This window comes from Calonectris borealis, chromosome 13 (assembly GCF_964195595.1).
Source record: "Calonectris borealis chromosome 13, bCalBor7.hap1.2, whole genome shotgun sequence".
NCBI lineage: Eukaryota > Metazoa > Chordata > Aves > Procellariiformes > Procellariidae > Calonectris > Calonectris borealis.
In genome coordinates, this window is record NC_134324.1 from 14,880,354 (window position 1) to 15,457,069 (window position 576,716).

Below are 576,716 nucleotides of genomic sequence, written 5' to 3' on the forward strand. Positions count from 1 at the left end.
TCTAAGACTCTTAGTCACATTAGAAATGCAATATTTTGCAGGAAAAGTACAATATTTTCTCAATGCATGATGTATTTTTTAAAGGAAAATAATATTGGGTTTAACCTCACAATGTCTTTGGGGGAAAGATTGGTTTAATTCAACCCCTTTTACATATGAGAAAATTGCTTAAGTGATTTTCAGGGCATATGGCCTAGAAATGGAACTGCATGTCTTGAATGAGTTCCAGCAAATTTCATGTGCTCTTCTTTCACTGCAACTTTGTTGATACAGAGGACAAATTAATTCAGTCTTCCAAGTAAGTAACCCTGAGTAGATTGAAAGGCTGCCTATATCTTTTCCATGGTATTCCACTGGGCATTGAAATCTTCAAAAAAACCCCATAAATTCATGAGCACATGAGGGCATTTTCCTGAGAACTGGCCAAATCTTTGGAATACTTGCTAGAGGGGGGAAAACATGATCATGGATTTCAATATATTGAAAACTATAATCCAATTTCTTTTTGATTATTCTTTTCTATGATACATTTTTCTCTATAAACCATCGTTGGCCATGTGTTGCCTCTCCTCATTCCTTCCTTCACCTTTATAGATTAAACAAATGGAACGGAAGAAATAAGTGGAAGAGAGCAGCAAATTGTAGGAAAAAAAAATCATAGAAATACATAGGGAAAGAGAAGATTACAGAAGAAACCTGTAGCAGAACAACAGTTTTCACCATCTGTTTATAAATTCTCAAACTTAAGCAGAACACATAAAGTACATAGCAAAGAGCAGAGTAGTCCATTGTGGGAGGTGCTACTGAACTTACTCAACATCAGCCTTTCAAATACAATCTGCTTGCTTTCCTTCATAAGCTTTGGAAGATAAGCATTTGGGTTTACAGATGCGCAACCAGAGTTTTATGAGTCTCTGATATTGCAGTATTTCTTTCTCTTATCAACTCAGCTAGGGGGAAGAATTTGGTTTTTAAAATGACTGTCTACAATGCATTCAGCTTCTGGACACTGATGTATTTTGCCTTTGTTTCTAAGCACCATCCAGTCTCTTAAATGCTTTTACAAATTAAGCTTGAATGCTAGCTTTCACCGCTCTCTGAAGTGCAACTTATTATTTCTAATGATCCCTCCTCCTCTTTGAAATGCCACTCAACTTCTCTTTACTGTAACCATTAAATATAGCTAAACAAAATAAATAAATTAGAAGACTATTTCTAGCATGCAAAGCTTGACAAATTTATCAGTTATATTTCAACAATTTTTCAGTTGGTAATGAAATACTCATCTCTGTGTTCTTTATGCTCCTATGCTGTATCTCATGATGAAACTTCATGAAGTTTCTTTTAAGACTGTTGGTGGTGATGTTACTGGGAATCTGTGTTAACTAATGACTGTAACATTTATAATTTATTCTAAGCAATCTAAACTGTTGTTGGAAATAGTGCCTGCTGAAGCTTTATGAATATAGTTGCAGGTATATGAATAATTCGTAACTATATATTCACTTATTAGGCAAAAGTAATGGAAGTATTGACACTAGTTCTTACTGGATAAGTAAGACACCTGTTAAAAACATTACTTTCTTTTTGAACCAGTTGTGATATAGACAGTCAGTATTTTTCCATCAGTGTTCAACAGAAATCCTGTTTCATAGTAAAGTGTCTCTTCCTCCAAATCCAAAAGCAGCAAAACGTAACTGTTCTTCCATTCCTTAAATAAAAATATGCTAATCATATGTTAATTAATTGCATTAAAATTTAAGAGGAAACATGCAATTATAGTACACAGGTGCAAAATTATTAGCCAAATTTTCAGTATTATATACAACTTGAAAACGGAACCTCTCATCATTATTTATTATTGGCGACCATGCAGTACTTCGATGCTTACAGTTTGCATAATGTAGTAATGAATAAGGAAAAGCTTTACATTGGTATTTTAATCACTTTTCTTTATTTAATCTTTATTTTATTTTATTATGATCTGGCTATGTCCTCTGTTTTACACAGAGGCTTTGTTCTCAGGTTTTATTCTCAAGAGTTGTGGAGCTGAGATGCATAGCTTCCAGCTATCACTGAGAAGCATAGTTTGGAAAGTGAGTTTCTCAAAGTTCAGTACAGTGTTGTCATGTCAAAAGAAAGTATTTAGCACCATTTAAGTTCAGGCACCCTGAATCAGGAATCTGGTATTTACATATACAGATTTAATGGATGCTGCTCTCAGTTCTACACTAAGGCCAAACGCAATAATCACAAATACTGTACTCAGAACACCAGTCTAATAGTCAGTGAGATGGCATGGAGTAGAAAAGTTTTATGAATGATGTAAAACTAAGAGCCACTGAAGTTTAGGGACGCATGTTGTCACTTTTGCCCTCTCCCCATGTCTGTAGAAGATTCGAGTAGGTAAGAGGACATGAACGGCATAGAAACCTATGCAGTTCCACCACCTGCTTTCAGCATTCTCTGAAATCTATAGATAAGGTTCTTTTGCAAACAGTTGAAACTAATTCAGGTATGGTCATTAAAAATAATGACTGTAAAACAGGTTTGCCTCAAAACCCACATCTACCAGGACTCGCATTGATCTTGCCATAGCATAACTCTGAAGTGACGCTATTTATTCAGGTTCTGAGGGTTTTGTACCCATGCAGCAGAGTGGAGAATCACAGGCAAGCTTATTTTTCTTAGCATGTCTTGCACCTTTCTGTAAAAGAGTGAGAATCTGGAGAATCACTGGCTGTAGGTGTGGGCAAGTTTGCAAATGTGCATATTTGAACTGAAACCTGAAACTTTCATTTCTTCCAATATGTCTTTGGGGAAGATCTACACACTTCTAAGTGGAGTTTATTGTAACCTTTGTTTTGGTGCAGTCAGTAAATGTGATTGTTTTTCCCTCTGTGAACGGATAGGTAGCTGGAAGAGTCAGGTATTACTGCTCGGTTGGTTCTGCTTTCTATTGGCATGCTCTGTGCAGCTTTTGTTTTCTATGGACTCTTGCAACCTTTCCTGCCAGTCTGAATTTACATGAGGGAGTACAGACCTGAGTGGTATCCAGCCAGAGTCCCCCTTCTAAAGAGACTTTCAGAATGAAACGTTTAATTTTCCTGAGAAAGTGAGTAAAATTTTGCATGAGAATAGTCGTTATAATATCAGCCTAAAACTGGGCTTTGGCCTCTTCTCTTTGGCCTCTTTAGTCCTAGAAGAAATTGTGAGAGTGTAGTTTATACTTTCGGAAATAATATTGACCAGTCTGTTTGCTGGTGTTTAACTCATTGCCTTATTCTTCCAGAACCTGAGGTCTGCAATGTGTCTGTGCTTTCTGACCCGCCCTGTTATGTCTGTCATAAAAAAATAAGAGCTGCTTTTTTGCCCCTCTCATAGCTCACTTGTAAGATTTCTTTTATGTTTCTCCTACTATTTCTTCATCACTTAATAGCCTAAGGTGCATTTAATTGCAACCTGAGTAGCTTGCATTCCCCTTGCACACATTAAAGTGTAAATTCTGAATGATTGGACATAACTAGTACTTATCATAGTAAATAGCATATTCATCTCTTCCACAGTCAGACAATTTCATACTGTGCAACTTTTCTGCTTTCTGAATTGTCATCATTTAAACTGTGGCATGATTTTCCCACGAGGACCCATTGAAAAGGCCTTTCCTGAAACACAGCTTGGAAATGTAACCTGCATGTTATATTTAAACCAATTTTATAGCACTCAAAAATTGGATGAACACGTACAATACCCACACAGTAGAGACAGTGTGCTTTTTTTTCTTTTTTTTTTCCCTAGGAACTGGTCCTGGGTTTAATGAGTTTCTTCAGTTTTGAATTTGATTTCTATTTTGAAGTCACTTGCCTGTTTTGTAAAAGCATTTCTCTATTATTAGGCTTCACAACTGCAGAAATAGTTACTTTCAGTTATCTCTCTGAGGTTTTATACATCACAACAAAAACTGAGGTACTGCACATATCATTTCCTAACCTTGAACTGAATGGCACCAAAGCCATCCTGAAGTGCAATAGTTTCTTGGATCACGACTTTGCAGGGGAAAGCTCTTCTTGTACTGGTGAAAGATGATGGGGTGTTCTTTTCAGAAAGAATTTTATGAATATGGAAAAAGGGGAAAATGAATAATCATATTTAGTCTGAAATATGTTCAATACATTTGTTTCAGCTTTTAAATGAACTAAACAGCAATGTGTCTGCAGGTAGACACACGCACTACCGTACACAGCAGAGATGTCCTGAAAAGCCTCCTTTCATTCTTAGTGCAGTATTTTATAAATCTCAGAGAAACTACCGGAAAGAGTTTTGAAAAACTCACCAGGAGGAAAAAAAATTATGAATTAATTAAAAACCACAGATCAAGTTAAAAATACAAATTGGCCAATTTCTGTCAGCTCTGAATGTGGCCATTAGAAGGATCAGCACCAGACCCCCCCACATGGCCACTGCCGTTCCTCGGGGACGCCTGGGGAGAAGCTGGCACAACTTGGACAAAACATGACCTCAGCCACTGCCAAGTAAGGCCAGTGGGGAATTCCTCTTGAAATGCCCAGTGAATGTCAGATCATGCCAATAAAGAATTTCAGTCCAGAAATATCCATCGTATGCAGGGTTCTTTGATGCATTTGAGTATATTTCTCCTGTGTAATAAAATACAGAAAGCACATACTTTTTAATTATTTTTGCCTGTAATTAGTAGAATCAAGCCACCATATTATTTTTCTATAGCACTAAAAAGGAAGAATAAACCTGTTTTCTCTGTGGTATTTATAAACTTTCTACTAGATTAATGATTAGCAACCAACTGTTGCACACAAAAATATGACTTAGTCTGGACTGATCTGTCAGCTTACTGGTTTGGGGTCTGGTTTGGTTTTGGGGGCAGGTGTCAGACAAAGAAAAAGTGTTATTTTGTAAAACCACATATGAAGTTGCTATTGTTCCTTATTTGAAGATGAGTATCGTGTCATGTTACACGTAAGCAAAAAGGGAACAAATTGTGCGTTTGTATTATGCATGTTACAAAGGCATGGTTAAATAAGTGATGGTCTTTTATTAAGGCTAAATTCTTCCTAACATTTGGAGACCTACAGAGGACAAAACTGTTTGTATGTGGTTTAGATTAACAGTATTCCCAAACCGCTGCAAGTCAATATGCTGGCTGCTGGCTTGTACCTCCGAACCCAGCACGGCACAGAAAAACCTGCCGCGGCGGCTGGGTTGCACCGAGGGGCTGCGAGCTGGGGATGCTTGTGGGGCCTGACCCAAACAGTCAATCACTGAAAGATCACTACAGTGTCACCTGTGGGTGTAGTTTGCATAACGCCAGGTGCTGCCAGTGCAGCGCAGGTTCGCTCGTGCCCCTGGGCAGCGGCTGCCCCGGCAGGCTGAGCACCCTGGAGGAGTGCCAGGCTAGGGCACCCTGCGTCATCTGGAGCCGACTCTCGTTTTGCCTGTTTCCTCGGGTAGCTTGGAGTGCTTCATGCTTGACCTCTGATGTTAAGTTTCTATCTCCTCGGTAAAACCCAGGGAGAAGTCAGATTAATGACTTTTGCCTGTTTGTCCATTTTTGACAGGAAGCAATTATAGCTGGCGAATAATATGTGGTGTCCTATGTGTGCTTTTACTCTGTGTTTATGGTTACCGAAGGAGATTTCCTCTCAGCACACTTCCTTTCACTAAAGGAAGAACAGCCTGACGTGCAGTTAGTCCTTGCTGGTTTAGTCATTTAACCGCTGCAATATAGCACTTATTCATTTTATCTGGATTTATTTCTTCTCTCCTTTGTGCCGATAGCTGAATACCTCCAGTTGTGTGGTTATGTTTCATTAACTGGAGTTCAAGCCGTTAGTGTTCATGGCTTTAATGGAGAATCCAGTACTGAAAACAAAGGGGCCCATGATCTCCTCAGGAGCCTGGGGCTGGGAGAATTCAGAGGTAGCAAAGAGCTTCGTGCAGGAATTTGTAGGAGCTGTTGTGTAGCCACAGGGTTGGAAGCCTGTGAAGTAGAAATTAGGGATGGGGTTTCCAGAAACACTAAATCGTACTCAAAGCAAAAGGTATTTATACTTTAAAGACTCTATCTGCCATGAAAACTGCCATGGAACTAGCTATTGCCAGCATGACATTGAACCTGAATTAGTATGCCTTGGGCTGACACTGAACACCCACAGCTATATAACTTCTAAGCACCCATGAGTGGCTTGTCTGCAAAAGATCGTGACAATGCATGGTATGTTGTCTTGCACCCTTGGGACTCTTACATTCTTTTGTAAAGTCCATGGAAACTTTGCAAACCAAAATTTCCAAAGGTTCCTAGGACTGCCAAAGCCTCCATCTCATGCTCCAGAAAACACGCAGTCAGATAAGAAGAGGTTTGCACTGTATTAATTTTTTTTATTAACCACACAACTCACCCAATAATGTCAATAACCATCTTAGAAACATGGTGCTGAATAAAATCAAGGACACTGCTACCTTCTGTACCTTTGTGGTGGTGCATTTCCCCACCACCACCACCTCCTGGGCTGCTCTACGATCTCAGGAATTCCCATTAGGCCTTGGCCTTTGTGTAATGAATTGGGCAGTTAAGCATCCCTTGACCTTACCAGGAACTCCTGTTGCCTGGCCAAGGTGGGGAACAAGAGTGGGGATAAGTCGTCATTCCCTGTCATCCTTACCTGAATCGTAGCTCGAGTGGAACAGTACCATTGTTACTGGAATCTTGAGAATTCTAGTAACTACTGGCTTGGACTGTGGCCAGGATGGAAATTTACTGAAGGCTAAAGCCAATCATCTTGCGACCCATAAAGAGCGGTCCCGAGTGAGGCCCTTTGAGCTCTCCTGGACCGCAGCGGGCTGCGACCAGCATCTCCTTCCACGTGGGACCCCACTCAGAGCTCGCGAACCCTCGAGTTTGCGAAGTTCGGAGGACCGTCACCAAAAGCTGACGACGGGACCTGGGCCGAAACCCGTCACTCCTTGAGGCTCAACCCTCACCCGTTGAGAAATGCCGAGACATTTGACGTGAATATTTCACTGAACTCAAGGGGAATTTTTAACAGGTGTACTTTTGTATATTTATGTATCTTCGTGTCTGTGTGCGTGTGTGTGAATTGATTTAGGTACCCGATAGCAAGTATAGTATAAATATTGCCATCTTGAATCTGTAATTAAGTCACTGTTGTGATTGTAGTAGACTCTATTAACTTACTTTGTAAATGTTAACTTAGTCAATGGTTACATGTTGCTAAAATCTTGTGATCCACCTTAAAACTGTGAATGAACCTTAGACTGCTGCTAGACACATATAATCCCTTAGACATAAACTGTTGACCAAGTCTGGGACTAGGCGTGGATCCAGCCACACCTAAGCTCCATCAGGAGTCTAGAAAGCAAGGGGGTCCACTCTGAATCTCGTGACTCAATGGGAGGATTTCCTTACTCTTTGTATTAGACATAAACCATTGTCCAAGTCTGAGACTAAGACTGGACCTAGCCGCACCTAAACTCCACCAGGAGTTTGGAAAGCAAGGGGGTCCTCTCTGAACCTCATGACTCAACGGGAGGGTCTCCCTTACCCTTTTCCACCTTCAGTCTCTGTATAAATCATTCGAGCTCAATTCTAACTCGATTTTCCTTTGCATGTTTCATCCACGTAGTGAGTGATAGAGTGAACCTCGCCATCGAACTTTGTGAAGTTGCACTTTTGTAAATTCCTATAAAAGCACTTTTTGCTAATACCTTTGACGGTGATTCTTTAAGCGATCTAAATCGCTCATCCGCGACAGCCTTCTCAAGGCCTTTCAGGAAGCATGTTCTCCACTCGTCTGTGATACCTACTGCAACTGAACCTGGTCTGTAGAGTCCAGGACCTGCAAACGTACATGGATGCATAAACACACTTCTGTGCCTATGTAAATGACTACCTATGTGTGCACCTATAGTCACATATAAAAGTGAGCTGAATACGTGTTAAATGCATGAGCTGGTCTTGCAGTGCAGACAGCCGAGCCAGAATTTCAGCGATTGTATCGATGGCTGTAATCTAAGCAACAGGCTCCACTCCTTCAGTCTCCACTGTATTTTTGTTTCCCTGCCTACGCATAGGTCAGCTAACCTGTGATAAAAGTGGTAGTTTCTTAATTCATATGATTTCTTTTTTTTTTTCTTTTTTTTTTCCCTCCTTGTCTTGCCTGAATGCTATAAACAGTGCTGAAAATAGCAGTGGGAGTTCCAGTTTACTCCGGTTACAAATCCACTTCTGCAAATTACTGCGAGTCTTTTAAACAGAAACAATAATGTTATTCCTAACTGCAAATCTGCACTCGGGAGACAAAAAAGAAAGAGGGTGGAAACATGTGGGCCTGATTCTGCTTTCAGTGTCACCCTTAGCAAAATTTCTGTGGCAAAATCCTGAAGGAGCTTGATGCCAACAGCCTGCATAAAGTGTGCTGTATTTGAAGCAATTGAGTTAATGTTTGAGATTCTGACAATCGGAGAAGTAGGTTGGCATAATTATATTAAGATATCTCAGAGTGTCATGTACTTTGCAAGACTGAATTTTAAACTGTTGATTTAAATTAATAAAGATTCAAGAGTTTATAATTTGTTTATTTATTGAAATCAAATGCAGTCCATGTTTCTAACTAATTGAAAAGTATACTTGTGATAGAGAAAGTATTTAATTTGGGCAGGCAAGCTACCAGACTTCCAAATAAAGATGATGAATTGCAAATTCTCAATCTTAATCCCTGTAGGCTGACAGTTACCCCTTTAAAAGCAGCATTTGAGTGATATACTATAGCTGGTAATAGCACACAGCTGCAGAGTAGGAAATCCCATTGCTATTCTGCAAAGCTTTTATTTTGCCTCATTCATTTATTTTTCAAAATGATACTTTCCTTATTTAGAATAAAGAACTTTTTGCCATTGCGAGTGGACTGGACCTTTAACAAACAATTGCCCATTTGTTTGCCATATGTAAAAACGCGTGGAGATCAGTTCAGAATTCACTTCACTTGCATGTAGCATTTTCATGAGCATAAATGTATTTGCAATTTTTGCAACCTCTTTCCCCTCCAAGTGTAAAGAACACATTTCTTATATATCCTAACAGTCAGCATAGAAGATCAAATGCAAAGAGGTTTTTTCTGAATTAATGTATAAAGCATGTGTCCAACAACAGCAACCAAATCAGTGCCAGAAGAAGCAGTCCATAGGGAAGCAGTAATTTGTGTGTCTGCACATTATTCTGTGTCTATGCACATATTAACCCTGGTATACAGTAAATTGTGTTACCATGGCAGCCCTCACATGGAAAGTTATGTACTGGTAGGGTATCTCTAACAACCACCAACGGGGAATACGCATGTTCTGGCAAATGCAGAAGGGTGTAGTTTTTTTCTGGGAGGAAACAATGCACTATAATTAAGGATGGGAAAACCGGGTTGCAGAAAGGAAGAAACAACTCAGTATTTGCCCCAAATGTAAGAGGTGAAAAAAAGCCCTCAGAAGAACTCTCTCTTCCCCTTTCCCATGCATCAGCACCACTATGACTCCTGAGGGCTGGAATGCTGTAGCCTTTATTCAGACAAAGCTGCCATTAAAATCCTGTCTTATGGTTTTCATTCTCTATACTTTTCATTGAGGCTTTTACAGAGCACTTTGCTTACATTAGCTTTTGTGTCCAATTTTGAGATCGAACTTCTTTCTTTATGATGAAGTTAGTTTGTCAAGGGTGAGCTGTTATCAGTGATGCTTACAGTTCCTCAACACTGCATGTTATTATATGCTGTGTTATATTTATAATTGTATATACAACTTTGCCAAACTTCAGCTTTATGGCTGACATTTTGAAACAGATGCTATTTGCCCGAGTTATTTCTTTTTTTTATGTTTAAACAAAAAAGGCTCAACCATTTAGAGGAGTCAGATTAGGGGAAAAATATTTTTAATCCCACTAGAAATTTTTTTGACAGTTCTCCTGGAATGTTTAGCACCTGCTGGTTTGAATCACTTAACATTAGTGATACTTAAATGATAGCATCACTCAAAGAGAAAGTACAATAGAAACGAGAGACCGCGTCAGTGTTTTAAGATGCAAAACCCAACACTGAGTAGAGTGAAAGTAGGGTCAGCACTTTGGGTGAGTCATCAGCGGTTTAAAAAGAAGAAGAAAAGAAAAAAGACATGACAAGATAGACACTCCCAAGAGCTACAGGCTTGTTGTGTTGGCTGAAGTTTAATGGAAAAGCAGCGCTCCTGTCAGCTGGTGTACTACATAATAATGTTAACACCACTACAAACAGGTTGTGGTTTATTGCTTCAATTTCTTATGTACTGGCAAGAGAATTAACAAGATTGATGCATTAGGATCTTAGATCTCAGTCAAATTAGGTGACTAAGAGGGTGATGAAAAAAATGCTCGTTCTTTGAAGGAGCACAACTCCATCAGAAACTTGTTACATCCTAGCATCAGACCATTTGATGAGCTGCTGATTTAACAGCACACTTAGCAGGCAGTAGTTACATTGATAGGGGCAACTACTTAATCAGTGCTTTAAAGATATTATGTTCAGAGTGATTTAAAGGGATATTGTGCTTTAGTAAGTGTGCCGTGAGTATGAATATGTTCTGCATTAAGTGAATGGAAAAATGAAGTTGCAAGTGTCATTTATACTGTCAGCTTCTTTATTTGGGCATAAGTTAAAAAAAGAAAAAGCCAGTAAATACAAAACAAATACTAGCGTTTTGAAAATGTTACTTACTGGAAGGAAATAATGATTAGTGAAGGAGAACAGGGAAAGAAAATAGCAGCTATCACATTCTACGGATTTGCACAGCAGAGAAAGAGAAAATAATGAAGTGCTGCAAAATACAGGAGAGGAGATTTTTGAAGATGCAACAGTGACTAAAGTGCTTGATTTCCACCGTCTGGCTTCTATGACTTGGAGGATTTCACTCATCATCGTGAATATATCCAGGAATGCTGACTGCCTTTCAATACCTGCCTTGTATAACAAGTGGCTCAAAGAATAAATCTTGCATACCTTACCAAACAAGGGCAAACCAGCTTGGTACGGAGGGATCTGTCAGCGCTTGTAGATCTGATACTGCATTTTGTATCTGATAAATATCTGTGGAGAATCAGCATAAGAATTGCTTTCTGAAGTCTCATAGACAACATTTAAAATAACCAACAGGAAAAAAATTGAGGAGGCAGTATCAGTGTATTTGAAATATCTGGCATTGGAGGATGGCTGAGGTAGAGGGTGTTTCATGCCTAGTGACTGATCCAAGCCTGAAACGACTGCAGCTCTTACATAGACTTTGCCTTTAGTTTTGGGCTGGTGACTGTACTCTAGTTTACCTGCCTCAGTTTACAGGGGTCTGCAGGTTACAACCCTCTCTTGCCCTGGAGTCCACATGTCCGATGCTCTACTTAAAATCCCCACAACATGCTGCAATTAAGTAGGGGGGCCAGAAATTAGCCACCCGTATGCTGGCTGGTTCTTCCCAGTAATATCCAGTTACTGACGGGGCAATGCAGTGCAGGCAGCAGAGCCTGGAGCCCAGCGCCCCGGTCCCATGGATAGCTGTGGTATTGCAGCATCCCAGGCTGATGGTGTGAGCTTTTCCTCAGCATTGAATTCATTAACTTTTGAAAATGGCCAGATCTTTAAGGTCCATCACAGCAAGCAAAAAAAATAAAGGAGGGAAAATAAAAACAGGCTTTGCTTAGGGCAGGGGAGCTATTCATTTTGTTGAGGAGAAAATGAGGCAAGGCAGAGTCATTAGGAGGGCTCCTTATGAAAGCAGGAGTTGCTTGGGAAATTATAGTGCCGTTGACTAGAATACATCGAGCACAAAAGGGAGATATAATAAGAGGAAAGCAGTTATGCACCTAAGCCCTGAAATGTAGCATTACATCCATCCTGAGAGGTAATCATTCCTGTCATTACTAAGCTGTAAGATCACTCAGTCCTAGCATGGTAGAAATCCAGGAGCTCAGCACATCAATCAGGTAGCTTTTCATAACCCTCTGCTTCTGTGGCTCAGCTGGAGTTAAAAAAAAAACCATATAGTGGCAGTCACTTTTATGGTCGCTAGCAAACCTTGTACGTAATAACTCATAAACCCCCTTAATTGAAATAAATTAAATTTTCTCTTCATTACTGCTTTGCAGAGTCTCTTGAAAGTGCAGTGGTTCTTGCTCAGGAACTGATCCATTGGTACTTGCAATTGTGGCTCCGGAACAGAAATTCTGGGGACAAATGATATATGTTATAACACAGATTTCTATCTTCTTTTAAATCACCACTGGTGTTCCCCTTAATTGTTACAGTTGTGTTTTGTTTGTTTGTTTGTATATACGATCTGTATCACATAACAGAACGACGCAGTGGTTAATTAGTATAACAGAAGTGGCAGGTATCACACCAGCGGAATGGTGATAAAAGCAGCCAGGGGCATGGCTGTCTGAGCAAAGTACAGAGATGTGAGATACTCTACACTAGAGACTGGCAGTAGAATAGAAATCCTGAGCACAGAATGGCTGTTTGACCATACTGCCTATGCGCAGCCACTGATGACTTTACCAGTCTTACCCATTGAAATTATGTCTTGTTCAGTACCGTAGATACCATTCAAATTGTTCCTAGTACCACCTTACAGATCCAAGACATGATATACTGACTTGGAGAAAAGGTCCTGCACTCTATCTGTGAAGCAGCCAGCGACCTAGGAAAGTAAATGCTTGAGTAATTTACTACAAAGTTTGACAAAATACAGAACCTTCTGACATCCTTAGAGGATGAAAAACTATGACAATCCCTGCCAAAAAGACAGTCTTGGAGAATGAGATGGAAAATCATATGTTTCGTTGAAAAATTCAAAGTAAAACTGTGACAGAAAAAATACTGCATAGTGGTGCAAATAATTGAGGATTTCTCCTAAAAGGTGCATGGGTACTTAAAAATAGCTTGAACCATTCTGGTAACCTTAAGATTACCGGCACCACAGAGCCATAGATTTGCCCCCATTCATTCCTGTGTCCGGTCTTTGCTCTCATATTGTCCGAGAGCACATCCCGGAGAACAGACAATCTATATTTAAAGAATTCAAGTGCTGAGGAATTCATTCCAACTGTGGATATATAGTGGTATCGCTCCATTATTGTCACTATTTATTACCAAAAATATAAAAGCTTCTTTCCTCTCTACACGAAAACCTAATTTCTGTGTTTTCATTAATGCCTCTTTCCTAATAAGGATTATTCTTCCTTACTTATGGACCAGGAGTGAATCACCCGTTGACCTTTGCTGGCATAACCTAAACAGCTGGAGTTTCTGGAGTCTCCAACTGCAGGATGGGTTCTGCGGTCTTGAAATCTTTGCAAAGTGTTTCTGGATCATTTCCAGCTTGCCAATAAGCTCCTATATGTGTGGACTGAATACTTAGGACTTAACACTGTGTCAGAGGGCAATTTACTAATTTCCTATTTTATGTCATATTCTCAGGGGAAGCATTAATGAATATCCTGGCTGTATCTGTCCTTATCTGCTGGGATGCACACAGCATAGTTCAGTTTCCCAGTCACCAGAACATATAGATCAGGCAGGCATCTGCTCAAAACATTTTGGAGTTTCTGTTCAGTCCTTGCACCCCAAAGCGTCTGGACTCAGAAACCAGACGTGCCTGCCCATCTGGTGATAGACACATAGTGCCTGTTGTTTTCGAGTGAGACTCCTGTGCATCTTATGCCATGGCCTAGGGAGAGAATGAGCATTTTACATTTTGCTTTCTGATTTGTAGACTGAAAACACTAAAAAGACTGCTAACCTGGAGAGAAAAACTGTACTGAAGCTTACCTCTATAAATGGTAACCGTCTTGGATGCTTGTCAGCACTGCACCTAGCTTTTAAGGGCTTGACAATCTGTGGAAGCTGTGAATCTGAATTAAAGGCTTTAAACTGCTTTGTATGGGCAAAGATGGGCACCTCGAAAGGGTGTTCACTGAGCAAAAGTTACCTACGCCAGCCCTCAGCCAAGACTGCGTCTTGGCTTCCCAAGGTGATGGGAAGCGCTCTGTGCTTCGATCAAGTCCTATATAATTTTTTCTCTGTCCTCTCCAAAGATAATCTAATGTAAAAAGTCTGAAAATTTTGGGAGTGCAGACTAGAAGTCCTACCCCAGTTTAGGGTATCTGAGTCATGCATGTTGTAGTTGTCTTCCTCTGGAAGAAAAAACTGAAAATGTTCTCCTGCACAGTGCTGCAACTTCAGTTTTAAGAGTGGCGAGTCCCAGAGCCCAGAAGAGCCACTGGTACGCTTACAAGATGGGAGAGAGGGTTTTAAACTCCCTTTCCTGAAAGGCCGTTTAGCCGGGACCTCCTACGTACTGAGCAGAGCCGGTATAGACAAGATGGACATCGCCGCCCAGCTGAATGAAAGCTGCCCTCACTGCGATGCTTTTGTGCGCAACTCGTTCACCTCTCTGCACGCTAAGCTTGGTTTGGGTGTCTGGCTCTGGCTCCTGCAGTGATTTGGACTGTGGTGTGACAAATTGGAGAGCCCCCGAGCACGTGAGGCATTAACTTACTGTGCTGTTCTGGGGGGGCAACACTTCTCGACAGGCAAGTTAAATGCCTACAGACTTTAGAAATACACATTTAGATATCTGGGGACTCCAGCTAGGCTTTACGGAGGACATTTTAAGAATTATGCTCTTCTACATAAGTGCCTAAATTCCACCCATGTTCCACTTCAAGCTTATTAGTCCCTCTGTGGATTTAGGCCTGGGAAAATAAAAGGCAGGATGCAAGAACCACTAGACTGTACTTAATAATGAATCTCTGAGCAGAGAACACACAGGCTTTGGTTTGAGGTCCAGCCAAAATTGGAGTCAAATAAGAAGAGAATACACATGTCTTTGGGGATTGCAAATCAGCAAATTGGTGCTGAATAGAAAGAGAGCAATAGAAGAAGAAGCTGAGGGAGAAGAGAAACCTGGGACTTAAAGAAAATTGTCTATTCTCTCAAAAACATTGCCAACATTTTCTACAAGTGCGGGCTATTAAAATACACACACTCAAAGATGTTCCATTTTGTTTGGTTTGATAGCATTATCGAAATTGCAATTTTTATGCATATGAATACTTAGTTAGAAACTGCCATATAACATTAAAATCTTTCACACCTGGGTTTCATATATATTTCTTTATACAGCTGCTTTCCACCAAAATGGCGAATGAGGTGAAAACTTGGAACCTCCTCTCAGGTTAGTTTTATATTGTGCAAGGAAAAGAGGGACCCATTTCAATGGAAAGAGCGGGCCATAGTCACAGTAAGGTCACAGGCAATGTTCACCCACTCTTTGGGATGAAGCAGATATAGTCCAACCACAAATGCCCAGCTGAAGTTTTCCAGCTGGAAATCACCATCCAGTGCGTACTTCTACCCACTCTATACTGTTCCCGAACATTGTTGCGGCAATTACGGCAGTAGCCTGCTTGTGCTGAATTGGGGCTGGGAACATCTAGCTCAAGAGTGACCTTCCCACCAATTCCGTAGTCTTTTTAATCTAGTGAAATAATAATAATAATAGTAACAGTATCAGTAACAATGTAATCACCAAACTAAGAACTCTGTTCATCACTACATGGAAGTTCGAACTGATGTTCTAGTTCACGCTGAACAACGTTTTCAGCTACAAATGATCTTGAATGAGGGTAATTGTACAGAAAGCAATTACTCAGACTGTAAACCCTGTGGGACAGCCACAATCTCTGCTCTGTGTTTGCATAACACTTAGATGCACCAAGGTCCAAGGCTCCTCTGGGGGATCACCATCTGTGCTGAGATAAACTCTAACTAATCTCGGAGGCTTAATGCCATCAGCGCTATAGAGTCTGTTTTCTCTCTTGATTTCTCCTCTGCCATTTATTCAAAGATCTTAAGCAGAAGCAGTGAGAGCAACAAGCATGTAAGGTTATGCAGAAGAACTCTTTACGTTTTTGGGGGAGGCTGACACAAAGAGGAAATCATCCTTAGCACTGTGCTTTCCATCCTCATCAACTTTCTGCCATTGGCAGAAACGTGAGAGAACCTAGGAGAGCTGGGCAACTCTTTCCCTCCATGACTCTGAAATTTAAGAGATCAGAAAAATATTACAGAAATAATTTCATATCTATGTTCTAAAAAACAAACAGAAATGTCAAAGATGTTTCAGGAAATAAAATGCTAGTTGCCTTTGTCTCTGGAGAATAATTTAAAAACTATTTTGTTTTATGATGGCTGACTGTCATGTGTTTTTCAGTGACTGATAGCATGACTCTTTATGAGAAAGACTGTTTTTTTCCAACAACAATGCCACATTTTATTTCATTTACCAGTGAAGAGGAGTATGAATATTGAAGGCATTGGCTCCTTTCAGTGTTTGGGGTACTTCTACTTTTTGCTTTGTAACACTTCTATTATGGTCATAGATCCATGCCATGATGCCAGGATACTGTGAAATTCAAATTCATAGCAATTTCATAGTTGTCCTCATAAATTCGACTTATGGCAGCATGCACATGTTCTAGGGAGGATTGGAACTAAATTGCTCTGGGTCCTGAACAAACGTAGGAAAGGTGATTCCTCATCCTCAGTATGAGTCTGTCTAAAGAGGGGATAGAAATACTTTCCTCTGATTAAAATGACCAATGGACCAACAGAGTTTAAATCTCAGATATTGTGTTTTGCAACTGATCCTCACAATAAAAGAATGTAAACAAGTTAATATATATACATATTGTCAAGTTATTTCAATTAAATAATTGGAGAAAATCACAACCTGTTTACATATACTCTGTGAACAGAAAGTGAAGCTGTATTAAATCATGTAAATTATTCTCTGTGAGCTGTTTACTCTTTTCCAGTAATGATGTTATTTGTCACCCTAAGCCCCTGGATGTGGATGTAAACCAAAGCACAGGTTAGGAAAAGGAAATAACTATACACAACATGAGCTTTTCCTCTCTAGAGAAGTCTAGTGCTGCCCATTTACATTGTGGCCTTAATTAAGCAGTGATTGATGCATATTTGGAGAGCTAAAGATAATTACTACCTTTTCCAATGTGAACTGGCTACCCATTTGACCTCAGTATTTTAGCCAAAGAACGTTGTGGGGAGTACAGTTCTTTTCTAATGCAAAAGAAAAAGTGCCCTTGTCTGTTCTTGCCTTTGGTAAGTTTTGCTCCTCAGAACAAGACTCCTTCCCCTGCCAGGTGGGTTTCCTGGCTCCTATGGGTCACAACAGGAGGAAAAGGTGCTTCAGGATGATACCTTCTTAAGATGAAGGAAGATCTGCCTACAGCCTGCTCCCCTTTCAAGAGGGGAGAGAAGGAACATCCAGGTTGTTGGCTGTTGCTTCTGCCATGTGTTTGGGTGGCTACAAGAGCAGACAGAGACTGCACACGCAATTTCTTCACAAGTGGCTTTCAAATTTTTTAAAAGCTAGAGCATTATCACCATTTCCTTCAAAGGAACCTTGTTAAGCCTCTTTACCACTGCTGGATTTTTTTTGCACTAATACACAGGTGTGTTAATGTCCCAATTTTATGGCAAAAAGGAATGAGAAAAAGATTAGGAGCATGCTTTCTGCCATCCATCTCTGTCCCTCGGTTTGCTTGCTGTCAGCAAGAAAATAAACTCCTCAAATACAAGCTTTTCCTTTTTCCTCATTCTTTTCCTTTCTGGTTTTCCATATTGACATGATGTGAGGCCCTACAATGGCAGTCTCCCAAACTGTTGATTTCCCTGCCTTATCTTGATTTACATTACATGCAGCTAGGCGGGCTTTATTTTTAAACAGCCTTCCGGAGAGTTTTAACCACCTCCAGCAGGCTTCATGCTTCAAATAAAATTTGGCAGATACCTGGGCCAATGATCTGATGACACATTTTATCATTCCAATGGGCATTTCCCGTCCTGATAACAACAACTTCACAAATGCCATCATGCCACCGAGAGTGAAGAAAAAATTAATTTCCATTCTGTCCAAGACAATGGATTGGTTGTTTGTACGACGAGCTGTAAGCAGGTTAATTGACTTCTGGGTATCTTACAGAGGCATGAGAAACCTTTGTGCTAGGTATTTTACTCCAGCGTGTGGATCACATGCTCCCCTCTACAGCAGCACCTGGTTGCTTTTCTGAAGTGCTGCACTGACAGTCTAAGAAAACACCTCTTTTCAAAACCACTTTGGGAGATTTCAAATGGTGTGATAAAACAACTGTGTGATAGAAATTAGAAATCATACAGTAAGTACTCAACTGGGGGTGTTTAAAAAACCATGAAAGTGTGTGTGTATGTATACGGCATCATTAGGAACTATCTGAGTCCCTTCCTGATTTTCCTAATTTTTTTAAAAAAAGTTCTGCATTCCTCATTGTATTCTTGAAACAAACAAATGGGAGCAAGAGCAGCAGATCCCATCCACAGTTAAGGAAATGCCAGTCATGGCCTCATCTCACGTAAGCAGAGGATGGCAATTGCATTTTACAAGCAATTAAAGGAACTTCTGGAGTTTCCACATGCACTCTGTGATTTGGCAGCATGGCAGAATCGGAGAGATTTTAATGTTAGTGCTGAAAGATTGTAAAATCATGCCTTGCGATGTAGAAAATGGAAGTTCCTTTGAAAGCTGCATTAATGAGCTCATTTTACTAAACTTCATTAAACCAGCCATATAATCTGTGCAAACTTAGTCTGCTTCTCAATTACATGGAAATGGAGTGCGCTCTGACGAGTTAGGAGCCAGTGGCCATTACTGATTGTGTCATGCTAGAGAGGCTAAACTATTGCAGATGACTTCTTTTATGATTTTTTGAAGCTGTAGGTGAAGAAGAATTTGGCCGAGAAATGCGGCATGTGGTTGTGGGTTGATAAAAGACCTGCAGGACACAGGGCTGGTGGGGGGGGGGCTGTGGAGGCAGACCGGCAGATACAGCAGCACCACATTTAGGCTGGTGGTTGCGCTGGCTCACGGAGCACTGCTCCTAGGGGTACAGATGCAAAAGGATATTGCTGGTCCTCATCAGAAAGGAGCTTAGACCTGTGAAGGGACAAGGAAGATCCTCAAAGAGGATGGGATGATCCAGTCTATCACCGAGACAAACAAGATGTGGGCGAAACTTCTGCTTAGCTGAACACATTGCTGTTTATCTCCCTCCTACCCTAAAATCTCTGCTATTGTCTCCTGGTGTGTGGGACAGGGACGAGGTGGTGTCTGCCCTGTGCATCCCTCTGCAGGAGAATCGTGGTCCCGCAGACGCTGTTCTCTGCTTTATGGGGGACTGTATGGTGTAGATGTTGTCCATAAGGCATTTTGTTTCTTTTCACATCCTTGACAGATGCCAATCTATCAAATCCAAAATGTTTTGGAAAGAAATTCAGTTTTATGGAATATCGGAACTCAAAACATTCCTGTCAAAATATGCCTCTAGTACTAATGATCTTATATTGGGAAATTTGGGGGATTAACTTAAACTTAGAAGTCAAATGGAGGAAAGGAAAAGAAAGGACTAAAATCAAAATATTGAATTAACCTGAACCAGCTTCATGGTTTTCTGTTTTCAGTTAGCAAACAATTCTGACAATTTAAATTTTCATGCCGTTTCAGGGATTTATTTGAAACTTGTGACATGGGAAACATCAGAAAGAAAGCATTGGAAAGATCAGGTGCTTTATGATGTGTTGCAGCCCTGTCCCCATTGCGCGTTGCACCTTTTGATGGACTTTTGTTTAATTATCTGTTTATTCAAACTCTATTTCAAACCTATTGTATATATTAATCGCTAATCAAAGAGTCCAGTTGTCAGGAGCAGATGCGGCTCGCTTGCCTGCTTTCCCTTTTATTGTACCAATCTGTCCTTCGAGTGTCCTGGTGTTTTTCTTCTCATTATGTACCACTTGCGCCATATTCTGTCTTGTGGGACACAACGTGCTGTAACAATTAAGACCAGAACATCAAAGCTGACTCAGCTTTTATTGGTGAGGGGAAAGTAATGTAAGTGGTAAAACAGCACTTCTGGGATACCAAGTCCTCCAACCACAGTTGGTGAAACCAGAGGATATAAAAGAGAGCTGGTGACTTGGCCTTTTTCTCAATGTCTTTTAATGTGACTTAAATAAAAATTTTAAATCTGATACAAGTGCTTCAAAACATATACATTTAAAAAATTACTCAATGTGTATAAATCAGCTATTGGTTTAGAGATCCTAACCTGAGACACTCAAAAGGACGGCCGTTTTCAGAAAGTGTTAAGTGTCCATCAAAAAATTTGCCATCACTACAGTGCTGAAACGATGTGTGCCCTGACTGTGGTTAAAAACATTGAAGAGTGGCAGATGATTTACAGTCCTGGTGGCCGCCACTCTACCAAACCGTGGGCAGATTTACCAGAACGCCACCAGCCAAAACATATTTGGACTGGCCATGATACCTGGATAACGTATTTAGAACCTCCCTATTAAGGCTTGTAGTTCCTATGCTGCATATGGTCCCTCATTATATCATAAAAACATGCTGTAAATGTAGTTTGATCTGATGCAAACGTTTGAAAGAGAGCTTGTGATGAGGTTATGTAAATGAACTGGCTATGCCTGTTTTGCCTGCATGTGGGATGATTGGTTCAAGGCAGCGTTATTTCCAGAGGAAAGGTCATATCTTACAGAAAGTTTGCGAACAAGGATGTGTTTAAGACCTACCTGCAAAGTTCTGTGTGTTGTTCTACAAGCCCAGGAGATGCATGACATTATAGTCTACTGTTGTGGCATTAATCATAATATTAACATTAGGACAGTGACAGCAAAACTGACTTTGGAAACCACAGGGTGCTAACAGGAGAAGAGGAGCCATGTAATCTATAGATAGGACCAGTTTCAAATCCTTTTGTAACCGGGTTCCTGCGCATGGCTCTGTGCACGGAGGAGGTTTAGGAAGACAGTTTGGGGGAAAGGGATGGAACAGAAAGACTGAGAGCTGGCTCTCAGGGGTAGGATGGCAGAAGTGAGGCAACAGCGACTCTTCCTTAAATCGTTCCAAGGTTTGTGCTGGGCCTGGCACAGACTGGTGTATGAAATGGGGAAACTATAACTGGTTGCTGTTATTCTCCCAGGCCTCCAGGCTGAGCAGATCTTGTTCAGAAAAGGTTCTCGTTGAAGGCAGTAATTATCTGGTAATTAAATGATGCTGTTGCATGTGGTAGATTTCCAAAGTGGGATTGTGCTGGATTAATATAAACCTGTATATGAAGAAGGTGAGCAAAACCTTGCCCTAAGACTTCCATGCATTTTTGTGTGTGTGTGTGCTTTCTGTAATATAAAGCCAGTGTTAAATGAAACTATAAAGTGAAACTATCAGCTCTTTGGCAGTGGTTCAGGCAAGAAATACTTTTTAAAAACAAATTATATTATAAGCATGAAACATCTTTTCTGACTGGCTGTGTTCAAGGAAAAACAATAGTTGTAAAGCTAACAACAATTGCATAAGAGGCAAAACAGCATGTATAGCTAAGGGTTCAGTGTGAGTAAACTTTGGAAGTGATATGTTAGATCTCGTGGTTGAGGAGTGTTAATAAGATATTAAGAACCACCAGAAAACACCTTCTCCATCTGTAATTTTTCCAGTGCCCTCCTGGAATAATTTTTTTTTGCAGCAGCAATAGCAGAAGCACTTGCATAGGTTAGTCTACAGACCAAGACATGTTAAGATTCAGGCTAGCAATTATTTTTGAACACAGAATGTAAATTTTCTCAAGGCAATGAGATGTTCAAAGGCTGGCCTCAACCTGCCATAAGAGCATTTTTGGGTGGTTTCTAATTTTTACTTATTGCAGAAAGCAAGTAAAATTTACATTAAGGATCCATATTATGTTTCCTTTTATGTCCTTTCTGCATAAATAGTTCATCTAATTGAATCTTCCAAAATTTTCTTTCTTTTTTTAACATTTGTGTCTATAGTTCTTTTGTCACCCTAAAATATTGACAGGATTTCCATCATTGTTGGATCATTTTTTTACCTTTGAGAAAATCTGTGTGTACAGTGGGGGGCAGGGTGTGATCAGGAGATTGAAAGTCCTGTCCTGGTGGGGTATGAATCAGTGTGTGGAAAATTCTGTTCCAATCCGAAGACTTAGATGAAATGTTTTCCCCGAGGCCAGAAGCCTTTCAGTGATGGGTCAGTTCTAAAGATGAGTCATTGGGGTTGAGAAAAGGCTGACCAAAGAACAGCCAAATCGTGCTGCTGATGCAAAAGTGTGTAGGGAGTGATGACAATTTGGGTTAAGAAATGAAGAACATACTTTTCTCTGATCCAATTTTATTCCCAAAAAGCAAAACTAAAAATAAAGCAAAAGCTTTCTCAAGAGGTTTATTCTGCTGTTCCTATCCAAAACAAAGCAGACATGTTGCTACTGAATAAAACCTCTCTTTTTCCTACACTGGCCAGTGCAGATTCCCAATCAATACAGCCCACGTTCAGAAAAGGTATAATTTCTTCAGGTGTTGGCCACAGTTGCTTTGTTCCTTATCATCTGTGGAGCACAATCCTACTTCAAAGAGACAAAAACAGTTCTCTGCAAGCCATGGGGTGCATTCTTGCAGTTTCCTCTCTGTCATCATGCAGAATTTATGAAGGCCTGGTTTTTGTACTCTGAGGTGATAGGATATGGAATATGGCCAGGTTTTCAGAGTATTCTGCAAAGCCTGTGCCCATGGCCCCAAGCCTGCAAGGTGCCTGTTGATAACCCATGTCAGCTGCACTAAAGGGGAAATGGGGTGAGGGCAGGAGAAGGCCTGAGGTCTGCTCCTTAGTGGCCACAAAACTCCATCAAAACTCTAAAATCAGATTAAATACACCTCCCATTTATATTCAGATTGTTGTTCACTTGGATTGCAAGGGCAATCGATTGATTCTCACTGAAAGCCTTCCTTTCACTCAACCATCTTTTTAAAAGTCAAACTACTTGTCTTATGGATCAGAAAAGCTTGAAGTTGGGTATTCATCAAAGCATACTTGCACAGCTCTGGTAGGAGCAGAGGTCAGAAGACTCCAGAAGAGCTTTCCTGACCATCCAGAGGAGTGGATAGAAGAGGGTGGGATACGGATTGTAAAGAGGAGGGGGGTCTGAGATGTGCTCAGCCCTCTGTCAGAGAAACGATGCTTTCCCTGGAGATTCAGGGAGATGAATTAAACTCCAAACTTCATTTTAAGACTACTTCCTGATAGTCTATTTTTGCTTGAAGAGTGAACCTGTACAATTAATTCTGGTGCAATATTTTTTGTTGCTCTATTTTCACTAGTGTAGCTTAAAAAATCTAGCCCTGTAATAAATAACAGCTCAGTAAGCCCTGAACTCCCTGTCAGTGAATCTCTTTTAGTGCCATCTGATTCATTTCTAAGGCTCCAGTTTCTCATTGTGGCTTATTATTACATTTTACTGTTCTGAAAGATGATGTAGGTAATTGCACTGGTCCCTTAGCTAACTATAGATTCTTTTTAGTTTCTTAATAATAATGAAATTGCCATAGATGCCTTATAATATTTTTCTTCAGAAATAAACATTTAAGTAGAGGTTCACACAAAGCAATCCTGGGCTGCCCTGTGGCAACAATTATAATTAAAATTTAGCTGTTTGATTATATAATTGAAATTGCTTCCATTTGATTAGCTTGGATCCCTTCCATGGCCATACCCCTCTTTTTGAATAACTCAGCCTTTGTACTCTGTGCTGCAGGAACATTAAAGTAGATGCAGTCATGGGCTGAAAAATACATGCATGTTTCTATCCACAGGTAAAGAAATCACTTGACTTTAATACTAATTGAAAAAATCTGGTTTGTGTATAATTAGATGGCTGCACAGTCCTGCTAGAAATACAGGGCCAGTGCTTAAAAAAAACCAAAACGGACAGTGAAGAGCAAAGCTCAAGTCTCTCCACTCCACTGATGGTCAATCTAACAACATGCTCATGAAGTCACGCTCACCCTTGCTCACGGGTCTTTTTTACTCTTTTATCATATTTAGCATCAAAATAGGTGTAGAGATGATCCTGAGAGCTCATCTTGTCCATTACTCTGTCCAAATGGCAGAAAATGTGGGCTGCCTGGATTTCTTTTAGATCTGCTCCGAGAAAATTGGTATGATACAGTATGGTATGATATAGTATGGTATGGTATCGCACAGCATGGCATGGCATGGCATGGCCCGGCCCCTGCAAGGAGCCAGAGACAGACATCTGCTTTGTGCACCCCAGGGAGGTTTAAGAAGAGAGAAACACAAATATATTCACTTCTGGGAAGACTGAGGCATTGCTGGCAGTGGAGCACTTTCCCGGTGAAGCCCAAGTGGACATTACGTTCCTCCTCAGCAGCTGTGTCGTGAAACGTGGTGGGGAAAGAATGTAAGGTTTAGATATAGAGGCCTGAAATGGCCATTTGGCATCTATAACTCACGGGAAATCATCCCTGGGAGTAGCACCAAAGGGCAATTGGTATTCTTTTACCACAATACAAGTGAGCTCAGAAGCTGTGAAAGGGCATGGCATGTAGAGAGTAACTGATAGTTTAATTTACACAGTTTGCATTCAGTTTGGGTTTATCTGGTAGCAGAAACATAAAGCAGCTCTAAATATTGCTAGAAATGCACAGAAGAAATAAAACAAATTTGAAAGTATAATTACTGCTCCCTTTTATGATTCCATCAATGTTATTTAAGTGCACATGAACCTGTGCTTTTACAAAAAAGCTTTATGAAAATCCCAAATTGTATTGATATTTGGGAGAATGAGGGAAGAAAAGTCAAATTCCACATGTTTTGATTGTTTTATAGTGAATACACACAGAGTCCTATTGTAATGCACTGCATACAAAGCATGACGTTCAATTAAAGCATTGGTTAATGATTTCTTCATTTAGTGACAATCATGTAAACAGCAATGTTGGAACATAACAAATGAAGAAAAGGACTGTGGAATAAATTTCAATTCAGGTTGAAAGCTAATGAATTGAAACGTCAAGTCAATAATTTAAAAAAATAGAATTCAATAATTTAAAATCATTTAATCATTTTTATAATTATTTTGTGACATGGAAGGAGCAAAGGGTCAAAATACAAAACTGCGAGCATATTTTGGCTAATGTGAATATCGGAATGAAGGGTTTAGTTAGCATTTCACCTGGAGTACATTAGCAACTTTCACAATGATTATTTTTCTTGCTTTCAAGGAAATTAAATAATCAACCAGCCAAGACAGTTCTAAAATAAGCAATTGACCTGTCATGGGATAGAGGGATTGATTATTCTATAGTCTTCATTTCACTTTACTAAATACATATCAGAGCAGACTTTCAGAGTTGTCTAAAGGTTAGCTCAGCCATTTTGAGCCCCAGCCTCAAGGCTGGGAGTACATTCAGTTCCCACTGAACCTTATAAAAGCGAACCACGGTTGATTAAGCATCAACCCTTAATCACCCTCAGACAGTGGATGCTATGTAGCGCAGCTGTCTATGTTGAGGTGGGACAGGAAGAATGTGTCAGGAGCACCAAAGTTCTTTGCTTTAGAAACACAAATATTAACAGTTTACGGCCATGCTATGAAGTACGAATATGCCAAACTGCTACAAGAGTCACCAGGTTGCTTATTTCGTGGTTACTATCTTCTAAGTACGACAGGTGACTAATGGAGGAATGAAAGGGTTGGCTAATCTTCAGTGCGAGAGTAGGGGAGAAACACCATGTCAGCAGGTTGGACAACAACTACGTGATGATGGTTTCCTGATGTTACGCTCAGTAAGAGCTGAAGCTCTATTTTTAGAGAGGACATTGATACCACTGCAAAACTTCCAGAAGCTTATTTGTGCTTTGTCGAAAGCATGGGGAGAATTTATTTTTGGTAGGTGCCTGTACAAGAAGAGAGGGTCAGCCACAGTGGGATTTGCTTGGTCTGTGCTGCGCGTGCTGGACTTCCAGGGAATCCAGAGGGAGCTCTGCAAGGGGCTGATTGTCCAGCTGAGCTTTTTCCCTGTTAGGGCTCTCTGTATCCTCCAGTATTTACAAAATAAACTCCAGAGAACAGCAAAACCATGCTTTGGTTTTGTTCTGATTGTTTTTTTAGGAAAAAGAAAATGAGATTGTTTTCTAAGTAATACGATTTCTGACTAGAGTATTTAGTGCTGGTGGTGATACGGGCTTTTTGTTAATAGTGGACAGTGGGGAAAATAGTCTGCTTGCTTCCTGGGTACTGTATGATACAATTAAGGATATAACCACACAAAATAATTGTCCTCACGGACAATTGGGTAAAGCCAGACTGGTAGCATCAGTACCCAAGCACGGGAAAGCTCAGACAGCAAATAGGATGAACAATCTCAGAAAGTCTATCAGATATTACTCCACGTGCCATCCCCCAGCCCAAGACAGTCTCAAGTGTCCCAGAAAAAAATTGAATTCTATTGTACAAACCCACACTGACCAATAGTCCCAGAACGGCTTGTATTTGTCTTGCTGTGGTCAGCTTTTGGTAATTCATGTATCTTCCGCAAATGCTTGTGACGTGTGACAGCTTACAGGCTGCACCCAGGAATGACAGGAATTACAGATGGAAAAGAACTGTTAACCTTGGCCCCACGGGACTGCTCTCCGCTTCATATTTTAATGCAATGTGCAGTTGGCCCATTCCAGATGATCTGATATAGATGTTACTGTCACTTTCCTTCTTAGTCAGAAGAGCTCATCAGTGACAATGGAATAGATTATGTGGCTGCCAATAGGAGAAATGCCTGCTGAAAATCTGAGCCACAACTCTATAGGTTCTTTTGAAGGAAAACGACTTAATTATAAGGCTAGAAAATTACCATGGAATAATTAATATGCTTGGTATTTACACTTAGGAAAGTGATTGTAATGCATAAAATACAGTATTAAATTGGAATTAGTTACACTTATTTCAGTTACTAATATAGCCGCCCTCCACACCACCTCTTATGGGACCTCTCCAACATCTGTTTGAAAAAATGAAACCAAATCAGCCCACGGTTTCTGCATGATCTAATTGTAAATCTCCAGTAACTTCTTGGGCTCTATCCAAAACAACATGAGTTCCAATTTTTCCAGTTTTTCCTTATGCTGGGAAGTCAACCACCCATGTTATTACTGGGAAACATGACCCTGTGTTATGTTCCCTCACTGAGGTCCTTGAGTCAATAATCCCAGCAGTGCCTCAGCTTTTTTAGAAGTCCTGTTCTCTTCTTTCAACACTCTACTCTCGACACAGTGCCAAATGTTACAACAAGTTTTTAGAGGTGCCAGAGTTATGATAATTAATACTAAGAGAGTTGTAGAAAGGATATAAAAGCTCATACCTCAGGGTTTCAAACACTTTCCCACTCTTAGAGATTAAGATGAACCCATCAAGGGGGGTAGATTATTCCTTTTTTGCCAAAACTGAGATTTCTTGTGTTTTTGTCCAAGGCATCTGGTTCTGGCTGCTATCAGAGACAGGAAACCGGACTAGATGGACTCTAGCTCTGATCTAGTCTGGCAATTCAGATGCTGGAAAAAAAAAGGGGACAGGCTTGTTCTGTCATTAGCTTAGTTTTTTTATGCACACTAGCTCAGAGGCGGCCACGGCAACTGCTTCCACAGAAGGGAAACGGAGCAGAGCAAGGCTGTACCAGGCCATCGAGATTTCCAAAACGAAACTTTCAGTTTCACTTCAAAGTGTGCAGACCAGTACTTCTGAATTCCCGTTTTAGCCACAGGTTTTGCATGTTTAAAAGGTTTCACTCAGAAGACAGCAACCAGAAGTAATTCTGTGAGAAAACAAAACCTGGCTCGATTTTGCACAAGTCAAGATCCTGTACCACTTTTCCTCAGCCGTAGTTGTGATGCTCTTTTTCTGAAACCCCCGGTGCCTGCCCACGTGGGAGTCAGGGCGATATTCCCTCACCAGGAGCTTGCTGCCTTCAGAAACAGGGTTAACATACGTTTCGTGATTGTATGTCCACTTTCTGCCTGTCTTGCCAAGCATCGAGCCCCAGAGCAGGTCCTCGTGAGGATGTCGCCCTTGGCAGGGTTTTGATGAGAAAACACCGCGGCGTGCCGCGCTGGCCTGGCCGCTCACCCCTGGCCCCGGGCAGTGTGGAGGGACCCTCCGTCGTGTGCCGAGGGGGGGTTAATCTCTTTGGAAAACTTTCATTTTATTAGAGGGTGAGTTCCAACAGTTTTTCAGCATTGAGAAAGAGGTTGTGACCCTCTGACAAAATTTTGGCTGCAAAATGAAATTTCCTCTCCATGCAGGAAACCACTGGAGAGAATATTTCTATAATACTTCCATTCAAATAAATCCAGGTATTCCAGTAATTGTATGGTCTCCAGTAAAAATATCAAATAAACCTGTCATAGACTTTTTTCCCAGGTGCTTAGATACTGTCTCCTTTCACTGCTTACCCATGTAACACAGCCTGAAACGCTAACGGACATCCAAGGTTATGCTCCTGCGGTTCAGGCTCCGTGGCTTGTCCTGGAAGGGGACAATGGTTTCACTATGCTCCGGGGTCTGTGGCTCAGCAGCACTCCGGCTTGCCCAGTAAATGAGGTCAGAGCAGTGCTCTCTGCTAATGTCTTGGGTAACACGGGTTCTCGGAGAGAGCAGTTTGAAAGTGATGCAATCAAAACTCTATAACTGTATAATTTATTAACTTGCTTTGTAAGGCAAAAATGGCATGGCATAGAAAAGGTGTACTCCGTGAGGAACATGCAGCAGCCACAACGGTGTAACTGTCCAAGAAAATGTTTGTGCTGTTGGAAAGGTTTGCTGCAGAGGAAGATAAAAGACAAAGATCAATAAAATGTAAAAACCTTTACTTGGAAGCCTTCTGTCTTAAGAGGAGACGGGTCTGCTTAGCCAGTGTGCGGAGGGCGCATATTCTCGTGGCTGCCTTTGTACTAAGCCTCAGATCTGACTGCTTCTGCTCCCTTCAAGTCCGCAAAACCTTGTCTTCACTCATGCCAAGGCCTTCCAGTGTCACCCATTGATAGAGCTGTCTTTTGATACAGAAACATTTAAATGACTGTTGGTCATTTACTTCAATTTGCCTCCACAGCAGACCTCTCCGCTCACCCGCCCGGCAGCAGAAGGGCATTTTCAGCCTTTTACATGCAGCTCACAGCCTCAGCACAGCACCATAGACTCAAGCCCCCCAAACATTTTAAACAAACCAGAGATGAAACACTAACACAAGCAGTAAATCTCAAAGACAGCTCAGTGATAGCATGTGCCGCTTTAGCTATGACATACAGTAGCTTAAAAAATTAGAATTAGTTACGAATAGTAGATTTCTCACACTGCCAGACTGTATCATTTATCTTACATAATTTACTATATCATTTTCTCTTATAAACAGCTCAGAAGCCCAAGACTCGGTTTAAAACAAAACAAAACAAAAACCAGAAATGGATTTAATATTTAACTGTTCCCAGGGGACCAAATTCGTTCCTGGTAGAAGTGAATGAGTTTGACCCACTCTGGGCAATTCCCATCAGCTTTAATAGACTTTCCTAAGGGCTGGGCTCCACCCAATCTGTTTTTTAGCTCTTCTCTGGATGACACTCTATTAAAATTAGAGTACCTTGACCTCCACTGGCAAGAGACAACAGCCCAATGTATTTTTCTTACTAATTGGCACATCCATAATGACTTTCATTTCAATGCAAGCACTTTGGAAATATGAATTGATGGGTAACAAAGTTCATTGATTAGAGCTTGTGTACAGGCACCTTTCCTCCTGGTACAGTTTTTGCACATAATCACTCAGCAATAGCCAGCACTTACTTATCAAAGAGAAATCCAGAAACATATGGCTGAACATTTACATGCAGGAAACATTTATCCAACCACACACTTGAGCATTAATTTTACATACAGGAAGAGGGATTTCCCTTTTGATGGTGATAGTTCCTGTAACAAAGAGATGGAACGGTCTGAATAGTTTATACTATTTATTATTACGAAATGGGCAGGAGAAATTGAGTGACCTTCTGGGTTAATAAGAATTTTGAGCAATGGTTTCATTGAGATATAATTCAGTGTTCAGGAGGCATAAGTCTTATATCTTAATTAATAATATATAGATATTTTAAAATAACATTTTAGGAGTATTAAATCTATTATCACAATAAGACACTTCAGTGTGTGAACTAGTGTGAATTAATTCACACCTAGTTGTATGGATGGCTCTTAGCCCTTTGGCCCCATACTTGACAATATGCTAGGCTTGAATTAATGCACTGTAATTCACAGCTTGTCATGTCTTATTGCTGAAGCTTATCCCTGAAGTGGCTTCACCAATATATAGGCTGGCTTCACACTTTCTCATAGAAGAATGGCTTCAGCTCTTCCCAGTCACTCTCCAACGCTGTGACCTCTGAGAAAGGCGTCACACTTCCCACTGCCATCAGCTGGCGTTCCCCATTCACGGAACTATTATTATTACCTTTACAGCCTCGGTGCCTGATGCGCAACACACAGCTCAGGAGCAGATCTTCCTGCAAAAAAATAAAGTACGTTCAGCTTCCTTGCTTCCAAACACAGATATGCTGTTTGGAAAACCGCAGACTTATTGAGAGACACCTTACTACAGTTTGAGTGCAACTGTGGGGTGAAATGCTGTATTGCATCAGCACCGTACTGGCAAATATGAGGGCTCACATACAGTGGAGAATAAGATTTCTCCTCCATTCTTGCTGAACAGAAATAATTCTGAATAAACCATCCAAGACAGACAGTGACTCATCCACTGCAGGAATTGCTCAAGAGAACTTCATTTCAGTGCGTGGGAAAATACTACCCCTGTAATATTGCTACAGACTGCATCATCTTGATTTATCCTCGTTCTAGAAGTGCAAGCATTAGTTCTTGCATCCACCTGGATGCTGGCCTCACATAACCTGCTTAGTTTTTTGCTTATTCATTTGTTTGGTCAGCTGGCTGGTTGTTTTTCAGATGCATTTGATCCCATTTGACATTCCCGATTTGGAGCTTTATGTGGGAATACCAGAGCTGCTCTAGCACTCCAAAAGAGTAGAAAGAGCCCCAGTTTTGTAGTGAGCCCTCAGAAAAACAGCTGAGGCGATGAAGTTTGGGAAGTCAGAAAAAAAAATGTAAAAGCGAAGAGCTTGATAGGTGTGGTGATAAATCTGAATAAATAAATGAGAGTTGCTGCAAGACACGGAGGTAGCAGTTTTGCTGAGCTATGTTGGAAGAAAGCCTTGATTGTGTGCCAAAGCAAGAGAGCAGCTGTGAAACGCTGGGTGTGGGTACTCAGCAGTAATCCGTTTTAACCCTGTACATAATGATATAATGCAGCGTCCAGCCCGTGCTCGCTAAGTGGTAAGGCACACTAAGTAGTGCCACACAGGCGTAAAATATGCATAACCTGTTTCCTTCACTCTGCAGTAATCCGCATGAAGACAGTACTCATCCTTCTGTCCATCTCAGGAACCATGAGGCTGAAGTCTTGGTGTGATCAAAACCTCTCTCCAGACCAGGCCGTAAGGCTGTATTCTTTCCCGGTGTCATCTTAGTGCTCTTCTCAACATTTCCCTCACATAAATCGCCAAAGCTACGCTTCAGTGTCGGAGGAAGACAGCCAGAAAGTTGTAAAATACAACTACAACAACAACAGAGTTTATTGAGCTGCAAATTCTACAGAAATGTGTGTTTACCCAGAAAAAATCTAGAAGATCTCAGAGGACTTATTCAAATATAAGGACATTCCCAAGGTTGTCAGCTCTGGGGTTTTTTCCGAGTTGTTAAGATCTGTTTTCAAATGTGGGTCCCCAAAATAATTTATCAGCAGCTTAATATAGATGGCATTTTTTTTCCTCACCTGCCATAGGTGTCACCTATTCAGAAACAAAGACCTGTTTTGTTAACAAAATTAACTATGTATTTAGGTAGATGGTATCAAGTATTTCGGTTTGAAAATGTTGTCAACATTGTTTTTGTTTCAAGGCACACCTCCGGTAATACAGCATGCATATACAAAAGCTGATAAGTGACTATATACATCTTGTCTGAATATATACAGAAGTTCAATATTTCTATTTACAGGGTAAAGTAATGGAGTCAGTCTGATCTGAGAGAGGTTCTGCATGCAATTTGAGGGAATCTATGTTTAATTTAATAGGTCATGTATCTGTCTCAAGTGGGGATTACAGTATCTGGTTTAAAGTGATCTACAGTATCAGGCTTATTATGTAGCTTTTATTTTTAGCAAGGAATGGATTTAACAGTTGACGCTCCTACTTAAGTATGAAATACATCAAATTTACAACCCAGGCCAGCCTGCTGGCTCTACTAGACATACCAGTTTACAAACAACCTTGGGACTTCCATGCGTCGGGTACTTAGGGGCAGTGTGAAGTGGCAGGCTGGAGGCATAAAATCATCACGATCCTGCAGCAACCTGGGCTGATCTATGGAGCGGTATTGTTGGTGAGGTTGTAAAGCTGATTGGAGGACGGGTTGATCACTGCACTGGGAAAAGTTATGGAGCAAAACAGGGTAGAGGGAATCCAGAGTGAAAAATAGTTCATGCTCGAATGCCCTGAAAAAGTGTATCGCACGCTCTGCTTTATACTTGATGAGTGTTAATACAGCCAGGCAGTGGGACCAGCACAGCTAGTCTGCAGTGAAGGAGAGGAAAACAAACAAGCAATAAAGAAATAACATGAGCATAAGATTTCTGAGGGTTGAAGGGGAATATATAAATGATTGCAACGCACGCTGAGGCAGACTGAAGGTTTTCACGTGACACTGTTGTTGCCGGTTGCAATGTTTAAATGATTTGGATACAGCAAGAGATCAAAAGATTATCATATTTCCCGTGATGATTGGCTGCTCCCTTGATCTCTCCTTGTCTGTACCTGCCTATTCTTCACTACATCCATCATTGTAGCTGGTTTCCAGCTAGAAACCAGTAGCAGGAAGCTGAGTGCTGGTACAGTTTCTAGCATAATGAGATGACTTTCATTTTGCTTGTGTAATAAGAGTGGCAAAACAGAGGTAAGTCATAAAGAGCTTATCTGTATTCTAATTAACTCGACTTTTGCTTCTGGCCTGGTCTGTAGGTTTTCTTGGCACAGGAATGAATCCTCTCAGGTGCAGAGAAAGAGGAGTGTAATATCTAGTCATCATAATTGCACCAGTGAAAGCTGCTATATAAACAGAATTATTCTGCTAAAATTGCACTTCTCCTAGGACGCCTATTCTACTTCTGCAAGTGGCTTTACTGGAGTGATACAAAACTTTCCTTGTATGGCCTGGCTACCCAAAGACTGCTGTGCCGGGACTGAGCAATACTAGCGTGCCTATATGAGCAAAAGGCTTCTACAGCAGACATCACTTTGGTCACTGAGATAAAGCTTAGGATTTTTTCCCCTTTATTTTAACTCATTTATATCTAGCTGTAAAATCAATATCTCATGACCAGAAGTACAGCTATAAAAATTCCAATAAATCCATTTTCAAGTGCAAGTTTTACTCCTGAAAATGATGCTGTAACAGAGTCATCACACAGTTCCATGTCCATCACTGAACAAATCTGCTTCATTTGCAATTAAAAGTCAGCTTTTCTAATTGCCAGCTCTAGTAGCTCTCTACCTGAGCTCTGGCAGCCCAGCCAGGGTCAGCCTTCCTCACCCATCCTTACCAGCCGCAATGACTTTGCAAGCTGAATTCTGCTCTGCCTGACACTGGATTCTCACACGGATGCATTGAAACAGCAAGAATGGACGGGGGCATAATTTCGCCATGGTGGTGGTGCATTTCCCCCCCTCCCCTGGGCCCCTCCACGATCTCAGGAATCCCCGTTAGGCCTTGGCCTCTGTGTAATGAGTTGGGCAGTTGGGCGGTTAAGTGTCCGTACCAGGAACTCTTGCATGGCCAAGGTGGGGAGCGGCGCTGACCGTACCAGGAACTCCTGTTGCCTGGCCAAGGTGGGGAGTGACAGCGGGGATAATTCATCATCCCTGACAGCCTTGAAACATTCCCTACCTGGATCGTAGCTCGATGGAACGGTGCCATTGTTACTGTTCTGGACTGCGGCCAGGATGGAAATTTACTGATGGCTAAAGCCAATCATCTTGCGACCCATAAAGAGCGGTCCCGAGTGAGGCCCTTTGAGCTCTCCTGGACCGCAGCGGGCTGCGACCAGCATCTCCTTCTGCGTGGGACCCCACTCAGAGCTCGCGAACCCTCGAGTTTGCGAAGTTCGGAGGACCGTCACCAAAAGCTGATGACCTGGGCCGAAACCCGTCATTCCTTGAGGCTCAACCCTCGCCCGTTGAGAAATGCCGAGACATTTGACGTGAATATTTCACTGAACTCAAGGGGAATTTTTAACAGGTGTACTTTTGTATATTTATGTATCTTTGTGTCTGTGTGCATGTGTGTGAATTGATTTAGGTACCCGATAGCAAGTATAGTATAAATATTGCCATCTTGAATCTGTAATTAAGTCACTGCTGTGATTGTAGTAGACTCTATTAACTTACTTTGTAAACGTTAACTTAGTCAATGGTTACATGTTGCTAAAATCTTGTGATCCACCTTAAAACTGTGAATGAACCTTAGACTGCTGCTAGACACATATAATCCCTTAGACATAACCCCTTGTCCAAGTCTGAGACTAAGACTGGACCTAGCCGCACCTAAACTCCACCAGGAGTTTGGAAAGCAAGGGGGTCCTCTCTGAACCTCATGACTCAACAGGAGGGTCTCCCTTACCCTTTTGCACCTTCAGTCTCTGTATAAATCATTCAAGCTCGATTCTAACTCGATTTTCCTTTGCATGTGTCATCCACGTAGTGAGTGATAGAGTGAACCTCGCCATCGAACTTTGTGAAGTCGCACTTTTGTAAATTCCTATAAAAGCACTTTTTGCTAATACCTTTGACGGTGATTCTTTAAGCGATCTAAATCACTCATCCGCGAGAGCCTTTCGCATCAGTTTTGTACAAAAGGGAGGGATCCTGGTTCAGGTGACAGAGTACATGCTGAGTTCTCTTCTCTGGCCTTTAAGATCTATTCACTCACATACTTCCTCGGGCACGTCTCTCCCTGGCCTTTACTCTTTGGGACAGCACAGACAAGGAGGCCAGGCTATTTCCACAGGCTGGTTGTTTTGACAAGGTCAGTAATGGAAACAACTGAAATCTTTGTTTTGTCTTCCTCTTCTGCTCTCCTAAAGGATACAGCCCTGAACTAAACTCCACTTTCCCAGCCACTGCGCAGCAAGTTGGTTATTTCTGTAGGCAAGGTGGCAGGTTAGTGGCAGGAGGACACTACCAAGCAGATGATGTCCAGGAAAGTTTAATTGGCTCCCCACAGGTCCTATATTTCCAATATCGCTTTTGTAATAAATCCAAAATGTCACTTGTTAAATAACCCGAGACCTTTCTTGTAATCACACAGGATTACATTAGAACATTAAATCAGACATAATTGGACTGTCCCATTTAGACATAATTTTAAGGTAAAAATAAAAAAAAAATCAGACAGTAGTGTATTATGTGTAATGAGAAATTTATTGCAGTTCCAAAAATATCTTCACTGAAAGTATAAAAGAATTTATGGGCTAATTTTTTTTCCTGAATATAAAAAGGACTAACTAGAGTGTTTTAATCTGCAGCCACTGAAGTAAGCACTCTTTCTGACACAAAGAGTTTGCTTTTACTAACAGTAATTAGATCTTTAGTCACCTGTGGAAGAAAATATTCAAACTCTCTGTTCTTCACTGGTCTTATCTCTTTACACTTTCTACTTGTTCTTGAAATAGCATCAACATAACTTCATTGGCTTGGATATTTTGACATATAATCAGCCTCACAACTGATTTCTCAAATGAAGGGCTTAGAATTAAACTGGAGTCTGTTGAACCGAGATGTATAAAAATATTCATTTCCTTTCTGTAAAGTTTATTATTATTTATAGTCAAATATATTCACTATCAGAATGCTTCACTGCAAAAGAGGTTGAGAAACGGGAGAACTACTCTCAGTATTGCCACTTTCCTGGAAATTTATGTTCTGCAGGTATGTTCAGAGTTTTTTACAGAGATCTCCCACCCCAGAAAGTGAGGGAAATGATTAGGCAGTAGGAAACTACCCCGGCCGCACAGACACCCTGCCCCCAGGGCAACCCCCGCGGCCCCTGTGAGGGCGCACAGGATGTGGGCGAGTAAAGAAACACACGCAGGATGGACGCAGCCGTGTCGCACCCGTGCCGCGTCCTCGCAAGGCTATTGCGATGCACCGGAGCTCTCCTCTGCCACACAGCCCGGCATCAGAGCAGGGTGGGCAACGGGTTCCTGAGATGGTTCACGCTCCTTCGCAGCGTGTTTCTGCGCCCTGCTGGGGTTATGCCTTTTTACAACTGTAAAACTAATATACCAGTAGGAGGTTTTGCTTAAGATCTGACGAAAATTAAAAATGATCTTGGCATTTTTGTGTACCGGGCAGTCTCTGCCTTCAAACAATTTTGTTCTAATATCGCTCTCAAAGAAAATGTGTGCTTCAGGAAAAGTTCTGAGACTTAAATCTTTATTTCTCATGCTCTCTCTTTTTGGTGTGCTTTGCATGTGTTTTAAATGAGATGGTTTGGAACTTATAGATGGTGTGCTTCCATCTGTGTTTTATAGTCTTAAGATTTCTAAATGCATACACTTCATATTTATATCATAGAGAACTCTAATAACCTTGTGTTATTATCATTTATTTCAGTGTGACATAAATCAGGAGCCAAACGAAAGGGAGGACAGGTTTTTCTGTGTTTAACTAGGTTGCTTCACGTTGCTTGACATTCTCCATGACTTTATTTAAAAGCTTCCCTCCAGCTTCATTAAACTGCCTTTGACAGGCAGCAACTTAATATACACGTGCACACACACATATGTATATATGTATTCATTTGAATTTGGGCTCTTTCCCTCCGGTCTCTGGTAATTATGATTTGTGTCTGGAGGGATGAACTGTCTAAAAAATAATAAATAAGAGGCCATGAGAATTGAAAGCCAGCGTTCAGGTTCATCTAGAAAGAAATTAAGCAAATCAAGTTCAGGTTTATAAAGGGAAGCAAATTACCCTGGGGTCTCCACACACTGGATCAGAACTGACTTGACATATTTAATTATATTGCAGGTTCCTGCCCTTCTAAAGAAAATTGCAGCACTTTTACTACAGCCACCTAGGGAGGTGACAACGAGGTTATCAGGCAGTCTAGAACTGCTGCAACAGCTCCTTAAATACACCCAGCCAGGGAGGGCTCCTAGTGCTAACGACACCTCCTTATACCAATAAATTAATGCCCAGCTGGCCACTAACCATCCCCGTCGGCTGATTGAAAGCTTCAGCCTTTTGCAGGTGTGGGTGGGAGGGAGGGAAGTGCCTCCTGAGGAGATAAAGGAAGAAGAGATGGCTGGGAGCCACCAGTGGGAGAAGCGGTTGATCCTACAAAGTGTGTCTTCAAAGTAGCAGTGGGCTGGCGTGGAGGTCCACCTCTGCCTGCCCCCCTGGCTCTGGGTGGCAGCGGCTGGACCAGCAGTCTGCTTGCGGATGCAGCTCTCGGTATGCCGAGAATGTTGTGTACCGCAGAGGTATGCAAAAGAGATGACTCAACACCACTCCGATCATGATCCTACAAGCAGCTTGGGGATTTGGTCTTGATGGTGAGCTGATTATTATTTTATCTCTTACCAAACTGCATAATTCACAGCAGTCTAATGTTTGCATGTTTTCTTTGTAAGCCGCTCTTGCTATTTCATTAGTAGCTGTGTTAAAAGAGAAAAATGCCTTTCCCCCCACAAAACTACTTGCTCCCTTTCATGCAGACTGCTCCCAGCCATTCTACCTCTCCACAGAACCCTGAGCCCACTTGAAGGGTTATATTTTTGTAATCACTAAACAATCCATTTCAGCTGGATGCAGAAAACTGTCTTTGATTTCAATTTCCCCTTAAGTGATTTAACTAGGCTCCCGGTTGAGAACAGACTTTGAGAGGGGTCTGGAGTGGTTTCTGAATTCAGTCAGCCGGATGAGAAAGCCAAATTTAAAGATGTTTATGAGTGTGCACAGTGCACCCTCGCACACCTGCAGCCACAGGCTGCAATGACGAGTTGATTGCCAACCTGTGGGCATGTGTCTCGCTGCTGGGGGGCTGAGGAGCTCTGCAGTGTCTCCCCCACTGACCGCTGAGGTTCTGACCTTGCTTTGCCAAGAACTTGACTGAAGCAATTATGTAAGCAAATAAATTATTGCTACAGTAGGCCTTTGCACTGGTACCTGGAGTGAAATCTAGATTCTGGTTATTTAAGGGTTTGGTTCTTATATAGATTTTTTGGGGGTGTTTTCAAATTATGACCTAATGTGTTACCTGAACAATGCAAATATGACCCCTCAGGTAATGACTCATTTGCCTTGCTTCAAGAAGAGGAAGGGATCGGACAAGGTATGAACTTGCGTGTTCTCAGGCTATCCAGGCTGTTTTGTCGCATTTCTCTTTCCTTCAGTTAGTGATTCTGGTAATCTGATGACATCCTCTTCAGGCTGTGAATGTCCACATTGGTAAATAGCAACTGGTAGTTATTTTGGCAGTATTTACCAGCAGGCGAGGTCATGTAATACTCAGCGGGGAGGTCCCTGTCCTGCTGGATGCTTTGGTACAAGACAGAGTGGGGTTTTTGCTGCAGTTGTTGCCTGTTGTGCAAGTTCTGTAGCGCAAGCAATAGCAGTTCATAATTTTACATCCAAAAATGCAGGCTCAAAAGCTGCTGGCTGCAGTACAGGTGACAGGGTCTGTACAAAGGGAGGAGTGGTGAAGAAGCACGGCCACCAACTTTTGCTGGTCAACACACTTCTGGTAGAGCCAGACTGTGAGCACAACTTTTGGATCACAGTTGCTTTGATGGGGCTTTCAGACAAACTGCATCATGACACCATACATGCTGTGGGCAGAACTGTACGTTTTGTAGCCTGCCTGGATTCTGGATGTTAAGGTCACTTTTAAAAGGTGTGCAAAAACTCTCAGCCAACCTATCCAAAGATATTCAATCTGCTTATACAAGAATATACATGGAAATACTTTTTCTGAAGCAGAATGGTAGTGTCCAGACAAGCAGTTTCAAAACAACCTTAAATATCTCAAGGAAGTCCTCAAAACTCTGTCTCCATTACTGAATAGAAGCTACCTTCAGCTCAGGGCTTGGACCTCAGCAAGCCACAGGGTTTGCTGTTGAGCCCAACTGAAGGCTGCAGTTTGAAGATACCAACCCAAGTAGGCACAGTGAGGCTGTACAGGTACAACATGCTCAGAAAATTATGAGCAAGATCACCAGGTTAGCTGAGTGCATGCAAGAGGATGAACCAGTAGATTCAACAGGGGTGCTCATTTTAGGCCATGAACACCAGGAAAACCAGCAAAACCAGGAATCTTGGCCTACAGAACATCTCTTATTATTATTAATAATGATAATCCATTATACTGATAGTGCTGGAGTACTTGTACCTTTGCAAGTATGAACAGATGCCTTTAGATTCACCTAGAAACACATGAGTCGATGCTGCCCCCACAACCTGTGCAGTCCATTCCTATGGAACATGCAGCAACAAAAATGGTTCCCACACTGTGCAACGGGGCAAGGAATAAAACAGCGACGTGCCAACCTGTAGGTGATCCTGATGGTGTGTCTGGTAAGAGGTTGGAGGCAAAAGGGGAAGGGGAGAGTGCTGCTTGAGCAACACCTGCTTATACGATGTGGTCCTGAGGACAGGCCAAATCCTGCTCACCCTCATGCTGTGATTAGAAACAATAACGGACAGAGGAGGAAAAGGCGTGGGACTTAGCCTGGTATGTGTTGCTGGTATGTGTAATGTGTAATGGGAACATCATTTGGCTGAATGACACTCAGCTGCTACCGAAGGATTTGGGAAGCAATGCTGTGAATGCACCGAATGCCAGCGGGAGTGGAAGTAGGAAGCTCCTTCTGAAAACTGGGCTGCTCTTTGCTAGCTTCTGCAAATAGTTGACTGCAGTTTAATTTGTTTTCAGAGGAGTATTTCTGCATTTGTTTCTTTAAAAATAAAAACACAAAAGTAGTAAAATCCTTGCATCTCACTGGTAAGAATCATGTTCTGCTCAACTTGCTCTTTCAACTAGTCCCTTAAACTTTATATTTACTGTATCCCCTATAAGATGTGTTTAAACTGTTCCTTTGGTTTTGGAGGGTTTTTTGTTCTGAACATTGCATATTTTTGCAGCCACAGCTTAGTTACTAGGCGTTCCTACTTTACTAACAAATGAGACTTTCACTTTCAAATTCTTTACCAAATTGTGCAATACAGATTCTTTGAGACACTGAGTTAGCATTTTAAAAAAAAATTTTTGGCAGTGGAAAGACTGTTATAGTTGTGTGACAAAATTCAGATTGGAAGGAAATAGCTCACAAAAGCATGAATTAAACATCTAATTAAAAGTGTTAAGTCTCATTTTAATTTTCTTTAAAAAACCAAAGACAGAAAAGCAGCTGCATCCTGAAGAATGCATATGATAGGATCCAGTTGGGTACAAACATAGAACTGATATGGAGCGCTCAAGGAAACATGTATTTTTGGAAAATGTGGATTTTGGGGATCCTTGAAGACATGATTTATCACAGAGTAGATATTTGTAAGGACTGCTTATGAAATGGGATCCAAAATGGGAGTGACAGATTGATGTTTTTTCCTAATTTGTGGTGAGCAAATATATATTTAATTAGTTTCATTTTTTTTTCAATTAGCAGATGATACTCCTAGGCATAATCTTGTGCCATGCCTCTAGTTTTGGACTAAAGGGTTCACAGGGGTCTGACATAAATCATATTTTTAAGTGACTACTTTGAAGATATGCAGTTGTCTCAGCTTAGGGTTGCAGTGTCCTGCAAGCTGTGGTTTGAAAATGTTAAGAAATAATTTGGCTCCTTCTCCAGTTAGAATTACAATTCTAAGCTAGAAAAATTTTATACAAAAAAAAGCCCACTATAATTTTAGAAGAATACTTTTTTTAATCTTCCATATTACATATCTACTTAAAAAGAACATACAGCGTGACCTAGGATTGTTATCTATTGTTCAATAATGTAACTGGACAGTCTAATATTTGCACTATGAATATAAAAATTGGAACGCTAAATTGCTTGGGCCATTTCATGTGATTATGGGGAAAAAAGCTCCTTCCCTAATTACAATTGTAATTCAAAATGTATTTTAAAATATTAAAAAGTTATCTGCACTTGCAAAACTCAATCTAACCAGAACGAAATGTATTGTACTTGTATCCCTCCCTGTGGGCTGTCTTCTGTCAGATACTGTGCTCAGAGAGACGAGCAGTGGAACTGTACGAAATGCAACTCTCTCCATGTTTCAGCCCCAGACGGTGCAAAAAGCCTACCTGCCCAGCCCAGACAGAGTCCAGGTGCTTCTGCAAGTTGAAAGACTAGACTTGGATCTGCCTTCTAAATTAGAGTGGTTTTACACTGGAGCAACTGGAATGGAGCTCCTGATTTACACCAGTTGCTAAGAATTAAGAAATGGGCTTTTGAAATCAAAGCATTTTTCTTTTCAAGTCTGCGCTGATGCTGGGATGGCCCCTGTGCAGGGCTTCCTGCTGACATAGCCGAGGCTTCTAAGCAAGCGACACAGCGAAGGGCTGTGCACGGCTTCGAGAGCCAGAGCAGCCATGCAGGCTTACATGGGTGCTGCCGTAGCGGTGTGTGGTCTCTCTGCGCAGTAGGAAGTTTCCTTTTTGATTTGAAAATGCTCACGTTTTGCTGTTTCTATTTTAGAGAGACTAAAGAAGTTTGTCACTAAAATGCTGGGCAGGTTGTTGGGTGCATCTCGGGGAAGCAGTTTGATCTCAGCTTGGAAGAACGCATAAGCTTATTTTGCTTATGTGTGATGAGAAGTTAGAAGGTCTTATTTTTTTATCTTTAGAAAATATCTGGGGTCTGATTAAATGCACATAAATTGGTACACAATTACCACAGTAGATCTAGGTGTATTTTATTCTGGGTTTGCAGGCAGTGAAACCCAACGGGCCAGGTTCTGGTTTTATGTCTTGAATGTCTGAAAAGCTGCGACCAACAGTGAAACCACACAGTGGAACAGTTCTGCCCCAGTTCTTTCCTCTCCCCGAGACAGTGATGCAGGCGCCTATGGCTGAGTGTTCCCGTGTGTGGCTTGGGGAATCAAGCAGAGCAATACATGAATTTCAATAAGTATGCCCCTCTCTCCACGCACAGTCCCACATGCCTTTCTCAATTTTGTTTCTGGATGGAACAATTAATGTGCACGGGCTGTGTGAAGCCATGGGCAGCTAGAATATGGCTGTAATTTAGCACTGCAGACACCATACTTGTAGACAGGCATGTTGGGCAGAGAGAGTCAAATTCGGTTCTTTTGTTATGAAGTTCCTGGGTGCTAGTCTATACAGGTAGAATATGTGCATTAAAATGGCCCACAGTAACGTTACATGCATTCTTTATAAATACTCTGATCAGGTCTAGATCTATAAAGAATGCCTCATGGTATAGCCAGGAATCATTGTGCGCACCTTGGATTAAGAGAGGAGGGAGGATAGCGTTCTAAGAAAAATCAATTAAATATCTAAGCAGAAAAAAGTAATTTTGCCTCTTTGATTTCATCTAGTAACAACTGAAAATACATTTTAGGAGCCTTTAAAGTACATCTAATTTTTCATTCACTGCCAAAAAAAGAAATTTCTCTGGTTATTCATAAATACAAGAGTAGTATGAAGTGGTTACTCATTTATTCAATATATTATTGCACAACAGTGTTCTAAAGTAAGAGGTTTAAAGGGGCTGGAAATACAAAGCATTGAAGCATAGCAATGGTAATACTAATTTGCAGAGAGCAGCAGCATATGACTAACAACTGAAAACTGGACGGGGAAAATGGATTGGATAACAAGATCAGGAACTCATAAACTGAACATTCCTCCCCTCTCCCTGACCACCCTCCCCCCCCCCCAAAAAAAAAAAAAAGCCAAACAAAAAAACCCCAACCAAAAATCTTCCACAAAACAAAGAAATCAGAGAAGCTGCTGAAATTAAACAAAACATCAAACCATAACCAAGAGAGGGGTGGGAGAGGAGAATTGGCTAAGTCATGGCTGGAGAAAGGGAAATGAGCTATGAGGCAACGGCTGGAAAGTTAACACTACAGTGAAAAGAGCTTTCCAATTAAAAAAAAAGTCACAGTCATTAAAAGACTCCAACCCCCAGCCTAAAACCCAGAAATATTTCTCTGCCTAGAAAAGGATACTTGTACGCACATGCTGAATTCTCTGCCCACACACAACACGCATGAAGCTTTCTAACTCTTGCAGCAAAGGTTGAGCAAACGGCTGGTACTGAGGACCTGGTTCTGTGTTGTCCAGACTTCGGGCATTCGCGTTTCAGATCAACTTCATGTCCTGGCTTGCACTGTGGAGCCAGCCTGGAGTAGGCAAACAGGCTTCCTCCTGGTGGAAACTAAACTGAGATGTGGCCCAGTTTGATCCAGAGTCACTTTACAAGAGCTGCCAACCCCCCAGCCTGGGAGCATGGGGTGCATTGCTGAAGCTCTTGTGTCCCGGCACAGCTCTTTGGGGTTTTGGTGCTTGTAACCTTGCCCGAAGTTGATCAACAAGGCCGTTGCTTGCAGCTGATGAGTATCCTGCATCTCTTGTGTTTTGGGTAATACTTATTTTTGGCAGAATGATCATGTGCTGCTTCTGCCCCTCTCCCCCACCACCCAATTAAAGGACTGATCAAAATGAGATTGCTGCAGCAGTTCGCAAAATGATGATTGCTGGGGACTGCTTGTACTTGATGGGGAGTTTACCTATATATTTTTATGTTGATGAAGTCAGATGACCCTGATAATCCTGCCTTTCCTCCCCATGTTTATACAAAGAGCAATGACCAGTCCCAGTTATTAAATACCACATGGTTGATAACAGAATTGATGTTAGGCCGATCTGCTTCAACTTCTTGTGCACCTGTACCTCTGTGTTTTGTCTTGATCATTACCCAGAGGACACTACTCATAAATTGCATGGCATTTGTGAGCAGGGTATTAGTTTTGTTAAGAGTTGTGTACCCCATCAGAATTTTAATTTGTTTTATTTAAAGTCCCATTTGTGATTAAGAAAACAGGAGCAAATCACAATGTACTGGAAATGGTTAGCATCAGTGCATTCACTATTGTATAGGAAACCAGATCTTTACAGTGCTCTCCAGGCATTTTATTTGTTCAGAAAAGGCGGCACAGGAGGCTGTGTACCATTTGGCACTCTTTTTATGTGAATGAGCACAGCTGAGGATTGTGGCTATTAATATATTTTTAATTGAGGATACATTGACTAGGCAAAAAGAGAGATGTTTACAGGAATGCTACCGGCAGTCTTCTCTCCACAGAGCATCAACCAGGAGAAAAAAAATAAATGGTGGCATAATGGTTTCATAACCATTTTGAAGTAGACCATAAAATCCAGAGCAGGATAACAAAAGTAAAAGTTTCTATTGTATTGTCTTGCTCAGGCTGTCCCAAAGAGAACGGTGTAGGCGCTGGCCTGGCATGGAGAGCAAAGGTGGCCAGAAGAATTTTCCAGCACTATGTCATTTGTCATACTGCTTTAGTTTGTTCCCAGCAGTAGCACCTTGTGCTAGCCCCCTGCCTTCAAGAATACACATAGCCAAATATCCTTAAAATGGTGTATGGGGAGCAACAGTAACTTAAATTAAGCCTGATCCAAAGGAGTGCGGAGTCACTGGGCCAAAACCTGTTCCCAGTTACACCAGTGAAAACACCAGCATCATGTGGCTGTGCTGGCAGAGTGCTTTATCTCAGCCAATAAACCTTAATGAGCACTGCTGAGTCACCTCACGCACGTGGCTGGGCCTGCCGGGGTCTGGCTCCCCTGTCCCAGTCTGGGCTCCTCTGCTTTGCTGTGTGTCGCATGGCGCATGTACACCTGAGGTCAGGCTTTACGCCTGTGGATAAAATTGGGAAGGATTTTTCTCCAGTCATTTTACTTAAGGAATTCATAGAATCCTAGAATCATTAAGGTTGGAAAAGACCTCTAAGATCGAGTCCAACCGTCAACCCACACGTCTTTTAAATACTTCCAGGGATGGTGACTCAACTTCCCTGGGCAGCCTGTTCCAAGGCCTGATCACTCTTTCAGTACAGAAATTTTTCCTAATGTCCAATCTAAACCTCCCTTGGTGCAACTTGAGGCCATTTCCTCTCGTCTGCTTAAAGGGAGCTAAATATCTTATATATTGAATTTTTATATCAGCAAATATGAAAATAAAATCTTGATAACCACTCATTATCTATGTATCCTAGGTCTTATCTAGCACGAAGAAGACATTACTGTTATTACTTTTTTAAAAGTACATTTTTTTTCTTAAAACTGTAGATTACTCTGAGTCATTTTTGGTTTTAAACCATAAGAGTTTTACAAGATCATATTTTCCAGCCTAGAAAAAGGAGGTTGAGTTGTCTCAGTACAAAATTAAGTTACAGATAGGGCCACCCCAAAATATTGGCTCTTAACTTGCTTCATTTGCTTTGAACTATAGGAAAAGCAGAATTCCTGGTGAAGTGGGGGTGGGGAGAGGTATAAACATGATATTTGGGTGTAGGGGGTTTCCCCTGTGTCAGATAGGTAAGGAGCAGATTGCTAATGGAAGGCGTTCGTACCACAAGATCTGAAAACATAAGCAAAGAAGCACTCTCATTCTCCAGTGAAACAAATATTCACCCAGAGTCCTTTAAAAATTAGGCTCCAAGTGTGGAAAGAAGGGATAAGTGCTCATAGCAGATTCTCATGCTTCAAGGACACCATTGTGACAGGTACAGCATAAGAGTAGGGAAAATGATAGAAAGCAGGACAAAAATAAGCTTTTCTTTATAAAATTCTCATGTTTATTTCTGAAACCTCCCACGACACTACTAGGGCCATCCCATCGTGGTTTAGTTCCCTAAATGGGTGGACTTGCTTGCCAGATAAGATGGTGGCAAAATGCATGTTTCAAGCTAGAACTGGTCCTATGATTTTCAGGAGGTGAAACTACCTACAACGCAAACGAGGCCCTGGACTAAATCTCAGCGTAGGTGAATAAATGTCCTCCCTCAGCGTTGGGGTGGTTGCCTCCAAAATGCTGCAAGTTTTGGGAGCAATTTGATCTAGGAAACTAGTGTTAACTCTGTAGGAGGAGACAAGTGTGGTAACTCAGCCCATATAATTCTTATAAGGAAAGTGTTTATCCAAAGGATAACTTCCACCTTCCATTATTGGAGAGACTGGTGATACTGGGGAAGTACTGAGCTAGCTACAAAGGGGGACAGGACAGAGTGCTTGGTACAATGTTCAACACTGAATATCTGATAAAACTGAAAACTAATGCTTTGCTATGAATCACATGGTCCAAAATCAGAATAGCATGAAATGGTGGTACTCAAGGGATACTGAAGTGGGACTTGAAGGAAGTAGAAAACTCCAGCAATGGAATAAAACATAATCAAGTAGAAGAGTTTTGCGTCAATGTAAAGAATAGTTTCTAAATTGCCACAATATTTTGTTTAAGTGAGAACAGGCCCATTAACACAAGGGAAGAAAAATTCCTGGGTTTGTAAATTAATTCCCAAACTGTGGGATTTTTTTTTAATGAGAGAAAAAAAAAGGACTGAACTTGAAGGGGGGAAGGGGATAAAGAAGGAAAGTATTTATACCATTCTGCTCTATATCTACACCAGAAGAGTAGTCTCAATTTTATACCATTTGCCACCTGGAGGGTGGTGGTTTAAAATATACTCATATCTGTACTTCTTTGGCCTTTTATAAAGTGCTGCTATTTCAACTTGCACTTCTGTTTTTAAAAAAGTCTTGTCACTTTTTCTCAGTTCAAACTTTCTGTCCTCCTGGAACTGATTTGTCCCCTCTGATTCTGATACTGTCAGAAACGAATTTCCTGCATATCATTTGTGGCCTTTAATTATCTCTGGGTTAATCTGCCTTCTTACAGGCAGGCCATCTAGCTTGCCCAAACCAGTCTACAGGGAACAGAAAGTCCTGTTCGTATGGCCCATCCCTCGGGGCTCTGCTGGCAGGAGGGGCATTAGCAGCGCTGGGGAGGGGGCTCTCCCGCAGGGGCACCGCTACCCAATTCACCCTCTCTGCTCTCCTAGTCAGATGCATCCCCATGCACTGTCACTTATCATCACCACAGATATTTTACTACTCTGTACCTATATTCTGGTCTAAAATGGCAGAAGGCAAGGTAAATGAGTTGTTAATTTTATCCAGTGCCATGTGGCTGTGCAGCTAAAGAATTTATTCACTGGAGATGCCATGAGCTAAAGGCCCTTTTTGGCTCGTTCTTTCCCATGAGATGAATTTCAACACTATGCTCAATTTTTAAAGTCTGTGTAATAACTGATGTACTATTGGATGGTTCTGGATGAGGCTATATGGGGAGAAGCCACTTGCAATTAAAAAAAGTTCAAGGTGCTGAGTAGGCTGTGATGGAGTAAACTTGCCTTGTAAAGGATTGGTTTTCTTCCCCATAATTCTAATCTGGAAAACATTGCCTGGATTTGTTTTTCATATATTTATCCATTAACTATTTTTAAAGGTAATCATTTCCTGAAGCAATAAAATGGTAATGTTTGTACAATTAAGAATAGGAACATATGAAATGATATAGCAGTGCTTGTCTGAATGATTAAATGCAGTTTGGCATCTCTGATGCTACTGTGTACCCTATGACAGGTAAAGGACGTCATGAAAATGGTAAGGTGACTTGCACTTTGCCGCAAAACTTTATTTGTAGCAGTATAGCATCTTAAAAGTACAGTGGAGTTATGAAAACTACACATTTCATGCAGTGAAAATGGTGACTGTGACTTTACATTACCACCAGTCGTGTCAGTAGGTTCATCGCCCTAAAGGCAAAGAATTAAGTCAAGAAGCAAGATACTTGAAAAGTCAATCAGAATTAATTAAGAAATTACAAATCAATCAATAATACCCCAAAAAGTCTTGTTATGACCTCACTTACTTGTTTAAGCATAAACAAGATAATCGGCTACATTTCCTGTCTAGAAATAAGATCATTGCCAATTAACTTAGGACTTAATTAACTCTCTAAGGTACTGAACTTTAGATGCATCATAGACTGTGTCTTAACATTATTAGTTATTGCAGTGACTCTAGTACATTCTTGATTTATTATTATTATTATTATATAACTATTACATTTACACTTATGATGCTATTAAAAAAACAAAGCCTTCAATATTACATTAAAGTTAATGCCACATAAAGGACAGAGGCATTAAATAAAAGCAGAATTAAACAGACGATATAAGTTTACATTGGAAACCCACTAGTCCAGCTTCTGTTCTTTGCTGGGAGGCATCAGCATAAGAGTTTATACGTTTAGAGGTATCAATTTTCCATTGCCCAGCTATAATTGCTCTTTATTTCTGGTCATGAACTATTGGATTTGCCAGCCCTTTGGCAGCTCAGAGAAGTCTTGGTATAACACTGTAATGTAATCCCTACCTTCTTTTGAAGACCCTTCCTGCTTGTCTCTTCTGTAACAAAACTTGGGACAACCTTGATTTTTTTTCTTTTTCTTTTCTCTCAGCAATTTCTTTTTTCTGACACCTCAGTGACCCGGTTTTCTTCTTTTGCTTCTCTTTCTGTTTTAACAACTACAAGCTGCTCTTTTTCCAAGGCTGGGAGGAATTTGTTCCATGTTTGCCAGGAATAAACAGTCCAGTGGAACAAGTGTTCTGTCTGCTGAACAGAGGAGTGAAGAGAGAAAAAGTTGGATCAGCGCAGACATTTAGAGCTGTTCCTTTGCTCAAAGTGGATGTTAACGTTAGTTGTTTGGCGGCGTATGATAAATGTCTCCAGAACACTGAGTGTCTGGAAATAAACCTACACTATAAGTAATATGCAAGTGTAGCTATCGCCTCGCGAGCTGGCAATAACAACACCAGCACGCATCTTTTGTAAATGGGCATTTTGTCTTTTTTACGACCCTAAAGAAGTCACTACGAAAGTATTCCAATCTTTTATTTCAGAAATACTGTCACCTTGTCTATAAGTCAAATCCTTTTTGGGTGCCTTTATGCGCTCTTTCCACCAGGTAGAACAGCACGATCTAGTCTTCACCTTTGGCTTTACCACAGTTTTAGCTGGCATCTAGGCTTTGGCTTCTTTGCTGTTTTACGACTGAGCTGGACAAATGGGGCTAGGAAAGCCAATGTACCTTTTGGCACTGATTATATTTACAGCAAGAGTGGGCTAATAGCAATATTTTGTTTCATGAAGGAATCATTTCAGCTTTAAGAAAAGCTCACAGCTCCCATGTGTATTATCTTGCGGTTTTGGGTTTGTTTGGGGTTTTTTTGTTTGTTTGCTATGTCCAAACTCAGGAAGTAAAACAATCTGGTATCTGCTTCAGATTTGGCAACCTAGACATAGGTGGATTTAGGATTTGCAGGGCTTGTTTTGAGAAAGAAACAGGCTCACAGAGAACCCTTTGATAAGATTGACCCCGCTCCTTTACAGTGTCTGAAGATCAGGAGCTTCCTTGTCCAAAACGCTCCCAGGTACCAGTTTTGTGACTGACTTGCTGATGATACGTGCACGTACGTGGTGGTGGTGCCACAAGCTAAACGGAAGCTTCTGCATCTCTCCATTCACTGGTCCTAGGCTGGGACTGCAGTTAAGATCTCCAACTCCATAGTATCTCTGGCAGGTGCTATATATATATTCAGTACTGCACGCACACATTTTCCTTTAATTTATGTCTAGGTTGGTCACATAACATTTTACCTGGATCTAAGAATAAGTACCTTACAATAAAGGGGGCGTCTACCCAGGGAAGTGGATTTGGCAGAGTCTGCCAAATGTAACAGGTGAGCTATTGTTTCTCAAAAGGCTAAAGGAATCCAAAATGAGACATTTTTGTTCTAGAATAGAAATATCCATCCTGGGAGTGTCCTTTCTGGAAGTGAGCCAGGAATAACTCCCTGGAATAATGCCCCGTGAGGACTCATCCCTTTCTGTTGTCTCATGGGCTTTTTCTTTCAAAATGTGAAGCAGTCAACACAAAAACCTAGTGCTACATTGCAGAGATGTGCTTGATTATCTTAGCATATAATTTTTTTCCAAGTTGCTCTTGGACTCACTATTAAACACTGTTTCACAAAACCCCTGGTGTTATCCAAATTCATTTTTTGAGCACATATTCTACGGAGGCCATGTTGTTATTTCTTTGTAGGAAAAGAGCAGGCAATGAAGAATGCCTTTTTCTTTTCAGGTGCAGTCCTAGCTGCCAAGGATATATGGCTAATTAGAGTAATGTTATCACAGGACAAATGGATCGCTTCTCGCGTACGTGTCTGCCTTGGTTTGTGTGCATGGGCTTGCTAGCAGAAACGGGGCTGGGAGGAGATTGAGGAGAACGGATGGTGCTTATGCAGAACTCATTTCTTTAGTATTATGACTCGCCTTTCTTCTAGGTCCTTCGCCCCTTCCTTGCCATTCTTCATTTCCCAGGGTAAAACCAAATCTAACTCTGTGGTAACTGTGTCCGTTGTTAATGTCAAGGGTCACATCGGCCTCTCTTCTCACGCTCTGTGGTTCAGCTGCTGCTTTGCCTCTGCTTGGCCCCAAAGCTGGGCTGAGCAGGGAAGCGGCTTCTGCAATGAGCTTCTCTGGCTTGGCTTGACAGTGGCTTCTGATGTGCAGGGAGAAAATGATGATGTTATTGCTATTGCTGGGTAGTGCAGAAGTACTAATATCTTTACAGGCATTAAAGAATTGAGTTATGCCTGGGCATTTGCTAGTTATGTACTGGCTCACAGTCACGCAAAGAGCCTGTTCAGAGATGGAATAGGGCACATCTACTCTGCCTTCCTTTCCTGTGATTTAAAGGACACTCCTAATCACGACTTTATTATGCCTGCCACACACTGCTTATGTTTCTGAAAGGAACTTGACTGAGCGTACTGACATTTCTTAATGATATTTTGATCATTTTCCTGTAAATTATACTGTTAGGAAATGTGCCATGAGGAATAGAGGAAGGAATGGAGAATTTTACTTTCCGCCAGACTTAGATGAGTAAACCTTGCCACAGTCCTCGGTGCTCAAGGTCTTTCTAAGATGCGCTTAAGATATTAGGGGCCACATTTGAAACTTCTACTGAATTTAAATAGGCTTTGGGTTAGACCCTTGAATGCTTAACCATTTTTTTTATACAGACTGTCACCATATTGCTTTTGTAGTCTTCAGCTCACCAAGTTCTCATAGCCTCACGAGCAAAAGTAATGTCACCATTGCAGTTGCTCAGGAGTGATTATTGTACCGGGTACAGCAGCAAAGTTAGGAGATTAACCTCCTCATGCCGCGGGAGGAGGGAGGCAGCCTGTGATGGGAGGTCAGGCTGGTGGCAATTAATGGCCTTTTCATCATATTCAAGTACTTTGCTTTATTCTGGTAGATGGTCTTTTAGGCAGGAGAGATTAAACTTCTGGGAGATAAAGTATAAGGGAGGGAGAAGGAAAGGGGAGGAAAAATATGAAATGTGTGACACATTGCAATGATGCAGTTATCTTGGCAGTTCATGAATGACACAGCAAATCCCAGGCACTACAAACAGTGTTAATTCTGTGGGTTGTGATACCGACTCCTCATGTTCAACCTACCCAGCTTAGAGGATCTATCGTCAGTAATTGTCACAAACAGAAGCCTGTGCTGTTAAATACAATCTGACATCAGTGGCAGGTGGGACTGGAGCTTGCAACAGCTTTGGAAGGTTTGCTTTATTTATATTTTGCTCCATGATGTGTGGCGCTGTGCATGGACCAGAATCTGGGGGTCCATTCACAGATTTACCACCTCCCCTACCCAGCAGTCTTTAATCCTGGTGCAAAAGGACTTCTCATCTGGAAGGGAGAGAAATCCCCACTGACAGAAATGACTTTGCAAATTGGAGGGCAACAGCTAAGAGGATCCTTTATCAATAACACATACTGGATGTTAGCAAAACCACGAGCCTATCTGAAATAAGTCAAGATAATCCTTTTCAAAACCTCCTTCAGCATCACCCTGAGACTGAGGTTTTATTGTTAACTTAATAAAATGATCTTTTGTTTTCATGACATGATTTACAGGACAGACTGCACAAACTCACCAGGCTTTTGGTTGCAGCCTGCATGGCCAAGTCTTCATTGCTTCCAGCCCTTGAGTAACCAGGCAAAATCTGATCAAACACGCTGACCCATACTGCGGCTCCACTTCTGATTACGCTATGGGTCAGCACATAGAGTATGAAATAGTTTGCTTTACCTGGTGAGTTCTTAAAAGCAAAGCAGCAACAACTTAAACCTTGACATTTAAGTTCTACTTCCAGATGCTTTTATAGAACTATCCGGCCCAGGCAATCCTACCAAAGTCATGTCCACTTCATGGCATTTAATTCAGCTGCTTTGTTGTTGTTTTTTCCCCCTCCATAAGCAAACACTAAAGCTCTCCATTTCTTCCATTAGCGTGTTCTTGCAGAGCTCAATTCTGAACTATAAACCACAAAACACCTCAGCCAACTGCAAATCTAAGGAGCAGAAAAATACAAACTGTAACTTCCAAACTTCCTAATGGATAACATAAGCGTATCACATAAGATAGAGCAACTGCTCTATCCCTAGTTAATGTACCTATTGCTGTTTGCAAGTAGTAGTTTAGCCCTTCTGCTTCAAAATTCCTCAGTCAGCCAGACCACACGCTCATAAATTGAGGTTATCTGAAACAAACATTGCCCCTCCATTTTTTTCCCCTCTAAAATCTTTAAAGAGATCTTTAAAGATTTTAGACGCATGTAAAATAGAGCTTAGCAGAATACATACTGTTATCGGTGACTAGAGCCAAGCAATCAATCTTGGAATCATCCCTGGAGTGCACTAGCATTTCCTTGCACATGGGTGCTTTCAGAAAGCAAGTAAATTACCTGTTTAGAGAGATTAAGTGAGTTGGTGTACTAACCTGCAAACTATAATTTAAGGAGTCAAAAGCCTTTCTCTCCCCACCCCCTTCCACAGAAATTAACAACTCCAGTAGCATAATGTTTTTTTGTACTGCTGCTCTCTCTACAGTAAAATATACTTTATTACTATTTGGAGGCTTTATCCCTTTATGACAACCAGTATCAAGAGTAATATTACACCAATAACTTGGTTTGCTAAGTATTAATACAAGGGAAATTATGCTAAGAGCACTGTGTGAGTTTAATTGCAATTCACACTTTAATATTTTGATGCAGCTGTAAAAATGTAGAATGAGAAACATTACAATTCTATTAGATACTAATAAATTGTGTTGTGGAGGAGGATATGAGCTGTACTTGCCATAATGAAGCACATTCTACTTCCCATCTCTCTGTTTTGATCTTGCATGTGTATGATTTCATAGAAAGGTTCAGCAAAGGTGCTACAGAACAAGAAAGAAATGAATGCAGGGTTATATATTTTTATTTCCAATAATCAGAAACAAAGTGAAAATAATGTAAATCATCTTGCTCATGAAGTGTTTATGTCAAACACTTCATTTTCTTTATGTAAAATGTGAGATTGTTTAGAATGAATCCTATCATGTTTAATTTTTTTTTCTTTTCTAGGCTTAAGCTTTCCAGGTTTGGATGCATCTAATAAAATAGCATTCTGAGAAATATTCAGAAATTCATCCTCTTTCATTTTTTCCTAATAGAAATGACATTTTTAAACTGCTATGCTTTTCTCTGCTATTTCTATTCCTAAATGAGGGATGCACTGTGGCAGCAATGCTTCCATGAAGCCAAATCTTACTGGCCCGCTCTATTAGTCCCATTGCATTTCCCTGGGTAACCATTTGCTGAAGGCAAATGTATATTTGGCCCTGGACTGGTAACTTCAGCACATAATATCTGAGGCTGTCCCGTAAGAGCCCTCCGAAGGAGAATGTAATCTGTGGTGCATATAGCACAAAATTACATGCGAGACGTTTGAGTTGTTGACCCCCTTATGGTGTTTCCAAGTACCTCTTTTTTGGTCTTTTTGTGTGTGTGTGACAGTAACTAGTTACGCTTTAGTAACTCACTTGCTTTCAATCAGCTGTCTGTGCCCTGGATCAGTTGCTACAAAAGACACTAGTTCTCATGTTCAATAATTACAGCTCTCCGAGAATACAGCCAGGATCAAGGACTCTTGTGCTGGACATTGTAGATAGCTACAAAAAGATATGGTCCCAAGTTAAAGACCTTTCAATTAAGGCAAATAAATGACTGAAGAAGGTAGACTGCACTCAAAGATCCCCAACTTTCACGTCTTGCGTGTTCTGAAGTAACTTGGGGTGTTCAAAGCATAAATAAATCCTGTAGGGCTTCCTGGTATCAGCAGCAACTGAAAGGAGCCAACGAACAGTTTAGTCTTAAGATCTGACATCCAGATTAAAATACATAGAACTATGTGACTTCAGGCAAATCACTCAAGCTCTTCTTGGCTTCTGTTTCAGTAGCTGGGAACCAGAAACAAAAATGTCTCTCTCCATCCCCAGTATATTCTTCTGATTTAATCAGAATGTTACTTGTGTCTGTTTTTCCCCTAGATTATTCTATTTTCAGAGAAGTGCGCGTACAGGTGGGAATGATCCCACTTCTATGCCACTGATACAGAGGGAGCATAGTCTCCTGTAGCAACATCTTCCTTAATTTGTCAGTAACAAGGACAAGATTAGCCACAAAATATTTTGGTATCAGTGCTTTGGTGTCACGCTACTGACAGCAATAAAAGACTTCATGGAAGAGTGGATAAAGACCCAGCTCCCATCCTCAGGGAGGGCAGCAGAGCACCACTTGAACAGATCTGCTGATCTACATGTAGCTGATATTAAATAGTGGTTTACTGTGATTTTTCCTTTGAATGTATTGAATCATTGTGTGCAGGTAGGGGATGATGCCAGATTGCTGGTTAATTTGTTCCCCTTTATAAGGTAGATACTCAGAGTGAAACCAAGGCTCGTAATAGCAACGCTTACCTTTTCTTATCAGGCTTGATTCTCAAAGGTCAGTGTAGTTTTCCACTGTCCTCAGTGGATTTTTGGGGGGGGGTGAGAACCATTTAAGTGAACATTGCCAGCCCAAGTATTCTCACCACCAAGTTATGTCCTTTCACGTCTCCCAGCTTGTAACACCTTGCCTTTTCCCCTTCGATTCCTTCTGCCTCTCCTGGTCTGGGTATTTTGTTGTTTCTGGTTCCCTGCCTTCTGCCTGCGCTCTCAGGCTGAGCACAGCTGACTGCACATTTCTCTCATTCCCGAAACTAAACCCATCCATGTGTCTTGAATGAGCAACTTACACAGGGATCTTCTCAATTAAAATGTTCACAGAGTCATTAAACTAACTAATGGTGGAAACTTCAGTAGAAATAATGCTGTAATGAGACAAGCTTTCATCATCTCGCTGAGGAAAACATATTTCACTTGATTCAGATAAATTATATGCCCCTACATATTATGATCAATATTTTAGCAAGACTTAACATTTAACTATGTCATTTTTGAGTAATGAATAATCACATGGAGTATATGAAAAATGAGTAATGACAGATATCACTGGACTGGTACGTTTTCTACTTCTCTACTTCTTCTAAATGATGTTTAAATTTTTACAAAAATGTTGTATAAAGGATTCAATGACTCAAACTTGTTCCTTCTAATGGGTATCTATCATTTAATACTATGACTGCTCTCAAAGTACAGGTTAACATAACTAATTCTAAAATACATTCAAATAGTTCTGTATTTTGACCGAGGAAAATGGAACCCAGTTGTCAGGAAATGTATGTGATAAAACTGGATTTCGGAAATTGAAGGCCTGAGCAGACCACTAAAATTACTCATGTTGTATAATGGCAGTAGTACGTAGTAGTTCATGGCTACTTCACGGCTTTGCTATTATAGGAAACGTGAGAAATGTAAAGTACTTTTATCAGAAAAAACATCTAAAACAAATCGTGATTTTTAAATAACGTACAGAAAACTACAGCAGCTGTCCTGACCTCAGCGTGCTTTAATTTTTTTATTTACTTGCCTCTGCTTACTGTATCACATTTCTTTTGTGTACAGCCTTCCCAATGGCTCCTGCCCTGATTTTTAAAATGTTTATGCTTGAAATTATATTCTTAAAAGCACAAACCAGGACCAAAGGAACTGTTTTGATTTTCCTCTAAAAACACCAATGCTATTTCAAGCACCTACTTAAGAAAATCTTTGCCTCTTCTGAGGCCTGTTGAATGAACCATCAGTAAATGTATGCAGCTTTTAGAAAGATCAGGAAGCATTTGCCACTGTAATCCAAAAAGAAATCTCTCTATGCATAGGATACTAATTTTTTCTCAGTCAAGTAATCAGTCACTTGATTACATTGATCTGTGGTTGACTTTTTTCCTTCCAACAACTGATCTGTCATGCAGTTTTAAGGTTGCAATTGGGGTGATAAATATTGTTCTGTATTTTCAGTATCCTTAGGCTGTAGTTGGCTGTTCTGCTCTTGATTGACTTCTTTTTTTATGATGTCTAGCAGGTGCCTAAAACTAATTTGCAAGTATGACCACTGACATGGTGACTTGCTCTTGTTTAGTGGTGCAATATTGTACTTCTACCTTTAAAAAAAAGAAATAAATACGGTATTCATGAGTACGCCATATTTCAGTTGCATTAAAGAGATGCATCATCGGCCTCAATTGTTATTTCTGGACCTTTGAAATTAAAACAGAGTGAACAAGCAACAGAAGGGTCCATGATTGCTTAGGACAACTCTTCTGTCAAGCAGCTCCTTACGGAGGTTTGCACTGTTACCTGTAATAAGCACTGTTTGGTTTTAGTCACCTATAATATTCAAAGAGGTTTCTATCCCTAACAGAGTGGACAAAAGGCTTTGCAGGTGTCCCTTCAGTGTAGCTGGCTGTAAGGCTTCCTTTCAATATTTAGTTCTTTTAGCATAGACCAGATAAATTTCTAATGTTTCTGTCATTTTTTGAAAGAATAACATCAAGGAGATCAGCTGTAATCTTCTCATTATATTTACAGAAATATTATTCTGCTTTTAAACTCCTTGCCAAGTGTGGCTTTCTCACTTCAAGTGAAATTCTCCCTTTGTCAATATCAGTGTTTTCCTTAGGGATGAAACCGCTAATAATCTATACTATACAATAGGAAAATTCACATTAATACTATCACAAGGATAATGATTACTGACTCTTATAAGACTAGTTTTCCACAGTGACAGAAAGGCATTCTAAAATGCATTTTCATAAACTAGGTCATCTAAATCAGTTCAATATGTAAGTCACAGTAGCAAATTTTTCACTTGGCAGCTCTTCATTATGTAGCTTGGATTAATTCTGATTTAAGAATTCTGTTCCGTTATTCACTTTTTTCCCCAAAACTTCATTTTCAGTAAAGGTGGTGACATCACAAAATAGTGTAACATCGTTTGGTGCCACTCGCCTCTTCTAGCTCTGGAGATGACTTCACGAGGCACAGTCACTGTAAACAGGAGAATCACAAGTGAACCAGGTAAGTGACAAGGCCATTGTTTTTCATCGGGGATAAGGGAAAAAAGAAAGTGGGAGCAGAATTGCACCCCAGGCCCAATGAGGGGAGTAACTGGAAGTTATAGTCCTCGCTTTTGGAAATAGATTTTAAGAGCATAAGTAATTCAACCACTTTTAAAGACTTTACTCTGGGGTGCCTCAGTGCTAGAGCTGTACAAACACACGGTGAAAGACAGTCCATGCCCCAGTGAGCTTAACAGCCCTCTCGGTTTCCCCCCGGCAATGCCATTATGCTCCGACTCTCTTCTCTTGTGTGGGATGAAGGCCTCTGCCTCCTCCTCCTCCTGATTATTTTAACAGACCTCCGGTTAGTGCACGGAGCGAACCCTCTAGACTTTGCCGTCAGCACTACAATCCTTTCAAAGCTCACCTGGCAGGTTTCCCAGAAAAGCAAGACACGGTCGTTTAAGCTGGTTGCCAGGAAAAAGGCTGAATAATGCTCATTCTAGCTATTTGTTTGGGATACTGGTTCTCACTTTATGAAATAAATATGCCAGACATTCATCTCTTGAATGAAAAGAAATTGCTGCAATGGTCTTGCACTGTTCTCGGCAGAACCTTTCCAAGACCTCTCCAAGGCCTTTGACGAACCATCTCTGATGCTCTAATCCTAACGCTATTTCTGTATGGACGATCAGTCTCATCAGGTCTTCCAGGGCTCGGGTGGACTTCAACTGGGGAGGCTTCTCTATCATTGTCCTGTAGGTGGGCCTGCATATCTTTTTCTTAAGTCAGAACTGGCTTTTCTTTCTTGTAAAAAGCAAACCACTAACTTTCATGCAGTGCTCTGTGTTTGCCAAAGAATGGATATGTGGGCTGGTACTCTAAAGGTATATTCCATACCATAACATTTGTTACATGATAGCAAACTAGGATGTAATAAGTTTATAGGATCCATCCATTAACGGCCGAAGTGTCTGGATGACTGGCTGTGTCTGCCCACAGAAAGCAGATGCTTCTGTTTTTCTCACAACACAGCCAGGAAGAAGTCTACTGACTCAAGTCTATTGGCCTCCCCACGCACCAGTAAAATGCTCCCGAAATTGATCAAATTGGTGAATAAAAACTCCAGATACCTTCAGCTGGGTATGCATTTGTGAAAACAGTGATCCTGCAATTAAGTTGACGTAATTTATTAATGCTTTTTACTAGAAAAGAAATATTTTGTCAGTATTTATCAACCTCCTTTTGGGGGAAAGTCTCTCCTTAAATGAATTTCAATTTTGTCTGACCTCTTCATTGTATACATGGAATATTTCGTATACGTGGATGCTATTTGCACTTTTTAATGCTTCGTATTTATCATCAAATTCCTTTGTTTGGTATTGGACATCTAGACAAATACTCAAGCTGTTGCTTGGATTATGTTGCTTCCTTATAGTTAATCCTGAATGGCTACAAGATCTGCTCTCAACATATTTGTTAGAGATACCGTGCTCTAATATTAGTAGAAGACAGGAAGGTCTATTTTCCTGTCATAGGCTGACCAGACAATTGAGGTTGAAGGGAATGAACATAACAGGGTGATCCTATCAGAAGAACAGAAGAAACGGGGGAAAGAGAAAGGGAACAAGAGATCAACTTTTCTTGTCTGATATTCCACCTCCGTGCTATCTGCCATACATTATTCTTTTTGTTTCCTTCATAAAAAGGAAGCTTTGCCTAGTCTTATGTTTCTGCAAAGTGCATTAGAGAATATCATCATAAAAATCACTGAAGACAAGACAGTACTTCAGCAGCTTATATATATAGACATCATTGCTGCAAAGTGCTTCTGTCTTTTGAAAGCAACATGGCAGAACGAAGGAAACTTGATGTGAAAAGCCTTTTTACCGTGCTTTTGCACCTCAATTTTCTGGCTGTGTTTGTGTTTCAAAGTTGGTACGGTAGTTTTGTTTTACGCTGTGTGTTAGCTTTGGTTCCACTCATAAGGAACATATGGTCATGCAATTGGTTAAAAAGCTACTGCAGGGATTACTTCTGCGTGCCAGGCTAGGAGAGGGTAAGAGCCACGCTAAGGCTGTAAGCAATTGGTTTGGTTAAAGGAAGGGACTGCAACAGATGGCCTCCTCTTTAGCTGCTCACTTCGGCCCATCGTTTACAATCAGTTTGGTAAGCATGAAATAAAATTTTTTTCCTTAAATCTCAGAAGAGGATATCCAGCTGCTTTAAAACCTGCAACACAAAGTATTGGTCGGTCATAAACTTAAAAACAAGAAAAAAGAAAGGAAAAAGAGGGGGGCAGATGGGAGAGAAGGATCAAATTGTGATGATCCTAATTAATTAATTAAATGTCTACTTGAAAGTCAAATTGGGTTTGATTTTCTTTTTTTTTTTTCTTCCCATAGAACTTTTGTACTTTTGACCATTGGTGCTCTCCAAATGCCTGGTTGTGTGACCTTCCCTCTTGCTTTTTGCAATTGATTTGCATCTGTTTTCCAACAGATCTTTTTGGTTACTTATTTCTGAAAAATGACTTTCTCATGTGACAGCTCCCCATCATGGCCGCACGGTACCGGTTCCACCACAGCTGGGAGCAGAGAGGGGGAGGACAAAACCAACCCAAAAGTGCCCCTGCCCCTCCTCACCACTGGGATAGGATGGGGCAGCACACACGTGTCGGCACCACAGGGCCACCGTTGCAGGACCCATCCCTTCCCCTTGAACACAAAATTCACCTCCCCCAAAAAATCATGCTTGGGATGGGAAATTGTGGGGATGGGAGACTGTTGGGATGGGAAACCATCATCAGGATGGGAAACCATCATTCAGGACAGGAAATCATCAGTAGGATGGGAAATCATTGAGATGGAAAGTTTTTGTGGTATGAAAAATCACACCGTCGCAAGGCTGGCTGAAGCAGGTGCTGGTGGAGTGATTGCCATGGGGACGGAGGCTGTTTGCCCCCAACAAACCCCACACCAACCAACCGCTGTGACACGTACAGAAGCAGGCTCCCACTCCTCCTGGTGCTCCTGCCCTCCAGGTAACCCCCCAGCCGGCTCTGCCCACCAATACCTCACCCCATCACCCCTCTTTGCTTCCCCCAACACAGGTGTTCCCTCTCCAGCTGCCGATGGCATCGGAGGTCTGTCTTGCCTAGTTTTGAAAGTTTAGACTATTCCTGACAGTGTTTTAAGAGTTGCCTGGCTAATGTGCAGAGAGACAGCAATAAATAGGAATCTTGGTGTTATTGCTTTTTTTCCCCTTGATTTTTTTTTTTTCTGACAGTGGCAAACCATCACGGTGAAGCTGTGCCTCGGTCAGGTAGGGTCACACCGCCTTGCAGTCTAAGCACCACAATACTTCTAACGCGATTGCTGGGTTATCTGCGTGCATCTCCTGAAAGCATTCGTTTGCAACATGTGTTAGGGAGGTCTTTCTCACCACCTGAACAGCATTCCTGGGACTTTTGCTGACATGTGGTCAACATATGGGGAGGTACCAAAAGAGGGAGCTGAAATCCCCTATGACCAACCCGACTATTGTGGGACCTTATAACATCCACTGCGCACCTTATATGAGCAAAGCATGATGAAAATCAGTGTGTCCTTGCAGCTAGCTGTGGGCACGTCTTAACATATGGTACGTAAGAGCTTGCCATTGTGAACCCTAATATAATAAAAATACCAAAACACTGTGTTTCCTAAAATACCAAAACACCAGAAAAATTTACTGAAGGAAGGATTATTCATCAGGATGTGAAAAAGTTCCTCCTTCTAACAGTAAGAAAACTTTATCACTATATTTTCAGAAGTGATTATTGTATTAAATTATTCTTGTTTCATAAAATAGGAGTAATAAGGCTAACAAGAGAATAGCTCTGCACAGTTAAATAAATCACTCAGGCAGCATGGAGATGATAATTACAATTAAGATGGCAGGAAAATAAAGATTACCTATACATATGCACTTCAAACTGAGTAACAACATACTTTCAGTAACTAAAATTCTTATGTACTTCCAAACGGGAAATTTAGCCATAGAGGCAGCACATGATGGGTTCCTACTTCATATGTGCACATCTCAATGGTGATTTTTTTCTGATATAGTAGCTTTAGGATACATAAGATTTATGCACGCATGCCGACGGCCTGTTCTCATGGAGTTGGGCTAAATGTTCTTGTGCTACCTTCAAAGAGATGCTAATGTTAACTTAATTTTCAATGTATTAATGTAATCTGTGTGCTTTATCTAAGGTGTTATAAGTTTGTTCTCTATACATGTTTAGTGCAGTATGAATGAGACACAGAAAGAAAAATCAATCATTACTTCACAGAGAAATATGAACTCTGTTAGCTTCATTTTTCATACTGTGAAAATGACTTGACCTTCCTTTCCTCAGAAATCCAAATATCTCCGATCTGTATTCAACAGCATAGCTGGGCACAAATTTTCCATTAACATTTTCTGGATAGAAAACTGTGATTTCATTCTTGTTGTTTTGTGGAAAAATAGGGTTTTCTTTGGATCAAATGGAGTATTCTCAGCAGAAGGAGTTTCTGTGCTGTCTCAGAAGGGTTGCAGTTCAGTTACCTTTTGCCTCTGCAGCTGTGGACCACTGGCCTCAGTCTCTCTTGCCCAACCCACCATGGCCACAGTTCTGCCACTCCTTCAGGAACAGGGACAACAGGGTGGCTCGTGGCGGCTGCAGCCCGGCTGCTGAGCCCTACCTTTGGAACAGAGCATCGAGCGGGCCCTCATTACCGCTTCTCCACACCTTCCTCGTTGCCTTTGTATCTCCCTTTGCGTATACAGCGCATGTGTGCAAAGCCTTTGGGTAATGAGGTTAGCATGGGAGTATGTAGGTTTGAAAGAGAAAGGGTGAGGCTGGGATGCCCCTTGCCCGCTTCAAACTCTGTACCTGGCTGTTCGCTGCTGAACCTGAAGGAGCAGGCGGGAAGTCCGACCATTTTGGTGCAACCTCAGCAGCTCCCTTGGTTGTACACTGCTTTCAGCCTTGTGCTTCCGCCCATGGCCGCTCAGTCTCGACCATAGCAGCAGCAGCCACCCAAGGGGGCTGGGCATTTGTGCCTTCATCAGAGGGGAGCTCCGGCAGGCCTTCTCCTGTAACCCTAAACGGGGACAACTGCCAAAGCCACCCACCAAGAGCATCCTGCCGGAAAGCCGGCTCTGGGCTTGCAGAGCAGGATGGGCAGGGGAAGGGCTGGCTGGCGCAGGGCAGGGGCGGGTGAAATGGCAGCAGGACTCGTAGCCTGCAGCCTCGTCGGCAAAACCAGAGCCCGACCCATGCTGAGCCAGCATTCCCCTTTGTAGCAGACTGCGGGGCCGGGCGGTGGTGAACAGGGCCAGGAGGCCTTGCTGATCTTATTATCCCTGTCCTGAGCTGTTGCAGGTGCTGGAAACTGCAGTTGTATTTTCCACTGTAACTGTAAAAGAGGTCATGCCGAGGGCAGTTGAACTTTCTATTCCTGGCAATTCGGGTAAATGAACCCTTCACTACTTGAAGCCAGAGCTGGGACAGCCTCATGCTTGCGCTTGCCCCTGAGCTGGCAGTTTGCAGAGGCTGCTTGCTCCCTGCTGCCGGCAGCCACGCACTACAGGAGCACGTACCACCCTGACACGCTCCCCGCAGCCCGTCGCTCCTGTAGTCCTCGGCCGCAGAGAGCGGGCAGTGAGCTTGGCCAGCTCTTGCTCCGGCTGGTGTGCGTTGAGGTCGTGTGGGGCCAAGCGTGGCCGCTGGCAGCGGTGTGCTGTGTCCCTGGGGAGAGGGGTGGCACAGGTGCCCTCCCGCCAGCCCCCGTGGCAGCAGACAGCGTGTCCAGCGCTGGGCCCCGGTGGAGCCTTGGCTGGGTCTCTGCAACGGTGACACTCAAGCGCGTCCTTGGGCGGTTTGAAACCTGACTGCAGAAAGCTGGTTCACACACAAACTTTCTCAGGCAGCTGCGGGCATGGGGTGTTTGGGGAGCTCCAGGTGCCAAACAGTAACTTCTGAGGAGAGGGATTATCTCTACTATTGCCCTCTATGGGAGCAGCAGGTTTGCTTGCTTATGCAGGATCTCCCACCCCTTATCTTTGCTAGAATGGGCTCCAAAAGCCTTTTCAGGAACTATTTTGTGCAGCTTTTGCCAGTTTCTGAAGAGTTGAAAAGGGTTTACTTTAAGAAAGTGCAGGCACTGATACCTGGGAAGTGTTTTTTCTTTCTGCTGGGTAAGAGCAACTGCTGTAGCAGACCCTTTCGGCGCGGGGGCGGCCGGCTGGCAGCCACCAGACCCCTCTCTGAAAACAGGGGGAGCAGGACTGCCAACTCTCAGTGCAGAAAGCTTTTAGTAAGTCCTTTAGTTGAGTTTAATAGTTCAAGCTCAAAATACCGAAAATAGGTGAATTATTGAATGTAAGGGATTAGGTGACAGACTAGGCTTTTATTTTTATTAATAGTAATTTTTAAAAAAAAAATCCTCTGTACCTGTTTCTGGAGAAAACTTCTGAAAATGTGACCCCACCTCCCATGTTGGTTCAAAGTATTGGGCACAAATTATGATTTTGAATGTGGCTTTTAAAACCAACGACGATGCTAAAATAAGAAACAGAAGAGAGAGGGGCCCGACTCATGATATTTTAAAGCTCGAGGCCCAGACTGTTTGAGTCTGTTTGTGGAGAAAACAGAGATGCTAGAAAGGAAATGCTGCGTGCACCTGCCTGCAGCGGGGAGAGGAGCAGTGCTTTGGGTTTTGCTGGGTGCGAGCGCAGACTGTCAGCAGCGCAACCTCGCCTGAGCTCCCTCCCTTTCGGGGGCCCACAAGACACATGATGCAAATGCGAATCTTGCAGTGAAGCGCAAGCTAAGATGATGAAGACATTTGACTTCGACTGATAACAGTTCCACAGCTTTTCCTCAGCAATATTTTTAACCCAATAGCACTTATAAAACAATTGTGTACTCCTTAGGAAGGAAAAAAATGTGGATTACATTAGCTGCTCTGCCACTGATCTACTTTGTAATCTTGGATTTGTCTCTTCATTCTCAGGAAGCCCATGAAGATGATTCTGTTAGGGGGTTCACTGGAGCCTGGTCTCTGTGGCAGCAGAGCTGACCGCTGTGACCGGCTGCGTGAGCCTCCCGGGACTGGGGCATGGCTGAAGAGATGGGACCCCACCAAAGCAAGGGTCGTTTCAGACTTTGCCAACACCAAGTCCTCGAGACACGCTGGCACGCAGGGAAGTTCAGGGTGCAACTTTCCTGTCGAAAACCAGAGTAAAAATGAACATAGCTTTGGTCTTGTGTTTGCAATACCATTGTACATACTTGTTTGCTCAGTGTATATATGTATTTGGAATTTTATAAAGTGGATGTGGAAAATCATATTAGTTTTTATTAGGTATTAGTTACTGTTTAGAAGCCAGTTGGATAAAAAAGCACGTGGGCAGGGTGTGTGAACCTCGGTAGAAAATAATTTGATTTAGGGGGTGGAGGGCGCAGTGGGCCCCTTTCCCCTTCTGTCATGCGTGGGGCAGCCTGGGACTCGTGCTTGGCCTCTCCCTGGGGCAGGTGGGGCAGGGGGATGGTCTCTGCAGGAGCGCTTCAGGATGCCCCTGTCCTGCCTGATGCCCGCAGGTGGGCTGTGCCACCTCCCACTGCTCATGAAGCACGCAGGCGGTGGGAAGGGCGGCCATCCCCGCTGGTGAGCAGACGCTGCTCAGCTGGAGCAAAACCCCAGGAGTGCTCGGGAGGACCCTTCTTGTTCAGCCCCCCCAGGGCTGCCCGGGCCCCTGCTTTCCTCTGCCCCCGTCCCCTGCCGTCGTGCATCTCCCAGTAAGGCTGACCCAGAGCGTTGTCCGTGCCATGCCTACGCCACCTCTCGTGTCAGTGGGAGTCGGGTTTGTTCACTCACAGGAGGTGGCTTTGGCAATTAAATTACAGGTGCCTGTTTTATTTTCTTTTTCCTCTCCCCTACCCCCCGGTCTTTCTCCCCCTCCCCGACCCCAGCCAGGACGCTCTCAGATCACCCCGAGCCGCGAAGCCGCGCCGCTCCCCCCATCCCCGCTGTTTCTCCTTTTCCGCAAAACTTCCCCGCGCACCCCGGGCGGGGGGCTGCCAGGCTCCGCCAGATCCCGGCGGTGCTGCCGCGGCGGCTCCATGCCGCGGCTTCGGGCCGCCCCGGCTCCTCCCCTCGCGGTGTGCGAGTGTGTGTGTGCGAGTGTGTGTGTGCGTGCGCCAGGGCCGCCGCCGCCGCCGTGCCTGCCTCTCCCAGCCAGGCAGCCAGCCGCGCCGCGCCGCGCTGCTGGCGGCGGCCGGAGCGGGCGGCGGCGGCGGCGCTCGGCGAGCCCCGGGCGGCTCCGCGCGGCCCCGCGGCGGCCGCCGCTCCCCGCGGCGCCGCTGCCCATGCCGGCCGGGCAGCCCTAGCCGCGCCGGCTCGGCTCGGCTCTCCTCGGCTCGGCGCGGGGCGGGGAGGGGGCACCACTTCTCTGAGTGTCCCCACCAGATCGTTATGGACCTATTCGACTTTTTCAGGGACTGGGACTTAGAGCAGCAGTGGTAGGTTTTTTTGGGTGTTTTTTTTTTGTTGGGTTTTTTTTTTTCCCCCTCCCCTGCCTCTCCACCCCTCTCCTTCTAACAGCTGCCTCCTTCCTCTCCTCCCCGCTCGCTCCCCCGGTGCCTGAGCCTTTGTTGAGGGGCGAAGCGCCCGGTGCCCGCCGGGGAGCGGGTCCGCGCTGCGCCCGCGGGGAGCCGCGCCGGGGCAGCCGGGGCCGGGGCTGGCCGGCTCCGGCCACACTCCGCGGCCGCGCCGCCGGCTCCGCTGGCGGGGAGCACCTCGCGGTCCGCCGGCTGCGGGGGGCGAAGTTGGCCGGAGGGGGAGGAGAGCCGGGGAAGCGCTGAAATGTGCCGGGGTGCCGGCTGAAATGCCAACAGCAACAGCGAACCCCCTCCCCGAGCAGGGAAGCGGTGCGGAGAGGCGATGTTTTCCCCGGGATCGCGGCTTTGCTAATGTTGTGTTTACTGCTGTCAGTGACAATATTCCTTTCACGGGGAGAAACGCAACTGTAGTTTCGCTGTGTGGCACAGTTCAACTGTAGCCCTGTCCAGTGTGGGGGTTTCTCTTGCTGTTTTTGCTGGTTTCCTATTCTGGGTGAAGCGTTATTGAAGTTAGTTTTGGAAGTGGGAAGATCAGTCCCCGTGATATTGTAACAGGTCTTTTTTTTCCCTCTCTGCCTCCTTTTCTTTTTTTTAAGAGTGGAATTTTAGGTTTATATTGCTCTGCAAATAGGTGCACACCTTGAAAAGGTCGGTGCATCCGTTTAAGTGTATTGTAAACTTGTTACCCAAGTGAATGTTAAGGAATTTTTGGTAGGTGACAAGTAGCTGGGAAAGTTAGAATTTGGGTAGGTATTTAGTCACTTCCCCGGCTGGTTAATGAGATTATGCTTATTCTTTGACTGTTTTTATTGGTTCTTTACTTTTCAATTTAGCAAATATAGTTGTAATTCTTCAGCTATGCACGGTGAAATTCAGTGGTTGGTTACTGCTTTGTTAAACGCTTTTAGGCTGGAGTGCAGTTTGCCAAGAAAGAAAGAGACTAAAATACTGTATTTTGTGATCCTAATCTCTAAATGTCACACAGATGATATGTGTGTATGCATGTGCATTTGGACCTCATGTTTTGCAGAGGGTTTACTTTACTTTGTTGATAATATAAAGGTATGTCTAGGAAAAAGATCATATATTTAGTTAATAACTATCATTTTGCCAAACACAGTCTAACAGCTATGGTTGCAAATCCAAGATAATCAGAACCAAATACCTGTCATGTTTTATTTTACAGCAATTTGGAGTAAATCCTTGGAACCGTAAATTACACTGTATCAATATTAATCTGTAAGCAGGCGTTTTGGATGATGTGCGTGTTTTATCAGCTCTGCATAAACCATCATATTACATCTTTTAATAACCATGCTGTTGTTATTTAAAAGTAATAATCACAATAAAATTAGTGCTCAATTAAATATTATGCTTCTACCACGCTATCTTTACGCTGCTACACTAATTTATTTTGCAGACAACTGATAACCACCGTATTACTACTCAAATAATATTTGCATACAATTTGCCTAATTTATAGTGTGGGTAACATCATTAATTTAATAGAAGCTGTTACAACCCAATATGTGGGTGTAGTTCAAATACTAAGCACATTATAGGTATTGAGTTTTAATGTTTGCTTAATAACTTACTTTCATTTGAATATAGTTTTATGTGGATTTAGAGATGTGCATCAGAAAGAAGGGAACTCTTGTGCCTGTGTTTTTCCATAAAATATTAACATATTGCCACTCGTTCTAGAAATTCCATTTCTTGCTTTCATACAGTGAAATTTATTGGTTTTAGTGTTTTTAGGGTCCATGAGGAAAGAACATTTTTACTTTGACTGTTTCAAAGTATTTGATATCTACACAAACTCTCTATATGGCAGAGGCATTCACACACAATTACTTATTGCAGAGATCAAGTTGGATTTAGCTTTTAATAATCCAATTAGTATATGCATGTGCACATGTATATAATATGTAGGTACATAATCTACATGTATACACAAACATTACTTGTATTTTATTGTACAGGTAAAGATTTCTGTCTCTGGGAAGTAGTTGCATTGCTTAAGGAGAGATGAATTTAGCTCATCTATCCATAAATATGTGCATGTATATATATGTAATATATGTTATACATGCATCATTTCTACGCACCCAGAAATATGCATGCTCACCCATCAAGATTTACTAATTTTTGTCTGCATATCCAATATGGTATGGTTACTTCATCATAATATTTACAAATAAGTATATATAACATGATGTGTGAATTGCTGCTTCTTATTTTGAAACTGTCCTCCTTCCTCCTGTCTGTAAGCTGGCCTTTGTAAAACGTGTTTCACAAGCATTTATAAGGCAATTAGAGACCCTCTTCTGCATTCCTTGCAAACCCAAAACTTCTGCTAATCTGTGCTGCAATCGCCAAGAAGGCAAGCTCAGGCCTACAGCATGTGTGTGGGTGTTTGTATGTATTATCTGTATGCAAAGTACAACAGAAACATAGTTAGCCTGAAAAATACATATTAAAAAAATATTTATCGCTCGAGCAGATTTTTTTTTTTTTTTAATCCGATGAAAAGGTGTAAAGATAACAATTCCTATGCATTGCCATTATATCAGGAAATGAGTCCCCCAAAGTTTTGGGCTGATGGGAAAAATACAGTTAATTCCCCCTCCCCCAACAGAGATGCGTCTTTGTGTCACTTCTTGAAACGTGTTTTGTCAAGAACTGTCAAAGTTACAGCGTGCACTGCCACTACGTGTGTTCTTAAATTCTTGCCTGGCATTCCGGATGATTAGTGGGAACTTTGTCTTCAGACAAACTGCAGAATCAGCCCTTTAGCTTCCCATATTAGGAGAGATCACAGTGGTATAAGAATGAGGTGTTTCATTGAACCTTCATCAAGAATGCAGGGAGGGTAGCTGAGGGTTGGGGTTTTTTGTTAACACTTGGGTAAAATGTGTAAAATAAGGCCACAGATATCCCAGTGGCTGTTTTGCCAGACTTGAAAAGCTGAAAAAAACCCAAAACAATTTAAATGAATCTAAACTCCGGCTGAGGTGAAAGGGCCAAAGCTAAAGGCTGCTATGATTCCTGGATGAATAAGACACGTTCACCTGGGCTTGCATTTAATATGAGCCGTTCTATGAGGGAGAAAGGAAGGGAGATGGATATAATGAAAAGCTTGAATGCCTGTGTGCACCAAGGGGACCACTTGCTGTTAAAAATCAAATTTCATCTTTTAAATCACTTTCCACGCTTGTCTGTGGTAACCAAGTAAATGAAATCTTGAAGTGTCCTGGGACCATGTGGCTAGATTTGAACCTGCTTACAGAGTAAGGTGGTGCCATTAATCAGCAGCTGGGAAACAACAAAACCCAACAAAAACCCAACCACCGCAGAATATATAGCTCCTGACTAACGCAAAAAAGGCAGAGAGATTCATAGTCTATGTTATATTTATTGTCATTGGTATTAATATTTTGTAAGTCCTCCAATCTTTAAAAAAAGTGGAAGCGGAGAAAATACTTAGTGGGAAAATGCATATTGAGGTATATAAAATAAAACCTGGCAAAGGGAAATAAGATCAGCAGGTAGGAATCTCGTTGTAGCTGTGTGGTTGTGATAGGGAAGACTTGTCACTGCAGCGAAACAAGCCTCTTGTTTTTTTTTTCTTTTTTTATATTATGTATCACAAGTAGCCTAATTACAGCAAAACCAGCAAACTGCCAGTTATACAGGAAGAGGCTTAAACTCACTAAACTGTTATATAAATAGAAAGTTCAAAGGTCTGTTTGTGGCTGACAAAGCTGAGAACAGGCCATCTGTGGGCCAGGTTCCTCTCCTGTACGAATGCAAAGGCGTACTGCACGCCACAGCAGCCTGTGCTTTCAGCATAGTCCTCAACCTGGAGGGGGTGATCCTGCTCTCCAGACAAAGGTGAACTGTTTCAGTTCCAGGCTTGGGTATTTCCCCGCCGTCACCCACCTTCCCCCTTCCCTCTTTGCCTTGTCCCTCTGCAGAAGACCTTCTCAGTTACTGTTCTTTCACCAGTTCTTTCACCAGTCTGTAATAGCTTGGTAAATGAAAAGTCTTCTGAACGTGGAAACAGTGTTGTGTTTCTGATGGGAATGTGTGAAATAGAGTAAATAGGCTCTTTGGGAATTAGGTTGATTTTTATTTATTTTTTAATTTTTTGGGGGTGGTGGTGAGAGTATTAGTATAGGAGAAAGTCACATTTGAATGGATTTCTGTAAGGTTTTTCTCCCCCTCCCTTTCTTCTCCTTAAGAAATATTACAGTTGAATTGCAGTTACTTTTTGGATTTGTATTACAGACATCCCCGAGTAATTATTTGAAAACGTTTCATTTTCAATTTGCTTTGAAAGCGTAAATGGATAGATTGTGTGGCTGCTGGTGGGTGGGTGAGGGGGATTAGATGCTGTCAAAACAAGCAGCTGAGAAAGACCAAAAATAGTCTTGGGCCAAAACCTGTACTTGAAGTACATCCTGATTTAGTAATTCTTCCCTGGTTGATATTGAACTCTATGGAGTGTAAATCTTAAAAGAATTTGGCCGTTTGCAACATTAAGCTCACATCTATCCTATGAGGCAAAATTACAATCAGTTTAACAGCATTTGAATTGTTTTCCTAATGATTCATTCAAGAATTTAATGACTTTTAAAATATACAAATTGGGATGGAGAGTAGATACTTCAGATACTGTTCAGCTATTCTGAAGCCAGGCAGAACTTCAGAGCGTTTAAGCATTTTGTACGTGAATGACAATTATATTGTTTGGGATTTTCTTTTTGAGTAGAAGGTGGTATTATGATGCAGGTCCTTCAGTCAAGCAGAATTATTCCTTTTGTCTCCCTGACAAGACTGTCACTGCAACCTGGAATTTAACTAAATAATTTAAGGGGAAAATGTGACATTAGGTAAAGTATTAAGTTAAATAAATATACTAAATGATCTCTGAAAAAATGGGTGGACACTGCTGGTCTTTTTGAGCTTCTTCGGACTGAGACAGTACGCTCCAGCGTCATGGAAGGAGTGTTGTGACGCTTTTTGCATTATGAGGCCCAAATTCTGTTTTTATCTGAGTCAAGCAAAATTCCCCTCACGCGAGATGGGACCAGATTGGCTTTAAGACTTAGAAAAAGCACGTGGGCCTTAATATAGCAGGGTCGATAGGCAGGTATGTACTTTTAAGCACACAAGCAGTCCTACTGAAACAACTCTGATTTCAAGTTAGGTTTTACTGAACTGGGTTCTTGATCACTCCCAAAATGCGCAACGTGTTTTACTAATGACTAAACCCCAGTTCTCCATGCATTTGGTAATGGAAACTGATGTTATTTTTGACTGTATAGTACACGCACATTTGCCTGAAATCTATCAGCAGTATTACAAATAACTGGGCAGCCAGAAAGAATGCAAATATTAAATCTCATTTAAAAAAAAAATCTAGAAGAATTGTAGGAAACATTTTATACACTGAACCCATGAAGTATGTGGAATAAGCATCTAAACAGATAGACCCCATCCTGTATTTCCCTGGTGCCTTTAGTTTGAGGTAATGGAATTTCTTCGTGTAGAGGACTTGAAGGATTGGGCTCCTGGATGCTTGTTAAATGTATATAATCAATAAATACCATAAAATACCCATGTCTTCCTCCAGCTTGGGCCTGAGCTGGTAGCCAGTGACGTCAATGGAGATGCTCCCAATGGACTTCAGAGAGTACTGGATTTGACCCTGTTTTGGCCAAAAGGGAGACTTCATGAAATGTGGAGCAACTCTCTAATGACCAGGAGCAACTTGCCCACACCTAATACTATGCATGTGGAAAAACTCCACAGAGCCCAATTCTGAACCTGTCTAATTCAAATTTACTGCCTTTCTTTTGAGAAGAAAGAAAAGAAAAATGGAGAGGAAAGCTTGAGTCTTTTCTCTTGGTTGCAGTTAACAGAATAGATTTTATAAAGCCATCAAACATCTCTTAACACTGAAAACTGAAACTCTGCCACAATTCTGGGTTTTGCAATGTTACAAATTCTTTCTTAAGCATTGAAAAAGAAGATAGTAAATCCAGTAATATGTCAAGTTAGTATAACCTTCCAGACCACTCATAATCTAATATAGTCAGGAAGTCACAACAGTGACTCGAAAAGACAGCTCTGTCATCCTTTTATTGTTACTGAATGTTCTATATTGATGCTTTGTAATCAAAATATTTGTTTAAATTGTTCTAATAGCTTTGGTCAGAGGTCAGAAGGTACGTTACTCCTGACTAATGGACAACTGTAGAGTTAAAAAAAATGGGAGGAAGGATGGCAACGTGCATGTCAGTAGCTTTTAAGCTCCGTTTTGAATAACTTCCAATGATGCAGTTGTTTGACCGAAGATTCTCACAAAGGGCCTGTGATATTCAGTCTGCATTTGTGAGTGAAGATTTTGGGGAATGAGCTGGGGGGGTTGTTTTAGAAAACTCTATACTGGAGCCCAGTCTCGCAGAAACTTGGAAAGAATTGCAAGTTGCTCCTTAATTTCGACAAGACTGCTGTTGAGTGCAGTCAGTACGATGGGTTTACCAGGTTGGGCTCATAGTGCTGAAAAAATAATATGGAACTAGAGAGCTGAGGTAAGGGAATAAACCAAAACTTCCTGCAGTTAACTTCCCAGCTGTTACACAGTGTTTTATCATGAAGAGGCTATTTTTCAACTCGTGTGTAGCAGATCCACACCATAAATCATTACGACTGTTAAACAAAGGTCTAGTCAGTAGTCTCTTCTTCTGTAAAACTTTATATCACATTTTAATGACATTTTATGAATGTGTTCAAATCAAGCCACTGAGAGAAGAAAACTCTTAGTTGTGGAATTTCTTTTCTTTATGTGACCTCAGCAGTTAATCTGTGTCTTTTTACTGGACATTATCAAGGAGTCCTTATTCCAGGTGATTTGAGATGGTGAGGTTTAAGGAGAGTTGGAGATGATACCACAACTGGAAGCTGATTTTCATTGTAGGTGACACAGAGAATGGGGAATGCCCTTTACTATGTACAATGTGTAAGTCTTGTTTAGTGAGGAGCTGTAGTCAGCAGTTCAGATTCCTGACTCAGATGCTGCACGGTGCTACCAGTTATAGTAAGACATGAATAGCCCACTCATAATTATATGTTTTTATAGGGGTGGGGTGTTAACAACCAGCAAAGAAGAAAACGAGATAGAGCACCGAGTTAAAAATCACTCAGTTGTTCCTTTGACAAGTATTATAATAGCTATTTTTTTATCGCTGTGGGTGTACATGGCTGTGGAATAAGTAAATTCTGTAGCTCTACATTGCTTTCAGTGCCTGGAGCTCAAACCTGCAGATGTCTTACTACTGAGACTAGTACTTTTTCCTTATAGCACTTTGGATGGACTATTGTCAGGATTCGACCGTAGTTTAAAAGTTTTCTTCTTGGTCGTTCAAGAGTAGGCCCTTATGATAGGTGATGGTATCTGCATCCTACCAAATGATAGATACCTAAAAGTAAGACTGGGAAAAAACAGAGCAGTACTTGGTGGGTTGTGATCTGTGCTGAGAAGGTGGCTTCACAATGGAATGTTTTTCATTTAAAATATTTTTAGGTCTGAGGGTAACAATCCATTATGTAGGTCTACTTATTCTTTTTTCATCCTTTACTGTATCACTGGTTTAGGTCAAGATTTCACTTGTGAGGAAAAAAATCAAACAGCTGTCAGTAGAGAAAGCAAATGCAAAGCTTTAAATATAAAATCAGAAATATAAAATGTCATTAAGTTCGCCAGTTCCCATTTATTTTAGTCTCATGTCAGGAGGGAAACTAAGATCCTGCAGTAATACAGTGTTTTGGTGAGTCTACTGCTATCAGTAGCCATGCTTATTTTTGAGAATGTAGTATTCAAGACCTGGAAAAATATATGCCTGTTGATTATGGACCTCTTTGTCTGCATAGAGGCCAGTGTGAGAAATGATTTCAGGGGGCTTAATTTCAGAAGGTTGCACACTTTCTAGGTCCCTGTCCTGAACTCTCAGGTGAGACACCCATAGCTTGGGGTAGCCAATTCATGTATAAAACCTTTGAGCTGCTCTTTTGAATGTGGGGGTGATTTTTCTTCCAGTTTCTTTCCTGTAGAACAATGGAATGACATTCTTCCTGGTGTTTCCTATGAAGGATAATGATGACGAATTATCTTCTCTGTCTACAAGTGTTTAAAAACTCATTAGTTAGGGTCCCTGAAAGAATTCCAATACAAGTCAGTGGGTGTGGTGAAGCTGATTGTAATGGGAAGCGGACTGGGCCCTGGGGCTGGTGGTCAGCAGGGAGGCAGAGCTGTAAAGAATACTGTGCATATGCTATAGTAAGCATTTTCATAGATCTCCTCTGTGGGAGAGGACAATGGCTTTGGAGCTCATATTTACTCAAAAAGCAGCCCTTTGATTTTCATGGCTTTATGCTTCGTTGCACATTGGAAGGCCCATTTGTCTTCACCAAGCCTTTGAAGAGGGATAGGTGAAGGGATTGGGGCATTGGCCAATGGCTGAGGGTAGCAGTTGCTCGGAGAAGGAGCTAAGTTGCCTTGCTTTTTTTGGTAATACTTGGTAGAGTTGTCGTCCTTTTTAAGTTTGCTAAATCAAGATGAATGTGTATTTAGGAATAGAACATGGGTTCTTTTACCGGCTCTGCCACTAGCTGCTTTACTGCCTTTGGAAAGTCACTTTGTGTCTGTCAAAGTGGGGTAATGATATTTACATCTTTGGTAATTTGCCTTTTTTTTTTTGTTCAGGTGGAAAGCATGAGAGAGAAGGGCCAGCTGTGTAGTTACCTTTATCTGGTATTTCTGTTCACTTTTTCATCTTCTTGGGGGTCAGCTGGGAACTCTTTTTGACATTTTCTCTACTCTGAACTTCACTCTAGCTATATAGTCCTTAACTAGCTTGCTTGTACTGCGTTACCTACAAGAAGAGCAAACAGTGCTGACGCAGATTGTCTATGGCATAGCTTATGCATTGAGATCCTGTGTTGGGTGCAACTTTTGGGTTGATGATATCAGACACATGTTTAGAAAAATGGGATGATATTTCTGGCCACAGACCTTTCAGGCAATGTTGACTTACGTCTCTCTGCTTTACCTCCTTTTGTAAAGTGAGAAAAATAACATCTCAGAATTTTACTGGTAGACTGAGGCATTCTGCAGAGAAGTCATTGTCGTTACCCCTTCTCATACACAGGGGAATGGAAAGAGAGGAGCGAAGTGACTTGCAGAAGGACTCGGCATTGGTCAGGACTGCTGTCAGCTGAGTTCCAGTTCACTGCTTGCCCACTCTGATGGGTATATTTTCCTATTCTGCAGGGGTGTGATGAGGTTAAGTCCCTTAATGTTTATGAATGTTTATGGTGATAGAGCAAGACAGGAACCTAGGCAGATATATTAGTAGGGGAAAGGCAAGCCTGTAAAGAGAAATGGTAGGATTTGGGCAGAGCATATCTGCAAGAAAAGGTAATCAAAGCAGAGGAACTCTTCTGAAGGGCAGAATTTATTTACAGTGTGCATATTTGATATAATTTACCATGCTCTCAGCTGGACAGTGAAGGCCATGGACCTTTCGGAGACAGAACGGTCTTGTTACTCCAGAAGACTTGTCATTTCCTGGGTCTTATAGAAAAGCTTTGTATACGCAGCTGTAGCTTAAATAAACGTCATGTCTTGGACGCTTCACTGAATAGTACATCCACACTTTTTCAGAAGCATTGTTGCTCTTTGAGCCAGCTGCCTTTGTTTCTAGCAGACAGCCGCTTTGTTGGTTAACCCTGGGCATGAGTTTTCTTCACATATGTTATTAGACTGAACATATTTTCTATTTATACCACTTGGGGATACAAATTACTGTGTTGCGTTTAGCAAGCACTAGGAAGAGTACATCTTTGTGATGTAAAACAACAATAAAAATACAGAGGCAAAATTTTATTCGAAGGTCCTTTCTTTCAAGGTTCAAGGGAAAATAGGCAGCAAAACCAATTCATGGTCTTTATTTTAATGTCCCAGAAAAGCAGGAGGTATTTGCACATGTGTGTTTTAATAGATTATGTTGGTGGAATTTGGTTCTGAAATTAACAATGGGCTTTTGAAGAAGGGAATGAATTGTGATGAAATCTTGTGTATCATTTTAAGGCAATTAGGGAGATTATTAGTAGCGTATATGTACTTAGAAGTATTGTCTTCGTGGCTTTGATAATTGTCTGTGGGCCAGTAAAGTTGCGCTAGAGGGCTGAGCTGAAGGCCACTGCAGCCGGTTGAAGTTTTTGATTGATTTAGTAAACTCTAAAACATACTTAGCCAGAGCTTCCTTTGCTTTCTCACTCCGTTTCTGGAGAAGATGACCTTTACCTACTCTGTGGTAGAGCTCCAGAAACATTATGCAATCTCTTGCAATATTTTTGTTACTGCTCAGTCTTTCCTTCTCTCTTTAAAGAGCCCTTGCCCTGACTGTTCTTTAATGTGCCCATAGAGGGGTCATAGATACGGGAACATAATTAAAGAGGGTTTTGATATTTGTGTAGGAAAACACCTGTGTGCCGTTCAGAATCATACAGCCCCATCAGCAGGGGCTGATGATTGAGCACGTTTGGATCGTGACTAGGTGTTATCCTCATCAGGATAATAAATAATACACTTTCCTGTCACTTCACTCTGCCTGGTTCTTTCCCCATTACCCAAGACAAGCTGTTGTGTGAGAATTTTGCCTGGTTGTAGACTGCTCATGAATCTTGCAATACATGACATGCAGACATCTAACAAACATGACTAGAAACTGCATAAAATACACAGACATAACATAGAAGTCATGTGTTTGAAAACACATTAGAGGTCCACAAATAACCTGATATCTAGAAGGCTTTTTTTTCTCCTGTATATCCATAACCAAGAGTATTCTGCTAGCTGCATTTCAACCCGATCAGGGTTATTTTAGTTTTTGTAATGATTCTCACTTGTGTAAACTCACACAATCTGCCTGCAAATTCAACTTCAATGATAAAAGGTCTCATCAAAAAATTGAGGCAGGCTAGAATGTTTGGTTAAGATTTAATATCTTTCTAACTAATTATAACGCAGTGTCAATATATGCTCTAATATCTGTGGAAAGAAAAGGAACATAAATGATACAGTTCCATTGTACTAGGTCTTTTGTAAACAATTAACGGTTAGGTGGATGTCTGAAGCAAGGGCGAGAGAATTGATAAACCTATTCCAAAGGGCTTGAAAAGTTGAAGTGAATTCTAAATGTAGATTAGGAGCAAATGATGACAGCCAAGCCAGCATTACCTCAGTTGATTAATTTATAAGGATACTGGTCAATGATTTTAACCAACAGCTATGCATAGTAGAATCCTAATGGGATCTGTCTGTTAAGATTACATAAAGTAGAGCATTTGATTTATTTCATAGCTTTCCGACGCTCCACTTTAACTTCATACAAATAATGCATTAGTCACACTGGATAAAATGGCGTATTGAATAAAGTTGTGATTTTGTCTGCTTCTTATAATCTGATTTTTATAAAGGATTAAATCTGTTTTAGTAGCTTATTCATATCATAAAAGAGATTGTCGGTTGAATGAAATCTTTACATCTGCCACTTTCTATCTCATTAGAAAAGAAAGTAACATAAAGTTCCTCATTTCCTCCCAGTCTGTTTTATCCCCTGGTGTGTCTGAGTGCGTATATCTTCTGTACATGTTTGTATATTATAATGTCTGTGTGTTTTCGAAGTTGTGGTTAAGACTGCGTCACAGCTTTGGGGGGTAATACGAGGGGTTATAAAAGTTCTGGCAAAGAAAATACCCAGCCAGGAACAAATGGGGGGTGCCGCAAGGGGTGACTGTCAAAAATCTGAAAATGATGGCTTTTAGCGGCATGGCCACGTCTGTACGCCTTGCCAGATTCAGCAAGGTATTTAAGTACACGCAGTACTTTACTGTGAGTATGCCTACGTCAGTGGACGCAAGTGCATGCTTAATGATAAGCGCATGTTGACTTATGGCTGATTTAAGAGGACATGAAGGTTGGGCATTCCTCTGAACTTGAATGTGAGTTGTCAGTTGTGATCAAACTGTCCAACTGTCATTCATCTGTCACAGTTGCAGTGGTTTTTAAAACATTCTTCTAATTCAAATGCACGGTTGTTGGTTTTAAGCTAAATATTTAATGCAAAATTACAAATTTAGGCATTTTTATCTATTGTTGCTGGAATGTTGGCTTATTGTTTGTGTATTTTATTCCTTTTGTTTAAATGTGTGTCATTGACAGGGTGCTGCTGTTACAACTGGCAGTTGTTTTCACGTAGACCTTTAAAGAGCAGCAGATGATCTTTTCATAGATGTTTTCTTATTTGTACTTAAGGTTCTTGCCATTTCTGTTGAATCACATTAAGTGTTTAGGGCCAAACTTGGTTCTTTTGGTTTCTGATGTTGAGCAGAGAGGTAGTATCCAGCTCTTCTAGTTGCCTTTTTAGTCAGAAAAGCAGATTCTGAGGATCTCGGTTCTCCCTTTTGAGGACTTGCTGAGGGTGAAACTTCTTCATTCACATTTTCATTTGTTGATACATGTTGCAGTTTTACTGGCTCTGGCATTTCAATCTTGGCTCCTTTTCCCACAGACTTCGAATCAGTAGGAGTATTTTGATATAAAATGTGTAGTCAGCCTCTTCTGTAGAGCAGGGAGCCACTTGAAGCTTTGGTTGCAAACGCAGCGGGAGCAGCTGTAGCGCCTGGGAGGGCAGGGAGCTTCTGCTGGGCTCTGCCCTTGCAGAGGCCCTGGGCTTGCCGAAGCGTTCACACAGGATTATACCCGTTTGACTCCCAGCGCAGGATTGGGCCTGTCTCTGACTCCAGCAAGCTTCTTGAACAAGTCCTTAAGAATGACATATCGTTCATCAGCCCACTTTGTTGTAGGAAAAATGACAACGGGACCTAGCGCTTTGCTCCGCGCTGGCCATTTTCTCTGCAGCAGTGGTGCACTCGCTGACTGAGCTGTACAGTCACAGCTGAGTCATTTTTTGCTTAAATTGTGTTCGTTACTGAAATTGAGGAAAAAAACCCTTTACTTGTCACAAAAGTGTTTTTGGTCGTGAGTACGTTCCCATGACGCAGAATGCTCCTCGAAAGGGCAGTAATGTTTGCTGAGGTGGAGATAGGCCCTACGTTGTAGTTTTTGGGGCCAAATCCGGGGAGTATGCATGGGTTTGTTTGCTGAGGGCAAGTAGTTTCCATTTGGTGTTACTGAATGAACAGTGCCCTCTTTCTCAGCTAAATTTAAGTATCCTCTGCAGCAGGTTTACTTACACGCATGAAGCAGCTCTAATATCTCTAACCTTGCTTTAAAAATGGATAGTCATAAGAAGCAGACACAGCTCCAGTGTGCACTGGTGTGTGGCTCCAGCGGCACTGGGGGAGGTGGGAATTGGAGGTGTCTCGGGAGCCAAGGGAGCCTTCCCCAGCCACCCTCCTGCCCAGCAAACCTGGCCTGTTGGAGCTGCACATGGCTGGAGCACACGTCCATCACTGCTATCGGAGAATGTCCAAACCTGGCACCTTCTGTATGCACAACTATTTAAATGGAGGTATTTGTCAGCTTTCTCATATATGTAGTAGTGTAATTTCAGGGGTGGAAGGTGCATGCTGGTTACATACGGTTCTGGTTGCTGTTCAAGAACGTGAGCTGATGTGGACCCACAGTTTCGTAATATGCTGAGGACTAGTGCAGCCTGCCAGCACTTGGTTAACAGATTATCCTGTGAGATGGTTATGGCAATAAGACACAGCGTAAGTATTTAAATATGAAAGAGCAGTGCCACACTGTTTATTTGCTGTGAGGAGTACTGACTGTATCTCTGAATAAACAGACAACAGCCTTTATGGGAGATTTTTGTTGTATTTTATTTGGCAGCTGTTTGTCTTAATAGGAATTCTTCAATAGTATTTATTGTATTTTGTGCTGGTAGGGGGGAGAGCCAAAGCAGAATCTGAGCAGTTTTACTTGCTTTACTCATGAACAATAAGAAAATATTGCTGTATTAATTACTGTTGTGCTTTATTGGCAAAAATAAAGAGATCCTATAATATGAAATTGCTAATATAAGAAAGGCTTTGATTTTCTCATTAGCACAGGATATTTTGCATCTGTTCTGGTTCATGAGTGCATTGTCGGCACTTAAATAATAATAATGACTCAGTAATGAATAAGAATAACAACAAATAGGCATGTGAGTATGCAGGCAGTCAGGCACCCTCCGGTGTTTATCAGTAGGTTGGTTTTGGAGGTCTTGCAAAATGAGCTGTTCCCATATGCCCATTCAGATTTTCTTAGATCATTGCACAGCCCGAAGATTCATTTCGCTGCTGGCATGGCTGAGTTATACACAAGCACTTTTTTTTCCATTGTGTGTCAGGAGTAAAGTGTTGAAGTTCTCACTTGAAATGGAAAATGTATGTTTCTTCCACTTAGAAACATTTAAGTCTCCATTTTTCCTCTGTTCTATTTTTTCTTTCTTTTTTTTTTTGTGAATAGAGTCTTAAGTATCTCATTGTTTTGAATTCATGAAAATATCAGAGCTCTGGATTGTTCTGCCGCTTTTTCAAGTATGCTCTTAAAAATGAAGCCTGGAAACACCTTTGCTACAGTTCAACTCAGTTTGTATCAAATTGTCCCAGCTTCAGTAGTTACTATTACAAAAACAGATAATGGTAAACTAACGTTAGCAGTCTGTCTTGAACATCGAAAAGCCTGGGAATCTAAAATTAAGGTTCAAATTCTGATTTGACTCTTAGTTTACACCACTGTCTCACTTTTTATAAAGTCACCTGCCTGCCTGCATAATATGCCACACAGTACAATTTATGGATTTCATTTTTTTCCAGGTCTTATCTAATGCTGACTAGTTAAGAACAGTGATAAGTGAAGGATAGCACAATACTCCCTTTATTGTTAAAGCAGTGGTTAATTTCATCAAAGAATGTTAACTTTTAGCCTTATTGTCAAAATAATTTGGACTAATGATGTGGCTTAATGGTTCTGAGTTTATTTTAAGAGAAAAGGAAAATGCTTAGTTCGAGTTAGGGGAAAAAATCAGCAATTATGCTTTGAGTTACTATTTTCTTAAAACACTACTCTGCATTGTAAATTATACCCTTATGAACCTGCAGCTCAAGAGGAAGTCACAAAAAAATGTGTGTGTGTATAAACAATGATCTGGAATTTGACAATTCTGGTCAAAATACTTAAAGTTCTGGGCTGACTGGCGAGAGGGCATCTTCTGTGTGAAGGGTCTAAGTTGTACCTGCATTTAATGCCATTAAAAGACTACCTTAAAAAAATTACCAAAAAGTGGCCTTATTGATTGCTGCAAGTGATACGTGCTTTAAGAAGTCTGCATGTGTTAATGTGCACTTTAACAATATCTGTGAAGCAAAGGAAAGCAAAAGTGGATTTTTTTTTTCCCTTATCGATTAAAATTATTTTTTGTCCAACAGCTCTTAACTATAATGGCACAAACCTTACAACACACGCATGGTTAAAATAAAACAGCAAGGGAGGAATAAAAAAAAGAAAACCAAAACAAAAAACAACCTTCCCCTCCAACTAAAACAGTTTAGCCCTGGATAAGCCAAAAGAAATTGGTAAAGCAAGTAGTTTATCAGCACATGACCTGCAAAGTACTTAAAGTGATCTGTGAATGGAAGCTACCCTAAGTCTGTTTCTTGTCACAGTAATTTGTCTGGCTTAAGGGCAAAGTAAGTGGGTCTCCTTGGCAGTACATGAGCAAGTAGATCACCAGGTAAGATCAGATAGGAGTCTCTGGTGGTAACAACAGAACTACAACAAAGCTCTTCTTTTGACACCATTTCTGCTGCTGTTACTAAGTGTGCTAATTATCATGAACCTGATAAGGCTTATATTAATTGACTGAACTAAATGTAAATTCTGGTTAAATAGAGAATAGTTTAGTAGACTTGACAGGTGCTGGTTTGTTTAGCTGCTGTGTTCAGAGTAAAGGCATGCTTCAAAACAAAATAAATACCTGTATTTTAACTCTTAGATTTTGGGGAGGCTTAAAATGTTCAGATTTGACTCTTAAAATAGAAAAGCTTAAGGTTTTCAGAATATCTTCTGCCTTTCTCCCCTATCCTGTGATACTTTATGGAAGGGCAATTAGTTCTTACAGTTTTTGTATTGCAGTAAAATCCCTATGTAGTCGTTTGTCACATATTTGCATGGCACAGAGTAGTGTGGCCTAACTGTTTAGTCTCCAGACACTATTACGGTAGTAAATGTGGGATAATAAATAGCAACAACAGCCAATTTGATGGCTGTAGACTAGATGTGGAGTTCCAGTTAGAGGGCACTCTGCATCGGGCTTTTAGGCAGATCATCTCTCTACTTCACTCTACACGTTTGCAAAATGGATACTGTAGTATACATTTGGCTTTAGAGGTGGTTTAGGGCATGCCTAGTACTTGTGAAGGTACTTTGAGGTCTTTCAAATATCTTTCATATGTCCAAGCAAAACAGTATCAGTATTGAAGCGCTCTTCTTTTGCCTGGGAGGAGGGCATTTCCTGACTTACAGAAGCATTTAAATGCTCAGTATTATAAGTGTAGACATGGAAATGGACATGGAAAAACCAAACATGATACCTGTGGTGGTAAATGTCACACACTTTCTTTGGAAATGCTGGAATATTTATAGTATATTTTATGTATTCCATAATTAGGCATTGCCATTAGTACACAAGACCTCTTCATTTTAATTGGTAGGAGAGCTGTCACACAATAACACATGCTGCAGCACACTGCAAGAGCAATCGGCTTTTGTCATTTCGCAGCTACATTTTATTACTTTTAAAAATGTTTTAATTCTTTTCCCCCTTCTCCCTCCAGTAAACGTAATGTTCATGTGTAAGGCTGACAGCTCTGGAAACTGGAGTCCTCTGCCTATCAAGAGGCCTTGGCAGAACCTCTGTGCTCAGGGAGGTTCTTCCTCTGTGCTCAGGTCTGGCCGCTTCCAGAAGGAAGGCGGCTATTTCAGTCCCCCTTGTTCCTGTACTTGATGCCCACTGTAATCTGAACCATGCTTGCTAGGGACTGGCTTTTGTATAATTCTTGCTATATAATACTCTCCCTCAAAAAACACTCCCGAAGCAATCTCCCACCAACCCAACAAAAAGCAAACCTATCATGAGGCTTCTGCGGCGTTTCAAGACTCTGTAATCTCACTGTGAATGGGGCTGGAGTGGTACCTCAGAGTTAGTTTTGATGCACGTGGGATAAAAATAGCTGTGTGCTTTCTGCCCTGTGCATGCCACCTGTTCCAGTGAAAAGAGGAAGCCTTAGTTGCTTATAATGGTCACGAAACTAGCTGCATTTTACTCAGACATACAGGTGCAAATAACCCCCTATTTTAAAATATATAAGGTAATAAATTGGCTGTTGAAAAATTAGAATGCAGCTGGAGTCATTTGCAGGGAGAGGGTGGCTTATTTCTCTGGATGCTCCCTTTTCTATCGATGCATGGTAATTACCAGACATTGCACTTTATTTTGGATTACAAGATCATCACATGCTTTTACTACATGCAGTGCTTTATTGAAGCAATCCTGCATTATGTCTACAAAGTTTTTTTAAAAAAAAAAAAGAAAAAGGAAAAAATTACAATTACTTCCTGCCTGAGGAACATGCTGCAGGGTTTTTTTTTGTTTTGGTTTTTTTTTTAGTTTTTAGTTTTGTATTCACTAATTTACTGTTTGTTCTAGAGCAGCAGTGAGTGGGAGTTAAACTTTAAGTGCACATTTGGCTCTTTAAAAAGACATTTAGTGTACAATTACTGCTGTTTACCATCTTATAATTGTTGTGTGTTTAGGCTTAGTCAGGCTTAGGAAGATGGGTATCTGTAATCTTTGAGGGCTACAACTCCCTGTCCTGGTTTTTACAAAAGAGAAAGTAATTATAGATATTGAGATAGATACAGAGATAACACAACGCTTTGTGCTGTGATGTTTTAGTGATTAGTGTAAAATAAACACACAGACAAAGAGAGAGGTGGTGGTAAAAGATGCCGTGTGTGGCTGCAGTTTCAGTCAGTGATAGTCAACGTGATGCTCAAATCAGATCTGGGAGTCAAGACTGCACTTCATGGATTCCCCAGATTTGCTGTTCTGTTGCTACACAGGTGCACAGTTTGCAAAATACTGGGTTTAAGTGAGGGGCCGTATTTGTAATAACAGCTATACGTTACACCACATCAGAGTAAAATTAACCAACTGCAGTCATGCCTCGATTGGCAGCCCGATGAACAGGGGTGTTCAGCATGTCCAGTGACACAGAGGAGAAATATCTCCATCAGTGTTTTTTGGTGGACATCTTTGTTAGATAGGAAATAGTAGAAAGGTGCGTGAGTATGTATTTGGGAAGACCCAAATCTGTATCAGGATCTCAAAAGTGCTTAAAGTGCAGTTTATGGGAGCAACTAAGGGTTGGAAGCTGCAGGTTCCCATTTTGAGGCCCATGACAGGAAAAGGACAACTGAATGTTCCAACCTGCCATGTAGCTTGTTGCTCAGTAAAACCGTTTGTCTTTTCAATAATGCATGCACAAAGCACTTGAGAAATATGGCTGAGTCCAGGTGTAAAATACATAGACAGTAGTATTTCCATTTTATAGGCACTGCAATGTGGTCTGTGTGACTTGGCAAATGTTACCCTGCTAACCTATGTTGTCACGAGGAAATACATCTCTGAGGAATGGACTGAGATGGGGATGAGATGTCTACAGTGAAAATGTAAATTAAGTGGTATGGGTTGATTTTTCTTTGAACTTGGGTTGAAAAGACAGTTGTGAAACCAAACTGTAACAAATGTGTAACTGAAAATTCCATAGTACTTGAAAGGCATGAGAGAGAGGTAGTTAAAAAGCATCATTAGCTAAAAAAGTATCTTCTTTCTTTAATTCAGTTTTATGACCCACTGTAATTGGAAGACATAGCTCCACTGTTTTTCTTTAAACAGGAGAATATTATTGGATTTCAGGCCAATCGTCTGAAAGTTTTCACTTATAAATGTAATGCAAAGGACAACTAATCCTTCCCTCCTTGGTAGAAGTCATATGCTGCTTTTTAACTTTCTTCACCATGTTTTATTTTTAATGTAATTTTAATGAAAAGGTGGATCTGGCATTATAAAGTGGTTGTTTGTTGCTTCTCTTTTGATGTCACACTGATAGGAGTTTCAGCAGTTTTACTTTTTTTGGAATAATATTATATATATTCTGCACTTAAACTTTGATCTTGTGTTTAATCCTACGAGTTGAAATCATGACACTTTCTTTGGGCTTTATCTGTTGCCTTTTATTTTTTTTTTAACAGACTGTAATAGTCTGTGGATTGAGACCACAGAGCTTGAGTACTTGGGTGTTACAAAGGTGGAATATGGGGAGGGAGGTGGTGAAGATCAAATCCACCTTCCCATTTAAAGGGTGGAGATAATGCCTGATATAGTACCCTACCTCTCCTTGATAAGGCTGCTCTGTCTGTGTTAATGCTGTTCCTCCTTGCTGTGGTGAACTTCACCCACTGACATTAAATCCTCTCTCATGAGTGATGGGTGTACAATCCTACTCTGTGATTTCCAGGCGTGTCGAGGGATTTAGCTGTACAACCTTTTTCTTGTATTTGAAATGCAACTTTTTGATAGTAATAGGAAGCATGGATCAAAATGTGTGATTCATCCTTTTTTGTACCCATAAAATCCTGTAACAATAGCCAAGCTAATTAATATAGTTAATTAATTTGTTCAGGCTGCTAACTAGTAGGGGAAAAAAAACCACCCACAAACCAGAAATCCTAAAGTTTATCTAAAAGGGGAAAAAATCCTGAAGTTTAAAAAAGGGGGGAAAAAAAGGGCTTTTTTTTTTCATGTGAATCCCAATTTTTCTTTTAAAGACCGAACTTTTATATGGGAAAATATATTTACCTATAAAGTATAAAATATCAGCAATTTTATGTCAGTACTGGTGGAAATTTTTTTAATTTAGAAAAGGATAATTTTTGCCAGTGGAGGAGGAAAATTGTTTTGCTCTAAGAAATAAATCTGAGCATCTCTTAATAAACTCTAACATTACTGTGGTTTTTATCTGTATGTGCTTTCATAAAAGGTTCTTTTTAGTGCAATACACATTTGGTTAAATCCTGCAATACCTTAATGCCTTTCATGCTAGTGCATCCCAAGGCACTTTACAATCTGTAAAGTTAACATTAGAAATGCAGCACATAAAATTCCCTAAGACGATCCTTTTTAAAATGCCGAATAAAACATCTAAACTGTTAAGTTTGGATTAAATGGCTCAGCAGTTGGTGCATTTTTTCTTTCTGTGGAAAATATGTTTGAAACAAATGACTGAAATGAATAAAGGCTCTGTAAATAATATGACTTCAAATGATATTCATGAAGGCCAAAATCTGCCATTCTGCAGGAGGAAGTCTAGACATGTACAAAGTTCAGCTCTGTTAATTAAGAGGGAGCAATACGCTGCAGTGAGTCAGAGCAATTTTATAATCCAAATGCTGCTAAAAGGGACTCTTGTCAACCTCAAAATCTTATTTGTTTTATAATCACTGGGTAAGGAGACTTGCTGGCTGAGGAGATACGTGTCTCTCTTCGGTTTGAATGCCATCCAGCCTGGTAGTGACCAAAAGCTGTTACCATCTGATAACTGTTTGTTAGGCTATGTAAAATAATTGTAGTCTCCAAACAGTTCCCAGTGTCAACGTCACAAATACCACCCCCACGCTTGGCACTAATTATTGCCCTTGCTGGCAGCCCCGGTGAGGAGGCCAAGGTTTGACTGTTATTTCCCCTTTCAGTGCTTGCAGTGGTCCTGCTGAGAGTGTGTGTGTCTGGTTTGTGGTTAAACGGTGTATGCTCTGTTCTCTGCAGGGCTGCCAGCCTGGCATCTTTTATAACTACTGATTTTTATCATTAAGAAAACAAGATCCTTCATCGTCTTTTCACTCCACCTTTAAGTCTGCTGCGAGCTGATTTTTTACGTTGATGCAGTTTTTAAAAAAAACAAGAAACCCAGCAAACCAGCTGAAGAAAACAAAAGCAGTGGCAGGTATGAATTTGTTGTGCAGGATAAGATGAGGCCAGAAAGAATCGGTGCTTTTAAAATTTTTTTTTTTTCAAATTAAAAGAAATAAAATGTACGCTGAAAAATAAAAACAAGAATAACAGCCAGCTGATAGCAGTGGAATACATAAGAGGAAAAAAAACAGGATTATGCAGCCTTGGAAAGAGCCAACAGATGTTCAGGGCGGGTTAGAAAAACATGATCAACGGTATGAAAGCTGCGATAGATCTAAACAAAACCCCAAAATAGATGCAATTCTAGAATAAGCCTGAAAAAGGGAAAACCATTATAGGCTTTCCTCAGCACAGCCGCTGGTCTCTGATAAAACAAGATTGAAACTTCTCAATAAGGAAATTTATACTGCGGTGGGTTTGCAGCTTCATTGCTAGAGACTTCTCCTGCACCTCTGCCAGTGAGTAAATTGGAAACCGGATAAAAACGAGCGGTGTGTTCCTCAGGCAGGAAAGGTGCCTGAACTAAGAGCTAATTGCTGACCGCATAACGGAGTGGCACTTTCTTAGGAATTGGGTACGTAGTTGTTGTATCACTTAAAATAGTTTGTTTCATTTTACTGGACAACTTGAGCTGGAAGGAAGTCCACACAGACCATGTAGTTGTATAAAATCACCTCTCTCGCCCTTGATGTGGTGGTGTGCATTCCCATAAAATGAAGGAAATCTGAAGCGCGTGTGAAACCAGATCGGTGTGCGGTAGTGTCAGGGATGCTGGTGTCCCTCACTGTGGATCACGGCCGCTGCTCCGCGGCTCAGATCAGTGTTACTGCCTGGCTTAACCGTCCTTCTCCCTCAGCACCGGAGAAATCGCTTGCTGGGCCAGACCTGAGGGCAGGCCGTTTCAGGCGGGTTCGGGCTGGTGTGAGCCCGGTCGTGCTCTCGCTGAGGTCCATAACAGCTTTCCCTCAGACACTGGTGAGACGGGAGCGAGCCCTGTGTGATGTATTTAATGGTCTGAGGCCCTTTCACTTCTACTTCAAATTGTTCCTCACCTTAAGTGCCACTTAATGGGCTGGATGCTCCCGCCCCGGCAGGGGTAAAGCCAGAGACATCCGACGCTGCCCCTGAGCAGAGGGGCCTGGCCTGGGCAGGAGCCCATCGGCCGGGGCGGCTGCGTGCAGCCCCGCAGGCGTGACGGGGCCTCGTGGATGAGGGGTTTGGGGCCGGCCTCAGCCCCAGCACCGCAGCGGGGAGCCAAACTGGGGCGAAGGTGGAGACCGAGCAGCTTTTTTTCAGGAAACCTCCTTTATTGGGGTGTTGTCTGCTGCGTACCCGAAAGAGAGACCACAGCCACTGGAACCAGCCGGGCCTCTTAGCTGTGACTAAAAAGTGCCATTTTGAAAAGGGAAGTATGTACGGGTCTGGTTAAGTTACTCTAAATTTTCATATTGCTCTATTTTTATCATAACATTAGAGAAGCACCAGAGTGAAATATCTTGACTTAGTGTTATGGGAAGGGCACGACGCCCAGGCGGGTGCCTGCTGCTCGGCCTGTGAGAGATGGTATGGGCGCCATGTCGGGCAAGGTGCGCTCCTGCTGCTTGGGCTCACACCAGCCTTCTCTGGGCTCCAGGAAACCCTCTCAAAATGCTAATTATTGAATCTACATTAATTTGTATAAATTATACAGATCAAGTAGCAGTTGCGCACTGCTGTGGATTAGGTGGGTCCCATGCTGTACTTGCAACTTCACGTTGGACTGACACAGGTTTTATTCACCACAATAAATGGTTTTGCTCTGGAGTGTTTGGAAAACAGCTGGTGGTCGTAATTGGTTGTAGGTGACACTGGTGCACTCTGTTAAGGTTTATTGAACAATATATTCTTCAGTGAAGAAATCCAGAAAGTCAGTGGGCTTAACTTACTGATGTACATGGCTCAAACTGGCAGTACTTGGGCCATTTTGCTTAGGGAGATGTTTATGGAAACATTAGTGATGATTAGTGCTCTATTAAAAATAGGTAATTTATTTGCCTTTCCTCAGGTTTAGGAAACTGTGAAATTGGCGTTGAATCGTACAAAAGTGGGGCAGTTTTCAACAGTTGCCTTTGTACCTTGGTTTTCAGTGTTGCGTCGCTTTGCAGCCCTGTGCCACTGGCTGCTCTCCCCTCCTGTCGTCTGGTGACATCCAACATCTTCCTACAGCACACAGCAGAGCTGAGCTCTGGGCGTATGTTTCCAGAAGGAATCCAGCTCTAGCTTTTCAGATGAAAAGGTTAAAGACTTTGACACAAGATAATTATAAAAGGAAAATGAATCTTTTCCTGGATCAAAAATTATTGTGTAAAGAGTGTGTAAATTATGGCGTGCAAGTTAAGTAATGGCTTTTATACTGAAATCTGGAATTACTGTGATGAAGGAGATGGTGTCAAACTGTGGTAATTTATTTCGTTTTGGTTTCTCAGATCTGCAATGAATTTAGGAAATTCAAATTTATAGCAAGTGGGTCTTTGTAAGAATTTCTCTGTGAGAAGGAGGATACTTTATGGAACTTCCATTGGGGTCATATTCATACCATTATTCTAGCTAGCACTTCCAGTTAGAAAGTTCCCACGTGTGATTTGTTCCACTGGCTTCTGTAAATGGATTTTTTTCAAACTTTAAATGTTACTTCCATTTTCTCATTTAACTTGCATCACTGCTCTTCAGTGTTTGAACAGGGATATGGTGATGAGCATAATGCAGTATTTTGCTAATAAACCATAAAACCTTCAAAGCACTGTTTACCTTTTTTTTTTTTTTTTTTTTTTTTTGTTGGAAGGTTTCAAATTTGGTGGATTTCTTTCCAAACCCTGCATAATTGTAGTTTTTGTTATAAGAGCCCAATTTGAAGTTTCCCTGGAAAGAAAATTAAAGTTCTTAAAGTTGTATTTTTGGGAGATTAAGTCAGGTTAACTACAAGGGCTCAATTTTATTCCCAATAGAGAATGGTTATGAATTGGTCATAAGCATAATTCACCTTTGAGTTGCAGCACTTCATACAGAAAAGTATTGTTGATGCTGCAGAGTATGTAGTCTGCCTTGCAGTAAATCAAAACCTAGGGTGTAGAGTCTTTCCGTGTGTGTTTAAAGAAAGAAATGAGCAGGCTATATATCTGCTGTATCTAAACTGTGCTCTTTTGTAAACAGAATGGCTATTTTTGAACCTCTAGCAGGATGTTTCTGGTGAAGGGATAATGCAGATGGATCCTTGCATGCACACAGGCGCGCACCCGTGTTTATCACTCAGTGAGGGGGCTATGCGTATCGTTCATTTAACTGGCAATTCTTTTGTGGTGTCAGTATCATTTCCTAGCAAAATTGTCTAAAGGAATTGTTTCAAACACAAAAGATGTTTTGAACTGGCCTAATTACTTGCTCAACAGCCAATAACTTTGGGAATTGTTTTCTATGTGAATTCTAGATACAAATTGGGATATCTTTCCATTTGTTTAAAAAAGATTAGGCCAATAGGAGAAAAAAGGATCTTTACCCATTTTCACTGAGCAGTGAAGTTTGAATATACAGCTTGCAATTGAAACTATTTTTTTTCCAAAGCCTTTGAGGGCTGTTTCTCAGTCTAGTGTAAACAATTTATTGTTAAAGTCCTAGAATATTTGCATTTTAATTAAAGACAATTTTAATTAAATACAAAACTTTAATCAGAAAAGCAGAGTTTAGGCAGATAGTGTACTTGCATGCTAAGCAAGCTTACTCTGAGGGGACCTGTACTTTGTGTAAAACTGGTTTGTGTGGTAGTTTAAACAGGAAAGTTGTAAATGCATCTTTCTTGCCTAACTTCCCTACAAATAGTAATCTCCCTCCTGCATCTTTTACCTTGCAGTAAGATATTCTTCCCACAGGCAATTAAGCGAAAGAGAGGGTGATGCAGAAATCTTAAAGGGGCAGTGAGCAGAAAAAAGTTTACTTTGAACTCATAAGGATGTCTATAAAAGTCAATGTTGAAATTACTGTTGCATTTTTTAAAATGTTTTGTTTCAATGATGTGTTCAAAGTTAAATTTTTTTTTTGAAAAGCATAGGCAATACTGTGACCATTTGATGTCAAATAATAAATGTCATATCTGGATTTGCCTGTGCTTGGTAATGCTATAATGCTGATGCTATAACAGCATCTTGAGTTATGACCTATTGGTTTTGCCCTGTTTATAGATGAAGCTCTCTGCCCAGTCATAGAATTAATTAGGGCCCTATCGGGCACATGTGTAATAGAAAGTCGGGGTCTACCATGACGTCATTAAGTAAATTCTGAGGTCTAGTAGGCAAATGTATTTGTGGAGCTTTCCTCCTTCATTCTGATGGGAATTTCTTAGGCCAAGACTGCATACCTGGACATGGGGAGTAAATCCTTCCACAGTGAGCGATGAACTAGTCTTCTAAAAATACAATGGTAGCCTGACTCTGAGAGTTGTTGTATGAGTTTATTTTTATACATAAGGTTTTAGCATCCTAAGGTAGACAGTAAGTAGGTGATCTTCTGTGCCCCTTCCATCTGTCTGTTGGAATTCACTTAATCCTTTGTAAAGTAACAACCAAGAACTAAAATGATAAACAGTCATAATATGAAAAGAGGATATTTCATGTTTACCCATAGCTACATATTTTGAAAGCAGTACTTCTCATTAAGATCTCATCATTGACAAACTGCTCATAAAAAATTAGAATGCAGGTGTCACTCAAGATCTGTTTAAGACTGAGACTTCAGCTGTGATTTAGTATAATATCGGCATCGTGTTTTAATTCAAAATGGATATATAGCATACATACAAAAATATTTTCTCTTAGGCCTAAAGTTACTTGCGGTAATGGCAAAGCAGTTAATATATTACCTTTGCTAACAGGAAAAGTGCTGCATATAAATATTTTTAGTCAATAATGTATTTTAAAAAAGGTTTCTCAGTGGGATCGGATTTATGTTGTCAGAAAAATTTATTCAGCTGACAAGCGCAGATGCCCGGCACATCGTGTATTCTAAGATTTACGAAGCAGTGTCTTCCTGGACGTCAGTTGGATGTGGTTGTGGCAGGGTTATGTAGAGAACTGGGGAATCAGTCCAGGAATCCTTTTGTGCAAAATCCTGCCTTAGATTGGTATGATCCAATAAACCTCTGCCTCTACACGTCCGTAGCAGCTTCTGGTAGCTTTAGATACTCAGGTCAAGAAGGGGCAGAGCACTGGAGTCAAGATCTGTGGTATGGATCTGAGAACAGAATTTTGCCTGAAGCATTTGAGATTTTCCTTATATATTAAATGGGCCACTTTCCTCCCCCTATTACTTGTGTGTTGCTGCCAGCTGCAGTTCAGCTAGGTAGAAGTTGGAGCTTGCTCCTTTGGTTTCCACAGATAAAAAGTAGAGGATAATAGTACTTGTGCATTAGATTTTGCCAAGTGTGCATGTTTCAACCGCTATTGTTAAAGACTCTGGGTATTGTTTGTTGTACAAAATATGTATATAATGAGAAAAATATGCTTGAACAGAGATTTCATGTTGCATAGAGTAGCCAAACAGTATAACGAGTAAAAAAGAACAATGCTGCTTAAATCCAGTTTAAAACTAATGATCACAAAATAATTGAAATTCAACTACTTTGAAAATTAAAAGCCTTTAAAAAGTCATGATTCCCGTTTGTTTTTAGAGTTCCAAGATCAGTTTGTGAACTTGTTGCATCAGTCTTCATACCTTTTGATGGAGCCGTAGTCAGTTACACTGAATTTGTTCCAAAAATTTTAATTGGTTGAATGGAATCTCTTCTCCCAAGATAGAGGTAGCTAAAGCCAAGGAGCTGCTTAATTAGCCTGCTTTGTGAAATTATTTGGTACAGGGGATGTCAGGAGGAATTTGACATATCTGTGTTGACTTCAAGGTAATCCATCAGTTTTATCAAATAAAGAGCTGGAATTTTTGGTTTTTTGATCAATAGGTGTAAAGTAAGGAGAATTTTTTTTCCTTCATTTTATGTCCTTTCTGAGTAATTCTAGTTATCTAATCAGCATAAAATTTGCACCACAGTTAAATAGCAATGCATGATTATACCTGATGATACACTTCTTTTTTAAAAGAAAAAGAATCTAATAACAGGATTCTGTATTGATTGTGCTGCTAATTCTGCCTCGTAGCACAGACTGGCAGAAGGCAGGTAGCTGAATTGTATTTAACGGTTTTATTGTGATGTGACTAAGATGGATGTGACATGGTCCTCTATTATTCGTTTGAGAGTGTGGACACTAATGAAGCCATTAGCTGAGCTAAGGCAAGTGAAGAAAATAGGGAAATTACCATTATTCTGAAGCCATTAAGTTGTAATCTGCCACTTTCTCTCCTTACTCAAAAAGGCATCTTCTTTTTAAGGCCTCCCTGACTGTCCTTTAAAGATTCATTAATTCATTAACTTTCCAAAGGAGATGGAGGAAACACAATTGAAATTTTAATCAGCTCGGCGTGTCATATTATTAACATTTTGAGTGTATCTGTATTCACTGTTGCACCACATCAGGTTAAGGTTAAATAAACTACATTACAGCAAATAATGTTCTGTTTCATACCGTAAAACATAAAATGTTGAAAGCAGAAATTGGTTTCATGGTTAAATTAAATTACAATACAGAGCTCATATTCTAAATTCTGTTATTCAAATGTATGTTCTTTGGAGGAAATGCAATACTACCTCCATGTTATCAACATTAATATTTCCAAAATATTCACAATTAGTCTATTCTGTGTGAAAGGATATAGAAAGCACTACAAAACTTTTTTTTATAAATGTCTGCTTTTACTATATACTCACTTATGATCAATGCTTTTATTTTATCTTTTGTAAAGTGACTGACTTATTTTAATGTCTCTCTTCTAATGGGTCATTCAGACATTATGTACAATTACAGCTGCAGAATTTTCTCTTTGTTATTACTTTCGTTTAGATACTATAGAGTGCTATTTTTATCTATCTCTACTTTCTTATAAAAATATTCCCTTTCACCTCAGTTGTACTGGAGCGTCCTGGAGTACAGCAAGCAGCTTTTGGCCTGTGCTGTTGGAACTGATTGAGATACAGCTGTGGCAAAATGGATGAGCACTCTATCTTAACAATTAAAATACCCCAAATGTACAGAGAGGTTGACTTCAAATCTGAGTGTATGGGAACACTCTATTTGATTCCAGGTAACCAAGAGGAACTTTTTTTGGGGAAAAAAGACTGTTTCATTTTGGGCTTTCTAAGAATGGTTTTATTAATGCCTCAATTAAAAGAAGCCTGGGGTTCAGACACATTCTGGAAGGTGCATGTTTTAAGGGTTTGCTTGAAATCCTTTGAAACCGTTTCAGGGGGAGGGCTCACACATGCACAAGGGCATGGTGCAAAAAAAAGGTCTAGGAACAATAAATAGAGGGGTGCCGACAGCCTGCAGGTTGGAGGTAAGATGAGGCACAAAGATGAAGGGTGGGTAATCGACACCTGAACGTGCTGTTGCTTCTGTGAACTTAAAGTTCCTTTCCAGGTTCATCAGATTTCTTCCTCTTCTTCCTATAATTTTATGTTTGGAAACACTTTCTATTTGGTTCTGGACTGTTTTGCCCTTGTGCTGTATCACAGAAGTTTTAAGCAGTGATATAACAAAGCCTGCATAGCTTGATGTTAGTATTTATGGTAGGCAGGCAAGCCTGGAATAAATCTGAGGTGTTTTTCTTTTTTTTTTTTTTTCCCTAGCTGTGATAGTGTCAGTTTGATATATCACCTTTCATGTTGTGTTTGTACTTGAGGTCAGGAAACTTCTGAGTTGTGCGTATCATCAGCATTGTAAATACAAAGTAGCCTTTGGCACCTTAGTGTGGTGCCTTGCAGTGGATTTGTCAAAACAAAACAAAATCCCCTCTTTTGTTTTCCCCTAGAGTCAATTACACTCAGGATGAAGCAGTTAGTGACACCAAGGATAGTAGTTGAAGCATTACAGGTTAACCTGCTTATCAGAAGTGCTGGCATAGGTATTTTCTAGTATCGCTGGCTGGCTTTACTGGTCCATTGAGAACTTCTGCTTTCAGCAGGACATGCAAAACTCACCAAAACCTCTTTGTAGATTTTTGAGCTTCCAAAAAGCACCGACCTAAATAAACTGATTCTGCTGTGTCGATGCTGGCAGTCTTTCAGGGCAGGACCTTTCCCCTTTTGCCTATGAACAAACCCTTTGATCAGGGAAGTGGAGCGGTTGTTGTGCCTTCCAGCCCTGTCCTGCATGCCCTGCTGCAGGGACAGGGAAGACGTGTGCCCGCTCTGCTGCCCTGCCCTGCCCGATAGCTTTGGGGACATACCGGCATTGCCACTGTTGAGTGCATTCTGCACATTTATCTAGGATACACCGTCCATAAACAAGTCTTGAGTGTGTGCTAGGGAGAGTTCTCGGCCTTTAGAGAACTCATATATAGCTGTGCACATATGTGTATACACACCTTTGTAGGTGCTGGTATTGTTTATATGCTGTATGATAATACAGGAGATATATATATGCTTTATGTATACATATATGCACAGTGTATGGCATGTATATTATCACGTGTGTACAGTATATGTGTATGTTCTTAAGATGCTTTTTTCACAGCATCACAAGGATGATGTAGTTGCAGCTCCACGCACTTGGAAAATGGGCTGGTGAGCTGTGTTTTTCCTAGGTTCAGTACAGCTGTGGCATAGTAATTTAACAGCAATTGGTTTTCTGCATCTTGGATTTCAAAATGCCCTCTCTTATGCTTAAGTATATATAACTTTATAATATGAAATAGTCTAAATAGACCTATTTCTGAACAAAGCTTTCGCTATTGTGCAGGAAAAGTTTGTTTTGACTCCCTTCTCAGATAGGTCAGCTCATTAATTTTGTTGCAGCTGCAATGGCATAGTAAATGTGGCTCAGGTGTTCCCATATTGCTGTTGCATGTCACATGCAAGCTGGCTTTTCTAAGTAGTTTCCATATGTAGGATTAGATTTTAGCCATGTTCTGAGGCGGAAAAGGAATTCAAAATCCAAGGGAGAAAAATAACTGCGTGGCTCAGAAGCAGCAGAATGTAAATCATGTATTGTTGTTTTGATGATGAGATCAGTAGCTGTTCATTACACATCAGTAGATTAAGAAACTACTATTGATTTGGGATCGGGTTTCCAGATCTAGCTGCTGACAAGTAAGGTTTGGGACCCAGTCACATCTGCTGTGATGTTCTTTGCTTAAACAGAGCTTTCTTCCCATCTCCTTTCGCTAGCTGGAGATTAGCATAATATATTTGAGTACAGTAAAAGGTCCAGACATCCTGGCCCTCAACCAAAATATGCTCTATACTTAATACTGCCTCAAATTTCTCATAAATGGTCTGTGATTATTCCAGTCACAAATAACACAGGGAGGCTTTGAGATAGACTTTATGTCATATGGTTATGAGTTCTTTTGTAAATAAAGCCAATTCTCAGGAGTGAGCATGAGTAATGGTTGATCCTGAAAAATGAGGAATAGGACTGTGTTTTGAAGCTGGGTGAAAAAACCCACATGTTGTAATTTATTTATTTACTTCCATTACTCTGCACTTCTCCAAGCACTGAAACACAACCAGAACATAAGAACTTATTGCAGATCTGCAAAGTCCTGTACAGCAGGGACTGCTCTTAGTTATTGCTATCAGCAGCAATAAATGTAATAAACATAAACCTCTCACGACAGCCTCATACATCCCTCAGTCTGTGACTTCCCCAGCGGCCAAAAAATAGATGAACTTTGCAGCGGGCCTGAAAGGGGTTATCAGCAATCTCTGGGTCTGCAGACTTGAGGAAAAGATCAGGTTTCAGTGTCTCACGTTCTTCATGGAAAACACTCTTGTCATCTGGACCTTCTAAATTTTTGGGGGGCTCTGGTCATTGTTGCCATCTTCCATATGAGGAGTAGGAGACTTTTTAGTAGGCAAAATCCAAACTAGCAGGAGTGTTAGGAGCTAAACCCAGTGTCTAAAAGCCTACGTCAAAATTAGCCAGCTGCCCATAACAGACTTTGGAGCACCAATGGCACGTGTGAAGTGGGACTACAGAAATACGTAGCCCCAAAAGTGTACATCAGTATCTTATTTTGAGGTGAAAAACACAAAGCATGGCTGAATCTGCAAAAGTCTCAGTTACAGCTTTCCTGAGTCTTTCCTAAGATCCTTATGAAAACTTAGACCCTGCTTGTCTTCAAATGGTGTGTCCCTGGTGACCCCACCATTCCTGACTGTGCTTCAACATCCATCGATAAAAGAGAGGTTCTGGGATTTGGTTTTGTTCCCCCCTCCCTTAAGCATGAGTAGGCAGGGATCTCAGTGCTGTGGGATGGGTCACCTGAGTAGACTGAACTTACGAAATGCACTCCTTATGAGCTTGGTTTGGGATGGAAATATATGTGAATAAACAATGTGTATGATTCAATTCTCCCTCTCGTGGTCAAATGAGGTCCTTCTCACAGCCTTCAAGTACAGACAGATTAGATGTTTCTGTTTGATGTAACTTGCATCTTTTGGAAGACTTCCATGTTCATAGTACAACCAGGATTTAGTGGGGGAGTTACTGATAGTTCTTGAAATACATATATTGACTTTTTGCCCACTGCGAGTGGACAGATTGGAGATCTGAACTGAACTGTGACAAGAGGAAATGGTCTCAAGTTGAGCCAGGGGAGGTTTCGATTGGGTATTAGGAAAAATTTCTTCACCGAAAGGGTTGTCAAGCACTGGAACAGGCTGCCCAGGGAAGTGGTTGAGTCACCATCCCAGGAGGTACTTAAAAGACGGGTAGATGTGGTGCTTAGGGACATGGTTTAGTGGTGGACTTGGCAGTGCTAGGTTAACGGTTGGACTTAATGATCTTAAAGGTCTTTTCCAACCTAAACAATTCTATGATTCCGTGGAATTGTATTAACCTTACTTATACACCCCTCCCCTCAGTGTTTCTAATTTGTCTCTGTTTAGGTGTTAAAGTACTTCTGAAACATAGCTCTGTTTATCATCCTCCTGGCACTCCTGTTGACTCCAGTGGGTGATACAGTGTAAGCTCTGTTGCTTTTAAAGGATGCTGCAGTGTTGTTGACTTTGATAGGAGCACTCCTCTAAATAAGGAGAGTAGGATTTGCCTCTCTGTTATAAATCCCACTGTTTGGTAAGAAAAATCCCGAGAGTTTTGTCCAATGATATTTAAGTCTCCCCAGAAGCAAAAAAAAAAAAAAAAAGAAACACCCAACTTAAAAAAAATTGCACAAATGTGCAGGATTAAGCATTCCAAAATCAATTCTTAATTATTGTTTAATTGATTTCAGATTTAAAAAGGAAACAGAAAAGAAGAAAATTTTCAAAGATATTCTTTACGCAGGGCTTAACAGCCATTTTCTGTCAAAGTGAATATTAGAACAATACCAAAATTCTGTCACGGACAAAGCCACTGTACACCAATATGCCTTTTGTTCAGTTTTATCACTGAAGAGCAGAAGTTTTACTTTATTAGTTTTTCTAGTTTATTTCATAAATATTTTCTGTTGCATGCATAATTTTTAAGTGCTGCTAACACTTATTTTCATCCACTAGTGTGAGAAAATAATTGCCACTGTTTTTAAAACTCCTGTTAAATTTGAAGCAATAAGTTTAATTGCTTATTATGTATTTCTAAGTAGTTAGTTTCCTCTAAGAATTGGCTAAAGATTTTCTTCACATGGATCTTGACTCAAAGATTGTCCTTTAGCTAGAAAATATTGATTTGCTTTTGTTTGGCCCCTGTGGAGAGCACCTTATCTCTAAGACTGGGTTTTGTTACGATGAGAGTTGACAGAATTCAGATTTAGCCAGGTGAAGTCTGTCACGGTCAGTAAAAACGTTAAAGAATTACAGTAATAAAATACGATATTAATCTTGTGGGTTTTTTTTTTTTTAAATCAAAGGCAGTTTTTAATGATGCAGAGATTTGGGGGAGTTCGGGCTTATTGAAGTAATTCATGCTAATTGTCTCATCTGCTTAATATGTCATTTGTCTTCTATGAATATCAATGCTTACATTCATTTAGTCCAAAATAATTAATACCCAAACAATTAATAATGAGAGATAAAATCTGAATTGAAAAGATCTTTAAAAGATGTTTAAATATATTCATGATTGTTAAGACAGAAGATAAATATTGCATTACATTTCAAATTATCAGAAAAATTACATGAACAACTAATACAAAATCGTATGCATCTTTTTGTTATGCATGTCAATATTATCATTTTATTAGCAAGTATATTGTGGCAGGTCAGGGGTCAGACTTATGTACCATAGTTTAGACATTGTGCAAGCTTAGTAAAAGCGTACTGGCCATAGATGGACAGCCCAGACTGTTTAAGTGAAGTGCAGTGGCTGCCTAGCTGATGTAAGCAGGGAGATAGGTGCCTTTGAAGAGTGATTCAGCAGCTCTCGATGCTGACTAATCACTAGATTTAGCCACTAGCAAATGCAAGATCCACGGTGATGTCTGAGCTCCTGCCTTTTAGGGCTGGCATAAGGCTCTGACTCAGGGTTGTATCTGCCCACTAATGATCTGGTGCCTACAGCCCTCTTCTGATGCGAAATATCTGAGCCCATCTTGTTTCTTTAAAACTAGCAAAACCCTCAACAAAATGTTTCTGCCTTAATAGTACTTTGTGGCTTTTCTGTAATAGCCTGGTGACAAAGAAAGCATGGCTTTGGGGCTCTCAGCACCCTGAGGGGGCAGAGCCTGCTTCCCTCACCTGAAAGAGAGTATCCCAGAGAAACCGGCCTCTGTGCACCCGCCTGAAGATGAGCTACAACACAACCGAAAATGCAGCAGTCACAGCACCAGAAGTAAGTCTAATTGCTATAGCCTTGTGACCTGGGATTCACCTGAAGGGGGTTGGTTGGGTCCTTGGTCTGAAGTGTTTATATGTTTTGTAGAAGGTAGGAATTGGACAAAATAACCAGGATCACTACTTCTAGTCTTGGCTGGCAGATGTGAGCTGCTGTTGTGACATGGGAGTATACATGTTGCCTGTGAGGTTCAGCAGGACCTGTGTGACCATGACTTCCACACCACGGTGGGGTGCTTTGCGTCCAAAGCACTAGTTGCTTCCCAATGTAATTTGCTGCTTTTGGTTTTAGCAGATCTTTCACGCTGCTGAGGAAAGGATGTTAAAAATGTGAAGGTTGGTTAAGCAGATGTGGAGGCAGTAGCTGAGAACCTGTCTCTGGCTCCCAAAACGTGCTGCGCTCATCTGTGCTTTCAGGCATACTTGTGACATGGTGGTGTGGAGGGTTAGCCAGGTGTGGCTAGCGGTGGAATATGACCTGCCACACAGCTTAACTGCCTTGTCTCTTAGTGCTGACATCTTTCTTCAGTAACAGGGGACAGTGCACCCTTGGTCACCTCTTTTCTAAATATTTTAGGATATTGGCCTCAGATGTTTTTCCTCAGCAGCTTTCTGGCGGTCTCTATACTTCAGGGAATTATCCCACCAAGCAAATTGGTGGACTCCATGAGCGTGTTCCGGGGATGTTATTTAAGTTAATTTTCCTCACTATAGGTATGCCTACAGGCTGGAACAGAGCTGGCATAGTTTGGCCATTCCAGTTCTATAGTAATAGCCTGATGTGCTACTGCTGCCTGGCACAGAGGACATGATAATGTTGTTAGCTGTTACAGTGATACGTTTTATATGTGGTTATCTGAGCCAGAGGTAGTTGGATTTCCAAAGGTGAGAGCTGGAAAGCTTGAAAAGACAAAGGGGATAATGAACCTTGGATATTTTTTTAAGCATCTGTAAAATATCCTCAGCCGGGACACTGTCAATTGTAGGTGTGTTTTTTCATTCACTTTAAATCTGACACATACACAGTCTGCCAGGACAAATGCTGTCCTGCCTTCCAATCTTACACCAGCTATGCATTTGTTCTGTCTGCCTTGTGCTGGTACTGGCTTTTAGGATGTCATGTTGTGAATCAGATCAAGCAAATGATCCTGCTGAAAGCGTTCTCTCTTTTTATTTTTTGTTGAGGGAGGGTGGGGTAGGAATGGAAGGGAGGGAAATTACTTTGCAGCCAGATTAATTTCCTGGTCTGTCTGCCTGTGCAGTTGCATGAATGCCACTGCCAACACAAGGAGGGGAGCAAAATTACTGTTAAATTAAAATGTTTGTGGACTGCCATCTTTAGATATGAAAGAATAAGTATGATTACTTTGTTAATATTACTTTGCTGTAGGTTTTGATACGCTATAGGCTAGGACCATATGTCTGTAATCATTATTCACTCTTGAAATGTTAGAGTAGTCATCAGGCATGTTTTGTGGCTTCTCTGAGTATATGTGTATGTTTGTGTACTGCGGTATTCTTTGTTTACTAGATGAAATACATTTATTGGTGGAAAAACATAACTTGACTTTGTACCACAATAGCCTTAGCATGAATGATTATGCTGCATCTGCTTGATGGGGTTAGTGTCTTTTAAACACATGTTGTTCTGAAGTTTTTTTATCTAATTCTCTTACTGTTGCAACACTGCTGTTTGCAAAGGGTGAAGATGAATAACTCAGTGGTCTGCTGGCCCAGTGGCCATGGCTTCTAATCTTGTCGTTGACTTTTACTGTGTATTTTTTCAGTTTCTGTATATGAATTTACCCAGCACTACACTGAAGAGTCTAACAGTTTTACAAAGTGGTTTACATTAATCTAACATACCAGTTCTGTGTTAAAGTTGCTATTATAGAAATCCTGTTGTAGAATTCTGATTGGTCTTTAATCAATGACCTACATATCAAAAGTAAAAATGAGTAATTCTGGTATATATATTTTAATTCTGTAAACATAATCATAGTAGCTTGGTCATAAAGTTCCTGAAGCAGACAATTGCTTCAAATATAGCTTATATTGAAGCAAAGTGAATATATTCTGGATATATGTCTATCCATTATAAATTACCAGCTTCAGATAGATATAGTGAAATACTTAAATTCATGCTCTTCCCGTATTTTCTTAGTTTATTAAGGCAGTATGACTTCAGTGGATGTGGGAGGCAGTAGGGGAAGAATCTTAAATGCATGTGAATAAACATGTTTCCAGACAGGATACAATTTTTTTCTTCCCTTGTAGTATGTATTTCAAATTATTAACTCACAAAGTGCTGAATAACTTTGTAAATGCAGTTAGTGTTTTATATGCAAGATTCTACTTCTTTCCTTTTTTAAGCCTTTTACAAAGAATTCACTCAGTTTATGTGTATCTCTGCATAAATACCAATAATGCTTTAATTTATGGGTGTTTGCTGTTGGGCTTTGTTTAAATGAGTTCCATCCAAAAGGAATCAGAGCCTTCTATTCTTGCAGAAATGAATAAACCACATGAGGTGAATTTTCATACAACTCATTTCAAACCTGGAGTTTTCAGGGTATAATTTAGATATTGCATTGGTGGTTTATGACCATATAAAGTGTAGGTGTGTAGGTAGGAGGTTAGATAGATGTACTTGTAAATGGCTAGAAGCAAGGAGGCTGAGTATGGTCTCCAGCAGTGCATATTTCAGCTCACAGTTTCACATCTCTATCCTAAGGCATTAGATGTTACTAATTCTCCAAAAGCCAAAGATTTGTTTTACAGAAGAAAATTCTGATTTGATTAAGATATTGCTTCAAGACCTAATGTTCATGCCACAATTGGAAATGTACATGATTGGAAATAAACTGCATGTTATCTGAGAAAGAGAGAAAGCGCCTCGTGATTTGGAATGATCCTGCAGAAGCAGCGTTTAGTGTAATGACAGTACACTTAGATTAATTATAGCGCTGCTTGCAGGCGCCACTATATACTTACTGTTGTGTCAGCACTTTTGCTGTTAACCCTGTGTTGCAAAAGTTTATAATTTGGCTCTAAAAAAAAATCTTCTGGTTTGAATTCAGGCTTTGTGCTGCATGCACAAAATCAACTTTTAATTAGGGCCTGAATTTTATTTTTGTATCCTTAGTCCTTCAAAGTGTATAGCTGTAGAAATAATCAGATGTATTTAATATTGTGTATGTTTTCTGTTTTGCCCACTTCTGATGGAAAATTTAATTTCAGTAAATGCCTAGACTGTGTTGTGATCACTTCAGATGGTCTGAAATAAAGCACTGAGATATTTGACCTTGAAAATTGGAAGGTGTAAGTATGAAGCCACCATTTTTCTACTCAGTACATGAGTTAAAACTTAAATTTGGCTTAATGTGTGTTCATATGATTAGCTGCAATGGCTCTGAAGAATTGTTAAGGTCTGAAATAAACCTTGAACATGGCTTAAAAGGCTGTTTACACAAAAAATTGGAAATACTCTAAAGAAGCTATTATAATTAGTCATGTAAACGCTACAGAGTGGTTTTTAAAATAAACATTCAAAATACACTATAGTCATAGTAGCAACAGTGGAATTAAGTAATTTTTTGACTAAGTCATCAGAATGCTCTTTATCCTCATTTTACTGTTGATGAGACAATAATAAATGCTGAGCAAATAAACTTGCTTGTACCTAGAACATCTCATCCTGCAAATACAGGAATCTCTGCCCATTTTTCTAGCAGTTCTTAGTCTCTGATCCTCTCTTCTTTCTAATTTCCACTCTTAGATTGTATTTTACTTTTTTCTGAGTAGTGCTGGCAAGTGGCTCTTATCAGGAACAAATGATGCCATAAATCAGCACCAAAATCAATGATGCTGTGGGGCTGTAATAGTGAGATGCGGTTATGTGGGCCTGAGTGTTTTACCTGCCTCTGAAGCCAAGAGTGAGGCCCTGGGTACTGTTCCAACCCTTGGCTTCTAATTTACTGGCAAGTATATATATACAGCTGTTCTGTCTGAGTCTTAGAGTGGAGATATCAATATTAAACTCCTGTTTTTTCCTCATAATGCAAACAGTAAAAAGGAAGTGGACATTCATATTCAAGTAGAATTGCACAGAAATACAGAAAACACTTAATCCCTCCACCCTTAATATTACTAGAGTAGGATTTAGGACTGGCAGGACTGGCTGAGATGCCTGGCAGCATATTGGCTCCCTTCTTTTTCTTTTGAGCATGTGTTCTCTGTAGGTGCAAAGGATACTGGGTGTTCAAATAGTAGGACCGGTTCCTTCAGTTGGAGGAAGGTTTATTTGCCCAAAGCAACAGGGTCCTTAACATCATGACTGGCCATTTTCGGCTGTAGTTACTGCTCTTCTCTGTGATAGGTGGTAGTATAAACAAGGAGTGATTTGTGCTGCTGGAATAAGGCCATGTGTGTTATGCCAAATATAAAATGAGAGGGCTGATATGAGTGCCTCTTGGACATGTCTTTCATTACCCTTTACGCTTCTCTTTCCTAATAGAATTTGGAGGAACCAAACACATGCTGTATGGAGGGTTTTATTAGAGTGCTTTGCCTCGGGCCCTTAACTCCTTTAGCTGGTCATTACCTGACCAGTAAAGACCTCTAAACGGGTCATTAATGCTTAAGTAATAAACTGTTTCACAAGACTGTCTAGTACAGAACCTCTTCTATCATTTTTACAGTTACTGTTTTATAGATAAATCAATGACCAACAACTGGATATTCTTGTTTTGCTACATAATCTCGTAATAGCGGCCACAGCAAATAGGCAGTGGGTTCAGTTAACTGTGTTCAGGAGAGCTGGAGATGGCTACACGCAAGTGGGACCTGAAGTTATATGTAGGGTAAACCAGGAGTAAGGTAGAGAATGAAGGCACGTTCTGCTGTTCGCAAAATAAAGAGTATCTGCTTGTAAAGGGTGGTGGTTTTTTTTTTCTTTCCCTTCTAGAAGTTGTATAATTTCAATAAGGTGGCTTTTCTTCCCTCACTGCCGCATTAGGAATGAGTAAGCCTCAATATAGTCTAATGTTGGCAGAGAGAGATTTCCTACTTTCACAAGAGCTTTTCTGAACTAACAATTAGTTAATAATGTAAGTCTTGCACTCTTCTATACCATACATCTGTTGGCTTTGAGTTTGGCACGTATTAAATGCTTTCTAGATACGACAGTAAAAGTTAGCTGTGGCACACTTTTTTCTCCTGGTTCTCGACATGAAATTTTCAGGTCCCCCCTTTGACCAGCGTATCCTTTGAAATAGGTTTCTGTGCATAAAGCTGTACAGAGCTCTCTCTCCCTGGAGAGACAGAAAGAGAAAATGCATAGTAGGTACCATACAATTTTTTGGCAAATCATCAGGCATTCGATATTTCCATCCTTGTTAATATCAGTGTATCATTGATTGACTGCTGAGTGCCAAAAGAAGCAATCCAGTCATATACATCTTTTCTCATGTTAGTCTTTGAGGAGTGCCAGTCTGTGCTGGGACTGTTGGGGTTTTTTTGTTTGTTTGATTTTTGGCTTTGCTTTCTTTTTTTTTTTTTTTGTCATAATGCATGAACGTTCCAAAGCAGAATGAAATTTGATGCTGAAAATGGTTCTTTGTAGACACACAATATTTTTCTGTGGTAAAATGGAACAAAACCTGTGCAAATTGATGACTTCTAGTGTGATTAATGCCCATGGAGCAAACACCTGGTAATTATTTTTCTAAGCAATTGAAAATACGTTAGTTATGGGACAAGTTATCTCTGACAATGTAAAACAATTAATATTGAACAGCTGTTTCTATGATAGGACTAACTGTTTTGCAAAAAGTATAACATTGGAATGTTTCTCCATTCAATTCTTCTGCATTGAATTAGGAGTTTTGCATTTGGAGCTGCCATCTTGAATCTAACAAGAAAAAAGCTTAAAAAATATGAGACAAGTTATTTATTGAAAGAAACAATACAATAAGTGCTTTTTTCTTTTCCTTCTCTTTTTGAGAAAAAGTATCTTTTTGAGTAAAAGCCTTAACCAGACCCACCAAGGGCTTTGAGGTGACTTCAGTCCTGCACATTATTGTGTTAGATCCTCAAAGATGATGCTGGAAGTCATATCATTATATATAGTGGTACAAGAATTGTGTGCTGACTTACAGTTTAAGTAGGGATGCATCTGACACAGCACTTTGTTCAGTTTACAACTCTCATAATATTCTTAGCACTTGCAGAAGGATTTTAATTTGTTTAAAGCAAAAGTGCACCAAAGCTAACGTAGGATTAGAAAACAAATAATAATTCACAGATTGCAACTCCACGATTGTCCCGTTGTCATCTTTGCTGATAAGCAGACAGTGCTGGTGTGGTAGCAGCAGTAGCAAAACCAGTATTTGTACTGAATGCTTCGTTCAGACTCGCTGGACAGAAGCTGTCCTGTGTGTCACTTTGCTGTGTTAGAACGACATCAGGAATCAATTTGGTCCCATCTGCAATCGCCTAATATAATCAACCTCTATTCTGTTTAGTTCAACTCACTACCTACAGTAAGTGATTTGTGTGTGCATGAATATTAAACTTTCCAAGTAAACGTGTGAGTAAATATGAGTTGACTATAAAAGAAAGTTACTTACGTGCACTGAAAATGAGTGCCCGTTATTGTTTTTATAAAAAAGCATTATATTGCATCATCATGGTGTGAATAATGATTATTGCTTCCTTTTTCTCTGATAGGAGAAAACAGTAGATCCCAAATAACATCTTTGTATTACTGCTTTCACTTCTGGCTAGTGTAGTCTCTGTTAGTCTATTTGTTGTAAAGATTTTCTTCTCTAATTTTTTAAAGTCAAACCTCTGTTAGAGAAATTTTTCATGGCTCAACAGCTCTTGGGTTCTTTTATATGACTGAGTGCAAGTATATTTGCCTAGTGATTACAACAAGGCAGATACAATATTTACAAGCCTTAGCAATTCCTGTGCAAATGCAGTCTCCAGAGAAGGGCACAATAACAAAGCAAGCAAACATCACAGTTATCTAAATAATAAGAAGTTGCAGGCGTTGGGGTGGTGACTCACAACGTGGATGGGAACCCTGGAGTTTTAGAGTAATTTATGGGGATGCTGAGGAGATGGATTTCATTTAAATACAGTAACTGTTGAAATATTTCTAAGTTAAAAAGTCAACTAGTGGTTAAGTAAATATCGTCTTGACCCCTTTTAACTCTTGTGATGTACCGTTATTTTAAAGTATTTACTTTGAAATGCTTGAGTCATAAAATGACCCAGGAGAGATGGATTGACCACAGATAGTTAATGCATACGATTGAGCTGCTTAAAATTTAAACCCCATGCCCATTTTTTATCTAATCTATTGTTCTTTAATTGGATGAATGAGGTTATAAATGGAGGGCTGTGGAGTCTAAAAAAAAAAAAAAAATTGTTTCACACAGTACTGCAGAAGGCATTAGGGGAAAAAATTTAGAGAAGAACAGAGATTCCTTCTTGTTTCTATAGAAACCAATGGTGATCAGGAGGGGAGAGGTTTTCTTTCAAGTGTACATTTTAGTGAGGCTAGCTCAGCAGCTCAGCGCACTGGAGGGCCAGTGTAAAAAAAAACCCTCTAGCGGCTTGAGATGCGGTGTTCATGCCCCTGTGATACCAGCCGGAATGAGGATAACACATGGCTGAGAGTTTCTGGTTCATACTGCTGTGGGTGAAGGGAGCTCTTTGCACTGCCACATCCCCCCAGGAGTGCAGCCTGGCAGGAGGGCTCCCAGCAGCTGAGCATCACTGAGACAGGGAAACCAGCTGCAACGGGAACCTGCACGAATTGGATGTTAAAAAGAGGGAGAGGACAAAAGAGGGGGAAAATACTGAAGGAGAAGTGTGCTGTCCTCTGTCAAAATTAACTATGCTAATTGCTTTGAAGCAATAATCTCCTTTGGTTTTATCATGACAGAATCATGGCCACTGAAGTACCGTGTGTCAAAATGATTACAGCCAGGACTCAGTGACTTGGCTTTTGAATCATGATCTTCTTCCTAGTATACTACATATTACATAATCCTCTACACAACAGAATTATATTCTTAATTATGTTCTGTATTACTAATATCACCTAAGTGTTGCCATAAAGACCAGACCAGGGAAACATTTGAAAACCAAATTCTAAAGCAAATCTAAGTCTTAATCAATAGTGTACCTTTAAAATAATTGCAGGATTCTTCTAAATGAACTTCAGGTCAAATGCAGTGTCAAAAATAAGGCAGTTTCAATTTGCTGCAACCTGACAGATCCAAGAAGTGACTGAGGAATATCTAGTAACTGGCAAAGACACCTCTGTTTGACATTTACTTTCGCATGTAAACAATGGAGCACTGTATATTGGCATCTGAATGTATTAGCTGGTGGTGATCCAAACCCTGGTATGAATTTAGATGGTTTTCCTTTCTATTTATAAATACATAGTCTTGATAACAAGGGAACATTTACTGCAATGTTGCTCTGCAGTTGTCAGAGCAGAATGAATCATTTTGAAACATAAACCTCCTCAGATCTCAAAAATATCAAGAAAAACATAAAATGTAAGGGAAAAGGATTATAAAATACAAATAAAAAAGGTTCTTAACATATTTAGAAGCCTATGGGCTGTAAACACTGTAGATTATCATTAATGAAACTCTCTGCCAAGTACACAAACCACAGTTCGGTAGCAGCTGTTAAGCAAGCATTGTTCAAAGCTGGATAATCCCTTGAACATTATACATCGTGGCTCTGCACCTCTTCCTATTAGTAATCAGATAATTGCCTTGCATTTTCTGTTAGTATTTTTCTTTTAAAATTCAGTTTCATTCCTTTTTATGTCAAAAGGCTTTATCTTGCAATAATCACTAAAGCAAAAATCCCGCAAAAGTCAACAGGCAGGGCTGCAGTCTCCTTTATTTTCTGGAAATCTGGTGTAACACAATTCAGTCCTGTGGTGTTACTTTGGCTTTACAATGGTAAACCAGAGAAGAATCCCACTCTACAAACAAGGTGCTTGAATTGTATTGTAACTTAGTTAGGTTTTTTCCTATAAAATGGGCTCTTCTAAATAATTTGGGAATTAATTAAAAATACTTTCTGCCACTGTTTTTTACTTTAAAAATAAGTTTGCTGTTACATGTTGGGAGGAGGAGAAGAAGGTGGGGAACTTTCTGATTCCATTTGTCCAAGAGTTCAGGCCATATAGGAAGGTTTCCCAGGACACGATATGTAAGTATCTTGCAGAAAGAAATTTGGAAATGATGGCAACTATTTTTTTCCAGCATTAAAATATGCTTAAGTTATAACAACACAGAAATAGTGAGCTATAGCCCTGGTAATTGTGAGTTCCTTTGAGCTCCATTGGCTATTAGGGTTGAACCGAGAGAGTAGCTTATCTTGCACTTTTGGAATTTCTCATAACCCTACAACAAAGCACTATTGATTTTTCTCAGCCAGGCAGGAGGGGAGAAGGGATTGAAGAAGGTCATATGTAAATGTGCTAAGTTTGATAAACAGCTGGACCGAATATTATTGAGTCTAGAACCTCACCTATGCTAAGTAAATCCATTTTATAACCCCTGAATTATGCATCTTCTGTTTCCTCTCAATTAGCACATTGTGTTTCTGCATGGGAGTGTTTAGCCTAACAATACTTACTGACACGGCCATTCAGTTTAAAACCACCACATCTTTTTGATGGGCCCTGGCTTCACAAGCTGTTGGCATCAACTTTCTTAGTCCAAGATCCGGTTCCAATCCCAAAAATCAAAGCAGATGGAGACATAATTCACACAGCAGAAAATGTGATTCATCCTTAAACCTGCAGGGTTGCGGGGTCTGTTTCTGTCTAGTACTTAAAATTATTTTACATCACGTGGCATAAGCAGAGGTTTGAGACATGGTGTCACACCCCCCATGGGCAAGGCATAATGGGTATTTTCTAGCTAACATATCTCTGTACACGTGTAAGAAGAAGAAATTGCTTTTTTTTTTTTTCAAATTGCAACATTTTGTTTTCAAGACAATCTAATGCTTTCTGTTCATTGCAGAAGCAATATTATTAAATGCCAGTCAGCAGGAAAAATTAGAAAAAGGATGGTCTGAAAGACAAAAAGAAATGCATTTTCCCCCTATTTTCCAAAAAATAAATTACCAATGAAGCAGGAGCTGTCTTTAGGCAAGGTTTCAGGAGGCAGATTAGATAGCAAAACTATTTTCTTGTTCTAGTGAGAGGCAGTTTTCATTGAAGACAGGAATTTAGGAGTATTTCTAAGGGAAAAGATCTTGCAACAAAACTGCAAATGGGGCAGCACTGGGCATAAAGCAGCTAACTCACTGATCTTCCCAGCAAAGTAATACCAATTAAAAAGGCATCCGTAACCAACAAAGGACAAATATACTCATCTGAGTTGCTGTGAAAAGAAGACATGTATGAAACAATATTTTTATTCTAAAGTGCAACTAAAGGGTTTGCAGAAAGTGTTCCTCAATTGCTTTGTTGTAAGAAGGCCCACTGTGTGCAGAGTATTTGCCGACAAATTTCTTCTAGCATATGCATTAATTTCTAGGATATTCTAGAAAAAGCAGCTCTGCAAAGATTCTAACTTTTGGATTAATTTACTGACATTAGGATGTTAATGTTGTACGTTTCCAAAAAAGCGCTTTGACCTCGGTAAGAAGGTTGTGACAGTAGCAGTTTCTGTAACCTGTTTGGATACAGTCATTTGGGGCTTCCTGGAGTGATCGTGGGCTTCAACGGAAACATTTTCCTGCCCTTAATCATCTTTACAATTGCATAAAACTCTTGCATTTGTCTTGGCAGTTGTGTGTTGGTTTGGATTTGCATTTCTTTAGAATGCTGAATGCATCAGAATCTGCCAAACTGCTACCCAGGAAGGCCAAATAGTCTGTCATTAACTCCGTATTTATAGAGGGTTTAGTGTGCCAGTGGTATGCAATGGCTGGGGAGCTTGCAGGTAACTGTTGGGTACAGAACATCAGCTCCAATGCTAACACCACTGAACATTACTTTCTGTTTTATTGTTAGAGATAACATTGGCCAGCTACAAAGATTGTCCTGTGGTCTGATGCTCTCATTTTAACTTACAAGAGCACATTAGTCATAGATGGTCTCTAAAATTCTGATAGATGGACAATCTTGAGGAATGTTAATCTTTGGGTATTGGGCATGAATGTGAAAATAAACCACTTTGCTTCCATACTCTGTTAATTATTGGCATTTTGCCTTTCATACAAGTGCAAAGGGAAGAAGAGGTATGGAAAATAGGAAAGTGAGAAACTGGGGTAGAGTCAGATCCCATAACTAATCCCGTTGTAGTTTTCAGAGAAGCTGCAAAGCAGTTGAGTAGAGTAAGGGGTTGAACAGTGGTTTCCACCCCCTCACCCGACCTGATTTTTACGTGACCATATTCTGGGATAAAACATTGTTTCTGAGAAGTCTAAAACACAGCTGACCTGAGTGCCAGGCAAACAGAGAGTCTGAGACTTTTCTTTTATTTTGAAAGAAAACAAACCCCAACTGTTCACAGTTCCCCTCAAGTGGAATCCAGGAATGCCTTCAGCGTTTGACTCCAGATGATGGAAGGCTCCCAGCTTCGACTAGAACCCAGTCAGCTGCCATTTGTGATTTGGGCAGTCTGTTTTGGGTGAAATGAAAGGATTGAAAATCTTCATCTTATTTGAGGGGAAAAAACCGCCATTCTTGTTATTGACCAAATGTGGGGACTTTGAGCATAGAATTCTTATTAAAGGATTATTCAAATAAGGTAAACAAAATGCTCTGACTTCCCTACTAGAGAAAATTTGCCAAAGCAAATAGGTGTCATTGAATTGGGTAGAACATACACTTTGGAAGTAAAAGTGGAGAAGATCCACAGTAAAATTAAGATACTGTTGTAGGAAGGTGCAATTATTAAAAAAAAAAAAAATCAAACAAAAAACCTATAGAAAATATAAATCTAAAAGGAAATGGGAGGGGAAAAGCAGTGCTTTCCAACTAATTTGCCCCCTTCATTCTGTGTTTAATTTAGTAAAGCAGTCATAAACCTTGCTAAACAGTCAAAAAATTAAATGTTGCTGTATAATTTATGGTGGTTACAGGATACATGAGAGTGCACTTTAATTAGCAAATTGCATGTTTATTTTATTTGCTTAGCATATAATTTAGATTGGATAAATGCGCTTTGACTGGCTATGGCACCTTGGTATCCTCATTTGGTATAATTTTTAATCACATTGTTTTGGAATTTTATTGCAACATTATACAGTTGATATAACAGTGCACAATTAAGTATGCTCAGTTCACACCTTGCTCTTGAGGAAATTACTTTTTATCTGTATTTGGATGGAGCACTTGGTATGGCAAGTGAGAACTTGGGAGTAATAAAGAATGCACACTGTGGGCGCTAGAGCTGCAATCTGAATAGTAAATAATAATAGTAATGATGGTGCCCTGTTAGTGAAATGTGTTTGGGAGGAAGATAAAAAAAACACAAACAAACCCTAGAAATAGGCAATTGGAAATTATTATTGTATGTAATAGTATATTAGCTGTCTTATAACAATGTCTTGACGTTCCAGCTAAACTGAGGGAGGATGGGTATTGTGCTAGGTGCTGTACATAGCCAGAGGGGGAGAGATTTTCATCCAGCTCTGGGAGAGGAGGCAGATGTTGAGAGAGGATAAGTAGGTGATGCAGGATGTGAGAGATTATCAGACAAAACTGCCATCTCAGTCCCGGGTCCTGCTCCTGTATCGCCGCTACACTGTGACCCGTGTCAAGATGCAGAACAGCTTGTAAAATGTTATGAGTGTGAGGAGTACTGTAAAGAGACAGTACACTGGGAGAGGCATGCACAGGCACGGTGTGTGTTCCCATGATTCTGAGACTTAAAAATATTTCTGCACTTCTTGGTTTGTTTACTATTATGTATTTGATCATGCTCAGGGAGTATCAGTCTGGGATCTGGTATTCTGACTTTGGTAGGCTTTGCATCTGGAGCTCTGTTTTCCCTGTTGTTCATTTTGGCTTTTTTATGTCGTGACAGGACTAAAAGAAGGCTGTATCTGTGCTTTGGGGAAATTCAGATTCACTTTACCGCCAACTGCATTTAAATCCCCACTTTAGGTAAAAGGTCAGCAGCATGTTCAGATATTCTGTAGATGTTACTGGAGAACGTAATAGAGCTGCAACTTGGAAGATCCGGAAAGAAAAAATAAATAGATTTTCTTTTTTCCGCAGAAAAATATTCCCTAAACAAATAGACATTAATAGAGAATATTATTTTTGCAGCTAAAATGTGGAAGGAATATAGAGCATTTAATTGAGATCTAGAATATATCTCAGCAGTGGCATTTTATATAGTGGCTTGACTTAGAAAATTCTGCAGAAAAGCTATCATTTTTTCTTACATTCTGTGGACTTTTTCCATAAGGGCTGCCTGAGTATTACATATATGCCAATCTGAGATCCCAAGCGACTCTGTGTCAGGAAGATTGATGCTGGGCCAGATTATGCTTTCAGTCACACAGGTATAAATCTGGGGTAACTCTGTTGTCTTGCTTCTACTGAGAAGAGGATCTGGCCCACTTTCCTTTCTTCTCTGCCTTTGAGTAATTGGCCCCGTAATGCGCCCATGCTGCTCTCGTGTGATTGGCACTGATCGTTTCGCTGTGACAGGACATCAGCGGTGGTATGTACTGCTTGAACACTGACATTCTTTACTTTGTTACAGTGTGTTTTGATAACGTTATCTGTAAAGAATGTTCCTTGCATTGATTATGGTTATTAAAACATACAGAGATCAACAGATATGGCAAACAGCTGCTTAGTCACAGCTGATGTGAGAAATTTGATTTAATGTAAGTTTCACAATTTGAAACTATATCCTCTAGAAAAACACACGCGATTAATCCCTGCTGCATGCAAGCTAGCTGACTTTGTTTAAAATAGGATTATATCAGGATGATAAACAGAGACTAGAATTAAAGCACCTTTTGGAAGACTGTTGAAATATAGAAGAAAAAAAGCAAAGAGGAGAGTTTTTCTGTTTTGGGGGTTTTGTGGTTTGGTTTTTTTTGTTTGGTTTCTTTTTTGGTTTTTTTTTGGTTTTGTTTTTTTTTTTTTTTTACTGATGTACTGGAGTGTTTAAATAATATTTATGGGACCTGTCATGCAGATGTCATAGTGCTATAAGAAAATATCTGTGGTATTTAGAGCCAGCGATGCAGTCCTTTTAAATATCTGTATTGCTCTATAAAGGCAGACAGTGCTTCCCAGCATTCCTTATGGAACGCAGGGAGAATGGCATGGACCTCTTGAATAATTGATATGGTTTTCAGAGCAGTAGTCATGGAAACCCAGGCAGTGTCACATATATGGATTTTAGGAATTAGGCACGTTTTGAATTGCACATTTAGCCAAAAAAGAGCATGCTGTAAGTCCTAAAGATCAGAAGTATTTTCTCATCGAGTCTCTTGTTTACACTGACAAATACACATATCTTATATATTTTTTGGATTTAAATAATATTTGGATGCCTAAAAATGTACATGGTAGCTATCTAAAGGGCCATTTAAAGGCACTGACTGCCATAAGTCATCTTTTAGATGTCTTACTTTTTTTTTCTTTCTTTCTTTTTTTTTTCCTTCTTCATCCCAGACCCCTGAAGATATTAGGATGTAGCTTTTAAACTGTATAGTCAATTGCTATTCACTTAAAGGACCGCATCTTTACCACTAAGTTGCTGGGCCCTTTCTATTAGTTCAGTTGTGTGGCTTTTTTATCTGTCTCAAAAAATGTCTCTTCAGGATCAATATCATCATTACCTTGGGTGTGTATGTGGAAGAAGTCAACCAGGCAGCAGTGAAAAGCTATCATCCAGTCCTCAGTAATATTGTACGTGTAAAGAATAAAAATACATGGAAGTTATTTATAGACCATAAACCCTCAGGTTTCATAAACCATTTTATACTATTATTTGTCCAAGTCTACAGAGTCTCTCCTGAGTTCACGGCACACTCAAAAGCCTCTGTTCTTTATTTCTGGCTGTTTGAATTGGGAAATTAATTAGAAATACACTTAGCAATTTATGGACATGAAAAAGCCATTTGGCCCAGTCAGCCTGCTTTCTTTTACCTTTTTTCATCCTCATTTTGTTTTGTCGCTCTCTTTCAATCTACTCTCTACTAATAAAAATATCAATCTGTTTCATAAACTCATTGAGACGTTGTGGCAATAATATTACTTGGCAGCATAATATGGCATATTCATTACTCTCTAAGCAAAATGATTTTTCTTTACATTTTGTGATCCAGATTCCTCAATTAGATGCACACTTGCAGCTTTCATTGAAGTCAATGAGAGTTTTATAGCTGTCACTGATAGCAGATACTGGCTCTTTATTTCCAAATGTGAAATGATGCCCACAGTTTGTTGGTTTTTTTTTTTATTTATTTAAACTGGTAATGAACATGTTCTCCCCCTCTCCCACATCTCTGTGCTGTATTTAAATTTTTCCTAATATGAAAACAAACATTTCTGTTCAGTCATTTCAAAGTTATCTCTTTCCTAGCAAGAATAAATCCAGTTACATTGGCCTGTCTTGACAACAAATCTTTAGGTATGAAGGTGGTTCAAGGTTTTTAAAGTTGCACCCCCTCTACAGTAAAACTAACTTACCTGTGTGATGCTTAAAACTGTGGATAGAATTCCAGTTGTGAAGCAGTTATTAGAGAAATCATCTCACTTCCTATGATTTGTATTGCAGCCCTTTGTTGATGCATCTCTGTGTCCTTGTTGCTTTTTCTTTTACCGCAGCCATACACAGAACAAATGGCTTCAGAGATTTTTCTATGCTAAGCTCTAAATACCTTCCCAGTTGTTCTGAGCTCTGTTTGGTTGTTCCTTTTTATGTGTATTCCCTCTTTTCTGGATATTACGCTACAACACTCCCAGGTAAGTTGTCCATCTGTAGACCTTTAAAAAGATGTATGTTAGTGATGGAAATGGTCATAAAATCATAGAATCATAGAATAGTTTGGGTTGGAAGGGACCTTTAAAGGTCATCTGGTCCAACCCCCCTGCCACGGGCAGGGACATCTTCAGCTAAATCAGGTTGCTCAGAGCCCCGTCCCACCTGACCTTGAATGTTCCCAAGGATGGGGCATCTACCACCTCTCTGGGCAACATGCCACCTCTCTGGGCAACCTGAAAATCAAGAGGACTAACTCAGAAAGATGCCTAAATATCTGCTGCCTATTGGAAACATAATTATCTGAGGACTTTCAAGACACAACCCTAGAAATCCCATGCAGTTGATAATCTTCTCAACCGTAGTGTTTTCTGGGAAGAGTCGCAGGGAGCTAATGAAAATGCTGAGCATCCTTCAGACTTTTAGAGCAATTAGAGAAGTTAAAGGGGGACAAGAATATGGTCCAGGACTGTAGCTGCATGCAAGACAATTTACTGATGAGTCAAACTGACATTCCCACAGAAGCAACTTGGGTCACATAGGAATTATAACCAACCGCATGTCTTCTGGGCATGTTTGGCTCTCCTCATTTTCTGCTGCCTTTCAGGTAGGACTCCAATATGTTAGTGCTACCTTCCCTCTTCCATTGTGAACTGATACATTCATGGTACCAGTACTATCCTAAACCCATTCCCACTCAGGGTTGTTATGCTTCCCTCGTCATAGAAGAAGTCATCTTAATGTGACTTTTGAAAAAATCCAGTTGTCTCCTGGTTTTAATGCAGAAGGTTATTTAGCAGTTGTTTAGTTTCCTCCTCACAGAACTGTACGTATATTCTTATATACAGAGATGCACACAAACACTTAGTATTATAGTCTCAAACAATTGATGCTGCTGTCATATCTGCAAGTAATCTGCAGTACCATCATTGCTGCGACCTTTCAGACCGCTGAATGTAAATCAGATTCTTAGCCTCTGGTGGTCTCTGTGGCAAACTAAAATTACTCACAGATTGTGTTCGAACAGTGCCTATCAAGTCAGATGACAATGCAAGAAGCATATCATCGTTCTGGTTGCACTGGCATATTTCCAACGCTGCCCCAACTGCAGTGTTTTACAATGCAATCTGTGGTTTGTTGAGGGAAGTGTGTGTGCACCTCTGTTAGCTGTCACATGCTTGCTCATAACCATTGTGTTCTCCCTGACTTCTACCCCCTATTGATGGAAATTTCTATTCTTGTTCTTAAGCCATCAGATCTCTGAAAACATTATTGGCTTTGTGGATTTGGACTTTTAAGATTGACATGTTACAATAACATCATGCCAGGTAATCAGTGGAAGATACTTCACATACCATATTCTGCCAAATTTGCATCTTTCTTTACAGGGACATTTTGAAGTCCAGGCAGGTGTTTTAGCGCTTGGAAATTTTAAGTAGGGTGCAAGACCAGGCCCCTGGGAAGAAGGCAGTGCGAAAAGAAGCAAGTGCAGAGTAGCGGGATAGTACTGGAAATTCTCCTTGTGGGCTATTAAAATCATCATCTCCTGGCATGATCCTGTGGAAAGACGTGTGTGGGTTAGGTTCTCTCCTGCAGAAAGCAAAGTGACCATGATCACAAGTTTCATTCATTGCTAAAGAAAGGCTATGATTAGACTGAGGGAATAAGAGGATCAATAAATATGATTTCCACAGAAATTGGTAGGTAGATGAATGAAGAGTACTGTTTTTTAGTTCATCCTCTGGTGCTTCGCATGTGACTTTAACAGTAGCAGTCTTATCATATCTCGCCTTTGTTAGACCTTTCAACTTTGTAATTTGTCAATTTTCACCAAAAGACCAAACAAGGGGGAAAATATTTGTGTAAGCCAGTCCAGGTTTTGACCTCTAGAGCCTTGATTCTCAGGGCGCTCATGCGGGCGGGTGAGCTTGAACTGTAATTCTTATAATGGCGTTCACCACGTTGGGCTTTCTTCGGGATCCCTCTCTCCTCTCAGACGTGGAGAAAATCAGGTAGGAGATTGATAGTCCATCCCTTTTCTCCTCTGAAATTCTACATTTAAGTGGCTGCAGGAATATCAAAACTTAACACATTTATTTCTGGCTTAACAGAAGAAAAAATGTGTTTGTTTGGATATCTTGGTGTTCATAGTCTGTTTTCATCATCTGTCCAGGATTGTGTAAAAGGGGCTGTTATGAAGCTAGATTAAAGAGGCTCAAAGCACAGCTGATCTGTCTTTTAATACATTGTCAGTAGAAGAGACTGTCTGAATGCTGCAGTGGGCTTTAGATCTTGGTTCCATCAGCTCACAGTGGAGATCAGGTGAACCACTGTACCTCATAGAGCGAAAGAAACTGAAACCATGGATCTTTGCCAAAAATCTACGTGGCACGTGGCCAGTTAAGAGCTGAAATAGGTTGGTATTAGCGGCAGGGAAGTCTGAAGATGCTCTAATCATACCTATCCCAGCAGGGCTCTTAGTGCAATGACAGGACGATTGTCTTGACAGACTTTAGGAACTTTCTTCTTTAAATACATACAAAATGGGGGGGCTGAAAAGGGGAGGAGGGAGAGGGGAAGACAGAAAAAGCTTTAACTCTGCTGATGTGGCTTCTTTAATTTGCTGTCAGTGATGCCACCGATGTTAATTCTGGCAGGGTTAATTATGAGAAATTAAAAAGCCGCTCAGAACAGACTGTACCCTTCGTACTCCAATAAAGAGGCAGCTCTGGCGTGAGAAAATTTCTTCATTAATATACATCCCCAAAGGGCTACTGCGTACAGCTTTCTGAATATGAATCATAAACTCCCAGGGACCCTGCAGGAAGCAAGGGAGATAGGATTCAGAGGAGATTGACTGTGTTACTTTTACTGCTTCAGGAGAATGACGCTCAGGCTGGCAGGAAATCACCATGCCAGTGACATTTGGAAAGAAGAATTTATTAATTTGCATGTTGGCATGTTACAAGCTTTGAAATATGGTTTTAAATACGTTCTGTACAGACACTGCTGTATCAATGTTCGATATGTCAGTCTGTAATACATGCAGCTGTTAACATGGAGCTTAGCATAAGCATTGTAATTGTTTACCATTTAGTATTTTGCAAAAATGGCTTTAGGGCACACATTTATTTCTCAGGAAATTTTCACTGGCTTCTCACAAACTAGGCACTATATACCCGTAACCTAATGCATTATACTAAATGGCAATGTGGTTATACCAGACACATTGTAGAAAGTAAACTGAGAAGAATACCACATACAAATGGTGCAGCTCTAAAATGTAAGCTGAAAAAAGAATGTGTCCCAAAACAATAATCTATAATTTATATTAGTATAACCTGGCAAAGCCACATTACCAAGCAAATGTAAGTGCAAATGGAGCTAGATAAAAGTGAAATACCTCAGTGATATTAACTTTCAGCAGAAATAAAGCCCTATTGTTAAAAAATTATGCACCTAGACCATTTGCAGTGTAACTCTGATGCTGACAGGGTGTTCCAAAGTGCTGGTGCAATTTTGAAGTCTCTTCCCAGGAAAGGTATTACGGTCTGTAAGTCATTACTACAAAGAAAGCAGTTAAACAAAGTTAACTTACAGCACAGAGGTCTAAAAGGAGGCCAGAGAATTAATTTTCATAAGAAAAGATGTCTTTTTTTTCTCCTCTAATATACAGTGAAGCATCGATATACAGATTCATTCAAGAATCTCAACAGTCTTCAGAAACATTAATTAATTAACCTTAATAGCAGCTATAGTCCATGAGTATTATTTTGAAACTTGTTGTAAATGGTCATTCAGAGGACTGATAAAAATCAATTGAAATGGACCTCTAAGAAAAATGAAACATTACTTATAGCAATTGAGAGTACTTGGGGACAACTTCTTAGGAGAAGTAGTTATTTAAGCAGATTGCTTTTTCAGGCAGGTTACATTGTATATTGCTATTGCAATTAGCAGTGTAACTTCGGAAGACGAAGGAACAGTCTGGAACACGATGTTAGGACTTGTGAGAAAATTCCGCGCATCTGCAGTCCCAGCGTGCTGGGATCTCTGTTTTGACAGCTCTTTGTATACCAAGTTAATCCTGCTTATCAATATAATTTCATTTTTCTAGTTGCTTTGTCAACATGGAGCTAGAGGTACAGGTAGACTAAGTGGCATGCACAAGGCCACAACACAACGTGACACAGTACCTCTGTGACTGAGGAACAAAGTCAGAAAACCTGATGGCCATTTTCTCTGTTTTAACACTGGAGTCCCACTTTCTACCTATGTAACTAAACATCTGCTATCAAAACTAAGGGAAAGATTAGGTACGTGCTATAAAAATGGCATTTCCTTTGCCACTGAAAAATGACTTTAACATTTCCAGGAATAAAGACCTCCTTTGTTTTCTCCAATTCTAATCCCTGTCTCCAATTTCACCTTAGAAGTGTGTGTCCCTCCCAAACCCTGAATCCCTGCTGTCACCAGCTGTGCATTTCTTGGCAGAAACCCACTTATCGATGTTAAGAATGAACTTTGAGGCTCATTGAATCATTCATTGTAATCCTCATGTAACAAACATAACATTTCAGCAAGATTTCTAATTACCTTTTGACTGTTTTTTTCATAATGCTCTGTTGCTGTTGGAATGGCTCTCATGGCATACACAGAAATAACATTAGACTGTAAATCTATCGACTGGAGCAGTGGTAGGAAGAAAAAATGTAGAAGGGGAGAAGGTCATTTTTATAATTAGTGTAATATATCAACATGCTAGGAAGCTGAAATGGAAGAAGTTGTTAGAAATGGAAATTTGACTGAAAGTGAAAGTTCATCTGTGAGTCTCTTCTTCCCCACTTCCCTTCTGTTACCTTACTCTCCAGAGCAACCCTTCTGACAGCTCCTGGGTATACTGTTCTCACAGTCTGCATCTGCAACCCAATACACGGGCAGGGTTAGCTGCTTGTACCCTCCTGGAGGACAACTGCTTTAAAATATTCACGTAGTAGAGACGGGCACTGTTCTCAAATGACTCCAAACCACTGCTTCCAAAGCCCTGAGGGGACTAAAGCAGCAGACCAGTGCAGGACTGGGTTATGCAGCTGTGTTTTCACTACTTCCCATTCCGATCTGTATAGATAAATTAGAAAGTCGTTTGTGCCCAGACCTTGCTAATTGGTGACCACCACTGGACACCCAGTAGTTCCTAGCATTAAAGGGAGGAATAGCAGCATGTGTGAGTCTGAGATCCTTGGTGAGGATAGTCAACGTCTAGTCAGGTGAGATAAGCCTTATGTACTGATACACATGATATCCATTGGGAATCAATCTACAGGCTACTGTGATTGGGAATGGCTGCCCTAAAAACCTTTCAAAATCTTTTGATTTCTAACAGTCTTTCCCAGACATCAGCATATTATTTAGGCAAAGATCATAAAAACTGCTCTGTTTTCAACTGGATTTTTCATCCAAAAAGCAGCTCACTCGCAACTTGTTACTGTCTAAAGAGAATGCTAACACTGCCACATTTCCTCATTAGCTTTGCATAAGACAGACTCCTGTGTCACAGCTGATGGAGCCTTTATGAGCCTTTTAGCCAAATGACTGATGTTTCCCTCGTTATGTCAGATCTGAGGGCACTGCTGGCATCTTTCTTTACTCGCTGTCTAACACCATCAATCGAGCAGCTGCCATGCACCCATGATCAGGCTGATTATTAAAATGTGCTCAGGAGGCTGCCGACACCAATTTTCTTTCATCTGAAGAGGCCAATATACACTGGCTCAAGCCGACAGTTATGTACACGGAATATTTAGTGCAGGAACCAGCAGGTAAGACTGAGGCTGATTCCTCACAATCTGGATCCAGTCCACTGGGGTTATCATTAAGATGTTATAGAAACAATGGCGGTGTTTGTTTTGTTTTTTCCTCTAATTTTTTAAATAGGGAAGTTGTTCTTTTTCTTGGGGAGCACTTTCTGTGAAACATAGCCCTTCCTCTTATACCTAGATGTCCCTGCTGATGAGGGGTCACCGGGGGAGTTGCTTACCCCTAAGGTTTATAATACTAGTTTTGCTCTGCTGTCTCTTCATTCACTGATATGTCAGTCTCTTTCAAAGGCAGACAGCCCTTGCCTTCTTTCTGATGCTAATAGTAAAAAAAGCCTTCTGCAAACAGTGTAGTTCAGAGCCATGGGCTGACACAGCGTGTCAGGGATTGATCAGGAGCTCAAGCTCACGTGGAGTTTCCCTACCAACAGCAAACACAACAGCCTGGCTGCATGTTCAGGTGTGCAGCTAGGAACTCTCCTGTTAACCCGCTTCTGCCTTTGGGATCTCTAATCTTGAATGTCTTCATCTCCAAATAGTAAGTTCAATTCTTTACTTCTAATGCACTTGTCATTTTGATATTTAAGGATGACCTGTGAAGGTTTGATTGATTGGGTTTTTTTAACCCGAGGGTCATATGTTTTTCAAAGGAATATTTTAAGTTTAACAGTTATCAGATGTAGTTTTGACTTAGTATAGCAATGTGGTTGTGTGTGACTAAAAGGTATACCCAAATGCATGTCGTATAGAGGTTTTATACATAGGCTTATGTACATATTATGAGTAGAGTATAGCACAAGAGAGAATGAAGGGAAAAACCTCTGCAGATGTCTGAACAAATCAGGCTGCAAAGCAAAAGGGGCTATCATTGACTTTCACCAAGTTCTTGTTGGAAAAAAGGAGGCAGAAGTTTTATTCTCAAATGTGGTGGATCCACTCCTCTTACCTTTGTCCTGCCCAGTCTGTTATTGTGCTCAGGCCTCCCTTTCTCTGTGTTGTCTTTTAAATGGACCAGTATGCTTCAGAAATGGTTTCTGCCTTTGTGAAAATGAGACTGCTCATTCTCTCCAGTTGCTGCAGTGTTTAGACCCAATCTATAAGTTGGTTGGAGAGGAATTCTAGGAGCTGTACCGCTCCCTCAATTTAAGTAATGTTATACTGTCTGCTTTGGTCCTAAGGAAATGCAAACCCAAGCTTGCATCACACTATGTAAACATACACATTTTTCCACAACTCAGTTTTTATTTTTCTCAAAAAAAAAAGAAAGAAAGAAAGAAAGAAAAAAAACCCACAGTGTTAAGCTGCCTGTATTCCTTGGGGATGGGGATCCCTCATAGACCCCATGATAATCAAAGCCATCCTTAAACTTAGCACTACTAATTAGCTACGTAACATTGCAGAGCAGTTAACACTTTTATTGTCTGTTTCAAGTTCACACCCAAGAGGTTATTTCTCTTGAAGAAAGCCCCCTCCTTAGGGAGAGACTAGAAAGGACCAGATGCGAGTGACTGAATTATCAAGATGCTGAGAGTGAAGCACCAGTTACTTTGAAACCTGTTTTGTTCCTGATGTAACAGTAGGAGGGTTTGCTGCGAGAGCTGGTGTAGGGACTTGTCATAAAGAAGACAATCACAGAAAGAAGAATGTTTGAGTATGGTCTTAAATCTCTGAACAGCTGTGTCTCTACATTGCATTTACGATAATTTTGTGTGGCTGCGTGTGTGTATATGTATGGTGTGTGTGCTGAAAATTCAAAGACCAGGGTCCTGTACAGTTTTTAAACTCTTACTCTGTAAATGCTACAGAACCAACACAAATTCTAATAGCATGATATTCTATGGTATTAAGTGAATACATTTTTTCATGGCCCACCTGCTAGTGTAACTAATTAACAGCCATTCTCATTAATTACATTGATCAGGATCATAAAATAATTTCAAATTGCTGAACATGATCAACAGGAGTAAAATGGTTTCACTTTAGTCCCTTAATGATTTTTTCATGATTAATCAAACAAAATATATGTAGTTATTTGATCCATTTTTTCTTCTCGGAACTGCAACTCAGAGCAATTACAGTAGACATAAAGTTGATGCAAACAGAACTACATTTCATCCGGTAGCTAATTAAGCAATAAGGCACAATAGGATAGGGGGTGTGTGAGTGTTGTGAGAAAATCACCCCCCTGAGGATTTAAAAAAAAAAGAAAAAAGGTACACATGAGGACCTCTGCTCCCCGAGGAATCTGATTATCTTCGTATGACCACATACCCTGCAATTGCCTTCTTGCTAGCAGGAAGTTCTTTAAGATGTTATACAAAACTGAATTAGGGGGGAAAAAAATCTTGCCACAGTCTGATCAGAGAAATGGTGAGCTGCAGTCTCAGTGTCTAACTGGGAGGTTCAACAAATCAGATGTCATTTACAACTCGTAAATACCCAGTCACCAGCTTTTCTCAATAAAACCAGTGTTTACTGCCAGTTCTTTGGATGTTGTATAGATCTGTCTTTGACAGTATGTAGCTCTTTTTTGATGTGCAAACAAATATGGCCTTTGTTCACATTAGTTTCAGACAGTTGATAAACCCTGAACTCAGGCTATTGAACTGGGATGTTAAATACTGGTGGTTAAACTATAAGGAAGCTTCTCTATATGTGTGTCCACAAAATAACATAAGAATCTGAAAAAGGTTTACAATGATGTTTGTCATAATTTATTATACTGTTATTACTCCTCATTATCCCAAATTACTGAGACATTAACAGTGTTTTTCATGGTCACAGAGCTAGAACAGTTTATAGCCATACTGAGATACCAGCATGTTTCTGTACATGGTAATTCATTAAACATATATATATATATAAAAAACAAAAAGTATGGCATAATTTCTGATAGTTATGTGCATATGAGCAGAGTTGCCCAGACTCAGAGACCATAATGCTCAGGTACCTTCTAAAGACTGAAGATTAGCATCTCCTCTCATGGAAAAATGTGCCTGGTATTTACCAGTCCTGACCGTATCTGGAGCAGATGTAGTAGGCTGCTATCATGCTCCCCAAGAAAGAGAGCTTGAAAGACCACGTGGTAGGAGCACTCTGCTCCAGCTGCCCTCTCCAGCTGGGTACGTGGCAATTGGACGTGGGAGCAGCCTGTTGATCCTCTGAGCAGTGCTGCTGGTGAGTGGGGTGGGGTGGGTTGCCCTTGGCTTGCTGTGCCCTCATGTGCGCCAAGGAGAAAAGAGGTGTGTGATGGATGACGTTGTTACTGGACCTGAACGACCAGACAAATTCAGTAATGTGTTCCTGTGCAAACTTTACCAGGCAAACGTATTGTACTTAAGGCTTGGAGATTTTTTCCTGATTTGATAGCTTGCGGTTGGACTTACTGTGGCTTACCCAGCAACAGAAATACAATAGCGTAGTCTGTCATGATAATGCTTTCTGTGTGGTCATAAAGATCCACAGTATTTAACCTAGTTTTGCATGAAATAACTAGATTTAGATCAATCACAGGCATTTTGTAGAAGAGAGAGAGAATATTAACTTGGTCTTGAAATGTGATTAATTCCAATTTGCTGTTTTCAAAGATAAGCAATGCTCACAATCCTGTTAATTAAAAAATTTGGAGTTTTCCATTTTACTTCATGCACTATTTTTTAATGAAATAAGTTTGTCTTTTTGCTTCTTATTACGACTGATGCCTGGCTCAACATGCCACAGGCTTCCCGAAGGAAAAGTAGTGTGTACTTGTGACCCTATGAAATGAAGATAAATGGTCTTATGCAAGATACATTATGGGCTTTATGACATGCATAAATATACAGTAGATTGTATCCTTTCCATAAAAATGTTCTTAGATTTCTAATATTGTGTTTTAATGCAGTTTTGTTAACAAATGGTAAAGATATGTAGGTATTAAAATAGGATCCCAGATTTGTGTGCTGTTCATTCAACTGTCAGCAATTGCTGCTTCTCAAAGTGCAGTCTGACTTTGACCTTGCTAAATATTCATTTAGCATGTTTCCACCATTGCTTGATTAAGTCAGGCAACTTTCTGTGTGTAGCTGTACTTGGCATGAGTCTGACTGCCATGTGGAAACACTTTTTTGATCAAGGTTAGGAATGAGGAAGACCTTGTTAAAAACTAAACAAGCACAGGAGTTAGGAGATTTGCATGATCTAGAAACACTGGTTTCTTATGAGAACTACTGGTTTCGCATCTTATCTTTAGTGCACAGCAGTTGTCAGGCCTGCATTATATATTAAGAAGAGGAAATGTCAGTTATTAACGTACTGTAAGTGGCCTAGCTAGGAATACAAAATTAACTCTAAACTAAAAAACGCAAAAAAGGTGAGGGGAAATAAAATATAGATTTACTTTATAATTGGCTTTAGCATTTTTATTGAGAGTATTTGGCATTTGGATTTTACATCTTGCTTATGCTGCTTAACTCAGCTACTAATAAAAACAATGATGACAAAACCAATAATTGTCCTTAAAAAAAGTTTTACTGTGCTGTGAGTGTGCATGTGTGCATTGTGTTTTCTGTTTGTGCCCACGTTGCTCAGTCATTACCTCTAAAGCCCTGATTGAAAACCACTGTTGCTAACAAGCTGCACTGTGCTGAAGCGTAAGTCACCCATTAATTGACAGGTTGTGGGGCAGATTCGGAATGTGCAGAAAGTTGTGCATCAAGTACTCCGCAGTACTCAGTTGAGTCATGTTATTTGACATGAGCTTACTGTTTGATCCTATATCTTCTTTGGAAAATAAATCTTAGAGCAAAATGTGTGTTTTTAAAATTGGATTGTCTAATTATTGTTGTTATTCAAGAAGGCAATAGGGTGTAGGAATGTTTATACCTGTAAATATCCAGGTGTTTTGCTCTTTTGAAGTAAGCAGCAGTCAGAGTTGATAAATGTCTTGGCTGGAATTTAGCAACACAATGAACCTCTGTATAGATATCCCACATGGTATCAATTGAAGCTCCATTTAAGACCTAATCGTTGGCCCATACAAGCAGAGGAAAGCTTGGCTAGACAGATGGAAAGAGCTGCTTTAAGAAGGGATCAGAAAAGGCATTGCTACTCGGCTGGCCTAAATCCACTAATCTGATGTTATTATTAGCGATAAGGAGCAGCGACCAGGATAAAATCTCATTCTCTGCAAATGTCATTTAAATAGGACTCTGATATTTTCCAGTCAAGTAGACAGGCTTTAGTCAAATAGTGAGCACTTTATTTGTAAATGCAGGAGGAAAAGAAAAGCTTTAGTTCAGCAAGTTCTTAAGATGTCAGCTTACCAGTATTGATTAATCGTTCAGCAGTGGCAGCTGCTTCTTTATTAAAAGCGTAGCTCTCCATACAAAAGATATCAGATGTAGGAAATGTTTGTTGACAATTTACCTTTTCTCACAATGTGCCAAGAGCTCAGTCTGTTACACATTCCCCTGCTTTCTGGCCCTGCAACTCAGATAATATCCATGAAGGAATGTATTAGTCCATCTGCACGAGGTAGATTGTGGCAGCTGGACTCCGCTGGAAGCATCACTCTGTTTGAAACAGACCTGCAGCACCAGTTCGCAGCATGGGAATTAATTCATGGAGAGCCAGTGCTGCTTAGGAAAAACCTTTGGTTTGGCTGTGTATGGATGTTTTTGGAGTATACACAAAAATATGGCCTGATGAAGCCAGAGCGAAGAATGAGACGAATGCCTCAATTTCACACAACGAGGGATATGATCTAAGGTGCATCATTGTCCATTTGCATTTTGAATGTTTTAAAACCTTTGATTCCACCCACTGCTGAATCAAGTGGTTGGTCTAGTAATTTGTCACACCACACAGGCACCTGGATGTGTGTATGGACATGGGGACTTATGCAGCTGTGCACGGAAAGATGTTCCAAGATGAGTATTTTCTTCTATCTCTTTGAATACATTTCTCCTTAAACTTAGGACATGGCTCCTCTTGCTAAATTTTGAATGTCTGATCATGTGGACTCCCTCCATGGAAAATGGTAGGTAATTAGATGCATTTCAGGCAGAAAAGATTCACCTTTGGAGTCCCCCCTTTGCTGTTTAGTACAGGGGAAGCCTATGTGTTTAGTGCAGACTGCTGTCACCTCATTTCTTGAGTGTATTTCTAGAACTAATAAAGTTGAATCTCACTATTAACTGATTGTGGAACAGTGGAAGCAAATCTTGCACAGTGTACTAGGAGCACAAGCCAAGCTTATCCTATTGCTTATATCTTCTTTTCTTGCCAAATGCATAGCTGGAAAGAGTTGCTTTTTCAAGGGATTAGAAGGGATCTTAAGTCACATCAGCATACATAATGTCTTTTCTTATAACGTAAGTACAGTTAATAACCAAATATTATTCTGGAAATTTGAATAGTTTCTTTGTTGTACATAACCCTTGACTGAATCTACTGTCTCCTGTTTCCTCTTTTGGCTTCCTCTTTCGATCTGAGCCATTCTGCCATGTTCTTCAGAAATAAAGCAGTTTGATATCCTCTGAATTTGGCCTCAGCTTTCTCGGAGGCAGGGGAATGAAAATGGATTAAAAACCACAAACTCTTGAGTCGCCTTCAGCAAATACATAGGTATAGAAAAAAAAAAGAAAGATGCTTTTAAATCCTTGTAATTATTGAATGCTGAGCACTCCTATTCTTGGGTTAGTATACAGGGTTTTTTGTATGTCAAATACATCTTATGATAGTGCATGCTTGATGAGAACATGTCCAGCAGAGCTGGTCATATTAAGTGGAGCTGAAACTGTTCAGTATCTGAGCTATGGCTGAATAAATCAATTAAGGACTTATCCAAATCTTCACTATCGTGTCCAAGTCCTTGGGACACAATAAATTATTTGATACCTTTTCCTTGTCCTTTTCCTTTATATGATTTTGCTTTATACAGCAGGCCAGCTTCTAGTAGTTATTAGATGTATAAGCTTACTCTTGAAAATCCCAATTTGTAGTTTCTAAGAGCTTCAGATGAAAACCCAAATTAATTTTTGAGCCCTTTGAGGTATTTACCTGTGACTAATTGTCCTAAACAGTTTTGCAGTAGGTGGTGAAATATTCGTTATTAGTCCCTGGTCCAATAGCTGCAAATTTTCATGAAGATTCTGTGATAGTATTTATACTTTTAAGGTTTCAAAAAATGAAGTGTCTGTGTCAAACACTCAAGCAGACCAGATTTCACTTGTCTTCTCTTGTTACTTAGACTGTGACATTGTGTTTGTCTCAAATGCCTGTAGGTATAGTTTGGGTTTTAGGTGTTCTGAATTAGTAATTTATGGAGTCATCCAGCAGTAAATTCACCCATTGACCTTTGTTTGTGCTGTCCTACTATTTATCCTTAAGCACCCAACTGGGGCGATCTGGTGGATAATGTATGTTACTGTGGTGTGTCAGGCATTTCTTTTCATTTAGAAATCAAGATTCATTTGTAAATGGTATTTGGAAAATGGCATCTTCTACTCTTACTAACTCCGTTTACTTACTAACCTGTTATATAGAGATCAGTAGGTGACTCTACCATGTATTTTTGTCCAAGATTTATATTTTAAAAAGAAAAATAATATTAATCAAAATGTCAATAAAACTGTTCACTATTGATATTATGCTCAATTGAATAAGCAGTGCCCTAGAGTTGACATTTCTTTACTTCTTACAGTAACTCTTTGAAAGCATATATAGACTCATGGAAGCCAGGGTTTGATATAACTTGATATAGATGTGGCTCAACATTGGCCATATAAATTTCATATTTGTCTTGCAAATACTGTTGCTGCTCTGTTGCTAGCTGCTTTGAGCAGAAACTGGTATTAAATCTCTGTTGTGGATATAGAATACTGCCAGTGGTAGTGGGGCAGCCTGATCCCAGAGAGTAGGGTGTATTTTCTCTTGTGATTTGCCATCTCCAGCCAGGGTAAAGCTCCAGACTCTCCAGATAAAAACCATATTTCACTTAGCTCCATTATACTGTTCGTATAATCCTTATTAAAAAAAAAAACCAAAACAAAAAAAACCAAACTGAAACAAACAAAACCAAAAAAACCACACCAAAAAACCCAAAACAAACAAAAAAACCTCCTCAACCCTCCCAAAGCCCCCAGCCAAACTAAAACCAAACGCCATCACCCCCCAAAAAAACCAAACCTACAATGACTTATTTAAAATGCCAAAATTGGAAGAATCAAAGTTGCTGTAAGTTACCATCTGTAAGTCATGATGAGGTAGAAGATCTAATTTTGTCTTTATGGGAAAGTCAGTAGGATTTCAGGGCATTCAGCTGTATTTGAATGGCATAATGTAGAAAATGTCCTGATCAAATGATTAGTTCAATAGTATTTAGGCCAAAGTTTTGTTCTTTGGTACACATGAAAGTCCTGTGTTACTGGCAATACTTGCCCATAGGTGACTGAGGGCAGCACTTCGTCTGTTGTTTTAGCAAGAGTTAGACAGAAGTCAGCTTGATATCCATCCCCCCCTCCAAATTTCACTCCTAATACAAACCGATAGTTTTAAATTGTTAAGAACAGTCATTACTGACACGAGTTATCTGTTTTTAAATATCCAATATTGTAAGTACTAAGATAATGAAATGGAGGAGGAGGGAAATGTGACAACAAAATATTTGTCCATTGTTTTTATGTGGCACCCCCAAATACCATGTGTAAGCTCACCTTTAGTAACTGTCTGTGGAGTCAAGAATTACTGAAGTTTGGGGAACCTTCTTTTCCTTTTAATTAAGAAACAATGTTTAAAATATACTGTGTGAGGGTCATGTTTTGTTGGCTTGGGCACAGTCTGGCAAATACCTTCTGCCAGCAATGCCACTTTCTAATGGGAGGCGCTCCACAGTGTCCAGTAGGAAATGACTGCAGGCTTGGACTGATGTGAGAACACAGAGGGATCCTTTGCAACCCATGCTGATGGATTTTAAAGACGCAATTGTGTACTATTTTCTAAAACACATCTAGAACATAAGATGGTTTTGGTGTTAGCTCATAGGGACCACAGGAATGCAAATTGAGAGCGCTGTATTTATAAAATAAAAATAGGTGCTGGTCTTGAAGCTGTCTGCTAGAGTAGAAATGAATTTTAAATTACATGTGCCTGAGGCTTTACCTTACTTGCCGTGGGCAAGGCAGATCCTCCAGCCATGGCACTGTATGCACAGCTATGCTACTAACAAAACTCTGCTTTGGGAATAACTGAACCTATGCATTTTGTAAAGCTTTTCCTTCTGCTGAAAAAATATTACCAGATGATTTTTTTGCCATCCTTCCTGCATTTTTACTCTGTCATGCTCAAGTTAATGCAGAGTTAAACACACGGCTGAACTTCCACTCTGGCTGAAAGCAGTGCTCTGCTAATGCCATCTATGAATCTGAAGCTATGAGCCAGATTAATGGAAATGAGATGTTCCACTTTTCCACCAGCCCTAAAAGTGATTCCCTGCCTCACGGGGTAAGTGCAGAGGAGACTTGCTTTCTGCTTAGTGTAATTATAAAATCCAACCAGACCAGCAGCACTTGAAAATATCAGCTTCCAGAATCAGCAGGATCAAAATATCAGCCCAGTCTTGCGCATCCTACTTTTTATTGGAGCTCTTTGGTGACGCTTGTATTTTTGAGAGGAGGATTAAAAAGTTTTCATATGCTGATTACATAGGTTTTTAATCAGTAGTTGTATGTGGAAGCATGTAAGCAGGAAAAAAATACAATTCTTTAGGTATTTTTTTTATTTTGCTTACATGCTTTTCAATGCCTGGTAAGAAGTATCTCTGCTTAATTGGAAAGATGATGCAGCTGCTGAGTAGAGCCATTGGCTTGAGTGGGATTGCTCATGTGAGTAAGGGCAAGTTCAGGCGTTTTTTGTGTTACTTGTGCCTCTGCTTCCTAGGAATATAAAATGTCTTTTGGCAATGGTAATATCAAATGATGAAACTAACGCTGGAGAATTTAGTATTTACAAAAACTCAGTAAAATAAAGAGCTCTAGAGATTCGATTCCTAAGTCCTGAAAGCAAGTATAAAAACCTCCACATCCATGAATGTATGTTGAGCAGAAATGAAACATTTAGATTTTGCTTCTCTTTTTCTATTTGTGCCTTTAGGGGGCTGTAGTAGAAATGGAATACATAATGTATTGACAGGAGATATATATTCCACTTGTGAGTAAGGCTCTGAATCCTCTTGGCTTCACTGTTTCTGAATCATCATGTCTTTCCTCAGTGGAGAGATGAATATGGCATTCACTTCAACCCATTTAGCCCATTATTCATTTATATAAAGCAGGACCAATTAAGACATTCTTTTGTGTTTTTGCACATTCTACATATGGAGCAAAAGGGAGTTAAAAATATCTGTTGCAGCAAATGTGACAGGATGCTCTCTGAATACTGAACATGTTACTCCTGCAACTCCTCTGAGCAGTAAACTGACATTCAGGAACTGCTGAAATACACAAGTAGATGCTTGTTTGGTTTTGTGTTTGCTCCGTTTCTGATGTATAAGACTCATAGTCACCCACTCACTTACCTAAAGAAGTGCATTCCTTTCCACTTTCATAGCTGGCTGCTACTGAGTGGAGAGCGTATAGGCACAGCTCTTCAGCCATGGATAGAGGCAGAAGTGACCAAATAGTTTCTGAGGCAGATGTCTGTATTCCAGGAGGGATCTGTATTAGGTAGCACTGGTGTATCAGAATTAATTATTGTATTGCTATTGCTGCTTTCTTTCAGAACATGTGTTTTGACTTTTTGTTCAATCTCTGAGAGTTTGAGAAGAGAATGAAGTTAAAAATAAAATAATAAAAAACCCCTAAGAAATTCCTGCTATTGCAGGCTTAAGGAAATAAGCCAAAATATACATTTTCAATTCCAAAAACATTTCAGAATGGTATAAGTCTCTGTTGGCTTAAGTGTTTCTTGGCACAAAATACTGATTATATATGTCTCAAGGAGACAATCAGCATGTTCATACAAAAGTCTCAATCCCTAAAACACAATAATATGTGGTTGCCACTAAAGATTTGCTGTCGAAATAGATAAGAAAAGTTCTTCTGGATTACGATATGGGGCTTTACATTGAAAAGCTTTGTTTTGCATTAAAAGGTAGTTTGTGGCATTGTGAAGTGATGAAATGGTATGCAGCATAATACAGTTTGAATGGAAAGGAAATACAGTAAGATATAAACTGGTTTGAAGGTATTTTTCCTAGCAACTCAGTAATATTTAACTATTGCACTGCTGCCTGAAACAAGTCAGTCCAGAACTTGCTGAGGAAGATGCGGTGGAGTGCAAAGCTTTTCCACAAGGCCTCAGGTACTGGCACCGTGGCCCAGTTGCAGATGGGCAACTGCTGCTTTTGCAGAAGGGGCTGTCTGGGGGAAAGCAGTGGAATGGCCCAAAATATTTTTGTGGGTCAGAACGTATATGAATAACTCCTGTCTTGTGGACCAGTATAACAGTGATGGATTCAGGTGCATTGTTTTGTATCTTTTGCGTCTGCTAGGCTGAGTTTTATGTTTTTCACCTAAGATCCTTTCCAAATCTCTCTCTGTATTGTGGCTTAGAACTTCAACATCTTTCTGTGCACAAGTTTATGAATGTCAGTGTGAACATACGCTGGAAACTTCTGGTTGCGCAGTTTTGTTATGTTCCTGTGATGAGTGTCGTGGGGTCAGAAGAGGCGATTTATGAACAGGTCCGACTTTCTCAGCAGCTCAGACCCCAGAAGTGCACCCACAGAGCATCGAGCCTACCCGCTGGGCTGCGGAGGACAAAGGCAGAGGAGAGTAGTGCTGCTTGGCTGGAGAAGGCTTCGTTTCATCACTTCTGCCGGGGCCTATGCCAAACCCTCTGTGCTGTAGTGTATCTTTAAGAACGACTCGCAATGCCTGTTTAAAGGCTGCAAATGGCAGTGAATCCCCTGCTTTTCTAGTTAAGTTGTTAAAATAGTTATTATTTTGTTATTGTTGAAAATTGATGCTCCATAAACTGGTTTGAATTTGACTGGCGTCAGCTTCCAAGCACTGGATCTTGTTACGCCTTTTTCTGCTAGATTAAATACCCATCTGCTCTCAGCAATCTCTTTCCTGTGTAAGTATTCATAGTCTGTGATCAGGTTGCCTCTTAACTTTCTCCTTTATGAACTAAATAGACTGAGCTGTAGTCTCTCCTTGTAAGGCAAGTTTTTCCAGGCGCTCTAATTGCTCTTGTAGCTCTTGTCTGAATCCTTTCCAAGTGGTAGAGGAGGTAGGGGATAAACCAGCTAAGAGGGGAGGCCCACTTTTGCTTGATTGAGCAGTTCGGTATCAGGAATTGTTCATTCCTATTGAGAAGACTGAGAGGTACATCACGATGAAGAAGAAGAACAAAGCAGTGTGTTTCATCTGGCAAATGGAGGGAAATTCATGCCTCTATGTCAAGCACTGCTTTTCTAAAAAGCCCTGTCTTTTCAGTCATTAGCAGGAATTCAAACTAAATCTGTAGTCGCTTTTCCTTCTTGGTCCCTCTATCATATATATTTCCCAACATGTCCCAGTGTTGACCTGTGTGGATCAGGTCTCATAACCTCTGATCCTACCCAATGTCTGGGGTAAAATTTCTATATTTGCTTTGTATAATGCCAAAATAAGCATTAAAATGACCATGAGAAGTTCCCAATAAAAGTACTTTGATAATTGCATGATTTTAATTATTTTAAGAATTATTTTAAAATAATATATATATTATTTCTTACTTTAAATATATGTAATGGACACTGATCTACTTCTGCAAAACAAGGCATCTGTATGCACAGCTTAGCTGACCTATTAATATGGCTTTTCTGGCCAACTTTGGGGCACAAGGCAGTCATAGTTTATTATTTGATATAACCATAAAACAATGAGTTAAGAGGGAATGTCTGTCTCCCTCTTTCTCATTTTCTAAATAGCAAAATAACTACCTATAGGCAGACGTGACTATATCCTCATGCTGTACAATTAAATAATTTATCATATTGCGATTCTATTTAGTATAAACAACAAATCTGAATAATTGAAGATGTTGGTGGGGTCTTCAATTTGATTGTATTGCCAGTGGTTTGTTTGTGCTGAGCATTTGGGATTCAATAGAAATATGTTGTAAATATGTTTCGCTTTAATGCTGCTCACATTTAAACATGGTATATTGTTAGGATGAAGCTTGAATTATTGAAGAATCAGAACAACTAATTCTTGATAAAATCAGAATGCTTTAAAAAGTTTAAGCGAATCCTTTGTCCTTCAGGTTATATGACCTGAAAATAAAAGTATGCAAAAGGATTTAATAAAACATAGGCTACCCTGTGTGAGAGCTCTCTCAAGGCTTTTCAAGGAGTAAATGGTTACCATTACCAGAGGTAATGCACTTCATTTGCTTTCCTAAGAAGCTACTTTGATATAAAGAGAAACTCCTGAGTTAGGATTGGAATTTAAACTCCTGTAGGGTATTTCGTCTTGCGCCCTTACAGACCAGCAGCTTGTTTGATTCTGAGGTCAACTGTATTACTGGGCATCAAACTGGCTTTAATAATTTCAGTGTTATTTCTTAATTTTTTAATTTTTTCTTTTTTAGTTTGTGCAGCTTCAGTAATGATTTTGAGTTGTTATGTGCTGTGATTACAGAGTAGCTGATGATGGCTCTGTTCAGAGTTTCCCATGAAAAAAAATCCTACATATATTAATAATATTTTTCTCTCTCACCAGTTCTGCATTTTAAGTGCAAAATTTTTTTTTATTGTAAATATGAAACCGTGTATGGTTTCTTTATTATAAGACATCTGTAGTTGGCTCTCTAGAGTACTTCTCTGAGCAGAGTATCCCAAGGGAATAGTAGTACATGGGTGAAGAGATTCCACCCCCCCTTCCTTAATAATGATTCAGTGGAAATATCTATGTAAAGAAGGTACTATATAAATGTGTGTATGTATGTTTAAAAATAATTTATGCTTGTGTGTTACATTATGTATTTTGATGTGATTTTGATAAATACTGTCTATCTGTTTGCAAAGTAAAGCCATCATTCGAATGCACTAGGGCCTGATTTAGTGTTTGCTGAGGTCAGCAGAGAGCTTCTACTTCATTTTTAAGGGATTTGCTTCTGGTGCACAAAGAGGGAAAGTTGATCCACCAGACTGTTGAGCTGCGCTTGGGATAGAAAGAATAGAAACTGCACACTGGAATGTGGTACTTGCCTTTAGGCACCTGGAGGAGATGATGACCCAATGGAACTAGAAACAAATATATTCTTGCAGTTTTGCAATTTCAATTTCCATGTTGTATGAGAAAATTGTAGCCCATTAAACTCACTGCTTCATCTGTGAGCCACTTTTCCTCTCCTTGCTTTAAAACGCTGCAACAGTTTCAACAAAGATACCTATTTGCCTCCTGGGTTTCTCAAGCACTTACATGTACGATTTTTACATGATATGTTTCTTTTAAATTTCTCTCTCTGGTAGCCCAGGTGGTGGGAAGTGTAAGCTGGGGGCATTTAAGAAACTGGTGCAGTGTAAACGTATCTACACATATATACCTGCTCTGAAATCTGGCTCAATTTAACCAAAAAACCCCTCAGCAAAGACATCCTCTTTGTGGTGTTTAACACCGGAGCCTTGTGTTGACAAGTGAAGATATGAACACTAAACGTAAACATCACCTCTTCTCCCCTTGCTTTTGGCACTAAGAAATGCCATCGTCCTAATGTATAAAATTCTTATGTTTGGCATGGCAGATGAGTTTCATTTTGAGGCAGGAACATGGCTGCTTTTTGTTGTAGGCATACATTGATTTCATTTATTTGTAAGTGTAAAACAGAGTTTGGAATTTCATCAGGTACCATACCCCCTTGGGTTTGTTTAATTGGACTTGCTGTCTGCAAAGGACTGGCAGGTAAATGCATTAAGTATTTGTATTGGACGCTGGTTTCTTAGGTAAAAACAACAACTATTTGACTCCCAGTTTATCATGGTCAAGTAATACATAAGAAAACTTACTTCTAATTGATGAGTGAGGTTATATTCTGACCTGCCTATTGGTTGGTGCTTATTAGTTACTTAGCGGACAATAGGTATGCTCCAATATTTCACATTCTATGCCACTGCACAAATAATAATAGTATTTCCAGTTCTCACAAATTATGATTATTACCCAACTGCTGGTGACTGTTCAGTTTTCCTAGTCTTTTCCCTGGAAAGCTCTTTTTTTCTGCTATAGGTCTCTGCATGTTTCCCTACGATCGTGCTGCTCTCCAGTAGGGTTCTGTCAGTGTTTGCTGGATTAGCAGGATAATTTGCTTTCCTGGCATGTTTTGCTTGTCCATAGGGACAGGCTGCTCAAAAGAACAGAGACCTAACCTGGTGCATCAAGATGCAGAAACTAGTAACTATCATTAGTTCTGAGTTCGAACCTCCCGGCGCTGAACTGCACGGTCTTCAGGAATAGTAAGATTGATGTGTCTGTTGCTAGTTTAACATGCCAGCCTAGCCTGCTTCCAAACTGAGTTGTAGCGTTATTATCCTTCAGTGACAGATATGTGCAGTGATGGTGATCTTTGACCTGCATAAAATAAGTCAAAGGAACAAAGCAAAACTTCAAAGAACATGAGCGTGCCCAACACTTTCAAGCTTATGAGAACAATATACTGTTAGCGTGAGTATTGCGGAGATTTAATCATTTCGTCTGTACCTTAGAACGTTTTTGTAATTAGAAATCAGACAATCTTTTTAATTTTAGAGCTAGAATTTCTTTCACTCCTTTATCTTTGTTATTCTCAGAAATCAATCCTATGCTTTGATTTTCTTTTAACATTTTGCATGTCACATACTCTGATTTATCACAAAAATGTATGTTGCATATGCAACTAGTAAAAAGCACTTATGGTACTGTTTTTGACAGAACAAGTCGTTTGAGCCAGCTGCAGTAAAATTTTCCTGATTCAGACTAATGATCAGGAGAGTGATTGCAAATTCCAGAATTTTCTGATGTAGGGAGCCAGCAAACAGCTATAAAACCCAGAACAAATGCATCCTATAATGTACTTTGTTCATTTATTTCATACCATAAGGATAGTTTTGTTTTAATTATTTATGATAATAAACTTGTGAGTAAAAGCATTCTGCTATATTTTGTAATGATAATGAAACCTGAGTGATGCAGGGCCTCTCCACAGCATCCTGATATTAAACGTGTCTTGCAAACAAAATAAGGAGTTGGTCATACGCTCTTTTAGGATTTTTTTGCTATTTAAGTAGGGGTTGAAAGCTTGTTTTCTCCTTCTCTCCTGCCTTTCCCTTCCCCTCAAGATAAAACAGGGGCCTAATGCTGTTTCATGTATCAGAAATTCACACCGTTAAAAAAAAAAAAAAAGCTCTTAATTAAGGCTCAGTATCCTGCACTTTTTAATGTATGAGAGCTCGTGGAAAGCATCTTAAAGAATGTTTCCAAACATTCTCTGCAAGCTTATAGGGATCATCACAAATTTTGCCCACTAGCTGCCTTTATTATTCTGCTAAGGGGAAAAGAAAGGAAGAGTTGGAAATACAATTAAAAAGGCTTTTGCAAGTCACCTGTAAAGTCTTCATGTGCAAATTATGACAGATGCAACTCAGAGGCTCTACAGTAGTTCACTTCTAGTGGCGTGATTTTTTTTTTCTCTCACTGGTGATCTGTTTAAGCAAAAGCTATTGAAGCAAAAGGCATTTCCTGGGGAATTAATGATTGGATGGGAGGAGTTGATAACCTAAAGTACAAGTGAGGGCCATCTATCCCAGCCCATCATTAGTCTCCAGAAAATGCCCTGTACTGAGGTCAGTGATTTACTGATTTTTTTTTTACTGTTTTTTTTTTCTAAAGTAAAAAGGATAAAGAGCAGTACCAATTCGCTGTCTGCATTTTTAACGATGCTCAGATATTGTGCTTATATTTAATCTGTTTTAACCTCATAGATTGATAGGATGACATACTACAGTGCATAAGAACTTGATAAATAATAATGTATGGAGCATTTATCAAGAATTAATGCCCCTCTGCTAGCCAGATGGAGTACTTTAAAATTTGTTAGTATTTTATTAATTTGATAATTATTAGCCTCCTGAGTGCTAAAATTGAAGTCTTACTTTGCTGGTGGTAGCTGTGGTGATATTACAACTAGAAAGAGACAAACAGTATAAATAGAGTATTAAGGGTAACATTCAGTTTAGTTTTTAGCCTTTATAACATGATACGTGGTGGGTATGTTTTCTGGTAGGTAGTGCAAATAGAGATGCAGGTAACAGGACTCAGACATGGGCAATGGTAAGTGGTTCCACTCCCGCTGCTGCCACTGGTTCATCCTGTGGCCATGAGCAAGTCCTTTAATCTCTCCATGCCTCAGTTTCTCAATTTGGAATGCATGTTGCTAATGGCAATTAACTGCTTAACTAGTGTTTGCATATTGTTCTGAATTAATAGCTGTTAGGAGAGCCTTTGTTCCCTGTTGTTGTTACCAAATTTGTAAATATTAACAATGGAAAAAAGAGTGATTTATCTGATGATTCACAGGTTCTCATTGTTCGGTGTGGCAGGCAGTCCCATCTTCTCCCTTTGCCTGATGATTTCTGCCACCATTATGAGATGGAGGCCTGTAAAATGATAAATCTTCTTCTTCTAGATCAGATCTGGCTACAAAATCCTATTTAGACTAATGCTCTGATGTGATTGTGCTGTAATCCAGTGAATTAACAGGATGATTTTTAAAAAGTGGGCAAACTATATTTTATTCAAGGAAATACTTAGCCAGAATCTGTGCAGAGCTGAGGAATGTAGTTGGTACAGTTTCCCCAGGGGGGGTTCATCCTTGACGAGTTGACCTGGCAGAAACCCATGAGATCAGTAAGTATTGATAGTCCTGCTCTCCATAAGGGCAAGCTGAGGTATGGAGGGACCAAGACTATTTCTGTTCAAGTAGTGAAACACCGACACAGAGGAGAAAAGAATCCAAGGAGTCATATAAGCAGGTGCTTTTATATTTATAGAATATATTCCTCCTGATATTAATTTGGTACAATACCAGTTAAAAGAACTTAAAGCTGTAGTTCTGTCTTCTGACTGCTGCTTAATGTGTTTAATACCTGGCCTGCAATGGTGAACAGATCCACACAGCCATGGCCAGATTACCTCCTTGAAGCTGAAATCATTAATTAAAATGTTTAAATCATCAAAATAAGTAAAGGTAGATATGAAATGTGGCTATACATGTGCAGTCACGGGGCTCATAACTAATGATATGCAAATTGCTATAGAGGCTGCTGCGCTGTCCCGGCTGACATGCTGAAAAGCCGCATTTGGCCGTGGCCGACTGATCCTGGGGCATTGGCTGGCAGCTCACGGTGCGCAGGGAGGCAGCCTCGCCAGGACCTCCTTTTCTGAGGGTTTGGGCTCTGCTGGCCACAGAGATGAGCTACCTTAGAGCAAAGGTTGACCCTTCCTGTGGGAACTTTTTACTTGGTGTTTAACTTAATGTTAGGCTTGGTTCATTTTGCTCCTTCCATCAGCTCTTTAGGGTGTGTTGTCTGATGTGGGCATTTGTGGCTCGGGAGGCCAGGCTAGATCTGTCAAGGCTTGTCTTAACTGTAGGTGGGTGTTATGTGGCTATAAAATCCACTCTGTAGAATTGTTTCCTTGAACAGATGTTACATTGGCTTTAGAGCTGTAATTATTCTTTATTTATCTCTGGTTGCTTGAAACTGGCATTTAAAGAATGACAGGTTCTGGGGTAACACAGAAATGGGGGGGCTGAATTACATAGAGTATGTTAAGTTAATGTGAGGAGAATAATCCACATTATAAAAATCAGAGAATCCTTCGTAGGCCGAGAGTAATACACGCATTTTTTTTTTTAGACTTCCAGTGTAGCAATGCAAGACTTTCAAGTGGAAAATTGTTAATTTACTATAATGAATTGAAATGTGAAAAAACAAATATTTAGTTAATTGCCTCATAAATCTGTCTGTTACTATCAGTGGAATTAAATTGATAAACAGTTCTTTAAAATTAATTTCCACATGGCAATGTGCAGATTTTATTTTATTTTATTCAAACCCCATTAGGTATTTGTATGAAAGAAAATGTAAATTTGTATTTCTGTCACATTAAAGAGTGTGTGTGACAAAGTACGCATTTCCTACCATGGGTACTGAGGTTTTCATACATTTGGCATAATGAGGAGAGCTCAACGTTAGTTATTTTCAAAGGCAATGGCAGCTGAAAAGTGGAAGTACATCATACTTTCATGATTGTATCATGTCACTTTACTGTCAATACAGCTTAACTCAGAGTCCTTTTGCTGTTGGGGTCAGAGGACTGTGGACATCACGCTTGAAGGTCACATGCGGTTTTGGGCTGTTGCCAGTGCTGAAAGTGCTTCAAGAGGCTGAGGGGAAGGCAGGCTCTCACAGGGGGACTATGGAGCTTATTTCTGGTCACTGCCAGGATGGGAGTTCCTGGTGAAAGGAAGAGGTCAGTGTTTTATGTTACTGCGCTCATATTGCCTCCGCAGCCACAACTTTTCCCAGTTTCAAGCCTGCTGCAGTAGCACTTGTGGGTCCTTGGTATGAAAGGAGGTGGGAAGCTGAGTGCTCTTGTACTTTAATCACCTAATGACATTATGCCCTGTACAGTATCAGTTTGTCAAAGTAAGCGGGGCACTACACAAAATTAAATCATTTGATACACTCCATCCTTCCAGCAAATGTAATAAGAACATCCTTACCGACCTCTCCCAGTGACATTCAGCAGGAGAAAACTTGTTTCGTGGTGTATGACCCAATGTTCTGGAAATGCACATAAAGATAATTCCTTCTTGCTTTATGGTGTTGTTAGATAGTCTTAAATTTCAACTTGATGGTTGTCATCTCAGAGTTTAGTGGTGGATGAATGGTTGCAAGTTACAGCTGGTCTTACGGTGAAGTTTAACGTCAGAGAGTTGAGACTCCTCAGTTTTCTTCCCACAGCCATCTCTTACTTCTTGAATGACCGTCATCAACTTGCTTAAACTTTCATTCCCTCAGACAGTAGTTGCTCCTTCTCAGAAGTGTAATTGGGCATGACTTGCTCTGATTTGTAAAGAGCTTTGAGATCCCCCAAAGAAGCCAGCTAGAGGGACAAAATATTAGTGATAACGGTGACCTAGAAGACTTCAGAGGAAGGAGGTTGCAAACACATTTTCATTTAGCTTTAATAATACTTTAATAATCAAAAGAAGAAATGTAATGTTTAATATTTAAACAAAATTGCATTCGCTTTCTTCTCATGTTAAGTGAGTATTAAAGCAGGATGGAAACTAGTTTACATATTTTTACACTAGACTATTTTATTATTAAATACTGAAATGTGCTGGAATTGGCCAGCCTCCAATGAATATGACTCAACTTACATTGCATTTTAATATTTGCATGTTACATAGTATAATATTTCTATTAGACAAATGGTTGATGGTAGGGAATTTAAAAAGGATGCACTTTTATTAAATAACACATTGTGTTCATGTTATGAAAATAAGTGATATTCATTTGCTGATTGACAGCAGAAGGGATAGAAATATAAAAGGTTTGGAGTGTAAATAACTATTATTCAGGATGCAGTAATCCATGTTTCTGGTCTTGAAAATGCATGGTATAGTTAGTGCGAAGGGATGTGCGCCTGAGATTCTCCAGAGACTGAAGAGCACAGGAGCTTCCTGTCTGTTTGCCTGTAATAAGTGTAGGTGCCCCCCCCAAAAATGCGTGTGAGTTCTTTTCTCAGATATTCAATAAAATACAAACAATCTTGTTAAATCAATCAGGTTTTCAGACCTATATGAGTGGTAAACCTAGTTTGAGATAAGGCGATCATTTTCAGATGAGTTGTGAAACTCCTTGCCACAGAGTATTCTGTCTGAGAGCATTCTTTGGAGAAAAGTCTTCTACAGATGTTAAACACAAAGATACCAGGTCCTTTGTACTTAACACATAGCTACATGTGCCAACAATTTCTCAGGGCAATGTCAGTATTTTGGGGAGTGCTTTGCTCTGTTCCTACAGGCTTTACTGGGCATTTGCTGTTGGCCATCGTCAGAGGCAGGATGGGTTAAACGGAGCTTTGGTCTTACTTTCTTCTGGGAATTTGGCCTTAAATGGCCATGTTTTCTGTCATTCATACATGCAAGATTTCAAATACTTTCAAAACATAATTGGGGAAACAGATACAGTTTCTGTTTGGCTCTGGAAACTGCAGTACTGGGATAATCATTTGCATCACACCCATGTTAAAAATTCAAATAATTTCAGACATGAGGTTGTAGTTTTGGCCAGTCTAAATAAGATTGTGTTATGATTTCGCTCTGTCTAAAGAAGTGAAATTATTTTACAATTTTTTTTAAATGCTCATTCTTAGCTTTCGAATCCCAGGACACGTTTCAAACTTGTGTCAGTAACACCTACGTGCTATATCCCTAATAGCACAGCATTCCCATGTCGAGTTAAATTTAAGGGTGGTGTTTTTTCAGGGAGCATGATACATTTGCTTTACTTTTTCTCAGTGACAAGGTCTGTGATCTGCTGCCTGGTGTGTGTGTGTGTGTCAGTACTTACTGTGGGATAGAGGCAAATTTGATTATTCCCCAGTCAGTTGGTTGAGATGTCATGTGTACAATCTATAACATCACAGAAAAAAATGAAAATTGCGCTTTAGCTGAAAGTGATAATGGCCTGTGGGGTAGACTGGGAAGTTTATTTGGTATCTCACTTGATTTTTTATTTTTTAAAGAAATTCCTAAATTTCATTTAATTTGCATTTGTCAAACAGGAAATCTATGAAGTGAATATCTATTCTAAAGAATGACTGTAGAAGCTCTGTAGCTTTGGCATGTGCTGGTTAGTACTTAAGACTTTCTAAACTCTTGGCAGTGCATAAAGAATTTCTATTAGCATGAGGCATATAACAGAAAAGCTAGTTTATACCAATAAGTTGCTGCTGCTTAGAGCTGGCTGTGTTATGAGACCTGGCTTTTTTGTCATTATTAAATGGCTAGGTCCCATCCAACCCTCATTGAATTCACTGGGAAAATTGCCAGTAGCATCAGTTGAAGTTGAACTGTGCCCTTAGAGAGGATGTAAACCTCAGCAATGCTGATGAACTTTGTGCTGCTTTGGTTAAATTATTTTGTCATACTTTGTACTCTGTTTATAAATGAGGAATAAACATTATATGTTTGCTGAAGACATGAGCGGTATTTGTTATAGATTATCTTCCTCACTAGAAACCAATGATGAAGATAATCCATTGACCTGAATCTGTTTAGGAAAAATAAGTACAAAATATTATTATTCTTTCCTAAGCTGTGTGTAACAGGCACCTTCTTGCTGTGAGGCTTTTTAAGGTCTAGTGGAAGAAGACTTAAAATTTGGAGTTTGAAATGTTCTAGGTTCTTTCCAAGCTGATGACTATTAAGTCTCACGAAGCCACAAAATCATTGCATCTCCTGCAATTTGCCAGTGCCCAAGATGGGCGATATATTTCACAGCAGCACTAAAAGGGGACGCGTGTTTACTTGAATTTGAAATGAGAGCGCCTTGCATTTATTTGATCATCTCTTTCCTTTACAGTAGAAATTACTACAACAAATGGAGGCAATTACATAAGGTTTCAACTGAGAGAAGAATAATTTATTAGAAGATAATTTCTCTAGCCAAACAGTGTCCTAAATACAATCAATTAAATTATATTAGGCTTACAGCACTATTTGTCTGTGTATTGGGGTCTCTGAATCGGTCTGTATGTGTGCACAGTACACAGAGGCCTGCGTGCACTTCTCCTTCAATCTAAAATTGATGAATGAAATAGTCGTCCTACTGCATTCTTAATTTTCCTGTAGTGGTATTCTTCAGCACATGTTAAGTTTAAGAACATGTGGTTAAAGAGCTGCACAGCATGTGAAAATGCTCAAGGGAGTAGAGGTGCCTGTTAGTAAATGAGTGCATTTGTTAGAGCTGTAGGAGTAGCACGGAAGCACTTCTGTGATAAAATACTCAAGCAGTTGAGTCTGCTGATTCATCTGTCTCCAGAAGGATGTGTTAATCAATGATTGTTTTGTAACATTTTTTAAAAGGCTACATTTATTTCTGTTAGCTGTCTATTGCATATCATTGCTGATATTTCAAGAAAATATGTGCAAAATGTGGGGATTCCATTTTTAAGGAAGCATCTTACAGGTGCCTAGAAAAGTTTTGAGTAGCAATATTAAAGAACAATTTTAATTGTAAATATGAAAAAAGGTAAAGACAAAAAGTAGACTTCCAAAATGCCTTTTAGCTCAGATGTAAGAATGCAATCTGTACACGTTAAATGATAATAAATTCAAGATTTTGTGTTTACATATATTAAAATACATTTTAATCTTTGAAAGTGGTGCATGTACAAAAAGAAACTTGGAAATTTTCAAGAAATTTTTAATAATTTGAGGTATGCAGATGAAGGAAAAACAGACTGTAACAAGCATTGTCAGAAGATCATTAATTGCATCAAATTAGTGTTATGCCTTGGGAGTAATATATGTACAAATATACACTTTGTAGCAGTACTATGACATGTTTACTGTTGATGTCTATAAAGAATAATGCACAGCATGCAACTGAACACAACTATATTCATCCATAACACATTAATACTTAGAATGCTGGTGCTGATGGGCATGTGAAGTATGATGGCAGCTAGGAAGCCATTAGGAGATATGCTGTGAAATATGTTTAAATTATAATGTATATACTTTGGCAAAGACTTAATGGCTTAATTGCCATCAGTGAATTTTGAAGAAACTTCAAATTCCAGGAGAGATCAACAGAATTAAAAACAAATTAAAAAAAAAAAAAGAAAAGAAGAAACTGTCATATTCTGTTAACTCATAAGGGCAATGAAATTTGGAATTTAGGTTGAACCTCTTTCCCTATTCAACCCGCTGTAGTAATCAGAGTCCCTTACAGTCATAGCACATTACCCATTTAATAGAGCTTCCTAATCCAGCTCCTGTCCTGAATGTAATTCATTTGATGCCAAAAATGCTCATAAATTTCACATTTATGTAAGTTTGTTAGAGTTTATCAGTGGTTTAGTGTAAGTCATAACTAGAATACTGGATTCCAGGTGTTTCTGGGAAGTTGATATCAATGCCTTAATGTGCATTCATTTATTAAAAGAAAAAAAAATGACAACAAAACCAACCCCATAATGTTATCTTAACTAGCTCTTTTATTTACTTATCAGGTGTTTACTCTTAGAAATATCACATGTTGGAAAGCTATTTTATGTGAATGATGTTCTAATGACTATTTGTCTTTTAATGTCATTTTGGAGCTGTGGTTATATTATAATCATTTTTCTCTTTAGTTTTCTTTTTTTCCCCTCTTTTCATTCAGTTTTGCTTTTGTTTCTCATACTACAAATTTGAACTGACAAGAAGACTGTAATAGGACTCCAAAACATACCTTGAACACACATTGTTAACCAAATTACAATCGCTGATGTCATTTACACATGTTTCAAAGGATGAACATGTTCATTTAATTTGCTTTTTAAATATCCATAACAGTGTCCCCAAGCATTTTAATAAAACAGAAACAGTTAATTACTGCTGAATAAGGATATCCAAATATAGTGGTCTTCAGCTTGCATTTAAATATATCTGACAGCACTTCTCTCTCGAAGAGAAAATTGTGTAAATAGCCAGTTATTATCATTTTTAATATATAAGTCTTATCTTGACTCTGTTTCTCTCTTTCGTTCCCACCCTTCTGCAATACTGTTCAACAACCATACTTGCAGTGGGACCATTTCTATTACAGAGTGATTGAGCTCTGATTTACACATCAATTACCCAACTTCATGGAGATTTTCATGCTCCCCTAGCTGACATCAATGAAGCATAACTGCGTAAGCGCTTTATTTCATCCCAGTTTTTGATAACTCAGACTGATAACTAATCATATCGAAAGACAATGTGCTATGATACAGGAAACAATAAATGCTCCCCTTTGAAACCTCATCTATTCTTTATACGCTTACTATTCAGGAGCTTATCTCTGTCATCCATTCCCTCAGAATCGTTCCTTCTAAATTCACGTTAAGAAAAGGTTTGGGTCTCATAATACCAAAAAGAGGAGAAAATTGAGTGAAAATAACATTTTCTAGGTACGGGGGTGGGGGTGGGGAATAACTCAAAAGAATGAAGAATATGACAAATATAAGCCAAAACCTTAGCCTCCTAGCTTAAATTTCCATAAATTGCCCAGGGGTCTCTTGGGTGTTATTTTGTTCAGAGGCTTTAATCTTCTGTATTCTCTATCAAATGTGCTACAGGAATGGCATTGTTTTTAATGCAAATTGTTAAGAGATTTAGCTCATGTGGATAGATAACCAGTGACCATCTCAAGTGTTTCTCTACAGAACTGTTGAACATCAAAGACAGAATATTCTATATTTTAAAATAAATCATTTATCTTGAAGTGCAGTGATAGATATGTTCTGTGCTAGATGCTTTCAGTAACTATTCATGCTATGACGAAGAACACAACATTAAAGTAAGTGTTAAATATGACAGATAGTGAGAGGTTGTAAAGCTATTCTATCGTGGCTTGATTGGTCTCTGTCAAGTAGTAAAATTACCAGGACAAAGATGCAAGTTCAGTGGTGATAAACAGAGTAATTTTGCTATTTTAAGTGTGGTACTGCTTATGATGTTTATCATTAAGTGAAACAAAGACTTCAGATGAGCAGGAAAGGTATGTTAAGTTGGCCATATTTCTGCCTAAAGATCAGGTTTTGAAATTCCTCTCATTTACTGAATACATTTTAAGACCTGCAATGACATTTGAGAGCTGAGGCTGCTTTTTTTTTTTTTTTCCCCCCCCATTTGGAATAAATGTATCAAAATACCAGAGTGTATACTGGGAGAATCTGAATATACCAAGGAAGCCTGTTCTCCTTCCCTTGTACAATATTGTGATACTCTGCTTTTACATGAAATCAATGGAGTTATGGTGAGATAAATCTGGAGTTATGTAGCGTTGAATTCCCATTGTAATGTATTTGCTAGAAGTAGTCTTTTACCTAGTTTAATTATCAGGTGAAATGCTTTTTGCCTTACATTTTCACTCGCATTGAAAAAGAATTGCCCTGATGTGGAAAAGCAAGCATGTATTTTAAGCATGGGAATATTCTCATCGACGTGAATTGGATTTCTAATGTAAGTCAAATATGTTCATGAGTGGTTTTTGATTTGGGATGTTTATACCTTGTGCAGGCATAGGAGTTAGTTTTTGAAGAAGCCCAGTTTCTGAGTTTACTTCACCAACTTCCTGAGTGCTCGTGGCAGAGCAACGATTCTGTCCCAAAGTCAGAACTATGAAGAAATAACCTTGGGAAAGGACTTTCAGTTCTCAAATTTGTATAATTTTATATCCACTGTGTCTTAGTTTAGCAGCTTGTGTTTATTTCTTGTTTCCACAAATGACAAACATTTCAGTTTGACAACTCCTTTCATCATTTAGGCATAGGCATATCCGATATTTTAAAGGGGGGTGGAACTAGTACAAGGGAATATTTCATTTGATTATGGTGTGCATTTTTGTGAATTCAGACACGTTATTGAGAACAGCAACTACTTCTTCCCTAACTTGTGGATAAATGCTGTTTTTCTTGAATGTTCATTTATCCTCATGGATGTAGTCTGTAGCTACTTACTATAAAGCCTCTCTGCTCCAGCTTTTTTATTGATTCTTTCCCTGTTGGGCTTTTGTTGTTTTAACTGAATCAACAGAGTAGTGTTCTGTTCTCATTCATAATTCTTCTGCAACATTAGGTGTTTGATCATTTTTTTTCTCTTCTACATTTTCTTCGTATCACAGTGACTACTCCTTCGAACTTGTCTGGCCTGACTTTCTTCTACTCTTTCTCCTGTCTTTCAGGCTCTTGTCTGCCTTGCCTAGTCTTCTGCGCTTTGGGAGACTACTTCTGTGGCACATCTTTTAAGATAAACCCCGAATGCTAGGTCTCAGCCTTTAGCTGCTGGTCTTATTTCTTCAGCTTTCCTTTAACTCTTCCCTCTAACCTCTTGCTCTGTTGCAGTCTGTTCTAAAAGGTTTTTTCTTTTCCCTCCAGATCTTTTGCACCACCACATCCTTTCAGTTTCACCACAGATGATTGCACTGTTCTTTCCAATGTCCCGAATTTTATTCTTTTTCTAGTTCTCCTTTTTGCAGACAATGCATATGTGACTTCCATCTCTTACCACCAGATACGCATTTTTAGCTTCCAATCCAAAACCCAAGTGCATGCCTGTCATCTTTTGCCTTGATAAAATCTCTTCCTGCCTCAGCCACCTTCTCCATTCTCTGCTTGATCCGGATTGTCCCCGCAGCCATCGTGGGCCACAGCGGGTGGGAAGGGTGCAGCTCCATGGGCCTCGCTGACACTCTGCAGATTCATACAGGCCGAGTACTTGGCCTGTCATGGTGCCTCAGCTCACTGCTGTCCCTCAGGGTGTCCATAGCTGAGAAGAATGACAAATGGGTGTATTCTGGTCTGATTTTAAAGGATTAAGTATCAAATGCTGTTACTTAAAATGCATTTGCAGCCTGCCTCGATGTTAAACATACCAAAACAATAATACAGATATGGTTACTATTCTTTCTGCCATATCCAGCATGCTGGTAATTTGTAGATCAGTGGTCTCATGTGCTCTTGTAGCATTCTTACTGCTCACCATTTCTGATCATCTCAGATTTATGTACAGACTTCCCAATTGAAATTCAATTATTAATCTAGTAAGTGGTAACAAAACAATAAAGCTCATGTATTTCAACTACATTGTCACATAATAGCTGTGTCTAGGGAACTGGCCCTCTCGGATGCAGTGAGTATTGTGGCCTGCAGCTGTTTTCTTCTAAATCTCTTTTTTTTTAAATGTTTGCAAAAGTCTGTATTTGTGATTTCCTACTCTCCTGGCTTTAGAGGAGTCAAGAAGTATTTCTCATACTAATGAGGCAGACTGAACTCTGGTGTTCCTCATGGTATCTGACTATAGTTTTCACTGACACCTTCACCACTAATCACATATGTGTATTTCACAGAACATTAGTTAAGCTAAATATTAAACATAAGTCTCAGAGATTGCATTGTGGCTGCATTAAGAGTTTCTGGAGAGCATCCCATTAGGTTTTCAGTGCACTGCAGCCTTAAGATCTAATCAGCATCCCTCTTTGGATTACAAAGGAACCCAAAAAAGTTGTTATGTTAATCTGTGTATGATCTTATAATATTTGACTTTCTGTAGCCACAATCAGCGCCCTGTCAAGCATTCCTGTAGCAAAAGTACATTTGGAGAGAAATAAGCCAAGTAATTGACCTGACCACTTCCTTTTGAATAGATACTTTGTACACTTAAGGCTGGGATGTGACTGTGTGAGTGGAAAGTTCAAAATGAACCTTTAGGGGTTTTGTTGTTGTTGTTCTCAGAAGAGAATATATAAGAGAGAGATTTGGATTGATGCAAAGGTAGCAATTCACTTAGGGCTTTGCTTGTGTTGTAAAATGGATGCTCACAGTTTGGTAGTCTATAAACATCGTTGGGGTCCAGGGCCTGAGATGTGCCTTTGTGCTCACCTCTTGGGTGCATGGAATAGGTATCTTTCACAAACACATGCACTAAAAGAGAAATACTTCAGTATGTTGTGTTGGAAAATACTGTTTTTTTCAACCTCTTGCTGTTAACATTGTAAATACTGTCTTAGCTTAAGTTAATGTCTTTTAAAGTGATTATGCCATCTTGAATTACTGCTGTTTTCATCATTTTTGAATTTGTGTTTTTGTAATGTGTCACAAGACATATCTAAATAGCCTTAGAGCCTTTGCTGCTTTTTCTCAGGTAGGATATGGCATAATGCCTCACTTAGTTCCCTAAATACTTTGCGTGCTTGGAGACCAGAGTGAGCTTTTAGATGACAAAGTGCTGGAACCTCGCATGAAGGGTGAGATCTGTGCTGTTATCTGTGATTCTGTGATCTGTGTGTTCGGTAGCCAGATTCAGTTTGATTTGAATGGGCCCAGGATTTCACCCTGAAACTTCTGGCCAAGTTTGCCACTGGGAGGCTGTAAAATGCAGCTCTAACTTTCATGAATAATTCTTTCTGAAGTGAATGCTGGCAGTGCCTGGGATAAGACTGCTTCCATAAGCAAAGATTACTTATGCAGGATATAAAACACTGCTTACACACTAGATCCACTCTGCTGGGGTTGAGACTGGGCTCATAACTTCATAATGGTCTTGCTGCAAGACTCATACAATCTATGGGTCAAACTGTCAAAGAAATCCCTGGAAAAATCTCCCATGAGGGGTGAATACAGTGTGTTCCTACTGCTCCCGGGCTGGATTATTCCTGGGCTAAACCAGCCCCCTATTCCAGAAGAGTTGTGGGGAGGAATGGAGTCAACCTTGTCCTCATCTTCATATATCAATTTGGAAAACCCTTTGTACTCACTTATTCCTATACCTGTGGATTTTAATCTTGATTTAGGACATGAAAGGAAGGGAGACTCGTGCCCCCCTTCACCTTTGAGTAAACAGGTCGCTTGTGGTTTGCAATATTATGTCAACAATATGATCACGTATGGTATAGTAAAGTGACTGTTGCTTACAACAATCTCCCTTCCATCTCCCTCAGGAAACCAGCAAATAGTACTATAGCTTCTGCAAAAATACCAGGAATGATTATAACAACGTTCTGGAGCTTGATGTTGGTGCCAGTGACATCACTACATCAGGAGGTGTTATAAATAAATAAATAAAATGTGGCATCTTTTCAGCCTTCTAACTTGTAAAAGAAAAATGTGGATGGAAATCATTCGACTCAGCCTATATAGGTGGCTTTGCATTCTGCTTACGAGCCGTACTCAAGCCTTATTCAATCCAAGCCTGAGTGATCTTGAATTGCTTAAACCAATTATTAATTCATATTTTTTATTTAGGGATCTCATTGTGGCATTAGTCTTTCTTTTTTTCTTTCCTTCCCTGTACAAAAACAAGAATATGAGTGTAAGGATACATGGAGTCATCAGACATATGCTTTCCTGTGCTCTCTGCAGGCCTTGCAGGTTCAAACACAACCTGCCTGAATCATAAGAACTTTAATTGAGTAGATAAAGAGGTCCTCATAATTATAAACTGCAGTAGGTATAACGAGAGGCTAAATACATAGCTGTGGTTTTAATTAGCTGGTGCTTCAAATTAGTAATTGTGGTTTCACTCAGAAATCAGTGACTTTATACACTGTTAAAGCCTCATCACTGTGCAGTTCATTCCTCATTATATCTCTCGGTGTGAAGCTTTCAATACAACATCATGCTGAGCTAAAAAGGCAAAAGTTGTAGATATTTGGTTATCTTCCAAGTGCAGTGGAGCTCTATGGAGATTTAATTCATTCTCGCCAGAGATAGGAGAATTAACTGTTCTTTGTTATGTATGTAATATGTACGTTTGTATGTATGTATTTGTACATAGACGGTGTGCATGCATGTCCAGAATCTATCAAGGAAATACAGCTTACAACAGATAACATCAGTGCATATACGGAATCCGCTATTCAAATTGTCATCTGGAATTTGGTAGCTAATTAACTGACACAAAACAGAGCCAAAAGCCTCATAACAACTCAAATACTGGTTGAAAGCACAGAAGTGTCCCTTAATGCTTCTCACATGAGAGGTTGTCAGTGCAAGTTGAAGCATGCATCTTTTCCTTTCCTCTTTCCTTTCCTATTTTCCCCCTCCTTCAGGAATTTAATTATATCTTTTCCCTCAGAGGAGCAGGAGGTAGTTTGCAAAGCCAAGAGGCCAAAGTACTTCAGTGCTATTCAGGGGAGAAATGAACGTGGTCTCTCAGCTTCTCATCTGGGTCTGGCAGGTGCACAAAGTAAGCTGACATACAGATAAGTGCCACTCGCCATTGCTACACTGAGGCACTAGATCCTTTTCTGTTTGTTTGTGTGCAGAATTATCTGATACTGGAATCAACTATCTTAAAGTCTCTTGCAGGAGCCTGCTACAAAAACACTTTTTAAAACCCCCTTGACACCCACAATGAAGCCGTACATAAATTTTAACAAGTACATGAGACAGAATTAGGTGGTCTAAATCACATGAGGCTGAACTGGAGCATTGGGATGGATGGAGACAAGTGTTACACAGTTAAATGGATTTGAAGATGTTGCTGTGCTTCCTTGACTTCACATTTGCTTTCTCTGCACAGACACATTCTTTGTGGGTGCACGTGCTCGCGTTTGTCTGTGTGTGTGCGTGCACATGTTTTTCAGAGAGTGTTCATACAAATGCATCAAAATATATTTTATTCTTCTGCATAATGCTCTGTTAATTTGAAAAGAACATTTTTGTCTGTTTTCATTTTAGAAGTGTACTGACTGTCCTACTGCCCAATTTCATATAGTATTATGATTCCAAATTTACATTTGGGAAAATTATTCAGTGGCTGCTTCATTCTTTCAGAATTGTCCTCAGGAGTTGCATTGTTTCTGATGTTTTGCTGCTCTTACTGATAATAATGAATGTGTAACTAAATTATGGGGAAAATAATGTGTTGTCTTTTTTTGTCTTTCTCTTCTTCAGTCACTATGAGCAAGACCGGAGTGCACTTAAGCGGAAAGAATGGGAGAGAAGAAACCAAGAAGTCCAGCAAGATGAAGATCTCTTTGCTTCAGGTTTTAACCTCTTTGGGGAACCCTACAAGGTAAATTGCATTGTTATGCTTTACATTTTCAGAATGTCTTTTACCTGAATGCATTTTACAAATACAAATAAAGCTTCTCATCACCTGTAAGAAATGAAAGCATTGTATCTGCCTTGGTACTTACACTCTTGAACACACTGATTATCCAAATCAGCATATGGCAGCAGAGCAAACTGAATGCTCTGCCCAACATTGCATGCTAGCACTGACAGAATCGGGAATTTTGGTTACAGTCAGTTCAAGATTTCTTCCTCTAAACACACAGCAAAGTCCTGAAATAGAAGTATGTGCAGCTACAAGTATGTGCACCTACAAGTGGGTTTGTATCTACAAAGCTAGCACTTAGTCCTTTTATTTTTAAGAAGAAAATATACATGAGTTGTTAAAACCAATGTCCTCTCTATAGATAATGAGTCCATAAGCTTTCGTGTGCAATCATAACCATCCAAAGAAGTCTTTTGGGAGACTATCTGAATCTTTGGGGAGCGTAATAAGGGTATGAAAGGGACTTATGACAAGTCTTATTCTCTCTAAGGAGCTTTGCTGCCTGAGATTTTGATCACCAAGGGATGTCCCCCTTTATGATGTCTGCTGCTTTGATTTTCAGTAAGACATTCCCTGAAGAATTCATCAGAATGTAAATTTCCATATCTCTTTCTCCTCCCAATCAGTGACATCCATTGAAAGGCCACGACTTCATCTTTCCATTTTACATTGTTAGCAGCTGTAGGGAGGATGAGGGCTCTTTGAAAATCACCCGAAAAGGAGGAGGAAAGAGGAAAGACTGTCAGTATTATCAAATGGTGTCTAATAATTATAGACTGGGAGAGTGTGATGGATACACTTGACTCCTAGCTGTACTTTGGTTCAGGCTGACTAAGGAGCAACAGGCCTCACGTCCTTGGGGTGAACTTGCGAGCTGGAAAGCCCCTGGCTCATGTAAAAGGGAGTGAAGGTGTCTTGAAAAATATTTCGAAAGGTGGTTTCGAAACCCAAAAGTGCAAGGTAACCAAAATACAGAACAAGATATCAGAGCTAAAATGAAGACATCTATCTTATCTGTACTATTGACTAGCAGCCAACTACTTAACCCTATAAATATTACCATCAGGATGGGCCCAATTTGAGCTCTCCCTGAATTGTAGCTGGACTGCCCACCAGGTAACTCTTCCCTTGAGCAGGGACACCTCTCAAGGGTAGAGATTCCTTACCTGAGACTAGAGATCCTTCCTTACCCAAGGTGGAGAGATCCCTTACCCACGACAGATCCTCGGTAAGTGACTGATAGCATGCTGAATTAACACTATGAAACATTACTAATCCATGTAGCTACTCAATGTAATTGTAAATATTGTATGGATAATTCCATTAGACATAAACCGTTGACCAAGTCTGAGACTAAGATTGGATCCAGCCTCACCTAAGCTGCCAAAGGAGTTTAGAAAGCAAGGGGGTCCACTCTGAACCTCATGACTCAACGGGAGGGTCCTACTTACTTTGCATCTCTGGTCTCTGCGTGAATCATTCTAACTTGATTCTAACTCAATTTTCCTTTGTATGTTTCTTCCATGCAGTAATTAATAAGGTGAACCTTGTCAAACCAGTGTTAAACTGTGTTAAATTCCATCAAGCTTATTGAACTCTGTCAAATTATTATTTTACCTCAATAAAATATATTGCTGCTTCTCTCCTTAGAGTGAGGTGCATTCCACTCATCCATGACAGAGACTTACTCAGCCAGACAAGGACTATGCACTAGGACAGTTTGTTTGTGGGGTCTTTTTGTTTTGTTTTTATAAAAATCTAATCAATGCACTATTTCAGCATTGGACCACATTTTAGCACCTTTATTTATGGGAATAATATCCTACTATGAACTGATTTTGTTAAGATTTCCTGCAGGTCGTGCAAATGTTTTTTTCATGTAAGTGGTCATTTGGATTTCAGTAGGGAGACCTATATGCAAATCACTGCAAAATTTTGTGTCAGGAACCAAAAACACGCTCCCCCCAATATCTATTATACCATAAGAATGATAATGTCTGATTTTACATCTGTTTAGTGTGCATGTATTTGCACCAAGCATACACAGAGCATATGTTTTGTCAAAAACTAAACAATTAAAAAGCAAAAAATCATCCTGGTGATTTTCCTGAGCAAATTTTTTTTTTTACTTGCTTTTCACGTGCTTGGCAGAGAAGTTTGTCAGATCTGTGGGATTGAGCAAAACATAATGTATTACTATCCTAAAAAGCATTGTAATTATAAATTGCAAAAGATAAAAATTAAGAGGAAATTGCATGCAAAAATAGTTACATCTATCTTAAATTTGCAAAACAAAGAGAACCAAGACGGAATAGGAAAGCTAGGTCTTGCCTACATTTTACACTATGGGGAAAAAAAAGGACAAAGTGATAGACTGGTCTTTCCTTTGTAAGTTCTGCATTGCTAAGAACCAACCACAGTACGGTTTCCTAGGAACTAATGAAAGCTGGATCTAACTCTTAGTGGATCTGTAGTGATTTGTATTCTTAAGCAAGTGCAAAACTAAACTCGGGGTTTTGTTCACGTTTATTCTAAAATAAAATGAAGAGGCCATGAGGTGAGAACAAATGTGCTGCACATTCAGTTTGAATTCCTTTTCCATTTTGAGATGAACAGATGTTTCTGTGTGGGTGAGACTCAAGGCCTGGTGCACACAACAAGCTGCACCCATCAAGTCTCTTCTGGTTGCTCTCAGCGGGAGCAGAATGAGATAAAACACTGCCCCACAAAGTCAACTGTTGTGGCCTGTGATGTACACAAGGTCCACATCCTCAGCTGGGCTAGCTCTACTAATGAGCATCAGCTCAAGGCATGGCTGGTACGTTTCTGAAAGATCTGGGGGTGCGAGGTAAGATGGATATTACAGTGACAAAGGAAAGGTTGGGAATATCAGCTCTCAGGAAATAGAAAATGTCTCTTTTCCTTTCTTTTATTCCCAGACCTAGTGTCCTTAGTTGTTTATCATTCCTTCCTCATTTGCTTCAATAGTAACCCAGAGGAGGGACTGTTGGGGTAGGGAATACCACCACTGCTGTTTTGATGTTTTAAAGACTGAACAACTGGCAGCTGTTTTAAGATGGCTCTAAAGTTGGGGGTATTAAAACTTGGTCAAAGAAAAAAGCCCACATTTTCTCATGGAGCTTACTGCCTTTGTGTATCACGAGATGTGTGGAGTGTCTGCCTCCATCTATCATCTCTTTGCTCTAGCTGCTAGAGCATCTTTCTTTCTATCCCTCTGTCAAATAAAACGTAGGTGATCATTATAGTTTGGGACAAGTGCATGTTTCTACACTGATTCTTTGTAGTGTATGTGTGTGTACACATACATGAAAAGAGAGATTTATTTCTGTGGTGTATAAAATACATTTGTGCATGCTTATTAAAAGATAAAAGTGTTCTTTTGAAGCTCCACTGTCTCACGTGGGGAAACAAAACCGTTGACAATGTGATGACATCCAGCATTATTTTGGGAAGGTCGGGCAGCGAGGGCTGTGTTGCCCTTTAATGCAAGTGGGTTGCAGGTCTTGCCTTCGAACTCTGGTGCAACCTACTAATGCTTGATTTTGCAGAATTGATCAGAGAAGAGCCTGCAGTGTTATGACAACAGACATTTGAAAAAGCAATGTCAGAGTTTTCCTGAGAGAAGCTGCAATTTTATTACTGAATTGGTGGTACCTTTTAATGTTTTGAATTAGTAAAGAGTTTCAGAGATGAGTATTTTAGAGAAAACAGTAGGAGCATTTTTGTTACTTTTCAAAGGAATTGCCTCAGAAGAGTTCAACTTGAGAAAGAGAACCCAATGGGCAGCATTTCCATTGGGGAATGTTAAATCATTTATCTTTTTCAGGTAAAGCCCCTCCACGCTATTCAAGCTTAGCATAAAAAAGATCTCGGCTTCTAATCCATGAAGGTTAGTTTAACTATGAAGCATGAGAAAGTGAATGAATTATGAAACCTCAAGTTTCATACAAATTTTCACAAAACCCTTGTAAATTGGGCCTATAAGTTTGAGTGCATTAGTTCTTTTCTTTGTAAAACTATAATGCAATAGCTAGCTAGCAAATTAGTCTTCCAATAGGATTCTATTACCGATATTTTTTGAAAGCAATAGAAGCAAATGTAGGAAGGTGTACATTTCCTAAATTAACGAGGGCCTAGAATGAGGGGGAAGGCTACTAGCCATGAGTCACAAACCAGATGTATAATTTATGCCTTGGAATACTCAGAAAATGCTACATTTCCTTGATAGCAGCAAAATTGTGATTCAACACGCTGTTCAGAAAATAAGGTGTACAGAGGTTTCCTTTAAGAAATCAGCCAATCATCCAGAATATGAAGGTAGAAATTGTCCCCAATCTGGAAGTAACAAAGAGCAACCGGAAATTATGACTGAATTTTGTGTTTGTCTTGCTGGTATCCAGGCTTGTCAAGAATACTCTGCTTCTCATGAGAGCCCTGAATTTGTTGAGGAAATAAAATAAAAACATTAACGTTATGCTTTATGTTTTAAATGCAGGTAGTACACTGCACTACACACCTGAGCTCGTTCAGGTTGTGATGCACATGTCTGGTCTTAGCTGTGTGTGCTCTAGTTTTATTCAAGCATAAGCCAAATTACCACTCACATTCACTATGTGTTTTTTGCTTTGCAATCTGGTCCAAAGGTCGTTGAAGAGAGTAATAATCCTTCCATTGACTTAATAGCTATTGGATATGAGCTTTAGTGCACTTAAAATATGCTAAGAATGTTTAAATTAATTTAATCTCCATGCTTTTCAGGAAATAAATTTTTTATTAATGCTCCCAGTAAACGACTACAAATAATAATACCTAACATTTTTACAGTGTCTTTTATCCTCAGGATGTGAACATTCTGCATAAAACAGAGTTAATATCAAGCAAAATTATATTTATCATTATGTGACATATAAAAGAAAATAAGTTGAGAGAATCAGATACCTCCAACACAGAAATGATTGAAAAGCTCTACATCCAAATTAAAATATTGATCCCCTCTGTGAGGATCTAGACAAGAGCCATTTAATGTGCTGTGATGTTGAAGTGTTACAGTGATGATATGTTGTGAGTACTTTTTTTTTTTTTTTTTTTTTTTTTTTTTTTGAAACTTTTGCTTTCTGGAAAGTAAGCTAAATGCACCCTGGAAGTGTAGCTGAACCAGAGGTGAAGGTTGGTGGTCAGGCTTTTTTCAATAGTTGGTTGTTTCCCGTGTGCTGTTCCATAAGGAGTTAAAGTGTTTGGGGAAGGAGGAAACAGAACAAGTATGTAAGTGTTTAGACTTCGCATCATAATTCCTGCTGGGCCCTTAAGCACAATGGAATCTCCTTGTTTTAAATTTGGGGGTTGAACAGAGAGAGCCTGGTTTTGGCTGCTGCCCAAACAACTCATTGTGCAACTCAGTTGAAGGAGACTGCTCATATACAAAGAGCTTATTCTTGGCTTAGCTGGAATATAATTTTTGCCACTAAAATGACCAACCTAGGGACTTAGTGAATAAAAGTGATTCGTGGTTCTCCACAACTGGGATTATTAACTGTGTCAGTTAGGAGCACTGGCAAGATGTATATAGATGGGAACAACGTTGAACAGTTAATTTTTAAATCACTGCCTCAGTGCAGTGGTAATATATGTTACAATCCCTGAGAATGAGAAAAAGGAAATTTGCATTTATTATCTTCTTTTTCAACGTTTTTTATGGCATGTGCAGTACTAAGGAAAAAAAAATCTTTCTGCAATATTATTCTCATCTCCTGACTAGTTCAGCAGTGAGTAATATAAGCAGACATTTCAGGAGAAATCCATGCATGGATTTTTTTCATCACACAAAACTTCTGCCTAATATTTGAGGAAAATGGGATCAGTGGTATGGTAGGATCCCTTGTTGAGGAATGCAGTGTGACACTCTAACCAAGCACAAGCTCATAGTGCTGCCTTTCCCCATCTTTATGGCCTGGTGTTAAGGCAGCTTTGGACTGTGGCACTACATGCTCTATTGAGTGAAAAAAAAACCCAAACATAAGTAAAAGTATAGTTGGCTATATCCTGAAGTATCTTACATACACTGTAACTTTGTAATTTAATTCTAGACTGTAGAAGTTAACCATCTGCTTGAACAGGAACTATAGTTTTGCTTTGTTTTTGTCCTTTAAGTCTTGTAAAGTAATAAGCATGGGGAATAAGATGTGTTAGTTCTTTGCTGGTCATTTCAATGGAACATAAAGGTTCAGTAAGAAGGCTGGTACTTTGGGTCTCTGTAGGGTGAGTTAGAACAGGAAGAGAGAGAAAATTAGCTGCGTATTAATTATAGCTTCCAGCTTATTTGTCCAGCTTTTTACAAGTGAAAGGGAAAAGGAAAAAGAACCAAAAAACCCACTTCATGCTTCAAAAGAAAAAGTATAATAGCAGTGAAACACAGATGAGTCAGTATTTATTTAATAATTACTGGAATTCAAAGAAAAGCACGATTCACAAATACAACCAGCCTGCAGACAATGGAAGATACTTAAGAATGTGGCAATCATGTCTATTTATGTTCTATAAGAAAATATTTTTGATCTTTTATTTGAAGCTACTGTAGCATTTGAATGAGTAGAAGCTTTTTCTTTTCTGGATTCAGATGGTAGATACCTTAGGTCAAAGTGAACCGTCTATAGAAAAGTAATCGGAGTTACACTGGAGTGAAGAGTCTGGTGCTATATGTTTATTACAGACTACCCAGCTTCTCTTTATGGCAGGACTATGGGTCAAGGGGCTGATAGAGCAATAACATACTTAAATAAACTGTGTGATTGCAATTCAAATGCTCAGTAGCCAGTAATTGCACGTTCATGTTTTGCACGATATGAAATGTACAAGCTCAACATCTCTAACACAAAACTAGTCTATTTTGCTCCTAACATCCATAACTGATGCAATTTAAACACTTCCCTGAGAGCATATTTAAGAAAATGGGAAGCAGTGTGCAAGTGTTACTCATGCAAGCCTGTTTCAAGACATTCTTTGAACACAGTTATTGATCGGTTTTTCTTACATAACATATGCAAAATGTAATTGAAATTAAATTAAATGTCAGCATGACACCATTAAACAGCTAACATTTGCCATCTTCTAAGACAACTATTCTGAGCAGTAACTTTGTAATCAGGAATTTACTTACTCTTTTCCTTTATTTATTTTTTTTAATATTTTAGACAAATAAAGGTGATGCCCTTGCAAACCGTGTCCAGAACACATTGGGAAATTATGATGAGATGAAGGACCTGTTAACCAATCATTCCAACCAGAGCCACCTTGTAGGAATCCCAAAGAATTCTGTCCCACAGACACCCATTGACAAAAATGAACAGAACTTTTTCCCAGAACCAAGAAACAGGATGATCCCATCTCATCAGATCAGTGGCCACTCATCGACATCAATGCCTCCGCCTTCTTCATTGTCATCTAATTCTACTTTGATACACAGTCACCAGAGCAGCAGGAAGTCGAGGACAGACTGGTCACGTGGTGGTCACAACTCTAGTGGGGCCCAGCCAAGCCAATCCAGTAGTCAGCAGAGTCGGACAAAGCATAGCTCTTCTCATGACCAGCCACAGGGCAGGTATGAAGACCTCTATAATTGTCAGAGTGAGCAGCATAAAAGTGGAGGAACTGAGGAAGCAAATTCTATGGCAGCATCTTCACATTCGAGGAGGCATACTCATTCAAAGTCAGCAGCTGGAGAACATACTTACAAAGAAAACAGTCATTCGAAGTCACCCACAGAGCTTGAGTTTGTAGGTCATGGTCCTGGATCTCCACTTCCTTCCACATCTTTGTTATCTGCGAACAATGGTCTTTCGACCCAGAATTTCCCACCAGGACTTCACTGTAAAACCAGCATGGTCCAGCAAAAGCCTACAGCATATGTCAGGCCTATGGACGGTCAGGACCAGGTACCCAATGACTCACCTGAACTGAAACCTCCGATAGAAATTGAGAGTGGATATGGAAATCAGTCCTTTGGAACACTGCTGGAAGGAAAAGTGAACACACCTAGTTCGAAGAACAAAGTACCAAAGCTCAACATTCCTCCTGTTACTGAAGTAAGTAGTTTAAAATATCTTCTCTCTCATACCGCTTGAGTATTTCATGCACTGAATATTTTCCTCTGGAAATATGCAGTTCCATTTCCTGGAATTATGGTCTAAAACATTCCTTTTTTCTAGAATGTGCATGACTACTTTTGGCAAAGTTTGTTGTGATAGTCCCAGTAGCAATATTTAATGAAGTTTTAAAAGCACAGTTTGGAACACTAACATTGCTTGTTTCCAATTAATATTAAAAGGCTAGATCTCTGTTGGATGTAATACATTTATACCAGCTAGAATTCTGGACAGAGAACTCTAATATCTCAATTCATCTGCAGTTTTCACTCTTCCTGCATTTTCAGTTAGGAGCTAGTTTGATAGAAAGATTGCTGTTTTAAACCCTAAGGAAGAATGGCAGTGTTCAAATTTCAGAACTAAATAGTTCTACCAGCAAGGAGTTTATTTGCAGAGTTTGCTAAATTCCCGTTGCTTTTAATGGAATTAATGTGGCTTAAGTTCTGAGTAATGCTTATGAAAATGTGTCCCATCAAAGCTTTTACGCATTTTGAAGAGCTTTTAATATTGGGATTCAGTCCCAATCTCTGCTACCAACAGTTTAAGCTGTTGAATTTTGTATTGCTGGTCAGTACAGTAGTCCTGTGAGGAACATTTTAGTTGGTTCATATTCGTGTCCATTCCAAGCACAGATGTGTAATAAGGATACCAACTGAACTACTTATACTCTGTATACTTTTTCTTTTATTCTGAGTTTCTCTAAAGCAGTAACCTTTGCAAGGTAGGTTTATAGTGTACGTATGAGCAGAATCGCAATATGGGTTTTTCATAGCTTTCTGTTTTCCCCAAAATATTTCCCTGCTTGGTAATATTTTTATACTAGGAATGAGGAGCGATGCATTCTTAAACCACTTTATTGCAAAAGGTCAGCTTTTTCTATTGGAATAATTGTTTCAAGCCAATAATTTGACTATTTAAAAACTTGATGTTATTTATTAACATTCCAGGCAGCAACAAAGACTGATGTGTTTTGCAGTAGAGCTTGGAATAATTTTCTGGGAACTGCATCTGAAAACAGTAAAAGGCCTATTTATATCAAGTGGAAGCTGAGGGTTGCTTGCAGATGGTGTTTTATTAGAAAATGTATTTGTTAATAAACGTAGCTTTGTACAAGATTACTTTACAGATGTTTCTGTTTATTTTTACCTTAGGTTAAAAATCTGCTGATGTAGATGGCTTCATAGTCTGTTGCGATTTGTCGCTAGCATTGTTTGGCAAGTAAATAATGGCATGCAAAGGAAATAATGATGTTGCAAAAGCAAATACATTTTTTTCACTTTTGCCATCTATTAACGCTATGAGTCAATAGAGGCACTTTAAAGTGCAGCATTAATACGAAGTATTTTTGGAAGCAGAATGGACCTTCTGCAACTTGAATCAACTATTAAGAATGCATTTTTTCTTTCTTTAATTTTTGAGTGAAAACCTGGCACTGTTGAAATCAATTGAGTTGTTAGCAATGTTTCTTGGGCGCAGGATTTCACCCACAGTCTTTTTGAGTAGCTCTAAGAAACTCTGGTGTGAACTGTTGTTTTTGGTAAGATTCCTAGTCACACAGATGAAAAATTACATTGTGAATTTGTTGCTATAGCTGCTTTAGTTTATATCCTGTGTAGTGAAAAGTATAGGTGTATAATTAATTTCATTTATGATCAGATAAATGGTAAACTCTAGGCACTTCAGAAATGAATGCAGATAATAATCTTAAAACAGTCTGCGTTATAAGAGCAAACAATAATTTGAAGAGGGAAAGAAAACCCAAAGCTGTGTTAAGGTGACGAATAACTTTCCTTTCCAATACAGAACGTATGACAATAGCCAGACTGATGGATCTTTTACAGGCAAATCTCCTCCTGAGTTTGGAGGGTTGGATTTTTTTTTGTCTGTGTCAGGGCTGTGAACTTTGGCCTTCTGTGTTTTTCCACAGATGTGTATCCTGAATTTGATTTACCCTGCATTCAGCAATAAAACTCCTTCCAATCCAATGTTATAGATAACTGGTTTAGTTTAAGCTTAATCAGAACTGACAGTGCACACCTGTGAAACCCATAACCTTTTCAGAATGACTGCAGAGAGTGGCTCTGTTGTAATCTTTATACAATTGATGTGGAGGCTTATGATCCTTCGGTGGTGCTTATCAATTTATGAACCTTCCCTAGCCACCTCGAGCCGTAGTGATCTGCTTGAAACAATTTTGCACCTCTCCACAGGTTTCCATCTTAACACTGTTCCAGGTGGTGGTGGTGGTGATCTTCTTCAAACTAGCAGTAGGAGAGTTACTTTTTTGGGGCATTTCTCCATAATTTGTTCTATGGCTCTCTTGTATCTTTGAGTCCATTTTTTTTAAGTTGCTGAGTGTACGCATAGAGATTGCACACAAAATGTTTTTCAGTGATTTCTCTCAAAATTTTGCATGCTCTTGAGATGAAGAATTCTGTGAAGAAGTAAAATTCCTAGGTGGTGGTTCTGCAATAATGGCATTTATTAAGACGTGAGAAGTTGGAAAAGAGAAAGACAGTTTTTGCTATCTTAAGGAAGGGAAGGGGAAAAAGTAAGCAAATATTTGAACAAGCAGATTTAAAAGATGGGTTCAGACTGATGTGGAAATATGGTCTCATTTATCATGGCTTAATGGAATAGGATGTTGAGTGCCCTGGAAGCATTCTGCAATGTGTAAGGAAGGGATCAATTTTATAACATAATTTGTGTCACTTGAGGTGTTGCTCTAAGAATCTTTGCTCATTTGCTGGGCCCAATTCTGCCCTCAGAGATGCCCATCCATCTTTCAGCTCCTCTGGAGTGGACAACATTGTTAATGCCTTGCTGCTGGCATGGCTCCACTGTGCAATGGATTGTGGTTTAGTGATTTCTGAGCTTGTAGAGATTCATGGTAAGTTCACACAGACTTACCAGACTGGGTCAGGATGTAGTGTTAGCAGCAGTTATGCACCCATGGACTAATCCCTGACTCTGAGTGGATGCTGTTTTGTGATTTCCAGACCTTGGCTCACCCACAGAGAGCTAGTTCAGACTTGTCTGCACTATGCGTGGCCATTTCTGATAGAGAAATAGGAACAGCAGAGCTCTGTAGACTTTCAGTTATCTCCTGTAAGGATTTCTTTACAATTTTGTGATCCTTTTGATTTCTTTTACTTTTCTCCTTCATTTTACTTATCAGTATTGTTTTCTAAGGGTGAAGGTAAAAAATGTTATGGTTTGGTGCCTTGAGCAAAACCCAATGTAACAACTAGGGGATCAGGCCCAGCCAGCACGGGTTCATGGAAGGCAGGTCCTGATTGACCAACCTGATCTCCTTCTGTGACCAGGTGACTCGCCTAGTGGACGAAGGGAAGGCTGTGGATGTGGTCTATCTGAACTTCAGTAAAGCCTTTGACACTGTCTCCCACAGCATTCTCCTAGAGAAGCTGGCGGTTCACGGCTTAGACAGGCACACTCTTCGCTGGGTGAAAAACTGGCTGGACGGCCGAGCCCAGAGAGTTGTGGTGAACGGAGTTAAATCCAGTTGGCGGCCGGTCACGAGCAGTGTTCCCCAAGGCTCACTACTGGGGCCAGTCTTGTTCAATATCTTTATCAATGATCTGGATGACGGGATTGAGTGCTCCCTCAGTAAGTTTGCAGATGACACCAAGTTGGGCGGGAGTGTTGATCTGCTGGAGGGTAGGAAGGCTCTGCAGAGGGACCTGGATTGATGGGCCGAGGTCAATTGTATGAGGTTTAACAAGGCCAAGTGCCGGGTCCTGCACTTCAGCCACAACAACCCCATGCAACGCTACAGGCTTGGGGAAGAGTGGCTGGAAAGCTGCCCAGAGGAAAAGGACCTGGGGGTGCTGGTTGACAGCCAGCTGAACATGAGCCGGCAGTGTGCTCAGGTGGCCAAGAAGGCCAACGGCATCCTGGCCTGTATCAGAAATAGTGTGGCCAGCAGGAGCAGGGAGGTGATCATGCCCCTGTACTCGGCACTGGTGAGGCCGCACGTCAAATACTATGTTTGGTTTTGGGCCCCTCACTAAAAGAAGGACATTGAGGTGCTGGAGTATGTCCAGAGAAGGGCAATGAAACTCGTGAAGGGTCTGGAGAACAAGTCTTATGAGGAGCATCTGAGGGAACTGGGACTGTTTAGTCTGGAGAAGAGGCTGAGGGGAGACCTCATCGCGCTCTACAACTACCTGAAAGGAGGTTGTTGGGAGGTGGGTGTTGGTCTCTTCTCCCAAGTAACAAGCGAAAGGATGAGAGGAAATGGCCTCAAGTTGCGCCAAGGGAGGTTTAGACTGGACATTAGGAAAAATTTTGTTACTGAAAGAGTGGTCAAGCATTGGAAGAGGCTGCCCAGGGAAGTGGTTGAGTCACCATCCCTGGAAGTATTTAAAAGACATGTAGATGAGGCGCTTAGGGACATGGTTTAGCTGGCATGGTGGTGTCGGGTTGATGGTTGGACTTGATGATCTTAGAGGTCTTTTCCAACCTTAATGATTCTATGATTCTATAACTAGCACCCAGGCTTGCCAGCCTCTGAGATTCAGAAATCATGAAGCAGACCTTTCAGAACTGGGAGGCCATAAGGCCATCGTGTGACTTCAGGGGGACATGCAGAAATGCACCAGATATCATGACACAGAATTGATAACAATGGCTCTGGAGCTAAAACTGATAGAAAAATTGATAGAAAGCCTCAAATGGTAAACATTATTTCCTGTTCCTTTCTTATTAACTCTCAGCTCTTTAGTCCGTATTTAGACATATACTTACATACATATACATATTAATTCTGAGCTTGCATTTAACATTTGGTAAATCATGGAAAGCCTGGAACATCGTAAAGAGCTTTTGTATTATGTAGAATTCCACCTACTTAAATTGTGTGATGGCAGATGATTGTTACTTACCACTCAAAGAGAACTGCATAGTTAAATCCTATACATTTCTTAAAAAAAAATAGAGGTTAGAGACCACAATAACAGCTGATCCTCCCTCTGCTGCATTAAAATCCAGAATCTTGATACATGTATGTATATTTAAGCCTCTAGGAATCAAATGCTTACAAATTATTTCAAATCGACTAACTCAGCAGGAGATAGCTGAAAGAAAGCCTGTACTTTTCAGATTGGACTCGAACACAAATTACTGAGAGTACTGAGTAAAGCAAAGGGTTTTAAGGTCTGTGGGAACATCAGAAGATGCGTTCCTGGAAAATCTTATGCGCAGTTCTCCAGAACAATGCATGGATTTCCAATAAATGTTTAGGGACGGGAAATCAAAGGCAATTGAGATAATGTTTGATTCTCAAGGCAGAGTTTTTAAATCTCTCTGCAAAATTGGCCTCACGTTCCTACAAAGTAGCAAATGCTCATATACCAAATTTTCCCAAAAATACAAAGCTAGGAACAAATCCAAAAGGCCTACAACATCTATGTCACCACCCACTTAAGTAATAAAAAATGGAGAACTTCTATTTTCGCTTTACTTCTAGGAAAATATTTTGACGGGTTCAGTATACTGCAAAGTGATAAGCTTCTGTTACATGTTTCAAATCATTCTGTTATCGCTGCATGTATTGATTAGCTTAGTACTTTCTGAGCTGGCTATAAAAAAGGCTGCTCTCTTTCTGCATTAAAGAGCAAGAAAAATTGACAGGTAGATAACCATATTGATTGAACCTAAATAGTAAATGCAAGAGGCTTATATATGACTTATAAAACTCTTTATAGGAACCAAAGCCAGTTTAATATCTTTTTTTTTTTAGTTAAATGGAAAGTAGATGTCTTTAATTAACCACCCCCACACCCTTTTGATATACATGCTACTCTCGTTGCCAACTATAGTACATTACCATAGTTGTGGGCAAATCACTTTTTTCAGATGCAAGCTTTAGCAGTCTCTCAGACTTTGAGCTCTGAAGAAGAATGGACTGAATCACACATTAAGCTGAAATCCCTTAGCTTGGTTCATGTTTCAAAAGTCTGAGGCCAAAAACAAACCCAAAGAGCAGTATTTCTTGCAGTATTACAGGTTACAGCCATATGTTTTTCATTTGTAAATACTGTGAGAAGTAATGTTCTTGTGATACTTCTAAATGAAGACCATATGACACCACTCGACTGAAGACCTCTTATTGTGGCCTTTCTAAGGCTACTGTCCGATTGCTTGGACAATTGCTAGCAAAGCTGTTTTGCAGGGATAGCAAGAAGACAGCTTGCTTATTTTAAATCAAACATAAATAAGCATATTTAGGGCCTGATTTTGAACCACTGTGACCAATGGGAACTTTGCATTTCACATCAGACTGCAGAACAGGACATTTCAATTTCAGTCAGTTGAACAGGTGTGGTTAAAAGAACTGACCATGAATATTTGGTTCGGGGAAGGAAGGGTTAGCTAGCTTCTTTCCCATTGTACATTTTTAGTGGTTTTTTGGTTTTGTTTTTTAAGCTACTCTTAATATTTTCTTGCTGGGAGGAAGAAAAAAAATCTCAGTGAAATTAGAGTACCTCTATTTGTGAAGAGTCAGTCTCATGGTGTCTTGAAAAGTGACTTTTTTTAAACTTTTTTGAAATTCCCAGTGCCAAAGTAACTGCTTATAAGTGGCTTATTGGTCCAAGTTAAGTGTAAGAAATACTGTTATTCAAATGGTGTCATATGAAATGTCACAAAATAAAATGCCCTCAAAGGCTTTGGCGAGAGCAGTAGTAGAATTTGTTTTGCTTGAGCAAAGATGTGGAGGCATCATTTAACGGCTGCAGGGGGACTGTAGGGTGTATTCATAACTCTGCCAATAGATTTGGTGTATGACTATGGGACAATCACTTCTGTACTTCTCAAACTCATCATAGCCAGTTTAATTTGTAGAGGTTTTTTAAACAAACAGAAGGCAGAAATCTTTATCAATCTTGTTTCTCATTTTGATGAGTGGTCCTCAGTTCTTCAGTGCATCTGACTAGGAAAGGAGGTTATAATATTTACCCTTCACCGTCAGAGGAATATTGTTCAGATATCTGATGGAAAAGCATTATTATGGCTGCTTTCCCATGACTAAAACTACATCTTTTCTGCTTCTTCCCATTAATTTAAGGAAAACATCACAAGCCATATAAAAAGTGTTAAGTGTTGTGATATCTTGTTGACTGGTAATGTACTTTTTGAATAATGACCAGGAGTTGGTAGAGCTAATTTTTCAGCATCTTGTTTCCACCCATCTGGCATGCAAATGCGTAAGGAAGGATGCTTTTGGATCTTGATAGTCTGCTTAGTTGTCAGTTAACCAGGGCATTCTTCTAGGACCAGTCCAGCAGGTGTAAGCAAGTTGGAGCCTTTGCACTATTTGTTAATACTTTTCTGGAACATGACCTACTTTAATAAATATTTTCTCTGTGAACTATAAAACAAAGAATGCTCATGTAAGAAAATATAAGAAAATGCCATTTTTCAGATATTTGAATTTTTTATGATGTGTGTTTTCACTCTGGGCTGTGATCAGCCCTCGAGTGAACAGCATGCATGCTTCTTACTGAGAAGAGGATTGGCAAGTATTCGGGTATCAGCGTTTGGCCTTCTGTGCTAGAATGAATGGCCATTTGTAAACTTTACCATCAGCTACATTAAATATTATTTTATCTGATGCAAACCTTTCAAGTAACACGCAGCTAGTTTGAAAGAACCTGCCTACATATTCACTGTTCTTTCCTGTCATAACTTTCGGATATTTTTCCCACAAATTCTTCTGTTCTTTTCTTTGTAGAGAGCACAGGAATTGAGGTTTCAAATAGTCTGAGAACACAGAAGTCACGTGTTTTTTAAAGTACAGGCAAGAGAGTATCCACAGTTTTGCATGGGCAAGGACAGCTGTTGTGAATCATCGCTCGGACTGAGCCTGGGGCTTTTCAGGACAGCCTCTGCTTCTCGAATAAGAGCAGAGACTCTTGCTAGTAGCTGTAATTGACTTTCTCCCAGGGCCACTCATTTAGTGAATATGATGAAAACATTACATCCAACACCCACCTGTTAAATGTATAAAAAGAGGCATAGAGAAAATACAAGAAAATCAGTGGGCGTAAATGTAGACTTGGAGAAGAAAGTTCTAATCCTCGTGAAAATGGTAGTCAGGTAGCAAATTGGACTTTGCTTTATCTGGTAGGCGTAGATCAGTATGAAACAACTGGAATGCTCTCTTGCAAATGCCAGGAATCTGGGCAGCTGAATTGTGCAGAAAGTGTGATTAGATATTGTAGAGGTAATAGGAAACCAAACACAAACTACTCTTCAGATGCTATGTTAGCAGTTGAGACTGAAATACAGCTAGCAAAAGGTAAAGGAGGAGGAATAGTACCATATATTGTCAGGCTGAATGAAGATTTACAAAGAATATTGCAACGAGTAAAATAAGGCCTAGGGAAAGAAGAAGAAGAAAAGGTTACTCATGCAACAGAGGTGTTGTAGACATGAAGGAGGTGTGGGTGCAATCTGAACGTACAGTGAACCTTTGCTTCAGCCTTCAGTAGGAACATGCTGACCAGGAAGCAGAGGATAGACAGTGGAAGAGAGGACAGGGAAACTGGACTCACCATAGGGGAAAGAGGAACTACAGTACTCAGGTGTGGTCAGCTTTCTGGTGGGAATCGCAAGAGCAGAAGTGCTTAACTGCTTTTAAGCTCATCAAACTCCATCTTGTGAAAAGCTGTATGCGATACGCAAGCAATTAACCCATGATCCAGAAGGCAGCCTCCTCCTGCTCTCTCTGTTCTTGCATTTTTACATGCATAAGATGCTTACTCACATGCATACCTCTGGGTATTTTGTATGCTTAGTTCCTTGACATGCAGAATTATACTTAGATTGTAAATCATTAGAGCAATACCACGTGAAACATATTTATAACATACCTTCAAAGTGTGAAAATCAGAGGAGGGTCTTATATGAGCATTTCCGGCTTTATGGCCAGAGCCACCCCGCTATAAGCTAGTTGTCTCTGATTCAAGTATGGAAAAGCATTTAGGAGCTGCAGGTGAAAACATCATATGGGAATACTTTAATAAAAAAAACAGAGTGAAAGAAAGTTGAACATATAACTTGGCAACTCTCCATGAACTGCAGATATAGGTTAAAGTTATTTAGTTGGCAGGCGATTGCTGGTGTATTAGCAATGTTGGAAAAAAAAATCTAATTTCTGTATTTTGGCTTGTGCAGTAAAGAAATTCCTCCCACATAAATATGTTCATTTCACCTTCTGGGAAGTAAAGAAAGGAAACTGTAGCTGCAGTCTGTTATTTAATCTTCCTGAAATTAGCATTTGGTGCTCAGGAAGATTGAAAGATTTAATGCCAATGCCTTCCTCAGAAGAAAGAAATGACACACCACATATGTTTTAGCACTGGTTAGACTGTTAAATGGAATTAATCAAAATCCATGTTAAAATATTTCCATGTGTTAATTAGCAACGGTTTGGAACATTAAAATACATATTGGCTTGGGAATAAATTAGTGAAGAAATATCAGATTGAGTTTGTGGGCTTTTAATTGCAACATAATATACTGTGTGTTTTGGAAAGGTAAATGTAAATACACTCCTATGAAATGCTATGGCAATGTGCACTTAAAAATTGTATAATAAAACAATCTAAAACAGGCTTTCGTTATGGCAGAGAGAGCAATACCATTTCCCATTTTAAAAGAAACATTAAATTGTTCCCTCATATAATAAAGCAAGAGAAAAAGAGTTTAAAACTGCCGAGAGTTTCATCTCAGGCCAAAGGAAGTTTTAAAATTTCTCCTTTGAAAATCATGATGATGTAGCAAGTACCAACACCAGGTCTCCTGTTGCGAGTAGAAGAATTCATGCCGGGTCACTGCAAAGTTTGTTTCCCATTCCCTCATGCTGAGTCTTGAGAGCAGTAGAATAGCATAAATTTAGTTAAGTATGTAAATGAGACCAGACAAATGGGTATGTTCATACTCTTAAATTAATACACAGAAGGGAGGTAGAGATATCTATGGTAGCATTATAGATACCTAACTCCTAACTGAGGGTAGAGGCCATGGTTGGCCCACAGAGTAGGGAGGACCTATTTCTCTTCCTAAGGAGGGAATGACCATTCTTTTCCATGAAAAAACAATATGTAGGAACCACCTCCAAGAGATTTCCTGAAGTTGAATCCCGGGGTTGATCTCCCATAATCACATTGATGGGGATGATTTTGTGTACATCCAGTGTGGGGAAGTTAAGAAGAAGGTAGGTGTTGATTTTAATTTTTTCTATGGTTGCTGTTCAAGTAGCCATTTGTAAAATAACATTGAGTGTAAAGGAAAGGTTTGGGGAGCCGAGGGACAAAGAGGCAAGGTAAGCACAGATTCAGTCACTTTCCAGGCTAATGAGCCTATTTTTGCTTGGATTTGCAACGATATCTGAGAGGAGTCAGTGATCATAGGTGTAAGCCTCAATCCCCCTTAATACTGCCAATTAATACTGCCAGTCTAAACATATTTCAGTTAATACATGCTGCTTTGCCTTGCACGCTTCCTCAGAATAATTTCCCATTGTTATATCCCCCAGATGTGTAAACTCATTGGATTATATTTCACTGAGCTGCAAGCTGTGACACTTAAATCCACAAGACAAGCTGGCAATTACTTCTGCTGTTTGTAAATATCCAGGCATCCATTTACATCCGTTTGCCAGTATTTTAAATATAAACATTGAGATAATTATTTCTTAAATATGTTAAACATACCCTTTTTATAGTTAGAAACCTGTAAAGATCCTCAGGTCACTTGCAGGAGTCAGGATTTGGATTTTATTACTTAGAGTTCACCCTGAATGAAGGCTTCAGGTCCTGGTCAGTAACCTACGTCTGGGGGGTTTAATCCTTTTTGATGCCAAGAAACCCTAACTTCCCTGTCATCAGAAACTAAAAACATCTCAAAAAATGTATAATTTCTACTAGTACATCCTAATGACACTTGAATATGCTTAATTTTGAACCTCTCTTTACATCCAGGAGTAGCTTTCTTAAGCGGCTTCCTTGTGAAGTAAAACTTCACAGTATATTTTGCATTGGGAAGAAAGAGAGACTGTAACATCTTCCCTTCCCGCCAACACATGCAGTTACACATTGACATGAAATATGGCACAAATTTAGCTAGGGAAATATTAAAAAGAGTAATTTTTATTCAAAGCAATTATCCTAGCAACCACATCATTTGCTGCACAATACCATGATCACAAAGGTCACCATTTAACATGGTTTCATGGCAAGGACCACGCAGTGTGGTGTCATGGACCACAAATGATTTGCAGATTCAAGTTTGGAAATCAGGGATTTAGGGCTTTGCCAATATTTCTGAAAGCAAAACTTTACCATTAAAGTTTCCTAAGGTCTGTGGAGTCACAAAAAGCCAATGAGGGGATATGCACTGTCTATGCCAACAGTTGACATTTTTTCATTGTCATAAATTATTTCTTCCACCACCGGATAGAAAATGACTGTGCAGAGTGGAACGGAGGCAGGGCTGCATTCAAAAAGTTTCTGCATGCGAATACAAAGAGATACATTTAAATCCCACTAAATTTGTACTTACAACCGTTACTGCTTTTTCCCCTCCATGTAGCGATAAACTAGTTCTTGCCAGTTCCTCAAAACATAAAATACCCGATTCGCTGTACTCCAGATAAACAAAATAAACCAGACTGAGGAGTAGACCCTTCTCTGAGGAGTGTAGAGGTGATTGTAAAATACAGCCAGGTTAGACCTGTCTTACCCTTTGACGTTGGCATTGCTATGCAAGTAATCCCACTAATTCCACATGAGGACTAAGACTTTCTGATTTTGAATAGAAGAAGCAAAATTGGGCCATAAATGATCAGTCTGAATAAGGCTTGTTTAGGACTAGCAGCAAGAGTAGGATGTAGCAGGGATATAGAGAATTATTGCTCTTCAGAGGAGAAGAAAAATTAAAATTTGCAAATGCTGTTTTCATAAACACATTTTATTAAGATGTAACTGCACCTGCATTTCATCAAGAAAATTGTGTGCTACAGTTTTTAATACACTTTGATATATTGAATATATTTGATTTATTTTGATAATGTTTTTTCTGCTTTTATTAGTATTCTACATACTTTAAGTCCCTAGTCCCAAGTATCAGATCTTGTGAGAGATGGCCTGTTTACTTATAATTCTCATCCCACTTTTTCAGAACCGGTGTTTTAGCTATAATGAAGACTTCAGATAAGCAACTGGATTTCAAATGTTTAGCTAAATCAGGAATATCATATTACTATTGACTTTGCTTGGTTAAGAGCCAGGTGCTAGAAAGAAAAAGGGTGCATTTCTATTAGCATTTTAGTTTATCTTAAGAGCACTTTGGAAACAAATCTGATCTTCCCCAGTTGCTGCTCTTTGGTTCATTGGGGAGTGGTCTCAGGATACGTGAACTAAATTTCTTTAGGTTGAAAGGAAAACAAGAGAAGATCTTTAGGGATGTCCATAACGTGCTCCAGATGCTCCCTGGTGCTCAGAAGTCAGACTAGTGCCACGCAGCCCCTTCTCTCACCTCCTCTCCCCCAGACGCACACACTGTGATCACTGGCTTGTCCACAGATCAACTCCTATTGTGCTGCGCTTCTTACTAATGTAGATACAGCTTAATTCTCTGGCACTAGGACAGGTAGTGACCCAGGATAAAATTAACTGTCATAGTGTTATGGAAAGGGTGACTGACTTCTATAGCTTGCCTGTAAGAACTGTAAACACCTATATGAGCAGGTGGCAAGAATGGAGAAGACTCTGCCTTCTCACCACCACGGGCTGCACCTCTACAGGGACAGCCTAAGTCTAGCTCTTTGAGAAGGGAAAACTTCTGTAAGTGATGGAGGCAACTTCCATAACTAAGCATGTTAAAAGGGAGCTGGTTTTTACAGCCTAGCATGGGAGATTTTCCATAATAAATCTTGCATGTGGTTTCAGAAGTGGGAGCCCAGAACAATTCTCCATGTTCTTGGCTGCTCCAGTCATTTTGGTTTCTAGGGTGAGGCACATGTCAGGTCACTGAAGGACAGAAGGGAACAGAGGCATGAACAGAGAGAGGGATTTCCCCTTTCATTGGCCACAATAAATATGTTTGTTCTTGAACAAACAGCTGGAATAAGAAGTCGTGCAGCTCTGATGCTGAAGAAAAGGCTATTTGTGTCAAATACATAGGAAATATTGTACACAGATAAACCGTTGTAAGGATTGTCCTTTAAGGAGGCCAAGTTTACTTGGGATTCTGACTATGTAAAGGCTTTGTATTTCATTCTTTTTCCCATTAGTTAACATGAGGCACTTGCATGGTGAGTAAAGATGTGGTTGCAGTGAGCTGGGCTTTAAACTGTTTCAATAGAGTATATAGTGCTTTACTGCAAGCTGCCTTGGACTTTGGTGCTGTCAGAAATCCTTACCGAGTGGAATTTCCAGGTTTAAAGTCAACAGCCAGAGGCAGAAAGAAGATGCTATCTCTGTGGCATGCCCTTAATAAAAAGTTTGCTTGGACATAACTCCCTTATGGTAGCAAACCTGTGTGTAATAGCGAGAGTATTTACTTGGCACCCTCCAGGATTTCCTGTGGTATTTTGTTGTAGCGGTGGAGAGAGAGAAGTCCAGAGAGAGACCAAGCCTGTGGCAGTGGAGTGTAGCAGGGGCACTTCCATGGCTGCCCCAGGCAGAGAGGTGGCACAGGGGCAGCTGGGCATAGAAAGAGAAATGGGTTTGCTTTCATCACTGGACTTGGAGCCCAGGCTGAAGGCAACTCTGCAAGTAAAAAGTGTGGCAGTTTGTGTTGGCACAACAGGAGACTCGATCACGGGCAGCCAGAACTGAAGGCATGAGCTCCAGCAGGAGGCTGTGGCAGAGGACATGGGGGAACGCCTAAAACATGCTGAGGGTGCGTTACCTGACTTTCCCAACTGGTACAGCCTCTGTCTGGGCTTCTCCAGAAACAGGCTGTTTCTTCTTTGTGGGGTTCTTGCAGATCTCATCTTATTTCCCTTTCTGTGGGTACCTGGTTCTTCAAAGTACTGGAAGTAAAGTTGACTTCTGCACTGTGTTTGTGAACTTGAGCTTTTGCGGACTTATAAATGATTATTTTTCTGTCAGTGATATCATTGGTTTGTTTTCTCTGTGTGTGTGCATATGTACAAATCCAGATGTAATTATAGATACACAGTACGTAGACAGTCATATGACCACTTAGATCTACATCCACATTTGCAATACAGAGGCTGAAAAGGCTTTCCCTGGCACAGTGCTGTGGTTTCACAATAGATCACACATGACGAAAGTGGAAAGGAATTACATAATTTGTTGCCTCCTCTCCTGTGACATAAAGCCACGTGGAGAACTTCACTGCATCTGGTTTCTGATTTTGGCCCTGAACACAGACGAATATCACAGGCCCTAACAATTGTCGTTTCTGGTCCTCCCTCCAAAAGTGAGACCCAAGGGAATTCGTTTTCAGCTGAATGCTTGCTGTTATGTTCAATGCTTAAATTTACTGGCATTGCTTGTTTGTCTCTTGCTGAGTGGGATCATACAATTACTTCTTAAATTCCTCTTTGTTTCCATAGCTACTTTCACACTTAGTCCCTCTCAAAATGAAGCAAGATCAGCTTTGCCCACAGTGCTGGTGTCCCATGGCTCCCAGCACTTACTGTTTCCCCTGTCGTGGAGAAGGGTGCGGGTCTGTGGTGGGGGAGCCGGAGGACCGTAGGAGAAGAAAAGTTTGGCTTGTTGCCCAGGGTGTAGGGAGCAGAGCTGTGTGCCTCAGGAGCTGGAGGAGAGCAGAGGAAGACACTGCAATCCCTAGGTAGAAAAGCAGAAAAGTGAAGACATCAGTGCATGGTTTAGTGGACATGACAAAAAGATAAGGACCTGAGAAGGGGAAAAGAGCAAGGCAGGTATTCACCCAGGTGCAGGATGCTGGCCTCTGGCTGCCTGGAGGAGGCAGCAGCAGGAGTGCTCACCAGGACAAATAGGAAACCTGGAGGATATTCTCTTGGCTGACTTCTCAACTGTCTTAGCCTCTTCCTGTGACTTGTCTGCACCATTTGCAGGGAGTAGCTGTGACAGCAATAATGAGTTTTTAGATCAGATCACTAATGCATCCACTTTAAGGAGAGGTAAGCTGTGCATGAGACTTCTGCCCAACTCCAGTTTCCTCTTATATACCATCAGACGCACATTGCAAATAGCTGTGGCTGTGATGGCAGCACAACCTGTACTCTGTTGTCATAGAAAAGCCTGAACATTTTAAGTGAGTGCTTGGTACCTGAGAAAGAATCCAATATCTTCTGTTAGGAAGCGTTGAGTTAGCAAGCTGCTCTTAAACCTTGAGGTGATTCGAGTACACGTGTGTAAGGTGTAGAACCAAAGCTTCTGTATTTGTGTCTATAAGAGAAGGTATTCAAATGTGTTCTCCCGCCATTTTTCATGTATTTTTATGGTGGTGATGGCTGGACTTTGCATATCGATTATTGTAATCCTACATCTTTGTAGCAAAGTCTCACCTTGGTGAGTGTCACATTAGGCCAAGAACATAGCAGATATTTTGGAACAGAGTTTTTCTTTATGAATGATTGCTTTCTCTCTGCTCTGAGGAAGGGAGAAAAAAAGCCGCAGGACTGCATTTACCACAGCTGTGTGTCTGAGCTAATAAACTCTGCTGAGAGCTTCAGCTCAGGCTTACACTTTTTTTTCCAGCCTGGAACACAGGCTGAGATAACTCAGGTCTGCCCACAATAGACAACACAAATATTCCTTGAAAGGGTTCCAAATGTTTTGAGGCCTGGATAGCTACAGCAAGAGTTTGTATATGTGTATAAAAATATATACCAGATAGGATATGTATAAAGCCATTTGAAAATCAAGCAAAATGTGCACACAGCTTTATTGAGATTGCTCTTGGAAAAAAATATTTGGAAAATTACAGAGTTCTTTTTTTTTTTAAAAAAAAAAAAAAACAACAAAAACACACACAAACAAAAAACAACAACAAGAACCCAGAAACAAAAAGCCAACACTGGCATTTTTGCATGTGGCTGTTATGCAAGTCTCCTTAGGGATTACCTTTGACACTGGGCTCTTAAAGTTGCAGTATCTTGCATAACATGCTTGCACAACAGCACTGTGCTTCATAGGCAGCAGGTTTAGACCCAAGGCAGTAAGCAGCGATCACTGCCACTGACATTGTCTGCACTGACATTTGTGAGAATGTTCTGAACCATTCCAAAACTGAAGGATAGAAAATGGAGTAAAGGAGACTGTTGGGAAAAAGAAAAAAAAAAATCCCCACAGCACATCAGTCTTGCACATTTGGCTTTAAGTAAAAGATATGTAAGTAATTATTTCAAAATCTGGTGTCTAAACTTTTGAGTTTATTTATTAAAAAGGAAAAATCAGTGCATTTTCTCCAGGAGGATCAGTTTGTGCTCCCGCCAAAGTCAGTGTAATTTTTATTTTTTGCTTCAATGGAAACAATTTTTGGCCCTTTATAATTAAGGTTAATAGATGAAAAGTGTTCTTCATTTTTCCCCCCTCTCGTACATCTATACCTACTCCATAGTATGCCAAACAGTGAGACCCAGATATGAACTTACTCTTCTGCAGAGATTTTATTTTTAAGGACTGAGTTCCAAACCCACTGTTGCTTACAGAAAACTTGTCATTGACTTCAGTAGTGTTTGGATCAAGACCTGTAAAAATAAATTCGGAAAGAACCACTCTGAAATTAGCACGTACAGATGACGACCGCATTATAGATTGGACTGGACTGAGTATTTGTGCTATGCTCTTATGTAGCACTTCAAAACACCACAACTTTCACTGCAACAAGCTCTTGGGAAAATAAATGGAGACGTTTCCAAATACTATAGCTGCTTCAGTATTCATACATAATAAACCCAGCTTCTGTAAATAACTCATTTTATCTGTCAAACATTGTAGGCACATATGCCACATTAACTGTCACTGGGGTCGTAAATAAACAATGTATCTGTCTACACATTACTTATGTCTGGGGGGAAATGAACAAGTACACAAGAAAAAGAGTAAGGAACATATTTTAATTGTAAAATAAAATGTTGGTGTTACTTTTGCTAATTTTAAATACATCTGAACTTAAAATACAGTTCATAATTCAATGCAAGATACAAAAGGGTAATATTCAAACAAAATCGAGTTAATAATGCATCTAGTATGTATTTCTTAAATGCATTTCTAATCCCAGTCATTCACGTACAACTCTGGGCACATTTTGACTCTTTATTCTTAACACAACAACAGAAAACACTCCCCCCCCCCCCGCCAAACTGCACAAGCAGAGTTTGGAGCCACAGCAGTGTCTGTAACTGATGCTTCAATGATGCTTGACTTTGTAGCCGGAATCTTTTCGAAATGGTATTTGCAGATTTGGCTCAATTCCATCAGAATCAATGGTGTTTTCTGTATATAACCATATAGAATTTACATTTGGGTTTAGAGTGTAGGTCCTGACTCTGGTTTACTGTATTTCAATGAGCCGAACTTACTTACATCTCTTTAACATTGTCACAATGGACTCTCCTTTCTAATAGTCTGTTTACATGATTTCTGCTCAGCAGTCTGTGCTGTACCACTTGTTTGTAGTCGCATTTAGGCACCAGAGGTAGTAGGAGACTTCTAAGGAGATGCCAAAACATCAGGAGTCTGCCTTTGACCACTGGATTATCTTGGCGGTTGAGATATGTTCTGTACACTTTCAATTTTATTTTCTGTAGGCAGCGTTGTCACTTAAAAGACCAATTTCTGAGCCTTTCTTAGAATAATTTCTTGATGTATGTTTGAAAACAAACAAATCCAAAACCAGCAAACCTGCAGATTCCCTTCAGCCCCTTCTAAATTTGTTGTACTTTTTGGTGGGGAAAAAAAAAAGTTCATCAGCCAGCTGGGTATGGATAGGGAAAGCAGGCTTGATTTATGATAGAGTAAAATTAAGTTAAGCTCTGTCTGAGCCAAAGTGATAGTAGATCTTATATTTATATTGTTAGATGATATTATCATTATTAATTATAGAATTATTATGATTTAGTGTCTGTACTAACCACTGATACTGCAAGAGAGACAATGTTTTAAAACAAAACAAAAGCCTTTATAAATTCTGTTGATTGGCTAAAATACACCTTTTATATTAATAGTCTGTTACCTAAGCTAATGAGCCAGAATATTAAGATTTAAGATATTAGTGCTATTAATGTGATAGCTAATGATGATGAAATTCAGCCTTTAGATATTTCCATGGATCTTTTGGTAACTTATGAATGGGCAGAAGCTGACCCTACATGCTTTGCTAAAACACCAAAATACCACAATAAAGGACTAAGATACATTTAATCCTGGGATGATTAGGTCACAAGGTAGCTATGTCTTTGAAAAGAAACATATTTACTTCTGCTTGACATGCATATAGCAAGACTCCATTGTGTGCATCCATGTTATTTTCCTTTGACATTGTTAAATATCTGGTAAGTTGTTTTCTGCCACGCACAATATTGCAAGTGGCATGCTGGAAAGCATATATGATCTATAAGTAGCTCTTGTTCCTGGATTTAAGCAGCTATGAGAAGAATTCCAGTGCAGACACCTCTTGTTAACAGCCCTTCCATAGGTGCTTAAGTTCAAATTAACTGTTCTGAAACCCAAATTAGAGTCAAATCTGATGTGAGCCAATTTGCTCTGCACAACAATCATGGGCAATGAAAAGTGTTCTGCTAGATTGCTGTTTAAGTCGGATCACTATAGTTCCCTCGGTGGGAAAGTAGTGCAGAATAACAATGGCCAGGGGCTAAATGTAATTTAATTATTGGGTTTACATATTGGTTACTTCTTGCATTGTTTAAAAAGAAACATTTTCCAGCCAGGTGTACAATGTCTGGCCAGTGTTAGAAATCATTATAGAAAACTGGAGGAATAATAGGCTGATGATCTAACACATTTAAATTAAGCAAGGTCTGATTGTTGAATGCTGAAGGGTGGTGAGTTCATTTCCATGGAGGGCTGACATTTTGTACTTTTTGTATATTGTATTGTTAAGCGGTATAATGCACACAGAAATATGATGATGAAAAGCCTGAAGACTCGAAGTTTGAAAATAAAGCTTCCTTAAGGTTGAAATATCTGTTGTTTCACACAGCAGTTTTTCTGGTTGAAATCACATGGTAAATTTGAGACCCTCCATTTAATATTTACAAACCAAAGGAAAAGAGAACTAATAAGATGTCAGTCCATCTTTATTTTTCATCTGCCCGTTAGACTTTCTCATAACTGAAAGATACTCCAGGTTGCTGAATGTAAGGTAGTGTTGGGCATCATTGTTCTCATACTGCACTTTTTTCTCCAAGTTCCTTCTTTTGTATCGTAACAGCAAAATTCCATATCACATCGTTGTTTGATATGAAATTGCTTGATAGGATGTGATGACACATTCATGTTATGTTAGCAGCATAACTTAACTGCTCCATTTTTTTAAACCGTTTGCAAAAGTGCCTGAAATGTGTGCATTATAAAATAGGGTCATTAGAGCTATGGTTGAATTGGCATTTCAGTAATAAACCCTTTGTAGAGGGCTAGATGTTAATGCAGATCTTTTATCATTATAAATACGAATCAGTCAGCAACAATATGGAGTGACTTCAATAAATGGACACTGGAAAATCTGAATGCTGATACTGCGACTCTCAAAATCCTGACATCGTGCCACCAAAATGTTTGCCAGGGGTGGTACAAGTCGAGAACATAGTTCGTTGGTTGTTCGAGGGAGGAATGCTACTCACGGATCAGCTGGCACCGTAGCTCAGGAGTGGCTGGCATCTACTGTGTTTGGAGGGAAGGAGGTTGAAATGGATTGCTGTCTTCTAAATGTAGCCTCAATTCGTGCCTATATTTCATACAGGCGCCAAAGCCCATCTCGTTATGTGCCTCTGTGGCATAGTGGATCCAGCCCTCTGTCTTTACTCAAGTGAAGCCTACTGCAATAAATATGAGTGTCTCCCAGTAAAACTAAAACAGCCTTTTGCATTCTGTTTCAGAAGAATGTTTTTCATACTGTGTTGAGAATAGAAGTGTGTCATGGTTTAACCCCATCTGGCAACTAAGCCCCACACAGCTGCTCACTCACTCCCCCCCGGAGGGATGGGGGAGAGAATCGGAAGGGTAAAAGTGAGAAAACTCGTGGGTTGGGATAAAGACAGTTTAATAGGCAAAGCAAAAGCCGAGCACACAAGCAAAGCAAAACAAGGAATTCATTCACTACTTCCCATCGGCAGGCAGGTGTTCAGCCATCTCCGGGAAAGCAGGGCTCCATCACGCGTATCGGTTACTCGGGAAGACAAACGCCATCACTCCGAATGTCCCCCCTTCCTTCTTCTTCCCCAGCTTTATATGCTGAGCATAATGTCATATGGTATGGAATATCCCTTTGGTCAGTTGGGGTCAGCTGTCATGGCTGTGTCCCCTCCCAACTTCTTGTGCCCCCCCAGCCTGCTCGCTGGTGGGGTGGGGTGAGGAGCAGAAAAGGCCTTGACTCTGTGTAAGCACTGCTCAGCAGTAACGAAAACAACCCTGAATTATCAACACTGTTTTCAGCAGAAATCCAAAACATAGCCCCATCCTAGCTACTATGCAAAAAATTAACTCTATCTCAGCCAAAACCAGCATAAAGTGTCTCTGTATTGCACATAGAGAACTGAACTAAAGGATTTGTATGCCAGAGCTTCTTGTCTCTTTCCTTTCCTGCCCTTTCTTTCCAAGGATTTACTTCAGATGTGCTTCTCTGAGGGATAAAAGACATCCCCATGGGAAAGTGAGAGCATCTCCTGTGGCGAAGAGGAGGCTAAATGCTGATCTCAGGTTTGGATTTCAAGTAGGCTGGTGGACACCTGAAGAATCCTTCCAGGTGTGGCTCTCCGAGAGCAGAACCTCATGTGTAGACCCATATACATTTCCCTCTTCCTCCTAAGGCAAGGGATTGAAGAAGCAGTTACCTCAGCTTCTGCACCAAAGCCTAAGGTCTTTACTTAAGGAACTTAATTGGCTGCATTGACTTAGGTTTTATCAGGATTTAGACTTTTGGAGGTCCATCTTTGTACTGTTACAAGCTGAGGAGGGACACCAGCATGGCTGGAGACCTGAACACAAGCTCACAAAAGATGTGACTGCGCAGGTGGAGTGGAGAAAGGGGGTGGCTGTGGATCCTGCCTACAAAGGGTCGTCAATAACAAAGATCAATAGACATTGGTACTAATGCTCCCTCCAGTAAGAAGTAGTATCACATATATACGCCTGTCAGGAATTATACAGTTTATGTTGTCACTTAGGATATGCGGCTCCTTTTCTGCTGAGTTCCACCAATTCCGTTTTATACTGTCCGTGATACCAGCTAGTAAACTCACAAAAGCATGTTTTTACTGCTGAACTTTTTCTGTGTAGTTCTTTGTCATTTAGTAGTGCCTTCTCTAATCTGTGCCTTCTTCTGTCTTCCGTAGTATGATCCCATAGCACTGGATGTGGTAAGAATCCTAGGACAAACTAGTAATTTCTTCAGTAGAGGCCTTGACTGTTTATAGACTTAATGATTTTCTGCATCTTTGTCAAACAATGGTGTTACCTCCAGTTGAAAAAGCACCAATAATCATGACTTTTTACTGTGTGATAAATTTAATGTCACTTAGTATATTGGGACTAAAAAGGACATTTATGAATGAACCATGAATAAGCAAGGTCCATTCCCTACTCTATGTCCAATATAGAATGAAAAATATAGAATTTGGTCTGTTTGTACACTTTACGATATATAGAAATTTTAGCTTTAACCTGGAAAGGCTCTTGTACTGGAAGCACACACCCTAAGTGGGTACCAGGTAAAAATGCAAATGGCATTTCTCAATTTCAGTTCATTTTGTTTAAACTTAGAATTGGATGGCTTTTTTAATGTTGGTTCACTCAATAGGCACATAAAAGTCATATCTGCCTGCATGGTCTATTTACTTTTTAGGTCAGATTTGACACATGTATGTGTTATTTCAGGAGTGTAATCACTCAACTTGTTGCCGGTTTCAGGGAATTCTTTTCTACTTAGGTCCTTGTGAATTGAATTAAATGGCGAAAAGATTAATTTGTGTTGGAAAATAAATAAATAAATAGATTGATGGATATTATGCCTCTAATTAAACAGTGTGAACCAGAGAGATGGTTCTTTGTTATATTTCTGTCTGGAAGGCCAAATGGTCCAAGCGTTTGAGCCAGCCTTCACGTCTTAAATTCTAAGAAGCTGAAATTAGTAAGGTCCTTCTGCTGGTGGAGATATGCCTGACGTCTGAGGTATTTGCAGTTTGTGAGTCAGTATTATTGAAACCTGTAGTTTAAATGCAGTAATTTCCCATGTTGAAAAGGAACAGAGCATTTCCAAAATTATAATATTGTGGTATGTATATGCAAAATCTATAGGTGTTCTTGATGAATAACAATGCACTCTGACAGCAAAGAATCAACGCCGAAAAATTAGGTCACAGCAGCTTGCTTGCTCTTTACACTGTCATGGTTGATTGGTTATTCTCATCACCCTTTGTTTAAAATCATTTCAGAATTAATTGGCGTTCATTAACGCAAGTCTTTGTAGCAGAATTGCAGAAACAGTCATTAATGTAGCTAATAAACATAAAAAAGAAAAAAGGATCCTATTACCAGGTCCCTACAGGCTGTTAACTAACATTTTGAATAAGAATACATAAACATAAATTAAACATTTTTACAAACTGCTAAGGATGAGGGAATTTAGCAGGGTGGTCTGTAGTAATGCTTTGTACCAATTTGTTATATTATGTCAATTTTTTAAGGTTTCTGCTATAAAGATAGTGGTCCTGATTAGCTTAGATTTTTGCTGCAGTCATGCAGATTTCTTAAGAGGTCTGTCTACCTCTGCCAGCTACTACAGATGAGGCTCTGATCTTTCTCCCCTGAGTTCAGTGAGTGTTTTTCTTGTGGAATGTAGAGGTTCAGGTTCCTTTTGTGATGTTTTCAGAAGAAACGGAGCAAACTTAGAAGCTAGGAGTTTTGGTTGAGGGCCCAACAGCAGATACTGACTGGTGCAAGCATCACCTGCTTCATTTGCATGGGTGAAGGTTGGTCGCTGACTTTATCTGGGTGCTCTGCCACCTGATTTTCCTGTTCGCTTGAGTTAGACCAACTCAGTAAAATGTGCTTGCAAATTTTCTCTGTGTTAATTACAGGATTTCCCTCGTTTGGGCTGTTGCCCTGATTTGATGGAATATGCAATTTAGAAGGCACTGCTGTATCTCTTAAACAACCCCTCACAACCATTTTTTGTAATGGATCTCCCAAGCTTAAGGGTCATTAGTGGTTCAATACAACACACGTAGGAAAAGTCACCTCTGCCGTGTACCCTGGCACGCATGGGAGGAGCGGGGGGATAGAATGGTGCATGCGCAGCTGTGGGCCTTGGAGCATGTTTCTGCCTGACCCCTTGCAGGTCTGCGGGGATGCAGCAGGTCCCAGTGCTCTGGCACAAGATCTGGGGTTGAGCTGCTTGAGGAAGACAGGCTCATTCCTGTGCTCACAGGTACTTGTTACCCAAAATAGAGCGAGACGATGCTTGTACTGCCTGCTTCCACATGGAAGGGAACTGTGGCTTTTCAAAGGGTGATAAAAGCAACCGCGGTGTTGGGCATGCAGCAGAAGCCCCCAGCACAAGCTCTGGCTGGCTCTTCAGGAACTCCTTCCAGCCGCATGATAGCTCCTCACGCTGCCCATCCGTTTGGCTGCAGCGCGGGGAGCGGGCGGTGGAGCTGGGCGAGGTGGCCAGGCCGTCCGCGCTCACCCGGCCTTTCTGCACCTGCACTGGGCTGGCACAGCTGCCTTGTGGGCACCGTTCTGCCCCCCTGAGAGTTTGGAGGACACCTGAGTCCCTGATTTGCAGGCATGATGAGGTACCTAAGCAGCCAAGTGAGCGTGGCCTGGGAACAAGTGAATGGAAATGCCAAATTATTTATCCTGAAATGTTGTAGATGTTGAAATGGAGCCCTAGTGAGGAGCAATTGGAAAATGTGTCCCCTACTATTTAATTTTCGAATGTCCTTGCTACAGCTTACTGAACGTAAAGAGGGTAATTTGCAGACAAACCACCTGATATCGTTAGTTGGTGTATTTTGGGGGCACTGTAATATCTGAAGAGCATTGGCTGATGCATTTTTAACTTTGGTTAAATGCAGAGTCTCCATGCAAATGCAGTCTTGGCATACACAGTAAGTTACAAAAACATTTAAAATACAAAATCAACCAGACAAATATATTGCTTTGTGTGTCTGAGTCTTTATACACGGTGTCTGTATACATTCTGACATACGTAGAGAAACATGGAGGCTTGCCAGTGATCCATATACATTACTTTTTATAGCATACAATTTCAAAGAATTCAAGCCTTAAGTAGGATACAGTTGGTAAAGGGACAAAGAAATATATTTACCCCTACAATTAAAATATAATAACAGAAAGACTAAAGATTGTTTTAGTCTAACTTTTGTTTATTGACTAGAACATATAAATGGCTTTAGGCACTACTAAACAATAAAAAAAATGTGGCTCACTATTGGGTCTTTTATCCATTTTAATTTATTTTGATGCTGCATGCAGTTTCTGAATATCTTTTGTGGGTTGTAATAAAATAGCCGCAGTGCAATTTTGCATGTATGTCAAGCGGTGCGTGACCTGATATGCAAATTTAATACCAAGGTGCCAAAACTGAATTCATAATGTTTCACATCTACAGAGCTGTTTAAGGCAGTTTAGAAATCAATGAATATGTAATATGAAGGTGATAAGACCTAAATAAAACCCCTATTTATCTACTATGAAAAGTATTTATACACAGAATATTTAGCACAAGCAGAAAATGGACAGAGTTTCCAATTATATGGTTTGCATAAACAAATGTTGAACCATGTGCTTAGAATAGATAATAACATAGCTAGTTCCTTTGCGTTATACTTTAGAAATGTTTACAGATGTCTCTCTCTTAGTGTATATATAAAATGAAACACTAAACTGAAGCAGCTTTTGAAGAAAACCTCTTTGAGGTCTCTTATTTATTTTTAATTTACAGTATATGGGGTGCTTCATTATAGGTTTCTGTTACCGGTTTTCAGGTTATTAAAGATCAGTGAAATAAGATACACTTTTGTGAAGTCTTGTAGTTTATGGTGAAATAAGGGACATAAATTTAACTGGTAATAAATATGAATCAAATGTTTTCCATCTGCTTACCTTTAAAAGCAGAGAAGATCTAATTTTGGAAGCATTTCGACTTTTGAGATCTTTTCCTGAATCGATAGACTGATTATTTCTATTGTTTTGTCCAAAAAGTTAATCTAATAAAGTTTCAGGAGTTTACCAAATGATACTCGTGAATTAGATTGGCCTTTCACTCAGCATACTTATATGTGGAGATGGACTGGGAGTCCAAGTCTTGATTGATGGCAATCAGTCCCAGCTATACCACTGAAAGTATATGCTGTCTCCCGATGGAGGAAGAGAAAGTATATGTGTTTGATTGGCTGGCTGCATTGTTTTACAGCACCCTGCCAGTCAGCACAGAGAGACATCTATATCTCTTGGCTTGAAATAAGTTGCTACAGTAATGACTACCAATGTGTTGAGCAATCAAGAAAAATGTAGGGGTGCAGTAGATTTTGAAAAATGTCCATCATGCCATATGCATACTGCTGATATCTGGAAGAGATTTTGCATCTACCTTGCTAGAGGCCAAGGTCCATCATAGCAAAAGTCAGAGCATTAGACTGACAGATGAAACAACAATTTGAAATAGATACTAATTGATCTTTGTTCTTGTCTAAGAAACTACAGAAAACTCAAACCTCAGAAGTGTACGCTTTTTTTCACACCTGACCTTAAACCAGCTCGGGTGTAGTTTTCCACTGTTGGTCAACAGCCTGTTGACTTAATGTCTTGAACCTCAACGAGGGTTTAAAGTTCACAGTAAATTTGAACACCTTCTTTCTCTGATCGGATACAGATGAGCAGAACTGGGAGGTAGATAATAATGAAGAAGATCTTAGGTTTTGTCCCTTGTGTGGCTACTGCCCTGTGAAATTGCTGCCTCCCTCTGAGAAATGAATGATGGGGTTATTTTTTGTTTCTGCATGAGGGATTGTCTACGTTTCTTCAGCAAGTGCTAGAACCATTCATTTTTATGACGTTTTCTTTGGCTCGTGCCACTATTTATTAATAAGAGATTATATACAAAAAAAATAGTAGCCAGCGTACTGAGAGTGTTGTACTTTTCTGGGCCTCAGTTATGTTCAAAAGCCTCAGGTTAATTCTCTGTACCCAATAAGCTGCATTAACCTTCCTCGACTGAGGAGATGACGCCACATTCCTTAGAGGGGAGGACATCGGAGTTTCCCTTGCTCAGAGGTGCCCTGTGAGAGGTTTGTTTTAAAAGGATCCATGTGGATCTTTCCATATGGAAATGGAAAGATCCCTGAGGTTCCCCTCACAAAATTCCCTTTGCATTTTCTTCATGGTCCTGAGGGGTGCTGAGCTCTCATAGGAGACCACGTCCTTTCTGGTCCTAAAAGAAACCTGCAGTAAAGGACCGCATTTGGATGAACCCTGAAACCGTCCTGTGGAGAGTTTTACCTTCCTCCTCCACTGCGACACGGTGTGCTTGTAGGAACTGTGCTGTTGTGTTCCCCTTTGGTTGTTCAGACATAGCCATTGAAGGGACTGAAAGGCTGAAACTTAAGAATTGATATAGTAAATAAATGAACTGGAATATATGTGGTTTAGTAAATAAGTGAAATGGAATATATTGGTTTTTTCCAAATTGAAATAAAACATGTGGCATTCTTAGAAAGGAATATTTCTAGTTCTTAAATCTTTTTCTGGAACATAATATCATAGTATTTATGAATTTATCTTTAAAATTAATGGACGTTATTATGATGTCCCCAGAATTTTTATTTTTACCTTGGCTATGTTTTTCCCTTTCTGACTTAGAGACAATTTTTTTTCCTTTTTTAAATAGAGTTTTCCATGGAATGCAAATTCTGGTTCCTAACCAAGTCATAGAGCACAGGATAATGTTATAGTAAGCAGTTTGGGTTATTTTTCTCCAGAACCATCATTTCCCTCTCCAGCCTCTTTCACAGAGCATGGAGGAGAACGGCAGGAAGAGTTGGTGGTGCAGAAGGAACTGCCTGGGGCAGAAGACCACCACTTTCCTTTATGCAAATTCTGGGTTCCCACCAGAGTCCCTGGGCTGTAATAGAGACTTGAGCTTTAACTGTTTGTTCCTGGGTTCAGCTTTGAGGTTAGATGAAAACTCCATCCATACACCAAAACAGAGTGATTTTGCACTGAGCTGAGCTCTTTAACCTTTCTTTATGCAAATCCTAAAGCAGCTGTATTATGTGTGGCTTTAAACTTTTTGTAAATTTTGGACAAGCAGTCGGACATGGGCCTACAGTGCAATGACTGATTAGTCAATGCCTCTAAAAATAAATGGGAAGTCAGTCTATCAGTGAGAACTGGGACCTTATTATCTGACTCTAGGCTTCCCTTGGGGTTTCTTCTTGTGCAGAAAGGTGTAATGCACCCTTGTACTAATGTTGGCATAAAGACTCGAATCGCCGCTTCAGGGAAGCCTATACTCAGAAAATAAATTTCTGTGAAGTTCATTTTGCCATCCTGGATTGTTGTCTCCTTCATTATTCGGCAGTTGTCTAAACTAAGAATTAGGGAGACTGATCTCCTTTGGAAAATATTCCTAAAATTGGGAGTATTTTTGTGTTACAGATTTGTTTTAATGACGGTTTTGCTGCTTTGGAGAATATCCGTCCAGGAGAACTATATTAATAAAGAAAACATTCAGTACTTAATTTCTGTTCCTGTCTTTTAATCAGTGTCATGCTGTGAAATCTGCCATTTTTGCCATGACCAACCCATGAAATTTGTCATTGCTGTTTCTGTGATTAGCATGGGCCTTGCTTTATGATTAGCGGAGTTCACAAGTGTGTCTTTTATTTGCATGGATCTCTGCTCTCCAAAAAATGCATGGCCTCTCAGTCAGGCCCCCAAACTAGGCTTAATATTTCTAATATTAAGGGATAGTTATTTCAAGTGATGCTCCTTTCTGAAAGTGGTTATTAGGTTAGTGGTGCTGTCAGTGGAGCTTACCTTAAATGCTTGAGTTCATCACCTTTGCTTTGCAGCTTGTTCATATTTACTCAGTTTGGCATACAGGGAAGCCACACAAACTTTCTGCAGAAAAGAATCCAGACACTTTAAGAGTGTGTCATGCAGCAAAGGAGATTACCGTAACAGGCTCAGCGAAGGGTTGAATCCCCAATTTGGAGGACAAAATCCGTAGGAGAAAGTGAGGCTCTTACTATTTGATATATAGTAATTATATAGTGAATTATAGTGAGATATAGCGAATTTTATTTTTAACGCTGAAGCACTGTCTGATGAATATTTTGCCCCAGTAAAAGATAGTAAGTTTAGTTTAACAATGAGATGATATTCTGACATTTATTAAAAAAAAAAATTAGGTTTGGCTTTATTTTAAGTGTGTGGTCAGAATGAATTCATTTGCTCTTACTGGAAGAATACTTATCATAATGGATTCATGTGGTATCCATGTGCTTGTCACATGTTCTTTTTTATACACATCTCTCTAATTCCATTTCAATGCCACTTTAATTTAGCATTAGTTAATGGACTCCACATAAAGGTTGCTCATTTTTTATCTGGATTCTCCAACTAAATTTCTGGTATTTAAAACTGCTAAGCTGGAGAGGAGAGCACTAAATATTAATAGCAGCACTTTGAAAAATTAACAGAATTATCTTCCTTTTTGTCTGTTGATTCCCTTTTACTACTTTACAAATTAATAAGCAAAACAATAAGGGGCCAGTCATGAAAAATGTAATACATTGTTGGAAGAGAATGTGTGGGTTACCTACACATACCAGTCATCAATGTCTCTTGGACAGCATGGGAAGATGTGCAGATCACCACTGGTGGGCATGGTAGAACAAGAGTGAATAGTCACCAGTTGCATAGAGAAAACGTGCTTACATTAGGAGCCCACCTCTATGTGCTTGCTGTAGCTGACAGAAGTAACCACTTGCTGAGCCTGAATTAGCAGCCTAACTGCCCAAATTATATGATCTCATTTCTGGAGACACCTGCTTACCTTGGACACTCACCTAAAGCTAAGGTGGGTGGTGGGAATATCTCCTAATATATAAAATCCACAGAGGTCCATGGGAGTTATGCAGTTTAATTTAGTTGTAATCTAGGTTTCACCCAGAGACTGAAGACCTGAAATTGTTGATAAGTTTTTCCATTGACTTCACTAGGGTTTGGCTTAGGTTGGATGGACCGACAGTGTGGTGTGAGACAGCCTTACACTAGCCAAGGTAGAAAAGATCCATTATGATAGCCAGTCAGGAAAAGAAAATACTTCAATGACTAAATTGGCTCCAGTTGTTTATTATCTATTATTTATTATCCCATAAAAAAGCTTTATCCAATAAGACTGGAGCTGAATTTTCATAGGGCATTTTAAACAAAAGTGGCTTCATGTCAAATTTATGCTGGAAAGGTCAACATTAGTTTACATCAAAGGTTTGGGTTGTTGAGAAACAATAACATAAGGTCATAATTTCAGCTTGTTTGAAGAGCTGCAATGAGCTGTTTGCCAGAGATTCGATCTCTGGTAAACAGGCCCCTCTAGGCTCACTTGGAAAAGCTTGCAAATGCACTGACTCTCTTTGCCCATTAGGTTCAGGATGAAAAGGAAGCTGAAAGCTGCCAGTGTTTATATACAGAATTTGGTTCTTGTTTCTTTTCTTCTCTTTCTTTTTTTTCTTCTTAATCTTAAGAGTGAAATCACTTAGAGAAAAACAAAAAATGATGGAAGGTGGAAAGAAGGGAAGTAGGTAAAAGGAAAGGGTCATGACGTTTAGACCCGAGCTTAATCTCACTTTACAAGTGCATGGTGCAACTGAAAGTTGCAATAAAAGTTGTTGATCCTAAGGGGCCTTTTTAAAAATATGTTATAAACTACAGGCTGGAGCCCCTTTACATCGGGTTGAGAATGGTCAGAATTGAAAGCTTCCCTCCGTAAGGGAGGAGGAAGCCCTTGCTTAGCTGAGGGAGGGCTCTCTGAAGTGCCAGACCAGCAGCTCTTCTCAAAGCTGAAAAGAGCCAGCTTGGTCTTTTCTGAAGGCTGCCTGCGACTGGCTGTTGCGGGCTGGTGTACCCTGGCCTGCGGTAACGCTTTTTTCGAAGGGTGGAGCGCATGTGCTTTGCTGGAGATTTGTCTCTGTACTGTCTGTCATTGCTCACGGACTGGTGGGATGGGTGGCCTGAGTGCGTAGGCAGGAGCAGGTGAAGGCACTGCCCTTTCTTAACATGGTCTAAGTCTCTTTCCATCCCCTGAAGAGTAACATTTCCCTCCTCTGTGATTACCTCTCAAAACGCACCTTTCAATTGCTTGGAGATCATTGAAATGTTAAAGGGACCTTGTCTAACACAAATACTGCAGCTGTTTGTCGGTCTTTAGGAATCCATGCGTCCTTGCACATTGGAGTGATGTAATTTCCATGCTTTCACACACATGGAAACTATAATATCTCATTACAGATGGAGGAGTCCAATGATTAACATACAAAAGAAGGTTGTCTAATTCCATGCAGTTTAAGAACTACCTTTAAAAAAAGACAGCAAGAACAATAGAGTTGTGATGCTGTCTTTAACTCTGAGTGAACTTTGTGAGCCTCATTTATTGGGGTGGAATATTGGGCCTCTGGGGCTTGTTGAAGCCCTAGAGTCCCTTAGGATCAAGTGACAGACCTTATATTGGGAGTATCCAGTAATTACCCAAATCCTTTGAGTACTGTTACTCACAGTTCTGATTTTTACTCTAACATTGCTAGTGGTACTAATTTTTAAGTTTCTTCACAGACTTCTATTCATTACCCCTCAGTGATGTGCTAATTAGAGCAGCCAAATGCTACAAATGAGTCTGTGTTTGCGATTTTTCAAGGACTGGAGTCTAATCATTTTCTCCACCACTATAAAGATGTCATGAGGTAATGTGTAAAGTTATGCTGTGGGAAACCAAACAGAGAGAGGGGGAGATAAAGCGTTCAAGGGTGTCTGATTTAACTCTTCTGAATATAGTTATGCTCATGCACTCTGGGTTGGAATAGCTGGTGTGCACAGGGTGCTCTGCAGCCTTGCACTTTCAGTTGCATGGGTGTTTTTTCCCTTCTAAGAAAAAGACATACTTTAATACTCATAAACATTTATTTAATCATTTGGGTCTGGAAAGGGGCACCTCCTGAAAGGCTCCACGCAAATGTCTGTTCTTCAGAATAGGCAATAAACAAAGTCTGCTGTTAGTCTGCCAAAACCCAAGATCCACTAACTAGACAAAAATCTATGAATAGGGAAATGCCCAAAGAAAATACATGGATTCAGTCTCTCTTCCCCTAAAATACCTTCCACAATAAAGCAAAAATAATCTATTTTCTTTTACAAACAAGCACTCCAAAGCAGAGACACTTTTCTTGCAAGCCTGGCACTAGAGTTTTGAAGCAGCTGAGCACAGTATGGCAACTCTGTGACATGTGGCAATTCCATCAGACTTGGGAAAGCATAGGATAAGAAAATTCTGCTATTTGAAGTTAGATTTAAATCCTCGCAGTGTGCTTCATCCCACCAGATTTTAGTCACTTAAAATGTAAGGCATTTTGTCCAAGATTAGGTTGTCTTCTTAATCAGGTGAGAAGAGTAGGTGAGAGATCGCAGCTGCCTTGTCAGTCTAGCGTGAAGCTACATTTCAATGTATATTGACCTAGTGCTATACCTTTCCAATAAGAGTTTAAAGTTTCAGGTGTGTTTACTCATGGGGAGTGGCCTCTTCTTTCAACATATGCCGTTACCTGTTCTGCATGAAGAAGGGCAGCAGGATCTGGCCCCCAAAAGGCTATCACTAACACTTCGTTAGTGGAATTTATCTGTGGTTAACCTAATGGCACAGAGCAGCTTTGTATACATATTAAGTTTTGAATTTTTTAGCAGAGAAATGATCCAATGCCTCAACACAGCATGCAGACTTGACATTTAATGCATATGGAGGCTTGCCTTAAATGCATTTACCCCATGCTAGAGTATCATACCTAATGCACAACAGAGACAAAAGTAAAACTATTTGCTCATCCACTCAAGGACTGAATAAAACCATTCTGAAAAAAGTCATCCTGCTTTTCTTGAACATAGAGGTAAAATTGCTCTCTCCAGCAGTTTAGGATTGAAAACTCTCCTCTCCACTGCCCTTTTTTGTGTGTTCCTTGATGCTTTATAAAAGGGTTCAAAATCTGTTCTATAACACTATTTGACTAGATCTATGATGATGTATGCCAGAACATGTCAAAATAATTGTGTGGTGACTATTCTGGGTTAAGGAGAATCATATTTAATGTTACTAATTTTCACATTATTTCACCCATAAAAATCTTTCTAGCAGCAAAAGTTTTATTGCACTGTATTTCAGAGTCTCTAATTTATTCATGGGATAAATGTTTCATATAATGAATTTTCTAGTAAATGTATTCTGAAATTCATGCAGAAGCAGGACCACTGTAAAACTGCACACAGTTGTGCTAAAAGAGATGGATTTCCCCCATTGGAAAGTTTGGAGGGCAAATCCTGTAGCTTTCTGCCCTTATAGCCCTAGCTTGTTCTTTTATTAAGGTTTTGCAGAGCTTTAACAGCTTTATTGTAAAAATGCGACTGCCACATAATACACAAGTTAGATTTTGAGTTGGTTTATATGTGCAGTCCTTAACATCCCTAACAGAATATTATTAAGTTTTTCTTGATGATGAGGCTTAACCATATTTTTAGTGTTTACACTGAATTCTCTTTGTTCCTGTTTCACATCTTGGCACTTAAAGGTAGGGAGCAAGAGGTCTTGAAAGCTCATATTATTTTTGCTAGAGTAAGGCACTCTGTTATAGGCATGCATAGTGTTTGAAGAAGAGGCAGACAAGAGCTCTGTAGAGACTGAGTCTACCGTCTTTTCATAGAATCATAGAATAGTTTGGTTTGGAAGGGACCTTTAAAGGTCATCTAGTCCAACCCCCTGCAAGGAGCAGGGACATCTTCAACTAGATCAGGTTGCTCAGAGCCCCATCCAATCTGACCTTGAATGTTTCCAAGGATGGGGCATCTACCACCTTTCTGGGCAACCTGTGCCAGTGTTTCACCACCCTCATTGTAAAAAATTTCTTCCTTAGATCTAGTCTAAATCTACCCTCTTTTAGTTTAAAACCATTCCCCCTTGTTCTGTTGCAACAGGCCCTGCTAAGAAGTTTGTCCCCATCTTTCTTATAAGCCCCCTTTAAGTACTGAAAGGCTGCAATAAGGTCTCCCCGAAGCCTTCTCTTCTCCAGGCTGAATAACCCCAACTCTCTCAGCCTTTCTTCATAGGAGAGGTGTTCCATCCCTCTGATCATTTTCGTGGCCCTCCTCTGGATCCGCTCCAACAGGTCCATGTCTGTCTTGTGCTGAGGGCTCCAGAGCTGGACGCAGTACTGCAGGTGGGGTCTCACCAGAGCAGAGTAGAGGGGCAGAATCACCTCCCTCAACCTGCTGGCCACGCTTCTTTTGATGCAGCCCAGGATACAATTGGCCTTCTGGGCTGTGAGCGTATATTGTTGGCTCGTGTCCAGCTTTTCATCCACCAGTACCCCCAAGTCCTTCTCGGCAGGCCTGCTCTCCATCCCTTCATTCCCCAGCCTGTATTGGCACTGGGGGTTGCCCCAACCCAGGTGCAGGACCTTGCACTTGGTCTTGTTGAACGTCATGATGTTCACACGGGCCCACTTCTCGAGCCTGTCCAGGTCCCTCTGGATGGCATCCCGTCCCTCAGGCGTGTCAACCGCACCACTCAGCTTGGGGTCATCTGCAAACTTGCTGAGGGTGCACTCGATCCCACTGTCTATGTCATTGATGAAGATATTAAACAGTACTGGTCCCAATACAGACCCCTGCGGGACACCACTCGTCACCGATCTCCATCTGGACATTGAGCCGTTCACCACTACCCTCTGGATGCGACTATCCAACCAATTCCTCACCCACTGGACAGTCCACACATCAAATCCATATCTCTCCAGTTTAGAGAGAAGGATGTTGTGGGGGACCGTGTCAAAGGCCTTACAGAGGTCCAGATAGACGACATCTGTAGCTCTTCCTATGTCCGCTGATGTAGTCACTCCATCATAGAAGGCCACTAGGTTGGTCAGGCAGGACTTGCCTTTGGTGAAGCCATGCTGGCTGTCTCGAATTGCCTCCCTTTCCTCCATGTGCCTTTGCATAGCTTCCAGGAGGATCTGTTCCATGATCTTCCCAGGCACAGAGGTGAGACTGACTGGCCTGTAGTTCCCCAGGCCTTGCTTTTTTCCCTTTTTAAAAATGGGGGTTATGTTTCCCCGGGAACTTCACCGGACTGCCACGACTTCTCAAATATGATGGATAGTGGCTTAGCAACTTCATCCGCCAGTTCCTTCAGGACCCACAGATGGATCTCATTGGGTCCCATGGACTTGTGACCTTCAGGTTCCTTAGATGGTCTCAAACCTGATCTTCTCCTACAGTGGGCGGCTCTTCATTCTCCCAGTCCCTGCCTTTGTCTTCTGAGGCTTGGGCGTTGAGGCTCGAGCACTTGCTGGTGAAGAACGAGGCAAAAAAGTCATTGAGTACCTCAGCCTTCTCCATATCCTGGGTAACCAGGTCTCCCATTTTGTTCTGGAGAGGGACCACATTTTCCCTAGTCTTCCTTTTATCCCCGACATACCTATAGAAGCTTTTCTTGTTGCCCTTGACGACCCTGGCCAGATTTAGCTTTCCTAACCTGATCCCTGGCTGCTCAGACAATTTCTCTGTATTCCTCCCAGGCTATCTGTCCTTGCTTCCACTTTCTGTAGGCTTCCTTTTTGTGTTTGAGTGTGTCCAGGAGCTCCTTGTTCATCCATGCAGGCCTCCTGGGGTTTTTGCCTGACTTCCTCTTTGTTGGGATGCATCGCTCCTGACCTTGGAGGAGGTGATTCTTGAACATTAACCAGCTTTCTTGGGCCCCTCTTCCCTCCAGGGCTTTATCCCATGGCACTCTACCAAGCAGATCCCTGAAGAGGCCAAAGTCTGCTCTGCTGAAGTCCAGGGTAGTGAGCTTGCTGTGAGCCTTCCTCGGTGCCCTAAGGATCTTGAACTCCACCATTTCATGGTCACTGCAGCCAAGGCTGCCCTTGAGCTTCACATTCCCCACCAGCCCCTCCTTGTTGCTGAGAACAAGGTCCAGCATAGCACTTCGCCTTATTGCCTCCGCTACCACTTGGAGAAAGAAGTTATCATCGACGCATTCCAGGAACCTCTCGGATTGCTTATGCCCTGCCGTGTTGTCCCCCCAATAGATATCGGGGTGGTTGAAGTCCCCCATGAGGACCAGGGCTTGTGAATGTGATGCTGGTGTCTTGTTTTTCTTATACTAAAAATGGCACCTCTGTGAAGTAACATGCACAGAGCAGCACAGAGATCATAAGGACATAACCACAAACAATATATTAGTGACCTTAGGTTTCTCCCTGAGTCAGTGTAAAGTCATTTGGCTGTAAACTGTCTCTTACTGCATACATCAGGTACCAAACCCAGTATTTTTAGCCATCTAACAACCCCACACAGAAGTGAGAAGTAAGCAACAGATGTTCCTCAAATGCCTCACCCTTTGACACCAGACAAAATTCCTTACCTTAGAGATTAAGCCTCTCAGGTGTTACTAAAAAGGCACCTCTAATCATGTTGTGCTGCATTGGTGAAAAATTTGTGGATAAAACTGGTCTTGAATAATAAAATTATGTCACAGGGGCACTTAAACTGAGTAAGTTTCAGGGACAAATTCACTGCCAATCAAATTGGTTATTAACAACTTGCAGCAAAGCAGATCTACCCTACTGCCATGTCGTATAAAATATACACAGTGATCAACATTGACATAGTCCTTAGCTATAATTACCTCTCTATACAGAAGTAACATCCATGTATTTCTGACTCCAGGTATGATAAAATACTGAAGTGGCACTATTTTTTTTATGCTGTCTATTTAACGGGGATCAAAATAATAAAAAATGAGGGATCAGATCCTAAACTGGAATTAATCAACGTCAGTGATACTAGTTCAGTTTGTCAAAATGTCTACAGTCCACTGTTCCTAATTAGTTACAGTGCTGCACCACAATCTTCAATATGGTCACGGCAAACATTTAGCAGTAATAAGAAAAAAGAAGCATTACCAGTCTCTGTGGTGAATGGAGTGGATATCTGTAATCTGAATGGGTGTAGTCTCCTGATGTCATTTCTTTAAGGCCACTCCTTAAATAAATGAGGCAACCTTAGCCCATTCCAAAGCCCTGTTTTACTATTCTTTTTAGGGGATGGAAATCTTAGGATGTGAATCTCTGAGTGACCAGATGCATAGGAGCAGGTATTAAACTGCTACAATCTAATTGATATATGCTGCCATCAGTTCTGACCCAGGTAATAGCATAGCTAAAACAATTTCAAGTGGGTCGAAACATCCCTGGAGTACTTACTGCAGTGATATAAAAATCTTGAAGCAATGTGTCTTAAGTCCCGTAAATCATGTTAGACTTAATGAAACCTTCTGCAAGAGTATTCCTTATCTATGATGCATTCAGCTGCAGCCTGTTGGCATTTTGTATCTGGTTTCAAGAATTATGTAAACTTTTGATGATGTGCTATAGCTGATAGGATTGAAAAATAAGGATTGCTTTTTAATAGTTCATTTTTGTGGCGATCCTAATAATTGCAAAGGAAATTCCTGAGATCCAATGTATTTCACCCTAATGTTTTGATTTCTTTTGCCCAGAGGAATTTTTCCTTATGAAAACTTTGAAACCAGAGATTCGTCTGTTGTGTACATACACAATATCTGTTTCAGGTGGTTTGATAAAATTGAGTCAGATCAACTTCGCACTCATGTTGCTTCAGTACATAAAATTTATCTGCCTTATATTTACCAGTGAGCTATAAATGTTGTCCTTTGGAAGGGAAGTTGCTAGGTAATGACAAGAGAAAGATAGGTGAGACTGCAAACACGTAGGCATACATTCTTCCCTCCGTATGCACACATAAATCCTTTTGACATTAATGAGGACAACATGCATGTAGTGAAAAGCAGACAAGACTCCATAATAAAAGTTATGCAATGTGAAGCACTTAAAATGTCATATCAGAGTCTCTGTTTTCAAATATTTTCTTATCATTATTACTGTGCTTAACACATACAAAGGTCTTCATCTCTTATAAATTAGGGTTGCGCTATGGATTTTCCTAATTTATCCTTCCATAGTGTTTTTTTATTGGTAGAAGCTTACTGCTGGAAGAGAAGCAAATTCTGCTGTATTATTCCAGGATATACCTGGAATAGATTAATTCAGCAATTCCAGGGAACTTTCTTTTGTTCAGAGTTCCAGAGCTGCGTGGCTGAGAGCTGTACTCCATTCTAATGCACACTTCTAGCTAGTGTATTCAGGTACCCTGGGCAATTTCAAATGCTTATTTTAGGAGGGAGTGGAACAAGCTAAGGGACCCTAAAAAGAGCCTGAGTTTCACAGAAAACAATCAGCAGTTTTGAAATTCAAGTTGGACTTCCTCTAATTAAGCCACACAGACCAATAATCATTTTGGAAAATGTAGTTTGTAATGCCAAAAGTCCTAGCCTGCATTTACAACCAACAATTTATCAAACTGGATGTTGTCACTGACAAGCACGTAAAAAAAAAAAAAAAAAGGACTCAGACAAAGGTTCTTTCTCAAAAAATCATGAGACTGGCATAGTTATCATGACATTTAAAAAAGTAATAAGGTCTTATGTGCTCTTATTTGCTTTCTGGTTTCCAAACGAATAAGGGTAACGTTCTGAAGCTTTTCTCTGGGACTGTGTAAGCTAGAAAGCTCTTCAATAAATTGAAACTAAGTTCTTCATGTGAATAAATGATGTAGTAGCTTAGGCTTTAGGAAAGGCACCAAATGTCTCAGAACTCTATGTAAATCTGTTGGGCTAGCACTGTTTCTTCAAAGTTGGTAGATTTATTGTAATGCTTGCTAATGTAATGCTTTTTAAAAAAATAATGTTGTTGCTGTCTAAAAATGTAAAGGTCCTTACTCCTGTAGTCGATCTGATAGCAAACAGATACCACCTGATTCCACAAATAAGATGTTTTGTTTCATAAAGAGTCTCTTTTCTTCTATAATTACCTTAATCTTAGTGAACGTAGTGTTGTTTTACTGTGTAACCCAAAAGCTGTTGTACACTGGGCTGTTCTGAAAGGAACTGGCATGCATGTACAGAGTGGACTTCGGAGGGCAAAGTATGGAGAGAAGCTGCTATTTAATGAAAACAAACATTTTAAGTATAAAGCTTTCCAGTCCTATAAATATTAAGCTTCATAAAAACAGAGCCCATACTTAGTTCTTCAGTCTCACTGAATTTTGTCTTTGTAAACTCTTTAGAAACATTAAACCAGTAACCCACATAGCTCTGACTTCTTGTCAAGAGAAGTTTTTCTCTTGAGTTCTGCTCATGGGCTTTAAAAACAGGGCCCTGGCTTTGCCTCATTGAATCTGGAAGGGTCAGAAGAGGGAAGCAGAAGCAGCAGAGCCCTCTGTGTTGTAATGCAAAAGGGAACACACCGCAGAGACCCACTGACCTTGTTGATAAGACTGTAAGAAATGCTGACAGCTCCCACCACTCCGTGCTGTCTGGAATTCTTCCTCTGTGTAGGCTTTATTGTCATACTACCTTCATTATTGTTGTTAATCAAGTTGGTAAATTATTAAAAGTCTTCAGCTACCAGTAGTGAACAAGGGATGTCAGAGAGAGAAAAGGTCAGTTTGGTTTTCCTGGGTCAGTGGAGAGCTGAGCTCTGCTGGTTTCTCTCTCTTGCACTGCTCTGTGGCCAGAGAGCCTGGCTTGGGCTCTGCATCTTCTCTCGTCCCCTTGCAGGGCAATGGCCGGCCTTCAGCCAGCGACTCTCCGTAGGTGACATCCTGCAGCGCTCTGGCTCATGCAGAGTAACAGTGCTTGTTTGGCATCGTGGGGGAGTTAGGGCGCCGTCTCTTCTGCCGTGGGTCCGAGCCCAGCTGCGACGCTAGTAACGAGACAGCCTTTATTTGGAAACAAAAGTACAGTTTGTTTTAATAGTATGTGAAAATGCTTAGAAAGAGAGGGGTTTAGAACAATCCACATGCATTTCCATCTCACCACGGGGCTTATTATCCCCTTGGAGCAATCCAGGCTGGCCTAATTCCTTTAGTCCCCTTCTGTATATGTAAAAGTCGATACAGAAATCTGATTCCCCTGAGCAGTTCCCACTCTGAAGAGAAAGCCTCCTTCTAAGCAGCAATGGTTTTATGTTCCTGGCTGTTCTGGGTGAAACCTGTCAAGTATGCTTACTAGAGATAAAACCGTTGGCTCTCAGCACATCAGCACACTGTGCTGCCATGGCTGACCTTGAGCAGTTTCCTTTCTTCTTTGCTTCTTCTGTGTGTTGACATCACCTTACACAATTTGAATCAGCATGATCATAGCGTAAAAATTGCAGTTGAACAATCAACTTATAACATCCTTTACATTTCCCTCAGGTTTCGGTTCTCAATAGATGTTCTTGGGTGACCAAATCTTTTTTGAAAATCTGGCCAGACCTCCCCAGTGAAATGTGCTGATGCTGAATGCTTTTGAAAATCTGACCCTTAAGAGAAACGCACAGGCCCTAGAGTAGAAGTACTCTGTGATATGCTGTTGATGTAGCCAGTAGTTTCTTTTGCTGTTCAGACCACCAGGTCACACTGCGAGCACAGGTGTAACTAAATTCTTTAGCACTGTCCTACGGGACACCTGGCTAGCCACTGAGTTTTACAATTTCTGGTTCAAGCCAAATAAAGGATCCATCCCAAATACAGTTAGATGTGAGAGGTGTCAACAGCCGTGGTAGAATACGTATCTGAAGGCAGTGAGACTTTCTGGATAAATTCTACCTTTTTTAGATCTTTGTCAGTCAACACTGTTGCTCTCCAGGCATTTCTTGCTAAAGGCAGCTGTACTCATTAACTAATAGCAGGGATTTACAAATCCTCCAGTCACTCCCTTCTCAGCGCTGCTCCTTATCCGCAGAACATCCCTTCTGCCTCGTCTGCCCCGAGTCCCTGCCAGGCTTGCAGTGGGGTGACCCAGTGGGCACCATTCAGCACAGGTGGAGGCAACCAAAATCTCACTCCCCATAGATGCAGAAGAATGGTTTGAACACGTTGGTGCTAGGGGTAGTACCTGTCTCAAAACAGAGTGACACTGTGCTCTCTTCCCTCACTCGGGACATCCTGTGGAATATAATTACCAACTGAAAGAGTAAATCCTCCCTAAAGCCCATTCCAAAGGAAGTCTGTCACACTCGGACACTGTAAACACTAACCTCCTTATCCCAACCCTCCCTATGTACTCCCTCCACATCTCCGTCCTCTTCTCCGCTTATGATACTCATTTTTATCTTTCCTGTTACATCACTCCCACCACACTGTATTAATCATCTGGCCACTATCACATTACACTTAATAAATGAACAAGATCTAATACAAAAATACCTCCAAACCAGATGACTTAATACTCTTTTATGCTTAACTCTTTCTTTATTTTATTCCACAGATGTGTTGCAAACACTCATGAGTGTTCTGTAGTGGATGAAATGCTTTTAACAAAGATAGTTTCGAATATATGTAATTTATATAAGCTATTTTAAATACCACTGTTCTTTTCTGTTTGATGGAGTATTGTACATCATGTCTTTGTTGTAAAAAGAGAGAAAATTGCTATTTTTTTGTGCAAAAAAGGACAAACCCCACTAAGTTATAAGCCTAGTTTAACATGTGGCTCTAAGGTTAGGAGATGTTCTCAGGCCAGTCCATGTCAGAGCTGGGTCAGGCACCACTAATCATAGCCACAATATTCCCTTTTAACTGAAATACCCTGTTTTCAGGGGCAAAACGAATCACCTTCAGGAGCACAAGTTCAACTCTGCTGGGAGCCACCAGTCCCTGAGTGAGCCCCCATTTTGTCTGCTTTCATGCTCCTTGGCGCAGCATCACCTTCTCAAGTGCGTTTTGTACCTCACGCAAAGTTGAATTTGTTTTTGGTATTTCTTGGCCCTGCAATGCTCCTGTGCCCAGATGAGGTTGCCATCCCCAAAGCTGAACCCTGGGCTTTGATAGATGGATCTGCTATCCCATTCCCCCCGCAGGACCTCGCGGTCAGGCTCTGCAACCTTTTCTGACCCATTTTCTTTCCACGATGCCCAGTTGTTCATGCACGCTCCCAATGCTTGCTCTCTGTGAGCACTCTGCTTTATAACTTTTCTTTCCACGAGTGCCACCAGGTGAGCAGGACGTCCTCGAGGCACGTCTGCGCAGCCCGGTGCAGCATGTCAGCTAGCTGTGCATGATGCAGTGTGATACCTCCCTACCCCGGGAGGCAGCGGAGGTGCTGGGCGCCATATAGTTGCATGAGCACTGTGCTTTGCCTGGGCTGATGGACCCCACTGCTCCAACAAGACAGTTCATACAGGTGGCATTAGCAGGTATCTCTCCCTAGTCTTTTATTGTGCTCTGTAGATACACCACATCGATACCACAGGTACTTTTCAGTGTTAAATTCCAACTCGTCACCCCTTGCAGTTTCATCTCAAAATGGGTGTAGAAAGAAGCCTGAGATGATAGAGCTTTGGGTCTGAAATAGATAAGCAGAAAAGGCCCCAAATACCTAAAAGTACCAATGAGCCCTGTGCGGACATGTTCTGTGGGCTGTGACACATCACCTGTGCTATGGGAAATAAGCCGCTAATGAGAAGATGCCTAGGAGAGAGAAGTAATAGGGTTTCCTGAGCAGGATTTTGATAGGGTTATAATAGGTGATTAAAAAACCCTCCAATAATCCCTTTTATTTACTCACAGAAGAATCTTAACTTCATTTTCAAGAAAGAGGTTGGTCATTTAAGTGAAACTCACAAATTTTCACTGTCTTAGGTTTGCCTGGGATGTCCTTATATTTGGCTGCCATTTGCTAAAATAGACATGAATTTTTAACTTTCAGATTGCAATTTGTTCACCCAAAAACATTCTACAGAACACATTAGGTTTCTAAATTGAAATAGTAATGACCCTTGTGTGACTGTGAAAGATTAAGCTCTGGGCTTTGAACACATCAGAGGCTTAAAAACACTGGTAAGTAGGTATAGCGTTAGGTGATTAAGAGAAAGACGTTGAACTTTGCCTCTGGTGTAGCTACCATAAAGCTTTCCTGGAAAATGTAAACCAAATTACCCGAGTACTGGAAAATTGCATTTGAAAATAATAATGGTTTCATTTAGTTTTATCATGCAGACTGACAGCTGGAGGAGACTCGGTCCGTTGCCGAACCCCCAAATCAACAAGTTTTGTCTCTTGACACACACGGGGGTGGGAGAAGCTGCTCATTTAAGACCAGTAAACAGCCACTGCTGTGAATTTCTAATCCTTTCATTAAGTCTCGCTCTCTATGATTGCTGGCTACGTTCACTCTCCTTTCTTTTAATTCACTATCTCCTAAATTATAATAATTGAAAACACATTAGGACCAAGAAGGGGAATGGAAAAAGCTAAGTAGACAATCACCTTGTAAACATCTTGTGATGGTGATGGCTATTAAACAGGAACGTTCAGTACCAACTGAGGCACAGGCGAGCTTATCCAAGCAAATCAATGCAAGTTAATCTTTCAGTGTCAGCTGGCTGAGTTTTGGACTAGTGATGAATGCCTTGACTGGAAAGATGAAATGCTGGAATGCCAGGCACTGCTCTGACAGCTACAGATGGTGCCAATTACTGCCAGTAGAGCCTGTCCTGCTGTGAGCCCAAGATGTCTGATTTGTGGTCACAGAAAAATGAAAAAGAGGTTTCCCAGCTGGGCTTGTCACCTGTCCTATATTGCTCCATAGCAAAAACGGTATTCGTGTTCTAAAATCAAATTTCTTTGTATATTTATGCTAATGATCCCACCATGCTAATTACCAGACATATGCCTTGGAAAGATGCAGACACTATTAGAAAATAGAATTTTCCTTTCCCTTGATTAAAATAAACTTCAGAAATTATATAAAAGTTAGAATAAAATGCAGTGCTGAAATAAAGGGGAAGGAGGTGAAAGGAGGAGGAACAAGTAATTCAATAGTGCAGGCAGACATTCTGCGCTTAATTTTTCTCCATGCAGTTGAAAGGGACTTGCAGGCTGTAAATCAGAATAGAATCTAGCCCATGGTCTCCAGTCTTACCATACCGAGCTTGAATGTTAATATAAGCCTTTATTTTTCCTTTATACGTTTGAGCCTTTTTGTGTTTGTTTTTCATGTGCCGTCTTATTCCACCACTACCTAAGCTATACAAATTGTCATTTATTGCACTTTCACGTTATTTCCTGCCTCTGTGATATTTAAAAGGATTAGTCTAGACATCTGTGATCTGTAATTGGCTTTTTCCATGAAAGGGGATCAGCTGTAAGAACTTAAGCAACCCAGACTTACTTTACTTGTGATACTTGAAAGCCTTCTGGACAGAGCACCTTTGCTGCAATGATTTAACACCAGGTTACTCAGTGTGCAAATGCAGCTTCAGCCAGCCCTTTGCCATTGAATCCACTGTGATTTTATCCACCTGAAAATAGCCCATGTGTTTTAATTAAAATACATTTTGAAGTAACTGGTTCCAGGTTTGGCTTGCTTCAGCATTGTGCTGTGAAAGGGGACCCGATAGAATACTCGAACTCTGAAATATATTTCCATCCTGCTTTTATTTATATATTAAATTAACAATAGCATAGTAATTATCCTTATTGGAGCATGAAATACAAATCTGCCTCTTTTTCCCCTGTCCTTGGAACTCATTTACCACAATTTGCCTAATTGTTAAGAGCCAGTAAATGGGGGTTGGGGGGCAAACGACTTATTTCCATTTTATTAGACTCAGCCTTTGCTAATGAAGCTATTTTTCTCTCAACTTCAAACACAAATGTTTAAGCAAATTTTAGAATTCATTTAACAATAGTAGTAAATCAGTAGACAAACTGTACTATAAAAATAACTCTTACAGCAGCTGTGGAGTGGAGTGGGCCAAAGTACCTTTAGGTCCTGGCTTGAATCACAGAGTATTTGGTGCTTTCAGATAACCAGTTGTAATTCCACCATATAACTTGAGAGAACTGGCACTGTGAGTTCCCAATAGCCATGAATGATAAATGATAAGCTTTCAAGTGATCACTTCTTTAAGTATTTGGGAATTAAATGGTGATGATAAAATGAGAGATGGGAAGAAAGCACAACTATTTTTAATTTTTATCTTTTCACCTTTTATCAAGTGATGAGGAAGGTTAAGACACCTGGGAAGGCTGGAAAGACTTTCAGTGTGTCCATAAATTGCTGTAGCTTTCACATGCCTGTTGTCTGAGAGTGCCATTAAGTTGCAATCTTTTGTTTGTTACTGGGTTCGCTTTCCCCTACCTGTAGTTATTTAACAGTTAAAACCAAATATAGGGGGTTTGCTGCCAAAGGTCAGCTTCTTGTAGAGCCTCTTGTTTTAGCACACACCAGTGAAGTCACTTGCTTTTACTGGTTCCCTTATTCTATGTAGGTTGCCTATATTTAAAGACGCTATCATTAATATAAATGCAAAGAGAGTTTGCTGGACTAGTAGTGGGAAGAATCACATAAAAGACCATTACCAGAGTGGGTAAGATCCATAGGCTCGTTCTCAGGTACAGCTGTGGGGATTATAGGTTGGATAATAAAAGTGTCTCCCAAGCTCCTTTTTTATCAGCAAAGCAAAGGTGGTAAAATAGAGAGACGCTGCATTTGAGGGTTAATCCTGCAGCCACTCGACGTGCAAAAGCTGTGCAGTCACTCCCTCGCAGGGCAGCCTGGCCGTCGGAGGGTGCCCGGAGCTGCACAGCGGGGTGAGCCCAGGGCAGCTTTCACGCGGCTGTTGTCAGACAGCGCTGTTAGGCTGCATCCTCCTGTTTGTTACTGGGTTTTCTTTCCCCTACCCCTAATTATGTAACAGTTAAACCCAGATATATAGGTTTTGCTGCCAAGGGTCTCAGCTTCACATAGAGAAATATTTCGGTTGTCTTCTGAACCACTTTTTCATTTCCTGACTGCTGGGAGAAGAAGGATAAAACGAGTGAAAGCCACAGCGGTGGGCCCCCTGAGTACAGCGTTTTTGGGGGCAGATACGCTGTTTTGTGTAACATTAAACCTGGGGAGATACTTAACCACTTTGCCTCAGTTCAGCATGTCTAATACTTGGCACAAATCAGCGTATTCGTGTTTCATTCAGCTTGGCTAACAGCCAGCATAGAGAGTCTATTTTCATTTTTGAATTTCACTTGGCAGATTCTTAAAAGTCACTGGAGAACTTTGCCTGGGTAATAAAAAGCAACTTTTTTATTGAAAACTAATTATTTTTTCAGCTCCATGTGCCAGCTGTTTAAAAATGTTGTGGTCACGTTAGTGCATACTTTAATTACAGAGTTCTAGAAAAATGCAGATCCTATTGTGAAATGTTCCTCACAGCAGTTAATAAGCCACTTATTTTTGGCCACGTCCAAACTGTTAAAATACACAGATAGATTTTTCGGCTATAATTAAGTATCAATTAACACTAAATGCACAAATACCAGGATAAAGCATCTGCCTGTTTTGGGTGGAAAATTGTGAGTTTAAGGCTAGAAGACCAAGCTTGTGTGTATGTGTAAGGATGTGGATATACTGAGTGAGGTTTTCAGAAATGCTCAGGACTTTCCCAGTCACTAGGAACACCAGACTGAAGGTACTTTTGAAATTTCTTCTATTCCTAAGGAAAATCCCTTTAGGCATCCCTATGCATCCTTAGGCACCTAAATGCTTTTGAAAATCAAGCCTGAAAAGACTCCTGGGATCCTCTAATGGGCTCTGCTAGCTCAGGACACAGTGCTTGGCTTTGAGGAGCTGGACTGTTGGGTGCAGCGACACGGGCCACAGCGCCAGAGACCCACTTTCTTGGCAGTTGCGTCCCTGAGTTGGATGGGGTTTAGGTCTCAGGAAAAGAAGAGGGGCGAGAACAAGAGGATCAGCAGGGAGGACAAGCGCTACGCGAACCATAGCAGGGGATCTTTTCTCTTTGAAGTGAGCACCGCAGGGATGGGGGGAGCTGGGTCCCTCCGTGCAGCTGCGACTTCCAGCTTTCCTGCGTTCACCCTTCCTGTGTGACCCGGCTTCCTCCGCGGAGGAAGCGTTTCTTCCAACATGCTGTGTCGCATGAGACTTCATCTTTCACAGTGCCAGCGTTTGCAGAGCATTTGGCCTGCCAGATGCTGCTTCAAATTAAGGATGGGTCTGAGCCAAAGTCTTGGGTTCAAACACCTTCAAACTTTGGGAAAGTTTGCATCCCAATTTTATGGCTTTACTCTATCCCTGCTTCATTTCAGTCTTACCTAGTTATAGTTTTTATATTCTCCTGCAATCAGAAGCTGCAAAGAAATGTAACGGGAACAGAGTGGGTGGATGTTCTATGGGAGAATAGTAAAACTTCGCCTGGCTGGAGGCATGCTCACTTTCCTTGGTCAATTTATTGAACAAATAAAAAGGATTGTTCAATGGACAAGAACAGTCCTGCATCCGTACCTTTTTTACACTCTATTTTTGGTCATATCTTTCATATGAAAATAAAGTACCTTTTGCCTATTATATTTGATTCATTCCCGTAAAAGCTAATGTGTTGCATATATATAAGCAGAATTTTTATATAAGTATATAAACACTAAGGGAAAACAGCAAAACAGATGGCAAGTAATAAAGCCATTTAAAGGTCTTGCTGGACATGCAATACCAGACGGGTATGTTTCATCTCCATAACTTTTTTAACTACTCTTTGAGTTTGTTTAGATTGCATTTGGCATCATTTTTCCTCTCATTGTTTTGAAATAGATTGAAGACCCGTTTCACCTATGTTCCCGCATTTTAAGTGTAAGCATGTAGTAGTAGAGTATGTTAGCACAGCAAACTGTGTAGGTATAATATTTGCTTATATTAAGTTATATCTAATTTGTGTCATTAGAGACAATTGTAGCTGTTATAAGTGTCCTGTCCTAGAAATAAACAAAATAAAATGGAAATGTCAAATCATTCTGAATATGTGAATTTCAGAACCATTTCTTTGACACAGAATAGGTCAGAATAGTGCAGCTAAGGATGTCTTAAAAACCTGAAAAATCCAAACTAGAGTGGCTGTTTTGATACTGTGCAATTTGACATTTTCTCCCAGGAAATGGGGAAAACCAAGGAGACGAACCAGTTTAAGGTGAAGAGGGAAGAAACAAAAAGTACATTTTAATGAGACATTTACAGATTGTTCAGCACTGAGAGAGACACATTACGCTAGCACTTTGTCACTGTAAATATTGCAGATGTCGTTCCTCTGAGTTTGTCCTGGAGCATTATTAGAACAAAATATACAAACATAAGGCCAAATCTTTTTATGTTGATATTAATGCCTTTGACTTAATCAGGCTTGAGCAGGGAATCCAGATCTGCCCCACAATCAAGTAGTCGTTAGGGCCCAAGACTAATTGCTGCGACGATTAATTCTGTGCAGACGCCAGTACTGGTGTGGTAGGTATCGTTTGGCTGTTGGTGGGGTTTGCCTGCAGCACAGGGAACAAAAAGCAAAATCCTGGTGGAGCCATGACCCGTGTTAGGTGCTAACCGTGGACCCCCCACGTGCCTTACCCAGCCCAGCATACTGCAGGTACGCCGAGGCTTCCCCCCGGGAGCCCTTCCAGGGGGACGGGCTGATCCTGACTCGCTGGCTGAGAGGCGGCTTGAGGGCAGCCAGTCAGAAACCCATACCTTCAACAGCCATACCTTCAACAGCCATACCTTCACAGCCATACCTTCACAGCCATACCTTCAACAGCCATACCTTCACAGCCATACCTTCAACAGCCATACCTTCAACAGCCATACCTTCACAGCCATACCTTCAACAGCCATACCTTCAACAGCCATACCTTCACAGCCATACCTTCAACAGCCATACCTTCAACAGCCATACCTTCACAGCCATACCTTCAACAGCCATACCTTCAACAGCCATACCTTCACAGCCATACCTTCAACAGCCACGCGTTCAACAGCCACGCGTTCAACAGCCACACTCCTGCTGGCACAGCACCGGTATCTCTCACACCCCCGAGACTGGCTGCTGTTGCGGTCACACAGCTGGCTCTGTTGATCTTGTCCAAAAGGAAGTTTTCATCCACTGCTTGTCAAATGTCCCTGGCCTGTCACTGCGGGCAGACAGACGCTGCTCAGCATCTGGGCTGACCGGGCAAGGTACGTGGCTGCCGGTGGGCGCCACCTGGCCGGCTGTAGCGAGGGGGCTCCGCAGGCGGGGGGATTAAGTTAAGAAGTAAGAGACTCGCATGGGACCTACCAGAGAAGAGGACAAAAGAGAATTGGCCCAAGGAAGCCCTCACGTAAAGAGGGGAAAGGGTTCTTCTTGCTGGGGAACAGATCTTTACAAACAAACACGTCTCTGCATCTTTAGCAAGCCATCACTCAGCAAAACAGCTCAGTGCCTTACACACTCTATATCTATGACTTTATTCATTTATTTCACTGTCCTTCCACACTTTATTACCAGATATTTTACCAGATATTTTGCTATCAGTCCCTTTGCCTATTTACTTCATGGCTGTGCTGGTTCAATGGGATTCAAGTGATGTTGAAAAATGTGCAGGTGGGGGCATAAGCAGGCAACCAGGAGCGAGGATGGAGGATCTGCTGGTTTTGTCTCTGCTGGCTGCTTGGCTGGCTGCATTTGGCATAACTTAGTACTCTTTAATGTGGCATAGGGAACCACACTTGCTTTGAGGTGAGCTTCCACCTGAACTTTCTCAGGTGGTGCATGTCCATGAGGTCCTGCGGCAGATGTCCCACAGGCAGCGTCACCAGCTTCCCCCGTGGTAAAAAGCACCAGCTGAGTTTTACAGGGGTGAGAAGGGTCCTTAAGAGAAAAATATAATGGTTTTGTTGTGTTCCTTCTTATCAAACACTGATGATTTCGGTGAGAGCTATCAAAACCAGAGCATTCCTGGATGTTTCAAAAGCTCTATTTTGCTCTTCAGATTTTGCCAGGAAGCACAGTTATTTTTCTTCATGCTATATTTAAAAAAATGCAGTTGAGCAAAAAGTTCATATTTTCTTAAAACTCAATCATTCTTTATAAATTACTAATGTTTAATTTTTTTTGGCTGCTAGGTTTTTTTGGAAAGCTGCCATCTTCCTAATGTAACAGTGTGTATGTATGCACTCCCTACCACCAGTGAATGTAATTAACGTTTGAAAATTGTGGCTTTCAGTCTCGCAAACATAAAGAAATGTTTTAATTTGACAGTATGGCTGACAAAATACTAATTTGTTTTGGGACAGACCCTCACCTAGTTGCATGGAGACAAGCGCAAATAGGAAGCAAAGCCTTTCCAGAGTTTCCAGCAGGAGTAAATATCAGATTGGAACCTGTATTTAGAAAACATTCACATCCATTATAATTATGCATTTGTAATATTAGCAATTTCCAGTAGTATAATTTGATAAAACACTAATGGTACAATTAACTATTAGGAAAGGAAACTAAAATTAAGAACAGCCTTTGAGAAGCATTAGCTTCTTTTATTTAAGACAGTTTGGTGTGCCTATGAAAAATAAATGTGTATTCCATTTATAGTACAATGGACTATAGGAAAAAGGCTATGTAAGTGCAAACAGAGAAAAATACGAATTTTATGAATAAGATATGATGGATTACTTTCAGGAGTCAAGGTAATTGTAAAAGGTCTATCTGGGCTAATGTGACTGCTTTATATTTTTGTCATGCCTTTGTAACATTGGAGATCATTAGGAACTGTCTCCAGGGAAAGGGACCTGTGTCTAAAATCAGTTTGGGCCCATTATCTTCGGTAAGAGATGTCTATACCCCAGGCATCCTGAATCCTCTATTTACTGGGGAGGAAGCACATTATGTAATGGATATTAATACAGTGGGACCCCACATTTCTAGAGCTCATTAATCTGGATGACTCGGAGGCTTGAGCGTCAGTCTGTTACTACCTCTGCCGTGCCTGCTGCTCCTGCTGCTCTGTGGGGTTTGTGGGTTTCCTGCCCTCGCTTTACTTATTGTTTCTTCTGTTTTGTCTGGTCCTGAAATACTCATTCGCCATGAGAAATCTTTAGTACGCAACTTAAAGGATGCGTACTGGCACACGCAGGCGCCACGGGATGAACTTTGGCGACAACGTCCCCACGTTTTGCTGTTAATGAGGTTCTCTGCTGTTGTATGCATTACACGGAGGAGAGGCTGAAGCCGATAAAGGCACACACCTTCCTGATACAGCCAGCCAACGAGCTTGTTTAGGTGTTGAATTTGATGTTACCAGCAGCCTAATTTGTTACGTGTTCATGGGGCCAAGTTTCTTCCTTTGCAGTAAGCTATCTTGAAACACATGGGTTTTAAGCTGTTCCTCTAAACACAGTGGTAATGTTGAAATAATGTAGCACACAGATATACTCTAATACAATCTAAAGTAAAATATGACTATGAGATGACTAGCAGAAATGTAAAATTAAATGTAAAATTAACATTTTTAAAGTATTATTTTGAAAATTCATTTAGCATCTGAGGCTTTTTACCTCCCTCAAAATACAATTTAGACGTGCAAACAAACAAAAGCTAGAGGTGACTGTTAAAGATCTGACTTTTCGACTCCGTTAGAAATTTTGTGGTTTTCAAACAGCTGAGAATGTCTTCTGCTTTTCTTTTGAGGCTGAAAACACTATGAATTACCAAGTAAAATACTTATAAGTCCCCTGTTCACTAATCAAAATCCGTAAGAATTGGCACAGTGTCATAGAATCAACATTTAAAAAACATAGACTTTTTTTAACAATCTAAATATATTTCTTCTTTATGTGCCTCTAAACAGTTTTTAATAGCTGTGGAAATAGACCTTTAAATGTCATGATGTCTTTAAAAACTACAGGTTACGTCATCTGGCACATTACGCGAAGGTGTAGATAACATTAAACATACGCGCTTTATAATGACTATACAAATACGTACAAATGATACAACTTGAGATCACACAGAAATTATATGTATAAGCATTAGATAGATGTTATCTCTAGTCCAAAAATTACCCTAAATCCGGTTAAATAGTTATTTGCCAGAAGTACAATAAATAACTCCTGGGTTTATCTGTTAAAAAGATCTCTTCTGAGGTCATCTGTACAGATGTCTGTGCTTTCTCTTGTAATTTGATGACTGCATCTCCATAGGCAGTCCTGGGAAGTCTTCGGTGCCCTTCTGACAGGTGCTGAGGAATTGCAGGATTAGTGAAGCCTCAGTAAATTGAAATGTTGGCGATGTGGCTCAATTCACTCGTCCCCTGAACAAAAAGAAATTATAAAGCTAAAAAGTATGCCCCTAGATCATTTTAATGCTGGAATATGCCTCCGTGTGATCATATTTCTTTCTTTAATTCCTCATCCAAATGATGCTGATAGTAGCAAAATGAAAATAAACAGATATAGGTGTCCATGTGCTAGGCAGACAGGCATATTCTTACCCTTGTGTGATCTTTAACATTTTAATTAAACTGGTAAAAGAGATATGTGAGTGTGTTTGGCTAAGCCACAGGGCACAGTCCAGCAAGTATCTGGGCTGTGGTTTGCCAGCACCCAAGCTACTATATTAAATACCACCCAGTTTTTGGATTATTGAGCTAGTCTGCTCTAACAAACATGTTGTGAAACAACAAGCAGCCAAAAAGGACATTTTGATTTCAGTAACAGCTTAGTGCTGGTAGCTCCTACCCTGTACCTGCCTATCAGAAATGTGAAGAATGTGATCTTTAAAATTCAGTGCTCTGAGCTGATTTCTTTTCCGCTCTAAGAAAGCGGGGCTCAGTAACTTCCATTTCTCTTTCTTAGCTTTCAGTTCAAGTCTAAATAAAACTCAAAACTGATCTCTTTGGACTTATTCCATGCTACTGACCTCATGTCCATCTGCTCACATACCCTCTCCCAGCATGGCCACCTCCCTGTGACAGTTTTCCTTCTTGGTATATGAGCTGGTGCACTGAAGAGAGGTCATTTTTCCTCTTGAGCTACCCTGCAAGTGTGGGACATGGTCTACCCACCCTCTTCAACTACAGAACAAGATCTTTTTTTTAAACACCATCTTCATTTTCTTTTTGTTTGCAGCTATTTCTGCTTTTCCCCTCTTTCTTTCTCTAGTGTGTCTGTGAAACTGTGTCTTCTGAATACTATATAAAATAAAGTGTGTTGTATTGTAATGTTGTAAAGAGAGCTGCTGCTTGAATGAGGTGCTTCCCAAGGAGTAACAATATTTCTTGAGCAGATGTTATTCCATTCTGAATAATGGAAACCATTTGGTGTCCTTCAAAATCATCATGAGGGCAGTAGACGGGAATAAAAAAGATTCAGCAGAGGCGTAACAGCTGGAGAATTTCTTCCCCCCTCCCTCCGAACCATGAATAGTAGCTATTGCAGATGTTTCAAAATGGCCGAGGTGCTGTTCAGGAGAAAAGCTCCACAGCTTTCTGCACCATGTGAAGCCATGCCACTGGCTCCTGCACCCTGCTGGGCTATTCAGTAGAAAGCTCAGCTGGGTCATGAAGTTCCTGCCAAGGGGCCAGAGGGCAATTCCTGTAGAGAGCATCGAAATCAGGGCAGGAAACTCTATTCCCTGCGCTCCTCTGAGTCTAATGCAAAATGTCCCACAATGGGCAGTTTTGTTTTTATTAGACAGAAATTCTTCTCTGTGCCAGGAGATCATCAGTTAGGTAATTTAGCAGGTATGGTTACACTTCGTTTATCAAGCTTATTAAAGGCAAAAAAAAAAAGTTTTGTTCCTTGCCATGGATCAGAGGAAATGCAATTTGCATTATTTTACTTTAAGGCACTCTTAAAATATTTAAAACTGCAGAGCTGATTGGCAGCTTTCCGCCAGCCAGACACTCACATGCTTTCCTGAACAGGTATTTGTGAAATCTGGAACCGTTGGACTGTTTTTCTAAGACATACTCTGTGCCTCTGCGGTTGTGTCTAGCTCTATCTGATGGAGAGGGATCAGAAAGTGCTGTAAAATAAACTGAGGCTGGTAGCTGGAGTGATTTATATCAGGAGTCCCGTAAGAATGGTTGGATCTGGTTACCCTCAGTGTTCATACACCAGCTGAATTTGCCAAGATTAACTTGGTTGCATGTAATAAGCAATATATTTGCAAACCAACTTCATACCTATTGCCTTCTATCCAGGATGACATATGTGTATGTAAAGAAGTCATAATACAAATTCGTAAAACCAGCTGTTGTACGGGGACCTTTTGGTCTCCTGCAACTCAGTTGTCTGAAAAATCTCCAGGCTGTAATGAAGTGCATCAATTTTAGCAAAGTCTTTTATGTTATAGGGCAGTACTGAAATAACACACATTTGCACACCCCCAATTAAGAAGTGGTAGAGCAGCTATAATGTAAGAAATATCAATCTTTAGGAGATAGTGTCAGAAGAAATGGCTGCTTTATTAGCAAAAGTTTGATGATATTACAGCCACTCAAGTAGAATATTCATCTACTTTAGATCTATTCTTAATTAATTCTTGAATACTTGACAGGCTTTTTCATTTAAAATTCTGTTTTCCTCCTTTGAATATCCATCCTTGTTTGTGCATTGGTACTTAATTCTCTTACGGCTCAGCCTAACCTTTCTTTTCAAGCCTTTTTCTTTTTTGAATGAATACTTTATATCATCAGACTCTCACACAAAAGTTCCAATGTGGTTTGAAAGTAAAATAAGAAACTGATGTTGCTTTACAGCAGAGAACAGCACTTCCGACACAGTGTGTTTCATTGCATCAGCCAGACTAGAGTCCAGGTCATTTTCATATTAGGAAAAAAACTTCAAGCCTGGACAAGTGTGATTATTTTACAAAGTCAGTCTTAGGATAGTCTTTGAGAATTCCGTTTCCAAGTGATAGTGGAAGAACCAGTTTAGGTAAGATCAAAAATGGACCTAGCCCAACCTTTTTTGATGGCTGAAGACATTAAAGATATTTTTGCTTAATTTTCCTAAGGGAGAGATGAGAAATTGTCAGACCCTCTGGAAAGGCGGACCGACAGGAGCAGTTGTGTGATGTCTTTGGTAGCACACATTTGGTGTTAACCAGCTGACCAATGTGTATGTAGCTCCAGGGTAGTCCATGCATGGTACTCTATGTGCCCTGTCTAGCCAGGATGAGTGTGGGGATACTGGATTATTCTGCTGTGCAAGGACCGGGGGCCACAAACCCAGCCCTTGGTATTTCCACAGCTTGTGGAACAACTTGTTCTGATTGAAAAAAAAAGTTTTGAACAAAGAAAGAACCTCCTTTCAAAAATAATGGAAAATCTAGGCTGGACGTTTTCCAAAACACCATTTCTTTTCTGTCTTGTGTCTCTGTTCACAGGTATACACATGACTTCCTTGTGTTCCCAGGGCAATCTGTCCTTTGCTGTAAATTCAGAGATCCCAACCTAAAGTGGTGGGCAGCTGAGGGTGGGGGCACTCACACTGGTGAGCCTCACCCCACTAATTTAGTCACTAACTTAGGAAGAGAGTCTCCTTGGCTCGCAGAGATGAGTATCAGCAGAGATGGGCATCTCTGCAGTGTGAATTGGAGTAGCTAATTCAGCTCCTGATCCAAGTTCATCACTAGAGGGGCCTCTCTCTTCCAACAACTCTCTAGGGAAGGTGGGGAGACCAGTGTCAAACTAAGGCACCAAAGTGACACTTTAGGGGGCACTTTAGATGAACACTCCCGCACCATGCTAGCACCCAATGTTACATTGCAGCCAAGCACATGGCTCCCTATGCTTTTAGTAGAGGTACACACGCACGGAGTGGGTGAAGTTGCCCTTTAGAGGGGAAATGATAAGCAGTGCTTATTTGTAGGCGTATATGAGCTGCATCACCAGGGCTTTTGAGAAGTCCCCGTTCTCGGTCACATCCCAACTTCAGCCCTAAACCAGCAAAACTTTGGTAACGTGGCCCCAGGTTAAGCTCCCCGTGTTTGTTCAGAATGAACACGGTTGATTCGGAATCCTAAAAGGTGACTGTTTGGTTTTCTGATTTATTCTTCCAAAGACACAGAAATTTCCCTAATAATTCTTACCGAGTCTCCCAGCTTGTTGTTTATGGCTTTTGCTGTCATTTTCATTAACAGCAAATTGTTCAATATGATGCTAAACTGAGCTATATTAGATCAGCTAGAAATCTTTGTAGGCTCTCAAAGCATGGGCATTACATATTCAAAACAGGACCTAATGTTTCAGAGATTCATATTCTACTATAATTATATGGTTCAATGCAAGTGATTATATCTCTTCTTCAGTATCGGACTGAAAAGTTTTGGTTTGCTGGCTTCCTCATAATTTACTGCCGAGGCATAATAGGCCAGTCTTGCGGAAAAAAAGATGATAAATGACGCTGGCAAGGATTCATAGATTTATTAAATTTCTATCAAACAGTGCAACAAAAAAAATCTGCTTAAGTTAGAAATGGGCTCAAATTTTTTAATCAAAATTCATGAGTCCCGATGCTTGGTTCAGTAGGTCCAAGGAAGGCTTGAATTGAGGACTGATTAAAGAAAATAAAAGGCTTATTTGAAGTAATTTTTCAATGACGGCTTTTAATTGGATGTTAAATCAAATTCTTATCTGCTTTTCTGCAGATAGCACATTATATAAAATACAGTTAGTGGCACTACCACTGTAACTGATACACTGAATAACAATTGACTTCTTACTTTACACCAAGAGGATAGAAGGACTGCGGTTGTCAACCTGTCAGAAATTAAGTATGTAAATTAATGCTTAAGTATATGAATATGAATATGATTTACAAGAGGCTCTGAGTGCTGTTGGTAAAAATACTGATTTCTTCCCCCTCCAAGGTTAACAATTACTTGCTGACCTTTACAAATTTGGGCTATATTTTTTCCTTTTTCTTTTTTTTTTTTTTAACTGGTATGATGTTCGAGAGGTCTCAATAATGCTGAAATAATCTGAAGTAATCCGTCATGTACAAAGAGAAGTATCTTACTAATACCTATTACATTTCATGTGTATAAAGCAATACATTGCTAAAGATAATAGACTTATTATTTAGTTTGATGGTTACAGTATCTATGAAATTTGTTGCTTGCTTTCTTTGTAGGCTGAGTTGTAGGGTAGCACTATTTATGATGGGGATGTATACTTAACAGGCTATCCATTAATTTTGTAATGTTTTACTGCTGAGAATAACATCTGATTTCTTGGGCTTAGGAAAAAAACTTCTATCTCACCTAGACTAATCAGGACCTATAAAGAAAAGTATAATATGTTGTAGAATTTTTGCAGTCCAGAGTGTGGGAGAAGGAGGAAAACCAGCAAGGTTTAAGCTTCAATGTTACACTTACTTTTTCTTCAGCAGAGAAATGCATATGTGTGGGTTTTCTCTGCTGGAGTTTGCATCATGAACAGTATAATCACTGTTCTGAACATTATGATTATTTGTACCACTGGAATTTGCATCTAGTTCTTATGTATTCCCCTGCCTATTCCTCCACAGAAGTGTTCCCACAGGAAATAAAACTCCATATTAGGAGATCCTCCATGAGATTTGATTGTAAATTCAGAGAAACTATCCTCCAAAACCAGATCAGAAGCTTCTCTGAACAATTAAACTTTACAATGTATAACAGCATTTTTCCACAAAGAGGCAGTATCGAACACAAGGTAGTGTCTGAATTGCAGGATTCCCAGGCCCAGGATGGAAAACCAGACTCTCCTCATGGTTTCCTTGTGGTTTCTCATGTTCTCCCCACCTCAGATACCCAGCACATTGGGATCCCTAACTCCTGCGGCTGGGACAAGACCTCACTAAGGAAGAAGGGAAAGCACACTGTAAAATTATTGCATGCTAAAATGAGGTTAAGCAATTGCAACTTCTCCCAGGGCCTTGTAAAATGGACCCCCTGAGCAGAGACAAACCATCTTCAAAAGATTCTGAAATTTGGTTCGGATAAGTGTCAAGAAATTCAGCTTTTTCAGAGCTTTGAAGTCCCTTATTAGTCATGCCCCAGAGCACGTGGAGCTTCAATAGCTTGTGGGCTTCTACGGGTGCTTCACACATTGCGGCAGGTAACCGATCTTCCCACCTGGGCTGGCAATAACCGGAGAGTGCCACCGTGCTCTGGGCAGCTCTGGGGTTGTTCTGCCAGTGTCAGTTGTGAAAGGAGAATGGCTCGTTTCCATCAGAGAGGACCACGCGTGGCTGCCGTCTGCTGTCTGTCAGCGCCAGCCCCTCTCGTGTCAGCCCGCAGGAGACTACTCAGAGGAGCAGGTAGAAAGGTCCTCTCCGAGTGCTGACACTGCTCACACTGCTCGCAGTTTTGGAAGTCCCTGATTTAGTTACTTGCTCAACCAGCTAGTTAACTCTTAAGTGGCATGTGCTGAATTAGGGCTTCACTGCTTCCCAAAGAGAGAGGTTTGTCATGAAAGTAATTTGCATTTGATTTTAAATGTTCTTCTTACATGTCTTCCTATATCATGAAAATCCCCTGTTTAAAGCTTGTATTGACAAATCGGGAAGTGTAAACTTCATTTTTGAGGCAAATTCTTCTCATTTTACTACTTCCATGGTTTCTGCATCATAATGCATGATATGGATGCCCTATTTTGTTTTCTGTAGATGAAATTTGGGCTCCCTATAGCACTTCTGGCAGGTTTCCCAATTTAAATTCTGGGCTGTTTCTCAACTGGTGCAAATTAGACTGTGCTGGCTTAAACTGCACAGAACTCTGACACCTCAACGGGAGCAGGCCTGAGTTTGCATAATCAGAAGGGGGACCTCGGTCATTGTCCCTGTAAAATAACATAAATATATGGATATGTAAGTCAAGTTATTTGTGGGAGGTAGATGAGTATCAGAGAAGAATCTTTCAAGGTACAAAGGCATATGCAATTTTTCACTTAATCTTTATGGTAGCAAAATTCATCTTCTTGCTAAGTCTGTATTATTTGGTAAATATCCCAATAAACGCTGGCAACAGTTCATGGGGAATTTTTCTTCTAACAGCCTGGAAGACAAATAGTATATTGCTCAACTAGATATGGTTCTAATTATAGCGTTTGCATTATACTGTTTTAATTGTCCTCTTAAATGCAGTTTTTGACATCCTGCCAAGAACTTCTCAATGATTTCTTCATTGAATAGAGGACTTTTAGTCATCCAGTGTATTTCTTAAGGTCATAATTTTCAACAGCATTAAAATCCACTTTTTCTTCCTTGCCTTGTGCTCCAGCTAATGTCATTCGTCTCAAGAACAATTGTCCTGTCACCCATTTACCTGGGAAGCTCAGTCTCCTTTTTTTTATTAATCCACAAAAGGTAGAGAGGGAGTAGTTCAGGGAATGAGTAACTCTGCCATCTTGCTTGACTTACATTAGGGAGGTGGTGATGATGTAGCTTTTTGCTCCTGGGATAATAAGGATTTAATAAGTAGGAAATCGATAAAATTCATTCGTTTCCACAGTTTTCATACTATGCATTTTTAATTATATTTTTTGTATGCGGAAGTCATGGAGGATACTCTTTACTTCTTGTTTTATAAAAAAAGCTGCCTTAGGGTGACACTATTTTAAATTCTCCAGAAGAAGCTATGAGTAGAAACTGTTTCACTAGTTGTTTTAGCTCTGTGGCTGCTTGTTCATGTGTTCATGTTTTTTGCACAGAAAATTACACGCTATGGGGTAAATTTTAAGTGTGGTTATAAATTGCCAGAGGAGACTGCTGCTGCAAATAATGAGAATGAATTTAAGAGGCAACTCAGTAGTTCAGAGCAGGGGGCAATGCTGTAGAATTAGGAAGAGGCATTTAAGGTCATTCAGAAGCAATCAACCTTCCTCAGTCCCAGATACTTTTGTTGTGGGGTTTTTTTCCCTCAAAATATATTTAAGAAATAGGGGCAACACGTCAATGTTATTCCCATTACATTTGTATCAATCCGGAGGTACTCTCTTGAACAGAAGTGCCTGCTGTTGAATTACGGGTTTACAGAGGGCTCTACAGAAGACTGGATTTAATCTTGTCATATAAATTGACTAACACATTTGCTAAAGTTTCAATTATTATTTATCTGTTCATGTCCTCAAAAAATAAACATTTGCAAAATGAAAAAATACATGTTAGACTCCTCTCCAATCAAACACTTGACATAAATGCTTAACTTGGAGTATTTAAGCTGTTGAATTGAACTCAAGCGAACTACATTTTTGTTAAAAGTCTACAAGTACTTGCCAAATCAAGGTCCTAACATAGAAACCACGTCTATTTGGAAGAGCACTCAAGCCTTTAAATGCTTTCAAGACCTCGTTTCCGAAGAATGTATTTTCTAACAGATAAACCCCAACGAATTCTAATAGCCATTCTGATTAGGCAGGAGCTCAGGCAATCAGGTCTGCAGGAGAAAGTAGGAAGTATCCTGAAGTTGCTCCCACTGTTCATTTTTTAATGATGTTTATAATGATTCAGAGATATTTCGGTTTAAAAATGTACATTATAGATTTATGGTAGACATTTTTACTAATGTGTTTCTTTTAATCACCAGTTCAATCATTTTATTGCATGCTCTCCAGGAAAGCACATGCAGCCAATATTCAACCCATTTCAATAAAAGTCATTCATTTATTAGGAATATTTGGACTTGTAGGTAAAACCTTACAATACATATCCTTTCTGTTTCCCCAATCTGCAGAATGTTTTTCTGGTAGCAGTAAACATCTTACTGTTTTTAAAAGATTAACTAAAACAAAATTAATAGGTAAATTTACCTATTACTCCCAAACTATTGCTGCAGTTCCTCTTACTGTCTGTTGTTGTTTGATAACTGAAGTACTGCTGCAATGATATTATGAAGTGTTTGTCTACATACACACATCTCCAGCTGGATTATTTCAGCAATGAACAATTAATTGGAGTTTGATCACTGAAATTCATTAATTGTAGCCTAATTTGCCACTAGTGAAAGCTGGCAGAGATCTGCGAGATCAGCATAGTTCTGGCAGTTTATACCACCAGTGAATTTGACCCATTATCTTTTGTTGTTAAAGCTTTATTTCTTTTGAAGTAGTTGCATCCTTTGTCCGTAGTTAATTATGATATTAAATTGCAGAGGAATGTTTCCATTTTCTCCAGCTGCCTAATCTGAGCCTTTGGTCTGACACATCAGATTAGTTGAGATTTAAACCAATGACCTCCTGGCTCTGGATAATGTCATGTTGGTTCCTATACAAAATAACAGGGCTGTCCCTGTTCAGGTTACACTAAATCACAAGCTGATGAGAGGTGACGGGTTCTGCAGCAACTCTGAATCACATGTTGTTTGATTTCTGCCTCTCTGGGCCAAATTCCTCCAGATAAAAGGTACAGAAGGTCACCCCCTGTCCAGAAACACTGTGCTGAGATCACAGCAATATTCCAGCAGTGTATTTTTGTTTTGGCAAGTAAAACAGCAATGTTCTTGTAAATGAAAAAAATCTGTTTATAACAGCACCGATCCAAACAATGCTTTTGTGTGCATCCCATCTCTCATTTATAAATAATGGAATTAAGTTATGAGATGTTGTGTAAAAACACTTTTAGGCTTAGTTTTTCTCAACGCTATTGAATAGTCAGAAGATGCTGTAAATATATTCTGAAGACAGTGGCCAGTCAGAAGTACTTACATGCCAGCTTGCAGCCTTGACATGCTCAGAAGTCAGCATCTGAGACAGCAGTTGGCACAGATCAAACGGGAAGTCTACCTGAGAAGTTGTGGATGCCCCATCCCTGGAAGTGTTCAAGGCCAGGTTGGATGGGGCTTCAAGCAACCTGATCTAGTGGAAAGTGTCCCTGCCCATGGCAAGGGGGTTGGAACTAGATGATCTTTAAGGTCCCTTCCAACCCAAACCATTCTATGATTCTATGATGTCAGTGAGTGGTAAGTGTCTAAATCTTAATCTCTCAAGTCGTTGGATTGCTTATTTGAGTGGTTGCCTCCTAAGGTGCACAGAAACATCAGGAGAAAACTGTTCAGAGAGATGTTGCACCACTGAGGTATTGGATAATAGTTAGCCTTGTTGAGTCTTGACTGTGACCGTAAAGTTGCCATAAGCATTTTTTAAATTTTATTTTTTAGTATTCAAATAAAAATTATTTTTTTAGCTTTCTAATGAATGTTTTACAGCAGATAGGTGTGTATGGTTGTTCCTGTGGAGAGAGGGGGGGGAAATGTGGTCTGGGAGGAGGTAGCAGCTGAGAAGGATGAGCTAGAAACAGACTCTGGATGGAAAGCCAGACTTTTGCAACCGCAGAAAAGGAACTGCCACAACGTCTGCATGCTTCAGTGCAGCCTTCAAAGTTTCAAGTCTTACTAGTCAAACTTCTTTAAAAAAGGAGGGGTTCATGTATGGTTGTGTCCATATGTATCAAGACTTCTGATTTTGTCAGGCAATTTCAACCCAATGTCAGTGAAGCTGTTGAATATTGTTAAAGTCGCTGTAAGTTTTGTGAAAGCAATGGGATAAAAGACTGTTTACCAGCCCTATTAGCAGTAGGGCTGGAATATGAACTCAGTTTATGTTAGACATATGAGAAACCCTTCTGAGCTGTGCCTCGAGACCTGACTCCACAGCTAGCTAGCCCTCACTTGTCATGGTTTTGGTGGAAAAACATGTTGTTCCAGGATGCGAATGCAAGCAAGGTTAGACACAGTGGTCCTGGCAATATTTGAATCATGCCTCTGCCAAAGTGCATTCTCTTGCTACCTCCAGAAGAGCTTTGTCAGAAGACATGGCTGGTGGGTCACGTCCCATTTTGGTCAAAGCCAGGACTAGCCTACGGTCTTGAAGTTTTCCCTGCAGTGCAGGCCCTGCAAAACTCATAATTTAAATAATTTTAGATGCCTGTAAGTGTGAGACTCCACTCAAAGTCTGGACAAATACAGCAGAATTACTCACCCACTATTTCTATCTCACCTTCTTCCCGGGATGTCTACACAGTGTTGATGTGCTCGATGACAGAAATCTCTCTAGACTATCCCCAAAACCTTGGCTTCCAGACAGGAAAATATCAGGGAGATATGTTCCATATTAGTCAGAGATAAAATTATCTTTCCCTCCATGTTAAATCTCCTATTCCGCCTACGGGGTATCATTCAGTATTTTCAGTGTGCTCAGGCTCAAAGCCCATAAAGGTCATGTTTCCTTAGGAGTAAAGGGAGCGATTAGGGCAACAAGTTTTATTTCATTTGATAAAAGTTCACATACTTTAATATTCAAGTAATAATTACAGTAATCCATAAATTAGTCAGCTAAAATATTAATTCATTTGGCACAGTCCTAGCGTACACTGTCATAACAGTGCCTGACAGGACTAGCTGAAATCCTGTAGTTACCTTTTTAAATACCGCAGAATTTCTTCATTGTTGTGATAAAATACAGATGTGGCTTCGAACGAAACTTGCATGGTGAGCAGAAATAGAATATATAATTAGAACAAAGAGGGCTTAAATCAAATTAATCTTTATCTGACAGGAACATTTACATTTACATCACTGAGTGCAAAGTCATGGCCAAAATTGAAATTAGAAACAGATAATTATGATAAGAGAGGACACTTATGCTGACTTTTCTCATGCATAATTGGAAAGCACACAAAATGTACTGCTTGTTATAATTAGAATTAGTGTTAAAAATACGCCACTTTTGATGAATGCTGGTTTGTTGCAATAAAAAGTTGCCTAAATACTTGTCTAGTAGAAGCACAAGTTGGTTCTGATTTGAAGATCATAAAGAGGGCAGATGGTTTAATAGCTTTTCAAAAAAAAAAATAATAGAAATGGGCTCGGTAACATTTTGTCTAGTGTGTTCTAGATCTTTGAAAGTGTAGATTTTTTGATGCAGGGCCTAAGTCCATGCATCTAATTACTGTCATTTAAAAACTGTACGTGTGCATTATGAATGGTTCACCAGTCACTGAGCAAAAGCACTTGCCACACCAGGATTTGATCTTGAGAAGAGCAAGCTTCACTTTTGACAATCTGGAGCAGCAAATTAAAGGTTCCCAGCACCTGGGAGGATTGTGCCCATCTAATACCCATGCAACCTACTTTTAGTTTACTTTTCAGTACATATACCTTGAAAGCATTTTACATATACAAACCTGTCCTCTTTGCAAGGAAGATGCCACTCATTTAGCTTACTGGGAGTTTTGCCCCTGGCTTAACTGTGAACGCAGGGTTCGCTGCTCCTCAAGTCCCAGGGAAGAAAACATGTTTTATGAGGCTGCTGTAAGAAAGAACGAGCTTGAAACTACGGAGGGTGTCAGTATCAGAACAAAAAATTGACATTGAAAATTTTAGTTCATTGGTTCTCAACTATATCCTTGCTCTATGGATTACTGATCCTTTTACATATGGTTGCAAATTGGAGGGCTAGATTCTCAGTTGCTGTAAATCCAGTACGACTTGCTTGACATTGTCAAATTTGACTGATTTACCAGGCAGCTGAGGATCAGAGCCTGTGTGTATATAATGCTACGGATACACACACATTTATGGTGTTTGGAAACAGCACTATAATTGCCACCAGCTGTAAAAAAATCCAGATGTTTAGATTTCAAAAGAGGTATAGCTGGAGCTCTAACAATGTTTGTCTGCTTAACACCTCCTTGGCATAAGGGAAGCCGTTTCCATGACATTAAGGTTGATAGGAAGAGCTGGGATATGAAGTTCAGCCTTTGGGTGGATTCTCGCAGGCTGTGAGCAGTTCCTCCTTTGGCTTTCACTTGTAACTTTTATTAATGAAACAGATCCAGAGGGTCTCTGGGAATTCACCACCACAATAGTTTAGCATGCTGTCAGAAAGTAGCTTGTCAGATGGCTCTATTGTACTGGGATGTGATTTTTAGTAACATGTAGGATTAGGGAAGTGATTCATGTATTGTGCACTGTTGAAAAGAAGGGTAATTTGAGGTAGCAGAAAGGATTTTCAATGCCAAAACAATAATGATAATTCATCCTGTGGTAAGGAATTGTTATGACACGTTTTCTATTATTAATCTGGTTAGAGGGTCTGGGTTAAATGACTGCAGTCGATTAAAAGATATATAGATAGAAAAGCTTTATGTATTTATTACCTGCTTAAAGAAAAGGAAATTTATCTGTGAAAATTACAACATGGAAGAGTGCACAACTGTGATTTAATGAGCTGCCTTTACACGAACATCTGGAATTATTATTATTATCATTATTATTATTATTATTTTACATAAAAACAAAATACTGACAACTATGAATAAGAAGTGAGTTTTTTATGTTAGCTGTAACAAAAATAACCAGTGTGGTTAAAATAAATCTAAACTGTAGCATTTCTATGGGCCCTGCGCTGCCACAACTGCTGTAAATTAGTGCTTTTTCTCCTGGGGAGTGTCCCACTTAAATCAGGGAGTGCAAAGGCACTTGGTGCAGAGTTTGTACAATGTAGTCCCTAAATGATAAATATGAGCTGCTGTAATTTTGAAGAAAACATTGCTAAAGGAAATAATCTAGCAACTAGGAATTTTATTCAGCTGATGCCATAAGATGGTTTGTTCAAGGAGGTCAGCTCAAAGTATACAGAGTGGTATTATCCCACCTAAAGTCTGGCTTTTGTCAGGCACAGTGAAGCATAGTCCTGGCACTGGTCTTCTGTGTAAAACCAAAATTCACTCTTGCATACATATTCATTTGCCCAAAGCCTAGAAATGGCCACATGTAAATATATACAATTGCTTGAAGAAGGGCTGTTCTTTCAATTAATGCCCATTTCCCTGTATTTTCCTCCCAAATACAGAACTTTAATGTAGCTATAAAACCTAAGTTAAGTCTATATCTAGGTATACTTGTTTGTGATACTAACCAGTTAATTTTCAGTGCCTTTTATTGTTACACTAAATAGAGGGGTTTAATCCTAAGATTTAAAGTGATTCTGGAGTATTTAGTGTAGAACAGAACTGTGGAGACAACACCGTACTTCTGATAAAACAGTCGTCTTGCAATTTTCTAAAGCGTAAGCCTCGTTACAAATGATACCCAAAAAGTATATATCCTTATGCCAGCAAAAGAGTTCATTGGTCAGAATGGTCTATTAAGTACCTACTTTTCTTTAAAGCAGAAATCTTAAGTTTGTTGGGTCTTTAAATTAACCTTGCCAGGAACCCATATTTTAAGGTATTCTATAAAGAGCTGAGGAAGATGAGACAAATTTAAATGAAACATAGCTAGAGTAAATATGAATGTTAAACCAAAGCACCTTTCTCTTTCTTTCTATATTCACTGGCTTTGCCCTGTATAGTAAGCTATTGTGAGCACATTTCTTTTTAGCTGGAAAACAGGACAAACATCCACTAGGTTAATTTAATATCCAACAAATATCCCTTAAGGAAAAATTATATGAATCTTTGTTACAGTATTTCACAAATCAAATTAGCGACTCAACATTAATAGATTTTGATTGACACATCTGATATTAACCATTAGTGTCTCTATGGACTTAAGCTCTTCCTCATTAAGTGAATTACAAAATTCCACCTCTTCATCAGAAGAGGAGTCTGTTTTGTCTTTTTGAATGGAACCAAGGGCAGATCTTTAGCTGACATAAATCAGCCCACCTCAATTGGTGGCTTAGGTACTCCAGTTTACATCTGCCTCAACAACAAACTCTTTATTTCCGATGGAATTCATTTTGCAGGACAGGACTTCCTGATAGCACAAGTGAATTTCTTGGGATTAAAGTTTATCATTTGCAGGTAAAATTGTGGCAAACCAGAGGTATTGTTAGCCCCCTGCTCGCACTGCTCTGGCCGATTCTGACCATTCAGTCTCAGATTGGAGACTCCAGCCACTGATGCCACTTTAGTGTTCTGTATCAGCCAAGTGACAGCGACCCGTTTGAAGGAATTCATTGAACAGAAGATTAGCATGCTCTCAGAAAGTACAAGGGATTTTCACTGTAGCACATGTCCCTGTTTGGACAGGAGAGGGCCACCATTTTGGTGGAGAATGGTAAGGAACGATACCCCATCCAGCAATCAGAGCACTCACATGCTCCCACTCTCTTGAACTCAACTCAGAGGCTTGAACCTTCATCTGTCACATACCTTGTCAGTATTGTAAACACCAGGGTGGTCTTGGTTATTCTGGTGCAAGTCTGTCTTTGCTGAGTGTGTTGGAACCACTTTTCTCTGTGCAGGATAATTAAATGTCAGCTGGGGCTGGAAATTTGAAATCAGTTGCCTAACTTGTAGAAGACTATTTTAGCATCACTAACTGGTCTGGTGTGAGTGTGAAGGTGCAACTCTCTTGGCTTTGTCCTGTGAAACTTGAAAATGTTTAATTTCCAGCTTCTCTAGAAAGGCATTTCAAAAACACTTTGAGAAAAAAGAAAACCAGAAGAATTAATAGCAATCAGGACTCCTTTCAGAAAAGTGAATCTTGTTTAGATGCTACTACTGGTTTGTGGAACTAAAGCCTGAAAGCCGTGAATCTTTTAAAGAGAAAAGATGACATAGGTAGGGAGAGAATCAATACCTAATTTCTTCTCTGGGATTGCTTAAGAAAAAGAAGGAACACAGAGAATAGTGTTGCTATCATCATAACCATATTAAGTGTGTTTGTCTTAAAAACCATGTATGCAGATATAAATATGCATAGGAAAGCATACTGGATTTGCTAAGCCTTCATTTGTTGGGCTTCTGTGTTACACAGATTATGTTTCCTTGAAGAAAATGATTTTTTCTTTTGATTTAGTTAGCGTTTGCCCAACATTCTCACCTCTATGATGATTATGAAGGTGACTTACTCCCCTTAGGAATAATGTCTTATATGATACCTGATGTGTCTTACAAATTAAGGTAGATAAGTGGGCAATTTATCTCCACAGATATCTCTGCAGAATCATTTTACTTTACTGGCCAATACCTTAAACTTCTCCTGCACTGGGTGGGAGGCTTATCAATTTCTTTTGCTGTGAGCAACATACCGGTTAACCCAAAACAAATGTATATGATAGATGAGACTAATTCTCCAAAAAGGAGCTCAGCCTCACACCTGCTGCAGACAGGTTTGTGGCCAACCTTCCTTGACAGAGCTGGTGTGAATTCAGATTCAACAAAGAGACTGGAACATCTCTGTGCCTCCTTTAATGACTGTTATTTTTAGAACAGTTAAAAGCCAGCTATGCAGTGTGAAGGATGTAAAGGAGTATGGAGTATGTTAGATACGAATAAAAATATAATAACTCTGAAGGAGGCAGAGATGGGCGAAGCTGCCTAGTCTGGGGTGAAAGCATCTGTATATAGATGTTTTTCTCAGAGTATACGCTCTTTCCCTGATGAGTAACTTGATCAACTCATATTTTTAATAATGTAAATACATTTAAAAATGAAATACTTTGGCCCTGGTTCTTTACCTAAATGTCTGGATTTTACACCATTAACTCTGGTGACTTAGCATGAGTTTCTCATGATTTATTCCTGTGTTGCATAGATTGCAGTCCATTTCTGTGCCCCCTTCAAGAGTGAGACCCTTCAGAGTGGTCATCTGGCCTAGCTCTGTTGAAGTGACTGGAGTTAGGACCATTGACACAGCAGCTCCATAAATCAGAAATACTTCTGCTTCCCACACTAATATGTTATAGTCTTCAGCACTGTGGTGAAACTGTTTACAAGCCATCAGTGTTTCTGCCTCAGTTCTGTACACCTGTATTAATGCAATACTTCTGTTTAAAAATTTGCAAGTTTAATTACAGACTCGGTTCTACTGGGATTACCACGAAAGAACTCTGGTGACTTCCATTTAATTACTTCTTATTAGAGCTCTGGTGCAAGTGAAAGCAGAATCAAGCCCAGTATAACCCAAAAGGTTATTCTGAGTGATTCCAAAGGAGAAGCAAAGGAGAGGCATTCCGAGAAGTCTCATAGTTATGCATATATATTTTGGCATGTGACATAAAGCAGATTTTTTTCAACCCATTTGTTGCAGTGAGTACAAATGAGGCAAAATATAATCTAAACTGGTTAAATGAGGTCCTTCAAATATTAGAGGTGCTTACTGGAAATGAAGTGGTTTAAATCAATCAAAAGGAACATCACTCAGAAGTTAGTCACAGCCAACCAAAGTTACATGCTCTTTTTTTTTTTTTTTTAATAACTTCAAGTTAGCGTTAGAAAATTTCACGAAACAAGAATTTCAGGACATTTACAAGATTTTTATCAGTCTTCATAGACAGCTGGGTCAGATCTTGAGTTGGATCATTGACTCCAATGCAGATTTACCCTACTAAGGATAGGGTACTTTGTGTAAGATGACAGAGAGACTAATAGCATTATGAAATGCCCAGTAAAACAGCAGGGTAATGGTGCTCTTTGTGGATTTTCTGTTGCTTATTTTCTGTGTCTTATTTGCTGTTTAACCACTCATACATGGTGTGTTCTTCTGGATAATTTTGGAAAGACATTTGTGTGTGTCATTTGAATGTATGTGTCGAGTAAACAGTGTGTATGGAAAGTAAGAAGACAGTAATATTGCAGGAACTGAAAGGATAGATTTCATGTTTATTTGAAAAGGACACCTGCAGAATTCATGCTAGATTGGCCATTGCCATGAGCCTGTTGGCCCTACAAATGTGTTTTTTGACCCATAGTAGGTTACAGCTTGATTTAATAGGTCACATTTCACTGCCTTTATGGACACCTTTACATCTTCTTTTCAGGGTAATTATCTTTACACACATCTGATGTGGCAATGTAATTGACTCCTGCTTTTGTACGGCTATAGGTTAATGAACCAAACTGATAATTTTTTTAAAGAGAATAAATCACTTGTGTATTGTTTTTGAGATGATAGTGAAGCTGTATGTTTAGAGGGCTGCTTTTGATTTAGCAAGAACACTTTGCGGAGAGGCAGCCACCATCTGGGGCTTTATGCTGCACGGTGCACAATGCACAGAAGTGTCCTGGAACAGTACTCCTGTCTCCGATGGGCTAGATCCTGCAGAGGCTAATACCCTGAAAGCTGATCTGAAGTAAATAAAACGATGGCAATTTGCATCCACACAGGTGCTGACCTAAAGCCTGGATGGGAAAAAGATTCTAAAAATCAGGAATTCATTTTTCTAAAACAAAACCCACAGCACTCCTAAAATTTTATTCCTTTTATTCCAAAGCCAACATTTTTCCTCAAAACATGCACCAGTGTGAGTTCTGTCATTTTTCAGTTCTTCATGTAGTAAAGTGTGCATAGATGGCAGTTCACCATTTTCAATGCTGGTTTGTTTGCATACAATTTGAAAGGAGTCTTTGATTAACAGTGGTCATTTGGCATGGTTTCTTAGCTATTTTAAAAATCTGTTTGAACAGTGGAAGCACTAGAGCAGGAAAAGCCAAGTTTGCAGGTGCCTTTAGCACTTTTCAGGATTTTAATGGGCACTGCACAATGTCACGATGCCTGGTTTTTCGCTATGGCCTGAAAAGAATCCAGCAAATCCTATTTGTTTTTTTATGAGAGGGGAAGGATGTCTTTATGAAGCGGGGGGGAGGGGAGCGGGAGCATGCTCTGATATGAAATCTTCCTGTTTTCTGAGAATGGGCTGCAGCCCCAAAACTTGGGTGATGTCCATGTATGTTAATTTTTTAACTTGCCAAATTTCCCTATATAGTTTTACTTGTACATTACTGCTCTTCCTCTCTGATTCAAGGCTCAATTCTGCATCAGGCATAGGCCACACACAACCCCTGCACGGGGTGTCAGGAAGCCATTTAAAACTGTCCAGATGGACTTTAATGCAGGTTCTCTGCAGAATTATTTGTGTTTATTATACAGTACTTCTATTTTTGCCTCAAAGTATTTTGAGGGGTTTGATTTTTGCAGAGGAGCTGAAGACAGGGAATTTGAGGCTAGAACATGCTTTTACAAATGTTACTCACATGAATGGGCCTATTAACTTTAGACTACCTGTGTGAGAAAAGACAACTCATGTGAGCAAGGACCCTGCTGAGGGCCCTAATTAGTTAATGTGTGAATGCAGAGAATGTGCTCCAGAAGCCCATTCTCGTTACTATTCAGGACATGTTGGTCTGTCTTAATAAAGATGTCACTTCCACTTTACTGTCCCTGATTTACTTTATTACTGATTAATAAATATCTGATGGATGAATTGTACATAGAGTGCCAGAGCTCGTCTGGTCTTTTGACCATTTTGTGTCAGAAAGAAGATGCAAAAGGGTCATAAACCTCTGGGTCTACCCAGCAATGGACGTGTGCATTAAGTGGGGATGCAACCAGATTGCCTGGCGGTATTTAGTACCTTAATAGCCCTTGGGGCGAGGGGCGTCCAAGAGTTTTGAGCTTCCCTGAGGATGAAGATGAATGGAGCTACAAATGGCTCATTTACACCTCTCCCAGCTGCTTATTGGGGCATAGCTGAAAACGTGGACACCGATGCATTCAGTCTGCTAAACATCCCATTCTTAAACCATGCTTATAGCTGAGTCACCGAATTCCCACTACCTGCTGGTAGGAATGGGGCTTATGCAACTGGGGGGATCTCAGTGAGTCTTTTTGCCCACCCAGAACCTCTTGACCAATTTCCACCAAATTTGGAAGAGATGGTAGCACTCTTAAAGTTGAAAGTTTTGTGAAAACAAGCAGTCGGCTAGGAAAGAGAGAGCCTAGCAAGGCTGTGGTCGGGAAAAGGGACATAGTGTGAGCCCAACTCTCATCAGACGTTAGAGAATCCAGTTACGGAAGAGACGACAGACAGATGCACACACGCACAGAGCTGTAGGAAATCAGCCTTACTTGCACTGATCAAAGAACCACTTGCTTAAAGCTTTGAATAAGCTCTTTGGCCTTAGTTTTTATACTTTGGGATACCTTTACATATGGGACTTAGGAAGAGTGTACTGTAAAGATTTGGTACTTTGTATTTTGGAATGTAAAACTTGGAAAATATTCTCCAGAAAAAGTGTCCAAATGCAAATCCAACCACTTTCTGCAGTCCTCCCTCATGCCCTGGTCCATGTTACAATTCAGCTCTCTGAGCAGACACAGCAGCAAACCAACAACTTCATGTACAAGAGCAGACCTGCTGAGTTCAAAGGAGCTGGGCATATGTATGTAAATGTTTGCAGGATCAGGATCCTAGATATTGCATGGAATTTGGCCTGGGTTTCTGCTTCCCTGTAGGATTTGACCTATTGTTTTTAAACACCACCATAATCGGTGCATTTTAATATTGCTGTGATGTTATCCTGAAAGGCAACTGGGAATTAGCACACTGTATTTCATTATTTCATGACTTTTTATATATTCATATTTAGACTGAGCAGTGTTAAAAAGAATATTTTATTTCATTATGCAATTTTTAGTGAGCTTATTATCAGTAATATGTTTAGCATAAAATTTATTAGTGACATGCCCTTTAATTTAGCCTGTCTAATTGGTGCTAATTTAGTTAGATTGCATTAAATTACACCCTTTAATGTAGCTATGTGTGGGTCAAGAAATCCATTCCAACAGGTTAGGTAATTTTTCGTGCAGCTGAACAGTAAAAATGGTATTAAGGTAGCTGAAAAATGCAATCATGTTCCAAAATAATAGTTTTCCTGGATATGATTATCAGGGAAACAGGATTTCTGTTATAAGTGCTCTTCCTTTGAAGACTTACAGGGTTCACCTTCCATCTAAACTCATGTCTCCAATTTCCACAACAAAGACAAAGGGTGGGAATTAAGATCATTACTCTTACGTGAGGGGGAATTATTAAGAATGATCTTTATTTCAGCCTTCATTCCTTCTTTATCATGCTCAGCACAAAGATAACAGTGAAAAATATGTTGTCCCTTCTTTTATCTGAGTTTCTGCTTTCTGCTCCATTAGAATTACTTTGGTCAGATGGTTGGAGTGGAAAGTAATTGATTTGATCTCAGCAGTGTACAAAGAAGCAATCTCAGCCTGACAAAACAAAACAAAAAATCTGACCTGTAAGAGTCATCGATCTCTAGCAGTAAGAGCAGAGGGCGGCAAGGCAGGACTCCTGGGGGCAGGTCTTCAGCTGGTGTAAATTGTCATAGCTGTTATGAGTCAATGGTGTTTGAAGTCACTGGCAATTTCGCCAGTGGAGGTGTCAGACCCTGGATTCAGTTCCCAGTTTCCCGTACAACCTCCAGAAAAACGCCTGGTCCTTTCTGGTTTCTGAGTGTGTCGCTGTCTCTGCTCTATGGATCAGCGATTGCCACGCTCCCATGTCTCCAAGCTCTCCCTCTGTCCCGACTTGTCTGCTGGGAATCTAGTCCACGCGCAAGGCAAGCTTCTTCAGTCTTTGGAGGTGTTTTAATACATAATAACTGTGCACCAGGAAGCCCCTTCATGTCTTGGTGCTGTGTGTAGCAATGGTTCCAAGAAAAGGTGTGGAAAAAAAAGACAATAAGGCTTTCTCTCAATGAATATAAGTGTCAGTCCTAGCATGTAGAGGGCGTGCTCTCAAAGCCATGGGAGATCAATAAATAATATCCCCCTCAACTCCCTTTTTTTCTACCCAGAGAACTTGAATCTCGTATAAAAGGGTCTGACAGGTTTTGAGTGTGCTTCTAGGGATGGCCTTTGTAGCATAATGGTTCACCGACCTGTTTTTGCAGTTGTTTGCTGAGTTTATGGTATAGTGTTGTCATCATTGCTGAAGGAGTTATGCTGTTAAACTGCACTTCCCAGTTTTATTTTCATCATCCTGTTCTTGTTGAGCTTAGTTTTAGTATAGACTGCCTGAATAAATAATAACACTTGCTCTGTTTCCCCATATAACGCAGTCCTGACATAGCAGTATTTGTTAAGGTTTCAGGTTATAATCTCGGATTACCCACATTCTCGGAGAGCATCTACACAACCAAATGCATGGTGCTGGGTGAGAAGGAGCAGTCGGTAGGAGCTTAGATGCAGGGAACCACTAGGGAGGAAGAACAGGGGTATCGACTATTTTTTTACATTTACCGGCATATATGATATTATTGCAGCTGAGTCGCACATTATTGGGTTTTTGCAGGTAACCGGCAGCATAGACTCAGAAATAAAGCTGTTGCTCATTCAACTCCTGGCCTGTCCCATGTTTAAGTGGTTGCAGTTTTCCCCTGCAGCACCAATGAGAAAAATGACTTGAAGGAACAATACTCGTAGCAATTTTCTCTTCCTACTAAGTGCTAATCCGTAGGGTATCTCCTTGGCAAAAAAGAGCCAGTTATACCAAAATATTAACCTGAGTTTCCTAACATAGCCAACTGAGCATTGAGAACAAAGCTAAATGCCTGTTAGGTCCGATCCAGAAGGCTTTTTAATTCATTGGAAAGGCTCCCACTCAGATGCTAGAGCAGTTGTAAGGGATTTAACCCCTAGAAGGCATAGGAAGAGCCCCTTTTTGAGAGCAGTTGTCTGGGCTAAGCTGATACCTGTTCGATTTTTGGAAGGATGTGAGATCAACTTTGCCTTACAACCCAGCTGTAAAACTGGCAGAAAAAGAGAGCAGCAGCAGCTCGATTGCAAACATCACGCTGAGTATTATGTTTTGGGTAAATAAGTATAAAAAAGAATAAGTGGAAATCTTCCTCTAATAGGAAAATACATCAATGATACTGTAATTAGAACCAACATTATTCAACTGTAATAAAGTATTTATTTTACTGTGATTACAACAGTTGTTTATTCTTGGGAGCTGTATCCAGAAGCAGAATATCCAGACTGGAAAGGATACAGCAGCTGCCTAAAGCAAGTTTCTTAAATCTGTGCTTAGTGGCTCAGTTGATACTTGTCAGTAGAGCCTCAAGACAACAGACTGGGCAAGTACGCCAATCCAGCTGGGTCACAACATGGTTACAGCCCTGTGCCTCGGAGTGTGTACCTGGATTTTAATGAAACTGCAGCTCAAGCAGTATGGAGGGAACAGGCAGAAGCACAGTACAGCTGCACAAGAAATTAGTCTGTTCAGGCACTGTCATGGTCCTGCCATGCATGCAGCGATGATAGACAGACTTTATCCCAGAAACTGAACTTAATAGCCTGGGTGGGTTTTCAGGGCTTTAAGGAAAAGAGTGGATTTTTTAAAAGATGTGTGTTTATATATTGGCTTTCGGTTTAGAACAATAAACACTCTACGCACACTGGCGCTGAGCATCCTTCCAGCTATTTAAACATTCCCAAACTAAATACACAATTCAGTCCACTCCTGTGCTCTGTCATTAGAAGAAAATTATCAGCTCCAGCAGCAAAGCCAAGTTTACAGCCAGACTGATGGGGCTGATCCAAGGCAACTTGCTGCATCCTGCTCAGTGGCCCTTCCTAGAAGGCGTCGGCTGAGGAGGACATAGCAGCTGGACAGACTGTCCGGGTTGGGGCATCTCTGCTGAGAAGGGACGGAGAAAGTATCTCTGTTTCATGGACTCCTGCCTGCAGTCTAGAAGCCCTGATAATCCCCAGTGATTCAAAATATTCAGAAACATCACCAGGATGTTGTGTGGAAATTAACTGTATAATAAAATGTCGTAGGTTAGTTCTGAGGTTTCATGTTGATGTAAGGGAAATTAGTTCTTCATTTCTCCCTGTGTTCTCCCCCTCTGCCCTGCTGCGGGGCTGGTGAACGGGCTGGTCACTCCGGGCCTTGTTCTTTGCGTTCAAAGCGAGAGGAGAAGCGGAGCCAGCCCTGCCCGTTGTTCTGATGAATGCAGAGCGTGCTAGATCTGGTGCCAGTGCTGCGCTTGCCAGCACTTAACTGCATAAACGGGAACACCGGGAGGTGATGCAGGGTTGTGCTGGGATACTTCTGTTACAGAGATCTAGGCCATCGGTAGTGTCCTTGATCTCTCGTGACATATTTGACTTGTAGCTTTTGGTTTCTTGCTGTAAATCCAAAACTCTCACAAGGAAATGCTCTGTGGCTGGCTGTGTGTCTGCAACCCGGGTGCTGGAGTAGGGAATCGTGAAATGGCGTCCCCCTGTCAGGTGTGATGCGGTCTTCCCAGAGTCCCTGTGCCATCGTCCTGGCCTTCAGGTAGAAACCGAGGGTCAGACAGAGAGTGTGGTCTCCTGAGCTTGCACGAAAAGCGTCTGGCAGAGCAGCGAGCCGAACTGAGGTCTTCCAAGAAGTCCGTGAAACGTGCCACAGCCATTTTGGCATTGGGTCAGGCTTTGCGAAAAGATGCAAGTTGTCCTGAATTGCAAGTAGCAGGCACCAGCTCTGGCATTTGCTCATTGTTTTGAGTGCTGTTAGGTGGGACACTGCCAGGGGGATGCAAGCCAATACTTTGTATGATAATATTTAGAAAGAGATAAGAAGAACCTGCTTTTCATCTAGTCTTATTCTTTCCTGCCAGTCTGTGCTTTCTTTCAGCTCAGGAGACTGAAATCTTCTGTTCTCTTGTAAAAAGAAGTCACTCTGTGAGTGGAGGAGCTAATGAAGCCTGGCTTGTAATGTCTCTCTCTCATGCGGATCCTCTGATATCTTACAAAGGGTGAGCTTTATTAGCTTTTCCTGTAATGGGACAGCAGTAGGGTCCCTCTCCTCTCCCCCACTGCCTTCTTTTCAAACTCCGAAGAGTTTCCATATCTTTTGACCTTGATGCTGGACAGCAGGGGTGAGTTGAACACCCTTTTTGTGTAAGAGCACAAACACATGCATTATTTCAGACTCCCATGACTGCAACCTGTGGGTGTCTCATTTCTGTCAGGAATCAGGCTAAAAATAAAACAAACAAATCCCATGAAATTAAAAAGAAGCATCAATGTTCAAATGACTTTATTGTATAAACTGGGGAGTCATCTAAAAAAATCCAAAATAAGGGCTATACTGGCTACGCTGAAATCCACCCACACATAGCAAGAGGAGCTGATACTTTATTAGAAGAGTGGGATGTTGCTCCCAAAACTTATATTCTGTCTGTTAACATATACACAAGACAACCCCATCATGTGGCTTCTCTCTTTAGTCCACGGGTCAGCTTTCCATTTTCTTATGGTTAGAATTGGTGAAGCAGGAAAAGAATTGTTCATCCCTGCCACTAACAGGCAGAGGGAGACAAGGGAAGCTGAGTGGATTAAAATCAGTGCTGGATTCAAACATCAGATTGTCCTTTTCAGTTTGTCACAAATGCGACCACATTTAAATTCAGCTGCTTGGGTAACACCCAAAAGCTATCGTTGCACTAATGCAATTATGATAGTGCATCAATTGCTGTAAATCACACAGCTATAGATAGGGTGTAGTTGTCATGTTCTATGTGATTAAAAGATGTAGAATCTCTAATCACTGCAACGAGAGAGGCTGTCATCGATAAAGGGAATCTGGAGCTGGAGAGCAGTATTGATCGTGCCGAGGAATTTGCAAACTCTTATTCCTCAGTTTTTGCACACTTTGAACAGCCTTTCGAGATGCACCATCAGCTTCACACACCCCATCCCAGGGCTGGAGTAATAGATGAATAGGTTAACATCTGCCTTGCTCAGGTTCTCTAGCAAAAGGCTGTTCAGGAGATGCTAATTTTTTAGCAATTTCTTGTCCAAAAGAGCACGCTGTCTGGTAGATCAAAATTAGAAATGGTATGCTGTATTTCCACCTTGGAGGGAGTAATGGCCATTCCTGAGTATAGTCTCACATCATGAGCATAGTCTCACATCACCCCATAATGATGGGGGTCTCAGTCCCCCCAGTAGCACTGGTGCCAAACCAGTGTGAGCTCTGTGCAGCTGGCAGAGGCTCACTGCAGAGCCAGGGGCATGGCCGCTGTCGCTGAGCCCAGCCGCAGCACAAGCCAGCATTTTCTCCATTGTGGCTTTAAATACCTCCTTGAACTTTTTTTGCAAAATGACACAACTTCTCTACCTGTAACTAAGAATCAGGCTTTCCCTTTCCCTTGCTCCAAGAAGATGTCAGTGCTTATCATCCATGTTCTTCTTCTTTAAAAAAAAAACAACAAACAAACAAACAAAAAAACCCCACAACAAAACCCCCAAAATAATTTATGGCCAATATTCATAAATTATTTACATTCAAACTGTGGAATTGTAGGCAAAAATGAATATTAAATGACCAAGTATGATGAAAATGGAAAGATAGCACTGGATTGTCAGGCTGCTTGGTTGTTTTTCATTCATTTGGCTGTTTGTTTGCTTTTCCCTCAAGAATCTCCATGGATCAACATACAAAGAATTTATGTGATTTTTTTATTAATACGTAGCATATGGTTTGAAAGCTTTTATACTTTTATAGCTTTCATCCACAATCACATAGTTCCTTGTACTGGTGTGTTTGCCTATAGATGTGTGTATGTACACAATATCTGTATGTGCATGTGTTTAAACTAATATTCTTTGTATAGAAATACTATACCCTCATGTTGCAGTTTCTCTGGCTTTCACCACTCTCTTCTTTATGCTTGGGTGGTCATATTTTGAAATTTCCCCAGGACCAGTTTTTCATGCAGTCACGTTTCTCATCACATCTGAAGGATGTTGTGCTTCGCATGGTAATTAGGTCCTCTTTGTTTCATCTGCTGAACTGCTCTCTGTTACTTCCTGCAGCATACTCACGACTGGAGGCTATTGCTGAAATGTTAGAGCAGTGGAGATTCTCTAGGAGTAAACAGCTTCACGTTAACTTGCCTTTTTTTTTTTAATGCTGATTTACATCCTGTTTAAACCTTGCGCAATTATATTTATCCTTGTTTCTTTCTTAAAGTAATGCCATTTATTGGAATAATTTATTATTGCATTGTGTGGCTGGTGGGTGTGTATGGAAATCATCTGAGTATTTACAAATACGTATGACTTTATATATAAAAACACACAAGTATCTGTCTTATCTCCCTAAGGCTTGAAAATGCTGATGGGTTAGCTGGGAGTGCAAGTTGCTGTCAAGCTTTACAGAGTTTAAGCTTTCATGGCTTAAAAGAAAGCTCTGATTGTTAGTTTTTCTGGCCCCGCGTGGAGGCAGGCTGAGGGCGGCTTCAGGCTGTGTTTGGTGTTTGAGGGCCAAGCAGGGGCTGGGCTGGGGTGGCAGTTTGCCGTGGGAGCTCCTCTCTGCAGATGCTGGGACAGGGACCCACGCATGGCGCAGCGGGGACCAACAGCCAGTGCTCCTGCAAGCCTGGCCAGGCCACTCTCTAAGAAGGGGGTTTCTTCCAGCACAATTTTGTACCTCGCTTCTAGCTGTCAAGTTGCAATGGAGAATCAAGCCCTAAGTTTTTAGCCTTTGTTGTTTAGAAGGAAATTTTCCAAACCTGCACAACCCCTTTTGCTGGTGCAGCCAGCTCCGGCGTCCTAGGGCTCGCAGGTTACTCAAGCTGGAGCCAAAGGGCAGTTCGCTGGAGGCGACTCAGGTCATGCTGCTGCGCTGGCGAACCCTGATAGCGCTGGGGAAGGCAACAGGAACCAGGTCAGGTTTGCCCTGAGGCTGCTGGGGAACCCCTGCCTGGGGTCCCTGCAGAGAGCGGTTCAGGGCAGGAGCACTGAAAATGCCTACAGTCATCTCAAGAAATGGGAAGTGATCTAGTAACTGACCCTGAATTCCCTTTTAGTCGGTACAGAGCTCTGGAATGACTTTTTGCAAAACATAAACCGATGTTGTTATAATGGGGACCATCACACTGTCCGAAATGCCTGCCCACTGGAGGCCAGCAGGAGCGGTGGACGGGCAGGAGCTCCCCAAGAGGCTCGCGGTGGCAGGGCAGGGGTGGCAGCAGGGATATTTTTCACCCTGATAGGTTCAATAATACCCTCAGGTTGATACACGTTGGGTACGCTGCCAGCCCAGGTTGTGCATGCATATCTATGAAAGTGCACATAGGCATCGGGGAGGGAGAGATACGAACACTGGTGGTAGACAGCAAACTCTTTTGCCAACATGTGGAATTCCTGCTTGTTTATCTATTTTTTTCCTCTTATAATTAATAATGCCGTGATTACTCTGATTATAATGATTGCATATCTCTTTAAGTGGTACCTAGATAGAGGTTTACACGGCATTTTTTCCTTGTTTGTGTGTTCTGCAAACATATTAAGAAAGTCTCTAAAATAATATTACCAAACGTCAAGTAAAATCCTGTCTCCTGAAGGGCTGATGAGATCATATGCGTATGACTGTGTGTTATCTTGCCCTGACACATGGAATTAAGTCTTTGACTACCCTCACCTAGGAAGACATCATTCTGCCAGTGTTTTCTCTCTTCTGGCCATTTCAGATACGACAGCTTTTTTGCCCTCAGCCAATTAAAGTGGGGCTGTTCTCTGTAAAAGCCAATGAGAAAAATCTGGCATTTTGATAAATTCTGAGAGTTTCTTCATTTCATTTTGTTGAGCTTACTGGTAGCACGCAGAGGCATTTGTGTCAAAAAAACCCCACCTTAGTCCTGTAACAATTCTGTGATTTTAATGAACTGAGTTGTACGTGGAAGGGAAACTGGATTTTCTGTTATCCCGCTGGCAAAGCTGTGGGTGAGGGAAGCCTGAAATTCAGCCATGCAGCTCTGCAACTTGGGGGACACAGCTTCTACAGTGGAAGATCAAATCTAGCAGCACTGCTACTTCTATTAATATTTTTTTATTTTATTGGGTTTTACAAATTCTGGGAAATTGTGAAAATCAGAAGCAGACATTTAGGCATTTCGCTAATTGGCATTTCCATTTTTTTAAACAAATTCTATGTTTTTACTTTCTGGAGCTCCTGCCATTGTTTTGTGGTTTTTTTTTGTTTTCTTAATGAAAGTGTTTTACCAGGTTGGAATCAGTAGGAGACCACCTCCATTTTTGTTACAGTGAAGCTTTTTTAAATCAACACAAAATGAACAATTTCAAATTTTCAGCTTTCTGAAAAGTTTTTAAAATGTTGTTTTAAGTCCAAATCAAAGCAATTCGCCTTCCTCCCTCCAATTCAAAATTATCATTAGACAACAAATTGCTTATTGTCTAGCTTGACAAGAGTGGTTGGCTCTCGGTCTTGCATTCAGATCCCCAAGCCACTGTCTGATGGGGAATTTATTCCCCATCTGTTTCCATTTCTATACTGCGAGTTCAGCCTGGCACATGAGCTGCAGCGCAGTTGTGGGTTTTGTGATCCATATTTAATTCACCTAACTTTCAGCCTTTCACCGAGATGCCCCGATTAAACAGAGTGGTGACCCTGGCCTCTCTGTGTAGTCAGTGCAGAAGTGGGTTCATCCAGAAGGTGACTCTGCCCATGGAAGATCTCAATTAAATGCCTAAAGAATAACTTCTCTAAGATCAAGCTGCTATATGCTTTAAGCAGTTCCACTAAAAGAAACGTCGTTGGCTTACAGAGACATGCTGATAATGGGCTCATTGGCTTGTTAGGTCAGCCAGCAAACGGATGCTGGGAGGTCCTTGGGGCTTAAGTAGCAAGACAGCATTGTATTTCTGGGGAGATCATTGCATTTCAAGGGTGTGATGTGAGACATGAGACTGCGAAGTCATCCCCAAGCTGCATTTATTCCCCTGAAATGCTCAGTGTGTCAGACCTGATTCCAGTTATAAAATGAAAATAATAGATAAAAAAGGTCAAACCATTTATTGAGGATTGACATTTACAGCAGTCAGGAATCTCCAGTTGTATACAGCTTTGTATGTATGTATGTCACTCCTATATGACACCATCCTGCTGAGGATCTCCAAACCACTGCTTTCCTGCAGTAACTAGATGGTGGCTAGTTATATATTGCTTATTTATACAGATGCACAAAGAAAGAAACCCAGAAGATAATTAATTTGCCCAAAGTTGCAGTACACCTCTAGCAAAATGAGATTATAAATTCCCAAATCCTCTCTGTCTCTGGGTTTTCAAAATTCTTTTATTTTCTACTTTAATAAATTCTGTCAGAATATTTACTGTAAAGTTTGTAAAATAAAACTGTTTGAAATTAACTACGTTTTCTATGAAAGCTGACTGTTAAAGGGCCAGTGTCCTTGATCCCACTGTAGGCAACGGCAGTTGTGCATTGGATCATTGACAGGGTATGTGGATTGAGTACAGTGCAGCAAACTGTAGGTTGAAGGTAATAGTCCAGACAGGGATCCAAAGAGCGATTGCTACCTGTGCTGCATCAGAACCTGGACACAAAGAGATCTACCGTAGGAGGGGTCACACTGTGTGTGTGAAATAACTCTAGCAGCAGTCCATAGATCAGTAGATCATCTTTGCCATTAAGATCTAGGTAGGACGAAGGGGAAGGAGAAATACATATACACTCAGTTACATACACACATGCAGAGTAGGAGACAGGCATCTCGGACAGGGCTGGTAGCGGCAAAGTAATTAAAGGTGCTGAAGCAGTAAGTGCCAAGACACCCTCTCCAAGGGTACAGAAGGTTTGCTAATGTCACTGTTGATGTCCCTAAGGTATCGTGCAATTCTGGTATTTGTCTCAGATGCCCTTCTGTGAGATTTGCATTGCCTAGGAGCCGGTCTGTTTTCTCCTTGCCTTAATGGTCTGACTTTGAGAGCTGAGCCTTAAGATCGCTGCGCCTCAAGGAGACCCAACACACACCCACTTAATGTGGTCTTCAGGGCTGTTTTCTTCTCATTGCTCATGCATTGCTGCAGCATTATTTCTCAGTGCTTTGAATTAAGGGGCTAATACCTGGCACTAAGGATTTAAGGGACCTTGTGCAGATATAGACAGTATAATTTATAGAGAAAATACAATAGTAGTCTTGAAAACATTGATAAAATGTTTTCATTGCATAACAGGTATTAGATCTCATGTTCCCTGTTCCCCCTTCCCCCAAAAAGAAACTTTTTAGCCTCTGGATAAGATGCCAAGAATTACTAGTCAGCCTCAACTGTAAAAATGAAGAAAAAAGACATTTAGGTTTTAATGAAACATATCTTCCAAGTTAACTTAAATGCTTGTTTAGATAGCTTTTGAGATTAGTCTAAGAATAATAAACTGTTATTTATAGGGAACTTCCTGGCCAAAGACCTCTGGGCAGCTCCAGAATACCAGAACAAAGGATTTACAGCCCACTGACTACTTAAAATGGTGAAGTTATTTTCAGATTCAAAAGTCCTTTTTCCTTTATGACAACCTGTTAGTGAAGAGGCAAAGCTGTCTACCGATCCTTCAGATTCTGGAGTTACTCTTGATAGTGTAATATACTTGGGCAGTTTATTTAGCTTGAGTTTGGAGCTTTTACAGATCTGCGTTACGTCTTCTGTGCAGATTTGTTCTTCTGCTTATGGCATTAGTCAGAATAAATGGAGGGATGGGATCTGCCCCGGCTGCTGTAGGGAATTTCCCTGAAGTGTCCCCAGTCTCCTAATAAATCATTGTCTTTCCTAGTCCGTTTCTGATGGGATCCGGCAGCAGGTCAGCATCCTTAGGTAAAGAAAGGCTTCCTGAAGTGAGCAGCAGTCACAGAAAGTAAATTAATGGAAGCCGGCATCTGCTGATCTCTTTGACAATAAGGAATTTCACTGCCAACATTTAGAAACCATTGGAAATGGTCTCCATTGGAAACCAGATTTCGACTTTCTGCCCTGGGCTGCCAGAAGTATTTCAGCATAAAATGCTAAAGTAAGTTGAACTTTCAATTATAATTTCTGTCTAGTGAAATGGATTAATGCTCTGGCACTGCACCTTTGAGGCTTTGGCTCGAATCTTGCAGGATAAAAATCTGTCTGCTTTGACAGTTGAAAAGGTCAGAAGTGAAATAATGTCAGGTAGTCTTAGCTCGATTCAATGTCTCGATTAAGAAGTAGACGTAAAAGTTGTTGATGTGGGATATCATATTAGATCCTTCGCAAAAATATAAATAATTTTTAATTTACATTTTATCAGCAAAATTAGATGCAGACAGCTGCATTCTGGAGAGGTGGAGCTTAGTTCAAAGTTCAGGAACACTGGATTTCAAAGTGAGCAAAATACAGGTTACAATATGCAGTACCTTAAGATCAAAAGCTTGTATCCGTCATGAAATTGATTTCCTGATATTTGACTGCATGAAGCATAGTTCTCACTTAAGTATTTTTTAAAGTTTAATTCGGGAATTTTTATTATCTGAGAGTGTATAGAAAGAACATGTTTTTCTCACTGTTCGGGAAAGACAAGGGGTCTCTTCAATTTACTTTTGGAAACTGCTGCAATTCAATTCCTAAGCTTATTAAATAGGATTGTGGTTAAGAGCAAAATATAGATATTTGCATAATGCATTTTTCTCCTATTTGGGTACATACTTATATAATTTTATATCATAATAATATATAACTACAAATTGCTTTTCCAGACATCGCTGCAGAAAGGTCACTACAGCAAAAATTTCTAGCAATAGTAACAGGGATTTCTGCTGGGAAAAAAGGAACGAATAAGGGTTTGGGGCCGTGTGTCTCAGTGATGGGGACGGTGGCTAACAGAGCTGCAGAGCACTTTTGCTGCCTTTGATTTGTCCCAGCCTCGCTTCTCACCAGCCCTGCTCACGTGTCAGGCAGCCCTGGCACTGCTCTTCCGAGGGAGGTTGCAGATTTTCTTTGCTTATTTCAATAAGAAACACACGTACGAGATAGTGCAAATTGGAAATCAGCTGTCATGGTATGCTACATAAATTATCTGGTTCTGGTTGGTAATCTATTGCAGACGATTAAATAAGTGAGCAGTTATGTCCTTTTCAGCACTGGTAGGCATCTTTGTTTTATTTAATTCCCTGTTCCTTCTCTCTGTGTGTGTATGTGGTGTGTCGTGGGTTTTTTCCAAGTTGTGTTTCCGTCTTAAGGCAAAGAAACCACAGTCTCCATGTGATCATGATGCAATGCAAGAGCTGATGGAACTGTACATATGTTGTAAAAATTAATTGGCATTCAGTTAGGCCCCATAAAGCATGGCATGCCATGCATTATCCTCTATTTTGCCTTCAATGTACAATGTGGTTCAGTTCATACAGTGGGCACAGACAGAAAAAAGTGTATTTCCAAAGTATAAAATGTGTAGTTTTTAGTAAGCTGATCTTCCCAGTGGCAAAACCTCAGAAGAGCTTCGGCGATTCAGATACACCTTAATTGTGGGGCAGTCGTAACATGGCCTTGCTTTTCTCTGCTGAGATCTGCTCAGCAGAGCAGAGCAGGGCCCAGGGGACCATTGAAACCACAGAATTATTTATTTGTTCCATAGATTTTTCTGACCAAAAAAAAAGGTAACATCGCCATCCTCACACTTAAAAGACGTGGAGTTTAACTGCGGTGCAAAACCAGTGGCTGCGCGGGCACGCTGGTGCCGGTGCCGTTGTTTGCTGACCGCTGCGGGTGCGGCAGCACAGCCCTTGCCGGGCTGCCGGGGACGGCAGAGAGGCCAGGCACCCTGACTGCGAACCGTTATTTATAACGGAACAAAGTGGTAATTTTGCAACTATCACGGCTCAAATATGGGACCATTTCCCTAGTAATAAAACTATTACTCTGCAACTGTTTACTTATCAGGAGACCATTATGTGATTGATGACCTGAAAATGGAGGTTATCTTTCAATTCATTTGAAATGCAAACTGACTAGAAAATCTATAGTTATTGCGGCATATTTTTAAGCAAAATCAGGCACCTACATTGACCTCCTATTTACATTTCTTTGAGAAGAAAAATCACATAAAAGCTATCAAGAAACACATTTCACAGCAGGCAAATTAATTGGTTTTACTGTATTTGAATGGAGGGTTTGTCAAATAAAACATGCCATGACAGTTAATAGTGTCATTTAGAGGCAGAAAATTATTGGCTTATTTGTTATTGGATAAAAGGAAGGCAAACACTTTGTATTAGGAAGTTTTAATGTGTTTAAAATCCTCATTAGGGATTTATGGACATTCTTGCTTAGCATAGCGCCTCATTAATTTGAGGCTAAACAGTTACTTCTGTGTTTCAATTCCAATTTTTTTTTCCCTTTTCTTTAATTAGATCTCACATTAGAGTTTGGTCTCTACACCACTGGAGATGTAGAATTAATTAATGTGATTTATAAATCTAATGGAAGTGAGTTATTCTTAGATATCTTTTCATTTTAGTGAGCGGTTTAACTGCACGCAGCATAAGTGCACACAGATCTGAGAGATTTTGGGAGCTCAGGAAAAGTATGTGACTTCTGCATTGAATACATTTAGCAGTGTCCCTTGGCATTAATAGATCAAAGCATTTTAATTAGAAATGTAACTAAAAGGGAGGCCATAAAGATCCCATTCAAAATCAGATTTTCTTTGTTCTAAGTTCTGTACTGACCAAAAAACGTGTTCTTTTAGCTCCCCTTTTGTATGATAACCATGACATTCAGTGGCAGTTGGGATAATCGTGTTTTACTATTTAATGACCGTAAGATCTGGTTCTTAATGTAGTCTGAGTTTGGATCTGATCCCAATAAAGACATAATTTTTAATTGTGCTATTTTGTTATTATTAATAAAAGGAAAATGGCATTTATTTCACGTAGGAATTTCATTTATTTGATTGAAGTTTATGTAAAAAATGTATCTGTGTGGACTAGTTATGCTAACAGGTAGTGTTGGTATTTAAACCCTAAGGTATTTCAAAATATATTTGTTTCCCCCGGGCAAGACCATGTCCTTGCCCTTTGAATTCTGGCCCTCAGTCTAAGGACACGATCTACAAGTTGTGACTGTGGTGGAGGGCCGTATGAAAATAACTAATTTACAAATAAGCTCTGAGCAATTAATTTGGGTCCCAGCATTGGCCTTGAAGCTGTGCAAACTACTGTACAAATAAAACCCAGTGTCCTGGTTTCAGCTGGGATAGAGTTAAATTTCTTCCTAGTGCTGTGTTATGGATTTAGTATGAGAAAATGTTGACACCCAGGATTACATTTTTCAGTGAGGACATTCATACCTGCTTTAAAAAAAGAAGTGGAACAGATAACCAGCACGGTCACCCGCTGTATTCTTGCAGCTACAGTAAAGGTATTGTCAGACGTAAATAGATGCTTTAAAAAGTTCCACTTCAAAGCCTCAAAAGAAATGTTACAGTCTGAATTGATGAGGTCAAATAATGCTTCAGGTTAGACTGATGCAACTTCACTGACATCAGCGGAGTTTTAGTCGTGTCACGAAGGCCACAGTCTGACCTGGCGACTTTGCTATTACTGTAGCAGGAAGTTACACAACTCCTGCCCGATGCTGCTCTCGTGCTGGTGTTACTGGGAACAGACACCAAATTCCACTCATGTGAGATAGATTTAAAGGAGATCCAATTCCAAGTTGTATTAGATTTAGACAGCTATGTCTGTATAGTAAAGGGATTTTGAATGATTTCCAAGAGGTTCTACTCAAAGTGTTGCACTGAGAATAAATATGGCGTCTAATTTACATCCCCCTGACTGAGGGCGAATAGTCTTGGAAGCCGAACTCCCTTCACACTCCTTTTATACTTATACTGCTTCATTGTCTTCAGAGGAGTTCGATTTCATTCACACTGGTAAAAGTAAGACAAGAAGCAGACACTTGATCTTTATTTCTGCCACACCATATATCTCACCGCACCAGGGGGCTGCATAGTCTGTTAGTCAGGCTTTGATGTTTCAAGTGGACAAGTGCACGGTGGCATTTTAGGTCAGGGTGCCTTTTATCATCAATTTAATGGAAATGTATAAGGTAACCTCTTCCAGAATAAGGTGAAAATACCAAGGCACATAAGAAAATGTACTTATTTTATATAAGTAAATAGGTACTTGCAGTCATTGGAGGAGGGGGGACAGAGAGAGAGAAAGGAATAAAGGAAGAAAGAAAAAAAGAAAATGTGAAATTCCAAATTTCCTTGCTCTTTGTCAGTATTAAATGGTTTTAACAACCTTTATGCTAGCCAGTGTTTTGGTCACAAATTAAGTACTGCAAATGCCACTTTTGTTGGGACCTGGCTGAATACTGACATTACCAGCTACTTTGGTATTATCGTCATGGCGAGCTTCTAAAACACTACATTCAGAATATTCTATAAGTAAAATGTGCAGCCTTACCTACATTAAAAAACTCCCAGGAGACCTTGAAGTGAGAGATCACTTTATCAGGCTTCTCTCTCTAATAGAGTTTGGCAATTTGCTGCATGAAAATAATGGAGAACCATTGAGTTTAAATTGAACATCAGCATATTGTGCTTTCATGGAGACTATTTCATGCTGATCAACATTGAAATGGTATTGTTAAAAGAAAACATCAAAGAAATGAAAAAGAAAAAATGGGCTAAATACAGCATGCACTGGGAAGAACAAGAAAAATACAATCATCACATCCAGGTCAGTCTGGTTTAAAAGTTGCTGTAGCAGAACTAAATGCCAGTGAGAAAACGTTGTCCTTGGAGTTGGGGTTCCTCTGACTGGGAGGTCATTGTAAACCAAGTTCATTGTAGGGAAATCAAACTATAATTCCTTCCGATTTGTGGGGTAGCACCCAAGCGCCCCAACCTGGTGTAACTGTACCGTTTTGCCTAGCTCTTATGTGACTGGAGAGGAGCATATTAAAGTCATTGACTTTTGTGTGAAACTAAAGGTACCCATTGTAGGCAATTTTGGCTTCTGAACTAGAGACCTTCTGGGAAGTTCACTAAAGTCAGCGGGAGTCTGATTCAGTCACGTTTTGGACCACACTAGTAAGTTGTTTTTCCTAGCTAATGTGCTTTACTCGAGGCAAGAGGCATAAACTTCTCCATCCACCACTGGAAGAGCAGCACTAATGGCAGGCCAGGCTGTCTTAGCTTAACAAACGAATTAACTTGGTCCGCTCCTTAAAACTTTTTCCTGTTTTCAGGTTCTCCAGTAATGCATATTTGACATAACTGCTTCTGCAGTATTTGTATTAAGGGGGAACAGTGGAGCAGCTCTCTGTATTTTGCTTTAGGCAATAGTTTTTCTTCCTCTCTTAATTTTTTATATATATATAAAGTATATATTTTCACAGACCTTTTAATAAGCCCCAGGAGATATTTTTGGTGTTGAAATAATGGGAAATGTAGTCTTCTCATGGTATTTTGGTTCCAGGATGGTGGAGATACTAAAAGAAAACAGTGGATATACATTATTTGGGACCCACAGATGGCTCCCTTGAGAATTAATAACCCCTTGAAAAACACATATATGTATTTGAATACCAAGGGAGCAATTTTATTTGGGTTTTTTTGAATACCACCATGTTTTACTTCATTCAGTTTCCTCCAGAGCCCAAACATACAGTCCTAATATATGTTGGTGATAACCTCATGAATATCAAACACACCAGAAAAAAAAATACCACTCAGGTTGCAATATTCATTCCTTGCTCTTTTGCTGCTCCCATTCTTACCCATTTGCACTAAAGTTAGTAAGGAAAAGCCAAGATCCTCCCAGCTAGTGAGATTAGTTTGACATCTATTTCAGGTGTCTTTAACACGAATGACCCTTTTGGGACGAAATATTAGCAAGATAGGAAACAGACAAAAGCATGAACTGTGAAACAACCCAAGGAGGTTTGAACAGTGGGCTTTGAGCAGTGGTATGAAGTTTACTTCAAGTAAATCTGAAACAGTCTTCCTCAGGAGGAGAAATGTGTAGTCAGATGGCAGCTGAGGCTCCTGTCAGAAAAGGGGCAAGTCCAGAAAAGATGTAGGGAATGACTGAAGAGGGGAAATGAAGCCTGAGCATGCAAGGAAATCCTGATGGCAATCAAAGGAAAGCTGGTGTTGGAAAGGTACCATACAAGTGCAGGTGAAGTATTGCATCTTCTTAGATTTATAGTGAGCATATTGCAAAAATTGAATCATGGGTTCATATAGGTTGGAAGGACGTTGGGAGGTCATCTAGTCCAACATCTTGTACCTGCAAACCTGCTATTCTTAGTACTGCGCGATCCATTTCCCACTTGTATTAGTCAAAAAAGAAGCACCCTCTGTTAATAGGAAGCCTGGCAGGAGCTAAGGCCTTCATAGGACGAGGCTTCTGTTGACAGTCCTGGTTTTGCTGCTTCTGGTTTTCTAAGTGTTTTCCTCTTATCACTGTGTAATGCACACTGGAAATGATCAATCAAGGCTCATGCACAGGATCTTTTCATGCTAGCAAGTGAAAAATCAATTTGTGTTCGAAGGAGTAAACAGTAGTATGAGCTTCATCTCCCCAGAGTCAGAATGGGTTCATGTCATAAAGGAGATGACAATGAAAGCTGAGCTCTTGATGTATAAGCACATAGGTGCTCATATGCAAGAAATGAATGTGAGTTCCTACATTCATTTAACATGCTACATTTATCTTTCCAATAAAACAAAGATCGGAAGAAGAGATTACTTGTTGAATGCCAATTGTGCATCAATAAAGCCAGAGGGATTGTTCATGAACAGTTTATCCAGATGAAAATGTAGTCGGTCAGTCCTGGCAAAGACATTATTCATTGTGTATTTCTGCTTTCTGACACTACATTTTAATTTTCAGAACTATTCTGACAAGTCTGGTTGGAAGATTTTGTTGCTAACATTTCTGAGAAATGCCTGCTGCCAGATGTAAATTACAGGGAAAAGAGACTTTATATGATTTTTCTATGCCACAAAAACAAAATCTGATCTCATGCAGGTTATAAATTGTCCAGGAGGTAAGAGTGGTCAAGGAACTGTTGAATGAATAAATGGAAGGTTAGATCAACATGACTCATCAGATATTGTAACCATTCACCCAGTGTCATTTGATCTGCATAACATTAAAGGCTACTATTCCCTCACTCTTAGATTTCTGCCCTCCTTCCCTCCCTTTAAAGTTTAGCACTGAGCCATCCAAGCCATACATTAAACCTTTGGTTCCACATCATTTACGTTCTGTTCTCTCTCTTGTGAGACCGAAATGTGAAGAGAGCCTTATAATACTGGCTTGTATTACGTGGAATATTTTGATCATCTGACCTTTCCTTTTTTCTTCTTTTTTTTTTTTTTTTTTAGCAAGCAATATTTAAAAGTAAACATGAAGCGTTTTGATGCAAAAGAGTTTTGCCAGATTAAAATGAAATTGGAAGATGAGTTCAGTGTAGCATGTAGCTGTTGTGAAATCTTTTTGTTTTGATGGAAGTTTTATTACCTCAAGACGTCTGTCTGCAGCTTATGTAATAGTCACTGTTCTTCAGTCTGGGGTTCATGAATGCGCTGCCGGCTGAGAGAAGAGCTCATGATGTGAAATGCAACTACTTGGTCTTACAGAAGCCAAATTCCTGGAATCTGTCCTTTTGGCTGAGTTAGACCATGCTGCTCACAAAGGAAGAAAAGCACCAAAAGCGTGCACGAATGCAAGCTGTGTCCTCCTTTTTAGAATCTGATTACTGATGAAAGCTGAAGAGGAGAAGGGGTGGAGAATACATAATGGGTCTTAAACTACTTGATTTTTATTAGATTAGGAAAGTAGTGGTATGGGATGGATGTCCAATCTTCAGTAAACTAGAGGAACATGGCATTTTATTAATGGCAATTCTAATAACAATTTGTTATAGCACTAGTACTCGAGAAGGTGATGAATATTGTATCTGCTCTGTTTCATTCTGTCCTGATGAATCTATACTTGGATGCCAAGGTGTGCCATGTGGGCCTGCTTGCACTTGTTAGCTGAATGCAAGTGTTTATGGACAATTAAACTTGCAATTTTTGATTCACACTTTGAAAGGTTGAGAGGTTGTTTTTTCTTTTTTTTTCCAGGATAGACTGTTTCTAATAGGTCTGTGCCTTTCAAGTCTCTTAGAATGTGCAACTGTAGCATGAATTTAGAAAAATGGTCTCATTTCTTTAGAAATCCATTAATAGTAATGTACTGAAAGACTGTTACATTGATCTTCTCTCTGATAGCCATGTTGTAATAATTATTCTTTTAATGTTTGCATCAATCTAAATGTTTTCCTCTTTGTGCTAGCTCCTACTTGGATCTCCCTATATGACAATCACAGCACTTTGACATCTTGCATTACTTTAATACCAGTGATTCAAAACAAAGCAATGCCAAAGGGAACAAAAGTTCTGTCAAGCCATTAAAATCTTCTTTGCCATTAACACAATTAAATTGATGCATGAGCATTTAAAGTTATTAGCAAGTGCTGCCAGCAGAAGCTGGTTGTGATTGCATAATATATAGTGGGCTTTATTAAAGTAAAATGGTATGTTTATTGTTATTATCATCATTAGTTCTGAAGTAACATAAACTTAAACAGGGCTGTGAATTGGGAGAGAACTGTGAAACAAGTACAAATATGCTCTGCCCTGTGTTAATAGTCAGGGACACAATTATCACAATTAAGACATTTCTAAACAAAGGAATGCACATGGTACCTCGGCTAACCATTGAAAATGGCATGTGTAATGGTAGGGAGGGGTGTTAAATAGAGAGAGGACTTCTGAACCTCTGCTGCTCTCACTCTTCCCAGGCTGACTCACTCGGCTGGATTTTGGGCTGCTCCTGTTACTGCTGTGAGAGATTTTGTGGTTGGTGTGTACACTGCAAGCTTATTGGGGGAGTATTTGTTTTGTTTTCTCGTATTCCAACATACTAATTTTTCAATGAAAAAAATCAGGAGTGTATTAGAGACATATGTACTCCCACTGTCCCACTGCACATTGCAGTAATACCCGTGCTTGCTAATCTTTTGGTTAAAGTTAACTATATTCCTCGCTGAATGGAGAGTTGGTATGAGGTATGGAAAACACAGATTAGCAGAGAACTTACAGGTGTTGAGAAGGAAAAAAGTGATTTAAGTTAAAAGTAGGGGGATGAAGGAAGGCCAATGAAGTGCTGGAATATCAAGTCATGCAGTATGAGGGTGGACTGCACGGCTGTTGCAGTTAATGCTGACCATCCACTGGAAGTTCTCAGCCTAGGTTTGTTAGGTAGAATTTGAGCTGAGTAGAATCTGGTGACAAAAGGTAAGGCTCTTTTTTTGGTTGGTTGAATGTTTTTAGGTGATATTATGGAAAATTATAATCTATAGTTGCTGAAGTGGATAAAAATCACCAATATCCCTGCAGTGTAGTCATATTCACTTGAGTACTTCTTTACCAAGATATTGATGAACTGTTGGAAATTCAGCGAACAGTGATGAAATAAGCCAAAGGGATGGAAAATCTTGTTTATCGGGAAAGAAGGTAAAAGTTGAACATACAGCATTTGAGAGAAGTGGAGTATAATTCTGCATGTCTCTGCGTGGTGTAAGCGTGAAGGGAAGTAATGAATTACTTAGAGTAGTGGGAGGAGTTCTACAGAAAGGCTGAGGTGACACTGAAAGCAAAATTTCAACAATTATCACAAAAAAGGGCCAAATAGTTTCAACACTGCTCCATATTTTATTAAGGAAAGGGATGGGAGACCCATTTCCCTACAGCTTTTGGGTCAGACTAACTACAGTACTAGAAGATATGGGGAAAATGTGCTACATTAGCAGAGCGTGAACTTGGTGATCTAATAGGTCTTTCTGGTCTTTGACTTTTGTAGCTGTGTGGATTTATTCTTGAAGCTTAGTGCTGGCTGAAATATAGGAGGAAAGCCATGGTCGGTGCTTTTGGTCAAACTCTATAGCAGATTAGGATGACAGGGATTACGTTTAGTCATGAGTGTCTTTTACCAAGCTAGTTACCAAGGGCAATAAGGTAGAAGCGTTGGGCAGAAAAGTCTCACTGAGTATTTATGGTACGAAGCACTTACCTGGTTTTTGGTACCTTCCTGAATTTTATCTTTTCCTCTACTGCTGTACCCCCATGATAAGAACCCATCATAACTACCTGCAAGTGCTAGAAAATGATTGTACGTATGGGTCATGTCTGCCTGTTTATGTAATTGTTCACAGTATTTAGAGGTTTTGTGCTCTTTCATGTCTTTGGAATGAGGGATTGAGGCAAATGCTGTAAGTACCGTTTAAACCAGTATTTTTGATTGGAAGACGTTAAGGGCACTACTGAGTGTGAGGGGGGGTATGGTTGCGTGCATAGATAGATCGCATCTTTCTAAGGGGAAGAGGAATATGTCAAGCCTCTCGAGGTGGATTCCTGTGTGCTGTTCAGTCTTCAGAGCATACTTAACCTGCAACAGGCTGATGAAGTGAGGAACAACAAAATCAGCAGTCACCCTTATAGTCCAACCAGTATTTTATTACAGTATATGTTTAAGTTTTAAGAGCTGTCTTGGCTGTTAGCCTATTAAGCTGTAGGATAAGATAGTTGATGATAACAGCTTTCTCCTAACTGTTATCACCTTTGTCCTTCACTGCAGCATGTGGCAAGTTAAACCAAACCTTGCCTTCTCTCTGAAGGCTGCCGATAGGAGTAACAGTGGGATCTTCTTCAATTACAGAAGTTTCAGGCAATTCTAGTGCCAGTTCTCAACTGTGAGGAAATCAGAGTACTTTATTGCTTCAAAAGTGTTGTTAGTAGCACAAAGCAGAGCAGAAGAAAAAAACAACTTTTGACAAAATGGGTCCTGCTGATGATTTATGTTGATCTGAACTGGAAAATTTGGTAGGCAGCAAGCGTGGATACAGCAGTCTTCAAACAGAGGCAGTTGCTTGTTAGCTGTTCACCTGTGTGGTTGTAGTCACTGAACTTTGCATCAGCACCTGACTAAACATTTCTTTTTTTTCTTTAAACCTAGGTTACCCTTCCCAATGACTCCAGCTGTGTGGAAGAAATATTACGGGTGAGTAATACCCTTTGCTTTTGTATCTTTTGTATAATTGTAGTGCTGTTATTTCATCTTTCATGGAGAAGGGTTATATGGCTGTCTTTAACACTGTCATTAAAGAATAACGTATTAGTGGGTCTGTATTAAAGAGACACAGCCAAGTGGTAGGCCCAGGGTGCTCCTTAGTTAGTAAGGTCAGTTCACATAATACTCTGCATCTGCCAGCTTGTCTCAATCAGGATTTACACACGTTCCTGTTCTTCTTTAAGTTCTCAGTCTCCGTGAGTGTCTCCAGGACACGTCTCTCCTACCCTGAGGTGGAGTTGCCTTAATTCTCCCACTCACAGACTGACCTACAGTCTTCCTCCTTCTTCCCCCAGACTACAGTTTCTCATCGTTAATGGTTTTGGTAAAGACCTACAGACATTTTTTTCTGGGAGCTCTGGTCAGTGGTTGAATACAGAAAATTAAAACAACCACTCCAAACTGAGCATGGCTTAATTGCAACAAGATCGTATAACAAGAAAAAGGGGAGTGTGCACAACAAATTGTATATGTGTAAATCTGCCTTACTTTAAGTGTAAGATGGGCTTTCCCTCAGACACCTCAACTTTGGGGTCCCCTGTCAGCAGTGAGATTTGTCTGGGGGCAGGTTTGCAACCCACCAGTCCCTAGTTGGGATTTAGGTTTTTATCCTCATGGGTTGAGTTTCCCATCTGTCAGAGCTACCTCCCTGGGATTGCCAGCCTACCTGCTGGTTTTCAGTGTGGAGGGGATAAAATTTCAGTGGGAATTTGTGCCGGCCATGTCCTTATCACTGCAAGCAACTGGTGCAAACTAACCCAGACCTGAAATCACATGTAACAATCGTGCCAACTTGCTTGCAAAGCCATGGACTTATTCTTGCATATAAAATAAAATAGGCTTCTCAGTATTCATTGCAATCCAGAGTTAAACAGTTTGGGAAACTTGCTCCTGTTTTGTATACACACATTATCTTGGGATCCTATTGATGTCCTTATGGGTCCTGTGCAGACCTGCAGTAGCGGAGGAGTATGCATCTACATGTGCACCCAGAAGCAATGAATGCAAGGAAATAAATAAAATTTAGTGTCAACCTTCAAAGTGAGCAGAGGTTTATTACCTATAGAACACTAAGGGAGCAAAAGCAAAGAAAACATTGAAAGGCTGTGCGAAATACTTGGTAAATTTTAAATGTCTTCTTCCCTGGTTTATATATTATAGTTGGAATGAATGACTTGTTAGCTGGGGAAAGCAGTTGTTTTCAGTAAACGGCATCAAAAGAAAATGTGATGTAGCAGATTTCAGGGATCAATCATCCAGGTGACAGTTTTAATGTGGGAACAGTGCATATAAATCACAGGAAGCAGAAATGTCTTTTTTCTAATCAAGAGGAGGTGATCCTATTTCCTACCCCATGACTGTAATTGGAGTCAACAAACAGAGGCAGAATGTCCCGGGCTTCCTTCTGAAACCTGCTGAGATCGGTGCAGGACTTTCTGTTGTCTCCAGAGGATGGGGATGAACTGCAGAGTCCCTACGGCTGTAGGCAGCACGTCCTGCCACCAGTAGGCTGTTAAACTCGGGGGGACTCTTGGGGTGGACAGAGCAGGGATTTGGCAGGCTTCCATGTCCCTGGGGATCTGTCTCACCAGGGCATGTAATGGGCACCCAAAAAAGGGATACGAACTGGCAGATCTTTCTTGACCGCCGGGTGCAGATGCCCGGAGGCACCCCCGGTGCCCATCCTTGCCATCCAGCCGTGGTGCAAACCTGTCAGCCATAGCCGCAGGCATAGCCAGAAGCCATCTTGAGCATATGAAACCGCCCGTGCCGGGGAGCAGATATGGGCCTGGCACGCCACAGGTGAGCTTGAGACCTCGGCCATGGTTCGTCTGGGGTGCGTGCTCCCTCACCACATGCGCAGCTAGGTAGGTTTGCGTGCTGGTACCCGGTGAGGGTGGCTTAGTATGCCACCAGCTTGGTGTTAGGCAGCTCTGGGTGCTGACAGGCTGTCTGCAGCCATCTTGTAACCTGCCTGCAAGCTGGCTGCAGGCTGCCAGCAAGGCCTGAGTGTATGAAAGCAGCAGATCACAGAGCAGCTTCTGGGGATGCCCATCAAAGGCCAAGCAAACCCCGGTCCCAGTTGGTTGCTTTCAGTGGCAGCATTTTAGGCTTTCAACTTCATACGGTGCTGAAGCACACGTGGAAGTAAAAGTACCTGAGTTTTGTCAATGACTTTGTTCTTCTCAAATTTATAATGCAGAATAAGCTAGCGGGAAATGTGTTTTGGCTGCATGCAGAGTATTATAGTCTACTTTATAGGCAACAGAGAGAAAATAGGTAAGAGACTGTGATGCCCAGCAATGGTCAAAATCCAGTCTTCGGGCTCCCTGTGGAAGCCCTGTGTCAGGAGATTCAGGCTGTCTGCTTCAGATGAAAGGATGACCCTTGGTTTCAGCAGCAATTTGTGCATTGAGAACCTGGATTAAGTTCCCAGCCCTGACAGACACTTTCTGGCCTTTTGGGGTCATTTACGTAGGCTCTGAAGAGCCTGTGGGAGTGTGGGCCTCAGCTCCCTGATGGCAGCTTCCCCAGGTAAAAAAATAGCCTATTAACATTTCCGTCCTGTCAGGGATGTTGCAGAGGTAAACAAGAAGGATTACAAGACAGTCAAGTCCAGAAGGTAGACAAATGGGGCTGTAATAGCGTGCATTTTGACCAACCAAACCGTTGGCAACGACTGGCAGTTTCTGCTCTGGGCCATGTCCGCTGCTGAGCTGCGTGCCCCAAAGTGCTGCAGGAAGGCCGCTGCCGCCTGCCTCACCCGGCCCTGCCAGTCTCCCTTGAAAGCATTTCATGCCTTGAAGTTTGCTTTTTTCTTTTTTTTAAGTCAGGGAATTAAGTGACTTAATTCAGTTTCACCCCTCAGAAGGACACAGTAACTCTTGTAGGTTTTTTTGCTAGACTTTACAAGGAAGAGGGACCCAAGCTAAGATCTGTGACCTCTGATTTTACAGAGCTCTTTTTTCAAGCTGAACTTGATTAATGGTTTTTGTAATTGTAGAGGTTTGCAATTCCTAAGCTCTGTCTTCTTCTTTTTTTCCTAGAAAAAAAAGTTTTAATTGAGTTTATGGTCAAAAATTTCCAACCAAGTGAGGGGAAAGGTCTTGAGTCTGTTCAGACCCCTGAGCCTTCCGAGACAAAATTTCACAGTCCTTCAGATTTCCTGAAACACTTAGCCACTTATGTCATCTTGTGTAAATGCTTTAAGGACCGTTCCTGATACTACAACCAAAGGTTAATGGCAGGCCAGTCTCCTGTTGATTTTGCTTTTCTAACCAGGATGGCTGAGAAGGTTGTTAAAAATAATAATTAAAAAAAAAAAAACAAAAAACTCTCTTGTACAACTAAGGCCAAGCTGTAAAGGTAGTACAGGAGATTTGCATTTAATACAGGTTGCTAATACCAAATTGAAAGATGAAGGCGAATACACTGGTGGTTGGTACACTTTTTTCTGTTCCAAAATGTGCCTTATTTTATTAAACCAACATAATGGCTTTGAAAGTGTGGATAACACGGAAGACAGGCAATCAACAGTGTGTATGTGTGTAATTCACATTTTATTAATATGGATTTAAATTAAGTTGTCACTTTCTATGTACAGCCATTGAAAAATGTGTGCATTGAAATGTTGTGATACAAAGTGCAGATGGGGCGGGAGAACCAACATTTTAAACCAGTATTCTGCAGCTGTTACTTCTGCCACTTGTACCAGTGCTTTACATCAGTGTGCCATGCTGTCATTGCGCGTTATATGAACCGTAGTGCTGGTCCAGGCGTAGGGGGGTGTGTAGGTGTGACACAGTGCGAACTAGCAGCAATCCCTTTTCTGCCTATAGAGAGCACAGAAGGGACCTCCCTTAGCATTGATTTACTTCTGGGTAAAGAGGTGATAAGCATACAACGTTACACGGGAAAGAAAGGAAATTTTATTTAAATAAATTTTCTTGAGGACTTGTAGTGTAAATTGAAATTTTGGGCTAGGTGTTTAGGCAATCATTTAGATGTAATCCCACAGAAGTGAGGCTCTGGTCTGTCCCCATAAAGCTTTCGTGTTTGTGTTGCTAACCATCTGGGCAGGCACTTCTCTCTAAAAATCTGTCCCTGCTTAGAGGAACAAAAGAATTCTTGTAGGTGCATATTTGCTGTAGTAAGGCATCAAGTAACTAGATGGACTTCTGATGTTATGTGGACAGCTGTGATATTAATTAAAAGCTTTCTACTCTGGAAGAAAACAAATCCTAAATGTAATTCAGATTGTAATTAGTATAAAGATGACTGGAGTTAAATGAGTAAAGTCTATAATTTGTATGGTCTTCTGTTCTTCTGATGACTAGCTCATGTCTAATGACATTGGAGAATATGTAAATTGATCAGCAGGTGAAAATGCCCTTGACTTGGCAAATTATGTGTAGTATTACCTTCCTCATGCCAATTGAAAGCACTAACGGATTTAATATGTATCATCCATAGCTGAGGTGAGCTGTTCACAGAGCAAAATTAGACTGTAACAGATATAGCCTGATATTTGCCCCTCTAATTGTTTTCTCTTCTAAAATACAAACCAACGTTGAAGAACAATGCTAAACCTAATTACAATAATTGTAATTTGAAAAATACAGGTACGGTGTCCAGTGTGGTTACAAATGCACTTAGTAGCTGACAGGCAGTTTAAATATTTTCATGTGGAATCTGGGGGCTTGCTGGGGAGGACATGATGTGAATTTAAAATGATTATCCAGACGTCATTGGACAAGTGAATAACGAGCTGACTGGCCTAGTAAATCATGTGAACCTGTCAAATGTGGGAACACGTTGGGGAGGAGATGATGTCAAGTAACAGTAACTTAGCAACCTGGCATTTAGCTGTCCAGAGAATGAGTAAGAGTAGCCACTTTTAAATAGCTGAGTAAATAAATGAATCCCTATATGTCTTAGGTGTGCTATAAAAATAGCCCAGCACCGTATGTTTTGTGTCAAGCTGCTTCTTTCTCCAGGATAAGGTGATTTATTATTTCTATTGAAATGAAAAAATGGATTGAAAAGTTAACCCATGTGTAAATGCGTATCTGTGGCCTTTGTCCCACGTCTGGCACGCAGCCTTTGGAAGCGTGTAAGGAACGGGTAATAGCCTGCTTTGAAAAAGGCAATGTGTTACAACTGTAGGGTTTTTTTTTTCTTTAGACTTTGCTTATGTACATGAAGATTTGGATGGATAAAAACAATTAATTTCTTAGCAATTTCCAAGCCATTGCATTTTCAGCTTTTTATCAGCATTTTCTCAATGGAGGCAGAACCAGTTTCTGCTCTCACATCAAAATAAATCAAGGGGTAATTCCACTGACCTCTGATCTCATTTGAGTTCATTGAATTCTTCTTCCTCCCACACTGGTATAAATTGGCAGCAGCTCCACTTATGTTGCTGCTGCTGTTATTAAATAAAAAGGAGTTACTCCTGCATTATCTTAGGTATACATAAAAGCAGCAACTAGTCCTTTGCTCTGATGACTCTCTAGATGTAGTCTCACTCCAGAAAATGGAAATGCTGAGGAGTTCCTTGAGAACAGCTCCTTCCTGGTTTGGTAGGTGATCAGCTCAATTCTTGTCTCAGTACCACCACAAGGATTCAGCAACAATTCCAGGAAGGTCAAAAGAAGCCTTTTCCCAGCATTTTGTGCACTGTCCAGCCATATACACGCAGGCACGGTGAGATGAATAGTTGGAGTCATTTGAGGATAGCCTGGTGTACGCTTGAAGTGCAAAAGGCTCTTTGGGAGTTGAATGCAGCCTTAGGTCTTCCGAGTCTAGAGCAGACCCTTCACACAAGGAGGCTTGCCTTGGCCACTGTGAGTTACACCTGAACGCAGCAGAACAGGATTATTCAAGTTTTTGGCCATTCGCCTTTACAGTGACACCCATGAGAAAGGCACCTCAGAAGCATTATCCCAAAGCTGTCTATATTAACTTGAAGGTAGATAATGTAGAAAACTCAGAGCTAACTTTAGGCTAGCTGAGTAGGAAGTTGCATGAGTCAATGCTCGAGTACTTAGCTTATGCGGTTGGCTTTGTGGGCCACCATTGCACTGCTGCATGGCACAGGTTAGGTACGAGAGGAGTTCACTTGTGATGTAGATACATACTATAAATCTGCTTTGTGCTGCCAGATCAACGCAAAGCAGACTTCATGCTGTTGGGGAGGTGACGGGGAGAAAAGGTTGACTGTCTGATCTGATAAATGCGTGTGGGTGTGCAGTGTTTCCTGTATTCGAAAGGTGGTGTTTTGTACCTGCCTGTTACAGGGATAAATGCCTCTTCAAGATGTAAGGCAGCAAAAGATTAGACCTTTGTCAGGACAGACAAGCAAGGTCTGATTCCAGCCCGCAGGCACATTTATCAAATAAAGGTTTTATTTTCATAGTAGTATTAAAGAAATTATTTAGCAAAGAACTTTGAAATGTAAAATCTGATCATTATGTGGGTCTATTGCAGCCTGTCTACACTGTAACAATAAAAAAAGATTACAAAAGGTATTCAGGAAAAGAGAGAGAGAGATTGCAGTGCACCTATTTCGAACTCACTATTCAATTCTGTTCTCTTATCTCCTTAGCCATAATATTTTAACATATATTTTTGTACTGCCAAATCGAAATATTGCTGATTTCAGTAGTATTATATAATTCTGCTGTCATTGCCAGATTTACCGTTGCTACTAAAATTACTATAAAGTGAGCTGAAATCACAAGGGTTTGGACACGTATTACTGCTCCTGAAGAGAATGAAAGCACTCTCATGAGAAACGAATGACTAAATGACAAAGTGTTAATTCTTATCTCTTTTCCAAGCTCTTCAGCATCTCTTTTGCACGAAAATGACCACTTTTAGTTTCTCTTCGTCATTGACAGCACCTCAGAAATGATCATCTATGTATTGCAACATGTCACATGCTTGGCATCCTCACTCTGATTCAGTACCCTGTTATGATAAAAATAATGATATTTTATGAGAATATACAAAATAATTTTTTAAAAGCCCGTTCAAACAAGAAAGTAATTCAAGCAAAGTCATTGTCTTGGAGGAAAAGATAGTAAGTTTTGTAACTTCTACGGAAGATCAGGTTCACCCTCGACGGCACTTAAAAGTTTTGGTCACTTTATACACTACTTTTTCAAATACCTCTAAGTTTCATACTTCCAGAAATAACTGGAAGCAAAAGAGACAAAAAATGTGGGAAAACGAGTTGATGGGGTCTTGTAGTTGAGTGGAGAGTATCATAAAACTAAGATTCCTACTCCAGATTTGCAGACCCATGGGACCTGACTTCCTGTCCCTTTTCATCATTGTAAATAAAGAGTAACTCCCTTATTTTTGAGTGAAAGTACGAGAGAAAACAGACCCAAGGAATCTGGGATGTCAGATCAACTTTGACCTTTTGTATGCTCCCATGAACAAAAAAGGCTCAAGTGCTGAACTCGATGGAAAATTTTAAACACTTCTACACTGTTATAGTGTTTGGCTCTAGCTGTACCAGGTATCATCCCCTAAGGACCTCGTGGGCTGCACAGATTTATGTTGTATAAAAACATGATTCGGAACTTCAGAGCCTGTTGTTTGCCTGTCCTGGAGTACCGCTGCCGATTCCAAAATGACCAGTAACAACAACTACTGGCATAGTATGCAGTGTGGTCAAGCAGAAAAGCCATCTGATGCTCCTATACTTCACTTAGACATCTTACTGCCAAAGTATTAAACAAAAAAATCTAGCCCTATTTTCAAATATAGGTAGTAGAATATTCTTCTGGTCTCAGATTAATCATTTCTGTTATTTCATCTTGTCCTGTCAAAATGAAACATGGTTAAATATGGGCATTGAGTGTTTAAACTGCTAGCAATGTTACCTTTCATTTAAGTAGATTAATAATGTGTACTCTACATAACAAATTGCTTTAGGCACAGAATGAAGACATTGAAAACATATTAAAATCGAGTTAGGCTTTCTGAAATGAATGCATGCTTTAGAAACAATTCTGGTTTGAAATGACAAAGTCTGTAGCATCTTCTGTGGCTCTTTATCTCACAAAAGGAAAGGGCTCCATTTGTGCAGCCTTGAGGGCAAGTGTTGCGGGTTTTAAGTCCTGGTAGGAAGCCTCCCCATAAGTCGGCACTGCTGAAGAAGCTGGTGGGGCCCATGAAGGATAAGCTGGCCATAAGTTGGCCATATGTGGTTAGTCAAGAGAAACAGAGCTAGGAAAAGGCTAGACAGACTTGCAGTGTCCAAGGGAAGACAGGGCTGGAAGATGTAACTAAATGAATCTTCAGAAAGAGTTTCAAGAGCTCTCCTCTTTGAAATTCTCCTCTGAAGTTTCAGCTGGCCATGACAGTCAAAAGCTAAAAAAATTGGCTGATGGTTAAAAAAATATATGTAAGGAAAGAACTAGAGAAATGAAAAAAAAATGGACCAAAAAGGGGCCAGCTACTTGAGGCATGCTCAGTTTCACTGCTTTAACTATACCTGCCATATTACAACCTTTGATGCTTCACTGCTTTTGTGCTCTTAGAAGGAAAGTAAAGAAAACAGAGCAAAGATGACACCTGGAGTAAACCTGAAGTTAGAACTTTGAATCGCATTGTTGCTCTCAGAGGAAATGGGCGGAGGTGTTCTGTTACAGCAGATACCAGGAATATTTGTTGCCATTTTCTTCACATGCTGCAGTCTAAATTTAACCCAAGTCACTCCTAATCTCTTCTTTTTAGGCAAGAATACAGACACCAGCTGAGTTACAGGCCAAAAAGTATTTCTTCCTGAGAGACCCCCTGGACGAGCAGGTGGACTTTTCCTTTGGAGGAGTCATGTGGTGACACGCTATCAGCATTGCCAGCCTCATGGGGTTTGTGGAAGCAGTCTAACAGGGGAAGGCAGTCTTGCAGTCACCATCTGTCTTAAGTTCAAGTTATTCCACAATCTGTAGGGAGAATAGTCCTGGAAGCTGCCTTTTTGGGGGTAGCAATTTTTGTCTTTGCTACTTGCCATTGATCTGTAGGCTTTCAGACTGTCAGGCAGCATAGTCAGTGGAGCTCTTTCTGAAGATGTCTTCTTTCTTACCTGTGGAGATTGTTTCAGCTGTCCAAGTCTTCAGTAAAAGACTGATATGGTCCATCTTCCCATCTCTTTGAACATCCTCTCAATAAATGTTTGAATATATAGATTCAGATAAAACATCCTACCTTTAATCTTCCTGTACAACCTTGAGATGCCCCTTCGCTCCACAGTGTCCCTTCTATGAAATGGGGAAACAAAACCTCACCCACACTGCCATCGCGCTGCGAAGTTAAATCAGTTGCTAGCAAAATGCATTGAGGAATTACTGGTGTTATAATTGTGCAAAAGCAAGGTTTAATCAGATATTTAAAATTATGCTACATACTGTGGCTTATCCATTTCTATAGAGAATTTCTAACATTTCTTTAAAGAAAGCGTGTCATTGAATTTAATGTTCTGAGAAACCTTATGAACTTGCAATCTGTTTTAGCCATAGATTTCAAATTTTGCTTATAATTGTGTTTTTTATTGGATATGTAAATTCCTTTCAATTTCTTAATACAGTACATGGATTTTAATACACATTTGAGAAGAACGCACACTGTGGATGGGAGGCACTTTTGAGCATTTTCAAATTGTCACAGTAAAATTGTCACATTTGTTTAATTAGCCTGTAGATCCTGCCACATTGATTTATGTCAGCTGTGTAACAATTTCTTTGGATAGCTAGAAAATCTGACCAGAATACTTTTCTTTTTTTTTTTTTCTTTTTTTTTTCTTTTTTCCCTTTTTTTTTTTTTCCCCAAGGCATTTCTCACATTTCTTTTTGATTTAATAGCAGTCATACAGGCACCCAGCCTTGCAGAAGTCAGCTGGAGAAAATGTCACGCTGTAGCATTAGAAAGGAAGATGGTTTTATTAGTTCAGGGTGTTGAGGTGTTTGTTGACCATTGTTCAGAGGCAAGAGATTAAAAACTGACTACAAACATGAATCTGAAGTTCAGACCTAAGTGCCCAGGTTTATGTTCGTTCAAAATTCTGCATGCACTGTTTATTCTACCTGCTGCAAGTGTTACTGTATTGCCTTCCAGGGCCCCTAGGACGAGGATTCTGGTGCGGCTGTTACTAGTAACCCCGTTCTCAATAGCTTACAGCTCTTCTTTAAATATTTCCTCTATTCCAAAATTTCTGTGCAATGTCTAAGAAAATATTTTTGTGGGGCAGGTGGAAATAATATCTACTAGTACTTTGCAGGGTGAAACAGGAACAACATGGACCACATGGACTTAGGAGACTTGCATGCGTTGCTAATGGGAAAAAAAAAAGGGCAGGGTAGCATTCATTGCATTTGCTGCTGGTTGAGTGGGTGATTTAAGGCATGGAGCAAATTTCACCTCTGGAGCCAAGCTCAAAAATGCTAGGTGCTGATCTCTTGTGAGGAATGCTTTGAGATCTTCTGATGGAATTTATTGCACAAGCACTGAGTGTTAAAGGCCCCTTTGGGCTTTGTAGTCCATTAATTTCTTTGCCATGAGTATATCCTGCTAAAGAATGTGTTGTTTGTGTACCCCAAGGTACAGTAACCTTTAAAAATATTCTTCTGAGCCTCAGAAAAAAACCTTGGTGTTTGGTTTGTAGGAGAACGTTCCCAGTAGTGATTTTTTATTTTTTTTAAATCAAGCCAATTAATCCCTTCCCACTTATTCCAGTATTTTATCATTTCTAAGTTCTTGAATCCCTAATCTTTTCAGTAAGAGGTCTGAGCTGCCAGTTTATCTGAAAAAGGAGTGTTGTACCAATCAAATGAAAACTGGTGCTCAGATTTTTTTGAAGAGCAGCCCCTTGTCGTTCCTGAGTTCAGACAAAAACAAAGAACACAGCTTCAACAGTGAGGCGTTCACTGGAGGCTTCTTTCCATGAAAATAGTTATCACTCCTTTTTTCCTTGGCAATTGAGTCATTGTTGCTTTTAAAAGAAGTTGTCATGATCTCCTCATTACCATTTTTCTTAATATGATAAGTGTAAACTACAACAAAGCTATCATGTTTGAAAGGATACAGGAACCCTAAGGAATGTTATACTAACTGCTTGTGTTCTTTGAAAAGGCTTAGACTGGGAATTTGACTAAATGTATCATTCTGTCTCCTTTGCAGCAGCATTGTCATTTTATAGTGTCTTTCACTTACGACACAAGTTACCCTTCAAAAAGAATGCTGTGTTACTGCATCTAGCCTTTGTATCTCTCCAGCAAAGTGAGATCAACAACTCCTTTTGGTAATTGCTTGAAAATGATAATATCATTGCACTTTGTACTTTAAAAAAAAAAAAAGTATTCTGTGGCAGGTTTATTCCAGTTCTTCTTTGTGTGATAACTGGTAATTGTCAGTGTTTGACACCAGCTGGAGTTGCAAATAGCATTGACTGCTTAGAGCTAACTAGCAACCATGGGGCTACTGGGTGGTCTTTTCTTGGGCTTGCTCCGAGTTTGTTCCAGATTGCTCATGTGACCCCTGATAAACTGTTACTAATGAACAAATTGCTATTCCTTTTTGGTCATCTAGAAGCAACAAAGACAATACATGTCATCGTCTAGTAATGTAGATATATAATTTTTAAATGCTGGAGCACCAAACACTGCATTTTAGTGCTGTGGCTTTTGTGTCCTATTCACTGTTTTTCCTGTGGGAAAAAAAGTAGTGTAGTGTTTGGAGACAGGAAGGTTATGGACTTTGCCCTTTTTCAGCCCTGTTTTTAGGAGTTAGTTTGCTTCAATATAGTTTGTTGTCAGAAGGTTTTAAAAAATGCAGGCATGGGAGGAGGATATATTAATCTGGTGTATAGTCTGAACACGCTGATTTCAGACGTTGGGATTGCTCTGTGTGAGACCAAGCATCCTCAGCTTCATACGTCTTAGTGGCAGTTCTGAGTATTTAATGTTTCCAACCTCAGACTTATTAGCTTTGTAAGAAAGAAGGAGCTGGGAAAAGAGGAATCAAATGCATGTATGTGGCAGTGGGAATCTGTCTACCAGAAATACTCTGAAGCCTCCATACCTTAAGGGAGATCAAAAAATACCTCAGCATGTTTTGGCTTCGATTTTCTTTACTCTTTAAGCTGGCTTATTTGGGTAAGGCTGACATGCCAAAAAAGTATATGTTGTATCAAAACATCTTCTATAACATACATCCATTTTTTCTACACCTGTTAGCTTAGCAGGAGTGGATCAAAGGGGAGTGTTGGCATGATTTACAGGACACACAGATGCAGGAACAGACCTGCTTCAAGGCACAAGTGAGGAAAAGGAAATCCAGACTGAAATGTTTGTTCTTTTCCAAAGGCTAAAATTACTATAATAAATGCCAGGTCGCATGATAGGGTTTCAGGTGGCTGCTTAGGTCTTTCTGAAGAGAATGAAAGGGTTGAGTGTGAGAGGCAGCAAGGACTCTACCTCTCTGTTACAGGTCAGAACCCATAGTATATTTTTTGGCAAACATGCTAAGCTTTTAACCTTACAAACAACACAGTGCCAAATTAGAGGATCCAATGATCAGGCTTCAGTTTGAAGTTTTCTGTCCATCCAGGGCTCGCTGAATGCTGATCAAGCTGGCTATGTTGTCCGCCCAGAATTTTCCAGCCAATATTCACTGTTCCCAATTTCCAGCCAATATTCAGAAGTTCCACCACTGCCCTAGGCATTGCATAAGACAAAAAATGAGACAGTCTTTGCTCTCAAAGCATTCATAGTCTCTGATGTAGGCACTGGGAAGATAATCAGGCTCCGTAGGGGAGACCGCATTCTTCATACACTAAGGGAGAAACAAGTTTTCAACTGGGACACATGGTAGGGAGAGCTTCACATAGATGAAGAAAACTAAATGGTGAAAAAGGACAGCTTCTGTAAGAGCAGGTTTGAGCTTTTCTAGGTGTTCACTGTGTCTTCGCTTCAGCCTCAGACCACTGTTTTAATGACATTACAGTTGAGGTCTTGATGAGACCATATAAGAGGGAAACACTCAACATTAAAAAGAAATGCTACCCTGGCACACCCACTCAGGAAAACCCATGCTGCAATACTGCTTGTGTGGTAAGCAGAATAAAAGAGATCTGGCAGAGTCTTGGTTTTGAAGGCAAAAAACCAGCTTTTGTAAAAGATTTCAATGTGTATTGTACAGCAGTGTGTGGTAGCTTCATTTCTTTGTATTTGATGAGTAACAACTTGGAGTCCAATTTTAATGAAAGCAAATCATGGCTTACGCAAAAGAATTCCGCTTTAAACTCAAATAAGTTGCCTAACCTGGTTTCCTAATTTCCCCCTATATGCTATTTCAGATAATTGATGCTCCTGTTTTAAGGCTAAAGCTGGTGTCTTCTGGCACAAGTTGATGCTTTCAAATTCCTGATGATTTTTAGACTCGGTTTCATCATGTTGTTAGGATGTGGGTTATAAGCTGGTTACATGGGTTTAAAACTTAGTGCACAATGTAAAACTTAAGCAGTTTCTGTGCTAAGCCTACAGAACGAGAAGTTTTGTAGTTTAGTTATTCAATTTTGCCTGATACTGAATTTGGAGATTTTATTTTTTCATGACGTTGGCATAAGTGGCTACAGAAATTAAATGCATTTTGTAATAAATTACATGGATAAGGTCTTGTCATGTGACTACATAATTCACTGTTGTATTTTGTATGAAAAAACCATGAATTGATTACATCTGGCAACGTAAAGAAGATGGTGTAATGTATTGTATAAATGTGCACAGTGGAGTGCCTCAGGGTAGGTGCAGTCTTGTTTTGTAACTGTAAATTATAGTTCTGCTCTCCTCTTGGTGTGAACCCTAAGTTTCAGAGAAGAAAACAGGCGATTCAAGACATGCTTTTTTGCTTGTGAAGCTCAGGATGGATGGAACAAATTACCAGATTCCCTTAAACAAGTGCCAGCAGTGAATAGTTTCAAAACACAGTTGCTTATTTACTTGGAGAAATGTTGCCAATGTTTTTTAAATTGCAGAGATGAAATTATATGTTGGTATTAGTAACTTTTGAAAGAATTAGCTTTTTATTACTTATTGTGCCTTTGTTTATATTATACTGTTGTACTGCCAGGATGTTATGTTGTATTTAACAGTTCAATGCATACTTCCTACCTCTTGGGGCCCTCATGAAAATTAGATGTGCCATCCCTGGAGATGGTTACCAACAAGTATCATTTTGAATAAATAAAATCAATGGGATATGGCTGTGCATCTCAGTGGGGATGAGAAGTTGCCAAGAACGGGAGGTATTGCATTGGCCATACTGTCCACAGCAAGACTCTGGTACTGTGTATTGGGCAACGAAGTCATTAGTTTAGTAACCGAGAGTGACAGATGAAGGATGCCTAGCTTTCTGGAAGTGGGTTTAGTACACGTGACTGCAAGTACCTGAATATTTATGGGCATATCATTAACTTTTAGGACTCTAAAACTGGTGTTAGCTGGTTAACGGAATATCCAGTTCTGGATGCAGTATTAAACAGATAGGATCTCAGCATAGCTGAGAATTAGTAAGTATGGAGGATCAGGATTTTACTCTCATGATTGCTCTGGTGTTCTTGAAGTGCTCTCTGAAAGACACAGCACCGACCACTGTCCACCGGCATCCTAGATGAGCGGGACCTCGAGTCTGACCCTTTCTGGCAGTTCCATGTTCCTGACCCATCAGTAGGTTTGTCCGGAAGAACAGTTATATGGAAATACGAATACCTCGCATGGCCCAGCATCTCACATGTGATTGGCAAAACTTCAAAGTTGGCAAAACTTTTGATCATCCTTTCCTTGCATGCAGCCATTATGGCCTGTCCTTAACAAACCCCACATATTCTGCAAGTAGAGAAGATGCCTCCTGCCTCTCTTGGATGGGAAGTGGAGTTACCTCAGTGTCTTTATTCCTGGTCAGTACATGCCTGCCTTTGGACTCTCTGAAGGCTCATGGCTTGTCACAAAGACAGCATTGGCTCCTGCTGATCTCCTGGACTTTCCCTAAAAAGCTTAGGGAATGGTCTAAGACAAAGATAGTGTGGGTCAGAGAGGCGGTCATACATGCAGGATGCATCTACCTTTGACTTTATGATTTCTCAGGCCTTCCTTTTCCACAGAACGCTTAATTCTCTCTCATCATATAAATCTTGTCAAGAGAGCTCTCCCGTATGCTTCCCGTAAGGTCCTGTTTCATTTTTTATACTGTGTGATTCTGCTTCACCGGTTATGTTCCGTGATCCCCCCATGTCCTTTTTGCACTTTACTCATACAGATAACCTAAGCCTGACAGGAGTAGGGATACAGCTGCTACTGACCTCTTGTTTTGTTGCAGTTCACCTTAATGATGTTTCTATAGTAGGACCCTTAGGGGGTTGTGCTGCATGTTCCTGAAAATGCCAAGAACGTGTGAGAAGGTGCTCGAGGGCACAAAACCTGCTTGGGGTTGAATTGAAGGACTGTCCTGGGCAGTGTGGGCCACATTCAGGACAGTTTTTGACCATATAATCTTCCTGAGATGCACCTTGAAGAAAATTATCCTGATCCACCTTGGAGAGAAGTATCCAACCTGTTTCACAGAGGAGCCTTGGGAATGAACTATTACATGCACCACGTGGACCATTTGGGGCCCAGGACCCAGCAGGGAGCTAAATCATTTGACAGTGTAGACACACTATTATATAGGCTGTGGTTACTTTTAGGATTGTGTTGGACTTGTTAAATTGGAAATCTGGTGGTGGGTTCATGTGGTGTAGCTTCATTACTCTCCCCCTAAAACAGCCTCTTGAGCTGAGATACCTTCTCACTGTAATGGAGCGTTGTTTTTCTTCACATACACAAGATTGGTTAGAGCAATAAGTACATCAATCACGATTTGCTATTTTTTTATTGTCTTCTAAATGCTCTAAGCAAAGAATATGAGTGTTATTAGTTATAAAAGCTACAGTATGAGGAAAATATATTGAAAAATGTGAGGTATACGGGAGTCAGAGAGTATTGAGAAGCTCAACAGAAAAACAAATTGTCCATATTGCTATCACTTTCTTTGTGGATTTCCAAATGTTAACAAAGTAGGAAAGAAAAACATATGTTGTAAAGTTTATAGTCAACCCCTATTGGCTTCTAAAGCAATTTCTATATTCATTTTCACTGACTATCATTTTTTTCTCTCCTTCCCCTTCTTGTTAATATGGAAGGGAATATTAATTTGCCATGGGAGGATAGAGAATGCATCCCATTCCCCAGTTGGGCAAAGGGAACCTACTTGTTGTCATTGATAAAACCCACAAGGTGAACGCTGTGTTTTTAGATTACGGTTAGGGAAATGTTTTTTGTAGAATAAACTCTAGCTTTTCAATAATAAACTCATGCGCTGTATTTCCAAATGGCTTTCTAGTAGTTTTTGGTACAGTAGCAAGATAAATTCTAGTATGACAAAGGCATCATTGCACATGCCGCGACATTGTTCCTCCAAAAATATGTACTTGGCACCAGCCACTGGTAATAAATTTGCTAAACATTTGCATAAGTAAAAAGTTTCCTGCCTTAACATTTATACCAGGAAACCTGACTTTCTCTTGGAGGCCATCAGGCCATCACTGAAGTTTGGTTTGGTTTTTTTTCCCCTTTACAGGAAAAAAGATGTGGTATCCCTTTGATGCTGAGACTTTCTTTAAGTGCTGAAACATGATAATCAAATGCATATACATGAATTTAACTATCATGTCCCTGTCAATACTGACAACGTATCAAAATCCCTTCCTCAGGAAGTCTTTGGCCCAGTATAAAGCAAGCCAGATTACTGGTCAGGATATTCCCAACAGCTCGTGCAAATTTTCCATTCCTTTATAAGGAATATTGGATGAAAAACAACTTGTAGGTTTACTGCCTTTGTGTTCGTTTAGGCTTTAGTGTCTTTTGCTTGTACATGTATAAATATGTATCTATATATTCATTCTTTCCTCAGCCTTTTCCCCAAAGATGAAACGGGTTGAGATGTTTTTTAATTCAGTATGCATCACACACATAAAATGTGGCTGCTCCTCATGCATTACTGGCTTCCTAGCAGAGAGAGTTTGATCAGGTTTGTTTAAATGCAGAAACCAGAAAGATACTGTGAAACAAGACATGCGTTTTATTAAGGTTGCATTGATAAATAGTTAATAAAACATTAATAAATCATTAATAGAGTCTTTAATAAATGGTAAATCACTTGGTTATCTTTATTCCATCAAGGCAGTAGGTTGCTTAGCACCAGCTGTAACATCAAGTTTGTAATAACCTTAGAACATCTATTCATCATATATTAATTTTTTTCTGAATGCAACTTTAACATACTGTGTAACCAAAAATTGGAGAAAGTTTAAAGCAACACATTTAGCTAAGAGTTAAAAGGACTGAGAAGGGCAGTTGACAGCCAGAATACCACAGATAAGGTCTCTTTAGCAGCAGTGGCCTCAGATTGCATTTATTGCTAGCAATGTGTGCAGGGCTGCTTCTCCTCCTGTGCCTCTGGCTGCCCTCTAACGATGCGGGCAAAGTGTCAGTCCTGAAACTGCCTTTGTGGACTCTAATGCCACAGAAGAAAAACACTGGGATTGTTGCTTTCTTCTTCTGCCTTTTTGTGGATCTACTATCCACAAGAGAGGCAATAGAGGTAGCATTCGGCCAACAGAGATCTATCAAACTGTAGAACAAGGAAAAGGGCTGGGAAGGGTCTTAGAAATCTCATCATCTACTACACATCCCTGTCCCAAAGCAGGAATCAATTCTGCCCAAGCCATTCCTGACTGACGTATGCTAATCTGTTCTTGTGTTCCTCCAAAGATGGTGTCTGTGTAGCTCTCTGAGCAATCTGTTTCAGTGCTGCACGGTCCTTACCATTAGAGAGCTTTTTCTTATGTCTAACTGGAATCTTTCTGGCTGCAGTTTAAGTTCATATCCACCATAAAACCGGAGAACAGATTATTCTCTCCTTTAGCAACAGCTCTTTCTGTAATTGAAGACTGTTCTCATGTCTCCCCTCAATTCTCCCAAGGGAAGTAGCATGAGCCCTATATCTTGGGAGACTTCAAATTAGATCAGGCTAAGCAGTTTAGAGTGCACTGTAGGAAGGGAAGCTGCCTCAGTAGGAACGCAGAGTACACAGTATAGCTACTTTTTTCCATAATGACCTCTTACAGCCTGGCTCAGTGCTTTTATCTGTATTTAAAAACACTGCACACTTTCTTTTGAACAAGAAGGAAATGATGGAAAAATGAAATACAGAGAAAGGAAATAAATCTTGAATGCGGCTATTAATTTTAGGGACTGCTTTTGTGAAGCTATTTACCATCTGCCCCATATCCCCTGTACTCAATTCTCTCGCTCTGACCTTTTCCTTAGAAACTTGCAAGTTTAAATCCTTCTCCAGTCCTCTCCTTCCATTTAAATCGTGATTTGGCCTTCTACCCCTGCAGCCCTTAAAAAGTTTGCTTGGAGTATTTGTATTTTTGGTGATTCATTAGATCGCGTCTGCATGTGTCTGTCTTAGTTACTTACCTGAGGGCTTTTATAGCTGAAAAAAGCAGACTTAGCTGAAGAGACGAGCGTGCCTAGCTCTAATAAATAAAGCACATGGAGTCAATTAAAACAATGTTTAAATAATTTTCAGAAAGGAGGATGCTTGATGTTACTACATCAGAGGACCACAGTGACTTTTAAGCCAACAAACTGTGCAGGTTTACTTTCTCATTTAATCTCCAGGTCTATAAAAAAATGCGTGCTTCCATAGCAGTCATCTACCCACTCCAACAGTTAACATGATTTTGGAATTATTTTAAGTCCAAACCATGTGAAAATAAATCCTAACTCAATTTTGTGGGATTACTTTGTTTCCATTAAATTCCTCTTTAAAGCATTTCATATGCTTGGTTTTATTATTGTTACTTCCAGGAATTTCTAAATACTTCCAAATTTGGATTGATTAAAGTTTTTTAACTTTTCCTGGAAAAAAAAATGAATGCAATTCCCTGCCTACTTTCCCAGGTATTTACAAACCAAGAAGTTTATATATACATCTTAATGGATGCATACACAACACACACACTGTCTGTGTGGTTCTTTATAGTCATAACATTAGAAGGTAGATATATCAGATTTCACAAGTTAAACAAAATAAAGCTTAGCAAGTACTTAAAGATGAGGGACCTCCAAAAGAAATTGGGGCATAGCAAAGAATGGTGAAGTCATGTGGATGATTAAACAAATGACATCCTTTCTTCTGATTCTCCAATGTGCATGTGCTTAAGGAACAGAGTAGGAGAGAGTTAAGCAGACGGTCACATCTCTGCAGGATGTGGGGTTGGGGTTTTGACCCTTCGCTGAAAACGGTGCAGTGCCATTTTTGTATGTCATTCTGTAGCTCAGTAGTGCTCTGCGTGAGTATAATATGCAGCTGTGTGGTGGTCGGTGTGGGGTTGCTGCCCATATATTTTGAAGTGACGTTTTTCAGATGAGTAAACTCAAAACTTTTTCTACGATCAGTCAGGGTTCTTTGGTCAACAGTGCTGTGGCACCTATCTGTAGGTAGATGTAGGTATGTTTCTTTAAGTAACTATGTACTTCCTCACCACTTCCACACACAGTGTTTGTTTAAAGCTGAGCTTTAAATACTTGTGTTGTTTTGCATGTGTGATCCTCTCTGGAATTTTCTATCCAATAATTACAGTGATAATAGCAGTGAAATGCTTCAATGTAGCTAGCTTGTACCTTTGTAATAGACTTTGATGCTCACAAGGTCACTCTGTAAACACATAGGTGGGATAGTCCTAACCTCACTGAAGTTGACTTTTGCCTCTGACCTCAGTAGAGTCAGGATTTCTTATCTTGTAATTGAATTTCCTCAAATAATAGCAGACTCATTTTTATTTTTCCCGCTGTTTTATGTTCAGGTGTCTCCTAATTTGCTAGATTTGCTTACACTTCAGCCCACTGAGTTGGTACACAGTGGACACTAGACGCATTTTGACAGTGAATATTCTGAAATATTTGCTGGCATCACCTTGCCATGAATCCTAGGCTGTCTGTCCAGCCTTTTATGCGTGGGCAGGAAGAGACTGAGGTCAAGCCTATAATTGCAGTTCTTTCCTGCCTTCAATCAGGCTGCCTGTCCCTCTTTTAATTATGTGATATAGTCTCTGTTTCATCGTTTTGCTATGAAGAGATTTGCCACAAAGCAACCTCTATGGCATAGGATTTGGCAGAGGCATGCAGGATTTGGATTATATTATCTCACAGAAAAGTTCACCGGATGCTTAAATCTTTTTCTGCCTTCCTCTGTGCAGAGGTCAAACAATCAGCGCAGTATAACAGTGTACTTCTCGTCATTGCGCTGCGCTGCTGCAGCCTCACCCACCGGGAGGGACGAGCTGTTCACGAGCTGCCTCTTTCCTCCTCATTGCCGCCATTTGGGCTTTGTGCAATGAAAACAGGCCCTGAGCTCCACAGGCAGAAACCCAAAAGCTCTTTCAGGAGTTCAGAGACATCTGCACCCTCCGCTGTCCCTGGCTCATCTGCACAAGGAACTGGCAAAGCTTGGCCCCAGGCTGCACCGTCTGTAGCTCTGTGGCCCTTTAGATAAGCCGCAAGCCTGCCCTGGCGCGCTGCGCTGGGGGAAGCAGAGCGGCAGAGCCCAGTGGGGCCGAGCTGCCGGGCCAGGACTGGGTGAGGGCTTCTCTCCGTAGCGGTCATTCCTGGGCTGTGTCCCTTGCGGGGCTCAGCCAGACCTTGCTGCAGTAGCAGCATTGCTAATTGCTAAGGGAAATTTGATGGGCTTCAGTAAAATACCAGTGCCTAACAGGAGCGTGGGGGAAGTTTACATGTCCGCTGTCCCATTGATTGAGGACCATGGTGCATAGTTTTCCTTTCTCTCTCCTAACCTCCTGTGTGACACAGGATTTGTGAGGGACAACTGGAAACGTGAAATTTGCTGGCTATATCTTCAGTGAATTATACATTAGAATCCAGCTGTAGCCACCTAGGCCATGTCTTTAGCCCAAATGCACCCACCACACTGCATTTTTTATAACAGTTATATTTTCTTTAATTAATTGTATTATGTTATATTTTTATTTGTGGAGTGTTTGCAGTGGTTGTCATGTTACCTACAGAAACTTGTGTGTTCATAAGTATTGTTGTGACTGGCCCTGGGCTTGACCAGTGTGAAATAGCAGCTGGGAAGTTTAGTTTACTGCAGTCAGGATTATGGCCATTGCACGCAAAATTTCCTGGATCAGAATCCCTTTTGCTCTGTTTCCCTTGTCTCAAGACAGAATCCTTTCTGAGCTTTGTAGGCGAAGAAAAACAACCACGACAACCAACAGATTGCCAGAGACAAGTATTACTGCCTCTCTGAATATTTATTAAATTAAAAACAAAGATAAGAGAGGATGGAGCAGCATCTACCATAAAACACATTAGAAGGGCATTTACAAGCTCTGCCTAAAACAACACTTTTGCAGTTTCTCTATTTTACTCATTTTTCCCCCTCCTCTCAACATAAGCCCCAGTCTGCTCCCACCGAGCTCGGTGGGGCGGCAGTTCTAGGCGCCAGTATGAAAAAGCAGGGTGTGCACTGTCTCTTCTGCTTGTACTTCATAGCTATGGGCACCCAGGTGATTTCTTTGAAGATAGTTGGAACACGTGTGTACAAATGATGAATTAACACACTGATACAGAAAATGGGCGTGTTGCTTAGATAGTCCGGTAGGCGGGTCCTCACCGGAGACTTGGATTTCCTAGTTAAGTATGGGCTTTCTGTGTAACCCTGTGCAAATCACCTAATCTCTCAGTCCCTCATTTTAAAATGGAATCGATAGTGCTCTGATGCTGTGACATTGCATACCACACTAACCTGTGGCCAGTGCTATGAGAAGATGTTTTGGTGCATAGGACACTTCCTGTCCCCGCTGTCTTCTACACCAGGTATTCATGCTGCAAGCCCACTCCAGCTTTTTCTAGACCTTCCTCTGTTTTACTTTGCCACTATGCAGTCCTGAATAGGGTTGTATTTTCCACCATGCAATCCTCTATAGGGTTGCATCCAGTGCGATTCAGGAGGGATCCCCTTCCTGCTTGGCCTTTGCAGGTAAAACCTTGTTCTATACCTATGATAAGGCTTCATTCATATTGCTTGACAGGCTGACCACGGAGGTGGAGTCAGCTGCCACCTGATGAAGACACAGATAGTCAAAATTTTCAAGAGTAAAACCTGCCCTCACCCTCATTCCCAGGAAGTGCTGCCTGTTGGGTAGTTAAGGTGTGCATCTACCACATAAGGAATGGTGGCGATGCTTCCTTAAGCAATTGCATCTCCAGGCTCAGTGGAGAATCCATGATCATTTTTTCCTCTCTTTCTTCTTTATGTACATGAATTTGTTTTCAAAACATGTTTTTTTTCTTCCCTAGGAGATGACCCATTCCTGGCCTCCTCCTCTTACTGCTATTCACACTCCTGGCAAGGCTGAGCAGACCAAGTTTTCTATCCCAAGCAAGGTACAAGTAGGCTATTACCAGTGACCTGATTAACAGTCTGTTATGTTGAGTGTTCTTCGCTGGAGAGTTTATTTTTGTAATTGGTTCCATTTTCAAAAATTTCTAAGACTATTTTTAGTTGGAAATTCCCAATCAGACTGTTGTTACTAGTAGGACTGCGTATTTAAAGCTGCAGAAGTTGCAGCGGAGGCAAAGTGAACTTTATCTCTGTTGTTGTAAGAGTCTTTTTACATCAAGTACGATATATTGTATTCATTTTTCTTCCATTATTATTTGTGCAAGGCAATGGCTGAAATGGTCATTTGTTCCTACTTAGTGATTGATTGCATGATGAGGTTTAGGCTGCGTGGTCAAATTATGGTGACTTAAGATGTTCCTGCATGTGAACAGTGCTATGGCATCTGTTTGTGTGCACACTCCAAGGGCACATGAAGTTGCGCAATGCAATCCTCAGTATTGGCCTTGTTAAAAGCACGCACTCAGCACTTGCCACGTCAAAAGCATATGCCTGGAGAGTACCTGCAGTTCACCTAACATGCAGTAAATCGTTACGTTGTAGGAGTTGAACATGCCTTTAGCCCAGATTCTGTTGTTGCCTTCTAGCTATGATGCTGGTAGCACTGTAGAGATCGAGCTTGTACCCAGGGCAATTATTGCCAGAGATATCTTTTGCTGGGACCTGAACAACTGTGAGCTGATGATGTCTGGGGAAGGAGAGAACTTCCCCATGGTGGGAAATCTACACCAGTCTGACATGGAGCTACATAAAAGTTTCTTTCTAAAGGCAGGACCTTGGAAAATAGCTTATAAAACTGGTACTGCTTGACATTATGGTTCAAGCAATCATATCCTGGTTTAGAAGCTGGAATGTGATTTTCTTCTTACTGATTTTATCTGTTTGGCAGATATTCTTCTGTCTGAAATGCAGCTGCCATACTTAATTGGAAATCATATGAAATTAGCAGTATCTGTGGCTCCTTAAAAAAGCAAAACCAGTGCCCAGAATGCCTGATTTTAATGGAATGCGATTGTTACTGCTCTATCACTGCAATTGTCACTGCAGTTAACTGCTGCAGCATTAAGCATCAGAAGTCATAATCATGCAGGAGTATAATCCTCATTACAAATTGGGTTGAAGTCAGCTGAACCCATTTAAGTGAAAGTGGAGTCTGACCTGTGTTAATACAGTGAGAGTAGAGTTTTTTGCCCACTGGAAGCTGTATTTTTTTAATTTACACCATCTCGTAATTTAGTGCTCTGTTTTTGATGGGCCCAACAGAAATTGGTCTAAGTCCTGCAGACTGCCGCTATCTCCATTGGCAGCAGCATAAGCATAGGTTCAGAGAAGCTAAAATTTTGTTTTGCTTTTCTGTTTCTATTAAGTTTGCTTTGAACTTTTAAGATCCACATCAAAGTTAATTTCCGGGCGTGTTAAATGTTGGTCCTAAAATTCTTGACCATATCAGTTCAATACAAAATATAAATTAGATGTTTTTTTTGAGTGAGCATTTCAGGAAATAGGCAAGCACATAAATGTTTCCAAGTTTGCTAGTTTTACTTTAAAAAATACAACAGAAATGTCTCTTCAGAACATTACATTAAATCAATTATAGCTAGCCAAATTATAGATCTTAGACATAATATGGCTAGGTTGTGCAGCCATATAAACCAGAGACGGGCACTATTAGTAGTTCTCCATTTAACTATTAAAAAAAAGTATCCTCATGAGAAGTGTATATAAAAAGTGTGATAAAAAAGGCGGAACTTATCAGAACAATTTATCCCTTTGACATTCAAATGCAAAGTGCCATGTTTACTCTTAGGGCATGATTTACTTCACAAGGGACTGACTGACAGCACAGTATAATATTAGGAACTAATAATGCCCTAAGAGGAAGTGCAGTGAGGGCTTTAATGACTTTAACATCCTACAGAACTAACACTTCCAGCAAAGTAGTGCCTGGCTGTAAGATGAGGTTGTAAATAACACCTTAATTTCAAATGATCAAACTCTGCTTGGAAGGAAAGCTGATTACAATCACTGTGGACTATAAAGCCTAAAGAAAAACTAAGCAAGAAAACACTGTGACATTAAGAAAGCAGCTTAGTTATTGTGAGCCAACAAGAATCCCGGCATTAGCATGCTCAGTGTTACAGGCCGGATTCTTTGCTGGTTTAAAGTGGTTGCACTTCCATTTATTTCATTGGATTTGGACCACTTTCCATCAGGTGAAGATCTGCTTCCTGCATCTTTATCAAATCCTGTGTGTCACAGTCCAAGTAAAAACAGTGACTATCAATAAAAGGTTACTGTATTCCCAAGCAGTGAAATAAAAAAAAAGAAAGGCAGTGGTGCTGAATTTAATGCGTAGTTGCGTTCATGCTGCAGTCTAAATTGTATATCATAGATGGCTCATACACACACCCATGGCCAAGCCTGGAAAAGGGTAGGATCACTGCGGGTATAAATCTGTGCAGTGTCTCCATAAAGGGGTTATGTAGATTTACAGCAGCTGAGGACGAGCTCTTGTCTGAACTGTGAAAGGGTCCTTCAGTGGTGCTCTGTCTCCACAGTTTATGTTTTTTTAAACTAATGTCACTGGTGCTGCCTTAATAATCGCGTGATCCCTTCCCTATACCATCTCCTTCCCTGTTTGTGTAATGCCAGTGCCCTTGATCTAGCAAGCTAAGATATATCTTACCTTCTTCATTGTATTTAACTAATGCTGACATTTTGTGTGTTCTTCTTTGTAGGACTCCCAACATCTGACCTCAGGATACAATGTACAAAGTAGGTGTTTATCATCCTAGTCCTAACGGTCAGGGTTGGGTATTTTTTTTTTCCTGCTTAACATCATTAAAACAAAGGCTAAAAATTAATTTCTATGGTGCTAAAGCAGATCGGTTCCATTTTTTATTACACGTTATGCATTGTGGCATGTTGTGAAACCAAGTATAATTAGATGGGCTGACAGCTTTGGGTGCATTTTAATTCTACAGTAATCTTTTGACATTTGAAAATGTGTTTCCTTTGTTTGCAGAGTGGAGTGATCCAGCAGGGAAAGTTGCAACTAAGTCAGTGCCACAAAAGTCGTAAGTATTATTATTTGCAGCTTTAAATCTCGTTTTAAATTTCTCATAAAGAACGAGCTTATTTCTCCAAAGGTAACTAAAATCTAGCTCTGCTCATAATCTTGTCCTGGTGTTCAGGTGTTCTCAGTAGTCCTTAAAAATTAGCCATAAACCAGTTTTATGTTTTCAGTGCTTATTACTGTTTCTTCTTTTTAAGCATTAGCTAACAGAGGTACGTGTGAAAGATGAGTTTATTAAGCAGAAATAATGCTGATTTTAGTTGTACAGCTTGCCAAAATTAAATCACTTTTATGCTTCTCTCATCAGATACTAAGCCTCTTACAATAGAAAATGCAACCCAATAAACAGATGATGGAGGAATTTTAACATTCATACAGTGAGAGGGAGTAAAACACATCATACGGAATGATTCTACTAGCTGGTGTTGAAAAGCTGGTCTTGAGTTTCATACACTTTAAAACAGCTGAAAATCACCGATGATCTATAAATATGACAGTTGAAAATTGTGGAAGACCTAATTCTCCACTGTGTTAAACCATTTTTCTTTGGTGCTTCTCTGGTGTAAGGCTGCTACAATGTAGCAGTGAGTTGAGACTGAACTGTTTTTTTACTCTTACCTCAGGATCTCAAAGTAATTGACAAACAGGAATTAAATAACAACTTTGAATAGTAGGTTGCTGTTTTTATACTTATGAAAATGTGTGGGTCTGATTTCAGTTCAGAGCTGCTATTTTTTTTAGTGTTCAAGTGTTTTAAACTACCGAATGCAGAACTGCACTAGCTTAACTGACATTTGTGTAAATACAATATGTTCATTTAAAATTACTTCAAAATTATTCTGGTGGTTCCCCTTAATCTACCAAGGACACAATTTTAAGTAAATCCCTATAGGGGAAGAAAAATCAATGCGGAAATACCTACATAGGTTTTTAAAATGAATTTAAATATATTGATTCTTAGTGCAAGTTTGTGTACAGGAAAGGACTTGTTGGAGTTCAGTGATTTCTTTTCGACCATGTAAGAGATGCAGGATTAGACTAGATGTGGGTGCCGAATCCATTGACGTACTCACCAGGCTCTGAACGTCCAGGTCTTTATTCATAAACTCAAGTCATGGAAGTACTCATTCAAATAAAGTTTGTTGAGTAAAACTTTACAAAATTATGATTAAATGACAAATTCAATTTTAAAATGAAATGGTTTTTTTCTTCACATTGAATAAGAATTGGGTAGGAATGCTAATGATAAATAGATTAATTTACATGAATAACATTTATTTATGAAACTTAGTAACAAATTAGTTTTCGCCCTTTGCTATTTGATTTCCAGTAATGGCTTTGTTTTTTTAAAGAATCTAGCCAACTACACCCACTGTTCTTGGTAACAGAATAGGTGCATTCATGTTTTAGAACATCTAAGTGATCCAACCTAACATCAAGCACATTCCATAGTAAAAAAAAAAGTAAAAAAATATTATTACATCTTAAAATGATTTTTCTTCTAAAGCAAGTGTATTTGGATTCCACTGTGAAAAATATTTTAGTGAGTATACCATAAAATACAATATTTCAATAGTTTGTAACCAACAGTAATAGACTTGTCAATCATGGTTTATAGTTATAAGCTGAATTTCAAAAGAACAGTGCTTCAGAGCTCAGTGGTATATAGTGCATTTAATGGGACCAAAGCTCTCTGTAGGAAGCCTGATATAAAACCTGAAGACACAGAGTACATTTTATGAACCAGTTGCTCTCTGTTCTGCTGCTTGATCTGAAGTTCCAGCACTATCAATCAGATTTCTGCTGCAATGAACTGCCTTCTTATGGTAGGTGATAGATTTTACACATGAGAGATCAGAACTGCAATAAAGCTACTTTTATTTTTAGCTTCCAAATGAAGATCAGCTAACCCATTACTATCACTTTTTCTCTTTTACTGCAGAAAAATTGTTAAGGCAGCTTCTAAGAATTTCCATAGGGCTTTGGGAGGTTAGGAGGCAGTCCACTGTGAGACTTGGTATTACGAGGCCAATTTGTTTCTTCAGAGCTGCGTGTGCAGTTACCACCACTTTCACTGGGAATTACAGTACTTGAGGACATAATGAAATTAAAGCCGAGTGTGGGGCAGAAAGACGTAACAGTATCAAATAGAGCTGGATAGCGCGACTCAAATAAACCCTGATAGAGTGACAGCTCCTGCAGTCATTGTGTATTTTAATAATAGAGTATTTATCAGATTGCAGCTGTATTAAGAAGGATTTAATCTTTCTAACTTTGGTCAGTTTCAGGGATATTGGAGCGTATGAGAGAAATTACAGTCCAACTTATCCCCGGTAACATCTGTTGCTACATTGTCAACCACACAGCATGATCTTACTGACTTCAGAACTGTATCCCAAACAAATCCTTATATATTTTGTCAAAGAGATCTGTTATCTGTATTTCAGTTTGATCAAATCTGACTGAATTTGGGTTTGTTCATCTGTATGATTTGTTAGAGACCTTTTAACCTGGTCATGTTTCTAGATATTCGCCAACTTTTTTAAGTTTACGTGCAATTCAAGTGAAACTTAAGTTGTCGTTTCCATTTATATTGGTCCTAGTCACAGTCTTATGGATTCCATTGGCTTTGTTAGAAATCCGTAGGAATTGGTAGTAATGTGCTTGCATTCACCATATCGCTGAGTTATACCATGACTCGTTGAGCGATGTGGCAGAACAAAGATTTAATTTCATGATGCTGTATTCTGCTCCAGCAGCCAAGCTGCCTGTATGTCATTACAAAATCAGGTGTAGAAACATTGACATCATGGAAGATCAGTCCAAAGGGATGTATGATCTTTGCAAAATAACTTTTCAGGAGTGTGCTTCTAGGAGGAAGAATGGAGGCAACATACTGCAAGATAGATTAATTGACCAGCGTCTTGCTTTTATAGGGGGATGCAAGTTGCATGAGTTCTTGTCTAAGTGAAGCTTTCTGAAATAGGAATTTCATCCTTGTTATACTATTTCAATGTACTTTATTACATCCACGTTCTGGAGAAACCCAATTCCCAATGCTTTGCAGCAGGTAAAATAGAAGGTAGAGTAGTTGGGATTGTGTTTAATTTCTGCACCTATGTTGTACATGAGTACATGTACATGTAACTAACCTCAGATCCTAATTTCTACTCAAAAATCTTGAAAATGAAATTTTGAACACTGATGTGCGCGCGTGTGTGTATACTGTGGTGAATTTTTATAGCTGAAATCAGGCTATGTAAAACTACTTGGCTTCCCTTTTTTTTTAATTTTCAAATTCACTGTAAATCTCCATTGGATATTGGCAGTCAGTTTTCAGCCAGTCTACTCTGATTAGTTTATTATGAAGCATAGTAAGCGGGAGCAGATAAGGTGCAACCAATTGCACTGAGAAGGATTTTCTGTCAACTTCGATGAATTTGAGGGTACGAACTCAGCTCGCGACTTAGGTTTCTGTTATATAATTACCATTGCAAGTATGTCATCCTCAAACATCCAGTCCTTTTGTTCTGTTTTGGTTGTTAGCATTTGGCCTCTGCAAGTTGGAAACTACCCAGAACCTTTTTAATCAAGCACATCCTGTGTTTTGAAATCATACTGCAGAGTAGTCTTGGGTAGTTTCCATAAAAGCCTAGCTAAAAAGAAGAATGTAATCATAATGGTATTCTTCCCCTGTCATAAAATTACTTCCTGTACTTACTGTATTAATACAGTATTAAAAGGCCCTTCTCATGGGCTCAGTGAACTACCGGAAACAATTTAAAAACTTAGAGCAGCAAATTTTTATGGATCAGTCAAAAACAACTTATTTTATCTTTATGGAGTTTTTGTTATCCATCATACTTAATGATACACAACCTGTGTGGGGGCTAGAGAACAGCTAAATACAGTGGGCTCAGAAACAAAACAAGCAGCCGAAACTCTTTATGTGATATTTTAGCAAGGATTTTTCAAAGGGGGCTCACCACTGGTTTCACTTGGGCCAGGATTTCACTTCACGATTCTAAAAAAATTTCAGTAAATACCAGTGCTTTTCTAATCCCAAAGGTTATCATAGTACTTGATGGAAGCCTATTTGAAAATGGAAATGTGCTTCTTGACATCTAACTACTTTTCATAAGTATCTAATGGCTTTTTGGAAGTTCTCCACTGTGTCAGGGACAGCCACCTGGGAGCATGGAAAACAAAATTTGGCAGCATGTTCAGCTATGAATTAAAGGTAATTCACGGTTTGAAATGAACCAGCGTGAGGTCCTTATGAAGAGTAATCAGACATCAAGAGGATTTTACACCAAGGATTGTATATTGGATAATGTGACAACAAGTAATGTTGTTATTCAGAACGTTCAAATCAAGAAGCACTGATGAATTCTTAACCTTGAAGGAATCAGTTTTAAAAAACTAGGATTCATTCAATGTTGATGCATCATTTCCAGTTCAATCGTGAACCAAAAATGTAGAATTCATCTCCAGCTGGAATAGGAAGAATGTTTCTATATCCGAGTTCCAGTCACAATCCAGCCCAGGTGTAATACACTGAAAAAGCTGAAAATTTAGTATTTCTAATTACAGTTTTTAATCAATCATATTAAAGCATAAGAGCATCAACTGATCCCACAGTGTTGATAGCTTGCTTTCTTTTATAGCATATGTTCATTTTCACTTAGAGAGTGTGGCAGGCTTTAGTCATTAGACTAAGTACTGCCTGTTTGTTAGAAGTAGAAAATTCCAAAGATATTCCCTCTGGGTAAACTGGGAAAGTCATGAATACAAGGGACTTACACTGCCGTGTACAAATTATGATAAGTGAAACAACAGTGGCATGTAATTGGAACTCCATTAATCTTTAGAGAGCTACAGTGCACCATATTAAAGGGACAAATAGCAAATGAAAATAGAAGGGTCTGTTTTGATAAGATGTCATTCATCTTTCATATTTACCGTTTTGTTTTGTTAGTTTGAAGTTTGCTTTGCATCCTTTTGCCTCAGAAGTTCTTGGGTTTGGAGCAATGATAGTCAGTCAAGATTGTATCGTTTTCTTCCTCACTGCCACAGGCTTTTCCTTTTGAGCAAAGTACTAAGTAATTGGGACTAAAACACAAGCATTTCCTATGGACAGTTGCCTATAGAAGCAAACTCGCAAAATATTTCAGCTGCTGTGAAATACGTTAAAACCCAGTGTCATAATTAAAAGCCCTGTATCCTTGAAGATAAGCCCATTATTCAAAATAATTTCTAAATTAGACTTTTAATTTGTTTTCCTTATTCAGCTGGCTCACATACAATTTAACCTCCCTGTCACAATAAAGTTATTTCCTAATACATTCTCTTCCGTGATCTCTTTCTCCTGACATGTTTATAAATCAGTTTAAAAGACTGTGGGAATAGAACTAAATTAATTCTCTTATATTTTGCTGATCAATGTTGTATAATTTTTCTTGACTATCAGAGACTTACATAATTACTGCCTTTAAGAATGCCTGAAACGAGCTAACCGACTGCATTCTTGCCGGCATTGCTGATTGCAACTCAAGTGAGCACTGAACCATTTGAATTTCCTCTGATACTGTATAACCCCCCATTAAAAATTCAACATTTATTTGCCCTAACTAACGAGTAGCAGTTGAAATACTTTGTTCTCAAATAGGATGCACTACTGCATCACTGCCAAATGTATACAACCACTGAACTGTGACCACTGAAGTGTCAATGGTATTAATAGAGACAGGTAAATGACGCACATTAACATGTTTGGATTCGGGATGTACTTCCCTGCCCGCTATGTATCAGTTCCCATTCTGGAAACTGGTTAGACTGCAAATCTGCCACAAGTTTCCCTGTATTTAGAGAGCTTTTCCACAGGCAGCAGCATATGTTGTGCCTTCATGGCTTAAGGCCAGTCTCAAACCGACCTCCCAATTTACATTTCTGTGGGATGGAATCACTTCCGAACTTCAGTGCAACTTCAAACATTCATTTTGAAAAACAAATGTACTCGGTAAATCTGAAAATGTAACTCAGGATAGAGCAGAGGAAGCCACCACGCTCAGTACCTCTCCCACCCATTTGTTTTGTGAGCTGCACACTTGCTGATAAAATGCATATAAACTAACTTCTTGCTTGGCTTTCTGACCACCATAATTTGTACCTCACTCTGCTCCCTTTTGTCTTAACTCTGACCTGTCACTAAATTTCAGGTTCAGAGCCAAGCCATTTCTCTCTCTGGCTCTTTCTTCCTGGTGCTCTTTGCTCTGGTCCCTTTCATTCTTACTGTCGTATCTTACTGGCTTTGTACACTTCAGTAGCCTGAGACAAACTGAGAAAATCGTCACCCAGATTCATCTGCACCATACTGCAAAATAGTCATAATCGGAAATGGGTGATAAGCTTGAAAGAAGAATGGATTTTGCCAGCAAGCTTGGCATTCATAATACCAGAGTGGGCTTGAAACTCCCAATTTGTGTCCTAAATATCCTAGGTAAGACTAACAGCCACTTTTCCTAATATCACAACTTAATCCTTTTGCATCTTTCCTCTGAATCCCTCTGACAACCCCAATAATCCACCGCATTTTTCTCAGCTTTACACTCTCCATCCAGAGGAACTTATATTGCTGCCATTATCCTTTGGGCTGAGGGCTCAGCAGGGCTCCAAAGCCTATCAATTTTCTGGCCAGAGGGCTTATTTTTTATGAAGTGAAGTTCTCACAACACCCCATGGGGCTAGGCCACGCTCACTGCATTATCCTCCGCCTTGGATAGCCCTTGGAGCCACAGATTCAGAATAGCTTTACCTTACAAATAGATCCTCCCAGACGGTGAAAAAGGAAAATACTCCCCACTGCTGGGCTAATTACTGTTCTAAATTCCTGGAGGAAGAACTGCTTCCCTCACTTGTGTCCATGCATCTCGGAAAAATGCATTTTGAGACTTTCCTAATGCTGTAACCGCAGCTTCCCAAAAAAATGATGTAGCCCTGGAGGAGGAGGGAGATGTCTGTAGCCTTATTCCAGTAGGTGCAAACCAATTGTTTAATTAAAATCCATGGTATGGAAAACACAGGAGGGGGCCTAGAAAATTGGCAAATAAAAAGTTATTTCCTAATTTCCACAGGAGCTTTTTATATCCTTCAAGATAAAAATAGTAAACAAAATCTGAAGGTAGTTTAGCTTTCAGGAAATTGTCCCTTACTGGAAAGTCTTTTTTAGTCAAAATGCTTCACAAAAAGATCTTTACAGGTTTCGAAAGAAAGATGTTGACTCATCTACCTCATATTGACAAGAAAGACTTAAATGCAGCTGTCAGGCTCATCTGAGTCTGCAAGAGTAGTAAATATCTCCAGTAATGAGGGGATTGCTTTCACAGCTATTTACCTGTTAGACTCTAGTGAAGTATTTGCTTTTTGGGTATCCCTGAAAAGTTACATGCACGCAACTGTGTTTTAAGGACATATATGTGCTTTTCTGCAGGGAGAGAGGAATGCGAATCAGTGCCGCCCATATTTGATTTAGCATGAATTTCAATAGTTCCAGACAAATTTGAAAGCCTATACAAATCATATAGCTTCAAGTCTGGCCGTGTGCTAGACTGGAATTTTTTGTTAGGTCAGACCTTTATCTCAGCTTCTTTTTGTGGCTCTTTATGGGGAGATTGAAGAGGAACTGAAACTGGTGACCTGTCTTGACCTTTAGTACTGGATTAAAATTCCAACTTGCTGCCATGGCAACGGGGCCTTGAAAATTAGATCCTGACAGAAGCAGGGAGAAACTTAAAACTGCAACTGCTGCACTGAACTGAAGAAAGGTTGCTTACAATTGTCAGTGACAGGCTCTTAATTGAAATAATCTGCCTTTCCCTGTACTTAAAAAAAAATAAGGAAGAGAGAAATGAAAAAAAAAAAAAACCAAACCAAAACCCAAAACCAGAAAACTGTGTCTTGATTTTTTTTTTTTTTTTTTGGCAAAAATCAGTTGCGATTCAAAGTAAAGCACATGCTGCAGAATCCAGCGCAGACTCTGATATTAGAGGTGGCAGCAAGCGAACCTGCATGGTGAGAGGGGAGCCAGACGTGCACTCACAAAGGTCTAAACCACCCAGACGAGACTGGTACAGGAGCCAGACAGTGGCCAGTGTTAAATCACAGGTTAACTTTCTATTTTTTTCTCCTTTAACCTGACACCAGGGATCAAAAGAGACATCAGAGTCTTGCGTCTGACTCCCAGGATCCATGCAGTTATCTGTTCTGTAGATGTAAAGGGATAAACATAAGCTAGATAGTGCTATTTCAGATCAAGTGTGATAAAAGTTACTCATTTTCCAATCTAATCAATGCAACAGTCAGAGGGAGATAATAGTGCAAGTCCTTCACTGCTGAAGGAGGTTAAGTTGTTTTTTTCCCCCTGGAGAGCAGAATGCAGTTGTAACCTGAAGGGAGAAGGTGCTGAGGGTCACCTAAAGGATTTCCTGCTCTTTTACACTTTATCTAGGAATACCCCTCATCCCAAAGTCAAAGAACCTTGAAGATCAGATCGCATGATCTCATGTTAACCTGTGGCTTTCCCCAAACACCCGAGGGTCCTGAGGATGCTGTGAGGGCCCTGCTCCCCTTCCCAGAGCGAGGAAGGACCAGAACAACCCCCCCATCACACAGGGGGATGCTGCCTCCTAGGAGCCACTAGCCCCTCTTTCTAAAGTCCCTGTAGGGATTACTGTCTTCTTCACAAAAAAAAATCATAATGTATAGGTTTTACATATCAGATAAAGGAGGCTTCTTAATGGACAAATAGATACTGTTGAATTGGATTAGATGCTCTGTACAGCTAGATAATGCTGCAGAATCAGGTGGATTGTAGGTACTGTATATAGCTAGGTGAAAGTTTAACAGCTGTAGGTAGATGGCATTAAATTTTTGGAAGAGAGAGTTTTGTCAAAGCTTAGTGTCCAAACTTACTGCAAAATCCTAAGACCATGTTTGGAGTCTGAGTTCAAGTAGAAGGCGTGCACAGAAGAATACTTCCTTTAGTTTTCTTTAGACTGTACTACCAAAGTATTGGCTTTGTTATGTGTTGGTGTATTGTATAATTATAGGATCAGAGGAAATATTACAGATGTTCACAAACACAAAATTTTTTGTGTCATTCAGTGCATGGTTTAGAGATAATATGTATCACTAATACTGTCCGTTATCAAGGGCAGGTGAGCATTAACCAAGTGCAGGTTGCGATGAAATAATGTGTTGTATCGTCTTAACAAAACACTGATTTCTGGAGTAGACTGTAGACTTGATACACGGCAGAAAGTGGGTGAGTAGATGAGCAGTTTTCTAGCAAAGGAAAATAAAATCTACTTAACATTTGTCGGGCTCTGAGTTATGTGCTTCAGTAATGTCAGACAGTTAAAAATAGAGGCCATTATTTGAAATTTCACGTGTCAAATTAATTCCTAGAGTAAGTTAGTTATTTCAGAGGAGTTGCTGTCAGAGATTAATTTGGCCCCTCCTGTTGTACACTCGCCACTGTTACCATTTCCTGCAAAGCACCACTAATTCTGCCTTAATTACTGTCAGACTGGACTATGGAGCCCTGGAGTATCTGGCAATAAACTTGTGTTTTGCTGGGAGGGAAAGTAAAGAAACATTTAAATAGTTTTTAAAATAAGCATGAAATCTCTGAAGATGTACTGTTGTAGTGCATGCTGTATATCAAAATATATAAGCATCTAGTTGTAACAATGGCTTTGTAAACACATTACTGAGCAAACTATGAAAAGTAATCCACCAAGGAGCTGTTTCCCTAACTCATAAGCACTAAGTTAAGAGACCAGTGCCATAAAGTAGATATGTGCTGTTAAAAAATACTTCCTTTTATGTGAGATTATTTTGTGTTAAGCCCAATAGATGATTCCTTTTTTATTTTTGGATGTATATCTTTTAATGCTTGGAAATATTTGTGTTTAAGGCAAAAGTCAGCCGTCCTCAGAAAATCCATGAATAATTCATTAATATGTGAACATGGGGCAAACAATGCTTAAGGGTGGCGTGAAAGTGCCCACATGCACCTCCCGTGGGCAGAGTGCAGCAGCGTCATGCAGTCCTACTACAGCTATCCGCTAGCTTTTTGTGGAATTACAATTTTGCGACGTGTAATGAGAAAAGCCTTCAGCACTGTCATCCCTTTTAGCAGCCTGCAGGCATGGCCTGGGGGGCGGTTGGAGCCCACCTCCCGGGACACGCAGAGCCTCCTCGCTCCCAAGCCCTGCGGTGGCTTGGTGAGCTTTCAGCTGCTCCAGGACAGCCGCCCCGCAGCAGGGCTGTAGGCTGCTTACCCAGGAGGAGCACAATTTCTTATGGCCATTTTGGAGGCCACAGTTTCCAACTAATCTTGGCACAGCTGTCAGTCACATGTGCATATCACTTGCCTCCGTGTCCCCATCGCAAACCGGTTCAGAGCAGCCTGCTGCAAAATAGAAAAGGCATGAGGTAAACCATGCCACGGTATGAATAATTCTGATCTCGCGTTGGCATCATGCCTCATGCCTGGCTGAGGAGCCCTTCCCACCATGCAGTGTTCATGGATAATGTCAAGAAGGAAAGGGACATCACAACCAGAGGATGATCTGAATTCTGGGTTGATAAGCTTTTCTGCATTCGCCCATCATGTCTTCTTTCAAAGCAAACAGCGATGTTCCTGGTGACTACAGGGGGAGTTTGCTCAGATAGTGTGCAGCTCACTCCCGGAGGGATTTTATTCAGGAAATTGCAAAACTTGAGTAAGAAAAGGTGTTAAGTGAATTATATACAAACTGGATATGGAATTAATCTGCTATAGCCAAAAACCAGTAAAAGCTCATGTATTGCCAATTGCTGACATTTCTTGCAGTTTCGTAAATTGTGCGGCTATGCAAACACTGAGCTAAAAATCCAGTATCACCTTCCTTCTCCAAAATACAGAACTTTATGCTATTTTGCTTTAGCCAAAGTGTTACATACTATGCTTATTATTATTAATTGACTCTTGTGAATTAAAAAAACTACACAAGGATTGATATTGGTTGGATACTTGGTAACATATGGTACACAGCTCAGACTGATTAATACCAACGAGAGAGCATTCATTGATTTTGGTTGCTTTGTCTCAACCAGTAGAAAAAGCACCTATTTAGGGGATTGGATAAAATTTATATAGTTGAAATATCAGATATGACTGGTCATGGGGCTGTTCTTAGAAGTAATGGGAGACTGAGACTTTTCAGAAGAAAGAGTAATATGCCTGGTTAGGAAGATTTTGCAGGACTCGTTTATTAGTATAATGATATGGTGTTTCAGCATTGTTGTGTTTTTAAAGACTGAAGGCTTTAATAAACAGCTGTTGTTCATCTGTAGTAAGTTTTTAAAAAGTCCATTCTGACAGGTAAAATTACTTCACATGTAGTCGATGGAACACGCACCATGCATCGTATTAAAAAAAGAATAAAGCAAACACAATGAATCTGTTAAATCGTAATGGCTCCCAATCGTGACAAATTTGCAGATTAAAGCTCATTGAATACACATTTAAATGATAAATGATAATGGCTTGGAAAGAGCCATTATGATCTATTTCATCAATAATCCACATTTTTTGCCTTGTAAGTACACCAAGGATGAACATAATGATACTGCCTGATGAAAAAAATATTTTGTTTATGAAAGAATCAGAGAAAAGAAATTCTCAGATTAACAAATTTAAGTGGTTGTTACTGTTTGTTTATACTGTTTATACATGACACATTTTTCCCATTATTAATATTAATCATTTACAGCTCCAGAGCTTGTACTCAGAAAAAAGCATGTTTAGTCTCAGTATCCCTCAAACTGCAGTTGATTTCACTGAGTTTTGGAAAGTGTAAGTAAGCAGAATGAAGCAGGCATGCAGAATTAAATATTCAAGGTTTTTGACTGCAGATTGTTCAGCACTCCTGAGCACCCAGTCCCACAGAGTTTGTGAGCAGCATTCAGTGGGTTTGTCACAAACCTGTCATGTTTCCCATGCAGAAACACCTGCACATTTTCTTAATTTACTGGCATTTGCCGTGCCTGCCCAGGACAGCCTTCAGGGTGTTCCAGCAGTTCCCAAGCGCATTCAGTTCAGTCCAGATGATGCTGATGTGTTTTGGCGCTCATGGGCATGCACCTGTAGAAGACCTGGTGGGGCTTTGTCGACAAAATCCTCAAATTGTGCTGAAACAAGATTTCCTGCTGAAGAAAGAGGAGGGGTGAGGGTAGACCCAAGTGTGCTGTGTTGCCAACTCTTGGTTGTAATCTCGTGTGCACATGCGTGTGATCTCATGCCTCATCGGGATAGGACTTCAGTGGCAAGTGCCTTTAGGACTGAGTTCCTGAAGGCCATTTATAAAACAGCGGCGAAACTCTGTTTGGTATGAGGGCTGACAAAGTGCATCTTTGTGGGGTATTCTGACTGGAAATTAGCAGTTAACTTAAAGCTGAAATTTTTGAAATTGAGCGCGTATTTTCATATGTGACACCTAAAAGCTAAATCTGCTGCAAGTATGAGCTGTGGTGGATTCATTTGCCTTACTGTGTTGCTGGATAAATGGAATGAGTTAACCGTGGAGCAGGATCCCAGTACGCTTAGTCAGAAAAATAAAGTCAGTGAAGTTACTAAAGTCGTTCATCTGAAGGTCCTTTTTAAGAACCACGTTTACCAAGTACTTGTGGGCATTTTGCATTTTCTGTTTTCTGGTAAGATACCATTGCAGATTAGCACCATGGAGCCATTTAACAATAAACCAGTCTCAAGATTCAGTTCTAGGGCCTAGATAGCCCTCTTAAAAACATCCACAATTTAGGTAGATGTCTGAAGAAAAAAATTACTTGTTATTTCGCTCTTTCATGTCGCGTGGCGCACAACTCCCACCCTTCACCTTAGGTATTTTCACCGGGAGCGCAACACGTCAAGCGGCTGTTGTCTCAGCCGTCGGTATCTGTAGCAATTCAGCATTAATGGCATTCTGCACTACCACAATGTTTTGAATTACAGAAGAGAGGGTGGAGGGCTTTTTAACTTTGAACACATGCTTTATGTAAATACTCAAGTAAAACATAAGCTTGCAATGAATTTTTGTAGCCCTTTCCCTCCTGAAGGCCATATGCCAAGATACCCCTAATGCCTGTGGCTGAGCCTCTGAGGCTGGGGTGATGTTCAGAAGTGCCCGCGCGGATGAGAGCGGTGGGGACGGCTGCGGTGTCACCCTGCGCCAGCGCCGAGGAGCTGCCACGTCCCCTCGGCCCGCGACGGCCTCGGGCAGCAGCGCTGTGGCGTTGCCGCACCGCGTGGGGCGAAGCGCTGTCCTGCCTCCGCACGGGCACCCGTTTGCTCAGCGCGAGGTAAAACCCCCCGTACAGCACTCCGTGACCCGCCGGAGACACGGCCTTGCTTCTTCGGGGGCGTGAGGACGACCAGGCACGGGAGAGGCCAGTTCCTCCTCCCCCCTGGCCGCCACGTGGGTGCTGGTCTCAGCGGCCTCTGGCAAGCCGGGTGCAGAGTTGGGCCCTGTATTTTGGTAACCTGGTCACTCCGTGTGTGGCCTGCTCCGGCCTCCCCAGTCCCTGCAGTCACGTGAGGGGCTGTTAGGGCCGGGCTAATGACTTAAAAACTTCTCATTAAATATTCCTCTTGGCAAAGTTTGGTTCATAGATGCTCTCATGGGGGGGGGTGTTAGTCCTAAGTGTTAAAAAAACAGCTCTATTTTTAGGCCTTTTTCCATAAATAAGATTTTCACAAATGACTTGCTGCAATAAATGGATCTTTTTAAATTTGAAAAGTTCAGTTCTAAGTTCAGGGGTAGCCCTCGGGCACTGTGGTAGAAGATCCTTGTACATATTACAGAGTGATTATTGACAGAGTTTAACTTTATTGACCCTGCTCTCCTAATTCCTAACAAATTTTCTAAATGTGCTCTTTAAAATCCCTACAGAGCTCTGCAGACTTTGGGTAATTCCAGAGCTGCGTCTGAGATTATTGCTTTATTACTTTCCTTCTTTCCATCCCCTTCCCCAGACTGACTGGTCCTCTGACATTTCTTTTTTAATATATTCTAAGCAGAATATGTGTGCTTGTCCTTCCTATAGCTTTCCGCTTAGCGTTTATCCAGCACATCTGATCTATTCTGTTGATTCAGGCAGTTTCCACTCCTGCTCTAACCCATTTCAGCAATGTACTTGCCTATGCTAAAAAAAAGAAAAAAAGTTTTTCTAAGCGATTTGATAGCTTTGCCAATGGGTTCAGGGAAAACAGATGACACGTTTATTCCTGTATTGACAACTGAGAATGTTCTGAAAGTCTGTAAACTTTCTACGTGTCCGACTTCCCTGAGAAGACTTGTGTCTCTCCTCTTCCCAGCACCCGCCATGGTACAGAGTTTCTTGCTGGAGGGTTGACTTGACTCGTTTTCCCCTGCTGTCAAGCTTGCACAATTGAGGGATAAAAATCCTACTTGAACCAGTAAAGAAAAACTGAATATCTAATCCCTGCACAGGATTCTGGAGTTGATAACTTATAGCCACGCGTCGTATAAATTAAGTACAGTTTGCACTTAAGTGCTTTTTTTATTAGACACTGCTGAGATTGTTAATAGCAGGTACATTCTTTGGATTTTAGAGAAAGTTACTTGCTCTGAAGTGATTGAAAATCAAGTGATGTCTATCTTTAGGTAGGAAATAATTCTGAAAATGAGAAGGACAACGTGTTCTTCCTTATTTCATGTTTCCACCTCCCTTGGAAATAACTATATTGCATTAATACTCAATATGCCTAGCAATTCACCAAAGCTTTTTCTTAATCTCACTTTTTTGCTGTCATGGCAAATTAGGTGCTTCTTTTAAGGGTTAACCTTAATTCATACCAAGTTTTAGCGTTCTCTCATATGTGAGTTAATAGAAAAATATTGTGTGTAAAACATTGCCTAAAATTTTCATTTTTGTCATAAATCTTCACAGAATGTTCACCTGAAAATTGAGAGGAAATATTTACTTAGAGAAGAAAATCAGGTACTTCGGGTGTCTTTGTGCCCCATTTCCATTTTTTTTTAGAAAAAAGAAAAAATCTTAGGTTAATTACACAAATTCTCCCTAAATCTGTCCAAGGTGTGACTGTTGCCTGTATGATCCTCACATGCATCGTCATTAGTCAGAAGAAGTTTAGAGAAGAAAGTAGGGGAAAGTAGGAAAGAAAACTGAGGAAAATCAGCTTAACTCTGCCCAGTCAGCATCGGCTCTGTTCCTGTTTCTGTTGCAACTTTCTCTGTGGGTCTAAGGAATTGCCTTAGACTAAGTTTAGGCGGTTGGTTGGTATCGGTTATTGTGCAAAACTTAACTGTCGCTTCCTGACCCACTGAGTGCGTGGCCTGATAACCTTACTCACACTCCTCACGAGCTGGCTTGTCCCGGTGTGCAGGTAGTGTGTGAGATGCTTTAAGTCAAGACAGGTATTAATCACGTCGCTTACATGAGAGATGTTTGAATGGTACAGGGATGAGTGTGGAATACACTAGATGAAGAAAAACACAGATGTTGAGGGAAGATTATTTTGTTTTTAAGGCACTGGATTGGTGTTCAGGAGAATTTGATTTTAATTCCAGCTCTAACAGGGATTTCCTCTATGACCTTTTGGAAATTATGTCTCAGTTCTCAGTCTGTAAATAGGAATAATGTTTTTTCCCAATCCCTGTCTTTTCAGTTTAAACGGTACAGTTGCTAGAGCAAAGATTCTTTTATACTATGTCTTTGTATTGACCTAGCACAGGGGACCGTGTTCTCTCTGGGTGCAGCCACATGTGTATGATATGACATAAAGGTGTGGTTAGAGATAGGGAGGGAAAAAATGTAACATTGTGGTCACTGGTTGAGAACTTACGGAATTTAATATGGGATGTTTGGGATAAACCTAATGAAAACATTGCCTATTATAGACTAAGATTTTTATAATTTCTGTGAACCTCTGTACTATAAGAGGCTTCCGTAAAAAAACTGTTAGTTTAATCTCTGTTAAACTCTAATAGGACTTTTTACATAAGCTGGTTTTTAGCATGCATTTGGGATGAGTGCATTACCCATGAGTAGTGAACTCACAAGTGAGTTATGCGGGTAATCCCAAACGAGTGCCAATAAAACTTTTATAACACATAGCATCATTATGGAATTTGTTTATGCCACATATTTTACAGGGGAAAAAACCCTATTTTGGTCATATATTAGAGAGTTTATAATTTTTTTTACTGGTGCTGTTTTTCACATCCCTCTGCCTCTAAAGCCGGGCCAAGTGAATACCAGCAATTCTAGAAGGAAGGGAGAATTAGAACAAACACATGTTTGAAATCTCTCTGAAAATAAAACAAGGGCCAGATTCTAATCTTCTTACTCATACCAAACACCACCTTACTCCCTGAATAGCCCCATAGATTTCTTCGGGGCCATTTGTCAAGTGAAGTGCTATTTGACATGTGTGGCAATACCCAGAATTGGCTTAATCTAAACTAGCTTTTTCCATTTAAGCCCTCCAAAGCTTGCTGTCTTCAGTGGCTAGAAACACGTATTTATGGTTTTTTATCGCATCAAAAAGAAGAATTCCCACGCTGCTTAGAGGACTTGTTTCAGCCCCTTTTTAACAGACTTGGGTGATGCGAAGCAGAATCCCAGCACTTTTATAAAGGTGCGACAGAGAAAAGCCCACCTAAACGGGTGGCTGGCAGGCTGAGCACGCTGCTTCCCACCCCATTCGATAGGTCATGGTTGGGCAGCAGAGATGAAGGAATTTGGGCCTTCCACTTTCACCATCTGGAATCAGCAGCTTTACAAACCCCACCTCATACCCCTGATGCGACAGATCACATGTAAACCTGTTGCGCTGATGTAATACCCTTCTCCCCATCGCTTCGGCATATTAGCTGCCATGTCCCATATTTAGTTCCCCTCCTCTTGGGAGCAATTATTTCACCTTAAAGACTTCAATCCTGTATCTTTCTTAGTGTAAACACAGTGCATTGTAAGAGATTTTTTTTTATATCTTTCTTTTGTTTTTCTGCTGCTGTGTTAATTTTATTGTCATGATCATAGATCCTGAACTAGTAGGCATAAGTCAATGGAAGAACTCGACCTGACTTTATTGAGAGCAGGATCAGACCATAAATGTCCTATGTTTGTTCTTTTGTCTCACATAAAATAACTCCACCGATAAAATGCCCTGTCTGATGATAGCTAATCAAGAATTGCTGCTTAAACCTCCACACATAACCTAGCTATCTCCACATTAGCCTCCTCCTTTCATTTCCTTGGTTATGTTGAATAGGAAACAGTTATTGAACTGCAGTTATGTTCATAGAAACCATTTGATTAATTGACTATGTTTTGAACTCTTGTGACCTGAGGCTGAAATATAGCTCAGACAAAAGTGACAGAAACCCAGCGGTGGGATGGGGCTATAAAAGAGCACCAGTAAACTGGCCATGGGCAGCCCACATTCATGTTCATGTTTATCCTTGTGGAACTTTGCTAAAAGTAAAGACAGATGTCCAGCTTATCTCATGGAGTGAATAGTAATAATATGTACGGATGCTGCTCACTACGAGTTGAGCCTACTCCTGCTGTCACTATGTCTTTATGCGTCCACAGGGAGAAAACCTGGAAGGCAGAGAAAAAAAACTATAAGTATTGCCAGAAATCCCTGTAGGCTATCTGAGAAGGAGCGGATGTGTAAAGCATTTCTTTCTGCATAAACATTTAAAAATCGAGCTCTCATAAGGCAGGGATCCACCAAATGTGGTGTGAAGAGGCAGATGAAGCCTGCCTTCTGGCATGCCAGTATTTGCTGATTGATTTGGAATGCAGAAGGGCCCTTTTTATTTTTATTTTAAAATTTGAACCACATCTTAATACAAATCAGGTGAAAAATAAATTGAAAAATAGCAAGCCTGAGATTACAGATGTGCCAGCTTCATATTGTTCAGTTTAGCTGAGGTCATAGTCAAACCCATCAAGTTCACATCGTTTAGTGTACGGCCACTGAGGTAATATTCAAACAAAAGAAAAGCAGTCAGAATACTGATACGCTCCTACTTTGCCAGCTGGCCTCATTCAGCTGTACAAAGCACACTGGCTTCAGCTATGTAAGGAACTCTAAATCAGTAAGGAATACAGGTTTTTAAAGGGATATTCTGTTCCAAACAGCCCATTCGTGCTCCAGCTCTCTGACTTTAGATCAGTCATAAAGAGGAAATACCTCTCCTAATATGCAGTTTCATATTCTGAAATTTAAAATGTAAGAGCTATGCTAATGATGATACAGTTAATTTAGACAGAGGAATTTTTCAACGGGGGACATTTGTATTCTGCTCAGTGGTTTAGAAAAAGCTTGAATTTCCTAGAAAGCCTACAAGTAGAATTACTGGCATCCGTTCCTCCTCCATACTGGTGATGTTACCATGCTGGTTCCCTGCACACAGGTATAGATTTATGTAGATTAATTTGCTATAGTACAGTGAATTGCCACTATGATATATATTTTAGAATTACTTCCTAGCACAGCCTAATGGCTGGAATCAAATAAAACATAAAAGTAGATTTATATAGATTGCTGTATAAATCAGATAAAGCTTTATGTTACCTAGCATTGGTAATGGAAGCTTTTCCTGCAAATAATATAGAAGTTGTTCATGTAATATTTTCATTATTTCAGTGAGAGTAAAGCAACAAAAAAGAAGAAAAGAAATAAACAAGTCTATCGGGCTTCGCCACCATTAAACATCATTAACTACAATTTTGCCTGACAAGTTCTCTCATCTGGTGATGGGTGAAATGGTAGAAAAGTAGACCTAACAATTGCATAAACCGAAATGAAATATGCCCTTGTATTCTAAGTGTGCACAGTTCAGTCAGTTAAAATAGAGCAATTTATTATACTTTAGCAGCTTGAGCTTAATCTGGTTTTAAATAGATCTTTTTTTCTTTTAACTTCTTGCTGAGATTTAACTGGTTTGAGAAGACACATGACGTAGTGCTACACAGTCTCTTGCTTGCTCTCTGACCAGTTTACTTTGAAATAACTTTAATAGAGTACTGATGATGAAAATAACTCATGGGAAATGTAGATAAGCCTTTAAACAACAGTGAATATATTTGTTTTGTTTGAAATGAGTGGATAAAGGCTTAACGAAAGAGACAAGAATACAGAGTCAATGGAGGCGAGTGTAGCAGGCAAGAGCGGTCAGCGGGACCCTCCCGGGGATCTGGGGACTCGCCCGGGCCATGGTGAGTGCCACAGGCCACCCGCTTTTCATAAGCTTCTCAAGGTTAATAGCTCTCGGCATTTTGGGGCCAGCATATCAAATTTCTTACTGGTCCATTTTTAATATCAAACTGCTACTGTGAACCAGCCTGAAACACTTTGCCATATTGGCCACCCATTGTCAAAATGAGTTGGGAATACTTATCAAAATATCCTCACATAATATAGGCAAAGCTCTCACCTGCCTGCATTCAAAGTGTGCTGTGCTATCCCTTGAGGCAGGGAATATATGACCTTTACGTAGTGGAATATTTTGACTGTAGACATTTTGTTTGATATTATGCTGTAGTTTTCCACTTATTCATTAGATCCCTCAGCCTTTGTGGTTTTTCACAGGTAATTCTGTAATTGCACCAGCTGCGATAAATACTTTCTTGAAATCTTACTTGAAGAAATTTAGCTCAGTCCCTTTGCACGTGGAAGGAAATAAGCATCTAACTTAGTGTTTGCACCGTTGATTGATACAAGCAGCCATGCCAGATGCATGGGTAATTGCTTGTGCATTTATATTAGATCCCACAGAAATGGAAAAGGGAAGTTTTTTTCAGGAAATTTTGTATGTGTGTATGTGCATAAGAAGTTCAGCAACCAAGTGATACCAAATTCTTCTTATAACTGGGAAGGGGACTCTGGCTGGCACAGGCTGCACTAACAATAGGATGATGGACCCTTTCACCTTCAGGTTACCAGTTCAAATTCAAGGCAGATTTGTAGTGAACAAAAGTCATTACGCTCTCAGAGCTATTCAGTGGCCTGTGTGAAATGAATTGAAGGTCCCAATCAGAGTCTAATGGACATGTGTCCAAATCCAGAAGCTGTAATCCTAATTGGCACTCTTGTTGATAGTGGCAGCACAGAGGCCAAGGACTGAATTGGGCATACAGATTGAATTTACTCTCCTTGTCCAGAGCTGGGTTAAAGACAGTAGAGTAGATCATAGGATGTTTGTGTTACTGCTGCACATGATATGAATGTTTTCTGGATTGAGAAGGGACTGCAAACTTCAAAAGCATTCATGGAGTCTTAAGTCTCCTAAAAAGCCCTAAGCTAACTTTTTTTTCATTTACAGAATGAAAGCTGGCTGAAGCTTTGAGGTGTCTTAACTAAAAAAGTAGGGGGAAAAATGTTTTAATTAAAAGTCAGAGAATACCAGGAAAATCAGTAGAGAGACTGTATGTACTGTTCCTTCTTATGAATGACTGTTTAAACAGAACCAGATTCTCTGGTCTTTAAAATATATTTTCCTTGAAGAAATTTGCTGTTTCCTAATAAAAAGGAAAAAGAATAGCCCTAAAAAAAAGGCTACGCCCCCAACTGACTGCCTGAAGCAGCTCTATGACCATGAGTATGTATTGTGATCAGAGACCATATATTGCTAAAACTCCTTGATGGAATGAGTTTTAATTTGGTTTACAGAAAGCTTTAGGGGATATGGCTCTCTACAAATTAGACCACAGGAGCTATAAAATGAAGGATGTCCTCCCTAATTAGAAACAGTGGAGCGGCCTGGTGTTCTTCCTAGTTAAAGCCTCGTGGGTACTCTCACAAGTGAACTCTGGGCAATAGATGCTTCTCTAGTAACTGTTATCTGTCTTTTTACTGTTATCTGTCGTCCAATTTTCTGTCTCCAGTTCTGAACACGCCTTTCTACATAGCTGTGGTAAACTCTTCACTGGAGTTTTGAATGGCTGCTGCAAAACAGAAGTTCATATGTTGCTCAGTGATTAGCCACCGCTACCAGAGTAGCTTATTTTTTTTAAATACTAGGAAATGGTTCTCAAACTCAGGTAGTCAGTTTAGGGGGCAGTCAGTTTAGGGGGTTCCTTTTGTAGCGTGCGGCTGTTCCAACTGTTTTCTCATTCCTCTAATGTTGAAGTTAATGAGAGCTCTAAGGAGAGGAATATAGATGGACTGAAATAAATTATGCTTTATGGTAATCAAATTCAATTTTCTAGACACATTTTTTAACAAGAAAGCATTCATCAAACTGGGATCCAGGATTTTGGACAAGAAAATAATACAGTTATTTAACTATGGCTAGAAAAGAAATGGTGCCTGCAAATCTAATAGTGGGATGTCTACAGCTTGTCATTTGTGCCAAATGATAAAACCAAATTTAAGCATAACTGCAAAAGAGCATTAGGCATAAATGCACAACAGTAAAAAATCAGCTACAAATGTATTTCCAAACTGCATGTGACTGGAAAGCTGAGTGTGGAGCTGAGCTGGGAAGTATTCTGAGGCTGTGCTTAGGCAGCTGTAGTTTGACTTTTTTAATTGTCAGTAAGGGAGGACATCCAGGCTCTTAATTCATCAACATCTTTTCATGTAGACTTATATGGAGCAGGACCAATGACTGGTCCAATGAAAGCTTTAATTTACTTGTGACATATTGTTTCCTCTAGGAGTTGTTGTAGATCAATCTGAGAACAATTACTAGGTGAATAAAAGAGAGAGAAAAAAGTCAAGCATTGCTCTGGAATATAAGTAAAAAAATAGAAATTTAAAATCAATCGAAATATTTATTTTGCTGCCCAGCGCAAGGTATTACTGACAGGAAAGGGCTGTATTTTTAAGTGTGATTGCTGGTTAGATTTTACCAGAATATATAACTGAACATGTCTCATGACCGTCTTATTTTCGTGTAGTATTTCATCCTCTGGCTTTGTGGGGGAACTTTATTCCAAGAGAGCTCACTGGAGACTGAGTGACAGATCAGGCTGTTGTCCCACATTCCCTTTCTACTAAATCACAGTTTTCTTTAGATGGAAGGTGGCTATTGTGAAGCTGTCAAACTGAGGAAAGTTAAATGGGCTGAAGTGAAGGCTCGTGTTAACAATAGCAGCTATCTCTGTCAAATGAAAGCTCAGCAGACAGTTACAAGGCAATTCGGCACTGATGGGTGGTCGATTAAAAACAACAAAAGGCAAGATGAATGAAAGGGGAAAATCCCTATTACTTTGTGGTAGGAGCAAGGGGAAAACCAAAAATAAAATAAAAAGCCCACCTCACCCAACCCCGTAGCAATTGGAACAGACTTGTAGTTAGCATGACCTTCATCATCTCAGATATGGCACAATAAAACTGACAAGATTATTTTCTCTTCAAGCAGTGCTGAGGTATTTTCATTGGCAAAAATCTGGAAAAGTAAAATAAATGCAGAGTTCAAGGCAATTGAAGAATTCTTGAATCTGATAACAGCTGGAACATAGTGCCACCAGGAAAAATAGCTAGGTTTTGTGCTAAAAAAACTACGGCTTGATCATTTTTTTACAGTGTCATATCTGAGATTTTGAAGGTTACACTTTAGACAACCAGAAGAGGATTAGAGAGAAATTATCTTTGAGCTCAAGGGAGCACCAATTTAAATTGGATTTGAGATATAACTTTTGCATTACCTTAGGAGATGAAAGGTAGTGTTGTGCCCTGATACTTACCCCACTACCTAACCATATGTATCAACTGGATTAGTGTGTAGATTAACAGCTCGCGCACCAAGTGCAAGGTGTATCATGCAATTTCCTCTTCGTGGGACTCATCCTGTTTCCATTGAACTAACATCAAAACTCAGCAAAAGTGGGGAGGGCTTTGCAGGTTGTATGTCAGATATAAGCTAAATGTACACGCTTGTTCCTCAGAAAGTTGTCACTAAGACTTGGACTTGCTACAGCAGGTGTATAAACTAAGATGAGAAAGTACAAAAGTAATAGCATAGGAAAAAAGGTACATTATGTCTTTGTAACTATCCTGATAGAAAATCGAGTTTTGAAACCCTCGTGAAATTTAATGGGAGGCAAGCACCTAGACCCACTTAGATCCTATGAAGTTCCCATTCCTTTTCTCACAATTTAAATGATAGGAGGCATTCCGTGAAATTCAGAAAGCCAAGAAAAACAAATAGGTTCTTACACAGCGTACAGTTAGGACTCAGGTTGCTGCCAACAGTGGAGCCAGGGTTCAAAGGGATTCTGAAAAAAGATTGGAATAAAGAATTTGGGAGACATATCTGCTCCATGAGCATAATGAACCAACATCTCACTCCAGTTATATTAGGAAAAATAATTCAGTACTAGCAAATTGTTCTATTGAACAGTCTCCTGTGACAAGATGCAGAACTAGATGTACCACAGGTCTGGTCCAGTCTGACAATTTTGACATATTATTATACTATTATTTGTCTTTGTAAAGTCATGATGTCATTAGACTTTATCAATGAAATTAAGTTTAGTCTGCATCACCCCTAGGTTTTGCGCTTTGAAGAAAAGATTTAGTGTCCATTTATCAATTTTATGTACTAATATTCTTGTTTATTTGTCTTATAACATTGAGGCACTCTAGTCATGGACAAAGAAACCAGGTGCCAGGCCTGGTATAAATGTACAAAAAGAGAGGCAAAAAATTGGTATTCTGGAATTTTCTTGTCTGGAATGTTTTTAACACTGACCACCATGTTACAATTTTCAAGGTTTTTTCAATGGTAACATGCATTTCATCTCATAACTAAATGAATTTGGGAGTATGAAAATAGTATTAACCTACCTCTCAGAGAATCAACCACAATGTTCCTCAAAGTCTTTGCGGTAAAGGAAGACCAGAGTGGTCTCAAGATGACTTTGGGAGAGAGACGTTAAAGCAGGGAGCTGCTAAAGGAGGTCGTCTTTCTCCTGATCTCGGAAATGTCAATGTATGTCATGTCCTCACTAGGATCAGAACCATGATAGTAACTCGCAGGCTTTGCTCTCAGTAGTTAGGCATAAACAGTGTCTGTGGGTATCTCTGCTGTAACCTTTTAAACCAACAACTGAATATTCCTTTCTTGGTTCCTCCCAGCTTCATTCTTCTAACATCGGAGAGGCTCTGCAAGCACAAATTAGCAGATAGCTCAAAAGTAACCTGGGCTTGCTAGGGAGTATAAAGAACGGAGAGTATTTGTACATGGGGTGTGTGTGAATGTGGGGAAATGCTAGCTTTTCCAGAGCTACACCATTTGCAGTGATACTGAAAAAAATAACCTCTGCAGATTTCAGGCCAAAGTGTGGTTTAACCATGTGGCATAATTTATAGGGTAAACAAACTTTCAGTAAGAGCTAACTATATCAGAAAACTTGTTTAACATGCACAGAAGGCACTGTTAAATTATTTCAGTGCCATAACTCAAAATGCTGAGGAAAATTCTCCTGTATTACAGCCAGTGCAAGATTGGATCTGTAGCCAAGTACATCAACATAAATGTTCAGCTGTCTGGGGAAATATAAGTCTTACACTGTTACTTAGGGGAAAATGTGCACAGACATGGTGGAGCCCCTTATGAAACAATCCTCATTTTGTTAAACAATAGGATCAAATTTTCAATCAGGTTATCAAGCATATTGCATTCTTCAAGTCTGCCAAGCAAAGAGAAGTATCAGCATGAAGACGGATATATTTTTACAGAATTAATGATGTATGAAATCTGGAAGTGGAAACATACATTTTCATTTTATCCTCTAATTTTTCTTTTTACTTTATAAGTGAAAGGAAATGCTTGGAAGTATTTGCAGTTATTCATATCTGTTTATCTTAGAGTGATTATCAGAGCAAACAGTGTCAGGCATTGTGTTTGGATCTGAGCCTGAAAAATAGTGCTTGCAGGAGCAAGGATTACTTGCATGAGTCAATGTTTTCAGGACTGTGCTTGGTACTTGATTTCTATCATGCATATTCAGTGCCTTATAAATCATCCAGATTCAGAAATCATTTAAGTATTTTATTCATTTATCCCCTCTATTTATATTAGTTTTAGTCTTGCTTGGTTTTATCCCTTCTATTTATATTAGTTTTAGTACTGCTTGGATTAATGGGTTTTTACATTTTTAGACTGATCCACAGAATGTTCATTTAAGGATAGAAGTGAACTGTCTTACTGAAGATTCATTTCTCTTTGCAAAATTTGTATCAGATCTATGGGATAGGTGTGGATTCTCGATGTAGGATTTTGCAGCTACAGGAGAAGTGGCTTTAAAAACTGATCAGAAATTTAGTGCAGTGAAAATGAAGCTCACCTTCCCCAAGATCACCTTATCTTTGCTTTCTACAGGGATTTTTGCTGATTGATCAGCCCTGAACTTCCTTGTGTACAGGCACAGTCCAGCAGTATATTTCATAAAGGTGTAATGCCTTTGTGGCATTGAAAACCCCAGTCAGTTCTCTCACACACGCAGAAGCCCCTGGTACTTGCTTGTCTTCTCTATGGCCATCTCTTGCTTTTTATTCACAGTGCACCATCAGCAGGCCAGTACACAGGACTTGCATCCCCTCTTGGAATCCTGCTTTCGTAATGCACACCCTGAAAATCTCTCTTTAAGTCAAGCACTAAGCTTAAAGCATTCTTTAAAAATCTGACATGTGACAAATTTCACTTCTCTCCATATGAACTCCAACAGAAACACTGTTTTTGAAGCTAAAGCTCCCATTCTCCGTGGCCTAACACGTCACTGAAAACCATGGCATGGCTGCATTGCATTGCCTTTTCAGTATCTGCCGCTGGAAGACATCCCTCTACCAGTCTTTATTAAACATCTTGAGTCTTCCTTTTGAACAATTAAATAAACAATTTACAGTTTTATGAAGTTATTGTGCATTTGCACTGAGATGAAGCAGCCAGACCCCTTTATTGGGTTACAGGACACTCATCCCCGACAATTCGTTCTTGAGAACAAACTGACCCCAGGGATTCAAAAACCTCTCAATCTGAGATCACTGTCAGAGAGTCTTTGTTGCCATTCCTCCACTCATCTGATTAGTTAGGGTCCGCTCACACTGAACTGTTTAAAATACAAGGACATTGGTCACACTGCAGCTTTTTTAGAGGCTAGTGTTGTGAAAGAAACTGGCAGGCTCTGCCTTCAGCTTGCTTCTTGCCAAATACTCTTTATTCTTTCTGTGAAGGGATGAGCAGATCCCAGCAGTGCCTGAGCTTTTGAGGATCTCTTGAGTTCATTTTAGGAGTTTGCAAGTTTCCTCACATTAGCAAACACTGTAATTTGAGTAAACTTCTTCTAATGGTCAGTTAAAAAACAATGTATCTACTAAAGGAAAATCTGCTTTGTATCAGGAAGAAGAGACCATATATCTGCTCCTTTCCTATCCCTTCCATTCTTCCTCCAAAACAAGGCTGGCACAAGTGCATATTCTACAAAAGCACAGTGAGATGCTTGGTTTTAGTTTGCCTTTAGCATTTTCTTCCTCCTTTTCTTCCACCTCTGCCTTCTCTTTTCCACTTTTCTATTATTACTTTTTACGGGATTTTCTTTCTCTGTCTTCCTCTATTCTTTTTGTCCCCATAATGGCATCCATGTTTGAGCTGGAAAACTCTGATGGGCCTAATACTAGATAGAAATAGTTTTTATTAGAGAAAATAGTTTTTCCCTTCTGTATGTGCTTAGGCTATGAAGACTGAGTGAAAATCTCCCACGTCATATTAGAGTGCTGTGAACCCATAGGAGGTGATGTGTCTGCACTGGAGAAACAGTAACTGAGCAGTACCCTTTTGCAGACCTGTGTTTGGTTTCAGGGCATAAACATATATTGGCTATGAACACTGTTCAAAGACCTTGTTAAGGAATGGAGGCTATGGAGGGAAATAGTTCTCATGTTAATTGTAGTCAAGAGGTTGTTGGGCCTTCTCATGGCTAAAAGAGTTTAAAGTAGGGAAATGGTTTGTGACCTGGGGATAAATTATCCTCTGTTGGAAATAAACTTTTTATTTACTTGACACCCTGTTCTCGGCATCCAAGGTCTAGGCAGCTGCTTTGATTTGTACACTCAGAGCTTTCTCTGAGACTCTTTTGGCTTTTCAGATCCACCCTTATTTGTGAAGGGTGGATAAAGCTGACTCATCTTATGGAGGGAGACTGCAAAACCACCCCCATCCTCCTGAGGTCCTGCCACAGGACTGTACCAGGGCAGTGAGAAGAAGGAGGCAGATGTCCCCCTGTGTGTGTTATGCTGCATATTGGAGGTGTAGGACACCCATTGCCTCATTGCCTTCCTTGGGTATTGCAAATGGGCTGCGGTTGGAGGGGACAGGCGGATACTAGCCCCAGCATCACACACAGCTGGTGTGGAAGGGCTGTGGGTGCCATTGCAGCTCACAGACTGGAACAGACAGATGCTACTGGTGAGCTGCCGTGCAGCCTTACCCCGTAGCAGGAACTGGATGAGTTTCTCTTCCTCATCACCCCACTGTCCAGCTCCTCGCAGTCCTAATACCCATGCTGGAGAGGAGCAGAGTTCATCTCAGTCCACACTGCCTCTGTAAAGCGCCTTGAGGACTTGGTGTCATTCTTATCGCTGACACTGAAGTGCGGTCTCTCTCCATGACACTGAACTTTGCAGACAGCAGTTCGGAATCAGAGGCAAATAGTTCAAATGGCAGAAAGAGCTGCAAAAATGCATCAGGATAAAGGTTTTAATGAACAAAAAAGCTGCTTCCACTCCAGACCAGGTTACTGAAGCTTAAGATTTACCGGACACAACTCATTTCCAATTTGCAGAAACAAAAGAACTCTGCTCTTCAGATATGAGATTAGTCTATGTAAGGCGAAAACAGTGCACAGAGAAAGATTTGTGAATGTCCTGTTGGTACTGACAGCTCATCAAACAGCTCCTTGAAGGACTCACTCTGCTACCAGATTAAAAAAGGAATAAAATAATAGATAAAATAATATCATCTGTGAATAAAATTAATGCCCTTCCATAGGCACTGTAGAACATTGGATAGATGAGCCACTCCTATGTTATTTGTTCCCTGTTGAACAACTCTTTTTAATATATTTTCTGGTATGATTTTTTAGAGTCACCTTTGCAAGTTGGTATAGAATTATCAATCATTGTTTAACTGTGTGCTAAGTTCCCAAAGCCTTTGTGTGTAAATATGCCAGCTGAAGGCTTGTTTACCAGAGAAAATACTGGTGCTCTGGCTAGGAGACAGTTTTAATCAAATATGGTTGCAGTAAGCAGGTGTTTTTCATGTGGAATGTATTGGAAATGAGTATGTATCACAGAAATGGCTCTTGGACTATATATTGCTCTTGATAAATAGCAGAACCCAAAATTATATCAGCCGTTGCAGTTGATCAAAGGGAAAATGGTAAAAGATTTGTGCACACGGCAGAATTTGGCACACTAAAAGAGGTGGGGTCCTCATTTTTATTCTTCAAAAACTTGAAGAATACGAGTTTTACACTGGCGTTTTCAGAAACTGTAATTAGTCCCTCCCTGTATTTTTCCTGGACCCATACTTTTCTTTGTTCTTGTCTCTCTTTTCTCTCTCCCTCTCTTTTTTCCCCCCCTCTTTGCTTAAATGATACATCCTTCTCCGGCCTTGTCAGAGAGGTATGTTGTACTGAGGAGTCATTGCACAGCGAGGGAGACGCAATGTAATAGAGATTGCACTTTTCTAGGCAGAAGGCCTAAATGGCAGTACTAGTGTTATTAAGACAAAAATATCAACTCACCAGCATGAAACAAAAAGATGCTGCTTTTTTTGACTTTTTAAACTGCTGTTCAAATATTTTGACCCAATTCTGCTCCCATTCTTTGGAAGTGTTCTTTGGGAGCAGGATTGGACCTCAATATGGATGTGAAGTTATTGGATATGCTACAGTATTATTCATGTTAAACATACAGATTTCCATCTATGCTTATAATACACAGATAAAATTTGGCAGTAGGTTTCTCCCTCCTCCCCAAGTTCTTGTCTCAGCTTTAATGAAAAACAAAATGCCTGTCAACAGAGCAGTAGTTACAATGCACTTAGTGGCAACTTAATATTTTAGTTGCTTGAAGAGCTTTTTATACGTAGAGATTAATGGCTGGCTAGATAAAGAAATTCTTCTACTGAAAGAATTAATTTTGCTTAATCCTTTTGAAATTAAGAGATGATACGGAGAGATGAGTAATGAAGTGCACTCTCTGATTGTGAGGTACCTAATAGATAACCACAGGGGTTACTTCTCTCTCACCAGCTGTAATTACACTAATTACTGATGTGGTGCCAGGAACACTAAGGCAGACTGAGTGTGACAACACAAAATGGAGTGTTTCTTAGCAAGCCATCTTTCTCCATCAGCTGGGCCGGAGGAAGGCTGACCGTGTTACGAGGCTAACGTGTGCCTTCTCCTGCGGGAGGGAGGAGACCAGGTACCTCTATTGCTCTTTTCTGCAGGTGAAGGCTTTTCTGCAGTGAAGGCATGAAACTTGACTTCAGTTCTTTCTAAGGAGAGGCAATTTCAGGCCAAAGGCTGAGGACTTGATCTATCCTTAAGCAAATTAGTCCTATTCAGGCCACTGAAACTACTCAAATGAGTAGAAGTTACTTCTGTGAGTAAGAATTTGCCAGACTGACCTCATCATTGACAAGAATGTAATGAAAGAAAATGGTGGATGAGGAGAAGGAAAAATTAATAAACTGTATTTAAGTATGTATAAAATTCCTGGACAAATGGCCCTGACTATTAAGGTAAATGGTGCTTGTAAATTCCATTTAATCATCTGAGATTTTCTTTTACCGTAACTCTTACAATATCTCAGAGGAAATATTTTAAAGATGACTTGCGCATTTCAGCAAAAGAATGAATATCAGGTTTCAAGATTTATTGATGGGATGTTTTAAAACAAAAGATCTTCTTTTTTCCTTTGGAATTACTCTACCATTTATTTTCATTTCCCCAGTTTTTTTGTCCACTGTATTATAAACTTCTCTGGGGAAATCTATTGTTAGATGTTTTCACACACATAGGCCTTCCTCTTCCCCCTTGATAAATGATAAAATTGTGCTCCAGTGTGTGCAACACATTCTCGAAATACATCTGAATTCCATTATACATTTTGTCATTTGCATGATACCTTTTGAGTTACCGCTCTCAGAGAAGTCTTATATACTACAGAGAAATGCACTAGGAAAATGAAAAACAAGTTTGGTATAAAGTCCGTAGGTGTGATAGTTTTGACTGGGATAGAGTTAATTTTTTCCATAGTAGCTAGGATGGGGCTGTGTTTTGGATTTGTGCTGGAAACAGTGTTGATAACACAGGGATGTTTTTGTTACTGCTGAGCAGTGCTTACACAGAGTCAAGGCCTTTTCTGCTCCTCATCCCACCCCACCAGCGAGCAGGCTGGGGGGCACAAGAAGTTGGGAGGGGACACAGCTGGGACAGCTGACCCCAACAGACCAAAGGGATATTCCATACCATGTGACGTCATGCTCAGCATATAAAGCTGGGGGAAGAAGAAGGAAGGAGAGAACATTTGGAGTGATGGTGTTTGTCTTCCCAAGTAACCGTTACGCGTGATGGAGCCCTGCTTTCCTGGAGATGGGAAAGGAGTGACTGAATTCCTTGTTTTGCTTTGCTTTCGTGCGCAGCTTTTGCTTTCCCTATTAAACTGTCTTTATCTCAACCCATGAGTTTTCTCACTTTTACTCTTCTGATTCTCTCCCCCCTCCCACCAGCGGGGAGTGAGCGAGCGGCTATGTGGGGCTTAGTTTGCCGGCTGGGGTTAAACCACGACAATAGGGTAAACGGGCATAGATTGTGTTGAACTGATGGCCTTATTTCCATGAAAGTTCAGGCATCGAAAATGTTGCATCTCAGTGCTAGTCACTATTCGCATGGACAGTGTTCCCTCCACATAGGTATTGCTGCAGAGAGTGTGACAAGGGCTTTGTAGCTCAGGATGGTAATGTACTACTTTTTTTACCTCAAAGACATTTATTTGATTCCTGCCTGTTCTGGATTTAAGTCTTATTAACTATCACAAATGAAATTTGCTATAGCAGTCTAAGCTCTCTCTTTAATATCGAACAGAATAACTAGTTGTAGCACATGCTACTCCAATCTAAATCACACAGACCTCCATTTAATATTGTCCTTTTGTATCAGGGGAAGGTTGAAGCATAAGGGAACTCTTTCCTTGGAGAGCACCCACATCCTCTGTATGCTTCCCGTACCAGCCACTGCTTCTCCTTATCAGCGCTTTGTTGTGTCTTTTGTGTTATTAGGCACAGTTTCATCCTTACCTTTTCTTTTCAGCCAAATTTAAGCAATACATCCTACCCGGCTAGTGGGGCAGAAACATAGTTTGCCCATTGAGGTTGCAAGGACAATGTTACAGATTTACAAAAACAAATGGGCTAAATATTTTGAAAAGTGGGAATCTTATAAATATATTCCCATTTTACCAGAGACAAACCTGGCAAGAAAAGAATGGTGTGTCTGTATGTCTGGTTAATGCCATTGCCTGTCCTCCTTCCTGCAGAAGCAACACTTGTGTTTGTTGTGATATGACCCAGATGGGATATGCATTTTGTACAAATGTAGTGTGACATGAGCGAGTTAATTTTCTGGGCAGCTCAGGATTAGGGAATTGCCTAGTATTCCCTTTGCTGTCTGCTTGCAATCCCCTCTTCCCTTTTCTCCATCCTTTTCATTCCCACAAGGCTTTTTTTACATCTGAGTGGAGCTCCAGTGCAGTGGTGAACTGATCCCAGAGCAAATTAGAAGTGCAGAACCTGCATCCTATTTAGCCTGCCTCCTCCTTGAAGAAGCTGTCTCACCAAACCTCTAACATCTTATTATAAACACAGTGTACTCCCATCATAGCCCTACACAACCAGAGCAGGAAGAAATGCATAGCATTCTCAGAAGTTTGCTGGCAATCTGGACCTTATTCACTTGTAAAAAGCATTTAAATACGTTATACATGAAAACAAAAAAAAAGACGTTGAGCTGTGAAAATACTCCTTTAAGTTCAGTGTCTTCTATAAAAATATCTGAAATTGAGTGAATATCATGATAGTGCTTTTTCAGGGAGGGGATTATCTCACATCTCCTAATTAAATCCTCACTTGCTCATTCACAGAATCCCAAACCAGCAGGTCTGGTATGCACAAAACATCTGCTGAACTCCACAGCAGGGATGAGCTACACGTCCAGTTTCAGTGTGCATGCAGCTGAGCTTGGTGACACCCCAGAGCTGAGTTGAGGTTCTGCTGCCTTTGCTACTCCCAGCACTCATGGGTTGGAAAACCTATTTCAATGACCCCGAAAGTCTCATCAAGTCCTAAATCATCTTGCTCTGCAGCTTTGGCCTCTCACTATTCATGACTTCTCTGAAGCAGTTAAAAAAATGTGCCTGGACTTTTATTTTAACTGAGTAACTCATGCTGTAACAACTGTTTGGAATGGCTAGAGGGACTCCGTGACTCATTCATGCTGAACGTGGAGAGGAAAAGGTATAAAACGGAGTCTGTCCCACTGAGAAACAGAAGCCATGATGGGACTTGCGTAATCTTTTGACATTGTCTGTTAAGAGAACAGATACAGAGGGGTTTCTGATTATGTTTAAACTGTTTTTTTTAATTATCATTGCATTTTTTTAAATTATGTTTTTGGAAGAGTCAAGGAGAGAAGATAAAAATTTAGCTTGCTATGCCAAAATCATAATAAACTGTTATAAAAATAGCTCTTTTTGATTTTGGTCCATCTCATCATCTTCTGAGTACAAGTTGAAGGCTCCTAAAAATAATATTTTGTTGTTACTATTCCTAGTGAGACTTTTACAGAACTCGTCCTAATAAAGCCCTCATTCAGCCATTTGTCTAGTTAAATTTGTAACGTAGGAACAATCTGCTTTGGGAGCGGATTCATCCCTGGAGGAAGTGGGTATTGTAGTCAGTCAATGAGATTGCCCTTACTTACACCACAGATAAATGTGTTGTTTTGTCCTGACGTTTCTGCTTTGCAATAATTTCACATTCCAAATTATAAACCTCTGAAAATTGTAGATTATAATAAATGTGCTGACACAACTTCAACTGTTACAGTAAATGGCATTGCTCTAATAATGAAATAAAAAATCCTACTTAATCCCACTCTTTCCCTAAAGTGGTGTTTTGCATTAGCTGTGGATGAAAAGACAAACAAGTACATGTATATTCAATAATAATGTCAGCTGGGTCAGAAAAGAATAGGAAATAAAATGAATTCATAACACCTCTGGAGATAACTTTCTGATAAAGGCAGTTTTCTCTTTGATTTGCTCTCATTGACAGTATTCATTGTAACTTTAACATAGCTGCCAAACTGGCCTGTATTAATAGCTGGCCTGATCTTCATAACAAATATACTCTGTAATCTCCAGTCTGGGTGTTTCTGAGGTTAACAATTACATAGAGCAGAATAGATCATATGCGTATTTACAGGGATCTCTCATTCAGGAGGGCCTAATTTCACATTCAAACCGTCCAGACAGTGTTTGAGCGAGCTGTAGATACAGAGCTGTTCTGTCTCAGGGCTTTGAAGCTGAAATGGGTTACCTCTCTAGATATGATAGGGAAATAGTCACCTTGGATTAAGGTTGTTGGCAATCTTAAAAAGCCCTTACTGGGCTTTGAGTGTGATCAGATGCTACTTGCTTATAAATGAGAGTTAATAGAAACATTAAACAGTACAAGCTACTGTGACCCATGTCTTCAGAATATTAAGCACATTTTAAAATTGTGGAAGACCATCTAGTCCTCTGCTTTCTGTAAAATATTACCTCTTCCAACCAATATCCTCTGGGAGCAGGTTATTTGAACTCTTCAGCATTCTACTTTCATTTGCACATACTGTGTATTTTTAATTTATTCCCTCACTTCTCTGGCTACCATATATTTATTGTTGATACCGTACTCAGTTTCTCTTTAATTATTCCATCTGCCAGGAGAGTGTGATGCATTTCAGAAGCTGTGGGTTTAGTTGTTTAACCTTTGAGTTTTGTAACTGAATGGGATGACATATTCTTCATTTAGCAGAACAGGCTAAGAAGAATTATATACTCCAAGTGATAAGCTTGGAACTGCTAAAGAAATACCAAAATCCAATTTTTTTCCTCTCTCTAGTCGTCGAAACATCCATTAGTCTCTTGAAGGGAACTCATAAATCCTGCAAATTTAGTTTATCTGAAACCAACTCTAACAGTTGTCCTTCCTACTAATCATGTTTTATATCCATTTTATATTTTTCAATATTCAATAAACATGTCTTGCGCTTACTGTACTTCTAGAAAGTGTCTGCAGTATAGGCTCTATAAGGACAGTTATTAATCAGCCATTTCAGATGGCTCTTTGGTTAGTTTAGTAAGTGTATTCATTTATCTTTTTAATGTTTTCTTCTTTGTTCTTTCCATTTATCCAATATGGAATTTCCTTTATCCTTTTTGGTTTATTTCTACCAGGATATGTCAGAAAGGAATTTACCATGTAACAAATGAAAAAAAAAAGCAATAGATGGAAAGAAAAAAAAAAAACCCACCACCCTTTGGACTTCGTTCATGAAAAGATCTTTTGCATTATGTCCTCTTAGATCTGCATTAAAAAATAATGATAAAGTGCATTATCTAGCAGTGCTGCTTTAAAACAGTAGATAATTTACACATTAAAGTGAGATGTAGGTTTAAAAGTAGGAGTGTAGGATTGAATTAGAGTTAAGAGTCAGAATTATATGTGTGTACATATATATATGATCATATATATATATATGACCATCCTGTATGAGGATGGTCTCGGTTTCCTGGGGGTATTGTCCTTCTGGTGTGTAATGAGACTTGCAGATAACAATCTGGGGCTGTGGAGAAATCGGGGTACAGCGATACGCTGAGAATAGCACAGCAAGCAGTGACAATGGGGAAACAAATGAATGTGTCTTATATAAACAACATTAAAAGTTCCTGTTCATCACCAAAGTTCAAGCCTCTAAAGATTAATATTTCCTGAAAAACTGTGTAGCGGGTTTGCATGGCAAGGGTTTGGTAGCAGGGGTGCTGCAGGGGTGGCTTCTCTGAGAAGATGCCAGAAGCTTCCCCTGTATCCGATAGAGCCCGTGCCAGCCAGCTCCAAGATGGACCCACCGCTGGCCAAGGCTGAACCCATCAGCAACGGTGGTAGCGCCTCTGGGATAACATGTTTAAGAAGGGGAAAAAAACTGCTGCACAAGAGCAGCCGGAGAGAGGGGTGAGACTATGTGAGAGAAACAACTCTGCAAACACCAAGGTCAGTGAGGAAGGAGGGGGAGGAGGGGCTCCAGGCACCGGAGCAGAGATTCCCCTGCAGCCCGTGGTGAAGACCATGGTGAGGCAGGGTGTCCCCCTGCAGCCCTTGGAGGTCCACGGTGGAGCAGATATCCACCTGCAGCCCATGGAGAACCCCACGCTGGGGCAGGTGGATGCCCAAAGGAGGCTGTGACCCATGGAGAGCCCGTGCTGGAGCAGGCCACTGGCAGGACCTGTGGACCCGTGGAGAGGAGCCCACGCTGGAGCAGGTTTGCTGGCAAGACTTGTGACCTCGTGGAAAGGACCCATGCTGGAGCAGTCTGTTCCTGAAGGACTGCACCCGTGGAAAGGACCCACGCTGGAGCAGTTTGTGAAGAACTGCAGCCCGTGGGAAGGTCCCACATTGGAGAAGTTTGTGGAGGGCTGTCTCCCATGGGTGTGGCCCCATGCTGGAGCAGGGGAAGAGCGTGAGGAGGAAGAGACAATGTGTGATGAACTGACCACAACCCCCATTCCCCGTCCCCCTGTGCCAGGGAGGAGGTGGAGAAATCGGGAGTGAAGTTGAGCCCAGGAAGAAGGGAGGGGTGGGGGAAGGTGTTTTAGGATTTGGTTTTATTTCTCATTACTCTACTCTGATTTGACTGGTAATAAATGAAATTAATTTCCCCAAGTTGAGTCTGTTTTGCCCATGATGGTAATTGCTGAATGATCTCCCTGTCCTTAACTCAACCCACAAGCCTTTCATCATATTTTTTCTCCCCCTGTCCAGCTGAGGAGGGGGAGTGATAGAGCAGCTTTGGTGGGCACCTGGCATCCAGCCAGGGTCAACCCACCACAAATTTTTACTTTTAGAAGATTCTTTATCCATGCTGCAGTCTTACTTTTATGGATTCACATATTACAGGGAGGCATCTGCCATTTATCAAGATGTTAATGACTAGTAGTTATGTGCCCAGATACTTTGTAACCACTGAGCTGCCCGACAACAGAGGTCACCGAAAGACAGATGACTTACAAACCAGTTTAAAGATCTCCTTGCACTTTCTCTTTTTAAGAGCATCATCAGGGCTTCGAACCTTCTGATATTTCCACATTGGGATTATTGTCCCCTCTTTAAAATTCCTTATACCAGGAGGCTTCCATGATTTACTGGTAGTCTTCAAACAAAAAAAAAAACCTTCCTAACAGAACATCCATTGATTGCTACAGTTATTTAAAGGCTAACAATAAAAAATCATGGACTTCAGTCTCCATCAAGGCAGAAAGGAAACAGTAATTGCAATTTGCGAGCCTCCTGCCGTGGGTAAAGGAGCTCAGGCTGGGAGGAAGGAATCTCAGCAATTTTAGTGGCTGTCACAGCGGATCTGGGTGAGATGTGCCAATTCATTCATATGTCATCCTGTGATAAGAGAATTTGTCAAGGTGAAAAGATGGGTGTGAGGTGGAAGTGTGCCCAAGGGAATATCAGCTCTGAGGAGGACCACCAGATAAAAGCATGAATATATGGGAAGTTGTACGGGAGTGTATTTGGTGGCTGCTAGTCATGTCTCTCTAGGTAGACAGAGCTCGAAAGAAAAGACCTTCTCTGCAAAGATGTAACAGCAAATAATACGGTTTCTTACCCCACATGTTTTGCCATACCGAAGTCTTGGATTAAAAGAAAAAGAAGTAATATAAGATGAGTGTTAATCTAGTAATATGCATTATTCAACTCATTCTTCTGCCAAAGGAAAGGAAGGAGGCATTGGGACAGCCACATCTTTTAGGAGTTTCATTCCCCTTTAACTGAAGGCAGGGAGCAGTGATGTGAGACTTCCTTGTATTTAAAAAAAAATAAATAAAAATGGGGATATGAATTAGCAGATTCCTAGCTTGGAAAATGTTTGCTCTGCCTTTAGATACTAACAACTGTGAGGTCCCATCAAACCTCAGACAAGCTCCTCCTCCTCTTGCTATTCTCCACTCTGCATTCTCAGTTTGGTAAGGTGGGGATTGGTATCGGCCTCAAAGAAGATCAGTGATGCCCTAGATCAGGAATGAAATATGGAGGACTTTTAATCAGTTTTTAAGAGTCTCAGAGCTGAATTTCCCTTCCACCTTCTGATTTAGAAATACACATAGGTGTATATGGACTAATCACCATGAGGAAATGTGCAAATAAAAGAGGACATGAAAGAGGAGCTGACTGCCAAACTTTATGATGGATGAGTCTGGAAGTCATTTGTTCTTACCTAGCATCACACAGAAGGACTAATACATGGAGTATTCATCAGTTTACTTACCACAGATCTGAATTTGCTGTTGTTGAATTGAAAAGGGAGTTTTTCCTGACTTTGCTGAAGGGTAGATTCAGCCCATTGTATATAAAGTTAATTCATTAAATGTAATTCTGTATTGTCTGTCTGTCTTTTCAGAATGCTTGAGGATGATCTGAAACTCAGCAGTGATGAAGATGACAATGAACAGGTAAATACATTGATATAAGTGCATAGACTATATAATCTGAAAAAGTTGTTTCATCAGTTGAATGTGATTGCATGTTGGTTTACTATATTTGCATGAAAAGCATTTTGGGATGCTGCAGAATCCATTAGTTCAAATCCTGCTTGTCCACAGAACCTCTGTGGGAGGAAACTTACTCTTAAATAGGAATGCATTTTGTCAGTTTTATGGAATTAACTTTGTGAAGTGGACTAAACTAAACCAAAACCTGACTTACTAGCCTTGGAATAAGAGACCACACATGGCATCATCCAGGAATAGCTAATGTGCTCTGAGTTTTTATCCTCCATGTACCAAACTAACTGTGGAACAGCCTCTGCTTGTTTTCGCAATCAATTTCTGAAATTGGTGACCTTTATGGAGGCGGATGTAAAATGACCACACCAGACCACTATCACAACTGCGGAGTTGGTTTGCACTTTGCAATTCATTTGTACAACTGCATCCGAGAAGATTGGGTCTGTAAGTTTTGTTCCATTCAGTGAGTAAAGGGCTGGGAGTCCGTAGTTAGTAATCCAGTGATTCCTATTTGTGAGAGGGAAAATCATCAGTGTGCAGCTGTAAATCAATACTGAAAGTCTCTCAACCTACTTGGGACGTTAATGAAGAATCATTTTCAGAAAACTGGCTCATGTCATTCTCTATCCTTCCCACTTTATAAATATTTATGGATAATGCTGGGAAATAAAGCTGGTAAAATTCATATTCTCAACATTCTTAGCAGAAAAAAAAGTCTTTGGGTTAAATTAATCGTTTGTGTTACTTTATATATGCAATAAGTTCAAATGTGTAAACGTCTGCAATAGAGAGGAAGGTAATGAAGGAAATTCAGTATAAGATCATCTGTTCAGCCTGAGAAATGTTAATTATAAGTCGATCTTTCTTTCTTATTTATTTTTAAACCACCTAAATGTTCTCCTTCAACCTATCTAATCTGTCCTTTAGGGTCGTGCAAGGAAAGATTTACCTTCTGGTGTCAGCTGACCCCTTAGTCAGACAAGTCAGTATTTTTTAGCACTGAGAGAGACTTGTGCTCTCATCCGAAGTCAAAGGCTCAAAAGCCTGTACTTGTTCAATGTGCTGTTGTACAAACAGGTTTCCTGATCTGTTGGAAGCTTGCCCAAATAGTTCTGTAAATTGACATTGTGATACTGAGATGCCCAAAATACAGAAATGGAAATATATTATCAGGTAGGAGTTACTTTTGTTTTCCTACAGTAGTAGTTTTCTAGTGACTTAAGTAGAATTATTCCAAATTTACGCAATTTACACTGCTAAGATGAAATCATGTATTATTGCTGAATGAAGAAGCAAATGCCTGGACCAGCGTTTGCTGACATCAAACGAAAAGCCCTCACTGACTTAATAGGTGTCATCTCTCAGCAAGCAGGAAAGACATGGTTATGTCTACACTGCACAGTGGAGTATTGACAGCTCTCAAACCATCATTGCTGTCGTGTGGTACATGCATGCCTCTTACCCAAAGGCAGCATCATGCTCGTGAACAGTGTCACATTGCTCCCAGTTCAGGGGCTGCAGCCTGAGTGCTTGTGTGGTGGTGATGTGCCTGGGCTGTAGGAAGCCTCCGACTGCACCAAAACTCCACGTGACTTTACAGTAATACCATTCACAGCATAAGCTGCAGACAGAGAAGAGAGCACAATAAGGACTGCTCATGTAGTTTCTCAAAATTTTATAGTACATAGAAAATGTTTTTCCTTTCGGCAGTGTGAGCTTCATCTCACTCTAAGTGATTAGAATTGATTCAAATCTCCTAAGCTCTCCCAAATATCTTCTTAAGAAACAGATTATGGTCTGAATATTTAGGGATTCCAAACATGAATGCTTCCAATCACGTAAAACATAATGAACTGTCTGGACAAGAAGCACGCCCTGCACTTCAAGGGAAACCTTCACCTTTCCTATGTACCCCAGATATGTATGGTAGCATCTCTTTTATTTGTATTACAAATAGAGGGTATAGACAAAGTTATACACATTATAGGAAAGAATCCCGCAGCTTTTTAGGTTTCCTGAATAAATGACTGTATGTGCCTGTCCTTTAGATTTTTGTCACACACCGCATCCCAGACTAAGGCCTTGCAAAGCTGTGTAGCGTGGCTCTGCTGCATCACTCACGCATTACACTGGCAGCACCTTCACACTTTAGCAGCTTCTGCCATATCTTTTTAAAGAGAGGGGATTGGAAATGGAAAGAAAGGTTGATGTGGCCCACTGGTCAGACACATAAACATCAACAAGGTAACTGCAATGGTTTTTGACTGCAAATTTTTTTTCCAAAATGTATATAAAATATTCATTCATGAGAGACAGATCAAGGCAATTACAAGATGTGAATTTTACAATGTTGAATGTTCAGCTGTGGAGCCCAAGGTTAGAAAAATACTTTTTTTTTTTTTAACATAATGATTTTGCAGTCAAATGACCATTGTAATTCAACTGTACACACATGCACATTCTGACAGGGTTAGAAAAGATTAGAAGTCTCAGCTCAAAACCATTCTAACAGTTTCTGCAACATTTCTGTAAGGAAACGGAATAATTGTCTTTACGATCTTTCTGATTTTTTTTTTTTTTGCTATAGGCTTGCAGCTAATGTGAAGCATGAGCTGGCATTTACTCATTGTTATTAATAAAAACACAGTATGTAAAAATCAAGTTTGTTATCTTTATCTCTACTCATATTTCAAGGAAATTGAAATTGAGAACAGTGGTCAGTAGGGAGCCCTAGGATTTGTCCTTTGAGAATTGCTAGGGACCCTTCAATCTTTACAGGCAGGGGTAGTAGTGACACTGATCCATAAATGCACCTTGATCTCAACTTTTAGTGAATGTCTATAGTACGTGGAGAGAGTTTGATCTATCAGCCTGTCTTCTGAGACTACCAGTAGTCCATTTGTCATGATGGAAGATTGTTAGAAGCTTGTCTGCAAGAAACAAAGGTCTTCTGTCTTATTCTCTTGCTCCTATGAACGAGCACACTTATTTCTGATCTGTACTGCATTTATTTAGGGGTCTATGGACCTCTTGCTCTTTCAGGTGTTAAACATCTCCTTCCTTTTCTCCCCACCTCTGAGGAGAAACCCAACACACATGATAGCTCCAGTCAGTCATATAATTAAGAAGTTGAGCCTGATTTCTGGATAAGATGAGAACTACCAGATTGAAGTCAGTGGAAGTTATTTATTCTATAGATAGTATTATCAAGGCTGTTACTGAATGGGCTGCCCACTTTTAGCATTCACTTTTCAAACAGGATTTTGAATAACTGGAAATTGTTCCTAAGAGTTATAAACATGATCTGGAGAACCCTCCTTAACATAAGTGTTAGGTCTTTTTGGTTCAGCCAAAAAGAGTTAAGGCATGCATGATGATGGCCTAGCAACATATCACCAAGAAAAAGATTCCTGAAAGGAAACTATACACTTTCATTTCACCCCAGAGGTCTTAAGAGGCTTCAGCAAGTGAGAGCTGACTGGAAATCCAAACTACTAGTGCCAAAATGCTTCAAATTGCATGGAAACCTTGTGGTTTCCCTCTCCTTTTAGACTTCTGGCAGTTGTGGGCTTGATGTAGAAGTTGTCAAGTGAATTTCTTTGGGCTGTGACGTGCAGGAGGTCCAATGAGATGTTCATTGCAGGTCCCTTCAGACTTCAGATCTGTAAAGCTTTGGACCATATTGATCTTCGCAGTAGAGCGTGAGGCAAGTTTCAAGTCACTCCACTCCAGCTGCAAACTCCCATCATCAGTTTTTGGGCCTTGCTTGGAGAGACAGCAGTTATCACCTACATCTAACACATGTAAACACACCCCACAGTATCTTCAGTGTAGGCACTTTGGAGCTGGCCATATGACACATGCATTGTCCCATAGACAAAATGCTGATTCTTATGTCTCATTGTGGGTGATTTGGGATTAAAGACACACAGAAAATGACGGGTTAGATCTGGAATCAATTTTCATTTACAGCTGAGAAGCAGTTATTGATGCTGTGCTCACAGTTCAATAAAAGATCTAAAGATATAGACCTTGTGTTTCTCTTTCAATATAAGCAGCATAATCAGTCTCAAATGTTTTTACAAAGAAAATTGTATTGACAGTTTTATTAAAATTGCTGTCTTTAAAGTTTTAAGTTATCCACAATTTGACCTACTTGAATGGTTTTTAATATGCACACTGACCAACCCAATAGATTTTTATGTCACATATTTATAATACCAGGTACACATCTGTTTAATGTATTATATGAGAGATATTGTTACATTTAAGCATTGCCTGGATTGTAAACTCTTGTAGTGTTGTCACTGGGAGGAACGTTGGCATATGTATCAGTATTGCATTCAGAAGTCCTACTGCACAATATTTTTAGATTGGCTATGAGAGATACAGTCAAGGCAGATGACAGACACGTTATTAGTAAAACCGTTAGACAAGGCATTTCAGAGGTGCTAACGTTAACACTCTTCTGTGAGGAAGGACAGAGCTTTTAGATGGCTTATTACTCTGTTAAAAAAATACATCAGAAATTAGGAAAAGTAGTGAAGATTTTTAATTAGTAGCTCAGTTCAGCTAAAAGAGCTTAGATAAAACACAGGTTAGTATTTTTGTTCTTTAAAGCACCTCTATATAATTCAAATTAGCTTTGAGCTCAAAGGCATCCAAATGAGTTGTGCCTGGATACAGTATTTTAAGTAGCTGTAGTGTACCAAATTTTCTTTAACCAGCTCCTCTTTGTTCTTCTGCCTAAGGAATAGTCCTGTTAACCTTTGAAACGTGTACTTAATTTAAAGCACATTTCTAGCGTTCTGTGTGTTTTTGAACCAAAGAAACTTTGATACTAGTTACAGACCTGCTCCATTTTCAGTATTTTATGTATATAGTGTTTTTGGCAGAACAAATCAATAAGATGTTTTTCTTTTCTATTTGATTTTTTTTTTCCTCCTTCTCATAATGATTGCCACTTTATTGCCACTGCTCTGATAACCATACAAACACAAGACACACATATAATCCATGGCCCTGCTCTATCGTTGGTATTTTACACAAACATAATTCTTTTTTGCTAGGTTAGTATTAGGTAATTACATACAAAATGTTTGACTTTGTAGCTGAGTCTAAAAAGGTGATCAGCCATAGGCTGAGCTTTGAATTCTGATAATGCATACTGAGCATTTACTCAAGTTAAATTTTTTAAAAGTTTATGAAATTCTAAGACATAGTATGCCTTCATCGTATGACGTAAACACTTTTTAAAGTGGAACAACCACTTTCCTTGTAATAATAGATATCTTTTCCTGTTGTAATTTTTCCCATTTTTTAGCTGGATCCTGAACAAGCTGTTTACCTCCCCAAGGTTTCTCTGTGTTTCCATTTACTTTGTTATCAGCAGAAAGGCTGAAGAACAGCTCTTCAGTAATGACATCGATACTGCACACACAGTGAGAGAGGTCATCTTGTCAAAGCTATAGAAAAATCAGATGGATTAGGATGAAACTAGGTGCAAAATAACTTTGATAGAGTCTTTTAATGTAAACAGTTTATCTGTCATTGGGTTCCATTGAAATCCCAGAGTGATGCAGCATCAGTTGTAGCCACAGCAGCGTTTTTTTGATAAAGAACCCATGTTCCAGTGTTTAAGATCTACAATCATGTTTTATAATTGTAGGGAAATGTTTTCATTAAGCCATTAATGAAAACAGAAGCTATTAGGATAATATAGTCATTCTCCATCCTTGTCAGTCTATAACCATGAAAAATCCTTTCATGAAGATATGTCTTTTCTTGCTACCTCAGTCCATTTTAATTGATATTCAAATTATTTTATTCTGCACAACACTAGTTGAAACAACCATGTGTCATCAACTGTGTAAAATGAATACTCCAGCTTCCATTAGACAAATCTTTGGTAATAAGGGATTTGATGGCTGACATGTCTAAAGTCATAATTCACATGGTAATGACGTAGGTTCATATCATATATTTGTTTATTATCAGCAGAAGCTTTCAGTAACCACTCTGAGATCTGGGCTGAGCTTGCTGCAGTTATGAGCGAAAAACATCGCACACCACTAAAAGACACAGTGTTATCAAAAGCTTTTAACTTGTTCAAATTCACAGAGTCTCATGTAATTATTTCCACACATGTTGCTATTCTGGAGGTCATCCATCAATGAGGAAGGGGATTAATACAACCCTCAGGACAAATGGTTGTGGTAGAGTGCACAGCACTACAGATCAACAACAATAAGTTTGCCCCTGCAGGTTGCAGCCATGCTCTTACCTGGGCTCTGGGGCAGCAGCTGCCCGGACCAGCAAAGGAGCTGGAGGAGCCCCGTCCCTCCCACTGACTTGCCTTTTCCGTGGGTTGCCTAGTATGCACGGGCAGCTCAGCGTCTCAAAAACCCTCTGCCGCAGAAGAGCGAATAATACAGGAAAAGAAAATACTGGCAGGCAGGCAGCCCTAACAAAGGGGGAATGAAGTGCCTTAGTTGAAAAGATGGATAAATACAGCTGCAAGAAGTCCTCTCCTCACTTCCCCACAAGTAAGCAGGCACTTCATAGCCCCTCAGCGCTCTCTGAAACAGGTGCTTCTCTTGGGTTTAGTTTTTCATGCCACCAGCCTGAAGCAGCTAGGCTCTGTCAGCCATACCATAAGACATCATTCACCTGAAGGAGAATCTTTAAAAAGAACTGATGCCTCCATCACTAATCAAATAGAGGTGGAGAGGCCAGTTGTTCCTCAGTACAGCTGTAAGGACCAGACACTGGAGATCTGCCAGCCTTTCTGGGTTGGGAGGGAGGAGGGAGATGCAGCTTTCAGTCCGCAGGACGGATCACGTACTCTGTATGTGTGCATGCTTGTGCACACATTTTTTTGTAAAGAAGTCTTTATTATAAGCATGGAGGAAAAATATATTTCCCCAGAGTCTCTTGCTATGTATGCCACTTATGCAAAAGCCCTGTATTGTTTTGGCAGCAAGCAGAGGCAGCAGCAGGTGAGATAATTGATTGACACCAGCATTGTTGTTGTTAAGAGAAAAGCCAGACTTGACCATACTGTCCTATAAAAATAAATCTGAAGTCTGTGGTATCTGCAGGCTATCTCAGTGCTCAACACTCACTAATCCGACCACATAGGAAACATTTATCTCACTTTTCTCCTCAAAAGGAGAGTGTGATTTTTATCATGAATGCCTTGTGAAGCATTTTGGTAAAGAAAGTGTCTGGCTTTCTTACGCTGGCCATCTGCAGCGTCGCTCTTTTGTAAAAGCCCAAGCAACTGTCTGTGAACTTCAAAATCTAAATTCTTGGGAGTTTTTTACACCAGCAGAGGATAGTGCTAGTGCTGGCTTTGAGACTGGGGGGGGTGCAAAAGTCTGAAGGAAGGACTCATAGGTGGCCAGAACAAGTGTAAAGTAGGTGATGAAAAGGGCATGATAAATCCAGTAATTAGGTTCTGTCAGCCAGAATAAGGGGAGAAGTAGTGAAAGTTGATCTTCCCTGGAGGAATTCCAGAAGGAGAACAGTAATGAGAACTAAACACCTTAATTTTTCTTACGATGAATCCATCTGCCACTGCAAGGTTTGCTGGGGTTGAAGGTGCTCCATTCTGTGCCGGCAGGATGAATCTTCCCAGAACAGAACTTCTGCCTGCTCGTAGGGACAGGTCAGGACCACAGCGTGACAGTGCAATTGATTTGGGCAGGGTGCTCTCACAGAGAGCATGCCTGCTTTACAAAATTACCAACTTAATGGCAATACTATTAAGTATAATTTTTGGAGCTGTGCAATTTAGTAATTGGCTAAGTCAGCTGAGCAATGTACTAAACCAGACCAAGGTCAGCAAAGAGTTATCTCCTGTGTGTTTACCTCTGTTACCTCTGCTGCCTGTTTCTAATAGATTTAATATTCAGTATAGATGTAACATTCAGTATAAGTTAAAATCCTTGAAGTCTTTAGTCCTGCACATGAAATAAATGGACGGCATGAACAATAGCAACATCAATCCACATCTTCCCAGCACTGCCACTGCTGGTACTCCTTGACTCTGCCCTTTTGCTTCTCCTAGGGAGCTATTCATTGATTTAGAGTAGGGCAGAGTCTAAGGGTAGGTTGGACTCCCAAAGGAATGAGATAAAGGCCTTTGCCACAAAGGAAAATCTAAGGGCATAAACTACAAATGAGCAAGGGTACAAGGGGCTGTTTCCAAGATGTCTGCCTATCCTCCTTTCCATTTTGACGCAGCAAGTTATAACTCATGTGAACATTGCAAAAATAACAATCGGACATTGTACACTAAAAGTACACCTCATTATAAGACCTCAAAATATCAGCACTGTTCAGGTAAGTTTCTGGGGTGGAGATACGAAGAATTACTCTCCTTCTGTTAGAACTGGGAAATTGAGGAACACACAGGTTGTGGAGACTGTCTGCAGCTGCACAGTGAGGTCACCGGATATTCTTTGAATCTAGCCTTTTGCTGCTTGTTTCTTGAGGGAATTTGTAATGGCATATTACAATTTCTCCTTTGTTGGATGGAGGAGTCAAAATTAGTACAATTAGCAACTTCCCATCAAAAGCATTTTGAAAGAATCCAGCATATATCAAAATAATTGGGGAAGGAAGGCACTCTTTCAAGCCCCTTCTGTCAAGGTACGTTGGTATCAAAGTCCTAAAATAAGCATACATGTTATGTGAGTTATCATTGAAATAAGTCCGTTCACTGACAGATAGCCGTAACAGTTTGTATTGTAAAGTTCACCAAACACTGTGTAAACTGAAACGTGTGCAACAAAAGCAACAGTGTTCATAGTATCCACACTAGCTAATTTAAAACCAGCTCAGATATGTCTACACAAGCAACAAGCACTCCTCAGAGTGTAGTACACACTCAGTGTATGTAGCTCTTTTCTGTTTTTTAAAAAAATATGGAATAGTCCTTCAAGAATGGGAAGTGGCCACGTTTTTCATTGCATACTTCCTTAGTTTGATTTCCACCATTGGCCTGGTGGAAACGTAGGAATTTGGGAAAAACTGCTGACAGAAGCCCAAATACATCTGTGTTGCTGCTCAATTAAAAGCAGTTCACTTACATCAAGGATAAAGGTGACTCGTAACCCACAGACAGACTGTTTTAGATTTGGTCACTTAATCTCTGTTTTTCATTTTACCCAGCCTCCACTGCACCAATTGAAATTAAATTTCCAGTATTTCAAGTATTCTTGAGCATCTCTCTGTGAAGCCATGAAGGTTACTGCATTGCTCAAAGCAATGATGAGAAGCTCTCTGTGGTTCATACACAGCAAGAGTTCAATGAACCATTCTGATTTGTAGATACCACATTCTTGGTGACTTGATATTTCAAAAAATGGATCTTAGCTGATCCATCCCACATGTTTGGCTTCTGAAGGAAAAATTACTCATTTTTTAAAAATATGACATGATAAGGAGAGTAACTTCTCCATTGTTTTTGGTCCTAGATACAGTAACATTGGGCTTTTTGTCCTCGAGGTGAGACTGACCCGGAACATCACACACAGAATCTCAAATACAAGGTTGCCAACTTCACGTCAAAGGCAATTAGCAAGAAAGAAATACAATCTCCTCTGTTGACATTAGGGGACAGGTAGAGGAGAGCGTAACCAATGAAGTAAAGAAGAAAAAAAAGGAACACAACACACATATTTATGCATGTATCATCACATACTAATCCTTCAGCCCTTGGGTTTGGGCTTTTTGATTCCCAGCACAATTCTGGGTGGTTTGTTTGCTGCACACTACATTCTCCTCCTCCACAGGAAGTCATAGTTAGCACCAACTGTATCTTACAGAATCAGAGCACAATACAGTGCAGTCGATAAGTAGTGGTTTTTGGTTCGTTACTTAGGATCATGGGTAAGGCATTCTGTATAAATAAGAGCATGGTATAACTTCCAAGACAAATTATAATCTACAAAGATATATATATATATAAAAATATAAATATAACTCAACTAATGTGGAAAGTTTCTTTGTTTTTATTGGATTGTTGAATTGGGTCTCCAAGGAGTCTCTTCTGTACCTACCAGACAGGATAGAACATCATGGTGGGTTGTAAACTTACTTGTGTTGAGTCGCTTAGCTATTCACCCAAGCATACAGAGCTTGTTAGAAACTGGGAGATTAACCTAAGTTAGATTTGCTGCAGCTCATGGAAGAAGTTAAAGTATGAAGGCCTTCCTTCTGCCAACGTTTGACGGCATGAAGTGCCATCTGTCTCGCCCTAAGAGACTCTTTGAGGCTCAGCAATTGCCTTCTTAGGTGGCTGATCAGTGCTTCTGAATCAAGAGGGTGAGGAGGCATTCTTAAAAAATACTTTTTGTCTAATCTCACTTTCTCAAAATCAAATACTTTTCCCTAAAAATCCTGGATTTTCAGTTATGCAGTGGAAAAGATATATTTTCTTTGGATAGCAGACACCTACCCTGTAACACTTGACCACAAATCTAATTTGTCTTCTGCAGATGCCAATTATTTTACTTTGATATTTTTGAGCCAGCCTCTTGTCAGTTCATTCTCCTCAGGTCTTTGTGATGTAGGAAAGTTGTACTGACTCGAGTACTTTTTCTGGTTCTTTCTATCCAAAAGCCAGTCTGGTAATTGATAGTGACAAAGAAAAGCATCATTTTTCACATTTTGCGGTCCTTGTGTACAACCAAGAAGCAGTTTGTGCTTATTCCCATGTTTAATCTTTTGTGTAATAGTTAAATACCTGCTAACAAAATAAGTTTATGGGTATATCCACACTGCAGATCAAGTAAAGCACAATGCAGGTGGTTCTTGAACTAATGTTAAAACAACTAGTGCCAAAATCGGGTGTAATGCAACATAAGAGGCAGGAGTCACTCGCAGTTATAAAAGTCATGGGAAAACATCCCTGGGTAAATACTCTCTGATGGATGATCCTCTGTATCTTACTGCTTTTCATGTATTCTTCAACTTCTTCCTTCTTATTCAACGCTAGAGTCAGCTGTTGAAATAAGATCTTGGAGAGCAGAGGCACAATTATGGAAGGGCCATAACTGTAAAAAAAAATCGGAAGGAAATTACAAATTAAAGTGGAATGATTGTCTAGTTCACTCTGGCTTCCATTTTCTAATCATCCTAAATTATTTTAATGCATATTTTCAAGCTCAAAATTAGCAAAGGTCCAGGATGTAATTCTCCTAACACCCATTGAATATTACATTATACCAGTCCAATTTCATTCCAATCTTTTGCAGCATCGTCTCCCATTCAGGGCACATGTATCATGGTTTAGGGACCTCCTACCTGCTCTGTTTCTAGATAGTACTTTCAATACATGAAGTTTAGGAATCATTGTGGATTTAAAACCACAATGTGGATGTGAAAGCCTAGGAATATAAGATAAAAAAATAACTCTTAAAACATGTTTGTCTTTGAAATAACTTAAATTAATAATCAAAAGCTCTCATCAAGTCTAAAACAAATCAAACTCAGTCATGAAGATGAGAAACAGGAATTATTAACTGAGTAGCGAGGCTGATGGAAGCTCAATGAGATCATTTTGTTCAAAGATTAAAGGCGATGAACACTGAAATAGTTGAGGAGGATGGCTATGAACACATCTGACTAGAGCTGCTAAATTCAGTCATGATCAAAAGTTAATTATCAAAGCAGAGAGAACTACTCAACACAGACAATTTGAGTCAATAGCTAAGCAGCCCAGAAAAAAAGTAATTTGGAAGAAGTATTTTCCTATAATGAAGTTATATAAAAGACGTACATTTCAAAGAAACCTGCCTAAAACAAGATTGCATTCTTCCTGATCAGAGAAAAATAATTAGCTCTAATTGACAGACCTGCTGCACACCAAATATTTTCAAACAATATGTTTCTGCATCAAAGCTTAATGTGTAGAGTTACTCAATGTCACTTTGATTTTGCCTTCCTTTATCTTCTGCCACTGGGCTTGCTCATGATCTCGCAACAAATATGCTTTGAAAAATGAATGAGCAACACCTACAAGACAAATAAAAGCAGAAGGCCAGATCCTTTCTTTCTCAGACGGAGTCCCTGACATGTATTCTGTGCTGTGTTTAATATCACCATGGTCCCACTCAGAGGCAAACTGAATCATTTGTAATAGGAAATGACCAGTTGCTTGATCATCCAATGTTAAACTAGGCTGGCATGTAGATTAACCTGAGCATTTGGAATATTTGTTTAGAACTCTGTATGAGTGAGCATGTGTGTGAAGGCCACTGTCCCTCCAGCATGTGCCTTTTATTAAGAGTTAGGAAAGCACCTTCTCCCAGTAACAAAGGGAAGAAAATGTGGAAATTCTCCATGTAAAAATCTAAGGAAAGATACGTGCTAGAATGTCCATGGTCCAAGAAAATAAAATATATCTATAATTCTTTCTTCCTAAAGCTACCATGTTTCTTTCAGGGTAAAGAGTTGCCATCAACATAGCTAAGTAGTCAAAAATCAAGCATCCAGGTTAAACTCTGCTCTTTAATATTCTATAAATTTGACATTGCCAGTTCTCACTCCCTGAAATATCTTCATCTTCTTTAATCTTTCATGTAAACAGTTTAGCTCACACCATCATGCACAAGCTCTCCAGAATATTTTCTGCTTTGCTTTGTATTAGAATTGACTGCATTATTATTATTTACTTGTGATCCTAGACACTCTTCACTCTTCTGTTTTCTTTTCTTTATCTGTATTTTGATATCAATTTTTGTGTGGTGATTTTTGAATAATTCAAGGGAAAAAAATCTGATTTAGATGCAAGTTTGACATGCTTGAACTCAGAATTGTTATAGTCCAGCTGTTTAGTATAGAGAAGGGTCGAGCAAAATATCACTGTGCAGTCAAAAAAAAATTCTGCCATTGTGGAAGGCTGTTTATGAGCTTTAACAATAATTTTAGTTCCCTGCAGGATGGGACTGAAATTTGGCATTTAGTGGGAGGCTTGGGAAACTGAAATGCCATTTTTGATGGTGTTTTAATCCATTTTAAATGAAGCATTTTTGTGTTGTTACATGTGTTGTTACATGTAGTTTATTGCTCAGAAAGATTTCTTAATAACATGCTTCTGACTCTGCATTTGCACGTGGCAGCTGATAAAGGGAGATTTGGGAGAGCATCACTGGAGAGAGGCACAACTCGCATTATCTCACTAATGAGGCAGGGACCCCATTTCATCATAGGCTTGTTTGAGAGGACATAATTAGGTTTGGGTCTGTAACACTTACTTGTGCAATCTTAAGTTTATCATTTCCTGAGGTTTAAGTGTTTTATTTAGCAACCCTACTGTACAATTAATATAATTGTTTCCTATCATGCATGCATTGATTTATTCTTTAGATGGAAAATATAATCCAAATGAAACCAACACATTTTTCTTCGCATGCTGAGAGCCAACCCAGAGGATTGCTGTTGCCCCATTTCAGCTCTCACAAGCTCTAATTCTTTCTCCCAAATTTTAAACTCATTATTGGGGATTTCCATGGATTCAAACAGATTTTTATCTTTGGTATGATTGGAGGCAAAAGTGCCGAAACAGCAGGTGTTTTGAAAAACTAACCCCATTGTAGAGCCCAAAGGAAAACTCATTCTGGCACAATTTGGAACCCAGTTGTGCAGGTCCCAGAGGTTTCAAAAGTTAGTCAGTTTTCATAAAGCATTTAATGCCTCAAGGGCTTATGCGAGCATTTTTCAGGACAACTAATATTAGCAGTTCCTATGTGGGAACCATTTTATTCCCATCCCTAAGCATAGCAGAGGTTAAAGTTCCTCACCAAAACCCTTCTCTTCAATTTTGGTAGGCTTTATAAAAAAATCCCTGAAGGTAATTAAGGACTAAAACTTTCCTTACTATAATAGGTTTATGGATCAGTTGTCTTAATTCTGCCTTTCACCGCTATCCGTGCTTGTAATCTCACTAACCATCTGACCGCTTTCCGCATTTAAATCTATTACAGTCTGGTTCTGCAAACGCTGGGAGGAATGCTCTGAAATGGTAGGACAACACTAGTTTATCTGAAGGTGATATTTCAAGCCCTCTTGCGTTAAAGCGTTATTTACCTTCTCTGAAAAAAATCAGAGGGGGGATGCGAGGTTGGTTCAGATTACATAATTATGCCACAGAAGCATTAGAAAAAAAATCGCCACTAAAATCTCGAGCAGCTTAACCAGCGTGATAGACTGGCGCGGCTCTGCCATCGGTGCCCCCAGCTGTGTTGCTTAGCAACATTTTAATTCAAGAAGAATCGAAGGAGATGAAATCCCCGTGGAGAGGGAAACAGAAATAAGAGGGCCGTTGACAGATGATCTGAGTTGTTTCTTCTAATATACTGTGAAGATCACTGGCTCTTTTCATGAATGATAAATGGACTGTACACAGATCAATGGGTTCAGCAATAAACTGGAACCAGGCTCCATGTCTGAGGTGGTGCAGGCCGAGAGGCCCAAAGATTTACTCATTTAGATGATTTGGAGTGTGTTTTCTCAAAGGTTTCACAAGAGGAAATTGATCTGAACATTTGGTCATCCCTTGCCCTTTTCTGTTGTTGGCGAATAAAAACTGTTTTGGAAACGGAGTCCGTTCTTCCCTTTATTTTTTCCTGTTGTTGTTCTTGTTCCAGATATGGACAGATAGCTCGTGACAAAGGGGCCAGACCTCAGAGCGGGAAATGAAGTAATCGCCCTGAATGAGCGGTTCCTAAACACTCATGGCCATTAAAAATAAACAAACCACACTGATACCACAAACCGGGGCAGAAGTATTTAAAACCTGTAGCGCTATCTCTCCGAAAGGGTCCGGCTCCTGCAGCCCTCTGCCCCGGCTGGGGCGGGCTGCCTGGGTGTGCGCTGCTGAAGGGCAGCCGCGGGTTGATGTTTGCTCGCGGCTTGGTTGCGCTTCGGTGTGTTGCTTAATTGTTTGTTTCCCCCACCCCTCTTCTGTTTACAGGCTGCTGAAAAGACAAAACTGAGAAACATTCCTGTAAAGTAAGTTATTTTTGTATCCGTTTGAAAATGCAAGTTTAACGAAGTTGTTGTATACAATCACTAAAAAGACTAGGACAATAAGAAGGGCGATGAAAGAGATAATAGAATTCAAGTTGCCCCTAATAGCTATAAAAAGGTCAGTATCATTGAGGAAAGCTTTCGATGTGTCCCTAATGATTGCATTCCCCAAGTTTCATCCAGTTTCCATAAATTAATGTGTTGTCTATGAATAGCTGCCAAATAATATCACAATCATACTCAATACATAGCGCTCCTAGCCTTGGGGAGGTTTGTAGATGCTAAAAAGATTATGATTTTTAATTGCAATCCTTGAGAAGGTCTGACAGGGGGGAAATAACTAGGAATGTGCCAAATGATTTCTAGACACATGGGAATATTTTGCACCTATGTATCAAGGCTTTGCCATCCTGTCGATTAAGAGCTCTTTCTCACTCGGTGTGTGCGTCTCTCTCACACCATACACACACGTATGTTTCTGCTCTTTACAGTAGGGCTCTGTGAAGGATGAGCAAGCTACCAGGGAGCAATTTCCAGGGCATTTTATGAGAAGTTCTTAAATCTTAGGGCACTAGCGGCAACACTCAACCATATATCATTGAATTAAGAAAGTTGCTATATAGATGTCCTGGCTCTTTGAGAGAAGACATTTTCAGTTAAAGCTACCAGCAATCAGTGATTCTGTTTAAATAATGAATACTCCAGTCTTAATGGGCTCTTATGTACCAATCAAACACATATTTTTAGCTTCAGTAGGTGATCATTGCAGTTTAAGTAAGTCCCAGTAACAGTATATTCCTGTTACAGACAGAGGAAATGTTCTTACTTTTATAGTAGTTTGCTGATCATGCTGGCTTTTGGACTGGAGTGGGTTTGTATTTGTAAGAACATGCACTGACAGGACTCACAAATCATTGTGTTTTAGCACACATAACAAAAGAATACAGTTCTACTTCTCACTTGGCTTCCATCATGTATAGTCATTTACACCTTACAAAGTGAACGCAAAATGTGTATGAACACTCCTTGGAATGATTAGGCAAGATGCAAGATAGTCATAAATCACTCTCTCTTTATGTTTCATTCAATCTGATAAAAATTAGAAATAAGATCCAGCAGGGACCTGATAGCACATGAAACTTCTAATAAGACCAGGGACCTTTCTTGCCTATAGGGCTAGTTCAAATTCAGTGCAAGCTGAATTAAAGTCATTGTTAGCTGGTGGTTGTTTAATAGACAGTGTGAAATGAGCTGTGTTTTCACCTCACATTCTAGAGGATCCAGGAGTTGCAAGGTGATGAGAGTCCTGGGGAACAACTCCAAAATAATCATTTATCATTCATTCACTTTTGTTTTAATATTTTGAGTCAAATTCTCAGGAATGGCTCAACTGAATTGAGTTTTCCAACATATAACAGAGATATTGAGCCTTGTAGTCATTAAATAGCGTGTATGTGACACTGATGCCCAATTAATCCACCAGAAAGATTTGGGAGTGGGGGAGAAAGAGTGATTTAGGTTAAATCATTCCTTTATGGGACTTGAGTAAGTGTAACATTTTGGAATGGAAGGCGGCCAGATGGACAGTCTTGCTCTTTCCACCTACATGTGCATATTTCACCCTGTCATGTTTCTCCCAACTGGTTGTTTAACTTCTCTTCGACTATGTTCATGGTGGCAGCTTCAATTAGTACCCTAGGCAATCCATTATACGTATTAATTACACTCTGCAAAACAAAACAGCTGGAAAATCTGCCTAGTATTTTTCAGTGACATGTAACTATTTAAGGTACCTGTATACAATTGTGATCGTATGCTAAAATATTACCTCTCAGGGCAAAAGTAAGAATAGTGTCTTTAAGATAGCAGTAGTAGATATGGATTGCATTTATATAACCATCACAGCCACACTTAGTACAGCTCAGGCATGTCTAGCTTTTAGTTGTTGCTTTTGTAGCTCTCAAATGTCAAAGAGAATTTCACTTGAATTTTAATGTTCTTCAGCTATGCAAAATAAAGTTAGTAGCTTCCATTGTCATAAGGGCTGAAAGCTGTACAGATTCCTTCTACCATATGTGACTTATCACATACATTTTTAAAAACACATTTCTGTTATTAAGACATATGTGATAGTACACTTCTGCAAATGTGAATTGCTTTTGGCTAAAAGCCATGCACTAATAAGTTGAGTTGAATCTAACTGCATTTGGCATCTGTTACAATATATATTTTTTTTTACATGTATAAATATATATATAAAATATTCACAGTTGTCATTAGCATAAAAAATTTCTTTGTTTTTACATTGTGCTGAAATAGTTCTTGTGTCCCAAAACTGGAATCAGAAATAACTCCCTTTTAAAGACTATGGTTTATATAATGTCATTGGACAGGGCCTAATAGTGCCACTATTTAGCATATTAGTTTAGGATTCATGATGAAGATTTCTGTAGAAATGGTCTATTTACTTTTCATTGCTCAGTTTATTAATGTTGCTGGTTTAACGTTGCTGGTTTAATGTTTAGGAAGAAGTTTACAGTTCTTTGTTCTGTTGAATCCCTCCAGCACTTAACACTTTCGGAGGGAAAAAACCAAGGAATTTTCCTTACTACAGTTCAATAAGGCAGCCAAGCAGCTGGTTTCTTAATGTCCAAGTGTCTATAGGTGCTTAGACTAACTGGTATGAACTTCCTGACGGCCAAGGTAGATGCAGGTGGCATTTGGCTCCTTCAGAAGGCTTGGTCTCAATTCCATGTTGCTTGTAGCACTGAAAGACACAATACATCCATAGGAACTCATCTTTATGTATTGGTAGCATCATCTGACATAATATTACTATAAATAAGCACACAGAAAATAGCTAAGAAGTCTCTGTGTCTTCAGAACTGATTTTTTTTTTTTTTTTTTGGCATGGAAATAGCACAGTTACTTTTCCAAAAACATAAGACCCTTTTCTGTCTGTCAAGGTGGCCCCCATAACTGCAGAATCCATTACATTTAACTTACTTATCCTCTCCTGCCCTTGACATATAAGGAGCGCTTGCTTTCTCCCAGTGGTTTTATCCATATTTACATTGAGAGTCTGTAGCAGAAAAGGGATTTCCTGGATGCAAAGTCCTAGATACTTTCTTGCTTGCTTGCTGGTCCTTATCATGCTGTTCCTATCCCTGAGTCTGAAAAAGGTAACATGACTTAAACAAGTTTACCCTGTGGAGGGTTTATGATTTCTAAAGAGCTGTTACGAGAAATGGTTTTGAATTAGGATGCATCCAAAGGAAATAATCTTCTGTATACCCTGTGATTTGATGGAAGAGGGGGAGAACAGCGATGTCATTAAAATTTGTTCTAAAACCCAACTGATGATCACTCTTCCCAGATTTTTTTCCAGACTTGGGTAGGCAATGGGAGCCCACATCAGCATAGAGCCTAGAGGAATCATGTTCATGTTGACTTGGACCACATCACTTGTCTTTTATCAGTGGGTTGAGCTGCAGGATCCCCTCAGATCCAGGCACAGCCAGGGTTAGGCCTCACTCTCAGGTGCAAATACACTTGGCTTGGCAGCCTGTGCATTAGCGTAGACTGAAGGTCAACCAAGCCAGTGCTTTATCTCTGCCAGTGGCAGAAGGTGGGGAAGAACAGCAGTTACGGAGGTATCCTCCACAGGGAGCATCTCCCACCTCCTTCCTGCACACGGCTTTTTACACTTCCATAACTGCACGTCCTGTGTTTAGGAGATACCGATGGACTTATCCTTCATGCAAAATCTCTTTTGAAATCTGTTTATACTTCTTGTCCCCACAACATCCTGTGGCACTGAGCACCATAGCGTGTGAAAAAATACTGTCTTTTGTTTGTTTTAAACCCTTTTCCTCATATATTCACTGGAATCCACGCAAGTAGTTATTCTTACACAAAAGAGCAAATGACTACTTACTGTTCTTCATTCCTGATATTACATATCTCTGTCATATAGACCAAGGAGTGTTCCTATTCAAAAGCCACTAATAATGCTGTTTTTCCTCTAAGCGTGTGAGCCCACCAGTGAGCTAATATAGACACAAGGCAAGTCCCTCTGCAACTGGGAAAGGAAGGCTATGTGTCTACTAATCGGGCAGAGACAGCGGTTAGGAAGACAACTAGTTTCTTTTCACTGTTTTCCATATTAAAGGGATGAGTTCTTTGCATGGCAATGCCCTTCTGACTAAGGACTGGATATAATGTCACTCTAAACAAATGCCTCAGATTACAGTCCTTTATGAAAATGGCCAAATGGATTCCTTGGGAAAATGTGGGCAGGTGAAAGAATGATTTGGCTAAAACTTGATGTCATCCAACACTACAAAACACAACAGTTTTGTAAGAGAGAAATTAAATTTTTAAAATGGAAAATGAATTCTTTTAAGAGTCGTCCATGTAGTCCATGAACTGCTGTAGAACTGTGACAATATTGGAATTGGCTTCTTGCTTCAGGGAAGAAAACATTGCCTTCCTTGAGTGTCCTTTATACTCTCTTCTTTTATAGTCTCTTTAAAAATCTTCAGTAGAAAACAATGGCATTTTCCCCAAACTCCTGCATATGCTTAAATTTGCTGTAGATTTAATGACTTCCAGATACATGTTTTAGGATTATAGCTTGTGTTAAAATCCCGCTGCTTTTTATATTTTCAAAATATATTTGTTTTCCATTAGCCACAAGTTTGTTAACCAGAAAGACTTCTGGTGTTTATTGTCTTTTCCTGCCATAAAACTCATCTTCTCCTCAGAAGGGCATCTGACTTGACTTGGTATGGTTTTCTGTCTCAACCATCATTGGAAATGCAATCCATTAACATTTGATATCTTGACATTTCAATTGACCTCTCATTTGCAAAGCGCAGTGGTATTTTTCGTGGCCTTTTCATCCTTGATTATACATGGAATAGGAGTGACTGTTTCTACTGACTGCACTTTAAAAATATCTTTGTTTTACCAGCTGGAGTGGCACCTTGGTTTTCCCTCCCTGGATAGACCTTATTCTGCATGGAAGGTCTGAGGTCTAAGCAAGTCATGCAGAGCCAGAGGATTTTCTTATTGACTCACTAAGCGGGAGGGCAAGCAGGTCAAACTCCGAGGGTCAGTTAACGTGTGCTGTAATAGCAGTAACCATAAACAGATCTTTTGCTCCCATTGGCAAAAGTGCAGGCCAGTGGGCTAGGTCTGGAGGTTGGTTTGTTTTTAACGAGTCAAATCAGGCACTTGTATAGAGGCAGGAAAGGGGCGGTGTGCCGTTGGTACGCATGCTCAACTCTTCCACTGCAGGGTATCTCCTGTCCTGTATTTAAAAAAAGAAGAAAAAAAGTGTGCCATGTCTAGGTTGAAAAAGCCTCCCATTCATGGATAATTGTATGGAAGGATGGCCATCTATACATATATGTATGCGCACATATATGTACATACATGTATACATAGGAACCTATGGACCATAGGTACCTATGGAAATTTGTGTATGTGTACCTAAAGGACATTTGCTAAAGGACTTAAACCACTTTTAAAGAAACAAAAAGCCCAAGCCTGCTATAACTCTCATCCTCAGTAAAACTCCCAAGCAATTTCCACACCGCCACCTGTTAGCGTCTGCTTCTAAACCTTCCTTCCCATTGTTTCTCCTCAGACCATTTCCGGCGAACTACTAAATCAGCCAGCACCAATTCAATTAGTTCTAAAAATCCATTACAACATAGTGCCTAAACTGCCTGCCCATATTCATTTCTCAAAGAAATCCATTCATATTTATGTTTTAATACTTTAAGTCTAGTATGCGAAAGCACTCAAATCCCCAGTTGAAATCCAGGAAAAAGCCTGCTTACAGGCAATTATAGACGATGTTCTTTAGCCCCTGATCCTCCTAGTCTGTCCATTTAGGCATCTACATAGGTGCAGAGTTCAGTCAATGGGATCAGTTTATTGCACCAGCAATAAAGTCCCTCCAAACATTCACAAAAACCCCAAATGCCACTGATTCTGCAAGTTGGGCCACGTGGTAGAGTCTGGACAGACGTGCAGTACTCGCAGCAGGGTCGGCACCTGGAGTATCACTATGAAAGGCAATACGCATATGCTACTGTTGGTTTCCAGTGAGTTTTATTTCGGGGGAATACATTTCCTCAGCAGAATGTGAACTCTAGAAATGTTGCGAAGGATTATTTTACTCTTACAAGTTAAAGGTTAGTGTTGGAAATGGATTATAGAACTGCCGCTTTTAAACTGTTTGCAAAGAAACGCACATATTAAATCCTTTTTGATGATATCACATTAATCCCTAAATACTGATTTTTATGTAAATTTTGACTCTTGCAAAGCTCTGACAATTCAGCTATCCTCATGTGGTTTTATCAGAGCTCAATTGCTCCTTTAGATCTTTTTTTCTTTTTGCAGTACTTTTTGCTTTATTCCAAAGTCATCACAGCAGCTGGAAGATGTAGTACTTTAGACATAAAATAATAAGTCTATTTAATATTTTACCTTTATTTTCTGAATTTGTTCCTCTGGCACATCTTGTTAGATATATTTTTATCAGTCCAAAGGATAACCACAGTAGGGCTATTTTTATTTCTAGGGAAATGATGCATGATAACTACTGGCAGGGCCCAAAACAGTAAATCAGTCCTGTTCCAACCACAGAATGTATTAAAAGTCTGTAGCCTGTGGTAATAAGTTATAATTTACTTGACTAGCAGTTTGTTTGGACTTAAAACTGTACAAATGAGTCACATTGCCTAAGTCCTGAAATATAAAATAGTTTGTGCTTTATTAAGGTTTTCAGCTACCACCACAACAGGTACCTAGAGAGAATACACATTTTTCAAATGGGCGCAATACATTTTTGTAGTGAAATGCTTCCGACTTGATTGTATAATTTATAGTAGATGGTTAAATTACCACACGTCCTGTGTAGTGCACAATGTTTGCTTACAAGACAATGAGATGAACAGACTCTGAGAGCTCATTTATCTAATCTCTTACAAATCTGAGCACGCACCATCAATACCAAGCACCGCTGGCTGTATCCAGCCACGAGGCGCCCCTCAGCTGCCAAGCCAGGCATATTGCTCAGTAGCCATCACAGAACTTCAGACACCTAGAGAAACCTTCTCTTTCGTGTATGTTTATTTACAGAGGCATGTATATGCCAGTTGACCAAAGCTAATCATGTATATGTGTCAAATTTGCCAGGAGTCTTGCAGCTGGACAAAAATAAGTATTCTCATTTTAACTGGGTCACTTTTGTAATTTTTCAAAACAACATTTTTACACCTTCATTGTGATACAGCTTGTCAGGATTAAATTTAGGTCAATTTTTAAAAGTTGCAAAAAAGTGAAAGTTTGAGCCAAACAAAACCTTTTTTGTCTGATTCCTTCTTTTGACAGGAAAAAAAATTAGTTAAGGTCAATATTTTTTTTCCAGTTTTAGCATGTATCTGCTGTTGATCAAAGGAGTACCCGTTCTTCTCTCCTCACTCATGCTGTGGTTTTGATCATTTTAGATTCTAGATTTGTCTTTCTGGTTATTATTTTTAGTTTTAAGTTACATTTATTCCAACAATTATTCTAAATGTTTGCTTTGGGCATTGTGTTAAGTAACAGCTGTTTTCTAACTACCTGTGATCTTTTTTAAATTAATGCTTTAAAAATGAGCTTCTGAGCAATTAAGATATTGCAACCAAGCAACAAATGCTAGCAAAATTGAAGAAAAGGCCTGATCCCGGTATAAACGGGAGTACCCGTTCTGCTGGTTTCAGTACAGCTGGCTTCAGATCTCATACCCCTGAATTTCACTGCTATGCCATTTTTGTGCTGCTGGAAGGTAAATAACCAGAGCAAAACTGTAAGTAGTGTTAGTGTACATATATGACTGTATGGTTTATTTCGGTTCTAGCATGCGCTAGACACTCTCCAGATGAAGATCCCTGCCTTGGAGAGCCTGGTAAGAGGCAGTGGATAAAGCTACCAGGCAGTGGGATTTAACTGAGGCTGTCAACAGTATCTTTGAAATCTGAAGGCCTGGGTCTGTTCTCTTTTGGACTGCAAAACTCCACTAGTTTCACTGGCATTTCTCCTAATTTTACCTTGGTGTGAGAGCGGAGAATGAAGTTTCCTTCATCTTTCTGGCTTGTGGCCTCATGGTAATATATCTGGTAGGTTTCCTCTGCTTTGCGGGGTCAGGAAAATAGCGCAGAATAAAGGTGGTCCTCCTTGCTATCACCTTCTATATATCCAAAAAAAAGTGCCTGCCATACAGCAAACAGTCCTTTGCTTTGGCAGTGAGTAAGTGAAATAAAATAAAAACATGTGTCTTTCAAGCATTTATTTTTTTCAAATACAAGTACAAAAAAATAATGATCTTGTACTAAGTGAGAGAAGTAGAAAAAAAATCCAGTCATTTAGGATCGATGAATACGAAAGAAAGGCAAAAGCTAGATAATGTTTCAGGAAATAACACTGCTACAAGGTTAATTTTGCCTAGTACAACATTTCCTAGTATTGAATTGCCTGATATACTCCCTCAGGGATTGCTCCTGCGCTTGCAATAATCGAGGCTGATTTTATTGGAAAATCACCTCTGGATGAGAGACATACTCTAGAGAGAACTTTGCATGGGTACAAATAGGTTTTTGGTGCCAGTGCCATGTTGCCCAGGCCAGCACAGTTATAGTTCCCAATCTGTCTGTGCATTCAAGCAGCAAATTCATTAGCAACCCTTCTGGCAGGATAGAAAAATAGACGTATTAGGGAAATTTACTTTGAATTGTTTTCAGGATTTGTTGGATAACAGTTCAGTAATCAAATTGCGCCTCCTAACAAGAACATTAAATATTTTTATTAATAGTGGCAGGGAAGCTGCAGATACTCCTTTAAGTGCAGAACACTTTACCGTAACGCTATGTGACTTGCAAAGACCATGGACGAAAGAAGACATTAGCATAGTTGGAGCGGGGGTGCTTGTAATGTCGGAGCTGATTTTTGGTTTGTGTTTTATGTCGAGGTTGTGTTGAGTCGTGTAACTCTCACATTACAGATGTAATGTATGTTCAAGTATCGGCTCATCCATCAGACCCTGCCAGTTTGCTGGCTCTTTAACTGTAGAAGTGGGCCATATCTTGACAGCGCTGTGCTCTCTCTAACTGTGGGACCTAAGTTCAGATATATGCAGCGGCTTCCAGGCCTTGTCAAGTGGAAACTGAGCGTATTGTAAACAGAGCGTGTTTTGCCTCCAGCTGGGAGGAGGGACACGTGGAGTGCCCGCGTACGAGGGCCCTCCGCTGACCTTGGAGCGACTTTGAGTGTGGGGAGTCTGGAGGAGCGCTGGGAAAAGGCTGATTCAGAGAGACAGATGAGTGAGGAAGAAAAATCAGGGAGATTGGCACAAGGAGGGTGGAAAAAATCTTTCTAAAGAAAGCAGGAAAAATTTTTACACTCAAGGCCAACACCGAGCCCTTATAATCAGGCTCGTCTGGCCACACACGGACAGTGGCGAAAGGAAAAAGTACTGAATGCAGCTTGCAAGCTAAGGTCTGTGCAAAAGTTAGTGTTCTGCTGGGGAAAAAAAGAGCGTGGACTGAATTTGTTAAAGAATAAATTACATTAAGCTCCAGGAACTGACAGGGTTAAAAATTAGGATTGTAAAAAATAATCTGTATACTCTGTTTCCTAATTCCTGTTGTCTTCATGATTGTTTCACTGTGAAGAGGAGAGCCACTCTCGGTATCAATCATAGTAAGCTATTTAGACACAGAAATAAGTGGCATATGGCTTAGCACTTTTGGGTCTAGCAATCAAGTAGCAACCTTCTGCAATACAACTGTAGTTCGGTTCCCAATGGGCTTCACTTTGATGATTAGATATATTGAGTTCCCTGTGTCATTCAAAGACAGCAGAATTTCATGCAAGTTGGTGTTAGCTTCCTCTCACTTCATTTCAATTTTCAATAACCAGTGTCATCACATGTAACAGTTTCTTCGTAATGGAACTTCATGTCAAATCAGATTTGTCTTTCAAGTGAAAGAGCGCTGTGAAAAGTCTTCTGAAATACTGGGAAAGTTCTTACCACAGTGAAAATGGAGAGAGATTATTTATTTATTTCTCCTAAAGACACTTAAGTGCCCAATCCCCAGATCATTCAGAAATACTCAGGAAAAAAGCTTTAGTATTGCATTTCGAGATGGTACTAGCATTCTTTACAGGACTTACCCCAGGTGCTTGCTGAAGTCATTGTTGTGCTAAGTAAACAGAAAATATTTGTTCAGTCATATTTGAAACCGAAACTATGATATTTAAAGCCAAGTTCTGTGTAAGTGAAGTTGTATCAGAGGAGAACGCAGACTTCAGATATTAATTGATCCCTCTGTGTTTCAGCACGGCAGCTGGTAAATACTAACGTGCTTCGCTGACACAGAACTGCTCCTTTCCTGGTACCTACCTTCGCTCCATCGGCTCAGCCCCTCTCCCTGGGCAGCGGAGAGGCGTCTGTGCAGGCAGATGGAGGGGGCCAAGTGCTTTGCCCACTGGAGGACGAAAGCACGGGCCCTCCTGGAGATCAGGGAATAGGGAAGGGAGGGGAGAAACTCAAAGAGTAAACAGCCCAGAACGTGCATCATGGTGAGCATAAGCCTGCAAGTCAAGTGCCTGCCAGTTCTGTCAGGGATACTTCTGGAGAAATCTGGTGTCTTGGAGAATCTCCTACCCATGCCAGTGCTTGAAGCTATATCCTCTCCAAAGGGCTGCGATCTCAGTTCTCTCTTTGGTGCCCCTTCTCCATAAGATTTCCAAAATGGAGGAACTCTTTGAAGGTCCACCTGTGTCACACAACCTGTACATTGAGATTCACCTGGCAGCTTACCATATAGCACCTCCCACGCATACAGATTGTGCCAGATAGTGTAACAGCGCAAGCAGTGTTTTTAAAAAGTAAATTCTGGGTCACACGTTCACAATGAAGCACTTGCTGTAATTCACAATTAGACTTAATACGCTGTAAGAAGAGTGACTGCAGATGAATGTCTCACAGCTTTATAAGCCCGACATTTACCAAGCAGCAAAGATGATATGGCTGTCTGTATCACATATCCGAGATTGCCCGTCCCATAGTTTTATTTCTTGGCAGTTTCCTACAATTTTGTGAAATATTTTTTTAATGTGACAAAGTCACTTCAATTACACAGTCATTATAAGTTTTGCCAAGGTTGACTATGGATCGTTTTGTGTTCATTAGAGCACAAAATTAGAATTTTCATTGCAGCAACTGTAAACAGTATTGGCTCAAAGGAGTCAAGCTTTTTTCCCTCCATAAAATCTTGGATAAGCTATAACTGAGGACTTCCATGGTTTTTTGACAGATTTTAATTTTTTTTTAAACTGCCTTCTAGGTTGTTGGATTTTTTTCTTCTCCTTTCTAGCCTTGGTATATTCATTTAACTGAAATACCAGTTCCCTTCAAAATGATGACATTGCTACTATGTGCATGAACAAGCAGGTGCAGTCAGTGTGTTTCTAAGGTTGTGAATGTATTCTTTCTTCAACTTCTTAAATGTTATAGCTTGGTGCTTGTCACTTTAGACCCAGTCAGGGTTGTGAAAGCCATAAACGGTCTTCAGGAAATAACGCTGTTTCAGAAAATACTTCATCATCTGCTTAAGTCCCACTAAGCTCCATTAGGCTTTCACTTAAGTAATCTCAGAGTTTATTACTTAAGTAATAATTAAAGTTTCTATTTAATATTCTCATGGATTTATGGATATATATGATTGAGTTTGCTCGTCATGCTGATGTAAATATAAAAAAATTGCATCAAAACCAATCATTTTACATATGCAAAAATTAAGCAAATAGGAAATAAATCCAGCACAAAGTATTTCAAGCAATAGAGAAAAAAACAGAAGGGTCTCCAATAAAGAAGTCCAGGCTTTCAAAAGCTGTCTGGAACAGATAAAGAATAGGACTACCTCTTCTTGTCTGTATTTAGAAAAAATAAATAAGATCCAGAAAAGCATCTTGGAGAGAAGGAGATTACATTTTTCACTTGATTTTTATAGTAATTTCTTTTAGGTTAATTTAACCTTCTTATTGCTGACTTAGCTCACTAGAAACGATAGCGTATTAAGTAGTGGGAGACTGCTTAGTAGAAAATATAACCAAAATGTCTCATCTGCTAGTTTTTCAGGCTGAAGGTGAACCTATGCTGCTCTACCTTCCTTCTCTGTCTCATAGGATTAGGGAGTTTGTGCTGCTCCTCGCGTGTGCTTCACTTGGAGGAATTTCCAGGCTTTGTTTTTAACCTAATGTGTATTTACAAGGACGGAGAGACAACAGATACTATTAAGAAAGTAGCAAAGAACTTCAACAGACATCCCTGTCAGAGCTTGCGCAGCAGCAATCCTCTGCCTTGCTCCCGAATCCATGGAGTGCGTGCTCCTCTTGGCATGTGGCATGCTCATGTCTTGCCAATGGGATGCCCAGTCCTTAGCAATAATTTTTTTTTTAGATATAATATGCCATGATAATGTCATTCAGGATAAGATATGTCAGCAAATGCACCAACAGGCTTTATCAGCTTATACCTCTTAGCAAAACCTGGAGCTACAGTGAATGGGGACAGCAGACATACTGCAAAGGCATATCTCTTCCTCTTAAAGAAATGTGTTTAACAAGATTATGTATGATTTGCATTCCAAATTTGCAATTAGGACCCCATGAACACACAATGAAATCATCCAAGTGGCAGATAATGTGTTAGATATATGTAGTTAGACTTTTGTAGATTGAACACACTATTAGATATGTGGTAGCACAGCTACAGTAATACATTTTATAGAAATCAATGTAATCTGAATAGCATGAGAGCTCATTGAAAATGGTTCTTTTATTAAACCTGTGAAATATGTATGTTTGTGAATGCATGTGTGTGCATGCAGGAATGCAAATTACTAAGTGGAAAGATTAGCAAATTGTGGATTGTGGAAGTCTTACTGTATATAGTAGAAAATTTTCCTTCAAAGCACATATAAAGGTTTGATTCTGCAACTTTATTCTCAACCCTATAATTTTACAGTAGCTGGCATAAATTAGCAAGCTAGAAGTCTAAATATATGTGTCTGACATGCCTCTCAAAAGAAATAACAAGACAAATGCACATGGTGAAACAGGAGTAGTATGTGTAAAATATCTATGCTTTTCTGCACATAGGTTACATTTAAGTCAGGGAAAGGAAAGAAAAATGCTTCAACTGCAGTTTATCTGTGTTGTTTGTAGTCTGGAGTTCTCTGAATGTATTTCTTTTTAACTTCAAGGACTTTCAGTCTGTAAAGAAATTGGCAATGCCAAGCATTCCTCCTCTACCAAATGTGATAATTTCTGAATCCAGACAGTGGCTTACTTGCATTAATGTGCTCAGCGGTCTGGTGGAAATCAGTAAAATGATGAGGCGCAGTGAAGGGGGAAGGCGGGCCTTCCACATTTATTTATTCTGGATAAATGGTGCCCATTAATCTATCAGGAAAATATGGAATTAGCAGGGAAGAAACCACAGTTGCAAATTTGGCACTTGCTAGCATGCGCAGATGGTCTTTCAGTGTTTTAAGATTTTCCAGTCTTTTGATATTGATACCAACATTGAAAAGTAGCCCGTGTATTGCTAATGTTTATCTAGAATAGCCATAGAAAAATAACATTGTATATTTTGGATTGCTCAATCTCCTCTTGGTGTATTTGCATAAAGATTTTTAATTTTAAAGGTAAACTTTTTATGCTCTGTCTGTCTTTGGTTATTTTAAGAAGCGTAATTGGGGTATGATTTCCTATAATAAGAAAGACAGCCAGTATATCCAGACAAAGGCATTAGAAAGAAAGAGGTTCTTACATATGAATTATGTTGAACAAAGTTTGCAGGTTGGTAGTCTGAATTGCTTTCCTACTGTTACAGAGAGTATGCTTCTTTGTAAAGTGGTGGTCTCAAAACCAGGATGTTGAGTCCCTCCTTGACAGAGTGTTGTTTATTCTTCTGCTGCTGACAAGCACTGATTTTCAGTCACTGTAGCTTTACTGAAGCTGGGAATCTGACCCTGGCAATGTCTCCATTCAATGTTTCAGGGCATGAAGTCAAGAGGGAAGGATAATGTCATCTGCTTAATTTGCTTTGGGAATGTTTGGTTGAGTCTTTAAAGACCTTGTTGAAATATTTCACAGAGGAAATCACAGAATAATTCTTGCCAACTTTACTTTGAGTTTAGTCTCAGCTGACCCAGAGGATACAGTACCTTAAAGACTCTTCTGAAATGTGCATTCTGCAGCGCTGTAGTTGTGTACACAGCCCGCGTGTGCACAGGACAAAGACATCTTTGACTACAAACAGCCCAAGGTGCTTTGTATTAAAAATCAGTAAGAACTGTTGGGGAAAAAATAAATTTAAAAAAAAAACATCTCAGTGCACCACAAATTTTCATCTGGTGAAAAAAGATGTGAGATGCAAAAGTAAGGTGAAAGTTTTAGATGTGTGACAGAAACACTGTACGAAGATAGCTAGATAGACAGACAGATGGACAGTCAGGTAGACAGACAGGTAGATATGGATATCTAGATACAGGTATGAGAAAGCTGTAGGACATTAGGGCATATAGGTATGCTTCTAAGGGTTTTTTGGTTTTAAATAAAACAAGGCAAACAAATACTGTCTTGCCAATATCTACCAATGAGAGAAACATTTCTGAAGAATTAAATATTAGGTGCTAATGTGAAACTTCGCTAATTACTATTCAGCAGAAATCTTCCTCACCATCTGTGTGGATACCATAGAACAGATGTAGAAGCACCTTGCTGCTTCAGACAGTAGTTCCCATCTTTGATGCACATAGCCAGATTTCATGTACCACCTCAGAAACAGAACTTGGTTTTGTTTTACAAGCAGGAATGCAAAATGTAGAGTTTTATTTCCCAGCTTGCCAACAGCCATCTTGGGTAAACAGGTACTTTAGCTTAAGCCATACCTGTCATATACGGCAGAAGAATTATGCCATATATTTTGCAAGCTACACTTCTATTTATTCATCCCAAGAGAATGGTTGCCTTTTCTGCAACCACCTGATACTATTGACTGATGCTGAGTGTGTAATCCATTATAACCATCTAATCTTTTTCCAGAAAACTACCTCGCTGGTCATTCTCTACCTTGTATTTTTGCTGTTGAATTTTCCTGATAAACTGTAGTACCTTGCACTTGTCCACACTGAATTTTATCCAGTTTCTTCAGATCTTATCTCGGCTTCATCAGGATCATTTTGTATTCTGATCGATTCTCCAAAATACTTGCACACCTTCTCACGTGGGTGTTATTTGCCAATTTAACAAGCCTACTCCCTGTTCTCTCATCCAGACTGTTAATGGTATTCTAAAATGTCCATGTCTATTGTATAGCTACTGTGACAATAGTTAGGCTTTAGTCTTGACAGATGTTTCTTGCCAGATCTATAATAAAAATGAGATATAATACTGATGATGATTTGGGCAATTTATGTGATCTATAATGGATAGCTTACCAGAATGGATCAACCCTTTAAAATCTTGAAATGGCTGCACATCTTGCAGAACTTCTTATGGAAGTCTGAAGATCCTGGAGGGTATGAACTTTTCAGCTTTTTTGAGCATATGTGAAACTTTCATTTAGCAAGCCACAAAAATGCACAAAAAACTCAATGCAACACATTTCGAAGTCCCTCACCAGCAATTAAAGGCTCTGCAGCTCTGATTGTCTATTTGCTAACCCACCGCATATGAATTTCATGAAATACTGCCTGCTGTCAATGTTCGTGCAGCACTGGCAATTCTTTAGTTTTATATGTTCCTATTTTGTCTTGAAAATTGTATTGAGGAAAATCCCAAATTTCTTTCTAGTCTACGTGATACTTAAGAGAGTGGTGCAGATCCTACACCACTGAGGGACAGAGATGCAAAAACAAAGCAAAAAAATGGAAGTGGCTGGAAGCAGAGATAAAGAAGTCAGACATCAGGCTAGACTTAGAAATGAGCATGCAAGATTGTTGTTGTGTAAGCAAAAGCTGACCCTGGTCAGCTCTAACTAGTGTTATCTTCACTTATTCCAGATATTGCTGGAGGAATTTCTTCATTTGTTTAATATCAACAAGCAATTTATCTAGACTTCACTCAGCAGTCATATACGATCATATCATCACTCATGCACATACTCCAAAATTCATCCACACATTTCAAGAATAAAGCCATGCATCTAATAATATATGTAGAGGATTGTTCCGGACTTCTCTTTTAAAAGGAGCCATTTAATTTTTTTTTTTTTAAACATATAATTGTGCTACAGTCAAATGATCTTTTAATCACTGCTCTAAAAGTCTTGGTTGCGGGGTAAAGGATTCCCTACTCCTTTTGTCCTGTGTCCTCCACTGCAGTGAATTTCTCGGTTCCTCTCCCTAATTTGCCCACATTCAGGTGTATAGAGACCTAAATACTGCCTCCGCTCCAGAAGGTGTCTCACATCCTCACTCTCCTACTTTTGCACCATCCTACAGGAGTTCATTAGCATTTGGGGAACACTTGCACACTCGTGTTCACTTGGGTATATGTACAATGCTGTTCATATTTATAGCATTTGTTTTGCTCTGCCTTCTCAACAAAATGTCCTGGAACTCAGCTCCAGAGCTCTCTTGGGTCATTCCCCTGCTCTTTGAGTGTTCCTCACTGCATTTGCACATACCTGATTGTTTTATTTTGCTTCAGCTGAGTTACCTGGGTCCATCTCTTAATGTCATAACATTTACCAGAGTAAAGCCAGAGCCACAGGCTTGTGGTTTGGCCCAATAGAATATTAAGTGTCATTCTCTGCATAAAAGCATTTCTGACTCATTTTTATGCTATAGCTCCATCAAAGATTATTTTTTCCTGGCCCATAACCATTGTACAATGATCAATCTTTTCAAGAAAAGTGTGTATCTCCGACACCGAAGCCCAAAGAAGTTAGTTTTGTTGTCAGCTTTCTAGTGTACCCAGGAGAAAAACTACCCTCTGCCATCCTCGCAAGTGAGAACTCAGGGAACAATCTCACATCCATTTTTCCATTTAGGTTCCCAAGTGCCTTTGTGTATTTGCTCTGACCTTATGTTGGGAAGAGTTACAAGTTACTAGCAGTCATCTTCTCCATAGTTTTTCTGTGACCATAATTCAGTGTAATGGAAACATTCCAAGACAATTAGAAACACATTCCATATAGCAACCTGCACTCAAAATTCAGTGTAAAACACTAACCTTTTCTAAAGAGGCAAACCCCATCAAGAAGATGGGGTTATTGAAAGTCCTGAATCTCTTCTTCATAAGCTTTACACTTTGTTCATATACTAGACTGCATCTTAAATATAAACCTATCATCAGGTTTAGCAAATCAATACCGTAAGAGTGTGAAATGGTCCCCAGAAATCTCCAGAATGCCATTTCACAGTAAAAGCAATTGAAAAAGAAGCTGCAGTGGAATATCTTATGAGATAGCCATTTAGATCACAAAAGGATCATAAAAGTCAGAAGCAGTTTGTTTGAAGCAAGGTTCATAATATAACCATACAGAGCTTGCTGGGAAGAAAGAGGAAAATTGCAAACCAATTTGTGGTTACAGCTTTTTCTGTCAATTCTACAGGGATTTAAAACTTGTAAAAGGTGGAACTTCTGCCATCTTACATTGCTCAACTAGAAAGAGATCGCTATAATCATAGTAGCTAAACAAACACCAATTATTGAAAGGCAATATAGTCTTTATTAACTTCAAAGCAATTAGCACTTCTTTAGTTCATTTACTTCTGAGCAAGGTGGTGTCAGACAGTGGCATTTGTCAGTAATAATCTGAGCATCTTTTGAGGCTTGCCTTCCTATAGTCTCATAATATTTTGTCAGTGAAGTTTTTGATACTTTCTCTTTATGCACAATAAAGGCACTAATGAAAGCATTAAAAGGAATGTTTCTGTGAGCAAATGCCACCTGAGCATGCCACACTGTTTCAAACATTTTGTATCACGTAACTATATATTTCTTAAAAGATGATTGTGTCCCAGTGCAGGATAATAGGAGCAGAGCATTTTGGAGGAAATCATATGTCACAAAGCAAAAAAACCACCGTAAATCGTAGAATCATAGAATCATAGAATGGTTTGGGTTGGAAGGGACCTTAAAGACCATCTAGTTCCAACCCCCCTGCCATGGGCAGGGACACCTTCCACTAGACCAAGTTGCTCAATAAATTAAATAAATAAATAAATAAATAAATTCTTATTGTCACGCCCATTCAATTGTATAGGTGTTTTGTACACACCCTTTGAATTAATATGTAGTCTTTGTTCTTCAGTAAGGGCTAACACATACCCTGGCTAACTGGAATGGCTCAGGTCAGATTTAAACGAATCCCTCCAATGGTTGGGAACTTAATTAGGTTGCAGTTACAAGTCCTTTAATATATTTTTTAAAAATCTGTATGATTCATGGTTGATTAAAAGCTAATATGGAGCCAGTCTACCTCCTTCTTTGCTTCCTTTTTAAAAAAAAATCTAGACAATAAAAATAGTTTCTGTTTATTCTTCTGCTAACATTTCTCTTTAAAGAGTGGCACTGCTTTAATAAAGATATAGGAAATGAAATTTCAGCTATGTTACACTCAATCAGATTACTCTGGACAAATGAAAAGTAATACTGCCTCCTTTAATACCATTAGAAGAATTGATCTTGCAGAATTCTTTTCAGATCGCAGAGCGCTGACGATTAGAGGCCTGATGCCGTTTACCCTTTGGTGACACCCGTGTGCTGTGTCGCTGTCTCAGTGGTGAGTTGTGGACGCAGGAGGCGGAGGGCTAACGTGCTGCCATGCGCTGGGAGCCTTCCTGTTTCCTCGCTGCTGCCAGCATAGGTGAGGCTAAAGCCCAGGGAGCGCAGCCAGGGCTGGGGGAGAGCAAGGGGCCTGTGTACAGCTGTGACCCATGCCTAGGGATGCTCTCCACGGTACTGTTTATGGACTGGGGCACAGCCTTGACTCTCCTGCGCCTCTCCAAGATCCAGGAGATTATGCAGGATTATTCAGTTATGCAGGATCAAGTTCTAATTACAGTATCTTGAAATGATGGTTGTCCTAAAGAGTTCACATCTGTATAATGGAGTGAAAACATGTAGGCTGCATTTTTTCTGCTACCTTCTAGGTGGCTGACCCTGGCCCAATGCAAGGAAGCCTAGCTAGCCAGCTCCGGGAGGACCACCGGTAGTGGTGGCACAACAGGTTTTTGCTGCCTACCTCTATGCAGTATTGCCAAAGAATCCCTTCTTCGTGCCGATTCACAGTCGCTGTCACGCTGGGGCTCCTCAGGCACCAGGCATGAAGCAGAACAGGCCTCCGACAGCTCTGCAGAGGGACATGCCATCGCCCCAGGATCAGGCTAACGTTGAGTTGTGCTCTTGATTTCCTAAGCTACTGCTGTTCACTCCTCAGCAGCTCACGTCCTGGGCTGTAGAGCACTAAATGAGTGCTTGAAGTGATTAGGCGTTTTTTATCTACATTTATGAACAATGCATTTCATTCATGTCATCATTTAACTGCATATATTGGGAAAGTTATTGGGCTCTTCGGGCGATTTCTGTTCCAGGAAGTGTGTGTGGCATGGTTTTGTCTTACATAACCCTCCATTTATCTCCCAGAGCCTGCCTTCTGGATCACCAGATTTTTTTTTCAGTTTTGCACATATTCTTGTGTCTGAAACAATGAGAAAAAATGCACATTAAAACATCTGTTCTAATCCGCTTATCAGAGGGGACAATTACACATAGCACTTTACCAATTAATTAGTAACCTTATTCATCGTATAAACCCAAATCATGCTAAGGCAGCTTCTTTGCCTTGGCATGATTTGCACCATTTTTATCATCTTACGTGACTGACGCTGCTGAAATAAATTTCTCAACATGGCTTAGAAAGACAAAGGCAAATTATCTCTTTCCCCAAGTGAGTGTTAATGAGCAGGAGGCTGGTGTGCATCATCTCTACCACTTCTTGCAGTGTCCCTTGTTGCAGGCTGGAAAAAAAGAAATCTTAATTATTAAATGCCACTAGAAAGTCATTTGTCCTGGTTTGTGGGTAGCCAGAGCACTCTCCTAGCACAGGGCCGTTGGTCTCTGTTGGCCACATCAGGAGCAAGGTCAGTGCAGTGCTGCAGCTGGTGGGCTGGCTGGGCTAACCAGCATGTGAGAGGAGTTCACAGTGTTTAATAACAGCAGCAAATACTCCTGGCAACTTCAAATCATCTGCAGGCTGGAAGCAAAGGGACACAGATGCCACTGATAGCCAGTCTGTCATTACAGACGTAATGCACAGCCCTCAACTAGCGCAAAGCAGCGTATCTCCATTTACTTCATTAGCTCAGCATCATTTTATACCAGTGAAGGGTTTGTCCCAGGAATCAAAACCTCTTCTGGCGTATCTCTATTGATTTCTTTGGCATTACCCCAGCAGAGAATTTTGCTCCAAAGCATTGCAGAAATAGAGAAAGCTGACAAGATGAGAAGAGGGGCTAACAGCTGAAGCCATGAGGTACGAGCCATAGAGAGAAGACAGACAGTTTGTTGCTTTGGGGTAAGCGAGCTAATTCTCAAGATGAAAGATTTTTTTTTTTTTTAAATCCTACTTATTTAATAGAATGTAAATAAAGGCTTGTCTTACATAGCTAAGCTTATCATAGCATTAGACTCTCCGAGTAGGGCCAGGAGTCACAGGAGTCACACTGGTGTAAACCCAAAACAATTCAACTTTAGTGAAGGAAATATCTATTACATTAAAAAAAAAATTGTTTCTTCCTAGCTCGGTGTTAGGACTTCCAGTCAAAACAGACTTCTTATTACTAACATTTGCTTTAAAAGACAGTATCAGCAATGAGAAATGGGACTAAGGGGCTATGTCAGTGACATGCAGCTCTTGCTCTTGTTTAGAAGTAAAGTTCAGCCACTTTACAGCCACCGGAAGGATTTTGGGAGATCTTCTCATAAACCTGTAAATACTTTCAATAAAACTGAACTGAAAGAAGGAGGAAGAGTATGATGCTTCCGTATGAAGTTGTGGAAGTTTGGTGTTTTTTCATTACTTTTCTGTACTTCAGAGCAGCAGCACTTTGGGGATATGGTTTAGGATCAGCTCCAACCCTCAGTCAAGTTAGCGTGAGCTGGATCGGTTCCTCCACAACACGCAGTTGTAGTCGAGTTCTATGTAGAAATAAGCAAATGTGATGCCTACGCGCACCAGGCAGCTACGGAGGGACCTTCACATTTCTTATTTTGCAAAATGCAACTCTTCAACCAGCATTTTAAAAAAGTCTTTAAAATGTGAAACGAGTATAACTGATACAGAAGTGTCTGGTTGGCTTGTGAATAGCTTGAAACTGCTTTCTCTGAGATGGAAACGATACTGTTCAGTGCAGCGCGGGCTGATACAGATGATGACAGCAATGCTTCAAGGATCAACATCTGTCACCCAAACAGTCAGCATGTCCAGAAAGGAGGGAACATCTCTCAAGGAGATACAGTGTGGGTGTTTATAGCGTGAATCCCCCTATGCTGTGGGAAGTGAATCTGTGACAAACGATCAGTATGGAAGATGTGTGCGGGAGAGTTAGACATGAACATGTGCAGGCATTTAACAAACTATAAATGGTATCCTGGACGTCCCTGGTTGTATTTTACTGGAGCAGCATTCTGCATTTAGAAAATAGGAGAAACTGGTCTGGTAAAGTCTAGTCCAGTGGCCTAAAAACAAGACTTGAATTAGGAATCCTAATTTTCCATGCTTGCCTTTTTTCCCCAAAATCTCTGTAGTATTGGTCTGACAATTCAGAACTTTCCAGCCTGTGTGCCAAGATTTAGACATCTTAAAAATCCTTATAGAAACAAGAAGTACTAAAAGCTTTGCTTGGGATTGTTGTGGGAAATGCACAGGAATTTGGAATAAGGCATTTTGTTAAAGACTTCATATATTGAATAAATGTATTAGGTGTTCATATATATGTGTAATACATACATCCTAGATGGCACACCAACATTCAGAAGAAAATCACTCTAATAGTTACATCACTGCAAAACCTAGATGTAGAGAAGAGCCTGGAAACTCTTAGCAGATTCTTCTTGGTCTTTTTGTGAAAGTATGTGAAAAAACAGATAGCTGTTGGTCATGCATAAGAATGAGGAAAATTCTAGTGTAGTCTAAAAAATCGACGATTTTTTACAGAAAAGAAACAGAAACATATGAATTCAGCTATATTAAGTACTTTTTCATAAAAACCTCCAATCAAATAAAATATTTTGACAGTCTTGAAGGCAACATACTTTTATTAAATTGATCGAAAGGCGCCATTGGCTTTGCATTGCACTGCGTAAGACATCCCTCATAGACAGGATGCAGCCAACTTAAAGCTGTCAGCAGGGACTGCACTCTGGGCTTAACTGATTACATAAAACATTTTAAGTCAACTTAATGAAACAAAATATTTCATTGTGGATGAAATTAACTCAAAATATTTTATTTGAATACACAATAGAAACGTGTTACTTTGGAGGGGAGTTTGAAATTTTCTTGCAGATAGTAATGCCAACTTTAATGAGAATTTGGTTTTGTCAGTTTATCCTGGGGAAGAATTTCTAAGAGCTCTGCTATGTTTTCCATAGAAGAGCTAATTAGGATCGCACTTCTCAAGTCCTGCTGGGGGAAGATCTGTGGTACAACTTTCTGCATCACCAGTAGAGCGCCAGATCCTCCAAATAAGTTATAATAGATTGCAGTACCCCTACCTGACTGCAAGACAGGATCAGGCCGTGGGCCTCTGCAGGCTTGTACTTGGGGCAGTGCCTTTAGGGGATTTAGCTTTGCCAGCAGTGGAGGGGTGAAGAGCACCGCAGGTGCTCAGCTGCCGTTCAGCAAAGGCAGCTGGAGCTGATGTGTCTGAATACAGAGGATTTCTTTCAAGCCCATTGGGCCCAGGGTGATTACTGAACACTACAATCAGGGTCTTTTACTTTTTTTTTTCTTTTTTTAAGTTTGATTGCCCTCGCATGAGGCTGGAAGGCAGAGAAAGGGCTGTGGCAGTACAGATTCCTATGATCTCCCCTTGCCATGTAATCAGAAGAGCTCTGCAATTGAATATTTCACAATAATCACTGCATTTTCAATGGGGATGATATAAAAGCAAATATCAAGGCCTCTGGCTGACAAAAGCAGAATACAGAGGGAAAATATGAAAATAGCAACTTACTTCAGCAATAAAGAGAGTATATTTTATACTGCAGTTTTTCTTTTTGTTAAATCATGACTTTCTAGTAAATGACATCCCAGAAGATATTTATCAAAGCAGGAGAGCACTAGAAAGGAGCACCCTGCATTCACTTTAATATTTCTCCTTTTCTTCTGACATTTTCTTGCCTAGAGATCTAATTCCATTAAATATGTACATTTTTGACTGGAAGACTTCTTCATGTATCTTTCAGATGAATCTTAAAAGTACATAAGGTCTGTAGGGCAGGTTTTTTTAAGTGCAAATGAGGCGCACAGTAGAATATTGTCTGTGAGGCTTTTCAAATTATTTATATTCCTGCAGTGCTTTACCTTTCTCTTTCTGTGATAATGATAAGGAAGAAGTGAGACTCCAATGCACCTTCTGTGGAACACTGTCAAACAACATTAGTCATGTTTAATATCTGACGTGCAGGAACTTACTTTGGTTGATCTCCATTTTTATTGGATTTATTAGATGTTATCATGTCTGTAACTTTCTCTGATCCCATAGCGCATCGAAGTGTTAAAACCCGTTAGGCCCATGATTGGTCATTCTTAGAGCCCCCTTACACCCTCTTGTAAATGGATATAAATTAACATTCCCTCATTAAGCCTACTTTGCAGTACATGTGATTCTGCTGGAGGAATAATGACAGCTAAATGCTCTGTTGGCCCCCAGCCATGCCCACTTGTGCCGTTCTCCTCCAGCCTTCTTCTGAAGCTGTGTAGAGCTGGGCCATGACAGCTTGGAAAGACTCTCCAGGTCACTTGGGCGCTGTAGGGAGCGGTATGGGGGCTGGCCAGGTGGCTGTTTTCCCCACACCACCTTTGAAACAATGGCCTTATGTTGTGTTAGAGGCCACTGTGCTGTAAGAGTTGCTGCTTCAGATTTGGTATAAAGCAAAGGTCCTGGCCATTTGCAGTCATTAAAGATTTCATTGCTTTCTCATAAGAATTTGAGTTAAGGCTGTTAATCCTGGTGTCCCAGCCAAATTGCTACTTAAGTAATTATAATCTGCCTAAATGTCTGCCTGTACTGCTGCTAGTGTCACCCTCCTCCCATTATCTCTGAGCATCTCAAGCCTTATTTCAGGTCCCACATTTGAATAACTTATCCTCACCATTGTGCAGTGGTCTTAGCTGTGCTTTACCAAGAAATATACAGAGCTATGCTGACATAAAGATTGGGATGGTAAGACTTTGCTTTCTCTGGTTGTGTTGAGAAGACATTCAGTGAATCAAACTTCTGCAGAGGAGGGAGAGTCTTCAGCAGGAGTAAGGAGTGGCAGAGCGATCGGTTAAGTCTCTCTAGCAGGAATCTGAGACCTGAGTAAGTTTTTTCAAAGCTTTTGCTGGTCCAAATGTTTATACCTTCCATATTGTCACCTAACTATAATACCTCCAAAGAATTATGTGGTCAAGGGCTATATGAAATATAAGGCCATGTTCAGTCCACAAACTCTGGGCTACTCGTTCCTATCCTAACAAAAATGGTAAATTATTCAACAGAGCCTCTCTCCTGCACTGGCTGTGGCTACTCGTGTGTCCTTGTATCTCCTCAGCTCTCCTCTCAAGACCTCCTAGTTCTTCTGTGCTGTTGCAGACTTCGTCTTGCTGCCCCTTTCATCGGTTACTTCATTAAACTCTCATTTTCTCTTTTCTCTCTTGGACTCTTCCTTAAAGTCACACTTGCAAATAATCTCTTTTTGTGTTTAATGCCTCCCACATCTGGCATTGTGGGTCTTGCCTAGTCCAGCACTGTGGCAATGTGTCACAGGTTTGAGGCATGGTGTGGAGGCCTGTGAAGGTATCTCCTACACAAAGCAAGTGCTCACTTACCTTCTTTTAAAGGATAGAGTCTATTTCCCCTCATCTGTTGGCCAGCTTTACTGAGAAGAAAGAAATGGCTGTGGCAAGTTATCTTGCCTGTCCCACTTAAATATCTGTTCTCCTTCAGGTGATGAGCAGCTCCCCCACATGTGAGCAGCAGCTACTAAGCTGAGCAAGGTCCATAGAAAATGTCTTTCTCCTGAGTGTCTCTTGTACAGAAGTGCAAGTGCCTGCAAGGGGATGGTTGCACTAAGTGCATATATATACAAGTTGAACAAAATACAGCAAAAATCAGGACTGTACCTAGTCCCACAGACTTGAAGTATTTCTCTCAGAGCTGATACTTAGCCTTTTCCAGGAATTTAGTTTACTGTTTGCTTACAAGTTGCAGAATATAAATAAGCCTCATTTATGGTCACCACTAAGAAAGCCTAAACCCCAAATAATTGACACCAGTGTCTTAAAACATGGGACACTCCCAGGGAAAACAGTACCTGTATACAAATTCTGTAGCTTTGTGGTTGCTTTTGGAATTCAGCTCCATGTTAGACTTGGAGCTTGAAAGCCTGGGCATAATTTTGGTCTCCACCTTCCCCAACAAAACTCCTTTTGTTTCTCATCCTTGCACATGTTGTTTTGCTGTTGAACTTCATTCACTGTGTAATCTGCTATGATAATATTGCCTTCACCTTAAGTTCCTGAAGTGTTTTTGGACTGATGAGTCCTCTCAGCTTCCTTCGTCTTCTCCTTCACTTTTTTTCCTTTTCATCTTCCTTTCTTCATTTTCCTTTTTTCCTGTTCCTTTTTTCCTTTTCCTTCTCCTTTTCCTTCTCCTTCTCCTTTTCCTTTTCCGATGGGTGGCTAATTGATCCCACATCTGGAAGGAAATATCCACTTCTGCTCGGATTCCTTCTGGTTCCCTGGCTGAAGGAGGATACTGCCATTCATCACTGAAGTCAGACACTGTGAACAGGATGCCTCTTTGTCCCTCACTGCCAGCTCAACCCCCTTTAGAAGTCTGTAGGCTTATCTTATGTAAATATGGTCCTCTCCAGTGTTGTCAGCCAGTTTCTAATATAGTAAAACCCTCAGCCCTGTAGCCCACTGAAATCCCAAGCCTCTTTCTTGTAAGCCTGTTTTTCCTGAAGTTCAGGAAAAGCCTTTTTTTAATTGTTGGTTTGTTGTATGGGATTATTTCCTCTTCCCGAGTCTTAACTTGACTTTCAGGTGGTCACTAAGGTCTGCTGTTGTAATTGCACATGGCTTTTGACAGGGGTTAATTCAAAGAATAAATCATCTAACTTTTGTTGCTGCAAGTTTTGAAAAATCATATTGCAGATGTTGAATTATATCTGAATCTTTTACCTGCTCACGGAGTTCTTGTGCCTGCTGACTTCTGCAAAGTGTTGTCTGATAGCATCTCCCATCAGCTCGATATATTCCCAGAAGTACTTGAACTGTGGCAGTTTTAGTTGCACTGCAATCAGTGTCAGAAAAAAAAAAAAGTACCTTTCAGTTTAACACTGAGACTGCAGGAACTTCCCCTCCACGTTTCCTTCCTTTGGGCTGCTGCTCTCCACATACACACTCCGTCCCCAGATGTTTTGATAACATCTCTGCTGATAAGTACTAGCAATACATCAACAAATAAAAGTGTAAAGTAAATAATCACTGTCAGCAGAAATATATAGTCGAGACAGCATGTTTTGAAATATGCAGAGGTGAGAGTCTGTGATCCCTTGAAGAGCCAGGACCCACGTACACACTGCCATATGGCTGCAGGCACCTATGGGATCCAATAAGAAGGCTGTCAGCAGTTTTTCATTTGCACTCACATAGTGGGATGCAAGGTGCATGCATCTCTTCATGTCTTCCATGTAGAACATCTAAAGACAATGGGTGAGGCATTAGCAGGATAAATACACGGCCAAGCCCCAAAGAGAGAAGACGGGTTGGTGCTAGGAGAAAAAAATAAATTATATTTTATGCTTAGCAGCCTACCACAGGAAACTGGTTGAGAGAGGGAATGATGCTAATTATGAGAAGCAGTTCCTTCTTTTCTCATAAGGTTTTCCTTGCCTGAATCTCATCAAGCCAAAAAGAGCTTCTCTAAGGCTTCTTGTCCCCACTAGATAATTGTTTTATCCGTGTTTTCTTTTGTTCCTACTTTCGCCATTGATAGCAGCCTGAGGGAAGAGGGGTGGGGAAATATGTTGCTTCTGCAAAAATCATTGTAGGAAGAATAGCCAGAACATAAATGATACTGTTTTGGCTTCAAAAGGGTAAGCAGGTGTCTTAGGAGTCCCAGAAGAGCGATGTGCAAGCTTGTACAAACAACCTCCGAATCACGCCTGTTTGTTATTCACACAAACAGAGTTGAAACCGTCTGAATTCCTCAGTTCCCAGAATTCAGATGGTGCACAATGGCCCATAATGAACAGCACCTGTGCTTACCTCAATTACTACACAGAGCCGAACAACAGCAAGAAGGGCTTTCAAGATTATTTTTTCAATAATAGATTTAGTTATGTCTTTCATAATTGGATTCAAAAGCTCAAAATTTCATTTTGCAACTTGTTCATGAAATTTGTATGAAAAAGTCTGGCGTTTATTCAAAAGAAATACTCTATGAACAAGAAATTGCAAAACAGCCAACTGCTGGTAACTAAGCAGCCAAATTATAGTCCAAGCACTTGGCAAATACACCGTCTTTTTTATTATTTCAGTAATTGAATTTCTGTTAAAGCGTGGAGCATAATTTAACATCAGGAATTTATTTATAATACAATAGTGTTTCAGTAATAAATGCATTATTATTGTCACTTTTAATGGAGTCTTATGTATTCCCTCGGAGACTATGTGGCAGACTCTGAGACAACCACTGCATCAGTGTTGTTTGTAGACAATTGAATTAATTGGAGACAGGGTCATTAACTCGACCTGAATACCTCTGATTGCTTCTGTAAATAAGGTTAGAGAGCAAATGGCTAATCTTTGTTGTCATTACAGATTCTTTTTACATTTTCACACTGCCTTGTATATTAAGATCATTTTGCTAAGCAGCTTTTCAGGCTGTCGTCGTGTTTACAGTATTGTCTTGCATGGCATACAACCGTAATTGTATCAGACTTACATTTCATTTCCCATATCTATATAAAACATGATACTGGAGAGAGACCTATTCTGAATTGCAGCACATAAAAACCATTGGACCAACAAATTAATAAACCAAAATGAATAAGCTGTAGCATTAAAAAATAATCAAATCACAAAACAAAAGTTGATTTTGTTTGCTTTTGTTTGAAAATTCCAACCTGCGAGACTTGCCAGGGATAATATAGTGAGTCCATTACTCGGTTGGGAACATGACCCGCAAGGCCAGCTCTGTGTGTACCAGCCTGTGAGTTAAATGTTATCCGGTCTTTTGGCATGGATTTTCTTGGAAAACGAGCAGCAGGCTGTCATTTAAGCACAGATAGAACACAGACATTTTTCAAGGAGAGATCCAAAAAAAGGTTGTGAGCATGCTGTTCCATTTCTCAACAAACTTAATAAAGAATGTAGCCTGAGAGGCCTAGGAAGGCATGCGTCAGGAACAAGAGACACCCTAGACTTGAGAATGAGGTCAGGTTCACATTGAACTCGGGGATATCAGCTTGTCATCACTCCCATATTCCACCATATACTTAAAAAAACACATTGCTTTCTCAGAAACGGTCTTGTAAGTGGAAGAAAACAGCTGGCAGTGTCTTATAATATGCCTGGTATTTGCATGTATTTCTTTCATTCTAAATTTATATTCAAGATGGGCTTGAACCCAAACCCCAGATATGCAGTGTGAGTTATCCAAACTCTGGAGCCAAGTGTGGGATCCTGAGTCCATCTGTAACCTAGACGATAAGTGATGTTTTATGAATTCATATTCAAAAATAACAGCCTCTCCACTTCAAAACTAGCAAGTACAGCTTTCAGCTTCAAAACTCTGCCCATGTTAAACTCCCATTGACAGTCTGTTGGTGCAGGAATCCAGCCTGACTTGAGCGTGGTGGGAGGAACATGCTGCCACACTGTGTTTTCTCTCAGCAGCCTCTGCACAACTCACTTATAAGAACATTTAGGGATGTTGTTTCAGTTAAAAAGCAAAGGAGGAAACAGAGCATTGAATAGATGCTAAATTGTTCCAGGGTTTTGAGAGCATCATCTGAACTTACAGACTGGCCTTGTAGGTTTTGCTCTGCAAAAAACGAGAGAGAGATCAGCCAAGCAGAGTTATTACTGAGTAGGATCCAGCTTAGTACTGATCTGAAATTCAGGGTGAGCCTTTTAGGTCTGGGCCACAGTGTCTCTGTCTCTCCCTGCGCATTTGCAGGGGATGCAAGCGCTGGTGGTGTTCACCTTGGAGCCCTGCTGCGGAAGCAATCAGTCCTGCTCGGCCTCTTTGACCGTTTGTGCTCCCTTCTACTGTAGGGGCTGGCTTTTGAGCTCTTGTCCTTGGTTAATTTAGCTTTATTGTCCATGAGATCCCAACTACTGCAGGCAAAATTAGAGAGGGTAGGGGGTTTTTTAATTCTAATGCAGAAAATAAGTCAATACTACTCTACTTCCCTGCTAGTAGAGTGACATCTCGCTGCTGATTTTTGTCATTAACGAGCAAGAGAGCTTCAGGTCTCATGTAACAGGCAACTACCATGCCACACTAGAGCATTAGGAGATTGAGGCTGTCTGGGCAGATGTGTGAAGAACACATTTGCACCTTACTAAAGGAATGATTATCGAGTTGAAAACAATAAAAAGTTCAAGGGAGATCGAACTTTGCCTATTTACCTCTGTATCCATGAGGGGTTTGGGTCTTCCTGACCTTTGCTTGTTGGCAGACCTTCAACAAATCATTGCTGATATGATAACCCTTCATCAGTCTGAGGAAAAATGGATGGTGGTAATGTTGAAAAATCCATTTCTTGTAACTCAGGAACATAAATGTCCAGAATGAAAGCTTCTTAGCTGGAGGGTTTTTAAGAAGAAATTATTTAGCTAATCCTAAAGATCTAAATTATTTTGTCCATATTGAAAAAATAGACAAAACATTGCTTTCTTCAGCACCCCATTGACAAAACCCACTTTATACTCAGGACTGCGGTCACTCCACTTCTCTTTTCCTGAACCCCTCTTGGGGAATACAATGTTTATCCACAGCCCTTTCCAGGTCAGGTTTGAACTGCCTCTGCCAGGCATCCCAGTTTCTCTCAGCCTAGGTTAAGAAAGCAGGCAGTGTGACAGGGGATAAAGTACTGAAGTAACACTTCAGGAAGACATCCAGTGTTGCAACTGTTATTTCTGGCGATCCCAGTTAGTCTTCCCCGCTTAAATCAAAGCTGGCTCCAAACTTGTCCTCAGCATGCACACAGGCAGGGCAGTCATTCCGTTTGCAGTGTTTTGACTTGACTCCCACAGAGCTCCATCCTGAAGGTGCTGAGCACCACCATCTCCCTCTGGAAGACATGGCAACTCTGTTTGCCCACAAGATCCGTATTAGCAGAAGCTAATAGGATCTTTCTTTTATTTTGGTGATGATGAAAAAGGCTGAAAGGCAAGATTTTCAGCCAGATAAGGTTAAAGAATTAAAGATTGTCTGTTGCCTTTTGCTGTCATTCAAAATAACAAGCATAGAAAATTCTGTTTAAAATAGCTGAGCCTTTTGACTTAAAGGGTTTTCATGTCGAAGATTTAAGATGTCAGGTTTAAACATGACACTGATAGTATTAGGCAAAGTATGAGAGCAGATACTTGTAGCAACTGTCATTTTTCCTGACTGTTTATTAATGGCCTTTTGTGATTTATAGTGAATGTTGTGAAGGATCTTCAGGTCCATTTATCACTCAAAGAAGCACCTTTTTTTCCTTAATACCTACGTATGTCATAATTAAGGGTGGATGCTACTTAAAGATTTAGCTCTGTTCTTAACATAAGATCCTTCAAGCTGATATTTAATCCTAAATAGATTTAATACCTTTTTTTTAATCTATAAAGCAGTGTATTATGTAACTGGTAAAAATCAACAGCGTTAAAAGAAGCTCACATTAGACAGAAATATAAAGAAGGTTTAGATTTTTACTCCAAATGGAGTTTTTCACCCCATTTTAAAATAAATTGTAAGGAAGACACCTTTGTTTCAGCATTCAGCTTTATTAATATTTTACTAGACAGATTTCTCCTTATTCAAAAAACAAGTCATGTGTGCTGAAGGACATCTTTATATCCATGAAAGGCTCTGGTGGTATGCCATAAATTCATCATGTGCCTTTAGGAATACTTCTTTAAAAACTATTTCAGAGTAATTGCCCATTATTAATAATGATGATTCCTTTTTACTGTTATGGCAGTAGCAGTGAAACTAAGTGTCTTCTTGTGGTTTTCATTAGTGTCTGTGTACTTCTGTGGCCCCTGTTATCCTACAACTTAAATCTGATGAACGTAAATATGCTTAGAGTCTCACGATACTATCTGTATTAAAAACAGGGAAGAAGTGCCAGGAATTGAATTATTTTGCCCATTAAATCCCAGAGAGACACAGGAATTGAACCAGTTTTCTAAAGTGTCAGACCAGTGCTATAACCACAGGGTTGTCTTTCTTTACAAAGGTGCAGTAGTCATCTCCATAGAGGTGGATTATTTGTGCCTTAATCATTTGAGTACATGCCTACGAGCCACGCCATGCCTCTAGCACCAATCCTGCTGTTTCATGCTTTGTACAGTGTATAATGCATGGAGATTGCTACCAGTTTGTGAGCAGCTGAAGCTCATTTAGTAAAATATTACCCAATTTGTTCTGATTGTACTCAGTTTTTATCTCTGCCCTTTTCAGTATTGCTTGTTTTACTCGTCATGCTCCTGACAATAGCCGCAGTTGGAGCAATCTTGGGCCTTTTCTAAATAGGGGGGGCTTTAGCAGACTGCAACAGGCTGTTTTCCCTTCTCTGGCTTGCAGAGACTCATGTTACTGGTTCATCCTCTTTGCTCCGGTCTGGAAGTGGTTATACTGCTGATCTGCTCCCAAGGAATTCCCCTGGAGAGTAAATCCTCCGATGGATTCCTGAGCTGACATCGTGACACTTGTACATAGCGCACAGGTGTGAATGACGGCGTGTGTGCTGTAAAGCCCTGGAAAATCAGGGTATGCCTTTTTGGCACCTTTTCAAGCTCAGAGGTGTTGTCTTATATGGGAAAAGAAAAAAAATCCTACTTTCTCATGTTTTCTGACTGCTTGGTTGCTCAGAATAGTAAAATTAGCTTTCCTCAGATAGCAGATGAGACTGGAAATGTTGACGATTTGGAGGTGTCGTGTGGATCCATCTGCACCAGTGTGTTTTGGTCCCATAGCTCCCAGTTCTCTTCCCACTGGGCTCTGTAAGCTGGATTCTGTTTTCAGTTAGAACTGAAGTAGAACTGAGTTAGAATGAGCCAGGTAGTTCATTTACAACGTTACGTGTCCAAGTTTCTGCCATACATGAATGAGAAAAAAGCCAACACTTTGCTTTTAGAGGTTCGCTTTGGATGTTTTTTATCATGACCACACTTGGATTTTCTGCTGAAATAAGTAAAATCAAAGTGCAAATGTGACTCATTAAAAAACATTTTATGTTAACTTGAAATTATAAACAGTAGAGGGGTGAATATGTACTTCTAAACTTTCACAGAAGATTCACAAAGTGTACTGAAAGATGCAGTATTCCACATTTCCTTTGTGGAAAATAAATAAGTTTCTATGTATCAATACTCATATCTAGCTTGATTCAGTGGGGCAATATTGATATAATAAAATGGTTCCATTTACATCAAATGAGGCCCTTTGGAGTCTCACAGTAAGAGATAGTATTCTTGTTCTTCCAGATGCCAGACAAACAGTAGCACATCAGGGCATAGTACAAATAATGTTCTCTGACACTTGAATCCATTCACTAAAATATTGTACATCAAAAAGTCTACATACATTGCATTCCCTGAATAATATCATGCTCAAAATTGTTTCCAAACTCTGAGGTGAGCAGGGTGATGCATGCACAAATCGTGGATACAATATTGCTTTTAATATGCAAAATCCCCTTCCCCATGTCAAGTGTGTATAAGAGTGCTGTGAAATTGGAAGGAGAGCGATTACCATACCAATAGTTCAGAAAGTTTTTTCTGTGCACCATAAGGGATGTGCCATTAAAATTCCTCCTCTTCTGTTTGTTTTTTATAATTTCACGGGCAGTTTGATATGTTACACCTGTTCTTTAGCACAGGTGTGATAAAGAGTCAGAACTTACTGTAGCCCAGGAATAAAACCTGGAAAAGGGTCAGAATAGGACAGTAGAAACAGTGCCATGGTTAAAGTGACATTGCAGATATATACACACAGTTCCACCTAGGATTTGTGGCTAATGTAATTCTTCATTGGAAGGCTTCGACCTTGTTACGGATTCTTGGCAGCTTTTCCCCATTCTATTCATTACTAATGCAAGCTGTCAATCACTTTAGTTCTGCTTTGACATAGATTGTGGCTCATAGGAGTTAGCTCTGTCATTCTTTTTATTTCTTTCATCTTTACTATCCTTTTTTATGGTCTTTAAAGCTGGAAGTATAAAAGGGTTATATGTATATGAAAAAAATCTGTTTCAGTAACTCTATCAACCTTGTTATAAACAGTCTTTGATTAAAACAGTTACTTTTCAACACAGTAAAATGAGAACGTGGCTTTTTACATACAACATCTTGTAAACTACCCTCCCCCTCAAAATAAATCAGAACTCCTATTTGCATTACACTGTTCAGGATTGATACAGGCAGATCAGCTGCCACATCCTGAATAACAGATTAGAGAGGTTTTCCCTTTCCATGTGTTTTGACATGAGAGCACCATTATAAGTGATATCTTACTATGCGTGCTAATGTTAGCTGAAGTACCAATTTCCACACCTTATTTCATTTCATTGACCTGGGTGCTGATGAATATTTTAAAAGGGTTTGATACCGGTTTTCCGTTCCTGTGTCAACCCAATCTTTGAAGGTTTAGATTTGGATCCTACCAGCCTGATGATAAATAATTTAATACTAACCAACGGAAAGGCAGTGAACAAATCATTCAGAGCAATCCTTTTCTTTAAAAAGCAATCTAATGGCAGTCATATATAAGTTTGAAGATATAGATATGAACAATTCATTATAAAAAAATGGCAGCTCCCTTTCAAATTAGAAGAGAATATTACTTCCTGATAATGGTGTAAGAATAGAAGAGAAATAAAACTTTGTTATTGAACAGTTATGGTATTAAATTCTGACACTAAATATTAATCTGCTAGGTGCTGCTCTATTATTATCTGCTAGAATAATGAAGCAGCCTTTTTTGAACATTTACGCAGAATTCAGTGAGCCTGGTAACTCCTAGTAATGCCCCTCAGGTTCACAGTGTTTCTGCAGAAATAGACTCTGGAGGAGAGATTGGGCTAGCTTCTGAAAAGCTGAAGCTGGTTTGTTCCTCTATCTCTTCTCTCAGAATAAAGTGTAGTGAGTGGGAGAACAACAGTATTCCCCCAAGAGTGAGTGTTACTGTCTACGCTGGTAGATGCTGTAGTATGGTTGTAGTGCACAAAAGTCTTACTCAGAGCTGGGTGCCCACTTTTCAGTGCCCTGTGCAATCACAGTCTTTGTTCTGAGGAATTTGCATTTTAAATAGACAAGCCAGATTAAGGCTAGGCCTTAATCTTTTACTCTTTTACTCAGCAGGAACTGATGCACAGACGTATTTTCTTCTCAGACACAAAGCAAAATTCATCCAAGTCCCAATCCAGTGCCTCAACAGGAACATCAACCACTCTGTCAAGTCTGTAGTCACTTTTCCAGCATAGACCTTCCCCTTTCCAGATTTCATTGGTTGAATTTTCCCTAAAAATAGGCCTGTGCAGTAAAGCAACCTTTGTAGAGTGCTGCTTCTTGTGGACATACATTGCCAGCATTGATATACAGTTGACTCACTGGTCAGTTCCCATCTACAATTTCCCACTGCCCAGCAGCGCTCTGCCTTCTCAAAGTTTACATTTTGATTTCTGGGTAGAGCAATGGAACAAGTGGTCAATTCATCGTTACCCTAAAAAGGAAGGGTTGGAATGAATAAACCTATTGTTGGAGGGCACCGTCTATTTGCCAAATTCTCTTCACAGCAATTAACATGACTACATCTAATTGGTGAAAAGTTCAGGGAGATAGCTAAGGACTTGTTAGGAATTTTTGTTCCTTGATGAGTTTTACGGCAGCAGTCTGAATTATACGACTTTTTTTTTACATATGTATTTACAGGGTAAAAAGTTTATTATTTTTCTTATTAGAGGTTAATGACTTTTAATATTTCATATTATCTTTGTTGTAACTACCAGGTTTAATCTTGAAAATCATTTATTACAACATTAGAGTAAATTATGTGTTGAAAATAATATAATAGTCTAGATGACAACACCACCACCACAAAAAGCGTAAGCCGCATGTTGGGCCTTCAGTTCTCTAGGCAGCATAATAATCCAAACACATAATAATGCCATGTCTGCTTTAATCGGCTTTGGAAAAATAACCCATGAGTTAAAAAACAGACAAGCTGCAGCGAGACGTTTAAATTTAGGCAGATCACCCATACCGGTGAACTGCAGTGGAAGGAAGATGGTTGGGGTGTGATGAGCTTGATGCAGTTCCCTACCAGGAGCCATAAGCAGCCACACACCTGCAAGTCTCAGCTGCTCTATAGATAAGCTTGAGCGCAAGTGCTGAAAACCACTGGCAGGTACTGGTGATAATGGTGTCTGTCCCCTCCACGATATTTCTCACCTCATACTTTGTGCCCACGCTGTGCACAATCACGCTGCCGAGGGACAGTAAAGTGCTGTGTGCTGCAAAAGCAGAAGAAGGGAGATAGGTGAAAGTGCTGCAGAAGAGGTTCCTTCCAAATTGCTTGCAGATGTGCAGGTCTCTTCTGTCTGCTTCCTTGTTTGAGAGCAGGGAGGAGACCAGCTTACCAGTCTGCAGGCAACTGGAGACATCATCGTGACGGCCTTTGCAAAAGGTGGAGGTCTGGTTCTCCTCCCACCTACAGTGCGGGTGTCACTCCAGTGTCTCTCATCCCCATGGCACAGGAGAAGCTACTTTGGAGAGGGGTAAGCAGACGCTGATCCGTCTGGCCTGAGTAATGGGGATCCTTGCTGCTGAGTCACGGGTGTATTTTCCCTCCCAGGTAGCACACCCGCGGCCAGGGCTCTGGGCCGGGGCAGAGCATCGCTGGCTGCCCTGCAGGATTCAGCTCAGGTGCTGAGCACAGGGCTTGGAAAACGGGGAGAACAAAATTAAAAGGGGGGCGAAACTGATGTTTCCATTAACTGCAGAGAGGCCTTGCACTTAGAGAATGTAACAGGCCTGCACTGAGTGTGAGGATGATTGTAATACCTCTAATGTTTGCTTTGCGTGTTTGGATTGCAAGCTCTTTGGCCCAAGGACTGTGTCTCATCATGTATTTACACAGATCCCAGCGCAGCGGGTCACTGGTCTCAGTAGGGGCCTCCAATCTCAAGTGATAATAATGAACTGGCTTTCTTCTGAGTGTTATTTACCCAAACAATACTGTGTTCCATTGTGCAGCATTGTTTTTATTAATATTTTTTTCAGTTCAAATGAAATAAAAACATTGTCCACCCAAACACTGAGGAACAATATGAGTGCTCATCTCCTGCTGGGAAATAAAAATTCAAGAGTTTCAAATAGCAGTGCTTCCTGCCCCCTTTAGTCACTTTGAGGACTTGTGTCTCATGATAAAATGCTTTAAATCCATTTTAAACCTTGTCCGGGCTGGCATTCCTTGTCTGGATCTTAGCAACACAACAAAGATTGCTTTGAAAGTCTCTTAGAGAAGCAACCCCCAGTTCATGTAGTTGATACTTATGTGAAGAAGCCCAATTTATTTGTATAACAGCCGCTTGAATGCACATGTGCAGAATCTATCCCAGCATCTTTTAAAACATGTGATTTAACTTTAAAGCTGAAAAAGTCTTTGGGAAGAGTGCAAACCAACCTGTTCTTTTGAACGAAAAGATACATTTTATTTAAGGAAAAAAAAAACAAACAAACAGAAGACAACCCAGAATCTCTCCACTAAACTCATTTTATTGGAAGCAAAGATTTTTTTTCCATGCACTTGTATGTGAAAGGTCTGTATATTTTCTTCTGTTCTGCTGAACAGCATTATTAGAAGGTGATTGTGCATGTAGCTATGTGCAAGATCTCTCTATCTTTAATGTGCTGAGGAAATCATATCTTTAGTATGCTTTAGGAAAGGCATTTTGGGTCTTATCTGATTGTTTTGCAAAGCATACAAACAGAGTTACAAACTACATGATGAAACGTGAATGCTTCTACTTTAAAAATGTAGATCAGCAATGATGTCTTCAGCATGAAACCGCCCAATGTAGCCAAGGCATAATTTTATTATCCCAGATGAAAGACAAATATGACCTCATTGTGTTTTGTATGAAAAACATTATTTTGAGTCTGTCTGGTTCCTGCAAGCTTGCCGAGCTGTATTATTCAGTAACGTTTGGCATATGATAACTTCTTCTGAGGCTGGTGTGCAGAAAGCAAGAAAATAAGGCCAGGTTGGAGCTGCCATCTATTTCCATGGTTTTATTCTTGCCCTTTGAGTTCTTTGTCAGACAGTTCCAGTCTGCTACAGTACAACTCCAGTTGTTTTGTATAAGCGCATCCCAGCTACAGTGTCAATTCTCTTCCAGAGTGCTAAAAGACGTAGGTTGTGTTTAAAGGCTAGAAAGGTCTGGCCTTAGCTGCTGGGACACTGGCTTTTCCTTCTTTGATCTATTATAAGAGGTGATATTCTTTAAATCAGTTATCTTAATGAGAGCAGACTTGCCAGCGCTGACAGCAGAGCAGTTTCTTAGGCAGATCTGCACAGATGCGAGAGCAGCCCCACACGCATCCTTCTGTGTGGGGGTTGCCCGGGCATAAACCACCCCGGGGAAGGAGCTTTGTCTGGTGCAGGTTTATATGCCCTGCTACAAAGGTGCATTAATTCCCTGGGCCGCAGGGGACGTGGCTGATGCCCCACCGCTCGTCGCAGCCATGGGCTCTGCTACTCTCCGGCATGTGCCAGGCAGCCGTATGCCCGGCCCTGAGCTCTCGGAGGGGCTGCTGAGGGTTAAACACCTCTTCGTCTTCACAACCTGCTAGGGTTGTGGGAACTGGAGTTTTCAGCAAGGATGAAACATTAATATTGCCATGTTCACTTCCATTTTGGGGTGAAAACAGAAAATAGAAGTGAAACAGATGAAGCTCACAGATTTAGGGAAAAAGTCATTTCTAAATCACAACTTCATTGTTCTGATAATTCCATAAATAACATCTTTTTTTCAAGGCTGATGTTTCATTTTGGTATTTTAGAATGGAATTGTTGTGTTTGCCTCCTCAGTTTGGGAATCCTTGAAGTTTTTTCTATTTTTTTTCTTATTCTTTCTTCTTAGAAACAATTGTAATGAAGTAGGAAAACTCGGTTTTCATCTACTTTTAGTGTTTTCCAAATAGAAAATATAAGACCAAAATTACAAGATATTGAATTGAAAGGCAAACTCCCCTACAAACACATTCACTTTTTCTCTACTGTTCTGTTTCCTTGTTTACTGTAAAAAAGAAGTGAAAAATGTATTTCCCTACACTTTCTTGAGCTTCACTGAAAAGGAGGGATAAAGAAAGAAAAACAAATGCACAAATGTTTTCCAAAAATAATAACATTAAATATAAAGTGTAAGATCCATTTTTTAATTCAGCAATGTTTAGTTTTCCATAATACTTTTGGAAATGCCCATATTTTAAAGGCATCTGTTCTTTTGATTTACCTGTTACTTCCAGTTGAAATTTCTTAAGTAGCTCTACTTGAGTCTGTTGAGTGAAGAGCCTCTAGAAGAAGAAAAAAAAAAATATATGCACTTAATGAGCAACAAAGTTAGTGATCTGTAGCAATTACCCAAGTGAGTAATTTTGTTTCATTAATGCCCCCTAAAGCACCAAGCTGTTTTGTCAATGGGCACTGCAGGGCCATTGCAGTGCTCAAAGAGACAGTTATGTTACCAACCGCGGTGTAAGGGATAGGTTTACCAACAAGGAGGGAGAGAGAAAGTAGCTTAGCGTAAGAAGAAAATTAAAGTCCATCTATTATTGTCACCGAAGCCAATGGCAATACTTGTAAAGATTCTAGCAGAGCAGGGTCACACATCACTTTTTTCTGGCTTTTCCAACTTCCAGTTTCTTGGTTACTGTGTTTTTTTAAGAGGGCATCTTGATGCACATAGCATCTCAGTTTGAAAGGGGAAGGAGGGCAGGTACCTGTCTTGAATCCTCCTTGGAGGAAAGTAGAAAAGCAGGTAGCAGAAAGGAAAGCAAAGCTGTATTATAACTTCTAGGCATCTCTGGATCACTCGATATGGGACACACACAGCATATGATATATTAAGGTGAAGCATTGAATATCCATAAAGCAGTACTAGCAAATGGTGTCAATTTTCAAACACTTTGCTTTGTCAGCTTCACAAATTTAAAATCAATCATCAAAAAGTCTCTGTATAGATCAGCTGAAGAGACATAAAACCTTATGGTTATCTCCCTGACAAAAAAGTTGAAATTAAAGATGAGTTTATAAAGACTCAGACTGGCAGAATTGTGTAGTGCTAAAAACTGGGGTCATCCAACCTCTCAGTTTAGAAATAAATGCTGAGGAAAAACAATGACACCCAGTGCACTGCTAATAAATACATCTTGGAGGACAGTTGAACACGCAGAAAAACAGATTTCACAGAGAGGCTTATTTTCAGCATGGATGCCATTTTCTCACTGCATTATCATAAACATGAGAGAAAAAACAGCTATAAATAAAAAATTCTTGGGCAGCCCCTGGAGACTTGTCAAAAATATGTAGGTTTTGTATGCTGCAGTGTAAAAGTATTCATTAAAATTAATTTTTAAAATGCCCTGTCCAATATTAGTTGCCTGATGTCCTTCCTTTGATCATAAATTATAAATGAACCAGCAAAAAATGAAGAAACCGTGATTCTATTAATGAATTATTTAAGTGTGATTGTTAGTTTTCGCAATCATTGGGCTAATAAGCTCAGGCTTGTGACACTGAAGTGTTTCTCATTTGAGGGTGGTGATGATGGTAATGTTATTAGCACCATTATCAGTCTGTCCCGTGAAGCATAAACCCAACCGGCTCCTTTGGTGGCTACGCGGTGGCGTGGCCGCTGGAGCGTTCATTGGGTCCGTGCTGCAGGAGAGGGAGCTGACACTGAGGAAAGCCGGTGTGAACAGGGTTCGCTGGGTGGCTCCCCCCAAGGCAGCACTTTAAAAAAGACAAGCAGCATACTGACACGAGAGGATCTTCTCCCTGCAGCAGCCTGCCGGTGACGGCGGCACACGCAACCGGCTTGGCCCATTCCAGCGGCGGCTCCGGGAGCTCCAGCGAGTCCGAGAGCAGCTCCGAGTCCGACTCCGACAGCGAGAGCAGCTCCAGTGACAGCGAGTGCAACGAGGAGTCGCGCAGTGCCACGCCAGAGGTAAAACCACACTCTCAGCTCCTCCTCAGTGGGGGCTCAGCGGCAGAAGCGTGGAAGGGAGTGAAATCCTGCTCCCTGTTAGGAAAATGTTGGAGTTCTGTGCTGTTTGATGCTGTCGACTTTTTTCTCCCTTTACAGTTTTACGTGTATGACCCACATACTCATTCTAGCTTCTGGAAGAATCCTTCTGGTCTACATTTGAATTGCTTTAAAGAAATATTTAGATTTTTGCCAGTAGCTAGAGAAGATTTTATTGACACAGCATTCAGCTGGGACTAACGAAAGGCAACATGACAAAACTATATCTTCAGGGACCAGCTAAACTTTTTAGTTGTATTAAATTTCTCCAGGGCCACATTGTAAACCAGATAAGGAAGCCTAATTAACCATAAATACTCCATAAATACTCCCATAAAACTAGCAGTCACCACTAGTTAACTGAAATAAAAGGGTATGTTAAAAACATTCTCATTTAAAGGGAAAAGCGTTGCTTTTGTCTGAGATTTGTTCCTTGTGGTTCTTCAAACTGCAGCCTGAACCTCCCTCAACAAACAAATGGCAGCTGGATAAATGGCTAAATAAAGTGAACCCCCACAACAAGACCATCATCAACAATCAAAATGAGCCTCACAGCGAGAGCAGCTCCCAGGCCCAGAGCAACCAGCAGGCCGAAGGGCCAAACAAAGGGAAGCTCAACAGCAGCCTCCCCCCGACCGATTCCAAAGACCGGGCGATCCTTAGTCCCATCCGAGAGAAAGCCAAACCGCGGGTTGCCCAGAAAACCCCAGAGGCAAAAAGCTCCAAGCAGAAGTCACCAGCTCATAACGAGCCAACTTCACAAAGGACTACTGGGAAAAAGCAACCCAAAAAGGTAGAAAGGACTTCCAGTGTAGAAGAGTATAACTGGCCCAAACCAAATAATACCAGCAACACTCCCAAAGAAAAAGACACACAGGACCCCCCCGAGCAGCCAAAGGTTCGAACTAAAGCAGCAGTTGGGAAGACCGCTCCAAGGAAAGAACCACGAACTAGCACAGGTCTCACTTCAGAGAAGAAAAAGTATAGAGGCCCCAGCAAAATTGTCCCTAAGTCCCGGGAATTCATTGAAACGGATTCATCTACTTCTGACTCAAATACAGACCAGGAGGAGAGCTTGCAGGCTAAGGTATTGCCAGCTTGCACTGGCTCTGGCAACGGCGTCAAAGTGAAGGACTCTGGCAGTAACATCCTCAGCGTAAGTAGTTTAACTAGCAATGGCAGCAACACATCCATTGACCAGACCAGCAATGACTTGGAGGAGCAGCTCTTTTCTCCTATCCCAATCGTACAAAATGAACTTCTGTCCCCACTGAGAGAATATGAAGAACTCAAATCTCTGTGGGTGAAAATAGACCTTAGTTTACTCTCTAGGATACCGGGACAAGAGCCTTTTGAGACCACATCTGTGAAAACTGAACCAAGAGAGGCAAATGTGAAACACAGGCGACCATCTCGAGAGTCCCCTACCCCAGCAGCTGAAAAACCATCCACAAAATCCAAAAGGAAACACAAGGTAAGTCGTTTTCATTGTTCGGAGGAAAACACTGAATTTCTATGCATCCTTGAGGTCAGGAGTGCAGTCAGTGATTCCTCGCTGCACCTGCAGCAGGGCTGCGAGGAGGCATCATAAAACTAAGGCTTTATTGTTTTTACAAAGGACGTACATTTACAAGTACATTACAAATTAACATCAGAAACTAGTAAAAAACTAACTCCAGCTGACAAAATCAAGAAACAATGTATTTTTTTGAGATTTGTCTTACAAGGTTTTTCACTGTATTTTCTCACTTACCCATTAATTTCCAGTGTTCTGTAATCTGCAGAAAGATTGCTAATGATGAGTTCGTATTACTACGGGTTCAGCCATGCTCAGAAAATGTGACTTCTGTTGGAAGGCAGGGTTTTATTGTCTGCAGAATTAAGGCATTTTTACCATTGGCTTAAACAGGCATGGCTTCATTAAAGTCAATAGAATGGTGCTTGCTTATGCTCCTGGTGAATTTAGTCTTTATATTGTTTTGTTGTATAAACAAATGTGATTCATAGAAGTATCATTTGCTTAACTAGCTGCTTTCTCTACACAGCTACCTGAAAAAGCAAATATATTTTGACTTAAGGCGTTATGTTTTATCATGTGTTTTATGTTATTTACGCCCAAGGGTATCCTATCTTGTGGGATATGACAGTGCTCTTCAAACTGAATGTGTTTTCAGAAAAGAAACTGAAGTTTTATATCATAAATGAATTTTTGTAGTCACTTTTTCCAGCTGACATGGTTGTGCTCTGATCTGTCTCTGAGAAGTCATCATAGCCTATTTTTTTATACCCCAAATTTTATAAATCATTGTGAATGTGACTTCAGCTGTCTGTTCTAGTGGACTTCTTGAAATCCTGAGTTTGAGCAGTCCAGTGGTACGAGAGAGTTAATACAAGACAAAGACAGACAATGCCAGGTCTGCACCCTGCCTACATGAGTCACTGCACCGGCTCCTTCCCTGTTGAATTAAGTGGAAATAATCACATGAGTAAACTCAGCAGGTTTTTATTCAATTTATATTCTAGCTGTACACTAAAGGCAGAGATGTAAGAAGGAAGGAGAAAAGAGGAATGAGGAAAGGGTTGTATAAATGTCCATGCTTATGTGTATGTATAAGTACACCAGGGTGTATATTAATTATACAAAAAACCTTCTTGCTAGGTAACTTAGTGGAGCGTCAGTGTGATGGAGAAGGAATCTTGGCTAAAACACGAGTATAGTATTGGCAACTAAACTGAGGGCTCCCAGGAAAAAAAAAAAAGGGCTATATGAAAGTTGGAACCTCATAATTTCATTAGCTGGGACTTTGAATCAGAAAGTAACAAAATAAGGAATCTCGCTCTGGGACTGTACAAACATAAGCTACGCTCTAAACCAGCCCATTCAGCTGCTGTATGATTGTTCACTTCTACCCGAGGGGAAACAAGCCAATTAGGATGACTTGAGGGTGTTTCAACAGTTAAAACAGGGTAAGGAGAGCCTGTTTTGTATTTCCACATCATGCCATTAAAAGATTTATTTTAGCCGTCTACTAGTGGGCTTGAAGGCTGATATGAAGGTTCCAGTGACAGAGCAGTAATCAGCTTTGCTTGTATCATCCTAGTTCAGGCACTAAAGTCATGCATCAGGGAATCTTTCAAAGCAAATTTTAAACCAGCTATCGCTGTTAATGACTGCCCCAGCTCAGTCCTGCAGTCTTTTAGTCCTGTGAGGAACACTTACTCAGGGAAGTTTTCCCATCAACTTCCATAAGTCAATGAGTAAAAGCTATTTACTTGAGTAAGATCTGGTGCTATCAAGTCATTCCATCTGAATTATTAATTAAATTCCAGTGCACTACAGAAGATAACTATAGCACATGAGGCGTTTTGCTTCCTAATTATCTGGCTATGTCACTTGTTATATAACTTCATGTCATGTGTTTGGAGCAGTTTAGCCCTGATTTCAGGTGACTCTCACTTCTCTTAGACCAGTATTTTAACTGCTGCTACTGTAAAGGAAATACACTGAGATTCCTGAGCTCCTCTTAATGGCAAGTGAAATTGTGCATAGATGCTGGATCTTTCAAGCTCTACCTTTTTTGTTAAAGCAGCCGGAAAACCTGGATACCTTTGTTGAAAGCAAGAAGCAGCGCTTGGAGGACCCTTCAGCTTCATGCCTGCTCCCACCTTGTATCTCTCCGATACCGAATCACAGATTAACCAGCACTAAAGAGTAAGTTTTTTTTTTCTTCACATAACATTCATGAGGGATTTCACAGTACTGTTCTACAAATGTCTTTGCTGTAGAGCCAAATGGGCTTTACAGCCCATAAGCGTAAGTGACCCGGCATTGTTATTCCCATCCATCAGGAAGAGGATCCACATGGTTTTGGATGAGATTCATTCATCCTTCCCATGGACTAAGGAATTCAGAGTGCTACTGCAATCCTGGTGTACTCTTCTACCCCTATACTGCATCCTTCAATGTTCTTTCTTGCCCCCATCATCCTTAACCTCTATGGCCAGAGAATCCTACTAAAAGTGGGCTTTATTTGATTGCCTGGAATTTATTTTTTTAAATCGTTTTTGTAAGAGACAGTTCTCAGTTTTATTGAACGAAATAGTGACTTTGCTGTTCACTTCAGCGGCTCTTATTCTTTAACTGTGTATGCAGCAATGCCAGGGGTGACCATCCTAAATGTTTCAGACATACGTGCTTTGTATTTCAGCAGACATATAATCAAATAGCTTGTGCCTTTCAGAGTGTCTTTGAGACATGGCTATAATGCTTGAGCAAACAGGCGCCACGTAAATAATTATTCTGATTAGTATAATCACGAGATTAACATTCTATAAATAACAAAAGAGTCCAGTTCCCTTCTGTCGTCAGCTTTGTGCTTTTACAATTTTGAGATTCTTTCTGCTTTGCACTGGGACAAGCAAAGAATTGAACCCACAATGTGCTTCTGAAAACAATTTGATTGTAATAGTATTTACATTCAGATAAAGTTCAAAAATCATTTATGAAATAGCACACAAATTTTAAAATCCATAAAGAAGGTTGAGCATCATTTTATTTATACTGGTGTAATTACAGAGTAACCTCAGTCCTTAAACTAATCCCTCATTCTACCACTGAGAAAATCAGAGTTGGAGTCCGGAAAAGGCAGATGAGTTGAAAGTTACAATGTGATCTGTAACATGTTGCACATTTGATAAACATCATGATGGGTGTTGCCTGATTGTCATTGCTGGAAATACAATGAGCAGAGATATATTGCAGAGGGAATCAAGGATTATCCATCCCCAACACCTCCACAATCCATTTAAAAAATCTTTCTATTCTTGTCACCAGCAAGCCCTAAGGATCCACCCCCAACCTGATGTTTCTTAAATTGAGCTTGTTTTCCAGGTCATTAATTTGATTCCTCAGAGCTTTCAAGCCTTTGGTATTCTCTGTTAAAATATAATTGTGTCCATCAATAGTTTTTTCCATACGCTAGCTTTTCCTCTTGTCTGCCTCAAGTTTTGAAACAAGATTTTCCGACTTTTCCACTGCAGTGATTGAGACCTGGATCACACTGCATTTGTTATTAGTGTCTTCTGAGTTCGCTTGAAACAAATGCAATATTGTTTGATAATTCAGGTCTTCAACGCCTAGAGATGTGCAACTGAATATAGATCAACGTATTTCCCAAAAGATTAGGGAGCTGGCTAAACTGTGTGATGCCAAATTTCTGGAGAGCCCCAGATTGTTTTTAAGCAGTCAGGAGTGGTTCTGTTCTCCAGAGGGTTAAGTAGAGTTTTAAGGAGAGGCAGAAGAAAGGGGAAGCTGAAAGTACGTTGTTCAAGGGCATGGGGGAAATAACACTTCAGTGATAAAAGATTGAAAGACAGGCTTTGCCATTTGCTCCTTTGTTCCCAAAGGTCCTACATTTTCTTTCAGAACTCCTAAGTCTCTACGTAAGGACTTTGAGAAATGAGGGTGATTCAGCTATAGGTGTGACGATGATATTTACCCATTAAGAAGGTGTTACGTCCCATGGTGGATGTTCTCGCTCAGGCGGAACCTTAGGTCTCTCCAGTTAGAACTTGATTCCTGTGCCAACAAGCCAAGTTCTCCAAGGCAGACTTCAGAGACTTTCACTGGGCTTTTTTGTAGATACAAGACTGTTTTGACAGAAAGACCATGATCTCTGGGCCAAAATTTGGACGCATTCAGGAGTCTGGAGGAATCACCGAGAGATAGGCCACACCTGTGCTTTTGCAGCTCCCTCTGGCTGCCTATCTATGGTTTAGGCATTTGAATACATTTCTCTCATAATCTTTCCCTAAATATATGGACTCAATAAAGCAAGCAAAGATGCACAATTAATTTTTCAAGGGTTACATGTCTAATATGGGCAATTATATGCCTAATTTCCACAAGTTTCTATGACTACATGAACAATTGGAGTGTAGAAATTTCAAATGGTCAGTTGTGAACTTAAGAGCCATTTGCACAACCAAAGAGCCAGTTTGTATTACGTAGTCATTGCATAAGAAACTAGTTATCTCTCTGTTTGCTCCTTCCCTCACACACACTGGGGCTGATGCCTTTTCCTAAATCTGACGTGACACTTAAAATACAATTATTCAAACTGTTGCCACTGTATTTGCCTTATTTCTGATATTTCATAGCAAATGAAGGAATGGATGATACTGGTTTTTGTCCAAGCAATTCATAGTAATACCTTGAAACACTGCTATGAGGCTGGATTTTTGTCAGATGAGCTGCCCACTTTGCAGCAGAGGATTATTTATTTATTTACTTGCTTGCCAGAGCAATTTTAATTTAAGCGTTAATTGTATGTGCTGCTGAATACCATTTATATCTGAACACCTGATTGGTAGACCCAGTCCAGACAGAGCACTATTCGCCAACATTTGGCAGTTTGCAACAACAGAAAGAGTTATTTGCTGATGCAAACTGTGAGTCTGAATTTCAAACTAGACTCATACCAGTGAAACATGCCTGCCATCTAACAGGCATGCTAGAAGTCTGTCTGAGGCAAGCATTTCAGCCTGTTTTTCAAGATTTCCTGTTCCCTTTTGTTTGACCTTTAGTTAAAGATGCACCTGTACTCGGCAACATATATTAGCCGATCCCTTGGGTAAGTCACAACAGCATTCATTGAGGTTCGTTCACGGCGGAGGCGGCCTTCTACGTCTATGACAATGACTTCAGCTTCATTCAGTTGCTGCCATATGGTCCAAGCTAATGCAGGAGTGACCTTTCCCTGCTAAGGCCCTGCAGAAAATCAGATACACCGTCAATGTGCGGCATTTCATCGTGCACAGGGAGAGGCGAGGCAAAGGAAAGCCAAGTGATTGGTATAGACAATGGCTTTGTCTCACTAATAGGCCAGTGATACCACTGCGTACCACAAGGAGTGAATAAAGAAAGGGCAAAGAAAGGCAGCTTGAAATGTGAGAGTAGATGGAAATTCTCTCTCCTTCACACGCTGACCTCTTGTTGCTTGCTTACTTGCTTTCTGCCCGAAAAGAAACCAGGCTGAAAAAAAAGCAGATGGGGAGCCTTCTCGTTCCTTGATAATTGGCCTTTTCAGACACAAAGATTAAACCCTGCAGCCACAAGACCATCAGTTCTGCTTGTATTTTTTCCTTGCACTTTTATTGTGTTTCTCCCTAGATTTTAAATATAGTTTAACTAACAATCATGTCAGCAAATTAAACCATTGAGTCTCGGTAATTATTGCAATAAATTCATTCAAAATTAGCGATTACTGCAATCAAAGACCAGTTTCTTAGCCCATTAACAGCCCAAAGCAAAGTGACAATCTGGTTAACTGCTGGTAACAACCTATTTCATGGAGGTTATTGTTAACATAAATGCTTTGGCGTAAATCTGAGGGAGGTAACATCGCTAAATAAATTATCAGCTTAATTCCTGTGAAAACTCACAGGATTAAGTGGGCAATAGAGAAAAAAAAGAAAAAGAAAAAAAAAAAAAGACAGAATTATAACTGTAAAGTATTGTTGGGTTTTTTTTTAATTTGAGTTATGTAGAAATTAAATATCCTCAAATGCATTTTCCTTTGTGGTTAAGTCTTCCCACCCACAGAATGACTTGTGTGCCAGAGCTGAGTAGCTGCACTTATATCTTGGTTTGCCCAATCTTATATTTGACCCCAAAGATGAAGTGAACAGGTGAAGTTTTAAGTCGTGAAGTTTTAATTAGTGAAGTTTTAACCATGGTACCTGCAGCCTTCTTAATTTTTTCTTGTACTACTCTCTTAATCCCTCCACCTCTGTGTGGCAGCTGCGGAATGTTGCTTCGACTGCTTTATATGTGCCTTAAATTTCCCCATGCAGCAGTGGTAGACTCTGTGCAAGCGAGAGGGTCTTGCGTTAGCCCTGGAAATAGCCACGGATGTGCTGAGGAACCTCGCTAGTGGTGCAGGGTCAGATGCTAAAGGGGACTTGGCCAATGGCTCACATTCAGGTTTTTTTCAGACGCTTTTGAGATAGATCTGCCAGACTCGGTTCCTCTTCGCTTTGCAAAGCTGTGCCAGGGAGAAGGAAGAGCTCCACACACCTCAGTGCACAGAGGCATGGAGAATCACTTTGGCCTGTGCTCCCACCCATATATGCACGTTCAGGGTTCCCTGTGTAGGACACTCATTTGGGAGGCAGAGGTTTTGGATTCTGTTCCTGGGTATTTCATTAACTGTCTCTGCTTTGCCTCTGTACAATCCAGTAACACGTTTTCTTGAGGTAGTGCTTACCCTCCTTTGGAAAACTTTCCTCTGGAAAAAGTTCAGGGTATTATTGTGCTACAGCTAAGGTAACTTGTCTGAGTTCCAAAATGCCCTTTGGGGGTAAGAAAGCTAACAGATGGGGCTTTGAGTGAGAACTTTTTGGAGGACATGTTGCAGGACCACATGTGCATAAAATCAGTCTCCTCGAAGAACTGCCAGCCTCTTCCAACTTGGTTGCTTTCCTTTGATCTTCTTCAGGCCCTTGTATTTTCTAAGCAGGACAGCATCCATACCAGTCCTACTGTAAGGCAATATGAATTCTGCGCTCATTTTATTTCTTCAGTCTGAAGATCTTTAATATCAGAGAGTTTCAAATAAGATATTTTTAACTCTGCTTCAGTCAAATTAAAACAGTTTTGAGTAGAAGAGCTATAAAATCTGAAACATGGGGAGTTTGTTTGATTTCACACTGTGATTTCACAGATAGGCTAACATATTTTTGTATCACCAAAGGCCCAAAGTAGGGGACTGACCAAAGCAGGTGTAGATATTGATACTGTTGGTGAAACTGCAAAAGACTGGAATGAGAGCTCCAGAATGAGGAGTAAGGAAACTTGGGTTGCCTTCTCCTCTTTCCCTGGTTACTTTAAGGCAAAGTAGATCTATAATTCCTGACACTGACTGAAAGTGACTGGGAACGAAACATAAATTCTTGTTGACCTAATTTGTTATTGAAATTTTAGTCAATAATCATGAAAAGTAAATGATCGTGTAGTGCAATATTAGATGTCTAACAAAAGATTAAAATTCAGGTTATCTTCATTGACTGAGCTAGGACAGTACCTAAAATAAAAATCTATGAGTAGATTAACATGTTAAACAGTCAGTGGGGTGTTGGGTTTTGTTTTTTTCTTTTTTGATGGATTTGAGGGGAGAAAGGTCTAGCAGGTTTTTTTGGTTTTGCTGTGTATCACAGCTGCCGTTTCTAGCCAGCTAACAATTTCTGTACATAAAACAGACAATAGATTTTCATATTACTTGAGCTTTCATGTCAAAACCACATTCATTTTCTGAATCACGTTCAATTCATCAACCAATATTTGCTCAAGGGCTTTTGCCAGCTACAATGTATCATTTTAATATAGTGTTGAACATTGGTTTTATTCTAGAGGTCAAATAATTATTATCTTGTTATTGTTATGGTTATCATTTTGTAGTTGTTATAGATTTTTTTTTTGGTTCACATGCCATATGCTATTAGGTTTTTTTCCAAAGGTTGCTTATGTGGGCCCTAATCCACCTCTTAAAAAGATGCTTGATGTTAAACACATAAATAGCCATACTTGATGTCAAAGGAACTAACCCCATGCATAAAACTTTCCAGCACTTTGCTGAGTCAGAACCTCTATGACCTCTCAAATGAAGACTGACTCAAATTAGCATTTAAATTGGGTGCAATTTGTACTAATGCACTGGAAGTTGTCCTCCAAAGCAGGAGGTTTCTGCAGCCATTGAAAAGGCAGAGGTAGCTCTTCTGTTTTCACTGCCTGTCCCCTTTTGACTTAGCTCCTAGGACATGGGGACTGCAGGACATATTTGAGGGTAGAGCTGGCTTCTCAGTAAATAAAATCTAGAGCTTTGTGCTATGGCGGATTAACCAAGCTTCTTGAAATGCAACTGGTTCTTATCTGTGTCCCAGGAGCAGCGGTAGCTCAGTGAAGAAGGTGGCAAAGAAAAGAGAAGAGAAGCTGTTTCCTCCTCCATTATCCCCCCTCTTGGACGAGCCTGTGCACCGGCGGCACAGCAGTGACAACAGCTCCTTCAGCCAAGAGACCAACATCACAAACACCTCTCAGACCAGCAGCTCTTCCTCTGTTTCTAAACACAGAAAGAATGAAAATAAATCCTCTTCTAATCCCAAAGGAATCTGTGTAAGTAACTGACCTCAGTTGCTGGAAGTGAACAAGATAAAATAAAATTAACTTAGCTTTGTTCTGTTTGATTTTTTTTTCCCCAGTATCTATTTTTAAATGCTTAAATGCTCAAGAGCAGTGAGGAGGGGATCTTTGCAGAGCTGGGCATAAGCAACTCTTGCAAGTTCCATTTTTAGGTCAGCATTAGGCATCTACTTGGCATTGGGTCTCACCCCCTGAAACCCCCAGTCCCTGAACCTCAGAGGAGAGCCTCTGCAGCCACCAACTATCTGCAATCAGTCCCTTAACGCTGTAGCTGTAACACACACATTTTGAAAATAAAACATCAAGAATTTTGGTATCCATCACCTGAACATTTACCGCAAATTCTCAGCCAGAATTAAGCACTGTAGTTATACTGAATATTGTGGCCTAAACTAAACAGACGATAAAAATCTAACAAAAAGCTACCTGTCCATAGCACACTCAGCACAGAAATATCTTCTCTTAGGTTGGCAGGCTCCCAGATTCCAGCACTAGGGTTTATTTACACCTAATCTCCATGAATTACATATATAAGCTTTTAGATACCGTGTAAATAGGGGTTTTTTTCCCCAAAAAAACATTCTGTTACGGACATCTTCCCGTCAAAGGTTTTGACATAGACAATTCTTTCTTGCTTGCTTTTCACCAGATTCAGATGGGATTTTTTACTGAAAATACATAAAAAAGAGCCAAAACTAGAAGCTGCATAGCAAATTCACTAAAAAAAAGTAGAATTTCACATCGGTTCGTCATCCTCTTTTAGAGAAAACAGGGAAACTTCAGGCTTTTGGCCCATTTTAGAAAATAGTCCACCCTCTAGAGTTTCAAGCATATCATTTAGTATCAAACTGTATCTTAGTATAACTGTCAAAATTAAAAGACAAGAAGAAAATTCTGCCACAGAAAAGGACATGCATAGCCCCATTTTTCACAGTTTGCCGATTTGTGAGAGGTTGTTGCCCTGCACTGTAATAGTAAAACTCACAAGTTGCATTGGATCGTAGGTGACAAATCGCTTCACCTTATTCATTCATCCCTGTTGCTTTCTGATATCATTGTGTCACTTCAAGCTGAGAGAGTAATACACACGCCTTCAACTGAAATCAATGCCAAAATGAACTGCGTATGTCAGCAAATAAACAATGCTATGTAAACAGCAGGGCCGCTTCCTCTCACTCCCAGCATCTCCAGTCAGATTTATCCTTGGTTTATCTATTATCCTGATACATGAAATATTTGTCTTCTAAAATATGTTAGACCTCTTTCCCTAGTTCATTGGTTCATCTGTAATTTAGTTTATCTGGTTGTGGACCTAGCTTGCAAGTTGCAATTGCCTGATTTAAATGCTTCTGTTACGCTTCTGGTTTTAGTTAATGCAAAGTCACAACTCCTGACTTCTGCTTTCCATTGCTCTCTCTGCTCTCTGTAGCAAGGGTGAGGAAACCGTTCCTTACTGAAATCCGAGCAGACTTTTCAGATACCTTGCAGTTAGCTAATGATAATATAGGAAAAAAGGTTACATTAATGTCATCCACCCTGAATGAAGTTGAGTTTCTCTCCAGCCCTTCTGCATTAAATTTCCCTCCCCTTGCTTTAACCAGCGTCTCTAGTCCGTTACACTGCGGTATCTAGGCTGACTTTGCCTAAGAGTGTAAGTTAATGAGTTCAGGTCAGGGGTCAGAGGTAGAGTCATATTGCCTAATTAATCTAATAGGCTCATGTTATAAGGATGGAAGGGTGGCTTTGTGAGGTACCCTGGATATAGTTGGGTATATCTGAGTGCTGCTTTGTGCTTTAGTCTTTTGTTGCTTGGGGATTTTTTGAGGCGGGGGATGTGAGCACTTACATTGTTGGAAGGTGTTTGTTTGAACTATGAAGAGTTAATAACAGTCCTTTTTTTCTAGGAGGAAGAATCTCACAATACACCAACAGCCAACACCCTTCTTGACACCAGCCATCTAGAAACAGACATCTGGTCTGCAATGCCAACGCTTTCCAATGGGAATTCTGAGCCCAGAAGACCCAAAATAACGTTTGATGATGTGTAAGTATTATTGGACCTCTGTGCTAGCTGCATCTTATGTAGTTTGCATTTTCATGCAAGCAGAGCTCCCAGTGAAAGAGAGTATCTTTGATTATACCACGAGCATTGGGCACCTGTCTGGATAGTGCTGCGCAAAGGCACGCACAGTTTTAATCTTTACAAATGAACTGTTGTCACTGATTAATGAAGACTCTGTTGATAAATGTTTTCAGATCTTGAATGTTGGTTCATGGTAATTCTTCTTCATTTTTTAATTTTCGCTCCTCTAGTGGAAACTTCTTATACTTAATTAGTTTAAAATATTTTTCCTTTTCCTCTGTTCAGCACACATTTAATGGGTCCTTTGGGTGGCCAGTTTCTACAGCTAGTTATTTTACATTCTGGTCACCCATCATATCTTTGCATACAGCAGCTTCAGATTAATATCAGGTTAAGATTTAAAGAGATAAGTGGGTGTATATGTCGCAATTGTTCTTTGAAGCAGTCAGCAATTTTCCCAAACAATGTTTGTCCAACTGTATGAAAACAAAGACTTGAAATAATTGATTTTGTCTCTTTAGGCTTCACAATGCGGATTATTACATGCAAGAGGCTAAGAAGCTAAAGCATAAAGCAGATGCACTGGTAGGTTATCACAGGGGGTTTTGTCTCTTTCCACTATGGAACTGGCTGTTACAAAAATGTACATTCTGAATGTCATCTAAAGCCTCAGAAGCCAAGTCTGCTATTGACTGAAGTATGCTTCAGATTGTACTCCATAAACACACTGTCCACAACAAGTCAAACCCTGAGCACCATTCCTAGCCTTTAATAATTCGTTCCCCAAAAAAGAAGCTCCTTATAATAGCTGGTATCTCTTCCGAGGAGGAGCAACGGTCATGCTGTTTATGACGGACGTAAGATAATTTCATGAAAGATGATGTGTATTTGAAATTTGTTTTCCTATTCACTTTGAACCTAAAACAAAAGTGTTGAAATATTCCATAACAGAAAGTTAAGAAAGGCAAATCACCCTCCACCCTATTATCATGTGGTAAAACTGTTTGATATTTCCAATCCAATTGTTTATAATTTGCAACAATTGATTTTTAAATAGTACATTCATTTTTATTGCATGCTTTTAGGCTGGTAAATAAAGACTCAACATGTTTTTTTCCAAAAAATCTTGCAATGAGGTAGTTCAATGCTGGGAAAGCTTTTTCTCTCATTTTACCCCAGATGAAATTCCAGTAAGATGGACCTAATTTTGCAAAGTGTTTTGATTTTGATAAGACTACTTAGTCTGACAGATTATACTCTATCATAGTTTGTTCAATCCAAGCTATTGCTAGCACTGAAGTGCCTTTAATAGCAATTTGCTTTGTAGTTAGGGACTTTGCTCCTGTACGCTAGAGTGCAGAACAGCAGCTCATTTAGGCAGGCTTAGTGGAACTTGACTCTTCTATTTATTTAAACTAAGATGTCTAAAATGGAGTGTGGCCATTCACTTTGCCCCTCAAAATCACAGCTGAAAAAGAACTGGGTGATTATTCACCTCTCGCTTTATTATTTGTGAGGTTTTTGCATGCGTATTATATCATTCCACATCAGGGATTTTGTGCTTGGAAATAAGTGTTTGTCCAAAAAAACACCCCCAAAACAATCGCATGCTGTGTTTTTAAAAAAAACAAAACAAACAAATTAAAAACTGGCTCTCCCTCTGCTGTCGGTGAGCTGAAGGAGAGTTGACATGTCAAGCTGCCTGCTTCAGCTCTCCAGGCTCCCTTTTGACTTGGGGCACAGTGTTACCAAGTGTGTTTTCTGTGGGAGGGGGGTTCAAGTTTTTGGCAACCTGCCGTGAGCGTCAGTAAGTTAGCAGTCGGGTCAGTAAGTTAGCAGTCGGGTCAGTAAGTTAGCGGTCAGGTCAGTAAGTTAGCAGTTGGGCCAGTAAGTTAGCAGTCAGGCCAGTAAGTTAGCAGTCGGGTCAGTAAGTTAGCGGTCAGGTCAGTAAGTTAGCGGTCAGGTCAGTAGGTTAGCAGTCGGGCCAGTAAGTTAGCAGTCGGGTCAGTAAGTTAGCAGTCGGGTCAGTAAGTTAGAGTCGGGTCAGTAAGTTAGCAGTCGGGTCAGTAAGTTAGAGTCGGGTCAGTAAGTTAGCAGTCGGGTCAGTAAGTTAGCAGTCGGGCCAGTAAGTTAGCAGTCGGGTCAGTAAGTTAGAGTCGGGTCAGTAAGTTAGCAGTCGGGTCAGTAAGTTAGAGTCGGGTCAGTAAGTTAGCAGTCGGGTCAGTAAGTTAGAGTCGGGTCAGTAAGTTAGCAGTCGGGTCAGTAAGTTAGCAGTTGGGTCAGTAAGTTAGAGTCGGGTCAGTAAGTTAGCAGTCGGGTCAGTAAGTTAGCAGTCGGGTCAGTAAGTTAGAGTCGGGTCAGTAAGTTAGCAGTCGGGTCAGTAAGTTAGCAGTCGGGTCAGTAAGTTAGAGTCGGGTCAGTAAGTTAGCAGTCGGGTCAGTAAGTTAGCAGTCGGGTCAGTAAGTTAGAGTCGGGTCAGTAAGTTAGCGGTCAGGTCAGTAAGTTAGAGTCGGGTCAGTAAGTTAGCAGTCGGGTCAGTAAGTTAGAGTCGGGTCAGTAAGTTAGCAGTCGGGTCAGTAAGTTAGCAGTTGGGTCAGTAAGTTAGCAGTCGGGTCAGTAAGTTAGAGTCGGGTCAGTAAGTTAGCAGTCGGGTCAGTAAGTTAGCAGTCGGGTCAGTAAGTTAGCAGTCGGGTCAGTAAGTTAGAGTCGGGTCAGTAAGTTAGCAGTCGGGTCAGTAAGTTAGAGTCGGGTCAGTAAGTTAGCAGTCGTCCCTCCCGACCTGCCTATTTACAGGAGGGGGCCTCCACCGATTCCTGCAGCCCGCCTCAGCAGAGCGTGTTCAGCCAGAGCCCTGACATCTGCACGTGGGGAAGGCTGGCAGAAGCAGACTGACAACACCTCCCACAGCTGATTGACCTTTAAAGAAAATACACATTGTTCTGGCGCAGGGATGCCTGCTCCACGCTAGCAAATATTTACAGGCTCAGGCTCCTGATGATCTCAACATGCTATGTCAATCCACTTGCCTCCGCAGCCTGATTCACTCAGAAAGTGTTGACCTGTCTCCCATCCTCTTACCTTTGACTATGCCTTGCGGAATCAGGGGTGTTTCTCAAGCAGAACTAAGAGGAGCGGGCACGGCACATCATGCTCCCGCCTGCAGGCAGGCCTGGCCTGCCACATGCAGTCTGACACCCCGAGTGCTCTTATGGGAATGTGAGGCCATCCGCTAGGATACAACTTGTTGGCAGATGTAAATACCCAGGAACAAAGTATCTGCTTTTTCTTTCCGCTATTTAGGTCTCAACTTTTTTTTTTCCACCCAATACAGCTGCACACAAATTACCTTCATGTAACACATTTGCTGCGCAATCCTGTAGCGTTAGTTGTCCTATGGAAACAATTGCTTCTGGTTACTTGGTGCTGACATGACAAAGCACATACAGAATTGAAAGATATGTTGCAGTGGCTAGAAAGATAATGCATGTGACCTCAAAATGTGTCAGCAAATGTTAATGAGATTTGTGGCAATGCTGTTCCTGAGCTTGTACGGAAAATAGCTTTGTGGTGAAGGGCAGGGCATTTTGCCTCTTACGGGAGCGACCCCATGAAAACCTATCCTTGTCTGGGCCGGCAGTAAGGAATCAACTAATTTGGATGGGCTGGTGCAGTGGCAACTGATTGTACCATATGGAAGAGATCTTGGAGACCTCGCTCTGTTCTCGGCTGAGAAGTGATGAGCTGGAGTAATTCCACCTACTCCACTAGAGTCAGCATGGAGCAAAGGGCAGGATTGGATCCCATTTCTGGCTCAAACCATGTGTCTGTACTAAATCTACTTGCAACCAGATTCCTTTTTTTTTATACCACAAAAAGTCATCTGTGGAAGACTTGAAGCGAGGAATTTGAAGAACACACTGAGAAGTGGCCATTGGAATAGAAAGAAAACATTTAGAAATATTTCCCCTTTTGTGATCATTCAAGTAATACCTATCAATTATACAAAGGCTTTGTCCGTAATCAGTGCACAAGAGCAAAACTTGAAATTAAAGGTATGCAGAGGGAACTAGTTATAAGGATTGCTTAGAAGTAGCCACAAAGGCAAATATACTGTTACCTTGGACCAATACTAAATGTTCTGCTTAATATGTTGCTAGGATAGGCTTCCGTTTTGTGAATAGAAAACATATGCAGATGCATCAAAAATATTTTGATAGAGACATACAAAGAAATCTTTAAATTATTTAAAGTATATTGGATCTCTTATATCAAATGCCACATTAGTAGAATTCTTACATCCAGCTATCAAAAATTGAAAATGTTAAATACTATTGTAAAATACTTACTATAAAAATGTCATCTATAATATTCATTACACATAAAAAAAGAAATCAGTATGTCTAAGTCAGTTTAATCACAACCATTATGAGGGCTAAAACCTTTTGCAATAAAATCCTAGTAAAATAAAATATTTAGCAGTGCTATATTTTCTCCTTTTTTTCTGCTCTTTCAGTCATCACATAAGTGATGAGATTTTTTTTTTGTCAACAGTTAACACAGAATGTGACGTCTGACAAATGGCATGGAGTTGTTACTTAACCCATGTATAGTGACATTCAAACTTAGTTCATATATCAGGGAGCAATATGGATTTGTTAAAACACGCTTAGTGTCCCTCATTGCCTGTATAAATCCGTGCATGTCAATGGACATGCATTGACTTTCCTCTGTGGAGCGTCCGGCAATATACTGCCTGAAAAGATTAGGTAAAAACATAGATCCTGCTTTAATTATTGTATGAATTCATTCTTAACTACCAGCGTCGTTTGCTTTCATCCTAATGCTAGTGTTGCTTTGTAATATGATCTGTCTACCTAGAAATTAAAGCTGAAGGATTTTCTTGACGGTGTCATTTCCATTTCAGCTGGAGAAGTTTGGCAAAGCAGTGAATTATGCTGATGCTGCCCTCTCCTTCATCGAGTGCGGGAACGCTATGGAGCGAGATCCATTAGAAGCTAAATCTCCATACACCATGTACTCGGAGACTGTGGAACTCATCAGGTTAATGTCCTTTCTGTGATCATTTTCATAATCTCATTTCAGTCATAATTAGAACCTGCTATGTTTTAAAAAATACCATCTCAACGTATTAATGATTTGTCCAAGGCATCTTCATCTCAGAAGTCATCATAATTAGTTCTTGCCATTTTATTAATGTCATGGAAAATTTATAATTGATGGACACTGCTTTTATAAATTATCCCCTTTAGAGGTTATAATGTGAGTGTTATAATTTGCAATATTCATAAAATTAAAATTGAAATGTAGTGGGTGGAAGTAAAGTATAGTAATTTCACTGTTTGGCAATGACACTTGTCTTTTAAAAGGTGTAGTTTTATAATTCAAAACATTAAAGTGAGTCTATCAGGATTTCTATTACAAACCCTGTTTTTAGAGGCTGTTAAAAAAAAAAAAAGCTAAAACTTGGCACGTAAGATCATAGCCAGAGAGGAAGCTTTCTGCATGTATTGTATTAAAAAAGTATATTTTTTAATGTTAAAGGAATGTGAACCAGCTGAATTAGTTTTAATACAGTTTTGTAGACTCGTAGTCTAGAATATGGATGAGAGCGCCTTTACTTACTAATAAAATGTCTGAATTATTATTTTTAAATCTGCTACTGTTCCCTATAGCTGTTTCATAGTGTTGGCTCCATAGAAATAATGGCCTCCTGAGTAACTAAGGGCTTGTTTGCTTTACTTGCGCAAATTATCAAAGTGAAATCAAGCAGGATTAAATTTACCTGTAAGTAGAACAACAGGATTTTTCCTCTTCACTGTGATGCACCTTTGTTTTCCCCAGTGTATGCTGGGAATATCACCATTAATGTCAGCGTAATTACTGGCAGTTTACACAAGAGAGAGGAAAGGAGGCAAATCAGGCCCTAAGTGTTTGGATTTTAATATGACAAAGGTGTTTTTTTAACGTCCAGGATTTTAACATGCCAGATTAGCTATTAGGGACTGCTAAAAATAATGCGTGTTTTACATTTTGAATAAGTAGGTATTTACATAATAAAATGTATCAAATCTTAAGAAGCTCTTACTCTCAGGTAAATAATATGCCTGTTAAATATTTAAAAACATTTTTTTACCTTCTACACTTCATAAAGAGAAGAAGAAAATCTAAAGAGATTACTCAACAAAAAAATGATGTTCACTCAACACTTACGAGAGCAGAGGACTTCAGAAAAAGAGCTGCCTCCCTCTGCTCCGCTGTGCTGAAACTCTTCCTGCACTCTGACAGTGGACAGTTCAGTACTTTGTGTCCTGAACTATACGACTACAGTTGTATGGCAGGATAAACGGTATTCAAAGAAATATTCTTTAAAGAAGTGAGTGCTTCTTCATAGGAGCCACATTTATTTTTATTTTTTAAGAAAACCGCATGGCACAGTTGAAAATGTTGCTCCTCAGTCCAGCAGTCTGTCTGTTCAGAAGCGGATGGACCAAAAATCTTCGTTCATTCAAGAGCCACAACACACGCACCACTTAACTCAGAGGATGGCAGCTCTAGGGGTAGCTCACAAACGGGTGGTACTTGCAGCTCCCCTCCACCCTACACTGCTGGTACTGGATGGAGTCAGCTGAGCATCTGGCTGCATCTTGGAGCAAGTGGCACTCATCAGCATACGCAGCCCCACTGCCTTGCTCTTCCCAGCTTCTCCTGGTTCAGCACAGTCCTGCTGCAGGCTACATGATAGATAGACCTTGGCCTGGGAGCAGCACCTGAACTGCTTTTGGATTGCTTTTTGAACTGCTTTTGGCTATGGAAGAATCTGGAGGACTTTGTTATAGTAGATCTCCAATTTCCAAATAGCTACAGTCAGGTGAGATTAATTCCATCACCTACCACCAAAGGTAGAGCTTAACTTACCAACTCTTGTATGCAGTGAGAGACTGAGTGCTCAGACATGGAAAAAAGGTGATTGCCCAGGTGAGCAGCAGGCTGGTACAGGTTCAATAAACTCCATGGACAAATACACAATTCTTGTGGGCTACAGTGGGTGCTGAATGTACAAACCAAGTATGTGGCTGTGCACACGCACTTTCTCAATGTGGCTCCTAATGTTAATATAGATTTTTACTGTGAGATAAGAAATAGAAGATTTTTCTCACTTTTACTGCTCCCTTCATCAGAGGCACCATTTTCCCCTTTTGCATTAGCTGCCCTGAGTATCTGCATCAGCCACCTATTTGTGAAAGCAAGTGGAGCATCAAAGAGATTGGGAATATCAGATCTGACTGTCAAAGGTGTTTTAAGTTAATGGTAATGCTAAAATCCCTAACGTAACGCTGAAAATCCGCAAGAGACATATATCTTCGTGTTTGATCAGATTCATTCAGTATGATTGGAACAACAATACCAAAGAGCAGGTGAGATAGGACATGGAGGAAGCACATCAGGTGGTGTGCTACAGCTGCAATCTGGGGCTGATGATGGGGGTGGTGGGAGGAAGGCAGAGCGAGAGCAGCGCTGCCTGCCTGCACTCCATTACCTCCTTGTAAATGAGAACTCATCAAGACTGCCTGGATACCTTAAAACTTTCTTACGCAACGCTGAACCCTATTACTTATTCTAACACAAGTACCTGTGAAATTGCATTAGGGCTCAGAACAATGATTTTATGCGATGAATTGATTTTCAAGAGACTAAATGCATGGAATGGAGTTGCTCAGTTAAAGAAAAAAAAAAAAAAGAGAGAGGAGGTAGGAATAGTCAATCTTTGATCATCCAAATGCTGGACAGCAGCAATTAATAGAGAGGGAAGACCAAGTACACAAGATTCCTAAATTAATGGACCCAAGAATTTAAAAAGCTGTGAACATGACCTGTACTGTATTTAAAACCGTTTTCTATATAAAATATATTAAAAGCTTTGAAGAAGCATTTATTAGAAGGATTTTGAAGGTATTATTCAAGCCCAAAGCATTGTATGTAAAACCTTATTATATATTACTCTACTCTTCAGTACATATAGGGCCAAGATCTTATGCTTCTGTCCAACACTCATCACAAATGATTGCAGGACTCAGCCTAGATGGCTGGATAGAATATCATTAATATGCCCAAGAATAGTTCACCGCTTTGGTCCAGAAAATGGGTTGGTGATTTAATTTAGCCCTCTAGATTTTAAGTGGTGCTTTCTGTGGAATTTTACCTTGATCTCATCGTTATAGAACAATGTGACCATTAACTATTGCAGTCGGAGAAGAATATCTGTGTGTGGCTGTTACTTTTCAGAGTATCACTAGTATTCCTGGAAACATCTTCATTCTCAATTTCTTCTCTCCTCACATTTCTGACAAGGTATGCAATGAGACTCAAGAATTTCACAGGCTCTTCTGCCACGGAAGGGGACAAGAAATTAGCAGTTTTATGGTAAGTCCCATTGCGACAATGAGAGAAGCAGCTAAAATCTTAAGGAGGACTTTAAAAGTACTGAATTACTTAAGCAGCTTACAGAAGATCATTATTCTTGTTTTCCATTAAACTATTAAAGGATAACTAATGGATTTCTTCAGCAGCTGACTAAACATTTATTCTTCTAATTTATACTCTTATCAAGATGGGATTTTAATGCTTTTGACCACTTCTTTTTCTTTCTCCATTTGCTTATGTTTCAAAATCTAACCTTAGAACAGAAACTGCAAAATATAGGTCAGCATTTTTTTTTTTTTTACAGTTTATAGGTTTCATTAAGCAATGGAATTAACATAATCCTTTCCTAATTACCACAGCTACCGATGCTTATCACTTCTCTACTTGAGAATGTTTAAACTAAAGAAGGACCATGCTATGAAGTACTCCAGATCTCTGATGGAATATTTTAAGGTAATCTTTATTCTGTTTAATTTATTGATATAAAATGAAATTCACACCAGCATTGAGAGCTCTCACAAGTATAACTGCGTGACTTAAAAGTCCCACATTTAACCCCTCCCCTGGGAAATGCAGGCAGGATGGCTGCCAGGGAGTGGGGACAGAAGTGATTTGGGGGATTTTTGGATTAGTCACTTGATTCAAAGGACTATACTCAGTAATTCTACTAAAATAACATTATTCTCAACACCATGTCATGTTTATGCAGGTTTCTGTAAAGGAAACTGATTCTTTCAAGATTTCAATGTGCAAGTGATTATGAACTGACCCCCAATGAACTACAATAAAGCAATTATTTAGGCTTTAGTTAGTTAAATTGAGATTTTAAATTCAGTGAGATTTGCTGAAGCTTATTGCAGACTCAGAGATTTCTCCTTTTATTTCTGTGGAATTTCAAATTGCCTTATCTACATCTTGAAAGTTTGCCTTTACCTTGAATCAAGTGGAAATCAGCTGATTGTCATGACTCGGTGATGTTTTCCTTTACCTTGTCAAATGCTGTTTACCCAGTGTAAGAATGACAAGTCCTCACCGTTCCTAAATTAAGAGAGAAACAGAATCTTTCTTCAGCTCTGCCAGTGTTTTGATATTTATATTTTACTGGTTAATGCTGTTTGAAGCATACATTAATTCTTGTACTTTATTACTTCATATTATTCTATAATTATGTAATTATACTGGTTTGTCAGCCCATCAGTCTTTTTTTGTTGTTTTTTTCAGCCTCTGTGAATTTGTTCCAGGCTTTGATATATTAGTACTGCAAACCAGTAAAACTGTTAACACTGTAGTTTTAATATTTTCATGTAAATGGTGATAAAACTCCAGTACTCTCACGCTAGCAACCACCGCTTAGTCCTGACTTCCCTGGTGTCCTCTGTGTGTGTCTGTGTGTGTGTATCTGTAACTTCAGTAATGTTACTCCTGATCTTCTGCTTAAATCGGGGCTCTCTTGAAGCCATCAGGAGTGCCTCTGTTGTACTCATGGAGTTTTCAGTCAGGGATTTGCACAACAAATTAAATTTGAACTAGACACATTTATAGCCTCAGCATTTTCATGAAATGTATTCCATCCACTTCAGATTTATCCAGGATGAATGTAGATTGTTTCTTAAAAAAAGGTTATTAGACAAACCATTTGATAAACTTTTTCTGCAGTAAGTAATGATTTCTTAAAAAAAAAAAGAAGGGGGGGGGGATTCTCTCTTCCCTTAAAGCTGCTTTACTTTCTCTAGCTGTGCAAATAGGTACAATGAAGAACATATTACTACGCCGAGCATAAAACCATTTTACAGCATCCGCATAGAGAAAATGTCTTTTAATGTAAATGAAAATATAAGAAAAAAATTTAAAATGTAATAAAATAGACAAATCAGGAATGCTGGGTTTAGGCAACCAGTTGAAGCTGAGTATTTCAGCTAATGTTACTGTGTGTATGCTATGGGCACTGTAATCCATTTGCTAGAAGTAGTATTTAAGTGTATATAGATTATATGTTCAGGATCTTTTTGTAGTAAAGGCATAGGAGGCGAAAAGAAAAGAATGGGAGCCATTAACTACGTATTAGTTTTGTATTGCTGCACAATGTTCTCTGTGTTCACTAGCAAGAATCTGGAATACAAATGAAATAGATTAACTATTTGAAAAGAGTTATTATTCAAAATTTTGCACAATTTTAACTGTGAAAAGCAGCCCACTGTTTACAGCAGAGCTGGAGAGGAATTTTTTGGCAGAATTGGTTTTCATATTTTCCCGCACAAATGCCACTTTGTCCGTATTGAAACCATTTGTGGACAGAACTGGTTCTGATTAATGTCCAATTAAAAGTTTCAAATTTATATTTTTGACATTTCAAAACAGAAAATAACCATTTAATCATCAAATTAGCTTTGAAATTTAGGGACAACTTGGAGTAAAATATAACTAAAATGATAAATTTTTAAAATTGAAATCAAACTTTTCAAGATTGGCAAAAGTGGCATCCTTTGATGCATTTCACCTAAAAGTTTGAGGAAGATCTTTATGTTTTTGAAAATGTGTTGTCAATAGTCATTGGCAAAAATGTTTCAAATATTTTCATTGTCAAATGACTACCTACAATCGAGATCTAGTCTTAATCTTGACAGATCTAGTATTTGTTTCCAGATACTGTCACGGACAATCCCCAGACAGTAGAAACTAAAATCAAAGCTACTTCTTCATCCCTGAAGACTTTCCAGGGGAGTTTAGGATCTCCCTCCTTCTTACATATGAGTGGGTGGCAAAAATACACACTACATATGCTCTGTACTGCAAAACACTCCATTTCATGCTCATATCTTTAATGAAACACAGTGGCATGCTGTATAGGAACATACAGGAAAGGCCAGTATCATGGTTTGGGCAGTGTTTCTGCTTTGGTCAATACTGTTTGGCAAGTTTAGCTGTGTTTAGAACTCAAGGGTAGGATTTTGCTCCCAGAGTCAGCTGCGTGACCTTGGGCCATGCCCTGTGCTCCACTGAATCTCTGTGCCTCACATGCAAAATAGTGATTACAGTAACCAGATGAATCTTGTAATAATGACGGTAATACTTTGTAGAGAACTTGTGAAATTTGATTGAATTTTCACTGTGCGTGCTGACTTCTTTGCAAGGGAGCTCAGAGTGATTGTTTTCAGAAAGCACACATAGATAGCTTCAGCCCTGATACTACCGCTTTTTATGGGAACTAAGTAAGATACCACCCAGTGTGAGCAAGACTGGAAAAATCTGGGCTTTACTGTTGCTGGGCAATCTTTTTGTACAGGGTTGTACAAGGTGCTACACAGACGTGAAAGGCAGAATGAGTAAGCAGGTAAGGAAAGTCAATTTGTGCAAATAAAATACATAAAGACAAGGGCATTCAAGCAGATCCTTACCAGAAGTTTTATTTCTACTACTATCTGAATCCCAAGCCACCTTCCTTAGCAACTTGGAAGGGATTAATTTCATTAAGGCATCTACCCAAGTTCTTTTTGTTTCTTACTAAAAGATTGCAGGTCCCCCTAAAGATGTCATTTGCACTCTGAAGAACTTAATTTGTAGAATAAGTGGTAATTAAACCACTTCTTTGTGAACTACATCTGCTTTACAGGAACATTACTGTATTCCCTCTTTCATCAAGTGACTTTCAAGCTACTGGTTGGAACCTACCAGTCATCCACCAGCCATTTAATGTCGGACTGATGTGCAGAGCTGTTCTGCTACATGCACTGTAGCTCTTGCAACGAAAACAGGGAGTGTTGAGCCTTGTGTCATCAGTATGCATCTACTTGCGTCACCTTTATTTACGTGTTGGTTTTGTACTTACAGAACTCCTCAAAAGCCTCACAGGCCCCCTCACCTTGGGGCGGCAACGGAAAGTGAGTATTTTCTGCTGAGTATTTCTGTCTGGGAACGAGTGGTTCCAAGAGGGGGGGAAATGTGTTGGTGCCTCTAAAGGCAAAGGACAGGCCATGACTCAGTGGTTTGGGAGTTACAGGTACGTTTCAAATATGTAGCAGGTAGAAAATGTTCTTCTGGGCTACAGAATTGATCTTACAGCTGCCTTGGGCTTGTGGGGGTGAGGGGCTCCCACTGGGCTAAATCAGGTACGCGTGTGAGCCATCCAGCGTGGGTGGGAAGGAAGAGCTGAAACACACCTTCATCTTTGTGCGAAGCCCCCTTAAGTCTAAAATCAGCCGTGGTGGGTCTGTGCTGAATTCTCTGACAGTTTGCTTCTCAAGCCAAATGAAGGCCATAAAAATATCTGTTAATTAGCTAGCAAGTACCATGTCATTTCAGGAAGCCAAAGTAAAGTTAACCTTCATTGCAATGATTTTTCAATGATTCGTTCAGTAATGAAAGACCAATGAATATTTCATTGATATATGGTAAGTGCAGTTTAATAAAACTGAAGGCGTAATAGTGGTGAAAATGTGAAGGCACTTAGTCAACCAATTATCAGTGGCTTTATACTAATGTTAAAACACCCTCGCCTCAGATATGAAGTCAGGGTAATGCAATTATGATCTGCTGTTCAATGAAGGTGCATTGCTGCTGCAGCCTTGCCTTTATCTTGCAATGTCTAATGCCACCTGACACACGTTTCTCCTGCTCCTCTCTCCTGGCAACGCATACAGATACAGGTAAAACAAAGGAGAAGGACATTACCTTTCTTTCCTTCTTTATTTGAGTAGACTGAATTCTAGGTGAAAATGATTATCGTTAATGGGCTCTTTCTGGTGGTTCATAAGAAGAAATTACTATTAGACACTCCAAGGAAACAAAGTAATAACACTGTAGAAGGGGTTGAAGTTGAACACAAAGAATTGAAGTTTTCAAACAGGGTTTGTTCTGAATCAGTGCAAAACCAAAAATTCCAACATTTTGCTTAAAGGAAAATATTGTCTTAGATAATTCAAAATATTTTTGGGGTATATATATATATATACACACACACCCCCAAATACACAAAATTATTTTGAATATGTGTGTGTATTTAGATATTTAAGTATAGATTATAACACAAACTAAAGCGATGAAATACAAAATCACTTTAAATAAAAAACGACAACACTTTTTAACATTGGAAAAGCAACTACTAAATTAAATTATTCAATGTGTTCCAGTTTCTCAAGGCATGTAAATGTCAGTGAAACCTTGTATTGCAATAAAAATACAGTAAGGTTTACATAAAGTTTTAGTGCCGAAATAGACCACTGGAGCATTACACCTCTTTTGTTCCTTAAGAAGTGGTTTATAACTAAAAATTTCATGGAGCAGAAGTTATCATTTTATTCCTGTCCTACAATAGACCCGGATGAAGCGTGTGCTCTGCGGGTGATGACATCTCCCTTGCTCTTTAAAGGAGCTGATTAGGTGCCCAGGATTTAGAATCAGTGGGTTTTAACTGGAGGAGAAAATTCTTGTCCGGCCACAAGGTAGGCAGCAGAAACCCAGCATTCGGGTCAGCATCACTTCTAACATAACACCCAGCTGGTCGGTCTCTTCCCACTAACTTTGGAGATAAGGAAGTAAAGCTCTGAAAGTGCACATCTCTGTCTTTTATTCAGAGAAGGAAGCACTTGACATGTAAGAATAACTGAATATGACAAGGCCTTGTTATAATGTTGTTATTATGACACCTGTGACCCAACACGCAAAGACCACAATCCACTTTCGGGTCTTCTGTCCCCTCTGTCTGGAGTCTCAGCAGAAAAGCTCTCCGGCAGGCTCAGAGCTGCCGTATATCTCAGGTGTCTCCTGGTGGCCCCAAGGATTGTCACAGGCCTGGTGCTGCCACTGGCAGCATCTGCTCTGCTTCCCCAGGGCTACTCACTCTACAGTTTCCTCTTATTCCCCTGCAAATTTGTACCAGATGGGAAAAGTAGTCGCACACCACAGAGGAGAGACGAAACACCATCAGGGTATGGCACCACTGGAGATGGATCAGCAGCCTGGTTCAGAATGGGGAGACAGCAGGGTATTCTTAAATCATTTTTTGAACAAAGCAAAACTTATCCGTTGCCATGAAGTGTAGTCTGCTTGGGATTTGAAACCATCAAAAATCTCAGCTTGGCTTGCTGGAATTTCTGGCCACTTTTGTTTGAAAGGGTTGTGAACCTCTACAAAGTTGGCCTGAGTTCCAGGCTGGCAATGAAACAAATTCTTCCTGGTTTCATTACAGAAATGTTTCCCACCTCTAGCGACAGAAAGCACAAAATAGAGAGATTTAATAGACTCACCACAGTAATAATGGCTGTGCACAACAGGGTAAATCCAATGAACAATGTGCTTTATTTGGCAGAAGTGCGTCAGCTTGTTGTAAGTGACTCTACCAAAATACTCCTGGTCTCCTCAGATACTTATGATTTTTAACTGCTCCCAGACCTAATCTAGTACAGTTCAACTCTTCTGTGCATTAAAGACACTGTGGCGTGTCAAGTAACCAGGATGTTTTGAGACTTAAAAATAAAACATTTGTGCCGTAGGATATGCTTAAACTACAACACGTAAGCTGTGTAAAAAGCTACTAGCTGCTGAATTAACATGGTCTCTGGAAAAAGGATGTATCACAGGAGCCTGTTGTTGAGCACAGGTAATAGCAGGGCACTGCTGGAAAATCTGCAGCAAAAGCGGTTGCCATAAATGCCTTTCAGCCGCAGGCTGTGCCGTGGTGGCAGCCTGTCCTACAGCACCTGCAAGGTATCAGCCCAGCAGGTCTGTGCCCACGCTTCATGTTCAGGACCATTGACGGTGGCTTGTAAAGCCAAGAGGAGGAGCCTTTCTATCCTGGGGTTTGGATCAGGCCCATAATGAGTCTGAGTGAGCTTGATGCTGTTGCACAGCACGAGGCATCAGTGGCCGCCTGTCAAGAGAGGGGTTGCAACATCCCGGTCCGGAGAGTTTTGGTGTCTTTGCTTCATGCAGAGAGCGCCGGGAGCGTCTCGGCCCTGCGTTTCAAGTGTATTCCACAGCAAATCAAATGCATTTGTTTAGGTAAGTGGTTCCAAATGGGGGCAAGAGAAGAGATTTTTGGAACCCTTAATCTTGTTCACTGAAACAGATTTTCAAAGAGAATAGCTGTATGTGAGCGTTCAGCACTGCACAGCTCTAAACATGAGCTTGCTGTGCTGACCTCCGCGCTGCCTGCAGCCAGCAGGTGATTCCTAATTGCTGGTGTTAGAATTAAAGGAAAATCTATATTAGAACATTAGTGCTGCACTAAGGAGGTAACTTAAAACACTGCTCTGTACAAAACTGTGCGGATGAACTGTAGGCAATTAGAAACAAATCTCCATAGCCAGTCTTAAAGAATCCTATAGAGATATTCATAATCCTACAGTACCCTCAGCTCCTAATACTGCTCTGCAGGGTGCTTTTAAGACTTGCACTTTACTTATTGTGGTGACTGTATTTGGAGCAAACTGTCATTGTGGTTTCCACAAAATGCTTTGATAATAAGCCAATATTGCACATTGAGTGTTTTCTAACTGCCATTGCAGCTTCTGGCAGCAGGTAGAAAAATCATTACAGCTATGAGATACTTCTTTCTCTAAAAGATTGCTCTATTTTTATGATAGATTTTTTTTTTTTTTTAAATAACAGGTTCATTTGTAGGGAGAATTAAATCCCTTTTTATTTTCAATCATTCCCAGTTTATAAGCTCTCCTTTCTCATAAAACCAGGAGATACTACCGCACATTCTCCTCTGACTGGGTGCATTTAGGATGTCAGTGAAGCGGTGTGTGTCAGAGGGACTCACTCTCCCTTTACCTCTCGCAGGAGCACAGAAACGCCATCGCCCATGTCCCTGAGCCCGTCCCCTGTCAGCTCTGCTGGAAGCAGCACGGGCACCGCCGGCTCCTCCTTGGCGGGGACCATCACCATCCCTCAGCGCATCCACCACATGGCTGCCAGCCACGTCAACATCACCAACAACGTCCTGCGGAGCTACGAGCACTGGGACATGGCTGACAAGCTGACTAAGGAGAACAAAGGTGCCCCGCTCGGCTTCTTCCTTGTCCCCTTTGGCTCATCAGCTTTAGCTTGCTTTCTGTTCTCGTAGGCGTTGTTGGGAGTTGGATCCAGAACCACTGCATCTAAGAGCACAACTGTGACAGCTTGAGCAAACAGACCAAATCTGCGGGCTGGTCACTGTAGCCAATGCGTATCTTCTCTTGTCAAGCACGGAGGGGGGATGTGTAACACACGCTGAACATGGGGTTATCAGAGCAGCTGGCAAATAATTTAGCAAACATGAGCCCCAAGTGATGAGAGATTTTGAATCTGCAAACTCGTTCACAGTTTCAGCTTCTCATAGAGCACTGAGGTTATTTTCATACTGCTCTGTCAACCGGTTTAAGACTATTAAAATGCTAGCTAGGATAATAAGCAAACATTAGATTTTATGTTTATGCAGGGAGTCCGATTAGGAGATGTCCACTGAAAGCCATGACCTTGACTCTCCTATGGTTGGATTGCAAATCTGCTTGTTTATTCCTAACAACAAAATGTAAGTCTTCACCACAGTCGTTTCAAAGGAGTTTTGGCAAGCAGTTTGTGACTGGGTCATATCGAGTGTAGTGGAAAGGCTGAGATGTAACTGAAGGACAAATTTGGCCTATTGTTGGCCAGCTGTGAACTTCCCCATGATAATGTAATTATTCAGATTCCAGCTTTGGGCTTACACAAATCATTGACAAAGCTTTCTTTGATACTAGAGGTGCAGAGACTAACTGGGAAATATTCTCATCATGAATTTGCTCATTCTCTTAAATTACGCTGAGATTTCAGATGGCTGACTTTTCCTGACAAATGTGCTCGCTGTATGCAGTTTGATCTTACTCCCATTAATGTCAGTGGCAAATTTCCACTGATTTAGAGAAACTAAGCTTGAGATTTATAGAGTTTTATGTCTGAATGGTGGGTCATAATGATCTATCCCTGGATGAGGAACAATAATAGAAGTTCTGTCCAGTCCTCCCCACTGCTTTTTGTCTTTGTTCGCATTGGTTAATTTAGTAGCAGTGCAGTCATTTTGGATTTTTTCCATAGCTGCATCCATTTTCACAAAATGTGAAAGTGATTCCCTGTCAAATGTACTGCAGAATGTTACAGTGGGAATGCAGAAGGATGCTCTGATAGGAGAAAGAGATGGCGATAATCTTGTAATTAGCCCTGTGTGTTGTGGAGTTGTTAAATGTTCTACTTGGTATTGAATCAAAATAGCTCAGGCATTCAGCCAGCAGACAGAAAATGTACCCAGCCACTGCTGTTATCAGTGCTAGAGCTGGATGAGAAAAAACCTGCTGACTCTCTTTCTGCATTTTCCCCCCTACACTCCTCTTTGTTCTCTTTTTGATTTACGATCAAATAAACCCAATTCTGCAAAGCCATATAGGAATAATCTTTATTCAGATGAGCAGTCCCTTTGACTTTAGTGGGACTGGATGCATGAATAAGGGTTTCTCACATGAGCAAGACATCTGAGGTTGTGCCCTGTTCTTTCATATCTTGTTTCACAAACTGCAGCAGTGTTACAGGGAATGGAAAGTTCATGTTACTTCAAGTTTCATTTAAGTATTATAAACCATTGGAGAGAGATCAGAGTTTCATACATGCTATAGCGTGTCCGTCATTACGTTTTGTCTGGAAAGATACCTCATTTCTAATTAAATACTCAATTTAAAGTTGCATGCTTAAGCACAATTAAACTGCAATTTGAAAAATTCATATACTACAAAAAAGTATATAAGAACTGCTGTGGTAGTCTGCAGGTCTTCGTCATAACCCATGGTGGATTCCATTTACAGAAGAATATATTTAAGACCTTTTGACGTGAGAAATGTTACAGTGTTTCATGAAACCTAGTTGTAATTATTTTAGTAGATGTCATCTGCACCTCTCAAATAATTCAAAACACCTGTACCTCGCTGGCTGGGACAGGACTCATGCTCTTCCCCATAGCTATCTCTAATCCACCTTTGCCAGCCGGACCGGCCGTTGCAGTGCCCAAGCTCTGGTACACCGGCGTGTGAACTGTGAGTTCAAAAATGCCCCAGGACAGCAAACAGGATAGGTGCAAAACCCAGACTCTGCCTTGACTCCCAGGTAAACGACAGATCTCTTGGCTTCTCTCGCAGGGGGTTGGGCAGTCAGTTCACCATAAAAATGAGATTATTTCCCCCCCCCCCTTGAAATAAGAATGGTCTCAAAAAACAAACAAACAAACACAAACCCACAAAGAAACCCATGTTTAAGATAAAAATGAATTTTCTTTTAAAACAAACCAGATCCAGTCACTTTTTTCCTTTTTTTTTTTTTTCTTTGTGGTCAGCTCTCATTGTTTCTGTTGTCTTCTGAATCACAGGGGGTGTCTTGCCCAAGAACATGTCCCTGATGAGCTAATAGAGATGGGTATAAAGATGTGGCCCCACCGTTGTAATGTCTAATAGCCCTGACATCTGGGTCTTGCTGCTGTCATAGATGTTTCTTAGGTCATGCCCATGCAGACACAAGAGATTTCTTCGACCTTGTAGGAGCTGTGCAGCCTCCCCTTGTCCACGGCTGTCAGCTTAGGTTTTGTGCTCCTCTAAGTATGCCTGCACGCTCCCAGTTTGGATTTGACTCGTGTCCAGCTGGCTCAGAGCAGGAGACAGAAGCCTTTCTTGTCAGCCTGACAAAAGACGTGCCATTAAAATAAAAAAGCATAGCAAGAGGGAGAACAACAGAACTGTGACCCGCCAAGCTGATCTGGTTTGAAAAGGAAAGTGGGAACATTCTGCCGTGTACCTCTGGTTGAATTTCCCCCCGTCAGTAGAGTTTAGAGTGTGTGGGAGAATAGATGGAGTTTGTCATAAACTCTGCATCTGTAGCAGGCCAGGCTAAACTGCAGTCTTCCCAAAGCCAACCCATGGGCTGGTTTGTGTTGAATCACCTAGAAAGTTGTTCACCATTTATAACATCAAACTCTCAGTTGACTTTACAAAATCAGATAATTTTTTTAAGCTTCCAAAGATAGCAGCACTTTTTCGCTACAGTATAAAACTATCAGCTCCGTAGTACAAAGGCCTGTTCTTTCACGTATAAATTTAACAAGTGGCTTCAGTGGTTTTAGCTTTTTCAAGAAACGTTAAACTGAAATTAGGCTTTAAGGTGAATTCTCAGTGTTTAAAACAATTATTATTTATTTGAGCCTAGCATGAGATCTCTAGAATGCAAGCAAGACAGTGCGTTATTTCACTTCTAAATGTATCGATTTTACACTGGAGGAGGGGAATAAAAGGCAGAGGAAGGAAGATTAAAAGTAACTGCTGGCTGCAGCATCTTAACGCAACTGGTGATAGCCCTAAGCTTTCATTATGCTTGCCTCCAGCCAAATCACTTTGTGCTGTGATAGTGCTGTAGCTCCCAAGCTGACCAGGGTCAGGCTGTCAATACTTGGATAGAAGACCTCAAAGCAGCACTTACTTACTGAAGAAAGTACTGATAATGATTTTGTACCCGGCATCTGCTCTCCCGAACTGCAGCCAGTACAGTGTTAGCTGGCTGAGTGCCGCGCACTGGATTTTAGATAGGGTGAGAACGTAAGGGCTCAGCCACTGCTTATTGTGATTGTTGGTCGTTATCTGAGCTCTGAGGGGCTTTTAACTGAGAGCGGGCTCCCACTCACCTAAATATAGTGTAAGTGTTGTATATGTGGGAATGCCTGTGCCCCAGTGAGCAAAAGACGAGCTGTGGGAGAATAGAGGACACAATCCAGTTCCCCATTAAAAGCAATTAGGAAAGGTCTGTTGGCCCTAACAGGATCAGTCTTTCACCCAGAGAGCATCTAACACATGGCATAAAGTAAACTGGTGTGTTGCTTCCTAACTATGGCTCTCTGTTTAGTGACCTCCTGTTAACCCTTCCCAACACCAGATCCCAGTGGCCTTACCCATCTTATCTTCCCCCTTCTGGGTTCCCGTCTCCTAGATGCTATTTTCCTGCTGTGTGACCTCTCTCCTCTTCCTTCTTCCCTCCCACCCCACACGCATCCTCTGGGGCTGCAGCTGCAGCAGGATGAGCAGAGGGCCAAAACTGCTGCAATGGCAGTAACAGAAATTGGAGGGTGGGGAAAAGAGCGAGCAAGGTCTTCTGCAAGATCCAGACTAGTTCTTCATGCCCAGGAGAGGGTACAGCATGGAAAAGGAAATGCCACAGTTCATTGCAGATATTTAAACCATGCAGTCAGCAAACCTAGGCTCAAAAAACTGAAAGTACAGATCATCAGAGCTAAAGGAAGACTAGTGGCAACCATGTTGTGGTTGACTTCCAGCATGGATAATCTAATTTGCTCTGTTTAAATATATTGTTGCCTTTGTTTAAATTCTTTCCTACTGACCATGTGCTTATGTGCACAACGTCTTGAGAACTCACTAATTGCACTGCTGCTACTGAGTGGGAAATCATGGTAATACACGTATTTCTGTACCATTGCCTGAAACTATGCCTTCTGTTTCTTGTGTATTGCAGAATTCTTTGTAGACCTGGACTCAGTGATGGGACCCTTAACACAACACAGCAGTATGACCAATCTGGTTCGTTACGTTCGCCAAGGACTCCACTGGCTCCGCATTGAGGCTCATTTGTTGTAGTGACTGCTGCCCTGTTCATAACATCCCCATTCTTCTACCTCTACCAGCGCAGAGACGATCACTGGTGGAACTCCACTCATTTCTGGAAGTTTATTCATGTAACTTCATTTTTATTGCCTTTTTTAATATCCTATCTATTGGAAGTAGAAGTCACCATAAATGGAACTTATGACTCAAGAGCAGTATGTGTTGTATCATCTAATCATTTTCGACAATTTTCTATGCCTTGTGTCTCCTGGATCCTGCCATCCTTATGTGCTTTATGGAACGGTACATTCCCTGCAGTATTGTTTTAAGTCCATGCTGCCTTCAAGTGAAAACAAAAAAGCACTTTGAGAAGATATGGATTCCTGAGAAATAGTACAAAGCGTCTTAAATATTTGAGGGTATATATGAGAAGTCCCTTCTGAAATAAATTAGTAGAAGTTATAGCTATTCATTGAAAATCGTCTTCTGAACCTGAACCAAGCTTTTCGACGCTTAATTCTGGCATCATTACCTGACACAGTACATTCCTAAGATTCATACTTCCTATAGGCTTAATCTCTAAAAGAGAACATTGAATATCTTACAGATACAGAATGTAAGATCACCAAAGGTGTTAAGAGGTAAAAGGTTGAAGGAATGCCTCATTAAAGAATGATGACACACTATGCAATGAGGTTTTGATATTCCATTCTTCCTGTTTATTGTTGGCTTAATAATTTCAGTAGGCAGCAGAATTTATTGCAGTTTTTAGGCAATTTCAAAATATTAGCTTTCATACTCTTATCTACCATTCCTATACTAAATCTGTGCATTTTCTTTCAGTTTTACTGTTTAGTCTCAAGCAAATACTCATCCAACATTTTTCTTCATAGAACAATCTCTCCTTGCATAGTGATTCAGTGAAAGCAGATTTTAACAGGACCGCTACATTCTAAGCATTGATATTGTATGTAAAAGTCCATTAATAAGTGTATGCAGATTCTTCATGAAACTCTCTAGAAGTTTAACTAACCAGCTACTGTTGAAACATTATAATTCCATGTGGCATCAATTTTCACCTGTTTTGTTCATTTCAGAGCGTTAGAAACGAACAGTATTATCTTGCTATCTTGAAAACAATGTCAAATTAAATAAAATCACCAGATTTACCCAAAAGCAATATAACATTTGTTTAATAATGGCCATGAATACTTCAGTCAGATTACCTATTTTCCAAGCTCTGCATCTGTTTACCCATGCTGTCATGTTTTGGACCATTCCTCTAACGCGTGAATAATAATGAGACAATTCAGATAGAATTTCAAAGCAATTGTGAATAAATTACACCATTTCACATTTGCTCTTTCCTCTTCTTTTTTTCCCCTGTTATAAACTGCACTGCTCTTCTGGTGCCACTGCAAGAAGCGCTGGTGCATGAAACAAAACAAAATGAATTTATATCAATAATTCACAAGACTTTAAATGGTCTCATCTCATTCTTGATATAACGCCTGCATACCTTACTGAACTGTAAATTCCATTTCTAGAAACAGAAAATGCTCATAGCAATGTAAATATTATTCTGTCTCATCTCATTGAAATAATACAATATGTGCATTAAATGCGATCCAGATATTAGTTAATTGCAATTACCTTCTGCTATATAATCCTGTATATCCTTTAATCTGGTGAGTTATTGGATTCTACTCACTGGGTTGTGACCAGATAAATAGGACAAATTTGCATTTAAAAGGTTCAGCCTGTTATGATTTTTAGAGCAGGCCTTGGATATTTGCAATAAGAGCAGTTTAAGGATCTGCCCAATGCACATTTAAGACAAACGTTACAGTAACTGTTGTATATTAGCTCCCTGTAGTACTACCTTTTCTTAAAAATCAATAATTCCTAATATTTTGTTCCACAAGACCGTATTGTAAATGCAGCCAAGGTGCATCATTAGAGAAATCATCCAATTTAGGGTTGTCTGCAAAGGACATTTGCAGAACATGCACATCCTGTATTATCTGCACATTCCTGTTCCTGAAGTGGTCGATACACCCTTATCTGTTCTCGGAGGGTTTCGGTAACATGGCTGAAACGTGAGTCTGACAGCATTTGTCACGCTGATTCTGGCCCCAGTAGCTAATGAATAAAGCCACGACAGTAAGAACTATTCAGAAATGTAGATGAAAGGTGGTTGTTTGTTTTTTTTTAAAGAAAAAGAAAACAAAACACTTGAAGTATTTTATTTTATTTCTTTGAACAGCGTACTTGAGATGAAGTAGTGTTGGGGTGGTTTTGTCATGAGCCAGAGTTTTCCATTCTTTTTCCAAGATCTCACTAATGAGATTCAGTAACTAGTTAGTCTAATTAAGTGCATTGTCGTCACTTGTTCCTTTAATGTAGACTGAAATCCTAGACTTCCATGCATTTATGAAGGATAGATATGTCTTGAAATACAATCTTCAGACACAAGACTGTTCAAAGAGTTAGCTGCAGTCACTCAGTGAAGAACGTATTATCTTCCCCTGTTGCTTGCAGTAAACAGACTCCTATCTCTAAATTTACCCTGCATTTACAATCTTTTGCTTAAACAGCTTAAGGAATTAGCCCACCTGATTTTGTATCCTGTGACTTAGTTTGAAATGCATGCTGAATCAATGGCATGATTATAATAAGTCCAGCAGTCAAGTCTAGGATCACAAGCCAACTTACTATTTAGCAGTCTTGTTTCAAAAGCGGCTTAGAAACAAATCAAATATGGAGAGTGAATTACCGTCTTATCCCTGGGGATGATGCTTCTTTTGGGTTAGTTATTAAGGATTATTGCACTTTTACAGGCACTATATTCATCTCATTTCAAATGCCAACGTGTCATCTTTGTGGAATCATTTCACCCCTTAAAATATTACTTCCAGCAGAGTTAATCAAATGAGATTGTTTGTTTGTTTCGGTCCATGGGGACGCAGCATGTGTTTGCTTGGGCATTTGCTATGTCTGCTCTTAACACTGCCCACTTCAGGCATTCAAAGTCATGAACCAAGCATCAAAAATTAGATTGGCTTCAAATCATGGGTTTGGGGGTTTTTTTAATAAACTTTTTTGATTCTTGTATTGCCTTCTGGATACTGAGCTTTGAGACTGATTTCATGACATGTTTTCAGGCATTTTTCAAACATGCTGAGGACCAGAAATGACACATTTGTTTTTAATAGTGATAAACTGGGACAGTGATGTAATCTCTTGATTTCTGCAGCTGGGATTTAAGAAGGAGACCAAACTTCACAAAAAATTGCCAGACCCGACAAGACTGTCATTTGTGTCCCATGCTTCAGCAGGTTTGGAGCAATATCAATAGTTCAGCAGTGAAGGGAGCATGCCAGTAAAGGGCTAAATGCAAGCATTTGGCAGCTCCATCGGTACGAGATCCAAGGGCAGCAAAGTCCTAAGTGCTCAAGCGAGGCATTTACATAGCACTTAACCTCCATGTCAAGAGCTGCAGCAGGTCGTGAGTGAAGTATTTGACAGTGCACAGGCAGAATATCCTGCTCTGAGTGCAGTATCTCTAGCCATGTGATGTGTGTTGGGTCCTCGAGAGCAGGAGTCGAAGGGGACGCCTGAGATGACGAATCCCTTATGGGCCATGTTCCCCTAGACCCGTTGGTCACTGGTCTCAGCTGTGCTCCTTTGGCTCCTTTCAAAGGACAAATCGCTCTTCCCACACTTAGCAAACTAACAGTGTGAACGGTTCATGCTGAGTTTGGATAGCTGGGGTTTGGCCCAGTATTTGTGCTTTTTATATTATTTTATTTCATTTTGTCTTATCTTTATTTTTTTAGTCACTGTGGTTTAGCTTACAGCCTTTTTGGTGATAGTGTTGTTGGCAACTTTCACAGTTTGCTTCTTATAGCTTAATTTCTCTTTTTCTTACATGATCTTTGGACTTTTAATCATTTAAATAGTCTCTCTGTGAATATATTGTCTCATTTATAAATGACCTCCTTTGAAAGATAGGGACAGGTCTGTTGATATCAGTGTGAGGTTTTTTTAAGAATAAAGATGGAGATCTTCATTCCTCCTAAAGAAACAAAATCTGAGAAATTGAATCTGGACCTTAATTTCTATGCTTTTTTAATTTCACAGATTTTATGATGTTCTTCCATTATAACAGTTTAGATTCACTGACAAGTTTTTAGGTACTTTGGAAGAAATGTTTTCATTGTATTTTTATCAGTATTTAATGCTGCCTAAATCCAATTACTAGTTTTGTGAGTGCAACTTAAAAGATAGCAAAAATAGGGCTGGTAAGGATTCTGACTTAGGTATTAATATACTTCTTTGCTTTGCGTTCAGGAGAAACTCCGCTACAAGCAGTATTGAAGCAAGCACGTGTGTGTGTGTACATATATGTATGGATTTGGCTTTGGATTTGCAACAGAAAGTCCTTGCTTATTACTTCATAGCACAGGAAAAAAGATAAGAGAAAACACGTTTACCACTGCTGAGTGGTAGCAGAATTATTAAAGTGTTCCTCTGTAGATTGTGTATAGTCCTATTTGCATCTGTTGTCTCCTTGCAGGCAATGAAGGTATGACAGAAAGTAGCAACAACTCTGTCATCTTGGTCCTGTGGTCCCTGAAGTCAGCGTCAAAACTGACTGTGCTCTCAACGTATGGTTTTTCAGAAGGTGAACTCCTTTGCAATAGACCAGTGTCTTGAAATTTTAAGAAAGGCAAAATATTTCACAAGTCACCAAAGAAAATTAATTTGTCGTTTTGAACCAAGTGTAGAAATGGCCTCTGCGTGGGCAGGCCCACGGACCGAGGTGTCATTGCAAAGGGCCTTTGCCTCTCGCAGCATCCCCCCGACCTCACCGGAGTGCACTGGGAGCGAGGCAGAGGGGATGACGATGAGAAACCAGTCCACTGTCCTTATGACATCTGCCAGCTTTACTTTGCATACTATTTTATAAATACAAATAAAACAAACCTTGCTAATGTTGGGAGGGCTCAATTCCTCTATTGCTAATACTCCTCCTGGACTTCCATGGAATAACCAGACCACTATACACAGCAATGCATATAGGCATTCTGTATTGTCTAATGAGATAGATATATATATCTCACTAGATATAATGACATATTTTAGATATATCACTTGATATTTTGTAGCCTGTATGTATAGGCTAAAAGCTCAGTTAGGCTCTCCTTCATTATCGAAACCTCCCTGCTACTGAATGCAAAACGTTCCTGCCTGACTTAGAGAGCAGCCGTCTTCTCTGCAGTATTCTTGTCAGAGCGGCCGTTCTGACGGACTCGGTAGCTTTACTTTAGCCATTCTGTTTCAAAGATGTTTTGCCTCTTTCCTTTGTCTTCCGAGATCAGTGATTCTGATCATCTCACGCCAGTTTAAACCCATGGTGGTAGCTGTTGAAGTCAGAAGAGATTGAGTTCAGATCTTGTGTACAGCCGGGGGATCCCGTGGCTCTAGAGGTAGAAATGAGAGCAAATTCGGGTGCAGATGAGTTACTGCATAAAACTGGTGTCAGATGAGAATCAAACCTGGCCACATCGGGAGGGACTTCAACAGAAATGCTATGAAGATAAGCTGTGCCCAGAGCCCCAGGGTATGTAGCAACATCTCAGGCAGCTCATTGACACTGTAATCGTATTAGGCAATGGTAAAGATGTGAAGAGTGGTTTAAAGAAACTGAGGCAAGTTGGTGTGGTCTGGCATTATGAATTTAACCTGTGTGTGCTTCTTGGGAAAGGGGATTCATTACTGTTGATATGTCCTGCAAAATAACACCTATACCATGGTATCCTACAAAATCTGAATATGGCACTATCCACCTCAGGGTGCCACCACATGTCACAAAGACCTAATGCTTGTCACTGCCCTGAAGTCACTGTAGAGTTAAAACATTTTTCTCCAGCAAGGACCAAGCCCAGGGACCCAGCGGCCAGCTCAAGTAGCGATGTGTGTACTCAGTGCTTTGGAGAGAGGCCGCAGAAAAGACCTGACCTTGCCTTCCACAGGCTGTGGAGCCGCGCAGAGCTCCCGGAGCCCTCCGCCTGCTCGGGGTGTTGGACTACTACAGGTCTGCGCAGTGTGAATCCCCACATAGCCCTGGCCGCAGTATTGGTGTGCGGGAGGCATGGTGGGGGACCAGTCCTGTGCCCAACAGGACTGAGTGACCCCAGCCCCACCGCTGGGTGCAACAGAGCTGTGGCTCTGCATTGCTTCTAGGTCTTGGTCCTCTGCGGCTGCAGATGGGACTTGGATTTGAGCACTCACTTTTACTTGCACTGCATCTGGAAACACCAAAGGAGTTGACAGAAGCGGTGCATGCAGTAACATCGTCAAACTAAGGCAATATTCACTGTATGCAGAATTGCAATTTAAATGGTGGTGTCCACAGGACCACTCGTGCTTACAGGACTCCAGCTGAGTCCTCCATGCCAGTGGTAAAAGCCATGTGAGCAGATGATGCAGCTGTTTGAGACTTGTGTTCTTCTGTGATTTTAACTGAGTTCCCCTCTATGCAAGTTCTGTAAGCTCTCTGTGCCGGATATAAGTTTATTCACAGTTGTGTGAGTGTCACCCTGTTGTAATTCCATTGAAAAACCCATCAAGTAGAGATAGCCCTAATATCTACTCAGTTATTTCCTTCTCTGAATTAGAAGGAAAGTCAGATTCTGAAGTGAATTTCATTGTTTTAACGGACAACGATAACTACAATGGACCAAACTTTGAGCTAAGCAAATGTAAAGTAACTTGGCTCAGCTTGTGGAATTCATGGGACCAAATTCTGCTGCCATATGGCAATCGTGCAAGTCTTACAGAGCTTGCTGAGCATCGTTTATCAAAGGAGAAGCTGGTTAACAAAAATGGCATAGCACATAGCATTATCAGAGTTAAGTTTGCTGGGCCAGAACTTCAGTTGCATTAACCCAATTAATTCAATGGAATTACACCCATTTTTGTTCTGGCTGAGCACTCACCCTACTGAAATTAGTTCGTCTCTGGACTAGTGCTGGAATTACTACAAGCAGACTTGCTTTTTAACCAGACCATATCTTGACTCAGCCCTTGCTCAGGGAAACCACCATTGACTTCGGTGACAAATAACGTGGAGTTAGAGATATGAAGAAGCTTTGACCCACTGGCGGGAGGCATTTACCCTTGAATTTATGATGAACCGAATAGTGGATAGCAACACGCATACTTTAATTATGACAGAGGTAGAGTACAAGTTGCTCAACTGGTGTAAACTGGTATAGGACTACTGATTTCAGTGGAGTTAATCCAATACGCACACGCTGAGGAGCAAACCCTTTAACGCCAGACTAATTTTTGCCAATGTATCTCTATGCAGATAAACTCCCAAAGGTTTTATCATCATGCGTTTTTTACTGATCACGCCAATGAAATGATTAATGTACCATAATCCTTGCCTGTAAGGAAATATTGTACTTTGCAAAACTATGCAGTATAGAGCACATCGTAGAACCGCTTTAGACCACACAGTCTGGAGAAGCGTTACCAGAAACGAGACTAACAGAGCCGCTTTTTATCTGATGTCGATGACACTTTCACTCTGCACTTCCACCACTGCGATTTTTACATACGGAGTGCATGATGGTGGTACATTTCTGATGACTGTGGGCCAAAGCTTCAGCTGATGTGCCTCAAAGTAGCTCCGTAGATGCCAGTGACTGATTTACACCAGCTGAAAAACCAGTCCTCTCCCTTTCCATACTGTGCTGTATGCCCTAGTGCAGCTTTGTGAATACGTACTGAAGCTGAGTATATATGGAACTATTCTGATTCAGCACCAGATAATCCCTGCTAAAAGAATTGGAGGGTAATTTCTGCCTGCCATCTAGGCTTGCGTATGTTTTGGTTTTAACTAAAAGGCATGTTGCAATCTCATTACCTCTGAGTTTAAATATTTACTGGCATCAGCATTAGCTTGCATAGAAAAATGGCAAATAAATTCAAATGTGTCATAAATGCTCTCAGTCTAGAGATGGAATCTGTTACTTTAGTTCAAAGACATTGTAGCAGGCTAAAGTGGTTTTCCTAAGTCAAATGGGGTTTGTACATTTAAAAGTCATGGCAAATATTTATCTAGCCCAATTCTGCCGTTCTTCCCCTGAGCATCCTAATCGGCAGGTTGCTCCGCTGAAGTCCACAGGAGTAGCCGTCTAAATTAGCGCTCAGCACACAGATTGCAGCGTCAGGCACCGAATATGTTAGGTTGATGCAATCAGGAGTTTAATTTTAGCCATATGTATCATTTGAGGACACTTAAAAATTACGTAGGTTTTATCCAAGCTGACAGTCCTTGTAATTCCATAAAATATTGTATAATTTATTCCTGTCTGTATTTTTGACATCTCTGGATTGCATATCTTCTACTGAATCTTAAATGCTGTTTTTTTAAAAACCACATTCAAAAGGTCTAGGACATATCGTCACAGAGTATGAGAACAAGTCAAAAGATCTGGTTTTTTTCTGCGTTGGTTCTGAGCTCTCCTTCAGTTTGTGTTTTGTCTTTGGCTGTAGTACTCCCGGCATTTTAAAAATGGCTCAATTCAATTCAAGTTGCTTCCTGTCTTCTGAAAAAAAAGCAAAATAGAACTAAGGTTTGGGAAAAGTAATGCTGGCAAACTCGGTGGGTGTTTGCTCTTTCTAGTGGTCTTAGTTTTTTAACCTAGACATGTTGGGAGTAGTCTAGTAGGTACATTCTCTTGCCCACCATTTCTGGCTCTTGTGGCAAATACCATCTTTTCCCCCTTTTTTGTGTGTGTGTGTGTGCGTGCGTGCGCACGCGCATGTATAATTAACCAAAATATCAGGAAAATTTATATATGCTTTCTTCTGGTTCCTGGAAATAGAGCAACATGATGACCTTACGGTCTTCCAGCAAAAGTCAGATTTAATTTCTGCATTGCAGTGCAACTTAATTAACTATTGAAATTAGATTACAGTTTACTAAATGGCCCTTTACCTTATGTTCTTGCTTTTTATTTACTATTAAAGTAGCCTTTTTTTTCTCATGTGTGCAAATATCATATCAATAATCATTGCAATTCCACAAGGTGTCTTTGTTCTGAACAAGCATGTTATTCTTGTAAAGTTTTAAGTATAAGTTAAGATGTTTTGTACAGACCAAGGTAACTGTTAAAATGTCAAGCAATTACTGAAATGTTGTATAGTTATAAAAGTTTGATTTCTTTTGCTTTATATGTATAAAATTGTATCTTGCCTGTTTTGCTTTGTATTTCCAACGTGTTGCACAATTATGCATTTTGTTTACATTTTTTCCTTCTTCAGAAAAAAAAAAGAAATAACAGTAATACTTTATGTACAAACATTTTAAATGTACTTTTGTTGTTTTTAAACACAATGTCTCTGTATAAATAATATTGGTTGAACTGGTACATTTGTGTCTCTCATAGAGGGATTAATTATACTGCCAGTGCATTGAATTATTTAAAAAAAAAGTAAAATAAAATTTTTATGAAAATGTAACCCATTTTATCACTATAAATTATTCTGTCTTCTGCTATTTTCTCATTCCCCTCCCAGGATACAATAAGTACGGTACAGTAAGTACTGTTTGTGGGAGAGCTGTCATTGGTTTTAATTTTTAATCAATGTGTTTGTGTCATTGCGGAGAATTAAAATGACTTGATGTTAGAAAATAATGTAGTGCTGATACCAGCTGTGAGTAAGGGGATCAATAGCGTGTTTTCCCCATCCCTGAGGGGCCTCAGCTGCAAGACAGCAGCCTAAATCCTCTCTGTCCCAAACCCGACCTAAAGAGCAAAGGAGCCAGGCTTCAAAGGCAGGGTTTTTTTGGTTGCTCGCTGACAGGCAGCCCCAGGCTCCTGCGTGACTAAAGTGGTGCGATTCAGCGTGCTGACCCTCTGCACGGGGGTGCCTTTCTCCCCAGGGCCTTCCCGGGATGACAAAACCAGAAACGCCAGGTTTTATATCATCATCGCAGAAATAGCTCTAAGAGCCAGTGCCAAGAATACCGGCTCAAAAGAGATGTAAAAAGCTCTCGGGAGATGCTAAGCAGCATGTGATGTGGCTGCCCGGCGCAAGGCTGAACGCTCGGTGCTGCTGAGCGCGGTGCAAGCGAGGTCAAGCTGCCCGCCGGGGAGGGACGAACCCCAGCGCTCCCGACACAAAGTCCGGCTCAGGCCGCTGCCTCCAAGCAAAAGAAGCCGTCGCTGGGGTTTGGTGTACGGCCCCTCACACTTAGGGTCCCGCTTAAAACCTGTTCATCTTAGTCTGGAGAATTGCGTGCTCTGGAGGTGCTGCAGGTCGGCACGGCCAGGAGGCGGCTGGTGGGGATGTCGGGGAGGGGGGTGTGAGCCCAGAATACAGATGGTGTGGCAGAAGGATGCCTTGAGAGGGATACCAGTAGGTGTTAGTCTGGATGTGAGGCTGAGTATTTATTGTAATGTCCTGCTTAAAACAAAGGGCCAGTCGCTGATATCCTCCAGCTTCTCTGCACTGCTCTGAAGTGGCTTAAAGCTGTCCGGTCTGACCAGGCTACAGCTTTTCCAGTGTTCCTCATCCCACGTGTGTCAACAGTTACCTGTAAAGGGGGTCCTAGAGCCCCAGTCCTTCTTAGCAATAGGTCACTTCAGAAGAAAACCTGGAATGGCAAATTTGGAGCCGACTTTGTATGGCATGTGCCCATTTTGCGTTCAAGGAACCAGAAAACACCCTCTCCGCTACCTCAGAGAGATGTCTTTTGGGTCAGCGGGAGGCAGGGAGGGCAGGTCTGATGCTGCGTGCGCCGTTCATTCCCCGAGTCCTCAGCATCCGCTGGGTCTGCCCAGGAACCAGCTTGAAGCTTGACTTCAGATAGGCAGCTCGTGTCATTCCCTGCATGTGCAACCTTGTAATCGGCTGTGAGGTGTTCTGGGATCCCAGCTACGAATGATGAATGGCTCCACATAAACCTGTGCTGTACGGCACTGTTAGTGCGACTGCACAACTCAGAGAAAAGCCCTCTGGGGGGAAAAAAAAAAAGGATAATTATTCATATAGCCACTACGTGGGATTCCCACAGTAGCAAAAGATGCTGGCCTGCTGGCTAGAGGGAGAAGTGTCTCCTCCAAACACGGCAATGAGGGGGTGATAGAAGATGGGCATTTGATGCTCATTTTCATACACAATTTCACAACAGCCTCGGGCAAGGTGCTGTGTGCCCTCTTCCCCAGCCAAGGAGACGTCTTCTCCCCCCGGTTGTGTGGGGCTGAGGCAGTGAAGTGGGATGTCGGTAAGAGCTACGCAAGGCTCAAGAGAGAGACGGAAGCGCTACAATTTCTCAGCTAGCTAAGATGATTTAACTGCATGACTCCCTCAGGAGTGAATTTGGCCCAAGCTGCTGTAGACCAGGGGATGTTTGGTTGCCAGCACAAAAGACGTAGAGGTTGTGAAGACTAATTTATATCTGAAAAGTCTGGCTGGAGCTTCCCGTGGCCCGTGGAGCTAAGGAGTAGGAAGCGTAGCCTAAATCCTTTCACTAAAAGGCTGAGACTCTCCTCAGCCCCTCCTACATGGTCCAAAAGGAAAGAAACGCAGGATCAGCTCCACGTAATAGAGAGGAATTTCATTTACCAGCTGCATTTCAAAGTGAATTTAGACATCCTTTTATCCCTTTGATTGAAAAAGGCACATGTGCATGGGGAGTTTCAGGGGCTTTTTTCCCCCCATACTGCGTCCACGCGGTTGGAAGGGCTTTATTATAGCTAATGTAAATGTGTTCAGCACACAAACCACATGTGAAGCTAACGTTAAACAGAAGTTTGTGGTCATATGAGCTACAGAAAAGACTCTGTTGATATTTTTAGGCATGTATGAGACGTGTTCTCCTTGCTTTTGGGAACCTGTACACGTATGGGCACATGAAAACAGCTGAACACAAGAGATGAGTTAGTAGGTTAGACCTCAGGAACTGGACTGCAGAAGAAAAGATACTACCTGACAGCATTGGCCTTCCTAGGCCAGAAATATTTGGCAAATTTGGGCAATAACCTTTAGGATCAGTTTTCCTTCAAGTTATATGTCATTCATCTGTGAAACCAACTTTGGAGCTGTTCTCAGCTGCTTTCTGGTTATGTTTCTCACACACGAGTTTGTCCACTGCCCCTGGGCACCTTTGTGTTTTGCCGGACTCAGCGGTGATTTGCAGCTGCTGGCATGCAGCTGCCTGAAAGTGTGGCTGCTGGTATTTCTAGGATTTGCTCAAGAGCTTACATTTTGCAAGGAAAATTTGAGTGAAAAAGTAAAACCAAAAACCAACAGCCACCACTGCCACCACCATTAGCTCCCCACTTTTCAGCCAGCTCCAGGCAGACGGGGTTCACCCTTTTGGCTGGGGGTTACTATAAGAAATGTGTGTGGCTGGACGTGATGAAGCCACATGAAAAATGCTCCATTTTCTGCTTTCTAAGAGAGCTGAGTCTTGCTGCCTGGGTGCCAGGGTGCCAGCTTCCCTCTGCCCTGCCACCCTCGGTGAAGCCTCAGTGCCAACTGCTCTCATTCAGCACGCCAGCTCTAATCCGCTGTAAAAATGAAGCCCCTGAGTGTTTGCTGCGTTTGAAGGGCAATTCCCACCTGCAGCAGGGGCTGCTGGAAAACTCAGCACGCCCTGAGTATCCCTTAGTGCTGATCCTGGGCTTTGGGCAGCACCGGGAGCCTTGTTTAACTCTCCATCCCAAGGCATTTCAGCCTCACAGTGGTGTAATAGAGAGCAAGTTCTGCAGCACTTCTTTCTTTTTCTGTTGTTGGTTTGGTTTTTTTGGTTTTTTTTTTTGGCAACTCTACATTCACTGCCTATCAAGCAGAAACTAAATAAAAAGGCTGTTATTGTGCTTCGAGCCATCAATTTAAGAGCAATCACCTATGCGTTCGGAATGTGCTGGCAGGGAATTATCTGCAATGAGGAGCTGCTTGCCAATCAGCGTTGTAAAAGCCCGTTGGCTTTAGCTGTACCTAGAAGTGGATGCGACTCATTCAGTTAAGTGTAGCACTCAGATCTCTAATGCCCTCTACGGTTTGGGAGCTGATTAGCCAAGAGAAGCCTCCTCCAGAGGGGTGTCCAGGGCATCCCTGGTGCCCCAGCCACCCGCCCGCCGCCGCTGAAGCCCTGAGCCTGAGGCGCTGGTCGTGAGTGTGGTCCTGCCGCAGCCTGCCCGGCTCCCCGGAGCCGCAATGAGAGGCAGCAGATTTGCCACGGGGGAGCACAAAGGCTGCAAAATGGTGACTGGGACAGGACGTGTCAGAGGAGCAATTTGCCTGGGAAGCTCTGACATTGGCGTTGAGGAACCATAGGGTATCATGAAGGAAATGCTTTCATATGATATGTTCCACAGCCAAGATGACATGATGTCTCCGGCCTGGACCAAGCTGCGTCGGTGAGCCTCTGCCAGCCCCAGGCAGAGAGATGAGTTTCTCCCTAAAGGCTTCTATGACTGAAGGTCGCTTGGGTGTCCAGAGACTGGATACAGACATTTTGGCAGCAGGCTCTTTTCCACACTACTCAAATAAATCCCTTCTTGGCTCCACAGAGCTGGTGCTGGTTCAAGGACAGACCCATATTCTCCAGGCTGCCCCAGCGGGATGGTGATGAGGGACTGGCCAAGCAGACCATGGAACCAGTTCTGTTCTAGGCAGGAGAGGCCTCCTCCGCTGCTCAGCTCAGCAGGTTGAGCTTTGGCAGCGGTGTCCTTGTCACCGGTGGCGTTGGGGATATGCAGATCCCCCGCAGCCGGGGCTGCCCCGCGGGGTCTGTGGTTACCCCGGCAGCCGCTGCCCTGCGGAAGGAACGGGCTTGTTCAGCCAGGAAAGGTAGACTTGAACTGGGACTTACCAGGTGAAGTTTAGTGGCCTGTTGGTATTCAGGAGGTTAAAGTAGGTGACCACAATGACTAAAAATCTGTCAGTTTATTAATCAGGTCACCTGCCCTCACCACAGCGTCTTCTGGAGAGAGACAGAGCCGAGCCTAAATCCACGTTATTTCACACTGGCTTAACACGTCGAATCCCGGAGTAAGTGAAATCAGATTCAGGCCTTCAGATCTGTAGCACCAGCGTGAAAAACAGCGCAGCTGCATTGACTGCTCGGGGTTTGCACAGGCATAACTACCATTTCGCTGTCAAAACTGGCATCTCCTGTGGCGAACGCTGGACTCTCTAGGCCTACCAAAATGTCACCTCCATGTCTCAGGGAGGCATTTCAATCTCAATCATCTCTGAATCAATCAATGAAAACAGCACATCTATTTTAATAATGAAGCACCGTGGGCCGGCGCACGGAACTCCCGGGGTCTGGCACTGGGGCTGCCGGTGTGCCGCCAGCCCGTGGCCCGACCCCGGCTCTCCCCGCCTCCGCTAGCGCCATCAGCCCCCCAAAGCTGCCGTTCGCCTGTGATTCCGGGAGGGTAATTTATTACCCTGAAGAGCCTGACTCTTCTCTCCCATCTCTCTATATCTCTGTGTTACATTGTTTATGTTAGCGTAATCATTTCTCACGGAGAATGTCAATAAATGCTGGAGACAAAAGCAACACCAACACCACCACCAAAAAGCCCAACTGCTAAATAATTCCTAGAATGAGTTGTCAGAAACCTTTTATTTACTGATTCCGCGCATTTCATTTATTCCTGGCAGCGGGCCAACCTTTCTGACAGTTAAGATTTATTGATTTAATTGCCTAGGGTAACCATGCAATAAAATCATCTCAAAGATAAATTTTCATGGCACTGTGCAGCATTGAAGTAATTTTTCAAGTGCTATGGCTATATTTCTGCAGGTTACAGGTGCAAAATTTGCTTAAAGCAGAAATGTCTCATTATTGTAACCCCAGCGCATCAGTGTGGTCCCTCCTGTGAAACTCCTTTCTTCTTGTCTTTTCCCCCTCTCCTTTCTTTCCCTTTCTTTCTCTCTGTCACCAGCTCTTTCTCTATCTTCCCCCCTCGCCCCTTTTTTTTAAGGAGGACAGCGCAGGTCTCTCAGAAAAGAAATTATATTTTCTTAATTGGTTCATATATTCAATGCCCAGGAGAAGCGAAGCTTCAGTTTAATTAGTAGTGGGCTTAGAGGTTATTTACAATGTTATACAGAAGCATTTGTTTCCAGCTGTGTGATGCTTTTTAACGCAGGGGCCTCACATGGTAGATGATTGCCATTTGTGACATTACAGTTTATTGAATCTTTAGATCTTTTTATTTACACTGTTAAAGGGCTCATTATAGTTCAGAACAAGGAGCAAATGAAAATCTCTGATTAATTCCCAGGTTAATGGTAACATATCTGAAGTCAGAGATAGTATAAACTTTTAACAATGATGTGAAATGTTTTCTTCTCTCTTATGATTTATTTGGGGTGGGGGATGTTGTTCGGGCTGAGTGGGGGATTTAACGGCCTCTTGCTCTGGCAGCCTTGGCAGCGTCCCTTGCCAGGTCTGACTGCTTAATTTCCCTCTCCTGCCCCATTGAGGACACTTGGCCAGAGGCAGCTCCGAGGTGCCGCCAGCACAGCGCGGGCACCCAGCCCTGCGGTGGAAAGGCTGGCTGCCGGCGCTCCGGCGGCCTTGCCCACCGGCCCCTCTGCGAGCCGTGCCAGAGCTGAGTCCAGCAGCCCAAAAGTCGGAGAATAAACTAGGAAACCAGGGAGGGGAGCCACTCTGCCCACCCCGCACAGAAACGCAGCGCGGACGGGAGATAGCTGTGGTGTGGAGAGGATGCACAGCGGGCTCCCAGGTGATAGATACCCTCCTCGGTGATACTGGCACTTGAGACGTGCCCTCCCATCAGGCCCGCGCTGCTGCGGGCCAGTGGAGCTCCCCCAGCACCTCTGATGGCTCCTGGAGCCATGGCAGGGCTGCCGCCAGGTTTGCCCTGCTGAGCTCACCTTGAATGGCTTTCAGTCCCGTACGCTAGTGGACTTTCCCCTCCCCTGATCTCGTTCTGCAGCTTTCTCTTTTTTTCGCTTCGCTGGTAAGCACAGACCCGATACCTGGCCCTTAGCACCTCCCTGTGCGCTCACCACCGCCTGCAGCATGGTCTTCTCCAGCTCTCAACTGGTGTTGCCATGTCTAAAGACCCGCCTGTGGAGAACTTGTTTTCTGCAAGGGTGCAATGAATTTGCAGCATCTGCGGGGCACGATGCATGACCCGGTGGCTGCACAAGTTGCCCACAAGCCCTTCCCTGCAGCAATCGGGTGAGGGTGCAGGTCTCCCCAGCCCAGAGCAGAGCACCGTCCCACCACGCTGCAGGAAAGTGCTGCTGCCTGCATGGACACCGAGACGCCCTGCTGAGCACTCCCGCTCCCGCTGCACTGGAGAGCTATGCTGCATACAAAAACTGCCCAGTAAGTCAGTCACAAAAAAAAAACCCTATATATAGAAAATGCATAAATGACCTATTAAAGATTATTTTAATTTACAAGCAAGACAGCTACAACTTTGGTCTGTTAATTTGGATTAGCTCCAAGACAAACAGCACGTGAGATATGTTCCTATCTGTGAGGGAAAATTCGCTCCTTGTTTTCAAAACCATACAGTCTGAGATGGGCAGATTAGGGTCCATGTTATCATTGTTAACCCATGACTGGATCAGATGGAGGGTTTTGCAAAACAAGCTTGTTTTAATTCAAATTATTAGTAATAAAATGTGAAATTGGCTTGGCAGCTTACTTTTTCTGGTGGAAGAGAGAGCTCAGATTTGTTCCACTGACAAGCTTGTGGATCTCACATGGCAAACACTGACTTTAAAACCTAGGACCTTTACGCTTGCAGTTTAACCTCTTCGACCTCTACTCCTCTGACTTCAGCCTTTCATTAGGTGAAATACGAAGGCAGGTTGGATACATTAAAAAGAGTATTAGTGAGAAGAGAGGCAGTTGAATCAATAATGTCAGTAAAGGTAGACCTATTTATAGAGAAACAATGTCAGCATATGACAAACCTGTGAGTAAATTGGCTGAAAGCCCAGAGCCTTGTACTGGTTTGGAGAGCTTGAAGGGATCTGAGCAGCAACAAGCACAATCAGTAATTCCGGGGCTTAAAAATATCAGCCATGCCAACTGGGGATCAGAAAAAAAAAACAAAAAAGTGTTCTGGAGTGGAAGGAAGGAAGGAAGGAAGGAAGGAAGGAAGGAAGGAAGGAAGAAAAGGAAGAAAAGGAAGAAAAGAAGAAAGGAAGGATGGAAGGAAGGAAGAAGGAAGGAAGGAAGGAAGGAAGGAAAGAAGAGGGAAAATGGGCACAATTTCAAGCACTGTCAAAGAGAAATGCCAAGTCCTTAAGGCTGGGCAGCAATGGTGAAAGCTGAGGTCCGTGTTTGCTCTCTTTAAAACAGCGAGCTGAGCAGGCTGTGAACCATGCAGACCTCCCACCCTGCAACCACACATAAGCCTCCAGGCACCTAAAATCAACAGGCACCTCCAAATTCAAGACAAAACCTGTCCAGGTATTCAGAAAAAAAGGTCCCACAGGTACCGACTAGATACACAAGTCCCTCCATCGATCACCAAAAGAAGAAACTTGGCAACTTCAGAGAATCTGATTCACTCTAACCAATCTGATAGTTGGGTTTGGACTTTTTTAAGGCAAGAGACCACTCAAAGCAATCTGAATACAGTCTTGAGTCTATGCTCAAGTCTATAAATTACTAACATCGACTAGATGTAACATCCTATTTCTTTTCACTGACTCTATAGAAAGTCAAGGGATGTAAGCTTTATTAGCGTCAAGCTGATGTTTAGACACGAATCCTAAGGGTCATTGGGGCCTATTGTGAAGAGTCACATTCTGAACATACTCTTGGTAACTAGCGTTAGTTGGAAAATTTAAAAAGAACAGCATTTCTGTTTCACGTGAACATTTGAGCAACTCTTATTCTAGTTCCAAAGCCAAATGATTATTTTTTTCCCAGTTGTCAAAATTCTCCTTCTCTGCACCCTGATCCCGAAAACTCCGTTTGGCGCAACTCCTCTAGGTTCTTCCCAGAGCACTCAGAAAACTTCATTTTGTGCTACCAGCCTGAGTTACAAAGCGTCCTTTGTTTTGTTTTTGTTTTCTTATTGTGAGATGGCTTCAGTGAAGTAGGACACACCAGATGATGTGGGCGGTTACGTTTCTGCTTAACTAACTCTTTCTGCTAATTTTTTCCTTTCGCAATTCACTGCTGCCATGGGCAGGCTGACAACCCAGGAATGTAAGAGTGAAACATGAAACATTTGTGGGGGGAGTTCAGAAATAGCAACCAAACTGAGGAGCCTTCAAGTGAATAAAAACCCATTCAGAAATGCAACCAGTGCGATCAAGCCTCAGCCCTGAGTCGTAGGTGTGTAGAGCTATATAAATGTGTGGGTACGCTGTATGTTCCCAGCAAACAAACATAGGAGGAGATAGGCCCACATCAGAGCACACAAATCTCTTGAGCCCTACCAAAAATCCACTCTGTTGAGCCCTTCCAGGAGATGTCAGTCATCCCCATTTGAAGTAAGTGGTCAGGTAAGACAACGGTGAAAGCGTAACAGGTGGCCATGTTCAGAGGGCCTTGTGAGTGGTGGTGTCCTCAACCGCGCTGGGGCTGCTGGTTTTGCTGCAGTAGACCCAGTGTTCAGTCTGGAGCCACGTTAGCCCAGTTCTGGTCGCAGAGTGAGTGTGTGCTAGATGTCCCAAACAGAACGTAAATAAAAAGGGAAAGGGCTATCAATCATGTTGAGACCCCTACTGACACATCCTATGCTCACATATATAGCATAAACACCTCCAAAAAGCTCATTTTTAAAGAACCAGAGTTACAAGCTGTTTCAAAACTCCTGCACTTTATTAACTTTGAGAATGTGTCCTTTGATATAAACTCTTCTAGAAATGATTCAGATGAATTAGCACAGGAAAATCTTGCTGAGTTGGAAAGCGCTGAATCGGAAGCAGCGCAGTCAGTGAATAATGAAAGTAAACCATCATTCTGAAGTATGACTAATGGTGACACGGCCTGTCTAGAAGAACAAATAACCAAAAGACATACTACTTGGCCCCAAAACCGGGCTGAACATTTTTTGAAATGACTTCACTGCTGTATGAAGACTGTTAACAAAACAGGAAACCCTGCCAACTTGTGGACTACAAGTCCAATGAGGGAGCATTTCGCTTGTCCACAGGAGACAGATGATTCACTTTGTAAAAGAGTGGGACTTATTACTCTTAGGGGCAATATTAATAGATCCATCCAAAATCACCCATGGAACAGATCTATTGATGGTGCCAACATCCTTAGCTGAAAAATGTACAGAGAAACGAATCTGCAATGTAGAACGCTGCAGTGAAGTGATTACATTTTGTGGCACCTAAAATGCTTTTATCAAAGGATGACTTGACAGGACATCAAGATAGCTAAATGCTTAGGCCTGAATGTCAATCAAAAACTTACATGTATTATTCAAGGTGCAGACTGAGCTTCAGCTAGGCTAAGGGAAAGTACTAAACTAAGGCTTATGGAGAGCGTGTTTGTGAAAAGACGGGAGATATCTTTTGCAAGCTAAGTACATTAATTCTGCTTCTTGGGCTAGGTGCATCACGTGTGACTTTACCAACTGCATGGGGAACGAATTTGAGCCATAGTGTCTCATTTAGGAGGTGGGGTAAATACATTGTCTCGGCATGGTGTGGTTCCAGGACCCAGTTAGGACTGCAGAGGTTTTCAGCTCAGTGCTGGCAGTCCAGCAGCTAATGGCTGGCAGTTGTAGTACGCAGTAAAAGAAATAGCTGCCATCAAGAAAACGTCTTTCCTTTCCAACAAGAAAGCAAGAACAACTGAGCTGCAATTCAGATTTAGGACGGCGATCCACTGTTTGAATGCTCCCACAACGAAGGGTACTCTCCACCAGTAGGAAGGTACCCCCTCACCCCAAAATTTTAAAGCCCTAACACAACCCGAGACCACCATAACTCACCCATTCAGAATTTCAGCGCACGTCCCAGTCCTCAACTTCCCCGGGTTGGCCAGGAAATAGACAGCCCACATTTTCAATGGTCCCCAAAAACCTGGGAAAGCTTCTTTAAGTGACTAGCTCTCTGTACACAGACCTGGCTGCTGACCACAGCAATGGTCGTCAAGAACACGCAAGTCTTGCTCAGGAGTGGGCCACGCAGCTGAAACCACCACTGATATTTTTCCATCATCAGAGCTGTATAAAAGGCATGAGCCTTATGCTCAGTCCTGTAAAACACCAGAATGATAATCAGTCTCTAGCTTAAACAGCAAAACCAGCCTTCCTACCACAAATGAACAACCAGAAGAGACGATTAACATATCTCTATATCTTTATGATGTACACATACGTATGTTTTCTAAGGGTTACATGGCTAAGAAGCCAGGGAGATACACATTATACAGTCCAAGACTGGCCTTTATAAAATTCCCAGTCATTCCATTGGTGTTGTTTCCTACAGACCTCTCAGAGCATCTGACATGAAGTTATTAATTTTACTATGGAAGCGACCAAAATAGTGGCAAAATGATGTGAGAAAGAATCAGGCAAGGAATCAATGGCAGCACAGAGCCCAAGCTTGAGAATAACCCACCACTGGTCACACACAGAGGAGGAACCCATACTTTCTCTCTCCTTCCCTCTGTGTGGCCCAGCTGAAATATGGGGCATCACCTGAGAAAAGGACAGGGTTGAATTACGCACTATTAAAACCAGGACTGAAAAAAAGGTAAACACAGCCTCATGCTTGATCTCCTTGAAACTGCCTAATTGCCTTCCATACCCAAAGGGTTTGCAAGGCAAGAGTGGGAGCAGAATGAAAGAGAACTGCCTTAAAGATGTTAAATATACCTATTAGGGAGGAAAAAAGCAAATTCTCCTATAGGGCACATGTATCAATTAAACTTTTCAATGGGGAGACCTCCCTTGTGCTCCCAACATTAGCACTGGCTATGTTACACAACTCTATTTATGCCTTTAGTTAATATGAATGAGCAGTTACCATAGCAATTATTACATTTTATGATGTACATAAAGTTCCTGATAGAGTTAAGAGATAGGGTCAGTGTTTAAGCTTAGCTCAGCATTTAGCAAGCTTTCCTTCCTAGATGTTTTGATTACTTAGGAAAGCCTTAACCTCTACAACATAATGAAGGACTGGAAAGTTGTGGGCTAATTTGTAGGAGGAGGGGTGTGCATGAGGATATATGCACTATTATAAAGCTCAATAAATAATCACGTGAAATCACTGGCATTTAGGACCCTCCAGAGAGGAGCTTTCCCAGCCGGCTCCTGATCCCTCATACCCTGAGTAATTCCAGATTAAATCCACCGACTTTGTGGAAGTGTACGTGATATCAGAAACCCACCATGTATTTCCAAAACGCACGTTAATTGGCTCCAGACAGCGGCAAGGGGGCTGTACCTGGCTACAACCACAGGCTTCAGCTCCTCCATCCCCAGCGCGGCTCAGAGGGAAAGCGGTGCAGCGCACAAACGGCCAGAGCTGTGGGAATGATGTAAGATGTCTTCCACTTGCATTTTATTGAGAGAGCCCATAAAATTCAAAATCCAGCTGTGCACGTTGGTTCAGCCGCCTATTAAAAGGGCGGCATTTTCTCATGCCTATGATTGATATGGGTTTAGGCACATCTGTGTACTCACTTAACCCCCTTCCCTCCACCCTCTCCATCTCAAGCCACTGAGTAGACATGAAAAGTGGGAATTTGTCTTTTGTACGTGAGGGTGTAAAAGGCTTCTTGACTTCCACTGAAGGACAATAAGTGGTGGCTCACTCTGATTCCCTCTCAATGCTAATTTTACCTTAGTTTTACCCAGGGAAAACATGGAAGCCCAGCACCAGGGTAATCAGCCCTTTTTCTTTCTTAACCTCTAAGGCGTAGGAAAGGGGCAGCTTGGTAAAGTGACCCGGACACATCTTACAATAGATAATCAATGGCTCTAGTAAAATGCACGTGAAAGCATTTCAAGCCCACATTTCAGTAAACATTCTCCAGAATCTGTGGCTATTTATCAAATATGAATGCGCTTTTCAAGATGAGGATCTCATTTCCCCCTGGTGTTTTTGTTCCAAAAATAATTGGAAGTGACAGTACAGAGAAAGATGGTGTTTCAACTTCATGTTTAAAATAAATATAAGGCTGTCATCAGAGCCGAGCTGTCTTGTGAAGATCCCTCTCACAGGAGTCAACAGGCAGTTCTACTGATAGGGAATCGTGTTCCATTATTGATTAGCTTTTAAGTTCTTGTTACATATTAGATTAGGATTGCTGTATGCATAGGGAATGAATAGCCCAATTAAAGTCTAAAATAGCTCATCTCAAAGTGGTTTAGGATTTTGATATGATAGCAAGAATTTTAAGGAAATTACAGGGTTTATTAAGAAAGCCTTCAAGGCAGATATTTACATTTTTATTGCATGGCTTTTCAGGATGGGGAGGGCAAAACATCCCTCCTTTATTACATACAAGGCTAGTTCTAGCTCCCTCCCAAGTAGCTTTTAAAAACTTTTGGAGTTAGGGGCCTGGGGCTTTTTTCTGCATAGGAAGTACCAGACTAAGCAGCCCAGAGTTACACCTCCGGGGTCCCCTGAAGGAGAGCACCCTACACCGAAACGTGCTCCAGGCTCTGCCCTAAGAGCTGCTGCTGAGACTCCAGGCTTGTTTCGGAGGCAGTGACGGTTCTCAGCAGAAGCTGGCATTGAGATGCTCAGGACCTGTTATTTCTTACTCTTTTGTGCAGGAGGAAAATCTGTCGATGGTGCTAAAAGAGTCACAGCTCCCTGAAGTTGGCCCTCAAGGGCACCGAGCATTGACCAGGAGTAGAGTAGGCTCAGGGCTGCTCAAGCACATCCCAGCTCTCAGCAAAGGCACCGATCCCGGTGACCAAGGCTCTAGTGGACATGGCACCAGCACTCTCATAATACAGTATTCCTGAGAGCGCTGCTTAATCTGCTTTAGTGTTGGCAATTTTTGTAAGACTGGAGCAATTCTATGGATTTATGCTTAATTTTCAAAAACAAGTAATCTCATTTTTTTGCTAAAATCTGGCAGCCTCGAGGCCAAGAAATTTTCAAGACTAGCATAAGCAAAGCCATAGCTGATGTAGGTTGGTGTCGGCGATACCCCTCTTCAGGCGGCGGTGGGACCTCCGACCTCCAGAGCTCCCTTCCAGTTGGTGTTTTGTTGTCCTTGCAGACACACTGGAAGGGCCCCGCAAGGTGCTGCCTGGGGGCTGCCCCGGGGAGAGGCGAGGGCTGCTGGCACAGCCCTGTCCGCCGCAGGGGGATCACAGCTCCCCGGCCCCACCGGGGGACAGGGGGGTGCAGATCGGTGCAGCCGGCCGCGTCCCGCGGCAGGGCTGCCGAGCACGCGAAGGGGAGCGGCAGCAGCGCTGCATGCGAAATGCCGGAGACACCAGTCTGGCTGCAGGGGAGCGTGAAGCAGGAGTCAATGGCGTGTATCGCACTCGGCACGCGAGCCTTGACAGGATGGACTGCCGGCATAATTTAGGGCCACCTGAGTTACCTCTGAGGGATGCCAGCCTTGGGGACCGCGGGAGGGTGACAGAGAAAGCTCCCGCTGACACACACACTGCACACAGAGCCACGCCACCCTCCGCCCTCCCTCACAACCCGAGTTTTAGCACCAGCTTTAAAGCCCCCAAATGCTAAAAAACATTTTTTATAATTGTCCAAAACATAGTCATTTCACAACAAAATATAGTTTTGAACTTGGGGGGAGGGGGTACAGAAGCCCAAACTCAAACCTCAACTCTCCGTATCCACTCATCACGGTGCTGACAATATTGCATTTCACAGTTTTCATTCCGTATAACCACCCTGAATATTTTGGTATAGAAAATAACCGCTCTTTTTCTACAGAGAATTTCTAGCCTTCAGCAAAGTGGAATAGTTTTAAAAATTGATCTGACTTTCCCTCAAATTTCCCTAATTAATCACTCCCTTCGTAGGTTAATCTCCCATATGAGGCTAGCATTGACCACATCTCCAACAAAGCATGGAAAAGGTCACCAGAAATAGATTTCCAAGGCCTTGAAGGGACTCTGTGGGCAAATGGTTGCCACTATCCAACACTGCGAAAGTGTGATTAAAGGTAAAAGGGAGAACCAGGTGGGAGAGTTGCATGACCCCAGGATCCTTGCCAATGAAAAACCACAGCGAAAACATTTAGTAAGTCCTCCAGGCCCACTGACTCACTCTTTTTGGAAGGTAATAGACGAAACCTTTAGAGAAAAGTTCTGCTCACCGAGTTGTACAGCACTGAGAGACTCATAATATTCGTATTAGTCTGTCGCATAAGAAGCCCAAGTTCCCTTATTTTTGCGTGGCTGCAAGCAATGTAAGGACCCAGAAGGTTTTCCTTCGAGAATGAAAGTCCAAGTCCTCATATATATGTGTGCACACAAGGTCACGCTGGCTGCTCAGGTTAGATATCTCTCTTACCCCTCCTGAACTGTATGCTAAGATATCCCACATGAATTTACTTTGTGCACATCTGCAATGTAATACAGAAATCCATAGCTTCATGCAGGAGAAGTACAGCTGAACTTAGCAAGAAAACAGGTTGGCTTGAGCCCATGCAGCTATTTTTTGAACCTGGGGACACTCCTATCTCAAGTGCACGGGTAGGGCTGCAGATCCCAACGAATGGGCAGTGGACGTACCAGGAGTCAAAATAAATAACATGGACTAAACGGAGATGAATAGCTGGATCAACCACTTGTTCTCCAATTCTGTAAGTTCAAAGGGATCCTTGGCCCAGGACACTGTGTGAGGAAGTGCCTTCAGAAGCGCACTGGGTTTGCATCCTGCTGCAGGGAATGGGACTTTTACCATTTGCTCCTTCGAGACAGGCCCACCATCAGCACAGCAGAAAGTCCTCCCCGAGGTGCTACTTGGAAAATCAGATGGGGCAGTTGGTGCCTTTCTTGGTAAAGAAGTTTTAAATTTAAATTAACCCCAAAAGGGTTTTACCCCCTTGGTAAAACCAGGCAGTTGGTGCCTTTCTTTTCCTGGGGTCATGAAAAGTAGGGAGCGAGTATATCTGCATGGGAACAAGAGCTCAGTGCAGGGATGTTTGGACATGTGGAAATGTGAACCAGTCAGTCCAGGTCTGGATATCACCTGCCTCAGCTGACCGGCTCTAAACTTGAACTTAGGGAGGAAAGCAGGGCTTATTAGCTAAACCGCAAACACCGCATCAGCACCAAGCAAGCTGCATATTACCCACACGGGTGCCATGCCGTGCACCGCCCGGCTCTCCCCACGCAGCCCCAGGCCGAGCAGCCGCGAGCCCCGGGCCAGGGCCGTGCTCCTGCTGCACCGGCGTCCGGCACCGCCACCTGCGCAGGGGCTGAGCCGCGCTGCTCCAGAAGCTGCTCCATCACTCAGCAGCTCTGTTACTCCCTCCACACTCTCGTGTCTAAATATCCCCCTACTTAGCCTACAGTAAGGACGATTTCTGTTAGATAACGAAACTTTTACAAGCAAACAGACCAAGCTGACAATGCCCGATGGATGCGCTGAACTCCCATTAGAGCACCCTATCTTGACAGTCTACATGGTCCATCATCTACATTAAATAACTTCCTTTAGTTAAACACATGCACATGCACTGTCCAAGTGGAGACAGTTCTTACTTTGTTTCTAATTGTACATTTTGCAGCCTTTAAGCAAGACCGGAGTGCTCTCTTTAGAAAAAAAAATCATTATTATTATTGCTATTGCTATTGCTGCTGCTATCGCTATCGCTATTACCACCTTATGCTTAGAAATGTTTCTTTGCTTTCCTTTACCTCAGTAAAGCAAGAGCAATTATGTAGCTTCATCCATTTCTCTAAAGGGCTCTGGAAAAATGTTGCTTTCAAGAAAAAAATGATAATTTTTTACAAATATATAAAACAAAATAACGCATTTTTGAGAGGCATTCTCACATATTGCTGAAATTACACACAATGTGTGAAAATTTGCATAACAAATGTGACAAGATCGTTACTTAAGGGACTGAAACAGAAGGAATAAAATATATATTAGATACCTCGGCTCTCATTAATTATTATTCTGAATGAGAAATAATGCCAGGAGCAAGAGGGGTGCCAGAAGAAGTGATGGGGAAATATATTACCATGTATTTAAAAACCTTTAAAAGGTATAATAATAATTAGGAAATTATTGCACTACTGATCTTTCTTAGTAGCAGAGCAGCCACCTGTTCACACTTTTATTAATCGCTTGCTCGCCTCTTCCTTAAAGATGGTCTGTGAAGATCATTAAAGGAAAAGCTACCTGAGTAGAAAGGAGGAGAAAGAATTCATGTTGTGCAGGCAAAAAAAAAATCCCTATAAAATTCATAACTTTAATTAAGAGTCACACGTGAAAAGGCAGTACTATTTTAAGACTGGTTTATAGCAAAACATAATTTGGCTTCAAACCACAGCGATGGAAGAGAGTGAATATTATTATTATTGATTTTGTTAATTTGCTCCAACCACCCTGCCTTACCCAGCTTTGTCTTCCCAGTGCCTCTTAAAATGTCACTGGTGCAGAAATGTAGTTAAGGCGGCTCCGTGGGGCTTGCTCAGCACCAGGCACCCACGCAAGGCAGTGGCCGCAGGAGGTCGGGTCTCCTCCGGCAGCGCCCCGGGCTGCTCCGCAGCAGCACATGGCCTCAGACAATATCCCCTGGGCGAAGTTGTTGCTTAGTTGTTGCTAAGCTGGAAAACTGCAGCTTTCCTATTTCGGGAGATAATGCCAGCTAATGTATGTTTGTTGTCAGACACACATTTATCTCCTGAATTACACTGCTACGTGCTCGTGAGTGTTGCACAGGCCCCTACTGCTCATCTTGTTCCTGCCTGCCTACGGATGGAGATGGAAGCGCAGAGGTGTCCTATTGCTGGCTTGATCCCTTCCCCGCTGCTGCTGCGGAATGGTGCACGCCACAGCAGAATCACTGTGGGCGTTCGTGCACACCGTGCTCCATAATTACGGCAAGCAATTTCGCAAGCGTTTCTCATCATTCCCTCCTTTAGGCTTTGAGACATTTATGCTTTATCTGTCCTAAAACAGAGAAATCCATTTTTCTATATCAACCTCTTTCCTTCAAGCTGGAAGTAGCACAGAATTTCCTATTTGCTCCTTGCTGCAGTCAAATCTTGCCTTGGGTTTCCCCAGAGGTTTTGTCTTGGCCTTCCCTGGAATCACCGATTCCCACAGACAGCAGCTTTGCTTAAATGCAAAAGGCCGTGTCCATTTTCCCCATTAGTCTCCCTTAGGTTTCTTTTTTTCTGTTCCCTCTCTTGAACTTCTTCTCTCCCAGCTTCACCATTTGGAGGCTATTTCCTCACTGGTTGGCCTTGGGAAACACTTTGGAGGGCTGCTCCTCTGCCTGTGTGCTCCACCCAGGAGCTTCTGAACTCAAAAACAAGTCCAGCGGGCCACAGTGTAGGCACCTCCACCAGTCCCATACCATTCTCCTAGTCCACCCCGACATGGGAGATGGATAAAGTAGGCTCAGTATGGTCAGAAATAGGTGAGAGAGAGAGGTGGCACTCTTAGCTTCGCAAATACCCATCACCATTCCTCATCCTCCTGGAAGTAACTCCATTCCCTGGCAGCTTTTTCCACTTTTAAGCCCGACGGCTGGGGCAGGCAAGCTGGAGGGTGCGGGGGGTGGAGAGGGAGACAAAACACTTCACACAGGGTCCTTTGCTGGTAAAAGACGGAGAGGGTGCCAGTTTATTGTGCCATTGCATGATCCAACTGTGAGAGGACCCGTGTCTTTTTTGGGGGCTCTGTGGCATGGCTGTGTGCCCTCACCTCCTGCCCAGCCCCCGGCATCTACACCGAGTGAATTATCAGCACAGTTCACTCGCAGGGCAGACGTTTGCACGCTGCAACACAGGAGCCGTACGACTCCGAACCAGTGGGCTAGAAATGGAGTTTCATTGCATTCGCCTTCCATGCTGAACGTGAGTGCAGCAGTTAGTAAAAGCTAAATCCATTTAAAATAATTTTAAGAGGGAAAATAAGGCCTTTTCTGTGGATATTATTTCTAAGTCATCTTTTACTCTGCCATTAATATACTTTTGGAATGCATGAGAGCTCCTTGCACCCAAGGCAGGTAATAACGGTCTATTAAAAGACACCATCTCTGTTTCCTAATGTTCTATCAAAAGTTCATTGATGAAAATAGCCATCTGACTGCTCTCATCAGCTTTAAGGAATTCCATAAAAGAATGATATATGCTTTCCTCATAATTGCTTTTGTATAAGATTTATGACAATGTGAGTAACGAATAAACTGGGCACTTGCTGAACAAGACTCAGATTTAAGATGTGCCGATGCAAACAAGGAAGTGTCCAACTAAGAGATGCATTTCTTGGGAGAAATTTGAAAGCGTTCGCAAGAGCCACAAGTTACCACATCTACACTTGGCTGCATTCACTGCTGCTGTAAACACACACAGCTCCAGGGAGGCCAAAGGTACTGCATCAGCCTGCTCTAGCAGTAAATTTGGGTCTTAGAGGCCAGTCACCTGAACAGCTCACAGCTAAGAAGACCTTGACAGCATCTGGAAGATGTCCTGGGTATAACTATACAGCTGATAAAGCAGTAGCATGGTTTTTTGCCACCTGCACCTGATGATGCTGTATGTGTAAAGAACATCACATGCTTGGAGAAAAAAAAAATAGTCCCTTAATGCCTGAGAGCACTGTTCGTACTCCTGCCAACAGTAAAAGTCGCATCCGTGGGAATGGACTGTGTGGTTAGTGTTGTAGGATAATTAAATCCCATTTGCCAGCTATTCATCTGGCTTAAACAGTCAGAGGTGTAATGGCCATTGCTGTGCCTCTTTACCATGACTTCAATGATATGGTCCTATGAGCTTTTGGCTCCAAGATTATCTAAAGCACAGGATTGACACTAAGGAGATTCTTTATCTATTTCTAAGGAGATTCTTTATCTATTTCCAACTCAGCTACCGGGTTTTGGTGTCACTTAACTTTTTTGTCCTCATCTTTTCCATCTCCAAAACAGTAACAATCATAGAATCTTGGAGAAGACCTTTAATGATTCCTTGCCCAATTTCATTGCCCTTTAGGAGGCAATCAGATACTACAGATCTAAGTGCTGCTTAAACACTTGTAAACATGCCTGCCTCACTCTATATGATAAGGCAATCACTACACTCTCACTCAGTGCAAACAAATGATTCAGTCATATTCAGTGAGGGTCTAAAATTGCTAATGTATGCACATTTCTGAAGTTGCTCCACATCTATGAGTGTTTGACATGCCCACCTATGTGTCCAGAGTAAGCTCATGGGTAGCCCAGTCCCACACAGAAGTTGAGAAGAGGTGGTGGGCATCAGCTGGTCAGTGCTAGAAGATGTGAAGGATATGAGGTTAGATGCTTTTTAGAATATGAATCTAAAATTCTTGAACCTGCCAACGTTTGAGTCTATACAGATATGCGTGCTCTCTCCAGCACTCCCTCTCTTGACAACTTCTCTCTTTAAAAACAAACACATTTTAAGCCTTTCAACATGCCCACATTTGGGTATTATTTGCACCCAGAAAAGCTAATAACCAGTATCCAAAATTTTACACCAAAGATTTGAAGCTTGTCAGAGCAGAGTATAGGAGGGAAGAGCCAGCCATTTTGGTAAGAGTCAGTACTACAGCCATCCTTTTAACACCGCAGTTATTCATTCAGCTTCTCCTTTTTTTTTCAGCTAATTACATCAAGAAGACTTTATGGAAACTTGCCAAATGTTTAAAATGAGAGCAGTTCGGTTGTTCTTTCAGTCCCAGGTTACTGTGGTGAATTGTACATGCTCACCTCGTGCATTCATTTGTGAACATTTGACATATCAGTGATTAATTAATATTAATGGCAGAAATCTCTTCAAACTTGCTTTATGCTAGAAATCACACAGAATCCTGGCTCTAATCACTCGGCACATAAAGAAACTTTAATTGATAACCCAGGTTTAATATCCATCAGGAATGGATTCTGTAGGAGGAACAGAGCAATGTTCCCTGTAATCATCCTAGAGGAGATAGAAAGCTTGTTCTACCAACATCAAAGAAGATTAGGCAGCAGAAGCCTGATAGTAAAGTAGCAATTATGGAGGGTTTTTTTTAATTCTGTGCACCTGCTTCATCAAAATAATAGGCATCTTTTAGCAAAATAACCTGAAACTCAGTTCACTGACTTTCAATTATCTGATGCTGGGAAATGCATCTGGAGAGGCATGAAAAAAGGGAACAGATACACAGAGAAATAAAGAGAAGGGGGAAATTAGAATGAGAGAAAATATGAGGGCCTATGTAAGTGGGTGTTATAAATATCCTGTGCCTGAGGCTGATTATAGAACGGGAATACTTTTGCTGAGTTAGGATTGTGGCATCAGGCACGTTTGACCAAATCAGTCCCTGGTGGAGTGCCTTTGACTACAGTAAACAGCTTACACCAGGCACGGATTTGGCTCATTGCCTTTAAGGGGAATTTTAGGCATCAAACCTTAATACAAACAAGGGAAGCACATGGTAACTTTCCACAAACATTTCAGGCTGTATAACTCAAAGCAAAAATGATCATCCTCAAATTCCCCTTTATCAGGTGGTCTTGCTAAGCAACGCTTGGAATGACCCCATGACTTTGTTTCAAAAGATGAGTCTAAAGTTACACCAGAGCCAATCTTTCCTGGAGGTGGGAAGGGGAAGGAAGCCCAAACACAGCCTTGGTTTTACTTCAGGGACTGCACCCCCATTTCTGGAAAAGCACATGGCAGACCCTCAGACCCAGACCTAAGAAGCCTGCCTGAGGTTTAGTACCTTTACTTGCTAGGTTCTGTGGGTGTTGTTTGTTCTATAATAAATCCCAATCTTCTCTGAAAACACTTTTTCAGAGGACAGTGGGCAATTCACTTAAACATTTCATGAGCTGCAGCACTGGAACCTCCAAAGGCAGGTTACCAGAGAAAAGCGGCATTACCAGCCCCATTACCAGGTAGAGTTCTTGCCAGCTCAGGACAAAATCAAGGACAGCACTTTTCCACCTTTTTTCCAGCTTTACATCCCTGTTGCATTCACTGTGCCTTCTCATGCACATCTCACTCCCTCCTCCATTACATACAACCACCTGCATCTCGTCCTAACTCAGAAATGATCCCCACATGAATGCTGGACAGGAGAGATGTTCTCCGTATTTTATCTCCTGAGCCCTTGCGGCTCCTGTTTGAGCTCCCGTCTCCCTGCAGGAGACCCAAGGCAGAGAGAACTTACCACCACATCCTCCTCCGCACACCTCCTCCTGACTCTGCAGTTCCTCCTCTTTGATCACAGCCCTGTCTTCACAGCTCTGTCTAAAAGTCAGTGTCCTTGTGAGACAGCACCGTAGGTGAACATGGCTCAGGGCAAGCGTCGACTTGCGCTTAACCAATGTGCGAAAATGGGCTCTGCATGAGGCAGCGCCGTTGCCCTCCCTTCAGCCGTGCTGCATCCTGGCACATCGCAGGTCCAGCAGATGCTGGAGGCTGAAGCACAGAGGATCGTGAACCAACCGCCATGGCTGGCAGAGGCTGATCCTTCAGCAAGAATCACAACCACATCCCACTTCATGCGAATGAAGTAGAAGTAATTCCATTGTAATTAAATAGGAAATTTCTGTGTGAATTCCAAATGAACCTTTGTAACATTATCATTAGTTCTCAATACATCTCTTATTTTACCTCATTAGAATTATTGGTAATAAATGGTAGTAACTGGATTGTAATTAAATAGGAATTAAAATTTGACTTCTTAATGAACTACAGCAAAGCAATCACTATTTCAATATACATTAATTGCTCTTCTGTTAGGAATACACGCAACTTATTTTTAATGAATTGCTACAAATTATTATGAATATATAGCCTGAGCCTACAAAATAGTCTCACTTCAGTAAGTGTGCCTGGTAGATGTCAGCCAGCTGTGCGGTGAGCAGATCTGCCCAAGGAACCTGGGACGTGCAGCATGCTAATGCCAGTAGAGAATACACTGAGGTATGACATTTCCACAATAATTTTTTTTTTCAGAAGGTTGCAATTAATTCACAAAAAGACCAGACAAGATGCCATTGGGGGTGCCATTGGGGAAGTGGATTAAAAGGTGTGAGAAACCAAGAGCAATAATACAAGACTAGTGCATTTTTATGTTATTTGTTCCTGTTTGATTACAATTAAAGTGCTTTGTAATATGTCCCAGGGTGTTAACTGCATATAGAAAACCCCATTTTATTATTTATACATTCTTTCTCTGTATATAGAGATATATATAATATATGTATGAACAAAATTTAACTTCTATGACTGGTCTAGATTTAAAAGCCATAGATAGCGTTTGCTTCTTTGCATTACTGTCGAGGATGTAACAGGCGTTTGGCATAAGAATGTGGAAGCTATGAGAGGCATGTTTGTAATAGGGAGCACTGACTATCTAATGGAGGGCTTGTATCCACATTCGGGGCAGACTTATTCTGGGATGGGATGGGTGGGGGAATGAACCCAAAGCAGGCATGCCACTGCTGAAAAATCAGCTTTCTGTTTTCACTTTGAAAGCTGGCAGCAAGCGTCCCACCAAGCAGCCTTCAGTTACTTTCTGTCTCCAGAGTGGCTGACACTGGGCTGAATTCCCCAGGCTCTCACAGGGTGTAAGCTCCCCCCATTAACTACTGAGGAATTTTTTCCATCCCGGCTCCTCATTTCTGGCCCATCACCGTCACCTCATGCTGTTGGTTTCTAGGGGACAGCAGCAGCCAGCCACCGCAAACATGGGACGTGTTCCCTTGGAGACGGCGTGAGCCACCCACACTGGCGTGATCACAAGGCCTCTCTCAACGTGGTTTTACATGCCCTGAGACATCTTCAGGCCTCCACTTGTTTGCCATCGCTATCATTCTACCTCTCATCGTACTGCAAAGTCAGTGTCTGACTGACATTTACAATCCCTTTGGATTGCCAGACCCAGCAGAGGAAATCCAGAATCAGGCTCCGGACGGGACCTGCGAGAGCCACAGTCACACGTGTGGGCTCGGGCGAGGGCAGCTCACCGCTTAGACATCTTCGTTATACCCAAATTTAAATCACAGAGATTGAACAGGGCAAGCAAACTCACTTTTTCAATTTTGTTACCTAATCAAAACTCTGAAGCTTTCTAGTGCTGGAGAGCGTTCACATATCATCCACTTTCCATATCCAATGCTGACAAAACAATAAGGCAGGAATAACATAAGTCGTGAGAAAACTAGTCTGTCTCATAAATCTTCACAGGAAAGTGGCTGCTGTTTTATGTTATTGCGGTGTGTTGTTTCCAATGAAGTGATTACTGTTAGATGTATTTTTAAATTGCTTTTGGTATTTTTAAAAATACATGACTTTGAGAGCGATAGAAATGAGATTGAGTGGCGGTAGACAGTGCCTACAATATGATTAACTTTTTCCCAGACCAGCTACTTCTGAAATTAAGGTTGCCAACACAGCAATTGTCGACTTTCCCCTGTCTGAAAAGGGCTCATTGGAGTCTGTGAAATGTATGCAATTATCCGACGGCCCACCTAAACCCTCCTCTTGCTGCAGACACTACATGGGCTTGCGTTCTGCTTCAAGATGTTTGATTAATAATCGCTAGTGTTACTTTAAAGCGTGAATGTGCATGTTTATGCACTAAAGCTCTGTAACGCAGAGCCTCAAGTTAGATCCTGTTGTGACTGAGAAGTTGTGGTTTCTGTCCGTGGAGGGGAGGAAGGGCTTTGTGTTTTAACAGCTTCAACCAAGGCACACGCGCTTCCAAAAAGGCTGAGCTACATTTTAGATAAAGTTCATTTGGAAGACGTTCAAAGCAATAAATATCAAGTGAGAGGTTTTCTCAGGGCTTTACAAGTCATTAAAACTCCAGGTAGGTTTTACCTACCAAAGGCTTCGCTTGTGGCTTGCTGAGCCCACATGGTCCTTTTCCTGGATATCGTCGTATCCCTTCCAGCGGCTAATGAAGCCTGTAACCACCCCAGGGCCCACCTACGGGGTCCCCCGGGTTGCTGTGTGCTGCACAGACCGGGCGCTACAGGGTTAAGCTCACCCAGACGAGAGGAGACTCAATAAGAGGCAAAAGGAAAATGAATTAGAGGAAAATCAACAGGCAGCAAAGGAAAAACTAAATTACATTTCATGTACACACATGCACTCTTTTGGCTGGAGGGGCAGAAAATGTAGCCAAAACCGAGCTGTTTTTATTCTAAACAGTGCATCAATCCATTGATTAATTTTACACTTTGTTCCTTATGAACCTGGGCTGGGGCCATGAATGCTGCTATGAAAAGAAGAATATAGCCAAAAAGGAACTCTTAAAAAGTTGGCAGCCGTTTCAAGGCAATGTGTCTGGCCAGCAGGAAGGAGATGGCTCCTCCAGGGAAGTGTATGGAGCTGTAAAACCATTTGTGAACCGGCCCTGCTCAGTTTATAAGGTGTGTGACTGACTTAAAGTCAAGTTTCTTGCACAAATTTGTGACTTGTAAATCGAATGATAAAAGTAGTCTTAAGTATCATTTTTCCAAAAGGGCATTACAAGATTGGTTAAGAATGACTGTATTTCCTCACTAATACCATTAACTTCAGAATTGTTTCCATCCATTACTGAGTCGAACAAGGAGGGTTTACTGTAAATTGCTACATGCTGTATGGTTCAGCTGGTCAGCTTTATGGTATAGGAAGCAGAAATAAAACAAAATCAAATAAAGGAATACAATAAAACACCATGGACCAACTTCAGCCTTGGTGTAATCAAATGCAAATGGAAATTAATGGAGTTGCCCTCGCTCACACCAAGGCTGACGTATCCCTTGGCCTCAGAGCAAAGGGAGGCAGCTAACCTCACCTCTCTGTGCTGCTTCCCAGGAACAGCTCCGGTGGGCAGGAGCAGGCTACCAGCTCATCATTTTCCAGTTACCTGCTATCTGCTGCCTAAGTGTTTCCTGAAAAGCTTAATTTACCTCAGGATTTCCCTTCCATAAGTGGGTATTCCTTTCAGCAAGTTAGGAGGTTAAGGAATGATTTGGGAAATATCCCTAAAATCTCTCCAAGATAAGCCAGGAGTGACTTTAAGTAGGTGGAGGTCTGTGTAAGATCTCAAGAAAATGGGACAGAAGGAGGGGGCAATTCTGCCTGTGAAATATCTTATTCCTTGTCCAGACCACATTGCTGTGGGGGGGATAGGGCTCCATTTACAGGAGGTTCAGAAATCCCATGATACTGCTCATCTTGTTTGCATCAGGCAAGAGATAGCACAAATCCCACTTACTGATGGGGAAGCTCACCTTCTGTAGAAGACTAACACAAAGCCAGGACACCATTAAATGCATTAAAATAGAGATCTGCAGAGGCTGAGGGCAGCACGGGTTTCCCGCAGGCAATCTGACCGTTCCCCTGACCGACACACAGCGCCCCGCGGTCAACACACGTCCCAGCATCTGCCTCAGGCTTCCATGCCAGCCGAGCCCGGCGCTGAGATCGGCTCGATGGTGAACTGAGTGTTCCAATTCAGCAACTGCAACGAAAAAAAAAAGATATTTAGGTGAGTTTCTAAACCATCGCTCATCTAAGTCACAAAGCTGTTCCTGCGTAGGTTGTTTGACTACCCGACTTTCAGACCTCCTGAGTGCCAACAACCTCAGCATAAACACTTCTGAGCGAACCGGGGTCCAAAAATCTCTGCACAGAACCAATTCTTTCCCTTCTCACTGCATTGCAATATTGCTAACTGCTAATTAATCACAGACTTTACACAGCCTCCCCCGTGCCCAAGTTTTACGGTTAAAGTTTTGTTTGAACTACGCTTCACCCAGCTGAACAGTGCTTGAGGGTCAACAGAGCAATGTGCTGTGAAAAGTGATGCTTCTTTTAAGAGGCCTCGTTATTGAAATAACTTTTGAGTTAATGTTTGGAAATAACTTTGAAATGAGGACTTGCACAGATTTGTTTTCTTAGTGCAGCAATTAGCTTCATGAGCAGTGACTGGCTGCAGTACCTTCTGCCATGTCTGACACATTAAATAAATTATTCGCTCAGTTCATTAGTTGGAAATACAGTTTGTAATACCTGCCGAGTTACAGGACATGCAGCAAAGCCACAGATCATCTCAAATAAAAAAAATGAAGTCAGGTTTTGCTGCTCCTGCATAAACAAAAAAAAGGATGGGGAAAAAGTTAAATAAGATACTGTTTTTCCTACCACATGGCTCAATCAGTTTCTTCCAGAAAACCACCCCTCTGCCCTGTTCCCTTTTTAACAATCAGATTACAGTTCTCTCCTTCCCACCGAGTTGGACTGCCTCAGCAAAGACTCCCATTGCCGCTGGTGGAAATATCCTCAGCATTGGTTACTTTTAATGAAAGTACGATGTCACAGCCTCAAGAAACAGCTTATTATTTTTCCTGCCAGTCCGTCTCACTGTTGCAAGCAAGATTGTTGGAAGTCGCCTATTTGTCAGGCTTTACGTGGGCAGGCAGCAGCAACCAGACACCTTTGTGGAAAGGTGGAAGCTGGGACAAGGAAAAGTGTGGGTTGTCCTTCATGCTTGCTGGTCTCCAGTTGGTGCACTGGGACAGACTCACAACACCAGCTGCTCCCATGGGAGATGGGATGAGCTGTGGAGACAGCACCTATTGATCTAACAGCTTTTCACCCCCAGACATGTACACAAACAGGTCCGTGGCTGGATCTGCAGTTGTGAAGTGTGGATGGAGACACAGCTACTGCTGCTCTGAGCTGCTGGCACCCAGACATGGCTCTTGAGGAGCCCAGTCTGGACGAAGAAGGTGGAGCTGGACCCAGCTAAGAGCACTAGGGCTTTTCATGAGTGGGTGTGTGAAGGGCACTGAGTAGAGACAGCAAAGGGCCACCCATTCATGCAGGTCTTCCACCTTCATTACTGGCCAGCAGCCGTGAAGTCAGGGCCCTGGCCTGGGGTGATACAACATCTAGGATCTTACCATGCAGGGTATGACATTTAAAGAGGGCAGGGGAACAGTTAGCAGTTGAGCTTAACTAGAGGTGTCAGGGCAGGAGGATGAGGAGATCTTTGGAGCCTTACCCTGCTCTTCCATCCTCATCATTCAAAGCAGCCCTAAAAACAAAGCCCAACAAAGATCCAGCCAACTTCCACTACATCCTGGAGCTCGAGATTTCCTCAGCCAAAGGAGAGTTCTCCTTTCTTCAGAGGCTCTAGAGCCAGTCACTAGTGGTCACTAGTCAGGAAACACCATGCAATGAAACGAGTGGGATTCAGGCCAGAATGCTGGGATGCATTTTACAGAGACAAGCGCCTGTAATTAAGCTCCTAAATACATATTCAGGCATCAAAATGGGTGACGTGATTTTGCAGAAGTGCTAAGCAGTGATGGCAGTGGAGGCACCAAGGTGAACCCCAGTACATGTGGCAACCACGTGCTCACCTCCAGCAGAGCTGCCACCCTGAAGCAGGCCTTGGATGACGTATTCCTTTACTCCGTTCAGTCAGATTCCCCCAGGTAGAATTAAAGGGTTTAGCCACTGCAGGTCAGCTGCACTCTTCCCAATCACATACCACGGATGACACAGGTCTGCTATGCAAAAAACGTGTTGTGTAAAGAAGAGGAGAAAGGAGAGAAGAAATCTAATAAATACTCCATTATTTCCAGCGTATATTATGCAAAATTTGGCATGAAATCTTTATCTCACATAAACGTGAAGGTCACTTATTTGTTCATTAAATTCTCCTCAGTCTACATCATTATGCTCATAGTTTTTCTTATACTTAATGTAGTAAGGGCCTGCCAAACTCATTAGACATCAGCTGATAAATGGATTTGAACTCACAATCTGTTAAAAATCACATAGGCACATTAGAGCAATATTTCCATGGCTTAGAGACCGTATACATTTAAATCTTCCCAGAGAGGATTTTGAGCATTTTTGATCCAGTGCAGCAGACTCAACATATAATTCAAGTCTGCTTGCTGTAAAAATTTACAGGCTGGGATCTTAGTATCACTAGTCATAAATCAAAGCTACACACTTAAAAATGTGGTAGTGGCAAAACTATTGGATAGGGTGTAAACATCATCAAGCCAATTGTCATGCAGCACTTGCATTGGAATAATAGGGGGAGATATTGTTAAATGTCGCATATATTTTCTCTCTTCTGGCGGAATTTGTACATATAACATATAACCCTGTGTAATTTCCAGCCTGGGTAAATCTCTGGACGAGGAAGAGCTTCTGAAGCTGTCCTGGGTTCTCACCCTAGTGCCATGGCTTCAAATAAACTTTTACATGAAACGTGGACAGAGGGGAACGTGGGGCATGTTTATGCCATACTTTATGTTTCACTTACTCATTGCTCTTTATTGTCATTTCCCCCAACTGATGATAAAATGCTTATAAAGCATTGGGCTGATAATTTGCAGGCTCTCCCGCTGCTCTGTTTGTTATAAAGCTACTCATGTCTCCAGGAGAGTCTTTCTTCCTTTTGGATTTATGAGCCTAATGAACCACTGTTATTCTCCATCACAGGAGCCAGTGATGCTGTGACATTATAGCAGGAAGATTTGAAAACTTATGAGAAAGCACTTGAAACAAACTGCTGCTCTTAATAAGTGCCTCTTGTCTTCAGTGTGGTCTGAGGACGATCTAAGCGAGCTAATGAATGAAAAGAACAAACCCAGTCCCGCACTAACCCCTGCAAGCTCCACTGCAGAGTAAGTAGTGCCAGTGAGACAAATCCTCTGCTGGGATGAACAGTATTTATCAGTGGCAGGATGCTGATACACAGCTCCACCGACGGGCTCGCTCAGCATACGAGGAGCCTGAGTCGTCAGGACTGCTTAGATTTTCCAGATCAGGGTTGTTGGATGTATGAGACTAAATACAATTAAATTGAACGGCAATTAAATTTAACTTCTACATTACTGAAAGGTCTTTCCCTGGAGCTCAGCTGGCTGACTAGACAGCCTTTTGCCCCCTAGGCACTCTACATTCACTCAAACACACCTTCTTCTGGGGCCATTCTTGACAGTCACCAAATTCAGATAATTTCAAACCAAAGAAGCAGAGGTGGAGGAAAAGGGACCGCTTCCTGAAGACTAGCTGCAGACTGCTGGTCACCTTGTTATTTCCACGAAGGAGCACATTTCTGCCTACCATGGCAGGACACAATGAAGAGAAAGGCATTACCACGGCTGGGCCAGCCCCAGGCTATTTAGGAAGTTATAGGTCAACCCACACCTTCATCTCCACCTGGAGACCATTAAGAAGCCCATGTAAAGCCTGGAGCACATGGTTCATTGGCTCCCAGTGAGATGCCCAGAGTTAAAAGCACGTCCTGTTCAGAGCCCCATTGTGCAAGCTGTTGTTATCAAAGAGACGGTTCTTGGACCCAAAAATTTACTTCAGCTAAAAAAGCGTGGGGAGCAAAACAGAAGCGAGTTTCCCAGTGTTAAGCAATAAGTCAACAGCAGCGCTAGATGCAGAACCCAGGCGTCTTGGCTGGGAGCACAAGAGAGACACCAGTATGCTCTGGCAAGGTTCTGCTGCCTTTGGCTGTTCTGCTGGATTCCCAGAGACAAGTGGGTTGAGCCAGTAGAGCCATGCTGCCTGTTGGGGCAGAACTGGAGACGATGCCAGTCCCTTCCCACCCTAAATGTCCCTGTCTGCAGAGCCAGCTGGCTCCCTCCAGGCTCAAATCAGAGTGTCAGACACCACCACCAGCGTGGCTGGACAGGGAGCTTACCTGTGGGGCAACCCCGAGCCATGGGCTTCTGTGATAGTCTTGACATACCCCTTGTTGTCTAGGGAGATGCTAGAGGTGGCTGGACGTTATGTTTGCAGGTGAGCAGCCTTGCCAAAATAATGAGACCTCCCACCATACTCGAAGCTTAAGCATGCTGTCAACCCTGTGTATTATTCATAAAAGCTCTGCTGTCTTCAGTTACTCTGTAATCATCACATCTTTTATCATGGCACACATATCTCAGCAATTGTACTCATTACAAAACCACCATGGCATAATAGGAAACAATGACATGTTCCTTCTTTTTTCTGTGATACAGTGGGATTGGGAACTCAGGGATTGGGAACAGGTCATTCAGCCAGCAAAATGTTAGTGGAAGATGCATGGCGACATGCCAATCAGTGCTTTGAAAAGCTCAACCTAGGTGACTCTGTTTGTTAAAAAGTATTCAAAAGCCCCAATTACAATCAGTTAAAAGCAATAAGCATGCAAATTATTTTAAAACAAACTGTAATTAATTTCAGCATATGTTTCACTTAGGCTGATTAGTCAAATCTGATTTTCTGAAAAGAAACAATAAACATCTGCTAATGATGATTTACATATCACCGCTCACATGGCCTGCAGTGTGTTCTGTGGCGATGGAGGTTCTGCGCAGCACAGGGCAGAGACGTCATGCTGTGCCAGCCACCCCCAGCCTGCAGCCGTCAGGTACAGAGAGCGACAAAAATACTGCTTTGCTAAAATGGCTAGACATGCCCTAGAACATGATGGTGTTTGTACGAACAACTGTCCCGATAAAGGCTTTCCTTTTTGTTAAGCGCTCTTTGGATGAGAAACAGGTAAAGCAGCCTGAAGCCTGCGCTCACGGGACCCCAAACTGAAGCTCTCCACAGCCTGACCTTGGTACAGACCCGTACCCCGAGATGCCAAGTGAGAAGCTATTCAGGCAGCTGCATTCAGAATAACAAGAAGGGCTTAACCTATTGTTCAGACCCCACTGCCCTCTAAAATCAGTGGGAAAAAATTATCGTTTGTTATAAACACATAACTTAGCCAACACAATCGCTTATTCTCTGCTCATTATACAGGGAGACAGGATGTGATAATCCTGCATAGTCAGGAGGCTAAATCCCTCTTTACGCCCAAGACTCCATCGTGGGCGGCCTGAATACAGCCCCTTCATACCTTTGGGCCTGTAGCTCACAGTAATGTAAATATTTAAAAGTCCATGGCATTTTATATTCACAAGGCTGATAATGGAATAGCTTTAATATCCTTACAATGCCAAATCCAGATTAACGCGATAATAGTGGCTCCCAAGCAGTTTATTAGCACTCATACCCAATATGTAGTAATCCTGGGGGGGGCGGGAAGGAAAAAAAGAAGTCCTGCCAATGTATACTGCACACCAAGCTGCAGGATGTGGTATTCCAGGAGTTATTTCAGTTGTAGAAACTACGTGGCGCCATTACTTGGCATGAAGAGAGGATAAAGAGAGAACGGTCTATGACAGGTGTTGCTTTAAATATTTTGAAGATATGCATCAGAAATAGTTCATAAAAGTGCTTCCAAAGTAGCTCTTACACCCACTGGGCTTGGCAGTCCTCACTCTTAAAAAACATGAACTTGGCGCAGTAGTCTCCTAAATCTTTTAAACTAGCTTAATCCTCCCAGTAATGAAACGTGCACTCAGCTAGATGGGTGCATTTATCTGAAACTCACTTATTTACAAGCAACTAAAACATGAAATTAGCTGGTCCCGGAAGGCAACTTTGTACTTCCCAACTCTTCTGCTATCATAAATCAACCCATTCAAGAGGGTGCCACATTTGTTTTTCCCATTCTCACATTCTGTATGAACAATCATTCCCCATTTAATGCCAAAGATGATCCTCTGGAGATGTCTCTGCACGATTCTGTGATTTCTGGCTTCTGTGGGACCAAAAGTGTGTGTGTGTTGGCAGACATCAGGAGGTTTGCAAAATCTGGAGTTCTGGGAATGTTTCAAAAGAAGTTCCTTTACAAAACAAGGCTACTGCGGTGTGGGCATGGAATGTGAGTGATAACAGTAGGATCACCACATTTCCACCGATTACCTCTCTGCAGAGAGCAATCCGGCGAGCAGGAGATAGAGCTGTACTTCCAATGTACGCCCCTTTTATACCATATTGCTCTGGAGGCTCAAGTGCCCAGACAGACAGCTAGATGTACGCAACACTTTCTGGGAATACTAGTTCTGCAGAAGGTTCTTGTATCTCCTCCATGGGGAGGGAGAGGAGCCTTAATTTATTAGATGTAAAGAATTCACTCCCCAACCTTCTGCCCAGCTTGGTGAAATAAAGGATTTTCCAGGATTCCTCACCAGTATATTCGCTGGTGCGTCCTTGCTCCATTATGTTATTTCTGCACAACAAAGTGTTCAGTGGTCAAGTAGTACCAATATATAAGATATTTTCAGCTTTAGGATTCAAAATTAGTATTGAATCTTCTCTTTAGGGAATTCCTTCCAGAAATTACACTACCCCAGCAGAGTTCATGACTGCAGAGAATAACACACCATGGAAGGAGGAAACACCAGAGCAACAGGAGATCAAGGCTCACAACTGGTAGCTGAAAACACCATCACTAAGCCAGCCAGGCCCTGGGCAATCACAGAGCTTCTCCCTGCTTCACTTCGGACTGGAAGATAATGCCAGAAAAAAATTTCTATCAGGACAAGAAAGCAGCTCTTGCGAGGTTAAAACATTTCATGCAAAGTGACCTGAAGATCAGAATTTGCCTTTTATTGTTCTTTAATAATGTGGCACATAAGACAGTTTAAAAAAAAAAATTAAAAGGGTGCTTTTCTCACTTGCCTGAGAGAATGGCATATTCATAAATACACCCTCATTTGCCTTTTTACACCAAATTATCACCTGTCACCTGATCATTTCAGCTGTACGACTGCTACAAAGATTTCCCTTTATTCTGGAACATTTTCAAGTACTGGATTTAAAACAGCACAAGGAGCAGTACCAGGCTTGAGAATGCAATCAGGACCACAGAAATAGGAAAGAATCTGTTTCCACAGAAACTTTTAGAAAAGAAACAGCAACTCCTCATTCATTCCTGTATCCTCTTTGAGGTCGGGAGTAAAGATTTGCTGGGAAAATGAGTTACATGTGAATATACCAGATGATGAGTCAGAAAAGCTCTGGGCAAGAATTCAACAAACCTCAGTTTTACCAGTGTTCATATGCTTCTAAAACAAGATCCTGAGGAGCTTGTTGTCAGGCACAGGAGAAACTGGGCACGCTGGATATGCCGCTCTTGTCAGCCAGCAAACTGGATACATGTGTGAGATGGAAGTGGCTTCTCACAAATTCTACTCTCCCCTAAATACAGGGGTCCTCAAATTTTGTTGGCCTGGGAACAACTGTGAACAAAAACCATTCTGCCAGAATCTCAGGCTTTTCTCATCTTGTCTGCATCAGTTTGAACGTTTTAATTCCCTGATGATACGAGCAACACTGGAGGGTCTCAAAAGTGACACAAGAAGCCTATGTTGTACGAGATGGGCTCTCTTCTGACAGGTATCAAATAACACCTACAACCTCCTCTGGAAAAACTGAAAGAGGGGAACAGAATAAAATATACAATGTGATAGCAAAGCTCCTTGTCTTTGAGAGCAAAACTCCCATCCTGTGTGAAGAATATGAAGGAAACAGATGTTCCCGTGTGGAGTTTAATGGCTAGATTGTTAAAGGGATAACACAATTTCCTCTGCCTGTGTGTGCCTTGCTCAGACTAGTACAGCAAAACTTTTTCCTTCTGACATAATGATTCTTGATTAAGGACCAGATTCTGACCAGTTCCAAGGTAAATGAGCAGAAATACCCTGATGGCACTTCCTCCATAAGCACCCTGCATTAGAAGCTGAAAAATTAGCCCAGGTGCCCAGGGGAGCACAGACACCTTCCTCTGTAGGTTTCTGGAAGTAGGCATTTCTTGGTAGGAATAATCCTACCAAGGACACGACACAGGTGAGGGGGTTTCTGGGCAGCCTCACTTCCCGACTATAAGCAGTTATGTTTTGGGGTCCACAAGCTCACACCGGTTGCGAACCCCAGTTGTGCAACTGAGTTTCCACCAAACTGACTTTGAAGTGTCCTGACCGCAGACAGGGTTTCAGCCCTCAGCTCTGAGAGCCAGCCAAGACTCTCAGAGCCCCTGAAAGAGAAGGGTGCGCAGCACTAAACCCTCTACGCTCTGCCATGCTGCCTCAGTAATCTTGAGGCATTAATGGACGGAATTTGTCCTCCAGAAGGTCACAATTGAGATTTTACCACCAGGCCATACACCCTCTCTCAGTTTTTCACTTTAGGTTTTGAGCAATTATATTGGGTACTTTTCAGGTCAGCTCCTTTACTCTTAAGTTAACCTTGATTTCTATCTACAAATAAAAGCAGAGAACACCAAGTACATTGCTGGGAAAGTCAGTAGTTAAGAATCACCTACATGACCATGTTATGTCCATGAGAGCTCCTAGAAAAAAGGTCACCACATATTTATCTGGCTGCACGCTCGGTAGGAAGTGTGCTCTGTAAGAAGTGCTTTTAGCAAGAGTTAACATTTTCAAGACAATATGTCAGCTAACGGTAACCTTTGAGGAGGGTTCGAAGAAAGGTTAAGGGAAGTTAACCTAAATAGCTTAGAGAAATAAAGAGAAGTGTTGGAGGTAATTAATACTTGAGAGGAAATAATGTAAAGGAGAAGAAAGACTTATTTAAGGTTGGCCAAGTGCAATGTACTAGAAGAGGTAATGGCTTTAAATTAAAGAAGGGCAAGTTTAGATTAGATAACAAGAAAAAACTTTCCAAGAGGAACGGTTATTCAACAGCGTAGCAGTCTGAAGAGAGAAGTAGCGCAAGCATTATCAACAGACACATTCCAGCTGACGCCAGCTAGCACTCTCAGAGGGAAAATACCTGGGATAAACCACACGAGATCCTGGTGATTTGACTCAACAATCTATAAAGACCATTCCAAACCCAGCATCTATGATCCTGCGATTAACACACACATCACTTATTAATCTTACATGTTCCAATGGCTACCACTTCCCAGTTAAAGCATACCCACCCGACATAGATGGATGGCGGATTGTAGAACCATAATGTAGCCCTACAATGGATTATTGGTCTGATCCTCCCCTCAGCCGTGCATCACATCTCACCTCATCTATGTTATGTTACAGTAAATTCTCAAAGACCAGCCCCCTCCCCCAGAAAAGCCAGATGCAAGAACCAACTTGGAAAAGTTAAAAAGTGTTTCAGGTATTGATTTAGCAGCGTGTTTAGCTGACCACAGTTTGTAAATGTGCTGAAATGTTTCAAAATGAAAATGATTGGATCTTCTAACGACATGGCATCAGCTCCTATTTTATGAGTTTATTTGCCATGATCTTTATAATTCTGAAAGATTCGTATTTCCTTCCTCAATCTCATAATTTTCCTCCAGCCTACAGTATCATCTGTTAACCTCTTCTCTGTTTGCAAGGGCAGTTGTTCAACTGAATTACTGAATTTCAAAAAGATTTGATGGCTTCTGGCAGGGAATAGAAAATACAAGATGTTGCATAGTCTGAAAGAGGAAACAGCATAGGATCTCATCTATCACTCAGTATACCACGTAATTAGCAGAAGCATTGTTTCACTCTGATTAAAACCATATTCCTCACAGCGCAGTTGTTCTGCTGTGCATGTCTCTAAACCCAGACATTCCCTCAAGATTAAAACTTCTCAGAAAAGTGGGGGGAAGTTGAAGACATCCCACAGGAAACTAGTAACTGGCTCCAAAAGTACAGTGGTGTTCTCAGTGAGGGTATCAGTGGGGCAAAGAACTGCAGGATTAGGGCCAGATCAGCTGTGATATTTCTGTGCTTAGCCACCACTGAAATCTGAGAGACACTGACCCATGCTGGGCTAGAAAAGACACAGTTAGAAACCCATGAAATTACAGCTCCTGGGTTTTCTTCACAGCTTCACCATTGACTACCCACAAGGTTGTGTGCATAATAACAATTCAGTGCAGGCTTGCAAGGGTTAATTTATGGACTTTGAACCACTTGACTTAAGGCTAGGTTATGCCTCCCCTGCAGCTGCGAGATGAGGTGGAATGAAGCTTTAAAGGGTTTGCTTGGGGGACCTGGGAGCAAGATTTGCAGTCTTGGCTCTCAGCTGCGGGTTGAAACCCTAGCTAGCTCCAGCCTCACAAAGTTTCTCACAGGCTAATACAGCCTGTTGGACCTCTGAAGCAGCTAGCAACAAAATCATCAGTTAGTAACAAAAACCAAGCTTCTGATAGCCACCCAACCTCAGATGCTTTCTCAGTGGTTGCATAAGTCATCACACAGGCAAAGTCTGTGTCACGTCTTTCTCCTCATGGGCTGTCCCCCATGGCCATTATGGGTGCAGATTCCCCACTTTCAGGCAGAGTTCTGGGATGGGGCAGAGGGGTCTGCCTCGGGCTGAGCTCTGATGGGAAGAGTTACAGTTTTCTTTATAACAAAAATTCTGCTCAAAATTTAACAATACTAATAACTTTAGATTGCCAGAAAAGCAAGCAAAAATTATGCTTTACTACTATCATATTTCCCTAGGCAACTTTAATTTTGCTTGCTATTGTACATACATTACTATGCAGTCTTATATGAATAGCCTCACAGATACAACTAACTATATGTGGCCTACAAATCCATATCCTTCCTAAGTCTGGGGTGGATAAAGAAACAAAGATGACTGGACGTTCATGTGATGGACATTAAACTCAGCATGGGAATAAGATTATCTGTGTAATCGTTCATATGCAAGTTTCCTACATAACATGCTATTATTATGTATAGATATAAGAAGTTTGGAGGGTAAGTGGACAAATACAATTCTGCTATTTTGCAGCCATAGTATTCTCTTAACGTAGGTTTTAGAGGTGACATCTATAAATCACACGTATCCTCAAAAAGTTGCCAAATACATGGTCAAAAATAGTTCTTCCTAATGTATTTATCACCCAGTCTTCTTACTTCTCTGCTTACCAGATCTAGATATGATTTCGATCACTGAAAGGTTTGGGTAGTATATCTAGCTGTATTAGTCAGACCAAAAGATTAGTGGCAGAAAATTGCCCGGGTTCAACAGCAGCATTTAATCTTATAGCTGCAATGTATGGTTCTCCCATCCCTCCTCTCAACAGGTTAATTCATGAAGGTTTATTGATGGCCACAGTGTTGGTGGGCTCAGAAGAGGCAATACAATAAAAAGGGACTCTAAAGAGGAATTTTAAGAGAAAAGGAAGAGAAAACCATTGATTTATTATGTAGACCCTCAGATGGACCCAGGTCTAGATGAGTAGAATTCAGCTTGCAAAGAGAAAAATTTAAGCTGAATAAAGTTGCGTAAAAAGTAAGTTTCATTTCTGCACAGAAACTCACAGACCACTGCTACTGGCCAAGACTATCTCAACACGGCACCTCATCACATGTCTCTGCTAAAGAAATTGTTGCCTTTACAACTTTTACTGCCTTAGAACAGGTGTCACGTTCTGCCCCCGCCCTGTCACTCTCTGCAGAGTATTTCACGTGCTCCTGTTCATCCTTAGAGCAACTAGAAGCCTTCACAGGAAAATGAAAGAGAAAAACCCACAGCTCCAACTTCCCGTGGCAGGACAGACACACTCCCTGATCTGCTCAGGGAAGCAGAAATCGGTGCTAAAGTACAAGAGTCTCTCTGTAAGTTAAATTACCTTTCCTCTGAGGAAAAAGAGCTGCACAGAGTTGTATTAAATATGGTTGTCTTCAAAACCCACATGACCATACATTTGCCAAAAGCTTAATACAGCTAAGTTGGCTATGAAGCATGAGCTGGATATTTGAAGAGGTTTCGACTCATCAAAGGAATAAGATATTTACAACAGCTGTGCGACAGGGACAAGAAACCAAACCCACGTTAAGGTGGAGCTTAATAAACGAATTAGAGAAATTGCAGGATTGACTTATCTGCAACAAGATGATATTTGGGGAAATAAAGTGTTCTTGTAAGTCATTGATTTGCTTCCTGGCATCAGTTTCAGTGATGTCTAGCAATGTTACAAGGTGATCTGTGATTTCTAAGTGCTGCCACAGTTCAGGTTAAAAGTTACAGGTAACATGGTCTTCCAGAATAAAAGCTGTGTTTGTGGTTATAATCCATTTAGACTTTGCCTATGGTTTTTTTTAGTTCTTGTTCCACCATCTACCTCAGATGCTAAATGCCTTGCACTGCACAAATGAAAGGTAGGTGTCAAACAAGCATTAGCTGATGACATTTCAGGTTTCTTCATGAACTACCCCAGCACCTACAGCCTACACAGCGTGCCTTGGATCTCCAGCCATCCACCCCACACTTTCCTACATCCATGCCCATCAACAACAGCATTCACCCTGTTGCTCCCAACCAACTGCGGCTGAAGCCGATGAGACACTTTCTCCGTGACTGCATCAGGCACTGGCTTCGGCTCCTCCTTCCCAGCAAAACGGTGGGAGTGACATGACTAATTTCCCTGCTATTCCCGCAGCGCAGCCTGTGTCTGGGTGTACCCGCTGCCTGCCCAGGGTCCTGGTGACTTCAGTGGAGCGTGGGTGTGCGTGGCTATCTGCGTGCCCCAGAGCACGGCCGTGGCACTGCAATAGTCTGTAACAAAGGAGGAAAATGAGCAGCAACGCTCTCTTTGGTAGCGGTCGGCAGTGACTACACATCATACATACATACATCTACGTGTATTATTTTTCTACACGAGCGTGACGCTTCGCCTGCGCAGCCACACGAGCCCCTGCCGCTCACGTCCCAAGGAGCTGCTTGCAGGAGGCTGGAGATCAAACCCCACCCGCTGCCTTCAGAACCTCGTCAGACACCAAAGGCATTCACACTCCAGAACAGGTTTCTATGAGCCTTTTATTAATACTGTACATTTCTTGGGTGACTGAAATTACTCAGTTTCCAGCTTGCTGTCTTACAATTCACAGGGGCTTATTATTAATGGCCCAGTAAAACAATATACAGCCTGTTGTATCTTAATTCAGCAGTCAGTAATGACCAACTTAGAGAAATCATTTTAGACCTATGGGTTTTCTAAGGCCTTTTGAAGGTAATGGCAGTAAAATATGCATATATTAATGTTACTTGCAGAAGGCAGAATATAGTGGCAGTATAAGCAATAATACAGCACTGTGTAATAAAAATTGAAAATTCTTTTCCCTAAGTGTAAATATAAAATACCTCTGGGGGACATATCTAAAGGAAGAGTGTTTCAATAACACATAGTTAAACTCAAAATTATATTTTTCAAAGCTATCCAAGTATAGTCTAATAAATAAACCATAAAATAAAACAACATTTTACAAGGAAGACTCATACTGTATTTTAAGCTTTTTGCCACTCTTAAAATCATTATTTAATACGGACAGTTTTAGTCACAAAATTTCAAGAGTTTATTCAATATCTTTTATGTGCTTTACAAGGTTATTAGAGAATTTATTTTCTCTTTCCCTTACAGATTGGAAGGTGGGCAGTGATATATGAGCTTTCACATTTTATTTATTCACCAAACTGTTCCAGATGTGATCCCATCATTTATCCACTGACACATCAAACCTGCTGCGTGACCTTTACAGTGACCTCTTTACAACATTTGCTTTCATGCTCTTAAAGTTATAGCAGCTTAACAGCGCTTGCTTCAGTGGGAAGACAAGTGAACTGATATTGGGGGGGGGGCTATAATTTAAAAATAATAAAAATTTAATTCCTCTCCTACAATATGAAAACTAAGTCCAGGTGGTAAACTAGCCAGTGGAGTTATATTCCCAGAAATGTTTCAATCATATTTTAGCCCAAACAGTATTTCATTCCATGGACTCAGAATGTACTGGATTTGCACAGGCTAAATTTAGCAGGCACTAAGTCTTTCTCCACTTCTTGTGATTTGTCACAGCAATAGGCATTCTTGGGGTGATATGCCTTTCCTTACTACACATCAGCAAACAGAATGAGGGTCCATCTGCAGTTTTGCTTCCTAAAGGGAAAAAATTGCTTATATTGCATCCAAAATTTCCATTAACTAAAAAACATCTACATCATTATGACCTTAGCATTATGCAAAAAACCAATTTTGGCGTCATGTCTTAAGGAGTCAGTGAGTACATGAAATTATTTCAGGTACAGATCATTCATTCCAGCCAGCTCCCAAAGCCCAGACCCGGCCAGCTGGGAGTTTCCAAGTCTGGTGAACTTTTCCTTAGTATTCTTTTGTTTTATGTACTTCCACATTTGGGCTGATACCAGCAGTAGACATGCCTCCGTTGTGGTTCAGGCAATATTTATGGCCCAAGAGGTAGCAGGGAGTATCAAGAAGCAAGCACACACACACACGTATGCATACACCCCCCACACACAGTCTGAATCCAGGAGAGTTCTAGCCAAGGGATGAAGCTTTGATAGCGTAAAAAAGATGCTGCACGCCTTCTAACTAACAACTCCCCACACTTTAATTTCACTTTGAATAATTCCCACCGACTTACAGAAGTGTTCGAGTAACGTGTAAGTAAGAAATAAGTAAAACCTGGGAAAGGCTGTAGTGAGAACTTCTGGATGGCCCCTTGGTTTCCATGTGCTCAGCTCTTCGCTCTACCCACACCCACTGCAGATTCATTTCACAAGAATGTCTGAATTTTTGGATTCATATCAAAGCAAAACCTGAATTGTGAGGCACTGAAGAACCCCCCAACCTTCTTCCTTGTCCTCTTCTCCCTTCCCTCCCTCCCGATCACACAGGTGATCACAAAGGTGACCAGGGTATATACCACTGCCGGGCAGACAGCTGACCAGCCCGAGGTACCAAGTCACCCGAGCCCACACGGCAGAATCTCCGTGTAAAAAAAAAAAAAAAAAGAGGAGCAGAATAATCCCTGCAACTGCCTTTCAGCAAACCCTCCCCAGAGCTATCTACAGACACCTACGGTTAACCCAAACACGGGCTGCTATCCTGGTGACTTTTAACACAGACCTAAAGACTGAGCTGAAGCTGAGCCTGTAAGATTTACACTCAAAGTAGAAAATCAAATTCACTCCTGCGACGTTTTTTCCCTTCAGTAACACAATGTTCTGAAACTGGGTTTTACTTCTTATTTTTTTGTAGAAATAATGAGGTTTCAGAGTAAGATATTAAACAGTCTTTTTTCGCAATATTAGTTCATCAATAATGGAAAAATGACATCAAAGAAAACACACTTGTTTCTTTAGGTGTAAATCAAAACACAAAGCAAAGCTGGTAGAAAAACAATGCATTAACCTCATGGGCTTTGAAAACAGATGAACAGTACAAATAGCAGATCTGAAGATGCCAGCAGGAGAATATTACGAAGCTATCTGGAAGTACCGCTTCCAGGTTAAGTGATCACAGAAAGATTATAGTAACACACCACCACCAAGTGATTAATTCCCAGAAAAAAAGAAAGGTGCAGCCCTGTTTTGATCACTTCTCTAGTTCACAGACTTACGTTTCAGCTGGAGTCGTACTTTAAATAAACAGAGCTGAGATTTGAAACTTTCAAAATAACACTCAGAAATAAAATTCAAGTGAGCTCCCCTGCTCGCTTTCTATCGCTTATCCCTGCTGGCAAAGGAAATGCAACTGTTGGCTTTTGAAAGCCACAAATTTGCAAGGGTCTGGGGCGTGAGCTGGCAGGAGGCTCAGGCTCCTCGATGTTTGTAATTGAAAAGGACATGAAGTAATGAAGTAATTTCCCTGTCCCTATTCTCCATGTTTATCAGAGGCCTGTCTGCAGTGGAGGAAGGGTGACAGGGTAATCTGAGCCTCCACAGAAAACCTGCTTTTTCTCCAAAGTTATTTAGATTTCCATGAGCGCTGGCAGAATTTTGGAAGGAGGCCAGGCGAATGAAGGAATTTGGCTGCTCTGAAAATATCATACAGGAACTTTAAAAATTGAACTGATTTATGCCCTGTAATGTTTTCAATACTGTATAAATTAAGTTTGAGTTCCTAGCCTGGATTTTAAGAAGAAATTTTATATGTTATGAGCCATGAAAGAACTAGAGGAAAAAATATCTTATTGTATGATAATTCCACCTCTCCTATAAGAAGTGCTAGACTTTGCATATATAACGTGTTCAAAGGAATAATATGGAAAATGCATTACTTTATAGCATCAAAGGATGTTCCAGAATACCTTGAGGTCCTGACAGCTATTTGGAGTTTGCTAATATCGCACAGCACTGTGAAATATATTAGCAATATAAAGTTTATATGTTCTGTTCACCACTGACTAACTGTAGAGCTGGGCTTGGGAACACTGTAGGCTTCTAAAGAGCGGCATCTAGAAAGAGTAACCTAATTGGAGGGAGAAAATTATCTCCTACAGAGGACTGCTTAAAGCCACCTTTAGTCTTTCATGTGCAGATGGCAACGTCTGGGCTATTTTCCCTTGTGGACATGCTAGCCTGTGTCAAATACTCGGAGCAGCGACTTCCATAGTCTCAGGAAGTCCTCTAGCGTCAACAAACAGCCATGTGCTTTCTGAGGCTTTAGGATAAACTGTGAGGTTTTCAAAGGAACCACAATTTGCACATCTAACAAACATAAATATGTTTATCCATGGTGCCTTGTCCTCCGTCAGAGGGAGATACAGCTGTAAATAGCTAAATATATTTTCCTCTTTTAATCAGCCATGGACACAACCTCAGCTGGGGATCTAAAGGTTGAGTCACAGTTGATCCCCGATTTGATTAATCACTGGCCTCCTCTGAGGTTTGAGTCTTGTTTCTGGTTCAGAGGTCAGCGTGTACAAAAGGCCATTACCAGTGAGCCGGCTACCTCTCTGCTAACAAACATATCGTGCAAACCAACGCCGCGGCCGTAAACCGGAGAGCTGCAGAATATGCAGCTTAGTGCTCAAGCTGGTCCCCAGCTTCGGGCCCTGAGGAGGAGCATCAAGAGACTGAGAAGAGGTAGCTGCCGCTCAGAAGTGTGAAAACAGAAGCGTAGGAGGAGATGGCTTCCTTTTGGAGCCTGAAAGAATAATCGGGAAGTTAGCAGAAACCAACAGAGTCACCAGAGAAGTGAAATTATAAAATTAAAGCTGTGCTGGCTGCCAAACCTCACTCCAAGAATTTAGGAGAGCAATGCAGGTGAAGAGCCATTCACCAGGCAGCCAGGAAAGGAAAAAAAGTTATTCATCAGGCAACTCTTTCATAAGCAGACGCGTACCTCCAGCATGCAGATACACGCGGGGTTGTCACTGGCATTTCCTACAGAGTGGAAGGGAACAGAATCTATTGTCCGTAACTGCTGTTACGTATCACCATTCTTCCACCCCTACACGTTGAGTCATCTTTTCAAAAAAGAGCCCTAAATTTTCTGGTTGCAATCTTCAGTTCATGATTGCTTGTAACCAGCATCATCACCTGGCACATATTTGTGTGCAAGCATCCAACGCCATGCCTTTCCACATGCAAACGAAACAACTATTATACCGACGCTTAGGTACAAATGATTGTGCATGGGCAGATTAAAATAATTTAAAAAAAAAAAAAAATTAACAGGAGCTATGCTCTTCCAGGACAGACTTTTCCCTCTCTCTTTCTCTACTATGGTTCATGGTGTTTGAGATATATATTGTCACAGAGTCCTTTGAATCAAGGCAACAACCCCTCTCTTTCTGCCTTTTGTGACATTAATAGCTTCAACTCCTTTTTGCCTGTTGGAACATGCAACAATCCCACCCTTTCAGCAAGCCACCACGCTAAGAATATACCTTTCTCTTTCTCCAGAATGCACAATTTCTGCCCCCCACTACGTGTCCATAATCCTGGCATGCCTATAGCATGAACAAGAACTAACCCCGGACCAAAACCACCTTTTAAACCTGTGAAAACGGAACAGCCATAAAATCCAGAGCTGTTCTTAGTTCTGTGGAGAAACCTAGAAATTTAACCTATTGGGAATGGGTGTTTCCACAAAGACTCCCAGCAGAGTGGAGAAAGCTCCAGATTTACAGTGTAATTAAAATTACATTTTTCCGTTATATTTTCCACTGTGTGGCTTTTTTTTTCCTCTGCTGTAGTATTCTGCAGGCCTTAAAGAAGTGTCCCTGTATCTTAGTACACAGAGGTCTTGGGATATTACTTGAAAACAGTACACCAAGAGGAAATTGTGCAATCAATTCCATGAGAATGCCTCCCTCAGCAATAAACACTGCCTGTGCCAAATAAATGGGTGATGTGCGTCATAAATTTCCTTTTCCTGTCAGAGCAGCCACAAGAAATGGATGAAGTTATGCACATTTGTATAAAAATAAAAATGTGTTATTTGCTCTACAGCGTACTGCGGACAGGGCACTGCAAGCACCGAGGGGCTGCAGAGTGCTCCCAGCACCGAGCAGCCGAAGGCAGAGCTCCTCACACACAAAGGAAAGCACATCCAGTTTTTCGAACGGTCACATTATGCCAGTTCCAGCCTAACTGGTCACAAACGATGAAGGAATGCCTTAATTTTTGCATTCAACTTAAGACCCTATCGAAGACCTCTTGTTTACCACTTGCTGCAAATCAGACCTCGGCACGCAGTCTTGGCTGAACAGCCCAAGCTTGACAGTCCAAAACCATTAGCCGCTGGACTGAAAAGTCAGGATCTTTTATTCTCTTTTTTTCTAGGTAGTGTTTTTCCCGCTGACTGAGCCTACAGAGCGAGATACTCACTTTGCATTTACATCAAAAGGACATAACCCACCACCCTTACACACTAAGTTCAGCTCCTCGTCTGGCATAGATAAGCACAGGACACCAACTTTAATGCCACTGGGAAAGCTCACCCAAATGGGGATTCAGACTATGGCAACAACACGATTTTGGACTACTTTATTCCATTTATTTTACTACTCTTTATTCTACCCCACTCCGATGTTGTTCCTAACTGCAGAAGCGTGTTACTCACTGCGACCGACAGCGAGACCATCCGACCCTGAGCCCCTCCACGTGCTGCGCAGTGACGCGTCCCCTCGCGCATCTCCAGAGAGCGCTCCTGCCCAGGACACACGCTGACACGAAGCGGTATCATCTCTGCCTCTCCATCACCTCTGCTCCCGTCCCTCCTCAGGAAACAGCTCTTCTTTACCAGCCACTTCCATAAGATTCCTGGCTCAACTGGGGGAAAGAGAGAGCTGTCAACACTGATATATTAGAAATACAATTCAAGCAGCTGCTATTTGTGTTTTAGTCTTAGGCAACTTACTTCTTTCCCCTCAGACTGATCTCAATTTCTGTAATATTATTCTTTCTCCTAGGTCAAACAACATCTGTTGTATAAAAAGGAAAGTAAACCCATTTGCATTATCAAGTTTACATCTTTCCGTTTATATTTTACTATAGTTGCCTCACTAGGAATTGCCCTGCTCTGCCCTCTGATACTTCATGAACTACTGGATCCATAAGAAGATCTTGGCGTGACTTTAGCATCAATAACCACTGCACAGGCCTTAACCTGATAAACCACAACTGCTGCACAGCAGGATTTACAGGCTGTGTCCACACCGCCCTGAGTAGCAGGGAGCCGAGCAGCGACGGGTGCAGCACCCTCCTCCCACCCTTGCTGCCCGCTCGGAAAGTGCAACGGGCTGCACCGACAACCCACCGTCCCTGCTGCCGCGGAGGGCTCGCTCTGGCCACGAAAGAAGTCACTGGTGACTGCCTTTAACCGTCAGCGTAGGCACAACTACAATCTGTCAAAAAAACACATAGAGACATAATGTCAGCAATTGTAAACTAGCATAACTCTCTAAAGTCTGCTGTCAACTACACCAGCTGGGCATCTAGCCCTGGGCTGGCTGTAGGACTGGTACCAGTGAGCAAGGGTATTCTGTCCTCTTAGCGCTCACAAACAGTGAGCCAAACCAATCCAGAAAGTGAAAATCAAGTTCCTCCATCCGAACCTGATTTAGTCCAGCAAGAGCAAAGCTATTCAAACTCACGGAGGGCTCTGCAGCTCTGGCTCTGGCCTCTGTGCCTGAGGACCACTGGCAGCACTCGATGCCTTTGTTTTGCTCTTCTACTTCTCAAAGAATAGAGCCAGAGGAAAAAAAAAAAATTAAAAGGAAAAATCCCAGCTCTTTGGAGGCGCAAGATGAAATCAATGGCATTGATTTGATCCCAGCTGGCATTTCATACACTGAAACAGCAATCTCTCTCCTTCCAAGTCAAAAGGAGCCGAGAGTTAGAGCAAGCTGGACAGAGAAAGATAACAGTGTTTGCCCAGATGTGTTCCTCACGAGCAAAGATGTTATTCTTGTGTCTGGTCTTCTGAGAAGAGAATTGGTTCCGCCATCAGAGGACAGATCCACACAAGAGCCAACGAAGAAAGGACTCTCTTGCCTGGAAGGACAGGTAGGGACGTCAGGAAGCCAAAGAAAACTCTGATGAGGCCCCGTCATTTTTCCTGTGGCTCATACCTGACCTTTGGTGCTTACTTTCCTCTTCTGCTGCTACCTCTGCTTTTCAAGCAATAACGAGGATCAGAGCTGTAATAGTTTCCATCACGTCTTTCTTAAAAAAAATGCTTGACTTTTCCATAAGGCTTTGCTCTAAGAAAATGACAATTTACAAACATGAAAATCTTTGCTGGTACTTCCTAAGGTTAAGAAAAAAAAGGCTATCTCCATATGTTCACATTTGTTCTTTTAGGTAAGTAAGCATGTTCCCTGTAATTCTACTAAACTGCTAGGACATGATGGATTTCCACAGCAGACTTTCTCCCCCTGAAGACAGTATGAAGAGCCCTCATGCACAGAAAAGAGCATGCAATGTGGACAACCGCGTGCAGAACTGATTTTCATTCTGGTCTGAACCTTCAGCATATTTCTGAGCAGCAGCAAAACCTCTATTGCTGATCATAAGAGCAGTAATTTTGCTAGCACACAGCTGGCCACAGGAACATTCCCCCAGTTGTTTATGCTTTCTGCTGAGGATGCAATCTCAGAGGAGCCCAGAAACACCCCTCTGAGCCCTCCTCCTCCCAGACATAGCTCAGGTAGGAACACGAAGCCAGCCTAACTTCACTTCCAGAGGCAAGATGAAGGACACTTTCCTGCTGAAACACAGAAGTTGCTCCTCACAACAGCTTTCCCTTTGTGAGACCAAACTAAGACACGTCCTGCGGGTGAGGGTGCAACCTGCCTGCCATCTCGCCGTAGCACAGGTGGCTCTAAGTGGGAGGACGGAGGCAGCTGGACCATCTCTCACGCCCCAGGGCTGCTGCCCAACCCATTGACTGGCTTATACCCAGACAGGTGAAATCTTGCAGACCTTCAGTCAACACGCAATCCAAAGGCCAAATATCTGCAAAAATGAATGTTCTCAACATCATCTCTTTCACCTAGATTTTCTTGTTGAAACTTGACGGGGAACAGGCACTTTTGCTGCAGCTGGTAACAATCAGAGAATGCTGCTCCCAGCACCTGCCCCTTTGCTCCACTGTCAGCTCCATCCCACGGCAAGGCATGGACCTCCAGACTCTGTCGTGTCCAGAGTGACCCTCTGCCGAGACACCCCAGCGATCAAGGGGGAGGTTTCGGAGAGAGATTGTGGACTTGCATCTATAGCCTAGAATTATAGTGCTCCTGGTCTAGAAAAAACTGCTGGGAGTTGCGAAAGAGCGGAGTTTTGTACAATGGTTTGAATAGTTGATGGTTCCAGTCTAGTCAAAAAGCCTCACAAGAAGGGCCTGATTTTGGAGCTTGAAGTATTTCTATTCCCAAAGGGCACTAGGGTATGGACAATCATGCCACAGTTTTTATGGTTAACTGAACATTTCTTTTCAATCTCTGAAGGGCTTGGGGTTTGTTTGAATTGTGAATGATGGCTCATGTCCCAGCTCTGTGTGTGACATACTCCTCTAGTGACAAAGTTCACACACTGAGCCTCAGTCAAGAATCCACACGTACCCTGAAAGTTGCTGGCACCCACAGCGTATAATTAAGATCATATGAGACTCGGCATTTCTTTCCCTTGCCCAGCTACATCCAAGAAAAGGGCCAAATGACTCTCTTTGCCCTTAAGATTTGGAAGGTAAATCCTATCATTTGGCTTTTCCTTACACACCTTCATTTCTAGCTGTAATTTCTATTTAAATGTTTCTTTACACTCTCCACAACAACCATTGTCATGGTACATCATGGCATGACCATTTCCCACAAGATAGCAAGGCAATATTTTCAAAAGCAGCTAAAAGAGTTAAAAGTACAAGTCCCCAGTCAAAATCTTTCTAGGATGAATGGTCCTATGAGCAGGGAAGTTACATGAGCAGCACAACATGGATCCTTACCTCAGTGGTGCCAAGAGATTATTTTGGCAAGTTACTCTAAAGACCTGAATTTAAAGGGATAAAAGGTTGGCTTGGCAAGTTGAAATAGCAAGGATAATTCCACAGATTTTATAGCAATTGTCAATTCTGCTCCAGGGGATTTAGACGGCGAGAATAATAACAAGTTTTCCTTTTCTTATTAGACAACTATTTTACCATTTTGTGCATCAGCCTGTTGATTGCTGTATCAGTTAATGAAGAGGAAAAAGCACCATTTTAGAGAAATACTAATTGCTGTCATTTAAGCTGCTGTCATGATTGTGACTTGTAACTAACAGCTTAAGGTACATACAAACCTAAAATGCTCAGCCTTCCTCCCGTGGTCAGGGCTGGTTAAGAGAGGAGCAGAAGAAATGGGTATTATGACAGTTTGTCAAGCACATTTCTTACCTGGCACAACTGTGTTGTATTGACTGGCTCTGGGCATTGACTGACAAGCTTGCCGCAATCTGAGGGAAAGCAAAATAAAATTGTCTCTTGTCCAGCTCAAATGAAATCAGCTGTGCTCTATAGCTGGGTAAATTCAGAGCAACTTGCTGAACTTGCTCTGAATGTACACCAGTGAAAACAAAGGAAGATTTTGGTACTGAATTTTTATGATTGGAAACAGCCATAGCATTGTGAACTCCTTTGAGCGTGGAAGGAAAGCCACATCTGAAAGTTTCGATGGTCAGTTTGTGTAATATTCCATGCCCTGCCTTCAGTTTGATTGCTGAGCTTCTCCTCTTCCACAGTAACGACTTTGATTTCTTTTCATCCAAATCTATGGGGAATAAAGTATTGTTCACCCTGCTGCACAGTCTGTAAAACTTGTACTGCTTAAAGTAACAACCCCTTCACTGGAGATGAATAGTCTCACTAAATAGTCTCACTTCCCGGGCAGGGGTGGAGGAGAAGCAATATATTAGGGAAAGACAAACCAACCCCCAGACTGGGGGTAGGAGAGAAAGAAGGAAGAAAAGAAGGAAAACTAAACGAGAAAGAAGACACGGAGGGAAGAGAGCAAGAGAAAGACAGAGAGAAATAAATACTCTGCAGAAAAATCTAGCTGACTTCAAAATTCCCAACCTCTGTTAGAGCTTAAAGGGAAACTCTTTGTGCTCCTCAGATTTCCTCTTTAGATGATGAATGGAAGGGGTGGGCAGACGCCTGCGGAGGAAAACCCAGCGCTCTCACCTTTGTTCACAGGCTGGCTTCTGCAGGGCTGCTCTTTGTTGCCGTATGCTACAGCACACTGGTACAGTGGCCAACACTGCTGACAATATTCCAGGTGGGATCTAATGCCTTTTACAGCAACAGACGTATCGCCTCTTTTGGTTTTTATCCTACCCCTCCATTAATGCAGCCTTGTCTCTTGCTTGCCCTTTTACTATAGCTGTGATCTAGGCGGACAGTTTCAATGATTCTTCCAAAAGAAACGAACCCCCACACACATCAAATCCCTCTCTTAATCCCTCTGCTGAATGCTTGCTCTGTTTAGCACATATTCCCCAGTCTGATTCCCCGCTTGCAGATTAATTACTTTACATTTCTCCTCATTGAACTCCACTTTGCCATTTGTTAGCAGAGCCATTGAAGAGATTTTGGCCCTGGTGAGTCTGCTTAGCTTGTGCCTGGTCTTGGGGAGACCTTACACCAAATTCTCTCTTCCTTCAGCCCGCTGCAAAGCTGGAATAACGTCTCAGACATCAGCTTCACATTTACACAGTGTTTCTGAGGAGCAAGCTCACTGTTCTCAAAGCCCAACAAATACTGACTGCTCTGAGCCATGTGGCAGCGCAGCAGCGCTGGCAGCCCCTCGCCACGGCCCCAGAGACGCCGGTGACTCCAGAGCATGCTGACAACTGTTCCCACCCAACAAAGACACGAAAGGGCTCCTGGCTGATCAGGCTGGGAAGTCGGAAGGGGGTCTAGCCAGGATGCTTTGCTGCTGGTGGTGCCAAACCTGCGGTGCCTCAGCGACATGAGCATGGCGGGGCACCTTTGTGCTGTCTGGATTACGCGTTACAGAAGTCCTGAAACAGTCTCAAGAACAGCCTTCTGCCAGCTTGAAAAGTTTTCATCTGTGCTTATTGTCTCATACCTGCCCTTGAGCTGGTTTTGATCCAACAGCCTCTATTACCTCCTCTTCCTTTACCTTTTGCCTTAGCTATTAATCTCTGATGTGGAACTTTGTGAAATGCTCTTTGAAACTCTAAGCGCACTGCTGAATTCCCCTTATCTAGCCTGGCAGTAATATCTTCAAAGAACTCCAGGAGGTTAGTTAAGTATGACCTCCTCTAGCTTCAAGCTCAGCTTCCCAGCAAGCCCTTCACTTCATTGCTAGAGATGAGAGGAAGAGGACGGAGAACTCTGGGACAAAGAGAACATCACTGTTACAATAAAGCCTGCAGCAGACACAGCACCGCTCCCGCTGCCCAGCACATTTTTAAATTACATTGGTGACACCACACTCTCCGACTGCACCTTCCGTTTTACAAGGACCCAATGCAAATCCTCAAACCCTGTCTCGCAGGCAAGCTGCCACTACCCACACGGGGGAGGACTTTCAAAGGGGCACCAGGGATTTCTGAAATAAAGCTGAGGACCCAGCTGCGCATCCTGCACCTTTGGGTACCCCCTCAAACTCCTTTAATGCCTGCCTGTTGTCAGCTCTCATCTTTCATGCCCTCCAACCATGGAGCCATTTTAGACTTATTTAATGCTACAGGAAATGTTTTCACCATGAAGGTGCCCAAACACTAGAACAAGCCTCCCAGAGAGATATCTCCATCCTTGGAGATACCTGAAAATCAGCCAGTCAAGTCCTGAGCAACAGTGCCTAACTTCAAAGTTAGCCCTTTCGAGCAGGAAGGTAGACTGCAGGGTATATTAGAATAAGGCTTATTGGTGATTTTTATCTTCCCTTTGAACCCAGCCCCATCTTCCAGCTCTTAACTGGCGAGCCCAGGAACCCAAGCCTAATTGTAACCCGTCCACGGCCCTTCCAGAACCTCAGCTGGGATGAGGTACAGCTTGGTGAGTTCCCTCCCTTCTGCATCAGCCCAAGCAGTATCTAAAGTTTCTCTCTGCAATGAAGTGAGTCCGCGTTTTAATTCCACCTCCGCTTGCGATGTGCAGAATTTCCCCTTGCACCGTGCTTCCTGCTCCCTCACAGAGCACCTTGCTGTGTTTCCATTCACACATCATCTCTTGCTGGTTTCTCATTTACATCATAATACCGGAGTTGCTGTTTACACTGAGCTGCACAAAGGTATGTTTTACATCATACTGTGGTGTGATCATTAACATCACACTGCTGGCCCCAGGGAGTTTCATGACTGGATTCAGATCCATCTGTCCTGTGTTCCCAACAGGGGTTCCCCCTGCAGGCCTGAATATTTTGGCAGGAGACAATTCAAAATGTGCAAAACACTACATGTCAGGCAGAATGTGTTACCTTAAATGATGATCTATTATATGAATGTGCTTGTTGTTTTGTATCTTACTTCTTTAAAGAGCAGCCGCGTCAGAAATCATGGTGCAATCCATGCTCCATCACAATAAAAGCGCTAGGTATACCTGCAGTGAGGTAAACTCCATTAACATTCTCAATTTATAGATAAAATCCCCCAAAAAGAATAAAAAAAGACACGAGAGAGATTTCCTTATTTACAACTGAAGGTTAGTAGATTTTGGTGCATTCTCTTTATAGGTTTGCATCTCAAAGGTATATATAATGTTTCTACCACCTGTATCTGCAGAGACTGTCTGAATCTAAAATAAAGACACACATGGCGATGTTTCAAATTTGACCCACAGAGCCACAGACTGATATAGCTCTGAGCGTTAATCATGGGGGGAACCAGGTGTTTCAAATGTGCCAGCAGCCACGCTGCCCACAGGCAGTGGGATGGAGACATCTGCTCTGGAAGTAAACATCCACCTGGCAACCTAGGTGAAAACCAGAGCTACGGAGAAAAATCAGGATGGTGAACCTGTCTTTTCCTTGTAGGAAGTCCTGTAGAGGTTCTGTCACTCTGAGGGTTGGTTTCAGTAGTCCTTTTTTATTCTCCTCCGTTGCGTTTACACCTAGGGCTTACTGCAGCTGCCCTTGAATTCCCTTCCACTGTGTCTATCTGCCATTTGCTCAAGATCAGATCCCTCAAGATTAGATTTTAAGGAACATGTGTGGATGGACAAAATCCAGCAATTTTCTACCTTCAAGTATGAGAACAGAACTTAGCTCACTTTCTGCCCTCTCCTCCTCTATGTCCTTGGAGGGAAGAGACATCTTCATCTGCACTGGTGGGAAACGTCCCTTCGGCTTTGAGGACAAAAAGTCATTCCTGACACTTGGCACAGAGTAGGCTCAAAACTACAGCCTGAAAGTGGCTGGGTTCTGTGAAGGAAATATGAAAAAAAAATTACTAGCGGAATAATAAATTTGACAGAACTTATTCTAAAAAATAGCAATCTCGGGCTTCTCAGAAGCTGAAAGGCACACACTTGCAAACAGAAGTGCCCTCAGGAGAGATCCACAACACAAACTGGGCCCCTAGGCTGGCTTTGGGCTGCATCCTTTCATCTGTAATACACAGCTCAGGCTGACCTTTAGCTAGGAAAAATAAAAAAGGGAGGTGACTGTTACTGAGTCACACAGAGGGAAAAAAATAAAGTGTGAATTATGATGCGGAAGAATGGAGAATATTTAGAAAATCCTAGGATGCAGAATACTTTGAGAACGCTTCTGGATGGGGCAGACACACTAGCAGCACTGGTTTTGCAGAAGGGGTTGCTTCGGTGCAGGTTTGCCACTGGGTTTCTCCAGGTTTTCTCAGGATAGATGCCTGAAGTCTGAAAAATCCACAGGTGCTTTTGAAAATCTTGGTTTTTTATATGTTCCCGCAGTGCTCCAACAGCTATGTAGCCTTGAGTTTACTTAGCATTACTGCTGCTACAAGGGTCAGGACAGGTACCTGTCTAGGAAGTTGCTGGGTCCAGATCTGGCAGATTCAGGCCCCAGGATCTGGCAGGGAAACTCCACCTCACCCTCTACCCCCCACTGCAGGTAACAAGCTCAAAGAGAAAGGGAGATCCCTCAGCATCTGCCCAATGCTCATAGATGAAAAAGAATTAAAAAATCTCAGGATCATTCTTTTTCCTCCAGCGTAGGGCTACAGAGTCAATATAATAGCATTGCACAATACTCAAACTGGCTTTAAACAACCTGTGGTACAGCCAGCAACATAGCGATGATGGTAGCACGTTATCCAGCATAGGCTGGATAATAATCATCACCAAATTATTCACTTTCTTGGGAGAGCTTTGCAATCAATGGTGGCCACTGTCTATCCTTCACTACATTGCTCACCGTCCACAGGTAGGTGGCCTGCAGCTAGTTCAGCTACGCTTGTATCTACTCATGCCTACAGGAGGAACAGAAGAACCCTCCCCGCTGCCTTACCTCCACACGTATCACCCACTTTGCATGGGAGGGATCCCCAGTACTGGCACAGCCTAATGGCCGTGCACAAGCCTTCACAGCCAAAAAGCCACGTCAAGCGAGTCCAGCGGTCAACCAGCCAGCCAAAGGCAGCGAGTACTCATTTTGGACAACTGACCTCTTCGGAAACATTTATATTGATATCCATGTCTCACAACAGGAACCGCAATACTGCACCTCTAGGAACTCGCGCCTACCTGTATCTGCAAATTAATGTTTACGAAATACATCTTCAACAAGCTGTGGCGTCTCCGAGGCAGCTATCGTCCCTGGGATTCTCTGCTAATGCTCAGGTTTCTAACGGTGTTCATAACATAGGAGAAACGTAAAAGATACAAAGCAGGAATACAAGCAACACGTTGTTAATTTTTTAACTCCTTTAGATTCATTTTTAAATGTTACCATATCCGTAAGAGAAAAATCACTTTCATTAGTGTTATCATTCCTACTAGCTTCTCTAGCCTAAGTAGGAAATCGAAGTTTAATGCTTAAAAACAACCCAACCAACCAATCAGACCCAAACACGTTTGCAGCCCCCGTTAGTTACCGGCGGGATCGGCCTGCGTTAGTTATCTGCCCGCGCCCAGCACAAGGACCCTCCGTGCTGCGGAGAACCCGGCTGCGCTGCAGGGGGGAGCCGGCTGTGGGCAGCCCGCGGGGGGGCGGGGCCGCCCGGGGCCGGCGAGGGGCGTCCGGGGCCGGGGGGAGGCGGCGGGGGCCGCCCGGGGCCGGCGGGGGGCGCCCGGGGCCGGGGGCGGGGGGAGGCGGCGGGGGCCGCCCGGGGCCGGCGGGGGACACCGCCCCCTGCTGCCGCCGCCCCGCGCTGCAGGCGCCGCGCCCCCGCCCTTCCCCGGCAGGAGCGGCTCCCGCCAGCTGCTAACGGGAGCCGGTGCTCAGCCCGCTGCCTGGGCCCGCGCAGTCCCTTCGCCTGCGGATAGCGCAGGCGTTGAATGAACGGCCCCGGTGATTCCCTAACGGTGAAACAGCGCAGATGACTGCGGGTGTTCCCGTTGTCCACACAAACGTCTAATCCTTTCTGGAATCCTACTAAGCTCACGGCCTCAATTAAATCTTGAGGCAGTAAATGCGACAGGTTAATCATAGGGCTTGTTTCTGAAAACCCAAGTGGCCTCAGTTAATTTTAAATGTGGCACCTTCCCATTTCAATATCTTCTTGAGAAAGGGCAAACAGGAGCAACCAGTGTCTGCTTTCATGCTATCCAATATTTTGATACAGTCTTTATTATATTTCCTTTATTAATCATCCCAGTTATTAGTTGGCCCAGATTTTTCAGTCTCTCCTCACGTTAAAGTTTTCCCCTTAATCCAGCTTGTGGATAATAAACCCCCACCTTATTACGTGAAGTGTCCATCATATTTAACCTAGTCTCGCTAGTGCCAGGGATCACAGTGAAGTACTCCAGCCCTACTGACCCAAACATTTGCACTGCCAGACCTTAAGTATCCCATATGGTCAGCTCAGATGTGCAGTCCTTCCTTTCCTGCATTTATTCAAGCAATATAATCATCATTGCACCATTACCCAGAATCATCTAAACTCCATTTTAAGTGTAACCCAGGGCCAGCTCCTCCTTCTACTTAAAGAGGAAAAAATTACTCTGATTGTGCTCCTTGCTTGCAGTTTGTGTTTGGTTGCTCCTGCGTTCATCTGCAGCTCAGTGTTTACATAGGAAACACAACCTGTAAATCTACGATTTGATTATACAGAAAGATGTTCCAGGAATGTTACGCATAAATAGATGGCCTCAGTGCAGTCTGATTCATCCAGACTCATTTTTTCAGACTTCTGACCTCACGTAATTTGCCCAAGAATGTTCTCATTTGTCCAAGTACCATCAACACTGGCAGCAACAAGTCCTCACCCCATAACTACGTGCCCTCCTGCTAGCACCTGGCTCAAGGAGTCTCAGACAACTATGAAGAATGAGAGTTGGGGCTTTTCTGAGCCTGCAGGGAGGAGGTACCTGGTCCCTACTGGAAAACCCTGAGAACTGGGTAGCTCTTCTGAAATCATACTCCAAAATAGATCTTCTGACTCACTACATAGTGAGTCACTGACCTGGCTCCACAGGAGAAGCAGGAACCACAATCCTGCACTGTCCAGACCTCCTTCAGTGGCTCAGCACATCACAGCCTCCCAACATCAGCAACCACATCCAGCCAGAAACTCACTGCCCAAAAGCCTCTTGGTCCATGCAGGGCACTCTCCTCCCTCACCCCAGGTGACTCATGGTTATGGATGGTGGCGTGCTTCCTCCCATCCTCCATCCGTCAAGGACAGCATACTCTCCTGGCAAAAGTGCCAGATTCAGTGCTAGGATAATGGAAGAAATTTCAGTAACATTTAGACATTTCCATAACACAATAATCACTAGTGATAGTGTATCTCATATCTGAGAATGGGCTGGAGCACGTGCGAGTCCGGTTGCCAAAAATCAGCTTGTAAACAAGCAGCAATAAACATGCAGTTTGACCTGAGCATGACAACGAAGTCCTAATGTCCCTGGGTTACTTCTTGCTTTTTGATCTATCCAGGTTGATATAACCCATCTCTGCTGTACATATCCACCAGTATGGCACGTCCATCTAGCTGTTTGTGGGGCTGGCACCTCTACATACCTCTACTGTTGAAATAACGATAGGAAAGGAAGGGTTTTGGAAACATGACTCAAGTCTTCAACATAACTTGAAAACTACTGGGCAAAAGATCACAGGGTGACATTTCCAGAAACATACATGTGACACAAATGTATATGAGTTAAACCAACCAAGGGACATGGCTCAGATCTTTTGTGTTCTTCTGGAGGACTTTTATGTCATTTAATGGGCCACGCTCCACCCACAAACACATTTTCACAAGCCTTCGGTAGCTTTCATCTTTTCTATATTTTAAATCAAGACTTAAGCCATCCAGCTCGTGAAGGACCTGACTGGTGCGCAGGCTGAGGCACCGTCGCCTCCTCATTTCTGGAGACAAATGACTCCCAGGAGTCCTGCACAAAACAACGCCACCGGGCTTTGCCAAGTTGCATGCGTTTCTTGCAGCAGCTTTCCATTGCCTGATTTATCTGTTACACCTACAGCAATACGCTGTTTCTGATGGGACTCTCTTCCTCAAATTCACGTAACTGCTTCATCAGAGAGGGCTATAGCGTAGTGATCAATGATCATAGAATCATGGAATCCTTAAGGTTGGAAAAGATCTCTAAGACCATCGTGTCCAACCGTCAACCCAACACCACCATGCCCACTAAACCATGTCCCTAAGCACCTCATCTACACGTCTTTTAAATACTTCCAGGGATGGTGACTCAACCACTTGCCTGGGCAGCCTGTTCCAAGGCCTGACCACTCTTTCAGTAAAGAAATTTTTCCTAATGGCCTCAAGTGGCAGTTAATTTCTTCTAGCAAAGGCCTGCCCACTCCACGTGGTGTCCATCTGTGGGTGGCACAGTGGCCTTGAAACGCTGGAATGTCGCTACCTAAGAGTGTGGGCCTCATCAAAAAGAAGGGACCAACATGTAACCACAGCCTTGCAAAAGGGTAATTCAAATGCATGATCTGCTAAACACAGCTTGTGTAGCGTTGGGGAAGTCATTAGACTCCAGAGTTTTCATGTAATTAATGGTGCAGCTAAGCACCACCTGGAATTTGCAGAAGTATCAAGGTAGCTGTTAGAAAAAATCTCTCTCTTCTTAGTGGCTGCATTCTCCAATGGTAAAAATGAAGAGAAAGACCTCACCCCACCTCACAGGGCTGCTGTGAAGAGAAGCTCACTGAAATCTGTGACACTGTAGTAATGGAGTTTTGCTATTTGTTTGATTTTTTGCTATTTCCTTCACTGATGGGCTTATTAATGTAAAAAAAAACTCATGAAGGAAAGAAAATACAAATATTTATCAGTATTTTCCATTAAAAATTCAGAACATCACCATTACTTTTAGCTATGTTAAAAACATCATGTATTTCAGAGTGGGATCACTTCTCCATCTTTATTAATAATTCCCTATTGTGAACAAGAAGAGTATCATTTTCCTTACACCTTTACGGAACAAACAATTTTCCCATTTTCTGCGACACTAATATACTTTTAATGGCTGTAAATTGTGCACACATAAGAAGTGAAAGATTCCTATCATTTCAATCCACATGAAAGTTTCAGCTGCGACATTTACCTTATTCTGACTCACTGATTTTAAAGTTACATGAATGCCCCCACAGATCTTTTGAATTAAAATAAGATACAGCTTCTGGTTTAAAATGTGAAGTTAGCCTCCTGAGATAGGCAAATTAATACTGTACAAATCCAGATTCCAGCATTTTTTTCCTCATTGAAACAAGCATTTCTTGAGAAGATTTGAATGGTACCAACACCTCACAGGTATCAAATGACCTGATTTGGAGCGGGACTTTGATTCATCTCCACATCAAGCAATACATTTCCTTGTGCCACACCAGGAGCAAGGGCAGCTGAATCAGAAATGGGGGATGGGTTGAAGAACCAAAGGAGAAAGCAGCAGCTGTGATGAGATTCAAGGCTATACCAGTTCCTCTTAAGACCACTCTTATGTTGCAGCGTAAAATCAGAGGCCAATTTAGTGTTACTCTATTTGTGACGGTAGATCTACTGCCCGTCTACAATCCAACATTAGCACGTTTCTATCTCTACTGGCTTTCTGTGACCTAATGGTGAGACACCGACTGTTACTAATCAAATTACTAGTAGCTGGAATAAATGCACAGGGATGGCCCGTCCTAGGATTTTTCTGATAGCGAGACCTTGTTGGAGAAGAGAACGTGCAGCTGTGTGAGCAATTACAACAGCGCAGACAGCGTGTCACTACGGAGTCTCAAGCCTATGGTTTCCAAAGCTCCTACTAACACCCTCTTCCAGCCTCCACGTTGGGGAGTAACACACACCCAAAATGAAGAAAGCAGGCGCAGGTTATTTGCACTCAGTGCTCGAAGACTGTGCTTCTGCCTTGAACCTGTGTCCTTTTATTAAAGGTCATTCATCAAGTGCAACGTCAAAACACAACTTGTCTTCTAACCTGGTGGTACAATATGTCCCAGGTACCTAGGAAACCTCCCGGTAACTGCGGGGGAAGAGCATGTTCCATTTGGGGGGGGGGGGGGGGGCGGGAAGAGAGACGGAGGCAGATGTCACCACGCATCAAATAAATTCGGAAGGTACGGCTTCTGGAGGAGAACAATACATTCATAATACAATTATGGCAGAATGGGAAAAAGGCTGATAAACTAAATAGCCTTAACTCACTCCCCAAGTTCTAAGTGGTGATGTGTTCACTGCTTTAACTTTCCACCAAGATTACAGCTGTGTGACATTGGAGCCTATGAATTTAGATAGCTCATTGGTTGTAGGAGACTAAACACGTACCCGTATCAAGTATGTTTTCAGATCCTTCAAACATGAGGAGAATTCAGGTAGAGTATCATGTGCTACTGCCGCCTGGAGTCCCTGACACAACTCTGAATTTCTATTACAGCTTTTATACATAACTTTCAGACTTCATTAATTCTGGGGGAATTATGATTCGTCTTTCACTTTTTTTAAGGTTATGTGTGACAAAAAAATTATGCTTTCAATTTGTAAAACCAAATACCTACGTGGGACCTGTCGCCACCAACAGAAGCTCCAAACAATCACACTGATGGGGTTAATTGGCATTTTAAAATAAATCACTGCCTCCAGATTGATTTATTTTCCCCCCTCTCTTTACACAACATTACTGCGTTTCTCTATAATTATTCAATGCTAAGTTCATGGTTTTGAAGCAGACGACTGCAGACTTAGGAAATGGTGTTTGATTTGTTGCCATGGAAACATCTTGCTGTAGATGTACTCTAATCCCATGACAACTCTGTCTCTTAAGAACCATTTTTTCTGACATAATAAAAATCTGATCAAGGTCAGATTTAATAACAATCTCAGTTCCCAGACTTTATTTCGTAAAGGTTTAGTGGAGTTATTTTTTTCCGAAGGGATTCTCTGGAAACTTTGTTTGTTTTCTTAGCTGGATTGGAATTTATTCCCTAAAATACATAAACCTGGTGTGGTGTCATGTTAATTTACAGTGCACCTTTTGTTATGGTATAATTGCATCATTAAAAGAAAGTTACTTATAATTGTTTATATTGTCTTGACAGATGTTAACATTTTACATAACATTGTTCCCACTAATACATACATTTGGGATATCAATAATGCTTATCGTTTCCTAACAACTGGTGTTTACATAGTAGCAAATGCCAGTGTAGCTTAACTTTCGTTAAGCTACACGTTTCGTACCATAATGTTTTTCTGAACTATTTATCACAGGCACGTTCCAACCTGGAGCACTGGAGACAAGTGCCAACGCTTTATGTGTTCCACCAAAAAATAAAAGCAACATACGTACAGGAGAGTCATATTAACACAAAAGAGTGTCTTGACAATGAGGAACTTGTCAAGAACTCAGGTATGAGTGTGGGGAATTTTTTCCCCTCCTTGGCACAGCTGTATTTGCCCTTCGGCAGTTAAGTATCCACTGAGGCCTTTGAACAGTAATAGCTCCGTAGGAAGAGAGACTCAGCTAATGCCACTCAGCTACGCACTTAAGGTTGGACTTTCAAAAGACAGTTACCTCCTGACAATGCTGATAGACAAACAGAGATTTCGGAAACACCTTTTCATCAATTCCAGTCCAGCCCCTGGGCAACTGGGTCCTTAGGATTATATGGTCCTGACGCGTGGGGAAGGAACCGAACTTAGATCTACAGTGGGGACTTCTCCATTTATGCTACTTGTCCAGTATGACTTTATGGCCTCTAGAGAGAGAGATTTTACGCATTCATCTCACCCTAAGGCACATATCAAAAAACGATCAGACAGATCACAGCCTAGAAAACACCTTGTTTCCATTGATTATGAAAGGAATCCAAACTAACTCAGAGGCAAGGGTCTCGGATCTTCTGTCCCAGAAGCACTGGCTGCAGACCAGGTCCGAGACAGTGAAGAGAACACCTGCGGAGAATACACCCTTCCTACAGCAAGAATTTATTTTCCCACATCTATTTAGTCTTATGCCTACCAATGCTTCTATCAAAGAATTGACTCATTCTGTCATGGTGAATAGTGGTCCTGGAACTCCTTAATACATTGCACTGTAATATTTTGCATCACAGCTACTCATATTTCTTCTTATTCCCCAAGCACAGCTTCACGTATATAGATGATCTTTTTGTCTGTATCTTTTTAACCATCCAACACTGGACTGTTTGATTTGCTCCAGAAATTGATATCACATCCTTGTAACTGGCATTCACCAACCTGTATTACAGTTCTGTTTTGGATCCACTCACAGGCCAAAGTGGATTATGCAAGATACTCTACAAGATACGTGGCAGAAAGTCCTCACCTCAAAAGGATGGGTAACGGTCACTGCCCAGTATGGTCTCTGGCAATCAAGTTCAACCAGTGAAGTATCATGGCAAAGACAATTTCTTGGACCATTGTAAAAACATAAGGAGTTTGTTCTGCAAACATTTATATTGTCATGCAATACTACCACCAAGATACATGAAACTACAGAAACCGTCATTTAAATTTTGTACATTACTAACTTGTTGAAAAACAACAGCTTTTCCATAATGATTTTCAAGTGTGACACCACAGGCAGAATATAAACCCTTCTTACAGTCCAGAAAAAAACGGAGCTACATCTGTTCTTTGACATTACAGGTGATAAAGCATCACTTTGATGGCTCAGCTGAGATCAGAGCACATCCTAGGTACCACATAGATACACACTAAGATACAGCATCTGCCCTGCAGAGCTTTCATTTTAAGTACCATAAGACAGAGAGAAAAAGGAATTATTCATATTCCTGTACTACAGGTCAGGAAGCTGAACCCTGGGCTTTAAGTACAAGATTGTCCTTCTTTTTACATTATCAGTATAAACAAGGATTATTGACAGTATTATTGTGACCAAATAAGAAAAGCTGAGACAGCTTCAGTGAAGATTATATTGTGGCATACAAATTATTTAAAGCATACATGTTTGGCCCATAGGCATGGAGGCAGAAAATACTTACTGATGTTACTGCTGTCGAACCTAAGGTACTGATCACAAACCCCGCGCCCTTTCTGCTGGGTGTTGTAAACATGCATGCATTTACAGACACCAAAAGATGGCTTCTGCTCTGGAAAGCAAAGGGTCCCATGAGGATACAGCTGCAAGATCCATGCGTCAGTAAATACAGCATCGTTGTGCTGTCAGTCTTTCAGCATTCAATCGCCAGGTGAAAATGCAATATAACAGAAAAGGCCACCCCGCAGGACGAGTCAGTCAGGCACTCTACAGCAAAGGGAACAGCAAATCCCATTCACCCAGGTGGCCCTGCCATCTTCTTCAATAGAGTCAGCTAAAGGATTTGAGCTCTTCTCCATGCCTAAAGAGCTCTTTGAGCTCTTCTCCGTGCCTCTTCTTCATGCCTAAAGAAAGAGATTTTTGTGACTTATCACAGTGTGTGGACCGATATTGTACAATAGCGAAGTGGTGCGCAAACATAGAACAAAAGGACACTATCGAAACTAAAAAGCTCAGAAGTTGCTTCTACGTTAAAGATGATCGATGTCGATTTTTATTCTTTTGCGTACTCCAAGCAAGCTCCCTAATCTGCCCTGTTAAACACTAGACTTGATCACTACCAAGAATAAGTTACAGACAGAAGCATACATTCCAAATATTGGCTGGTTTTCTATTATTTCCTCTTGGAAGGAATGTCAATCCTTGGCTATTTTTACTCAATCATTTTCTATTGAAAAATAAAAATTACCTAAAAATATCTGAGTGGGTATTTTGGGTTCGTTTTTTTTTTTGGGGGGGGGGGGGGCGGGGGGGAAAGGAAGGGGTTTCAGAGCCCATATTTGGAGCACTAGTAAAAGCAAAGTTGCCTTGACAACTGTAGCCATCTTTACACAGTAATTCTCTTTGCAGAGTAGAAGGCTGTTTCAGTTCCTCATTTTTCCTCTCTGTCTACAAGAAGATCCCTTCTTACTCCCAGGTAAGGTGTATACAGTGTTTTTCCTTCCGCATATACCCAGGGTACAGCCTGATCTCATTGAGTAAATCTGGAGTTTTAATAGATGTTATTTGACTTTTAAAAGCATCTCATATTAAAATTTTCAGATTTAATTGACAGATATTCAATTTCAAAGCCCTACTCTCCTCTTCATAAATTGCTAATAGTATTTTATCCAAAACAGAGCTAACCTAGTAAACAGATGAAACTTTGTTGTCATTTCAGCTGCGCAGAGCTCTGGGCTGTATATAATTGCTCTCTTCATTTTACAGTTGTTCTGCTTCAGATTAAACTTTTTCAGGATGTTGCAACGCCAAAACATGCATTCTAACAGGAAATCAGCATCAAAGGTAATGGGCTCACAGACATCTTTGATGCTTTGAAACCAGAGGAAGAGAAGTAACTGTTTAATTTACAACAGTTATTGCAGAGGAACAGAGGAGGGGAAGAAGCAAAAAAAAAAGAGGCTAACGGGTACAGCGGAGCATGGAGCGCTGCTGCGCCGCTCAAGCCGGCAGCCCGAGCCCCGGCCCTGCGCGCGGCCAGGACTCCCTCTAGTGCCCGCCCGCCGCCGGCAGCCGCCCGGGCCCCGCCGCCCCGGCCGCGGGCCCGCCGCCGCCCGCCGCCCCGCCCCGCCGACTCCGCCGCTGGGCACTCGGGGCGGCCGCAGCGGCGGGGACTCCCCAGCGCCGGGGAGAGAGGCCAAGCCCAGGACGCTGCTGAAAGGCATGGGCAGCTCTGCAACCTCCTGATGGAGAGCCGGCCCTTGCGAGCGGTGGGAATCCGCTCTGGAGCTTCGTTCAGCAAGGCCGCGGGGATGGGAATGGAGAAGGCGTTAGGACGAGGGCTGGGTGGAAAGCAGTGGTCCTTCTCCACCCGATATTCTGAGTATTCGTACTGAAAAAACAGTAAGCCAGTGGAATTGTTTTCCGCAACAAAATAAAAGACCCGCCAAATAAAATAATCCTTTATGATAAAAATTTCTTCATGCTGGGGGTTGGAGGGGCTTCCGGTAAAGAACTTGAAATTTTCAAGGAGAACAGGCATTTTTCACCAATCCTTTGCTGCAGGTTTTCCACTCACTAAAAACGGTTTTCATGGATTGTCTTTAAATAGCTCTAGTTATAACAACAGCACCCACACATCTTCATGCTCACCTTTACAGAAACCAAAGTATAAACTTATAACAAAAGAATTGTGGAGATGTATGTTAAATCAGGGAGATGCCACCCTTCCAAAAACCCTCCTCAAGGAATAAGTAATGACCTAAGGATGGCAATTTTTGCTACACACACACACAGTCCCTCAACCAAAAAGCCAGATGCTGCGTTACGATATGTGGGTACACACTTGCTTCCTCTTCCTCCTCCAACACCCAGTGGCAGTGGTTTGAGAACAGATTTATACAAAATCTGGCCCTTATCACCTCAATATGCAGAACTGGCGCTTTTACATCCTCAATTTAAAGGTTTAAGGCAGACCCTTGTGGGCTAGTCAAGTGAAGTAGGTGGCAAATATGGTTAGAAGGGATCTTCCCACCATAAGCAAGTGCACACATTGGCCGCCTGCCGTCAAATTCAGCCTGTAGGGTACCGCCGGATCCCCGCATACTGTTGGAAGAAAACAGTGAAAACGGTTAGGAATGAAGCCGGCGTAGGTATGTGCGTGTGTGTGCACGTGCATAAACACAGACAGAAAAGCAGACACAATGATTAAGCACATGAACTTGAAATATAATTTTAAAAGACTCAAGAAGAATTGTAAAATGTCCTGGTTAAATACCATTTTGGTTCAATGAAATATTTTATTGCCATCAGATTTTGAAGAATCAAGAATTTATTTATGGCCTTTTTTTTTCCCACAGTGAAAAAATTCATGGGCAAATATTCCCATTTTTCCATTTTGTAAACTGTGCACTATTTATTTTCATTGAAATTGTTACTCTTGGTGAATAATACAAAAGTATACTTTTATTTTTTATATCTTTTTTAACCACACTTTAAAATGCTTGAAATAAAGACTGAACCCTTCTGAATTGGATAATGATATCAAATTTTTTTTTTCTTTAGAAAAAAGACTTTTGTTTAGGGTCAGTTCTGTCAAGTGACAGGGTAATCTTAGGATGGCCTAAGACATCGTGATCTACTGGAGCTTTGACTCTGATATGTTGAGTAACCTACTTACAAGACACATATCACTCTGAGCCTCAGTTTCCCTTGTTGTACAAGGATACGACGACTCTGTCTTTAAAAAGCACTCCAAGGTCTGTGGCTGAAGTAAATCATACGATAATTGCCATCAATCAGAGCAGCATCTAAGCAACTAACAGCAAAATGTGGCTCATCTCCCAGGTTAGTATTTGGATAAACATACATAGAAACAAATAATCAGACAAGAGAAACCTGTTTTCATAGGAATCACATGTAATAATAAGGATATTCATTATACTTTTTGGAGGACAAAAGAAAATAAAGATGAGGACAGACATCTAGCTTCTCCTATAGAGTTGTATTTTGTTAGTAAAAGTCAACTGGCCCCTATTCCTCCTACTCAAAGGAATCTTTGATAATTCACATGTGAAATTAAGGGCATCTTATTTATTCCGTTATTTATTATTCTCTGTAAAATGAGTGAGGAATTTGTCCCTGTGAATAATGTTAGCCATAATAGTTAATTTACTCCTATTCATTGGCAGTAATAAAAATGTACAAGGGGATGCAGAAACATTATTATTTCTTGCTTGAAGTGCAATTTCATGTGGTGAGAAAAACATGCTAATATGCTGCAAAGTGCTACAGGAATTTAGTTCTCAAAGGAATGGCGGTATTAAATGTATTCTGACAAGAAGGGGCTTTGGAAGGGAAACATTTATCTTCATAAAGTCATTAAATTTACTGAGCAGCACCGCATTCTTACTGCAATCTGCTCACTCCATTAAAGGCAGAGCTGTGGAACGGTCTCTGCTGTATTAGGAGCATCTACATTTTTGAAAATTGTAATAATGGGGGAAAGAAGACTCAAGGAGGGGGAAATAATATATCCTTCTTTAAAAGAACCGTCTGCATTAAAAAAAAAAACAAAACTCAGAAATCGCCACTCAAAAAGAACAAGTTTCACTGCCTACCTCTGGAAAGAAACATATTATAGGGGAACTTTGAAAGATTAGACTTTAAAACACTGAAATGACCACTAATGGCTTTGAAGGCATTGGCAGCACATAACTGGCATATAAGGGATGCTCAAGGTAAAGGGGTGGGAAGAGCAGCTTTGCACATTTGTATTTGGCCCATAACTACTTTCTCATGCTCAAGCTTATGGCAACAAAATGGAATTAGGGCAAGTAGATAACTCTTGAAATTGGAGATGCTGTTCACAGTGTCATTTCCCATGCAGTTGGTTACTTTCTCTTCATCCTTGATAGCTAAATATGTCATAAGTAAAAAGATAAAACCTCTGTGCGTATGGTAGTGCTTCAGTAACATTTTGGGTGAAGTCTACCGTGCCAGTCAGACAACCCAATCCAAGGGCCTGGGTCAAAGTCACACCACAGCGATCAGCACAACTGAAGAAGAAAGTCCTTCCTTTAGAGGAAGCAGGAGAATTTCTCCAGCCAGAAGAAAACTAGCAAGGGTTAATTTTATAGAGAACTTAGCACACTAACTCCAAAAAGAAAACAGCCCCGAAATAAGTCATGCCTTAGATGTGAAAATTGTTGCGTGGAAGGCACAAGAACCAGGACACACACGTTGTTCTTTTCTGTCCCATCATAACCTCTTTAATGACTTCCGATGCATCCACTGGAGAAGGAAACTACCTGCGCTTGCTCTGATTACAGCAAACATCAGGAACAGAAAGCTAATTAAGTACCAGTCAAATATGACAGCAACACTGTAAAACCATATTTCTGAACAACAGCCAGAGCCATCAACAACATCTTTACTGCATGCTTTTTATATCAATATCACAGGGTGCCGAAACTCTCCAGGAACTCATTTCAGAAACAAGGCAGCAGAAAACCATAACATTAACAACACAAACCCTCCTGCCCTCCTATCCACAAAACAATATAGCACACAGAAACACCCCAACGAGGAGAAAAACTACGCAAGCATCAGAACCTGAACCTCACGCTCAACATGATTCAACCTATCTAAAACAAAGGAAGAGCAATACTCTTAATGCCCCTATTCACTACAATAAGGAATATCATACCTCCTTAATTATTATTATTACTACATGGATGTGTTATCATCACATCCGCAGACTCTCAAAAGCTCAGAAATGTTTTTGCCTGGCTCATGAAAGCAAAACAAGATGTTGGTAGAACTCATCGGCCCCATTTTTGCAGAGCTTGAATGCAACAGGTTTCAAGCGGTGCAGGTGAACTTCTCTTCAAGCTTTTCCTCTGTGAACAGACAATCACCATCAAGGCCCAGAAGACCAAGTATTCACTGACTTCTGGATCTAGTAGGTCTGAAGAACGACTTTCTAATGGCTTTACATCACAAGTGCATCAGTTCTGGACATTAGCGTTGCCCCACACTAACAACATCTGGGTTAAAGGTCTGAACCTCCTGGCTTTGTTCTGTCTCTAAATGTACCAGATAAATATAGTGGGTAGAAGTTAGATAGCCTGCAGAGTAATTGTACAATCATACCAATTTCTAATGTACTTGTAGCCAGTTGCAACCTTGCTGTTACACAGAAGGGAAAAAAAACCTACATCAGGAAACCACAGACTTCCCTAATGGGTTACAGTGCATAATTGAGTATAAAGAATAGTTATTGCTTGAACTACAGTTGAACTGAGATTTCCAGCTTCCCTAGCAAATGTTCTGCTACTGCTGCTAAGCTATAGTAATAATTTCTAATTGTGTGGGTTTTAAGTGAAAACAGTAAGAAATGCTGTTCGATTGGTTACCGTAAACCATTGCTTCCATCGCTACTAGGTCACTGGAACAAGCCCTGGAAATCAGAGGTCTTTTACCTAAACAACACTAGCAGAAGCTGGAAACTAATGAAGCAATGCCGCAGTAGCATCACGCCCATTACACAATTAGAGGGACAGCATTGGACACCGTGAGATTGTCACACACCTTGCTAATGAACCATGTTTTACACACATTTAATTAATTAATTATGGCTGAAGTCATTCACTGCTAGCCAGCAACTGCTTTATTATACACAAACCTGACCACCTTACAAATACCACACTGGAGTGCTAATGAGCTATTAAGTGGGACTGCACGTTACCAGCAATTTTGTGGGAAATCAAGTAATAAGAGATCAAATATCAAATAAAAGAGCTTTTAATCCAAGTGAGATAATTAATTGCACCTCCTGTCTCACAGCTTTCCTAGTACTTTACAAGAAAAAAGAGCTTTCTCATCAAGTTAATTTGATCCTATTGCCAAAAACTTTTTTAAATTATGAGTCCCATTTAGCAAGTATGACCGGAATTATTATTTACGTAGCGGTTTCTCCTTGGGATTCCAATATACCCCAGAGACATCGTTCAAACACCGAGGGAAAGACAGTCAGTAAGCCCGAAGAGCTGAAGAGATGGGTGAGGGAGGAAAGAGGGGAAGGTTACAGTTTCTGTGTGTGAGCTAATAACACTCCACTGCTTTCCCAGATCTCATTCATTTCTCAGCCATCCATCTGCTTCTCCAAACCATGGAGAATATAAGCAGGGTGCAGAGAACACCCAGTGCACTTTGCCAAGGGAAGAACTGCAGTCCTTGCACTTAAGGCAGATCTCAAGGGCAGGCAAGGCAGGGAAGCAGGTAAGAGCCTGCTCCTCCAGCGTTAGAGCTTGGTGGACTCCGCAACTACCTCCGTGTCCTGAAGTCCCCCTATACCTGCACTGCTCTCTTGACCCCCAGGACCTGTTGCCCCTGCACATTCCAGCCTGGAATAAGACGGCATTTATGAACACATTTCCTCATGCTCCAGTTGCATGTAAAAAGAAGCCACTAGCAACACCGTCCAATCTAATTTTAGGTGCTCCCAGACTAATAAGGAACGAGCTCTGCTCTGCCTTTATTTTTCCCTTTATCATAAGGATAAAGAATACGACCAGAACATTTGAGGAACATTAAAGCAGCCTGGTTTTTTGGAGTCAGGGAAATCAATAGCTGAGAAGGCCCCAGCTCAATTTTGTAGCCTACATAGCATTCTTCTGCATTCTTCTTTAGTTTGTATATGTGTATGCGCAAATGTGTTATGAATCCCTGGGGCCTTGATAGAGCTTTTCTTCTACAGTTTCAGTTAAACATAGGTTGGCCATGACTTCCATAACCCTCATAAAGTGTCTAAAGTAATGTGATGAAAACATACTTCGTTTCTCCCTGGATCCAGAATTAAATGTTCACTATGCTTAAAAGTCTTACTATTATTTAAGTTCACTGGCTCATACCATCATCTCTGTTATCCAATTACTTCCTTTCTACATGGTTTCCTTTCCCCTTAAACCTTCTAGTCTTTCAGCGTCCTATAGCCCATCATTAGTTAATTCCTGTTGACTTTTATCATTTGTACTCTCCCTAATTAGTTTGTCACATTCCTATTTCCTCTTCATTCCCTTGCCATTTTTCTTTTCCTACATTCTAACTTCCTCCAATTTATTTTCCTCCTACATAAACTATGATTTTTATTGATGCTGAACACAGCCTGCAGGCCAAAAATAATAGTCAGTCCAAAACCAAGTGACCATAGTTCTTCAGTTTTTCACAGATTCATTTCAGAGAAGAGGTTCTATTTGGCTAAATTTCCTTTTCTATATTTCTAGCTACTGAAGAAGCTGCACATACAATAAATATTTAATAGGAAATCCCCTCCAGCTGAACTCAGGCCCCACAGCATCTCATTACCATGTCTTGGAATAGCATCCTCATTGTCACTTGCTTAATTATGCTAAGAAAGAGTTGAATTGTGTGGCTGTTGGGATCAGAAAGTGATTAAATTCACTTGGCAAGACTTTGGATATCTCATTATGATCCTCATTTAGCACTTCTAATTGAGTCTATTTTTAAAATATTTTTTAGTTTTCTAGAATCATGATTTGGGAAAATCTTTCCAACAACAGCAAATATTTCCTTAACTTTTTCCTTCTTTAATACAAATTTCTGCCATGAAGAAGAATCATGTAAAGATTAAAAGCAATTTGATGTCCTAGTGCCCCACTAATGTTTTTGAATGACTGTCGCCCTTACAGAAAAGGGAACTGAAATCCCTAGAGTAGACACCTAATTTCTGATGGAGTTCTCTTTCTTATGCACTAACACTTGCTGAGTACCTTGCCCTCTATAAATGATCATGAATGACAGCTTGCTCCCAAGCAACCCCCGTGACCACTACTTTCCAGCAGCTTTTTGAGAGCTTGTTTCCTCGTTTCAGGTGGGAGCATCAGCACTCTGAAGGTGAAGATGAGGATGCTGCTGGGAAGGAGAGGGTTTCTGCTTTAAGAGTTGTTACCTCGCTTGCAGGAAATTCACTTCTGAGAAGTAAAGCAGCAGAAGAGCTAGATATCATTTCAATCACAATCAACACGTCAAAAGACCACTCAAGTGATGCACAAGTGCCAGATATCTGCACAGGGGGTTAATTTCATCCTAAGAAGTCAGATGACAAGAGAGTGCTCCATTAAAATCAACACACATACAGTTTACCAGCACAGATACAGTTCTCATATTAGTATTGGGAAAGCATCTTAATAGCATCATAAGACAAACTCTCATAGCAATGGCTATATACAGGCAGAAACAGACAGGTTGTTCACACACTCTGATTTGTATGAAACTTTCCAAAAACTGCATCATGAAAATATACCTTCAATAAATCGTGGGTAACATCTGTGCTCATTGAGTCATATCGCAGTGCAGAAACACTGATGAAAGCCTCTTCCTCACAGTGAGATACAAATAACATACCTATACCTTCTGAAATTAACCATCATTAAAGAATAAAAGACTTTGAAGGGCAAGAATAAGGACTGGGTAAGCTAGGATTGCTCCCACAAAAAGAAAATGAAAGAAATACTTCCTACAAATATCCTTAGCAGTCTTTACAACAACAGCCATAGCTGAACAGTGGTTGCTACATCTCCGTTTTGTAGAGATGTAGGCAAATGAAGGAAGGTACCCCCTGGAGCAATTCTGCTGCAAGAATAACAGAAAGAAGTAATAAGAAATAGGAAATCATGAATCATCTCAGCATCCAATAAGGCACAGGCACATAGAAGATAATTTCCAGTTTAGATATGCAAAAACAGAGATGGGAAAAGGTTATGTGACTTCGCTGAAGCTTAAACAAAAAGGGCAGTATGACCTGAGAAACAGATCCTTAATGAAACCCTGGTCCATGCAGAGCCCTACTGGAAGACCCGAGCTCTGACTCAGCATAGCACCACCACTGCTCCAATACCTGGCACGCTAAAATGGCCAACTACCCTCTCTCAAGTCTCATCCAGAGAAGCACATAAAGCAAGGGTACTTAATTTTCCAAAACCTAGCCATTTCTTTCTTTCTTATCCCTGTAGAAAGACTTATTTTTTTGCAGAATCTCCCAAGCATGTTCTGCTTCTCAAGAAAGAAATAAATTTTAGGGCTTCCTTCTTTGCAGATGTGAACTTACCCCAAGAGGTCACTGTCCGTCCACCATAGCTGAGGATTTGACCCTTCACTTCTAGCATAATGATTGCCACAGAAAACCTTCTCCCTAAGAGTTGCATAACAATGTCCTAAAGATATCCTTAGCTACTCCAAAGCCCAGATTTTGGTGACTGGTAGTCTTATTTAATTTTGTGAACTACTAAATATTTGCTGGGATAAACACCTCTTCTACCAGTTCTTTAAAGTTTAGCAGAGAAACAAAGAAAAAAAGAAATGGCCAAGAAAAACTTAAAGCCTCAAGGCCACCATCAGCCCAAGGATTTGTGGTTCTCCCGAGTGCATTTTTTTAGTGTCTCTGTTCAAGCTGGTACAGGAGATTGACTTTTAAGGTTGATGGTATTGATCTAATTCACAGCCCTATACTCATTTATCATGATTCTTTAATCAATAGTCTAGCTACTTAAGATACTAGGAGTTTGGGTCCTTATTTATCTAGGTGACATTTTGATAGCACCTATCTCCTCAGGGGCTCTTGTCTTTTAGGTCAGCGCTTCATTTCACATCATCTTTCCCCAAGGCGTGTAAGCAGCGGGAAGACATTAATGTCACTTGCCCCAGTGTATGTTTGGGTGTCGCAACACCACGTTTGGGATTCCTCAGCAGGTTTTATCGTCGTAAAGGCACACAGGTGAGGTGCTGAGCTGGTGAAAGTTGAGTTCCTTTCAGCAGAGCCACACTGATTTTCACCAGCCTGAGCTCTCTCCTTCACAATCCCTCCTTCACAGGCCCCTTTACTTCTAACACAAAAGGAGCTGTTGAAGCTTAACCAAAATATGATCCCAAGTACAGCAGGCCTCACTGTTTTGTCTCCCCGCCTTTTCTGCCCTTTGCATCAAGAGTAAGCACCAGGAGAGGGCTTCCTGTCAGCCTCTTCAGGAAGAGCTTCGGTTCTCCAGGATGAACCAGCTCGTCTGCAGCACTCGGTTGTCCCTGCTGTACAGTAGATGCTCTCCACCCCTGAAGTTCTCCTATCAGAATACATGCTGGCAATGAGATTACCACAAAACCACACTCGCGTAGCTAAGCACAAGTTCCTAGCACAGTTTTAAAGATCATTCCTACGTTTATGGTTTTTTGTTAGGATGGAGGGTGTTTTGCTTTCATTTCAGGAGGAGGCAAAGGTTAGTTGATATCTGGCTTTCATTGCAAAAACAATGCACCTACGCTGCAAAAGACCACTGAACAGTTCAGTAAAAGCAAGCTAAGAATAAACAGAGACTTGCTGGTCCTTCATGCTGAAAAATAAACTGTTTCAAGCTTTGAGGAGTCAGAGTTGTATGCTGCAGCCCCAGTCCCGCTGTACTGCGTCCTCAGCTGGTGTGAAGTCAGGGAAGCTACTTCAGCTTCACAGCTGAACACTTGGTCCCCTGCAAAAGGGCTTTGCATTACAGTAGCTGAATTTCTTTGTCACTATACAAGATAAACAAGACAAGGGATAGACGCTTGAGCCTTGAAAGTCAATGTGGCTGCATCATGAACCCCCTCAAAACTTGCCTGCTTCAAAATCGAATTCAAGCGTTCAGTGTTTTGCATGTCTCCGCGTAACCGAGACAAATATCCTCCAAATTTTTCCACAGCTAGGCCCAGCCTTACCAACCTAAGCAATTCTCTCTAACTGATTTCATGCAGACCAATGTCAACAATTCCTGGTCTCAAATCTTTTCTGAGACCAGTTGGGAACAGAACAGCTTCCCCAAAAAAACTAGGATCCACAAACTTCCAAGGCATGAAAAAATGCTGTGAGTCGCAGGGGAGGTTCCTGGAGAGAAGGTAAGAGTCCAGAGACAATGTCTTTTCATGGCTCTATGAAAATTCACTGTATAATCTTTTGCTATGGCTTACAAGAAACCATTGCTCTACAAAAAACCCTCCAAACTTCCTAAAGCTTACTTTGATTGGATAAGTGCTAAATAATTATAATTTACAAATGTAAATGCATACACAAGGATAAACACAATTTCGGTGGTGCTGCTGTCATACTGAGCACTATTTGTTTTGGGAGTAATTCCACCTCTTGCAGTGAGACTCCTCAGGAAGCACGGGGTTATTGCAATCTCGGGCTACGAGGTCCATGTCTTCTCACTAGAGTACGGCGACTCTGCAGAGTTAATATCTGCGTGGCTGCTGCTGTTTTCAGTGTGTCACCATATTGGCTGCATACCACCAGAAGGGTCACTCAGTATAAGCTTCCACATTGTTCCCCGTCACTGCCTTCCTATCCCATAAACTTGCTTGTTCAACCCCACTGTTAATTATAATCTCTTCTCACAGCACTAGAAGACTGGGGATTATCTCCACCAAGGTCTGTAAAGTCACAGTGGCACAGTATGGTCATGCTGTATCCAGTCCTCATGTAACTATGAACTTCAGGTCATTTGCATCTGAAAAATAAATCTCTTCTACTGCTTTAGAAAGAAGAGCAAATACAGTCGATTCCCATCGACAGATTTTCCCTAAACCCATCATAATACTGTGGGTGAAATCTACTCCCGTACACAAGGTCTTCACGTTCACTTCCACCTTTAAAATAGGTTGATCTAGGAGAGAAGTGGTGCTTGAACCTCATGCTGAGCCTCTGTACAGAGGGGTGAATTTCACCAGACTATTTACCCAAAGTCATTGCTTCCCAAATCAGTATAACAACTACAGCTGCTCCCTGACACGCAGAGAAGTGTCATCTTTAAGAAGGTCTGCCACAGCTTGTATCTCAAAGGCAGAATAAGTAATGCAGGGTGACAGATGCTTTCATAGCTGTTTTTGCATTGTAGAACTTACACAGCACATACATAAATATATCTACCACACATGCAAGAAAGACTTTATTTACACATTTCCTTCTTGTCATATTTAATTCACACACGCACACACTCCGTCTGCTATGTTCCAACTTGGCCAAATCCTTGTTCACCAAACTATCTTCCCTCAGCACTGCAACTTCCTAAGGGCACATAACTGAGAGAAGAGGAAAGCCTATTAAGTGACGAGGATGCAGTGTTTATAAAAATTAAAATGTGTGCCGGGTGTTTGGGAAAGAATGAAAAAAATTCAAGAGCTGCATTGAAGTATGCTGAATAATTTTAAAATATTAAATCAAGGCCTTAATTACTATGTCTCTAATCTCATACAGTCACACTTCACTTTGAGGCAATTTGTGATTAAATAATAATACTTTAAGGCAAATAACAACACTTGGCACTTTTATAGTGCCTTTTGCCTAATTAGTTTGGGATTAGTTCCTTCGCATTGGGTATGGGGCTTTGAAGATATAAAGTGCTGAGTATCATTATGACCTGAGGATCTCAAAGCATTTTACCCATACGCATTAATTAAGCCTCAGAGCGCTCCTAAGAGGTAGGTAAGTATTTCTGTATCCCTTTATGTTTGGCAGGCCCAAACGGAGAGAGGATCGGTCAGTGTTTCCAAACTTGCAGACACATTCTGCAAGCACTTAAGGGCAGAAGCTGCCTTCCTGGAGTGGGCACTCCCATTGCCCCCCAACCAGAAGAGTATCCATATGAGTATCTTCACATTTAACCGTAAGGCTCTTGTGTCAGAAAGCGGTGACGTCTGGGCATGCCCCGAACTGCTGGGAAATCAGATCATTACTTAGGAACAAGCCATAAGAGTTCATTCCCACCTGCAGGAACCCCAGTGAGAAAGCCACCCTCATTTTCTTGGTGAAAGTCTTACAGACATGAGGAGTGAAACCAAAATATTGCAACAACTCAAACCCAAGGATTTACGTGGTGGAGTCAGATACAAAGTCATGGCCCCCATTTCAGGTTATACAGCCCCCAGGTCTTCTCCAGAAACACAAGTTTCGTTTCGTTTCTTTTGTTTGTTTCCTCCAAACACCAGAACTCGGAGGCAGCCTAGGGATCATGGGCTGTTACCAAAGCAAAGAAAGGAAACTTCTTCCTTTTTAGTTCATCCATTATAAAAACATAAATCAACAATAAGAAGCTACAGAATCTTCATTCTACTTATAATTAATATTGTACCTGAAGCAGTCACCTGCAGAAGAAAGAAGTATGAAAGGATTTCAACTTACTTTGATAATTAAGGGTATTTAGTGTCCTTTAGACATAAAGTTTAAAAAAGAGGAAATCCACAATCTGCCTGAACGTTCTTAGTTCAACAAAGTCTTTGAGTTGACAGCTAATAATTAATTAACAATGAATGGTGTCTTTCAGCCTGTCACTGTGATTGACACTATCATCTTCTGAAAAGTGAAAGATTTGTTAATGTGGCAGACTACAGTCTGGGAGACATTAAAGCTTCACAATTCCCACTGCTTTCAGCTAAACGCTTGACATGACAGGTTAGCTAGCTTGAAAAGAGGAGGAGGTGAAGAGAACAGCAGCAACCTCTGCCGGCGGAAGCACGGCTTCCCCTCCGAGCAGCGATTTCGCTACAGACAGGCAGGAGAAATTAGGGATAAAAAGACCTGACTGGCTCCGAAAATCCAAATTGCTGGAGGCTGGGAAGCATTAAACTGGGGAGCTGCGCTGTGCTGATAGCCGTCCTGGTCCCGCTCAGCAGCGGGGCGGGGGCTGGGGTGGGCCCCGGGCAGACCCCGCTGGAAGGGCTGCCGCGATCACCCTTCCCTCCGCCAGAATTACCCGCTCAGCAGTGCGGCTCCGGGTTTATCTCGGCATATTCACCAGATAAACACGAAACAGCTGGCTAAGTCAGTAACTGGGAGCTCGTTTTCAATTATACATATTTGTTGATTTTTTTTTTTAAATCCTATTTTTACAGACATTGCCAAAACCTATGAAATATGTGTTCTAACTTAAAATAACTGACCTAATTAAACTAATTAAGGAGCAGAGAGATACTTTGTTCTAGTAAACAAGGAGTCCTGCCATCTCACCCGCTCAGTATTGCTACTCTCTACCATGGATCTAACTTCTCATCAGCCTTCCTCTCCAACTGACTCTTGGCTCTCCTTCAGCTTAACTCTCGATGATGGCAACTTCTATGCTGATGAGCCACCTGCGCTTATGGCCGCCCATCTCCTTGGTCTCAAGTCTGCAGATCCAGCTTGACTCTTCTGCTGCAGAGCCCTTGTTCTGCAATTGCCCTTACTAGCACCATCCACTTTCTCCACCTCATTCCCACTTCATGTCTGTCAGCTTTTCCACAACTCAATTGCATCAGGTGTCTAGTACACAGGAAGAACTTTTGTTTGCTTTCAGCCCCCTCCTCACTGCCTTCCTTTCTCTCTTCCATTAGTAAGGTCTCTCTTGCCTTTTCACACTTAACAAGGTCTGATTTTCCAAGTTTCCATCCCAGATCACCTCCATTCACACCACTTCAGCTCAGCTCATAGAGGAAAGCAGCTCCAGTAGAATCGTGGAGACCAGAATTACTTCCTCCATCAGTTTCTCTGGCATCCTCCTAGCAAAGTTTGCTTTTCTGAAAATAAATCTTTTCTAAAAATAAATCCACCTCCACAATTCATTCTGCCTCCTATTCTTTATCCACACAAGCTTTTGCCAACTTTCTACCAAGAAAAAAAGGACCCAAGACTTTTAGACATTTGCACATCTTACTCTTCCTTCTGCCTTTTTCCTCCTCCCTTCCCATCAGACATAGGAATTGCTTTGCTTCTGCCAACTCCTTTAGTTCTCCAGGAATTCTTCTTCTCCTCATCCTGTTTCCTATTTTCCTGTGTCTCCGTACACCCAGCATTACCATAGTCAGTGTCTCCCCACGCTGACTCGGCTTGCTTCTCCGCCTGTTGATCCATCTCTTCTTCAGTCTTCACAGCCTCATTTTGCCGATTCTGTCTGCATAATGTTTTTTTCCCCCCCCCCCCTGCTTTTTGACACAGGAACCGGTCAATCCTACTGTCACATCAACATTCTTCTCTCTGGCCTTCCTAATGCAATCTTTCCCCAATATCATTCCCTCCCAAATCATGTTGCAAATACCTTTTTCTTAGCTCATGTGTTGCTGTTTTTCCCCTTCCTCCTTGGGCTCTCCCTTCTCTATTCTTTATGGATTGCTTGCCTTGAGTTTTGAGGCTGTTCATGATTTACTGACACATCCCATTTCCTCTCATCTGCTCCCAAGATGTCAGTTCTTGCCTCCAATCAGCCCTTGGCACCAAACTTCTCCATTTGCTGCTTTTTAAAATTAGGACTTTCTTGCTTTCTTTTCTTCCTCCCATGTTGTCCCCTCACACAGGAAACAACCTAAAAATTAATTCATTCTGTTTTTCAAAAATTCTCCTTTCCATTAATGCCTACAAAGAAAGTGACAGCAATAGATCATTTTTTGCTCAGATCTCCTCACCTAAAATACTGTTTCCTTATACTATTTACACTGCTGACTACCAGGAATGGTCAAAATCCCTAAGTGGATCTTCTAGTTGCTATAGAAATATAAATACTAAATAACAAAAAGAACTTGGAGCCAGAGTAGGCAAAGTACACACAATTTATAGCATTTGCTCCTTGCAGAGAAAACTCCAGAGAGCACCTGCAAATAAACTAACAGCCCCACATCCCTAGCAGGCTTACATGCCAATATTGATGATGGGGAATACTGGAGCTCTATGCACTAGTTCACCACCTCCTTCAGGTGTTGTTTTCTTTCTTATTTCAAAAAAAGTAGTACAGGAGAGAGAAGGGAGAGAGCATTACAAGACATCCCCCCCAAAATACAGCCTCTCTGAAGATGAAACTTGGGGAGTCTTGTATTAAGTATGCTAAAAACACTGCAAGCTAACAGATGCACAGGGGTACAACAACTTGACTTCTGTGGGACTCCTGCAAGCACAGTCTGCTTAGTAAAGGCCTTAATTAACAACTTTGCAAAGGACAATGAGATTATAACAATTATTCACTGCAGGCAGCCTGTTTTTTCCTCCTCCAGTCTCCAGCATTTGCTTTAGCCTGCATTCCAGATAAATATTTTATTCTGTACAGGCAGAAGGTTCATTATGTAAGTGACAAAGAGAAAGCATCAATTGCCATATACACAGATCCTAATGCACCTGGTTAATGTAGTTATAATATGTCACTGCAAAACATCTTGTCAGCATTTTGTAATTAAAAAAGAAAAGCTACTGCAATAATAAAGGCAATGCATTTAACAGAGACAAATATCACATGTAAGATGATCTTTCAAAGCAAAAATAGACATTACCGAAGTAAAGCCTTGATAACCTTGCCCTACATACTTCAGTACCCTTGAATGCTCTTTTGCCCGATAAAGTACCCTTTTCCTCTCTACAATAGCACTATTCAGATAAGTAACACTGACCAATCTACAGGGCTGCAACATTTTTCAAAGGACAAAAAGCATTTCTTTCCCATTGAGTCAGCAGGATATTTATTTCCTTGTAACAAAGAGTTTTCTGAACTGCTGAGAGATTTGTCAAAACGGAATCACAAGTGATACATTAAACAACCAGAGGGGAGAACTTATTATTAGGCATTAAAAGAGAAAGCTGCAAGTTTACAAATAAGAATAGGACTGTGTACTTGACTTTGTAAATTCTCAGTTAATGAGAAATCAAACATGAAAGGCAAACATTTAATCTAGAGTAAATTTAGTCATTTAAATCACAGCCACTCACAATCCTGCTGTCTTACACTTCAGAACACACAGTAAAGGGCAACTAGCAGGGCATAAACATGTGCCTGCTCAGTGCTCCGGAATATGCTGCGGTTATTTAAATACGAGTTATCAAACCACCAGAAGGAACTTCATATTAACAAAATGCCAGCTCCCTCCATTGCAGTCTAGCCCATAATAAAAGGCAGGCCACTGAACTGGCCTCAGCGGTTCCTGGGGCAAGACAGCACCTTTCCTTTTCCAAGGACATGCCCTGCTCACAAGGCTGGAAAGTCTCATTGCCTTCCTCCGGCGCAAGGAGTCCTGGGTGGATAACGGTAAATGCCCAGAAGGACGGAGCACGCTCAATGGACTAGTGTTTAAGACTTAAGAAAGAAAGAAGGAAAGGTGGTTCTACATTCCCACAGGCCAACCACCGTATCAAATCTGGATGCCCTACACCCCAGAATTCAGCCATGAAAAGGGAAAGGAGAGAGTAACTTCTGCTTCCTCCATCAGCCTGAGTATCAACTCCTGTATTTTAGCAAGGGACAACACGATACAGCATAGACACCTTAGCTGTATACACTGGTCTGACACCGATGCTTTCTTGCTGCAACAGCTCCAGAGAAATAGGATTAAGATTTGCTCATTCTCCAGCTTTTCCCACTAGCTAAATTAAGTCCCCCCCTGCTCAGCCAGCCCTCTATCCAGGGTCCACTGGGAGGCATTCAGCTTTTCCTGCACATCCCAAAGCCCCCGGGAGTCTGGTCACGGCAGTGGGTTGCACGCAGGAGCCAGGCAGCTCAGCGCTCAGTGCTTGCTCTCCGTTGATGATCCTGATGTTTCTTACGTACAGCATCGGACTGGAAAAGACCTCCTGGGTCACCAAACTTACCAGCTCATAGTACTGGAAGATACCTCAAGAAGGCCATTTAGTTCATCCTTCTATCCATGGTGAGATCAACTGTAACTATGGTATTTGCTCTTACAGATCTCCAGTGACGCAGACATCACAACTTCCCTGACAGTCTCTCTCCAGCTTTCACTGTTCTTTCCATCTGTAAGGGGTTTTTTTCTTAATATCTAGGTTGAACTTTTTGCTTCAATTTAAGGTCATTACTTCTTGCCCTGTCTTCATGGACAAAAAATATTTCAAACAAAGAGGTTTAAGAACAATAGTGCACTTATATAGAGAAAATAGTCTGCATAAGCAAAAATCATACACCTACCTTCTTCCAAATTTGCAATATTAATCTGTAACACTACCAGAGGAGTTTTTTAGAATTAAAACTCTTCCTTGTTTTCAAAACAAGCACTATGTGGCATGAGAACATGATAAGGATCGGAGCGTTTTGTGAAAGATTTTTGCAGAGATTTTTACGGAGAGGAGAAATACAAAGGTGATTCAAACTTTGTCCTCATATTTGCTATTCACCTAACTAATGATGTTAAAGAAATCCAAATGCCTAAAGGTGGTAAAGGGGCATGCATAGCTTAGAGATGGAGAGGAAGATTAGCAATAACAGAACTGATACGGTTCCCGATTTGAACAGTTTCTTTTATTCAACATTAAAAGGGACTCACCCCACCATTTCAGTCTCTGTGGTTGAACCATGTCCTGGCTTATCGTTCGCTAACACAATTATCCTGCAGGCATTCAAATATAAGCTTTCCTCTCCTTTCCTGTTCATCTCTCATGTACATCTATGAGCACATATGGTATTCCTCTCTAATTTGGTATTCTCCAGCACAAGCAGTTCTTCATCCATTACTGCAATCAAGGCTGATGCTGGAGGATAAAACAAAGAGAGAAAAAACAGTACTGGAACTCGAGGAGAATTGGTCTATGCTGTGAACACATATTGAATAACAGGAGGAATATATTGGTATTTATTGCAATCTGCCCATGGCTAAAACAGCTGAATGGTCCCTGTTATATGTATATTTTCAGTGTTTTACGACTTTAGGAAGAGCATTGATAAGAATACATAGACTATTTCAACCCATCAAAGATTCATCTAATAAAGTATTAGGATGCGGCAGTCGGAAATATCTCCCTGCTAGGGACTCCCTCTGTCCTAGGTGCTTTACTTGCTCCAATAACATTTCCTATAAGGAACACTTGGGTTGGTTTGTTTGGTTGGTTTTTTTAATCTAACATGTCTCCATAGCAGCAGAAAGTTAATCTTTAATTGATGAATGCAAAAGCTTAGACAAACCACAAACGCACTATTCAGCATGTCATGCTTACAAAGAAAGTTCTGGTTCTATCAGGTTTCCACACCACATACAGCTGCAACATTGGCTTATATTACTAATCACTTGCAGTATTTGTGTCTTGGGTTGTAACAGATGGTGTTTGTGAGGCATGCAAAAGCTTCAGATAGCCAAATGGTACAGCAGTTGAGATAAGGAAAAAAAAAAAAAATCCTCAAAACAAAATACCCATCCCTACTGCGGAGGCTGGAATGTGAGCAGTGTTTAAATTATTCCTAGTCTCTGCAAGCACAGTGGATTTACAGACTCTTAACCCTAAACAGGACTAGATTCAATCTTTCATATTTCATTACCCCAGTAAATCCGCACAACGCCAGCTAATAGACGTGAAGCACAGCAACACAAGACAAACCACAACACAGGAAATTTATGTTCCCGATACTTTGAGAGGCCTGGGCTCCAGATTACACCAGTACAGCTCAGGTGTAGCTCACAGATGTTTTGGTAACATCTCAGTTATGATGGCAAAAAGTAGTACCCCATGTGCCAGGGCACTTGAAAATCCGACATGATGCGCCGTTAATTCAATCCGGTCATCTCTAGAGAACGTAGTAACCTGCTCTATAGCGGCCCAATAAGCTGTAATTCTCAGTGCTGAGCTGTCGGCAGGTAATTTTTAGGGGAATTCTATGAGTCTCCGCCTCTGGGGAATCATTTTCAGCCATGAGTTTTTTGCCTACATGCTGACCCGGCTTAATAGACATGGAATGGATGAAGGACACAATGCACATCTTCATACCAGCACTTAACTTACTGACATCTCAGGAGATCTCTCAGCAGTTTCGCATGTTTAACAAAGAAAGAAAGATGCTAGAGCCCAGGGCAGCTGCCAGTCAAGACTACCTAGGCTTGCTTTGAGATGAAAGAATAGAGACAACAGAACTAATTTCTGTCAACTCTTCGCTGGATTCAAGTCACTAGTAGGTCTTTCTAATAGCATTCTCAAATAATGCAGTAATAAAATTATGACTGCCTATTGCCTTTGGTTAAGTAACGATCATACAGCAACACAGCATGGGTATTAGATGGGGGAAAAAAGCATACTTCATAACTCAAAATTGTAGCTGATATTGTGCTTTTTTGGACAAACAAAATAGCCCCTCCCCAATTTCTATTGTTCATTCTTTATCTTCCTTCTACATTAAAAACATAGGAAGACAACAAAGATTAGTTTTTCTTCATTCAATAAAAGAGAATGCCTCTAAAAAGAATTTGGAAGAAAGTCCTGTATTATAAATAAAACTCATAGAAGACACTCTGACCACTGCTAGATACCATCATGCAGAGCTGACTCACATGATATTGAACACAGCTGGGCTTACTTATTTCTCTATTTCTAGGGGTTGTTAGCACTGAAAAACCAACTCACATCGCTTTTAAAACTCTTCCAACATACAGGCTTCAGATTCTCTCTCCACTGGCTAGTGGGCTTAATTTTATGGTGATATTCATGCTGCCTTTGCTTTTAGAGCTGCCTCGTTTTGTTTAAATGACAATAACGTTTAAGCACAATGCCAGTCTGAACAGCCCTTACTACAGGTTTACATGACCTTGACATGCAGCAGCACTGACATTTATTACCGGTGATACCTGGATGATATTTTTGATGTCTCGCTATCAAATTTGGAACCACTGAAGAGAAAAAGATTTTACTATTATTCTTCATTGAAGCAGGACTGGTTCTGCAGAGGGATGCCCAAGAACATCACCACAGAATCTTGTTACTGCAGAACACAAAGCACAGATAATTAATACAGCATTAAAATACAGAAAAAATGTGCTTGACAGGGCCATTTCAGATAATGCCCAGGTGGAAGTGGAACACACCATTCACCGAGGATTTATATGAGCACCCAACAAAACACACCTGATCACATCTTTCTGTGGTAGCAAAACTACTGTCACCTGCCCAGATAATCAGCACTTGCCTTTCTTCCTCAGCACGTCAGGCTTACAAAGAAATCAGTAATCTGATGCTTCTCTGAGACCTTTCAAAGGGTCTGATCCTGAAAGAAGCAAGTGTTTTCTCAGGTCTTCTCTCAGAGAGGCCAGAAAAGAGTTGAGATAAACTTCAGCAATGCACACAACAGACACGTGATATAGCCCTGTTTGCTTCTGTTGTACCATAAAATTATGAGGAAGTCAATGCAAATGGGAAAAAAAAAAAGGCTCGGCATATATAGCCCACAGAGAGGCTGACAAGAAACCCAGCACCTACTCCCAGTTGTACCAGAGACCTCATAGATAACCTCACAAAGGTCATCTCTTTCTCAGGTCTTCAATTTATCTTACTATAAAATGATAGCACCAATCATCAGCACAATTTTTTTCTTTTTTTTAAACCATCACCAGCATCACGGCACCTTACAAGGAGGTACTTGCTTCCTCTCATTGCAGAATACAGCCGTGGGCAGAAGAAACAGAGGCATGCTCTGTCAGACACAGAGAGAGGCTAGTGTTAACACCAGCTACTCCTGCGGCGAGCTTCATTGCGTGCATTTAATTGGCGATTCTCATATCCAGCTCCTTCCCAATCTTTTTTGTTCCACAACAATCAGAATACTTCAGTGGTTGATCAGGCAACACTTCTGTCTGTCGTGTCCTTTACTGCTACCATTAATGACCGAGTGAGCATACCAAATTTGGGTTGAAAATCTCTCTACTTGAGGAGCTTAATGGCGAAGTAACCTTCTGCCATAGGAACACGCCAGATACAGAACGTGAGGTTGTTGGCACTAAAAGCAGGTGGTCTGAACTGGAGGCCTTCCTATATGGCAGCCATCTCGCGGTAGACATATCAGCATCTTAGGTATACCAGCCATTAGAGATGTAAAAATCACATGCTACAGTAACGCAAGCTACATTTTTAGTATTATTAGGCAAAATCCTGGGCCCTTTGATTTCTATTAATGGTTAAAGAAGGAAACAGTTTCTCAAAGAGGCAATCAGTCTTGCTCAAGTACATGAGCATAAACTGAATCAGAGCTTCAGAAACTCACTTTACATTTTATGTAAAAATAGAAAAAGTAATATATGCAATAGAGCCATTAAAATGCATGTGCATTTGTGTGCAAGTTCTCTTTCTTCTCTTCCTTTCCTTCCCAGCTTGATAACTATATTGTTGATAGGAATAAAATATCAGCCTTTACTTGTACACATACCCGAGATCTTGTAAGTCATTACAACGTGTTTTTGAGATTTGCCACTTCACTGCTCTATAAAAAGCTTCCTGAAAAAGTATTAACAGATGGCCTCTTACTCTCTGAGACTGTTCGCAATACACCAGATGGCAACCTGAAAGAGAAAATCCAACTTACATTTTCAAAACTGAAAGAAATGTGACAATATCCTCACAATAAATATACAGCATGAAGGTAGCAATAAATGATCCGTTTGAAGCAAACTGGCTTTCTTTATTTAAGCAGTGAATCCAGCCCTCATTTTATAACATATTGCAGAATGCTTCATATCCAATGCTGGAAGTAATTTCTGATGCAAGCAGAAAGTTTGCTTTAAATGAGCAACAGATTTATGAGAGGCAAGGTTATTTGAAAGAGTGAAAAAATGGGCCAATAGCCTTGGGGGTTAAGACTTTGTGTACTGGATCCCTGGTACCTGGTTTGTGTCTGAGAACTAGTCAGTAGGTTGCGGTGGTTTTGCTATTAATGTTAGAAGTATTAAGCCCAGCTTGCCAATCGGGCTCTTGTTAGGGGCAGGTAATAACTGTTCCAGATACTTATTGCTTTCAAGCTTTCCGATTCACCTGCTAGACAGCAGCTTAGCTCAGCTCACAAGAACTGGAGAGCTCTGCTAAATACAATCAACCATTCTCAGTGTTAGTAGCTGTTCTTTGGGGCTGGGACCATCACTTAGACGAATCAGGGTGTCCTTCAGATAAAGGGAGTAACCCCTACCTCACAACACGTCCCAATAGAATACAAGAACCAGAGACGTCTTCCAGCACACATCAGGAGACCTAAAAAGAGGTCTTTGCACTTGTACAGTATCAGCATGATGGGGCTTCTTTTTTGGATAAAGCTTTGAGGTGTCACAGCAATTTCAGTAACATTCATCTGAGCTGTGATCCTGTTCCTAATGGCAAAGCCCCAAGGGACTCTGAAGAGATTAAAACAATTCTTAAGGGAGGACAGGTAACTTCCCAAGTATCTCACACCATGGATCAGTGTAATTGTTCCTAGCCCGTTCACCTTTCACATGCAGGACACACCTGGAAAGCCCTTCCTCCAAAGACTCTCCAAAGAGGTTCCTAGGGACTGGCAGTGGAAACACAAATGCCGACACCTGCCTTCATGGAAATGCAGAGTTATCTGTTGTGCCATCAGGTTTTAAGCACAATTCCCTATTGAAGTCAATATGCCATAAGCACAAAATTGCCTGTAGGACAAATTATAAAATTACGAACTAGACAGCTGTCCTACCATCGCCCATAAAAGGAAACCATTTCTATAAAACTGCTATTTATTATTAATAATATAAAATATTTATAATGATACCAGATGTATGAAAATTGTCACAGAGAGAGTTTCCCTCTTTGCTTTCTCATTGGCGATAAGCCCATTTTCACAAGCTATAAACAATAACAAAAATAACTCTATGGAGATAAGACAATAATAGGACTAAAGCTGGGCTTTCTGTGCAAGTGTACCACCACGTAGCTAAAAGACCTTTTTTGTTAGTCCAAGCCAGTAGACCATGTGAGCAGATTGGAGAGTTTCAGGAAAGAGGAGAAGAAATCTGCTAAGTTCCAACCCTTTAAAGTCAACTGCAGTATGCCTACAGATCTCACCTGGAACTGGAACAACCCATTCACCCTAAAACAAACATTATTTTAGTCACCTGTTAATATCGTAGAACTTTATCATTTTCTGATCAGACTCTAGATACATAATGGTAAAAACTATACTGTACAAAAATTAATCTTCAGAAGAACACAGGATAAAGCAACATCCCAATGTGAACATTATTAATGTTTTTTCCGTCATTATCCAAGTCACCAGTATGATGCTCAAGTAACAGTGTTTAAATGGTCTTTTGTATCTGACGCAAAAAGTCAGTGCTTTAGGATCTTGAGATTGCCCAATTTGGAAAGTGATAGCGTCAGATCCCCCTAGTTTTATTACTCGTTAAACTGCTGTTCATTATATGAGCTCACCTCATCCAGTTCCCACCTGGTGCTCATCACCTTCTGCAATCAGGCCAGACTACCACCTTCACTCCTTGCAACAACACACTAACGCACATGCCTTAATTGCACTACTGCCTCCGTGCAACTACCGCACTCCTCGCAAAGCCACTTGAAAAGTTCAGACACATTGCTAGGAAAGGGAATGGTAATTGCATTGCTTTCATCTCTCTTCTTCAGGTAGGTGCTAAGTTCTGCAAGGCAGGAGCTGCGTCTTAGGTCACACACTGCTTCCTGCTCTGGCACTCCTCTAACTTCTTGGTGAGCTAAATCAAGAGAAGAAGAAAAAAAAGGTTTTCGTTGGGTTATCAAGCTGAACCAGCTCCCAGGGAATCAGACACGCACCAGCAGAAGGGTGAGGGAGAGCCAGCCAGCTGTGAACAGCAGCAGGAGGTGGGACCATCCCCGCTGTTGGCAGCCACCTGCAATGGTTTGCACGGTGTCTAGCACAGCTGGGCCCTTATCCAGTCAGAGTCTCTAGACCCGACTGAGAATGGGAGATTTGAAACACTGAACATTTTCTAGTAAAAAAAACCACACGGTACCACTTAAACTGGAAATCTACCTTTGCCATTTGAGTGAAACAATGCAAATCTGCTGATCCCAGTGGCTTTCATGCAGTCACACCAGCAGAGAACTTCATTTACTTTATGAAAGAGGTTAAAAAAAAACCATTACATTTCGTTTCCCCTATTCACTCAATGATCAAATGCATGAAATGAGTTTCTACCCCACAAGCTTGAGTTTCCATTTTAAAACGGATTGAACGACAGGGGATAACAGATGATGACGGCCTGTCACCATTCACTTCTGGAGCTGGCAGGCTGGAGTGGAGTGCTTTGCCAACGTACAAGCTCAAGAAACAGAGATGCCAGACCCTGCGAGATGACTGCACTGGCCTTTTAAAAGCAGTTATAGTGTTCAACCTCCAGTCGGTGACTGCTGACTATGAAGATCTTTTTGCCTTGCTGGTGCTAAAGAGGGAGGTGCTGGTATCACACCAAATGGGCCAGGGTCACTAATCATGAGGTAGTAATCATGAAAGTGCAAGTTGGCCACAGGAGTTCAGCTGCTGTGCAGCCTGAAGACTGCTGGAGAAGAGAACTGAAGGAAAGGACACTACTTTTCAGCCTGATCCCAGTTCCAAATCTAACTATTGTTAATAATATCCTTACAAAACTAAATACCAACCCTCAAACTCATCTCCGTTGTCCTGCCCATGACATTTCCAAGGTATGATAATTTCTTAAAACCAGCCACTTTTAGACTAATGCATTTTGCTGCTCCAACACAAGAGGTCTCCTGTGTTTGCAGCTTGCAAAAGGAGTCCCGCTGACCTGGTTTTATATCGTTTTTAGTTCAAATTACACAGAGTTTCTTAATACAAACTTGACTTTATATTCCCCCTATACAACACGTTCCCTATGAACTTGTCTGTACAGATAGTAACCAACCTGCACTGAGAAAACACGTGTCTCGGAGACTTTGTTTTATTCTTTCTTATGCTGCTCCTCAATTTAAAGAGGGGGGGAAAAAAGAAAAGACATAGACCCGAAGTGCAGAATCCAGCTGAAATTAAGTCTTTGCCTCAGTTTTGAGCCAAGCTCATGAGAAACCTGTGTTAGATAGCATAACCACCTTTACTCTCTTATTTCAGTAAGAGGTTGCTGGAGTGCAATGGGCTCGGTGAAGTGCTGGGGGTCTGGGCTGGTGGCAGGCCTGTCACTCTTGGTTGCCATTACAGTGAGACAGGCTTGCACCTCTCATGTTGGTATTATTCATTAGAATTACAGCATTCATTATAATTGTTGTTAATATTTTACATTTTAGAAATACTAGGTCTGGTTCCACTCTTACGAGCTCTGGCATAAATCACGATGTAGCTTGCAAGTGTAAAACTGGTGTGAGGGAAGGAAAGAGGACTTGTGTAAGACGACTATCGAAACGCCTTGGCCTAGGTTTCTTTATGCAGAGGCAAAAAGAAAATCAGCTTAGCTGAGGCAAGAATGCTGGGAAACAGCGATTTCTCCTTCCTAAAGAGTTTGAGCACAGCTCTTAGGAGTGCTGCATTCAAATAAGAATCAGCATTTTAGCTGGAGACAAATGCACTAATCACAGTCATGAACACAGCTGAACTAAATGTCTCAGCAAAACCACTCAGTAATGGCATTAGTCATGATAAAGGAAATGAGTATTTTCAGGATAGGACACACTCAAAGAATACAAACAGAATCCTTTGTGCCTGCTTTTATGGAGGAATGATTCAGAGTATGTATTTGAACAACTTGCTACTAAAATAGCAGCACAGTTCAAGACATCCTTTAAAGAAATGCGTCTGGAAGAGAAAGAGCTGCTCCATAAATTGTTTTTTAATTGTCCAGATGACCAATTCCTCTATCACTGAGCAGGAACAGTTTAGCAGAGAAAAAAAAGAATGGGATGATTTCAGAAATAATAAGGGTTATTTTTAAACTAAATTGAAAAAAAAAAAACCAACCACCTCTATTTTACCTTTAAGCATTCCTAAACTTACCCTTTATTAAAAAGTGACTGATCTAGTCTATACTCTATGAAGTTGTAAGGACATGACAAATAGGACTTCGAGCGTATTTGTAAAGTAATCTACTTTTAACCACCTCGGCTTCACACACCGATCTTTTCTTCCAAGCACATTAGCTAGCACTGTGTGAAGAAAATGCCAATGCAACTGAAGAGATTATATAAAGATTTAGCAGTAAAAATTCCTAGAAATCAGATTTTTTCTAAACTACATATGGAAATGTGCAACTTACATAGTAAGAACAAGTGATATTAAAAGGGTGATAATTTTTCTTATTGTTTAAAATCTGGAAGCACTACTTCCAACATGCTTCTAACACAAAAAAATAGACAATAGGAACATTCCACTACCCTGATCACATATCTCAGTGACGTATAGCTGCTGCTGATTAACCATATCACAAGTCTTCATTTCAAATGCAAAATAAAATGTCTTGTGGTAGCTGATATCCCACAGCTTATGAGTTTCTGTCTCGTGTTCTTTGATGTGTTACTGACCTCTAGTCGAGGAGCTCCGGAATTACAGGGCAGAGCCGCTCCCACGTACACAGATGGCATCTGAAGAACTATTACAAAATCCTAACAAAGAAGGGAGAAGCTGGAGGACTTTTGCTTCCTTTCAGCTGTGGTCACGAAGAAGAGGCAGTGCGAAGTGCAGACAAGCACTGTCTGTAAAGCAGATGGAAGGCTCGTGTGACGTTTGTGTGCGAGATTTGATGTAGGAACATCACGTGTTTGCACTTCCCAGTTCTTAGCTTTAATGTCTTGTGAGTCATTTAAACCTCTCAAGGAAAGTGAAATGTTACTGATCTGCAATCAAGGAGACGAGAAACTGAGAAATCCAGACCTGGCTACTGTTTCAAACTAGCAGATGTGAGAGAGAGAAGGGAGAGATGCAAGGGAGATGCGGGAGCCTGATGAAGCCTAACAAGCATAGAAATTCCATCCTGTGCTACCAAAGCCTTGCCATGTAAACCCAATACATTCCTGAAGAATGAACAACTGACCTTAAAACACAGAGGCCAAGATATTTTTTTCTAGCAGAAAAATCTTCCTAATACTCGGTTACCCACTCAGGCGGGTCTCTTCAGCCCACTGGCTTCCTTTGGTAGCACTAGTACTGGGAGGCATGTGCCACAGTCTTCTGGCACTGGTTCATTTAAACACATGCTTAGCTAACACACTTAAGTGTTTTACTGAATAGGAATGTACTTAAGTGCATGGCTTAGTGCTTTACTAGGTCAGGGCCTATCTGTATTTAATAAAGGTAAATGAAGGTTAGCACTTATTTCTTTCACAAAGTGAATATTAAAAGAATCCTTAGACAAATCATCACTTACAAAGGCAGTGAAAAATTCTGATCTCATTTGCATGGGTTTACGTCAGAAAGAATATCATTGCTTTAATAGAGCAACACGGAACAGATATAGAAGATACTCGAGGTGTTTCCAGTAAGTATTATCTTGGAAAAGAGTAATTGCAGGCAAGAGTAACAGCTACAAAAAAAAAAATAACCCTCGAAAGAAATGAGGGTTTGCAAATTCTTAAAATATGAAGACCCATTTAAAGCAAACCCATCACAGCTTCCCTGTCCAAAAGGCTATACCTCCAAAATAAATAGCTTTAATCTGTGCTAATCTTATTTTGGCAAAGAAAAGCTAAAGCTGGCGACAAGAAAATGATTATACTATCAAGTTCAATAAGCCAATCTATTTGTTTTTAACACCCCTGACCTTGATTTTGTTTAGTAAAACAGGGTATCCAAATTTTCCAGCAGAGCAGATAAAGAAAAAAGATGAGTATCCCACAGCTGCATGTAATGAGGGCTCCCTAAGTAATGGATCACATCCTTCTTGCTGTGAAATATTCGAGAGGGCTCAAGTAAAGAGAACCATTTCCTTCAGCACAAGATCAAACTCACTTTGAAAACAGAAAAACGTGGGAAGTATTAGGCTAGGCTGTAGGTTCAATCAAGGATAGATATTACACACTTCATACCTGCCAAGATTTGTCTTCTAGGAATTATATCCTAATTCTATTACCAGGAAAGTATTTCAGAAAAGGCTCTGTTCTTTAAAGCTGGAATAGGAGACACAGAGATCAAAACAAACTTTTTCCAGACATGTGATTAATACTTGCCCTTTTATTAGGCAATTTGTTGGGAGAGAAAGCCCTGCTTAAAATTCACTGCAGCTCTCCGGCCAGGGGAAGCATTTCTTTGGCTCTGCGGGGGCTGAGCAGCCTGGCTTTCCAGGAAGGAGGAGAGGGAGGAGTGTCCTTCCGACAGCGGGATGGGGGTGAGCCCGCGAGGCAGCACACCAGAGCTTGACAGGGGGTGAGAGGGGAATTGGAAGAAAAAGCTGCCGCGCCATTTTTCAGAGAAGAATTACCACTAGCCTTTTCCAGTTGGGCACCTGCTTTAAGGCAGCGTCTCCTCGACTCAGACTACTTCGTGTCATCTGTAGACCGCATTCGGAAAGCTTTGGAAAAGCAGAAAGAGCCTTGGGTTAAAAACAGCAGACAAGGAATCAATGTCCTTTTAGATCCATGTCTGCTCACAATCCTTGTCTGACCTCCAGTAAGAATTTCAACTCTCTAGGCTGGGGTCTCCTACCTGTAGTCTTCCCTGAGTGCCCCTCCCTCATTTAGTCTGAGCCTTGGGGCACCGATACCACTCTCTTTCTAGAGCACTGCAAGCAGAAGCGGCCTAAACCCAACTCCAGCCTTCAACACTGTGCTAATGTGAATAATTATTTGTGGAGCCAGATTAGAACTGGCATTATTAATACCATGAGAAGCTGCATGAATTGGGATTTTTCCATCACTTTCTTTTTGCCAATATTTTGAAGTTTTCCTGCAAGACAAAAATTACAAAAAATTCTGCTTGAAAAACTTGAATTAACACTCATGAAATGAGCCATTTCTTTTTGACAAAGGCGAACATTTTCCTTCTGAGGTCAAAATTTTTTGTTTGATTTTATTATTTTCACAAAGTAATTGCATTCTCATTTGTTACAATACCCTTTTATATTATGTCAAAATTATGCAATATAAGAAAAATTGAAATAAAATTGAAGCGAAGGTCCCTGATCTTATCAAAGCAAAAAACTTTTCAATAAAACTGTCACCAAAGCAATATTTCTACATAAGACAGTTTGATTCAATGAAATAAACATTTTCCTGACAAAAAAAGACTGCAGTCAGATGATACTCAGCCAGCTCTTATAACCTCTACAAAAGATGCATACGCAAGACTTCGTTCATCAGACTTGCAGCTACACTTGCAGCCCAACACAGCCCTGAAGCACGACCAGGCTCTGACTTCATTTGTGTCCACTTCACCGAGCAGCTTCAGCGGGCTGCCCAAGAAGAATCCAGCCCAGAGATCTGCTGAATGTTCAGTGCAGGCTGGCCATGGAGCACGTTCAAACAATCAGGAATACGTAACCTACCGGTAGCTGTTCTTCAGTTACACAGTAAGGAGTAAACTGGGAATCTTCAGCGCAAGTGTATAACATACTAGAAATTAAAGACTGGGATTCTACTATGGCATCAGGACCAAAAGAAAAGAGCACGGGTTTTGAATACATGGATAATGCCAAATTGAGTATACTTGGGACAAAATCACAACACACTGTCCAGAGGTAGATTTTCAAAAGTGCTTTAGAGAGAAATTCAAAGAACTTGCGCAGTCAATCACAACATGTACAAAGCTTACAGATTTTATACCTAAAACAGAGAAACAGATTAGAGCAGAAACAGGAAGATGTGAGTGCCCCTAGATGTCTGCAGTGCCTAAAACCAGAGATATAGAATTTCCCTTTCCAGTCTTGCTCTCTTTAGATTTCTGTTCCGTCTTCTTGATGGTTCCTAATCTTTCAGATCATGGCTTTATATCTGATTTCACTGTTCATTACATCTTACTGTTCCTTTCCTCTCTGCTGCTTTAGTCTATTATCCCCACTCCATGTCCAACTGCACCTACAGAAATATCACAAACTTTGCCATTTCCTCTTGCTTACTCAAAGCTCCATCACAGTTGGAACCTTCACATGCTGCTGGATAAAAATGTTCTTCTACTACTCAGCATTGAGTCAAGTGTTAGAGGGCAAAAGGCTCTTTTTGCTGCTTCATATGGTGGATCTTGACATTGGTAGTCTATCTTCTTTCATAACAGACTTTAAAAGGAGATCTGTGCATGTAGGCAGAGAAGAACATTGGAGTCAAGATCCACCCATGCAGATCTGAAGATAATTTTCATTAGCTAGGAAGTCAAACACAGAGGCATAAAAAGTTTTGACACAGAGTCATCTTAACTTGGCTGGGAGTTTCCAATGTGAAGAGCAAGAAGGTCTATAGCCTAGAAAACTGTGAAGTGCTGGAAAACCTAGTTACCAAGAGGATAATTTCATTCTTTATGTAGCGTTTCACATTTGAATGCTAAGTAACCACTAGAGGGGAAAAAAAAAAAAAAAACAAAATTCCACATTCAATGAAGGATCTCAGCTGCAACCACCAGGCACTTCCCAAATATAGTCTGAGACTCTGTCTATCCTAAAGGTCTGAAACATAAGCTGAGCACAGTGCCCTGCAAAAGCTGGGTATTGACCATGACATTATGGCCATTTTGCCAATGGTGATATTGCTGCTATGAGAGAAAACACACATTAGAACAGGGAATTAAGAAGCATCCCTGATAGAAGCATCATGTCTATATCCCATCCTTCATGCTGTGGAACACTCATTCCAGCAGGGGACTCCACTTGACCAATACAACACAGCAGCAAGTCACCAATACATAATTAACATGCAACAGTGATTAATTAGGTAACATCTGACCAATAGCCAGGACATACAGCTGCCTTTGCCTGTCTCACCACTCAAGAACATTTGCAACTCGCACAGACAGCTATTAATTCAAAACATACCCTATTTCCCCCAGCAAGCACAGAGCACAGGCCAAAGGGGGGATTCCAATCTGTTGCACAGCACAGTATGGAGCTACAGCATTTCCATACACTCCAGTGTGCACAGCATGCCTGAAATTAGACCCAAATCTTTCCTTCACAAACAGCATGCTGTAAACATTCAAGTAGAGTGTAACAAAGTGCACCCAAATACACAGCCATCTCCATTTTTTAAAGATTCCTATTGCTTCTGCTTTGTACATAGCATATTTTTTACTTTGCTTTAAAAAACTTTGATTTTAGGATGTTGTACATCTATACACTAGAACTGATGTCATGAGTTATGATTGACTGATGTACAGCTGTTTAGGGACCAAAATTTTAATTCCATTGCGTAATCACTCCTGTACATTAGCTTATTAACAGAAGCCTGTTTATTGACTCTGCTTTGTGCCAAGTGCTTACGACGGCTACTCTGGGGTCCCCAGTGGAATCTCTCCACACGCATACCACAGGTAACAATTCCTGCTGATGCAGCACCGTGTTGTTCTTCCAGCTGTTCTGGTGCCATCCTGAGAAATAGGGTCAGCACTGGCATCTCATTTATTTCCCGATGCTTGGCTTGCATCCTCTTCCCTCTAGAGAGAGCACTGTGCACAAGAGCACTTTGCTTTTATTGCTCCTGTTAAGCTCTTTTGTTCTTCAGTGGAGGCTGCTCAGCCTAGCAAAGCCCACAGCTCAGGCTCTCCAGGAGAAGCAGCGTTTTTGTTTGTTTGAAAAAAATGTGCCTTCTCCCTTTGTCTCCGCTGGTTTTGCTTTTTGTGCAACCAATTCCATAACAAAACTAACTCATGCAGCACTTGCAAGAGCAAAGCTTTTTTTCACTGCTACGCCTCAGTCGTCCTCAAAAGCGTTATGCCTCACCTCAGCAGCAGGCAGAGGGAAACTGCTGGCTAGGTGGACAGCAGTCCTGCTAGCGACTTCTGCAATTATTCAGGAATGTCCTTGCTCTGAGCACGGGGATACCAGTCTTTGATTCACTGGCTGTCAGAGACAATTCTGTTTCATGTCTCCCCAAAAAGATTACTGGATTTTGATTAAGAAAGGTCAAGGGCAGCTTTTCCCTTCCAATATAAAGAGAATGACTTGAGGAAAAAAATACTCATCACCTAGCACCAGGACTTTTATCTCCACTTGAAAAATTAAATTGCCTGAAGTGACAGGAGGCTTAGGGCAGGGTATGTACAAGAATGTTTTCATGTAAATAAATACCTAAATAATTTATCTACATTCTATAATTTTAAATGCCCAAAAAAGATTTTGGGGGGGTTTTGGGGGTTTTTTTTGTTTGTTGTTTTTGGTTTTGTTTTAACAGGTGTTTTAGCAGGAGAACAAAACGCAAAGCTCAGGTAGCCAAGTCTAAGATAATACCCATTTTCCAGATCAATTTTAAATGTACATTGTATTACTGACCTAACATACCAGAGATTTAGATTAATCTTTAACACTTCAATACATCCCCCAAAATAACTTTCCCAATATTTGATTTTCCTTTGAAGGAAAGCGTGTCAGAGATATAATTAGCTCTAGCTGCAGACTCCAAATCGCTCCCTGACACCATTCTCAATAAAACACATTTTCAACCAGTGTGAAATTGGTATAGCTACATTGAATCTGCTACATGCAACTGCAGTATTTCATACCAGCTGAGGATCTGAGTATACATGCCTAAGTGAGGAAAAAATATGTTTTCATCAGGAATAATAATGCTGCAGAACACACAGCATCTTGGGCTGAATGAAACAAATGACAAGTTCATAAGAAATATATTCTTCTAATTGAGTTTAAGGCACTAAATAACCACTGTCTTCTAACAGAGAATCAGATTCATGGTGGGTATTCTCTACATTAATTAGGAATAAGACTGTCACATGGATTTTAATGAAATAAAGTTATGTTTGTGGCTTCTCTAGGATATTAAAGTCAATTTATCTGAGGAAGACAAGTAATGGCTGGCTTTTTCTTTTTGTAGGAATTGAAGCAGTTCATTGAGGAAGGTACGAGGAGTTAGCACTGTCTGAACAAGCTCGTATCTGTTAAGGTACAAATTCTGAGCGCCTCGATTGCCAAGATGGAATTGCAGAAATCCAGTAAGCTGATAGAACACAACACAAATTACTGCCACCACACTAGAGCACAGTGAACCTCGTGGCTGTGAGCATAACATACAGACAGCACTTAAATAAAATACTCAGCAAAAACATTTTTCTCAGATGCAAACTCCCAAACATACTTACCTTAATGCAGTTGGCCATACGGAAATTTACTTACCACCATAGCTTGGGACAACTAACACTCCACATCCTGTGTTGCTAAACACCACACTAAAAACTTAAAACTAAATGGGAGGCTTTTAGCTATCCTAGTCCAAAACCAGAAACTTGCATGTTTGCATTCTTAGATGCTTAGATGCTTTTAGCTATCCTAGTCCAAAAACAGAAACTTGCATGTTTGCATTCTTAGATGCTAAGTGCATCTAAGAATGCAAACATGCAAGTTTCTGTCACTGGACATAACAACCCTCAAGTGCACTGAGCAGTTCAGCAACTACAGCAACCAGCAAGCTACAACAGCTAAAAGTTTCCACCTCTTTTCATCTGTGGGGCCCTACTGGACCAATCCTGATGAAAAAAACCACAGAAGAGCATACCAGTGTTACCTTAACCCCTCAGTCTTATTTAGTGTTTCAGTGATGAAAGCACTCATTTCATACACATTAATTAAAAATTCAGATGCCCTCCTGTATGATAAGCATTATGAATCTCCAAACTAAAGCTTTTATTTAAAATAATTAAATTTTGAATGAAACACATGAAGTTTCTCTTTCAGCTCTAGTCAGAGGTAAGGCTGACGACAGCAGGCACCTCAGTCCTTCACCACTATCAAGTGTCTCCGTGACCACTCCAGCCCCAAGTCTCCTAGGTAAAGTGGACAGGACCTGTTTACTGACACACATTCTCTGCACAGCCTTTCAAACACAGAAGTCTCTCTTTTTCCACCTTTCACACTACCAGTTCAGCACAGATAATGAATTTTAATTCTTCAGTCACTTCAGAAGAGAAGACCACAGAGATGTTTCACAGTATGAGCCTGCATACCCTGTGTGGCCTTTTCAGAAACGTTGTGAGCTTGTGTTTGAAAACACACCCGCAGAAGTTCACTCTGACTATTTCAGTGTAATAAGGGCTGTAACAAGACAAAGGCAATAGCTAGCGTTTTGATACCAACAGGATTTTAATTCAATCCAAGTGTTTTCTGTACAACAGAAAAGTTTTATACAAAAAGAGGAAGCGTTACTTCAGTTGCAAGAACACGCACAAAGAAGTTTCTGAACCCTACTGCTTCAGGAAGCCAAGAATTTTTTTGAAAAAACAACCATGTGAGGTATTGTTATAGACGTTATAATCCTGGTTTGGATCAGTCTCCACCATGTACAACTCTCCTGCATGGACATCCTCAAAGTCAGCACTGAAGTTGTTAGGATTAAACCGAACCCATACAGTATACCTGTAGTCAATTGTACGCATGGAATAGCCCATGATTCTGATGTCTTTCAGCTTTGGCTTGTCCGAGTTCCATTGAGGAGTGTCTGCAGGCCGGGGATATTGGCTGAAAGCAACAGGTTCTTCACTAAAACACCTGTAAGTGTCATCACACCCATCCTTCTCTTCCTCCACCTTCTCTTCAGAAGCATTAAAATACCGGACAATGCTTGCCCCCTCAGTGCACAGTGCAACATGAAACGAAGACTCTGGGCACACAGGAGGAACTTGCAGGCCAGCGAGTTCAGCAAGCGTTGAAAACAGAGACACAAGCTCAACCACTTTTTTGCTTCGCCCTAGAAGAAACATCAAAATGCAAGTTACGGAACATGGTGGTTTGACAGACACTGGTAGAACACTTCAGAAACTTATTCTGATAATGAAGTTGGTGTTTTATTGAAAGTGCTTTGCACTGGATTAGTGGGGTAACAAAATCAAGGCAATTAAGGTGTGGCCGTTAGCTCTGAAGATGCTAGTCTATGCATTTATGATGTACTTTTAACAAGAAAATTTTTGCACTTATGTTTCTCAAATGCGCAGCCTTCAGGACAATAGTATTCATTACTTTGAAAAAGAACTCTTCAGAAAGGCAAAGGAAATTCCAGTGTTAATAGTTTAACACGCGAGTGCCTCCATCAAAGGAGTTTCCAATGCCACCATTTTAAGTACAGATGCTACACAGAGAATGTTTACTAATCACTGTTGGAAAGACAGCAGCCACCAGTACAAAAGGTAGGTCAAGTATCCTTTTAGGCATCTACACCACACAAAAATAAGTCACCTGCTGGAATAACGCAGACATCTAGCTGTTTCCACTAAAGCATATCTAACCAAAGCAAAAGTTTGTGTCCAAGGATTCCCTTCACCATCTTGCTCCTCATCAGTACAAGAAGCACAGTCAATGACACTGACTCAAGCTGCCTGTAGGCAAAGTATCATTACATCACCACTTCTCCTTTACATCTATCTACTGCAAACAAAAAATACATGCTGGAAGTTTACCTTGAGGCACCAAGCCTAAAATATGGCTAAAAGGGTCAAGGTAGGGGAAGACCCTCTCTCCTTGACTAACAGAGGAAGTTGTCATTCCTGGTACATAAAACATCAGCGGCACACGGGTAGCAACATCAAAATTGCTGTATTTTGCCCATTCACCATGTTCTCCCAGGGACCATCCTAGATGACAAAGAATACAATTCAGAGCAGATACTGGGTTGTAATTCAGTAGTCATTTCTTTTTTTACTGTAAACTGACTCTGGTTGTTGAGGCCACTAGTCTGTTATCAAGGTTATATTAAAAGGCAAATAACGATCTGTATTTAAATATAACAAGATTTTTCTCTCATATGAAAGCTATTTCAACTGCCACCTAAATCTTGCAACTTGATACACTTTTATCAAGGAAATAATTACACCTTTCCTTATTTCCCCTGCTCTAGATCAGAATTAGGAAATCAGCATTAAAACAGCAGAAAAGAGAACCGGGGTGTGTCACAGTGCCTACAAGAGTCTCCAGAACAATTCCACAAAGCACTTATTTAAGTTTTGGGCAGCTGCCAGCTCTCCAATACTCTTGTTAACACTGAAACTGAACATCCCTTGGAGCCAAGGCCGCTATCTACGCCAGACTGCCGTATCAGGATGTTACCCCTGAGGAAGCAATAGAGATCAAAACTCTTTAGCTTTCCTCTTCCTCTTGGAAGAGATGCCAACACGACTTCCTTCCAAGCAGATTTATCGCCAACTTCACTTTGGGGGAAGACAACGGAGCTCTATGATAGCTATGTTAACACGATTTTTTTTTTTATCACTTTGCTAGCCATAACCACAGCAAGGAAAAGTGGAATTCAGTTTACAATGGAAAGTCCAAGTCAAAGTGGCAAGTCAGAAGGAACATCTAGAGTCACTTTAGTACCAGAAGTTTTAACCCCATTGCTCTACAACTCATAACGGCTTGTTTATACACACACACTCACAGAAGTCAACCCAAATTAAACAAACATGTGACTTTAAATTGATATTTAGCATACCCTAACTGTTTTAAGTCAGCTAAGCCATCCCCCAATTAAAGGGATCATGGCAGGGGGTATTTTAATGAATATTAGAGTATTGAAACAAACATTGAAAATGCTTGAGGAATTTGTCCCATAATTCGAATTCAGTTTTTTACCACCAAGATCCAAAGTGTGCAAGACCTCAGTTATGAAGGGGGTGCCATATTGCTATCAGTTTAGATGCTCTGCAAGCAGCAATGACAACTGCACTTCAGCAGTTAACGAGAAAGCCTGTCACCCACTGTACCAGATGGCTCTCTACAAATTGCAAGGGGGGAGGAGTGGTCACTATCCTTTCCCAGCACTGTTCCCAGCAAGAGTCACTCCTTGGGTAGGAGGTGGGAATACAGCAAGCTCAGCCCAGTGTCCTGGCAGACGGTCTCACCACTCACTAGCAAACCCTCAACCTGATTAAAGAGAGGTGCCTGCAGGGAGACAGAACTATGCAGCCACGGAAGCCTGTGTCAGTCCATCTAATTAGAGACAGACTAGCCAGATATACAACGTATGGTAGCTCTGCTGCACATTATATAAACACACAGTTGATTAATATGCCAGCACTGAGTTGCACAATTAAGTTATTAACTGTGAGTTGGAGAAAGATTTAAATGCTTACCATGATCAGCAGTAAAAACTACTATTGTGCTATTTGAGAGTCCTACATCATCCAAAGCATTCAAGAGCAAGCCAACTTGCATATCCAGGTAAGAAACTGCTGCATAATAGCTCTGACGAATCTGCCGCTGCAAGTTAAGAAAACAGGAGAGAGGAAAAAAAAAAGTTGGCTTTTCCCCAGACACACACACAGGAGAACCAGTGTAAGTAAAGGAACTAAAGGATTTTACTTGTAAAGCTTTAAGTGTCTGTAGCCTGATTAATGTCCCAGAAAAGGTAAACAGCGAGGGGGCAGTTAGAAAATTCTACTATCTCCCGGAAGTTCTTTCAAGCAAGATGTCGCAAACCAATCAGTTCTGCTTCTCTCAGGGTCCAGCCAGTGCATGTTATTTTGGCATAAGCACTGGAAAGTCAAGGAAAATCTTGCAAAAGACGACACCCTGAGTGGTGGCTTGAAACAGATAAACAGATTCAGATAATGAAAACAAACACAACATTGGTAGCTGCTACATACATTCCCTTATATACAAACCAGGAGCACATACTACTATCACCAGTTGATGGCTGATCTCTTCCTCCCTACCCCCACTCACCTGACTGCAGTTACAGTGAAAGTTTGCCTGCAAAGCCAGAGGTGACAGTAGGCAAGGCAGGGTATTCATGGTATTCGCAAACTGACAGTTGCTGAATACCTGGGAACATCTATGAGCAGCCGACGGCTCCCTTGCATTTGAACAAGTTAAGGCAGTTTGACTTCAGTGCACTGTATTGACAGCTTACCTGGAAGTCATCTGGAAGTGGTCCATAAGGAAAACTAACATTTAATGCTTCCACATCATCCCTCTGTCTGATATCCGTCCAGGGGTTGTATGCCACAGAAGGTAGTTTCTCAGGCACCCAGGGATCTGGGGCTAATGTGATGTTTTCCAAGGGATACAACTTGAGAAATTCCTTTGCAATACAAACACACATAAAGACTGCCCTCACCTCTAAGGTCTGTTGTAAACTTTGTGTTGTAAAGCAGCAACCATTTCCCCTTGCACGACCTTTTAATATTCTTACAGTTTACAAGGCTTCACTCTCCCTCCCCAGAGTGTAAAAGGGAGCAATACTATGCTAGTCGGCCCCAACCGATTCCTGAAAAATACTGAGTTAGTAAGTACCTAAAACCAGCCTCCTGTATCTCAAAGCAATGCTGAAATAAAAGGTCTAACACCACTTCCTCCAAAATGAGTAGGAGCTTTGCCATCAACTGAAACAGGGAATGCAGTACAAGATCTTGTAAGGCCTCATTATGCCATACTCCATCAAGCTGAACACCATCTCCATGCACTAGCAGTCACTATTATGGTGGTAGAAGCCTGGCTTTTGGCTGAGTGGTCACAACTCATTAAACATTCTGAAATGCAACACAGGCGACTGCTAAAGTTACAGCAAATCAAGGCTGGTTTTCAGCTTGCTTCTCAGAAACAAGAGCAATAAAGTATTTGTGGAAACAGCTTTGAAAAGCAAAAGCAACACTCGTCTAAGTTCCTTTCCCTGCAGGCTCCAGTTTCCTCACCTGCGGGTACCTCAGTGGGATATGTGGTTTGTGGTAACCGACAGCCAGGAAGAATTTTTGCTTGTTGGTTTTCATAACATTCAGTAAGCGTATGGCCTCTTCAGTGCTCTGAATATCAGGCAGAGTACCACTGGGCATTTCTGTCACATCCACTGGACACACCAAGTTAGCATAAAGTTTTCCATCTTTTCCCCTACAAGTCTTCAAAAAAAAAAAAAAGCATTGGTTAAGTAACTTAACTTCTGTAAAAGCAAAGAAGAAATCCTCTGTTCCATAACTTTCAAACTAATTTGTTTCTCAATCCTTCTACCACAAAAGCCTGCAGATTGGATACAAAAAGGAATTTCACAATTTCTATGAACACTAAAGGTGCCGAGTATATTGACGACTGAGCAGACAGCTTCAGGAGTTGAAGAATGCAACTTCCATGTCTATGGAAAAGCAGAATCCTGTCTAAAGCTGGGCAGAAGATTAAATGTGGTCATATGGGAAAACACACAGTTTCTATGATGAATACAATCTCTGACCTGTTGGTAAGTCGGCAGAATTTGGTTACACTGTATACATGCATTTTTACTCCTCCTCATCCCAAGAGCTCACAGAAAGCTGCCTGCAAGCTACTGACTTAGTTTCTGAGCAAATGCCAGCAGTGGCTGATGTATAATCAGTGAAGAAAGACAAATTAGACTAAGCGGTTGCCAGGAAAAGGTGGCCTCAGCAGGGTGTTTGGGAGAGTTGCTAAACGAACATCAAGAAAAGTATGCCATGGATGCAAATACTGTTGTTGTTAAAACCAGTCTTTTTCAGCAGTAAATGCAAGAACAAAGTATCGCCAAGGCTGTCTGTAGCCTCATGGCTGGAGCTCCCAGCTTTGCAGTGTATAGATTCCAGCACATGATGCTATCGCAATGTTTGCATAAACATAAAACAGATTCTTTCGGGCACACAAGAGTAACAAACATTCTAGAAAACTGAATCAGATTATAAAGTTTCAGATTATTTAAAGATTATTTTAATTACGACCTCCACCCACTCAGCCCTGAGCTCTTTATTGAATTGATTTAAGTTCATCAAGTCTATTGATAATGTTTTGTCACTTACTAAGCAGAGCAAGATTAGTGTGGAAGTTGACAACTGCACTTTTCAGATAAAGGAATTCATGATCTTGACACAAATTAAGATCACTCCTTCTTGCAAGCACTTTTACATCTCAGTAACTTAAATTTCCAAATACTAATTTAGAAATACTTAAAATATCTGCAGGATGGGCACATGAATTAACATGACATACAACTGAAGAGATAGTCCTTCTTTCGGAAGGCTAAGAAACAGAATATCAAACTGGACTAGCAGTTCCCCTGCACAAGGTTGCAGTCTCAAAAACCACAGAGTATAGCCTGTGCTTGACACAAAGAACTTGGTTATATCCTGAAAAACCTTCTTTGTTAGGGTCCCACAAATCACGCTTACCTTATCATTTTCATATTTTTCAGTTGAAGGATGAAAGGGTGGAATGGACCAACTGTATGGGTAGTCATCACTGTAATTGGATGAAACCCCTGAAAAGGGTAAAGACATTAGAAATGCTCTAATAGTTCACTGAACCAGGAAGAGCTCAAACACAAGTTTAACTTGTTTTCAGTTGGTTTGGGTTTTTTGGTTTTTTGGTTTTTGTTTTGTTTTGTTTTTAAATACACTAAATGAAGAAACATTTCAAATGATCTTTGACAATTGAGAAAAAGAAAACCAAGAAAGTCAAAAAGTTTAAGACAGACATTTTTCCCTGAAATACACCTTTTACTGGTGAGGGAGATGTACAGTCTTCAGGTACATCCTTAATTAGCTTTACTATCAACTGGAAGTTCATACATCCACACAAGTTTAGTTCTGGGGTAAAGAACTACCAAAAAGAGGGTCAGTATTACAGTATTTTTCAACTCAGTAGTGTTATTGCTTTTTAACCAGTGAACTGATTTCCTATTTAATTGGTAGTATTAGTCATACATTCTATATCTCCTGATCCAAACAGACAGCCTATTATGAAACATGAAATCTGTATATGCAGAACTAAGACAATGAGGCTGTTCAGTAATTTCATCTTCAGTGGATACCTAACTTCCAGACATATTTTTAGAATGTTAGACATTTATTCCCACAATCCCTAGACAAGATGTGAAAGTATTCATTAAATAAGTCATCTAACATATCCATCTCTAATGCCTTAAGATTTAAAATTAAGATTTAAAGACAACCTACAGTCATTGTACAATCTGGCTCATGATTATGATTTAGGTTGTCAATATAGACAAGAATCACACAGTTGATACTTATATGTAAAGTCTATTTGTGAGAATATACACGTTAAGCATGCGTATGTTAAGCAGATGACAATTCAAACCATACCAGGATGAAAAACCTTCCCCACAGATAGGGTCACGTAGCCATTCTCCTTGAAATACTGGGGCAACGTGGAATAGTTTCCTGCATGTACTCTCCAGTAGGAGTAGAAATCATACAGTCGGGTAGTATCAGGTCTGCGTCCAGTAAGAAACGACACTCTACTGGGAGCACACACGGCTTGCTGAGGAGAGAGCCAGCCAAAAAGAGAATCAATTCGGAACAAAAAGCAAAACACACATATGAACTGACTTAGGTATGGCTGGACAAAACACCCAAGGGCTCAGGAACTGCAGTGAAAGCATTTCATATCACTTCAAGCTGGAATGAACAGCATCCTTATTAAGAATATCAATTCCCAATTGCAAGCTTTTAGCAAGATATACATTTACCTATCTACAGTTTTTCCTCAAATAACCAATTCCTAAGCACTAAAAGCTTTGGTTATGCAGCTAGCAGCACAAAAAAGTCAGGTTGCGTTAAAGACAGTGCTTTTGAAATCTAGTAGCTCATACTCACACAGAATTAAGCAGAAGTGGCAGATGGACTGTGCTGACAAAAGTCCAAGCCTAGCTGATCTGGACTGCCTTAAGAATAATGAAAAGCATAAACATACAGAAGGTCCAGGTTACAGTCCAAAAGCCTCACCAATTCTGTTTCAGATTGGCAAGAGCCAAGAGTTATTGCTTTAAAGTTCTAATTCCTAGTCAGAATTAGACTCAAACTTCTAATTTCTCAGCAGAGAGAAACCTGGGAATGTAGGCATCCTATGCAAAGTATTCAAGTAAAGAGCAATTAGTGAGATTTTGAGTCCTATAATTGAGAGTGACACTTACCACACAAGCTACCCCCTCATAAAAATCTACAGAATAGATTTTCTCAAAAGAAAAAATTGAAAAGTAAAAAATAATCTTTTATAAACAGTAGAAAAAAAGAACTCCAATTTAGTAAAACAGCATTTTTAAGCAGCACTTTGCTGCTAACAGTGAAAACGTTTGAGTGACATTACACTCCTCCAAGGGCTACACAAATATCATTCAAATGACCCGTTTTCATTTTTCTTACCTTAGTAAAGATAGGTTCATACAGTACAGTTCAGCCCAACCACTTATTTTCTACTGGAAATACTTGAGGTTAATAAATACTTGCTTTTTTCCAATGGTCTGCCTAACACCTACTGTGATAAAACTAGTAGTTATTTTACACAGAGAAAACATTTTTATTAAGTTATTTATCTCACCTGTGCATATGCATTGCTGAACACAATACTTTGAGAAGCAAGTTGATCAATGTTTGGAGATTTCACGAGCTTATCTCCATAACAGCCCAAAACAGGACGCAGATCGTCCACAACTATAAACAGGACATTCATGCCATCTATGAAGAAACAGAATTAGGAATATATTAACTAGAGCTCCAGTAAGTAGAGGCTACTTTATGCAGATTTCTTTACATTTTTAAACCCTGAAGTATACTTAAGAGAAAAATTAAAATAAATAAAATCAGCAAGAACATCTAATGTCTTTGTAAGGAAATGTAAATATTGGGATTAATTCCTTCAATGTGTAGGAATTCTTATTTGGCCTAGACAGAACTACAGTGGTTTTCACTTCTCGTCCTATTTCATTGCTTCCCCCCATGGTATTTTCTTCAGCTGCCTTGGCTACAGAAAGGTGCTGTGAAATAAAGAGGTATTTTATAGTTCTACCTACTGCTGAATTCTACAGCCTACAAGCTTTGAGAGGGGTGTTAAGCCACAGGTAAAACTCAGACACTGGTACGCTACATAATCCTGCTCCAAACAGATACGAAGAAAACATATTTTTAAAAATTAATTGCATATACATATTTTTAAAACGCGCTCCTAGGTGAACCATGGCTCAAACGGCGCACAAACTGCTGCCGGCCTTTCAAGCCGCAACCCTCCAGGCGGCGGACGCAGCTCCCCAAAACCCCGCGCGAGTCTCACACGGCGCGCCCGGGGCCCGCGGCCAGGGCCCGCCCGGGCGCTGCCCCACAAACCCGGGGCGGCCCCGGCCGGCTCCCCGCTCGCGGCAGCCCCGGCTGCGCCCCCGCCCCGCCCTCCCTCCCCTCCACCGAGGAGGAGCCCCACCCGGGGCCCCGCCGCACCTCCGGGCCCCGCCGCCGCCCCGCGGGTGCGGAGCCGACGGGTCGCCGCCGCCTCCGGGGCGAACGCGAAGGCGCCGCGGGGAAGCGCCAGCAGGCAGAGGCCGAGCCAAGCGACCGCGCAGCCGGGGGCGGCCGCCGCCATCTCCCAGCGCGGCGGCGGGGGCGGGCGGGCCGGCTTTGGGCCTCCCCCCGGGGCGGGGCCCCGGCTGCCGGTGCGGGCCCGCTGCCGGGCTTTAACCCTCCCCGCTCCGCCGGGAGGACGCCGTTCCCCCCGCCCCCACGCGGTGGCGCCGTGGCCCCGCGCAGGAGCCGCGGTGGCCGATGGCGGGGCGAGGGGGCTGCGGGGCTCCGGGCGGTGGCACGCCCGGGAGAAGAGCCGCCCGAAGGCGGGGAGGGAGGCCCGCGCATCAGAACCGGCGTCTTGAAGGTGCAGCCGCTGACGAGGCCGCGCACCGGGCACGGGCGGGCCTTGGTTCTCAGCCACGTTCGTTGCTTCCAGGAGCCTCTGGGCACTTCCCGCAATAGCTCCCTGGGAGCGGGAATACTTAATGGCATTCTGACAATTATTTACTTCTCACGCAAGTAACGTTGGCGAATGAGGAAATCAAGGTTTAGTATCTAGAGGAGCTTCTCGGAGTCATACTTTAATCCTATTTGTTAATTGGTTCTACAACCAGTTAACGCTTACTTCTGTTCTTTAAACAAACCCTGCGTTTCCAGAGTTACCTCAAGATCTAGCAAGGTCAGGTTCATGTGCCTGCTACTGAGAATGCGTGTTCTGCGTGGCGTGCAAGTCTCTAATGCCAGGATTTTTGCCTATGACTTGCCATTTGTGAGATCTGAGAGTCAGCTGGGTGGGCTCAGGTATTTACCTACGCCACGGCTTTCTCCTCTGTGGCTATGTGGCAGGCAGAGCCTTGCTTTCTAGATAATCGACCTTTTGGTTTTTTCAGTTTGACAGCTGTAGTGGTCTAGAGGGCCAGTAGAGGACAGAGATCACTTTTTTGACCAATCCTTCAAAGACCAGTCTTGCCTTTAGCAGACGGAAAAGCTGCGTATTGTACCCTTCCCGTAATATTAAAAGTTTCAGGAAGAACTAGTTTTATAAAAAGCTCTGAAATTTTTCATGGTTTCTATCTTTAATTCTAGAAGAGAGAATAGATTTATTGCCAGTATTCCTGTACAACATGAACTCACTATTAACTATACAGATGTTTCCTAATCTACAACTGTAAGGTTACCAAAGACCAAGATGGTATAATAAGGCTGCTCACAAAAAGATTATAAAAGAATTAAAAGACCATAACTATGTAGTCTTAAACATTTAACAAGCAGGTCAAGTGATGACAAATATACCAATATTGAAAATACACAGCCAACTTTTCACTCACTTGCATGTGAAAACCACTATGACAATGGTATCCGTGATGGTATGTGGATTTTTCTTTTTTAGCAAGTGTTAGGTTCTCCTTCAACTACAAATGGCAGATTAACAGTGAAATGTACTGGCAAATATCAATGTCTTTAGGATTAGTCTACTAAAAAAAAATAGGGAAAAAGCCTCCATTTACAGAAAAGCAATGCATCTCTAATGGAATCTATAATTTTGTTCTTTCTGTGCTTCAGGACTGTATTGGTGGCTCTTTCTTATCAAAATTAAAATGTTGGCGGCACGAGTCCTGAGACAGAAATGCCTTAATTCATCACCTTTTTTATACTGAGGACTAGCATTTCGAAAGAAAATCGATAGCTGAGTATGAAAAGTTCAGATAGCAGACCCTGCCTCATCAGAGGCAGGCAGGTAGGTGGATTAGTCCTCCTGTGCTGCTGGCATTGTGCAAGTTGTGGTATTTCTGCAACTTTGAATTTATCTGCATTAAGAGAAATCACCATGAAAACAGTCTTACTGTCCAGTCTTTCCTAGATGCTCCTCTTTTTCTCCCCACCTAGAAATCTTATTCAAAGGGAATATAAAGATTTTGAAAGTTTGTCTGGGATTTCTGCATACCCTGCCGCTTTCTCAGAGGCAAGACAGTAGATTTACCAGATGCAATTAATTCACAGCATGTCCAATGCATAAATAGCACATGCACAAAACTTGATGCCTTCTTGAGATGTTGGACATACTGTGCAGGTGCACTTCAACTGGAGAACACACTTGACAAGCTAAACTCTTCCTGGGTAGGTTGGATCTCCTGCACGCTTGCTGTGTTGGTGGCTCATACAGTACCTCCAATACATGCAAGACACATACATATACTTTCCCTAAACTATTACAGTGAAGTTTATTTTTATGTGGATCTTACACTTCCTCTCTACACACACTGGAAACACTTGAATCAAGTCAAGAACCCTGTTGCTACAAATTCAGTTACTACAGAGTACATGACATGCAACCAGATTATGAATATGATTCAGTGTATTTGATGAATGCGTATTTTGGAATTAATTTTGTGTATAAGCAGTGTATCTCACAGGTATTAGCAACTCTCCTAGCATAGATCAGCTGCTGGAAACGTATCGAACAGTGCATCCCCAAGTGACACTTCTCTTCATTTGGAGACTTTTTATGGAAAAAGCCAAGGAATTATTTTGCTATTGCACATGCATTTAATTACCATAACGCTTGCCTCTCTCAAATGCAAATATGTTAAGTGGCACTTGATATGGATTTCCTCGTTTGCCTAACATGAGTATTTAGCAATCATCTTCAGTTCAGTCCACTAGAAGAACAAATTACACCGAAAAATTCTTTTTCAAACAGCACACAAGTTCTGATGCTAAAAAACAAATTGGGATGATGCCAGATGAATGACTGCAGACACTGAAATCACAGCCCTAATAGTGATAAACTGCCTTTGATAAACTGGTCCCACAGCTCAGACATCCGTTCCACCCCAGATGTATAGGCATCTGAGCTGCCTGTCATTCAGCTCCTGAACCAAACCACTGCTATATTGGGTATGATGAGTCAGGAGTGTAATAGGAAAGATTAAACCTAAACCTTGCCTGAACTGGAGATACCTTGTACAACACTCCTCCTTAGTCGTTCTGCTAGAAGTCCCAGAAGCCCTTATGAATGTCAGCCTCCTCCACCTCCTACCACCACTGAGTATCAAATCTGACAATTTGATAGCTTAGCAATATGCTGAGGCATATACTGAAGGTTTGGGGGTCTACAGTAATGCTTGCACAAGTGTTAGTGATGTAGATAAGGCCACCAACATAACAGCTAAATATCTTAAAATCAACTATTTTCCATGACAGACCCACATTAAGACATGGTAAAAATTCAGCACAGCAATATTTTTAGTGGGGAAAATCCTATTAATGCAACTCTGTAAGAAATGGCTGTACTAGCAGACCCATAGTAGATCTTATAAAGTAGCATTTTCATACCTGGGGATGCTTTCCACGAAAGTTTCCACAGATACGCTTTCTGTTTAAGGGAGGATTTAATCAGTTTCATTCGGAAACTGTACTTCTTTAGTGTTCAAACTTCTTGAGCCAAAACCCAAGAAACTAACAGGTAACAGTCTCTCAAGTCAGCATCTAAGGAATAGGTTATAAAGAAATTAATGCAAGTATCATAGAAATAATTTTATTTTGCTTTACAAAGTATGCGATCGACTTGGCTTTCTCTGCTGTTTCCTTATGCTGCAAAATGGCTTTGATCCTCCTCTGTTGGATGGAGGACAACAACATGCCAAGGAATAGCTTCCAAGATGGGAAACAAAACTAACATTAAGATTTGCAGGTTTTCGTGTTCTTTGTTTCCTCTGACAAGGAAGATAAAGTGTGTTTTTAAGACTAAGTGAATATGGTCAGGCAATATAACGTAACCCAGGTGTTGAGCTCTGCCTAGGAAGGATGTCTTGGCTCTTCACGGATGTAACCTGTCCTTGCACATGTCCCCCCCATTGATTTCACCAGAAGTTGCATTTGGTTCAAAGCAGTAACTGCAAATACGTTAGATTCATCAGAAAGTCTAAGGAACTTTTCTGCATCACTCAGTAATTCTAAGAAAGCAGGTTTTCACAAACAAACGGTTGGGCACTGTGATCAGTTCACTCAAACTCTCAAAGAGCGATGCTGTTTTCAATGAATCGATATAACTAATCACAAATAGATTATAATTTATTTCTCATGCATTATAGAAAGTATTTGTCTAATCACTACAGGAAGCTTCTGATTGGCAAATTCATTTATCCCCAAACTGATTTTTTTCAAAAAAGCACTGTTTTCCTTTTTGTTTTATGGACTGATGGAATTGATTTCTGTACAAGTTGTTATGAAGAAAATGAGAGGCCTGTTAAAAATATTAACACCTGCATTAACATCTGTAGCCTTCTCTGGCACATATGGTAAGAAGTGAAATACCTATAGCAAACATGGAGCTCTCTGAACCAGTGAGACATAATGTCAATAAATCTCTAAACAGCGTTTTCATTTTTGAAAGATTCCACAGCTTTACTTTCAGAACCAAAGCAAACATACTTTTAAGTTGTCTGTAAACATTAGCACTCAAGGATAAGCTAAAAACATCATATCAGAGGCATCTGCATAGACTTTCAGTTTGTTAACATTCTTATGATAAATTATAAGATACCATTGTAGTCTGTCCTTGCAGTCTAATCTGCAGAGCTATGCACTAGAAAATACGTTGTAGCCCTTAGACAATACATTCCTAATCTGAAAATACTCATTATAAACCTTCATTTCATATACAGTAATTTCTCCATGACTGAAGTGAGTCATGCAGATCTGCTCACCTGCAGCGTGCTCGCTCTCTCCCCCAGGTCCTAGGATAGTGACCTCACACAATGAGTTTTCCCAAGCACATGTAGTATCAGAGCTGTTTCTAAGATAGTATTTAGACTGACTTCAAAGGTACTGGGCAATAGGTGAGGCAGGTGCTGTTACCACCACCAAAAGCAATGAATCAAAGGCACACCTCAGTCACGGTTTCTCCCATTTCCTGTTTGGCCTCTAAACACAGCAAATTAGATACTACTGGCTCCGTCTCTGATGTGCTGGCCAGAGAAGAGATGGGTGGATTGAGTAACTGGAGTTCTTCCTGACCCTCCCTGCACCCATTTCAGGAAATGTGCCTACAATTCAGGTAATGCTCAGAGAAATCACAGTCCCAAGTGCTTAGTGAGGGCAGGCAAGCACGCTGCCCGTGGCCCCTAAGAAATAACTTTCATGCACATAAGCACTGACACAGGCCATTTCTCAAGTTACATGGTGAGTACAATAACGAGATAAGGCCTGCAAACAGGAAAGCCTGTGTAAACCAAATGTCATGTAATGCTACTGAATTCTTTAATGTGGGTATGTGGCAAGGACTGGCCTATTATTTAAACATTTACAAACTCTGTTTTGTTTGCTATTCTGGATTAATAGTTGCTGCAGATTTTAGAGGGTATTTTGGATGGCATCCTCAATGTAGTTAAAAAATACAGTTGTTAAAAAACCCAGAAATAATCTGACCGCCTTTTATTGTTAATAGTGAAATCTAACTGACCCTCCATTCCCCTTGCTACAACTGCCTTAGAGGGGAAGTGAATAAGCTCATCAGTATTCAGGTATTGCTAACAGGGAGGTCACCTTCTTCTGTTAAGCAACTCTCCATTTCAAACATTAAAACCTTGCAATTAGTAATTTGACAAGGACACCAAAGTACACTACTACTTTGCTCTGACTAAGGTGATGTTTTCTGTAGTGCCATTCTACTTACAAAGCATGAGAGGAGTGATTCCTGCGAAGACGCAGATCCTGCCTCCCATATACATGCAAACTGGGATGCAAAGCAAGTGTCACGATGGGGGAAGCACAGGGGAGGATAAGCAGGGATTTGTAATTAGGCAGAGCAAGGCAGAATTAAAAATTGCTCAAGGTTAGGATAAAGCTTTTTAGAAATTAGCAAGAGCTTCCTACTCTTCAAGATTCTTTTAATGACACTTTTTATCATGCTTGACCAAAACAGAACAGTAGTAAGTCCAAGAGGCATAGAACTAGCAATTGTAATAGTGAGTAACTATGTCTTTTGACAAATTCTTCCTTTCTCTATTATCTCCTTTCTTCATGGTTCACCTTAGGGAACAGAGCTGTGAGGCAGAAGATTCAGAACTACAAAAAAATTTTTGTTCACAGCCACTGTAGACGTTTCTTGCACTGCTCCGAGTTTACTGTGTACACTGGTTCTGTTACTATGCCAGTGGTTTCCAAATTCTGATTTGCAAGACCATACAAGCTGATCCACGGCTACCCATGAGTAACACTGTTTCATGTGCTGGAAATGGCCTATACCTCCAGAAGCATCCCATGAACGTGCCAGATGTGACCCCAGTACGCAACAAGCTCTGCAGCAGGCTTTCTGGCCCACCAGAAGAAGAATTCTTGAGAACCACATTTCCACAACAGTCACTCTCCCAATTCAATACGTAACAGATCAAGATACAATCCACAATGTATTCAGAAATCGACACTACCCTGAGTATGACTGCGGGATGGAATAGCTTGTGTCTGGTTACTAAAATAATGATTCTACGTTTCATTCTTTTGTATAAAAGGAGACAAAACTCAAAGATTATTTCTGTCTAACCTGCAATCTCGATTTCCTACCGTAATAGCTGTCAGTGTACCGGATCCCAAAGGCCCTATGCTGAGTTTACTCAGTGCTTTTAAGCACGACATTTCAATAAGATAACTTGTCCTTTCCAGATACCCCATCATTTTCCCTTGAGTCAATGAGACTCAGAGGTGTTTTTCAGGAGCTGTTTGATGAACAGCTCAAAGTAGTATGCCCTTTCCAAACACTCTTTGTCCCATAATTTGTCAATAGCATTCTATGGTCCAAAAGGTTCAGGTAAAAACCATAAAGAGACAAATGTGCTCTAGTATGTGTTTGTTCAAGTGAAATAATATCTCTGATTACTTTTTACGTAAAGGACTTTCACATGTACCATGTTAAGTCACGAAATGAAACTCATAAGCCACCTTTGATTTGAAATGCTCTAGCAGCAATAAGCTTTGGAAAACAGATTTGCTGGGAGGAGGTAGCCGTAGTGATAGCGGGGAGCAGCAGGATATGAAAACTTCAAAATCCATCAGAAATTAACTGGAAAACTAGGGGAGTAAAATAAAGACAAAGCCCCTGCAGGTCTTAAAAGGTGAAAGTGAACATAAATTGTAACTTTATAAGCATCAGCAACCAAAAATATTGATCTAGCTGTCAATTTTCATGAACATGATAATGTTATAAGCCTTCTTTTAAAAATAAATAAATAGAGACACTTTGCACATGCTCAGCAGAAACTCCAGCCTCAGGTGAGCAAAATTTTCTGCCGCTCCAGGCAATCACAAGGGAGGCACAGAACCAAGCTGCTAAGGAGGGAGCAGTTGTGATCTGACTACCCCTTCTGCAGTGCTGCCTCATGGGCAATGCTCCTGTCTGCCTTTGGAAGTTAGCAGGCCAGGGAGCGTGGAGGCAATTGGAGGCTAAGCTTTCATGCTATTTCAATACTTTGAGCACAGAAGTGTTTGTTTCTTCACTAAGAAGATTTCATCCCTTTGATAAAAGAATGGAATTAAAGAACAGGGAGAAATGGGAGACAAACAGATTATGGCCAAAATTGCGGTCGTTTATTTTGCCCATCTAGAACCCAAAAGTCACTTATTTTGCCCTGATTATTAGAACCTGATTTTCCAAACTCTTTGTTGTTACATAAGCCTATAATACAGGTTTGAATGAGCATAGCTCCTCATCACTGCTACTGCAGGTGTGAGTGGACTAGGTCCCAGGACCTCAAACACAGACACCGTGTGGGTAAGGAATACAAAGTGGGGAAAAAAGGACCAGTGAAGTATGGCTTGTACTCACACAGATGCAGGGTAAGATTCAATTGCCTTAAAGGAGAACATTCTTTCTTTTCCTGAAATTCCTTGACTCTTTCACAGGACACCTTTCACCTTCAGCAACAAAATCATACACAAGGTGATGCTTCACTAGACAACCACAACTTACTGCAGGAATACTGTGGGGAAAAACAGCATGTGATCACGTAATTGAAGATTGCTTTGCAACAGCTTGGCTGTGTGAGAATACCAATGCTTTAAAATACTTATGTTCTTTTCTTGTAAGATATACACATGTTCACGACAATACAAGTTAAAAAACAAATGCCTGATAGACTTATATAAAGCTGAAAGCCCTGGGAAGATAAATCACCTCATGCTGTCCTCTTAGTCATCCTTTGTGAGCTTGGATTTGGTAATCCAACACTCCTCTTCGGACCATCGAGCTGGAGCTTTCTGATTTTTCTCTTATATTTAATTTGGGCAGCTCCTAGATGATTCCGAAATGTCATCTTGCTAGATCTCAGACCTGAAACCAAGGTAAAAAAAAAAAAAAGCTCATCTCTTTGATCTTGTTCACTTTCATTCCCTGTTTCCCATCCAATTTTGAACAATGGGTTTCTTGCTTCATGGCTGAAACATCAGAGACTTAAGAGAGTTGTACTAATTTTAGATATCTTTGTGTGTCTTTTCAATGTGGTGAGATATAAGTAGGTCCTTGTCAAAGAATAAAATGCAGCAAGTAGCTGGCTAGTGTTTTATCTCAGCAAAAGCCATGTAAATTTGCCACATTTAACCTGATCCTTTTCCTCGAATACACTGCAGAAGGAGCTATGTTATATGCAATTACTGATAGGATGAAGCCTGATTTATCATTGTCCTGCATCACTGGCTGAAGTATATGTTGCAGAGTGTTACTACATCAGGGTGCCAGTATTTTAACCCACGTGCTATACTGCTGCAATTATTACACTGCTGCAAGGCATGCTGAACTGAACTCACCTCTTGTATACAAAATCCAAAAACTGTTATTTGATTTGGTGGTATTTAAGCATTTATCTTGTGCTCTCTGGCTTGACTTCTGAAAGAAGCTCAGAGGAGTCATGGACAGAAATCTCATTTGAAGTCAGTGTTATCTGGACATGCAGATCCCTGAGATTCTTGGAACACCTGGCCTGTGTCAGTACTAAAGTTCTTAATCTGAATAATGTTTTAGGTAAAATTACTAGGTGCCTTTACTCAAAAAAGGAGGAACGTAAATAGTTAGAAGCTTAGTGTTGCATGCAGAACTCCCATCAATTTCCCTAGACATAATATGATAGGCACAATCAGTTCCTTTAACCCACAGACTCTGTCCTTGGTGAAAGGTTCCATTCTTAGTGCAATTTCCTTAGTTAAAATATAAATGTTTAGTGAAGACAAGAGCTCCTAATTTTTGTAACAGTTGACAAGTCAGTCTTTTCATATAATATCAGGTCAAGGTAAAGCTCAAATTGCCTTCCCTTCACAACATGCAGGACTGATCAAGTAGAGGTGGAGTGGAAGTTAACAAAAATCATAGCAAATTTAGAGAAAACACAAGCAGAATTTTTCTGCAATTTTTAAATTCCTTAGAAACCTCATGTTAAACACCTCTATATTTTTCAATGATAAGAACACAAATTATAGAATTAGATTACTTTGTGTTGGACTAAGGTGATGGTATTAGTCAGCCACATAATGAATTTTATAGCAAAACCATGGGAATTTTATATCAAATATTCAATCTGTACAATCAGTCTTAGTTTACTGTATTAAAATTAAATGCAACATTTAAAGGTAAACCAAAGAAATGCTGTATTTCTATTATATAAACTACTTAATGCATTTTTTTCCCATTTGTAAATTTATACAATTTCTTATTCAAAAATACTGCAAATTAAATGTTCTCTTTTCTATTTATATAAGGACATTTCTGTTGCAGATACATTTTTTGGTAATAATAAACATGAAAAATTTTAAAAATAGCAAAGAATCGTAATGCTTTGCTATTTAAAAAAACTATTTGGTAAATTCCAGTCATAGAATAAACTACTGCAGGGCAGAAAATCTGCACTTCGGTTAGTTGTGTTTAGAATTTGAATTACTATTACTTTTGGCAATTAAACAAGAACAAAGTGTGAGCTGAAAGAAAATATGAAAATCAGCATTGTGCTAACTTGAACAGACAAAGTTCAATAGCAATTAAAAAACCAAAACTCTCCAAAGGATGTGACAGGAATATCAATGAAGAAGTCACATAGCGACAGTGTTTGAAAAAGCCATTAAAGGAAGCAAAAATCAAATCTCACTAGTTCCTGGATCTGTTTACTTTTAATTAATGAAGAAAACACCTAAAATACTTGATGAATATAGCACACTGGTCAAACTAAAGAAATCTAAACCCGGGTCAGCTTGACTTGTGTCCTCCAGTTAATACAAAACAGACCTCACTGACTTCATTTGAGTCAATAAGGATACCACCACCACGGATTTTTGTAAGAGCCATGCTGGGCTTCCACTTCAAGCACCATAAAGCACAAAGCTACTGTGAGGGTAGTTTCTTGGTCATTATGTACTGAAATCTCCAATGCTGCAGAGACCTGACAAATTACCTGGCACAGGAGTTATGCCAAAAGTTAGAAACACAACAAGAGAAAACCATGCTGCTTCAATGACAATTGAGATGTCACTGAAAGTATCCATAATTCTAAACACTCGTGGCACTGGCACATATATTAGCTCTGGCACCCACAGCACTGATTTGGTATGAGAGGAGGGCCTAGGAGACTTGCAGATTGTTCTTAATGTTTTAAGGTTGATAGCATCTCTAACATCTCCCTGTGCATATGATAGCAAAAATCTAGTTTATTCAGTTTTCTGTTTGACTGGAGCTCTTTTAAACAGCCTTTGTCTCTTGGAGCTAATAGCTCTCAGTTGGTGTCTCCCTGAAGAGGTCACTTCCTCCTTTTCTCAGAATCGTATCTCCACTGGGAAATTTATGGAACTTCCTTAAATGGTTATGGGTTCAGCTGGTCCAAGTAGCCTGATAGCACGATAGGGTTGAAAGTTAAACAACTGCAAACAACAGTCATGTTTTGTGCTGGATACTATGCATGGGTTTTAAAAATAGAACATTATATTAATTTTGCCAGGACAATATGTGTGATCTGATCCACCATCAAAGGCTTATGGAATTAAGAAGGCCTTGAAGGAAAGCATTGACTCTGATAAATCACCATTATTAGGAGATTATAGGATTTATTTATAGAGCAATGATCCAATGCCTTCTTTTCCAGCTTTATTTCAACAGCTCCTAAACACAGTGGAAGGGAAGGGAGTGGCAGAAAGCTCAGGCATAGAGCATCATAAAAAATGAGTAACTTTGAAGCTGTGGCGAGGCAGGAAAAAGACAGATTGCATAAGAAAAGGGGCATGGTACACGACTTGTTTAAATGAGCTTCCTCTCAACAGGAAGACAAGTAATGAGTGAAACTAGCTGAACAGTTTAAGATGGAAAAGTAAAGTATATATAATTAAACCAGATACATTTTTTGCAGGTGGTGTCAAAACATTGTGTCAAATCCTGCTTTGGCCAAATAGCTGCACAACAATGCATTTTCTGGCATCCCTCTGGCAGAACAGCTTATGAAATTCATAGTGTTTTAGTAGTATAATTTGCTCCGCATCACAATCCTAGTTGGCATTAATATAAACAGCAACTTGCTGAACTACTACAACTCTACAAAGAGGTTTCAGGCTGGAGGATATTAATTTAGGGGCACAACATCCAACAGACAGATGCAAATAGAATGATTTAAAGCCTTTGCCCTTAAACTAACTTCCCAAATAGGACACAAAACAATATTCTCACAGAAATTATTGAAATCTTGATTGAAACTGAAGGCCCTAATTTCAAAACTAAGCAGCTGTGTGTAATGCCAATGACAATAACATCTTTGTAGATACTAGATCATTACTGAGCAAAATTACAGTCTGGTCTAAAGATTTTATAATAGATCAAGCGATCTCTTCTTTGTCAATTACCAGTCAATCTCTGTTTATTCTGTGAATAAATGTTAACAGTAAGGCCTACAGTAAAATCAACAGAAATTCAAATGGGGATTTTCAAACCTGGAGATTTGTTTTTGTAAACAATTTGATGTTCTGCCATAGACCATGAAAGATGATACTAGAAACAGTTCATGGCTATGCTGTCAGCCACATAAGACAGTTATTGCTGAACTGCTGTCCTCCCTTTAAATGTTACTGTATTCCAGTCATCTACCAGTGACACTTTGAGAAGTCTGTAAAGCAAACAGGACACATGAATTATAAGGTATGTTAGAAAGGAGTCAAGGCTGACTGTCAACAGAAAAGCAAGCTTGACAAATTAGAAGGCCGATTCAGGGTTTTTTTTCCTCACTTAATTTTGGCTAGTCAAGGATAGGGAACCTCCTGGTTTATGTTTTTTAAGCAGAATAAGAATACAAGTAGATGACTTATGAAAGCAGTAATGGCAGCGACTATAAAATAGACACTATATATGACTTTTTGAACTAATTTGAGGAACTAGATAAATGGAATGAAAACAAAATGTCTGTCTGGTCTCCAACATAAACTATCTCAGGGGATTCAGTTCAATTCCTAGTGTTCAAGTCCCAACCAGCAGTAGACAGGAAGCCTTAGCAGAAAGCAGATGACTTGCTACTTCTTTTATCCCCTTCCCATATTCTTCCTCCCACCCTTAAATCACCACAAAATGTAAAGTCAAGAAAAATCTTATAAGTCTTGAAGTTCAGACTACACCTTGGTTTTCCTTTGCTGCCCAACTCTCCTCAACATCACCCTCAAAAGTGTAGTACCTAGCCATAGCAATCAAGAAACCTGAAACCACCAAAAAATCTAAGAAAGCCCCTAAAATCCCCATTGCCAGTTACTTGACTTCAAGCCAAAAATTTAGCCCATTTCTGGAGGTAACAGTACAAAAGTATGTCACCTGGCTTAACCACGAAATTTAACAGGAATTTAATCATGGCTAATGACATAGTAACGGTTTCAGGTTATTTGAAAGTCACAGCTTCAACATCCAATTTAAGGATAAAAAATCAGGATATAACAATTAATACAAAAATGTCTCTCTTTTAATATCATATCTCCTATGAGCCAGAGAAAGGGCAAACAGATCACCCTAAATCTTAAAGGAATCAAATTAGAATTGAAAGGCAGATTGTTTGACTTACGTAGGGGTCAAAGGTATTGCTGTTGTTTTCTTATTACCTACTCTAATACAGAGCTTTTACTATAAAAAATCAGCTGTTTTCTTGCAGCACTATAAACTTTTGGATCGCATTGTGAAGGGACACGTGAATTAATTGCTGAGATCAGGAAAATGAATCATTTTCATTTCTATGCTATTAGATTTACCTGAAGGTGAACTGCTGGATGGAGGTGACATCAGAGTCTTCTGTCTGCATACCATGTCGTTTTGGTTTTCATTTTACAAGGCGCAACCAAAATGAGCACGTATCCTGCACTAGCGACATCTCAAACTACTTCGCACTGTCTCTCTTGGGTCTGAAACCCCACAGCAGTCCTGCAAATGGAAGTTACCATGCTGTATAAAACTTCCCAGATGCGAATAAAATGTCTTTAAAAAAAAAAAAAAGACCATCTGAGCAAGTTAAAAGCCACTTGAAGAAACTTACCAGTCAGGCAGAAGGAAACAAAACCATTTAATTTAGCTCCAAGTAGAAACCACTCACCAAGAGTTGCCAACTGCAAGACCAGGCAGTGCGAGAGAGCGATTTCCCTGGGTACGGACACACACGTGCACACCAACACCCCCCCGGCACCCAGTACCTGCCAGCCCTGGGTTTGGTGCTGGCCCCAGCCTCCCACCACAGCTGGCTTGCACTCCGGCATAGTTGTCGTCCCTATCCCTGCAAACATAACAGAGGATCCCATAGAGGATGTGCAGGATGGTGAAGAGGAGAGCAAGGAAGACAGCCTTTGCCACCAGGGACACCACGGGCTGTATGTCCCCAGGTGAGGGCGGGAAGCTGGGTCGCAGGGGCACTGCTGTACGTGTGGATGTGTGTGTCTGTGGCACACATGCACGGTCACATCCCAGGGAGACCTCTGGGGCCCCCGTTCAATCCCAGCCCTGCCTGCAAAGTTCTTCTTTCCACCATCTTTTCTGTGCCCGCTGCATCCCTCCTGCACAGCACGGCTTTGTTGCTTGCAGGGAGAACAAGGTATTTTACAGGCAGAAAAATGTCACCCAGCTTGTTTGTCAGATCCAACAGCAGCTGCTAAGCACCCAGATCTTAACTCTTCCTTCGGAGGAGAGAAGGGGGAAAAGTCTACTATCGTATAGGGGACTAAATTTGCTATATATTTCTTTGGGGAAAAAAGCAGATAAAGCGAACAGAGATTTTCTCAGCTGTGGCACCTGCAGGTTGGGTCTGACAGCAAAGAGCTGTTTTCTTTCTGTCTAGTTACCTCCTCTTTTTTTCAGCTTCATCTCTATCATGTTTTCTGAAACTTGGGCTTTCTTTCCTAGTTCTTTGTCCCTTGTAGGAACTATTTTGCTGCCTGGGCAGTCAGCCAAACATTGTAACTGCAGAAGAAATCTTTCCTGATTTACTCCTACAGACCTTCATGAATATTCTTAGAAATGGCATGCTGCTTTATTAGCCTTCTGAATTATTAACAAGTCTCAAGTTAAGATAATTCCTTGTTAATATTATTTTGACTTTGTTTTATGATTGCACCTGTCTGATGATAATGCTTACAGGTACTGTCTTGTCTAGTAGCTTCTTTATGCATTGCAGTACATGTATTTTATCTTGGATAAATACATAATGCATAATTTTCTCTTTTCCAAACCAGTAAGGCTCAACTTTTGAAAAAGTAGAATGAAAAACAAGGTTCTAGTTTCCAATTTTTTAAGCCTGGTAATTCTTTGGTTCCTTAGAAGCTTGCGTACTGCCCTGCCACAGGTCTTATCATATGGACACGTTTCATCTTATCAGTCTCTGGAGACTGCCTAGCCCTCATCCTTTCCCTTCCTTCTCTTTTCTCCCATTATGTTTTCATGCTTCTCTCTCATTCTGATTTCTTAACAATCTTCTCACACACCCTTCCCAGTGCCATTACTTGTGCTGGCATGTCCTTGCTTTCTTGGAGCCTTTGACATACCCTTGCCTTACCAGAGCTGAATATATTGTGCAGAAAGCTCCTGGTGTGGAAGTCTGTCAGCTATTTGTGCTGTTGCCAATGGAGTTAAAATTTTATCTACAATTTGCCAGTGAACATCTCCAGATGAATCACGTCCTCGAGTAGATCGTATTAGCTAATGAATACTGCCAAGGGCTACAAGTAGCTATGGCATTTAATAAATCACATTGCACGTAAGCCTAGCTTCTTAGCTGGTATAAATTACCAGTCCTGTTAGCACTGGATGAAGACTTAGACCATTTACTTTTCAGTCCTTTTTTCATCCTTCTGCAGAAGCTAGAGCTTAAGATATGATTGATTTTTTCTTTTATTAGCATTTCACTTGCAATGTAATCTTGATTAGTGAGGAGCTATGAGGATTTTCAGTTCAGAAAGAGTCATCAAATAATCTATCCCGATACAGAGTCATTATATAATCTGTCCTGATCTGCTATATAGTTTCATAACCCTTGTTACAGTCAAGCTCAATGACTTGAGTTTGATTAGCATTTATCTTCCAGAGAGGCACCCGGACTTCATTTAAAAATGAAAAATCTCTTGTTTCTCAGGGTCATTTGTTCCAACAGCTAATTTCTTTCACTTAAGAAACAATAAAGACAAAAGAAACCCCAGCTCTCTCCTCTCTAACCAATATTTGTTTAGCTGAAGTCCCCAGCCTTGATTCTTGTTATGCCTTTCTAGCTTGGCTGAAGAGTTTTTTAGTACCTAATATTTTGTCTCCAAGAAGGTACGTACATAACATAATTAAGTGATCAAAGTGTCTTTGAATTACATTCAACTCCTTATGACAATTTTTTTCTGAGTATTTAATCACTATCTGCACAATTTTCAACATCCATCCTGATGCAAGGACATTTAAAAGGCTGATGTGATCAGTTCCAGAATATGCAATGAAAGTAGTTCTCAGCCTTTTTACAACGGACTTTTTTCCCTTTATTTTTGGTTTTTTTTCTTACTGTAGACATCGATTCCTATCTAGAGTAATAAGGAAGTGTATTGTACAGGCAGTTTCCATAATAATAATCCAGAACTAAACTGTTGAAATCATGTCCACAGAAGAGGGATTCCCGATAATAATGTAGGTTAAAAGAATGCTGGCAGAAAAACTGCCTCCTTCTCCATGATACTTTTGTATTCCATTGGGCATGTGTACAGTCCAAGGACAAAGCTAAGTAACACATGAAGACTGCTTTTAGTTCTTCAGGCAACTTGCTGGGTAATGCTGAATAAACAAGTTAACCTAATTTTTTTCCACCTTTAAAATAACAGTTTGAGATTTCCTAGTAATTTTGCTGGAGATAAATTTAAACAAGCATTACACATCAGTGCCCTAAAAATCAGCTGGACATTCAAACAAATATAGTGAGGTGAATGTTTCCAATATGAGTATACAAAGGAAAACCAGCCATAAGAAGGGTGGTTTCAGAGGGGCACATCCCTAGGTGTTATTCCAATGCAACTGCAAAGAAGAAAATTTGTCCAAGACTTGTCCATTGCTACCTCTGCTTCTGCCACCTAGAAGGAGCTAAGCCCACAGTGAGTAGCACCCCTAAGTCCAAAACCACTTCTTCTGTCTCCTCGTGTTAATTCTTACTTTCCGTGGTATCTTCCCTTCCAGCAGCATTTGTTACTATTTCATTTTAATGTAAAATTAGACTGTTCAATCCAATGATGGCCAGATATCACTGTCAGTTAATGGGAAGGTCCCTGAAGACAACCAGGCGCTCATGATGTGTCCAAATAATGTGTGATTTCATGTTATAAAAATAATATGACAACAGCCACATCACAGATTGCAGCAGAAACTAAGTGGCAGAATCACAAACAAAATCTGCCTCCAGATCCTCTGGGCTTGGCTTCACTAATAGTTTGCAGAATGTCTGATGAGGATTTCTATTAACACATACAAGACAGTATAAGCTTACTCAAGTGTGAGATAAAACACAAATGAACAGGTAACAAAAACGACATTTTGAACAGATTGAGAACAGATTATCTAAGCCCGTATTTTTAAAATAACCAAGCTCAGTGCTTAACTTCTGAAACGCAGTCACAAATTTAAAAGGAAATTACACAACCTGAGATAAACATCGCTGACATGACCCCGGGGTTGCACGAAGAGGCTGTTCCTTTTTATCTCTGCAGCAAGCCTTTTGCCAGAGACTGAATGTGAGCTGCCAGTGAGCACGCCCGGGCTTTCTGAAGCACAAAGTAAACCCAAATTTAAGTGTGCAAAGGAACTGGATAGAAACACCGTTCTTTACCACGCAGCCTGGCATATTGTGTGGGGTTTTTTTTCCAGTAAAGGCTGCAGAATTGTGCTAGTCCATCAAAAACTTTTATAAACATAAGTCGAAAAAGGCCATACTGATTCCCCAAAACAAAGTTAACTGGTTTGGGGTTTTTTTTTGATATATATTTGAAACGTTTCTCGGTGAGGACTGGATTATGACAACTTTTAGTAGAGCTGTTCCCTACAAACCAAACATACATCGCCACACGCCCCAAACGCCACCGCACTCCCGACCACCGCGGGGAGCTCCCTGCCTTCGGCCCGGCTTCCCTGAGGCGCCGCTCCCAAAGGGCGGCTTCAGCGGGGAGAGGCCCAGGGCCGCCTTCTCCCGGTGGGGAACGGCCTGCCAGCCGGCTGGAGCGGTGCTCCGCGCCCGCCGGGGGGGCTGACGAGGGAGCGGCGCGGCGAGGGCCCGGCCACCACCGCCCTGCCCGAGCCAAAGCCCGGCCCATCTGCTGGCAGAGCGTCCGCCTTGCTTAGGGCGCCTGCGCGAGTCGTCGGAGAGCGCATGCGCAGTGCGCGCCCGTGAGGCCCGGTAGAGAGGGCCGCCGTTTCCCGGCAGAGGACCGCCGCCGTGGGGGCCTGCGGGCGGCGCGCATGCGCGGGGCGGCGCGGGCTGCCCGGTTCCGGCGGGGGCGGAGCGGTGGCGAGGCGAGGCCAGGCTCCGGCTCCGGTGGTGGCGGCCGCGCCATGCGTGCCTGGTAGAGTGCGGCGGGGGCGGAGGGTCGAGCCGCGATGAACCTGCGCGGCTTGTTCCAGGATTTCAACCCCAGGTGAGGGCGGACTGGCGGTTAACGGGCGGCCTCGGGCCGCGCCGCCTCGTCAGGGCCCGTTCGGCGGCTGCCGCCGGTCCGCACGGTGGCGGAGCGGCACCTGGCCCGGTCCCGGCGGCTCCCTGCTCCGGCGTAGCGCTGCTGTTGGGCGGAGGCTCCGCTCCCCCGCGCCGGTAGCGGGACGCGTCCGGAAGCGGCGGCGCGGCGGGGCCCGAGCTGCCGCTGGGACGAGGCGGAGCCGGCGGCGAGGGGCGCGGGAGGGAGCACCACCGGGCCCGGCTCCGCTGCCCCTCCCCGCCCCGCGCGCGGCGGAGCCGGCTGGGCGGGGGGTGTCGGCGCGGCCGTGCAGCGCGGCGGGTCGCCTGGGGCGGCAACCGGCTTCGGCAGCGTTAGCCCGGGAGCGCGCTGGGGAGCGGCGCCGGCCCGGTCTGGAGCAGCGTTGGTGCGCGAGCCCTGAGCGCTCCGGCGGAGCTCGGCTGCAGGCGGCTGTTCCGCGCGGCGGGTACAGGCGGCTCGGGGCGCGTTTCGAACAGGCGGTTCCTGACCGGTTTCCTTCCCGAGGCCCGCCGGTGTCGGTGCGTGCTCCCCTCGGCTGGTTCCCTATCAGAGTGACTGTACGCGCAGGCACCCGGCATCTGGTTTCCAGGCTAAATTCCAGTCATCTTTTTTGTTTTATTGTGTAACTTTCTCAAATTACTCCAAGTCTCATTCTGGTTTTTGAATTTTTCAACTTGATGATTTGGGGTATAAAGCTTTATACTGGAAGCAAAGTGGCCATACGCTCTAACACAGGTATTTAGCGTGTGGTAAAGGCCCGTTTTTGCAGGTGTGAAGGCATCGCACTTAACAATCCCAGTCTCGACATGGAGAATTGCTGATGGTGGTTCTTTATTCTGGGCTCTCTTACAACTAACAAGATGATAGTCACTACAACCTGGGCTGCTGCTGTCTTGCCAAGCAAATATGGATACATGTAACTTTTAAAGAAGCTGAGAGAATGAGTTGAATTTTACTGGTTTTGCTGTTACCAGGTATTTTAAGACCACAGAATAAAGGCCTGCAAGTTAACTTGTGCAGGGTGACATGAAATACTGAGAGTCCTGGAAAAATTTTGCTTGTGAAAGAGACCTTACATTATTGCAATTACAAAAAGCTGTGTTCAATCGGCTGTTTAGACAAACAGAAGGGTAACCAATGCTTCAGGAAATGCATTGTTGCAGAGAGGTTGAAATAAACAATTTAAATATGTGTGGTTGGAAGTAATGGAGAAGTAGGAACAGAAGTTCCAGAAGCTTACAAAGTTTTGTTATTGCTAAGCAATGCTTGCAGGTTATTTGGACGCCGCCTAAATAACGAATGAGCAAGCTGAATGTTGCACTTGTGCAGATAACTTAATCTTGAACATTTTGATGTTTACTGGAACACTCAGGGAGCACTGGTATTTTACCACGTGGCATTTTACTTCTTTATTTATTGAGAAGCTAGAGAAAGTACAAATTACACAAATATTGAATGTTGGAAAAGTATGAACAGCCTAGGAAGCTGAGGGAACTCTTTGTTGCTGTGAAGAGTGACTGTTGTTTTGTATCATCCTATCCCGAGGTAGTTTCATCAAGCACGCGAGGAGATGCTGACACAAACTGCTTTTTCTTATTAAGGGGCAGCTAAGACACTTGTTCTGAATAGAGAGAAAGCAGCTTGAGATCTAAACGAGGCAATGTTGATCTAATGAGTGTTTTGTTATTTGATGAGCGTGCAAGTGGGTAGTTTGAGTTATGCTCTTGGAGTAAGGGTAGTATTCCTGACTATTGCTGCTTTACTGTGTAGCAACTCTGTTCCTTAGGTTATTGATGTTTTAAGATACATATTACTTCACTGAAGTGGTGTTGAAGCCTAATTACGTGTTTTATAAAGCAGTCTGTGATCCTCTGGTGAATGGGTGGGTGACTTTTTCCCTTCCTGTAGCGTGAGGAAATCATGTACTATGTAATTATTTTGTCTGATTTTTGGTGGTACGAGCGATTGCTGTGCCACTGCTCTGAAGTATTCTGGATACATTTATTCATTCTTAGGTTGACTTGTTTATAAAATATATCAGCATAACTATTTTAAACTTGTAAGCACCATCCTCAGTATTCCAGTTAGGAACTTCACTCTATAATCAGTAACTTTGTTAAAAGTTTATGCTGGTGTTTTTTTTTTTCTTTCTATAATGTTACTTTTTTTTTAGCTGAATGTAAAAATTAAAAAAAAAAAATCTTTGGAGTCTGCCTTATTACAATATGTAACAGTTTTTAATCTTTAGTTTTTGATATAAATGAAGTTACATAATTTATGTAATTTTATCCACGCTGTTTTTATTCACGCTATTTTTAACTATCTCATTTGATTTGTATGAAAGAACACATTTTCTAAAAACATGTACAACTGGTATATTTCTGAGCCTCTAATAATGCAGCTCCTGACTGGATCCTTGTGGGAGGGAACTATTTATAGATGTCCATTCATTGATTGTCATGCAAGAATGCTTTTGAGGTGTTCCCTTGAAGCAATGGTTTTGTAAGTGAAAGAGATGACATATGCTATATTTATGATGGAATATTTGACTCTTCAGAACTGATTTGATTCTTTGCAAAGAAGTTTGACACACGTTTTCCATTAGGAAGTATCCTGATTAAATTTCAATGATGACTGATTTTCTTGTTCTCTGCAAAGTTCATGTTAAGTTGCCTGCCTTAATTTCTGACTCTGTTTTTTTTGTTTGTTTAATAGCAAATTTCTTATTTATGCCTGCCTGCTGCTTTTTTCTGTGTTGCTCTCTCTACGTCTGGATGACAAAATTCAATGGAGTTACTGGGCTGTATTTGCTCCAATATGGCTGTGGAAGTTAATGGTGATTGTTGGTGCCTCAGTGGGAACAGGAGTATGGGCCCGAAACCCACAGTATCGGTAAGTTGAGGATATTTATTTTGCAAAACAGAGGCAACATAATGTGTTCTCCCTACTGAATCACATTCATAAACAGGTTTTTTAACAACGTAAGATATAGCATCCAGAAGGTTTTTTTCAACGTATTTAAAATAATTATCATAACCTATAGTGTATGCAAACAGCTTTATGCAGCTATGGATGCCTTAATCCCAGTTGCAACAGTTTATCTCAGGCTTCAACAATATTGTCTTTGGGAAGCTAAAACTTCTCATGAAATGACTTTTTGTGCTTTTCTGTTAGAACGTTGGGAACTCTTTGCTTTAGTATAAGCCATATAGAAATACCTATCTTCATATGCGCTAGGAATATACTATATTTAATTGGATTATTTTCTAAATCAGTTTCCTGAAATGTACAGATCAGCTTGAAGAATGTTGATTTTTTTTTTTTTTCCTCCTTGGTGGTCATATAACCTCAGTGAACATATATAGATGAATATTCAGCGATTCTTGAATATGCAGTGAATACAGAGAATTTATTTCAGACTTTAGTTGCAGTTTTATGAGAAATATTCAAGTAGTTTAATACACTAGTATAGGCAAATGTGTAACACTTGCAAAGTAAGACGTGTGTGGGAACAAATTCTGTAAATTCCTTTTCATTTTTGTCAAAGTTGTTTAACATTGATATTTTGTCAGCCTAGGGGAAAATAACTTTCAGACCTTCAAATACATCAGTGTTTACTTTTTTGGTAATCTGAGTAGGATGTGAATTTAAACATGCTAGGGAAAAGAAAAGCTACCTTAAATGAAGAGCAATAAATTCAATCCGCTTTTGTATCTATGGTGATTATTAAATGAAAAATTTTGTGCACAGGTCTCATTCTGATACACTATACTGTGTGTTTCAGGTCTGATTTGCTCCTTCTAGTAATGGTTCTACTTGTATAGGAAAAAGAGTGGTTTCTCTGTGTATGCTGTTATTTTACAGGCATTTTACTTTATAGTAATAGATAATATTCTGTGGCAATACACTGATTTTGGTGAATAAAGAAATTCTGGGGAAAGATGTGGATTCAATGAAAGCTGGTGCAGGAACCAAACAGATAGTTTTAGACTTAGCACATTTCCTAACAGCCTGCCTGGTATCTGAGTGTTTATGTAGTAGCAAAGAAATCCTGTTTGATCTGCACAGCTATGGAATCCTTCGAAAATTTTCAAGTTGTAAAAATCCCACTGCCTCCTTTGAGTAAAATACTTTAAATGTGCAGCTTTATGGGCAAGAAATCCTGTTACGTTATCAGGAGTGTAGTTTAATCGTGGCTATTTGGGCATAATATGTATGTTTATTAAAAACACATGTTAATATCTGAAACTTAGCAATTATAAACAAAGTGTCTTGGGATGTTTGCAGGATAGTGTGCTTTCTTATTGACAAGTGAACTGAATGCTTCCTTATCCTCTCTTTAGAGCAGAAGGAGAAACCTGTGTGGAGTTCAAAGCTATGTTAATTGCAGTAGGCATCCACCTGCTACTGCTCATGTTTGAAGTTCTGGTGTGTGACAGGATCGAAAGAGGAACCCATTTCTGGCTTCTGGTCTTCATGCCATTGTTCTTTGTATCTCCAGTGTCAGTTGCAGCTTGTGTGTGGGGATTCCGACATGACAGGTCTCTGGAGGTAATGCTTCATTTGTTCTGTGTAAAACTTGTGGCAATGCAAGACTGTATCAATTCGGTTACAGTTCATCTCCCAGTAAAGCATGATATGGATGACTGCATCAGTTGAATTAATTGTTTTTACTGACCTGCTAGAGTGAAAAACCAGGATCGGGGATAATATGATTTTTTTCTAATCTCTTGTTTTTTCAACTACCAAGTCGCAGCATGTTTTAAACCTCCCTTTTTATTATTGTGTGTTGAAAGAACTCTCCACGAACTCTGCAATATGGACTAATGCTAGACACGAAAACAGAAATTACTGAAGAAAATTCCTCTGATAGTAAGCATTGTCCCTAGGCCTAATGGAACTTCCAGAGCCCTAGATAATCAGGGTTGAAAATTTCTTATTATCCAATCTGTGTGCTTAATCTTTAATTTGGGAATGCGAATGGTAGGCATAAACAGTAGGTTTTTATTTTCTGCCTCTTCTTTCCTCTCTAACTCACTCCTTTTGGTTTTGGAATAAATTTAGAATTCTTATTGAATTGATTTTTTTTAAGGATTTTTTTTTTCCCCTATGTCCTCAAACTACCCCATGACAATTGAAAATCTGATTTTTAGATGAGGTTCAGCTTTTTCAGGTTTTTTAATTTCAAGGGAATATTTCTCTAATATTAGCATAAGCTGAGTTTATAACTAGAGAAACATTTTTGGTAAGTGATTGTTAGGATGACTGGTAAACTGATACCTTAAACTGCTGATTTCAAAACATTGCAAATCAAATTTCATTTTGCAGAGTTCTATTCACAGTTAACCATTCCTAAAAGTAAAATTTGTGTAGAAGTACTTGCCTTCTACTGGGTGATGCTTGATTACCCATTGATTTACAGGTGACTGCAGAGCTGCTAAGTACTGGCAGAAAAAAATGGAATCCACTCACCCCTAAAACAACAGCTGTGTCAAAGAAAATAATGCAGTTGAACTGCCAACTCACTTTTTTACAATTTCGTCATCCTCACTTAGTGCTGTTCTACTTTCTTTTCTTTTTACTCCAGGAAGATTTCATTATTTCCCTTTCATTTGCTAGAAATGTAAGAGGGGCCTGTCTTTAACCAGGATATTAATTTTTGGCATGCGTAATCAAAGTAGTTGTTAATCTATTATTATTTTCATAATTATTTAATCTGAAAATATATTGTCTGCTTGTTCCTATTCTGAAACTGATTAGGTGATCAGTAAGTACATAGTGGGGTTCTGTCTATAGATCATGGTGGGCTCAGAAAAAGCTTCTTTTATGTGTTACGCTATTTTTACAGTCAATAAAACACCATTTATTTAAGACATATTGAATTCATTAAATTGTGAGCCTAGCCGCTCCAAATATACATGCACTTGCCATATATAGCTCAAATGTTAACTTGATTCTAGAAATTATTTTTAGCAATTGATCCTCTGATTTTTTTTTTTTTATTTTTCTCTCTTTGTGCTTGCAGTTTTCAGGTTGCTTGGTCTCATGCTGGAGTGTGGGGTTTTTTGGTGGCTTATTCTTTTGAGAAAGCCAGTGGTACAAAATTATTTTAAATTGAGTTTTCCAGTCTTTTTAAAGTAACCTGTACTTCAAGAGCGAAGACTTCAGTGCAGTCTCTGAAGTAGGCAAGTGCCTGCTGCCTGTTGGATTTCTGAATCCCTGTACTGTGAATTCCAAAGGCATTTATCCAAGAGATCATAGTACACAATCATATATGTTAGTGAAAAGTAGCATGTAGTGTCTGCCTTCTGAGACATATTACATCTCAAAGATGCCTTACTTCCCTACAGGTATTTTTAAAATGGAGAATGTTTCTGACTTACACTCAAGAGCTTCAGTTAGTCTTTTCAGATAATAAATTCTCTGTTTGATCTTTGAAATTCCTATCATGTAGGGTTGCCCAGAAACTTTACAAACAGAATCTTGGCAAGTCTGATGGTGTTTCATTGTTTCATTTCGTTCAAGCTAGACACAAACTTGATTTTTTTTTTTTCTTTTTTTTTAAAGTATAATTTAGTGTTAGTTCTCATAGTGGCAAGCGGGACACGCAAAAAGCTTTCATTAACATTTTTAATGAGAAGTATTGCTTTTCTGTATTGCCTCAAAACCCAAGTGTCTTCAGTGTCATTTAAAATATCTCTCAATTATACAGTAAATGATTGAATTTGGATGTCATCTTCCACTCTTCTATGTATTTCTTTTTCCCCCCAGATAGAGCTGGGGCTTTTAAACTGGACTGTTGGTAGTTAAACCCATGTAACCTTCATCTTTACATTACTGCAACTACTAAACAATATCTTTAAAGATAAATTTTGCTAATTTTAACTTGAAGGGCTTTTTACTACTTGTTAATTTAATTCTAGCAGTATTTCTTATCTGAAGAAAATAGTTGAAGTTGTTTTCCGATGCTTTGCTTTTTTCAGTCTGATTAGTTTGGCTTTTCTTATTTCTCTAATCACTCTAATAAGCTTTGCAGGTAGTGCTTTTATTTTATTTTAAATACCAGGAAGGTCTTTCCTCGGGAGACAGCTGCCTCTACAGTTACTCTGTTGGGATCACAGCCTCCCAAATTTAGGGATGCTTAGTAATACCTAATGCAAATGCAAATGATGTTCCATATTGCAGTGATAAGCATGCAGTCAGAAAAGTCCTTTGACAGATTCTTTGGTTATCTTGGAAATAGCTTTATCATGCTAAGAGCTAACTAATGTATTTTCCTTTTCCAGCTGGAAATCTTGTGTTCAGTCAATATTCTACAGTTCATATTCATTGCACTCAGACTAGATGAGATCATCAGATGGCCGTGGCTTGTATGTAACACGTTTTCTTCTTATCCTTGTTTAAATGCTGAATTTCATAAAGATATTCACTATAGGGAACAGTTAATGTGTGATCAGAGTCCGTGATCACATTTTTGCTCGCTTAACAATCCTTCACTGAATGTCTGGCATTTCATTCAGTGGTCATGGGAAAGAGAGGCTGTTCTTTGGGCATTTCATCCTTCGGGGGAGAGGGACGTGCCATCAACTGCAATTCATCTTTGATCAGTTGTTGAAAGAGAAATCCTAACCAAAAGTTTCCATTGGGAACACTAAATTAGCCATAAAAACGATTGGGAATGCATTGGTAAATATGGTGTGATAAATAACTAGTTTTATTTGTTGTGTTACCATGCATGTAAATCCACTTACTGTGCCAGTGGTCACTGTCAAAACTGCTGAGATCTCCTGTCCCAAGTGCCTTTAGAATACAAAAGCGCTGTTTCTGTGTCTGGGTTTTTGTAAATTACCATAAAACTGATAATCTGGCATGATTATGACTGTCCTTTCTATTTTCCAAAGAACTAGGAAAAGGGTCCAATTCAGAAACTGTTTCAAGTAAGGTGTCCAGTGTAGAAAATACTTGCTAAAATCAATTCCAAATACTGTTTGAGCCCACTTAACATCAGTCTTATTAAAGCTGAAATACATCGATTTAATTTTAAATTATTTCAGCTTGATGGGGTTTACAGAGCTAACTGATATGGCTCATAACAGTGCACGCGATTTGTGGAGCTTTTCTGTTAGAGATTATATTAAAGAGCATTAAGACTTAAATTTCTTTTTCTTGTTTAGACTTAATATGTATACTTGCTTTATTTAAAAAACCCTCACCTGAAACAAATCGAACTGATAAAAATGTATCACTGCCGGCAGGGGAAAAGCAGTTAACTTCTTTTTCTTTCAGGTTGTTTGTGTTCCACTGTGGATCTTGATGTCCTTTCTGTGTCTAGTCGTGCTCTATTACATCGTATGGTCTGTTCTATTCTTGCGCTCTATGGATGTGATTGCTGAGCAACGGAGGACACACATAACAATGGCTGTCAGCTGGATGACAATTGTAGTTCCACTGCTCACATTTGAGGTAGGAAAAAGCATAATGAGTTTTATGTATCTTGCTCTTTTTTTCAGTGTGTGATGAATGTCTCTGTTGCTGTGTCTCTTTCTGAGCTTACTGAAATGAGAATACTGCTTTTTGTTTTGGAATAAAATATTAACACCAAATATGAAAGAAAACCAAGAATTCTATGTTTCTTTAAAGTTTCTGGAGAAAAATAGGCATCACATTGGAACTGTAACTACGTGTTTCTGTGGAGGCTACTTTTCTTCACAGATGTGTGAAGTTAAAGATCTGAGGTCAGCATATGTTTTAATAAGCTTGAAAGTGGGTATTGCAATTAAACTGATTTTCTGTAATTTTTTTGCCATTTAGATCTTACTAGTACACAGACTGGATGGGCATAATTCTTTTTCTTTTATACCCATATTTGTTCCTCTCTGGCTTTCACTGATAACTTTAATGGCAACAACATTTGGACAAAAAGGAGGAAATCACTGTAAGTATTTAAAAATCATGGAAACAGATTGAAACTCAAGGCTTAAATGTATTTCATTAAGATTTGTGTTTTCAGAAAGGGCTTTTTAATGTATATTCTCTCATGAAAGAATTGTGTCTGTTACTAAAATCAGGTGAAAACAATAGTGAGTTTTCAGTGTTTATAGTGTCTCTTGCTTTTTTTTTTTTCTTATTCCGATAAAGCATGACTTCTGCTCGGACTCAACTTGAAATCCCAATGGGATTTTAATTGTAACTTAGCCTTTTATCCTCCTTATTTCCATGAGTTTCATTCTCACGGGCAGTGACTGGATCTTTCTACTCTGGGTTCTGAAAAATAGTGTAGCACCTACCATTTTTAATTAGCTTTTGTCCTAGTAGCCTGAACTAGTATTCTCTTTCTTCTTTGGCCAAATAGTGCTCTGTGCTGCTTAGCTGTAACTTAAGTTGCCTGAGTGGCCAGTGTAGATTTACTGGGCTTTTACCCCCACCACAACTAGCACAGCCGAAAGGAGCGTTTGCACTTTCAGCCATCTAATGTTACTGAACCAGTGCAGATGAGTAGCTCTTCCCATCCACGTTGCAGTTCATGTTCCTTGTTGACAAGGCAATAAAATTTGTTAGGATTTTTCAGAATTGAAAGGAAACAACTGTGATGTTTGTTATATAAACTCACTTCAGTTGTGAAGTATATTAAGAATTTCTTTATTCGGTCATGACTAAGCTTGATCTCCATACATTTAGTTTACTTTTATATTGTTATTGCATAGAAAATTGTTACTGGTGACTTTTTTTTTTTAAATGCATGCCCTCAATAATTCATGGCCAAATTAGTCTTTTGGACATGTGGCTTTCCATTTTGTCTTCTGTAGGGTTAATAAATATTTATGTATTTTTTTTAAAAAAAGACTATACATCTGCAGTGAGCCTCAGAAGACTTGCATGAAAATCCACCTTTAAAGTGCTAAGAAACATACACCAGTTGGCCGTGACGTATAATCTCCACAAAGAGATGGGTTATATGGGATCTTCCTGGCAAATTCTTAATACCTTGATTTTGTTTGGTGCGAAAGATTTGATGCAGGCAGGCTGTTCCTGACAATGCTTAACATGTGAAATGAAATGGATTCTTGTGGTAGTATAGCTGTAATTTATTCATATGGATATACACATACAGACATGCAAGTGCAGACACACAGAGGCATGCAAATGCATGTATATATTCTGTATGTGTATCTGTGTGTATATAATCTGAACTGTAATGTTATATCATAGGTATAAATAACACTGCTAAGAAGCAGCACTAAAAAATTTTGTTGTTCATATGCAAACAATCAAGAGAACTTAAAAGAGATTGCATAGTCTACCTACTTAATTAAATTTTCATTCTGTCCTGCGATAATGTGAAATATTTTTTTTTTTTAGGGTGGTTTGGAATTCGCAAAGACTTTTGCCAGTTCCTGCTTGAAATTTTCCCATTCTTACGAGAATATGGAAATATTTCGTATGATCTTCATCATGAAGATAATGAGGAAACAGAAGAAACACCACTGCCCGAACCACCAAAAATTGCACCAATGTTTCGAAAAAAGACTGGAGTGGTCATTACACAGAGTCCTGGAAAATACGTGATTCCACCTCCCAAATTAAACATTGATATGCCAGATTAAGATGACAATAGCATATTAAACTTGAACTGGGAATCAGCAGACAAATGTATTTCATCTCATGCCTTGTCCGAATTACTTTAAAATAGATATTGCTGAATCAGTGGCTTGGATTACAAAAACCAGATCTTGAAGATAATCTGAGAGCTTTTCCAGAGATACGTGGTGGTCTAATTTGTGAACCTTCCTAACGGGTTGGTTGCACACTTGCCTGTACAGTATTTATATGAACATTTTAGCAGTGTAATATATTGTTTAAAAGTCTTGTTGTGTACAGTATAAGTATATTATCTAAAAGTATTTTTTTAAAAACCCTGTATGAAATGCCTATGCTATTCCAGGTGTCATTTAGGTCCTAAATATACACTTGATTTCTATGTCTGTTTTAAATGCTTTGGAGATGTCTTAGTATATCACCTCTTTACTTCTTTTTCTGTTCAGCCACAATCATTGTCTTAAATGCAGAGGCACAGAAGTGTTGCACTTCTCAGGCAAGACTGGAAAGCTTTTGTGGGGGTAAATAGAATGTATAGCAACTTACATGATGTTTTTGACTTATCTATGTAAATTTTCATGTAAGTATTTCAACTTTTGCACTGGCTTGGGAGTTAAGTGTTGCTTTTGTTGCTTTTCCAGTTTCATGTTTTAATTCTTCTTGAGCAGCATGTACACCATTCTCCCATTAGACTGGCTGTTTAATAAGCTGTTCCCTCTTGCATTGTGCATGCAGTCTATGCCAGAAACGTTAGTTGTAGGTTTTACAACTGTCGGTTAGCTGGTATAAATATGGTAGCTTGGTCTTCATTACCAACTTTATAAGAGTGTTGGTGTAAATGATTAAACTTTTCAAGATAGGAACTCATTGGTGTTGGTATAGCATTTTCTTGTTTGAAGAAAGAACCTCTGTTGACAGACTGTCTTGGACTTCCAGGTGCTTTAGAGAAATTTAGTCTTTGAAACCTGTACTCCAGTAGCTTGTAACAACAGATGTTAGATACTTCCACATCCTTGCAGCTGCTCTTTGTGTTTAGGTGAACCTATGGTTTAGGTAGCTTAAATACCACGGATCATGTTTCCTCAGTGTTAGCATGGCAATGAGATAAGAGCAAAGAGTGTATGGACACTTCTGCATGTGTGAAAGGTGCGCACCTGAAAAACTTTGGAGATGTGGTGCTTTCATTCCTAACACTGCAGATCTCCCTCTTCCTCCCTGTGGACCAGCTACTAGTTTCATTGCAGTTTCATTTACTTTTTGGCTCTTGAGTCAAAAAAACCCCAACCAAACAACACCAAACAAACTGTAAATGAAAAGCAACAAGTGCTATTTAGCTCTTGCTGCTGCTGCTGTTTCATGTCGCTAGGAAACAGACGCTGCATGGCAACGCAGCATGGGTGTCAGTGATGTTTGAGAATTTTCCCTTGGGATTCTCAGTCAGTTGGTCACTTCCTTTCAGCCAGGCAGCCTAACTGCTAGGGTTCAGCTGAAAAATTTACCCAAACAGAAAAAAGAAGTCAAAATGGAGCTTTCCTCATTGGAAACTTCATGTGATTCTGTTCTGGCCGAGGGAGTTCATTCATCAGGCTCGAGTTCTTCTCTCTGTCCAGCATGTGACAAAAGAGCAGCTAGTGACGCTGCCTTTGGACCTCCAATAGAAGAAAGGTCTTTACAAACTTCGACTAAGCAGCCCCAGTCAAAAAGAGAGTGTCTGAATTCATCTGAGGAGAGCTCTAGCAAAGGCGATGCCTCTACATGCCTGGGCTTTCTGGAGAAGCTCTGGGACGTTGTTCAAAGCGATAGGTTTGAGTCCATTTGGTGGGGTGACAACAGAAAGCGTGTAGTGATTCATGAAGAACTGTTTGACAAGGAAGTACTAGTGAGGAGAGGATGTCTGAGAATTTTTGAAAGTGAGAGCATGAAAAGCTTCACTCATCACCTCCATCTGTATGGATTCACCAGAGAGCTGTGGGATTTTCCAAAATAGGGCTCACACAATGACTTGCTGACAGAAGAAACAGCTAGGGAGGTATGTTGGATCCTCTGCATGCAAACTAACTCTCAGAATATTCTAGTGGGACAGGTTTTTGTTCCAATGAAATAAGCCTTTACTACATAGGAAACGAGGATGGTAGTAAAAGTTCTGATTGTCATTTTTTTCTCATGTGCAGTTTTTGAGGTAGCATTTCTGAGTAGTGGAAATGCTGATAAAATATATGTTGGTTATTTCCAATTACTTTGAACACATAAAATGAAAAGATATTCTCATTGTACTGGGATTTTTGTTTTGGTATTTGCTATGTGTCTTGCTGTACCAGATGTGCAGTCTTCTTGTGGCATTTGCTGAAGGCTGGGAAGGTACATGTCAGCGTCATATAGTTACCTACATGTTCCTTCCATGCTGAAGTTGCTGAAAAGTAGCGGTATTTGGGTTTCTGAATCAGTTTGTATGCTTTTGAAAATCCTATGCTTCTCTGCTACCAAGCAGCAAAACCACAAGACTGATTACTACTTAACAGGACTGTATTGCACCATTTTATTCAGTGTAAACTTCAGGTTTAGAATGCCCCTGATAGTCCTTTTTAACATTTCTCTTCTGCAATTAAAATCCTTAGTTCTCATATCTTTGTGGTTTCCAGTCTCAAGGTGATGGCAACTAACTCTTTTCCTTTGCATTTTTTAGTTTTACTTCTACTACAACCCAAATTTTAGAAGACATTTTCTGCATCTGTTAATGAAGTATAAGCAAATACCATTTTCACTGGACATGGATTTGCATGCACGCTGCCAGAGAAGAAAACCAGATGTTGAGCTTGTGTGGGAAACCACTTCTGAGGAGGACAGTGGTCCATTCACAGCAGTGCAAGGGAGAACACGCACACCTCCGCACCCAGGAAGACCACACCTGCCAAGCAACGTGCCAAGGCAGCTACCCGAGTCAGACGTGCCCCTACACCTGCACGCACCGCTGCTCTGACAAATTCAGACCCTGCGGCAGCAGTAGGCAGGGAGAAGCTCAGTCCTCTGGCCCCCTCCCTTTTGCCACAGCACAGCAGCCCCAGCCTGGCTGGCATCCAGGGTGCTGCTGCTGCTGCACCGGGTCGTGCTGTGCCGGCCGTGCCGAACAGCCGCTTTCCACCGGGGCTGGCGCCTCCCACCTCTCCAGCTGTGCTGGCAGCAGCCACTGCTCTGTCTATGCCAAGGCCACCTTGGGGCCAAACTCCACCATATTTTCTGGTCCAAATAGCGGACCTGCAGGCAATGGCCTTGGACCCCAGCCCAGGGCATGCTAGGTACCTTCCACAGCTCCTTCACACTTACTTCAATATTAGATTTTCAAAGCTTACTACTATTTTTCCTCTTAAATGAGAGAAAGAAGTATTATAATACACACTTCATTGAACTTTGTACAAGCACCTTCTTTCCAATAAAGGCCTTTCTACAAAGGCTGTCAGGTCACAGAGCCATATACTGCATACCGCCCCCCCCCATCATATGCACAGCTAATGTACCCAACCTGTGAATGAGGAAAATCTGGTCCTTTCTGGAAGTTTTACGCTTACAGCACATAACACACACCATGTGCAGAAACCTCGTCCAGCAAATCTCTGCCTCTGAGTAGCCCCTAGGACTGGCCTTATCTCAGATGCTTTCTCTCTCAATGATCCCACAAATGTAAGGTTAAGAGTGGGCTGTGAGACAGATGTCATATTAATGATGGCAGCCTGCTTTCAAGCACCATTTTTCTGAAGGGTCCTACAAACTCTTTCTTCCTCCTAAGCAGAGATGCATGCATCATATAATATGGTTGTATTTACTCACATTTTAAATTGGCACACAATACATCAACCACATCTTTAAAAAAATTGCATTTACTTAGAGTTATTTATATAGGAAAAATCTAGTAAACCATTAATAATTTCCAGTAATGGCCATAAAAATTACATCTTGTTTATTTTGCCTCAAAAGAGCAGTTCTTCAAATGTATTTGCTATTTCAAACGATTAGTTTTGGAAGGGAATCCCTAACAACTCACTGGTATTCAAGATGCTGACTTGTGAATTGCAAGTTTGCATTTAGGCAGGAAAAATAATAGTGAGGGCCAACACCTACGCTTCTGAAGGGATCAGTTCTTCAGGGATGTCCACCTGCCACACACCTGTTCTCCCTCTGGCAGCAATCGGTTCCAGGAGCCATCTTGGATTTGAAACAACAGTCAAGTATTTCTGTTCTAGATTAGTGAGGACAGCTTTGTTTTCCAGCTCCAGAATCTTTTCAGGAGGCAAGTTTTCTGGATATAGTGAAGTCTCTCCAATGTCAATTAATCCTGTATTATAAAATTAAAATGCAAAATTATTTGGTTGTTTGATCTCCTAGAGAAATCTTCCAAAAATAACCCTCCCAGAGGACATACAAAACAGCTCATTTGTTACCAGAAGAACACGGTATGAAGCACACACACCTCAAACCAGTGTCATTCACTGCAGAAGATGGCCTGTGTGACTGAACTTAGGTCGGTGAAGAACAGGTGAAGCATGCAATTATAATATTCACAACTCAGTGATACAGAATTCTGTTAAAAGAAGCCTGCATCTAAGGAGATACAGCTGCTACCAAAACTCCTGAGCTACATTTGGCCTTGAAACAGCTTTGAAAATAAAACTCTATTGCTATCAGGACACTACTCTATTAACATTGTAAAATCATCAAACTATATGGAAATTCCTGCTCTCTGGAACCCTTTTAATGTCACGAAAGGGAATTTCTATATTGCTTAATGATTAAAAACGTTAAAATAAACATCAAAGAAGCTCTGATACCTACTCCACAATTTAGCGTGCAATTTATGTCAAGGTTACAAATCTGCATATTACATAGTACCTAACAATTTTCAGCACTGTAGAACCAGAACAATTTTTCAATATATGTGATAGAAGTAATTTGTTGTGCAGGAATAGCTAAAAATAGATGAGAATGCAAGATAGATGCTGTAACAAGAGATACCTACAAGAAAAGAGTGCAAAATGAGTGCTGGATAAAAACTTTGTAAGTATACGGTGCAGCAACATACATTGTATTTCAGCACAATATAAGGAAAAAACCACCACTCCATCCTAACTTTGTGTTACAAAAACAAACGTCTTCACTGCCCAAATAACAAGAGCGATGGAGCATTTGTAGCACTGAAATAGGATTGATTTATTTAATACTCTAACATGACATGTAAAGCACTGCAACATCATGACTTCACCTGACTACGAGTACTGTAAAACGGTTTCAGCAAGAGTTCCTGAGCTCAAAATGCAAGAAGTGTGGAATTGACATTTATTATCATGCAACAAAATAATATGCAACCCACGTTACACTGCCTTGCTGCATGGCAAGTTAGCATAAATCAATTTCATTTCCTGTACAGACTTAGAGTTGTAGGCTAAACATTTTAGTAGAGTGAGTGTATTTTAAAAACTGAGGCCTGACTAAAATTCTTTATCCTAAAGGTTAAAGATACTTCACATTTCCAACAAAATGAAAAAGAATAAATGTTATTTACAATTTCCCTCATGGACCTCAGCTTACAGTGATAAGGAATCGAAACAGGTCCCCAGTCACACCTCAGGCACCACTCCTTCAAAGTAAGTGTTAAAGCAATGTTACAATGAGCATCACTGTGTAAAGCAGATGTGTTTTGGACTGAAGTAAGTTAACAGATTGAAAGCTTGCTTGGAAAATATAATCCAAGGTTGCTTACCTGCAATAACTCCTCTGCCAAATTTTTCCCCTTTATCCAACAAGTCTTGCACTTGTTTGGGTGTCATACCAAACCTATTCAAAAGAATTGCTCTCCATGTGTCGTCTTGCCAGTCCTTAACAGCTATATGAATAGCAATGGTGCAGTTCTTGTAGCCTGCTAGCAAAGGACGCCAGCGAGTCTCCACTGTTTTGACGTTGTTTAAAACTAATCCTGCATAGGGCTGTCGGAAGGAGAGGCAACCAAATTTCATCGTTTTCCTTGCATCAGAGCCCGTTTATTTCCTATGAACAAGACACCCTGAGGTTAGTCTTTACAAACGTGACCGTGACCATGACAAACTCGCAGATCTGCCCGAGCAGCTGCCCCGAAGATCGCGATGCTGCGCTACCGCGAGCTGCGCGCTGCCGCCCCGGGGGGCCCCGCTTTCCCAACGCCGCCCGCCCCCCGCGCTCCGGGCACAGGCCGCCCTGGGCCGGCGCTGCCCGAACAGCCGCCTCAGCGCCGCCAGAAACCCCCCGGCCTCGGGGGGCCGCTGCACCGGCGGGCTGGTACCCCGCGACCGGAGGCACTGCCTCCGCGGGCGGGGGTTGACGGGGCATGGCGGCGCTGCCCGCCCCGGCCCGGCCCCGCAGGCCGCGCTCGCGAGCCGGCTGCTCCCGGGGCCGGACGGGGTTTAGAAGCCCGCTCCTCAGCGGATAGCCCGGGGCCGGCCCCGGAGGGACGCAATCCTCCGCGGCCACCGCCGCCGGCAGGGCCTGCTTCCCGCCCCCTCCCACGGCGAGGGCTCCGCCGCCTCACAGGCGCGGAGGCCCCGCGGCCGCCTCCTACCTGGCGCCGCCAGCTCCGCGCCCTTCCCTCCGCTCGCGCGGGGCCGGCGGGCCGCGCTGCCGCCCCGTTCGGTGCCGAGGGGGAAGGTGGGTGACGGGGAGCGGCGGAGCGGGGCGGGCCGCAGGCGGCGGTGGTGGCGGCGGGCGGCCCTGCTGCTGCTGCTGCTGCTGCTGCTGCTGGGGGGCGGTGTCGCCCGCGCCCTGCGGTGGCACGGGGCGGGGGCGGGCTCCAGCGCGGCGCCTCTCCCGCGCGGGGCCGGCGGGGGCTGTGAGGCGAGCGGCCGCCTGTGGCGGCGGCCCGCGGTCTCGTTCCGCGCCCGGCTGCGCTGCCGAGGGAGCTCGCTCTTTGTTTTTTTGTGGCTTATCCCGCGAAAAGCGCGACTGTCTCGCACCCAGCCTCCCGCTGGGAAGTGAGGGTGGCGGCCAAGGCCTGGCGAAGGCTTTCCAGAGGAGGCTGGTGCCCGGGGTGTGTTTCGGAGGTTGCTGAAGGGAGAAGGGAGCTGGGGTGTTCCCCGGCTGTGCGGCAGGAGCGTCCGCCGCTGGGACTGTCTGTGGGCCTCGGCTCTGGTGAGGAACTTTCTGCCGGTGCTCAAAGCCCCCGGGAGTGAAATGGCAGCAGAAGCTGTCGGGGTGCCCTTCCCCGCTGCAGCACGGCACTTGTGTGACAGCAGGAGGGGTGCGCCGAGGGCCTCGCGCCTCTAGAAGCCATGTGGCGCATAAAAACTGGGTGGTCTCTTACCTCCCTGCTGTCTTTGGCCAATGGCTCATTTTGGACAGAATTTCCCAAAGTGTTTTCACTCACCCCTACTCCTTGAGGAGAATCTCATTTGTATCCTGTTGCCATTTGGAACGTATGCTTTGCATTAATGTCTTGCCTTTCTAATACAAATATTTTGAACAACACAGTTATTGTTTGGCAACAGAGGTTTTATCTGTGCTAGCCTTATGGTGATGCCTGGTAGGCCATCCCTGGCACAGGGAGCAATATGTGAAGGCCTGGTGAACACAATAAAAATCTGAGACCTCGCAGTAAAGGATAGTTTGGAAAAGAAGGCAATTAAAATAGGTATATGGTCCCACCAAATTTGTTCAGTTTTAATGGGGTAACCAATATATTTTTTATGTCAGTGAACACGTGTTTTAACAGAGTTAATTTCCCTTCATAGACAAATAAAGTGACCTTATTAAGGCAGACCCTAAGGCTGAATAGCGAGAGGCTGTGAAAATGGCTACTGATGCAGCAAGTTGAACAGCTGAGATCCTGCTTGAATTTCTGCAGGTATAGAAGATAAAAAATGCAGATGCATCTGTATCCGAACAGAAGACACAGGAAAGTCATCTTTCCTGTAGAGCCATATCTATCAGTTGAGGGTTATAAATACGAGAAGTATTTGGGGAGTTTTTCCATGCATGCATGTCCTGGTTTCGGCTGGGTTTCTCTACGACGCGGCATCATAGAGAAAGAAAGCAAGGAGGAGAGAAAGGAGGAGAGAACATTCACAAAAAGGAATGAGTTTGCAGTAGAAGTAAGGAGAGACAGGCAAGAGAACAAAGGAGGAAAACTGGGAGAGATGGAAAAGAAAAAATAGTGATGTTTACAAAGGGGAAAGAGAGCGATCACCAACATCAAATCCTGATTTTGACTGCTGTTTTCAGTGACTTAGAATTTCTCCTATGCTCTATTAAATCACATTTTTAAACTATGAGAAATCTCAAAATTATTTTAACAATTGCAGGAACTCAGAGGTGGAAAGAGAAAAGTGATCTGCCAGAATTCCACTGAAAGAGGGATGGGCTGTTCCTTTACTTAAGGAAGGCAGAGGAAATTCATACAGCAAAAGGTAAGATTAAAGACCTTTTTTTTTTTTCTCCAGGTCTATGACTTTGTGAATAACAGGTATTTATCGGTAAAACTTTGCCTGTAACCTTAGTATTCTGTGACTGCACTGGACAGCATTGTTAGATGATTCTTTTCTGATGATAAGCACTTCAGATAACTTTATGATAGCTGGTTTTGGTGTACACTTCAAATATACCTTTAGAATGTCGTGTATTCTAAAGTATTTTATGGCTGATAGACTTTAACTGTCGAGACATTTTTTTCTTATTACAATTTTCTGAAATTCCTACTGTTCTCATTATCCTTTTCTCCCCCGGATATTTCCAGTATCTTGTTCAAAATGTTTGAGATGGAGTGATTCCAGTCCTTTATACAATGCCATAATAACAAGAGAAATTAATAGATGACGTAACTTTAAGGTCACCATAGTTTTTACAGGGCTATTCTTTTAAATGTTCTTTGGCTTTAAGCTATTTCCATCTTACTAGATGTGCATGGTTAGTTGAAGAACCTGTTGAATCTGTTTAGAGTTGCAAGTAGTTAATGAGCTTTCATGTTTTTTTGGTATTTGCTTTTGGTATTTTTCCACTGCATAATTACAGTTTATGTGAGGGTTACTTATTTTAGGGAAAATATAGGCCAAAATTTTTTTGCGTTGCATAAGTAAGTGTTAGCTTTGTTTTACACCCATATAACTTACAGCAGCATTTGTATCATGTGTTTCATCACATAAATAAAATAAATTTTTTCTTGATGTAAGCAGAAATCTCCAAGGTACTTAAAATTCAAGTCTAACCGTTCTAAATAAAATGTAAATAGCACAAGAGGTGTGTGCTACTACCAAAGGTGAATAAATACTATGTTGAAAATCTTCTGTCAGAAAACTAGCTTACTTGGTTTGTAGAAACGTTGTCCGATATATTGTCACATTCACTGGAAGACTTAAAAACAATTTATAGCAGCACCTAAATAAGGTGGAAATTATCAAATTTTGTGTATGTGTTCAGCCTTTTGTGAGGTGAGTGGTAAACTGACTTTAGTAGGTTTCCTCAGGATATAAGATAATGATTTGAAGTGTACAGCAGTGAATATGAAAAAGAAAATTCATTCTGATCTTAGCAGATGATCAGCTTATGCTTGACGTCTTAAACACATGTAATTGTTTTTTGGTCACTGTGGTTTTCACATGCTAACACCAATCCCAAATTATCTAATCTTGGCACAGTACCTCACATGATGATAATCTCAACAACAGGAAATTCTACAAGTTTGGTCTATACTTCTGTAAATTATACTTCATTTCAGTGTTTCTAAATTAGCTTTCCTTAGGGTGTCCCTAATTTTAATTTTGATAGAATAAAGACAGCATAATTCCAATTACAGAATGTATTACTGCTTTCTGTGGAGCTAAAACAATGCCTAGTACATCATTTATAAGGACTCAGGTCTGATCTCATCTAGATAGGCAAGCATTGCTGTGTTTCTTGTCACATTCGCTTAGTAGCTGATTTTACATGATTCAGTACACAGCAGAAGGTGCTGGGATATCTTGGGTCAAAATCAGGTCAAGGTACTTGATCAGATACAGTTCATTTCAGAAGTGGGTAAAGATACGGTGCAGTATGTTCCAGGATACTGGAGGTCAAAACTGACATTTCAGCTGTTAATAACCCGTGAAATACAATACGATACAATTATTTGTATTGAGTGGTCACTATGTAATAATTGACATTCACGAGAAGCTGGGATATGTTGACATATGAACATCCATTGCATTTTCCTGCATTTTAGAACATCAAACAATGTGAAGCGTGATGCTGTGACTCCGTATTCTTTTGGCAGCAATTCCATCTTAAGGACTTCTACCAACCTTCTACATTTTGCCTCCTTTCCTTTCATTTTACTGTGTCTCTCATTCTAATATTGTAGTTTACGAAGGCTCATCACATGCTGGAAAACCAGCTTCATGTTATTCTTATACCCAAATAAAGAACTTCAAATTTTTTGATGAACTAAAATACTTACACTTTACCATGCTGTTCTATATTTCTTTGTATATATTGTGAGAAATTATGCGTCTTAAGTGTTTTAGTAAACATATCTCCAGTTTCTTTAGATCATTCTCTTATTTCTATATTTGTTGCAACACTTGGTTTTCTGAACAATTCTTTGAAAATGTGAATCTGTGGTTACCTCTTCTTTTTTTACGCACACCTCACATACCCCACACAGCCCCTGTGAGTAGAGTACATTTCTGGTTTGTAACACATCACTGACATTACTATCCTTGTCAAAAGTTTTGGTATTATAAATAATCAGTAGTCATAGTTTCTTGGTTACTTATACCAGAGTTTTCCTGTGTCTAAGAAATACTGTGATGAGGTTTCTCAGTGTGGATAGCTTGGTGGTAAAAATGCAGTTGTATTTCAGAGTGCTATTCAAGAATAAAATGCATCCATACTAAATTTTCTCTTATGCAGCTTTCAGTATGTTTTCATAACAGATCATGTGTATGTGACAGATCTTATATAAGAACATATGCACTGTTCTTTTTTTAAATACCCAACATGAAAGCATAAGGTAGAGTGTGAGCATTAGCCTCTAGTATTTGTTTGCAGTCAAACATACTGCCTTTCGTAATGGTATGTCATAGTAACTATATAGTGGTATATAGTAGCTAATATACTAGATATTTTTTCTGATTTAATGAAGATAACTTCTTGTCCATATCACAGTTTCTGTACAGAAAAAAAAATTCACTGGAAAACTTTGTTTATCAATATTAATGGAGGTAGTGTCATTTGAAAATCAAGTGTGTTACTGTGATGTAGGAAAGCCTTGATTTAAAATTAGCTCCATAAATCAAATTAAAAAGCATTATTTCTTTTGTACAGAACAAATACACTACTGGACAAAGAGTGCAAGGAAACTTTCTGGCACATTGCCAGAAATTAAAAATAAATCTAATGTGCTTTGTCTGTGCTAGGTGTTCTTTTCTGTTTGCTTTCTTCCATTCAAGCAGTTGAGTGCCTTCTAACTTCAAACACTTTAATATGGACAGAATAAGTGGCTTCAGAAAATACCTGCATGCACATCTTTTTAGAACGTGCTTTGGGTGATACGGAAACATGTAAGCTGGACAAAAATGAATTGTGAGAGAGAGATTTAAGAAGGATCCATTTTCTGGGGTCAGACATTAACATTTAAAACAGCTTCTACTGACATAGTTGCAGCCTAGGTGGAAGCTTCAAAAACTCTTTTCAGGTCTTCCTTTGCCTATGGGAGGCTTTAACTTTTTTGGAGTATATACATATGAATTTTTGGCAAAGGGATGTGTGTTTAGTCACATTCCTACTGAAGATGCACCTGAAGCTGCGCACATTGCTTAGATGGCTTTGCAGGGTACGCAGTGGAAGAAAGAGCCAGCAGTTCACGTCTTGAAACAGACTAGATGTGATGCAAAGTAGCAACAGGGATCTGATGACCACGGGAGTTGAACTCCTAAGCTTCCATCGTAGATGAGCTTTTTTTCAGCCATTTCATTGGAAATTAGTGGGCTTTTTGACTGGATGATAATTTATCTCAGAAAAAAATAGGACATACGTGATACCTAGGTGAGTCTCTGTGTACTTAGAACATTATTTCGGTGATATTCATGTTGCATTCCAGTCTCTGACTTTATGGCACCCTTAGTTCTCAAAAGTTGCTCCAAGTGCCTGATTTCCTTACTTGTCTGGAACAAGGAGGCAAACATTATTTCTCTCCCGAATACTACATTCTGATTAAAACGTTTTCCAAACACTGATGTTATGATTTGGAGCTCTTATGTAAGTGGGGTCCAAAGATTTCTAATAGGCAAACGTCTTTGCTTCCTGCAGCTATGCTTATTTTTCTGTGCTATTTAAAGCAGCTAAACATGTATATAAGGTATCACTCTGTGCACTTTTTTTGAATGAAAGGTTCTTCTCAGTACTATACAATGTGCTGGACACCCCTAAACTCACCACTCCCCCCCAACATATGCAATGTCCTGCCTTGTCCCTTTTACATCAGGTCTTGCTGCTGAATTTTCTGTGTATTTGCACTGGGTGGCAGTTGTGTGAGCGTGAGACAGGCCAGGTCTGCTGGCGAGTTTTATCTGCTTAGTGATTTATTTCTAAACTTTAAGGTTGCTAATATTCAGAGACCATCCTGGTCCTTCTGCTTTTCTGAAGGTTGAAAAAAGGTTGTAACTATAGGCTGAACACCGAGCTAGCTGATTTAGAAACATCTTGTGTAGCCCTCCGTAGCAATCTTTTTTTGGTTGAGATACGTAGCTTCATGCTGAGGTAATCTGCAGGAGAAGGAGAGCTTGTAGTAATGAGCTCTCCTTCCCCTGCTGATTATTATGTCCAATCCACAGGCAACTCTGAATGCAGTGTGTGGCTGCATGAAACATTTTTGAAGATAAGACTGATCAACACCTTTGCATGGCCATGGGTCCGCTACCAGGGTTCACGCCCTCTAAAATGCTGAAAACTTTTTAAAATGAATCTGCACTTCTCCTGTAAAGGGGATAGGTATCCTTATTTCATCTGATTGATGCTGTCCATCCAGCTTTGTAGTTATTTCAGTTTTTAGATGCAAGGTGTTACTGGAAGTTTTGAAAGATCATTTAGAGCTATTTCTAATAGATGGAAAGTTCGCACTACTTGTGGCAGCTAAAATACGAATGACTTTGTTTCCTTAGTAACATCTACCTCATATGACACTTAAAATGCTTAATTCTTCAACAATTTCTACTGTGTTTGGCTAAGTACCTTTTGATTCTGTCCCATCAGGAGAACTTAAAGAAAGAGGAGAAAATTAATTGCCTCACCATTTTGAATTAATCACAAAAGATATTCCTGGCAAGAACTACAAGAAAAAGAATTCAAGTGCAGAAGCAAATGTGTTTTCAAACTGGTCCTATATGTTCTTTTGTAACTAAAACATTACTTTTTGGCTATTGATAAAACACTAATAAAAATGGAAAATGCAGTTTTCCTCTTGGAATTCAAACTAGCAAAATAACTAAGTAGCAAACACTATCTTCCCTGAGAGAAGTGCCTCCACATCAGGAGTCAGTCCAGTTCTGTTTCTTCTTGGCTTTTTTGGTTGGGGTTTTTTGGTGGGAGGTGGTGGTTTTTTTGTTTGGATGTTTTTTGTTTGTTTGGTTTGGTTTGGTTTTGGAATATTGGTGTCAATATAGGCTGTGTTAGAGAAGGCACCACTAAATGGGTTGTTATTAAAGAATTTAGGAAAGATGCTGCTTTTAGGTGATACAGGTTGTTTTTCTATTCTTACTGTCTAAAAATATTTGAGATAAAATGGAAACTTATAAAACAGATGTGCATATAAATGCCTGTATGGACTTGATGTGCATGTTTGTGATCATGATGGTGAGAAAAATGTATGAAAGCCAGATCTAGAACTGATTGATTTGCTGTGCGATGGTTAAAACTGTTTTTAGCATTCTACATAAGATTTAAAAATAGATAGTTAACTTCTGACTTGCTCTTTCTAATAAGCACATGTATGTATATTACTTTAGTAGAGTTTTGTGGGTTTCACTGTAGTAATAACCATTTTATCTGTTTGTGGTGGTTGTTTTTATATATGTTTTTTCTTATATGTATGTATTGAATTTTTAGATCATATTTTAAAGTACACCATCTCATACTTTCTCTGCATTTTCTTCTGTTTTCAGGAATTTTTCATATATATTGGACTTAAACAGTCTCTTAATTGTTAGGTGTCTTGATTTCCACTTCCCTATTGTCCCCGTTAGCAAATACAGTATATCTTCATCATGCATGTCTACTTAGATGAAGTGTTAACTTTTCTTAGGCATACTTTCAAAGACAAAGCAGTATACTGTCAGTTATTTCTACAGTGTTAATCTAAATGTACACTGGAGTACTCCATATTTTATTTTAGTCATTAACCAAGGTGTCAAATGAACGTCATTTCTGATACATCAGCAAGCAGAAATTAAAATAAAATATAGGCTGATTTTGTCCAAAATCTGAACATACCTTAATTATCAAAGTAGTGTTGAATTGAAGGCTTATATCCCCTTCATTGTAAATAGACTCTATAAAATACCTTGTATCCTTTCCAAAAACAGAGCTCAACATACAGCTGAGCTCTTAAATAAGAGATTTTTTTTTTCTCTTCACAGTTTAATATGCATTCTTCATTTCTTGTAGTTAGGTGAGCTGGACCAAATTTCAAGAGCTTTGTTCGTTTGATGTTGCTGTCTTCTCAGTACCTATGTTTCCTAGTCCTTTCCAGCCTTCCCCTAGGTGGCACCATGACCCGCAGAACAGCTCCGGTAGGCTTCGGTAGGCGATGCAAACACGTTTTCAAACACTACTTGGTCGTCCTTCTTTTAACCGCTTGTACTGTTTCGCGGAGACAACACTGTTTCCATACCAGGTCAGAAATAGTAATGATTAGATCAATGGCAACTAATTATTTTAGTAATATGAACTATTATTTACTTGAAACATCAACTTGGAAGTATCTCATGTAGATAATTTAATTCCTTTTCATTAAAGGGAGGGAGGACACTGACAGTTCGTGCAATGCAATAGACTATGGCACATTTGTGCTTATTTGGGTAACAAAGAAATACTGTTGTCTGTATAGAGCTTCATCTTACTACATGCTTCATTTAGATCTAACTCGGTTTCCTACTCCCAGCTCCAATCCTAGTCCTGCTTTACTGCCAGCATTACCAATTCTTCTGCACCTCATGCATTGTTTCTTTAGCCCCTACGTACAAATACCTGTGGGGTAAATCAAAGTCCTGCTTCTCAAGCATACTAAGATTAAGCAAAAAGAATTTAATCTGATGGTCTGAAAAGCCACGTAATTAACTTTTATGGGAGGAATACACTGTATGATCATTAGATACGTGTTTTGTCTTCATACTCAACGTCAGGAAAGCATACCAGTTCTTCTTTGGAATAGAGGGCAATAGAGATTTAATTATGAGGAAAAAAGAGAAAAGCTAGTCCTAGCTTATAGTTTTGTTACAGGTGGAAGAAGCCTTATATCTTCTTAGATATCTGACAGTGAAATAAGAGCAGATGTTTTGGATAGAGAGGACTTGTGAATCTTTTGCAGTTAGTGTTTTATTGACAGAAGAGCTTAAGTTGAAAGGCAACATGATATCCACTGCCCAGTCCTACAGGTTATTTGGGAATTTTCATATAATAAAAAGGGTGATGGGATTATTGTTGTCTCTGTATGTGATGGTGTCTAATAAAAAGTTGGTATTATGAGAAGTTTTTGCAGTCTTCTATCGGGAGCATGATTCTGGTTTTTAATGATTTTTAGAATAATAAAAACCATTTTTGTTGGAGTTAATGTGGTTACCAGAGTGAGATCAGAACTGTGTCCTAGGACACTTGACTTGGAGACTTATCACAGCCTAACTTAACGTAAAAGACGGTTCATCATGCAGGCAGATTATTTTTGCATAAAAATATGACAGTAAGCAACAAGTAATGAAATAATTATGAATTGTACTTCTCCTAAGTCTGTCATTGTTGGTGAAAAGATTGTTCTTGATTTTAATATCTGCACAGTTGTAGCTGTCATCATTTGCTATCAGTTGCAGATTTGAAGTGCTATTAAGAAAAGTCTAGAACGCTATTTTTCTACTTATTTTCTTCCTGGTTTTCTTCATTTGTTAGACTGATTCTTTATGTCTGTGTCTACATTAGAATTTACCAGGGTGCAGAGCTGGTGATGAGAACCTGGTATTCCCAGGGGATCAGACTTGCTCTGATCTGATCCCTTGGGGTCTGTTTCACATCTTACAATCATTTGATTCAGAAGTTCCTGATCTGAACTAAAACACCCTATAAATGCAATCTGTATCTACTGTATCTGAGAGTACCAAACTAATGATGTCCCATAAGCAATGTGTAGTTTAAGGTCTATTCACACACACGTTTGCACACACTTTTGGCATTTTTAATAGATCCCCATTATCTAGTTACACTTTTGCAAAAGTAACAGTCCAACTTTACAACAGTGAAATAGTGTTAGCTCTTTGATGTACCCAGGCTGTTTTTGTCAGAGATGGAGAGAGAATGCTTGTTTAGTAGAAAATTCTAGTTCCCTTTCTAAGACCATATTGCTTTATTGCTCATCTAAGGGGCTTTCTCAAACAGATCTGATTTATATGATTGCTTAGCAAAGCAGTGTCTTACCAAGTTACTTTCTTCCATTTTAATACAGCATTGATCTTGTGAGTTGAAATTCATATCTGTAAAGACAGTATTCTTCTGGAGCTAAATTGTGTCACTTCGTGCTATGGATCACTATTCTGTTGATCAGAAATGCATTACTATGAGACATCATATATTTCCAAATATTTATTGTGGTTCCAGTTCATGGATTTGGAGAAAGTCCTAAAAGCAGAAGGTAGTCTTTTAGATTGACCAGTCTGGTACAAATATTCTGTGTTTAATATATGCTCGTATAGTGTCATTCCAATGGGCTGCCAACTTTTTTGTCTCATTGCTGGTCAGATATTAATGACAGAAGTAACAGTATGCAAGATTAGGAGTACATTTATTTGTAAAGAAAGAGGAAGTCAGGGCTGTGTGGCAGAAATGATAAATCTGGAACGGTCTGGTTAAGGTGTTCTTTTCTAATAGAGAATTCAAGCTTTGGTACTAACTTGAGGGTGTCCAGAACCCTAGTGCCTGTAGTGCCCTGTGATGTTAATTCATAGGGTTTCTAAAAAATGTAAACTCAAGTGCTGCAGTAAGGTCAGCATCTCTGCTTCCTTTATTTCATTGCTTATTTTTTTCATTTTGTTACATTATCCTGTCATTTCTTAAAGTTCATGTGTTAGGGGTTTTTTTTTCAACCTAAGTTTATTAAGTTTGATAGTTTATAGGAATAAGTTCATGTTTATACTCAAATTTAAATTTTGTGATTAATCTGTGCATGTTCCCTTTTCAATGCTGTATGAATAGTGTTTTTTGCTATCATTTTTTTGTTTTATCACCTTGTTGGGGGGGGTTGCTAATAGTTCTGTATATTTACCTTTATATAACAACCAACATTTTACAGTATAGTTCCCTTAAATATTTTGGTTCCTTTTGCAAACATTAGTTAGAAGCACGGCCAACATTTTAGAACATGGTTACATAAGTTTAGCCTGTGAAAATCTGAGCATTTTTAATTTATATGCTCACTGCTGAGAATGCAGACAGAAGTTTGCGAAATGAGTCAGTCAGTCATATCTAGAACTCAGAATTGGCAAGTCTCTCGCTACAAGTCTCATCAGAAGGAGGTGTTACCCCCTCTGGAAAGTGTCTTTTCTCTACTTTCTTGTTAGGCATCTGCATACATGAGGAATGGATCTATATAACTAAATAAGTAATAATAATTCTCTGTGGCATTTAAACATCTGGCATACTTGAGTTTAAAGTGTGCACAGAAATTACCAGAGTTGAAACTAAATGCAGTTAAATCTGTGCAGAGCCTGAAAATAGCAGTTCTAGATATAAATATTTAAACCTACTTGAAGTCTGATATATCAATTTTGGCAGTGTTGAAGACAGTAGAACCTCCAGTGTTGTTAGTGCCTGTGAAAATGGCACAGGGCAAATGCAATGTAACAAAGTTTTGCAGCTTTAGATTCCCACATGTAAATTATTTCTATGCCTAGTACTTAAAATCTAAAGCCGCAACAGTTTTTAACCTCAGGAGCTATGGAATCGTGTTGATGTGAAAGAGCAGGACTGTGAAGCCACTACAGTATTTACTCGTGTATCATTTATTACATATTCTATCGCTGTTTAAAATGGTTTTACCATACATCACAAGCTACCAGAAACATTCTCACCTATACTATATGTTCTCCTTAAAGAAACATCCTTAGTAACTTGCACTTGTATTCTTTTTGTTTTGTTAAATGTCTACTTCCATTTTAGGAAGGTAACATTTACTTTAGTTAATTTTTTTTTGCTTGTAATTGCCAGTTGCCACAGACAGGTAGTAATTTCCTATGCAGCTTCAGGAACAAGAGAATAAACAAATAGCTGCTAAGTACTGGTGTATTTTCACACAGTGGATGCTTCCCCACTCCAAACTGTAATTCTGCAACACCACAATTTTTAGCCAATCTGTAAGAACAACAAACCATTGATTCATTAGTATACTTTTTAATTGTACTACTTATGAACGTAGCTGTATGTTTTAAAACATTCTTCACTGCAAGGAAAATTATTAATAAGTAATCTTCAGCTTGTTAATAATGAGCCCTTTTGTGTTTTTTTTTTAAATCATTGGGAAAATTTTTTTACTTCACTGTTGTAGGATCATATACATTTCTTTTTCTTTAGGCTAGGGTGATTCTTCAGTTCTTCATCTGAGTGAGTCTTAACATCTTTATTAATATATATCTTGCTCTCTAGTAGTTTTTCAACCTCTACCATGATTGTGTTTGTCTGAAAACGATACTTAGAGTTAGAAATGCTAACGGCTGAATCCTATGTAGTTTATTCGTGTAAATAAGTGGTTCCACTTATTTCTACTGGTGCATCAAGTCAAAAGAACCTGAAGCTCAAGATCAAAAGATGATCTTCCTGGTAAATATGCAGCATATAGAGAGCTAGCCTTACAAAACAATTTTATGTATTAGCATTTTTGAAATTATCTACATAGAGGAACCACTGAAATATAGCTTTATATTCACTAGGACTAGATTTTATCTATCTAGACTTAATTATGCAAAGTGTCATTAAAACTCAGTGGTATATTACTTATAAACAGATTGATCCATAATGACATATTTATTTGGCACGCAGAGAGTCTAGTTTGTATGAATTTTGATCTAGTGGATACTGTTTGGCTCTTCTATGTCACAGTAAATGAGGTAAAATGGGGTACTGTGTGTGCAGCCTTCACAAGCTGTGCAGACTTCTTTAATGAATCTTAGTTACCACTCTTCTTCAGTATCAAAAGTCTCCCTACTCAAGTTCTCATACACTCCTGAAAGAACAAGCCGTGTGTAAGAAAATTTCCTGGAGAAACATAGGAAAGAATTGATCCTCTGCAGGCAGGGGACAGTAACTTCCATGTGATACCCTGCCGTACTCGGTGGCATGTGCTATTACATGCAATGAGGCTGATTTCAGTCAACGGAACAAAACATTCAGGGTTGTACTTTGGCACACTATGTATATGTGTATGATCGATTGCCTTTAACAGGAGATGTATGTGCCCCTTGTATGTTTATCTATGTATATATGTACATGCATAAAAACAGATGTAAGCTGGAAAGGTATCTTACATAAAAATGCCTGCACATACGAAAAAGATAGTGGTTTGTATAATCCACAATCTGTATAACTCAAAAAGTGGTTTCCAGATATGTCATGGGATTGTCTTCCTAAGTGTTCTCTCCTTTAGTTACAAGTTCAGCTAAGTGATCCATAAAGAGTAAAACTAAAATAGATTGAGTTTAGCAACCAAATAGGCCTGAAACAATAAAAAGAATTGTTATTTTCTGTCTCTTTCCCCCTTCTATTTGTTTTTGCATTTTATCTTCTGTCCTGGTTCCGGCTGGAACAGAGTTAACTTTCTTCCCAGTAGCTGGGGGGGGTGTGCTGTGTTTTGGGTTTGGTGTGAGAGCAGCGTTGATGACCCATTGGTGCTTTGGTTGTTGCTGGGCGGTGCTTGCACCGGGGAGACTTTTGGTTTCTCTTTTTGGCCTCCCATGCCCTGCCATGTGCAGGGGAACCTGTCGGGGGGGGAGCACAGCCGGGATGGTTGACCCAGCTGGCCAATGGGGTATTCTATACCACATGACATCATGCTCAGTATAAAAACCTGGGGGGGGGACACACCCTCGCCGCCCATTCGTGACACACGGTCGGTGAGCAGTAGCATTGTGCATCGCCTGCTTTGTATATTCTGTTATTGTTGTTGTAATCATTGTTATTATTACTGTTCTACTTCGTTTTATTTCAATTATTAAACTGCCTTTATCTCAACCTGTGAGTTTTCCTACTTGTGCCCTCCCGATTCTCTCCCCCACCCCACCGGGGCGGGGGTGGGGGTGGGGCGGGGGGTGAACGAGCGGCTGCGTGGGGTTTATTTGCTGGCTGGAGTTAAACCACGACATCTTCTTGCCTTTTATCTTCCATCCTTGTTGGATGATGTGACAATGAATCCTCATGAAATGTTAAAAATTGAATGCTAAACTAAATTATTAACAATTGAAGCATATGTGACCTATCTTGCTCCTTATTGGCTTTCCTGCTCTGGTTATCCATTTTTTTGCAATAGGTATTACTAACTTCCAGACCAGGCTCAGAAAAGACGGTTGCTCATATAAGAAGAGAGGTAATGATATATTTAAGCACATGTAAGTGAGTATTAAGAAATATTTATTTTCTTCTACTTCCTGTTTTCTTTTTCCATTACTGTGTATTGGGATAGTTGCAGAGTATTTCTTTCCCATTTTAATTAATAGCAGCTGCTTTATATAGATTTTTTTTTGTTTCATCATTTCCATTTACTTTTTTTATATTTTACCATTACTTTTATATTTTAAGCTTTGTCCACAACCTCTCCCAATCACAAGAGCTCTGAGAAGCTGTTGTTTGTTTAGTTTAAGACTCCATCTGCCCAAAGGAGGATTTGGGAAGAGACTGGGTTTCTCTGCATTTCATCTTGCAGTGATTCTGTAGGCCTTCCTCATGAATAGCAAGTCATAAATATTTGGATTTTGAGTGTGTTTAAGTACAGGGATCAGAATTAGCCACTTCAGATGTGATACTCTACTGGGAAGACATTTGCCTGGAAGTTTATTTGAAAATAACACTGGAATGCTAATTCTCCTTTGAAAAACACACACGCGCGCACACACACACACACACACACACACACTCTATGCCACACACATGCTTTCACACACACTGAATTGCCAAGTGGCCAAGGAAGCTAGTGATAACTATTAAGGATGCAATGAGTGCAAGATCAAGTCATTGCAGAAGTCTCAGGTCATTACACAGGGTCTTAAATTCCTTGCAGGTTTCAGAAACTTCCAAGTGTCAGTGATGGTAGCTCTGGGAAAGGACCATCCATACCTTCTAAAAAAAATTCCAAGTCATTCCATCATTCCTTGTGTGGTGTTCCAAAGGCTGGCATTTGACAAGTAAACTTCAAGAAAAAAGCTTAGAGGAAAAAAGAACAAGACTGCTTATTCAGTAAAATACTTTTACTGCACCTGTTCAACCCTAGTGTCATCTTCCTAGGACTTCCTGTGTTACTTCTGTTCATGCACTTAAGATTCAGATTACTGTCACATGATCCATCAAGATGACTTGATCTTACATTGATTCATTACAGTGCACAGACCTTGGTTTCAGTGAGAAAGAATTTGATAATTATAAAACCCATAACTTTGGAAAAATATTTACAAAACTATGTGATGTAGCTGAGATAGACCAAAGGATATCTATTTATTTATATTTATATGTGTGGGTAATTTTTGTTAGAGGTGCCTAGAAATTCAAAATTATAGCAGAGCTCCTTTGTAATAGCAGTGCATATGGA

General features: G+C 40.8%; 4 protein-coding genes, 2 long non-coding RNA genes and 1 pseudogene across 9 annotated transcripts; 4 read left to right on the forward strand and 3 right to left on the reverse strand.

The window, feature by feature from the left end:
* The first annotated feature begins 66,159 nt into the window (after nucleotides 1–66,159).
* On the forward strand, nucleotides 66,160–410,067 carry AFF2 (ALF transcription elongation factor 2). Its single transcript, XM_075162266.1, has 22 exons — nucleotides 66,160–66,325; nucleotides 154,001–154,121; nucleotides 161,375–162,265; nucleotides 256,410–256,454; nucleotides 279,020–279,106; nucleotides 281,861–281,897; nucleotides 282,148–282,199; nucleotides 320,041–320,092; nucleotides 335,130–335,167; nucleotides 375,817–375,979; nucleotides 376,512–377,531; nucleotides 379,645–379,769; nucleotides 385,997–386,228; nucleotides 388,160–388,299; nucleotides 388,860–388,923; nucleotides 393,263–393,399; nucleotides 396,709–396,780; nucleotides 397,140–397,233; nucleotides 400,064–400,111; nucleotides 400,609–400,658; nucleotides 404,563–404,777; nucleotides 409,294–410,067. The coding sequence occupies exons 1-22, from the start codon at nucleotides 66,279–66,281 to the stop codon at nucleotides 409,413–409,415; spliced, it is 3,852 nt and encodes a 1,283-aa protein (XP_075018367.1). The 5' UTR covers nucleotides 66,160–66,278; the 3' UTR covers nucleotides 409,416–410,067.
* An 89,944-nt stretch (nucleotides 410,068–500,011) lies between these two features.
* On the reverse strand, nucleotides 500,012–509,379 carry LOC142087514 (uncharacterized). The gene is made up of 3 exons (XR_012675467.1): nucleotides 509,077–509,379; nucleotides 503,978–504,110; nucleotides 500,012–500,328 (listed from the first exon to the last, which is right to left on the reverse strand). It is a non-coding gene; the product is annotated as an uncharacterized LOC142087514 (long non-coding RNA).
* Nucleotides 509,380–510,765: 1,386 nt separating this feature from the next.
* Nucleotides 510,766–526,007, reverse strand: IDS (iduronate 2-sulfatase). Of its 4 annotated transcripts, XM_075162268.1 has the most exons (11): nucleotides 525,845–526,007; nucleotides 524,955–525,091; nucleotides 523,721–523,898; nucleotides 522,788–522,876; nucleotides 521,318–521,518; nucleotides 520,537–520,707; nucleotides 519,758–519,884; nucleotides 518,090–518,263; nucleotides 517,053–517,383; nucleotides 511,368–511,432; nucleotides 510,766–511,058 (listed from the first exon to the last, which is right to left on the reverse strand). In XM_075162268.1, exons 1-11 carry the CDS (start codon nucleotides 525,984–525,986, stop codon nucleotides 511,024–511,026), a joined length of 1,650 nt encoding a protein of 549 aa, XP_075018369.1. In that variant the 5' UTR covers nucleotides 525,987–526,007; the 3' UTR covers nucleotides 510,766–511,023. The 4 variants fall into 4 exon arrangements, with proteins under 4 accessions (XP_075018369.1, XP_075018370.1, XP_075018368.1 ...); XM_075162269.1 differs by lacking the exon at nucleotides 511,368–511,432 and having other exon boundaries at nucleotides 510,767–511,058; XM_075162267.1 differs by lacking the exons at nucleotides 510,766–511,058; nucleotides 511,368–511,432 and having other exon boundaries at nucleotides 516,761–517,383.
* A 17,856-nt stretch (nucleotides 526,008–543,863) lies between these two features.
* TMEM185A (transmembrane protein 185A) lies at nucleotides 543,864–555,550 on the forward strand. The gene is made up of 7 exons (XM_075162271.1): nucleotides 543,864–544,030; nucleotides 546,803–546,979; nucleotides 548,431–548,638; nucleotides 551,374–551,457; nucleotides 552,374–552,550; nucleotides 552,899–553,022; nucleotides 554,447–555,550. The coding sequence occupies exons 1-7, from the start codon at nucleotides 543,993–543,995 to the stop codon at nucleotides 554,689–554,691; spliced, it is 1,053 nt and encodes a 350-aa protein (XP_075018372.1). The 5' UTR covers nucleotides 543,864–543,992; the 3' UTR covers nucleotides 554,692–555,550.
* Nucleotides 555,551–555,804: 254 nt separating this feature from the next.
* LOC142087916 (uncharacterized) lies at nucleotides 555,805–558,521 on the forward strand (annotated as a pseudogene).
* Nucleotides 558,522–558,620: 99 nt separating this feature from the next.
* Nucleotides 558,621–561,389, reverse strand: LOC142087726 (protein EOLA1-like). The gene is made up of 3 exons (XM_075162272.1): nucleotides 561,264–561,389; nucleotides 560,433–560,716; nucleotides 558,621–559,010 (listed from the first exon to the last, which is right to left on the reverse strand). Exons 2-3 carry the CDS (start codon nucleotides 560,683–560,685, stop codon nucleotides 558,793–558,795), a joined length of 471 nt encoding a protein of 156 aa, XP_075018373.1. The 5' UTR covers nucleotides 560,686–560,716; nucleotides 561,264–561,389; the 3' UTR covers nucleotides 558,621–558,792.
* A 131-nt stretch (nucleotides 561,390–561,520) lies between these two features.
* Nucleotides 561,521–568,178, forward strand: LOC142087727 (uncharacterized). The gene is made up of 3 exons (XR_012675573.1): nucleotides 561,521–561,829; nucleotides 562,999–563,103; nucleotides 567,923–568,178. It is a non-coding gene; the product is annotated as an uncharacterized LOC142087727 (long non-coding RNA).
* Nucleotides 568,179–576,716: the final 8,538 nt, after the last annotated feature.

Coding starts and splice junctions, on each gene's coding strand:
- AFF2 (XM_075162266.1), top strand. CDS start 66,279: ATGGACCTATTCGACTTTTTCAGGGACTGGGACTTAGAGCAGCAGTG. Junction 379,770..385,996: donor AGATTAACCAGCACTAAAGA/GTAAGTTTTTTT, acceptor TCTGTGTCCCAG/GAGCAGCGGTAGCTCAGTGA. Junction 388,300..388,859: donor AAAATAACGTTTGATGATGT/GTAAGTATTATT, acceptor TTGTCTCTTTAG/GCTTCACAATGCGGATTATT.
- IDS (XM_075162267.1), bottom strand. CDS start 525,986: ATGGCGGCGGCCGCCCCCGGCTGCGCGGTCGCTTGGCTCGGCCTCTGC. Junction 525,092..525,844: donor GGCGGCGGCGGGGCCCGGAG/GTGCGGCGGGGC, acceptor GTTTCTTCATAG/ATGGCATGAATGTCCTGTTT. Junction 519,885..520,536: donor CACTTCCAGATGACTTCCAG/GTAAGCTGTCAA, acceptor CTTAACTTGCAG/CGGCAGATTCGTCAGAGCTA.
- TMEM185A (XM_075162271.1), top strand. CDS start 543,993: ATGAACCTGCGCGGCTTGTTCCAGGATTTCAACCCCAG. Junction 551,458..552,373: donor TCATCAGATGGCCGTGGCTT/GTATGTAACACG, acceptor TTTTTCTTTCAG/GTTGTTTGTGTTCCACTGTG. Junction 553,023..554,446: donor ACAAAAAGGAGGAAATCACT/GTAAGTATTTAA, acceptor TTTTTTTTTTAG/GGTGGTTTGGAATTCGCAAA.
- LOC142087726 (XM_075162272.1), bottom strand. CDS start 560,685: ATGAAATTTGGTTGCCTCTCCTTCCGACAGCCCTATGCAGGATTAGTT. Junction 559,011..560,432: donor TGGCAGAGGAGTTATTGCAG/GTAAGCAACCTT, acceptor TTTATAATACAG/GATTAATTGACATTGGAGAG.